Source organism: Muntiacus reevesi, chromosome 8 (assembly GCF_963930625.1).
Source record: "Muntiacus reevesi chromosome 8, mMunRee1.1, whole genome shotgun sequence".
NCBI classification, from domain to species: domain Eukaryota; kingdom Metazoa; phylum Chordata; class Mammalia; order Artiodactyla; family Cervidae; genus Muntiacus; species Muntiacus reevesi.
This window is the reverse complement of record NC_089256.1, coordinates 44,217,928-44,692,446: the sequence shown is the minus strand read 5'-3', so window position 1 is coordinate 44,692,446 and position 474,519 is coordinate 44,217,928. Positions and strand designations below refer to the sequence as shown.

The following is a 474,519-nucleotide window of genomic DNA, read 5'->3' as shown; positions in this document are numbered from 1 at the left end:
AAAACAAGCACTTCTTGCTTTGTGAGATTCAGTTATAGAAAAATTCCAGTTTCCCTGGCTTAGTTACATAACACTAGTGTCCCTGCAACACAATTCAGATATCAGTCGACATTGTATATTAACTACGCATAAAGTTCAAACTTTACTAATAGCTCTTCAGTCCACGAATCACTATGTTAATACTAAATGCCCTTTGTGGTAGGTAGAATAATTCTTGTTCCCTCCCCAAATGTTGACATCCAAATTCCCAAAACCTGTGAATATATATCACATGGCAAAAGGACCATCATTTATGTAATTAAGTTAGAGATCATGAGATGGGAAGATTATCTGGTTGATTTCAGTATGAACACAAAAGGCAGATGGTCAGAGTCAGAGGAGAAAATGGGACAGTGGAAACAGAGTGAGATTGAGCTTTGAAAATACTTCATTGCTGACTTTAAAGATGGAAGAAGGAGCTGTGAGCCAAGGAATGCAGACAGCCTCTTAAAACTGCAAAAGGCAATGGAATGTACAGCCTCCAGAAAGGACCAAGCCCTGCCAGCACATTGATTTTAGCACAGTAAGATCATACTGGATTTCTGACGCCCAGAACTGTAAGATGATAATTTGTGTGTTTGTTTTTTAGTTTTATTGAGATATAATTGACGTACAGCACTGTGTTTGTGTACAGTATAATGACTTGACTTATACATGTTGTGAATGATTTCTACAGTAAGTTTAGTTAACATTCATCATCTCATTTAGGTACAAAAAGCATTTTTTTCCTTGTGATGAGAACTTTTAGGCTTTACTTTCTTAGTTGCTTTCAAATATACAATCCAGTAGTGTCAGCTATAGTCATTATTACATCTCTACTTTCTGTATATAAAATGCTGTTTATTTCTTTTTCTTGCCTGATTTCTAGTCCTAGCACTTTAGGTACTATTTTAACAGGAGTGGTTGAGAGTGGACAACCTTGTCTTAGTCTAAATCTTGGAGGAAAAGCTTTTAAACTTTCACTATTGAGTAGATTTTAGCTTTGGGCTTGTTATATATGGCCTTTATTATGTTGAGGTACAATCCTTCCATACCTAAGTTATTAAGAATTCTTATTATGAACAGATGTTGAATATTGTCAATTTTTTTTCTGCATCTATTAAGATAATCATGATTTTTATCCTTATTCTGTTAAAATGGCATGTCATGTTTATTGATTTGCATGTATTGAAACATCTTTGCATTCCATGTATAAATCTCAGTTGATTATGGCCTATAATTCCTTTAATGTGCTATTGAATTTAGTCTGCTAGTATTTTGTTGAGGATTTTTGCATCTGTATAAATCAGTGATACTAGCTTGTAATTTTCTTCTCTTGTAGTGTCCTTTTCTGGTTTGGTTATCAGGGTAATGCTGACCTCATAAAATGAGTCTGGGAGTGTTCCCATCTCTTTGATTTTTTTTGAAGACTTTGAGAGGAATTAGCATTAATTTTTCCCTAAATGTTTGGTAAAATTCAGCAGCGAAGTCATCTGCTCCTAGGCTTTTATTTGTTGGAGGGTTTTTTAAATTACTGAATCAGTATTCTTACTAGCAATTACTTTGTCCAAATTTTCTAATTTTCATGGTTCAGTCTTGGTAGGTTGTTTGTTTCTCATAATTTTTTCATTTCTTCTAGATTGCCCAGTTTGTTGGAATACAGTTGTTCATAGCCTCTTATGATCCTTTGTATTTCTGTTACAAACATCATTTGTAATGTTTCCTCTTTCATTTATAATTTTTTTAATTTATTTTAATTGGAGACTAATTACTTTACTATTGTAGTGGTTTTTGCCATACATTGACATGAATCAGCCATGTGTCTTCATTGTTCCCCAACCTGAACCCCCCTCCCACCTCCCTCCCCATCCCATCCCTCAGGGTCATCCCAGTGCACCAGCCCCGAGCACTTGTCTCATGTATCGAACCTGGACTAGCGATCTGTTTCACATATGATAGTATACATGTTTCAATGCTATTCTCTCACATCATCCCACCCTCGCCTTCTCCCACAGAATCCGAAATGAGACTGTTCTATACATCTGTGTCTCTTTTGCTGTCTTGCATATAGGGTCATTGTTACCATCTTTCTAAATTCCATATGTATGCATTAGTATACTGTATTGGTGTTTTTCTTTCTGACTTACTTCACTCTGTCTAATAGGCTCCAGTTTCATCCACCTCATTAGAACTGATTCAAATGTATTGTTTTTAATGGCTGAGCAATATTCCATGGTGTATATGTACCACAGCTTTCTTATCCATTCGTCTGCCAATGGACATCTAGGTTGCTTCCATGTCCTGGCTATTATAAACAGTGTTGCAATGAACATTGGGGTACACGTGTCTCTTTCAATTCTGGTTTCCTTGGTGTATAATTTTGTTGATTTGGGTCCTCTCTCTTTTTCCCTTGGTTAGTGTAGGTAAAAATGGGTCAGTTTTATCTTTTTAAAGAAGCAGTTCTTAGTTTTTTTAACCTTTTCTGTTATATTCCTGTTTTCCATTTCATTTATTTCTGCTCTAATTTTTGTTATTTATATCCTTCTGCTAAATTTGAGCTTAGTTTGCTCTTCTTTTTCTAGTTTCTTGAGCTGTAGAGTTAGGTTGATTATTTGAGATCTTACTTTTTCTTAATTAAAAAAATATTTTATTGCTAAAAAATGCTGACCATCATCTGAGTCTTCAGCAAATTGTAATCTTTTTGCAAATAGTAATATCAAAGATCATTGATCACAGATTACCATAACAAATAATCATAATGAAAAAAAATTGGAAATATTGAGAGAATTATCAGAGACACAAAATGAGTAAATGTTGTTGGATAAATGTATCAATAGACTTGCTTGATGCAGGGTTGCCACAGACATTCGATTTGTGAAATATACAATATTTGCAAGTCTTTTTTGTTTCTTAATGTAGGTATTTATTGCTGTGAATTTTTCCTCTTAGAACTAGTTTTACAACATCCCATAAATTTTGTTTCCATTTTCATTTTTCTCAAGATTCTCTTTTATTTCCCCTTAATTTCTTCTTTGATCCATCAGTTGTTCAAGAGAGTAGTATTTAATTTCCTTGTAGTTGTGAGTTTTCCAGTTTTATTCCTGTTACTGATGTTTAGTTTCATACCATTGTGGTCATAGAAGATATTTAGTATAATTTCAGTCTTTCTTGCATTTGCTAAGACTTGTTTTGTGGAAAATGTACTACTTGTGCTTGAGAAGAATGTATATTTTGCTGTTGTTGGATAGAAAGTTCTGTATATGGCTGTTAGATCCATTTGTTCAAATTCATGGTTTCCTTAATGATTCTCTTTTTGGATGATATATCCATTGTTGAGAAGTGGGATATTAATGTCCCCAACTATATTTGTATTAGTATATATTTCTCTGTTCAGATCTGTTAGTTTCTGGTAACTGGATGCATAAATATTTACAATTATGATATAACTGACTTCTTTTTGTATCTTTTTGTAATGACCATTTTTTGTCTCTTTATCATATTTACATTAAAGTCTATTTTGCCTGCTAAGTATAGCTCCCCTGCTTTTGGGGGTCTAGTAGGGAAGGCATGTATCATTTGCTTGACATATCTTTTCCCATCTTTTTTACTTTTGATCTATGTGTGTCTTTCAGGCTTAAGTGAGGGTCATGTGGTGCTCTTGTTTTGTTTTGTTTTAATCCATTCATCTTTTGATTGGATAACGTAATTCATTTACATTAAAATGATTATTGTACCCCAAAGGCTTCTGGTTGGGCAGCACTGGGAGCTACACTGAGCAGTGAGTGGAGCTATGGTTCTGCTCCCCTGCCTGGATGGGGAGATGGAGGGTGAGGGGAGGAAGACCAAGCTCCAGGACTGGAAGGGATCTTTGAGGTCTCAAGTCAGGCACACCTGCACCTTACTGATTCCCTGGTCAGATTTCATCACTGTCTTGGCTCTCTAGACTAGCAAAGCCACTAGTTGGGACTACTACCTGAGCATTGTAGGTAGGACCTGGGTCTGTAAGATCTGAGTGCTCGTTGTTGCAAGTCCCTCCACTTCTTCATCACAATCTGATTCCCAGAGATCAAGCCCTTTAGATTCCCTTGTTATCCTCATGAAGCAAGACCTGAGTGGGACTCCCAAGAAGGGACCCAGAACACTAGAAAAGCTGGATGTCTACTGGGATCTCTTTTCTCACTGGGGAAACTGTAAGCTCAGGGGAGACCCATGCTGTACTGGTGTGGGGTAGAGGCCATGCGGTCAGCATGTAGCATCTCGTTTCATCCTTCTAATGTGGTCTATCTCAGTCTGTGTGGTGCAGCGGGTGCTTTAGTCTCACCCACCATGCTCTAGGATTTTCTCAGCAGTGTCTTATCCATGAGTAGTTGTTGTCCTCATGAGGAGGAGTGCAGTTGGGAATGACTTATGTCACTGTCTTGGTGACATCACCCCTAAATTTGTTTTGTTTCAAGCCAATAAGTTTGTAGTCACTTTTTCCATCAAGAATAGGAAACTTAATACACGCATCCTGGTGAGTTACCAGTTATATCACTTCTTTCAAAGTTTGTCCATGACCGGTCACTGCACATCTGTCATTTACTTTATATACAGACAGTAAGGGACTCCCTGTTGGCTCAGATGGTAAAGCATCTGTCCACAATGCAGGAGACCTGGGTTCAATCCCCCGGTCGGGAAGATCCCATGGAGAAGGAAATGGCAACCCACTCCAGTACTCTTGCCTAGAAAATTCCATGGATGGAGGAGCCTGGTGGGCTACAGTCCATGGGGTCACAAAGAGTCGGACACGACTGAGTGACTTCACTTCACTTCACAGAGAGTAAAGCATGTAACAATGTTGACTTGGGCTTCCTAGGTGGCTCAGATGGTAAAGAATCTGCCTGCAATGCAGAAGATCTGGGTTTGATCCCTGGGTCAGGAAGATCACTTGGAGGAGGAAATGGCTACCCACTCATGCCTGGAGAATTCCAGGCATGAAAAACCTAGTGAAGGCAAAATTATCAACATAATTGAGGGAAATGGTTGTCACTAAAAAGATGAAGATATCCTAGAGAAAGTGATTCTAGCAAAAAACTTTATCACTTATTAACCTACAAATTTACTGTAATTTCAATCAGTCTCAACAGGACTTTTTTTTTTTTTTTGAGATAGGTAATATCCTGAAATTCACCTACAGAAAAAAACTCAGTACCTATTAAACTAAACTAAAAAAAAATCATTAGGACATATTATAAAGATTGTAGTAATTTAAGAGTTTGATAAGGACATAGAAATAGACAAATAGATTATTTGGGAATACTGTTAATTTGCTATAAAAGGAGAGGACAATGTTATTAAATGCAAGTAAATCAATAAAATTGAAAATATTTTTATAAGTTTATTTTGAAATAACTTCAAACCTAAATAAAAATTTTAGCAATAGCACAGAGACACTCACTCAGGTGAGAAACAACACTTAAGTTTTGTAAATTGGGCCAATTATGTCTTACATAGCAAACAGGTCCAATTTCAGATCTTGTGTCATGCCTACTTGTCATGTCTCCTTAAATTCAGAACATCATCTTTCCTGTACTTTCATAACCTTGGAAGTTTGAATACAGGCTAGTCATTTTATAGAATGTCTCTCAATTGAGTTTTATCCAGTGTTTCCAGATGGTGCATTGGCAGCATTATCACAGAGGTGATGCTGTTTTTTTCATTACATGCTTATCAGGTGTACATGATATTCCCTTACCGGTTATGGTAACATTTATCACCTGATTAAAATAGTGTCTGCCAGGTTTCTGCAGTGTAAAATTATATATATGTGTGTGTGTATGTCAATGTATATATAATGATTAACAAGTACTTTTCATGAAGATATTTTGAGACTGTAAATATCCTATTCCTCCATGCCATTTTAACTATTTTTAGCATTCACTGGTATTTGTTGCCCATGTTATTACTCCAATGGTTGCCAAAGAGAAATTTTAAAATTCTATCCACATTTATTGGTTGACATTTTACAGTAAAGAAAAGCTCTCTCTTTTCCTAATTAATCACTTAACATCAGTGTGGACTCATGAGTTATTTTATTAAATTACTATAATTACTCTTGATACACAAATTATCCCTGATTTGGCTTATATATTCCCTTTCAAGCTGACTTATGTGTCCTTTTGACACATCCACATGGTTCATTGAGTATTTTTTGGCACAAAAACATGTTCCAACCTTGAAACCAGCTATTTCTTCAAGGAGCCCCAGTTCCTTTAGAAAAGTGTTCAGAAATTAAAATCTAGGTACTAGGTGTGCTCCTGGTTCCTTGGCTGATGCTCCCAGTCCCCCCAGTGTTTGGAATTAGGATATGCATGTGTACAACACACACACTTTTTAAATATCGTGTGTGTGTGTAAAAGTCACACAGGCGGTTCAAATTCTAATACTACGGGGATTATTTTCGCCTTACCTTTTATTTGTACTTCTCCCAACAGGAAGAAATTAGCTTCCTGCATCCTCAGTAATTTACTTAATTGCTTCATCTCTAATCTCCTGATCTGCTGGGCTGGCTTCTGCCCTGTTCAGTGCCTCTGTCACAAAGGTGCCGCTTAGCCTGACGGCTCACCCTGCTCCTCACTCCAGCTCTGTCCTTTTACTGTCCCTTTGATTCTGTTCAGTGCAGTCCCTTTATGGACTGCGATAAACAACCTGCTCAGGTTGGTTGACTTTTGGACTGAAAGAACAGAGAAAGAGAAGAGGAAGGAAGGGAAGAATGAGGGAGAAAAGGAAGGGGAAAAGTGAAATCAGTAATTTAGACATTGGATTACAAATCTATGAATCCTGAGTGATTGTAATTCAAAGAGGGTGAAGAAGTAAATGGATCCTTTTGAGAAGGTTCTGAAGGGGAGACTGCGTATTTGGATTTTTGAAGAGTTTATCTTCATAACTTTACTTTTAATCAAAAAATGTCCTTTAGGCTAGGATTGGTTTGTTTTTTCTGCCATCTTTGTACAGAACCAAAACTAGGAGGGGAATGGTGGTGGTGGGAAATATTTTCTGAGTAATTAGACAGCATTTGAAAAAATAAGATTAATTTGCTAAGGCCACAGTGGAGGTAAATACAAAGAAAATGTATGAAGAGGAATTAACCATGTGGATGAAAGCCAGAGGAGTAGGAGAATGCAGTTTCCTGGGGGACTTTTGGAGGTGCAGGTTAGTGTATGTTCATGATGTAGGTTGGAATATAAGCCTATAATAGATTATTTTTTTTCTTGCATGGGATTAAGGTTTGAACTTAAAAAAAAAAAGTGAGGAAGTGGCCATGAATGTTGAATTTGTAAATACATCTTATTTATTTCTCCCATTTTAGATTAATAAACTAGCAAAATCTTTCAGTTTGGGGAACTTTGCTGTAGTCATTCAGTTGCTGAGTTGTGTCTGACTCTTTGCAGCTCCATGGACTGCAGCATGCCAGGCTCCTCTGTCCTCCACTATCTCCCAGAGTTTGCTCAAATTCATATCCATTAAGTTGGTGATGTTTAGGTTTTATTTCCCCTTCTCTGTTTTACTTCAAATACATATACTATAAATAGCTCCCCCACCCACCTTCCCTTTTTTAAACAGTTATAGCTTGCAAAACCATGGTTCACAGTGTTGCAAATGAGGGTCTTACCTTTGTCCATACTTAATCTTTGCAACAATCATTAGTGGTATATGACATCATAACATAAGAGAGCATCTATGTACAAACATATACAATTTTATTGATATCTCTACAGACTACAAGAATTTTAAGTATAGTCACAATTGCTGAGTGCAACAGAAAAATAGTAATTTGTCGTTTTCTGAAAAGATGCAAAAATTCTGAAGATGAAAGAAAGATACATCAATGATGTCATCTGTTTCTTATTTCCTAGAATAAAACATCACATAATTAAGTACTAAAAATTATAGGTTATTAGAGATTTTGATCCTGTGTACACTTGTCAATAACCACCACCTAGTTCATTTTCTGGCTTTGTAGTTGAGAAGGGTGGGCCAATACCATAGGGGAGCAGTGTGAGATGAGAGAATGGAACTCCCATTTTTTTTCATTGACTAGTATTTCCTTGGATAGGTGGACTCTCCCATTTTGAAGGTGAAAGCACTTTTTCAGGGCACTGGAGGCCACATAGTGAGTTGCAGGCCTTCTTCCTTTAAACACATGTCCAGTAACTTAGAAAATAAATCCAAACTCCTTTGCCCTGGGAGCAAAGACAACAACCAAAAAGGGAGAGATGTTCTCTCTTCTTGCTAAGATCAAGTTCAATGAAATATCACTATGGCAGAACAGGTAGCTGGTACCCATGTCTCCTCCAAATGAAGAATGAATAATAAATTTGGACCTGATTTAGTATATGATTGTTTTGAGAATTTCTGCTATCCAACTAGTAAGAATTAGTTTTCCACTTAGTGTTAATGCTATTGAACTTTTATGATATCTCTGGTGTCTTTTGATGTCACATGTATAAGGCAATCAAAATCTAGATGTTTGAGCTGGAATAATTAGTGGCAAAGTCACTAGCAGACAATCACAAAGACAGAGTTAATAAGAGTTAATGGAGCACTGCCTGGTCAGAAGTTTGTACAGAAGATTTGTTTTGGGTTGCAACACAGATATCAATCTGGCCAACACTGTATCTCCAATATCTTACTTTCCTTGATGCCTCAGAAGTGGGGCTTGAACACTGGCCAGTATAGACAAATGTGTCTTCCGTAGTAGTGGTGATCGACCTTGGCTGGACATTGGAACTATCTTGGAGCCTTTCAAAAGTACTGATGTTTGGTTTCCACTCTGAAAAATTTTGGTGTAACTGGGAATTTTAGAAGCTCCTTAGGTGATTCTTATGCACAGCCGAAGTTGAGAATCACTTCCCTACGTAAAACGGACCAGCTGTGCTTCAGTTCTCCAGCAAAGCTTCTGCTTCACTCTGGCTTCCAAGTCCCTCTCTGCCTGAGCCTGCCTGTACCAAGTTGGCACTTCCTCTTCTTCCCTAAGTCAGACCCTTCCTGTTTTGCATTTTGTCCTTTCAGGACTGTGTTGTGTGCAAATATATACAATAAACTTCTACAACCATGCTCCCTACAATGGTGCAATCCAAATACGTGACCTACTGGCATGTATTTCTGACATCTGGAGCACTGTGTCTGTGGAACAGTAACTGCTCAGAAGTGGAGTTGGGGCTACAGAGGACAGAGGTGAAGAAGCTGCAAAGCTACCATGTTTCTCCTGATGCAAAGAGCAAGACCTGGCAAATATGTTGACTTGTTTTGGCATTGCCCTCTCTGAACAAAGGTGATCAAGTTACAATGTCTTCCCACAAGGACAGACTATAATCATACAGATAAACTCCTGGGTTGTCTCCATGATCGTAAACCAATGAGAGGATTTTTAGTTTACTCTTCTAAATCTGCTTCATTTTCCCCTTCTGCCAAACAATTTATAACCAGATTATAGCTGGTTAGCTCAAAGAGCTAATCTTAATCTTCTTCAGCCAATCTTGGACATAATCTTTATTTTCCTTTCCTTTCTCAAAGCCATGGTAACCCCTTAATGCAGATAACAGACATATGGTTCACATTTTTATAAAAGGACTCCAACAGTAAACTTTTTCCTTTATAATCCCTTAGTATCTTTGAGTAGTAGAGACACTGGATTCTGATTTATTAATTTGAGAATCATTTGAAAGCTGTATGAAAGGTTTGAAAAATTATCTTTATGACTAAATTATCAGAAAACATCTCACTCAGTTCTGTCACCATTCTTCCAAAGTTAGTCAGACAGTGGCCCTGATGATGACCAGGACACTAAGTCTGGGTCTCAGTGAAGTGTAGGAAGCAGAGGTGATAGTACTGCTTTTGCAGGGGATTAAAATAAATGATGAATCAGTTATCCATCCCTCCAAACTCCAGGGTTAATGGATAAATTTAATGGTAGAGATTATTGCTGGCATTATTTGAACCAGGAAAACATATACTTCCAACTTCTCATGATGAATTATAATGCTAAAGACCTATTCTCCTGGGACACTAAGAAAGGCTTCTCTCTTTAGGGAGTCATAAGGAGATAAGGTCAACTTGTAGAGACTGCAAGCCTTATCTTCTGGTGTCACCTTAAGCAGACAAAACGTAATTTAATGATAACTAAGGCTCAGAGTCATTTCTCTATCATCGTTCAAGTTACTAGGAGTAGTTTTCTTATGTTTCAAGGTAGAGGCAAGACATTTAAATAGTAGAGAAGAGAGATGTAAAGTATTCCATGCATACTAGTAGTTGTTTTCCAAAGATGATGATAATGATGATTAGGTGGTGGTAGTAGTATGTATGTGTGTGTCTGTGTGCGCATGTGCTAAGGTCAGTGCAACAGAACAGAAATGTTCAAAGAGAAAAATCACATCCATATCACATTCTTGTTATTGCTGTCTCTTTGAATTATAAAAATTATTTTGATACAGTAAAACCTCATTAATTTGTATTCCACTAATCACAAGTTTGTGGGATGAAGTTACCCTTACATTAAGAAAGGGTTTATAAAAGCTCTACTTAAAGACAAAAAGAACCTCTTTTCAAGCATTTCAGAAGCACCTTACTTCTAATTGATGTGCCAGTTATAAACTTTTGGTCTGTTCATTAAAGTCAGAATTTTAAGCACTTCTGTGAAATGCTGTTTTGTCCTTTCTGTTTTTTTTTTTTTTTTTTGTATGCTTTAAAATATTCTGTATTTGTTTTCTTTCACAAAATTAATTTGCTCTTGTCAGAATTCCTGAAAACACTAAAGAAAGTGCCACTTTAAACAAATTCACCAGAAGTTTAAAAACTAAAAAAAAAAAAAGCAGAAATACTGTTTTTGGCTACTAAAAGATCCTGGACTTAAGGAAAATGGTGAATTCTGAAGAAACACAATGTAAGTCTATTAAGAACTTGAGTAACCAAAATTCAATGAGCTGAACCCATTAATTTTCTTTAAAAAGGTTCTTTTTGAAAGAACAACATACATATTATTGGGTCCCAGAGTCTGCATATATTCATTTCCTATGACCTGACTTCCAGAATCATGTTAAATAATGGTAGCAGGTGTCTTGTCTTGTTGGCCTCTACTACTTCTGTATTCTGATAGATATCTTTTATCATATTAAGGATATTCTTTATTCCACTTTTAAAAGAGTTTTTAATAAGGAATAGGTGTTTGTTATCTATTGACATAATCCTGTAGCTTATGTTATTTAACCTATCAAGTGACAAAAGTGTTGATTTTGTATCATTACATTCTCTATGTATTTCTGTCATCCATAATGGTGACTAAACCCAAGCTAGCAAAAACATCACCACATTTTATAACCTGGTAATAAATATTGAACCAAAAAGCAATTTCTAATGAAAGCCCTTATTAATCAGAAATGTCAGAATCTCTTTCCTAAAACATTAACTGAGGTTTTACTGAATCAGACTAGAGAATGACCAGTTTGGTCTGTGAGTATCAGGCTGCAAGAGCACCTTTGAATTGAAGACCCCATGGAGATTGAACAGTAATATACTGTGTAATTGGCAGACAAGGATACAAATGGAGCATTAAAAATATATCACTTTAGAAACTGAAACCAGAGTGTGTGAAATCAGTTCTCAAAGCTAACAGCATTGTTCTTGTAAGTCTAGTTTCCCCAAACCTATTGTCAACTTCCCTGCAGAGTATAAGCCAAGCTGAAAATATGCTTCAAGGTGATCCCACCCTGCATCGGTTGTGACTGAAAATAGCAACTTGTTCTGAAGGTGATGGAAATAATTGTGTTAGGAATAATTTACTGTACTGGCTATATTTGATTATGACTGAGAACTGTGAATAATGTAAAATATTATGGAGAGAGAACAATGTTAATCAGACTCTTGACATAAGAATTCAATAATGTCCTAGTATATAATGAAAGTTATAGATGACAAGAAAACTCTGGTTTTGTTTGCTTTGTACGTTGGGTATTGCAAATGTACTGGAAATGCACTGATATCTTCTAACGCAGATTTTTTTTTTTTTAATTGTCAAGTGTGGCCCAATTTATAAAAATAGTTTACCATAAATCTTTTTTTTTCTTCTGTCACAACATGCTTTTTTCTTTTCCTCTTAAGATGTTAATTTATCATGCAATTTTTTTTCATTAAGTGCATTAATGCTTTTTGTTTGTACAGGATTTTTTCAAATCAGAAGGACTCCCAGTAGTTCCTAAATGTAAATCCTTAGCAAACAACATGCCAAGATGATAGCTCCATTCCATGTGGGAAAAGGCAAATTCAGCCATATCTTGGGATTTTGACCAGGATTCCAGCCTTGGGTTGCACAATGTCTCTGATAAGTCTCCCTTATGATAACTTCAGATGGACTATAATGGAACATTTTGTAGAAGAAACTGGCTTCTAGCAGTTGAATATTGATGCTGGGAATAAATTTGGTTTCCCTGAATAATGGTTTCTCAAAGCAGTCATAGCTTCTTTAGAAGTTTAGAATTGGTACCATTTCTTATCCTTATATTTCAGCATTAACTGCAAAGAAAAAATAGTCACATAAGATGTTAAAAAATATTTAAAAGTGCTAATCCAAGCTCATGTTGAGCACATCATACATAACAAAACCTCAAAACTTCTAAAATGACCTTTATATTGTGAAATAAACTATAGATATATTTCATATTTTTGAACTGCAGTCAAACTCTATAAAGATTTGCCTGAGAGGAAATGATTTTTAATGAATGAGACAAAAAGGAATGTGTGAATTCAGCCTCTGCTGCCCCTCACACCTTCTTGCCGGGGATCATATAATAAACCTAAGTACCTCTTTAGATTCTGATACACTGGGTGTATCAGAACCAATAGATAATTTTCTTTAAAGCCATCTTCTAAGGTAAAGAAGTATTAATATAATACTTAAAAAAAAAAAAACACTTTTTTTCTCCCCAATCCAAGGAGGATTATAATACATATAGCAAGGTCCCAGTTACCTTGGCTATCACACATGATTACTTAGAGTGGCATCTCTGTTTAGGCTCTCTTGTGCAGAACCTAAATGTTTATAAAGTTATTACTGGATGAAGATGCCTATATTTACATAGGCAGCTTACCTCGTGTGCATGTTTGGAAAATGCCTCTGCACTGGTCATCATGCCTGCAGTTTTCTCCTCCAGCTCTCCTAGCCTCTGTCCTCTCTCATCAAGGGCGATCCGTGCCCGAGTCAGCTCTCCCATCACTCCTCCGGCGGCGCCCTTCATCCCTTCTATGCCACCTGGACCAGGAATGTGCTGTGCGAGGCTGCGTGACGCTTTTCCTGCGGAAGCTTCCCCGACTGGGAGTTCAAGCAATAGCAATTTAAAACACTTTTTCAGTAATTCAAGTAAGTATAGTCAGGCTTATGACCAAACAAAGTACTTATATTGAATTTTATTGTCATAATTCTCACGGAGAGACATATTTGTTCCGATCATAGATATATATGTATTTGGAAATGTTAGCATTTACCCCAAAAAAATGCCTATGAGAGAGACTGAGATATTGTTACCATGTTTTATTGTGTATGTGGGGGAGGGGTCCATACAGTATGACATAATTGCATTTCTTGACATTACTGCATTGGTATACTCAATATTATTGTGATCTCATATTTAACCCATATTAGTTCCATATCTGTTCTAATTTCAGGCCTGATGATTTATTTAAATTTCTGCCCAGCTGGGCATTCCAAATCTTCCATGTTCATCTTCCTATCAGTCTTTGTAGCCCTCAGTTGTTGTTTTTTTTTTTAAATCTGAGTGTGTGTGTGTTTGTGTGTCTGTGTATATACTAGAAAATGGGGTATATATGCATTATGGGCATTAATACACATACGTTGAAACTTTGTTACTTTCTAAAAAATTAAAAATTTCCCCATCATTTGTAAGACTCAGTTTTACTTAATTTTAATGAAGTAACTTTGGAAAAGATATACCCATTTGAATGCAGAGTTCCAAAGAACTGCAAGGAGAGATAAGAAAGCCTTCCTCAGCGATCAATGCAAAGAAATACAGGAAAACAATAGAATGGGAAAGACTAGAGATCTCTTCAAGAAAATTAAAGGTACCAAGGGAATATTTTATGCAAAGATGGGCATAATAAAGGGCAGAAATGGTATGGACCTGACGAAGCAGAAGATATTAAGAAGAGGTGGCAAGAATACACAGAACTGTACAAAAAAGATTTTCACGACCCAGATAATCAGAATGATGTGATCACTCACCTAGAGCAGACATCCTGGAATGTGAAGTCAAGTGGGCCTTCGGAAGCATCACTACGAACAAAGCTAGTGGGGGTGATGGAATTCCAGTTGAGCTATTTCAAATCCTAAAAGATGATGCTATGAAAGTGCTGCACTCAATATGCCAGCAAATTTGGAAAACTCAGCAGTGGCCACAGGACTGGAAAAGGTCAGTTTTCATTCCAATCCCAAAGAAATGCAATGCCAAAGAATGCTCAAACTACTGCACAGTTGCACTCATCTCACATGCTAGTAAAGTAATGCTCAAAATTCTCAAAGCCAGGCTTCAGCAAGATGTGAACCATGAACTTTCAGATGTTCAAGCTGGATTTAGAAAAGGCAGAGGAACCAGAGGTCAAATTGCCAACATCTGTTGGATCATCGAAAAAGCAAGAGAGTTCCAGAAAAACATCTATTTGTGCTTTATTGACTATGCCAAAGTCTTTGACCGTGTGGATCACAACAAACTGGAAAATTCTGAAAGAGATGGGAATACCAGACCACCTGACTTGTCTCTCGAGAAACCTGTATGCAGGTAGAAAGCAACAGTTAGAACTGGACATGGACCAACAGACTGGTCCCAAATAGGAAAAGGAGTATGTCAAGGCTGTATATTGTCACCCTGTTTATTTAACTTATACACAGAGTACATCATGAGAAATGCTGGGTGAAGCACAATCTGGAATCAAGATTGCTGGGAGAAATATCAATAACCTCAGATATGCAGATGACACCACCCTTATGGCAGGAAGTGAAGAAGAACTAAAGAGCCTCTTGAAAGTGAAAGAGGAGAGTGAAAAAGTTGGTTTAAAGCTCAACATTCAGAAAGCTAAGATCATGGCATCTGGTCCTGTCACTTCATGGCAAATAGATGGGGAAACAGTGGCTGACTTTATTTTTGGGGGGGCTCCAAAATCACTGCAGATGGTGAATGCAGCCATGAAATTAAAAGATGCTTACTCCTTGGAAGGAAAGTTATGACCAGCCTAGGTAGCATATTAAAAAGCAGAGACATTACTTTGCCAACAAAGGTCTGTCCGGTCAAAGCTATGGTTTTTCCAGTAGTCATGTATGGATGTGAGAGTTGGACTATAAAAAAAGCTGAGTGCAGAAGAATTGATGCTTTTGAACTGTGGTGTTGGAGAAGACTTTTGAGAGTCCCTTGGACAGGAAGGAGATCCAACCAGTCCATCCTAAAGGAGATCAGTCCTGGGTGTTCATTGGGATGACTGATGTTGAAGCTGAAACTCCAATACTTTGGCCACCTGATGCGAAGAGCTGACTCAAGTTGAAAAGACCCTGATGCTGGGAAAGATTGAGGGCAGGAGAAGAAGGGGATGACAGAGGATGAGGTGGTTGGTGGCATCACTGACTCAATGAACATGAGTTTGGGTAGGCTCCAGGAGTTGGTGATGGACAGGGAGGCCTGGCATGCTGCAATTCATGGGGTCGCAAAGAGTCAGACAGGACTGAGCGAATGAACTGAACTGAACTTTTAAAAATTGAAAAATAGATCTTATAAAAAATTTAGTGAGCAGCCCCCAGGATGTAACATTAGGAGTGGAATCTAGATTAAGTTTTTTAAAAACAGCCTTATTGAGATATAATTCAAATATAAAGTTCATTGCCGCTACCACCCCCATCCCATCACCACAACCATTACCCCTTCCCCCCCCCCGCCCCCCCCTCGTCTTTTTAAAACAATTTTTTAGCTGTGGTGCATAGCTTGTGGGATATTAGGTCTGGACCAGGGATCAAACCCTGACAACATCAGTGAAAGCACCTAGTCCTAACCATTGTACCTCCAGGGAATTTATTAACTCACCCTTTGTAAGTGTACAGTTAAGTAATTTTAAACTGATTCTCAGACTTGTGCAACTATCACCACTATCTAATTTTAGAACATTTTTATCACGCCCCCAAAGAAATTCTGTACCCATTAGTCCCTCCTTGCCCTGTTCCCTGGCAACTACTGACTTCTTTCTCTATGGATTTGTCTATTCTGAACATTTTGTACAAAAGGAATAATACAATAAGTGGGCTTTTTTGTCTTCCTTCTTTAATTTAGCATGATGTTTTCAAGGTAAACCTGTTTCCATGTTTAGCAGGTATCAAATGTCATTACCTTTTATAGCTGAATAATAGTTCATTTTATGGAAGTTCATTTCATTTTATGGAAGCACCTAGATATTTTTCATAGTTAAAAGGAAGAAGTAGTTTTGATATGTAGAGACCACATAGTGGGTGAGAGAATCTGGAAAATCTTAATTTCTCTCTGAGAATGTTCCTTTTTACTGTGTTTTGATTATTGTTCATCAGAGTCTCTGGCAGATATTTTTTAAGTGATTTATTCTGTACCATTGGTAAACCTTGAATTCTGAATAAAGAATTTGTTACCTAGAAGTAGTTAGAGGCAGGCAGATTCAAAAACATTTTTTCAGATTTAAGTAACCAAGTGCCTTCACCTTGCCTTACAGGTTTTATCAACCTGCAAATGACACATTTATTAGCTTACTCATTATTTGTATGAATTACATGTAATATTTTTAGTTAAACTATTTCTAAAACAAAGTGACCAGTTCTATTCATGTTTGGTAAACAAATAATTTTCATGGTATAGAAGCAAAGTCCTCATCCAGAAAGAGGTCATTTGTTTTTTGATACAGTTTGTAATCAGGAGTTTACTCACAGAGCTCTTCTCTGTCAAATGTTTGTCCACTTCCACCAAACAGGCCCTTGAGAAAGCCTCTGTTTTGAGCTTCTGGTGTTTCTATAGGAGTAAACAAATCTCCCAGCATGTCCTATATCAAATTTAAAGAAAAGAGCATTAGACTAAGAATAAATTAATAGATCAAAAGATAACATGGTGGCAGGTTACAGCACATCATGAAAAGGCTAAAAAGTCTGTTCTCCTTATGTTTTCATGGTAATTTTTGCTTAGCTTCCAATTCCCTCTCTCTGGCACTTTTTCCTCCAGCTTCCTCCTTTCCTTTCCCTTTTCCAAGAACTGGCATCCTAAAATATTCACTTTTCTGACCTCTTGTCTTCTTCCTTCTACACTTAGAAAGCATAGGAAGCTAATATTCACCCTAGGATTAATTTACAGATTAATCCTGATTACAGAATTCACAGGCTTTATTCCAGATACTAATCAGAATTTACATAGATATGCTCCAGTTATCTTTATTTTTAACTTGTTCTAACTTTTTTCTAACTTTTAACTTGCTATAAAATGTTTTAACTTGCTTTGGTCTTTCTGTGTGTGTTAGTCATTCAGTTGTGTCCAACTCTTTGCAACCCCACTGACTGTGGCCTGCCAGGCTCCTCCATCCATGGGATTCTTCAGGCAAGAATACTGGAGTGGGCTGCCAGTTCCTTCTCCAGGGGATCTTCCCAACACAGGGATCGAACCCAGCCCTCCTGCACTGTGGGCAGACCACCACCATCTGAGCCACCAGGGAAGCCCTTGGTCTTTCTAAAGCAGACTAAAATTTGAGAACCATGGGTTTGGAGGAACTTCAATCCAAAGTCAGATCTGTGAGCTAGTATCAGTTTGTGTGTGAACTTGCAGGATGCCTGTCATCATCTCCCCCCCCCACCTCTACTCTTAGACCTGTGCTTTTCCTCCCAAATCCCTTCTCTTTGGAAATGGCTACACCATCTACTTAGGTCCCCAATCCAGAAATACAGGAATAATTATTAATTCCTTCCTTTTCTTCTCTACCTAATAACCCTCCAATCCAACTGATCACAGTTTATAGTCATTGAATATGCTAATTTTCTCTATCACTGTTGGCTGTCTTATTTCAAGCCACTATTATTTCTGGCCTTAATTATTTAAAAAATAATGCCTCCAAATTGTTCTCCCTATTTTTAGCCTTAACTCTTCAAAACAAATTGTCACACTGCAACCAGAATATTAGTCTTAATAAACAAATTAGCTAAACCTTTTCAATGACTTCCTATTGTCCTGGGGATAAATGCCAGATTTCTTAAGGAGTTTACAAGGTGTTCCAAGCTCTATTCTTGACTAAGTCTCCATCAGCACTCCTTCACTCTCTCCACTTCCCAACTCTACTTTGTTAGCAGTTTGCTGAAACTTGGGGCTTTCACATGTCTCTGCTCTGTCAAGAATATTATTACCTTTCCCACCTCCAGCCATCTATTCCCTATGGAAAGCTCCTATTCATCCTTCACAACCTTTTTTAATTACCCTGTTCCCTTTTAGTCCATTAACCAAGTCCGCTCTTAACATGTCTCTCCAGCCCTGGCACAGCCATTTACAGACAACCATTTCCCAGAATATTGTGGTTATCTATTTCTCTCTCCCTCCACACTAGCAGGTAGGGACTGGTATCTTGTTTGTGATGGTACTCCTACGGCCCAGCCAAGTACTAGGCATATAAAAAACTTAAGTATATGTTGAATAACATTTATTATTATTTATTTTAAAAACTTAGTACGTGCCAGGCGTTCTTCTCAGTGCTTGACATGAATTCTTTCTTAATTCTCACAGTAATGCTTCAAGGTAGAACATACAAGTAGATTAAGTAAAATAGCCAAAGTTGTACCAGTAGGCAAAATGCAACTTAAATAGTTCAGAGCTTATACTCTGAACCTCTATATTGTAATGAATTTTAGTCTTCTTTTCTCTAAATTAGGGAGAGAAACCAATTAAATCCCTAGGATGTCTTTTAAAATTTTGTGACATTTACTTATCCAAGATTTTATTTATTCTTTTATATTTATTTTGTTTCTAAGCTCTGCTTACTGCTATGATCAAAGACAAATGCCCATTTCTAACCCATAGGGTATATATTTATTTTGTATGACCCACAATTAAGGTTTCTTTTTTTTTTTTTAAGTCTATTAACTCTGAATTGTAGGCAAAATAATAAAAGAAACAGAACAACCATTGATATATATGATCTCCACGTTCTCCCACATCTCCTTTTTTCTTATTTTTTTTCCTGTGTATATCTGGAACCACACTAGAACTTGGTAGCATCACCAGGGTGAACATATATTCAAAACATGTCCTAGGGCAGGCATGTTTATTGTCTAGCCTAATAATATTTGAGCTTTTAGACATCGCTCTCATTCTCTTTTTACAACCACGTTCAGTATTTATTCATAAATGACCTACCTGTAGATTATCACACATCTCTTGGCTGTATGTTAACCGCTGAATTTCAGTAGGAGAGACGAGGTATAATGCCTGTCCTTCATTGGTAAAACAGAATGTCCGTGCTATCCGCATGTCTGTCAGTGGCAAATAATTCACATCTAACATTGGGCGAAGACTAGGTAGGCTGAATGGAAAGAACCAAATCCACATCTCAATATCAAGTTGTTAGAAGCTTTCAATTTCTGTAGATAAAATATAGTGAACTTTACATAAAACTAATTTTATACCACTATTTTATGGTGGTTTCTTTTTATGAAGTCTCAATGGTAGTAAACTAGAACTTCATGTAAAATCATTTTCACAAAAAATTATGGTACAGTTCTATTTTAATCCACACAGATTACTTAGCAGATGTCCTTGAAGGTTGGATTAAATGCACTGGCCAGCAATGTCAAAATGCTTTGTGCAGAATTTCACAGGTTCCTACTGTTGTAATCTTTTATTATGGCAGAAACACTGCAACTAGAAAGTGGCTGCCTGCATACTTGGTCCATTGTCTCTTTTTAAGGCAGAATTCCTGGGTCTGAGGTTTTACACTGATGTGCACCTAGTTCACTATGCCTGGGAATGGAGGGGCTTTCCTCCCCATTCTTTTACTTCCTCTATACACAGAAAATGAAAATCACCTCTGACTTATGGCACCTATACTGAAGGTGTGATTAATGACTGGGACTTACAGAATTAGTTATAAACAGTAGATCAGAATTTGCACATCCACATGAATGCTACATCTCAGGTGTCTTACTGATTGGCTGTTTTGTTGCTGTTCAGTCACTCAGTTGTTTCTGACTCTCTGCAACCCGCTGGACTGCAGCACGCCAGGCTCCCTGTCCTTTGCTATCTCCCGGAGTTTGCTCAGACTCATGTCTACTGAGCCAGTGATGCCATCCAACCATCTCATCCTGTCGCGCCTCCTTCTCCTCCTGCCCTCAGTCTTTCACAGCATCAGCATCTTTTTCAATGAGTCGGCTCTTCGCATTGGGTGGTCAAAATATGGGAGCTTGAGCTTCAGCTTCAGCATCAGTCCTTCCAATGAATATTCAGCATTGATTTTCTTTAGGACTGCCTTTGTTGATATCCCTGCTGTCCAAGGGACTCTCAAGAGTCCTCTCCAGCACCACAGTTCAAAAGCATCAATTCTAAGGCACTCAGACTTCTTTATGGTCCAACTTTCACATCCATACATGACTATTGGAAAAACCGTAGCTTTGACTATACAGACCTTTGTCAGCAAAGTGATGTCTCTGCTTTTTAATATACTGTCTAGATTTGTCATAGCTTTTCTTCCAACGAGCAAGCATCTTTTAATTTCATAGCTGCAGTCACTGTCCACAATGATTTTGGAGCCCAAGAAAATAAAATCTGCCACTGTTCCCATTTTTCCCCATCCATTTTCCATGAAGTGATGGCACTAGGTGCTATGATCTTAGTTTTTTGAATGTTGAGTTTTAAGCTAGTTTTTTTACTCTCCTCTTTTACCTTCATCAAGAGGCTCTTTAGTTCCTCTTCACTCTCTGTCATTATCATCTGCATATCTGAGATTGTTGATATTTCTCCTCGCAGTCTTGATTCCAGCTTGTGCTTCATTGACCGTGGCATTTCTCATGATGTACTCTGCATGTAAACAGGGTGACAATACACCGCCTTGACATACTTCTTTCACAATTTTGAACCAATCTGCTAGTCCATGTCTGGTTCTAACTGTTGCTTCTTGACCAGCATACAGGTTTCTCAGGAGGCAGGTAAGGTGGTCTGGTATTCCCATCTTTTGAAGAATTTTCCACAGTTTGTTGTGATCCACACAAAGACTTTAGCATGGCCAGTGAAGCAGAAGTAGATCTTTTTTGGGATTCTCACTATTACTATCAAGCTAAAATCACTATCAAGCTAAAATTTTAATTGTGCAACATTGTAATGTCTTTGAATTTAAAAGAAAAATTTTGAGTGACTAAATGTGAGCTTGGGGGAGTGTACACACATTTTTTTTTTTTTCGCTTCTAAGGTGTGTCTAGGAGTTAAGTCATTATTTTCAAACAAGACTGAAATGGCCCTCTTCAGAAATCTCTAAGAAGAATTTGAGAAAAGAAATCAGATAAAGAATAAGAAACATAGAATGAGCAGACTGTAAATGATTGTTTTTATTTTTATTTTTTCAAAACTGCCTCCTCCACTAACTACCTTTCTTTGGCTTATAAAGCTACTCATATCTCCCCTATTAAAGAAAATATAACAATAAAAACACTCTCAAAATCCCAGTTTCACTCCTGAACTACTTTACTATCTCTCATCTTTTTACCAAAATTTCCCAAAAGAATACTCTGTCTCAGGAGTTGGCAAACTTTTTTAGTCAGATAGTAAATATTTTAGGCTTTGTAGGCCATGTGGTCTTGGGTGCAACTACTCAACTCTTGCCTGTTGTGTGCACACTATAGGCAATATATAAGTAAGTGGTGTGGTTGTGTTCCCCAAACCTTTATGAACATTGAGATGTGAATTTCATATACTTTCCACATATCATGAAATATTCTTCTCTGCTTTTTTCAACAATTTGAAAATGTAAAAACCATTCTTAGCTTGCAGGCTATACAGTATCATATTGGGTGGAGGGTAGAGTGGATATTGCGTGGGGGTATAGTGTGTCAATCCCTGATCTATGCCAGTGCCTCTATTCTTGCCTCCCTTGAAATTTAGTCTTCTCTTCACTGCACTCCTAAGATTTGCTTTCTCAAATATCACTAATATCTACATCTAGTGTTTTTTCTTGTACCCAAATTCTTTGATCTTTCTGTTCTAACTTGATCATCGTTTTGGTAGACTTCTGTCCTTTTTTTTTTTTTTGGATACTCTTCTATCCTTTTCATGAAGTTATGTTACTGTGATCCTTTTTCTAGCTCTCTGATGACTGCTTCTCAGTCTCCTTTGCTGGATTTCCTTTCTTTCTGCCACTATATAGATGTAGACATATGCATCTCACTCCCTCAATTTTTGTCCCCAGATCAGTCTCTTTCTCCTCTTTTTTAATACAATCTTCAATGATTTCATTCACTGCCAAACTTTCACTAATGATTTACATAGATGATTTCCAGAGCTGAATCTCCCACCTCTGTTTTTTAAGAATCTAGACCGTAAATTGCTTGCTAAACTTCTTCAAGCTGGCATATAAGCACCTCATATTCCAAGTATTCATTCTCAGACTTATTTTCTCCAAATTCTCCTGACTTTCTTATCTATTAACAACATCACTATTATTGAAGTTCATGACAAAAAATTTTCACCTTTAAGTTCTCTTCTTACCCTGAGATTTAACGACCTCCATTATCTTTCACAACCAATCAGTTTTACATTCAGAAAATTTCCCTCACATCTGTTTCTACCTAGCCTTCAATATAGCTATAACTTCAGTTCAAAAGTCCACTCCAAACTCTTCCTCCATGTGTATTTCTTAATGTGTAGCCTACAGCAGGTTAAAATATAGGGATGATTTTTAGTATACTGTTCAGTGTTGATCTCACTTTTTCCTAGACTTGCAACCTCAGGCAAATTTATTAACATATGTAAAATAGAGGAAGCAGATAATACTTCATTTCCTACATCCTAGAGAAATTGTAAGGATAAACTTAAATTCTGTATAGAAAATTCTTGTGTGTGCTATGAAACATAGTAAAGGTAACAGTTCATTTCTTTTCCTTGTGGTTTATTTGTCTTCATATATCCTGTGCCTAACATAGCATCTGGGAGATAGGTGCTCAATAAATGTTTGTTGAATGAATGTGTGAATGACTGGAGAATCACTCTTTCCTTAGATTCCTTGATGGCAGTTAACATATATATTTCATTCACAATGCAAAGCATTTTTAGCACACAAACAAAACCTGAAATAAACTCAAACTCTCCTCAAATTGTTGAGCAATAAAACATTCACAAACATAATGAAACAACCATCTCAGATGGCTTCTTAATAATATCTTGCATGTAACGCATTTATTTTTTATAATTGTACCTTGTTTGCACTGTTATGATTATCAGATAATTTATAAAGAGAGCACATACCTCATTATCATGATATGCCCATTGGCACAAAAGCATGCCAAGCAGGCACTGTTACACATGACCACCACATCTGCTTGCAGTATAAAAGATGTTTCTGTGATGTTATGAACATAGAGGCAAGTCTGAGAAGGCAGTGAGAAGACTTTAGCTTGTTTCTCTGAGCAGATTATTGTGTATTGATGATCTCCTATTTCTTGGGATGGAGAGGGGCAGTTCATGACCAGTTTCCTTCTCCAAGATTTCTCATTTTCATCTATGTTGTTTGGATCCCTCCAAACTTCATATGGTGGTTGCATTAACCCACCAGTTCGGTCCATACAGGAGAATGTTAGGACAGCTCCTTTCAATGAGAGGAATGTACCTATAAAAACAATTCCATATCACTGGCACATGAAATTCTTTCTAAAACAGGTGCTATTCCTCTATGGGTGATAAATGTTTTTTTTATATTATGATAATTTATATTTATAATGTCATAATATTGCCGTATTACACATAAATCAGTAGATTTGTGAATTTATAAGCTGCAATAACTTGGAATCATAACGGGTAAATGCTAAAAGGAGTCTAAGACATCAACTCACCAAATCCTTTCATTATGTTAATAAGAAAACAGATCTAGAAAGATGATGAGTTTTGGGCCAAGACACATACCAAATTAGTGGCTGAGCCTGGACTGGAACTCAAGTTTCCTAATTCCTAATCCAGTATTCCTTCACTATACTATACAGTATTTGTTAAAATACTTTTTTTAAAAAAAAAAAAAATTAAATTTCAAAAAATTTACAATTTTAATTTACTGAATAACTTCAACTGAAAAGATAATCATGCGATCTGATTCCATTTCTTTATAGACTTATTCACTGGAAAATACTATTTTTCTTCTTCTGAAAATGAATACTCAGAATGCTTCATGAAATTTAAATATCCAGTTCATGCTAGCAATTTTGATTGTATTTTTAAAAAACAAACTGAATTTGGTGTTTACTCAGGCTTATGCATCTTTTATACAGAAAAATGGTTTACTCACCTGGATCCTCCAAGGTTGCTCATCCATGCCAGATTATTACCTAGGGGCGATTTTTTACCAGTCCCAGAGATTGGATACTGCAAAGGCTTAGGAGGTAACTTGGGATAGATTGACCTTTGGACACTTCCAGACTCTTCCCTAAGCAGTGCCTGAGCAGCCTTTTCTTTCCTTTGTTCTTTGACATCGTGTAGAGAGTAATGGAAGAGGGCATGGAAACTCACTCCAGTATCCTTGCCTGGAAAATTCCACAGATGAGCCTGGAGGGCTACAGTCCATGGGGTTGTGAAGAGCTGGACACAATCAAGTGACCAAGCACGCATGTAGAGAGTAAGGAAGCTATCCCAGGCTGACATACCTCAAGAGTACATGCACCAGAGACTTGGAAAGGGTATTATACAAGCACATTCCATTTAGAAAATATAAAGTATTAGAAATTTATTAAATTATAAAATTTATAAAATTCAAAATAACATGTTTAGATGCTTTAACATCTCAGTTGTGTTTTTAAACCCACTTTTAAAACCAAGAAGCCTGTAGATGTCTGACAGGGATAAGGGAGCAGGGGCTCAGGTGCTTTAATCTGAAGGTCAAGGTATGAAAGACCTACGAAGAAGAAAAATATCTGCCAAGGGCTATGACGAATGATTTAATTAATATTCATCTAGGAGTGATTCTTCTATTTACACCCCCCCCCCCAAAAAAGCTCCCATATTTCCATTGCTGCACACCATGGAGAACTTCTTGAAGTATATATTAACACCCTCAATTTAGAGATAGCCTAAAGTAGGTTAAAAAACAAGAAATCTACATTTTGGAAGCCATTTTACTTAACACCTGATGCTTACAAAGCTGTCAGTATCAAAATGACTGTTTCTTAATAAGTTGCCTTGCCCAAATATCTGCTTTGTTTCCTAATTTGTGATAATAAATGCCCTGATTATATTCTTTTTATTAGTTTTATACAAGGTTTAAGTTTTCCCTGTACATGTTTGCGTGTGTGCTTAGTCGTGTCTGACTCTTTGCAACCCCATGGACTATAGTCCGCGAGGCTATGTTCATGGAATTTCCCAGGCAAGAATATTAGAGAGGGTTGCCATTTCCTCTTCCAGAGGAACTTCCTGACCCAGGGATTGAACCCAAGTCTCCTGTGGCTCCGGCTCTGGTACCACTGAGCCACCTGAGAATCCCACCGCTGTATTATTAATCTTATGACTCTGTCTTTAGTCTTTTCTAACTTAAAAAAAAAAAAAGCTTAAGCAAGTCAGAATTACAACCTTACTATTACTATTTTAGAAATACACATTACAGGAAGCTTAAACTTAAGAACTTCTGTAACAAAATGTTAGCAGTTCAGTCTACAGTAAATAATTCACAGATAAGTAATGAGGATTTTCCTCTTAAAAGAGGTCTTACTGGCTAGAAGTGTGCCTTACTCTAGTTTTCCAAATTATTGGTCTTTCCCACTAAAATCTTAATCATTCAATCAACAAGTATTTATTTTGACTTGAGAAACTGGAAGGATGGAATTGTCATTAATAGATACAGAAAGACTATGGAAGAAAGGAATATTAGGAACTCAGTTTGGGACATAAGTTTGAGATACTTATTAGATCCAAAAGTGAAACGTGAAAGTGTAAGTTGCTCAGTCCTGTTCGACTCTGTGAGTCCATGGACTGTAGCCAGCCAGGCTTCTTTCTATGGGATTCTCTAGGCAAGAATACTGGAGTGGATTGCCATTCCCTTCTCCAGGGCATCTTCTTGACTCAGGAATCGATCGTGGGTCTCCTGCATTGCAGGCAGATTCTTTACTGTCTGAGCCACCAGGGAAGCCCTATTAGATCCAAGCGGCTGTCAAATAACTGGATACCTGTATCAGGAATTTGGGGACGGACCCAGACTATACATGTAAATATATGACCCACGAGATTACGAGTGGAATTTAAAGTAGTAAGGCTGGAAAAAAAAAAAAAGTAGTAAGGCCAACTGATTTCATATAGGGCTTGGATATAAATAGAAAACAGGAAAGATTCAAGGAGTCTGTCTTTGAGCATGCTGATTTTAAGTCCAGTGAAAGGTAGAGGAACTAGTGAAGGGGACTGAGAAGGAATAGCTATAGAGGTAGGGAGAAAATCGGGTAAATAACGTATCCTGGAATCTAAATGAAAAGTGAAATGTTGTAAGGTAGGGATAATGGTAAGCTGTGCAATATGTTGCTGATATTTCAGGTGAGATGTGACTTGAGAATTGAATTTAGCAATGAGATCAGTGATGACCTATGTAGAGGCTTTTGTTGATTGGTGTGAGAGAAAGTTTGATCAGAATGCACTCAAGAGAATGGGAAAATAAAACTGAAAATAGTGAATATAGCAATAATATTCCTTGAATATTTCAAGGAATCTTGCACTAAAGACAAAAAAAGTGAAATGGGGCATTGTTGGAGCATAGATTCAAGAAGTTTTTCTCTTTTAATAGGAATAATAACAGCATGTTTGTATGCTGATTTAGTAGATAAATATATAAAGGAAACAGGAAGAATTGCTGGATTGACTTTCTCATGTAGGTGAAAGGGAATAGAATCTAGTGTATAAGTGGAGATGTTCACCAAATCAGGAGTTTACACAGTTTAGTCACAATAACAGAAAAGAAGGTAGCAATCTTGGCGATGGTGGCAGCTGCTGATATTCTCATCTGATTGTTTTCTCAATGAAAGAAGATACGTTTATTACTGAGATTGAAAACAGTGGAGAAGGTGTTAGAGCTCTGAGGAGAGTGGAGAAAGTATGTAATTGTTAAGGGTGGAGAGAAGACTAAAGTATTATAATGTGACCCCCCAGCAACAGAGGAACCCACCAGAGGTTGTTGATGATTTATTTCAAAATGGGACTACTTAGTCTGATTATTTTTCTCCAGCCATATTCAGCTACACAGGTATAGAAATAAAGTGTATGTTTGTGTGTGTGCAGTCACTCAGACATGTCCTACTCTTTCATGAACTGTAGCCTGCCAGGCTCCTCTGTCCAAAGGATTTTCCAGGCAAGAATACTGAAGTGGGTTGCCATTTCCTTCTCCAGGGGATTGTCCCGACTGAGGGATCAAGCCTATGTCTCCTGTATCTCTTTCACTGGCAGGCTGATTCTTTACCATTGAGCCACCTGGGAAGTAGAATTAAACTTATGAACCAGGATTGTGATTAACCATATTATGTATGCATGATGTTATGATTTATGATACATATGTATTTGGTCTTTATCCCTGTTTCTGGTACAGTGCTCCTAAAATCCTTGGAATTGCCTGACAAGAACAATACAGGTGTCTTTCATTACGTTAATAAGGTGATTTTGGAGTCTCACCTAAGGTTGGGGGCTGGTTGCCAGGGGAGCCAACCAGGTGATTAGAAGGTTAACACTTTTAGCCTTACCCCCACCGCTGGGGCAGAGAGACAAGCTGGAGATTGAATTCCATCACCATTGGTTTAATTAATCACATCTGTGTAAGGAAACCATATAAAAACCCAAAAGTGGGGTGGTGGTGCTTTGAAGAGCTTCCGGGTTAAGGAACAGGTAGTGGTGTGGGGAGAATGACACTCCTGGAGAAGGCATGGAAGTGGTAGCTTCATGTACCTCCCTGCATTCCTTGCCCTATGCACCTCTTCCATCAGATGCTCAGCTATATCCTGTTATAAGAAATTGCTAGACAGTAAGTAAAAATTTTTCTGAGGTTCTGTGAGTGACTCTAGAAAACTGAACTAGAGGAGGGGGCTGTGGAAGCCTCAGGTCTTCTTGGTCAGAAGAATAGGTGACAACCTTGACTTGACTTGGTATTGGCATCTGAAGGGGGTTACAGAACCGTTACCCTGTGGGACCACCTCCATGTGAACAGTGTCCAAATTTAGTCAAACTCTGGAATACTCAGCTGGTATCTCAGAGACTTGTTTGTGGAGAAGGCCTCCACTTATCTGGTGTCAGAAGTGGTGTGAGTGTCGTAATTGTGTGAACATGGAGAAGGAGACACAAAGGAAAAACCCAGGAGGTTGTTTTTTCATCCCAGCACGAAAAACTGCATTTGTATTAGTATCACTTGTGGCTTGTTAAACAATTTCTCAGACTCCACCCCAGGCCAACTGAATTAGAAACTCTGGGAATGGAGCCAGAGTGCTACAATCTATGCTGTAACCCTTCAAGTGGTTCTGACACAGATTAAAGTGATGGCTTCTGGAATAAATCTCTAGGTGTTCTGTCACTCTAAAATGCAGTGATTTAGTGCTTTAGTTCACATTTCCATATTGTTGATGAGAATTTGTTGTCCAGACAACCAAGATAAGTTAATGTGAAAAAAGTCCTTTAAATAAGAGAAGTGGGTTTTTCTTTGTTTAGAGTTTTTATTATTATTACTGATCAAATATCCTTTTAGTTACAAGTCTATTCAGTTTCTATTTCCTCATGATTCAGTCTTGATATTTGTATGTCATTAGGAGTTTATCCATTTCTTCTAGGTTATCCTACTGTATTAAGAACTATATATCTAGATCATTCTGTTTTCACAAAGAGATATATTCTTTTAATCTCTCCATAAAAGAAGAAATTACGGCAAAAGTTTGAATTCATGACAGTAACATGTGACAAAATGGTATGTGAGATTTCATTTGTTTTTGGAGAGCATTTTATTTTGCTTTTTTAATATCTAAAAATCTTAATTGCTTCCATGTGTCTAGCTGTTAAAGACTCAGATTTCATACTTTATACTCAGCAGTTTCAAGTGACAGTATATTTACTTTGGGAAAAATAGAATTGCTATAAACACATTCAGTACAACTAGTAATAAGAATTGTAAACAACAAATAGAGCTGGTGCAAGTGGAGAGTATGTTTGTTTTTCTGTATTAGGCTGTGATTTTACTTGTTCAGTCAAATACAATCATTACATTTGAACTATATTTTTATATTGTATCTGTTTTTAATGAAGTTTGTAAGATATAATGTATGAATTTCACAAATATGTTTAAAATATATATGTCTTATATGGAAAGGCCCTAAATGAATATGATGAATAGAAATCAGGTGATGAAATTTCTCATCAAGGTGTAGACTTGAGATTAAAAACCATATCCTTCTTATTTTAACTGATTGATTTCCAGACAAAGCCTATTAACTGGCTTCATATTATATCTTGAGAGATAGCACATTTGCTCATTTGCACATTTGCATGAGTTAATTGTTCTTCATCAGATAATTGGATTTTAAAGGAATTAAATGCTGGCAAGTAAGTCTGACATAGGGAGTAAGCTAGGAAGTCTAGAGTAGAGGGTAAGTCTATGAGATATTCTGTCAGCAGGCAAAGGACAAAACAAGAATATGGTAAGAAAAATAAGTTAAAAAAGGTAAGAAGATAATCTCTGGTATACTTTTACGGTGTTGAGAATATACATATGAAAACATATCTAAGCTTATATAATACATAATCAAAAGCTGAATTAGTAAGTTAGAGTCATATTCTCAGTATACGAAAAGAGGAAAAAAGATGGAGATGCATTTAGTTTGAGTTTAGTAGGTTTATTTATTAACAGATGATTCACTGTCACTACCCTGTCTAGGTTACTGTTGTCCTAGGTATAGCGATGGCTCCCAGGAAAACTCCTACTACCGTGATACAACTCCTCATTAATCTGATATGAAAGTGCAGGGCTGAAGAGCATTACAAATTATATATTATGTCAACAATAGAAATAAATAATGTCAAACAAACAAGATTTGAAATTTTAAATGGATGGAGCTAAAAGCTAGTCTGTAGAAAATTTGAATTCTTTACAATCCTATAGCTCCCAAGAAACTTATATCAAGTTTTCCAAATTTTGACAACAAATATAAAGGCTCATATGACATCTAACAATGATAGATGATTGACAGGTGGCAAAGAGAAATGGGAAGAGAAGAAATAAGACTGGCTGGACCAGGGAACTGGTTATGGAAAGTAACAGGAAATCAGATTAAAGAGGTAGAACAAGGCTGAGCTTATAGAGATCATTGATTTCCAAGAAACTGCTTCTATGGGTAAGTGAAGGTATGAGAATATGGTGCATAAAAATCAGGAGATGAAGACAATATGGGAATTAAGACCAGTACAGGGGAAGTAAGTAAAAGGAATCATAAAAGAAATGGAAGTGATGGAAGTCATTTAGGTAGTATTGTGGAACTATTAACAGAAACAGGAAGACTAGAAAGAAGAAAAAGTTCAGGGGTAAAGAGAATGAATTTATTACGGAGAATAATACAGGTGCTCGGGCCTGGTGCACTGGGAGGACCCTGAGGAGTCGGGTGCGGAGGGAGGTGGGAGGGGGGATCGGGATGGGGAATACGTGTAACTATATGGCTGATTCATGTCAATGTATGACAAAACCCACTGAAATGTTGTAAAGTGATTGGCCTCCAACTAATAAAATAATATTAAAAAAAAAAAAAAGAATTTATTACGGATAATCTTGAGTTTAATCATGAGTTTGAGTTTGATATTGAAGCATGAAAATAATTTTTTTTACAAATCAGTGATAGGAACTTCATGTGGCAGAATTGATAATTACAGAATAATTTGTTAGCAGGTAGCACAAAGCATTACATAGAAATGAAATAAAATTTAAAATGAGTCCCAAAATTACAGGGGGAGGAAGCTGTTGGAAGTGATGAATATGTTTATGGCATAGGTTGTGGATAGTTTCATGGATGTTTACTTATCTCCAGACTCATCAAGTTGCATACAATAAATATGTATTTTTTTGTATGTCAATTATACTTCAATAAAGGAGCTTTAAAGTTAGAATCTCAGCAAATTTCTCACAGAATTACTGTTGGAGAGTAAAATTCCTAAGGGCAGAATTATGGTAGTGGAGATGGGACAGACAAGGGGGAGAGTTTGCTCGTGGCAGAATTTTCACTTACCTTCCTCTGTATTTGGAGTTTTTACAATTACAATTTTTTTTTTTTTACAATTGCAAAATTTAACCACCAGTGTTTTAGAGAAAAAAATCATATCATATCACAATCTTTGTACACAACAACAAAAAAACCCCCAGAGATCTAGGAAGTCTCTTCCAGCTCCTCATCGTGGTCTTAAGGTCCTCTATTCCTCTGCCTGTTTTTCCAGCTTCAGCACCATTATAGCTCTAAGTTTTAGCTATTTCATGCTCTTTTTTACCCCTTAGATTGTTGTTTTTCTTTTTTTGGTCTCCTTTTAAAAATCTGTTTATTTTTAATTAGAGGATCATTGCTTTACAATATTGTGTTGGTTTCTGCCATACATCAACATGAATCAGCCACAGGTATAAATATTTCGCCTCCCTGTAGAGCCTCCCTCCCATGTCCCACCCCATCCCACCTCTCTAGGTTGTCACAGAGCAATGGTTTGAGCTCCCTGAGTCATATGGCACATTCCCACTGGCTATCTACTTTATATACAGTACTGTATACGTTTCCATGCTACTCTTTCAATTTGTCCCATTCTCTCCTTCCCCACTGTGTCTACAAGTCTGTTCTGTGTCTCCATTGCTGCCCTGCAAATAGGTTCATCAGTATCATCTTTCTAGATTCCATACATATGCGTTAATATGATACTTGTTTTTCTCTTTCTGACTTACTTCACTCTGTATAATAGGCTCTAGTTCTTCCATCTCATTAGAACTGACTCAACTGTGCTACCTCTAGGTTTTTTATGCTTTCCTGAATTTCTCTTAAATATCAGTACTGTGCAGAGCTACCTTCTAAACCTGTTCCTACCTCAGACAGATGCTTTGTGAGAGAGGTCTTCCCCAAATCCCCCCTCTCATCCTGCCACAGTATTGTTTACTCCCCTTATTGTAATTTTTTGGTTACTTTTGTTCTTCCTTGCAAATAATCCGAGAATAAAAATCATTCTGTGTCCTGATCACCATTGTATGCCCAGTGCCTAATTAATTAGTATGAGCTTGGGAAACATATGTTGAAAAAATGGATGAATAAATTTCAAAATGGATTGTATTTTCAGGAAATTGCTAAACTCAGATAAATTTTTCTAGGCCATCTGATAAAAGGTAATTTAACAATGTTTTGACAGGAAAACGCATTCAGGGCCTGAAAGCACATCACCCACTTTAGCTCTGGTTATGAAAGAGGAAAATGCCTCTAATTCCACACCTTTTAAAATGGTTCCCATAATCTAGAGCACTACAATAGGACAGAGAGGAGTGGAACAGAGATACGATGTAGAGTAGATACTGGGAAGAAGGTGAACATGGAGTCAGGAAGTGGGATGTGAGGGAGGAGAGGATGAGTTTCCTACTTTAAATCTGAATTGGCTTTCTGTCTTCTCTGTGGAACTCCATCCTTTTTCTTTTTATTGTCATAATTATGCCTTCCAATTGGGCTTTTTCTCTTTCAGTAGTTAACTATAAAACAAATCTGAACCTGGACTCAGTTTTCTGCTTTTTTAAGTTCATAGACTTAATTTTTTTTAGAGCAGTCTTGGGTTTTATAGAAAATTGAGCATATGGTAGAGAGAATTCCCAAATGCCCTCTTTGTCCTTTCCTCTGTTATTAGCACCTTGTGTTTGTGTGGTACATTTGTTAAAATGATAAAATGATGCTGATATAATAACCAAAGTCTTGAAAGAAGGCTGACATAGAAACTTGGAGAACATAGCTTACTATTATCTCTCTTTAAGGAGGTTTGCAAATATTTATGAACCAGATGCCCAACTATTAAGTTAAATCTATACTCACTTTGTCTTTTGCCATCATTTCAAGTTTATTTGCTAAGAATGTTGAAGAACTTTCCTGTGGCTCTGATTCATTAAATTAGTTCCAGAGACTTGTTTATTTCTATGCTTGTGGCATAGAAAACCATATTTTTTAGATTATCTCTTACTAGAAAATTGTCTTTCACTCACAGTTGTACGCTTGTGTATACCAGGATTTGATTTTTACCTTTAAATATTTGAGGAATACGTGCCATGTATTAGATATCCAATCTGTATAAAAATTTATTGAGTTAAAAAATGGATTGAACTAAAACTTAAAAAATCATTATAACGTTACTGATCTGGCTCTCTCTCAACCATTATAAGAGAATTATTCATATTTCCTTAAAGTTAGGAATACACTAAAAGACATTTTCTTACTGTGAAATATGTTTACAATTAAAATATAGTGGTACTAATAAGTAACTTTTAAAATACAGTGCATTTTATGGGTGGGATCTTTTCCCCTCCTCCCCTTATCAAATTCATGCATTAAAGGCCTACACCCCAGTTCCTCAGAATGTGATCATATTTGAGACAAAGCCTTTAAAGAGGTGATTAAGCTAAAATGAGGCTGATAGGGTGACCCTCATCCAGATGTCTTCCTAATACATGAGGATACACGGGGACACACCAGAGGTACAAGCACACAGAGAGACAGGTGAGAATATGGTGAGAGCGTGGCCAACTGCAAGCCAAGGAGAGAGGCCGCAGGAGAAACCAGGCCTGCCAGTACTTTAATCTTGGTCCTCCAGCCTCCAGAAGTGTGAGAAGATAAACCCGTGTTGTTTAAGCCACACACACACAATATATTTATCTGAATTTGCCTCACTAGTAGAGAGCTGAATATTCTTCCCACAGTAACAATCCATCTGTATGAATTTAGCATACCAGTTAACAAAGAAAACACAAGTCTATCTAGCCTATCATACCATATGTGTTCTTTTAAAAAAATCCCTCATTGTATATATTAATAAAATTATTTTTATTTTAGAAATGTTTTTCAGATAGTTTTTTCATATATGGAAAAGAGTAAAAGTTATTGATAAGAATAAATTTTTAAATACTCAAAGGAATAACAGAAGGACTCACATCTCTTCAAGAGGGAAAAAGTAGGAAGAGAATACAACATATACTTTAGCAGCAGTACTCATAACTGGGGTCAAATTCTCTAGGTACTAGGCTAAAATGGAAGAAATTTTGAGGCATGGCTTCAAAACAAGATGAAGAGATTATCAAAGAATTTAGAAAGCCAGCTCAAGTCAGAATGCTTCTAGTTTAATCATCTGAGTTCTTCAGGGATAATGTAAAACACTCATTGGCTCTTATCTGGCATGGAACATTGGAGAAATGCTTCAATTCATTAAAAATTTTAAACTTTTGCCTTAAGACTTTCTTAAATGCTTTTCAGAAACTTATTTCCCAAGGCATCGTTTAGGTTGGGAATTGCACAGATTACTACCATAGAAATGGTTGATAATTTTTGCCTTGCAGGGAGGTAAACTGCAATAGTTGGGATAGTATATGATTTATAAAGTTCTCAATAGTTCCTAACATCCAGAATACTTAAATCTTTGCTCCAGATGAAAACAAGTTAAATGTTTTACATTTATATAAATTTGAAAAAGTAGCAGTGAAGGAATAAATAAAAACTCTTACCACTTGGCAATACCATGACTGGCTCTGTAAATCTTTGTTCATCTGCTGAAGGTAGGTTTAGGGAGATGATTAACACCATTCCCAGACTGGTTCCAACAAACAAACAAGGGGAGATAGTAGAGTCATTTTTCCGAGCAAAGGACTCCATGAAGTATAGTGCTGTAATCGCTTCTTTAGAATCTTTGTCAATGCTGGAGATGCTAGAGCTTCTAGAACGATTATAGGAATTTTCTCGACTTTCTATGGAAATTTAAAAACCAAAAATTAAGTTTTATTGTGTTTCCAGAACAAGTGAAGTCAGACTTAGTACACGAAAACCAAAATGATGAGGGAAAAGTAGAATTTGATTCTTTGTTAACTGATCTGGAAGGCAGCTTATCCAGTTCACTAGCTTATTTTGAAGATGAAGAGAAGTCCAGAAGTGTAAATCATAAACTTAGGCAGAGCTGGGACTAGTCTTGAATCTGCAGAACTGCAGTCCACTGTTTTGTTTTGCTTTTTTCCTCAACCTTACCTCACAAGGTAGTTGAAATTCTCTAATTTAGAAAAAATATGTTTAGTCTAAATAGTTAAGATTACAAGAATTTCTAGTACAGTTTTAATTATGCTTCTCTCCGTTCTCTCAATTACTGAAAGTATTCCTAATGACTTCTTGACAATTCCCATACACTGACAACATTGTGGCTACTTACCTGAAGGGTCAGGTATGTTCTGTGGTAAATACATTCCTTTAATTTTGCTATATTTGAAGTAATTTCAATTGTAACTTTTAAACTATTTATATAACATTGAACAAATATTATCTCCCTGAACTAGTTACAAGCTGCCTACCTTGAATCTAAATCCAGTTTTGGCTTTGCCAAGGACTTAAATACAGAGCTGTACACAATGCCACCCCACTGAGAGAGTGGTAATCTTTCTGAGAGGGCTTCAGTCAATGAAAAGGAAACAGGTGGCTTCAAGTTCCCCTGCTCATCAACTTTTACACATGGTGTACACTCCAACAAACAGAAACTCACCACCTCAGGTAAATGATATAGGAAAGTTGTATTGTTCTTATAATCACACCAGAGTACAAGTTCCTCATATTCTTTCTACTGCCTTCCCTCTCCTTTCCATTTTGATAGGAAATCATGACTCATTTTTATAAAAAGAATTATATACAATAAAGTTAAATATTAAAGTTCCTCAGACTATTCTTTTTTCTACAAACCAAAATATTTCTAATTTTCCCCCTTCTCTATCCTTCAGCAAGTTTATAAAATAATATTTTAATAGAATTTAGATCTGAGAGGGAGAACAGATATAAACTATATATTTTACAGATATGGAGATAGAGATGTAGAGTTAATTTTCCCTGAATCAACACATTAGAAATGTCTAAAACTTAAAATTCCCAGCTCAATCCAGTGACTGAAACTACTAATTCCTTTACAACCTTTACACTTTCCTTACATTGTTACATTCCTAGCTAATGTTTCAAAAATTTTCCATTCATGGTTCATCAACATTCAAGGCTGCTACTCATAGATACCTGTGAAAGAGAAGATCATATGCATGTCCATGGACCAGACTTAATATGGTAGAATGTTAAAAAGCTAAGAATTCCCTTTTTAAAAAAATTTTTTGACCACGCCACTTCTATATGTGGAATCTTAGTTCCCTGACCAGGAATCAGATTCCATGTCCCCTGCAGTGCAAATGCAGGGTCTCAACCATTCGACTGCCAGGGAAGTGCCTTAAAATTTTATTTTAAAAATTTGAATAATACAGATCATTACTATCAAATTTTTTGAGGAGTGGTAAATGGTGAATTGGGCTTCCCAGGTGACGCAGTGGCGAAGAATCCGCTTGCCAATGCAGGAGATGCAAGAGACAGGGTCAGGAAGATCCCCTGGAGGAGGAAATGGCAACCCACTCCAGTATTCTTATGTGGAAAATTCCATGGACAGAGGAGCCTGGAGGGCTACAATCCATGGGGTTGCAATGTCAGACATGACTCAGTGACTGAGCACACACACAAATGGTGAATTACTTTATAGCACAGAATTACCATAGCATATTCCTAAGATTACTTTTTTTTTTCTATTTCTAGTCCCAAAGCTTTTTATCAGCAAGGCAGCAGCAGAAGTTGTATGCGTGCTCAGTCTTGTCTGACTCTGTGTGACTGCATGGACTCTAGCCCACCAGGCTCCTCTGTCCATGGGATTTTCTGGCAAGAATACTGGAGTGGGTTGCCATATTCACCTCCAGGGGATCTTCCTGGTCCAGGAATTGAAACTATGTCTCCTGCCTTGGCAGGTGGATTCTTTACCACTGAGCCACCTGCAGCAGTTACAGGATTCCCTTTTTTTTTTTTTTTTAATCTTTCTTAATCTAGGCCTTTTGACTCATGTACTTTACTTCCTGCCCCCAATGCTAATTCCATAAATAAACAAACAATCCTCTTTTTAAAACATAAGAAGATTGCAAACTAGAATTTAACGTCTTGCCTTTTTCTTGGTCACATTCTCTTAATAGTTGAGGAAACAAAGGTTACAAGACAATAAATAACTGTCTACAGATAGAGATACCAAGAGGCTTACCGTTGAGATGGAAAGAAAGTAGGAGTATACAGAACAGATTAATACATAGTCTCACTTTGTATGGAGGAGATGGAAACCTACCCATAAACAGAAGCATTCTGGTTTTAGAGATGAAAGAGGTGTAGTGAGGAATGGATTTGGGATTCATGGCTCCAGTCCGACCAGGTTCTCAGTTGCTCGTTGTCTAGAGTTGACCAGCTCTTCATATCTTTTATATATGACCACAATCCCTTATCCCCCAGCTCCTAATTCCTGTGGTATGTCAAATTTCAATTGTATCCACAAAAATTTGTATGTCTAACCTACCTTCTGTTGTAACTGGCAAAGAAATCTCCATGCAAGCAGCTGACTGTGCTTTTCGAAATGGTGGTCTTCCAGGACCCCAGCGATTTATTTTTGAAACATCAGCACTGGAAAGTCGTTTTCCAGAACTGCAGCTCTGAGAAGTGGGACTTGTGCAGTGTCCATTTACATGATCTGTACCAAGAGGAAGAAGGCAACATAAATATCATAATTAAATCTTAACATAAAGGAATTTAAGTGTGTAGATTAATAAGTGAAGGGAGAATTCCTTGTTTTTAAACCATTTAAAGATGGCTAAGTCCTTGTTTTAGTATTTAGTCACAATTTCAATAGCTAGCCAAATTTTTCATAATTATTAAGTATATTTGTCTTTAAAATCTGACTAACATAGTTAAAATTTATTCTATATTTTCATTATGTATTCTGCCATTTAATGGCAGTACAAAATAGGTTATAGTACTAGAGTTTCTTTTGCATAATGTAAATATACACCTATTTATATAAGTTTTTGGAAGAACTTCAAGTGCTTAGGGTTTAAAATATAGAACAGAAGCATTTTACTGCAAAGTTGAGAATGGTACATAAGAATATTGACTCTACAAGCCAGACTGCCTGGGCTCAAATCCCAGTTCTACCACCTACTAGTTGTATACATTTTTGCAGACTTCATAGTTTAGTTTCCTCTTGATTGGGACTATTACTATCTAACTCATGGAAACATGTTATATGCCAGAAACTTCCTGGTATATGGTAAACTGAACAAAGATGAATTATTACTGTCATTTTTGTTTTGACATTATTACTGTCATTTTGAACTCCAAGTGTTCCACTAAAGTTGCTCAAGTCTAAGACCAAATAGTACTGTTTATTTTCGAGCCTGTGAATTTATCTCTGTTCTGATATAGTTTAAAAATTTGGAATAATTGCACTAAAATAGTATTAATGCTAACACATAGTATTTGAAAACATCATCTCATAGCTCAACAATATTCAGAATACATTTTGAAATGTGCTTCTTTGGTTATTCAAAGGACAGAGTTACCAGAAGAATAATGTTTAATGTTCATATTGGACATGGGAACTGGCACTCAGTATCCACTCCATTACAGCTTTTCTATATTGAGGAATTTGAAAACTCAAAATATACATTCTCTGGATCCCCTTGTAGTTAGCACAAAGATGAGAATTAGATTTCACCATTTAAATGCACTAGTGTGTTTTACTATTTTTTTTTAATGAGTTAACATTTATTGAATACTTCAGTGCCAGGCATTTTACACACATCACTGATTTAATCGTCACAACAACTATGCAAGGTAGGTGCTCTATTCTGATTTTGCAGATGAGGAAAATGAAGGTCAAAAAATATTCAGAAAATTGTCTAACGTTACATAAGCAGTACTCATGGAGTCAGGATTCTAATCCAGATTTTTCTCACTTAGTATCTGTATGCTTAAAAACTAGGCCACTGGGTCAGCTAATATATTTGGTAAGGATTTGCAATTTTGATGATGTATTTAGTAGGATATAGGAGTAGCTTATGTTATGTCCATTGAGCTCCTAGTCTCTTGGGGCCAGTTGTCTTCCATAATAACACAGATTTCTCAGACAGAACGACATAAATATCACATGACAAGCTAGCTATGGGGAAGCAGAAGTCAAGAGTTCTGCCTCTCCTTCACTATTGAATCTAGTCTTATAAATAGGAAAAACAATGAGGGCAACAGCCGGTACCAACAAAAACATAGAGTAAGTTAGAAAATGGCAATTACTTTAGGGATACAAACTGCAAATATAAGCCACGCTGCTCTGGGCATATCAGTTAGGATATACCCAGGTGTGAAGGCTTGTTTTAGGGCTTATTCAGAATAATGTGGGATGGATTACAGCCCTCTTCACATCCACTTATCTAGGTTCAAGAATACATGGCAGAGCTCTGAAAATAGTAAAATTTGCTTACCTAGCCAGGACTGGACTTGCTAAGTGAAAGTGCCTGCCTATCTATTACCATCTTTTAGTGGCAGTTTTTTGTGAACATTGTTTCATTTGAGCTTATAATAGGGTAGTATCAATAATTAGATTACTTAACATGCTGGTCTGTTCCCTACCCCCTGTATGGCCCAATTTTCTCCATCTTATGGTTGACTCATGAAGTCTGGCTGACATTACCATATCTGGGCAGCTCAAAGTCTTTGGCCATATTCGTCTGTCTTCAATAGGGCTGATTAACTTAAAGGATTTATTTTTGTTGCTTAAATTTTTTTTAATATATGAAAGTTAATTTGCTTAATATTTTTTCTTAGTACAGTAAATATTCAAGACAGATATGAATACTATAAAACACTTATGAAGAAATTTGGTTATAGCCCAGACATAGTCATTCTGAAAATTTATACTAAAGAAATGATACTAAATACAAAAACTTCTATTGATAAAATTATTCACTGTAGTTTTAGTAAGAGACAAAAATTGGAAGCCAGCTATCCTTTACAATTCACCATAAACTTTTAGGTACATTGTGCTATGTATCACAAAATAGAGTATTATAATCTTTAAAAATGTTTCTGAAATGCTTATTGAATCTTATTTCTATATCATGTGTTTCAGTTAGCTCTTTCTGCATACAGACCACTCCAAATGTTAATAAATTTAAACTGAAAATCATTTTGGGCTTCCCCAATGGCTCAGCAGTAAAAAATCCACCTGCAATGCAGGAGCTGCAGGTTCAATCCCTGGTTGGAGAAGATCCCCTGAGAAGGGCATGGCAAACCACTCCAACCCATCTGCCAATGTAGGAGACATAAGAGATGTGGGTTTCATCCCTGGGTCAGGAAGATCACCTGGAGGAGGGCATGGCAAACCACTCCAGTATTCTTGCCTGGAGAATCCCATGGAGAGAGGAGCCTGGGAGGCTACAGTCCAGATGGTTGCAAAGAGTCAGATATGACTGAAGAAGACTTAGCACGAACCACAATCATTTTATTATACTTACAGATGGTGAGAGCAAGGAGTTAAACCAAGGCAAGGTAGGGATATTATTTCCATGATGTCTGGGGCATTAGCTGGGAATACTCGAATGACTGAGGGCTTGGAATCTTTAGGAGGCTTCTTTACCCACATGCCTGGGTTAGAATGACTCAGAGGTTGAACTCAGTTGGGACTGTCAGTGGTGACTTTGTTAGGAGGCTTGGGCTTCCTCATGGCAGGGTGGCCTTTTTTACATAGTGCATTGGTGGGTTAGGGCCTCAAAAAGTTTGACAAGTGGTTTTGAAATGGAAGCAATCTTTCTGCTGTTTTGGTGTTACTGCATTGGAGATTTTGCTTTATTTTTGAAAGCAGCATCTAGCGTCCAGTCACAAGCTTTTTGTATGTCAAGAGGCAGTTGTAGTAGAATCCTGATCTTATAAAAGTGTGGTCTTTAGCCTCCAACTAATAAAAAAATAAATAAATAAATAAAAAGAAAAAAAAGTGTGGTCTTCAGTTCAACAATTGATTGGCAGTAGTCTTCTGATTCTAACAGTAGCAAAGTTGTCTGCTTCCTTGATGTATCTGTTGATGGCCTTATTCAGAAAGTCATACCTGTAGGCCAAGCTTAGGGTTGTCTCCAATCTTTCAGTGACTTGATAAGCATCTAGTTTCTTGTATTAAATCACTTTCTGCATAATATCACTAGAAGGGTTTTTGTTTCCCAGTTGCTTTCTGATTACACTGATGTTTTAGCTCAGCTATAGTGCTCTATGCCATTTAGAGAAAATTCAACATTCTAAAAAATTCAACCTTAGAACAGTAAGCAGATTAAAACAAATGGGAAACTTTACAAAAAGCTTCTCAAGTCTAAAAAAAAGAAATTACAAGTTTTCTTTTAAATTAGCTGATTCTCTTGTATCTCTAAATCAAGATTTGATTTAGTGTATATATTATAAAAATACAACAATGACTTACTGAAAAATGACTTACTGATTCCAGTTTAAATTATTTTTAACATAGTCCTTGCCAAAGCTTTATAGGAGTATATAAACGAAGATTTAATTTTATACTTGGTACACTACTCTAATTAAACTTTTTACTATACCGTACAATTCCTAGAAAATGAAAATCAGTATTATGCATATGCCACAGGGGTGATTCTATGGTGGAATAAATGTTGAACATAAGACTAAATCAAAATAAGCATTGGATTTTAAAACTCATGAAAATAAATGTAAAAAGTCTTTAGGTTGGAATCTTTAGGAGTCTTTTTAAATGTAAAAAGACTCTGGCTTTTTACATATATATTGGCTATATAAAATATAGCTAATATCAAACAGTTGGTTAAAATATTTGAAAACTCACCTAACTTTACCTTTGCTATTTTTATATTAATAGTTAAGAGGAAACTCTTCTTTCACTCTCTCCCTTCTTACTCATTAGGAAGTAATGAGTTGGTTGGAGGACAAGCTGGTTAATTGACTTAATGTTGTTTGCTTCATTAATTTTAAGTAGGAAAATAATTTATTACGGTATATTAGGCAGTTCACAATCTCAGAGAGAACCTGTGAGTTATACTCAGGTTTGCAGCCAAAAACAATACCCAGTCATACGGGAATTGAGTTCCTTTTGAGATGATGCTGATGAGCAGGGGCCTATATGCCACGAGCGGTGCCACTGCTGACCTGATAGCAGAGTAGGGCATCTCTGCTATTACACTCACTAGAACTGAGTATAGTTTTTATCTTTCAGTTTTTGACTATCAGATAAGGGAATATCATCTTTCTCTTTGTGCTGACACTTCTGAGATTTTTAAGCTCTTGAGGGCATTTTTCTGAAGAATTTTAAGCTGAAGACCCAAAGTGACTAAATCAGACTTCCTTTGAAGTTAGTTTGATTTCTATTCCCAGTTTTAATCTGGCTCTTCTATAGCAAAGTTTTCATGACTATGATTTTTTACATGTTTATGTACTCATTCATGTTTACTCTCTGCAATCCAAAGTTTCAAAAAGCTGCTTCTTTATTAATAATTTCCCTTTTTTCAAGTTTAGTTTCTATTGCATTCATTTAAGTGAATGTTTAAAAACTATTTGGGACCAAATTTCCAGTCTTTGAGAAAATTATCTCTTAAGGATAATACTGCCTTAGACTTTGTCACTTTTTAACCTGGAATAGCAATGTATTTTTAAAATTTTTAGTATAATTGCCATACAAAATTATAAGATATTTAAAGTGTACATTGTGTAGATCTGGTATACATATACATTAGGGAAAATTCTCATAATCTATTTAATTAACACACCCATCTCCTCACATATTTATTTTTGGTGAGAATACAAGCTCTATTAGAAGAGTTCTATTAGCAAATTTCAATTATACATTACAGTGTTATAAAAAATACTCATCCTGTTTACATTAGGTCCTCCAACCTTATCTTATAGCTGAGAGTCTGTACCCTTTTATATACCTCTCCTATTATTCCCATTCACCAATCCCTGGCAACCGCTTTTCAACTGTCTGTTCTGAAGTTGACTTTTCTTTTTTTGTAGAGTCAACATAAAAGTGATGCCATGCAGCATTGGCTTCTTCTCTCTAGCTTATTTCACATCATGTAATGTCTACCACACAGTCCACCATTTTTCTGGCAAATACCACACTTTCAGCCTGTCTCGTGGCTGAGTAACACTCCTCTGAGCGAGCGCATCACCTCTGCTTTTCCAGCTCATGTGCTGATGGACACTTCTGTTGTTTCCTTATCTTGGCTACTGTGAATATTGCTGAAATAAACATGGGGATGCAGGCATGCCTTAATAGACTGTTTTCATTTACACTGGATATATACCTAGAAGTGGAATTGCTGGATCATACGGTAGTTCTATTTTTAATTTTTTGAGGAACTGCCAAATTGTTTTCCATAGAGGCTGCACCAATTTGTGTACCAAGAGCGGACAAGGTTTTTTTTTTTTCTCTCTCTCCACATCTTCAGAAAAAAGATACTTAGCTCATATGCTTGAAAATCAGTTCAGTTCAGTCACTCAGTCATGTTCAACTCTTTGTGACCCCATGGAGTGCAGAATGCCAGGCATCCCTGTCCATCACCAACTCCCAGAGCTTGCTCAAACTCAGGTCCATCAAGTCGATGATGCCATCCAACCATCTCATCATCTGTTGTTCCCTTCTCCTCCTGCCTTCAGTCTTTCCCAGCATCAGGGTCTTTCCCACCGTGTCAGTTCTTTGCATCAGGTGGCCGAAGTATTGGAGCTTCAGCTTCAGTATCAGTCCTCCCAATGAATATTCACAACTGATTTCATTTGGGATTGACGGGTTTGATCTTACTGTGCAAGGGACTCTCAAGACTCTTCTCCAACACCACAGTTCAAAAGCATCAATTCTCCAGTGCTCAGCTTTCATTATGATCTAACTCTCTCATCCATACATGACTACTGGAAAAGTGATAGCTTTGAATAGATGAACCTTTGTCAGTAAAGTAGTATCTCTGCTTTTTAATACACTGTCCAGGTTGTCAAAGCTTTTCTTCCAAGGAGCAAGCAGCTTTTAATTTCATGGTTGCAGTCACCATCTGTGGTGGTTTTGGAGCCCAGAAACATAAAGTCTCTATTGTTTCCCTATCTATTTGCTATGAAGTGATGGGATGCCATGATCTTAGTTTTCTGAATATTGGGTTTTAAGCCAGTTCTTTTACTCTCCTCTTTTCACTTTCATCAAGAGACTCTTCATGTTCTTCTTCACTTTCTGCCATAAGGGTGGTGTCATCTGCATATGTGAGGTTATTGACATTTCCCCCAGCAATCTTGATTACAGCTTGTGCTTCATCCAGTCGGGCATTTCACATGATGTACTCTGTATATAGTTAAATAAGCAGGGTGATAATATACAGCCTTGACGTACTCCTTTCCCAATTTGGAGCCAGTGTTGTTCCATGTCCAGTTCTAACTGCTTCTTCTTGACCTGCATACGGTTTTCTAGATTTCTCAGGAGGCAGGTCAGGTGGTGTGGTATTCCCATCTCTTTAAGAATTTCCCACAGTTTGTGATCCACACAGTCAAAGGCTTTAGTGTAGTCAATGAAGCAGAAGTAGGTGTTTTTCTGAAATTCTCTTATTTTTTATATGATCCAATGGATGTTGGCAATTTGATCTTCAGTTCCTCTGCCTTTTCTAAATCCAACTTGAACATCCAGAAGTTCTCAGTTCACATACTGTTGACACCTAGTTTGGAGAATTTTGAACATTACTTTGGTAGCATGTGAGATGAGTGCAATTGTGCAGTAGTTTGAACATTCTTTGGCATTGCCTTTCTTTGGGATTGGAATGAAAACTGACCTTTCCAGTTCTGTGGCCACTGCTGAGTTTTGCAAATTTGTTGGCATATTGAGTGCAGCACTTTCGCAGCATCATCTTTTAGGATTGGAAAGAGCTCAACTGGAATTCCATCACCTCCACTAGCTTTGTTTGTAGTGTTATTTCCTAAGGCCCACCCACTTGACTTCACACTCTAGGATGTCTGGCTCTAGGATAGTGATCACACTGTCGTGGTTATGTGGGTCATTAAGACCATTTTTGTATAGTTCTGTGTATTCTTGCCACTTCTTAATCTCTTATGCTTCTGTTAGGTGCATAATATTTCTGTCCTTTATTGTGCCAATCTTTGCATGAAATGTTCCTTGATTAAATTAATTTCACATTTTCTTGAAGAGATCTCTAGTTTTTCCCATGCTATTGTTTGCCTCTATTTCTTTTTTTTTTTTAATACCCATTTTATTATTTTTTTTATTATTTTTTTTTCAGTGGGATTTGTCATACATTGATATGAATCAGCCATAGAGTTACACGTATTCCCCATCCCGATCCCCCCTCCCACCTCCCTCTCCACCCGATTCCTCTGGGTCTTCCCAGTGCACCAGGCCCGAGCACTTGACTCATGCATCCCACCTGGGCTGGTGATCTGTTTCACTATAGATAATATACATGCTGTTCTTTCGAAACATCCCACCCTCACCTTCTCCCACAGAGTTCAAAAGTCTGTTCTGTACTTCTGTGTCTCTTTTTCTGTTTTGCATATAGGGTTATCATTACCATCTTTCTAAATTCCATATATATGTGTTAGTATACTGTAATGTTCTTTATCTTTCTGGCTTACTTCACTCTGTATAATGGGCTCCAGTTTCATCCATCTCATTAGAACTGATTCAAATGAATTTTTTAATGGCTGAGTAATATTCCATGGTGTATATGTACCACAGCTTCCTTATACATTCGTCTGCTGATGGGCATCTAGCTTGCTTCCATGTCCTGGCTATTATAAACAGTGCTGCGATGAACATTGGGGTACATGTGTCTCTTTCAGATCTGGATTCCTCAGTGTGTATGCCCAGAAGTGGTATTGCTGGGTCGTATGGCAGTTCTATTTCCAGTTTTTAAAGAAATCTCCACACTGTGATGAACATTGGGGTACATGTGTCTCTTTCAGATCTGGATTCCTCAGTGTGTATGCCCAGAAGTGGTATTGCTGGGTCATATGGCAGTTCTATTTCCAGTTTTTTAAGAAATCTCCACACTGTTTTCCATAGTGGCTGTACTAGTTTGCATTCCCACCAATAGTGTAAGAGGGTTCCCTTTTCTCCACACCCTCTCCAGCATTTATTGCTTGTGGACTTTTGGATAGCAACCATCCTGACTGGCATGTAATGGTACCTTATTGTGGTTTTGATTTGCATTTCTCTGATAATGAGTGATGTTGAGCATCTTTTCATGTGTTTGTTAGCCATCTGTATGTCTTCTTTGGAGAAATGTCTGTTTAGTTCTTTGGCCCATTTTTTGATTGGGTCATTTATTTTTCTGGAATTGAGCTTCAGGAGTTGCTTGTATATTTTTGAGATTAACCCTTTGTCTGTTTCTTCATTTGCTATTATTTTCTCCCAATCTGAGGACTGTCTTTTCACCTTACTTATAGTTTCCTTTGTTGTGCAAAAGCTTTTAATTTTCATTAGGTCCCATTTGTTTACTTTTGCTTTTATTTCCAATATTCTGGGAGGTGGGTCATAGAAGACCTTGCTGTGATTTATGTCATTAAGTGTTCTGCCTATGTTCTCCTCTAGGAGTTTTATAGTTTCTGGTCTTACATTTAGATCTTTAATCCATTTTGAGTTTATTTTTGTGTATGGTGTTAGAAAGTGTTCTAGTTTCATTCTTTTACAAGTGGTTGACCAGTTTTCCCAGCACCACTTGTTAAAGAGGTTGTCTTTTTTCCATTGTATATCCTTGCCTCCTTTGTCAAAGATGAGGTGTCCATAGGTTCGTGGATTTATCTCTGGGCTTTCTATTCTGTTCCATTGATCTATATTTCTGTCTTTGTGCCAGTACCATACTGCCTTGATGACTGTGGCTTTGTAGTAGAGTCTGAAGTCAGGCAGGTTGATTCCTCCAGTTCTGTTCTTCTTTCTCAAGATTACTTTGGCTATTCGAGGTTTTTTGTATTTCCATACGAATTGTGAAATTATTTGTTCTAGTTCTGTGAAAAATACCGTTGGTAGCTTGATAGGGATTGCATTGAATCTATAGATTGCTTTGGGTAGAATAGCCATTTTGACAATATTGATTCTTCCAATCCATGAACACGGTATATTTCTCCATCTGTTTGTGTCCTCTTTGATTTCTTTCATCAGTGTTTTATAGTTTTCTATGTATAGGTCTTTCGTTTCTTTAGGTAGATATACTCCTAAGTATTTTATTCTTTTTGTTGCAATGGTGAAAGGTGTTGTTTCCTTAATTTCTCTTTCTGTTTTTTCATTGTTAGTGTATAGGAATGCAAGGGATTTCTGTGTGTTAATTTTATATCGTGCAACTTTCCTATATTCATTGATGAGCTCTAGTAATTTTCTGGAAGAGTCTTTAGGGTTTTCTATGTAGAGGATCATGTCATCTGCAAACAGTGAGAGTTTCACTTCTTCTTTTCCTATCTGGATTCCTTTTACGTCTTTTTCTGCTCTGATTGCAGTGGCCAAAACTTCCAACACTATGTTGAATAGTAGTGGTGAGAGTGGGCATCCTTGTCTTGTTCCTGATTTCAGAGGAAATGCTTTCAATTTTTCACCATTGAGGGTGATGCTTGCTGGGGTTTGTCATCTATAGCTTTTATTATGTTGAGGTATGTTCCTTCTATTCCTGCTTTCTGGAGAGTTTTAATCATAAATGAGTGTTGAATTTTGTCAAAGGCTTTCTCTGCATCTATTGAGATAATCATATTGTTTTTATCTTCCAATTTGTTAATGTGGTGTATTACGTTGATTGATTTGCGGATATTAAAGAATCCTTGCATTCCTGGGATAAAGCCCACTTGGTCATGGTGTATGATCTTTTTAATATGTTGTTGGATTCTGTTTGCTAGAATTTTGTTAAGGATTTTTCCATCTATGTTCATCAGTGATATTGGCCTGTAGTTTTCTTTTTTTGTGGCATCTTTGTCTGATTTTGGAATTAGGGTGATGGTGGCCTCATAGAATGAGTTTGGAAGTTTACCTTCATCTGCAATTTTCTGGAAGAGTTTGAGTAAGATAGGTGTTAGCTCTTCTCTAAATTTTTGGTAGAATTCAGCTGTGAAGCCATCTGGTCCTGGGCTTTTGTTTGCTGGAAGATTTTTGATTACAGTTTCTATTTCCTTGCTTGTGATGGTTCTGTTAAGATCTTGTATTTCTTCCTGGTTCAGTTTTGGAAAGTTATACTTTTCTAAGAATTTGTCCATTTCATCCAAGTTGTCCATTTTATTGGCATAGAGCTGCTGGTAGTAGTCTCTTATGATCCTTTGGATTTCAGTGTTGTCTGTTGTGATCTCTCCATTTTCATTTCTAATTTTGTTAATTTGGTTCCTCTCTTTTTGTTTCTTAATGAGTCTTGCTAATGGTTTGTCAATTTTGTTTATTTTTTCAAAAAACCAGCTTTTATCTTTGTTTATTTTTGCTATGATCTCTTTAGTTTCTTTTGCATTTATTTCTGCCCTAATTTTTAAGATTTCTTTCCTTCTGCTAACCCTGGGGTTCTTCATTTCTTCCTTCTCTAATCGCTTTAGGTGTAGAGTTAGGTTATTTATTTGGCTTTTTTCTTGTTTCTTGAGGTAAGCCTGTAATGCTATGAACCTTCCCCTTAGCACTGCTTTTACAGTGTCCCATAGGTTTTGGGTTGTTGTGTTTTCATTTTCATTCGTTTCTATACATATTTTGATTTCTTTTTTGATTTCTTCTATGATTTGTTGGTTATTCAGAAGCGTGTTATTTAACCTCCATATGTTTTAATTTTTAACAATTTTTTTCCTGTAATTGAGATCTAATCTTACTGCACTGTGGTCAGAAAAAATGACTGGAATGATTTCAATTTTTTTGAATTTTCCAAGACCAGATTTATGGCCCAGGATGTGATCTATTCTGGAGAAGGTTCCGTGTGCACTTGAGAAAAAGGTGAATTTGATTGTTTTGGGGTGAAATGTCCTATAGATATCAATTAGGTCTAGCTGGTCCATTGTGTCATTTAAGGTTTGTGTTTCCTTGTTAATTTTCTGTTTAGTTGATCTATCCATAGTTGTGAGTGGGGTATTAAAGTCTCCCACTATTATTGTGTTACTATTAATTTCCTCTTTCATACTCGTTAGCGTTTGCCGTACATATTGCAGTGCTCCTATGTTGGGTGCATATATATTTATAATTGTTATATCTTCTTCTTGGATTGATCCTTTGATCATTATGTAGTGTCCTTCTTTGTCTCTTTTCACATCCTTTATTTGAAAGTTATCTGATATGAGTATTGCGACTCCTGCTTTCTTTTGGTCTCCGTTTGTGTGAAATATTTTTTTCCAGCCCTTCACTTTTAGTCTGTATGTGTCTCTAGTTTTGAGGTGGGTCTCTTGTAGACAGCATATCTAGGGGTCTTGTTTTTGTATCCATTCAGCCAATCTTTGTCTTTTGGTGGGGCATTCAACCCATTTACATTTAAGGTAATTATTGATAGGTGTGGTCCCGTTGCCATTTACTTTGTTGTCTTGGGTTCACGTTTATACAACCTTTCTGCATTTCCTGTCTAGAGAAGATCCTTTAGCATTTGTTGAAGAGCTGGTTTGGTGGTGCTGAATTCTCTCAGCTTTTGCTTGTCTGTAAAGCTTTTGAATTCTCCTTCGTATCTGAATGAGATCCTTGCTGGGTACAGTAATCTAGGTTGTAGGTTATTCTCTTTCATTACTTTCAGTATGTCCTGCCATTCAGTATGTCCTCCCTTCTGGCCTGGAGGGTTTCTATTGATAGATCAGCTGTTATCCTTATAGGTATCCCTTTGTGTGTTATTTGTTGTTTCTCCCTTGCTGCTTTTAGTATTTGTTCTTTGTGTTTGATCTTTGTTAATTTGATTAATATGTGTCTTGGGGTGTTTCGCCTTGGGTTTATCCTGTTTGGGACTCTCTGGGTTTCTTGGACTTGGGTGGCTATTTCCTTCCCCATTTTAGGGAAGTTTTCAGCTATTATACTATTTCAAAGCAAACTTTAATGACCACAGTAATTCTTCTTTGTATGTGTGTGATTATATCTGTGGAATGAATTCTCAGAATTGAAATTGCTTGGCAAAAGAATAAACATTTTAGATTTTGATTGCAAAAGGTTTCCAAAAATAATTAACCAATTTACATCCCTAACAACAGTATATAAGAACTTCAGTTTCCAAACATCTTCACTAATTTTTGCTTCATATAATTCTTTGGTATTTATTGCTGTAATAGGAAAAATACTGTTTTAATATTCACTTCTTTAATGATGAGTTTTGGTACCTTTTTATTTATATTCAGTTCTGTTCAGTCTGTTCAGTTACTCAATCGTGTCTGACTCTTTGCAACCCTATGGACTGCAGCACTCCAGGCCTTCCTGGCCATCACCAACTCCCGGAGTTTACTCAGACTCATGTCCATTGAGTTGGTGATGCCATCCAACCATCTCATCCTCTGTTGGATGGCATTATTTAAAGACACTTATTTCTTCCTCTGTGAGCTACCAGTACTTAACCTTTATAAATTTGTCTAGTGTTTTCTTCCTTTTCTTATTTTCATGTATGAGAACTTTCCACATTATAGAAATTAGTCTTATTTGTCAAATTATTACAGACTGTCATTTGTCTTTTTTTCTCTATATAATCAAATTTATCAACTTGTTTTGTTTTTACATGGGTATTGACTTTTATGCCATCTGTAGCAAAGCCTTTAAAAATTAACTTTTATTGGAATAGTTGCTTTGCAGTGTTGATGTTTCTGCTGTACAGCAAAGTAAATGGTTACATATAACACATATTCCCTCTCATTTTAGATTGTTTTTTTTCCCATTTAGGTCACAACAGAGAATTGAGTAGTCCCGGTATCATACTGTAGGTTCTCATTAAACATATCTCTATTTTACAAACAGTAGTGTATATATGTCAATCCCAGTCTCCCAATTCATCCAGTTACCATCCCTAACTCAGCTGGTAAAGAATCCGCCTACAGTGCAGGAGACCCCAGTTCGATTCCTGGGTTGGGAAGATCCCCTGGGGAGGGAACAGCTACCCACTCCAGTATTCTTGTCTGGAGAATCCCATGGACAAAGGAGCCTGGTCCACAGGGTGGCAAAAAGTCAGACTGGACTGAGCAACTTTCACCTTCACCATCTCTTACCCTCTTGATATCCACAAATTTGTTCTTTACATCTGTGTTTCTATTTCTGAGCAAAGCCTTATTCCGAGAATTTTTTTTTAATGTTTATTTCTCATGTTTTCTTCTAGCATTTTTATGGTTTATTTATCTATATTTTTATCATCTAGAATTAATTTTGGCTTATGGAGATTATTTTTCAGATGTCTCATCACTCATTCCAACATTTATTGAATGACCTACCCTTATTTACTTTTTGAATGGCCTACCTTATTTTCAAGGCTACTTTTTTTTTCTGCATCTGGTTCAGAAATAATTTACTCAAACTCAAATGAAGGAAATAAAACAATGTGAAAGTTTTGGATGTATCTAGATCTGTTTCAGCACTTGACTCTAAGACTACTTATTTACAATGACAAAATTTATATATGAGTTTGGGTCTTCTGGATTTTCTGTTCTACTGATTGAATTTTTTACATATCAGTACCAAAAATGGTATGATTATTAGTAGATATATGTTTTAAACTAATTTTATATTGTATTTAACTCTTTGGTAAGGCTAGACCTCATTTATGACTCTTGTTTTTCAGAATTGTCCTTGCTCTCTTATATGTATACCTTTTCAGGTGAATTTTAAAATTATAAGTTTTACTCCTTTGAAAAATCACTGTTATTTTCAGTGGAATTATTTATCTCTAAAGTATAAAATGTACATCAGTTTCAAATCTTCTTGTCCAAAAGGAAGAAAGCAGTGTATGTTTTATAATTAATACAAGTCCTTTAAATGTTCTTTAATGGAGGTTAAAATCATTTTCACATAAATCCTATGTATTCAAGTTCATTACTCCATATTTTATCTTTTTGATAGCATTATAAATAAATTTTTCCCCATTTTAAAGTTGACTTTTGTTTATTTAGTTTTGGAGTATGAATTTGTAACCAGCCACATCACTGCATACTCACTCTCTATTTTTATTAGTTTCCCATTGATTCTCTTAAGACTTCAGGTATAAAAATTTATTCCCTGTAAGTATACTTTGTATTGCATTTTTTGAACACATATATGTAACATATCTTCCCCCTATTTAACTGCATTGGCTAGAACTTTAAATGTAAGCTAAGAATCTACAGATTGTAAACTGTTAGTTTTTGGATGTCTGAAAAAGACATTGTTCCCCCTCATTCTTGGATCCTTATTTGACAATTACATTCCTTAGCACAGGTTGTGATATAACTGACATATTACACATATTTAACATTGGCAACCACTAATCTGTTCTTAGTCTCACAATAAAAATAATAAATATATCCATCACTTCTGCTTAGTGTCCTTGTTTCTATCTCTAATCCCTCTGTGCTGCCTCTCTCTGTTGGCCCTCTACCCTTAACAACAACTAATGTACTTTGTGTTACTATACATTAATTTACATTTCACAGAATTTTATATTAGAGCAGTCATACAAGTACACTTGATTTTATCTGGCTTCTTTCATTATGATTAGTTTGAGATTCCACCATGTTGTCTTGTTTCCACAGACCTAGTTTCTTTTTATTGTTGAGGAGTATTCCACTATATGAGTATGCCACAATTTGCTTAACTGTTTACCCACTGATGAATATTTGGGGTGTTTCCAGTCATCCATTATCTTTTAAAGATACTTATAAACTAAGTCAGTAATTGTTTTTACTTACCCATACATTTACAACTTCCAGTGCTTTTAATTTCTGTGTAGCTCTAGATTTCCTTCTGGTATTGTTTTCCTTTTTCCAGAAAGACTACCTATAAAATCTCTTGTAGTTTCGGATTCTTTTAGCTTTTGTGTCTGTAAATTTTTTTTTTTTTTTGCTTTCACTTTTCAATGATATTTTGTCAAGTACAGAATTGTAGATTGACAATTTCTTTCAGTCCTTTAAAGATGTTCTTCCACTATCTTCTTGCTTGTATAATTTGAGAAGCTTGCTGTTATTTGTTCCCCTATATGTTAATATTTCTATTTTTGCTGGCTGTTTTTAATGACTTGATTATGACAAACTTTGGTGTAATTTTCTTCATTTTATGCTTGAAGTTTGTTGAGCTTCTCTCATCTGTGGATTTACATGTTCATCAAATTAGAAAGACTTCTGGCATTACTTTTTCAAACCTTCTTTTCTGTCTCATCATTTCTTTCCTCTCCTCGGAATATTAGATAACTTGAAGTTGGACAATAGAGCACTCATTCTCTACTCACTGAGTTTGGTCTTTTTCTTACTTTGCTTAATTTTGGATGGTTAATTGAATTCAGCACTGTCTTCTTTTTCACTGTCAATTCTGACGTTAGTCTCATCTACTGTATATTTCATTTTGTATATTGTTCACTTCTAGATGTTTGTTAGGTCTTTTTAAATATTTCCCATGTCTCTTCTTAAGATGCTGGTGCTTTCCTCCATCTCCTTGAATATAGGAGGTACAGATCTTCCTCGAATTGTGACGGGATTATGTTCCAATAAAGCCATCATATATTGAAAATATCTGAAGTCAAAAATATATTTAATACACCTGACCTACCAAAAACCATAGCATAGCTTATCCTACCTTAAACATGCTCAGAACACTTACAGTAGCCTATAATTGGGCAAAATCACTTAACACAAAGCCTATTAAATAATAAAGTGTTGAATATCTCATGTAATTTATTGAATACTATACTGACAGTGAAAAGCAGAATGTTTATACTGGCGCAGAATGATTGGAAGTGTATCATATTGGAAGCGCTGCATATTACTAGCCTGGAAAAGATCAAAATTCAAATTCTGATGTATTGTTTCTACTGAATGTGCATTGCTTTTGTTGTTGTTGCTTAGCGTTGCTTTTGCATCATCATAAAGTTGAAACATTGTACGTTGAACCACTGTAAGTTGAAGATAATCTGCATATTTACAATAGCTGATTTAATGTCCTTGTCCACTTATTTTGTCCTATGTGTCATTTCTGGGTCAGTTTCTATTGATGGATATTTTTTCTTTATCATAGATTGTATTTTCCTGTTGACACAGTATCATTGCCTGGATGCCAGATATTGTAAATTTTATGCTATTAAGTGCTGTTTGTTTTCCATTCTCTCTACATTAATTTTTGTTCCAGGGCACAAAAATGTTTAGAAATAGTACAGTGTTGATTTTTACTTTGAAATAAATATCTAACCACACCAAATTGCCAGAAATTATATAGGATAGCAGCATAGGTTGTGGGTCAGTGAAATGAATGGCAGTAGTAATACAAGGAAGAGGAGGGAGAAATTAGAAATATTTTGTTATTATAAAGTACTTTCACTATCCATGAAGCAGTACAGTGTTATTTAAAATGGACTTGTATCCATTGTAAATATATATTGCAAACTTTAGGGCAACTGCTAAAATAAAAAGTAAAGTATAATTGATAAGCTAAGAAAAGAAAGTAAAAGAAATCATATAAAATGCCCAATTCAAAACACAAAAATCAGTGGAAGAAGAAAATAGGAACAAAAAGGAGGGAAATGAATAGAAAATAGTATCATTTATGATAGACATTAGTCAATATAATCACTTTAAATGTCACTTGTCTAAATACATCAATTAAAAGACTCTCAGTGATTCAAAAAAAAGACCCAACTACATTCTCTATGAGAAATTTAAGGATATGTATATAGGTTAAAGTAAAGGAATAGTGAAAGATGTAACAGCTAGCATTAATCAAAAGATTAACAGACTTATATACATGTATATATATAGGCTTCACAGGTGGCACTCGTGGTAAAGAACCTGTCTGCTAATGCAGGAGACATAAGAGACATGAGTCCAACCCCTGGGTCAGGAAGATCCCCTGGAGGAGGACATAGCAACCCACTCCAATATTTTTGCCTGGAGAATCCCATGGACAGAGGAGAATCCCATGAATTGGTGGGCTACAGTCCAAAGAGTCAAACACAACGGAAGCAACTTGACATGGCACAGAACATGAATATACATGGGCTTCCCTGGTGGCTCAGACAGAGAATCTGCCTGCAATGCAGGAGACCTGGGTTTGATCCCTGGGTCAGAAATATCCCTTGGAGAAGGGAATGACTACCCACTCCAGTATTCTTGCCTTGAGAATTCCATGGACAGAGGAGCTGAGTGACTAAAGTTTTCATAGCTCACCAGGGGTGGGCTTTCACTTTCACAGCCCACCAGGTTCCTCTGTCCTTGGGGTTTTTCAGGCAAGAATAATAAGTGGGTTGCCATTTTCTTCTCCAGTGGATCTTCCCTACCCAGGGGTCGAACTCATGTCTCCAGCAGGTCCAGCATTTCAGGCAGATTCTTTACCCGCTGAACCATCAGGGAACACCGCGCCCCCATATACACTTACATACATATTTATAGACAGTTGCTTAATATGGTGAAGAACATTGTTAGACCAGTGAACCCCAGAAGCATTGGCTCATTGCCACACTTCATTTGTTGTGAAATGAGTTCCTTGATGAAAAGCAAGGCTGTGTGAAATATCATAATGATAGATAAGGCATAGTTCAGTGATGAAGAATCCACCTGCCAATACAGGAGATGTGGGTTAAAAATCCCTGAGTTGGGAAGATCCCCTGGAGAGGACATGGAAATCCACTCTAGTATCCTTGCCTGGGAAATCCCACGGACAGAGAAGCCTGGTGTGCTACAGTTCACAGGGTCGTGAAAGAGTTGGACACAACTTAGTGACTAAAAAACAACAAGCCCATGGATAGTAGTTTTGGCAGAAGCATTCCATTCAGGAAAAGCAGATCCATAATCCAGAGTAAGTGTATATTCTAGCAAGAACATAACATTTCTTCCATGCTGAAAGTGGTTCAGTGTAATCAGCCTGCCACCAGGTGACTGATGACCTGAGAATGGTAACATTGCAGACAGTGTTGATTATTTCAGTTGTCATACTGAGCATTCAACAGTCATAGCCAAGTTGACCTTGGTGAGTGGAAGTCCATGTTGCTGAGTGCATGCATAACTTGTGTCCCTGCCACCATAGCTACTCTGTCCATTAGCTCATTTGGCAATGACAGGGTATCTACAGAATGGGTCATTCTATCAACTTGAGTATTAAGATTCTCCTCAGCTGAGGTCACCTTTTGGTGACATGGGACAAAAATTTTCCTGTACACTAGCAACAGAATTTGAAATTAAAAGGAATTAACATTTACATTATTACCCTCAAAATTTATGTATAAATCTAACAAAGCATGCATATAAATTTAACAAAACATGTGCCAGATCTATATGAGAAAAACTACAAAACTATTAAAGTTCCTTACTGGTGAAAGAAACTGAAGACAAATAAATGGAGACAGATTCCATGTTCATGGATAGGAGGGCTCAATATTGTTGAGACAAGTTCTCCCCAACTTGATTTGTAGCTTCAACACAATCCTAATCAAAATTCCAGCAAGTTATTTTATGGATGTTGACAAACTGATTCTAAAGTTTATTTGGAGAGGAATAAGACCCAGAATACTAAAGGAAAGGAATAAAGTTATGGAATGACACTACTTTACTTCAAGACTTGCTATAAAACTAAACTACTGAAGATAGATGATACTGGTGAAAAAATAAACAGATATATCATTGCAAAAGAATAGAAAGCCTAGAAATAGATCCAACAAATATAGTCAACTGATCCTTGACAAAGGAGCAAAAGCAATGTGATGGAGAAAAGACAGTCTTCTCAACAAATAGTAGTGAAACAACTGGATATATACATACACAAAAAAATGTAAACAGATTTTACAACCTTCAAAAAAAACTCAAAATTGATCATAGTCCTAAATGTTAAACACAAAATTGTAAAACTACTAGAAGAAAACAGAAAATCTCGATGACTTTGGGTTTGATGACTTTTTAGATATAATACCAAAGGCACAATCCATGAAGGAAAATTGGTAAGTTTGACTTCATTAAAATTAAAAACTTTGTAAAAGACACTATCAAGAGGATGAGAAGACAAGCTTCAGGCTGGAAGAAAATAGGTATAAACTATATACCTGAAAAACATTAACTAAAATACACAAAGAACTCCTAAAACTCAACAAAAAGAAAACAAACCACCTGACTTAAACAATGGGCAAAAGATCTGAACAGATGCCACACCAAAGGAGACAGATGGAAAAATGAGCACATAAAAATATTTAAAATTTCAAATTAAAACAAGGATGAGAAACCACTACACACCTACTAGAATGGCAAAAATGTAAAACACTGTCAACACCAAATGCTAGAAAAGATTTGGAATAACGGTATATAACTGATAGTGGGGATGCAAAATTGACTGTGAAAAGACTTCTTAAAAAGCTAAACATACTTTTACCATATGACCCAGCAATCATGCTCCTTAGTATTTACCCAAAGAGGCTGAAAACTTATGTACACATAAAAACCTGAATGGATAAACTGTGGTACATTGGAGACAATGGAATATTCAGTGATAAAAAGAAATGAACTACAAAACCATGAAAAAAACAGAGGAACGGTAAATACATATTACTAAATGAAGGAAGTTCATCTATACTGTGTGATTCCAACTTTGTAACATTCTTGACATTCTCTGTAGGCAATAGAAAGATGTGTGGTTGCTAGGAGTTGAGGTGAAGGAAGTGATGACTAGGCTGACAGATTTTCAGAGCAGTAAAACTATTCTGTATTACACTGTAATGTATTGTATAGTGATGGATACCTGTCATTATGCATATGTTAAAACATCAAATATGAGCCCTAATGCATACTATGGATTTGGGGTGATGATGATGTATATATATTTGTTCATGAGTTATAAAATGGACCATTCTGGTGGAGGATGTTAATAGTAGGGGAGGTTCTCTGGGGAGAGAGAGAATATGCAATATGTAAAACTGCTTTAAAACCTTACTTACATTAAAATTTTAAAAAGGGAATCCTCGTACATTGTTATGCTAAGTCACTTTAGTCATGTCCAACTCTTTGCAACCCTATGGACTGTAGCCTGCCAGGCTCCTCTGTCTGCAAGAACACTGGACTGGGTTGCCATACCCTCCTCCAGGGGATCTTCCTAACCCAGGGATTGAACCCATGCCTCTTGTGTCACTTTACCACTAGTGCCACGTAGCATAGCACCACGTCTTTACCAGTAGCACTACCTGGGAAGCCATAGCTATACACTGTTAGTGGGACTGAAAACTGGTACAGCCACTGTGGAAAACAATATGCAAGTTCTCAGAAAACTAAAAATTTTTATTTTGGAATAATTTTATATTTAGAAGAAAGCAGCCAATACCTAAATTTCTTATTCTCCTTTCCCAATGTCACCTTGGCGCATTACTATTAACTGAACTCTATATTTCATATTTCACCAATTTTAAAAAATATTTTCCCTACAGTTTTTGAGGTGAGATTCATCTGAAGCAATTTTAAAATGTACAATTCAGTGGTAGTTAGTACACTCACAATGTTGTGCAACAACCACAACTGTATAGCTCCAGAACATTTTCATCACCACTAAAAACAGCACTACCACATTAAGCAGTCACTGCCCATTCTACTCTTCCCTAGCCACTGGTGACCATCAGTCTACTTTCTGTTTCTAGGGATTTAGTTATTCTGGATATTTCATATAAATGAAATCATGCAGTATGTGGCTTTATGTCTGGCTTCTTTCAGTTCATGTAGTGTTTTTGAGGTTCATCCATGTTGTAGCATGTATCAGAACTCCCTTTTTAAAAAGAAAATATTTAACAATTGTAAAATTTATCTAAACCAATTTCAAGTGTACAGTTCAGTGGTATTAAACACATTTGTACTGTGTAGCAGTCATCTCCAGAATTCTTTTCACCTGGTAAAAATGAAACACATTACTCATTAAACAGTAACCCCATTTCCTCCTCCCTTAGCTCCTGGCATCCACCATTCTACTTTCTTTCCCTATATATGTGACCATTCTGGGTACCTCATATAATTGTAATCATACAATTTTTGTCTTCTTGTGGCTGGCTTATTTTACTTAGCATGATATTCTTGAAGTTCACTCATGTTGTAGCATGCATGTGTGCTCAGTTGTGTCTGATTCTTTGTGAACCCATGGACTGTAGCCCACCAGGCTCCTCTGTCCATGAAATTCTCCAGGGGATCCTCCCAGCTGAGGAATTGAACCCGAGTCTCTTGCACTGGCAGGCAGATTCTTTACCAGTGAGCCACCTGGGAAGCCCCATGTTGTAGCATATGTTAAAATTTCCTTCCTTCTAAGGCTGAGCAAATTCCACTGTTCTGTACACACGTTTTGTTTATCCAACCATCCACTGATGGACTGTGGATTGTGTCGCTTCCACATTTTAGCTATTGTCACTGTCAGTTAAGTCATTAATCCTTTTTTTTTTTTTTTTTTTTGTATGTAGGATGAGGTAGCGGTCCATCTCCATTATCATGCATGTGGACTTCCAGTTGTCTCAGTACCATTTATTGAAGAGACTTTTCCCTGCCCCTCCTGCCCACCCCACTGAATTGTCCTGGTAACTTGTTGAAAATCAATTGGTCATAGATGTATAGTTTTATTTCTAGACTCAATTCTATCATTGACCTGTGTATATCTTCAGCCAATACCCGTGGTAGCTCAGCTGGTAAAAGAATGCACCTCCAACACAGGAGACCCTGGTTTGATTCCTGGGTCGGGAAGATCTGCTGGAGAAGGGACAGGCTACCCACTCCAGTATTCGTGGGCTTTCCTGGTGGCTCAGCTGGTAAAGAATCTGCCTGCAACGTGGGAGACCTGGGTTCGATCTCTTGGTTGGGAAGACCCTTGGAGAAGGGATGGCTACCCACTTCAGTATTCTGGCCTGGAGAATTTAATGGACTGTATAGTCTATGGGGTTGCAAAGAACTGGACATGACCAAGTGACTTTCACTTTGATATGTGTAGCCAGGGAGGAAGTTTTGAAACTGGGAGGTGTGAGTATTTCAACTTTCAACCATGTGTATTGTTTTGTCTATTTTTGCTTTGGCACTTCCATATGAATTTTAGGAAAAGCTTTTCCATTATTTAAAATGGCTATTGGCATTTGAGCTGTGACTGCGTTAAATCTGTTAGACTGTTTTGGGTATTACTTAAATAATATTAAACATTCCAATTCATGAACAAGGGATGTATTTTCACTTTTATAGGTCTTTTAAAGTTTCTTTTAGCAATGTTATGTAGTTATCAGTGTAAAGTTTTACATCTCCTTGGTTAAGTTAATCTTTAGATATTTTACTCTTAGGAGACTTACAAATGGGATTCTTTTTTAAAATTTCTTTTTCAAAATTCTCATTACTGGTATATAGAAATACAGCTGATTTCTTTGTGCTCACCTTATACCTTGCAACTCTACTAAATTCATTTATTCTCATTATTCTTTTGTGGATTTTGGAGGATTTTCTGTATACAGGATCATGCCACCTGCCAACAGGGCTAGTTTTACTTCTCTATCAATTTGTATGTGCTTTCCCTGCCAACCCCGCCCCCCCCAGCCCTGCACCCACCCTTAAATCACTGGCTAGAACTTCCAATACAAAATAGAAGTAGCACACAAAGGCCCCTTTGTCTTGTTCTGGATCTTTTCTTTTTGACTGCACTGGGGATTTGTTGGTGCACAGGCTTTCTGCAGTTGTGAGGATACTCTTTGTTGTGATGTCGAAGCTTCTCATTGTGGTAGCTTCTCTTGCTGTGAAGCGCAGGCTCTAGGGTGTGATCTCAGTAGTTATAGCATGCAGGATTCACAAGCTGTGGTGCACATGGGGCCTCCCCAGACCAGGGATTGAGCCTGTATCCCCTATGTTGGCAGGTGGATTCTTAACCACTGGACCACCAGGGAAGTCCCTAGTCTAGATTTTAAGGAAGAAAGTTTTCAGTCTTTCATCCTTGAGTAGGATGAATGTGGGCTTCTCATGAATGCCTTTTATCAGTTTCAAAAAGGTCCCTCTATTTATAGTTTCCTGAGGGTTTTTTTTTTTTTTTTTTTAAATCATGAAAGGGTATTCAATTTTGTCAAGTCTTTTTTCTGCACCAAGTGAGATGATCATGTGTGGGATTTTTCCTTCATTCTGTTAGTGTGATTTTTACATTTTTAATTTTCTTCTGTTGAACCACTCATGTATTATTTCTGAGATAAATTCCACTTGATTATGGTATATAAACCTTTTAATATGCTGCTGGATTTTATTTGCCAATATCTTGAGAATCTTTGCATGTATATTCATATGGGGTGTTGGTCTCTAATTTGATTGTCTTGCAGTATTCTTTGTCTAGCTTTGAAATAAGGGTAATGCTGTGTCATAGAATGTGTTAGGAAATGTTCCTTGTGTTTTTTGGAAGAGTTTGATAAAGACTGGTGTTAATTCCTCTTTAAATATTTGGTAGAATTCACCAGGGAAGCTGTCTCATCCTGGACTTCTCTTGAAATTTTTGAGCACTGATTCAGTATCTTTACTCAGATTTTCTCCTCCTTCTTGAGTTAGTTTTGGTAATTCCTGTATTTGTAGGAATTTGTCTATTTTATCTAGATTAGTTAATGCTGGCATAAAATTGTTCACAGTATTCCCTTATAATCCTCTTCTGTAAGGCTGATTGTAGTCTACCCACTTTTATTCCTGATTTTAATTGCTTGTATATGTTTTCTTCTTTAGTCTAGGTAAGGGTTTGTCAATTTGTTGATCTTTCCAAAGAATCAACTTACAGGTTAATTATTATTTTTCATTATCTATTTTCTCTTTAATCTTTGTTTTCCTTACTTTGCTACTTTTCATTTGACATTTCTTACAATATATGCTACACAAAATAATAGGCTTTTCAATGATACATACTTGATTTAAGTTCAGTTTTGCTATTAGTTTTATGACCTTAGACAAATTTTAATTTTTCATATCCTTAATTTATTTGTAAAGTGGGTAGAACATTTCTGATCCATGTATTATCTATCATATGCCAAATAATAAGTACAAATTATATAGCATACTGTCTAACATGTAGTAGGAGGTCAATACATGGAACTAGAATGTTGAATCTTCCTTTGATATCAGTTACACTGGCAAAATACTAATTAACTTCATAACAATTTTGTTAGTATTGAACTAATAATACTGAATAATGTTGCATCTGCGTTTAAAATGTGCTTTGCATTTAATATCACTGACATAATTATCAAATTCATCTAAGATGGTATGTACTTAGATTTTTTTAATGTAACAAATTATTTATTGCTGAAAGTTATTTAATTTAGTTAAAATAGGATGAGGTATGTGAATATGCTCAATAAACTTTGAGTATTATGTTCTGTGATCTAGGTTCAAATCTTAATTCTACAATTTATTAACAATATAACCTCAGTTTCTACTCTAGAAAAAAAGGAATACTGATAACTACCTTAAAGAGTTGCTGAAAAAGTGAAAAGTGAAACTGTTAGTCCTTCATGTTCAACTCTGCAACCCCATGGACTATAGCCCACTAGGCTCCTCTGTCTGTGGAACTGTCCAGGCAAGAATACTGGAGTGGGTAGCCATTCCCTTCTCCAGGGGATCTTCCCAACCCAGGGATTGAACCCAGGTCTCCAGCAATGAAGGCATATTCTATATTGTCTGAGCCACCAGAGGACTTTTTAAAGAGCTGCTAAGAAAGTTAAATAAAATCATGTATGTGAAACAGCTTTGAACACTCTAAAAAACAAAGACTAATTACTGAATTTTTGTTATTTTAGACATGACACTGACATTCGTAGGTTTTATGCTATGACTTTAAGTCAAAAGAAAGGAGATGAAAATAAAGGTGATTCAATTAAATTTCACAACAGAAACTATCCTGGAACAAGTAAATTAAAAGTTCTGAGGGAAAAGTTGACGAAAACCTATTAAGACCTTATTTATTTCAGAACTAGAATTATGAATAAGCTTGGGAGCACCACAAAAAATAAAGTGAATAACATCTTCTGTAACTTTCCTTAAGGGCAAGAACTCCATTCTTCTATGTATCAGACTTTGCAGTTGTTGTTGTTAAATAGCATTAGTTGTAAATGATATTAATATCCAAAATAGGAAAATAGTTCCAGAGAAAATGATGCTCATTTACATGATTACTGTCACAAAGGGTCCATATGCATGACTCTAGTTAATGTTTAAAAACATTTTCATGATTAAAAAACCCCAAACATTATATAGTTGGTGTGTAATGATTTATGAAACATAGTTTTGTAAAATGATTGTTAACAAAATGTTGAATGCTGCCAACAGAACTGTATGGTGATTTTTAAGGAAGCCTTTTTGAAAAGCCATTAAACACTGCCATCTAGGAAACTTGTTATTCATGGACCGGTTGGTTAAAATGTTCAGCCAAATGAATGTAAGAAAACTTAAAATTGTTGGCTTTTGCCTACCGTACCAAGATCAGCCTTAAGATCTGTTGGCAGACTTAACTTTCTTGATCCTTTAACTGAAACAACAGAAAAAGGAAAAAGGCAGTTAATTATATAAAACTGAAGAGGAGTGTGAGGGAACAGTATGTTTTACAGTATAATTATTGAAATTCTGATGAACATTAATATTTAGTGAGCATGTATGGAAGCGGAAATATTGTTCAATGTTAGTTTGTTGTCATTCAGGATTAAATATTTACTATGCAAACAGAAACATGAGAAAAGCAATTGTTATTACAGTAAATAATCAAATGTATCTTTGCGTAGTTTTTTCACACATAGCATGAGAGGTGATTTCTTATTTTGGAAAGTACCAAAAGTCAATTTCAGATAAATCTAACAGATAAGTACTGCAACAAATGTATAAATTCATAGCATACGTAACAATGGTAAGGGTAAAAACTGATTAACTCTATAAACATTTTTTGAAATAGAAAATTCTATTAGAGATGTATATGATGTAGTCAAGGAAACTTTACCATACCATGAAATGACTTCAACATTGAATACTACAATGTTAAACTCAGTAGTTCAAAAAACTCAAATAAAAAATATTTTTAAATGTTTAATTATATTATTATAAATCAAGCTGTCATAAAATGTTTGAATAAATCAAGAAAACTACAATTTATTAAAAATTTGCCTCATCTGTTAATAAATATTTTACATAGGGCATCTCATAAAATATTAAACTGGAATGAATTATAATAGAACTGCATTAGGGGAAATCAAGTTAGAAACCTTTTCTGTCAATTAATACTTTAAGACCCAAATTGATACTATCAATTAATGTATACCTTCTAATGAGTGATTTTCTTTACAACTAGGAAAATTATTTTAAAATAAAGATGCAGTATGGTATAGAAGAAAGAATACTCAATTTAAAATCAGAAAACATGAGTCACAAATTTCTGAATTGTTACCACCTAGTTATAAAACTTAAAGTTTAATAAAATTCCCTTCATCAATTTGCAGCTTAATCTTCTTAGTATCAAAAACATTATTTGATGGATACTTCTAATATTTCAGCAGGAATGGAATATATTTTATAAAAACCTAAATGTAAAAGAAACCTAAATATACTTTTTGTGTGTCATGAAATATTATCTTTTGATTTTTTTCCAACCATTTAAAATTTAAAAACCCATTCTTAATTCTCAAGTCATATCAAAATAGGTGGCAAGCTGGCTTTGGCCAGTGGGCTGTAGCTTGCTGACTACAATATACCATGCTAAACTGCTTACTAAAGGAAATCTAAGTATTATCTTTCTAATAAAATAATAACAGGCAGTTGTCTCTAAAAAATTAAAAATAATTCTCCTAAAGAGAAATCAAATTTTAAATCAAATTTGAGCAATTTGGGTTTAGATCAGCAGCACAACAAAAAGATTGTTATTTATATAAAAATATGGCAAACTAAATAAATAAATGTAATAATTATACCAGAAGAGGTTGCAAATAAAGTACATTTTGTAAACTGATTCACAATTCAGATACACTGAGGGAGTAGGAATTTTTTACTTGAAATCTTTCACTTAATTTTTAAAATAGAAACTAATTCTTTGTAAGGATTTGTTTCAGAATTTATATTTTTAATTGCCTCTATTTTGTTTTTAAATAGGGTATTTCAACATATCTATATAGTCTGAATTACTTCAGAAATGGATTTACAAAGATGCTTTCAGAAAGAGGTCAAACTTTTGACCTCTTTCTGTTAGTTCCTTTCTATTAGTCTAACATGTAATTGACTTTGGCTCTTAGATCCGCTCCACTTTTTCGGATACCCTCTCCACTTTACCACATAGCTTCTTGGTTTCCTGTAGACTGATTCCTACCTAAAAGTTGGGGGCCCTCTCACAAACCCCATCCTCAGCTGTATAACTAGGGGAGGAAAAGGGAGCAATTAGATGGTGAGATTAGTTGCTGAACTTCTTTAATAAAAATGTTAATTACAGGTGCCAGATACTGATTCACAGAAAACCTTCTCTTTGTTTGATCTAGCTGCAAGTAGACTCCTACTCACCCTTTACGATGGCTGAACACTTCACTCGGTGAAGGCAGCCTGGCCTGAGACTTCACTGGTGCTGTTATCTTAACCTTCACAGCACCTTGTGCACATCTCTTTATAACACTTGCATTTTATTATACCGGATATTTTTTTATTCTCTTACTATCAATTAACATCCTATAAATTTTGAGTTTTCTAAACATGGGGATTATATTCCCAATATTTAATTAATTGGCATAAAATAGGTGTACAATACATGTGTGCTGAATGAATGTCTTTAAAAAACAGTGAAGTCAGAAGGTAGGATGATGGGTTATTCTGAAGAGGTCTAAAACAGAAAGCAAGCATGTTTCAAGTGTTAGAAGAATATATTACACATTAACAGTTGAGGAATTTGAGATGGAAGATGAGTAAGGCAAGAGGGAATAAGAGGTAAGTGGTTCTAGAAATATACTGAGTGAAAATACATATCAGTCTTTGCAATGTGCCCTTGGGAATGCAGATCTATGAATTTCATTTTTATTTTCTAGCAAAAGTGTGGAGAAGGCAATGGGAACCCACTTCAGTACTCTTGCCTGGAGAATCCCAGGGATGGCGGAGCCTGGTGGGCTGCCATCTATGGGGTCGCACAGAGTCGGACACAACTGAAGTGACTTAGCAGCAGCAGCAAAAGTGTACATACCACTATCATTTCATATTGTTAGCCAAAGGGGTGAAAAACAGGAAACAAAAACTTCACCTTACTCATTGGTTAAGCACACTGCACTAAGAGAGATCTTCCCGACCCAGGGACTGAACCTGGTTCGCCCACATTGCAGGCAGATTCTTTACTGGCTGAGCCACCAGGGAAGCCCTGGAAAGAGGTAGAGTAAGGTCAGATTTCTCTGACTCCAAATCTATGCCCTTTGCACTAAGCAACACAAATGTTCCTGACATAAGAAGATACCACCTGTGTAGTCTACACATCTATAAAATCTGTATCTATAAAATAAATAAAACACGAAATTAAATGTTATTTAGATTAACATGTTAGGAAAGTTCACCTATCAATTAACTGGCTCGTTGGAATACAGTAATGAATTTCATTTGTCTCTATCTTCCCTATGCTATAAATGAAGATAGGACAAAAATACCTGGTGTATGTGCATGTACATACACACACACACATATATATATATACATATACACAGGTGTAGTTAACAAAAACGCAAATATTTTGGAGTTACAGTGCCATGATGGAGTCCTGAAAAGCCTACACACCTCTAATTTTGACCCCAAATTTAATTTTGTTGGATCATATGTAGTTCTAATTTTAGTTTGTTAAGGAACCTCCATATACTTTCCTCCATAGTGGCTGTACCAATTTACATTTCCACCAACAGTGTAGGAGGGTCCCCTTCGCTGCATACCCTTTCCAGCTGATGATGGTCATTCTGATTGGGAGGAAGGCAACTTCCCTGGTGGCTCAGATGGTGAAGAATCTGCCTGCAATGTGGGCGACTCAGGTTCTATCCCTGGTCAGAAAGATCCCCTGGAGTAGGAAATGGCAACCCACTCCAGTATTCTTGCCTGGAGAATTCCATGGACAGAGGAGCCTGGTGGGTTACAGTTATGGTGGGGTCACAAAGAGTTGGACAGGACTGAGTGACTAACACTACTAAGACTCTAATTGGGGTGAGGTGATATCTCATTGTAGTTTTGATTTGCATTTCTCTAATAATTAGCAATGTAGAGCATCTTTTCATGTGCCTCTTGACCATCTCAATGTCTTCTCTAGAGAAATGTGTATTTAGATCTTATGCCCAGTTTTTGATTGGGCTGTGTGTGTGTGAGTGTGTGTGTATTTTATATTGAGTTGCAAGAACTGTTTGTAGATTTTGGAGATTAACCCCTTGTCAGTGGCTTCATTTGCAAATATTTTCTCCAATCTGTGGGTTGTCTTTTAGTTTTGTGTATAGTTTCCTCTGCTGTGCCAAAGCTTTTGAGATTAATTAGGTTCCATTTGTTTATTTTTGTTTTTATTTCCATTACTTCAGTAGATGGATCAAAAGATATTGCTGTGATTGATTTATGTTGAAGAGTGTTCTTCCTATGTTTTCCTCTAAGAGTTTTTTATAGTATCAGGTCTTACATTTAGATCTTTAATCTATTTTGAATTTATTTTTGTGTATGGTGATAAAAAGGTTCTAATTCCATGCTTTTACATGTAGTTGTCCAGTTTTCCCAGTCATTTATTGAAGACACTGTCTGTTGTCCATTGTATAGTCTTGTCTATTTCATCATAGATTAATTGACCATAGGTGCATGGGTTTATTTCTGGAACTTCTATTTTGTTTCAGTGATCTATATTTCTATTTTTGTGACACTACCATACTGTTTTGGTGACTGTAGTCTTGTAGCATAGTCTGAAGTCAGGAAGCCTCCAGCTCTGTTTCTCTTTCTCAAGATTGCTTTAGCTATTCAAGTTCTATTATGTCTCCATACAAACTTAACATTTTTGTTCTAATTCTGTGAAAATGTCATTGGTGATTTGATAGAGATTGCACTGAACTGTAGATTGCTTTGGGGAGCACAGTCATCTTGACAGTATTTATTCTTCCAATCCAAGAACATGTAGTATCTTTCTATCTTTGTCATTTTCAATTCCATTCATTGGCCTTACATATCAGAATACAGGTCTTTTGCCTCCATATGTAGGTTTATTCCTAGATATTTTATTCTTTTTGATGAGATGGTAAATGGGATTTGTTCCTTAATTTCTCTTTCTCATTTTTCCTTGTTAGTGTATTAAAATGCTACATATTTCTATGCATTAATTTTGTATCCTGCAACTTCACTGAATTCATTGAGATCTAGCAATTTTTCTGGCAGCATCTTTAGGATTTTCTATGCATAAGATCCTGTCATCTGCAAACAGTGACAGTTTTATTTCTATTTTGGTTTGGATTTTTCTTTTTCTTCTCTGACTGTCATGGCTAGAATTTTCAAAACGATGGTGAATAATAGTGGCAAGAGTGAGCACCCTTGTCTTGTTCCTGATCTTAGAGGGAATGCTTTCAGTTGTTTTTCACCATTGAGAATGATGTCTGCTGTGCGTTTGTAGTATATGGCCTTTATTATGTTGGCACAGGCTCCCTCTATGCCCACTTTCTGAATTTCTTTAAAATCATAAATGGGTGCTGAATTTTGTCAAAGGCTTTTTCTGTGTCTATTTAGATGGTCATATGTTTTTGTTAATGTGGTGTATCACACTGATTGATTTGCAGATATTGAAAAATCCTTGTGTCCCTGGGATAAATCCCACTTGATCATGGTATATGATCCTTTTAATGGGTTGTTGGATTTGGTTTGTTAGTATTTGGTGGAGGATTTCTGGACTTTGGTTGGGAGTTTTTAATCATAGCTTCAAGATCAGTGCTTGTGATAGTCTATTCATATTTTCAGTTTCTTCCAGGTTCAGCCTTGGAAGTTTGCATCTAACAATTTGTCCATTTCTTCTAGATTGCCCATTGTATTGGCATATAATTGTTTGTAGTAGTCTCTTATGATCCTTTGTATTTCTGTGGTGTCTGCTGTAACTTCTCCCTTTTCATTCTTAATTTTGTTGATTTGAGATTTCTCCCTTTTTTTTTCGTGATGAGTCTGGCTAAAGGTTTATCAATTTAAAAAAAAATCTTTTTAAAGAACCAGCTTTTAGTGGTATAGATCTTTTCTATCATTTTCTTCAACTCTTATTTCATTGATTCCTGCTCTGATCTTTATGATTTCTTTCCTTCTACTCACTTTGGGTTTTGTTTGTTCTTTTTTTTCTCTAGCTGCTTTAGGTGTAAGTTTAAGTTGTTTATTTGAGATTTTTTGAATCTCCTGAGGTAAGATCATATTGCTATAAACTTTCCTCTTAAAACTGCTTTCTTGCATCCCATAAGTTTCAGATCATCATGCTTTCATTTTATTTGTTTCTAAGTATGTGTGATTTCCTGTTTGGTATCTTCAGTGATCCATTGGTGTTAAGTAGCATATTGTTTGGCCTCCACATGTTTGTGTTTTTTTTTACTTTTTTCTTCATTGTAGTTGATTTACCATCTCATAGTGTTATGGTCAGAAAATATGCTTGATATAATTTCCATTTTCCTAAATGTACTGAGGCCACTTTGTGGCAAGCATGTGATCCATCCTGCAAAATGTTCCATGTGCAGTTAGGAAGAATGTCTATTCTGCTCCTTTTGGATTTATATTTATAGACTTTTAAATAGTCTATAAATATCGATTAAGTTAATTTGATCTAATGTGCCATTTAAGGCCTGTGTTTCCTTATTTGAGTTTCTTGTGAATGATCAGTTCATTGACAGAGGTGTGTTAATGTCTCCCAATATTATTGTGTTACTGTTGATTTCTCCTTTTAAGGCTGTTAGTATATTTGCCTTATATATTGAGATGCTGCTATGTTAGGTGCATATATATTTAAAATTGTATCTTTTGCTTGGATTGATTCCTTATCTTTAGGTAATATTCTTCTTTGTCTCTTGTAACAGTCTTTAAAGTTTGTCTGATATGAGTATTACTACTCCAGCTTTCTTTTAATTTCCATTTGCATGAAATTCCTTTTTCTATCACCTCACTTTCAGTCTGTGTCTCTAGATCTGAAGTTGGTCTCTTGTGTATATATGCATATATATGGGTCTTATTTTTGATACATTCAGCTACTCAGTCTTTTGGTTGGGGCATTTAATACATTTATGGTTAAGGTAATTATCAATATGCACATTCTTATTGCCATTTTGTTCATTGTTTTGGATATGGTTTTGAAGGTCTTTTTTCTTACCTTCCTATTCTGCTCTCTTCTGTGATTTGATGACTAACTTTACTGTTGTGTTTGGATTACTTTTTCTTTTTTGTGTGTGTATCTTTGTTGATCTTCAGTGTGCAGCTACCATGAGGTTTTGATATAACAGTCTATGTATAAACAAGATTGTTCTAAGTCATTGATCTTTTAATTTCAAGTGTATTTCCAATATCCTGCATTTGTACTCTCCTCTTATCACATTTGCTGGTTTTGAGATTGTATTTGTGTGTGGAATACTTCCCACCTTACCATGTGTTGACCTCTTCCAAAGAGCTTTTCCATTCATAATTTTCTTGTTTCTAGTTGTGACATTTTCTTTTCGCCTAGATAAGTTCCTTTGGCATTTGTTGCAAAGCCAGTCTGACAGTACTGAATTCTTAGTTTTTGCTTCTCTGTAAGGCTATTGATTCCTCCATCAAATCTGAATGAGATCCTTGCTGGGTAGAGTATTCTTGGTTGTAGGTTCTTCCCTTTCATCACTTTAAAAATATTATGCCACTCCCTTCTGGCCTGCAGATAACCTTATGGGAGTTCCTGGTACATTATTTGTTGATCTTCTCTTGTTACTTTTAGTATTTTTTTTTTGTCTTTAATTTCTGTCAGCTTGATTACTATATGTCTTGGTGTGTTTCTTCTTGGGTTTATTCTGCCTGGACTCCATGAATCCAGGGCTTTGGTGAATGTTTCCTTTCCTATGTTAGGGAGGTTTTCAGCTATTATCTTCTCAAATATTTTCTCAGATATTTTTTTCTCTCTTCTCCTTCTGGGATCCCTATAATGTGAATGTTGGTGCATTTCATGTTGTCCCAGAGGTCTCTTATACTGTTCTTTCATTCTTTTTTCTTTATTCTGTTCCACAGCCATGATTTCCACCATTCTGTCTTCCAGTTCACTTATCTGTTCTTCTGCCTTACATAAGTTTTGATTGCTACTGATTCCCTTCAATGTATTTTGTATTTCAGTTATTGTATTATTCATCTGTTTGTTTGCTCTTGAGGTCTTCTAGGTTTTTGTTAAACATTTCCTGTCTCTTCTTGATCTATGTCTCCGTTCTTCTGAGATCTTGAGTCTTTACTATCATTACTCTGAATTCTTCAGATAGATTGCTTGTCTTCACTTCACTTAGCTGTTCATCTGGGATTTAATCTTAATCCTGCATCTGGCACATAGGCCTCTGTCTCACACTGTCTAACTTTCTGTGATTGTGGTTTTCCATTCCTCAGGTTGCATGGTTATAGTTCTCATTTCTACTGTCCGCCCCCTGGTGAATGAGGCTGTTTAAGAGGCTTATGCTGGTAGGAGGAACTGGTTCCCAGCTACTGGTGGGTGGAGCTGGGTCTTGTCCGTCTGGTGGACAGGGCTGTGTTTTATGGGCAGCTATTCTCATCAGAAAATGGAATGCCACAGTGGTGTTGTATTATTACATAGGAAAAAGGAAACTACTGTATGGAAAATTCTGGGTTATAATCATTTTTAGGTTTCTTGGCCACTGATTTTATTTGGGGTCTAGAACATTGGTAATTCATGCTGGTTAATGATGTAAATCTCAGTTCAGTTAAGTTGCTTAGTCTTGTCCAACTGTTTGTGACCCCATGGACAGCAGCATGCCAGGCTTCCCTGTCCATCACCAACTCCTAGAGCTTGCTCAAACTCATGTCCATTGAGTCAGTGATGCCATCCAACTATTTCATCCTCTGTCGTTCCCTTCTCCTCCTGCCCTCAATCTTTCCCAGCATCAGGGTCTTTACCAGTGAGTCAGTATTTCACATCAGGTGGCCAAAGTACTGGAGTTTCACCTTTAGCATCAGTCCTTCCAATGAATATTCAGGATTGATTTCCTTTACGATTGACTGGTTGGATTTCCTTGCGGTGCAAAGGACTCTCAAGAGTCTTCTCCAGCACCATGGTTCAAAAGCATCAATTCTTCAGTGTTCAATTTCTTTATAGTCCAACTCTCACATCCAACTTTATATATAGTCCAACTCTCACATCCATACATGACTTCTGGAAAAACCATAGCTTTGACTAGACAGACATTTTTTGGCAAAGTAGCTGTCTAGGTTGATCATAGCTTTTCCTTTAAGGAGCAAACATCTTTTAATTTCATGTTGCAGTCACCATCTGCAGTGATTTTGAAGCACCGCCATCCCCCCCTCCAAAGTCTCTCACTGTTTCCCCATCTATTTGCAGTGAAGTGATGGACCAGATGCCATGATTGTAGTTTTTTGAATGCTGAGTTTTAAGCCAAATTTTTCACTGTCCTTTTTCACTTTCATCAAGAGGCTCTTTAGTTCTTCTTCACTTTCTCTATAAGGGTGGTGTCATCTGTGTATCTAAGATTATTGATATTTCTCCCGGCAATCTTGATTCCAGCTCATGCTTCATCCAGTTTGGCATTTTGCATGAATGTACTCTGCATATAAGTTAAATAAACAGGGTGACAATATACATCCTTGATGTACTCCTTTCCCTATATGGAACCAGTCTGTTGTTCCACATCCAGTTTGCTTTCTTCTTGACCTACATACAGATTTCTCAGAAGGCAGGTAAGGTAGTCTGGTATTCCCATCTCTTGAAGAGTTTTCCAGTTTGTTGTGATCTACACAGTCAAGGGCTTTGGCGTAGTCAAGAAAGCAGAACTGAAACTGTTTTTTCTGTTTCAGAATAAAAAGAAAGAGGGAGGGGACAGATGTACATCTATGGCTGATTCTTTCTTTTTCGATGATCCAATGGATGTTGGCAATGTGATCTCTGGTTCCTCTGTCTTTTCTAAATCCAGCTTCAATATCTGGAAGTTCACAGTTCATGTACTGCTGAAGCCTGGCTTGGAAAATTTTGAGCATTACTTTGCCAGCATGTGAGATGACTGCAGTTGTGCAGCAGTTTGAACATTCTTTGGCATTGCCTTTCTTTGAGATTAGAATGAAAACTGACCTTTTTGAGTCCTGTGGCCATAGCGATGTTTCCTAAGGCCCACTTGACTTCGCATTCTAGGATGTCTGGCTCTAGGTGAGTGATCACACCATTGTGTTATCTGGGTCATGAAGATCTTTTCTATATAGTTCTTCTGTGTATTCTTGCCACCTCTTCTTAATATCTTCTGCTTTTGTTAGGTCCAAACCATTTCTATCCTTTATTGTGCCGATGTTTGCATGAAATGTTCCCTTGGTATCTCTAATTTTCTTGAAGAGATCTCTAGTCTTTCCCATTCTATTGTTTTCCTGTATTTCTTTGCATTGATCACTGAGGAAGGCTTTCTTCTCTCTCCTTACTATTCTTTGGAACTCTGCATTTGAATGGGTATATCTTTCCTTTTCTCCTTTGCCTTTCACTTCTCTTCTTTTCACAGCTATGTGTAGGGTCTCCTCAGACAATAATTTTGTCTTTCTGCATTTTTCTTGGGGGTGGTCTTGATCACTGCCTCCTGTACAATGTCACAAACTTCCATCCATATTTCTTCAGGCACTCTATGAGATCTAATCCCTTGAATCTATTTGTCACTTCCACTGTATAATTGTTAAGGGATTTGATTTAGGTCATACCTGAGTGACCTAAATGGTCTAGTGGTTTCCCCTACTTTCTTCAATTTAAGTCTGAATTTTGCAATAAGGAATTCATGATCTGAGCACAGTCAGCTCTTGGTCTTGTTTTTGCTGACTGTATAGAGCTTCTCCATCTTTGGCTGCAAAGAATATACTCAATCTGATTTCGGTATTGATCATCTGGTGATGTCCATATGTAGAGTCTTCTCTTGTGTTGTTGGAAGAAGGTGTTTGCTATGACCAGTGCATTCTCTTGGGAAAACTCTGTTAGCCTTTCCTCTGCTTCATTTTGTACTCCAAGGCCAAATTTGCCTGTAAATCTAGTCATAAGTCATTTTGTAATGAGTGCCTATTTTAAGAAAGCTATGTATTGTTTAATAAATTATTTTCTAATTGAAGGATAATTGCTTTAGAGAATTTTGTTGTTTTCTGTCAAACATCAAAATGAATCAGCTATAGGTGTACATCTGTCCCCTCCCTCTTCTGATTTGCTTCCTATGAATAGCACCAAATATGCAATGAGCCTGCATAAAATATATAGGACTTTTCTTTTTGCTCACTTTTCCCGGGAGAGCATTGCCCCTGTGAGGCAATTCTTTGGAGTTTCCATGAGCATCACAGTTGTTTCATAATTGTATCATGAAGAATATAGGAGAATTTTTATAAAACTACTCTAGCTTTTGGCTCTTACGTTTTCCCTGAATTCTCTGTTGGCCACTTCATATTTTCTTATAGGCCTGATGAAATTATCCAGGTTTAAAGTAGAAAACCCCATTATCAAAATTCTGTGGAACATTTCAAAAGCCTTAGGAATTCCTGCTGTATATCTAATGAAGTTCATTTTATAATTTTAACCAGTGTTTTAGGGAAATTGGTCTTTATTCACCATGAGGGAGATGTATTTTTAGCACAACAAATAAGAAAGATTTTAGACCAAATTGTAGAGATAATAGCTTCTTTGTTCATAAAATAAATTTTCACTTTCACCTGGCAAATGATGTACTTGATTCCTCTGTCTCATAGCTGGTATTTCATTCCTATAAAAGCCTGGTGCTGCCTCAGGAGTTCTGGTAGCAAGTCCTAAAGGAAGGGAATAAAAAACTATTGGCATGTAATTTTTTAGCCCAAATGAACCAAGAGTTTTTACCGTAGAGGTGACTTTCATAATAACTATTTGGAAGGCACAAAATAACTGTTTTGTGCCTTTACCTGAGTATTTTGGTATTGCTCCAACAGAGGACACTTTGAAAGGAAGACGCTTTCTTTCTTGAAGGATGGATGTAATGGGGTTCCAGACATGTAGAATTACACAGAAATGGCATTAAAACTAAGCTCTAAGACCTAGTTTTAACCCAGGTTTGAGAACAGAATTTAATTTTTTTTTTCTTTTTAGCATTTCGTGGCATTAGTTTCCATGCTAATTTTTAATAAAGATATCTTTAGGGATAAATATTATGCTATTATATATTGTAGACAGTGAGAATCTTGAGGATGGATGGCTGCATAGGTAGCAGCAGTTTTATGACCTAATGCTAACACTCCCAAAAAAATATTAAACTGAGAAAATGATTTTTAAAGGCAAATCTTCAAGGAGAACAAATTAGAAAAATGCACACTTTGTGGGCAGACATAACCCTACAGTTGAGAGCTTGATTAATTTTCAACTCTTGGCCCAAAGAAAAACAGACTGTTTTCTTAGGGGATTATAGTCCTGTTCCAGATTTGGTGGCGCTAGTGCTGATGTTAGCTTCTGCTCAGCTCTTTGGGAAGTATGTTTCTGCAGTACCCAAACTGCACAATCTTACCTGGTGAGTGAAAAATGGTTACACAGCTTTAAGGAAAGGTAATAATCTGTATAACTATTGCTTTAATGTTTATTTCTGCAGATGGACTGTCAGGTCCATTTGGCATGGGATATTTTTATTTTGTTCATTAGTTTATTCTCAGTGGATATCATCACTTCTAACTATAGACACTTTGACTTACTTTTTGAATGTAACAGTTGGGTGAATGAATAATATGAAATGATTGTTATCTTGAAAGCTGAGAATATCAGTGTTCTGACTGGTTCATTGGGATCCTTTCAGCTCCCAATCCCTATTCTCTTCTCTCACATTATCCTAAAGGAAATATTTAATAGTCTGAAACTTCACCCTGTATTACTTGCAGTTTATTGGCATAAAAGGGAGTTTAAGATCCATGTAAGAAAGCAGAGTTATAACATGATTACTGGTCTCTGGCTTTCTTTATTTCTGATCTCTCTTACTCAGTGATATTTGTGTCAATGTTTTAATATGCTTTTTAGCGGACTTAAATAGGTGAGGGTTTGGGATCCCAAAACTGGAACCGAGAGGGGAAGCAACTACTGAACAAATAATGTAAAAAAAAAAAAGTTTCATAGAGTCATGGCTCTCCAGTGGTCCAGAGACCAGAAGCGTTAGTACCACCCGGGAACTTGCTAGAAATGCAAACTACCAGACCCCACTCTAGATTTATTATTTCGAATCTCTTATACTCAGCAATCTATGTTTTAATAAAAATTCTTCTAGGATTCTGATACAGGTTTTAAGCTTAAAAGCCACTGCATTATGCAGAAAAAAGAATACTGGCTCTTAAATGCCATATATACATTAAAACGAAAGATATACTGAGATATAATCATAATAATTATCATTACTAATCAGATCTATGAAATTTCTCTGTATAGTGTATAAATCAAGTGTATAATCAAGGAGACTTGCTAGGAGGCATGACTGTTTTTATTAGTTTTTCAAAAGTTAGAATGTATTACAAATATTCCTAATCATGTATATCGATTCTATCACTGGTAAGTTATCTAAACATTTTAACTGTTTATATTTTCATTCTTTTCTACCTCTAAAGATAATATACATCATGAATTTTATAAAGTTAAATTTTTAAATGATTTTTTTCATTGGTTACATTTTAAGATTTGATTGGGCTAAGACTCTTCATTTACCATAACTATACCTTTCCTGATAATCTAGATTGAATGCAGCAATTTTTACAACAGCAAGAGATTGCATAATGTTGTTTTAATGTACATTTGTTGGCATAGTATGCTGGAAATAGTGTTGAACACATTCTCCTTTGAGGGCTTAAAAAGATTCATTAATATAACACAATTATTTTTCCTTTTTCATGACGAATGGAATAAGCAAATATTCATTATTTCCAGCAATTTTAACTAAGGTAAAAAAAATCTGTTAGTATTTTCCCCAGAAAGATAAACTTCACATATTTTAAGAAATATATATATAGTGATTAGAAAGCTAATGTAACAAAAAAATATCATTCCTCAGTCATAATTATTTATAGTTTAAAATGGCTACTAAAGAAGAATGGGACCTGCCAGTAAACCATTCTCCAATAAGGCACTATAGTGATAATGAATCTTAGTCAAGCATTTCTGTTCCAAATAACATAATACAAAAGTAGTCAAAATCTTCCTGTTTTGAAGCAATCTATTTGATTGCATGCAAAATCCTTTGAGTGCTTTGCCAAAAAAAAAAAAAAAAAGTGATGGTGTTTACAGATCTGCTTTAACATTAATAAAAGAAAAAACATCCAAGGCAGAGTACTAAAAGCAGAATGTCTATTAAAAACCTGTAGCAATCCTCATAATTAACTATGAAATCTTGAAAGACATATACCTGAGATGAAAATAAAGAAAATATATCTGCTAACATCACATCTATTCAACATTGTTTCGGAGGCTCTAGCTGATTTTTTCCTTTAGAAAGAAGAAATAAAATTGTCCTTTTAACAGAATCAGTTCCGTTCAGTTCAGTCGCTCAGTCGTGTCTGACTCTTTGCGACCCCATGGAGGATAATTAGATACATAGATAATCAAAAAGAACTGACAAATTACTGAAGTTAAATAAGTTTATCAAATGTTCTGGCTATAATATCAATATACAAAAATTAATTACTTTTATATTAAAGCCACAAAGCATAAAAAAAGATATCAAAATCTTTACAACACAGAACATCAAATACTGAGTAATAAAGGTAATGCAGATGTGTAGGTCTCTACAAAGAAAAATAAAATTATTACTGAAAGAAGAAATAAATGAAGAGATACCAAATGGAAAATTCATTGCTGAATATCAGTTCTGACGAACTGATCTACAGATGCAGTGAAACTGTAGTCACTATCCAAACATATCGATTTGTGTGCAAACTGACAATTTTTTTCTAAAAGTTATATGAAAACACAAAAGACCTAAAATAACTATATCATTCTTGAAAAAGAACCACAAAAACAACCTATACTGTCAGCAATACTGCAAAGCTACAGCAGTTAAAACAGTGAGGAATAGGATAAATGATAGATAAACATGCAAATGAAACAGAACATAAAGTCTAGGAACATAGATACATAGTAGAGTACACTAATTTGTGACAAAAGTAACATTTTAGTGCCTAGAAGAAATGATAGTTTTTTCATAAATGGGCCTTATCAACTGGATATCTAAATGAAAGTAATAAACCTTGAATCTTCCCTCACATTAGACACAGAAATATATTTTGAGTGGAACTTGAACTTAAAATTGAAGGTAAAACAATGAGGCTCCTAAAAAACAGGGAAATGATTTTATGACCTTAGGGTAGACAAAGATGTTTTTAAAAACAAAACACACAAAGCATTAACAATAAAAAAAATATATTGATACACTGAGCAACATTAGCATTAAAATCTTTTGTTCATCAAAAGACCACTTTAAGAGAGTAAAAGGTGAGGCACAGAATGGGGAAAGATAGTTTGCTCTATACCCAACAAAAGTACTTCTTTGTATGTATCTACCTATCTATACACATACACAGAATTTCTTATCACAAGAAAAAGTTGGCAACATAATAACAATAAGTAGATGATATTAAAAGTAGTCAATTAACATAAGAGAAGTTCATCAAAATCATTAGACAACAGGGACATGCACTGCAATTTGATTCCACAGTGAGATAGTCCTATATATACCTCAGAATGACAAAAGTTGGAAAAATTGGCAAGTATGTGGAACAAATAGAACTTTTATATGCTATAACAGAAGTAAAATTGGTGTAACCACTTCAAAACTCCACTCCCAGATACATGTAACACAGAGATAAGTTACATTTGTACTAAAAATTGTACAAGATAGGTCATAACAGCTTTATTTATAGTAGCTCCCAATGGAAAACCACCTAAATATTCAGCAATAATAAACTGCATAGAGATATATTTGTATAATGGAGTATTATACATCAACAAATATAATCAGCAACATAGATAAATATTATATATATTGAAAAAAATAAGCAAAAATTAAAATGCAAATATTGAATGATTTCATTCATCTGATAGTCCAAAACCCACAAAACTAATCTATGATGATAAAAGTCAGAATTGTAGGTACCTTTGTGGGTATTAGTGGGTGAGAGGGGCAAAAGAGTGGTATCCAGTAACATTCCATATCTTGATATGGGTACGTTTACATGGAGTATTCATTTGTAAAAACTAGTCTACCTGAACTCTTAAGAATTATTCACTTTGAAGTTTATGTATTATACCTCAGTTAAAAAAAAGTTTATCCTAAAAGAGGTAAGGCCAAGAAATACAAAAAGAAATTACAAATAAAAGCAAGAGTTGTGGTATCAATAGCAAAACGGTGATATCAGGTGGACACAATATAATATGAACAATGGTGATTAACATAAAGGATGCATATATCTTCTAATATTTATGCATGAATACAAAGAATAAAAAACAGATACAAGAACAAATAGGTATACATTATTAATACAATATTTTAATTTGCCTTTTTCCCATCTTTGACAAATCAAGTAATCAAAATGTAAGTAAGGACATGAACAACATTAATAAGGTAATACTTTCAGCTGCCTAATGCCACACACTTACATTAAACAACTCTTGGGTCAAAGAAATATACACAATTGTTTACTATACATAAAATAATGTTAATGCAATCATAATATATCAAAAGGTATTATATGTTTAGTGCAGAGTTCAAAGAGAAATTTAGCCCTGTTATATCAATATGTAAGAAATAATAAATATAAATGAATTAAGCATCTACCACAAAAAAGGTGACAGGGAAAAAATGAAGGAAAACAGAGGAGGGTACTAATAATGATAAAAGCAGAAATCAGTAAGGTAAAAAAACAAAAAGTAAAACCATTGTTTGGGTTTAAATAAACAGAAAATAGATCAACTACTTGGTAGCCTAATTAAATAAAGGCTCTCAATTTTGCATATGTTCATTGTACATTTCAGAGAAAGTACAAAGATGCAAATAAGTAACGATGGGTAAATGATTGACAGGGAAATTTGAGTAAAACATTTTAAAAAAGTAGATAATGTATAGTATTTAAATTGCTGGGCATAAAGAAAGAAGTCCTTAAAGGAAAAGATCAATGTCTGATTGTTAAAAAAAAAAAAAACAACTACAGTAAAACACACCATAAGCAAAGTTAAATATTAAATTGAAAAAAATATTTGGGTCTCATGTCACAGAGAAAATTCTAACTTATGAATAAGACTAATTATTATGAAAAGAATAAACAACCCTATAGCAAGTGAGCAAAGTATATGAATAGATAATTTACAAAATATTTAAAGAACTCTTAAATATATGAAAAGGTATTCATCACTTACAATATGTGAGAGGTAAATTGAAACTGCATTGGCATATCCCTTTTACTAAACAGACTTGCAAAAATTAAAAAATTTGATAAGTATTTTCATATTATTGCTGGAAGGAATGAAAAGTTACAAACTCCAAGGAGAGCAACTGAAGATTAAACAAATATATGCCCTTTGACCCAGCAGCTTCAATTTTAGGAATTCATCCAACTGGTATACCTGCACAACATTTAGTTACTGCAGCAGTTTGACACAGCAACAGACTGGTACTGAACTAAGTATACTTTAACTGGTGAAGTGATTAAGTAAATTATAGTATACACATGTAATTCAATATCATATAATGTAAATAAGAATAAGAAAATAATGAAATGGAAAGGAAGATGCACTGTAAAGTGAAACAATCAAAGTACAGTGAAATGCATACAATATACTGCTTTTGTATAAAACAGAAAGCAAAAGCCTACTTCTTTTTGTTTACAAACACAAACTGTCTAGAAGGATGAAGAAACTAACAATAATGTTTATTTTTTCAAGAGGATGGAAACAATGCATGGGGAAAGATGAAAGGGGAAATTTTTTATTCCATTTTTGATGTTAAAACCTAATACATGTATTACTTTCAAATTCAGATTATGGATGAGAATTTAAAGTTAGGTTAAATTATCTAAATTTGATACAGGATGTTGAATTATATTTTAATTGAAGATTTCTGATGCAGGAGTATATCAAAGTAATATTTTAAGAAGATTAATTTTGCACCATGGTATGCAAAATGAATTCTAAGAGGGAGACATGGAAAACAGAGACACCTGTTAGAATATCTTTGTGATATCATAGGTATAATAATACCTAGATTAGGATGGTGCCAATGGGAATACAAAAGAAAGGGTAAATGTATGAGGCTATGCCTAAAATGAAAGCAGTACAATAAGGATTAAATGGATATAATTAAAACAGAAATTTACACAGGACACAACTAGAGTCTACTCAATCTACATTCCTGAAGAATAAACAACTAGCAACTCTTAAGGGAGTAAATTGAAGAAATGTCACAATTCCAACTGAATTTCTAAAGGTCAAAATTCACTGCTTTATAAAGAGATTACTGTTTATAAATTTGCATGAAGTTTAAAATAATTTTTTAAATAAAAATTAATTATAATATTTGGGTACCCTATGAAAACAGACCTACAGTTCAATGTCAAAGATATACCTAACTTTTTGGTGCTTAAGAATTTATATAATATTATGTGTATACTATAGCAAAATCAGGTAAATACAAATTTTTTTAAAAAGCAAATCATTCATAATGATTACCACCACCAATTTCTACCTGTTAAAATTTTTTTCACATACTTTAAAAACTTACTCCTTAATTTTGCAAATGTTGCAAAATGTTGCAAAAACTTACTCCTAATAACCTTTATACTCATGTTTTTAATATAATGGGCTCACACTTTGTTTTACTCCCAACATATATTATAATTTTTCTTTGCCAACAAATATATATGTTTCAAAACTATGATCCAGAGGGCTGGTTTCTTATGCGCCTCCACCTATAGTGTGTATTTCCCACTAATTAAGCTCTAGCTGTAAGACAATTTCTACATAATATAACCAATTTTTCCTTAGCATTACTAATATATCTGTACAATAACCGTCCTTTAAAGTGTCTTTAAAAGTACTACACTCATACCTTTGATCTTAATTTTTTGGGAAGCCATAAATATTTTAAGACATTTATATTTTATTTTGGAATCAAATTTGCTTATGGTTGAATTTCAGAAATAAAATTATACCTAATTACCAAAATTATGAATTTCCCAAGAATTATGAAGATAAGGCAGTGGATTACAACAGTGAGTTACCAGAAGCCTGAAAATTACCACTCATGTTTACCTGAAGTAGGAGACTTGCAGCGCTCAAGTTCCTGGGGAACTGGACTGTCATTCAACTCAGTTAAGCCTGAAAATGAAATGAAAAAAAATGAGAGATTTTTTAATGTTTCATAGATAATTATTAATTCCTGTAAGTTTTAAAATAAGGCTTTGTTTTTCCCCTGTGAGAACTTTTCTATGCTCATGTTATGACAATTATTTTGAAAAATTTTAACGATACAGGAGAAACAATAACTGACGTATTTAGGGTAATTGAATATAATGGTGGAAAAATACAAAATCTCTTTTCTTATTTTTTATATAAAATAATATTTTAGTAAATGACCTAGTTTCTTCTGAAAATAGACCAAGAACAACATGAATTAGAACTTCTTTTTAAAAAAAGATCTAATCAAATCTCCCATTTCCAAGGGAAATGGTTACTGGCTTTTTAAAAGACCTTTAAGGAGATGTTACAAATTTTAAATATTATACTTATTTATAAGTTAAGTAAATACTAAATGATGTGTTCAATGGTATCAAATTCCTTCTTATAATAAGCACTCTATTTTCCTCATTTCTAATATTCCTTTATTTAATTGTCACTTTCCTGAAAAACACAAGGACAGGCACAATGGATTAACAAACATTTTGTAATTCCCACTATCAGCCAGTCTACATTCCTATGGCATTTATCAAATATCCTTATCATTTTCCTATCCTAGTCAGAGAGCTTCACATTTTTTTCTTTGTAAATAGTTTCTACTTTAATGTAAATCCCCATACTCAGGGGTACTTACAAGCTATTGTTAATTACTGAAATGATCTTTATTCATATTCCTTTCCTACCATCCTCTTCTTTATGTAATTTCTACCAATAAACTTGCTGTAGATTAAAAAAAAATCATAGCACTTTAGAAATGTCCACTATGACACTTAAGCCCAGCCATTATGTTTATAAAAAAGAAATTGTAAGTTTGGAAAGTTTATTTACTTAAGGTTACAGAAATGAGTAATACCAAAGCTTCAACAGAATTCTTTATATATTTTGCTTAAGAGTCTTTCATCAGAAGTAATTGTATTTTCTTCCATTTGTGACTTATCGTTCCATTTTCTTTAAGACAATAAATGTCTTTTGATGAGCAAAAGATTAATTTACCTTAAGGACAATTTATTTTTTCTTTTATTTTGAATTTTTTTGATTCCCGTATAAGTAATCATTGCCAATTCCATGGTAATGAAGATATCATTCTTTGTTTTCTCAAGAAACTTTCATTTTCAGGACTATCGTTCATCTCATCTCAAGTTAATTCTGATTATGGTGTGAGATAGGGATTAAGGTCCACTTTCCCCACTATTTGCCCAGGTGTTCCATCATTATTTGTTAAAAAGATTTTCCTTTCCTAATTGATTTGTATTAGTGCCTGAGTCAAAAATAAATTGACCACATATGCGTGGGTCAGTTTCTTGATTTTCTCTTCTACAATCATTGGTCTATTCGTCTTTTTTTTTTTGACTACCAAAATAACTAACTAATGTAGGTTTACAGTATATCTTGTAATCAGGAAGTAAAATCTTCCAACTCTATTCTTTTCAAAATGTGTTTTAGTTATTCTAGATTCTTTGAATTTCCAACATACATTTTTAGAATTGGTTTGTCAATTTCTATAAAAAGATATGTGTCGTTGTTGTGCTTAGTCACTCAGTCAAGTCCAACTCTTGTGACCTCATAGACTGTAGCTTGCCAGGCTCCTCTGGGCATGGAATTCTCCAGGCAAGAATACTGGAGTGGGTTGCCATCTCCTTCTCCAGGGGATCTTCCCAACCCAGGAATAGAACCTGGGTCTCCTGCATTGCAGGCAGACTCTTTACCAACTGAGATATGCTAAATTATTAATGAATTCTGATAAATTTATAGATAAATTTGGCAGAATAAGCATCTTAAAAATATTGAGTTTTCCAGCCCATAAACATGGTACCTCTATTTAAATAATGTTTAAACATTTCCTTCTGTAGATTTGAGTACAGAGGTCTTACACATGGCATTTTTCAAGTCTTCTATTTAGTTTTTGACCTTCTGCCTAGTTCTTGTATTATATTTAAAAGTAGAGTATTAAAATATCCAGTAATTGTTGAATTGTCTGTTTCTCCCTTTGAGTCTGTCAGATATTGCTTCAAATACTTTGTAACTCTGTTGTTAGGTATGTAAAGTGAAGTGAAGTGAAAGTTGCTCAGTTGTGTCTGACTCTTTGTTGACCCCATGGACTGTATAGTCCATGGAATTCTCCAGGCCAGAATACTGGAGTGAGTAGCCTTTCACTTCTTCAGGGGATCTTCCCAACTCAGGGACTGAACCCAGGGACTGAATTTCCTGCATTGCAGGCAGATTCTTTAACAGCTGAGCCACAAGGGAAGCCCACAAATATTGGAGTGGGTAGCCTATCCCTTCTCCAGGGGATCTTCCCAACTCAGGAATAGAACTGGCGTCTCCTGCATTGCAGGCAGATTGTTTACCAACTGAGCTATCAGGGAAGCTAGTTGTTAGGTTTGTTACATCTTCTTGATATACTGCCCATTTTATCACTTTAAATGTCCCTCTTTAATAGAAATTTTTATTCAAAATCTTTTTGTCTGATATTAGTAGAGCTATTCCAGGTTTTCTTTTTTTCTCATGTTTGCTGTTTGTGTGATATTTTTCTATCCTTTTACTTTTCCCATTTGTATCTTTTGGTGTCACCTTCAGACAGCATGGCATTGGATCTTGATTTAAAAATTCAGCCATAAAGACTCTATCCAGAAAATTACTAGAGCTAACGAATATGTAAAGTTGCAGGATATAAAATTAACACACAGAAATCCCTTGCATTCCTATACACTAAAAATGAGAAAACAGAAAGAGAAATTAAGGAAACAATACCTTTCACCATTGCAACAAAAAGAATAAAATACTTAGGAGTATATCTACCTAAAGAAACGAAAGACCTATACATATAAAACTATAAAACACTGATGAAAGAAATCAAAGAGGACACAAACAGATGGAGAAACATACCGTGTTCATGGATTGGAAGAATCAATATTGTCAAAATGGCTATTCTACCCCAAAGCAATCTATAGATTCAATGCAATCCCTATCAAGCTACCAACAGTATTTTTCACAGAACTAGAACAAATAATTTCACAATTCGTATGGAAATACAAAAAACCTCGAATAGCCAGAGCAATCTTGAGAAAGAAGAATGGAACTGGAGGAATCAACCTGCCTGACTTCAGACTCTACTACAAAGCCACAGTCATCAAGACAGTATGGTACTGGCACAAAGACAGAAATATAGATCAATGGAACAGAATAGAAAGCCCAGAGATAAATCCACGTACCTATGGACACCTTGTCTTCAACAAAGAGGGCAAGGATATACAATGGAAAAAGACAACCTCTTTAACAAGTGGTGCTGGGAAAACTGGTCAACCACTTGTAAAAGAATGAAACTAGAACACTTTCTAACACCATACACAAAAATAAACTCAAAATGGATTAAAGGTCTAAATGTAAGACCAGAAACTATGAAACTCCTAGAGGAGAACATAGGCAAAACACTCTCCGACATAAATCACAGCAGGATCCTCTATGACCCACCTCTCAGAATACTGGAAATAAAAGCAAAAATACACAAATGGGACCTAATGAAATGTAAAAGCTTTTGCACAACAAAGGAAACTATAAGTAAGGTGAAAAGACAGCCTTCAGATTGGGAGAAAATAATAGCAAATGAGGAAACAGACAAAGGATTAATCTCAAAAATACACAAGCAACTCCTGCAACCCAATTCCAGAAAAATAAATGACCCAAGCAAAAAATGGGCCAAAGATCTAAACAGACATTTCTCCAAAGAAGACATACAGATGGGCTAACAAACACATGAAAAGATGCTCAACATCACTCATTATCAGAGAAATGCAAATCAAAACCATTACACGCCATTAAACTGCCATTACACGCCAGTCAGGATGGCTGCTATCCAAAAGTCTACAAGCAATAAATGCTGGAGAGGGTGTGGAGAAAAGGGAACCCTCTTACACTGTTGGTGGGAATGCAAACTAGTACAGTCACTATGGAGAACAGTGTGTAGATTCCTTAAAAAACTGGACATAGAACTGCCATATGACCTAGCAATCCCACTCCTGGGCATACACACTGAGGAAACAAGATCTGAAAGAGACACGTGCACCCCAATGTTCATTGCAGCACTGTTTATAATAGCCAGGACATGGAAGCAACCTAGATGCCCATCAGCATATGAATGGATAAGGAAACTGTGTTACATATACACCATGGAATATTACTCAGCCGTTAAAAAGAATTCATTTGAATCAGTTCTAATGAGATGGATGAAACTGGAGCCCATTATACAGAGTGAAGTAAGCCATAAAGATAAAGATGAATACAGTATACTAACACATATGTATGGAATTTAGAGAGATGGTAATGATAACCCTATATGCAAAACAGAAAAAGAGACACAGATGTACAGACAGACTTTTGGACTCTGTGGGAGAAGGCGAGGGTGGGATGTTTCTATAGAACAGTATGGAAACATGTATATTATCTAGGGTGAAACAGATTACCAGCCCAGGTTGGATTCATGAGACAAGTGCTCAGGCCTGGTGCACTGGGAAGACCCAGAGGGATTGGGTAGAGAGGGAGGTGGGAGAGGTATCGGGATGGGGAATACATGTAAATCCATGGCTGATTCATGTCAATGTATGACAAAAACCACTACAATATTGTAAAGTAATTAGCCTCCAACTAATAAAAATAAATGAAAAAAAAATTCAGCCCAACAATTTGTCTTTTGATTGTTGTTTTTTTTTTAATTACCTATCCACATTAAATGTTATTAGTGATACAGGGTTACATGTGTCATTTTAGGTTTCCTGCGTAACTCATGTATTTCTATTCTTCTAATTCTTCCTTATTGCTTTGCTTGTACTTAAGTAAATATTTAAATATTTAAGTGATATTTAAATAGTAAAATGATAAATTTTACCCTATATTTTTGGAGCTCTTAGTGGTTATTCTGAGCTTTAACATATACATCTTATAAGAATCTACTTCTGATGTATAATAAATTCCAGTAGATATAGAAACATTATTCTTGTAGCACCATTTCTCCTTTCTCTTTTATATGCTATTTCTGGTATACATATTATATCCATATGTATTGCAAACCCCAACAACATATTGCTATAATTATTGCTTTATATAATTTTATTTTTTACAAAAGTCAAGAAAGAGAACAAACATATATTTATAAGTTTATATATTAACCTTCTGATTTACCATTCTGGCTTTCTTCATTTGTTCTGGTCGAGCCGTCATCTACTTACTCAGATGTCAATACAGTTTTGCTTCCACCACGTTCTTTGTGTTATTGGGAAACATATTACATTTCTATATATTATTGGCCTACCAATACAATTTTATGCATATTGTTTCAGAAATTGCTTTTTAAATCAATTCAGAGAAGAAATACACATTTAAAACAGTGTTGTTTCTTTGTCTAGATTCAAATTACCATTTGGGTCACTTTCTTTCAACCTGAAGATCTCCCTCAGTAATTCTTTAAGGATGACTTTGCTAGAAGAAAATTCTGTTTTTGTTTATCTGGGAATACCTGTTTTTTTGGTATAATAAAATAAGCAATAATCTTGTAAAGCAGGCAAAATACAAATAATATAACTAATAGCATTAGTGGAATTATAAGTAAATATTTCAGCCATAAGCCTTTCTGGGAATATCTTTATTTAACCTACATTTTTGAGTGTGGTTTTTGCTGGTGATAAGAATCTTTTTTGATTTTTTTTCCTTTTAGCACTTTGAAAATGTCACCCTAAAGTCTTCTGGCTTCCCCTGTGTCTGTCCTATTTTTTGAGTCATATGTGGTAAGTCATTTTTCTGTTATTTTTAACATTTTCTAGTTTTCCAGCATTTTTACTATGATGTGTATCAGTGTGGTATCTTTGCTTTTATCCTACCTGGACTTCTTCAAATTCTGGAAGTTTTCAGGTTATTTTTCTCTCTTCCCTTATTCTACTACTTTATTATGGACATATTGGTGCATTTAAGTGTCCCATACTTCTCTAAAGTTTGTTAACTTTCTGCATTTTTCTCTGTTAAGAATGCATAATTTCTATCAACCTACCTTGCAATTTGCTGATCCTTATTTCTGCTAGTTCAATCTACTATTGAGTTCCTCTACTGAATTATTCTCTTCATTTATCACACTTTGCAACACTAGAATTTCCATTTGGTTCTTTCTCCAGAACCCTACACCTATTTCACCTCCTCTTGCTCGCTCCTCTGATATGTCTCTGTATATATGAGCTTTTTTTTTTTTTTTTTTTTTGCAGTTTTTGTTTGTTTTTAGATTCCACATATATGTAATATACAGTATTTGTCTTTCTCTGTTTGACATAATTCACTTAGCATATTGGCCTCAAGAGCCACTCATGTTTTCACAAAGGCAAGATTTCCCTTTTTATGGCTGAATTAATATTCCATTGCATATTTCTTTATCCATTTATCATTGATGATCACTTGTTTCTGTATCTTAGCTATTGTAAATAATGCTACAGTAAACATGAGGGTGCATGTATCTTTTTCAGTGTTTTCATTTTCTTCGGATACATACTCAGAAATGGAATTGCTAGATCATATAGTAGTTCCATTTCTAATTTTTTGATAAACTTCCATACTATTTATCACAGTGCTCGAACCAATTTCTTTCCCACCAACAGTGCAAAATTTCCCTTTTATCCATGTCCTTGTCAACATTTGTTATTTCCTGTATTTTTTATAATAGCCACTCTAAGAGGTCCGAGGTAATTTCTCATTGTAGTTTTAATTTACATTTCCCTAATGATGCACCTTTTGTTTTTTAAAATTTATTTAAGTATAGTTGATTTTAAATTTTGTGTTAGTTTCACAGCAAAGTGATTAGTTACATAGCAAAATGATTTGTTTGTACATCCACATATTAATTCTTTTTTCAGATTCTTTTCTCATACAGGTTATCACAGAATATTTAATAGAGTTGCTTGTGCTATACAGTAAATCCTTCTAGGTTATCTATTTTGTATATTGTGGTATGTGTATGCTAATTTCAAGGTCCTGACTTATCTCACCCTCTCCCATGTACACTCATTTCCCCTTTGGTAACCATAAATTTGTTTTTAATATCTATAAGTCTGTTTCTGCTTTGTAAATAAGTTCATTTATATAACATTTATTATTGATTCCACATATGAGTAATATGTTATTTATCTTTTTCTGACTTACTTCACTTAGTATGATGATCTCTAGGTCCATCCATGTTGCTGCAATGGCATTATTTTGTTCTTCTTTATGGTTGAGTTAAGGGCTTCCCTTATGGCTCAGCTGGTAAAGAATCCACCTGCAATGTGGGAGACCTGAGTTTGATCCCTGGGTTGGGAAGATCTCCTGGAGAAGGGAAAGGCTACCCACTCCAGTATTCTGGCCTGGAGAATTCCATGTATAGTCCATGGGGTTGCAAACAGTCAGACACGATTGAGCAACTTTCACTTCACTTTATGACTGAGTAACATTCCACTGTATATATGTACCACATCTTCTTAACTATTTATCTGTCGATGGACATTTACATTGCACATTGCTTTCATGTCTTGGCTATTGTAAACAGTCCTGCTGTGAACACTGGGGTGCATGTATCTTTATCTTTTCTAATAATGGTTTTCCAGGATATATGCCCAGAAGTGTGATTGCTAGATCATATAATAATTCTATTTTTAGTTTTTGAAGGAACTTTCATACTGTTCTCTGTAGTAGCTGTATCAGTATGCATTCCCATCAACAGTGTAGGATGATTCTTTTTCTCCACACCCTCTTCAGCATTTGTTGTTTGTAGATATTTGATGATGGCCATTCTGACTAACGTTAAGGTAATACCTCATTGCAGTTTTGATTTACATTTCTCTGATAATTAGTGATGCTGAGCATCGTTTCATGTGCTTTTTAGTCATCTGTGTGTCTTCTCTGGAGAAACGTCTATTTAGATCTTGTGCCAATTTTTATATTTTTTAAAAAAATTATTTATTTACTTGCTTTTTGCTTGTACTCGGTCTTCGTTGCTGCATGAGGGCCTTCTCTAATTGTGGTGAGTGGGGTCTACTCATCATTACAGTATGCAGGCTTCTGATCATGGTGGCTTCTCTTGCTAAAGAGCATGGTCTCTCGGGCACATAGCCTTCAGTAGTTGTGGCATGTGGGCTCAGAAGTTGTGGCCCATAGACTTAGTTGCCTCATGGCATGTGGGACATTCCCTGACCAGGGACTGAACCCATGTCTGCTGCATTGGCAGGTGGATTCTTAACCACTGGACCACCAGGGAAGCCCCCTGCCCATTTTTTGATTGTTTTGGTTTTAATATTGAGATTTACGGGCTGTTTGTATACTTTGAAGATAAATCCTTGTTGGTTGCTTTGTTTGCAGATATATTCTTCCATTCTGAGGGTTGTCTTTTTGTTTCATTTATAGTTTCCTGTGCAAAAGCTTTTAAGATTAATTAGGTCCCATTTGTTTATTTTTGTTTTTATTTTCAGTATTCTAAGAGGTGAACTGAAAAAGATCTTGCTGTGATTTATGTCAAGGAGTGTTGGTCCTATGTTTTCCTGAAAGAGTTTTATAGTATCGGCCTTACATTTAGGTCTTTAATCCATTTTGAGTTTTTGTGTATGGTATTGTTGTTTAGTCACTAAATCATGTCCCAACTCTTTTGCAACCCCGTGGATTGTAGCCTGCCAGGCTCCTCCATCCATGGGATTTGCCAGGCAAGAATACTGAAGTGGGTTGCCATTTCCTCCTTCAGGGGATCTTCCTGACCCATGTCTCCTTCATTGGCAGGTGAATTCTTTATCACTGAACCCACCAGGAAAGCCCATATGGTGTTAGGGAGTGTTCTAATTTTATTCATTTACAAGTAGCTCTCCAGTTTTCCCAGCAGCACTTACTGAAGAAACGACCTTTTCTCCATTGTATATTCTTGCTTCCTTTGTCATAGATTAGTGACCAGGGGTATATGGTTTATCTCTTGTCTTTCTGTTCTGTTTCATTAATCTATATTTCTGGTTTTGTGCCTGTACCATACTGCTTTGATTACCGAAGATTTTAGTATGGTCTGAAGTTAGGAAGCCTGATTCTTCCAACTCCATTTGTCTTACCTAAAATTCCTTTGGTTATCCATGGTCTTTTGTGTTTCCACACAAACTGTAAACTTTTTTTGTTCTAATTCTTCAAAAAAATTCATTAGTAATTTGACAGGGATTGCATTGAATCTGTAGTATAATCATTTTTATAGTATTTATTCTTCCAATCAAAGAACATTTGTGTTGTCTTTACTTTCATTAGCATCTTACAGTTTTCAGAGTACAAGTCTTTTGCTTCCTTAGGTAAATTTATTCCTAATTATTTGATTCTTTTTTGACGTGATGATAAATGGGATTGTTTCCTTAATTACTCTTTCTGATGTCTCATTGTAACTATATGCAAGTGATTTCTGTGTATTAATTTTGTATCTTGCAATCAAATTTATTTACCACATTCATTTATGAGATCTAGTAGTTTTCTGGTAGCATCTTTATGATTTTTATATGTATAGTATCAAGTCATCTGCAAACAGTGACAGTTTTACTTCTTTTTTCCAATTTGGATTCCTTTTATTTTTTTCTCTGATTGCTGTTGCTAGGACTTCTAAAACTATGCTGAATAAAAATGACAGTGGACATTCTTGCCTGATTCCTGATCTTAGAGGGAATGCTTTCAGCTTTTCACCACTGAGTATGATGTTATCTGCAGGTCAGTGATGGCCTTTATTGTGTTGAGGTATGTTCCCTCTATCCCCATTTTCTGGAGAGTTTTTATCTTAAACAGGTATTGAATTTTTTCAAAAGCTTTTTCTGCATCTATTGAGATGATCATATGGTTTTTATTCTTCAATTTGTTAATATGGTATATCACACTGATTTATTTTTGGATACTGAAACAGCCTTGCATCCCTGTGATAAACCCCACTGGATTATGGTGTATGATTCTTTTAACATAATGTTGGATTCAGTTTGCTAGTATTTTGTGGAGGATTTTCACACCTGTGTTCATCAGTGTTATTGGCATCTAAAATTCTTTTTTGGTGGTATCTTAGTTTGGTTTTGGTACCAGGGTGATAGTGGCCTCATTAAAAGAGGTTGGGAATGTTCCTTCCTCTGTAATTTTTTGAGAAGAATTTCAAAAGAATAGGCATTTCCTCTTTTTGATGTAATCCTACTTGTTTATTTTTTATTACATTTTCTTTGGTTTTGGGGTCAAATAAAAAAAAATCACTGCCAATACCCATGCCACAGTTTACCACTTATGTTTTCTTGTAGGAGTTTTATGGTTTCAGATCTTACATTTAAGTCTTTTATCCATTTTGAGTTAATTATTATGTATGGTCTAAGATCCATTTGCTATGTTATGTAACTTCCATGTCCTGTTGGTATTATCTATTTGATGGGGCATTAATTATCATCATAGTTTCCCTTACTTCTTTAGTTCTTTAAACATATTTTTAAAAGTTGCTGTGAGGTTTTTGTTAACTTCAACTCTGGGCCCTCTCTGAGGCAATGTCTGTTGCCTTGCTTTTTCCTGTGAATAGGTAATACTTTCCTATTTCTTTGCAAGTCTCATAATATTTTGTTAGCTGTACATTTTAGGCAATATAGCAATTCTAGATGCTGATTACTGATTTCACTCCCCCATTTCTGGTTTTTATTGTTATTTGCTTATTTGTTTAGTAATATGGCTAGACTATTTTAGTGAAATTTACTTTCCTTACCTTGTGAAGGCTTTGATGTTGTCCTCAGAAGGTGCAGCCTTCAATGTACATAGTCACTCTGAGACAGCAGGGTTTTTTTTTAGCAGGGCTCTCTTTGATGCTTTCCCTGGTCTCTCTGGAAGACTGTCTGCCTTTGTTGATATGACTTCTAGCTATTAGGTATCACAATTAGAGCCAAGTGATTACTCTGCTATTTTAGAGAACACCCTGGCCCATATATTATTCCAACATTAAATTTGGACAGGGGTCATATTTGAAACCATTCTTTGAGGTTTATTCAAACCTCAGGAGAAGTTGTCTTAGCTATCTCTTTTTTAGGTTCTCTCCAGTGAACCAGCTGACTATGTTCTAGCTGGTTACTCTTACGTAAGAGGAACTGCCTACCTCTTATTTTATTTCTATCAAATACTTCATCAGTTTTGAGGGCATTTTTTATGCTTGAATTTCTCAAATTGTTTTAAATTAACCTAGTTCGTTTGGAGAGAGCATCAGAATTCACAGTTCTTACAGACTATCTCATCCCCTGAGCAAAACCTCTAAGTCATTAGGCTGGGGTAGAGGTGGTAACCTCTGATTTTCTGTTTGACTCCTTTTTTGGCATGAAACTTCTGCCTTATGAGCCTACTGGTGTGAGGACAGTCAGAACCTCAGGATTTTTGACTTGCCATACCTGGACTGGAACTTCTGTCCTATTAGTTTGGGACTGGCAGGGGAAGGGAGCCTCTGACCTCTTGACCACACTCAGCAGGTATCTGGACTTTACAACTTGGAGTTAGAGCAGGAAATGCTGGCAACTTGAAGGCAGGAGAGGAAGAGTGCAAGTTGTGCCTCAGGTCTACAAACTCTCACTTTTTAAACCAAGTTTCAATATAGTTTCTTGAATCAATGCTTTTTCATTTTCTGCATCCTCTTAGGACAATTACCAGAGACTAAGTGATTGGTTTTTTAAAAACAGGTTTTACCAGTTATGCTTTCTCTCTGTAGAATTCATCCCTGGTGCTTCTCAGGTTGGTATCTGAAAAATCTATCCTATATAGGGTAGTTTTAAGAATATTTCTCAAAGAAAAATTGTATTTCTCAATTGTTTATTACTATTATACTGGGATATAGTTGATTTTTCTATACTGACTTGTATTCTTTGATGTTGCAAAATTCATAATTGTTTTTCGTAGCTTTTTTGTTTATTCTTTTGGGTTTCCTACATATATACATACTGCTGGCAAATAAAGAGTTTTAGTGTTTTCCTTCTGATCTTTATACAAATTACTTTTTAGCTTGCTTTTTGCCCCTATTTAAATCAAGCACAATGTTGAACAAAAATAATGAGAGTGGACATCACTCCCTTGAGGGAACAGCACAAGCACATCTCTTTCGAGATGTTTTGTTAGAAGGGGTGCCAAAAACAGGTTAGTACTTGCATAGGAAGAAAGTGTTAAGAGGAGGATATTTTTCATTTTAGATAAAGAGCATATTTTTAAGTTGACGTGACTATTGAATGATCCACAGAGAAAGAAAAATTGATGATAAGGGACAGAGGGAAGAAGAAGAAGCAAAATCCCTTAGAAAAGTGAGAGGGGAGGATATCAGAGCATATGTACAAAAATTAGTATCCAAGAGGAAGCTTTCTCTATTGTAATAGAGAGGTACATAAAAGGAAAAAGCTACAGAATCAGAGGGACAAATTACAAAATGCACGATTTGGTTGAGAAATTAAACAAGTGATTTTTGCATCTCTGTTTTTCAGTTCTGTATTTTAATAGGTTTCCTTTCTTTTTGAAATCAGTTTTACAGAGTGTTTTCTTACTCCAAAGTTTGTATTGAAAAGCACACTGATCTGTAATTAGTAGGTAAAATATAAGGTTCCATCTTTGAATTCTAAAAAATAAACAAAGAATAAAAAAAGAGATATTACTTAGTAATAGATGTGAGTTTTCTAGAGTTTAACAGTCATCTTGTGTAAGTCAAACAAATAAAACAGCTAATATAATTTAGAGTAGTGGTTCTCAATTCAGTATGATTTTGTCCCCCAGGGGACATCTGGCAATGTCTGGAAACATTTTTGGTTGTTACAACTTGGGGAAGGAGTGCTCTACTGGCATCTACTGGGTAAAAGTAGAAAATTCATGCAGTCTCAAAGTTCTTGCATTCAGGGGTTATTAAAGAATCTGACCCAAGCTGAATTAAACTATCTGAAACTGCATCTCAACCCTCTTTCTACACAAAAACTGAGAACATTAGAAATCAGCTCGTTAAAAAAGTGAATAGGGAAGTTTGAGGGTTGGATTGAGGAGCAAAGATTTTGAAGGGACGGAATCTAATCAAAGCTGCAGGGCAGCCACAGCTCAGCTCAATACTTTCTAGAATCTGAATGATTAGCACTTCACTTGAGCAGTCTGACAAAGGGTAAAAATTTATAAGCCTGTAAAAAACTTAAGCAACTCTCTTAACCAAATTGACCTGACATAAACACCTGCATCGTATTAATGAAAATACACCTCTTTTTTGCAACATGGAACATTCACAAATATGGACTGTCATGAAACAATAACGAATTAACATCAAGTATAGTGTGTTCTCTAATCATAAAAGAAATTTAATTAGAAATCAATAGCAGAAATATGTCTTAAAATCTCCAAATATTTGAAAATTAGAATACCTCGTGTCTTGAAGAAATCATAAGGGAATTTTTAAAATTATTTTTTAACTTAGTGAAAGTATAAACACAAAATACCAAAATTTGTGTTACTGAGATATTACTAAAGTAGTACCTAATGGAAAGTTTAGAACACTAGAAGCTTAAATTAGAAAAAAGAATGATCTCTAATCAATAATCTAAAAAAATCTTCTTAGTTAAAATACTGAAAAAGAATAGTGTAACCCAAAGTAAATAAAGGAAAGAAATTAAATCAGTGAAAAAGAGGGCAAAAGATAGAGTAGATCAACAATCCCACAAGATAATTCTTCAAAAAAAAAAACTACTAAGATCTATAAAACCCTAGTGAGACTGATCAAGAAAGAAGAAAATACATAAATAACCAAATGTAGATGAAATTAAGAGATTTCTTGAAAGGAAAAAATTATAAAAAGTGACAAAAAAGCGACAAACACATTGGAAAATATAAATAGACTCATGTTTTTTTACATTTTTTCCTATTCAAACTTAAATATTCACAGCAAAGAAAACTGCAGGCCTCACTGACTAATTAATCAAACATTTAAGAAATAAATAACCCATACTTTATGCAAACAATTTGAGGGCTAGAAAAAAAGAGAATTCTTCCCAATAGGTTATGAAGCCAGCACAATGTTGAAAATTTGACAAAAATAGTAACTTAAGGGAAAGTACAGACCAGTCTCACTTATGAACACAGATGCAAAAGTGATAAATATATTAGCAAATGGAAGACAGATATCTGACAAAGATGAAATTTAACTGAGGTGCATTTATACCAAGAATATGTTTAATATTTGAAAATCAATGCAAAACATCAAATTAACATAACAGAGGAGAAAATATGTAATTACCTCAATACATGCAAAAAACTCATAATTTAGTACTTATTTATGATAAAATTCCTCAGAAAATGAGTAATAGAAAAATATATCCTAAATTGAATAAAACCCATCTCTGAAAAACTTACTAACATAATAATTATGAAATAATATTAAAATATTGAATGCTTTTCTACTAGAACTTAGTCCAAAATAATTAGTCTTTAGTCTAAAATAATTGTGGTTTCTATCCCAATACTTATCCAAAACTACTTTGTAAAGGATCACTACTAAACTTCACAGCACAACACCCACTAATCACTTTTCTGAACTTAACCCTACTATAGCATTTGATGTGGCTGACCACTTCTTAAAAACATCCCCCTTTATTATGGCTTCTTCAATAGTCTCATTTCTTCTCTTCTCTCTGGCAAGTCTTCTCTGCCAACTACTCTTCTTCCTTTGGAAATTCAATGTAATTCCTGTTGTCTGTTCACAAACCCTCACTTCCCTTCTTCTACTCCCTCCATAACTACCATTACATACTAAATTTGTATATGTATGTAAATTTGATTTGTTTACCTGTCCACTTGTCATCTTCACTTCATAACAGATATATCAAAGTTTACCAAGTCTAAAACTGAACTCTTTAGTCCCTACCACCATGCCATGCACTAACCCTAGCCTCTTTATCTTTGTAAATAATATCATGATACAGTCATTGGCTCAAGCCCAGATTTGGGAGATAATCTTTTTTTGTACTTTCTGATACCCCAAATTAAATGACAATTAGTAGCTCTGTAAGTGTTAATGATTCTTGCACCTGTCTGTTTTCCTCCAACACTGCTATCACCCTTTGCCTTCATTTCTTGTCTGGAGTATAATATTGGCCCTCCAACCAATATTTGCTTTCATTCTTTTTTCCCCTCACAGGTTCTTTTTTTTTTCATTCAGCAGTGTGCATAATATTTTTAAGATATAAATCAAAGCCTATCATTTCCTTGCTCAGAATAAAACTGAATTTCTTATAACTGCTTCAGAAATTTGTATGATCTTGTCCTTGTTCATCTAGACATCAAAATCTTAACCCACTTTTCCTGTCAATCACTACATCTCCAGACTCCTTGACCTTCTTTCTATTTCTAGAAGATAAAGTCCTTAACCACTTTAGAACCTTCTTACAAGCTCTCCACTCTGCCTGGAATATACTGCTCTTGCCTTTCATGTGACCAGCTCATTTTTTGAAAAAAATAACTCTTTGAGGTTTAATTGGCCTATTTACAAAGTATTTAATTTGATAAATCTTGACAATCAAGATAATAAATGTATCCATCATGTCCAAGAATTTCTTTGTGTCCTTTTATAACCCTCCCTCCAGCTCCTTCTCTACCCCCAGGCAACTGTGGATCTGCTTTCTGTCATTCTGCATTAGTTTTCATTTCCTAGGATTTTTTATATAAATGGAATCATACCATATGTGCCCTTTTTTTATCTGTTTTCTCTTACTCAATGTAATTATTTTGAGGTTCATCCATCGTATAGCACATATCAATAAAGGCATGACTTTTTACTGCTGCATAGTAAACTATTGAACATATATATGAGGTTTGCTTATTCACTGAACTTTTGATGGAGAGTTTAGATATTTCAGTTTTTGACTACTAAAGATGTTTGAATCTTCTGGTTGCTGTGAATATCTTTGTATGGATACATGATTTCATTTATCGAGGGTAAATATGATAACTACATGTATATAAACTGGCTAGGTCATATTAAGCATATGTTTAAATCTTTAAGAACCTGCCAAATGGTTTTATATCATTGTACATTCACACCAGTAGTTTTCTATTTCCTGTGCATTCTTGCCAGTTCTTGGTATGATCATTCTTTTTAATTTTAGCCACTACAATGTATTATTATCTTATTGTAGTTTTGATTTTCTTAACAATGAATGTTCAGAATCCTTTATATGCTTATTTTTTAATCACTATTTTAATTTGTGAATTATTTATTCAAATCTTTGACTCACATTTTTATTGGGTTGCTTGCTTGCTTATTATTGAGTTTTGAGAAAGTAAAAAATAAATTCTAGATACAAGTCCATAATCAGATAGTGAAAGTGAAGTCGCTCAGTCGTGTCCGACTCTTTGCGACCCCATGGACTGTAGCCTTCCAGGCTCCTCCGTCCATGGGATTTTCCAGGCAAGAGTACTGGAGTGGGTTGCCATTTCCTTCTCCAGAGTATCTTCCCGACCCAGGGATCGAACCCAGGTCTCCTGCGTCATAAGCAAGATGCTTCACTGTCTGAGACACCATCAGATATACACTTTGCAAATATTTTCTCCTAGTATATGATTTAACTTTTCATTCTCAAAAGTGTCTTTTAAAGGGCAAAAATTTTTACTTTTGAAGAAATCTGACTTATCTGTGTGTTTGTTCCTTTATGGAGCATGTCATTGGTATATTCTCTAAAACATTTTGGCCTAAGGTCACAAAATTTTCTCCTTTTTCCCTAGATTTATGGTTTTAGGTTTTATATCAAAGCTTATTAACCACTGGAAATTAATCATTAAAATTCAGTACAAAGTATGAATCAAAATAATTTTTTTAATGAAAGGATATTCAGTTGTTTAAATACAATTAATAGAAAAGATTATTCTTTCTCTATGTAACTGCCTGTCTACGGCCATACCACCCTGAACGCGCCTGATCTCGTCTATGTAACTGCCTTTGCACCTTTGTAAAAAGATCAGCTTTCTGTATATGTCTAGGTGTATTTGTGAGGTCTCTGTTGAGTTCCACTGACATATTTGTCTTTGGATCAATACCAACCTGACTCAATGACACTAATTTTATTTATTTTTAAATTTATTTTTTATTGGAGGATAATTGCCTTACACTGTTGTATTGGTTTCTGCCATACAACAACATGAATCAGCCATATGTATACCTATATCCTCTCTCTCTTGAACCTCCCTCCCACCCCACACCCCGTCCCACCTCTCTAGGTCATCAGAAGCATCGGGCTGAGCTCCCTGTGTTATATAGCAACTTCCCACAAGCTATTTATTTCACACATGGTAGTGTATACATATATATCATGCCACATATATCAATGCTACTCTTGCAATCCGTCCCACTCTCTCCTTCCCCTGCTGTAACACTAATTTTTAAAAAAGTCTTGATTAGGTGGTGTTGGTTCTCCAAGATTATTCTTTTTAAAGAATAATATTCTTTGGCTACTCTAAATCCTTTGCATTTCTATATGGGCTTTAGAATCAGTTTGTCAATTTCTATTAAAAAGTCTGCAGGATATTTATGGGGACTATACTGAACTATAGATGAATTGGGAGAGAACCGCTATCTTAATAATATTGATACATGTAATTCTTCATTTTTTTTTAGGTCTTTAACTTCTTTCAGAAATGTTTTCTGGTTTTCAATGCATGAATCCTTCACATCCGTTGTTTATGACTAAGTGTTACAGGTTGACAAAAATAAAATTGATTTTTTTGTATATCGACCTTACATCCTGTACTTTGTTAAATTCACTTATTAGTTCTAGTAGCTTTTTTGTAGACTTTATTAGATTTTCTTCATAGATGATCATGTTGTCTATGAAAAAAGATGGTTTAACTTCTTTTCCATTCTGGATAACCTTTATTTTTCTTGCCTGACTATACTGGCTAGAATTCCCAGTATAATGTTAATTAGAAGTGGATATGAATTACATTGATATTTTTCTAGTCTGCCTGGTGGTAAAAAATAGATACTATTTCCACTGTTTGAGTGTTGGGTACTATTTCCTTTAATCTTTTCAGATGGTTCTTTACGTGTCCTTGGATAGCTACAGCATATGTATGTATTGACTGGTACTTTGTTCAAGGAGGGTACTGTAGATCTCTGGGATCCTCTCTTTATGCGCTGAAGCCGCTTTGGTTTCCTTGGTTTCTCATCCCCATCTTCTCAACATAGGGAGCTGGTTTCCTCTTGGGTTTCCTCCTCCTCCCTTTGCTGCAATCTAGAAACTCTCTCGGGGCAGTAAACAGGTACAGTTATAGAGTTCACTTCTTTTGTTTCTCATCTGCCAGAAATTACTGGCTTTCATTGCCTGATGTTCCATGTCTTGAAAACCACAGTTTCATTCATTACAGCTATTTGTTTGTGTGTTTGAAGAAGGATGTTAAACCTTGTCCCTGTTATTCTATCTTGTTCAGAACTGCAAGTTCAAAGCTTTGTCTTATTCCTTCTTGTAAGGATTCACTTAAATGTTTCCTCCTCAGATAGGCCTTCACTGACAACATATTCAAAAATCAGTCCAACTTTTCCATGTCTCATTTTATTTCTTTTATATCACTGTTATCTTTTTTCAACTATAATTTATAGCTAGAAATTTCTTTGTAGTTTTCTCTTATAAATTGAGGGAAGAGACCATAATTATTTCATTCATTAAATATCTAGTACCAAAAAAATATTTGACACAGATGATGCTTAATAAATATTCTTTAAATGAATGGACTTTTCCCATTTATTTGTTCCTTGAGACATTCCTCTTATTCTTTATTTTACTCTTCCTCCTTTCTTGACTTTCTCCAATCATTTTTTAAAAAATATTTGACTCTCTTTTCTAATTCTCTTCTATTATCTTCCCCCCTTTTCTCCAATTTTTCTTTATGCTCTGATTTGTGTATCCAGGATCTGTTATGACTCCCCATACTCTGAAAAAACTATGCAATGAAAGAAAGAAAATATCTATACATAGAATTGAAACTTTCCAATGGATTCCTTTATTGCATAACTAGAAATTGATGCCTAAGCACATTTTCTGACAATGTTCTACCCTAAGCATACTTTTTAAACCTCCTTTGGTTCAAATGGTATATTAGCAATTTTCAACCAGCAAAATTTGTCATTATCACAAGTAAAAAGAGCACTAGGTGATGAGGCAGCTGACTGGATGTTAGCCCTAAATCTTCCATAAATTGGTTGTATTCTGCAAAAGTCATGTAATCTGTGGTGTGGGTTTCATCTTCAACAATGATAATTTTTTTAAAAATGTCTAATATTTATAGAAGTGCTATTATAAACACTAATCTTAAAAAGTTCCAAAAGTCTCTAAAGGGTAAGTAGGGATTATAATTTTACTTTATGAGAAAAAAGAAACTCAGAGTAGTTAAATGATTTGCTTAAGATATAAATGTAATGTCTAGTCAATAAGAAGAAAGGAAGAACTTGATACAAACCTTCTGACCCTATGTCTCCTCCTTTTTCCAAAACATTTCATTTCATTCGCAAATCATAGTTTCATGGAAGACATGCAGCATCTCTTTATGGCCTTCTAAGGATTTTATTTTTCTTATGTCTTGACACTTTAATTCTTTGTTTAGCAGAAACTATGATTTCTTTTATAAGTTCCAGTGAATCCAGTAACTACAGAAGCCATGTCTACTCTCATTTATCAAATTTGAAAAGTCTCCCGTTGTTCATGTGAGTGAAAAGCATCACCTGTCAGGCTCTATCCCACTACCATCATCATTGACTTACTGAGCTCATAGTTGTGCTAAGAGTAAGAGGATAATGAGAAATTTACATATGGTCTTCAGGTTCTCTTTGTGCTCTACTTAAAAAGGTAGAGCGTGTGCATAAAAATACAAACAAATCTAAGTACCAATTAAGTGGTTCAGACTCTATTGTGTCCAAATCTGTACACTATGGACACTGTAGACATTTTAAATTAAGGAATTGGTGCAAAGCACTCTGATGGTAGCAGGAAAGGTTTACTATAGGGAGTGAAATCTTCCCGAGAGTTTCACTTATAAGTGTAGTAAAAGCCACACACTGACTTAAAAGGAGTGTTTTTATAGGTAGTAGAAAATTCATTTGAAGATGTAGATAGGAATTATATTTTAGAGTATCCTGAAGGAATGTTTAAAATCTTTTTTTTTTAATTCTGAAGGCAACATCAGATTATTGAAATAATTATAAGGTAAATGACATTTAAGCTTTATATCATGGTTGATATTGTAGACTTCATATAGTTTAACTAACTGCCTGTTTCTTATCCTCAGTATCCTATTTCTTTTACTATAAAAGCTGTTTATTATTGTTTATTATATAAATACCATATTGTTTATTATATAAATACCATAAAATACATTAAAAGAAATTGATAAAATTTACAATCTCATGTTCCAGAAACTTCTTCCCTCTGTATAGATGGATACATTCACATATACACACACACTGTGGGGAATTCCACCATGGGAAGGCTAGATTAGGATTCTGAAGTTTGAGTATGTATGTTAAACCACTTAGAGACTATTTTCAGGAAAAGTTTTGGCTGGACCCTTTTAGGTGGCAGGGGATGGGTAATGAATAGTATAGCGGAGAGGTCAGCAAATTTTTCATGTGAAGAGCAAGACAGTAAATATTTAGGTCTCATGGGCCATATGGTTTTTGTTACAACTACTCAACTCTGCCATTGTAACTTGGAAGCAGCCATAGACAATATGTAAATGAATGAGTTTGTCTGTGTTGCAGTAAAATCTAGGGAATAGTTATGAGCAGAAATAAGTCACCTCTGGGCCCCAGAAATGTTTAAGGATTTCATGGTACTGACACCCTTTAGTTAATGGAACACAAAGTTTTAGATTTTTATAAGTGATGTAATTTTATTAAATATCTACAAGCTGGTGAGGTGAGGTCTGAAGAAATGCAGAATAAGAGCAACAAACGTGTGTGTATCCATATGTGTATACAAACATATTATCTTATATATATTGTTAAGCAAACTTTCTCAAACATAGCATAGATTAACATACACATCTTCTCATACCAATAAATATTCACCCATAACATCACTAATATTATCTGCATCTTTAATCATACTCTCACTCTTCATTCTTTCTGCACCATTTTTAAAAATATCTGACTCCACCATTTTCAGATTTGCATTTTCTACCACAGTAAAAGTTACTATTACTGACTTTTATTTACAATCTTAATTTCCTAATTTCAGTGTTTGGCTCCTAAAATAAATACAGAAGTGTTTATCTGCATATTCTATTTGAGTGAAAACCATCAGAAATTGGAAATATTTGGCTACCTCTAAGAAATCTAATTACGTTGGAAAAAGCAAATATCGTGGCCCTGGTTACAATAATTTTATAAAATGGCCAAAGGTACAAAGTTTCCAAAATAACCATTCAATTATTATTGATACTAGGTTATCAGGTTTATTATTTACAAAGACACCACGGCTCTTCCTCCTCAAAACAAAAGACAATGGCTCTTGGACTAACAATACATGGTATGCATGATTTGAAAGAAACACTGAAACAATGAATATGGGTAACTAGGTATTTGGCGATAACTATTTGAAGTGTTTACATAATTTTTATTAAAATTATCAGGTTGCATTTCCATAACAAAACAAAAATTTGCATGCATGCTGAATGTGTTTTAACAAACACATTACTGAGCACAAGTGTATGGATTTAACTCAAGCATTATGACTTAAGAAAGCTATTAGCCTAACCTTTATAGAACTTACTCTGATAGGAAGTACGGATCCGTTTCGTTAAATCAGGATAAAAGTTAGACAGGCCACGCATGCAAAAGTTGTCTTTGGAACATGCCAGAACACCAGCATCAGCAGCAGGCAGAAGGAAGAGAGAAAAATAGTCTAAAGTGAAAGGAAGTGATATCATACCAGAATCTAGAACAGCCAAGATGAAGAAATTGCAGCAAATTTAGGTAATCAAATTAGAAAGGAGATATTAAAAAAATAAATTAATTAGAAAGTAAGAGGTGATAGATGAATGATGAGTATGCTGTAGTAATTTTATTCAATCAAGTCTCTTATAAAAATAAATGGCACTTCTCTTACATGCATTTTACATAGTAAACTTATTTAGCTTATAAATAATTTGTATGTTATGTCATAAATACAAAAATGGTTGTCTTAATATTCAGTATTAACAAGAAAGCCTAGGGATTTTAGGGGATTTTTTAAATAACAAAGTGAGTACTCATTATATAACTAAATACAAGCATCGTTCACTTCATCCCAGTTTTTCCTAATTTTCAAATCATTAAAATTCTGAGTTCTAATCATAATTTTTGAGGCTCAATAAATTTAAATTAAATAATTGAATTATCTCGTCAAAATACACACTTTATCATTCCACAGTGTATTTCCAGCAAGTAACTTAGAAACTGTCTTAAGATCCAGTTTTTCTGATTGAATTAGTGTTTCAGCAGACAAACAGTGCTTACTTTTCCCCTAATATCTGTCGAGAGTACACGAACTTTCAAAAATCAACTTTCTCTTTCTCAATCATGAGGGAATCTCATGGTACATGCATGCACAATTTCTCTATTCTGCCTTTCTTTGAAAAGCCAGTATTGGTAGAAGCAGAACCTGTCTAGTTTTACATTTATAGCACTCCAAAATATTGCTAAAAGATGAGATCCCTAACAACAAAACCCAGATTCTGAAGGAGAGCTTTTGTGCTCCTGAAAAGAGTCTAGACTATAAATTTGGAAAGGGTTGAGGCTTACAAATGAAAGATTAACAAAGAGAGAATTTCAGTATATCAAGTAATTTTTTATTAGTCCCAAAGGAAACTTCACTTATTATCACTTTCATATGTTAAATTTGGCACACTTACAACTTAAAAAATGAAACCTACAATCATGTACTTTGTTTTTTTTTTTTTTTTACTTTATAACATTCTTCACTTGGTATAGTTAGTAAGTGTCAATATTCAACTGATTATTTTAAAAATACAGAAAATGTTAGAAACTGTATAATGTAATATGTAATATTGTAGATGCATGTCTATCTGCAAACCATTTAGTTCAACCAGTTTTTTGTTTTTTTTTTTTACCAACTAAACTATGTCAGTGGACAGAAAATATACAATATATTGGCAGTGTTTACAAAGCCAACTATTTGGATATTTACTGAAATTTCAGTAAAACTTTGCATAACTTGGCATATCAAAGTTTGGTATTACATATAGAAAGTATTTTGGCTTGTATTTTAATAACTTTATATATTTTCCTTTATAACTGTCCTTCAAGAAAAATATCATCTTTCATAGCACTGTAAAATCTTAATAAACATTTACTGCATTTGTGAAAATACCTCCAAGAAAGTCACCATCCAACAAGAAAAAATGACAGCTAAAAAATGGAGCTAATTTAAAAAATTAGAATGGGTGAATAACATTGTTACATTTTTAAAGCTATAGTTTATTAGAAGAAAATAATCCATTTGACACAACCATTGTAAGTAGTTTTTTTCAACAGAAGAGACTAATTTTCTTAGCATTTTTATATTCAATAGCATCTTATTTTGTTATTTCTTGGGAATTCAACTTAAGAACATTGAGATGCTTCCTAACATTAATAACACCTTCTTTACCCTTTCAGAGTCTCGCTATGTTTCTGCCCAATTTTACTTACATGGCATTATAAATTATGCTGATTTATACTGCTATGTATTTGAATAGCATCACAGAAGACACAAACTCTAAAGGAAAGAAAACAGGTGAACTAAATAAGTTCATAATCATCTTGTTTTATCTCCTACCTGCAATGAACTGCTTGTTTTTTCGAGGAGACCGTGGTTGTCGTTGGTATATGTCACTTGATCTATACAGGTCAATAGTCCCCATGCTTAACAGTACAGTCTTCTGTATAAAATCCACCACAGCCAACCCATTGCAGTTCCCAAATGCAACTCTGAGAGAAAAAAAAAATACAACTAGAATGTATTACACCAACCATTATTATTTTGTCTCTGAATTAAAAAAATAAATATGATTATTGGAAAGTAATGCTTTAGGATTGGGTAAGTCAGGCAGTGACTGGTAGTCATAAAGGGAATGGTGCCTTTTACATACGATAGGTTAACCTTATATAAAAGCCAGGACCACTGCAAAAAAACAGGAATGACCTGCAGTAGAGTTTTCTCAGATATTTTCTCATGTAAGTAGTGATTACTCAGCCTGTTCTTTAATAACTTGATTTTATGTGAGTCTTCTGTAAAAACAAAATCTTTTTGCTATGAAGGGGAAACTAGGTCAAGAAATGTCACACTTTAATAGCTACAGATACTTAAGTACGCAATTAGATGCCTTTTTCAAATAAAATCATAATTTTGGGGTTCCAAATTAGTTCTTTTCTTAGAGTATATATTTAACATAAGATTTTACATAAAGATTAACTTCATATATCAAAGGTTTTGATATTACGGTAGATATGAAGAGAGAATTTTCATTCACAAAAATTTAAAAATATCCTCAATCTTCTGTTCTTTATCGTGTCCCATTCATTAAACTACAGAGACTACTTGGATTAATTTCTTAACTAAATCTTTAAAATTAAAACAGATCTCCTAAGCAGATATTTTGATCACCTTAGCTACTGTGCAATGCTGTGCGCTACCGAGTCGTGTCTGACTCTTTGCCACCCCATGGACTGTAGCCTGCCAGGCTCCTCTATTGGCATGTACTAAACTCTTTTTTTTCTCCATTCACAACACGACTTCCAGCTGAAAAATTGTAAATCTGTGCTTTTTGCTTCCTAAATTAAATATAAAATAGTTGTATGAACATTGTTTCCTCATTTTAAATAATTCCATGTTATTTTCTTAGATTGAATCTTGTGGATGAGTCACCAGCTACTGTAAATCTAGTTATTTCTATTGCACCACACTGCCTTCCTCACAATAAGTGAAAAGAAAAATTCTATCGTACTAGATGTTTTGCTATTTTATATAAAATTCTACATCTTCCAAGAAGACTAACTCTGGAAACTGGAAAAAACATTGTAAAGGTCAGAAGATCCCCATCATTTATAGATTATGTGAATGAGAAAAACTAATAAATATTGCCAGGCCTTAGTTTCTTTACTTTGTGATGAGAATTACAATGTTAGATTTATCTAGTTCAGAGCTTATGAGCATCAAATTTGAGACGTTATTAAAGTAGTTTGAAAAGCTTCCACACAAAGTAGAATTGATCTTAATATTTCTTTATGTACAATATTACATATTGTAGTGAAATAATATCTCTAAATTTTTAATGTTAAAATGTAGTTCCTCTGCCTACAGGTATAAAGGAGTTCCCAAATGCAATTTTGAGAAAAAAGGCAACTAGAATGTATGACACCAACAAAAATAATTATTTTTATTTTGAGTTAAAAATAAGAATACTACCTCCAATTAAAATAAATAAGTTAATTAAAAAATAACAATACTAGAAAGTTATACCTTAGGTTTGGGGAGGTTAGGCAATGGTTGTTTGAAAGGATATTGCATTTAATCTTATACCTTAACTAGAAAACAACAACAAAATATATTGAACAACAGTTTTCACATACTGGTCAACAGGAAACCTAGAGTAAGATGAAAGAAGGATAACAAAATAAACTTTAGGCATTCTAGTTTAAGTGTTCTAGCTTAGCAAATGGAGAAATTTCCCAGGCTAGAGCACAGGAGGGGAAGGCAAAGGCAACCCACTCCAGTACTCTTGCACTTTTCACTTTCATGCATTGGAGAAGGAGATGGCAACCCACTCCAGTGTTCTTGCCTGGAGAATCCCAGGGATGGCTGAGCCTGGTGGGCTGCCAGCTATGGGGCCGCACAGAGTAGGACACGACTGAAGCGACTTAGCAGCAGCAGCAGCAGCAGAGCACAGGAAACCAAAGCTCAAGGACAGATCAGAAGTCTTGCTGAACTGAGGCGACAGAAATCAGAGTCTGATGCAGCAAAAGCAGTAAAAATGTAAGGCAAAATACCAGAGAGAAGAGAGCAGCACAGAGAATACACCAGAGATGTATAGACTGGCCTTCTTGAGATTTTGTCTGGGTACTGATCTGTGCACCCATGTAAATAAAACTACTCCCAGGCTTGGGAAAAAACTACCAAAAAAGGTAAAACAGAGTAATTTGCAAAACTCATCCAAGGCTGAGATTGTTTCATGTCACTACCAGCCAAACTGCTGAGATGTCCAAATACAAGGGAAAACAGATACAGGGGTGTCACTTCAGTAGTGGGAACAAATTAGCCATAAACTAAAGGCTTTTCTGGATCCATCCTAAACAAGCTCAAAAACAATTATTCTAAGTAATATAACTTTCTTCCAGAAAACTACTGAAAAGAATCGAATAAAATATCACCATAAAAATAAAATTCACAGGGTTAACTACATGAAAAGTATTAATAGTAGGCATATAAAGAATTAAGAAAAAGATTGATAACCGGGGGGGAAAATAAATCAACAGAAACATACCTAGAAGTAAAATACATGGTAAAATTGGCAGAAAAAGATGTTAAAAATGCTTTGCAAAATATATTCCAGATATTCAAGAAGGTTGAGGAAAATTTGAATGCAGAAAATACATTTCTTATTCAGAATATTCACAGAACTCCCAGTAATAATAAGATAATTTGATTTAAAAAGTAGGCAAAAGATATAAACAGATGTTTCATCAGACAACATACACAAATGTGAAAATAGCACTTGAAAGATGCTGAACATAATTAGTTATCAGGAATACATAAATTAAAACCACAATTAGATACCACTGAACCCATCAGAGTAGATAAAACTGAAAAGATCAACACTGTGCACTGTTGACAGGTAGGTGGTAAAACCAAAACCCTCACACATTCTCATAGAAATGCAAAATGATATAACCTCTTTATAAACCAATTTATTCTGTCTCATAAATATATACTTACCACATGACTGAGAAATTCTGCTCTTATTTACCCATGAAAATACAAATAAATGTTACATAAGGACTTTTACTTCAATGCTAATAGTAGATTTATTCATAATAGTCCCAAACTGGAAAAAAACCACATTTCCATCAATGGTTAATAGATACAACACATTTTTGTATATACACATAATGGAATAGTATGCAGCAATGAAAAAGAACAAGTCACAAATATATATAATAACACAGATGAATCACAAACGCATTATGCTAAGTGGAAGAAAACAAAATAATTTATGCTCCTATTTATATAAAATTATAATATATGTAAAAATATGGAGAGAGAAAGCAAATGAGTGGTTTTACAGGGCCAAGTACTAACAAGTAATAAAAGGGCACAAGGGAACTTTTGAGGTGGTGAATAGTGTTAATAAAATTAGTCTGTTGGTGGAGGCCAATATCACTGATGAACATAGATGCAAAAATCCTTAACAAAATTCTAGCAAACAGAATCCAACAACATATTAAAAAAATCATACACCATGACCAAGTGGGCTTTATCCCAGGAATGCAAGGATTCTTTAATATCCGCAAATCAATCAACGTAATACACCACATTAACAAATTGAAAGATAAAAACCATATGATTATCTCAATAGATGCAGAGAAAGCCTTTGACAAAATTCAACACTCATTTATGATTAAAACTCTCCAGAAAGCAGGAATAGAAGGAACATACCTCAACATAATAAAAGCTATATATGACAAACCCACAGCAAGCATCACCCTCAATGGTGAAAAATTGAAAGCATTTCCTCTGAAATCAGGAACAAGACAAGGATGCCCACTCTCACCACTACTATTCAACATAGTGTTGGAAGTTTTGGCCACAGCAATCAGAGCAGAAAAAGATATAAAAGGAATCCAGATAGGAAAAGAAGAAGTGAAACTCTCGCTGTTTGCAGATGACATGATCCTCTACATAGAAAACCCTAAAGACTCTTCCAGAAAATTACTAGAGCTAATTAATGAATATAGTAAAGTTGCAGGATATAAAATTAACACACAGAAATCCCTTGCATTCCTATACACTAACAATGAAAAAACAGAAAGAGAAATTAAGGAAACAATACCATTCACCATTGCAACAAAAAGAATAAAATACTTAGGAGTATATCTACCTAAAGAAACAAAAGACCTATACATAGAAAACTATAAAACACTGATGAAAGAAATCAAAGAGGACACAAACAGATGGAGAAACATACCGTGTTCATGGATTGGAAGAATCAATATTGTCAAAATGGCTATTCTACCCAAAGCAATCTATAGATTCAATGCAATCCCTATCAAGCTACCAACGGTATTTTTCACAGAACTAGAACAAATAATTTCACAATTTGTATGGAAATACAAAAAACCTCGAATAGCCAAAGTAATCTTGAGAAAGAAGAACGGAACTGGAGGAATCAACCTGCCTGACTTCAGACTCTACTACAAAGCCACAGTCATCAAGACAGTATGGTACTGGCACAAAGACAGAAATATAGATCAATGGAACAGAATAGAAAGCCCAGAGATAAATCCACGAACCTATGGACACCTCATCTTTGACAAAGGAGGCAAGGATATACAATGGAAAAAAGAAAATCTCTTTAACAAGTGGTGCTGGGAAAACTGGTCAACCACTTGTAAAAGAATGAAACTAGAACACTTCCTAACACCATACACAAAAATAAACTCAAAATGGATTAAAGATCTAAATGTAAGACCAGAAACTATAAAACTCCTAGAGGAGAACATAGGCAAAACACTCTCCGACATAAATCACAGCAAGATCTTCTATGACCCACCTCCCAGAATATTGGAAATAAAAGCAAAAATAAACAAATGGGACCTAATGAAAATTAAAAGCTTTTGCACAACAAAGGAAACTATAAGCAAGGTGAAAAGACAGCCCTCAGATTGGGAGAAAATAATAACAAATGAGGAAACAGACAAAGGATTAATCTCAAAAATATACAAGCAACTCCTGAAGCTCAATTCCAGAAAAATAAACGACCCAATCAAAAAATGGGCCAAAGAACTAAACAGACATTTCTCCAAAGAAGACATACAGATGGCTAACAAACACATGAAAAGATGCTCAACATCACTCATTATCAGAGAAATGCAAATCAAAACCACAATGAGGTACCATTACACGCCAGTCAGGATGGCTGCTATCCAAAAGTCTACAAGCAATAAATGCTGGAGAGGGTGTGGAGAAAAGGGAACCCTCTTACACTGTTGGTGGGAATGCAAACTAGTACAGCCACTATGGAGAACAGTGTGGAGATTTCTTAAAAAACTGGAAATAGAACTGCCATATGACCCAGCAATACCACTTCTGGGCATACACACTGAGGAATCCAGATCTGAAAGAGACACGTGCACCCCAATGTTCATCGCAGCACTGTTTATAATAGCCAGGACATGGAAGCAACCCAGATGCCCATCAGCAGATGAATGGATAAGGAAGCTGTGGTACATATACACCATGGAATATTACTCAGCCGTTAAAAAGAATTCATTTGAATCAGTTCTAATGAGATGGATGAAACTGGAGCCCATTATACAGAGTGAAGTAAGCCAGAAAGATAAAGAACATTACAGTATACTAACACATATATACGGAATTTAGATAGATGGTAGCGATAACCCTATATGCAAAACAGAAAAAGAGACACAGAAGTACAGAACAGACTTTTGAACTCTGGGGGAGAAAATGAGGGTGGCCTGTTTTGAAAGAACAGCATGTATATTATCTATGGTGAAACAGATCACCAGCCCAGGTGGGATGCATGAGTCGAGTGCTCGGGCCTGGTGCACTGGGAGGACCCTGAGGAGTCGGGTGGAGAGGGAGGTGGGAGGGGGGATCGGGATGGGGAATACGTGTAACTATATGGCTGATTCATGTCAATGTATGACAAAACCCACTGAAATGTTGTGAAGTGATTGGCCTCCAACTAATAAAATAATATTAAAAAAAAATAAAATAAAATTAGTCTGTTGGTGGTTACATAACTTACACTGTCATTTATATTTGTCAAAACTCATACTGCATACTTATAATTTGTAAAATTTTTTTTTCATATATGTTAATACCTCCATACAGTTTTTAATATTAATAAATATTTAATTAAATTACTACCAAAATAGACCTGTGTGCCTCCTGACCCAGTGGCCAGTATCAGCCCACATTTCAAGGGCACCATCTCCAACCTAGTGTCACAGTCCTATTCCTGAATTGGTGAGGCCAGAAAATGTAGCCAAACCAGAGTGAGGACTCCAACTCACCAGCTTGAACTTGAGGAAGCCATAAGCCATTGCTATTAACAATGCAACAATGAATATCATTTATGATTTAGTTTCACTAAAATAGAGTATATTTAGGGGATAAATTTCTAGAAATAAAATTATTCACTTATGTGAAAAACACTGTATATTTTACTCTTTAATTCAAGCATAACACACATAAATGAAATTGAACACTTAGTTATCACAAAGTGAACGACCTCATAATTATCACTACATGAAGAAATAGACTATTACGAGCAATTGTCTTGTGCTTCGCCTGTTTATTACTCCTGTCTCCCCAAATCTGACTACTTTTTTTTTTTTAGCTGGAGGCTAGTTACTTTACAATAGTTTTTGCCATACATTGAAATGAATCAGCCATGGATTTACATGTGTTCCCCATCCAGATCCCCCCTCCCGCCTTCCTCCCCATCCCATCCTCTGGGTCTGCCCAGTGCACCAGCCCTGAGCACTTGTCTCATGCATCCAACCTGGGCTGGTGATCTGTTTCACCCTTGATAGTATACTGTTTCAATGCTGTTCTCTCATAAATCCCACCCTCACCTTCTCCCACAGAGTCCAAAAGTCTGTTCTGTCCATCTGTGTCTCTTTTTCTGTTTTGCATATAGGGTTATCATTACCATCTTTGAAAATTCCATATATATGCGTTTGTATACTGTATTGGTCTTTATCTTTCTGGCTTACTTCACTCTGTATAATGGGCTCTAGTTTCATCCATCTCATTAGAACTGATTCAAATGAATTCTTTTTAACAGCTGAGTAATATTCCATGGTGTATATGTAACATAGCTTTCTTATCCATTCGTCTGCTGATGGGATCTAGGTTGCTTCCATGTCCTGGCTATTATAAAGAGTGCTGCGATGAACACTGGGGTACATGTGTCTCTTTCAGATCTGGTTTCCTCAGTGTGTATGCCCAGGAGTGGGATTGCTAGGTCATAAGGCAGTTCTATTTCCAGTTTTTTAAGGTGTTCTCCATAGTGGCTGTACTAGTTTGCATTCCCAAAAACAGTGAAAGAGGGTTCCCTTTTCTCCACACCCTCTCCAGCATTTATTGCTTGTAGACTTTTGGATAGCAGCCATCCTGACTGGCGTGTAATGGTACCTCATTGTGGTTTTGATTTGTATTTCTCTGATAATGAGTGATGTTGAGCATCTTTTCATGTGTTTGTTAGCCATCTGTATGTCTTCTTTGGAGAAATGTCTGTTTAGATCTTTGGCCCATTTTTTGATTGGGTCATTTATTCTTCTGGAATTGAGCTTCAGGAGTTGCTTGTGTATTTTTGAGATTAATCCTTTGTCTGTTTCTTCATTTGCTATTATTTTCTCCCATTCTGAAGGCTGTCTTTTCACCTTGCTTATAGTTTCCTTTTGTTGTGCAAAAGCTTTTACATTTCATTAGGTCCCATTTGTGTATTTTTGCTTTTATTTCCAGTATTCTGAGAGGTGGGTCATAGAGGATCCTGCTGTGATTTATGTCGGAGAGTGTTTTGCCTATTTTCTCCTCTAGGAGTTTTATAGTTTCTGGTCTTACATTTAGACCTTTAATCCATTTTGAGTTTATTTTTGTGTATGGTGTTAGAAAGTGTTCTAGTTTCATTCTTTTACAAGTGGTTGACCAGTTTTCCCAGCACCACTTGTTAAAGAGGTTGTCTTTTTTCCAGTGTATATTCTTGCCTCCTTTGTCGAAAGATAAGGTGTCCATAGGTACGTGGATTTATCTCTGGGCTTTCTATTTTGTTCCATTGATCTATATTTCTGTCTTTGTGCCAGTACCATACTGTCTTGATGACTGTGGCTTTGTAGTAGAGCCTGAAGTCAGGCAGGGTGATTCCTCCAGTTCCATTCTTCTTTCTTAAGATTACTTTGGCTATTCGAGGTTTTTTGTATTTCCATACAAATTGTGAAATTATTTGTTCTAGTTCTGTGAAGAATACCATTGGTAGCTTGATAGGGATTGCATTGAATCTATAGATTGTTTGGTAGTATACTCATTTTGACAATATTGATTCTTCCAATCCATGAACACAGTATATTTCTCCATCTATTTGTGTCCTCTTTGATTTCTTTCATCAGTGTTTTATAGTTTTCTATGTATAGGTCTTTTGTTTCTTTCTTTCTTTCTTTTTTTTTTTTTAATTAATTGGAGGCTAATTACTTCACAACATTTCAGTGGGTTTTGTCATACATTGATATGAATCAGCCATAGAGTTACACGTATTCCCCATCCCGATCCCCCCTCCCACCTCCCTCTCCACCCGATTCCTCTGGGTCTTCCTAGTGCACCAGGCCCGAGCATTTGTCTCATGCATCCCACCTGGGCTGGTGATCTGTTTCACCATAGATAATATACATGGTATTCTTTCAAACATCCCACCCTCACCTTCTCCCACAGAGTTCAAAAGTCTGTTCTGTACTTCTGTGTCTCTTTTTCTGTTTTGCATATAGGGTTATCGTTACCATCTTTCTAAATTCCATATATATGTGTTAGTATGCTGTAATGTTCTTTATCTTTCTGGCTTACTTCACTCTGTATAATGGGCTCCAGTTTCATCCATCTCATTAGAACTGATTCAAATGAATTCTTTTTAACGGCTGAGTAATATTCCAGGTCTTTTGTTTCTTTAGGTAGATATGCTCCTAAGTATTTTATTCATTTTGTTGCAATGGTGAATGGTATTGTTTCCTTAATTTCTCTTTCTGTTTTCTCATTGTTAGTGTATAGGAATGCAAGGGATTTCTGTGTGTTAATTTTATATCCTGCAACTTTACTATATTCATTGATTAGCTGTAGTAATTTTCTGGTAGAGTCTTTAGGGTTTTCTATGTAGAGGATCATGTCATCTGCAAACAGTGAGAGTTTTACTTCTTCTTTTCCTATCTGGATTCCTTTTACTTCCTTTTCTGCTCTGCTTGCTGTGGCCAAAACTATGTTGAATAGTAGTGTTGAGAGTGGACACCCCTGTCTTGTTCCTGACTTTAGGAGAAATGCTTTCAATTTTTCACCATTGGGGATAATGTTTGCTGTGGGTTTGTCACATATAGCTTTTATTATGTTGAGGTATGTTCCTTCTATTACTGCTTTCTGGAGAGTTTTTTATCATAAATGGATGTTGAATTTTGTCAAAGACTTTTTCTGCATCTATTGAGATAATCATATGTTTTTTATCTTTCAATTTGTTAATGTGGTGTATTACATTGATTGATTTGCGGATATTAAAGAATCCTTGCATTCCTGGGATAAAGCCCACTTGGTCATGATGTATGATCTTTTTAATATGTTGTTGGATTCTGTTTGCTAGAACTTTGTTAGGGATTTTTGCGTTTATGTCCATCAGTGATATTGGCCTGTAGTTTTCTTTCTTTTTTGTGTGTGGCATCTTTGTCTAGTTTTGGTATTAGGGAGATGGTGGCCTCATAAAATGAGTTTGGAAGTTTACCTTCTTCTGCAATTTTCTGGAAGAGTTTGTGTAGGATAGGTGTTAGATCTTCTCTAAATTTTTGGTAGAATTCAGTTGTGAAGCCATCTGGTACTGGGCTTTTGTTTGCTGGAAGATTTCTGATTACAGTTTCGATTTCCGTGCTTGTGATGGGTCTGTTAAGATCTTCTATTTCTTCCTGGTTTAGTTTTGGAAAGTTATACTTTTCTAAGAATTGGTGTATTTCTTCCAAGTTGTCCATTTTATTGGCATAGAGCTGCTGGTAGTAGTGTCTTATGATCCTTTGTATTTCAATGTTGTCTGTTGTGATCTCTCCATTTTTATTTCTAATTTTGTTGATTTGGTTCTTCTCCCTTTGTTTCTTGATGAGTCTGGCTAATGGTTTGTCAATTTTGTTTATCTTTTCAGAAAACCAGCTTTTAGCTTTGTTGATTTTTGCTATGGTCTCTTGTTTCTTTTGCATATATTTCTGCCCTAATTTTTAAGATTTCTTTCCTTCTGCTAACCCTGGGGTTCTTCATTTCTTCCTTCTCTAGTTGCTTTATATGTAGAGTTAGGTTATTTATTTGATTTTTTTTCTTGTTTCTTGAGGTAAGCCTGTAATGCTATGAACCTTCCCCTTAGCATTGCTTTTACAGCATCCCATAGGTTTTGGGTTGTTGTGTTTTCATTTTCATTCATTTCTATGCGTATTTTGATTTCTTTTTTGATTTCTTCTATGATTTGTTGGTTATTCAAAAGCGTGTTATTTAGCCTCCATATGTTTGAATTTTTATTAGTTTATTTCCTGTAATTGAGATCTAATCTTACTGCATGTGGTCAGAAAAGATAACTGGAATGATTTCAATTTTTTTCAATTTACTAAGGCTAGATTTATGGCCCAGGATGTGATCTATTCTGGAGAAGGTTCCATGTGCACTTGAGAACAAGGTGAAATTGATTGTTTTGGGGTAAAATGTCCTATAGATATCAATTAGGTCTAGCTGGTTCATTGTGTCATTTAAAGGTTCAATCCAAGAAGGTTCAATCCAAGGTTTAATCCAAGAAGAAGATATAACAGTTATCAATATATATGCACCCAGCATAGAAGCACTGCAATATGTAAGGCAATTGCTAACAAATATGAAAGGGAAAATTAACAATAACTCAATAATAGTGGATGACTTTAATACCCCACTCACACCCATGGATAGATCAGCTAAACAGAAAATTAACAAGGAAACACAAATCTGACTTCTTATACGAAAAGTCAGTTTTACTTATTGAGAAATGTTTCACTTTTTTCTAATATTATAGTTATATGTAAATGAAGTTCATTTTAATTGATAGAGAAATTAATATCATATAATTTATTCAATCTACTCCAGTCATTTGTTTGTAGTTTGGGGATATTATAATACTGCCATCACAAATAATGCTACTGTCTTGATTTATTTATTTTTAATTGAAAGATAATTGCTTTACAGTACTGCATTTGTTTCTACCAAAAGTCAACATGAATCAGCCATAGGTTTTACCTGTGTCCCCTCCCACTTGAACATCTCTCCCACCTCACTCCTCATCTCACCCCTCTAGAATGTTATCAAGCCCCAGTTTGAGTTCCCTGAGTCATACAGCAAAATTTCCACTGGTTATCTATTTTACTTATGGTAATGTATGTTTTCATGTTACGCTATACCTGTCCTTCCCACCACCAGCTGTGACCATAAGTCTGTTCTCAATGTCTGTGTCTCCATTGCTGCTCTACAAATAGGTTCATCAGTACCATCTTTCTAGATTCCATATATATGTTAGTATACGATTGTCTTTCTCTTTCTGACTTACTTCACTCTGTATAATAGATTCCAGGTTCATCCACCTCAATAGGACTGAATCAAATGTGTTCCTTTTCATGGCTGAATAACATTCCATTGCCTTGGAACTGAACAGAGATCATCCTGTCATTTTTGAGACTGAACCCAAGAACGGAATTTTGGACACTTTTGTTGACTATGAGGCCTACTCCATTTCTTCTAAGGGATTATTGCCCACAGTAGTAGGTATAATGGTCATCTGAGTTAAATTTGCCCATTCCAGTCCATTTAAAATCACTGATTCCTAAAATGTTGATGTTCACTCTTGCATCTCTGGTTTGACCACTTCCAATTTACTTTGATTTGTGGACCTAACATTCCAGATTCCTATGCAATATTATTCTTTACAGCATCGGACTTTATTTCCATAACCAGTCACATCAACAACTGGGCACTTTTTTTCCTTTGGCTCTATCTTTTCATTCTTTCTGGGGTATATTTCTCCACTCTTATCCAGCAGCATATGGGACACCTACCAACCTGGGGAGTTCATCTTTCAGTGTCCAATTTTTTTGACTTTTTCACACTGTTCATGGGGTTCTCAAGACAACAATACTGAAGTGGTTCGCCATTCCCTTCTCTAGTGGACCACATTTTGTCAGAACTCTCCACCAGAATGATCTCTGTTCCTTTTCAAGGCAAATCATTCAATATCACAGTAATCAAAGTCTATGCTCCAACCAGTAATGCTGAAGAAGCTGAAGATGAACAGTTCTATGAAGACCTACAAGACCTTCTAGAACTAACACCCAAAAAAGATGTCCTTTTCATTATAGGGGACTGGAATGCAAAAGTAGGATGTCAAGAAATACCTGAGGTAACAGACAAGTTTGGCCCTAGAGTACAAAATGAAATAGGGCAAAGGCTAACAGTTTTACCAAGAGAATGTACTGGTCATAGCAAACACCCTCTTCCAACAACACAAGAGAAGACTCTACACATGGACATCACCAGATGGTCAACACCGAAATCAGATGGATTATATTCTTTGCAGCCAAAGATGGAGAAGCTCTATACAGTCAGCAAAAACAAGACTGGGATCAACAAGCTTACATCATGACTCCTTATTGCAAAATTCAGACTTAAATTGAAGAAAATAGGGAAAATCACTAGATCATTCAGGTATGTCCTAAATCAAATCCCTTACAATTATACAGTGGAAGTGACCAATAGATTTAAGGGATCAGATGTGATAGAGTCCCTGAACTGTGGATGGAGGTTCATGATATTGTAGAGGAGGCAGTGATCAAGACCATTCCCAAGAAAAAGAAATGCAAAAAGGCAAAATGGTTGCCTGAGGAGGCCTTAGAAATAGCTGAGAAAAGAAGAGAAGATAAAGGAAAACGAGAAAAGGAAAGATTTACCCATTTGAATGCAGAGTTCCAAAGAATTGCAAGGAGAGATAAGAAAGCCCTCCTCTGTGATCAATGCAAAGAAATAGAGGAAAGCAGTAGAATGGGAAAGACTACAGATCTCTTGATGGGCACAATATAGGACAGAAATGGTATGGACCTAACACAGGCAGAAGATATTAAGAAGAGGTGGAAACAATAACCAGAAGAACTATATAAAAAAGATCTTCATGACCCAGATAACCACAATGGTGTGATCATTCACCTAGAGCCAGACATCCTGGAATGCAAAGTCAAGTGGGCCTTAGGAAGCATTACTATGAACAAAGCTAGTGGAGGTTATGGAATTCCAGTTGAGCTAATTCAAATCCTAAAATAAGCTGTGAAAGTGCTGCACTGAATATGCCAGCAAATTTGGAAAACTCAGCAGTGGGCACAGGACTTGAAAAGGTCAGTTTTCATTCTAATTCCAAAGAAAGGCATTGCCAAAGAATGTTCAAACTGTAGTACAATTGCACTCATCTCATAGGCTAGCAAAGTAATGCTCAAAATTCTCCAAGCCAGGCTTCAACAGTACATGAACCGAGAACTTCCAGATGTTTAAGCTAGATTTAGAAAAGGCACAATGTATGACAAAACCCACTGAAAAATAAAAAAAATAATAATAAATTTTAAAAAATAAATAAAATAAATTAAAAAAAAAAAAGAAAAGGCAGAGGAATCAGAGATCAAATTGCCAACCTCTGTTGGATCATAGAAAAAGCAAGAGAGTTCCAGAAAAACACCTACTTCTTCTTTATTGATTACACCAAAGCCTTTGACTGTGTGAATCACAACAAACTGTGGAAAATTCTTCAAGAGATGGGAATACCAGACCACCTTACCTGCCTCCTGAGAAACCTCTATCCTCGTCAAGAAGCAACAGTTAGAATTGGACATGGAACAACAGCCTGCTTCCAAATTGGGAAAGGAATACATCAAGGCTGTATATTGTCATTGTGCTTATTTAACTTAAATGCAAAGAACATCATGCAAAATTCCGGACTGAATGAAGCACAAGCTGGCATCAAGATTGCCAGGAGAAATATCCATAACCTCAGATAAGCAGATGACCACCCTTATGGCAGAAAGCGAAGGAGAACTAAAGAGCCTCTTGATGAAAGTGAAAAAGGAGAGTGAAAAAGTTGGCTTAAAACTCAACATTCAAAAAACTAAGATCAAGGCATCTTGGTTCCATCACTTCATGGCAAATAGATGGGGAAACAATGGAAACAGTGACAGCCTTTATCTTTTGGGGCTCCAAAATCACTGCAGCCACAAAATTAAAAGACACTTGCTCCTTGGAAGAAAAGCTATGACCGACCTAGACAGCATACTATAAAGCAAAGACATTACTTTGCCACTAGTCAAAGCTATGGTTTTTCCAGTAGTCATGTATGGATGTCAGAGTTGGACTATAAAGAAAACTGAGTGCCAAAGAATTGATACTTTTGAAGTATGGTGTTGAAGAAGACTCTTGAGAGTCCCTTGGACTGTAAGAGAGATTTAATCAGTCAATCCTAAAGGAAATCAGTCCTGAATATTCATTGGAAGGACTGATGCTGAAGTTGAAACCCTAATACTTTGGCCACCTGATGGGAAGACCTGACTCACTGGAAAAGACCCTGATGCTGGGGAATATTGATGGCAGGAGGAGAAAGGAACAACAGATGATGAGTTGGTTGGATGTCATCACCGACTCGATGGGCATGAGTTTAAGAAAGCTCCTGGAGTTGGCGAAGGACAGCAAAGCCTGGTGTGCTGCAGTCCATGGGGTCACAAAGAGTCAGACACCACTGAGTGACTGAACTGAACTGAATATTCCATTGTATATATGTACCACAGCTTCTTTATCCATTCATCTGTCAATGGACATCTAGGTTACTTCCATGTTCTAGCTATTGTAAACACAGCTGCAGTGAATATTGGGTTACCTGTGTCTTTTTCAATTTTGGTTTTCTCAGGGTATGTGCAATGTAGTGGGATTGGTGAGTCATATGGTGGTTTTATTTCTAGTTTTTTTTTTTTTTTTTAAATGGAATCTCCATATTGTTCTCCATAGTGGTTATATCAGTTTGCATTCCCACCAACAGTGCAAGAGGGTTCCCTTTTCTCCACATCCTCTCCAGCATTCATTGTTTGTAGATTTTTGCCATTCTGACCGGTGTGAGGTGATACCTCATTGTATTTTTGACTTGCATTTCTCTAATAATGAGCGATGTTGAGCATCTTTTCATGTGTTTGTTAGCCATCTGTATGTCTTCTTTGGAGAAACGTCTGTTTAGGTCTTCTTCCCATTTTTTGATTGGTTGGTTGTTTTTCTGGTATTGACTTGTATGAGCTGCTTGCATATTTTTAAAATTAATCCTTTGTCAGTTGTTTCATTTGTGATTATTTTTCCCAATTTGAGGGTTATCTTTTCACCTTGTCTATAGTTTCCTTTGCTGTGCAAAAGCTTTTAAGTTTAATACATCCCACTTGTTTATTTTTGTTTTTATTTCCATTTTTCTAGGAGGTGGATCATAGAGGATCTTGCTGTGATTTATGTCATAGAGTGTTCTGCCTATGTTCTGTCAAAGAGTTTTATAGTTTCTGGTCTTAGGTTTAGGTTTTTAATCCATTTTGAGTTTATCTTTGTGTATGGTGTTAGGAAGTGTTCTAATTTCATTCTTTACATGTAGCTGTCCAGTTTGCCCAGCACCACTTATTGAAGAGACTATCTTTGCCCCATTGTATATTCTTGCCTCCATTGTAAAAATAAGGTCCATAGGTGTGTGGGTTTATCTCTGGACTTTCTATCTTGTTTCATTGGTCTATATTTCTGTTTTTGTGCCAGTATCATACTGTCTTGATCACTATAGCTCTGTAGTATAGTCTGAAGTCAGGAAGGTTGATTCCTCCAGCTCCATTCTTAAGACTGCTTTGGCTATTTGAGATCTTTTGTGTTTCTATATAAATTGTGAGATATTTTTTGTTCTAGTTCTGTGAAAAATACCATTGGTAATTTGATAGGGATTGCACTGAATTTGTAGATTACATTTGGTAGTATAGTCATTTTCACAATATTGATTCTTCCAACCCAAAAACATGGAATATCTCTCCATTTGTTTATGCTATCTTTGATTTCTTTCATCAGTGTCTTATGGTTTTCTGTATACAGTTCTTTTGTCTCCTTAGGTAGGTTTATTTTTAGATATTTTATTCTTTTTGCTGCAATGGTAAATGGAATTGATTCCTTAATTTCTCATTCTGATATTTCATTGTTAGTGGATAGCAATGCAAGTGATTTCTGTGTATTGATGTTGTATCCTGCCACTTGGCTAAATTTACTGATTAGCCCAAGTAATTTTCTGATGGTATCTTTAGGGTGTTCTATGTATAGTATCATGTCATCTGCAAACAGTGAGAGTTTTACTTCTTTTCCAATCTGGATTCCTTTTATTTCTTTTTCTTCTGATTGCCATAGCTACCACTTCCAAAACTATGTTGAATAATGGTGGTGACAGTGGGTTTTGTTCCTGATCTTGTCTTTGTTCCTTAGAGGGAATGCTTTCAGTTTTTTCACTATTGAGAATAATGTTTGCTGTGGGTTTATCATATATGGCCTTTATTATATTGAGGTAGGTTCCTTCTATGCCCATTTTTGGAAGAGTTTCTATCATAAGTGGGTATTGAATTTTGTCAAAAGTTTTTTCTCCATCTACTGAGACTATCATATGGTTTTTATCTTTCAATTTGTTAATATGGTATATCATATTGTGTGTACTGAAGAATGCTACTGTCTTTTGATGCATCTGTGCTTGCACTTCATTAGGAATATATCTAGAAATGAAACTTTTCGGTTGTAGGGAATGCATACATAGGTATACTAAAATAAGGTAAGTAATGCTAGCAATTTTATAAAGTAGATTCACCAATCTACCCTCTTAGCCACAATGTTTGACAGTTCTTGATATCTGATATCTTTGCAAACACTACCAACATTACTAATGGTAATGGTGGACCTTTCCATAGAACTATGAATGTATTTTTTGTTATTTAGATACCCTCTTTTATGACATGTTTGTTCAAATTTCTTCATTTTTTTTTTTTCTATTGAGCTATCTTTTTCTATTTGATGACTCTTTTAACACTGTGGATAGGAGTCCACTGTCAGATAAAATTAATTCAAAAATCTTTTTACTGCTCTGCCATTTCACTTTCTTAATTGTGCCAATTTTTTCCAGTAAATTCTTAATGTTTTCCTTATGGTCAATACCTTTATGAGTACTACTGAAGAAATATTTCCTTGAGTATTATGAAGATAGACTCCTATTACACTTTCCAGAATCTTTGTGTATAGTGTAAGAGAAGAGTCAAGTTTCATTTTTCTATATAATTATTCAATTGACTTTGTGCTCCTTATTGGGAGGGGTAACCTCTCATTTCCTCCATTGCTCTGCTGACCCAATTTGGCTACATGCTTGGATCTATTTCTGAACTCTTATTCCGTTCATTGGTCTATTTGTCTATCCTGTACCAATAAAAACACTGTCATGACTAATACAGTTTTATTTAATAAGTCTTGTTTTCAAGTACAGCAGTCTTCTAATTCTGTTTTTCTTTAATGCTGTCTTAACTAGTTGTGCCCCATTGCATTTCTCTATACATTTTAGAAGTGAAAACAATCAGCTGAAATTTATATTGCTATACTGGTAAATCCATGAATCAATAGATAAAAGCCTGTCATCTTTACACCATTACTGAATTTTTCATTTCATGATTTAGGTTCTTTATTTATCTTGTTTTATAGTTTTCTGTGTAAAAGTCTTAAACAGCTTTTATTAGATTTACTCTTAGATATTTTATTATTTTTATTTTATTGTAGATGAAATCTTTATATAATTTGTTTCTATTTTATATAAAAAATATTGACATATAATTTACTTTTACTTGGACTTTATATTCAGTAATCTTGTTAAACTCAACTACTAATTCTAACAATTTATCTGCTAAATGATTTTTTCTATTTCCTTTGTTTCTAATTCATATGACTGATTTATTTTCCTTTCTCAGTACAATGAAAATAGAAATGGTCATAGCAGTCATCTTTGTATTGTTTTTACTCCAGAGGTAAAGCTTTTAATATTTATGATTAATATTTATTGCCATATATCACATTAAAGAAATTTCCTTCTTGTTTTAGTTAGCTGTTTCTTTTTAAATCATAAATAGATGTTGAGTTTTAGAAAATGTTTTTGTTTTTCCATATTATGGCTTCATTATAGTTTTCTATATTATCTAATTAATGTGATGATTTACACTGATTCATTTCAAATGTTGGACAAACCTTACAATCCTGGTATAAACCAAACTTGATTACAACATGTTATTTTTATTGCTATTTTTATTTATAGTTTGAATGGGATTTTTGTATCTATGTTCACACACAATAACGTTATTCATTTGCTAAGTCTACCCTGACTCTTTGTGACCCCATGACCCCATGGACTGCAGCATGTCAGGCTTCCCTGTCCTTCACTGTCTCTTGGAGTTTTTGCAAACTCATGTCCATTGAGTCCATGACACTATCTAACCATACCACCCTCTGCTGCCCTCTTTTCCTTTTGCCCTCAATCTTTTCCAGCATCAGGGTCTTTTCCAATGAGTCAGCTCTTTGCATCAGGTGGCCAAAGTACTGGGGCTTCACCATCAGTCATTCCAATGAGTATTCAGACTTGATTTCCTTTAGGGTTGGACTGGTTTGATCTCCTTGCTGTCCAAGGGACTCTCAAGAGTCTTCTCCAACACCACAATTCAAAAGCATCAATTCTTCCATGCTCAGCCTTCTTTATGGTCCAACTCTTGCATTCATATGTGACTACTAGAAAAACCACAGCTTTGACTATACAGATCTTTGTAGGCAAAGGAATCTCTCTGCTTTTAATATACTGTCTAGATCTGTCATAGCTTTCCTTTCATGGAGCAAGCATCTTTTAATTTCATGGCTGCAGTCACCATCCACAGTGATTTGGGAGCCCATGAAAATAAAATCTGTCACCACTCCCACTTTTTCCTCATCTATTTGCCATGAAGTGATGAGACTGGACGCCATGCCATATCACGCATGATATGGACTTATAATTTTCACTTAATGCCCTTTTTAAGTTTTTATTTTGTAAGTTTTAACACTTTTAGGTTCAAGAATAGTCACTTTTCAATATTGTATTAGTTTCAGCATGGTGATTTGGGTTTTTGTAGATTATATTCCATTATAGATTATTCTAAGATACTGTATATAATTCCAAGTGGTATACAGCAAGAACCTTGATGCTTATCTATTTTATGTATAGTAGTTGGGTTTGTTAATCTCATTCTCCTAATTTGATCCTCCCTCTTCCCGCTACCCTTTGGCGACCATATATTTGCTTTCTATGTATGTGAGTCTTTTTTGTATATAGATTCATTTGTATTTGTTTTTTTAGATTCCAGAACATTAGGGGTATCATATAATACTTGTCTTTCTCTGACTTATTTCACTAAGCATAATATTCTCTAGGCCCATCCATATAGCTACAAATGGCAATAATTCATTCTTTTTTATGGCTGAGTAATATCCCATGGTATATATGTATCACATCTTCTCAAGTCAATCATCTACTGACAGGCATTTGAGTTACTTCCATGTCTTGGCTATTGTAAACAGTGCTGCTATCAATACTGGTGTGCAAGTATGTTTACAAAGTAGAGTTTTCACTGTTTCTGCATACATTCCCAGAAGTGGAGTTGCTGGATCATATGGTAGTTCTACTTTTAGTTTTCTAAGAAACCTCCATACAACTCTCAATAGCAACTGCACCAATTTACATTTTCACCAATAGTGTAAAAGAATTCTCTTTTCTCCATATCCCCTCCAACATCAGTTTGTGGATTTTTTGATGAAAGGCATTCTGACTAGAATGAGGTGCTACCTCATTGTGGTTTTGATTTGCATTTCTCTAATGATCAACAGTGTTGAGCATTTTTTCATATGCCTGTTAGCTATCTGTATGTCGTCTTTGGAAAAATGTCTTTTTAGATTTTCTTCCCATTTTTATAAATTGGATTCTTTTTTTTTTTTTTTTTTGAGTTTATGAGCTGTTTGCATATTTTGGATATTAACCCTCTGTCAGAGGCATAGTATGCAAATATTTTCTCCCATTCCATAGGCTGTCTTTCATTGGTTCTCTTTGCTATGCAAAAGCTTTTACATTTGCTTTTATAGCTTTTGCCTTGAGAAACTAAACAAAGAAAACATTGCTACAATTTATGTCAAAGAAAGTTTTGCCTATGTTCACTTCTAGGAATTTAATGGTGTCATAAACTAACATTTAGGTATTTTAAACTTGTTAAGTTTATTTTTGTATGTGGTGTGAAGGAATGTTCTATTTCATTGTTTTACATGCAGCTGTTCAGCTTTCCCAACACTACTTGTTGAAGAAACTTTTCCTCTTGTATATTCTTGCCTCCTTTGTCACAGATAAACCCACAAGTGCATGGGTTTATTTCTGGGCTCTCTATTGTGTTCCATTGTTCTATATGTCTGTTTTTGAGTTAATACCACACTGTGTTGATCAGTGGCTTTGTAGTATAGTATAGAAACCAGAAGCATTATGCTTTGCTTTTTTCCTCCCCTCAGAATTGCTTTGGCAATTATGGGTCTCTTCTGGTTCCATATAAATCTTAGGATTATTTATCTTAGTTCTTTGAAGAATATCATAGATATTTTGATAGGGATTGCATTAAATCTGTAGACTGTTCTGGGCAGTATGGTCATTTAAAAAATATTTATTCTTCCAATCCAAGAGCATAGAATATCTTTCTGTTTCTCTGAATCATCTTCAATTTTCTTTCTCAAAGTTTTATACTTTCAGCATCTAGGTATTTTACCTCTTTGGTTATGTTTAGTCCTTAGGTATTTTATTTTTTGATGCAATTTTAAAAGAGATTTTTTTTTAACTTTCTCTGATATTTCATTATTAGTGTATACAAATGCAACCAATTTCTGTATATTAATCTTGTATCCTATGACCCAGCTGAATACATTTGTTCTAATAGTTTTGGGGTGTATACTTTATATAGAGTATCATATCAGGTGTAAATAGTGACAGTTTTAACTCTCCCCTTTCAATCTGGATACCTTTTATTTCTCATCTGATTGCCGTGGCTAGGACTTCCAATACTATGTTGAACAGAAGTGATGAGAGTGGGTAACCTTGTCTTCTTCCTGAATTTAACGGGAAGGCTTTTAGCTTTTCACCATTAAGTATTATGCTGGCTATGGGTTTGTCATAAATGGGCTTTATGTCATTGACATATATTCCCTCTATACCCACTTTGAGAGTTTTTATCATAGATGAATATTGAATTTTGTCAAATGCTTTTTCTGTATAGAGATGATCATGTGGGTTTTGTCTTTCCTTTCGTGAATGTGGTGTATTGTACAGACTGAGTTGTATATATTGAACCATCCTATGACTCTGGAATGAATTCAACTTGATCATGGTGCTTGATCCTTTTTATGTATTGTTAGGTTAGGTATGCTAACAGTTTGTTGATGATTTTTGCACCTATATTCATCACAGAGATTGGCCTATGATTTTCTAGTTTCATAGTGTTTTTGGCTGATTTTGGTATTGGGGTGATGGTGGCTTCATAGAATGAGTTTGGGAGCATCCCCTCCTCTTCAATTTTTTAGAACAGTTTGAGAAGGACAGGAACAAGTTCTTCTTTGTAATTTTGCTAGAATTCCCTATTAAAGCCATCCAGTCCTGGACTTCTTCTGCAGGGAGTGTTTTATTATTATTACTACAGATTCTACTTCACTTCTGATGATCAATCTGTTCAAATTATGTATCTTCTTGATTTAGTTTTGGCAGCCAGTCTCCTTGCAGCCAAGAGGGCTTGTTTCCTTTATGTAGGGCTCCAAGACTGGGATTTCCAATCTGTGACTTGACCTGCTTACTCCCCAAGGGATGTGTCTATTCATGCAGATCTTTTCATCATTTCAGATCCCAAGGTGGAAGTCCCAACCCTTTGACTTTTTTCCATCCTACCTAGTTACATGGAAATCTTTCTCGCACCTTGGTTGTATAGGACTACTTTGGTCAGTTTCCAGTTCCATGAGACTTGTTCCACATGTAGGTAAATTTTTGAGTTGTTGCAGGGGAGAGGTGAGCTCTAACCCTTCTACTCTGCCATCTTGATCCAATCCCTTTTCAAGTTTTGACATCATTATGTTGGCCGCATAAGATGAGATGTATGTCACTTTTTCTTTCACAAGTTCTCAGAAAGAAAATAAATACTGTTGTTACTTATATCTTAAAACTTTGGTAGAATACATGGACGTCTGAAGTTTTTTGGCAGTTGAGAGTGTTTATGAGGTAGGTGTCCAAGCTTTCTGATACAAGTATAGGCTCTTTAGACGCTTTGTAGTGACTGTCACCCCCACCCCCAGTTACTAAACAAGGGAAACATGCTCTCTGACTTATTTATTCTAACAGCTTTCAGCAATTTGCCTGAACTAGCAATATACCTTCATAGCTCTTAATTTTGGCATCCCCTTGCTTTTGCAGGTCAATCTCTCAAATAGGGAACCCTGAAAATGGTTTGAGCTCAGCCATCTTCCATAGTAATCATGTGGGTTAGAGAATAAGCATATATTCTGGCCATATCAAACAAATAGCATTATAGCTGTCCCACACTACCTTCCTTTCACCCCTCATCCCTGAGCTGTTCCTACCAGATTTCCTATCAAAGGATTTTTCAGTCAAGAGCAAACTTCCAGTATCTATATTCACATACATCTTTTACACATACCCCGAAACCTCTAAGAACACAAGATTGTTTTCAGGTCATTACCCCTTCATCTGGCTTCAAGTTCTCTTGGAGTTCATGAGACTTAGCTTAGGGGCAGACTGGATATATAGAAACAGAGCTATATATATGCATGTGTACTAAGTTGTTTCAATTGTGTCTGACTCTTTGCAACCCTTTGGACTGTAACCTGTCAGGCTCCTCTGTCCATGGGATTCTTCAGGCAAGAATACTGGAGTGGGTTGCCATGCCCTTCTCCAGGGGATCTTCCCAACCCAGAGTTTGAACCTGTGTCTTTGTCTTCTGCATTGTCAAGAGGGTTCTTTACCAGTAGCACCACTTGGGAAGCCCAATGCATGTGTGTATATATGTATATAAATGTATTAATTTGATAAAAGATGATTCCAAATTTAGAAGGGAAGGATGAAATATTCAGCAAGTGGTATTGGCATAACTCTTAGTCATCAGGTAAGAAATAAAATAATTCCTATTTCATGTCTCACACCAAAATAAACTCTGGATAAAGGCCTAAATATATTAAAGGAATAAATATATAAGACAGTATTCTTCATGATCTTGAGGTGAGAAAGGCTTTCTAAGAATGACACAAAACCCAGAGCCAGAAAAGAAAGAAACAGAATTATTTAAATATTTTTAAAATTTTTGCTTGAAATAAAAATCCTAATCAAAGTCATAAACAAAACCAAGAAAAATATCTGTAGGTTTCATCACAGAGAAAGCTAACTTCCTTACTACATAAACATTTTTCACAAATCTACAAAAAAAATGATAACTCTGCAAAAAAAAAAAAAAAAAAAACAGACAAAGAATATACACAGAAATGTCACTAGAGAAAAATAGATGTTCAGTTTCATTTAAGATACAAGCAAAGTGCTAATATTATAATAATAAACTTCCTTTTACTTAACAAAATGATGTTGGTTATACACTGCTGTTAGAAAGGTTGTAAGGAATCAGGTATCCTCAAACACTGCTGACGGGAGCAGAATTTGATACAATGTCTATGCAGGGTACAAACTAGGAATAAGAATTAATTAGAACTAAATTAGTGCTTAAAGGAAATACAATCCAACTTTCAAAGATAGGATGTCTGATTGAATTATCCTGTCTGAGCTTTCTATACTGCCTATTAGCTTAGTCAGTCAGACTAAGCTTCATACTTTCTGGAGGATGAAAACATCATTTAGAACCTCAAGTTATCTCTATAATAGAGATACACACACACACACACATATATAGTAGTATATAATGTTCAAATAAAACAAAACCAAAAGGCAAACCTAAGATATGATGACAATATGTGACCCAAACCCAAGACAAATAATAAGCTAGTTATCAAACACATTTTTTAAAAATTGGAGGATAATTGCTTCACAATGTAGTGTTGGTTTCTGCCATACAACAACCTGAATCAGCCATAAGTATACATATGTCTCTAACCCCATCCTGCCCCTCTACATTATTACAGAGCACCGGGTTGAGCTCCCTGTCAAACACATATTTAAAGTAACTATATTCAACATGTTCAAGGAAATAGAAGAGTGATAATTTAGGAAGATAACAGAAAACTTTAAAAAGAACCAAGTGGAAGGTCTAGAGCTAAGAGAGAACTGAAATTTAACTCCATGGGTGAATCTACCATTAGATTAGATACCACTGAAGAACTGGTGAACTTTTAAAGATAAGTCAGAAGAAAGTATCCAAAATGAAACACAAAGAGTGAAAGGATAGAAAACACAAAACAAATAAAAATGTATGAGTGTGATGATATCTTAATAGCCTCCTAACACTAAAAGTGCAGAGAGATATTATTACAAGTTTGACATCAAGAAAGAACATTTAACCACAATTTATGTTTAAATTACTATTTTCTTATACAATTTCCAACCTAATAAAAATCCAGGCAAGGGTTTCTTTCCACTTTTAGGACTTAAGTATTTTAAAAGAAACATTCAATGTATCAAACATATTAGATAAATTATACAAATTAGAAAGAATGTTTAACTACTTACATTCCATACGCTGAGCTCACAGCAAGGCTAGTAATCTGTTGTGGAGGTTCACCATCCACCCACACCAACTGAATAACAAGTTCTGCTTGATATCCTGGAGGCATCCGCACTGGTCGTGTCTTAACACTAGAAAAACAGAAAAGATAATTGCATCATATACAGTTCAAATACATATGCTCATGCTGATTTTCAGAACTCATAACAATAATCTTCCTACAGAAATATACAATACCAGGCACTGAGGACATTATGCAAGTAAACAGTATCTTCTAGCTTTCTCAAAATACACCAAGCCACTTGTCATGTCTTAACCTTTCCTTGAAGTAGCTTTTCAGTCAGTCAAGATATAGAACTTCACTGGACTTCATGAGTTCTTTTTTCTCTTTTGATAGTAGTATTTTAAATTATTTTTATTATTTAATTATTTTTCTTACACAATATTTGTTACATATGGGTAAGTTACAATACATGACAGTAAGAACTATGACCATTAATCTACAACCCAACTTGTGTTCAACATACTCAAAACCTGAATTCCTGTTCTTGCTCTCTAAATTTGCTCCACCTCACCTGCAGCCTTCTCTATCAAAGCTATGTTTTCTTTAGGGTTCTTCAGGGAAGAAAATGTATTAATTAGTAATGAAGAATAAAAATACTGGGCTCTTTTCATAGATAGTCCCCCAAATGACCAAGGTACCTCTTGGTGGAATGTAGACCACTTAACAACAGCTTAATAAAAGAGGATAATTTCATTTGGCAAGTTTCAAAGAATCACACAATTAACATGTAAAGTTGTTTTAAAACTTGGCAGCAACTCTTACTTGAGGCATGGGATACTGTCCTTTGTTACTCCTTCACTAGCCACAGTGTTGGTGCTTCCAGAAAGACTCCTTGAAGGAAGCTGGGATGAAAGATCTGGAAATGGAGGACTTGTTTCTGGTTCTGGGGTAATAATATCTTCAATATCATACTGCAGTCGTACCTCTAATGACTTAAAAAAAGAAAAATCAAGTTTTTGATTTAGTCTAGGTTGTCATGATAATAATAATGATAATATTAAAATATCTGGCATTTTTTGGTAATTATTATTTGTTCAGATTAACTAGTTCAATTTCAATTCATACTAAAGATACCCTAAACTGAATTAAATAGTAAATTACATAAAATATTCAGTGGCATTCACAAAAAATGTAAAATGTTTTTAATTCTTTAGAATTATAAGAAAAATACCTACCAGTGGAGATAAATTTTCTATATAATAAATATTTCTTAAGATAAAGTATAAATTACAATTCCACATATGATAAAATAAAAGGAGAAATTGGTCTGGTTAGTCCAGTGAAATAAACTAAATTGGATGTGTATGTGTATTTACATACACACAACACACAAATTGTTATTTGTACAAAACTTTTTAGCTTTAAAAAAATTAATTCAATCTTGACTTTGAATTAATTCAGTATAATTTTCCAAAATAAATTCCATATTTTGTTTATTAGTTTAGCTCTTATATAATTTCATTAGCTTGGTCAGAATTGCTTAATGAAAAAAATATGATAATTTAAATTGGAAAAAAAGGTGATCCAAAACCTTTTCTTTTAAGCTAAGAATGTTTAAAAATTACCTTATGACTACAGTCAATGCTTCAAAAACATCAATTTTATAACACAAACATTGTCTTTCATTATAAAAATAAGCATTTTTGACATTGAAAACAATTGCTTACAAAAAATGAAATTATGGAGTAGTGAATACAGCAATATTATCCAAATTATTTTCATAATTATCTTAACACTTAAATCCTCTGGTGGCATTAACAATTATCAAGTGCTTACTACACTTAGATACTCTGACTTTACATAATATCACAAAACCCTATGAAAATGGCATTACAATTTATAGTTTATCACTACTCTCTATTTTTCTATTTTATTTACACAGGAAATTATATGAGTGATGAAGCTGGACTATACTACTGACTAATGGGGTCTTGTGACTTGTTTAGTCACACAGGTATTCACTGGTGAAGCCAGAATTAAAAGCTAGGGTTATCTGACTCAAATGCCTGGAATTTAACTACTACTATACGCCAAGAGCAATGTGTAATTTTATTCACTAAGGTAAAAGCAGTTATATTTAGGCCTTTAATAGAAAATCTTTATTTTCTTATAAAATGGAGTGGGTAGAGAAGACCCATTATACACAGGTGCCTTTATTTAGACTTAACTTATCCCTTAAGAGCATCATTATTTTGAACAATTAAACTATTTCATTATGATTAAAACTTAATATTAGGTAAGGCAGCCCCATAATTATTTCCACCCTATAAAAAATGTTGCTATTAAAAGATCATTCAAAGTAATCTTACTGCAGTTGATAGTCATTTATGGCAGTTAATTGACAAAAGGGACAACCTAAAAAATTTAATAAAGATATAGAACAAAGCTTGCATTAATTTGACATTTATACATAAAATAAATCAATGACTGTGTATATAAAACCTATAGGCATAGTCTATCCTATTTAATAATACTAAATTTTGATAGCTGATTTTGTCATTTTAAACCAAATTATTTTTTAACATAGTAACAAAAACAGTTAAAAATCCTATGAATTGGATAACTGACTATGTACTGTACTCTTGATGGCTTAAAACCATACCAAGCACTAGTCAAAATCTATGATAATTGATTCCTTTTAATAACTTGAAGTGTAAAAGTTAATTTTTAAATGACTTACCACTATTTCTGTTGTAATTTCATGTCTGCTGAATTTATAAATTATGACATATGCAGAGACTCCTGATACACAGAATATTCTGCTCTCTGGACACCAGTAGATCATCTGAATGGCATATGGGTCTTCCTCTACAATCTCACATGTTTGTTTTCCTTCTCCTACCTTCTGTTTTTCAAATACTTTTGAAGTTTTTAGCTTGTATAGCATCTGCAAAGTTACTATAAGATATTGAATCATAGTTATCTTCTAATTTGCATTTAATTCTTTCATTTGTTGAAGTTTTTTCAATATATCTGTTACATCACAAAAATTAAAATCAAAGTAAGCAAAATTAACTATATTTTAACAAGGAATTATTCAGTCATGCTCTCATATCTGTACCGTTTAGCTGGAGGAAGACTATAGGGAAAAAATAAACATGTATTGAACATATACTGTATACCAAGGAATGTGCAGGACTTAGTGTGCACTGTCTCATGTGTTCCTCAGAAGAGTCCCGTGAAGTATTTATATCCTTGTTTATTGATAAAACACTTGAGTTCAGAAAGTTTATAATGAAATTACTGAATCTACTTCTTTCCCAAGATTGAGAAGTCCTTTTTTTTTAAAAAAAAAAATTTAATTGAAGTATAATTGCTTTACAGAATTTTGTTGTTTTCTATCAAACCTCAACATGAATCAGCCATAGGTATACATATATCCCCTCCCTTTTGAATTTCCCTCCCATCTCCCTCCCCATCCCACCCCTCTAGGTTGATGCAGAGCTCCTGGCTGAGTTTCCTGGGCATACAGCAAATTCCCCTTGGCTGTCTATTTTACAGATGGTGATGTAAGTTTCCAGTTACTCTTTCCATACATCTTTTTTCATTGTTTTCCCTTTTCATTGTTGGATGAAAGGTTGATGCTATTCAAGAGTTTATTCCTCTCAACAAATTTTTAGACATTCCTTCAGATGAGAAATACTTGTAATTTACCAGTTAGAAATATTGGGAATGATCTACATTATTTTAGAAGGGCCATTTCTGAGTGGCTCTGTGTTAGGAAACATTCAGTTATAATTTCTAAAAAGTCTGGTCTGTGAATTGTTTTCAGGAATATTTATTTGGAGGAATATTATTTCCATTTTAGAACTGGATGATAGTTCCACAATGTTAAGATCTCTGATCCTGCAAAGAATTCTTGAGAAAATTTCTAAAAATCTGGGAGTTCCTGCCAAATGTGCACAATCTGAAACAATCATGAGAAACATTAGTCAGACTCAAAATGAAAGAGATTCTACAAAAGAACTGGCCTGAACTAAAAATGCCAATGATGAAATACTTAGCCATTCCAGACTAAAGAAAAGTCAAAAGATAGACTACTACAATCCAACAAATAATCTGAGCTTTTATTTTACTAAATGAGAATATTATTGGAACAATTGGCTAAAGTGAGTAAGATCTGGAAGTTAGATAGTAGTATTATATTAATATTAAACTCCTGATTTTGATAACTATGATTTCATAACATAAAAGAGTGCCCTTGTTTATAAGAAATACACACTGAAGTATTTAGGGGGGCATGTACTGTTAAGAACATCATATTTGTAGCTTACTCTCAAATGGTTACAAAAAGCTATGTACATGTATATGTTCATGTGTGTATGTGTGTAAGAAAATGGAGGCAAAAGAGAAAGGGTGCAAGCAAGCAAGTGCTAGAGTGACAGCATGCTTATGGTAGAAGAGTGGGTGAAGGGAACACATGTATACACTGAAATTTGGGTAATCTTGCTGAAGGCTATACACACTTCATAGTACATTTTTGTGATTTTTCTGTAAGCTTGATATGACATGGAAATAATAAAAGAATACTACAGACATAATGATTTGACTTTGAGTTAACCAATAGAGATTATCCTTAGTAGGCCCAACAGAATCTGGTGAGCCCTTTAAAAGAGGGACTGAGGCCCTCCCTGAAGTTAGAGACATACTCCTTTGAAGAAACAAATCATATGAGTTTTATTTATTTATTTATTTTTCCCAATTATTTTTATTAGTTGGAGGCTAATTACTTTACACTATTGTAGTGGTTTTTGCCATACATTGACATGAATCAGCCATGGATTTACATGTGTTCCCCATCCTGAACCCCCCTTCCACCTCCCTTCCCATCCCATCCCTGGGGGTCATCCCAGTGCTCCAGGCCCGAGCACTTGTCTCATGCATCCAACCTGGACTGGCGATCTGTTTCACACTTGATAATATACATGTCTCGATGCTGTCCTCTCGAAACATCCCACCCTCACCTTCTCCCATAGAGTCCAAAAGTCTGTTCTATACATCTGTGTCTCTTTTTCTGTCTTGCATATAGGGTTATCGTTACCATCTTTCTAAATTCCACATATATGTGTTAGTATACTGTATTGGTGTTTTTCTTTCTGGCTTACTTCATTGTGTATAATGGGCTCCAGTTTCATCCATCTCATTAGAACTGACTCAAATAATTCTTTTTAATGGTTGAGTAATATTCCATTGTGTATATGTAACATAGCTTTCTTATTCATTCGTCTGCTGATGGGCATCTAGGTTGCTTCCATGTCCTGGCTATTATAAACAGTGCTGTGATGAACATTGGGGTACACGTGTCTCTTTCAGATCTGGTTTCCTCAGTGTGTATGCCCAGGAGTGGGATTGCTAGGTCATATGGCAGTTCTATTTCCAGTTTTTTAAGGAATCTCCACACTGTTCTCCATAGTGGCTGTACTAGTTTGCATTCCCACCAACAGTGAAAGAGGGTTCCCTTTTCTCCACACCCTCTCCAGCATTTATTGCTTGTAGACTTTTGGATAGCAGCCATCCTGACTGGCGTGTAATGGTACCTCATTGTGGTTTTGATTTGCATTTCTCTGATAATGAGTGATGTTGAGCATCTTTTCATGTGTTTGTTAGCCATCTGTATGTCTTCTTTGGAGAAATGTCTGTTTAGTTCTTTGGGCCATTTTTTGATTGGGTCATTTATTTTTCTGGAATTGAGCTTCAGGAGTTGCTTGTATATTTTTGAGATTAATCCTTTGTCTGTTTCTTCATTTGCTATTATTTTCTCCCAATCTGAAGGTTGTCTTTTCACCTTGCTTATAGTTTCCTTTGTCATGCAAAAGCTTTTAAGTTTCATTAGGTCCCACTTGTTTATTTTTGCTTTATTTCCAATATTCTGGGAGGTGGGTCATAGAGGATCCTGCTGTGATTTATATAGGAGAGTGTTTTGCCTATGTTCTCCTCTAGGAGTTTTATAGTTTCTGGTCTTACATTTAGACCTTTAATCCATTTTGAGTTTATTTTTGTGTATGGTGTTAGAAAGTGTTCTAGTTTCATTCTTTTACAAGTGGTTGACCAGTTTTCCCAGCACCACTTGTTAAAGAGGTTGTCTTTTTTCCATTGTATATTCTTGCCCCCTTTGTCGAAGATAAGGTGTCCATAGGTACGTGGATTTATCTCTGGGCTTTCTATTTTGTTCCATTGATCTATATTTCTGTCTTTGTGCCAGTACCATACTGTCTTGATGACTGCGGCTTTGTAGTAGAGCCTGAAGTCAGGCAGGGTGATTCCTCCAGTTCCATTCTTCTTTCTTAAGATTACTTTGGCTATTCAAGGTTTTTTGTATTTCCATACAAATTGTGAAATTATTTGTTCTAGTTCTGTGAAGAATACCATTGGTAGCTTGATAGGGATTGCACTGAATCTATAGATTGCTTTGGGTAATATACTCATTTTCACAATATTAATTTTTCCAATCCATGAACACGGTATGTTTCTCCATCTACTTGTGTCCTCTTTGATTTCCTTCATCAGTGTTTTATAGTTTTCTGTGTATAGGTCTTTTGTTTCTTTAGGTAGATATACTCTTAAGTATTTTATTCATTTTGTTGCAATGGTGAATGGTATTTTTCCTTAATTTCTCTTTCTGTTTTCTCATTGTTAGTGTATAGGAATGCAAGGGATTTCTGTGTGTTAATTTTATATCCTACAACTTTACATATTCATTGATTAGCTGTAGTAATTTTCTGGTAGAGTCTTTAGGGTTTTCTATGTAGAGGATCATGTCATCTGCAAACAGCGAGAGTTTCACTTCTTCTTTTCCTATCTGGAATCCTTTGACTTCTCTTTCTGCTCTGATTGCTGTGGCCCAAACTTCCAAAACTATGTTGAATAGTAGTGGTGAGAGTGGGCAACCCTTGTCTTGTTCCTGATTTTAGGGGAAATGCTTTTAATTTTTCACCATTGAGGATAATGTTTGCTGTGGGTTTGTCACATATAGCTTTTATTATGTTGAGGTATGTTCTTCTATTACTGCTTTCAGGAGAGTTTTAATCATAAATGGATGTTGAATTTTGTCAAAGGCTTTTTCTGCATCTATTGAGATAATCATATGGTTTTTATCTTTCAATTTGTTAATGTGGTGTATTACATTGATTGATTTGTGGATATTAAAGAATCCTTGCATTCCTGGGATAAAGCCCACTTGGTCATGATGTATGATCTTTTTAATGTGTTGTTGGATTCTGTTTGCTAGAATTTTGTTAAGGATTTCTGCATCTATGTTAATTAGTGATATTGGCCTGTAGTTTTCTTTTTTTTGTGGCATCTTTGTCTGGTTTTGGAATTAGGGTTATGGTGGCCTCATAGAATGAGTTTGGAAGTTTACCTTCATCTGCAATTTTCTGGAAGAGTTTGAGTAAGAGAGTTGTTAGCTCTTCTCTAAATTTTTGGTAGCATTCAGCTGTGAAGCCATCTGGTCCTGGGCTTTTGTTTGCTGAAAGATTTCTGATTACAGTTTTGATTTCCTTGCTTGTGATGGATCTGTTAAGATCTTCTATTTCTTTCTGCTTCAGTTTTGGAAAGTTATACTTTTCTAAGATGTCCATTTCTTCCAAGTTGTCCATTTTATTGGCATAGAGCTTCTGGTAGTAGTCTCTTATGATCCTTTGTATTTCAGTGTTGTTTGTTGTGATCTCTCCATTTTCACTTCTAATTTTGTTGCTTTGGTTCTTCCCCCTTTGTTTCTTGATGAGTCTTGCTAACAGTTTGTCAATTTTGTTTATCTTTTCAGAAAACCAGCTTTTTGCTTTGTTGATTTTTGCTATGATCTCTTTTGTTTCTTTTGCATTTATTTCTGCCCTAATTTTTAAGATTTCTTTCCTTCTACTAACCCTGGGGTTCTTCATTTCTTCCTTCTCTAGTTGTTTTAGGTGTAGAGTTAGGTTATTTATTTGACTTTTTTTCTTGTTTCTTGAGGTAAGCCTGTAATGCTATGGACCTTCCCCTTAGCACTGCTTTTACAGTGTCCCATAGGTTTTGGGTTGTTGTGTTTTCATTTTCATTCATTTCTATGCATATTTAATTTCTTTTTTGATTTCTTCTCTGATTTGTTGGATATTCAGAAGCATGTTGTTTAGCCTCCATATGTTTGAATTTTTAATAGTTTTTTTTTTTTTTTTCCTGTAATTGAGACCTAATCTTACTGCATTGTGGTCAGAAAAGATGACTGGAATGATTTCATTTTTTTTAAATTTACCAAGGCTAGATTAATGGCCCAGGATGTGATCTTTTCTGGAGAATATTGTGTGTGCACATGAGAAAAAGGTGAAATTGATTGTTTTGGACATGAGTTTTAAAATTGCAAGAAAATGAATTCCGCCAACAATTACATGAGCTTGGAAGAGAACTCTGAGCTGCAGATTAGCCAACACCTCAATTTCAGTCTCTTAGACCCAAGCAACAGAGAAGGCAATGGCACCCCACTCCAGTACCCTTGCCTGGAAAATCCCATGGACAGAGGAGCCTGGTAGGCTGTGGTCCATGGGGTCGCTAAGAGTCAGACACGACTGAGGAACTTCACTTTCACTTTTCACTTTCATGCATTGGAGAAGGACATGGCAACCCCACTCCAGATTCTTGCCTGTAGAATCTTAGGGACAGGGGAGCCTGGTGGGCTGTCGTCTATGGGGTCGCAGAGTTCAACACGACTGAAGTGACTTAGCAGCAGCAGCAGACCTGAGCAAAGAACCCAAAAAATCTGACCCAGAGTCATGACACAGAAACTGTGAAGCAATATATGGGTATTGTTTTAAACTGCTAACTTGTGGTAATTTGCTGTGTTCAGTCAGTCAGTCATGTTCAACTCTTTGCAACCCCATGGACTACAGCACAGCATGCCTCCCTGTCCATTACCATCTCCTGGAGCTGGCTCAAATTCATGTCCATTGAGTTGGTATGCCATCCAACCATCTCATCCCTCTGTCATCCCCTTCTCCTCCTGCCTTCAATCTTTCCCAACAACAGGGTCTTTTTTAGTGAGTCAGCTCTTAGGATCAGGTGGCCAAAGTATTTGAGCTTCAGTATGTCCTTCCAGTGAATATTAAGGATTGATTTCCTTTAGGATTGACTGATCTCCTTGCTGTCCAATGGACTCTCAAGAGTCTTCTCCAACACCACAGTTCAAAAGCATCAATTCTTTGGTGCTCATACTTCTTATAGTCCCACTCTCACATCCACACATAACTACTGGAAAAACCATAGCTTTGACTAGATGGACCTTTGTCAGAAATGTCTCTGCTGTTTAATATGCTATCTTGTTTTGTCATAGCTTTTCTTCCAAGGAGCAAGTATCTTTTAATTTCATGGCTGTAGTCACCATCTGCAGTGATTTGGGGCCCAAGAAAATAAAGTCTGTCACTGTTTCCATTGTTTTCCCATCCGTTTGCCATGAAGTAATGGGACCGGATGCCATGGTCTTGGTTTTTTGAATGTTGAGTTTTAAGTGAGCTTTTTCAATTTTCTCTTTCACCTTCATCAAGATGCTTTTTAGTTTCTCTTCATTTTCTCTCATAAGGGTGGTATCATCTGTATATCTGAGGTTATTGATATTTCAATCACAATCTTTATTCCAGCTTGTGCTTCATACAGTCTGGCACTTTGCGCGATGTACTCTGCATATAAGTTAAATAAGCACAGTGACAATATACAGCCTTTAACGTACTCCTTTCCCAATTTGGAACCAGTCGGTTGTTGCATGTCCGATTCTAACTGATGCTTCTTGACCTGTATACAGATTTTTCAGGAGGCAGGTAAGGTGGTCTGGTATTCCCATCTCTTGAAGAATTTTCCACAGTTTGTTGTGATCCACACAGTCAAAGGCTTCAGAGTAGTCAATGACACAGAAGTACATGTTTTTCTACAATTTCACGCTTTTTCTATGCTCCAACAGATGTTGGCAATTTGATCTCTGGTTCCTCTGCCTTTTCTAAATCCAGCTTAAACATCTGGAAGTTCATGGTTCACTTAGTGTTGAAGCCTGACTCTGAGAATTTTGAGTATTACTTTGCTAGTGTGTAAAATGAGTGCAATTGTATCATAGTTTGAACATTCTTTCGCATTGCCTTTCTTTGGGATTGGAATGAAAACTGACCTTTTCCAGTCCTGGGGCCACTGCTTAGTTTTCCAAATTTGTTGGCATATTGAGTGCAGCATTTTCATAGCATTATCTTTAGAATTTTAAATAGCTCAGTTGGAATTCCATTATCTCCATCTACTTTGTTTGTAGTGATGCTTCATAAAGCCTACTTGACTTCTCACTCCAGGATGTCTGGTTCTAGGTGAGTGATCACATCATCATGGTTATCTGGGTCATAAAGATCTTTTTTGTACAGTTCTTCTGTGTATTGTTGCCACCTCTTCTTAATAGCTTCTGCTTCTGTTAGGTCCATGCCATTTTTGTCATTTATTATGCCCATCTTTGCATGAAATATTCCCTTGGTATCTCTAAGTTTCTTGAGGAGATCTCTAGTCTTTCCCATTCTATTGTTTTCCTCTCTTTGCATTGATCACTGAGGAAGGCTTTCTTATCTCTCCTTTCCATCTCAGCAGCTGAAGATGAATACAGCTGATCCTTGAATAATTCAGGTTTGAAATGCATGGCTCCACTTATTCTCAGATTATTTTCAGTAGTAAATACTATAGTACTATACAATCCGAGGATGACTGAATCCTCAGATGCTGAATCGTAGATACAGAGGAACAATGTAAGTGAGGGCCAACTATAAATTATGCCCCAATGTAAGTTATGGGTAGAGAGTTGACTATGTAGAGGGTTGGTACAGCCAATCTGACTGACCCCCATGTTATTCAAGGGTCAACAGTACACATATCTATTCAAATTAAATATAACTTCATTTCCTGTACTGGACCCTATCCCACAAAACTGGCACGCTGATATTTCTCCAATAACATACACTGATTTGAAGATATGCTGTCATAATGGATTACAGTAAAAATATTAAACATGCTGCAAACTTTTACAATATATGTTCTGAGTATAATAAAATACTTTATTTAGAAGTTAACTTTCTAAAATATTATCATGTATGCTTTCAGGGTGGCATGCATTTAAGTCATTAGGTTTACATTTACTTCTCATATTTTAAAAGATAAGGAGTAACTTTGAGGTGGTATGAAATGAGCAAAGATATCACTGTGCAATTAATTGTGTTCATGGAACAAATTCAGATTTACATGAAAAGGTTCATCAAAATAAAAAACCGTCATCCTTTGGAATTTCTACTTGATCAACAGATCAGAAAGGGGCCTCAGAATTCATGGTTTTAAATCTTTTAATAATTTTCCTTTGTTGATGTTTTGTTCCACTGCTAAAGGACTCGAGCTTGCAGACTAAGACTGTCATTAATATTCATCTTTCTTCCCCTGCTTTTCTGTTTATCACAGTCTTTCTCAGTTTACTTCTATACCTTCAGGTATCACTTTAGTGCTGCTTCTTCATTATATACCATTCTTGACTGTTCTTCCTAACTGATGGACATTTTTACTTGAATTTCCTGGTGTTCCAACAAAACCCAAACCTCCAGAACTCTCCTGTATTCTTATTTCCGAAGAGTTATCTCCATCTTGATGATTACTCATCCTCACAAAGTTAAGAGACCTTACTCACTTATTCTCTCCTCCTAGTCCTATCAAAATCTTATCTTCCAAAATTCACACTAAATGTTACCCCATCAAAATACATTTCTGAATCTAACTGGTTCAAATAAATCTCCCATTTCCAACATCAAATAGAACTTGGGTTGTACTACATTTAGAGTTCTTATCATATTGTTTGCCCTATAAATTTTCTGAAGGGTATGTATGGGTATAATCAAGTCTTAAATATTGAGCAGATTACTTTTTGTCCTTAAATTATGTAATTCTCAAGATTTCAAAAGAAAATTTACATTTATCAAATTATTTCTTTTGATTCTCAGGCACTTGGTAGACAAGCAGCAAAGGAAAATAAAGACTAGTAGGACAAAAGCACTTTTCCAAGACCACAGAGTGAAGAAGTGAAGGAAATTCCTTGAGCAGAGTTACTTTGACATATGAATAATTTGGTACATTTTTTCAGCATACCTTACCTCTTATAATAGGTTGCTAATAAAGAGTGATTTCAGTTCTGCCTACATCATAGAAAAAAAGTACAGTAGAAATAATACTTTAAACTGATTTAGTATTACAGGAAATACATTTTGGTAACACAACGATACGTGTATGCTAAATATGTATCTAAAATGTTAACTGTCCAAACTAAAAAGTGGTAAATGGCTATGAGTAAATACTAACCAAGTTTTTTTTTCTATAATAGAAGGAAAAATGTAAAACTTACTTGCAGATGCATCCCAAAACTTGATTGATCCATCTGCATGCCTAGATAAGAAATAAATTAGCATTAAGTATGGTCAATTAAAAAATCATAATTGTTCGAACTGTATAAAAACTTGAATTACTATTAGTGACCCCCATAGACTGTAGCCCAACAGGCTCCTCTGTCCATGGGATTCTCCAGGCAAGAATACTGGAGTGGGTAGCCTATCCTTTCTCCAGGGAATCTTCTCCACCCAGGGATCACATTCAGGTCTCCTGCACTGCATGCAGACTCTACCACTGAGCCACAGAGTACAGAATACTTCCCAACACATTTCATGAGGTCAGGTTTATACTGACACCAAAGCCAGGAAAAAACATGGCAAGAAAAGAAAATGACAGACTAATATCCCTTGAGCATAGATGTAAGGAAAAAAACTGTCAACAAAATATTAGCAAATCTAATTTAAAAAGCATAAGCATAATATAGCATAAAACTAAGTGTGGTTTATCCCAGAAATGCGATGCCAGTTAAACATTCTTAAAAATCAATCACAAAAAAAAAAAAAAATCAATCACCATATATATTTCATTATACTGTCAGATTGAAAAAGAAAAACCATTATCATCTCAATAAACAAAGAAAAAGCACCTGAATTTACAGTGATTCACCACCACTACAGTGTTACAGGATTCTGTTTTTGTCTATGTATTTACTTTTACCAGAGAGCTTTATATTTTCATATGCTTTCATTTTGTTGTCTAGTGTTCATTCATTTCAACTCAAAGGACTCCCTTTAGCAATCCTTGTAAGGAAAATATATTGCTAATAAATGTTTTTGTTTATCTTAGTGAAAGTGAAAGTCTCTCAGTTGTGTCAGACTCTTCATGACCCCATAGACTATACAGTCCATGGAATTCTCCAGGCCAGAATACTGGAGTGGGTAGCCTTTCCCTTCTCCAGGGTAGCTTCCTGACCCAGGAATCGAACTAGGATCTCCTGCATTGCAGGTAGATTCTTTACCAACTGAGCTATCAGGGAAGCCCTTTGTTTATCTTGGAAGGTCTTTATTTCTCCTTCATTTTTGAAGTACAATTTCCCAGATACAGTGTTCATAACTGGTTTTTCTTTTATTCTTAATGCACTTTAAATATATCATCCTACTCCCCTCTAGCCTATAACATTTCCACTGAGAAATCCAACGATAATCTCATGTAAGTTTTCATACACATAATGAGTAGCTTTTCTGTTGCTGCTTTTAAGACTGTTTCTTTGTCTTTGACAGTTTGTTCATAATGTGTCTCAGTGTTGTCCTCTTTGGGTTATCCTCACTGGAGTATTCTGATCATATTCAATGAATATGGAAGTCCATTTACTTCCTCAGATTTGAGAAGTTTTTAGCCAACATTTCTTCAAATAATTCCTCTGTCCCATTCTTTTAACTTTTATCCCTCTCACTCAGTATTTCTTATATCTTCAAATTTGCTGGTTCTTTCTTCTGATTAAATCTGCTGTTGATCCCCTCCAGTAAAATCTTCAATTCAGTCATTGTATCGTTTCACTTAAAAATTTATTTCTGGTTCTTTTTAATAGTTTCTATCTCTCTGTTAATATTTTATTTTCACTCATGCATCACTTTCCTTATTTTGTTTAGTTGTCTGCCTGTGTTCTCTGGTCATGCACTGAGTTTCTTTAAGACAATTATTTTGAATTGTCATGTAATCACAGATATAAAATTCTTTAGGGTCAGTTTCTAGACATGTATCTCGTTCCTTTGATTAGGCTGTGTTTGCTTATTTTTTTTTTTTATGTGCCTTGTTATTTTATGTTGTGAATTTAGCATTTGAAAATACAGCCATGACTGGTTTTATACAGGGAAAGACCTTCATCAAGCTCTTTGGGGTCTCTCAAACCTTCAGTGGGGATGCATCTTCTCTGGGATTGTGTGTATAATTTCCCAACTATAGAGGTTTGCTGGTTTTTTTTTTAGGAGCTTGCACACTCTTGCTCCATCCATTATGTCTGTAGTACTGCAAGTATCTTGGCATTTCAACAAGCCACTGAGCTCTCTGTCATTTTCTGTGGATACCCGGACATCCAGATTCCATCAGTATTCTGACTGAGGGGAAATAAAAACTAGTCTCTTTGGAAGTCCCTTGAAAAGCAGAACATTGGATGCACAGTCTAGTCCATAACTTCCTTCTTATTCAATTCTTCCTTGAACATGAGCTGTGCCAGTTTGTGGGGGGAGCTGACACAGCTGAAATAAAATGATTGTTTTCACCCATTTCAGAGTGGTTATTCCTGGCTTTGAGCTCCCCTGGGATACTATGATTTTCTAACTGGTTTCTAGAGTTTTCGTAAAGGGTTTTAGACCATATATTGTTTTAGACCATATATTGTTGTTAAATCTGTGTATCTGTGGGAGAACAAGGTCTGGGGTTACTTATTTTGACATCTTGCTGATGTCACTCTCCACTGACTCTTTTATGAAGTATTTTTCTGTCCTTTTTCTCTTAACCTGGTGATACTATTATATTTGAAGTGAGTGTATTGTTAATGGCATGCAGTTTGGTTATATTTTTTAATCCACTCTGCCAATCAGTGCATTTGAACTAATGTATTTAGACCATTTACATTTAAGCCTTAAAATTTCAATAATAACACTCTTTTTTTTTTCTTTTGTTTTTTCCTCTTCTATTGTCACTGTTTTTTTCACCTTCTTTCCTATGGGCTATTTGAATTATTTAGTACATCCATTTTTATGAGTCAATAATGTTTTGAGTATATCTCTTAGCCCAGTTTTTTTTTTTTTTTTAAACAGGGTTGCATTAGGCACTGCATTGTACATTAATTTAACTTATCATAGTCTACTGATGTTATCATACTACCATTTTAAGGTAAGTAGGGATGCTAGTGGTAAAGAACCTGCCTGTAAAGGCAGGAGATGTAAGAGATGCAGGTTTGATACCTGGTTTGGGAAGATCTCCTGTAGGAAGGCATGACAACCTACTCCAGTATTCATGCCTGGAGAACCCAAAGACAGAGGAGCCTAGTAGAGGAGCCTAACAGTTCATAGGTGTCACACACAGTTGGACATGACTGAAGCAACTTAGCACATAAAAACTTTATCTTTCTTTATATCAGTTTACCCTTGCCCATTTATAATTGCCTTAAGTATTTCCTCTATACATATGTAGAACCACATCAAACAATATAATCAAACCATAGTATTAACAATATTATCAAACCATAATTTCTTCAATCATCAAATATAATTTTAAAAACTCAAAAGCAAGAAGAAAGCCTATTGTATTTGCCCAGATTTTTACTTACCATGGGCTTCCTTCCTTCCTCATAATCCAAGGTTCCTTCTTTTATCATTTGCTTTCTGTTTAGAGAGCTTCCTTTTGGGATTCTTTTTGATAGGTCTGATATAGACAAATTCTTAGTTTCCTTCATCTTAGAATGTATTAATTTCTAATTTCTAGAAGATATTTTTGCTGGGTATAGGATTCTAAGTTGCCAGTTCTTTTCTTTCTGCACTTGAAAGATTCAGGTTTCCTCTAGCCTCCATGTTTTCTAGTGGGAAATCTGCCTTCATTCAAATTAGTTTTGCCTTGTTGGTAAAAGTGTCATTTCTCTTTTGCTGGTTTCAAGATTTTTTCCCCTTGGAATTTAGTTTTCAGTATTTTGACTATCGTGTATCTTGCGGACTTCTTGTGACTCACCCACCTTCTGCAATCTCTCAGTTCATGTCTTTTGCCAAATTTAGGACGTTTTCATCATTATTTCCTTATGAACTTTTTCAGTCCTGTTCTTTTCTCCTTCCCCAGTGGACTTCTACTGACACAAAAAGGGGAGGGTATATGGCTCCTCATTACTGCTGGGCAGTGCTGGGGATTCTGTCTCCCCATATGATCTCTGTCACCACAGGTGATGAGTTTCATTACCACTCAGCAGAGTTAAAAGTCCCGGCTCACTACTCAGACCTATGCTCAGTCTCAGAGACTGAGCTGGGGTAAGCTGAGGGAAACTGTTGTGGCCTGATGAGGGTAGAAGTCCAGCCTCCCCACTCAATCTTAGATGAAATGGGCTGGGGTGGGGGCCACAGTTTTTTCCTGTGGTGGTTAGCTGCAGTAGAAAGATTATTTTCTAAAACTTTTTTTCTTGATAGGCTGCCCCTTTCCTCATCTTGTTGGCTAGAGAGAGCTAGCTTTTGTTGGGCCTTTCAGGTTTGTGCCCACTGGAAGTTCCAGGTTGCCAGCTTTTAGTTCCAATTCTTGGATATATGAGACAAAAACAAAAGACAGGAAACTCACCTCCATGTCATTCCTTGGGTTTTTGGGGCCCTAGACAGTGTGACGTCTCTTCATCTTTTTCAATCATATTGTATTTTTAAATACATAATATCCAGGGGGTTTAGTTGTACTTAGTGGGAAGAATAGGGAAAATTAAATCTATTCTATATCCCCAAACAGAGTCCCTTATTATCTTTTAAATCTTATCTTGTGTGTTGCTATGTTTCTATTTTTATTCCTAATATTAGAGCATGAAGTGGACTGCTATAGGAAGTAATAACATTTCTGGTGCTGTAAGTTTTGAAGTATACTTTAAATAACCACCTAATGGGGATACAGAGCAGTGATTCCCATACCTTTCCAAGGCTAATAGTCTATGAATTCTACAAAAACTCTTCATTGACTAATTTTTCATGATTTTTCTATCTTTGACCTTCATCTGGTCTTATAGTCTATACTTATTTATTGCTATATATCTATGTTTTTCAATGGTTTGACTCTTCTATAAAGGTTACAATCTTTGGACAGAAGCTGTGTCTTATATTTTTATTTAAACTGTCAGCATTACTAGAGCAGAATTATGGAAAAGTGTGAATATTCAATGAAATATTTTTGATGATAAGTTGACAAACTTATAAATCACAACCACTTACCCAGTAATAATGATTTCTGGATATGTTTGTGTACCAAGATTCCAAGCTCCTCCACTGATTGGCCACTCCTAAATAGATTACACAGGAAGAAATTATAAGCTTTTATTTTTTTAATTTAAAGGACTTAGAAATTTAAAATAAAAATATTAAAATAAAAGTTTCACTTAAAATAGCTGTTAAGTTATGAAGAATGAAATTTGTAGCTATTTTTTAATTCTTTCATTGAACAATTCCAAGTGCATAACTTAATATCCTTTAAGAACATAGATTTCAATAAATATTACCATTCATCCAAAAATGCAAATAAGCATTTTTAACCATACAAATACAGTGTTGCTATATTTTCCACATAGGCTATGTACTCCCAAACTGCTGTGGTGCCATTTAATAATACAAAGCACTATGTAAACTGTGCCCCCTGGAGTTGTCCATCTGAACAGTCCTGTACAAATAACAGAAATTATAATGGGGGGTCTCTTAAAATTGTAGGCATTTCAATCCTGTAGTTAAATAACTTCCTGGAATTCCATTTTGTTATATTTAACAATTAACTTGATAATTATGTCTTATTAACCACTGATTGATAAGAAACAACTAGAGAGATTTGACTTGAATTTCTTAAAACCATAGTCTTTCACCTAAAATAATCTAAAGTAACATCCTATTACTCAACCATATGTTAGTTTAAACATATTCTTAGTATAGACTTCCCTGGTAGCTCAGTGGTAAAGAATTCGCCTGCAAGGCAGAAGCCGCATGAGACATGGGTTCGATCCCTGGGTCAGGAGGACCCTCTGGAGAAGGGAATGGCAACCCACTCCAGTATTCTAGCCTGGAGAGTCCCCCAAAACAGAGGAGCTTGGCAGGCCACAGTCCATAGGGTTACAAAGAGTTAGACAAGACTGAAGTGACTCAGCACACACATACTTAGTATATAAATATACATACGTGATAGGTAAGTATATCTTAGTATATAATTGTATACTTAATATATAAGAAATTTATATTATCGTAGACTTAAAGCTATGTAGCATTTAGATAATCTGGCTTTCAGAAATTGTCTTATTTAGTGTGCAAGCTTATGACTTGAAAATAATTTAGTTCAAGTCATTTTCTGACTTCCCATAGGAAAAAAAATAAAAAGTATGATCATATGATGTGGATATGAATACAGGAAAATATTTTTCTAATTGTTGCTTTTACCTTATTACTGTATCCTTGTTTTTTATGCTTGACTCCTATAGAGTAGAGCACTAGAATCAAATCTGGTGGGCAATCAGCAAAATATGCTGTGCACGTAACTGGTGATTCATGAATGTCCATGGGATATGGATTTTCAAAGATTGGAAAGCTAATAGATAAAGACAATATATTAGTATCATTTTGTAATATAAAACTTAATATAAAAATGAAATAACTAATATAAAACAAATCTTAAAACCTTCTAAATATTGATGATACATTTCACATAATTGTTTTTTAAGCATCATAAACAATTATCACCTGAACAAGAAATCTCTTTAAAAAAATATATCTATAAAATGTACTATGAATACTGATAGAATTTTACTTGAATAAACTCATTTTCTTTCTTGTAATTCCAAAATTCTACAGCAATATTACTTTCTAATATACACAGACTATATTAAATTGAAAAGATGCAGAAAGTTGACAGCTTATTAAAATGTATCAACTAGGTACTTTATGTATAGTTTTACCTATATGTTTATAAAAGTATTAAAATATCAGTAAATTTTACATGCTTTCCAAGGCACATAATACATAGGTAAGTATTTTCATTTTGTACTTTTATAGGGAGTAACTGAAAGATATGTGTACTATGTAGGTACAAGTGTGATTATACATGTTTAAGATCATTTCCTATGTAAATCAGAAAGTAAAGTGGGCATGCAGACATATCGGTGTAGTAAATTTTATATCCTTAAGCCAATTATCATTTTTAAGAAGGGTATCTATATGGAACCAAATTAAGAACTCCTAGAGTGCACAATACACTGTGCACTTCTTTTGTACTGAGTATACCAGGCACTGTGGCAGACGGAGCGAGTATTATACATGCTGCATCTGTTCTCAGACTGTGTGACTGTTACTTCTGATACAATGTGCTCTGGGATGGGGGGAGGACCATTAAAAATAATTTCCCCTATTTTTCCCATATTTAAGATTAAGAAACTTAATCAGAAACTTAGTTCAAACTTCAGAAGAGCATGGTGTGTGTGTCTGTGTGTGTTGACAGGAGTTCTCTCTTCCCTTCAATTTAATGGTTTCCCAGTTAAGAATAGTAGTATATGGAAAATCATGTACAAAAGATAACATTGTTTAATAAATGGCAAGTAGGTTAAACTGAATGGATCTGAGATTCCCTGTTTCAGAGTAGAAATCATCAATATTTTTTATGTCAAAGAATTAGAAGTAAAATAAGTAGATCACCTTAAAAGTTCAGATCTACAACCTAGGATCTGGTAATAGCAAGAGGTTACAATGATAGACTCCTGAGAAAGTGGACAATATACGGAAAATGCTTGAGGAAAATAACTTTATCATATGGGCATAGCTTTCTTTAGCTATTTAAGAAAGAATAGCTGAAATATATGATAAATTTTACATGTGAAGTGTAAATTGTTGTAGAAGTGTAAATCCAAGAAACCAAGAAGAGGAAAAAAAAATGTAAGTTCTAATGCTTGCTTTCATGTAGAGGATTAAATGGAAAAGAAGGAAGGAATAAATTTATTTAGAAAGGAGGACAAAGCTACAACTTAACATTAAATATGGCTAAAGGGTAACTATTTGCAGGGAAAGAGAACATGTTCAGTTTTTGACACATTAAACTTCTTGTATTAGACAACAAAATGGGAAAGTCGCATAGATTTTAAAACAAAACCGAGTGCTGAAGAAGGCAAAATATTAGATAAAAACATGCAAACAAAATGTCAGTTCACATACTTACATAAGGTAAGTATGCTGAAAGCATAATTAATGTATAAAAGTGGTAATTTTATGTTATTATTTTACCACAATAAAATTTTTTTAAAAGAGTAAATACATACTAAAGAATGTGAGTATTAAAAGGAAAGTATAGTGGACCTTGGAGGATGTTAGACAATTAGACAAGGTATGAAGAACCAATAAATATGGCATAGAAGGAAGAGTTGACTACAAGTGAGATTAGAAAAGTGTATTTTAATAAAACCTATATTAGGACTTAAGAGAAAGAGGCATAAATCCACACTTGAACACAAAATTTACTCAGTTTTATGTTGACAAATAAAGTAGCTAGGCAGAATTCAATTATGGTGATATTATGGACCAATTCTATTCCCTTTCAAAATATTGAAATATTATATGATGCAAATGATCACAAAGAACAACTCTGGCTCTTATACTTACAAACTACATTGAAAGTAAAACTCAGATTGTACTTCATTCAACAACAATTTATTAAGAACCTACTTCATATGGAGACAAAGCTTGTTCTTCATGAGGCCTATAGTCTAGTAGGGAGACAATCTTTAAAATAATAACAAGTGAAAAATTTCATTTTGTCAAAGCTATGAAGGACAGGAACATGGATCTAAGACAGCCCTTAATAGGATATTTGATCAAATTATATAGATAATGAAAGATTTTCTTTAAATGAGGAAATGATATCTGAGTTGAGATTCTTACAGATGTTAATAAGGAGAAAAAGGAATAGAAAATTTTCCATGCAGAGGAGAGAGGATGTATAAAAGCTCTGCAAATATAAGGAATTTAAAAATGATCAGAGTATCTAGAACATAGTTTGAGAGAAAATAAGCTTCATACCTATCATTACTGACAATGAAAATATGTAGCAGGAAGACAGGGTTTATGAAAGTCAAGTCTACTTTTACTGTCCATGTAAAGTAGTGGGGAGTACCACTCTAATAGCGAATTTTATATTTGTTTCCACTGCTCACAACATAATGAAAAAAAAAAAAAAGTATAAGAAGGTATCTATCTTCTCTTCCAGATCCTGATCATCTATATTGTCTGCCACAGTAGTCCGATAATACTTTTATCACATGAATTTTTCTTTTAAAGGGTCAGCAGATAGCCAGACTGATTTTATAACAATTGTTTTTGCTTAGGGAAATGGCAGAAATGAGATCCATTTTATGTGTCCTGAGTCTCCAAATGCCTCTTTCTAAACATTAGGGGCTGCCTTGAAAATATCTTGTAAAATTTTCAGTGTCCCCTAAACTCTCCTGGTTTAGTTTTCATTATTGAACCAAATTATATTTATGTGATTCTAAGAAAACAATATGCCACATAAAGAATATTTACCACCTAAAGAATTCTAATGCCAAATTACCTATAACGTCCTCCTATATTTTGATTGCAATAAATAGAGTTTAAAAATAGTTAGTGTTAATCTGTACATGGACAACTTACTTGCTTTGTGTCAGATCAACTACAATGAGATCTTTCTCCAGGAGTACTGCAACAGCATAAGGTTCTTGAAATTCTACAAGTAGGAAAAAATGGAAAAGTTTTCATGTTTAACATTTTATAAAATGTTTATAAAATCACCAAACTTGTATTCCTTTATTTCCTGTACAAATGTTATTTAAATGATTTGAGAAGACCAAAATATAAGCCAAAATAAGAAGTAATAAAGAGCATATTTTAAAAATATATGTTGTGTTTCTCAAACAATGTTTAAGACCATTACAGAGAGCAAGGAAAAAATGAGAAGCCACAGAGCATAAAGTTAAATGTATCTCAATAATCATGAATGTAGTAGATTATCTGAAGAGAGTGAGTCTGTCACCTCCATTTCACATTTATCTTAGTCTTCCACAACCTTCCATTCTAGATCTGATTTCATACCTACAGAGAGATATGCTAAAGAAATAGTTCTGCTTCTTTAACATATGATACATATTCACCTCCCTATGAGAGCAACACTCCTTATATTAAAAAGATTACTTTCAATTCAATGTGATTTAACAGGTGCTTAAAGACCACATACTATGTGCCCAAGTATATTTCAAAAAAACAGAATCTGAGGATAGCCTAGGAGCTTCAAGTTCTTAAAATTCAACCCTCCCTTTCTCTCTTTGGCTAATTTAAAAGTTATTCCTAAACTCAACAAGCACTTGGCAGGAATTCTGGATTCAAGAGTATTTAAGTCTTGACTAGTAAAGTAAAACATATGATCTTCATAGTCCTTCCAGTCCTGAGAAGCTATAGAACCTGTTTGTATTTATTTTTTAAGCCATAGGCTATGAGAGAAAAACTAGAAAAAAAAAATCACAAAAAAATAAAAACTGAGAAGTCTGCCTTTGTTTGGGTGAAAATTTATAGAACAGTATACAGTTCTTATATTATTTACTACTCAAACTTTTTTCAAACTGAGGCATTTCCCCCTTCACCTTTAGAGTTTTTTTTTAAGTTTTCAACATTATTTCAATACTTTTGGGGCCTGGGGTTTTGTTTATCAGCTTAAAGACTACTACTAGTTTCCTCTTTGTCTTCTCAGTCCTCTCTAGGAAACTCACTGGTTGGGAAGCAATGGCTACAAAATAAAATAGTATGGAAAATTATTATTTATATAGTAGTACTTCTGTTGTAGATTATGGTTTCTTTTCAAATAATTAAAATTGGTAGCAAAAATTTCACCTCTGTAGAAGTACTTGGAGTACTATGTGTGGTAACCACTGAATAAAAAGATTTCCTTTGAGTCAGTATAAGCTTCAATTTGTGTCTATTTATTAACAATTTGACCATAGACAAATTAGTTAACTTTTTTGATTTTCAATTTCTTTATACATTGAAATGGCAAGATAATAACTATCTTAGACTGTTATGAAGATTAGATGTATATAAAGATATTTAATATACATCTTTAATGAGCTTCTGTGGTGGCTCGGATGGTAAAGAATCTGCCTGCAGTGCGGGAGACCCAGGTTCGGTCCCTGGGTCAGGAAGATCCCCTGGAGAAGGAAATGGCAACCCACTCTAGTATTCTTGCCTGGAGAATTCCACGGACAGAGGAGCATAGTGGCTACAGCCATGGGGTTGCAAAGAGTCAGACACCACTGAGAGACTAACACTTTCACTTTCAAAGATGTTTAATGCAAAGCCTAGCTTATAGGAGGTACTCACTAGATGCCAACTGTACTACTTTCTTCATTAGATTGGTTGCTTTTGAATAGGCTCAGCCTTTTAACCCTAGCCCCCAACAAGAAAGTTGAAAAGTTTTATCATAATTACTACTTCTCTGAAGAGAAATGTATTATTTATGACACTTGCAGAAGACCAGATACAATTAAATATAGATGTAAAAACTGACAAATTCTGAGTATTATTGGTTAATAACTCTGGGCAAAGCCCTATGAGGTAAGAGGGTTAGGCATTTCTCTATTTTGAGAAATAGGTTGAACTGTCAGATGTCACAAATGATTCAGCAATATTAAAAACTGTTAATAAATGTATTTTGTTTAATATATGCATAACATTTATCACTATGTGGCTATACAGAAGATTAAAGTTCTATATTTGCTAATATAGAATCATAATTAAAATACTGTATACTGTTAAGTGAAAAGAGTGTGAGAACAGAGTATGCTGTCATCTTACAAAAGAGAGATATACATAAATAAGCATACATATGCATACTTTATTTGTTGGAGAATACATAAGAAACAGTAATAGTGGTTGCCTCTGAAAGGGCAATGAGAAAGTTTTAATTATATACTGTGGCATACTGTAGAGTTCTTTTCTGGCATTTTCATGTACTATTGCTTTAATCAGAAATAGTTAATAAAATACACTTATATTTTACTGAGTCAAGTGAAATTTCTCCTAGCTCCTAATAAATAAAAAGTTCCATCCTCATTACCGTTTCTCTGAAAAGCAAAGTAATATACATGGTTTGGCAGTAATTAGACTTGGTTACAGTACTTTTATAATTTGTTTAACATTACTAGAAATTGTCCTAACATCTCTACTGATATGCAGAAATGTATATATACATATAGTGTTTGATCTTTGAAACCACACATTTTCAGTTTCTATTGCTGGCATGCATACCTTCTTTCTTGAAGAAGGCATTTTCCTAACCTAAGTTTTTGGTCCTCTGTTCTTTCTTTCTTTGTTCATTAATCATTCATTATCATAACGCCAAACAACATATATATTATGATGATTCAAAAATAAATAGTAAAGACCTCCTCCCTCTCTCTTTTATGCTCTAAACAACTGTACTGACTTAAATTTATCTTCTCTACTCCCAAGAACTGTTGTTACTGCTTATAAAACCACTATTCCTAAAACGTTATCTTTGACTCATATTACTCCCTAATATAACTGTTGACCAAATTCAATGGGTTTTCATTTTCTACTCCTATAAGCAGCAGATCAAGATGTCATAGCTTCCCAGTGCACCAGGCCCGAGCACTTGACTCATGCATCCCACCAGGACTGGTGATCTGTTTCACCATAGATAATATACATGCTGTTTTTTCAAAACATCCCACCCTCACCTTCTCCCACAGAGTTCAAAAGTCTGTTCTGTACTTCTGTGTCTCTTTTTCTGTTTTGCATATCGGGCCTGGTGCACTGGGAAGACCCAGAGGAATCGGGTGGAGAGGGAGGTGGGAGGGGGGATCAGGATGGGGAACACGTGTAACTCTATGGCTGATTCATATCAATGTATGACAAAACCCACTGGAGGAAAAAAAAAACTCAACATTCAAAAAAAAAAAAAAAGATGTCATAGCTTGATCTTTTTTTTTTAATTTTATTTTATTAATTGGAGGCTAATTACTTCACAACATTTCAGTGGGTTTTGTCATACATTGACATGAATCAGCCATAGAGTTACACGTAGCTTGATCATTTTAATGTATACTATCACAAAGCCTCCCCAGTTGGAATCCAAAGTTTTAGATTTGTCTCTCTCTTCAAACCCACACACTAAAACATTGCTTTCTTTCATTTAATATTTCCTCCAAATTCCTCTGTAGTTCCAAATACCTACAAAAGGCTTTCAATCTTTTCTCTGAATTGATCCCATGCTAGCAAATTCACAATTTCTAAAACTTTACTCAATATTATTTTCAAGGCCCAAGTCATTCTTCAAGTCCTACTTAGATCCTATATTTTCTATAAGCTTTGTATGAATATTTCATGCAATATTTCAGTCATCAACTACCTGACTAAACTATAAATTAGCACATTATTTAAACTCTGACTCATAACTCTGCACTTAATTAAGGCGTAATATGTTTTAAGTCATAATTATCTTCCTTTTGTGGCCAGATTTTCTGCAATTTGACATCAGAGGTCGGTTTCATCCTTTATCCATTTCTCATCACGTTCTTGTTATACTGAGGCCATAGAAACATCCAATAAATATTTGTGGTTAATTAACAGCACAGGTAATTTGTCTGCCACTGGAAACTCAGAATAAAGTGCCACATTGGTTTTTATTTCATATCACTTTATTCTAGGTCTTAAACATGAAACTCAGTAATTTAAAACAAATTAATACATTTATAATAAAAGTATTTATAGATTACAAGATGAGTTCCTCTGGCCTTCTAATAATCATGTGGGGTCAATATTATATTTTTTCTACAAATGATAAATATGAAGTGATTTGTCCAAGGTCACATGGCTAGTAAGTGACAGAGCTAACACATAAACTCAAATATTCTGTCTCCAAGTACAATGTTGTTCTCTCTACACCTATATTTTCCCTCCTGAAAAATAGTAATATATATGTGTATGAATATACATATACATATTATGGTTTTTTCATTTAATTTTATTAGTTGGAGGCTAATTTTTAATCATAAACTCATATTTCCCCTTCTGCATTTCATCCATCTCAATTTTTAGATTTCATTAAGATATATTTCATCATTAGATTCCATTATATAGTTTGCATGTAAGTTTAGACTAGATTTTATGTTTATAAAAAGTCTTTATATTTGGGATGATAAAAATACCTAAGCTCCTCTCCTCTCAAAGACTCTTCTAATTTTTCTCAAAATTTGAATAAATCACTAACCACACATCAGCAATCCCAGAGTAATCACAGGTGCTGCAGTTGCATCTGAAGCAAAGTCAGATGTGAAACAGATGCAGCACCGCCAGAGTTACAGATCACTGATATCAGGTAAGTGCTTTAACTTTGATTGGCACAGGAATGGGATGGGTGGAGCTGGTCTAGGAGAGGCTATTAGGAGACCTCAGTTTCTCCAAGTGATTTCACCCAGGACCCCGATCGGACCCTCCCAGCTCAGCTTCCACCATCCTTATCAAAGTTTAAAGCACTTACCTGATATTAGAACCTGAAACTCCAGCACTGTTGCACTACATTTGTCTTACTTCCAGTCTGTCAAGTAGGTACAGTTGCAGAGCCTGCTCCAGCACCTGTAGCTCACAGTGTTGTATCACAGTAGATGTCAGCTGCCAAAACTAAAAATATTTAAGCTTAATTTTGTTAGGAACTTATCATTTCAAAAATTGTTTTTCAACATCGCTTCATTTTAGTTACTTACCATTTGGATAGGGTGTTTCACATAAAGTTAGAAATTCAACAATAGGATGATCCATTTCAAGCACTGTAATTGCTTTTCCATGCATGATAGTTAAACTTGGTCTTCTGCAAGCTTTGTCATAGGACAGTCCACCAGAAAATATTATGAATGGTTCACTACAAAGGAAAAAAAAAATGAGAGTTCCTTAGGATGACACAACATCACAAGATTGAGGCAAAAAAGAATGGACTTGGTAGGGATTATGTACAATAATTGTCAGAGCAAAAACTTTTTCTGCTCCCAAATATCTCACCCGACAAATTTACTATTCTATTTCCCTTTTACTTGATGTATATTCTCACTGTTAAAATTACTAATGAATCAGCCTGAAGATGTTGAGGTGAGATGGGGAAAAGGCAGTGAGGTTGGCCAGGGGAAAGATGCTCACTGACTCAAAAGAACATCACATATGGTTGGTTCCCAAACTCTAAATTACTACTATTAGAATGTTAGACAATATTAGTTTATCATATTAACCAGTAGGCATGTGAGGTCCCAAATCACTAAGAAATAGAAGCAAATTTCAATATAAAATGAAATGTGACAATGGCAAGCCCAGAATAGTAGAAGGTAGCATGAAAAGTCTACATAATGGTGTTTCTATGTAAAAGGGTTATGACAAAAAGATGGAGAAAACTACATGTAAGGGGAAAAAAATTCACCAAAAATAAATGTGATCTTCTCAACTTTACCTAGGGTAAGCCAATTTTATTTAGCTTGTAAAACTAACTTGGAACACACTTTCATTTCTGTTAACTGCAAGTTACAGTTAGATAATACAGGGGGGCTAAGATGATCATAAAATATTACAGCTGTCAGAAAGTTATTAAATATTTTCATAACTTTTCATTTTTCTTTTCTCAAATATCTGTATCTCTAGCATATGTATATAAAAGAAAATGTGTGTTGCTATGAAGCATTTTTCAATAAGTAAACACCAGACTGAAAATATTCTCCAAAAATTTTTTAAAAGAACTAGACACTTTTATTGTACCAAATTCCTTGAGAATATATGCTTCACTAAATAATTCACTTCTATCCATCTGCTAAACTGAAGAATCTACTTGTTTCTAGAATTTACTCTATAAGAACCCCTGTTCTTTTCCATATTGTATTGTATGTAGTACCAAACATTATCAAAGGGACATTTGCTAATCTTATGTGGGCTATATAATAGCAAAAAAGTTTTTTTTAAAGTTTTCATCAAAACTTACATATAAAATGCCTTCGCTAATTATTATTTAAAGTTTTGTCAGTATTTTCACACAAATAATTCAGTTGTAAACTAAATATGGGAAAATGCTCTAATTTACTTTCCTTGAGTTTTTGTATCATTATATTGAGGAAAAGAAGCTAAGATCAAAAGTTACATAATACGTAACTACACTTACATGACAGCTCAAAAAATCAAAACTATAGTGACAAAGTACAGATCACTGGATTCCAGAGGTTAGGAGTGGGGAAAGATGTAATTGTTAAGGAACTGCAAAATAATTTGGTGCATATGGAAATTTTCTGTATTCTTATTGTGGTTGCAATTTCAAGAATCTATACATTTGCTTTAAAAAAAATCTATAGAACTGTATACCAAGAGAAAAAAAGGTTATTGTATAATTTATAAAATAGATAATACAATAAAAAAAGCATTGAGATTTTGTCTCAATGAAGGCAAAAGGATTAAATGATAAATTGTGTAATATAACAAACGTGTAACATCTGTTGAGTATTTATGATGTTCCAGGTATTTTGTGAAGAACGTCACATGCATTATTGTATTTAATCCTTAAGATTTACCAGTCAGAGAACTACTAGTATAATCCCCATTTAATAGATGGGTATACTAAAGCTTGGAGAATTTAACCACACATGAAGTCTATCTGTAGGCAGCTAAATAGGAAAGGATTAAAAAACTAGCAGAGAGTAATTTTTATTAACGACAGAGAACCTGATAATGCTAGTGATAGCAGGTAAAGAGATCATTATTTGCTTTTTTTAAAAGGATAAAATTATTAAGCCTGAGACCATTGTGACTGGAGCTGCAGCAAGCAAATTGGTGATGAGGGACCAGTGATTCCAGAGCAGGTTTGGGAATGGCTGGGCTGAGATAACATTAAACAGAAAACATACGCTTTACACCTGTTACCTGTGCAGACCTTTAAGGGGCCCAGCTGCTGCAACATACATGGTAAAGGAATGTGAAGTTGCTCAGTCGTGTCTGACTCTTTGAGACCCCATGGAGCCTACTGGGCACCTCCACCCATGGGATTTTCCAGGCAAAAGAGTACTGGAGTGGGTTGCCATTTCCTTCTCCAGGGGATCTTCTGACCCAGGGATCGAACCCCAGGTCTCCCACATTGCAGGCAGACGCTTCACTGTCTGAGCCACCAGGGAAGCCCTGCACACTAAGGTAAGGTTCTTCTTATAAAGTTCCTGCTCCTGCTAAAGCTGTCCCACTTTCTTTACTTCACAAAGTATCTGCCATGTACGAGAAGGAGCAGAAACAAATTTATTTCCACTTCCAGACTAGAGTCCACTTTGCTGTGGGCTCAACTTCAGTGCTCCTCTGTTTTTGTAGTCTCTTTGTGTTCTGAGCTGTGGATCCACTGCTTCTAATATAGTTGTAAATCACAACAAATTGACACAGTGTTCTACAGTGCACAGTAAGTGGCTTGATAGTGATTATATATTACTAATCATAATTATTTCATGTTAGAAATCTGAATTATTTCTACACAAACTTCAACTCCCAATAGCTAGAACAAATCAATTTAGAATCATAGAAAAATATTAACAGTGTGAAATAACATGGCTTTATGATGGTAACAACTGCTTTTTAAGAAAAACACTGTGGGCCTCTCATGAAATTTATGATGTTACAAACATAATTAAATAGGTACTGTTGATGAGAAAATTAAATTTTTAAAAAGTTAATTTTCAAGGTCACATGGTTGTTTCACTCTGATGATCTTAATCATTAAACAGTCTTTCCTTGTATTCCTGATTTCTGAATTACCTTTTCTTTATGTTTACCTTTTCTCCATTCATCTGGAACTATCCTATCCTCCATCCCTTAAAATCCCATCGCAAGCATCTCCTTTCCTAAGAAGAATTTCAGTGATTTCTTCCTTCACTGTACTCCTCCATACTCCCTTTAGGCAAGGTTAGGTACCCTTGAGTGCAACACTGTATAACAACGGATGTAAATAATATTGAGCCTGAAGACTCAAGCAAAGTTAAGGTTATAAACGCTGTTTTAAGAAGGAAAGAATATATGTAAAATATTTTCATCCATAATGATTAAATTTTAAATGTTTTAATACTTTAGTTACAATAGTAATAAAACTGGTTATTTTTACTAGTTATGCATAGTAACATTCAGTCCAGTTCAGTCGCTCAGTCATGTCTGACTCTTTGCGACCCCATGAATCGCAGCACACCAGGCCTCCCTGTCCATCACCAACTCCCAGAGTTTACTCAAACTCATGCCCATTGAGTCGGTGATGCCATCCAGCCATCTCATCCTCTGTCGTCCCCTTCTCCTCCTGCCCCCAATTCCTCGCAGCATCAGGGTCTTTTCCAATGAGTCAACTCTTCGCATGAGGTGGCCAAAGTATTGAAGTTTCAGCTTCAGCATTAGTCCTTCCAATGAACAACCAGGACTGATCTCCTTTAGGATGGACTGGTTGGATCTCCTTGTCGTCCAAGGGACTCGCAAGAGCCTTCTCCAACACCACAGTTCAAAAGCATCAATTTTTCGGCGCTCAGCTTTCTTCACAGTTCAACTCTCACATCCATACATGACCACTGGAAAAACCATAGCCTTGACAAGATGGACTTTGTTGGCAAAGTAATGTCTCTGCTTTTTAATATGCTATCTAGGTTGATCATAACTTGCCTTCCAAGGAGCAAGTGTCTTTTAATTTCATGGCTGCAATCACCATCTGCAGTGATTTTGGAGCCCAAAAAAATAAAGTCTGACACTGTTTCCACTGTCTCTTCATCTATTTTCCATGAAGTGATTAGACCAGATGCCAAGATCTTAGTTTTCTGAATTTTGAGCTTTAAGTCAACTTTTTCACTCTCCTTTTTCACTTTCATCAAGAGACTCTTTAGTTCTTCTTCACTTTCTGCCATAAGGGTGGTGTTATCTGCATATCTGAGGTTATTGATATTTCTCCCAGTAATCTTGATTCTGGCTTGTGCTTCTTCCAGCCCAGCATTTCTCATGATGTACTCTGCATATAAGTTAAATAAGCAGGGTGACAATATACACCCTTGATGTACTCCTTTTCCTATTTGGAACCAGCCTGTTGTTCCATGTCCAGTTCTAACTGTTGCTTCCTGACCTGCATATAGATTTCTCAAGAGGCAGGTCAGGTGGTCTGGTATTCCCATCTCCTTCAGAATTTTCCACAGTTTATTGTGATCCACACAGTTGAAAGCTTTGGTGTAGTCAATAAAGCAGATATAGATGTTTTGCTGGAACTCTCTTGCTTTTTTGATGATCCAGCAGATATTGGCAATTTGATCTCTGGTTCCTCTGCCTTTTCTAAAACCAGCTTGAACATCTGGAAGTTTACGGTTCATGCATTGCTGAAGCCTGGCCTGGAGAATTTTGAGCATTACTTTACTAACGTGTGAGATGAGTGCAATTGTGTGCTAGTTTGAGCTTTCTTTGGGATTGCCTTTCTTAGGGATTGGAATGAAAACTGACCTTTTCCAGTCCTGTGGCCACTGCTGAGTTTTCCAAATTTGCTGGCATATTGAGTGCAGCACTTTCACAGCATCATCTTTTAGGATGTGAAATAGCTCAACTGGAATTCCATCACATCCACTAGCTTTGTTCATAGTGATGGTTTCTAAGGCCCACCTACTTCACATTCCAGGATGTCTGGCTCTAGGTGGGTGATCACACCATTGTGATTATCTGGGTCATGAAGATCTTAGGCTAGGCTAAAGAGGTTTTGATCCATCTATCTATCATACTTTGAGAAGAGCAGCTATAAGCAAATATTATATGTACCTGTGATGACAGGAAAATATTGTAGTGTGGGCATTTAAGTAAAATTATCCAATTTAGACTTAAAACTAAGGTCTACACGAGATTTGTAATTATGGTTATTCTGGATGGGAATATTGCCACTAATAATTACTTTGGGTATGAAGAACATTGCTGATGTATACGATATGGCTGCAATACATACAAGATAAATTTTATTAAATATTTTTAATTTTCTATATCTTAAAATTTAGTACTATTGTATTACACCAATATACATAAATGTTTATATTCCCAACTAACTTTAATCATTTCAAATTCAAAAAGTAAGATCTTAAAGTACAGAGACTTAGTTATATATTTAATTCATATGTAATACTAATAAGTAAATAGCTTTTGCTGTTTAATAATGCTAAATAATTGCTACTTGCAATTGCATGGCCAAAAAGCCCTTCATTGTTAAAATTAATGTATATAATACTCATCTGAATATTAATAAAAATTTTTAAATAATTAAGTTACTATTTATAATAATATTGACATCATATACATACCCATTGAATAATAAATCTGTTATCAAGAAACATTGTTGTTAATGTTAGTTAATATAATTATGTAAAACTTAACAATATACAAACATTAAAGGATATCTGTATTTCTTGTCGCTCTTTCTTACATTTTTTTTCCATAACCCCCCAAGTAAAAATGCATACCTGTTTCTACAAGTCTTGTATTCTACTTTAAGAATTGGTTTGCAAGATTCAGGTTTTCTTCCTTCTCTTTGACTTTTTCCTAAAGAAAGAAAAGGATTTTATTAAATATGAATTAAATCCTACTTATCCATAAGAATTTTTAAAGGAATATTTTTTTTAAATAATTGTGTATTTTTCATAATCAGATAGACACGTTTCTATGCATTCTAACATTCTTGTTAAATTTATAAATGGTTTACTGAGCCCTAACAATTGACTGTTATATAATCAATAAAGTTATTTGTAAACATATTTTTATTGCTTCACATTCTCCATGTATAAGTCTAGCATCATATAAAGTTATTTTAATTACATAAGTTTCGTGATAAACAACTGCAGGATTGAAGACACACACATATATACTTATCTGCATAATGAAATGTATTATGAAAATCCATACTAGGCTTTAAAAATTTCACCTATGAAACAAGAAAACCCTTACATATGCAGAAAGACTTGTCACTTAAAAACTTATGATACACTATGAAAATCATTGCATTTTCATCAAATTCATTTAAAGGAAAGTCCATTAACAATCAACACAGGTGATATATTTCAAGATTTTTTAAAATTTTAATGATGAGCTCTATTTACATAAAACAAAAATAATAGTTTCTTATAAGGGAAAGATTAAGTTCAGATTCCAAAAGAGTTTGAATAAAACATCAAGAAGAGTTGAAAATGGAAATAAGTATGTCATAGGCAGAAGTAAGCTTTATCTTTATAGTTATAATTTTATTAATCTGTTTTTTAAGATGATACCTTTTAATAAATATTCTTACATTGCCAGAGCTATTTGTAGACAAAGAAAACTATCATGTAGAGAGATGTTTACATGCATATAAGTTAAAATTTCATCACAGTTTCATAATGGCAGACAAATCCAACTCAGAAGTCAAGACAGTTTTATCCAATTTGTTTAATGGCTATCAGCATACAGTATACCTTATCTGCTTCATGGCATGCTTTTTTGAAATTTCCTTCTTTTTCTTTTACCCTATGTCAACTGAAGAAGCAACCCAATAATAAATATTGACCACTATCATGTATATTGTAAAACAGGATTAAAAGTATCTATATTATATATGAAAAAGAATTGTTAACACTAAATATAGATCATTACAAAGGGATGATGGCTCAGGGACTTTGGCTCAGGGACTCATTCTGTACAGTGGTCGTAGAGCTAGTCAGGGATTACTAAGTTTTGATAATAAGAGGAATTAGAGAATTAAGGGAAGTAACAGCCTTAGCAAAGAAGCCCATTCTTCTCAGTTGATATTTTTTCTACCCAATGCTTCTCTAGTAATTGCCAAACTGTTAGTTGACCAAACAGCGTATTTGCAGTTGTGTGTATGTATATATATGGAACCAATTACTATTTTTCAATCAGTAAACATCAGTACCATGCACTGATTTTAGTAGAAAAGAATCATTGTTTAATTAATGTTTTACTTCAGTTTCCAACTCTGATTTATTAGAAGGTGAAAGCTTTCTGCTTTGATTATATTTATTGCCTGTTAGTAATTGAAATATGCTTAAGTGTCATATTGTATAAAACAACATTGTCAATGACTATATTTATTGTTATTCCTTATTTTCACAGTATTGTAGTAAGTGGGAGGGTACAAAGAAATAACTACTAAGAAGCTTAAAATTTACTAAACAAAAAAATCTTGAAAATAATGATATGAAGTACCATAAATGATTGATAGACATGAAGTACTTTAGGAGTGGAGAATAAAACTGTGGTTTCCTTTTATAACAGAAGATTTTGTAGAATTTTACAGAAGACTTCCTAGCTATTAGACTAAGAACTTAGCTATTAGACAGAAGTTGGCTAGGAGAGCATAAGAAATGACATGAAGGCAGAATGTTAATAGAATATGATGATGTATGATGAGAGAGTATGATTAGAGAATAATGCATAAGCCAAACTGGGTAGATTAAAAGATTAATGTAGAAGAAAAGAGGAAAGAATACTAATGAGGTACAAAAGAGCCATATAATGGCAATCTACGAGACTGACTTGCTGTGTAGACAAGGGAAAGCCACTGGAAGCTTCCAAGTTGAGAAATAATATGTGTAAAGCAAGGTCTCTGAAATATTAATATGGGTTTATTTAATAAAGAAATTTTGAGGATGTAAGATACTGATAATGGAAAATAAGAAGATAATTATGAATGTTTAGGAAAAACAGGGAGAAAAAAACTGAAGAAAAGTAAAAAAATCTCAAAAAAAGGTAGGATACTATTAATCACACCAACATAGGCATTATGGGACTATTAGAAGGAGCGGAGATAAAGGAGAAAACATTCACAGAAATATTGGCTGAAATTTTTTCTAAATTATTTGAAAGACATTATACATCTAAGAACCTCAAAAACTCCATGTAGGACTAAAAAAATCAATCTACTCCCAGACACATCAAGGTAAAAATGCTAAAAGAAAAAAAAAATCTTGAAAGGAGCAAGAGAAAAATGATTCCTTGTATATAAGGGACCCCCAATAAGGTTAATAGCTGAGACTCTCTTCAGAAACAATAAGTCAAAAGGCAAAGGAATGACATACTTAGTTTACTGGGAAAAGAAACCCTGTTAACCAAGACTCTTATGTTCATCAAAATTATCTTTCAAAAATGAAGGTGAAATAAAGATGTTTCCAGATAACAAAAACTGAGAGAATGTGTTGCAAGCAGAGCTCCCTTACAAAAAATATACAGAAGTTCTTTAGGCTGAAAGAGTAATATGTACCTATATACAAAGATTATAAGCAAAAGTAATTAATGTAGGTAATTATAAAAGACAGTATAATTGCACTATTCCTCTCCAACCTTAACTGATTTAAGAAGCAATGTAAAAATTAATATGTATATAATTGTAATATGGGATGCTTATTTGAAAATAATAACACAGAGAAGGTTGATGGGAGCAAGGCTACAATGGAGGGAGAAAAGGACATCAAATGGTAATGTGAATCCACAAGAACAAAGGAAGAGAACCATAAATAAGCAGCAAAAAGGCTAATGTAACAAGTTCTATACATACACGTGTGTGTGTGTGTGTGTGTGTATGGTAGTCACTCAGTCAATCATGTCCGACTCTGTGACCCCATGGACTGTAGCTTGCCAGGCTCCCCTGTTCATGGAATTCTCCAGGCAAGAATAGTAGAGTGGGTTGCCATTCCTTTCTCCAGGGGATCTTCCCAACCCAGGAATTGAACCTGGGTCTCCCACCTTGCAGGCAGATTCTTCACCATCTGAGCCACTAGGGAAGCCCCTATACATACATACCCTTGACTAAATAAATGGTTCAAAGAAAAAAATATTTTTAGAATAATATATGCTACAACACACTAAAACTTCTCAGATGAAACCTAAGCAGTATGGAGAGGGAAATTTATACCTATGAGCAGCTATATTAAAACAGAATATATGAAATCACTAACCTAACCATTCACCTAAGTCGCAGAATAAAAGAACAACATAAACCTGAAGCAAACAGAAAGAAGGAAATAATAAAGATTTGAGCAGAAATTAATGAAGTATTGGGCTTCCATTGTGGCTCAGCTGGTAAAGAATCCGTCTGCAATGTGGGAGACCTGGGTTCGATCGATCCCCTAGAGAAGGGAAAGACTAACCAGTATTCTGGTCTGGAGAATTTCTTGGACTGTATAGTCCATGGGGTCACAAAGAGTCAGACATGACTGAGTGACTTTCACTTCACTTTAATGAAATATTAATAGAATAGGAAAAAATATATCAATAGAAAATCAGTACACTGAAATCTGGTTCTCTGAAAAGATCAATAAAATAGCTGAACTGTCCAGAAAAGACAGAGACAGAGATAAATGATTTAAATTCTTCCACCAATTCTTCAAACATTCTCCTAAAAACAAAAGAGGAAATATCTGCCAACTAATTCTAAAAAACTATTAGTACCATCCATTGTATGAGATCAAACATCCTAATATGAGGCTAAGACAAAGATAGAACAATGAAGAAGTGAGGTTTTTCTAAATAATGGGAATATGGTTACCATGAGAAAAACCAGTTACTGTAATATACCATATCAATAGAATAAAGAACAAAAATTACACAATTATCTCAACAGACTAAAAAGGCATCTGATGAAGTCCAACACTCTTTTGATTAAACAAAAGCTTCAACAGAGGGGAAAAAAAAAGATTTCCTCAGTCTGATAAAGACTATGAATAGAAACCCAGAGCTTACCATCATATCTACTGGTGAAAGAAGAAAAACTATCCCTCTTTGATCAAAAACAACTGAAGAGAGATCAAGATGGTGGAATAGAATCATGTGGAGCTCATATTCTCCCACAGATACATTAAAAATACATCTACATGTGGAACAATTCTCATAGATTCCTACTGAATACTGGTGGAAGATCTCATGTGATCAAAACTGCAGGAAAGATCATCATGTAAGCAGGTAGGACAAAAGGGGGGGGGGGAAGCAATCAGGACAGAATTTGCACCCCTGGGAGGGATCTGTAAAAGAAGAAAGGTTCCTTCACCCTGGGAACCCCCTTCAACGGCTAGGAGATCAGCAGTGAAAAACAGGGAGCTTCAGAGGCTCAGAGGAGACTGCAGTAGCTGGCCGCGGTAGGCAGAACAAACAGAGATCAGCACAGATGGTCCTGGCTACCTCACTTGCAGTCTCCAGACCGAGATGCATGTCTGTGGTGCTCACCGGGGGCTGGGTGCTAAAACTTGGGCATCAGTGCATAGACCCAGGGAGAGACCTGAGGTTAGCTGTGCAGAGGCAGCTTGAAGGGGCTAGAGTGTGCCCTAGACTGTAACTGGGGGTACATAGGATGGAGACTGATTTTGCCACTGAAGCCCTGTTGTTAATGTGCAAGAATGGAGGGGCAGGGCCCCACCAACACATGCTCACAGTGGGCACGACTCTGCCTCTGTGAGCTCTGGGAGTGCACAAGCACCATGGGCCATCCAACACAGAGGCAAGGCTGAAGTCTGTGTTGATCCCCAGGAGCTGGAGCTGCATGACTTTAGAAGCGGGGCTGAAATTTGAGCAGTGTCCTGTTTGTTTCAGAGGATTTATGCCATAGGCTCCTTTGTAAGCTCAGAGCCTGTGAGACATTCAAGCAGACTACTGGTACTCCCAGGGTTGGGTGGGTCTGGCATTAGTAGCTGCCAGGACAAACAAAGGCCGGGCCAAGGTCTGGATTGACCCTTCAGGCCTCACAAGGAGTCCTGGTGCCTGACTAGTGGATCTGGGCCAGCACATCTATGCTGGTGGACTGGTGAGCACAGTGCCTGAGGAACTTCTGGGCTGATTGCTTGCATTCTTATCCTGAGGAAGGGCCGAGGGCAGTGCCAACAAGAGCATACTTCATGAGCTTGCACAACAGATGTGGATGAGACCACAGAGCACACTTCCCAGGAGACAGTTCCTGGGAGGAACACTTAGTAGCTCTTCCCCCAGTGCAATATCTCACTCTCACCTACAGCTCAGAAATGGATCTAGGAGCTACTACTGCCAACAACGAGGAGCAGACCCTACCCCCCACAGGGCTGTGACAACCACAGAGCAACACGGAGGCCCCATTCAACATCCAAGGCAGACTCTGATCACCACAATACCAGTCACACCCATTATCAAGAGGATAACGGGCAGCACCCAATGAGGAAATCTGGGGCAGGCATCCATACTAAAAACAGCCCTCTCACCAAAAATATTACACAGACACAGGCTACACAGGGATACCCACATAAAATCAGCCCTTTAAGACCACAGTGGACAACTGTTTCTTCTAAATTCATAGAGTCGAAGAAATCTAAGTAAAATCAAGAAGCAGAAGTATCACTTCCACTTAAAAGAACAAGAGAAATACCCTGAAGGAACAAACAAATCTCTCCAGTCTTGGAGTTAAAAAAAAGAAGACTAATAAAAATACTAACAGAATTAAGAAAGGCTATCAATAGGAATTAAGAAAGGCAGATCACTGAACAAGGAACTAGAAACTATAAATAGGAGCCAATTAAAATTAGAAAACTAATTTTCTGAGACAAAAGCTGAGCTGAAAGCAATAAATACCGAACTTAACAATTCAGAAGAACAAATAAGTGATCTGGAAGAAAAGAATGGAAATCACGCATCAGCAAAGCAGACAGACAGATGAAAAAAAAAATGAAAGCAATATAAAAGACCTATGGAATAATATAAAGCAAGCCAATTTACACATAGTAGGAATCCCAAAGAAGAAGAAACAGAAAAGAGGATTGAAAATATATGAAGAAATTATGGAAATTTTTTCCCAAACCTAAGGAAACAAACTATCTAGGCACAAGAAGCACAGTGGGTCCAAAGCAGGAAGAACCCAGACGGACTTTCACCAAGATATATCATAATTAAACAGAGGATTCTAAAGGCAGCAAGAGAAAAAAAAAGTAGGTTACAGGGAACAGCCATAAGGCTATCATCTGGTTTCTCTACAGAAATGTTGCAGACCAGAGGGGAGTGTCACGTTATATACAAAGCTCTGAAAGGGAAAATCCTGCAACCTAAGATACTCTATCCAGCAAGATTATCATTTAGATATTCCGCAGATAAGCAAAAGCTAAAGGAATACAGCAATAGAACTATCGAAAGGACTACTGAAAGGACTTATCTAAATAGAAAAGAAGCAAGAATCTATAGGAAAGAGAAAATCACAATTGGAAAGCAAATCACTTAAATAGGTCAGTACATGAATTAAAACATTTGTTTTGAAAGTGATGATAATTACAATGAATAGCAAAAGGATAAACATGACAATGTAAAACAGTACATCAAAATCATAAAATGTTGGGGAGGGGTGTAAGAAAATGTAGATTTTTTTTTTAAATGTCTTTGAGCCTATATGACTACCAGCCTAAGCAAGTAGATACGGTATTGGGTTAACACACTTGAAAAATTATAACCACAAATAAAAAACAAAATAAGTAGATGCACAAAAAGCAAACAAACAAAAAAGGAATTAGTTTCTGGTATACAACAAAGTGAATCAGCTAGATGTATACATATAGCCGCTCGCTCTTAAGCCTCCCTTCCGGGTACCCCTCAGCCCACCCCTCTATGTCATCACAGAGCACTGAGCTGAGCGCCCTGTGCGCTACAGCAGCCTCTGACTAGCTATCCCTTTTACACATGGTAGTGAATACATACATTAGTGCCACTCTTCCACTTTGCCCCACCCACCCCTCCCCGTCTGTATCCACATGTCCAATTATGCTCCAACAAAAATAAATTATTTTTAAAAGTTTTCAGTAAATAAGGTGCCAAGTACATGAAAAAAACAAAAGAACACACAAGCATAATACAAAAGAAAATTATCAAACCATAAAAGGACAAAAAGAAGGGAACAAAGAAGAAATACAAAATCAACTAGAAAATAAGATTTTAAATGGCAATAAGTTTATATCTATCAATAATTACCTTAAATGTCAATGCACTAAATGCTCCAATCAAAAGGCACAGAGTGGCAGACTGTATAATAAGACAAGAGACTACAATATGTTGCCTATGAGAGGTTAATTTCACATGTAAAGACACATACTGAAAGTGAGGCAATGGGAAAAGATATTCCATGCAAACAGAAGCAGAAGAAAGAGATGGTGGTAAAAAGAATGCTATACCATGACTTATCCCAGATGTGTAAGGCTGGTTCAACATTCAAAAACTAATGAATGTAGTCCATCACATCAATAAGCCAAAAAAGAAAAACCACATCACCATATACAGATGCATAAGAAGCATGTGACAAAATCCAACACCCATTCATGATAAAAACTCCCAGGAAACTAGAAATGAAACTGTGCAGGAACTTAAAGGGCCTTCTCAGGAATGGACACTCCAATGTGTCCCCAACCTCTTGCTTTTTCTAAAAGCAAGCTTCTTCTAGAAGCTTTAGCCTCCCAGGCCTTTGCCTAGTTCCAAAGAGCAAATTTAATCAAAGAAAGGAGAAAACATAGAAACAAAGGAAAATAGTCAAGCACTCAAAATAATATTGAAAGTGAATGTGTTAGTCACTTAGTCGTGTCCGGCTCTTTATGACTCCATGGACTGTAGCCCACTAAGCTTCTCTGTCCGTGGGATTCTACAGGCAAGCATACTAGTCTGGACTGGGTTGCCATTCCCTTATCCAGGGGATCTTCCCAACCCAGGGATTAAACCCTGGTCTCCCGCATTGCAGGCAGATTTTTTCACTATCTGAGCCACCAGGGAAGCCATAAAAATTAATATTAGTTAGCAATAACACAAAATTGAGGACACTTAATTCCTCCTCAAGAGTTATAAATAATATTCTTAGTCATATCCTTGAGGTGTTTTTCAGATACTAAGAGGCAGAAGTTAACTACATGCTGACCACCAGCACATAAACCCTAGACTAGTTGGAACCACAAAGTTGATCAAGATTCTAGAAATATCACCCTGTTATCACCATCAACCAGTCAGAGAATTAAGCACAAACTGATCACATATTCTGCAATTCTCTTCCTCAGACAGTCTTTAAAAGCCCTAAAAGCCATTGGGGGAGTTTGGGTCTTTTGAGTATGAGCTACCCTTTCCTTTTGCTTGGCCCCGCATTGTATGCTTTGCAATAAATGATGTACTTCACAAAAATACAGTATCAGCAGACTGACTTACTGCACACAGTCAAGTAGACCCAAGTTTGGTTCACTGACAGAAATAGATGGAAATGTTGATAATATGATAATAAATACCTACCAAAAATCCTATAGAAAATATGGTAGGATACTTAATGGTAAGAAATCAAGTCTTTCCCAGTAAGATTATGAACAAGACAAGGCCATCCCTTCTCACTGTTGTTTTTCAATATTGTACTCAAGAGTTCCAAAGAATAGCAAGGAGAGATAAGAAAGCCTTCCTCAGTGATCAATGCAAAGAAATAGAGAAAAACAATAGAATGGGAAAGACTAGAGATCTCATCAGGAAAATTAGAGATACCAAGGGAATGTTTCATGCAAAGATGGGCTCAATAAAGGACAGAAATGGTATGGACCTAACAAAGGCAGAAGATATCAAGAAGAGGTGGCAAGAATACACAGAAGAACTGCACAAAAAAGATCTTCTAAAGTAAAGTAATTAGCCTCCAACTAATAAACATAAATGAAAAAAAAAAAAAAGATCTTCATGACGCAGATAATCACGATGGTGTGATCAATCACCTAGAGCCAGACATCCTGGAATGTGAAGTCAAGTGGGTCTCAGGAAGCATCACTACAAACAAAGCTAGTGGAGTGATGGAATTCCAGTTGAGCTATTTCACATCCTAAAAGATGATGCTGTGAAAGTGCTGCACTCAATATGCCAGAAATTTGGAAAACTCAGCAGTGGCCACAGGACTGGAAAAGGTCAGTTTTCATTCCAATCCCTAAGAAAGGCAATCCCAAAGAAAGCTCAAACTAGTGCACAATTGCACTCATCTCACATGCTAGTAAAGTAATGCTCAATATTCTCCAAGCCAGGCTTCAGCAATGCATGAACCGTAACTTCCAGATGTTCAAGCTGGACTTAGAAAAGGCAGAAGAACCAGAGATCACATTGCCAACATCCAACATCATTAGGTCATTGAAAAATCAAGAGAGTTCCAGCAAAACATCTATATCTGCTTTATTGACTACGCCAAAGCTTTTGACTGTGTGGATCACAATAAACTGTGGAAAATTCTGAAAGAGATGGGAATACCAGACCACCTGACCTGCATCTTGAGAAATCTGTATGTAGGTCAGGAAGTAACAGTTAGAACTGGATATGTAACAACAGACTGGCTCCAAATAGGGAAAGGAGTACGTCAAGACTGTATATTGTCACCCTGCATTTTAACTTACATGCAGAGTACATCATGAGAAACGCTGGGCTGGGTGAAGTACACGCTGGAATCAAGATTGCCAGGAGAAATATCAATAACCTCAGATATGCAGATGACACCACTCTTATGGCAGAAAGTGAGGAAGAACTAAAGAGCCTCTTGATGAAAGTGAAAGAGGAGAGTGAAAAAGTTGGCTTAAAGCTCAACATTTGGAAAACTAAGATCATGGCATCCGGTCCCATCACTTCATGGCAAATAGATGGGGAAACGGTGGAAACAGTGGCTAACTTTATTTTTTGGGGGGCTCCAAAATCACTGAAGATGGTGACTGCAGCCATGAAATTAAAAGATGCTTACTCCTTGGAAGGAAAGTTATGACCAGCCTAGACAGTATATTAAAAAGGAGAGACATTACTTTGTCAACAAAGGTCTGTCTAGTCCAGGCTACGGTTTTTCCAGTAGTCAAGTATGGATGTGAGAGTCGGACTGTAAAGAAAGCCAAGCACCAAAGAATTGATGCTTTTGAACTGTGGTGTTGGAGAAGACTCTTGAGAGTCCATTGGACAGCAAGGAGATCCAACCAGTCCATCCTAAAGGAGATCGGTACTGGGTGTTCTTTGAAAGGACTGATGTTAAAGCTAAAACTCCAATACTTTGGCTGCCTGATGCAAAGAGCTGATTCATTTGAAAAGACCCTGATGCTTGGAAAGATTGGGGGCATGAGGAGAAGGGGATGACAGAGGATGAGACGGTTGGATGGCATCACCGACTCAATGGACATGAGTTTGAGTAAACTCCGGGAGTTGGTGATGGACAGGGAGGCCTGGCATGTTGCAGTCCATGGGTCACAAGGAGTCAGACACGACTGAGCTACTGAACTGAACTGGACTGAAGTCCTAGGTAATGAAATAAGACAAAATATGGAACAAAAGAGATACAGATTGAGAAAGAATAAGTAAAAATACCTGTCCATAGATAACACAGTCATCTATATGCATGCATGCTAAGCCGCTTCAGTCATGTCCAACTCTTTGTGACCCTATGGACCATAGTCCACCAGGCTCCTCTGTCTATGGGATTCTCCAGGCAAGAATACTGGAGTGCATTGCCATGCCCTCCTCCAGGAGATTTTCCCAACCTAGGGATCAAGTCCACATCTTTCATGTCTCTTGCATTGGCAGGCGGTTTCTTTACCACTAGCACCACATGGGAACTCCAATCACCTATGTCATAATCCAAAAAGCATTGACAAAAGATCTGGAACTAAGAAGTGATCATAACAAGGTTGCAGGATACATTGTTCACATACAAAAGTCAATTTATTTCCTTTATATCAGCAAAAAAATAGAATTTGAAACTAAAACACAATACCATTTACACTATCATCCCAAAAAATGAAATACCAAATATGTATGTAATCACTAGGAGTAAAACTAAAAACTCTGATGAATGAAACCAAATAGCTAAATAAATGGAGAGATATTTTGTATTCATGCATATTCAGACTCAATATTGTCAAAATGTCAGTTTTCCCAATTTAGTCTATAAATTCAGTGCAATCCCAATCAAATTCTTAGCATGCTATTTTGTGAATACCAACAAACTGATTTTTAATGTTTATATGGAAAGACAAAATATCTAGTATTGTCAACAACAAAGTGGGAGGGCTGCAAGTAGTGGGACTTCAAGATGTACTAAGATCTACTAAAATGTACTAAAATGATCAAAATAGAGAAAGATAGACAAATAAATCAAGGCAACAGAATAGGAATCCCAGAAATAGACCTCCATAAATACAGCGAACTGGTCCTTGACAAAAGAACAAAAGCAATGCAATGGGGAAAAGACAGTCTTTTTAACAAATGATTCTAGAACAGCTAGACACCTACATGCCAAAAAAAAAAAAAAAAAAGAATTAGACACAGATGTTACACTTATCACAAAAATTAACTAAAAATGGATCACAGATCAATTTGTGTAAACATAAAACTATATAACTCAAGGAGATAACAAAGCAAAAAACCCAGTTGATCTTTAGGATGGCTGTGACTTTTTCAATACAATATCAAAGACATAATCTATAAAGAAATAATGGGTAAGTTGGACTTCATTAAAACTAAAAGCTTCTGCTCTGTGGAAGAGAAAAATTAAAGACAAGTCTCAGACCAGGTAAAAAGTATCTGCTAAAGACACAGTTGATAAAGTATTATTATCCAAAACTTACAAAGAACTCTTAAAGGACTTGCCTGATAGCTCAGTTGGTAAAGAATCCACATGCAATGCAGGAGACCCCATTTCGATTCCTGCGTTTGGAAGATCTGCTGGAGAAGGGATGGGTTACCCACTCCAGTATTCTTGGGCTTCCCCTGTGGCTCAGCTGGTAAAGAATCTGCCAATAATGCAGGAGACCTGGGTTTGATCCCTGGGTTGGGAAGATCCCCTGGAGAAGGGAAAGGTTACCCTCTCCAGGATTCGGGCCTGGAGAATTCCATGGATAGTACAGTCCATCAGGTCACAAAGAGTCGGACATGACTGAGTGACTTTCACTTTCAATTAAAGGTCAACAGTAAGAAAAGCAAACAACCCAATAAAAATATGGGCCAAAGATCTTAACAGACACTTCATCAAAGAAAATATACAGATGGTAAACAATCATATGAACAATGTTCCACATCAAATCTTAAAGAGAAATGCAAATTAAAGCTATATGAGATACTAAGACACACTTACTAGTATGGCCAAAATCTGAAATACAGACAACATCAAATGCTGGAGAGGATGTGAAGCAACAGTAACTCTCTTTCATCGCGGGTGGGAATGCAAAATGGTACACCACTTTGGAAAACTGGACAATTTGCCAATTTCTTACAAAACTAAACATACTGTTACCACAGGATGACACAACTGCATTCCTTGGTATTCTACCTGTCAGTATTCCAGCACCAATTTCAGTAACAGTTCATCTACCAGTTGGTGGTCAACAGTCCTGGAGCCTCTGGGACCCTGTGATTGAGCCAGCACTAGCCCTGAGGCCCACTAGGATTCTACAAGCAGCCACCTCATGGCCAGGAACCACTAAACACCAGCCGGCAGCATCCACACAAGGCAGGACTTGGCAACCATCTGGCCCAACTGGCAACCAAACCTACCAGAGTGCCCATACAGTCAATCTGCCACAATAGAAGAACCCATGTAGCCCTCTTAGGGGGAAGCCCTAGAGCACATACCTTGCTGATGAGAGGGGAGTGCATTGCTGTGATACATAAGATGTCTTCTACAGAAAGTCACTTCTCCAAGGTTGAGAAATGTAACTAACCTACCACATCAGTTCAGTTCAGTTGCTCAGTCATGTCCGACTCTTTGCAACCACATGGACTGCAGCACACCGGGTTTCCTTGTCCATCACCAACTCCCAGAGCTTACTCAAACTCGTCCATCGAGTCGGTGATGCCATCCAACCAGCTCATCCTCTGTCATCCCCTTCTCCTCCTGCCTTCAGTCTTCCCCAGCATCAGGGTCTTTTCCAATGAGTCAGTTCTTCGCATCAGTTGGCCAAAGTTTTGGAGTTTCAGCTTCAGCATCAGTCTTTCCAATGAGTATTCAGGACTGATTATCTTTAGAATTGACTGGCTGGATCTCCTTGTAGTCCAAGTGACTCTTAAGAGTCTTCTCTAATACCACAGTTCAAAAGCATCAATTCTTTGGTGCTTAGCTTTCTTTATAGTCCAACTCTTACATCCATACATGACTATTGGAAAAACCATAACTTTGACTAGATGGACCTTTGTCAGCAAAATAATGTCTCTGCTTTTTAATATGCTGTCTAGGTTGGTCACAGCTACCACATATATAAACCTACCACATACATAAAATAAAATAGCAACTTAGACAAAATTGAGATGGCAACAAAAAATGTTCCAGATAAAGGAATAATATAAAATACCAGAATATCTAGGTGAAGTGGAGATAAGCAATCTATCCAAGGAGTCCAGATGAATGGTCATGAAGATGATCAAAGACCTTGAGAGCAGAATGAATACACAGAGCAAGAAGTTATTAACAAAGAGTTAGAAAATATAAGGAACACTCAAACAGAGATGAATAATACAAAAACTAAAATGAAAAATACACTAAAAGGAATCAATAATAGACTAAAAGATATAGAGGAATGAATCAGTGAGTTAGAAGACAGAGTAGTGGACATCATTGCTGCTGAACAGGAAAAAGAAAAAATAATGAAAAGAAATGAGCACAGTTCCAGAGACCTCTGGGGCAATAGCAAGCACATCAATATTTACATCATATGGGTCTCAGAAGGAAAAAAATAGATATAAAGGGGCTGAGAACATATTTGAAGATATCATAGCTGAAAACTTCTCTAACCTGAAAGAAAACAGCTACCCAAGTTCAGCAAATGCAGACAGTCCCATACAGGGTGAATCCAAAGAGGAACATATTAAGATACTGTAACTCAGTTCAGTTCAGTTCAGTTGCTAGTCATGTCCAACTCTTCGTGACCCCCATGGACTGCAGCACCCCAGGCTTCCCTGTCCATCACCAACTCCCAGAGCTTTCTCAAACTCATGTCCATTGAGTTGGTGATGCCATCCAACCATCTCATCCTCTGTCATCCCCTTCTCCTCCTGCCTTCAATCTTCCCCAGCATCAGGGTCTTTTCCAATGAGTCAGTTCTTCGCATCAGTTGGCCAAACTATTGGAGTTTCAGCTTCAGCATCAGTCCTTCCAAAGAATATTCAGGACTTATTTCCTTTAGGATGGACTGGTTGAATCTCCTTGCAGTCCAAGGGGCTCCCAAGAGTCTTCTCCAACACCACAGTTCAAAGTATCAATTCTTTGGTGCTCAGTTTTCTTTATAGTCCAACTCTCACATCCATACATGACTACTGCAAAAAACCATAGCTTTGACTAGACAGATCTTTGTTGGCAAAATAATGTCTCTGCTCTAATGTGTTACTTATGTTCTTCTTGTATGAATGTATTACTTATGTTATTTACTTTGCTGACAAAGTAATACAGTAATTAATATGCCAAAAATTAAAGATAAAGAGGGAATATTAAAAGAACAAGAGAAAAGCAACAAATAACACACAAGGGAACTCCCAGTAGGATATCCATTGTCTTTTCATGAGAAAATCTGCAGGCCAGAAAGGAGTGGCATGATACATTTAAAGTGATGAAAAAGTGAAAAAAATACAACCAAAAATACTCTATCCAGGAGGGATTTCACTTAGATTTGATGGAGAAATCAAATGATATACAGACAAGCAAAAGCTATAGGATTTCAGCACCACCAAACCAGCTTTACAACAAATATTAAAGGAACTTCTCTAGATAAAAAAGAAAAGACCACAATCAGACACAAGAAAATTATAAAATGAAAAAGCTTACCAGTAAAGCAAAGATACAGTAAAGGTTCAAAACCATCCACACACAAAACCAGTAGGGAGGCTAAAAGATGAGTCATTAAATCATCTACAACCACAATAAACAGTTAAGGGAACAAACAATTAGATGCAAAATATGATATCAAAAACAGTAATTGTGAGGTGGAGGAGAGTACACATGCAAGGTTTTTGAAATGCATTTGAAAGTAAGAGATAAGCAACTGAAAACAATCATGTATATATAGGTTGCTATACAAAAACCTCTTGATAATGACAAATCCAAAAGCAATAACAGATACCCAGATACACAGAAAAGGAAAAAAAAATCCAAGCATAACATTAAAGATAGTCATCAAATCATAAGAAAATAGAACAAGAGAAGAAGAAAGCGGGGGCAGGAGGAAGCTACAAATCCAAATCCAAAACAATTTACAGAATAATGGTAATAAAAACATAAAAATTGATAACTGCCTTAAATATAACTGGACTGAAAGTTTCCACCAAAAGATATAGGATGGCTGAATGGTACATAAACAAGACCCACAATTATGCTGTTTATAAGAGACCCATTTCAGATATAGAGACACATAGACTGAAAGTGAGGGGGTGGAAAAAAAGTATTCCATGCAAACGGAAATCAAAAGAAAGCTGAGGTAGCAATACTTACACACAACAAAGTGACTTTAAAATAAAGATTGTTATAAGAGAGAAAGAAGGACACTACATAAGGATCAAGGAATCAATCCAAGAAGAAGATACAACAATTATAAATATACATGCACCCAGCACAGGAGCACCTCAATATATAAGGCAAATGCTAATAGCCATAAAAGGAGAAATTGACAGTAACACAATAACAGTGGGAAACTTTAACGCCTCACTTTCATCAATGGACAGAACATCCAGAGAATAAATCAGCAATAAAACACGGGCCATAAATAACACATTAGAGCAAATGAACTTAACTGATATTTATAGAGCATTCCATCAAAAAGCAGAACACACATTCTTTTCAAGTGCACATGGAACATTCTTCAGAATAAATAATGCTAGGCCACACAAAAAAGAAAAAAGCCCTCAATAAATGTAAGAAAACTGAAATCCTATCAAGTACCTTTTCCAAGCAAAACACTATGAGGACTAGAAATCAATCAACTATGAGAAAAAAATGTAAAAAATGCAAACACAAGAAGGCTAAACAATACGCTACTTAACAATCAGTGGATCACTGAAAATATCAAATAGGAAATAAAAAAATACCTAGACATAAATGAAAATGAAAAATGATCCAAAACATATGAGATACGGCAGAAGCAGTTTAAGAGAAAAATCTATAGTATATACAGGTTTACCTCAGGAAACAAGAAAAATCTCAAATAAGCAACACCTAACTCTTGAGAGTCCCTTGGACTGCAAGGAGATCCAACCAGTCCATCCTAAAGGAGATCAGTCCTCGGTGTTCACTGGAAGGACTGATGCTGAAGCTGAAACTCCAGTACTTTGGCCACCTCATGCGAAGAGTTGACTCACTGGAAAAGACCTTGATGCTGGGAGGGATTGGGGGCAGGAGGAGAAGGGGACGACAGAGGATGAAATGGCTGGATGTCATCACCGACTCGATGGACATGAGTTTGAGTAAACTCCGGGAGTTGGTGATGGACAGGGAGGCCTGGCGTGCTGCGATTCATGGGGTCGCAGAGTTAGACACAACTGAGTGACTGAACTGAACTGAACCTTAGGCCTGTAGCAACTGGAAAAAGAACAAACAAAACCAAAAGTTAGTAGAACAAAAGAAATCATAAAGATGACAGAAACAAAATTGAGTCTAAGGAAAAACAAAAATGATCAGTGAAAGTAAAAGCTGGTTCTTTAAAATATAAACAAAATTGATAAATCCTTTGCCAACTCATCAAGAAAAAAAAGGAAAGGGCTCACTCAAATCAATAAAACAAGAAAAGAAAAAGAAATTATAACCAACATCACAGACATACAAAGGATCATAAGAGACTACTGTGAACAACTACATGGCAATAAAATGGGCAACCTAAGAGTAACGGACAAATTCTCGGAAAGGCACACCTTCCCAAGACTAAACCAGGAAGAAATAGAAAATATGAGCAGACCAGTAATGAAACTGAATGATCAATTAAAAACTCTCAACAAGCAAAAGTCCAGAACAAATTGACTTTGCAGGTGAATCCTAGCAAACATTTATAGAAGAGTTAGAACCTATCCTTATCAAACTATTTCAAAAACTATATTCAGAAATATAGATCAATGGTACATGATAGAAAGCCCATAGATAAACCCATGCATTCATGGTCACCTTATATATGACAGAGGAGGCAAAAATATACAATGGAGAAAAGAAAGCCTCTTCAATAAGTGGTGCTGGGAAAACGGGACAGCTACATGTAAAAGAACAAAATTAGAACAGTACCTAACAACCATACACAAAAATAACCTCAAAATGGATCAAAGATCTAAATGTAAGACTGGATACAATTAAACTCTTAGAGGAAAACATAGGCAGAACACTGACATAACTGCATCAAGATCTTTTTTGACCCATCTCCTAGAGTAAAGAAAATAAAAACAATAATAAGCAAATGGGACCCAATTAAACTTAAAAACTTTTGCACAACAAAGAAAACCATAAACAAGACAAAAAGACAACCCTCAGAATAGGATAAAATATTTAAATTATGCCACTGTCAAGGGTTTAATACCTAATATATACAAATAGCTCATACAACTCAATATTAAAAAAAAAAAACCCAACAACCCAATCAAAACGTGAGCAGAAGACCTAAACAGACATTCTTCTAAAGAAGACATAGATGACTGACACATGAAAAGATTGCTAATTATTAGAGAAATGCTAGTCAGATGCAAGTCAAAAACAGAATAAGTTAAGTCTCGCAGTGGTCAAAATGGTTATCGAAATGTCTACAAATAAAAAGCTAGAGAAGATGTGGAGAAAAGAGAACTCTGCAGGAAGGAACATAAACTAGTATAGCCATTATGGATAGTAGTATGGCGGTTCCTTTAAAAACTAAAAATGGAGCTACCTATGTGATCCAGCAATCCCACTACTGGGTATTTATCCAAAAAGAAAGAAAAAAGAAAATTCTAACTCGAAAAGATATATGCACACCAATGTTGACAGCAGCACTACTTACAACAGCCAAGACATGAAACAACTCGAGTGTCCATCAACGCATGACTTAGGATGTGGTGTGTTACACATGTATAACAGTGGGATATTACTCAGCAATAAAAAGAATGAAATATTGTCACTTGCAGCAACATGGTTGGACCTAGAGAATATTATACTTGGTGAAGTAAGTCAGAGAAAGACAAACACTATATGATATCACTTATATGTGGAATCTAAAAAATAATACAAGTGAAACTATATACAAAATAGAAACAGACTCATAGATATTGAAAACAAATGTAAAAGGGGAGGGAGGAGAGGAAAATTACAAGTACTGGATTAACAGATATAAACTACTATACATAAAATAGATAAGCAACAAGGATTCACTGTATAGAACAGGGAATTATATTCAGTAATAACTTATATTGGAATATAATCTGAAAAAACAACTGAATCACTAAGTTGTATACCTGAAATTCACAAAACATTGTAAGTTAACTATACAACAAGAAAAAATACTTGTGTATTCAAAATAAAAATTACAGCATTGTATTTAGATAAATATGATAACTATTGCATAAAGGACAATGGGTGAAGGTAAACAGATATATGTGGTTGTGAAATTTCTACATTTTATGTAAAGTGTTATAATTAACTCTAATATGGAAAGTTAAGGAAGTATACTGTAATCCCTTGAGCAACTGATTAAAAAGAATATGTGAAGATGAAGATAAATTGCCTATATGTAAATTCAAATGAATTATAGTAAAAACTTTTAAATAATCCAAAAGAAGGCAAAGGGGGAAGATAAAAGGAACAAAAAATGCAATATCATAAGTAATTATATTTAATATTAGTGAACTAAACACTCCAACTAAATGATGTAAGAGTGAATAAAAATGCAAGACCCAACTATATGTTCTCTATAGGAGACACGATGGATGCCCAATAATAAAATCTTAAAATACATGAAACAAAGAAAGGACGGAATTAAAGAGAGCAGATAATTCTATAACCATTAAATTTTAATACCAGTTTCTCAGAAATTGGTTACTAGGCAAATATCAGTTTAATCATAGAAGATCTGATAAACATTATCAGCCACATTTAGCTATTTGATTTTTAAAGTATAGACACAAGATGAATAGAATTACAAGGAAAAACTCACAATAATAGAGGTTTTAATAATAGATACGTCTCTAAGAATTGAAAACTCAATAATAAAGACAGTGAAGATTTAAATAGTACAAAGTAAAAATAAGAATTTCAAATTTGATCTTTGTGTAAAAGGAAATTACATTCTTCCCAAGTATACTTGGAACTTCATGGTAATTAATTGTGTATGTCTAATTATAAAGCAAATGAAAGGCAGAACAGAAGAGTACTATGCTAAGTTAAGTAATTCAAAGAAAGACAAATACTCTATGTTGCCACTTATATGTGGAACCAAAAACAAAATAAAACAAAACAGAAATAGACTCACAGATATAGAAAACAAACTAGTGGTAATCAGAGTAGAGAAGGAAGGGGGAGAGGCAAATTAGAGTATGAGATGAAATGATATAAACTACTATGTATAGAACAAATAAGCAATAAGGAATATTGCACACTGCAGGGAATTACAGCCATTATTTTGTATAAACTTTAAATGGAGTACAATTTATAAAAATATTTAATCACTATATTGTATACCTGAAACTAATATAAATAATATATCAACTGTACTTCTATATAAATAAATAAAGCATCTCTAAGTAAGTGCCCAAATGTAAGGTAATCTCTTAAGTAAACTGCTAAGATAAATGTTGCAATAATTTAGTCTTTTTTTTTTTTTTTTTTTATTAGTTGGAGGCCAATTACTTCACAACATTTCAGTGGGTTTTGTCATAAATTGACACGAATCAGCCATAGAGTTACACGTATTCCCCATCCCTAGTCTTTTGCAGATAGAACATGATGGTACAAAAAGATGGCAGACCAACCCAAGTTGGAATAATTCCATCTTTTGATTTATGGGTCACCCACTGTACAAACATACCACTATTTTCTAAATGTAAAACTGTAATAAATACCCAGAAACTGTAACACAATGTATCTGATTAACCTCTAGGTTTTGACTTTTTTATTCTTACAACCAAGAGTATGAGGTAAACACGAAAACTGAGATCATCACCTATATTATGGAAAATAATACGGCCTCTGAATAAAAGCTATTCATACATTTGACATCTTTATTCTGTCCACTTAGGTAGAGCCAACATAAATCCTAAATATCTCCTTTCAATGAGGAATATACTAAGAAATACAACCTACAATAAAAACCACAGTACTCAAATGGCATAAGTGAAAATAAATGGGAGAATTTAGAAGACAAAAGACTCTAAAGCAGTATAGAAATTAGGTCTAAGAGTTAGATCCATAAAGCACCATTCTCTCACTAGCTTCCTTACCCCTTAAAATTGGTCAAATTCCTGCATAATTTCCTCTGCTTCAGACACATCAATCATCAATTATTCAATTTTTGCCTGGGAGGTCTCTATATACGTTCAGTTACAATGTAGGAAAGTTGATAGACAGGCAGAAGGGAAAGTTAGAAACTTTGGGTGGGAATCTGAAGGAGGTATAAACAGGTATTTAGAATCAGAAGCTATGTTCTATTACCTCTTTTTAGTGATAATGATACCAAGTTTCCCAGTTCAAGTAGTGGCACTGCATCTCCAGAGTTACTTTCTTTTGAAAGCATATATCTTACCATGTGGAACTGTGGTCTGGAAAGGACGAGTGGGGCTTTTCAGGTTCCATAAAGTCAAGCTACCATCTGAATGGCTGCACATGAACTGTTTGCCCTCATGATGCCAATCAATTGAATGAATAGCCTAATGAAATAACAATTAAAAACAAGTAGAGGAGGAAGAAAGTTGATATATCATTCTATATTCCAAAGGAAAAATATTTTAACACAGAATTATTATAGCAATAACACTTAATGTTTCTGATCTAGATCATACTACCTTTGGCTCCAACTCTCTACAGGCATATAAAAGGCTATAAAATCTTACCTCCTTAGATAAAGAAAAATTAAGTAAATTTCATATTGTTAGATCCCAGAACTTTTTGTTGTAAATCCTATGTCTTCCCCATATCATTTAATACTTCTTTGAAAATTATTACACGGAAGTAAAAGCAAGGTTAACAGAAGATAATCTCGGGTGAGGCAGAATTTACTTTAATTTCACTTAAAGTAACCAATTTAAAAAGTAATTTATGTTAGAGTTGCAATTTGAGGGTTAACTATGTGCCAGACCCCAAGGTAAGCAGTTTACGTACATTATCTCATTTAATCCTACCTAACAGATATTATGTTTTTCCAAATTACATATGGTAAAATAGGCTAGAAAGACTGAGACATACCTGATCAGGTTACACCACTCAAATCTAACATCTAACTACAAAACCCATATTTGGAATCAATGAACTATGTTAACTCTAACATATGCTACTTAAATTGACTTAAAGCAGGAAGAATTTAGAATTGTTTGTATTTACAGATTCATTCTGTAGTTATAAATTAAATGAAAAAGCAATCATTACACTTTCCTGAATTGTTTTATTCCCCGTGATTACACAATGTCTTACATAAAGTAGGTACCCAAATATCTGTTAAATGAATAAGTATTTATGTTATCAAATGTTGCCACACCCTTGGTATTCTTTCAAAATTAGTAAAGTATATAGGGAACTTGGGTAATGTGCTATTTATTGCACAATGAAAGAAACTCTAATAGACATAAAAGTTGAACACATGTATACAGCATGATCTTTCCTTAAAGGAACTTAAACAACTGCAAGAAAGGAAACTGTAACAATACTTATTGTTTGGAACTTTTAATACTTACTTTTTAAATTTATATTTATAAAATTAAGTTATGGATATATTTATTTATATCAAACTTATACATATATTTACACACATATATTTCCAAACAATAAGTATTATTAGAGTTATAGACAAATGATGCCTAGAGCAATCATTAGACATATTACAAATGAAACAGTATATCAGTGGACCTCAAGATAAGATTTGATTAATCAGAAATGATACCATGACACAACAGACTTATTTTTTCTCTCACCCTGGTCTCCATTACTGGGCAGAGAAGATTTCTTTACTACCAGGGTTCAGTAGAGGCAGTGAGAGTGGAAAAAACACTTCTTTGTCTCCCTGCTTATTTCTTCTCATTTTTGTATGTGTCTAAAGGGAAAGGCCACTTCTTGCCTCCTCTACATGCTAACCTGGATGAACCTCAGTCAATTTAATAAAGTTCTCTCAGACTGCTTTGATAAAAATGGTAGGTGCAGAGAAAGCATCCCCAGTCTTAATCTTTATATCCCACTGAATTTGTCTACTGGAGAAGACAGATATAAAAATAATAGATATAACACAAAATCAAAATAAGTTGTATAAAAGAAGTACACTTATTGTACAGAAGAGTAGGCATGTAAAATCAACCTGTTATTAAAGAATAGGAAGTCAAATAATCAATTATTGAAGAGGTTGAAGAGCTGGCATTTGAACTTGACTTAATGGGTAAATATTTAATTTCTATTTATTTGATTATACCCTACTCCATTCTTTAAGAAGGACTTTATGGGTTTTCTGAAAAAACAAATATAATACAACTAATTAAAGAAGAAATTTTAAATGGAAAACAATATGGAAAATAAAACACTAGTAACTTTGGTTAATTCAGTGGCTGTGACTGAATTTCTTGTAAACAAAAAAGACAAAGGAAACCCAAAAAGCTAAGTAATAATCTGAAAAAAGGAAAAATAGAAGTTACTAAAGGAATTAAAAGATTATCCTCATGTCAAACTCTGAGAGATTTCTCTGTGAGGGATTATTTTTAAAATATAGATGAAACAAAAACTTTACAGCTAATGTGAAAATAAAATTTACATACTTATTTCTGAAAATGATCTTGGATTTACAAAACTCTGAATTCATCAGTAGTTATTTATCAAGTGGCTAGACTATACAAATAGCTTTACAATTGCTAATGAATTAATAGAACTTTGATATGCATAAGAGGAAAGAAGGGAGTTCAAGATAAGGTATAAGCAGAAGCAAAGGCTTTCAAGTCAGGAGGAAATGGTATGTTTAGGAGACAGCAACATGTCTGAAGTATGAGGAGTGTATAGAAAGAATGCCATAAATTAAATTCAAAGGAAAGATAGCACCAAGGCCTTAAACCTCCTGTCAAGGAATAAGACTTTGTATTGTTGACAACTGGGACCCATTTAAAAGTTCTGAGGTAGGAAATTATGATCAGCTATGTCTTAAAATGATAATCTTGTTAGTGAAAGATATATTGCAAAGCTAAGATATCCGAGGAAACATGATTAGTTAAAAGTCTACTATAGTCTTCAAGGCAAAAGATAACATCCTCAACTAGGACACTTAAATGAGAAAAGAGATAAATGAGAGATAATATAAAAATGGGATCAAGAAGACTACAAGAGTGACTGCTTATACCACATGAAGAAGAAAAAAGGGTCAACTATGACTCTGTGGGTTCTAAATTGAAATAACTAAATCAAAATTGAAAAACAAATAAAAACACAGAGAGAGAAGTAGGTCTTTAAATACTAATTCAGTGCCAATGGAATATTCATCTGAAGTTACCTAATATATTATTATATATTTGCATATATATTATATATGAATTTTAATTTATCAGCATAATATAGGTAATATTTGAAATGATGGGAGGCTGAATATGAACATAAATGCAAACTGAAGGAGAAATGAAAAGAGGGTGAAGACATAGAATCCTGAAGAGTGTAATTTAAAGGAGAGTTAGGGAGAAAAACCAATGATGGAGAAAGGAGGGGTGAAAAAATGAGGTGGAACAACAGGAAAAAATGAAGAAACCATTTAAGAACGAAGGACTGATGTAAAGTCACAGGCTTAGTGAGGAACTTAAAAGACTAAGAAGGGATCCTTGGTGACTTATTAGATACTATTTCAGGTAAGTATTACAGATGATTTCAAACTATGAGAGGAAAAGTGCTGAGAAAATTTTGAAAAGTTTAGTAATAACATGAAGTCTATAACTATCTTTATTAAAATGATAGGACAAAATTATGCATTATACAGATTTTATATAATTTCTATAATTCTATAATTCTAGATATAAAATAGGTAAAGTATATTATTCTACTGATTAACATTGTTAATATTTATATAGACATTTCATTGCAAAATTGCTTTCATTTACTTTTTAAGGTTAGAAACTTTCCTTCCACACTTTTTAAAGCTACAAGAAAGCTAGTTAATTGAGCATTCTCATCTGGATTTCCATTTCAGCTGCTCTACTCTACTTCCAAGTGGCTAAACACACAAATGTGTTGTCTTATCTAAAGGCTAGTTTTGCAGAATAAATGATCTCCATCCTCATCTTTATTTTTATGTATTTAACAAAAGGAAAACCCTAGCTTAGCTCTCCAGGACCTTCTTATGATTAAAGGTGCCCTGTAAGTTGCTCATAAGACACATAATTGTATGACATTGCTTGCCAGAATACTGCTCACCAATCATGATCAAATTACCCAGCTGTTATATCATTTACTTCTGAATTCTTTGTTACCATGATAATAATCTTGTATATAACATAAAATTGTATTTTACCAGAACCACTAAGAAATGAATTGGGGTAGCAGTTATGGAATAACTAAAGTCTTGTATCTTTAAGCATCAAAATTTAAATTTTACTGTTTTAAGGGGATGGAAGGGAGCACAAAAAGGAACTGTTATTTTAAAAATGTGTTTTCTTGTCAAAATTCTTTTTCTATTTATCTTAGTGTTGTCTTGAATTCTCTGACACTGTTGCTATTTAAGCCTGGGTAATGCTAGACAATGATTTATGACCTGTATTTTCTTCCTATCTCTCACCACTGTACCAGTTTTTAAAATTTAATAGAGAGCCTAGATAATCACCTTTATTTCCACAGCTACAAGACATAAATCCCCTTTCTCACCTTTTGCCTTTAGCCTCACTCTTTTCTCATTAGCCTCTTATGAAGAAAATACTTAATGGCCTAGAATCAATCTGAGAACCCCTGAAGATCAATTAAGAGACTATTCCTCAATATGAGTTCACTGATTTCTCTACATGAAAATCTAAAATCTCAATTCTGTATGATAAAACATACTTTAAGTTAGTAACAATAAGTATTACTGTTTTAAAAATCTCTCCCTATTTTAAGAAGGCAAGTATTAGAAGATAAAGCCTTTCAAACAGACTATGTAAACTTTCTGCCACAGAAAAGCAATTTTCTAAAGATATGAACAGTATCTTTAGAGACCTTAAGGACAAAGAGGTAAGAAATAATCATGAAGCCTAAAGAAAAGAAAAAGATAAGTAACAGAAATCAGTAAATGTAAGATGTCCAAAAAAGCTTAAAAATAGTCCATCAAGGCAAAATTGCCAGTCAGGAGAACAACTCTGAGGTGAAACTCGTGCAAAAACCAATAGGCAGTGTGAAGAACTGAATCAGAATGAGGCAGTTTTCCAAAAATAAAAATATTTGTAATATGCAAGGAGTAAAAGTAGACAATAGGCATAAAATCACAATAGGCTTTTCAGATATTTCAGTATAAATCACTTACCTCATCATAGTAAACTCTCAGCTCTGCTCTTTTAGATTTCAAGTCCCAGAAAACTACAGTACCATTTTCATAACCTATTAGCAACTGGAAAACATAAGAACAATCATTTTTGTAATCCTAACGTTAATTTTAGCTTGTTCCAAGTAAAGATAAATGTTAATACTACATTACAGAACTTTATTTAAAATACCAATCTTCCCAAACCTGAATATTTTCAACATTGAAAAATATTGGCAAAATAACTCTATTCAATATAAATATATACCAATGAAATGAGAAAACTTGTAAGTATGTATGTGCTGTGCTTAGCCACTCAGTCGTGTCCGACTCTGCGACCCCATGGACTGTAGCCTGCCAGGCTCCTCTGTCTATGGCGATTCTTCAGGCAAGAATACTGGAGTGGGTTGCCATACACTCCTCCAGGGAATCTTCCCAACCCAGGGATCGAACTCATGTTTCCTGCACTGCAGGCAGATTCTTTACAATCTGAGCCACCAGGGAAGCATAAGTATGTATGCCACAACATAAAAATAAATGGGAAAACCGGAACAAAACAAAAATGGAAGAGAAAATGAACATGAAATTAAGATGATAACCTGAATAAACACTGTGTATGCCATTCAGGCCTATGCACTTGAAAAATGTGGTCACAAATTTGGCTTCAAATTATTTTCTATCGAATCCAATTTTATCTCTGATTTAAGTCAGTGTTTCAAATTAGTGATTGATGAACTCTCAGTAGTTCACAAAGATATTTTAGAGATTCATGTCATTAAACATAATTGATATTGACTTGTAAATCAAGAAATAAGACAATTAACAAAATATACATACTTCATTTCAAAAGAAAAGCATTTGAGAACAGAAAATGATTAGATGATCATACTCAAGATTCAGTCACTCAGCTAAATAGTACTTGCTGTGCTGATGATTTTTGCTATAATATGACACTGAATGCTCAAACAACCTCACAACTGCACTCATTTCAAATTCTAGCAAAGTAATGCTCAAAATTCTTAAAGCTAGACTTCAACAATACATGAACTGAGAACTTCAGAAAAGGCAGAGGAAACAGAGATGAAATTGCCAACATTCACTGGATCATAGAAAAAGCAACAGAATTCCAGAAAGATATCTACTTCTGCTTCATTAACTACGCTAAAGCCTTTGACTGTGTGGATCACAACAAACTGTGGAAGATTATTCAAGAGATGGGAATACCAGACCACCTTACCTGCCTCCTGAGAAACCTGTATGCAGGCCAGGAAGTAACAGTCAAAACCGGAAATGGAACAAAAAACTGGTTCAAAATTAGGAAAGGAGTATGTCAAGGCTGTATATTGTCACTCTGCTTATTTAAATTATATGCACAGCACATCATGCAAAATGCTGGCCTGAATGAAACATAAGCTAGAATCAAGGTAGCCAGGAGAAATATCACCAACCTCAGATATTCAGGTGATACCACTCTAATGACAGAAAATAAAAAGAAACTAAGGCACCTCTTGATGAGGGTAAAAGAGGAAAGTGAAAAAGCTGGCTTAAAATTCAACATTCAAAAAACTAAGATCATGGCATATGCTCCCACCACTTCACAGCAAGCAGAAGGGGAAAAGGCAACAGATTTTATTTTCTGGGGCTCCAAAATCACTGTGAATGGCAACTGCAGCCATGAAATTAAAAGATATCTGCTCCTTGGAAGGAAAGTGATGACAAGCCTAGACAGCATATTAAAAAAGCAGAGACATTACTTTGCTGACAAAGGTCTGCATAGCCAAAGCTATGGTTTTTCCAGTAGTCATGTATGGATGCGAGAGTTGCACCATAAATAAGACTGAGCACTGTTGAGGCCTGTGAAATGTGGTGCTGGAGAAAACTCTTCGGTGTCCCTTGGACTGTAAGGAGATCAAACCAGTCAATCCTAAAGAACTCAACCCTGAACATTCATTGGAAAGACTGAGGCTGAAGCTGAAGCTCCAACATTGTGGCCACCTGATGCAAAGAGCCAACTCAATGGAAAAGACCCTGATGCTGGGAAAGATGGAAAGCAAAAGGAGAAGGGAACAACAGAGGATGAGATGGTTAGATAGCATCACCAACTCAACGGACATGAATCTGAGCAAACTCTTGGAGACAGTGAAGGACAGGGGAGCCTGGCATGCTGCAATTCATGGGGTCACAAAGAGTTGGACATGACTTATGGACTGAACAACAACAAAAACAACCAGAAAACATATAACAAAATGGTAAAAAGCACATGCCTATCAACAATCACTTTAAGTGGAAATAAACTCAATGCCCCAACAAAAAGACACAGGGTAGCTAAACAGATAAAAAAAAATAATAATCATCATCTATATGCTGTCTACAAGAGACTCAATTCAGAGCTAAAGACACACACAGACTGGAAGTGAAAGGATGGAAAAGGATGTTCCATTCAAACAGAATGAAAAGAAACTAGGGGTAATACAATTTTTATCAGCAAAATAGACTTTAAAACAAAGACTGTAACAAAAGGAAAAGAAGGGCATCACATTATGTTAAAAGGCTTAACCCAAAAAAGGGAAATAATATTAATAAATATATACATGTACCTAACATAGGAACAACTAAACATATCAGCCAAATAATAACAGACATAATAAAAGCAGAAATTGCCATAACAAGTATTAGTAGGGGATTTTAATACCCAACTTACAACAATGAATAAATCATCCAGACAGAAAATCAATAAGAAAACACTGGCCTTCAAAGATACGTTGACAGTTGAACTCAATAGATATTTACTAAGCATTCCATCCAGAAGCTACAGAATATGCATTCTTTTCAAGAGCACATAGAATATTCACCAGGACATATCACACGGTAGGCCACAAAACTAATCTCAATAAATTTAAGAAGAGTAAAATCACATCAAGTATCTTTTCTGACCATAAGGGTATGAAACTAGATATCAATTATAGGATTAAAGCTGGAAAAGACACAAACACATGAAGACCAAACAACAGGTTGCTAGAAAATCAATGGGTCAATGAACAAGTCAAAGAGGAAATTTAAAGATGAGATGAATGAAAATAGAAACACAACTTCTCAAAATCTATGGGATGCAACAAATACAGGTGAGGAGTTTATAGCATTGCAAGCCTACCTCAAGAAACAAACAAAAGTATCAAAACAAACCTAACTAGAAATCTGAAAGAATTACAAAAATAAAACAAAGCCCAACATTTAGAAGGAAGGAAATAAGTAAGAAAAGGGGAGAGCCCAAGGAGAGAAATATATGAAACAGAGACACAAAAATGGGGGGGGGGGGGTGGAATCAATAAAACTAAGAGGTTAACTTTTTAAATATAAAGAAAATTGATGAACTTTTAGCCAGATTTATCAAGGAAAAAAGAGAGCCCAAATAAATACAATTAAAAAAATGAACAAGAAGTTTTGAAGATATCACAGAAAGGCAATAACTGAAGAATACTACAAGCATTTATATGACAACCTGGACAATCTAGAAGAAATGCACAAACTGCAAGAAATGTAAAATATCCCAGGAAAATGTAGAAAATATGAAAAGACCAATTACCAGTAATGAAACTGAATCTGCAATTAAATTTAAAAAAAAAAAGAAAAACTCCCAACAAACTCCAGGATCACATAGCTTCACACTCGAATTCTACCAAACATTTAAGGATGAATTGGCACCTATCCCTCTCAAACTCTTCCAAAAAATTAAAAAGAAAGGAACACTTCCAAACTCATTCTTTGAATCCAGTATTACACTGATATCAAACCCAAAGACATTACAGAAAGGAAATTACAGGCCAATAAATCTGAAAAATACAGATGCAAAGATCCTCGACAAAATATTAGCAAACAAAATTCAACAGCATATAAAAAGAATCTTACGCCATGATCAAATGGGATTTCTCCCAAGAGTGCAAATTTGGTTCAGTATCTGAAAATCAATCACTGTGATATATTACATTAACTAAGGGAAGGATAAAATCACATGATCATTACAAAAGGTGCAGAGAAGGCATTTGACAAAATTCAACAATCACTCATGGTAAATATTGTCATCAAAGTGGGTATAGAGGAAATATATCTCAACATAATAAAGGCCATATGTGACAAAACCACAGGTAAACATTATAGTAAATGGTGAAAAGTAAATGGTAAATACTTTTTCTCTAAGATTAAGAACAGAAAAAGAATGTTCATTCTTATTTAATGTACTGTTGGAAGTCCTAACCACAGGAATCAGACAATAAAAATAAATAAAAGGCATCCAAATTAGAAGGGAAGAAGTAAAACTGTCACTATTTGTAGATGACATGATGCTTCATATAAAAAACTCTAACGACTCCACCCAAAACCATTAGAGCTAAAAAGAATTCAGTAAGGATGCAGAAAAATTAATATACATAAATCTGCATTCCTATACATTAAAAATGACTATCAGAAAGAGAAAGCAAGAACATGATCCCATTTAAAGCTGCATCAAAAAATATAAAATACTTAGGAATAACTTAACCAAGGAGGTGAAAGATCTACACTCTGAAAACTACATGACACTGATGAAATAAATTGAAGACAACATAAATAAGCATAAAAATATTCTATGCTCATGGACTGGAAGAATTTATAGTGTTAAAAAGTCTATACTACCCAAAGCAATCTACAGATTCAATGAAGTTTCTATCAAAATACCCACAGCATTTTTCACAGAACTAGAACAAATAACCCTAAAATTTGAAGGGAACCACAAAAGACCCTGAATAATCAAAGCCATCTTGAGAAAGAACAAATCTGGAGGTATTACATGCCCTGATTTTAAAAAAATACTATAAAGTAATCAAAACAGTATGATGCTACACAGAAAGAGACAAGTAGATCTATGAAACAGAACGGAAAGCCTAGATATAAACCCATGCACATATGGTCAATTAATCAACGACAAAGGAGGCACGAATATAAAATGGGAAAAAGACAGTTTCTTTACACAAGTTATGTAGAATAATGAAACTAGACCATTTTCTCATAACTTATTAAAAAAATAAACTCTGTATGGACAAAACACTTAAACCTGAAATAGAAAACCTCATAGAAGAAAACACAGGCAATATGCTCTTTGAAATCAGTCTCAGTAATACTTTTTGGATCTGTCTCCTCAGACAAGGACAAAAAAGCAAAAATAAGCAAACGGCACTACATCAAACTAAAAATTCTTTTGCTCAGAGAAGAAAAGCATCAATAAAATGAAAAAAAAAAAAAACTGTGAAATGTGAGAAAATATTTGCAAATGATGAGACAAACATCCAAAATATACAAGAACTCATACAATTCCGTATCAAAAAACAAACTATCTGATTTTAAAAATGGTGTTTTTCCAAAGAAGACATACAGACATCCAACAGGCACATGAAAAGAAGCTCAACATTACTAATTACCAACCACAATGATATCACCCCACACCTGTCAGAATGGCTGTGATCAAAAAGACCACAAATAATTAACAAGCATTTGCAAGGATATGGAGAAAAGGGAACTCTTGTGCACTGTCGGGAGAACATATATTGATGCAGCCACTATGGAAAGCAGTATGAAGGTTCCTCAAAAAATTAAAAATTGAATTACTGTATGATCCAGCAACTCCAATCTTGGATATTTACCTAAAGTAAATTAAAACACTAATTTAAAAAGATATACACACCCCTAATGTTCACTGTGGCATCATTTACAATAGTTAAGGTATGAAGCAACCTAAGTGTCTATCAGCAGATGAATGAATAAAGATGTGGTACACATACACACATAGAGCAATATTTCTCAACCACAAAAAAGAATGAAATCATGGCAATTGTGATAGCATGAACAGACTGGAGAGCAGTATGCTAAGTGAAGTAAGTCAGATTAAGAAAGATAAATAGTATGTTTTCTTATATATGTGGAATCTAAAAAAAAAGTAAAACAAATACATAACAAAACAGAAACAGACTCACAATACAGAACAACCTAGTGGTTGCCAGTGGGGAAGGCACTGGGGGAAGGTAGCAAAATAGGTGAAGAGTATTAAGAGGTATAGCACAAGCAATGTAAACAATAATATCATAATAACTTTATATGGTACATACCCTATAAAAGTATCAAATCATTATGTTGTACAGCTGAAACTAACTATTATGGTAATTCAACTATACTTCAATTATACTTCTTATATACTTCAACTATACTTCTTATATATTTTGAACACTATGAAAAGGCAATAAGATAGGACACTGAAAGATGAACTCCCCAGGTTGGTAGGTGCCTCATATGCTACTAGAGATCAGTGGAGAAATAACTCCAGAAAGAAAGAAGAGATGGAGCTGAAGCAAAAACAACACCAAGTTGTGGATGTGACTAGTGATGAAAGTAAAGTCTGATGCTGTAAAGAGCAATATTGCATAGGAACCTGGAATGTTAGGTCCATAAATCAAGGTAAATTGAAGGTGGTCAAACAGGAGATGGTAAGAGTGAATGTCAATATTTTAGGAATCAGCAAACTAAAATGGATCAGAATGGGTGAATTTAACTCAGATGATCATTACATCTTCTACTCGGCAAGAATCCCTTAGAAGAAATGGAGTAGCCATCATACTAACAAGAGTCCGAAATTCAGTTCTTCAGTGCAATCTCAAAACCGACAGAATGATGTCTGTTCATTTCTAAGGCAAACCTTTCAATATCACAATCCAAGTCTATGCTCCGACCACTAATGCTGAAGAAGCTGAATGATTCTATGAAGACCTACAACACCTTCTAGAACTAACACCCCCAAAAATGTCCTTTTCATTATAGGGGACTGGAATGCAAAAGTAGGAAGACAAGAAATACCTGTAGTAACAGTCAAATTTGGCCATGGAGTACAGAATGAAGCAGGGCAAAGGCTAATAGAGTTTTGCCAAGAGAATGCACTGGTCATAGCAAACATCCTCTTCCAAAAACACAAGAGAAGACTCTACACATGGACATCACCAGATGGCCAATACCAAAATCAGATTGACTATAATCTTTGCAGCCAAACATGCAGAAGCTCCATACAGTTAGCAAAAACAAGACCGGGAGCTGACTGTGGCTCAGGTCATCAACTCCTTCTTGCAAAATCCAGACTTAAATTGAAGAAAGGAGGGAAAACCACTATACCATTCAGGTATGACCCAAATCAAACCCCTTACAATTATACAGTGGAAGTAATAAATAGATTGAAGGGATTAGATCTGATAGACAGAGTGCCTGAAGAAATATGGACGGAGGTTTAGGACATTGTAAAGGAGGCAGGGATCAAGACCATCCCCAAGAAAAAGAAATGCAAAAAAGCAAAATGGTTGTCTGAGGAGCTCTTATAAATATCTGTGAAAAGAAGAGAAGCTAAAGGCAAAGGAGAAAAGGAAAGATATACCTATTTGAATGCAAAGTTCCAAAGAACAGCAAGGAGAGATAAGAAAGCCTTCCTCAGTAATCAGTGCAAAGAAATTGAGGAAAATAATAGAATGGGAAAGACTAGAAATCTCTTCAAGAAAATTAGAGATACCAAGGGAACATTTCATGCAAAAATGGGCTCAATAAAGGATAGAAATGGTATGGACCTAACAGAAGCAGAAGATATTAAGAAAAGGTGGCAAGAATACACAGAACTATACAAAAAAGATCTTCATGACCAAGATAACCACAATGGTGTGATTACACACCTAGAGCCAGACATCCTGGAATGCAAAGTCAAGAATGCCTTAAGAAGTATAACTAAGAACAAAGCTAGTGGAGATGATGGAATTCTAGTTGAGCTCTTTCAAATCCTCAAATATGATGCTGTGAAACTGCTGCACTCAATATGCCAGCAAATTTGGAAAACTCAGCAGTGGCCACAGGGCTGGAAAGGTCAGTTTTCATTTCAATCCCAAAGAAAGGCAATGCCAAAGAATACTCAAACTACCACACAATTGCACTCGTAAACTCACACGCTAGAAAAGTAATGCTCCAAATTCTCCAAGCCAGGTTTCAACAGTATGTGAACTGTGAACTTCCAGATGTTCAAGCTGGATTTAGAAAAGGCAGAGGAACCAGAGATCAAACTGCCACCACCTGTTGGATCATCAAAAAAGCAAGAGAGTTCCAGAAAAACATCTGCTTTATTGACTATGCCAAAGCTTAGACTGTGTGGAATGCAACAAACTGTGGCAAATTCTTGAAGAGATGGGAATACCAGACAACCTGACCTGCCTCTTGAGAAACCTGTATGCAGGTCAGGAAGCAACAGTTAGAACTGGACATGGAACAACAGACTGGTTCCAAATAGGAAAAGGAGTATGTCAAGGCTGTATATTGTCACCCTGCTTATTTAACTTATATGCAGAGTACATCCATGGCTGATTCATGTCAATGTATGGCAAAAACCACTACAATATTGTAAAGTAATTAGCCTCCAACTATTAAAAACAAATGGAAAAAAAAAATTGCTGGGCTGGATGAATCACAAGCTGGAATAAAAATTGCCAGGAGAAATATCAATAACCTCAGATATGCAGATGACACCACCCTCATGGCAGAAAGCGAAGAAAAATAAAGAGCCTCTTGAGGAAAGTGAAAGAGGAAAGTAAGAAAGTTGGCTTAAAACTCAACATTCAGAAAACTAAGATCATGGCATTTGGTCCCATCACTTCATGGCAACTAGATCAGGACAGAGCAGAAAGAGTGACAGACTTTAGCTTAGGCAGATCTAAAATCACTGCAGAGGGTGACCGCAGCATGAAATTGGAAGACAAGCTATGACCAACCTAGACAGCATATTAAAAAGCAGAGACATTACTTTGTCAACAAAGGTCCGCCTAGTCAAAGCTATGTTTTTTCCAGTAGTCATGTATGGATGTGAGAGGTGGACTATAAAGAAAGCTGAGTGCCCAAGAGTTGATGGTTTTGAACTCTGGTGTTAGAGAAGACTCTTGAGAGTCCCTTGGACTGCAAGGAGATCCAACCAGTCCATCCTAAAGGAAATCAGTCCTGAATATTCTTTGGAAGACTGTTGTTTAAGCTGAAACTCCAATACTTTGGCCACCTGACGTGAAGAGCTGACTCATTTGAAAAGACCCTGATGCTGGGAAAGATTAAGGGCAGGAGGAGAAGGGGACGACAGAGGATGAGGTGGTTGGATGGCATCACCGACTCAATGGACATGAGTTTGAGTAAACTCCGGGAGTTGGTGATGGACAGGGAGGCCTGGCATGCTGCTGTCCATGGGGTAGCAAAGAGTCAGACACGACTGAGCCACTGAAGTGAACTGATAACTTCAATTAAAAATAATCACTGATGACAGACCCCATTAAGAGATATAATAATGAAGAAGTTTGAAATGCTGTGAGAATTATCAAAATGTGACACAGAGACATAAAGTGAGCAAATGTTAGAAAAAATGGTACCAATAGACATTTAGGAGGCATGGTTGCCACAAATTTCAATTTGAGCATAATGCAGTATCTGTGAAGTCCAATTAGGTAAAGGACAATATATTGAGGTGTTCCTAGACATATTTAAAGGAGAAAAATATAAATTTTTTAATAAATATGAGCATTTGACTTCAGAATGTCAAGAAGAAAATAAAGGTGAAAAAATTGAAGAAATAAATGAGTCATCTTATCCAACAGCAAAGGATACCTTTCACTTATTCAAGTATATTTTTACATCTTTCAGGAGTTTTGAGTTTTCCAAATACAGACTTTCTTGTTAATTTTATAGCACATTATCGAAAATTTTTTGTTGCTATTTTATCCAGGATATTCTCTTCACTATCTTTTGAGTATTGTTTCTATAGTTGGATATTAGTATGCTATATTTTATTCATTGTATTAAATTTAATGTTGATTTTCTTAGGCATACCAGGTATATTATCATATAATCTAAAAGAGACTATTTTACTTCTTCTTTTCCAATTTTTATACCTAAATTGTTTGTACTTATCTAACTTCATTATTGAAACATCCTATAGTGTTAAAAATAGTGAAGGGGATAAACATCCTTGTTTTCTTCCTAACTTTAGTAGCAATGCCCCTGGTGTTTCCCTATAAATAAAATCTATATACATATATATATGATTTTTATTTAATATATTTAAATTAAATTTTATTTAATATTTTATTTAATATATTTAATATTTGAATATTTTAATTTACATAATATATAAATGTATTGTATTTAATATATTTAATGATTTTAATAGGGAAATATACACATGAGCTTCTCTGGTGGCTCAAATTGTAAAGAATTTGCCTGCAGCAGACCTGGGTTCAATCCCTGGGCCAGGGAAGATTCCCAGGAGAAGGAAATGGCTACCCACTCCAGTATTCTTGCCTGGAGAATTCCACTGACAGAGTAGCCAGTGGACTACAGTCCATGGGATTGCAAAGAGTTAGACATGACTAAGTGACTAACACTTTCACTTCAACATATATACATGTATCTCACATATATATTAAAGAAGTAAGAAGTTATTCAATATTTATAAATTCGTTTTCTCAGGAATAAGTGTTTAGTTTTTTTAATAAATATTTTCATTGAAATACACATAGAGAAAAGTACAAAAATTATAGACATCTTTCAGTAATGACATTTAATTTTTTTTTCCCAATTTTATTGAGATATAACTGACATACAGCACTGTATAAGTTTATGATATATAGCATAAAGACTTGACTTAGATACAACATGTAATGTTCATCAAATAGGTTTAGTGAAAAGTGTATGCTCAATCATGTCCAGCTCTTTGTGACCCAATGGACTCCTCTGACCATGGAATTTTCTATGCAAGAATACTGGAGTGAGTTGTCATTTCCTTCTCCAGGGTATCTTCCCGATCCAGGGATCAAACTTGCATCTCTTGTGTCTCCTGCACTGACAGGCAGGTTTTTACCACTGTGTCACCTGAGAGCCCCCCACTTCATCTCATATAGATACAAAATAGAAAAAAAAGTTTTCTTGTGAGACCTCTCAGGTTTTGCTCTCTTAACAACTTTCACATATAACATACAACATTATCCATCATGTTGTACCTTTCATTCCTAGTACTTATTTATCTTATAACTGGATGGTTGTACCTTTTGACTGCCTTCATCCAATTCCCTCTCCTTCCACTCCCTGTCTCAGGTAACCAATAATTTGATCATTTTTTCTATGAGCTTTTGTTCATTTTTAAAGTAAATATATATATGTAACTATTACTTTATAGATATAAAGTAAATATGTATATATTTTACTTAGATATATATAATTTACCTATATATATTTACCTAATTTCTGTTATATTACACAACATAGTGAGTTGGTGTTTCTATACATTTCAAAATGATCATCACAATGAGTCATAGTGATTGACTATTTTCCTGACATGACTCATTCATTTTGTAGCTGGAGGTTTGTATATCTTAATCTACCCCACCTAATTCTTTCCTCATTCCAACCTCTCCCCTCTTGCAAGCATTAGTTTATTCTCTGTATCTATAACTGTTTTTATTATTTTGTTCATTTGTTTAATACTTTAGATTCCACATATAAGTGATTCATACAGTATTTTTCTTTCTTTGTCTGACTTATTTCACTTAGCATGATACACTCTAGGTCTATCCATGTTGTTGCAAATGACAAGATTTCCTCCTTTTTATGACTAAGAAATATTCCACTGTGTATATATGTGTGTGTGCATGCGCACGCTCAGTCACACAGTTGGGTCCAACTCTATCTTAATCCTTTCATCTATTGAGGGGCACTTGGGTTGCTTCCATACCTTGCCTATTGTAAGTAATGCTGCAATAAACAAGAAGGTGCACATATCCTTTCTAATTAGTGTTTATGTTTTCTTTGGATAAATACCAAGAGTGGAATAGAAAAATCAATTTATTTTTAACCTTTTGAAGAGCCTTCAGAGTGGAAAACCACTGTGCTTTCCATAGTGACTGCAAAAATGTAGAGTTCCACCAAATGGAAAGAAAATTTTGTCTCTGGACTTTTTAAATTATTGTGTTTCATTCTCAATAAGAAATGCACAATCAAGTATTCTGCATGGGGATCTAACCACTGTAAGACTTTTTCTTCATCAGGTCACTATGTGTCACCTGCTAAGTGGAGATGTAACTGAGTAGTACTCCTTGCCCAGATAGTACAAATAATCTGACCCTGTCTATTAACCAGACCTGAATTCTGTCCTTTTCTGTTAATTGATTTTAAGTATTACCTTCATATGCCATAAGACAATAGTGAGGATTGAGAGAAAGGCATTGTTGCAACATAGGAATTCTTGGTACTCCATTTATCCAATTCACTTACAGCCTGTGGACAGTTCAAGGCTTACTTCTTGAATATACCTCTTCAATTGTAAAATGGATTGTCACATCCCTCACCCAATCCTGGGAATCAATGCATATGATAACAGAGAACTCATGCTGGACAGGTAAAGTCACAAAGTCATTTGATGTCCCATGGTTAGGTGTTCAGTCTCTACAAGGACCCATTAGCACGCAAAGAGTTACTTGGAAAATGGAGAGCAGCTATTGTTCCTCTCTTATTGGGCTTTCCAATAGTGTTCTTATCTACCAAATATACATTAGCCCTACTATTGATGCTAAGTCGCTTCAGTCGTGTCCGACTCTGTGCGACCCCATAGATGGCAGCCCAGCAGGCTCCCCCGTCCCTGGGATTCTCCAGGCAAGAACACTGGAGTGGGTTGCCATTTCCTTCTCCAATGCATGAAAATGAAAAGTGAAAGTGAAGTTGCACAATGTGTCTGACTCTTAGTGACCCCAAGGACTGCAACCTACCAGGATCCTCCATCCATGGGCTTTTCCAGGCAAGATTACTGGAGTGGGATGCCATTGCCTTCTCCATACATTAGCTCTAGTAGATCTTAAATACCAATTGGTAGATTAGCCTGCACTTAGGATTTAGGGAAAAGCTCTTTTTTCCTCTAGGGACGACTCAAAGGTGGCAGACATGGACAACCTAAAAAGATGATTTTTAGTGCCTTATATTCTACTATCCAAATCCAAAAAAGCCCACCAAGTGACATGACACTTCTTAATAAGGAGAAGTACAAAATCTTATGCTTTACCTTAGAGTAAATGCCCTTCCCACTTTTGCAAAAGAAGGAAGTCAAGAGACACCTGGAGTAACAGGCAAATTTGGTCTTGGAGTACAAAATGAAGCAGGGCAAAGGCTAACGAGTTTCCCCAACAGAACACACTGGTCATAGCAAACACCCTCTTCCAAAAACACAAGAGAAGACTCTACACATGGACATCACCAGATGGTCAATACCAAAATCAGATTGACTATATTTTTTGCAGCCAAAGAGGAGAAACTCTATACAGTCAGCAAAAACAAGACTAGGAGTTGACTGTGGCTCAGATCATAAAGTCCTTACTGCCAAATTCAGAATTATTTTAAGAAAGGAGAGAAGACCTCTACACCATTCAGGTATACCTAAATAAAAATCCCTTATGATTATACAGTGGAAGTGACAAATAGATTCAAGGGATTAGATCTGATAGACAGAGTGCCTGAAGAACTATGGACGGAGGTTCAGGACATTGTACAGGAGGAAGTGATCAAAACCATCCCCAAGAAAAAGAAATGCAAAAAAGCAAAATGGTTGTCTGAGGAGCTCTTACAAATATCTGTGAAAAGAAGAGAAGTGGCAAAAGAGAAAAGGAAAGATATACCCATTTGAATGCAGAGTTACAAAGAATAATAGCAAAGGAGAGATAAGAAAGTCTTCCTCAGTGATCAGTGCAAAAAAAATAGAGGAAAACAATAGAATGGAAAAGACTAGAGATCTCTTCAAGAAAATTAGAGATACCAAGGGAACATTTCATGCAAAGCTGGGTGCAATAAAGGACAGAAATGGTATCAACCTAACTGAAGCAGAAGATATTAAGGAAAGGTGGCAAGAATACACAGAAGAACTATACAAAAAAGATAGTCATGACCAAGATAACCATGATAGTGTGATCACTCAGTTAGAACCAGACATGCTGCAATGAAAACTCAGGAGTGCTTTAGGGAGCATCACTACGAACAAAGCCAGTGGAGGTAATGGAATTCCAGTTAACTATTTCAAATCTTCAAATATGATGCTGTGAAAGTACTGCACTCAATATGCCAGCAAATTTGGAAAACTCAGCAGTGGCCACAGGACTGGAAAAGGTCAGTTTTCATTCCAATCCCAAAGAAGGGCAATGCCAAAGCATGTTCAAACTATAGCACGATTGCACTCATCTCACATGCTAGCAAAGTAATGCTCAAAATTCTCCAAGCCAGACTTCAACAGTATGAGAACTGTAAACTTTCCGATATTCAAGTTGGATTTAGAAAAGGCAGAGGAACCAGAGCTCAAACTGCCAACATCTGTTGGATCATTGAAAAAGCAAGAGAGTTCCAGAAAAACATCTACTTCTGCTTTATTGACTACGCCAAAGCCTTAGACTGTGTGGGTCGCAACAAACTGTGGCAAATTCTTGAAGGGATGGGAATACCAGGCCACCTTACCTGCCTCCTTAGAAATCTGTATGCAGGTCAAGAAGTAACAGTTAAAACCGGACATGGAATAACAGACTGGTTCCAAATTGGGAAAGGAGTATGTCAAGGCTGTATATCGTCACCCTGTTTATTTAACTGATATGCAGAGTACATCATGCGAAATGCCATACTGGATGAAGCACAAGCTGGAATCAAGATTGCTGGGAGAAATGTCAATAATCTCAGATATGCAGATGATATAACACTTATGGTAGAAAGTGAAGAAGAACTAAAGAGCCTCTTGATGAAAGTAAAAGAGGAGAGTTTAAAAGCTGGCTTAAAATTCAACATTCAAAAAACTAAGATCATGGCATCTGGTCCCATCACTCTATGGCAAACAGATGGAGAAACAATGGAAACAGTGACAGATTTTACTTTTGGGGGCTCCAAAATCACTGCAGATGGTGAGAGCAGCCATGAAATTAGAAGACACGTGCTCCTTGGAAGAAAAGCTATGACCAACCTGAAATGAAGTGAAGTGAAGTCGCTCAGTCATGTCCGACTCTTTGTGGCCCCATGGACTGTAGCCTACCTGGCTCCTCCGTCCATGGGGTTTCTCAGGCAAGAGTACTGGAGTGGGTTGCCATTTCCTTCTCCAGCCTAGACAGCATATTAAAAAGCAGAGACATTACTTTGTCAACAAAGGTCCATCTAGTCAAAACTATGGTTTTTCCAGTAGTCAAGTATGGCTGTGAGAGTTGGACTATAAAGAAAGCTGAGCACTGAAGAATTGATGCTTTTGAACTGTGGTGTTGGAAAAGACTCTTGAGAGTCTGCTGGACAGCAAAGAGATTCAACCAGTCCATCCTAAAGGAGATCAGTCCTGAATGTTCACTGGAAGGACTGATGTTGAACCTGAAACTCCAATACTTTGGCCACTTGATGCAAAGAGCTGACTCATTTGAAAAGACCCTGACACTGGGAAAGATTGAAGATGGGAGGAGAAGGGGACAACAGAAGATGAAATGGTTGGATGGCATCACTGACTCGATGGACATAAGTTTGAGCAAGCTCTGGGAGTTGGTGATGGACAGGGAAGGCTTGCGTGCTGCAGTCTATGGGGTCACACAGAGTTGGACACAACTGAGCAACTGAACTGAACTGAAATGCCCCTCCATCTCCCAGACTATTAGAGTCTCAAAATCATCACATACATGGCAAGGTCCTAGATATGTATGGGACAAAGTCTTATGACACATGAGCCTCTGACATATGAGTGTTATAAGTTATGTAGTTACTAGCCAGTTCTACTCACCAGATCCAATGAAAGTTGGAAGGACCTCAGAAACTGTCCTTACTTGGAAATAGGGTCTTTGCAGATGTAATAAGTTAAGAATTTTGAGATGAAATCATTCTTGATTTAGGGTGGGCCCTAAAATCAAATGACTCGTATCCTTATAAAAGGAGAGGGCACAGAGACACAAAGAAAAAAGCCATGTAAAGACAGATAAAGAGACTAGAGTTATCCTGCCACAAATCAAGAAACATTAGGAACCACCAAAAACTGGAAAAGGCAAGGAAGGATTCTCTCCCAGAGCCTTCAAAGAGAGCATGGCCAAACCAAGACCTCAATTTCAGACTTATGGTTTCACTAACTGTGAAATAGTAAATTTCTATTGTTTTAAGTTACCCAGTTTACAATTTTATTATGGCAGCTCTAGAAAGCTAGGTCAGATGTCAGGATCACACTCCTTCCTTATTAGGACTTTGACTTTAATAAATAAGACCTTTAGAACTATGTTTGGTTTCCTTATAAACAGATCCTCAGCCTATTTTTAGTACAGTTTGCCTGAGAGCTGCAGAAGAGTTCCTTTGCAGCTGCCTTAGAGGGCCTCTGGAATGCCTTATATCGGTAATGAAGTGTTCTGAGTTGATCATTTTATTTTCACACAGTCTCCAGTGTTTTAACAGGCAAAACAGTGCTCTCTCCAAAGTTACCTATGTCCTAATTCTCAGAACATGTAAATATTAATATATTACCTTCAGTTCAGTTCATCGCTCAGTTGTGTTCAACTATTTGCAACCCCATGAACAGCAGGATACCAGGCCTCCCTGTCTATCACCAACACCCAGAGTTTACCCAAACTCGTGTCCATTGAGTCGGTGACGCCATCCAAACATCTCATCCTCTGTCATCCCCTTCTCCTCCTGCCCTCAATCTTTCCCAGCATCAGGGTCTTTTCTAATGGGTCAGTTGGCTAAAGTTTAGCCAATGAGTCAGTTTAGGTGGCTAAAGTTTCAGCTTCAATATCAGTCCTTCCAATGAACATTCAGGACTGATCTCCTTTAGGATGGACTGGTTGGATCTCCTTGCAGTCCAAGAGTCTCTCAAGAGTCTTCTCCACCACCACAGTTCAAAAGCATCAATTCTTCGGCACTCAGCTTTCTTCACAGTCGAACTCTCACATCCATACATGACCACTGGAAAAATCATAGTCTTGACCAGACAGACCTTTGTTGGCAAAGAAATGTCTCTGCTTTTTAATATGCTGTCTAGGTTGGTCATAACTTTTCCTCCAAAGAATAAGCATCTTTTAATTTCATGACTGCAATCACCATCTATAGTGATTTTGGAGCCCAAAAAAATAAAGTCAGCCACAGTATCCACTGTTTCCCCAACTATTTGCCATGAAGTGACAGGACCGGATGTCATGATCTTAGTTTTCTGAATGCTGAGCCAACTTTTTCACTCAGCTCTTTCAGTTTCATCAAGAGGCTCTTTAGTTCTTCTTTGCTTTCTGCCATAAGGGTGGAAAGCAGATATGTCATCTGCATATCTGAGGTTATTGATATTTCTCCCAGCAATCTTGATTCTGGCTTGTGTTTCATCCAGCCCAGCATTTCTCATGATATACTCTGCATATAAATTAAATAAGCAGGGTGACAGTATACAGCCTTGATGTACTCCTTTCCCTATTCAGAACCAGTCTGTTGTTCCATGTCCAGTTCTGTTACTTCCTGACCTGCATACAGATTTCTCAAGAGGCAGGTCATGTGGTCTGGTATTCCCATCTCCTTCAGAATTTTCCACAGTTTATTGTGATCCACATAGTCAAAGGCTTTGGCATAGTCAATAAAGCAGAACTAGATGTTTTTCTGGAACTCTCTTACTTTTTCAGTGACCCAGCGGATGTTGGCAATTTGATCTCTGGTTCCTCTGCCTTTTCTAAAACCAGCTTGACCATCTGGAAGTTCATGGTTCACGTATTGCTGAAGCCTGGCTTGGAGAATTTTAAGCATCACTTTACTAACATGTGACATGATTGCAATTGTGTGGTAGTCTGAGCATTCTTTGGCATCGCCTTTCTTTGGGATTGGAATGAAACTGACCTTTTCCAGTCCTGTGGCCACTGCTGAGTTTTCCAAATCTGCTGGCATATTCAGTGCAGCACTTTCACAGCATCATCTTTCAGGATCTGAAATAGCTCAACTGGAATTCCATCGCCTCCACTAGCTTTGTTCGTAGTACTTCCTAAGGCCCACTTACATAACAAAAAAGAATTTTTACACGTAATTAACATCTGTTGAGATGGAGAGAATATCCTGGCCTATCCAAGTGGCCCCAAACCAATCACACAAGTCCTTAAGAGTTATGCACCTTTCCCAGCTGTCACTGGAAAGATCTGATGACAGAAAAAAGTCAAAGACATGCTAAGTTTTTGTCTTTGAAGATGGAGGATAGTGGTTTCATGCTTAGAAATGTGTAAAGCCTAATGAAAACTGAAAAATGAAAGAAAAGATTCTCCAATTGAACTACCAGAAAGGAATGTTACCCTGCAGTATTTTGATTTTAGCCCAGTAAGACATGTGTTGGACTTCTGGCCTACAATATTTTAATACAGACCATACATTTGTGTTATTTCACACTACTAAATTTATCAAAATTTAAATTTGTCAGATTTAAACTGGAATTGAAAATAATGCAAGTGGCATAAAAGGAAGCTATTTTATTTCATCACCATTATAATTATCATTGTCCTTTATAAACTGACCACCATAAATACTTTGATCTCCTACTATCTTACCTTTCCATCTTTCCCTCATCCTAATTAACTGAAGGAGAATGTTCAAGTAATTTTTATGTCACCACATTACAGGGTTTAATACCATTTCACCTGACACCTTGACTGGGTCCTGTGATTTTAGACAGGAGATAACCCAATTCCAAAATCCTATCCTGAGGGTTTACAATGGACAGAGGTCAATGCACTTTTTATAAAGTGATAGACAGCAAATGTGTTAGGCTTTGCAGACATATAGTTCTATCACAACCATTGAGCTTTGTTCCTGTAGTAAGAAAACAACCACAGGTATATTCTTAGGGCTGCAATAATCAAGGAAAACTGAAGTAAAGCAGAGAAGTAAAAGATGATCCATTATCATACTAACCCCTCTTTCTTGGGGAGAAGCAGAAGAGACAGCCAGGAACTGAGCAAGTGTATCTATTCAGTTTTGTAGGATGTCTCTAACAGTTTACAGGGGGAACCGATGAATCAGAATAGCCCAACCATAGGAAGGAGGGAGGGAGAATTTATTTCTTATGTCTTGTCTAATAACATTGGTCAAGATTTTCTCCACGGAAACTTAACACTCCAACTCCAGGGTTGTGTCATCTGACCCTTTTAGCAATTGTTAGGGAAGCCAGATTTTATGCATTACAGTATGGCACGTTATCTAAATCCAGAATTAAAGGGAGAAACCAGACTCTGGGTGTACTTCAAAAAGTAGTATATACAAAGTTGATTAACTCTGCCAAAACTGAGATGAAGCAGGCAGCCAAGGGTTTCACGTTCTGTGCTGTCACTACAGTCGTGTCCAACCCTTTGAGACCCTATGGACTATAGCCCACCAGGCTCCTCTTCTATGGGATTTTCCAGGCAAGAATACTGGAGTAGGTTGCTATGTTCTCCTCTAGGGGACCTTCCTGAAGCAGGGATCAAACCTGTGTCTCTTATGTCTCCTGCCAATCTCCATTGACAGGCAGGTTCTTTACCACTAGCACCACCTGGGAAGCCCAAAAGCAAAGCTGAGAGAGAATCCAAGGAGATGTATACAATACCATGCCCAACACAAGCACCTGTCCGTCCAAGGGAACCCTCTTATATTTTAAAGGCTAATGTGCAATTTCTTTAGTAAATGGTGTTTCAGGCAGAAGGGGTTCTATTTTACGCTTTTATGATACTATTTTGTTTCAGTAGGAACCATAATAGCAGTAATTTGTTCCTTCTTTCACTTCACCAACAAGCCTCCATGAAAGTTTTCCCCTTCCAGGTTGAATTTATCCAAGAAACACAAAAATATTTACATTAGAAAATCTACTTACATATTTCAACAAATTATTAAGGAATAGTCATTGTGTAGTATAAAGCACCTGAAAGTCATCTTCTTAAATTACACTGTAAGTGACACTAAGCTTTTCATTGCTGAGGCATCCACTGCAAAGACCTCCATCTGGAATAAACCCATTGCCAGTGTACAACTAGATAAAAAGCCAGGATGCCGTTCCCGCGGAGTTTCCTTTTTTTTTTTATAAGAAAGTTCTGGTTGACATAGATAAACTGATCATTGACTGACTACTTGCATTTCCCTTTATGCACTTTAATTCCTTCTCGTGTTTTAAATTCACCTATAAAGTAAACCTGTTGAAACCCTACGCATCCCATTCCGATCTCAATAAAAGTAGAACTTCAGGCCCATGTTCTCTCTCTCTCCCTCCCTCCCTCCCTCTCCCTGTCTCTCTCTCTCGCTCTGATCATAATATCCTTGTGTTACCGCAGGTGTGCCATGTACTCTATAGGACCTATAAGTATTAAATCTTGATTTTCAAACAAGGATGGTTGGTTGGATAGTTGTTGTTAAGGTGCATCTCACAATCATACTAAGAATCAGAAGGGCCATTCTAGCACCAACATTGGCTTCAAAAGCATAAACACCTGTGAGGAATCACCCAGTAGAGTATTCCCAGGAATTTCTAGCATCATTATCAATAGCATCTTCATCAACAGTCTGAGACTGGCACAAAACACATCTTGATACATAAGAAAAGCATTCAATAAAACTCCACACCGTTCATAATATAAACCCCTTGGAATATTGGAAAGAGGTGGAAATTTCCTAACTTCGTCAAACAAAGATCTGCATCAAACATCTTACTTTCAACTTAGAGTTGAAATCCTGGAGACACTTGCTTTTTCAGTTTGAAACAAAAGAAAGTTCCCATTAAAACCATTTATTTTTAATACTACACTGGGTTCCTACCCAACTATATATATAGAACTTCATATTCTAAGTTTCTGTCCCTGATACATAGCTCAGTTGGTAAAGAATCTGCCTGCAATGCAGGAGACCTGGGTTCGATTCCTGCGTCAGGAAGATCCACTGGAGAGGGATAGGCTCCACACTCCGGTATTGGGCTTCCCTTGTGGTTCAGCTGGTAAAGAATCCACCCACAATGTGGGAGACCTGGGTTTCATCCCTGGGTTGGGAAAATCCCTGGAGAAGGGAAAGGCTACCCACTCCAGTATTCTGGCCTGGAGAATTGCATGGACTGTGTAACACAAGGGGTCCCAAAGATTCAGATGAGACTTTCATTTTCATATTCTAAGACATTTATGCAAGGAAAATTTAAACACGAAATTTTTTCCTGTCTTTGGCCTCCTCTCTCCCTTCTACCGAGCATTGTGTATCTGCAGTAAACACTGACAAAACCTATCAGCAGAAACATCTGCTCAAATATAAAGAGCAACATTCTCCTAGCACCAACTAGTGTGCATGTGTGCTAAGTCACTTCCATTGTGTCTGACTATGTGCAACCCTATGGACTGTAGCCTGCCAGACTCCTCTGTCCATAGGATTCTCCAGGCAAGAATACTGAAGTACACTGCATGCCCTTCTCCAAGGGATCTTCCCGACTCAGAGATCAAACTCTCCTCTCACTTCTACCTGCACTGGCAGGTGGGTTCTTTACCACTAGCACCACCTGGGACAACTCCTTAAAAGGTTCAGTTCAGTCACTCAGTCATATCCTACCCTTTGTGACCCCATGAACTGCAGCACACCAGGCCTCCCTGTCCATCACCAACTCCCGGAGTTTACTCAAACTCATGTCTATTGAGTCGGTGATGCCATCCAACCATCTCATCCTCTATTGTCCCCTTCTCCTCCCACCTTCAATCTTTCCCAGCATCAGGGTCTTTTCCAATGAGTCAGTTCTTCGCATCAGGTGGCCAAAGTATTGGGGTTTCAGCTTCAACAACAGTCTTTCCAATGAATATTTAGGACTGATTTCCTTTAGGATGGACTGGTTGGACCTCCCAGGGACTATCATGAGTCTTCTCCAACATCACAGTTCAAAAGCATCAATTCTTCGGTGCTCAGCTTTCTTTATAGTCCAACTCTCACAGCCATACATGACTACTAGAAAAACCATAGTTTTGATGAGATGGACCTTTGTTGGCAAAGCAATGTCTCTGCTTTTTAATATGCTGTCCAGGTTGGTCATAGCTTGTCTTCCAAGGAGTAAGCATCTTTTAATTTCATGGCTGCAGTTACCATCTGCAGTGATTTTAGAGCCCAAAAAAATAAAGTCTGTCACTGTTTCCACTGTTTCTTCATCCATTTGCCATGAAGTGATGGAACTGGATGCCATGATCTTAGTTTTCTGAAATGTTGAGTTTTAAGCCAAATTTTTCTTTCTTTTTTTTTTTTTTTTTTAAGCCAAATTTTTCACTCTCCTCTTTCACTTTCATCAGGAGGTTCTTTAGTTCTTCGCTTTCTGATGAAAGTGAAAGAGGAGAGAGAAAAATAAAATCTGTCACTGTTTCCACTGTTTCTTCATCTATTTGCCACGAAGTGATAGGACCAGATGCCATGATCTTGACTATTGATTAATCTTTCACAAAAATACATATGAAAGAAATAAAATTTGTCTATAATTGCTATGCTTTTATGTACAGAATATTTCAAATAATTTAAAGACAGTTACTGAAAGCAAACATTCAGTGATGTAGTCGGATACAAAATAACAAAAATGAATAATATTTTTATGGGCTTCCCTGGTGGCCAAGAGAGTAAAGAATCTGCCTGCAATGCAGGAGACCTAGGTTTGATCCCTGGGCTGGGAAGATCCCCTGGAGAAGGGAATGGCTACCTACTCCAATATTCTTGCCTGGAGAATTCCATGGATAAAGGAGCTTGGTGGGCTACAGTCCACAGGGTTGCAAAGAGTTGGATACAACTGAGTGATTAACACTTATACACTACCAATTAATTATGAAACAGATTTTAAGAAATTTAATTCATAGGAGCAATAAAGTCTGTAAGGGACTTAAAATTAAGCTAACAAAAGATATGTGTGACTTTTTGTGAAAAAGTTGTAAAGCTATACAGAGAAACATAAAAGAAAGCCAAAGTAAATATATCATGTTTATAAGATGGAAAGATAAAACACTCATGTCTTAATGTGTCTTAATGATGTACATTTTCTCTAAATTCATCAATATGTCCAAGTTTCAGAGTCCCAACAAGGATTTACATAGAGTTTGATAAGCGAATCTTAAAACTCAGATAGTAGAATAAATGGTCATAAAAGAAAACAAGATGAGAAAGTGAGAATGGAGAGGGACCATCAAATATCAAGATATTTAGTAAAGATATTATAACTAATAAAGTGTGCTATTCTACTGAATAATAGACAAATATATCAATGCAACAGAGAAAAAAGCCCAAAGACCCACTCAAAAATAAGAACTTGATATATAAGTGAGATGTCCTTATAAATCAGTGTAAACTGAAATGACTATTCAATAAATAAATTATTCATAAATAAAAATGAAAGCATATCCTTATGTCAAACCAACATAAAATAAATTACACATAGATTAAAATCAAGTTGTGAAACAGAAAGCCTTAAAACTTATAGAAAAAATAAAACTGCATTTTCCTTAGGAAGGGAAAGATCTAGTAGGTAATTAACAAAATGCAGGAGTCAAATGAAAAGACTGATAAGACTGAATACATTCAAATCAGGAATTTGTATGTGACCAAGGCTATTGATGGAAAAACTAAAGTACAGGAAGTCATGATTTTTTCAAGGTTATATGCTAACAAGCAGTGGATCACAATACAAACACAGTCTTCTGCCTCCAGTACTAAATTATTTTGCATTCCTTTTAATTTCTAATTACCCAACTAACACACATTATAGTTTTTCATAAAAATTTGAACAACACAAGTAAAATATGAGAATCTTTGACCATTTTCCTCAATACCAATCACTAGTATCCTTCCCAGATTTGTACATCTTCTTTTGGGCTTTTTCCCTTGAATATTTAAATATTTAAGTAAAAACATAAACTCATTATTCAAGTGATTTTATACTAACCTTACTGTTCTGCATCTTTTCTTTAAAAAATATGGCTTGAAGAATCTTCCTCATCAGAATAGCATTCCACAGTATGTATACAGTATCATTCATTTATTCAATTTTATATTAATAGACCTTCAGGCTATTTTCAGTATTTTACCCTTTGGTCCTATAAATAGGATAAATATCTGCAATGGATTTTCTATCTATCAACATATTTTAAATGCTGATAACAAATTGCCCATACTGGTATGTATAATCATGACGGCTATGTCTAGATGCCCATTTTTCAATGCCTGTTCCATTACTTGATATTATTAATATTTTTAATTTTTAATATTTTGCCAGCCTAATGGGGAAAAGGGAGTATATTGCACTTCCATAGTGATTACTAATGAAGCTTCCTCCTCACTGCCAAACCCTGATCCTTATTAGAGTAAGAGGCAACCACAGCTTTAACTCTTAAAATCATCTTTTCTAGCAGACTTAGTTTCATATTTATATTTATATTGTGATTTCTTGATTCATTACTTAGACATTGTCTATTGACTTCCTATTATGAAAGATGAGGGTTTAGCAAAAGATTGTTAAATATTTTGCATATTCATTAATTTCCTGCTATACACCTAACAATCATTGTCTCCCACTTTGCTGCCTGTCTCTTATCATGATTGTCTTGTTATAGCATATTCCTTAAAGCTTGCCTAAAGATGTCCCTACTCCACAGTAATAACTTGTTATTGTTTCTGCTAAAATTCTCTGAGTTGCCATTTGAACACTAAGTGTTTTCTCTATCTGGAATTTATTTCTGTGAATCGTAAAGGGTAGAGGTCTTAAATTTTTTTCAAACTGGACACCAACTAAACAAAGTCACTTATTTAATAGTTTATCATACCCTGAAATATCTTCTCTAAAATACACAAAATTCTCCCAAATACCTTAACTGTTTCTGGAATATCTCTTTAGACCCATTGGTTTTCTTGTATTGCCCTGTACCAATATCACAATGTTATTCATTTAAAAAAGAAAAAAATTGGCTATTCTTAAACATTTCATTTTTCTCATGAATTTTAAAATAAGCTTGTAATTTTTTTTTAAATAAGTAAATTCTCCATACCTACTTTACTAAGGGCTTGTATCATCAAAGGATGTTGAATTTTGTCAAATGCTTTTTCTGTGTCTATTGAATTGAGTGTGATTTTTTATTCTTCCTTTCGTTACTGTTGTGCATCACACTGATTGATTTGCAATGTTGAACCATCCTTATATTCCTGGAAAAAATGTTACTTGACCATAATGTATGGTCTTTTTAACATATTTTTGGATTCTGTTTCCTAAAGCTTTGCTGAGAATTTTTACATCTATATTCATCAAAGATACTGACCTGTAATTTTCTTTTTTTGTAATGTATTTGTCTGGTTTTGGTATCAGGGTAGCACCAGACTAGTAGGATGATATTTGGAGTGTATTGTCATCTTCAAATTATTTTTTTTTGGAATAGTTTGGGAATGGTAAGTATAAGTTCTTCTTTATATGTCTGACAGAATTCTCCTGTGAAACTGTCCAATCCTAGACGCTCTTGTGCTGGGAGGTTTTTTTGTTTAGTTACAAATTCAACTCCACTCCCAGTGATTGGTCTATTCAAATTATGTTTTCTCTTGATTCAGTCTGGTAGGTTGTATGTTTTTAGAAATATGTCCACTTTATCTAGGGTGTCCAATTTGTTGGCATATAACTATTGTATTATTATCTAATTATTTTGTATGTAGTATTCTCTTACGATATATATTTTTTTGTATCTCTGTGGTATCAGCTGTTATTTCTCCTCTCTAACTTTTAATTTTGTTTATTTGAGTTGTCTCTCTTCTTCTTGGTGAGTTTGGCTAAAGGATTATTAATTTTGTTTATCTTTACAAAAAACCAGCTCTTGGTTTTGCTGATATTTTCTATTGGTTTTTTTAATCTCTATTTTATGTATTTCCTCTCTTACCTTTATTATTTCCCTCCTTCTACTAACTTTGGGCTTTGTTTCCTTTCCTAATTTCTTTAGGTGGTAGGTTAGATGGTTTGAGGGTTTTTCTCTGTTTAGCCTACATCACTATAAACTTTCCTCTAAGAACTCTTTGCTGGATTCCATCGATTCGAGAGTGTTGTTTTTCCATTTTCAAGGCATTTTTGGATTTTCTCACTGATTCATTGGTTTTTTGGTAGCATGTTGTTAAGTCTCTGCATGTGTGATCTTTTTGCATTTTTCTCTCTGTAACTGATTTCTAGTTTTATACTGTTTTGGGTGGGAAAAAATGTTTGGTATAATTTCCATTCTCTTAAATTTGTTGAGACATGTTTTGTGACCTAGCTTTTGATCTATCCTCAACATAATAAAGGCTCTTTATGACAAACTCACAAGTAATATCATACTCAACAGTGAAAAGTTGAAAGACTTTCATATAAACTCAGAAATAAGACAAGGATACCGACTCTTGCCACTTCTATTTAACATAATATTAGAAGTCCTAGTCACAGAAATCAGGCAAGAAAAATAATTAAAAGGAATTCAAATTGAAAGCAAGGAAGTAGCTCTATTGGCAGATGACATGATACTTTATATAGAAAATCCTAGAGTCTCCACCCCAAAACTATTAAAACTAATAAATGAATTTAGAAAAGTTGTAGGTTACAAGATTAATATATAGAAATCTGTTGCTTTTCTGTACAATAACAATGAACTATCAGAGAGTAAAAGACAATGCCATTTATAATCCCACCAAAAAGAATAAAATACCTGGAAATAAACAACCAAGGAGATAAAATATCTACACATTAAAAACTATAAAACACTGAAGAAAGAAACAGAAAATGATACAAAGAAATGAAAAGACATCCTGAGCTCTTGAACTGGAAAAAATAATTTTGTTAAAATGTCTATACACTCAAAACAATCTACAGATTTAATTCAATTTCTATCAAAATACCCATGAGATTTTTTTTTACAGAACTAGAATAAATATCCTAAAATTCATATGGAATCACAAAAGATGCTAAATTGCCAAAACAATCTTGAAAGGAAAGAACAAAGCTGGAGGTAACATGCTCCCAGACTTCAGACTATACTACAATGCTACAATAATGAAATAAATCATGGTACAGGCACAAAACAAGACATATACAACAATAAAACAGAATAGAGATTCCATAAATAAACCCTTGTACCTATAGTCAATTGATATACAGCAAAGGAGGCAAAAATATAAAATGGAGAAAAGATAGTCTTTTCAATAAATGGTTCTGGGAAAATTGGAGAGCTACATGTAAAACAGTGAGAATAGAAGATTTCCTCATACCATATACAAACATAAACTCAAAATGGATTAAAGATATAATATTAAGCCCTGAAACTATAAAACTCCTAGAAAAAAAATAGGAAGAACACTTGACATAAATTGTAGCAATATTTATTTTTCTTAAAGACTATCCTAAGGCAAAAGAAACAAAGCAAAAATAAACAAATGGGGCCAAATTAAACTTTAAAAGTTTTGCACAGCAAAGGAAACCATTGACAAAATAAACAGACAGAAAAGAAAAGGGAAGAAAATAGTTGCAAATGATATGACTGAGAATAAATTGATACTCAAAATACATAAACAGCTCATACAACTCAATATTTGAAAAAAACAAACAACCCAAGTAAGAAATGGGTAAAAGACCTAAATAGACCTTTTTCCAAAGGAGACATACAGACAGCAAACAGGGACATGAAAAGATGCTTAACATTGCTAATTACTAGAGAAATGAAAATCAAAACCACAATGAGATATCACCTCATACCTGTCAGAATGACTGTCATGAAAAAGTCCATAAATAACAAATATTGGAGGGGATGTGGAGAAAAGGGAATCCTTGCACATGTAGGTCAGAATGTATATTGGTCCTGCCACTATGGAAAGAAGCATGAAAGTTTCTCAAGAAACTAAAAATAGAACGACCATATGATCCAGCAATTCCACTCCTGGGTATATATATATTAACACAATGAACACATTAATTCAAAAAACACATGCATCCCAATCTTTAGATTGCTATTTATGATAGCCAAGATATGGAAGCAACCCAAGCAGTACAGGAGACCTGGGTTCAATTCCTGGGTCAGGAGGATCCCTTGGAGAAGGATATGGCAACCCACTCCAGCATTCTTGCCTGGAGAGTCTCAATGGACAGAAGAGCCTGGCAGACTACACTCCATGGGGTCGAAAAGAGTCGGACACAACTTAGTGACTAAACCGCCACCATTATGATACCCAAGATATGGAAGCAACCCAAATGTCCACGAATAGATGAACACATAAAAAGAATTTGGCAGTTATATATATACTTACATATATGTATATATATATATATACACACAATGAAATATTATTCAGCATAGAAAGAAACAAAACTCTACCAAATTCAGCAACACGGATAGACTTAGAGAACATTATGCTTAGTAAAATTATTCAAACACAAATACATATGTCACTTACATTTGCAATCTAAAAATAATACAAATAAGTATATACAGCAAAACAGAAATAGATTCACAGAAACAAAAAATAAACTAGTGATTACCAAAATGGAGATGGAAGGGGGAGGGGTAAATTAGGGGTACAGGATTAAGAGATAAAAACTATTATCTATAAAATAGATAAGCAACAAGGGATATTGTATAGCATAGGGAATTAGAGTCATTATCTTTTAATAACTTTTAGTGGAATATAATCTATAAACATATTTAATCATTATATTTTATACACAAAACTAATATAATAATGTAAATCAACTGAATTTCAATTTAAAAAGTAAATCTGAATGACACTTGATTGGAATTACACTATTTATAAATCAATTTGAAGAAATTCAGTGTATTTTCTCTTACTATCAGGGGACTTGTCTTTCAGGCTCAGTATTTACTAGGCTAATCCAGTTTCTATTATTTAAAAATAAAGAACCAAATCTATATAATTTATTTGTGTGTTTTATATAGTACTTAGCAAAAATATATACACTTGAAGAGACAATATTGATAATGAAAGTGACACTTTAGAGCTTTTATCAACTTTGTTTCTCATCATTAAAGTGTGCACGCTCAGTTGCTCAGTCGTCTCTACGACCCTATGGACTGTATCCTGCCAGGCTTCTCTGTCCATGGGATTCTCCAGGCAAGAATACTGTTGTGTTGCCATGTTTTCCCTCCAGGGGATCTTCCTGACCCAAGGATCAAATCATTAAAGGAAAATTATGAATAATGGAAATTATTAAAATTATTTCTGCAATCTGAGAACATTTTCTATATTATCTATTTATAAAATTAAGATTGGCTAATTTATGATTATTTAACATTGCTGTTTATCATTACCATTACGGAATGTCATGGGCCAATGATTAATGATATTGATAATATTTTTAACTTTAAGCATAGAATACTTAAGAACTAAAATTGTTCAACATGTTATATGCCTTCCTCAAAATTCTGCCACTAATAGTAAAGAACGCGCCTGCCAGTACAGGAGACATAAGAGACCCGGTTTCGATCCTGAGGCAGGAAGAACTTCTGGGGGAGGAATGGCAACCCACTCCAGTATCCTGCCTGGAGAATCCCAGAGACAGAGAAGCCTGGTGGGCTCTGGTCCACGGGGTCACAGAGTCGGACACAACCGAAGTGACTTAGCACAACACAACACATGTGCTATATGCCTTTCTCAAAATTCTATAATTAAATATCAACTTAACTCTAGGTGAAGCTAATATTTCAATTTGGAACCATTATTAGTATAAATAATACATTCATTCATTTGCTCATTCATTCATTCAACATGTTTTTAGATTACACTTAATGCACTGCACTAGATGTTATGTATAAAATAACAGTAAGAAACACCTTTATTCAAGAATAAGAAAAATAAATTCAAGAATAATGGTATTGTAATACTCACTTTCCCTTCATCTCTTGGACTATCACTTAAATGCACAACTGGACCTGGATGAGTCTTTGTGGATCTGTTAAATCAATTCAAGAGAGTCACTTTAAAAAAACATTAAAACACTTTACCATTAGAGACTGAAACAAAGGAATTAAGATTACAGTGAAATACACTCCCAATATTCTGGAGCTTAGCATAAACTAATTTGAGCTCTTGGTTGTTTTTCTTTAAGACTATTTTTCTTTTCCCTACTAACTCTATTAAAGTAGGACTATTTTTAAAAAATCTGGTTTAAGAACATTGATCCACATAACAATGGCATTCTTCATTATCTTATACGCTTATCTATGTGTTGCTAGATCTGCTTCTCTGAAAATTTAAGAATGAAGTTTTCCTTATACAGAAAAAAGGACTTATATGACCACAAGGGTGATGCTGTAAACTTGTTTCAACTAAACTGCAAAGTACATATAAAATTGAAAATTTCCTTTGACAAGAAATTTCTGATTTTGCTTCTAAAGGATAGTACAGGGGCTCCTTTGATCTACAAATAGACTCTTGCCAGTGATAGTTACCTTAAAAAATCTGAGAAATTGGGGAAACCTACTTCACTGGTTATGTCTCATTTATCTGGTTAATGAGGGTAATCAATAGCAGCCTAAGAGCATATTGTTGGAAGGATCTTTGCTCTGCTAATCTGACTTTAAATTTATCCTTTTCCAATATATGGCATGTTTTTCATGTTTCCTATCTTAACTGATACCACCGTTGAGTATGATTATATCACAAGTAAATATGACATGAACTGATATGACATAGATTATTGCTCATTTTTCCACATCCTGTCTTCAATGACCTAATTGTGCCAGATTAACCCTATTTTAAGTATACTTGACATAGTTATAATTTATGTCTTAGGCACACATGAAAACCATCAAATATTCTGCACAAAACAAAAAAATTTAAATATTAGAAATTCTTTGGAGTCAGACAAAAGTGACAAATTATGTAACTCCAGGTTCCCCAGATACAACTCCCTAGAGTAACTCAAAGAATTATTAATAAATACATATTTATTACATATCTTATCAGTGGTTTTGTCCTAAATTTTTTCACTTAAAAATGGAGATGATAGAGTGAACCTACTGAACAATAATGAGGATTAGAATATACATACAACACTTAACGTAATACTAAAACATAGTACTCAATAAATAGTATGCATTAAGTTTGTTGTAAATCATTGGAATAATTAGATACTAGAGTTACTATTTGCATTCTAGGATATGTTCAGGAAGAAAAGGCTTCATAAAAAGTTTATATAGTTTTTTGCAGTTCTCCTATATTTACAAGTAATATATCATTCACATATAAATGCACTGTTTTATTATAGTATAAAGGCCTCTGATAAAAGACAATGTCCTTCAATTATCTTGTAGTAACTAATAATATCCAATAAACCAAAATTCCTATGTCTCTTGGGTTTGATTGGAACAACAAATACCAAAGTGTACTCCATGATAAACTAGTGAATATATACGGTGTTTCACATAAAGAGTGCTCTATATCAAAAAAAGTTTGGGAAAGTCTGAATTAGCATCAAATATTTTGTTTTTCTTTTCTAGAACTTCTAGAGTCATGATATGCAAATCAACATTGCAAATTTTCTGACCATACGCAAGTTAGACCATATGCAAGACTAACTTATCAGACTCTGCAAAACACTTAAGTTTAGGAAAAAATCTAGAGTTAAAGTTATTTGTAATAACTTTTTTTTTTATTATTAGTTGGAGGCTAATTACTTCACAACATTTCAGTGGGTTTTGTCATACATTGATATGAATCAGCCATAGAGTTACACGTATTTGTAATAACTTTTTAAGGCTATAGAAGAGATTTTTTTTTTTGAGATTTTTTTTAATTGTAAAAAATAAAAGAACCCTGAAAGTTAGAAGATAACGGAAGTTAAAAGGAAAACTCTCATTTCTATACATGACTATTAACATTTTGACATATTTTTTTCTGACTTTTTCCACCAACATTGAATTTTCAAAAACTACCAAGCATTCTTTGCAAAAATTATGGCCATTAGAAACTACTTTAAAAAGCAGTTGTGTACTATGGATTCTGTAAATCTCATAGAAATTGCTTTAGATAGAATTATCCATGAACTTAAATTCATGGGACAGTCATCTAAACAATACCCAGTAATTCTAAAATCCCTATTTATTTCTCTTCCTCCCATTCATCACAATGGCTTCTTGATAGTTTCCTCTGTGGACTTTCTCTTCCCATATCTTAAATACTGGTATTCCTTTGTATTCTGTTCTAGGCTGCAATGTATTCCCATATTATATATGATCATGAATTGAAGAGACCACAGGAGCCAGGTAGGTATTGCAAATGAATTCAATAGGCTGAATAAGAACTGTGCCAAACTGAATAGCACATTGAATGTAAATGTGTTAGTCATTCAGTCGTGTCCAACTCTTTGAGATCCCACAGACTAGCCCACCAGGATCCTCTGTCCATGGGATTCTCCATGCAAGAATACTGGAATGGGTTGCCATGCCCTTCTCCAGGGGATCTTCCCGACCCAGGGATCGAACCTGAGCCTCCTGCATTGCAGGCAGATTCTTAACCTCATGAGCCACCAGGAAGCCCATATGTGAATGATAACACATTACCCACCTACAAAAGGAAAGTTGTTAGTTTCAGTTGATTACTGACTGCCATGCAAAGAATACTGGACTGGGATTGTTTCATTAGGAATTTTTTTCATGAAAAGCTGGAAATTCAATTTTTCATCTCTATTCTACCAGTTCTTAAATACTGGAAACTAATAATTCAGAATATACTTAAATACTTTGATGGGCAAACAAAACATACCCGTGAGTCAAAATTGGTTCATTGTCTACAAGTTTGCTACCTCATTTATATACATTCTCCATGTACAATCTCATTTATTTTCATAGTTTCAATGTCTATGTAAATTCTGATGTCATTAGGTTCAGAACATACATATAGAATATTCTGATATATTCCATATATCCCACATCCTTCCATTCTCCCATACCAATTCCATTTGAATAACTTAAAAATACACACAACTCAACCTACCTAAAATTGAGCTCATTATTTTACTCCCAACCTACTTAATCTCCTGCTTTCTTTCACTAAATGACACCCTTGTCCACACAGTTACTCAAGCCAAAGACTCACTCAATTCTCTATTATTCTTACATCTTCCCACAAGACCCAAGTATTGCCTCTTCTGGCTTCTAACTATTTCTTTAATGTGTCAGCTTATCTTCACTCCTAAATCCTCCGTAATTTTTGCCAAGAATGCAGTCTTTTATCTTTTCAATGATTTCTCCATACCTGCATTCAGAGTAGACTTTTTACGTGCAAGTTTGGTCAAGTGAATTTTTCACTTAAAACCCTTTAAAACCTAGCTCCTGACCTTAGATAAAGTCTAAATGCTCAAATTGGCTTATAAGACTTTCATACTATGTATCTTTATTATCTTCTCAGCTTTATCTCTTGCCATCCTTTCTCCTAGCCATTCCCAACTAACTAAAATCCTTAAAATTTCTGTGCAAGGAACAAAATCTCTCTCACACTCTATCCTTTAACATTTCTGTTTCCTCTTCTCGGAGATCCTCTCCCCCAATTCATTCTCCATTCATCTGAGACTCATCCTTCAGATCTCATGAATGTACGTCCTTCACAGATACTTCTCTGAGACCTCACATCTATATTAGGCATCCTTCTTACAAAATTTGCAACATTATATTTCCAATATAGTGTAACTGCCTTTTTACTTAATCTCACCTTTATTACACTGGAATCTCCAAGAACAGAGAAATTATGTCTTGCTAGTTTATACTGGTTTCCAGGAGCTAGAATATCATAGTGCTCAGAAAATATACTTGAAGACTGTAAGTCTTATATTTATTATTTAGTTCTAAAGTTCAGGCTCAAATTTTTAATCACATGTAGAAAAAACAGCCCCCCCCCCAACCATTTTTTTCGTTAAAGCTGGGACTGCTCTGCAGAAACACCTATCTCTGTGCTATAATCTGGAATATATTTTCCAATTAAATTTTTTTAATGTCATTTTGTTATACTACTATTTTATAAAGACATTATTATAAAGACTATTTTCTATAGACATGATTGTTTCTACAGACATCACAAAAATGTTAATTTCCAAATAACTAACATATACACTATGGGAACACGAACAATTTATAATTATGAGAACTGCCTACAATTAAAATTGGGAGACTTCACTGAAAACACAAACAAGCTAAAAAGACAAACATTGAATGAAAAGTATTTCAAGAACTTAAAATAGAAATAATCTCACACCTTAATTCTGCATTTCTCATGCTTAAAATGTCCTGTTAAAATTTGTGTAAAGTTCTAATTACAAAATGACTCTTCTTAATTAAATGAATATTTTATTACTGTCCCAAACTCTTAACAGATATTACTAAGTGGTTTGCATTTCCTAATGTGTCTCAAGAGGTAGAGAGCTAAAAGACTGACTGTTCTAGGAAGTTGGAAGTTGGGATTTAAAATTAAATCTATCTCAGTGGGTGGGACTATATTACCATGGAACACATTTTTGGAAATCTGGTCTAAATAAAGCAATAAACAGTCAGGAGATAAGGTGGCTACTAATACCTGAGGCTATTTCAAGGTTATTTTCAGAGGTACATACAACCCCATAAAACACTATATTTATATAATTGGGAGATTCTATTCAGAATCACATGTGTAAGATATTATGAAAAATAAAAATGCCTTATTTTATTTCTTTAATTTCTCCTAGTTTTATCTTCCTTTATAATATACATTTTAAAATCTTCATTAGTTCAGAAAATATAAAGTATATAGACTATGTAAATACATATAGGGTATAAGTCATAGTTCAGGTAGTATTAATCTGAATGATGAAAAGGATTTGTTAAGTAAATGAATATAGAAATAACACTGCAAGAGTGCTGAAATATTTGATCTGTTTACAAAAAAAAACTTCTTAATTACTCTAGCAACATTGAACTGACACAAATCTATTACTATTTGTAACTAATAGCAAATTTGTATAAAATCTCTACCTCCCAGGTGTACTTATGTCTATTAGTATCCCAAAACATTAAGAAAACAAATATTAAGCTCAGTGTTACATAGTGCTTTTATAGATTTAAGATTATAGGGGCAAAAGCCTTTCCCAAATAGCTGAAAAAATAAATACTTTTTAAGAGACACATAACTATCTATAGGACAAATGTTTTTAAAAATATACACATAGAATATTAAAATGTATATGAACAAAAAAGCTTGTATAACCTTAAGTCAACGGCACTGTGTATCTATTTATCATACTAATTTTCACTAATGTCATTAGTTATTTAGTAGCTGCTCTGTGGAAAGCACCAAAATAAGACAAACATGAAAAAAAAAATGAGCAACAAACAAAGAATTCTGCCCTGAAGCTATTCTTATTCTAATGAGGAAGAATTACCATTAATTAAAAAAAAAAAAACTCATTAGGACACAATACAAATGGATAATTGTAATTAGAACATAACTATTAATATCCCCTCCCTATCAAGCAATATACATGTACACTGAAATACTGGGGATAGGGAATAATAGATTTATTATGAAAACCAAAGTCAAATTTCATGAAAATAGGCTCTTTTAATCAGAGTTTTAGAGAAAAACAATTATATAACTTAGAATATGTATATGTAAGAGAGAGAATGAGTCAATCTCAAGTCAAATGTACCCTATTAAGGACTTGGTATGTACAGAACATAAACATCTATTAAAGAAAAATAGTTTTCCCAATTAACACACTGACAAGGACAATTGTTTGTATATATACTATAAAAGGTGGCTTGAAATGCCATAAAGTTTCACATTTGAGGGATTTCACATTTTACATGTGCAGAAACATAAATATCAGTGCCAAAGTGAAAATGGTAATTGCCATCAGCCACATATCCAAAGAGCTGTATACATCACAATGTGAAAGATATTGATGAAGTGATTCTTTTTAGAACCCAGAAAAATATGTTACTGGGGCAAGTAAAGAATAAGCTATCAGTATTTAAAAACATGTGAACTAACCATGATTATTTTTAAATTAAACTATATGTGGTAATAATCCTCTTGCCATTCCCACTGGAAGTGGCTATACTGACTATAAAGAAATGAGATGATTTTCATGTGTACCTTTTAGAATAAGCCTTACTATTTTACCACAGAGCTTGGATACATAGTAGCCCTTAATTATTTATAATATTTGTAAAGGCTAAAATTAGCATCTGTCAATACTACAATATCTATTTTTAAAAGACTTTATAGTTTTCAATTATTTTAGATGAACTTTTCAATCAAATTCATCATAAATTAGCTACTGATGCTTCAAATAACTCTAGAATTTTATATATATATATATATATATATTTATATATATATAACTCTTAAAAATATTTAATCCAACTATAGTGGTATTCAAGTTCAAACTTACAGTTCAATTGCCTTGTTCCACATGATAACATATCCAGAAAGAATGAAAGATTCAATATTTACAATATGTGTATTTCCTCTTTCTGTTCCAACATAGAGCCATTTACTCTGGAAAGGTAGATGACAGTAAGTAATTCTGAAAGAAAGAAAATTATAATTAAAATATCTAAATTTTATATCTGGTCAGAATTAAATTTTCTTTACACTTTTTACAGTGATAGTTATATAAAAATAAAAGCTACTATATACTCAGTAGAACTTAATTATTAGCAGCATTTATAGGGTAAATGACAAGACTGTGTCATTAAAAATAATAATGATAAAGCAATCACTATTAAGTAAGTGTCTGATATGGACACTGATATATATTATTTCTAATCCTGAAAATAGCATGTCAAGACATACAACTTTTCTTTAGAAAGAGGAAACTGAGGTCAGGAATTTGTACTTCTACTTGCCTAGGACTGACAGTTAATAAGTGGCAAAAGTGGGATTCAAATCCATTACTGTCTGGTTGAAAAATTACTGCATTTCTACAAAGCTATGTTTGGATTTTTATAATAATGTCACTTGACATAAAAATTAGGTATATATGAAACATAATTTTCAGAGTTCTCAGAGAGACTGTAGCTTTGTCTACATGAAGCAATAAATTATTTACTTTTTTCCTGATGCTTGGCATTTAAATAGTATAAAGAAAACTTGTAAGGTTAAAGATCCATTGTACTATTTCTTTATTTTTTTGTTCTGCCTTTATCTTCACAATAGGCTTTCTGAACAATTCTGGGAACTTATTCCATAGCCAGAGCAACCATGTCTCCTACATATGAAATCTGGGAATTTATTAATCTTCTATCCACAGTATCATCACTTTTTCTAGTTTGGCCTACTTATGCCCCTTAACCACTTTTAAAAAGACATGGGGGATGAGTTCACAGTTATCTTCTTGCCAGAACTTGTTATTAAACCATAGTATTTCCTAGAATTTATTTAGAAACGGAGCTGGCAAACTGTTAGAAGAGAAAAACAGAATTCTGATGTTAAGCAGATAGACCACTATGGGAAAAAAAAGGAAAGTGAATGATAAATTCTAAGAAGGATTTCATCTTGTACCTCTTTATATAACAGTGAACATGCAGCATGCCAAAGTTATATTTTCAATCTGGCTCACTGACTTTCTCTACACCCTTGTGTGTGTACATGCTCAGTCATGTCTGACACTTTGCAAGCCCATGGGCCTAAATACAGCCTGCCAGGCTCCTCTGTCCATGGGATTTTCCAGGCAAGAATACTGGAGTGGGTCACCATTTCCTATTCTAGGGGATCTTCCTGACCCAGGGATCAAACCCATGTGTCGTGCATCTCCCTGCACTGGCCAGGCAAGTTCTTTACAACTGCATCACCTGGGAAGCCCAAACTTTACTCAAAAGTATTCTGCTGAAGGCACCTACCACACTAAATTCAAAAACTAGAAGTCTTGTTATTACATAAACATTTACAGAGTTAATTGATAATTTAATTAAAATATAACATATATGATATTAGATAATTTTGATTAAACCTAAAGTCCAGAAGTGCTGTTGCCAAATAAAGTTCTAAAGGAAATAACTTAATAGTCATGTTTCTAGTCAATGGACAATCAATTTCCAATTCAATCTATGTAGAAAAAGGAAGCTCATTTTAAAAAGGATTTATGATCACCCTTTCTGAATAATCAATAATCAAATCCTTTACAATTATACAGTGGAAATGACAGATTCATTAGATCTGATTAGACAGAGTGCCTGAAGAACTATGTTCAGGACACTGGCTCAGGACACTGTACAGGAGGTTCGGGACACTGTACAACAGGCAGTGATCAACACCATCCCCAAGAAAAATAAATGCAAAAAGGCAAAATGGTTGTCTGAGGAGGCCTTACAAATAGCTGAGAAAAGAAGAGAAGCTAAAGGCAAAGGAGAAAAGGAAAGATGTACCCATTTGATACAGAGTTCCAAAGAATAGCAAGGAGAGATAAGAAAGCCTTCCTCAGTGATCAATGCAAAGAAAGAGAAGAAAACAATAGAATGGGAAAGACTAGAGATGTCTTCAAGAAAATTAGAGATAGTAAGGGAACATTTCATGCAAAGATGGGTTCGATAAAGGACAGAAATGGTATGGACCTACAGAAGCAGAAGATATTAAGAAGGGGTAGCAAGAATACACAGAACTGTACAAAAAGATCTTCATGACCCAGATAATGACAATGATGTGATTACTCACCTAGAGCCAACATCCTGGAATGTGAAGTCAAGAGGGCCTTAGAAAGCATCACTACAAACAAAGATAGAGGAGGTGATGGAATTCCAATTGAGCTATTTCAAATCCTCAAAGATGATGTGAAAGTGCTGCAACTCAATATGCCAGCAAAGTTGGAAAACTCAGCAGTGGACACAGGACTGGAAAAGGTCAGTTTTCATTCCAATCCCCAAAAAAGGAAATCCCAAATAATGCTCAAACTACCACACAATTGCAATCATCTCACACGCTAGTAAAGTAATGCTCAAAATTCTCCAAGCCAGGCTTCAGCAATACGTGAACCGTGAACTTCCAGATGTTCAAGCTGGTTTTAGAAAAGGCAGAGGAACCAGAGATCAAATTGCCAACATCCACGGGATCACTGAAAAAGCAAGAGAGTTCCAGAAAAACATCTATTTCTGCTTTATTGACTATGCCAAAGCCTTTGACTGTGTGGATCACAATAAACTGTGGAAAATTCTGAAAGAGATGGGAATACCAGACCACATGACCTGCCTCTTGAGAAACCTGTATGCAGGTCAGGAAGCAACAGTTAGAACTGGACATGGAACAACAGACTGGTTCCAAATAGGAAAAGGAGTATGTCAAGGCTGTATATTGTCACCCTGCTTATTTAACTTATATGTAGAGTATATCATGAGAAACACTGGCCTGGAAGAAACACAAGCTGGCATCAAGATTGTTGAGAGAAATATCAATAACCTCAGATATGCAGATGACACCACCCTTATGTCAAAGAGTGAAGAGGAACTGAAAAGCCTCTTGATGAAAGTGAAAGAGGAGAGTGAAAAAGTTGGCTTAAAGCTCAACATTCAGAAAACTAAGATCATGGCATCTGGTCCCATCACTTCATGGGAAATAGATGGGGAGACAGTGGGAACAGTGGTTGACTTTATTTGGGGGGCTTCAAAATCACTGCAGATGGTGACTGCAGACATGCAATTAAAAGACGCTTATTCCTTGGAAGAAAAGTTATGACCAACCTAGATAGCATATTAAAAGGCAGAGACATTACTTTATCAACAAAGGTCTGTCTAGTCAAGGCTATGGTTTTTCCAGTGGTCATATATGGATGTGAGAGTTGGACTGTGAAGAAAGTTGAGTGCTGAAAAATTGATGCTTTTGAACTGTGGTGTTGGAGAAGACCCTTGAGAGTCCCTTGGACTGCAAGGAGATCCAACCAGTCCATCCTAAAGGAGATCAGTCCTGAGTGTTCACTGGAAGGACTGCCGCTGAAGCTGAAACTCCAATACTTTGGCCACCTCATGCAAAGAGTTGACTCACTGGAAAAGACCCTGATGTTGGGAGGGATTGGGGGCAGGAGGAGAAGGGGACGACAGAGGATGAGATGGCTGGATGGCATCACCAACTCAATGGACATGAGTTTGGGTAAACTCTGGGAGTTGGTGATGGACAGGGAGGCCTGGCGTGCTACGATTCTTGAGGTCACAAAGAGCTGGACACAGCTGAGCGACTGAACTGAATTGAACAGCAGAATGGAGGAAACAGAGAAAGACTCAGTGAACTCAAATATAAAACATTTATCCAGTCTGTAAAACAGAAAATCGATGTTAAAAAAGAAAAAATCAGAGACTCATAGAACTGTGGGACAAAAACAAAAGTTCTAAAAATCATGTTATCAGTTTCCCAGAAGGAAAAGGATAAAAGTAGTCCAAAAATATTTAGAACCTTTCCAAACTTGAGAAAATTCAAAACAAAGGGTTCATAAAACTGAAAAAAAAAAAAAAAAAAAAAAACCAAAACAAAACACCCAAACCCAGAAGGATAAACCCAAAGAAATAAAACCAAAATCAGAAAACTAAAAAGAAAAGAAAAAAATCTTGAAGGTGGCAAGAGACAAACAACACTTTAACTACAGGGGGAATGTTCCAATGATAGTAGATTTCTCATCAGAAAACAGGGAGCCAAGAGGAAGTAGAGCATTACTCAAGGGTATAAAGAAAAGAACTGTCAACCCAGAATTCTATCCACACCAAATATATTTCTACTTTTATTAAAATTGAAGGAAAACCAAGAAATTGTCACTAAAAGATCAATTCAAACAGAATGGTTAAAGGGAATTTACTTAAAAAAAAAACGAATGATAAAAAAGGAATATCTGAATATCAAGTGTGAATAAAAATAACAAAAAGTAAAAATATGAATAAGTATAATGTATTTTCATTCTCTTGAATTCCCTAAATTATGTTTGACAGTTGAAAAAAATTATAACAGTCCGATTTGGTTCTAAATATAGAGGAGGAAAATTTATTATAAATGAGGGAAATACAGGGAAATAAAAAAAATTGGTCTTTATATTTCATTAAAACTGTGAAAATGCAATAGCAAAAGACTGTGATAATTTGTTTACATATAATGAAGCACCAACAGCAACCTCTAAATAAGTGAAGTGATACAAAGAGACACTAAAATATAAAGGTAAACAAAATAAAATTCTGGAAAAAAATTAAAAACAGAACAGCAACAAAAAAAAAATATCAGGTGAAAAATAGAGAGATTTTCTCTAATAGGAAGACTACAAAAAATAAAATGAGATCTTAAATCCTGAGGTATCAATTACAGAAAACATAAACACAAACCAAAAAACACAGATAGACAGATTGAGTTTAAAAAAAAAAAACCCAACTATACACTGTCTACAAGAAACTTTACTTATACTGAGCTAACAAGAAGGACAAGGTATACCACACGAACATTAATTTAAAAAAAGCAGAATAAGTTATATAATATCAAATAAAAAAAGAGTTCTGAGGCAAGAAAATAACCAGAGAGATGTTGTGTAAAGATAAAATATCAGTCCATTAAGAAGAAATAGTAATCCCAAATGTGTATGCATACACCAAACAACAGGTTGCAAAATACATGAAGCAAAAACTCATAAAACTGAAAGGGAAAAAAGAATTTTTGATTCTAGTAGGAGACTCCAACACCTGTCTCTAGAAAATCAGTAAGGATATAAAATAACTCAATACAGCCATGAGTCAACAAGAAGTAATCAACATTCATAGATTAATCTGCCAAACAGCAGCAAAATAGACATTCAATCCTAGAAGTCACACACACAAAAAACATATATTAAGACATGATATCCTGAGTTAAAAAACAAACCTCAATAAATTTAACATAATCCAGGTCATATAGAATGTGTTATCTAAACACAATGGAATCAAACAAGAAATCAATAGAAGAACAATAATAGGAAAAATCTCTGAATATTTAGAACTAAGCAACATACTTGTAATCCATGGGCCTAAGAAGTCATCACAAGTGAATTCAAAAAATACACTGAACTGAATGACACTGGAAATGCAATATATCAAAACAGGTGGGAGCTTAGCTATTGATTTGAAACTTTTTCTAAAGCAACACCAAAAGGGAATTTATAGCACTGAATATTTATGTTACAAAAAGGAAAAAGTTTCAAATCAGCATCTAATCTCCCACTCTAAAGAACCTAGAAAAATAAGAGCAAAAGAAATCCAAACCAAGTAGAAAAATAATAATAATAATAAAAGAGCAGAAATTATGAAACTGAAAACAGTAAAACAATGGAGATATAAAGCTAAGGTATGAATTTAAAAACAATTATAGAACTTGAGTGCTCAAATCTACAAAACACAGATGAAAGAAAAGATATAAGTAAACAAAGTGTGTTCATGAATTTTAATACTCAATATTGTAAAAATGTCAATTTACATTTTTATAAAACTGACATCGTATTTTTATATATTTTGCTGACATGCTTATTTAAAATTTATATGAAAGGCAAAGGAACAAGAATAACTAAAGCAACTGTGTAATTCATAATCAATGAAACAAAAAGCAATTCCTTGAAAAGTTCAATAAAACAGAAAAATCTCTGGCAAAACTGACAAGAAAAAAAGATAAGAAAGACAATTTACCAATATTAGGAATTATAAAGGAGGATTACTATAAATTATATAAAGTTAAATATGATAGTAACAATTTTACAAAGTCTATCTGACAACTTATTAATTCCTCAAAAAAGCCAAAATCAGAGCAATTCCCCAAATCTGAAGTAGACAGATTAGTCCCTATAGCTACTAACAAATTTTAATTTATAATTTTTAAACTTCCAGAAATCTTCAGCCCCATGTGGTTTCACAAGAGAATTTTATCGAATATTTAAAGAAAAATTATCACCAATTGTAACAATCTTTTCCAGAAAATACAAAAGGTAAAACTTCCCAAGTCATTCTATAAAGACAGGATTACCTGAGAGTGAAATCAAATGAGGACAATATAATAAAGAAAACCAGAAGTAACTTTTACTTGTCATTTTAATTTAGTAAAGCTGGGAAGAGGGAGAAAACTATGCACCAATAATCCTCATGGATACTGGTGTAAAAGTCCTTAATAAAAGATTATCCAATAGAATACAGCAATATATAAAAAGACCAACAGAGGCTTATCTCAGGAATGCAAGGCTAACTCAATATTTGGAAATCAGTCAATGTAATTCATCATATAACAGTTTAAAAGAGATAGATAACATGATCATATCAATTGACGCAGAAATAGCAATTGACAAAATTCAACACTCATTCACAGTAACAGCAAAAACAGTATTAGGGAGTACTCTCTCAACTTCATAAAAATCAGCTTCCCAAAGTCTATAATATACTTAGTAGTGAAAGAATGAATGCTTTCCTCCCTAAAGATCAAGAACAAGGCAGCATGGCTTTTCTCATCCTTCTCATCCTTCTTCTTAACCATAGTTTGAGGAAATTCCAAGAAAAAGAAATAAAGGCATGTAATGCATAAAACTTCCCTGTTTGCAGATAATATGACGGTCAACATAGAAAATCCTAAGAAATCTGCAAAGAAACTCATAGAGTTAATAAGTTCAGTAATGAAGCAGCATATAAGATAAACATACAAGATTCAGTTGTATTTCTATCTACAAGCAATGAACATGTAAAAGCTGAAAACTGAAATGCAACACCACTTAAAATCACTCAAAATATGATATACTGAGATATAAATCTAGAAACAATTATAGAACTCAAGTGCTAAAATCTACAAAACCCAGATGAAAGAAAATATATAAGTAAACAAATTGTGTTCATGAATTTTAATACTCAACATTGTAAAAAACATCAGTTGACATTTTTATAAAACTCTGGCAAAGTATATTTGTACATTTTGTTGATTTGCTTATTTTAAAACTTATACCAAAAGGCAAAGGAACAAGAATAACTAAAGCAATTGTGCAAAAGAAGAATGAAGTGGGAGGAAACAGCCTACCCAATTTTAAGACCATATTTATCTACAGTAAATAAGACTGCGTTGTATTTGCAGAGGGATAGAAAGACAGACTGATGCAACAGAATAAAAAACACAGAAAAATAAACCCATATAATAGGTCCAAATAACGTTTAACAAATTTGGAAGGCAATTCAATGAAACAATGTCAACAAATAGTACTAAATACTGGATATCTTCTGAGACATAATTGAATCTCTACCTAAACTTCAAACATTATACAAAAACTAACTTAAAGAAGACCATACATTTATATTTACATGTAAAATATAAAACTCTACCAAAACAGGAGAAAATCCTTGGGATCTTGGATGAAGTAGTAAGTTCACAGATTTGATCTCAAAGTGAGTGATCCATAATGACAGAACTAATAAATTGTGCTTCATCAAAATATAAAACATCTTCTATACAAAAGAATCTCTTATGAGCATGAAAACAGAAACCACAGATGAGAAAATATTTACAAATCACATATCCAACAAAAGACTAGTATTTAGAATGAATTTTTAAATGCTCAGAACTTAATGGTTAAAAGTAAAAATACACGAGAAAGTGCTGGCAAATGGAAAGTCAATTTTATTGGACCCAGGAGAGAACTGAAATCTTGGAACAAACTACAACTTCAAAATTTCTATATAAGAAGGAGTTCTTAGGGAAACCATAAAACAAGGGAGACAAAATCAAAACACTAGAAAAATCTGAAGCTTCTGGTACCCATAGCCACCGCAAACATCGATACAGCCTAACTCTTTATTGTGTCAACATAAAACTTGACATTAAAGACCTATCTAGGGAATTCCTTGGTGGTCCAGTGGCTAAGACTCTGCACTCCCAAAACAGGGGGCCTGGTTTGATCCCTGGTCAGGGAACTAGATCCCACATGCCACAACTAAGACCCTTTGCAGCCAAATAAATGAAAATAATTTTTTTTTTAAAGACCTATATATCTCAAGTACTGAAACTCCAATACTTTGGCCACCTGATGCGAAAGGCTGACTCCTTTCAAAAGACCCTGATGCTGGGAAAGATTGAGGGCAGGAGGAGAAGGGGACGACAGAGGATGAGATGGTTGGATGGCATCACTGACTCAATGGACATGAATTTGGGTAAACTCCGGGAGTTGGTGATGGACAGGGAGGACTGGCGTGCTGCGGTTCATGGGGTCGCAAAGAGTTGGACGCAACTCAGTGACTGAACTGAACTGAACCTCTAGTACTATTACCCAATATACACATTAAACTTTCAACAAAAAATTACAAGGCATGCTAAAAAGCAAGAGAAAACATATGAAGAGACAAACGAACATCAGAACCAGACTCAGATGTGACAAAAAAATATACTTATATATAGGTAAGAAATTTTAAATAACTATGATTAATATCTTAAGTGCTCTAGAAGAGATAGTAAAAGATATGAAAGATGGGTAGTGTAAGAAGAGAGATAAAAACAACAGCATTTCAAATGGAAATGTTAGATATGAAAACCATTGTAAAGAAAATAAAGAATGAATTTTGATGACTTCGTCAACATGGCCAAGTTAACAATCAATGAACTTGAACACAGGTTATTAGAAATTTTCAAAACTTGCATACAACAAGAAAAAAAAAAAAAGAGGCAAGAGAAGAAAGCTCAAGAACTGCGGGATACTTTCAGAAGGTGCAATATACATATAAATGGAAGACCAGAAGAGAGAATTGAATAGTAGTATTTGAAGCAAAAATGGTTAAGAACGTTCCAAAATTAAAGACAAACATCAAATCACAGATCCAGGGAGCTTAGAGACACCTGGGAGGCAAAAATATACAAAATCTACACTTAAGTATACCATACCCAAACTGCAAAAAACCAACAACAAAGAGAAAATCTTGAATAAATCCAGGGATGGAGGGAAAGCCCCTAACCTACAATACTTACAGAGAAAAAAGGATAAGAATTACAGTAGACGTCTCATCAAAACCATGCAAGAAAGAACTAAAGTGGAGTGAAACAATTGAAGTGCTGATAGAAAAAAAAGAAAAGGAAAAAAAAAAAAAAACAACCCTCATCAACCTAGATTTGTATGTCTGAAGAAAAGATGCTCCAAGTGTGAAGAAACAAAGACACTCTCAGAGTGCAGCCACTACAGAAAATGTTAGGGGAAGCACACTGATTGAAACCGCCCACCCTGGCCAGGCACCATAGTAACAATTTGCATGAGTTGTTTTATGACAGGAGATCCTGATAAGGAATACGGAACTAATAAGCCACCACCAACCGGAAGAGTTCGGGAAAGGTCAAAAGGAAACACCTCGTGTCTATCCACTTCCCAGAATCCCTCTTGCTAGCATCCATCTTGGTTGAGTGAGGCGTGCGCCACCAGGAAAGACTCTGAATTAGATTGATTGGCCAAAGACTACCCGGAAACGAATCCCATCACCATAAAACCCAAGACTGCGAGTCACGTGGCAGAGCAGTTCTCCTGGGTTCCCTTACCTACTGCTCTCCACCCGGGTGCCCTTTCCCAATAAAATCTCTTGCTTTGTCAGCATGTGTCTCCTCGGACAATTCATTTCCGAGTGTTAGACAAGAGCCCAGTTTCGGGCCCTGGAAGGGGTCCCCCTTCTTGCAACAAAAAGAGTACGGAAATTTCTCAAAAAATTAAGAATACAATTACCATATGATCCAGAAATTCCACTCCTGGGTATATATATTTTTAAAAAAATGCAAACCACTAATTTGAAAAGATATACACACCTCAACCTTCACAATAGTACTATTTACAATAGCCAAGAAATGAAAGCAACCCATGTATCCATTAACTGATGAACTGATAAAGAAGATGTGATACATACACACAGACGCAATGGAATATTACTGAGATGTAAATAGAATGAAATTTTGCCATTTGTAGTAATGGGGCTGGACCTAGAGAATATTATGCTTAGTGAAATAGACAAAGACAAATATTGTATGTTATCACTTTTATGTGGAATCTAAAAAAAAAATACAAACAAATGTATACAGCAAAATAGAAGCAGACTCAGATATAGAAAACAAACTAGTGATTACAATAGGCGGATAGGGGAGATAGGAGGGTCAAATTAGAGACATGGGATTAAGAGATACAAATTGCTATGTATAAAATAGATAAGCAGCATCATAGATAAAACACAACCAACAATAAGAATCAATCTCTTGAGGAGGGAACTAAGATGGTGGAGGAATAGGATGGGGAGACCACTTTCTCCCCTACAAATTCATTGAAAGAACATTTGAACACTGAGCAAACTCCACAAAACAACTTCTGATCGCTAGCAGAGGACATCAGACACCCAGAAGAGCAGCCCATCATCTTTGAAAGGAGGTAGGACAAAATATAAAAGATAAAAAGAGAGACAATAGAGTTAAGGACGGAGATCCGTCCCGGGAAGCGAGTTTTAATAAGAGGAAGGTTCCAAACACCAGGAAACCCTCTCACTGGCAGGTCTGGGGGAAGTTTTCAAATCTCGGAGGGCAACCTAACTGGGAGGAAAAATAAATAAAACCCACGTATTACATGCCTAAAAGCAACTCCCAGCAGAAAAGTACCCCAGACGCTCGCATCCGCCACCAGCAAGTGGGGGAGGAACGGAGAGGAGCCTGCGGCATTGCTTAGGGTAAGGACCGGGCCTGAATGCCCTGAGGGCAATCGGAGGGAGCTAAGGTGAGATAGCAACTTAAACTGTGGGATAGCAAGAGAGAGAGAGAAGGTGGGAAAAGTCCTAAATTTAGGCACTACCCGCAGGTTCCCAGAACAAAGGACTGAGCAAATACCAGAGAAGAGCTAGCCTGCGGCAAACTGGCCCATCCCCCACCGGAGGCAGGAGGCAGTGGGGAGGGAAAAGGGGCAAACTCGGCCCCAGAGACGGCACCCCCTACCAAACTGCAACAGGCTTCCAGCTTCTAACCAAAGACTTCCTTGAGATTCTGGATAGTCGACATCCGCCAGGAGGGTCACAGCTAGAGTCCAGCTCACCAGAACTGACAAAAGGCGCACCCGACCAGAGCACAGGGAAACTGAGGCTGGGCCCAAGGAGGGGTTAAGGCACCCTGCACCCAGGGAGAGTGCGCTAGTCAAACTCCTGGCTGCCTGAGCTGCTCAGACCTGGGAAGGCACAAAACGCAGGCCCAACTGAGTCTGTGCTTTTGTGGAATACCTGAAAACCTGAATCTGAGCGGCTTAGGCCTGGGAAGTCCACGCAAAGCAGGGCGCGCTCCCTGGAGAGCAGCCTGGAGCCTGAGCAGTGTAGATGGGAAAGCACACATACCCGCCCTGAGCGGGGGCAAACCCGGTGTGGCCAGAACACAGCGAGTGGCTCCCCACACAGGCCAGTGAAACTTGTCTGCAGCACCCCTCCCTCCCCACAGCATGACTGAACAAGCGAACCTAAACAAGAGACCACCTCCGCCCACGTGTGTCAGGGCAGAAATTAGACACTGAAGAGACCTGCAAACAGAAGCCAAAGAAACAAAGGGAACCGCTTCAGAAGTGACCGGTGCAACAGATTAAAATCCCTGTAGTTAACACTGACTACACTGGAAGGGGCCTATAGATAGTGAGAAGTGTAAACTCGAACAAGGAGCTATCTGAAACTGAACCGAACACACACTGCCCACAACAGCTCCAGAGAAATTCCTAGATATATTTTTACTACTATTTTTTTTATTTTTAATTAAAAAAATTTTTTTTCTCTTTCTTTTTTTACTTTCTCTTTTTCTTTCTTTCTTTTTTTAAAAGTCCTCTGTTACTCCTTAATTTTCATTTTTATAACCCACTATAAGCTGGCAAAAAAAAAAAAAAGACCCTATTTTTAAAGCGAACTCCATATATATTTCTTAAATTTTTTTTTTGTTTTTGTGGTGTTTTACTATTTTTTTTTAAGAGTCTAACCTCTAGATTTTTAATCTTTGTTTTTCAGTATTTGATATCAATTTTGGACATTTAAGAATCCAACCTTCAGTACCCATTTTTACTCAGGAGTGTGATTACTGGTTTGATCACTCTCTCCCCCTTTTGATTCTCCTTTTTCTCCCCCAGATCACCTCTATTTCCTCCCTCCCCCTTCTCTTCTCAATCCAATTCTGTGAATCTCTGTGGGTATTCTGGGCTGCGGAGGACACTTAGGGAACAGAGTACAACCTAGATCTGTCTCTCCTCTCTTGAATCCCCTTTTTCTCCTCCTGCTCACCTCTATCTCCTTCCTCCCTCTCCTCTTCTTCATGTAACTCTGTGAACCTCTCTGGATGTCCCTCACTGTGGAGAATCCTTTCACCATTAACCTAGAAGTTTTATTATCAGTGCTGTATGGAGGGAGAAGTCTTGAGGCTACTGAAAGAACAAGACTGAAACCCAGAAGCAAGAGGCTTAAGCCCAAAACCTGAGAACACCAGAGAACTCCTGACTACACGGAACATTAAGTAATAAGAGATCATCCAAAAGCCTCCATACCTACACTGAAACCAACCACCACCCAAGAGCCAATAAGTTCCAGAGCAAGACGTACCACGTAAATTCTCCAGCACTGCAGGAATATAGCCCTGAGCGTCAATATACAGGCTGCCCAAAGTCACACCAAACCCATAGACCCATCTCAAAACTCACTACTGGACACTCCACTGCACTCCAGAGAGAAGAAATCCAGCTCCACCTACCAGAACACCGACACAAGCTTCTCTAACCAGCAAACCTCAACAAGCCAAACACCCAGCCCCACCCACTGAGAGAAACCTCCAAAATAAAAAAGAACCACAGACTACCAGAATACAAGAAGGCCACCCCAAACCCAGCAACTAAATAAGATGAAAAGACAGAGAAATACCCAGCAAGTAAAGGAACATGAAAAATGGCAACCAAGCCAAACAAAAGAGAAGGAGATAGGGAATCTACCTGAAAAAGAATTTAGAATAATGATAATAAAAATGATCCAAAATCTTGAAAACAAAATGGAGTTACAGATAAATAACCTGGAGACAAGGATTGAGAAGATGCAAGAAATGTTTAACAAGGACCTAGAAGAAATAAAAAAGAGTCAATTAAAAATGAATAATGCAATAATGAGATAAAAAACACTCTGAAGGGAACCAACAGTAGAATAATGGAGGCAGAAGATAGGATAAGTGAGGTAGAAGATAAAATGGTGGAAATAAATGAAGCAGAGAGGAAAAAAGAAAAAAGAATTAAAAGAAATGAGGACAACCTCAGGGACCTCCGGGACAATGTGAAACACCCCAACATTCGAATCATAGGAGTCCCAGAAGAAGACAAAAAGAAAGATGATGAGAAGATACTCAAGGAGATAATAGCTGAAAACTTCCCCAAAATGGGGAAGGAAAGAGCCACCCAAGTCCAAGAAACCCAGAGAGTCCCAAACAGGATAAACCCAAGGCGAAACACCCCAAAGCATATATTAGTCAAATTAACAAAGATCGAACACAAAGAACAAATATTAAAAGCAGCAAGGGAGAAACAACAAATAACACACAAGGGGATTCCCATAAGGAAAACAGCTGATCTTTCAATAGAAACTCTTCAGGCCAGAAGGGAATGGCAGGACATACTTAAAGTTATGAAAGAGAATAACCTACAACCCAGATTACTGTACCCAGCAAGGATTTCATTCAGATATGAAGGAGAATTTAAAAGCTTTACAGACAAGCAAAAGCTGAGAGGATTCAGCACCACCAAACCAGCTCTTCAACAAATGCTAAAGGATCTTCTCTAGACAGGAAACACAGAAAGTTTGTATGAACGTGAACCCAAAACAACAAAGCAAATGGCAACGGGACCACTCTTATCAATAATTACCTTAAATGTAAATGGGTTGAATGCCCCAATCAAAAGACAAAGACTGGCTGAATGAGTACAAAAGCAAGACCCCTATATATGCTGTCTATAAGAGACCCACCTCAAAGCAAGGGACACATACAGACTGAAAGTGAAGGGCTGGAAAAAAATATTCCACGCAAACAGAGACCAAAAGAAAGCAGGAGTCGCAAAACTTATATCAGATAAAATAGACTTCAAAATAAAGGCTGTGAAAAGACACAAAGAAGGACACTACATAATGATCAAAGGTTCAATCCAAGAAGAAGAAATAACAATTATAAATATATATGTACCCAACATAGGAGCACCACAACGTGTAAGGCAAATGCTAACAAGAATGAAGGGGAGATTAACAATAACACAATAATAGTGGGAGACTTTTAATACTCCACTCACACCTATGGACAGATCATAAACAGAAAATTAACAAGGAAACACAAACTTTAAATGACACAATGGTTCAGCTAGACCTAATTGATATCTATAGGACATTTCACCACAAAACAATCAATTTCACCTTTTTCTCAAGTGCACATGGAAACTTCTCCAGAATAGATCACATCCTGGGTCATAAATCTAGCCTTGGTAAATTCAAAAAAAACTGAAATCATTCCAGTCATCTTTTCTGACCACAATGCAGTAAGATTAGATCTCAATTACAGGGGGAAAAAAACCATTAAAAATTCCAACATATGGAGGCTAAATAACACGCTTCTGAAAAATGAAGAAATCAAAAAGAAATCAAAATATGCATAGAAACAAATGAAAATGAAAACACAACAACCCAAAACCTATGTGATGCTGTAAATGCAGTGCTAAAGGGGAAGGTTCATAGCATTACAGGCTTACCTCAAGAAACAAGAAAAAGTCAAATAAATAGCTTAACTCTGCACCTAAAGCAACTAGAGAAGGAAGAAATGAAGAACCCCAGGGTTAGTAGAAGGAAAGAAATCTTAAAAATTAGGGCAGAAATAAATACAAAAGAAACAAAAGAGACCATAGCAAAAATCAACAAAGCTAAAAGCTGGTTTTTTGAAAGGGTAAACAAAATTGACAAACCGTTAGCCAGACTCATCAAGAAACAAAGGGAGAAGAACCAAAACAACAAAATTAGAAATGAAAATGGAGAGATCACAACAGACAACTCTAAAATACAAAGGATCATAAGAGACTACTACCAGCAGCTCTATGCCAATAAAATCGACAATTTGGAAGAAATGCACAAATGCTTAGAAAAGCATAACTTTCCAAAACTGAACCAGAAAGAAAGAGAAGATCTTAACAGACCCATCACAAGCACGGAAATCGAAACTGTAATCAGAAATCTTCCAGCAAACAAAAGCCCAGGACCAGATGGCTTCACAGCTGAATTCTACCAAAAACTTAGAGAAGAGCTAACACCTATCTTACTCAAACTTTTCCAGAAAATTGCAGAAGAAGGCAAACTTCCAAACTCATTCTATGAGGCCACCATCACCCTAATACCAAAACCAGACAAGGATGCCACAAAAAAAGAAAACTACAGGCCAATATCACTGATGAACATAGATGCAAAAATCCTTAACAAAATTCTAGCAAACAGAATCCAACAACATATTAAAAAGATCATACATCATGACCAAGTGGGCTTTATCCCAGGAATGCAAGGATTCTTTAATATCTGCAAATCAATCAATGTAATACACCACATTAACAAATATGATTATCTCAATAGATGCAGAAAAAGTCTTTGACAAAATTCAATATCCATTTATGACAAAAACTCTCCAGAAAGCAGGCATAGAAGGAACATACCTCAATACAATAAAAGCTATATTTGACAAACCCACAGCAAACATCCTCAATGGTGAAAAATTGAAAGCATTTCCCTTAAAGTCAGAAACGAGACAAGGGTGTCCACTCTCACTACTACTATTCAACATAGTTTTGGAAGTGTTGGCCACAGCAATCAGAGCAGAAAAAGAAATCAAAGGCATCCAGATAGGAAAAGTAAAACTCTCACTGTTTGCAGACAACAAGATCCTCTACATAGAAAACCCTAAAGACTCTACCAGAAAATTACTACAGCTAATCAATGAATACAGTCATGTTGCAGGATATAAAATTAACACACAGAAATCCCTTGCATTCCTATATGCTAACAATGAGAAAATAGAAAGAGAAATTAAGGAAACAATACCATTCACCATTGCAACAAAAAGAATAAAATACTTAGGAGTATATCTACCTAAAGAAATGAAAGACCTATATATAGAAAATTATAAAACACTGATGAAAGAAATCAAAGAGGACACAAATAGATGGAGAAATATACCGTGTTCATGGATTGGAAGAATCAATACTGTGAGAATAAGTATACTACCCAAAGCAATCTATAGATTCAATGCAATCCCTATTAAGCTACCAACAGTATTTTTCACAGAACTAGAACAAATAATTTCACAATTTGTATGGAAATACAAAAATCCTCAAATAGCCAAAGCAGTCTTGAGAAAAAAGAATGGAACTGGAGGAATCAACCTGCCTGACTTCAGGCTCTACTACAAAGCCACAGTCATCAAGACAGTATGGTACAGGCACAAAGACAGAAATATAGATCAACGGAACAGAATTGAAAGCCCAGAGATAAATCCACGTACCTATGGACACCTTATCTTCAACAAAGGAGGCAAGGATATACAGTGGAAAAAAGACAACCTCTTTAACAAGTGGTGCTGGGAAAACTGGTCAACCACTTGTAAAAGAATGAAACTAGAACACTTTCTAACACCATACACAAAAATAAACTCAAAATGGATTAAAGGTCTAAATGTAAGACCAGAAACTATAAAACTCCTAGAGGAGAACATAGGCAAAACACTCTCTGACATAAATCACAGTAGGATCCTCTATGACCCACCTCCCAGAATATTGGAAAAAGAAGCTAAAATACACAAATGGGACCTAATGAAATGTAAAAGCTTTTGCACAACAAAGGAAACTATAAGCAAGGTGAAAAGACAGCCCTCAGAATGGGAGAAAATTATAGCAAACGAAGAAACAGACAAAGGATTAATCTCAAAAATATACAAGCAGCTCCTGCAGCTCATTTTCAGAAAAATAAATGTCCCAATCAAACAATGGGCCAAAGAACTAAACAGACATTTCTCCAAAGAAACAAACACATGAAAAGATGCTCAACATCACTCATCATCAGAGAAATGCAAATCAAAACCACAATGAGGTACCATTACACACCAGTCAGGATGGCTGCTATCCAAAAGTCTACAAGCAATAAATGCTGGAGAGGGTGTGGAGAAAAGGGAACCCTCTTACACTGTTGGTGGGAATGCAAACTAGTACAGCCACTATGAAGAACAGTGTGGAGATTCCTTAAAAAACTGGAAATAGAACTGCCATATGACTTAGCAATCCACTCCTGGGCATACACACTGAGGAAACTAGAACTGAAAGAAACACATGCACTCCAATGTTCATTGCAGCACTGTTTATAATACCCAGGACACAGAAGCAACCTAGATGCCCATCAGCAGATGAATGGATAAGAAAGCTATGGTACATATACACAATGTAATATCACTCAGCCATTAAAAAGAATTCATTTGAATCAGTTCTAATGAGATGGATGAAACTGGAGCCCATTATACAGATTGAAGTAAGCCAGAAAGATAAAGACCAATACAGTATACTAACGCATATATATGGAATTTAAAAAGATGGTAACGAAACCCAAAATGCAAAACAGAAAAAGAGACTCTGTGGGAGAAGGCGAGGGTGGGATGTTCTGAGAGAATAGCATTGAAACAAGTATACTATCAAGGGTGAAACAGATCACCAGCCCAGGTTGGATGCATGAGACAAGTGCTCAGGGCTGGTGCACTGGGAAGACCCAGAGGGATGGGATGGGGAGGGAGGCGGGAGTGGGGATCGGGATGGGGAACACATGTAAATCCATGGCTGATTCATGTCAATGTATGGCAAAGACCACTACAATAGTGTAAAGTAATTAGCCTCCAACTAATAAAAATAAATGAAAAAAATAAAAAATAAATACCCATTACATTCTAAAAAAATAATAAAATTAAATAAAATAGATAAGCAATAAGGATATATTATATAGAAGAGGGAATTAGTGTTATTACCTTGCAATAATTTTTAATGGAGCATCATCTATAAAAATACTGAGTCGGGTGGAGAGGGAGGTGGGAGGGGGGATCGGGATGGGGAATATGTGTAACTCTATGGCTGATTCATGTCAATGTATGACAAAACCCACTGAAATGTGTGAAGTAATTAGCCTCCAACTAATAATAAATAAATAAAACAAAAACAAAACAACAACAAAAAAGAAATATAGTTCATAGAGGAAAATAAAAAAAATACTGAATCACTATACTGTAGACTTGAAATTAATATAATACTGTAAATCAACTATAATTTTAAAGTCTCCAAAATTTTTTTTAAATTAAAAATTCTGTGAGATGGAAGATGGTGGAGGAGTAAGATGCGGAGATTGCCAGCATCCCCCAAATACATCAAAAATTCACAGGATATGGAACAACTCCTACAAAGCAATCTCTAGGCAACAGCAGAAGATCCAAGCCTCCAGGGGGGCAGGTTAAGCTCCCTAAAATGAGGTAAGAGAGAGTAGGGAGACATAACAATGGCAAAGAGAGCTTCTGGACATCTTGTGCCCCAAGGGAGGGAGGGAGTCCTGAAATAGGAGTTCCCATGTGCAGGGAAACTCCTTCACAGGTGGGCCTAAAGGGGAGCTGCAAAGTCTTGGAAAACCAGGCAAACTAGGGACTTGGAGGGCAATAAACAGAATTCAGAATAATGATAGTAAAGATGCTCCAAAGACTTGAAAATAGAAAGGAGAAAATGCAAGAAGCATTTAACACAGTTAATACAATCACCAAGGACACAGAAGAAATAAAGAATAAACAAACAGGGATGAATAACACAAGTACTGAAATTAAAAATACTCTAGAAGGAACCAATAGCAGAATAACTGAGGTAGAGGAATGGGTAAGTGAGCTGGAGGATAGAATATTGGAAATAACTGTTGAATAGCTGAATAAAGGGAAAGGAATGAAAAGAATTGAGGAAAGCCTCAGACAATATTTGGGACAATATTCAATGCACGAACATTCAAGTTATAGGGGTCCCAGTGGAAGAAAAAAAAAAGAAAGACACTGAGAAAATTTTTGAAGAAACTATAGTTGAAAATTTCCCCCAAATGGAAAAGGGAATAGTCAATCAAGTCCAAAAAGTGCAGAGAATCCCCTACAAGTTAAACCCAAAGAGAAACACATTGAGACACATATTAATCAAGTTAACAAAGATTAAGCACAAAGGAAGAATATTAAAAGCAGTGAGAGAAAAGAAACAAGTAACATACAAGGGGAAAACCATATGATTAACAGCAGATCTTTCTGCAGAAACTCTACAGGCCAGAAGGAAATGGCAGGATATATTTAAAGTACTGAAAGAGAAAAACCCACAAATACAATGACTATACCCCACAAAGATCTCATTCAAAATTAATGCAGAAATCAAAAGCTTTACAGAGAAGCAGAAGTTAAGAGAATTCAGCACCACCAAACCAGTCTGCAACAATACTAAAGGGACGTATATAGCCAGTAAACACAAAATAAAGCAAAGACCTAAAAAAAAAACCCCAAAACAATCAAGAAAATGCCAATGGGAATATATGTATCAACAATTACCTAAAATGTTAATGGAATAAATGCATCAAACAAAAGATACAGCCTGAGTGAATGGATAAAAAAATAAGACTCATATACATGCTGCCTACAGGAGACCCACTTTAGACCTAGAGACACAGACAGACTGAAAGTAAAAGGATGGAAAAAGATATTCCATGGAAATGGAAACCAAAAGAAAGCTGGAGTGTCAATCCTTATTTCAGACAAAATAGACTTTAAAATAAAGAATATCATAAGAAACAAAGAAGGATGCTACATAATGACCAAGGAATCAATCCAAGAAGAAGACATAACAATTGTAAATGTCTATGCACCCAACATAGAAGCACCTCAATACATAAGGCAAACACTAACAGGCATAAGAGGAGAAACTGACAGCAACACAATAATAGTAGGGGACTTTAACACCCCACTTTCACCAATGGACAGATCATCAAAACAGAGAATCAATAAGGAAACACAAACCTTAAATGAAACAATAGACCAAATGGACCTAACTGATATCTTCAGGACTTTCTGTGGAAGAATACACTTTCCTCCAAGTGCACATGGAACATTCTCCAGGATAGACCACATCTTGGGCCACAAATCAAGCCTCAGTAAATTTAGGAAAATTGAAATTGTACCAAGTATCTTCTCTGACCACAACGCTATGAGACTAGATATCAATTACAGGAAAAAAACAGCAAAAAACACAAATTCATGGAGTTTAAACTATACATTACTAAATAACAAATACGTTACTGAAGAAATAAGAAAAGAAATCAAAAGATTCCTAGAAACAAATGACAATGAAAACACAATAACCCAAAACCTATGGGACTCAGCAAAAGCAATTCTAAGAGGGAGGTTTATGGTGACACAATCATACCTCAAGAAACAAGAAAAGCATTGACTAGACAGCCTAACTCTACACCTAAAGCAGCTGGAAAAAGAAAAACAAAAACCAAAGTCAGTAGGAGGGAGGAGAGATCATAAAAATCAGAGCAGAAATAAGTGAAAAAGAAATAAAGAAAATAGTAGCAAAGATTAATAAAACTAAAAGCTGGTTCTTTGAGAAGATAAACAAGACTGATGAACCACTAGCCAGATGCATCAAGAAAAAAAGGGAGAAAAATCAAATCAATAAAATTAGAAATGAAAAAGGAGAGGTTACAACAGACAACACAGAAATACAAAGGATCATAAGATAATATTATGAGCAATATATGCTAGTAAAGTGGACAACCTAGAGGAAATAAACAGATACTTGGAAAAGATCATCCTCCCAAGACTAAACCAGGAAGAAGTAGAAATTATGAACAACCCAATTACAAACACTGAAATTGAAACAGTGATTCAAAATCTCCCCAAAAGCAAAAGCTGAGGGCCAGATGGCTTCACAGGGGAATTCTATCAAACATTTAGAGAAGAGCTAATGCCTGTTTTTCTGAAACTCCTCCAAAAATACTGCAGAGGAAGGAACACTTCCAAACTCATTCCACAAGGCCACAGTCACCCAGACACCAAAACCAGGAAATACAACACGAAAAAAGAAAATTACAGGCCAATATCACTGAGGAACACAGATGCAAAAATCCTCAACAAAATTCTAGCAAACAGAATCCAGCACATTAAAAAGCTCATTATACCATGATCAAGTTGGGTTTATTCCAGGGATGCATGGATTCTTCAATATATGCAAATCAGTCAATGTGATACACCATATCAACAAACTGAAAGATAAAAATGATATGATCATCTCAATAGATGCAGAAAAAGCCTTCAACAAAACCCAGCATCCAATTATGATAAAAACGCTTCAAAAAATGGGCACAGAAAGGAACCTACCTCAACATAGTAAAGGTCATATGTGAAAAGTCTACAGCAAACATTATTCTCAACGGTGAAAAACTAAACCTTTCCCTCTAAGATCAGAAACAAGACAAGGGTGTCCACTCTCACCACTATTATTCAACATAGTTTTGGAAGTCCTAGATATGGCAATTAGAGAAGAAAAACAAATAAAAGCAATCCAGATTGGAAAAGAAGAAGTAAAACTCTCACTGTTTGCAGATGACATGGTACATATATAGAAAACCCAAAAGAAACTATCAGAAAACTACTAGAGCTAATCAGCAAATTCAGAAAGTTGTGGGATACAAGGTCAATACACAGAAATCACTTCCACTCTTAGATACTAACAATGAAAAATCAGAAAGAGAATTAAGGAATTAATACAATTCACCATTGCAACAAAAAGAATTAAATACCTAGGAATAAACCTACCTAAAGAAACAAAAGACCTGTATATGGAAAGCTATAAGACACTGATGAAAGAAATCAAAGATGACATAAACAGATGGAGAGATATTCCATTTTCCTGGGTAGGAAGATTCAATATTGTGAAAATGACTATACTACCAAATGCAATCTACAGATTCAATGTGATCCCTATCAAATTACCAGTGACTTTTTTCACAGAACTAGAACAAAAAGTTTCACAATTCATACGGAAACACAAAAGAGCCTGAATAGCCAAAGCAGTCTTGAGAAAGAAGAATGGAGCTGGAGGAATCAACCATCCTGACTTCAGACTATACTACAAAGCTACAGTCATCAAGACAGTATGGTACTGGCACAAAAACAAAAATATAGACCAATGGAACAAGATAGAGAACCCACAGATAAACCCATACACCTATTTTTGACAAAGGAGGCAAGAACATACCATGAGGCAAAGACAGCCTCTTCAATAAATGGTGCTGGGAAAACTGGACAGCTACATGTGAAAGAATGAAATTAGAACACTTCCTAACACCATACATAAAGATAAACTCAAAATGGGTTAAGGACCTAAATATAAGACCAGAAACTATTAAACTCTTATAGGAGAACACAGGCAGAACACTTGATGAGATAAATCAAAGCAAGATCTTCTATGATCCACCTCCTAGAGTAATGGGGAAAAAAAAAGAACAAGTGGGACCTAATTAAACTTAAAAGCTTTTGCACAGCAAAGGAAACTACAAACAAGGTGAAAAGACAACCCTCAGAATGGGAGAAAATAATAGCAAGGGAAACAACTGATGAAGAATTAATTTTCAAAATATACAAGCAGCTTATACAACTCAACACCAGAAAAGCAAACAACCCAACTAAAAAGTGGGACAGGGACCTGAAGAGACATTCCTCCAAAGAAGATATACAGATGGCAAACGAGCACATGAAAAGATAGTCAACATCACTCTTTATCAGAGAAATGCAAATCAAAACTACAGTGAGATATCACCTCACACCAGTCAGAATGGCCATCATCAAAAAGTCTACAACCAATAAATGTTGGAGAGGGTGTGGGGAAAGGGGAATACTCTTGCACTGCTGGTAGGAATGCAAACTGATACAGCCACTATGGAAGACGGTATGGAGATTCCTTAAAAAGCTAGGATTAAAACTATAATATGACTCAGCAATCCCACTCCTAGGCATATACCCTGAGGAAATCAAAACTGAAAAAGACATATGTACCCCAGTGTTCACTGAAGCACTATTTACAATAGCTAAAACATGGAAGCAACCTAGATGTCCATCGACAGATGAATGGATAAAGAAGATGTGTGAAATAAGTCAGAAAGAGAAACATAAATATGGTATACTGACACATATATATGGAATCTGAAGAGATGGTACTGATGAATTTATTTCCTGGGCAGCAATGGAGAAACCAACATAGACAAGAGACCTATGGACAAGGTGGGGGGAGAGGAGGGAGGAGGGGAGATGTATGGAGAGAGTAACGCAGAATTTACAATACTATGTGTAAAGCAGAGAGCCAGTGGAATCTGCTGTACGACTTAGGGAACTCAAACAGGTGCTCTGCGACAGGCTGAAGGGGTGGGGTGGGGAGGGAGATGGGAGGAGGTCTGGGAGGGATGGGACATGGGTGTGCCTGTGGCTGATTACTGTTGATGTATGACAGAAAATCACTGCAGATGGTGCCTGCAGACATGAAATTAAAAGACGCTTACTCCTTGGAAGGAAAGTTATGACCAACCTAGATAGCATATTTAAAAGCAGAGACATTACTTTGCCAACAAAGGTCCGTCTGGTCAAGGCTACGGTTTTTCCAGTGGTCATGTATGGATGTGAGAGTTGGACTGGGAGGAAATCTGAGTGTCAAAAAATTGGTGCTTTTGAACTGTGGTGTTGGAGAAGACCCTTGAGAGTCCCTTGGACTGCAAGGAGATCCAACCAGTCCATCCTAAAGGAGATCAGTCCTCGGTGTTCACGGGAAGGACTGACTGAAGCTGAAACTCCAATACTTTGGCCACCTCATGCGAAGAGTTGACTCACTGGAAAAGACCTTGATGCTGGGAGGGATTGGGGGCAGGAGGAGAAGGGGACGACAGAGGATGAAATGGCTGGATGGCATCACTGACTCGATGGACATGAGTTTGAGTAAACTCCGGGAGTTGGTGATGGACAGGGAGGCCTGGTGTGCTGCGATTCATGGGGTCGCAGAGTCGGACATGACTGAGTGACTGAACTGAACTGAACTGATGACACAAAACCATAAAATTCTGTAAAAAAGTTATCATTCAAAATAAATAAGATACAAGGATGCAATGTAAAGAACAAGGAATGTAACCAATATTTTATAATAACTTTAAATGGAGTATAATCCATGAAGATATCTAATCATTATGTGGTATACCTAAAACTAATACAACATTATAAATCAACTTTACTTCAATTTAAAAACAAAAATTTTAAATACTAAAAAAAAAAAAAAAAATTCTTTGCTAGTAATGCTGTATGGTGGCAAGAACACATAGAAGAACTGTACAAAAAATATCTTAATGGCCCAGATAACCACACATGGTGTGATCACTCACCTAGAGTCGGACAGCCTAGAGTGCGAAGTCAAGTGGGCCTTAGGAAGCATTACTACAAACAAAGCTGGCGGAGGTGATGGAATTCCAGTTGAGCTATTTCAAATCCTAAAGGATGAGGCCGTGAAAGTGTTGCACTCAATATGCCAGAAATTTTGGAAAACTCAGCAGTGGCCACAGGATTAGAAAAGGTCAGTTTTCATTCCAATCCCAAAGAAGGGCAATGCCAAAGAATGCTCAAACTACCGCACAGTTGCACTCATCTCACAAACTAGTAAAGTAATGCTCAAAATTCTCCAAGCCAGGCTTCAACAGTACATGAACCATGAACTTCCAGATGTTCAAGCTGGATTTAGAAAAGAAAGAGGAACCAGAGATCAAATTGCCAACATCCACTGGATCATCAAAAAAGCAAGAGAGATCCAGAAAAACATCTACCTCTGCTTTATTGACTACACCAAAGCCTTTGACTGCACAATTGCACTCATTTCACATGCTAGTAAGGTTATGTTCAAAATCCTTCAAGTTAGGCTTCAGCAGTATGTGGATTGAGAACTTCCAGATGTACAAGCTGGGTTTACAAAATGCAGAGGAACCAGAGATCAAATAGCCAACATCCACTGGATCACAGAGAAAGCAACAGGGTATAAATGTTCCCTTTTCTCCACACCCCAAAGGTTTGTCATATCTTGTGCTTAGTCACTCAGTCATGTCCAACTCTGCAACGTCATAGACTATAGACTGCCAGGCTCCTCTGTTCGTGGGATTCTCTAGGCAAGAATACTGTAGTGTGTTGCCATTAATTTCTCCTGAGCATCTTCCCAACTCAGGTACTGAATGTAGGTCTCCTGCATTGGAGGCAGATTCTTTACCGGGTGGACCACCAGGATTGAACCCACACCCCCTGCACTGGAAGGTGAAGTCCGAACCACTGGACCACCAGGGAAGCCCCTGTTATCTCTTACTACTTTTTATAAAAACAGGTATAATGTAATATCTCAGGGTTTCCCTGGTGGTTCAGCAATAAAGAATCTGCTTGCAATGCAGGAGGCCCAGGTTCAATCCCTGGATTGGGAAAATCCCATGCAGATGGGGATGGCAACCCATTCCAGTACTTTTGCCCGGAGTTCCATGGACAGAGGATTCCATGGACAGAGGAGCCTGGCAGGCTACAGTCCATGGGGTCACAGAGCCGAACATGACTGAGCGACCAACACACATACAAGGTAATAAAGGTAATATCTCATTGTGATTTTGGTTTGCATTTCTCTGATACTAGTAACGATGAACATCTTTTCACGTAACTGTTTGCCATTTGCATCTCTTCTTTGGAAAAACAAGTATTTCAGGTTCTTTCCCCATTTTTAATTGGATTGTCTTGCTATTGAGTTGTACACATTCCTCATACATTTTTAATACTAGTCCCTTTTCAGGTATATGGTTTGTGGATATTTTCTCCCATTCCCTATGTTGTCTTTTCCATTTATTGTTTCATTTGCTATGCAGAAGCTCTTTAATAAAGCCCAATTGCTTATTCTACATTGTCAAGAATATTTTTCCCTATGTTTTATACTAGTAGTTATACAGGTTTTGGTCTTGCATTTAAATATTTGATCCATTTCAAGTTAATTTTTGTGAATGGTGTAAGACAGGGGTTCAATTTCATTCTCTTGCATGTTGACATTAGTCTTTCCCACACCATGTATTGTATCCTTTCCCCACTGAGTATTCTTGGAGACACTGTTAAAAATTACTTGACCAAAAATGTTGGGGTTTATGTCTGAGCTCTCTATTCTGTTACACTTATTTATATGCTTGTTTTTAGGCCAGTGCCACATTGTTTTGATTACTACAGCTCTGAAATAATACTTGAAATCAGGTATGGTGATCCCTTCTGCTTTGTTCTTCTTTCTCAGTATCATGTTGGCCATTCAGGGCCTCTAATGGTCCAAACAAATTTGATATTTTTAAAATATTTTGGTAGAAAAAAGTCACTGTAATTTTGACTGAAATTATACTGACTCTGTAGACTGCTTTGGGTAGTAAGGTCACTTAAATAATACTAATTCTTCCAAACCAAGAACACAGGATATCTTTCCATTTATCTGTGCCTTCTTCACCATCAATCAATGTTTTGTAGTTTTTGGTGTATAGGTTTTTCACCACCTTGGTTAAATTTATTTCTAAGTGTTATATTGTTTTTCATGTTATTATAAATGGGATTACTTTCTTAATTTCTTTTTCAGGTCACTGTTAATATACAGAAAAATACAAAAGATTTCTGTATGCTGATTTTGTATTCTGCAACTTCATTGAAATCACTCATGAGTTCTAACAAATTTTAGTGGATCCTAAGATTTTCCATGCATAAGATCATGTCATCTGCTAATATAGATAATTCTACTTCTTCCTTTCCAATGTGTATGTCTTTTATTTCTTTTTCTTAATTGCTCTAGCTAGGACTTTCAGAATTATGTTGAATAGAAATGTCAAGAGTGAGTATCCTTGTCTTGCTACCAATCTTATAGGAAGGGATTTTAACTTTCATGATTGAATTTGGCAATACCTATTGGCTTATCATATATGACCCTTTTTATGCTGAAGAACATTCCTTATACACCCAATTTCTCATGGAAGAATGTTTTATTTTCTTGAATGCATTTTTTGTAGCTACTGAGATGATTCTATAATTTTTATCTTCCATTCTATTAATATTGTATATTACAGAATTGATTGTGTATGTCAAACCATTCTTGAATTTCAAACATAATTTCCCAGTTGATCATGGTGAGTGATCCTTTTAATGTGTTGCTGCATTTAGTTTACTAGTATTACATTGTGAACTTCTGTATCTATATTCAACAAGGATATTGGTCTGTAATCTTTTCTTGTAGTGTCTTTACTAGGTTTTTGTATCAGAGTAATGTCGGCCTCACAAAATGAGTTTAGGAGTATTCCCTCTCTTTAATTATTTTTTGGAAGGGTTTGAGTAGGATTTGTGTTAATTAAAATGTTTGGTAGAAATCACTAGTTAAATCATCTGGTCCCAGTCTTTTCTGTGTTGGGAGGTTTTTTGATTACTGATTCACTATCCTTACTCATTATTATTCTGTTTAGATTTTCTACTTCATTATTCAGTCTTGGTAGGTCATATGTTTAAAGGAATATAACCATTTCTTCTAGACCATCCATTTTGTTGGCACATACTTGTTGACAGCAGTCTCATTATCATTTGCATTTCTGTGGTATCAGTTATAAGGTTTTCTCTTTCAATACTGGTTTTAGAAATGTCTTCTCTCTTATTGTACTCTAGCTAAATATTTGTCTATTTTGTTTAATTTATTAAAAGAACCAGTTCTTAGTTTCACTGATCTTTTCTATTGTTTTCCTGGCCTCTACTTCATTTCTTTCTTCTCTTATCTTTGTTATTTCCTTCTTTCTGCTAACTTTCGGCTTAGTTTGTTCTTCTATTTCCAGTTCCTTAAAGTGTAAAGGGAAGTTTTTAAGATTGGCCTCATTTTGTAATGTAGGCATTATCACTACAAACTTCCCTCTTACAACTGCTTTTGAAAACTTCCTTAGGTTTTGATAAATTGTGTTTCCAATTTCATTTGTTTCAAAATATTGCTTGATTTCTCTATCAACTTCTTTGACCCACTGGCTGTTCAAGATCATGTTGTTTAATCTCCACATATCTGAATTTTCTGGTTTTCCTTCTGTTATTGATTTTTAGTTTCATGCTGTTATGGTCAGAAGAGATACTTGGTATGATTTCCAACTTCTTCTTACATTTGCTAAGATGTATTTTGTGATCTATCGTGTGACTTACCCTAACGTATGTATGTTCCACGTGCACTAAAGAAGATTGTGTATTCTGTTCCTATTGGATGGAATAATATGTCTGTTAGACATATACAGTCTAAAGTGTCTTTCAGGTTCATTATTTGTGCACTGATCTTCTGTCTGGATGATTTATTCCTTGCTAAAAGTTAAGTCCCCTACTACAATTGCATTGCCGTCTATTTCTCCACATGTATTAACAGCTGCTTAATATACTTATCTGCTCCAATCAGTATATGTATGTCTATAAATATTATATCCTCCTAATGAATCCCTTTATCATTATATAATGAATTATTTATCTTTTGTTACAGTGTTTGACTTAAAGTATATTTTCCAATACAAGTATAGCTACCCTTGTTCTTTTCTGGTTTCCATTTTCTTGAAATATCTTTTTCCATCCCTTCACTTACAACCTGTTAGTGCCTTTAGTGCATGTTATTTAAAAGTAGATTTACATTAATTGTAAATGTATATTAAAAACCACTAAAAAGTTTTCTGAAGAAGTATAACTGATATGCTAGGAGAAGAGAAAAACTGAAATATAAAAAGTCCAATTAAAACCACATAAGGTACAAAAGGGGGAGAAAAGAAAAGAAAGAATAAGTGCAATGTATAGAAAACAGTTACAAATATGAGAGCTATTAATTGAACTATTTGATAATTACATGTAAATGTCTGTTGACAAATTAAAAGATAGAGATTTTTTTAAATAGATAAGAAAAAAAAATCAACAATATGTTAGTGAAACAAAAACTCTAAAAGTTCTGATACAGTGATCCACTTCTGGGTGTTTATCCAAAGAAAATGAAAACACTAATTCAAAAAGATATACATACCTCAAGGCTCATAGCTATATTACATACAATAGCCAAGATATGGAAGTAACCTAAGTGTCCAACAACAGATGAGTGAATAAAGTTGTGGGAGATATGCAAAATGGAGTATTAGCCAGTCATATAAAGAATAAAATGTTGTCTTTTATAATAACATGGATGTACCTGGAGAGTATCATACATAGTGAAATAAGTCAGACAGAGAAAGACAAATACTGTATGTTTTCACTTAAATGTGAAAAGAGAAAAATATAACATGCTACCACTAGTCAAAAGAAAGTTAAAGAGCTAAATGGCTATATTAACTTTAGACAAAGCAGACATCAAAATAATAAATGTTATCAGGGATAAAGTTGGGCATAAAATAATGATAAAAGGGTCAATTCTCCAAGAAGATGTAACAAATCTTAGTGTATATACACCTAACAATATACATTAAAATACATGAGAAAAAAACTGATAGAAATGCAGAAACAAAGAGAAGAATTTATTAATATAGTTGGAGACTCCAACATCAGGCAGAAAGTCAGTTAGAAAATTAGTTGAAGGCTCCAACACCCAGGCAAAAAGTCAGAATACAGGTGACCAGAACAACAGTAGCAACCAACTTGATCTAATTGACATTTATATATTACTCCAACTAAAAATAACAAAATATATTGTTTAGGCTCACATGAAATATTTACTCAGGCAAACACATTCTGAAATAAAACACACACTAGCAAATTATTAACATAGGAATTACATTAAGTGAATTTTCAAAACATGATGGAACTAAACTAGAAATCAAATACAGAAAGATACCTGGGAAATTCCTACCCACTTAGAGATAAATATCTAAATAAAGCATGATTCATAGAAGTCTCAAGAAAATATCTATATATTTTAACTAAGTTGAAAGCAAAACTAATCAAAATTTATAGGATACAGTAAAAGCAGTGCTAACAGGAAAATTTATAGCACTAAGTGAATGTTTTAGAAAATAAAACAAGCATATAGTTACCAAAGGGGAAAGGTGGAAGGGAGGAATAAATTATAAGTTCAGGATTAACATATATACACTATTATATATGAAACAGATAATCAACAAGAATCTATTGTATTTCACAAGGAACTATATTTAATACTGTGTAATAACCTATATGCAAAAAGGATGTAAAAAATGGATATATGTATGTATATATATAATTGAACCACTTTACTGTACACCTAAAACAAATTGTAAGTCAACTATAAAATAAAAACTATAAAATGAAATAAATATATAATAATTTAAAATGTAAGTTAAATTTAAAGAAAGAGTTCTAAAACCAATAATCTAACATGATACCTTAGGAAATAAGAGAAAGGAGAACAATTTAAAACTAAAACAAGACTAATAAAATAAATAGTAAAAATCAGAGCAAAAGTAAAAAAAGAAGAGAGAGAGAGAAAATTAACAAAACCAAAAGCATGCTCTTTGAAAAGATTAATAAAATTGACAAGCCTCTAGCCAGCCTAACCAAGAGCAAAAGAGAGAAAACACAATTGCCAATGTTAGAAAAGAGAGGATCATCATGTTAATTCCATGGATATTATAAGGATCATTACAGAATACTATGAAAAGTGTTCTGTCTACAAGTTTGATAACCTATATGAAATGGTCTAACTACTTTAAAGAACACAAATTACTAAAACTCACACACAAAAAAGTAGATAATCTGAATAAGTTTTGGGAGGTTGAGATACTGAATAATATCCTCAAACTGAGAAGGAACTTTAAGACTGAAAAATGAAGGAGGCATCTCTATAAAGTGCAATCACGAAGTTTATAGGGGGTGCCTTACACAAAGGCAGGATTGGGAAGACAATTGCAGCTGCACTACAACGAGGTGAAAGGGGTACAGAGAGATGTAAAAGGGCCAAAGATAAACACAGAATCTGATTACTAAGTGAGACTCATGTCCACACAAATAGGAATCAGGGTTTCTTCCCAACCTAGCAGGGTCTCATGACCATTAAGCATCTTTATCAGCAAAAGGCATTCTTTCAGCTTTTGTAACAGATGAAGGTAAGGTAAAAGTTGATATCTGGTTTGGGCATATTTCTTGGGAGTAAGCTAAAGCTCAGTCCCACAGAAAGAGGTGGGATTAGTACCTGAGGCCTAAGAGGGAGCTGACAAAATGGAATCAGTGTTGTCCAGTCACACAGTAGGGTTACACCTATTAAAGAAACTGAATAAATTAATAATCTTTCAAAAAGAAAAAAAAGGAAGAACGCACAAGGCCCAGGTGGGTTCATTAGTGAATTCCACTAAACACTTACTAGTGAATTCCACTAAACACTTAAGGAAAAAAAAAAACAAAAAACAAAAAACAAACCAGTTATCTGTAGTCTCTTCCAGAAAATAGAAGCATAGGCAACACTTTCAAACTGTCTGAGGCTAAGATTAGCTAATACAAAAACCAAAGACATCACAAGAAAGGAAAACTACAGACCAATGACTCTCACGAACATACATGGAAAAATCTTCAACAAGATATTAACCAATCAAAATTTTCAAATGTATAAAAATAATTCTACACTATAACTCCATGTTGGTTTAAAACTCAACATTCAGAAAACAAAGATCACGGCATCTGGTCCCATCATTTCATGGCAAATTGATGGGGAAACAGTGATAGACTTTATTTTGGGGGGCTTCAAAATCACTGCAGATGGTAACTGCAGCCATGAAATTAAAAGACGCTTACTCCTTGGAAGAAAAGTTATAACCAACCTAGATAGCATATTAAAAAGCAGAGACATTACTTTGCCAACAAAGGTCCATCTAGTCAAGGCTATGGTTTTTCCAGTGGTCATGTGTGGATGTGAGAGTTGAACTATAAAGAAAGCTGAGCACTGAAAAATTGATGCTTTTGAACTGTAGTGTTGGACTCTTGAGAGTAGGTTGGACTGCAAGAAGATCCAACCAGTCCGTCCTAAAGGAAATCAGTCCTGATTATTCATTGGAAGGACTGATGCTGAAGCTGAAACTCCAATACTTTGACCACCTCATGAGAAGAACTGACTCATTGGAAAAGACCCTGATGCTGAGAAACATTGAAGGTGGGAGGAGAAGGGGACAACAGAGGATGAGATGATTGGATGGCATCACTGACTCAATGGTCATGAGTTTGAGTAAACTCCAGGAATTGGTGATGGACAGGGAGGCCTGACGTGCTGCAGTCCATGGCATCACAAGGAGCGGGACACAAGTGAGAGCGACTGAACTGACTGACTGACTGATAACTCCATGTGTTTTATTTTAGGTATGTAAGACTGTTTCAATATTTGAAAATCAATTAACATAATTAATTATATCACCCATCTAAAGAAGAAAAATCATTATCAATCGATGTAGCAAAACACTTGAAAAACTGCAGCCCTCATTCATAACAAAATGAAACCAAAACTTTATTCCCTTTCTTGTCCTCTCTGACTTCAATTCTGTGCTAACTGAATACTAGTCAACCAGAGTCAAATGACTAAAATTTCTATTGTCGATAACATCATTAATGAACTAAAACAGCTACCACAGATATCATCATCAATGTACAAATTCATTTTGTTTCTCCAGGGCAAGATGAACTAACAGAACCCTGAGCCATAGACTACCTGCCTGAGAATCATAAACCAGAGACATCCTGACTCCTGAAACTATAGGAAAATATAGGAAGAACATTTTTTTACATAAATCACAGCAATAATTTTTTCAATCCATCTCCTAGAGTAATGGAAATAAAGACAAAAATAAACATATGGGACCTAATTAAATTCAAAAGGTTTTGCACAGCAAAGGAAACCATAAACAAAAAGAGGAGTCACAGGATGAGAGAAAATATTTGCAAATTAAATGACTGACAAGGAGTTAATCTCCAAAATCTACAAACAGCTCCAGCAAACAACCCAATCAAAAAATAGGCAGACGACCTAAACAGATATTTCTCCGAAGAAGACATACAGATGGCCAAGAAGCACATGAGAAGATGATCAACACTACTAATTATCAGAGAAATACAAATCAAAACCATAATGAGATATCACAACACACTAGTCAGAATGGCCATCATCAAAAAGTCTACAAACAATTTTTCATAGAACTAGAACAAATAATTTCACAATTTGTATGGAAATACAAAAAGCCTCAAATAGCCAAAGCAATCATGAGAAAGAAGGATGGAACTGGAAGAATCAACCTGCCTGACTTCAGGCTATACTACAAAACTACAGTCATCAAGACAGTATGGTACTGACACAAAGACAGAAATATAGATCAATGGAACAGAATAGAAAGCTGAGAGATAAATCCATGCACCTATGGACACCTTATCTTTGACAAAGGAGGCAAGAGCATACAATGGCGAAAAGACACTCTCTTTAACAAGTGGTGCTGGGAAAACTGGTCAACCACTTGTAAAAGAATGAAACTAGAACACTTTCTAACACCATACACAAAAATAAACTCAAAATGGATAGAAAAATCTAAACATAAGACCAGAAACTATAAAACTACTAGAGGAAAACATAGGGAAAACACTCCGACATAAATCACAGCAGGATCCTCTATGACCCACCTCCCAGAATATTGGAAATAAAAGCAAAAATAAACAAAAGGGACCTAATGAAACTTAAAAGCTTTTGCACAGCAAAGGAAACTATAAGCAAAGTGAAAAGACAGCCTTCAGAATGGGAGAAATAATAGCAAATGAAGCAACTGACAAAGGACTAATCTCAAAAATATACAAGCAACTCCTGCAGCTCAATTCCAGAAAAATAAATGACCCAATTAAAAAATGGGCCAAAGAACTAAACAGACATTTCTCCAAAGAAGACATACAGATGGCTAACAAACACATGAAAAGATGCTCAACATCACTCATTATCAGAGAAATGCAAACCAAAACCATATTGAGGTACCATTACATGCCAGTCAGAATGGCTGCTATCCAAAAGTCTACAAGCAATAAATGCTGGAGAGGGTGTGGAGAAAAGGGAACCCTCTTACACTGTTGGTGGGGATGCAAACTAGTACAGCCACTATGGAGAACAGTGTGGAGATTCTTTAAAAAACTGGAAATAGAACTGCCATATGACCCAGCAATCCCACTCCTGGGCATACACACCAAGGAAACCAGATCTGAAAGAGACACATGTACCTCAATGTTCATTGCAACACTGTTTATAATAGCCAGGACATGGAAGCAACCTAGACGTCCATCAGCAGATGAATGGATAAGAAAGCTGTGGTACATATACACAATGGAATATTACTCAGCTATTAAAAGAATACATTTGAATCAGTTCTAATGAGGTGGATGAAACTGGAGCCTATTATACAGAGTGAAGTAACCCAGAAAAAAAAAAAATCAATACAGTATACTGATGGATATATATGGAATTTAGAAAGATGGTAACAGTAACCCTATATGCGAGACAGCAAAAGAGACACAGATATATAGAACAGGCTTTTGGACTCTGTGGGAGAAGGCGAGGGTGGAATGATTTCAGACAATAGCATTGAAACATGTATACTACCATATGTGAAACAGATTGCCACTCCAGGTTTGTTGCATGAGACAGGGTGCTCAGGGCTGGTGCACTGGGATGACCCTGAGGGATGGGATGGGGAGGGAAGGGGGAGAGGGGTTCAGGATGGGGGACACATGTACACCCATGGCTGATTCACGTCAATGTATGGCAAAACCACTACGATATTGTAAAGTAAGTAGCCTCCTGTTAAATAAATTTTTTTAATAAATAAATAAATAAGTTACAAACAATAACTAAATGCTGGAGAGGGTGTGGAAAAAAGTGAAAGCCATGGTTTGAAAGGATAGATGAACCCCCAATGTTCACTGCAGCACTGTTTACAATATCCAAGACATGGAAGCAACCTAAATGTCTATCTATAGAGGAATGGAAAAAGAAATGTGTTGTGGTACATAAATACAATGGAATTAAAATGATCGAAATAATGTAATTTTTGCAGCAACATGGATGGACCTGGAGAGTATAATAATACGTGAAGTAAGTCAGAGAAAGATAAATATCATATGATATCACTTATATATGGAGTCTAAAAAAATGATATAAACAAACTTATTTACACAAAAGAAACAGACTCACAGACTTAGAAAACAAACTTATGACTACAAAGGGGATAGGTGGTGGGGGAGGGACAAATTGGAAGTCTTTGACTGATATACACACTCTATTTTGTTTAAAATAGATAACCAACAAGGATCTATTGTATAGTACAGGGAACTCTTCTCAGTAATTTTTAACAGCCTAAATGGGAAGAGAGTATGAAAAAGAATACACACACACACATATGTATAACTGAATCACTTTGCTGTACACCTGAAAATAACACATTAATCAACTATACCCTAATATAAAATAAAAATTTTAAACAAGAACATGTAGATATACACACACGCACACACACAGTGGAATATTACTCAGTCACAAAAGAATGAAATATTGTCATTTACAGCAACATGGAAGGCCCTAGAGAATATCATACTAAATGAAGTCAAACAAAGAAAAATACTATATACTACTTATATGTGAAATATAAAAAAATAATCCAAATGAATCTATTTACAAAGCAGAAACAGAATCACAGACATAGAAAACCAACTATGGTTACCAAAGGGGACGTGGAGGGATAGGCTAGGAGCATGGGGTTAATGAATACACACTACTACATACAAAACAGATTAGTAACAAGGATCTATTGTATAACTCAGGAAACAATATTCAATAGCTTATCTCATTCCCCTATAATGAAAAATGATCTGACAAAAAAAAATATATGTATATAACTGAATCACTTTTCTGTACACCTGAAGAAAACACAATATTGTAAATTAGCTTTACCTTGATTTAAAAGGAAGAAAAAAAGAATGAAAGACAGGAAATCACTACAGATACTACTGTTAAGGCAAATAAATTAAAAAATTTTGATGAACAGGACAAATTTCTTCAAAAAGGTAAAAAAGAATATCTGAATATTCCTAAACCTACTAAAGAAATGAACATGCCATTTTAAATCTTACCTCAGAGAAAACCCAGGTTCAGATGCTTTATTGGTGAATTTCTTTTCTCAAATCTTAAAGAAGAAATAACACCAAGCTTTCACAAGTATTGATAGAATATAGAAAAGAGGAAACATTTCCCCATTCATTCTATAAGATGAAAATAACTATGATATGAGAACCTAGCAGAGAACTCAAAGAAAGAAAATTTCTATGCTAAGCTCTTGTTAACATAGTATTAAACTCTTAAACAACTTATTAACAAAACATTAGCAAATGGAGCACATATAATAATGCTAATATATCACAAAAGTTATATTTATTCTGGGAATACAAGAGTCATTTAATATGCAAAAAATCAAGTGATGTCATTTACCACATTAACAGATTTTTAAAAAGAAAAAATAACATGATCACAATAGATGCATAAGAACATGATAAAATTCAGCATTCACTCATAATTTTAAAAAATATATCCTTATAAAAATTAGGAGCAAAAGAAACTTCTTGATAACAAAGAGTATCTATTTAAAAACCTACAGCAAATATATACTAAATAATGAAATAATAAACATTGTCCTTGAATTTCTTATTCAATATTGTACTGGAAGCCGATGATGAACAGATTCCAATGCTGTCCCCATGATCACCACTTCCTGATATCCTTGCCTTTGCATAAATCCACTTCCCCTTCAGTGTGTACAGGACCTGTGATTTGCTTTTAATCAGTTGAATATGGCAAGAGTCATGAGATATCACTTTCATGACTAAATTACATGTGACTGTAACATTTATCTTATCAGAAGACTCTCTTTGTTACTGGCTCTGAAGAAGGAAGCTGCTAGGTTGTCAGCTGGCTTATGGAGAAAGACATATGGCAAGCAACTGACAGTGGTTTCTGGTCAACAGCCAGCAAAAGCTAAGGCCTTCAATCTACCAACTTCCTAGGGAACAGAATGCTGCCAATAACCAAATAAGTTTGGTTTAGATCACTTCCCAATCAAACCTCAGATGAGGCCACAGCCCTGAAAGTCATGTTAACTGTAGTTTTGTGTCCTGATACAGAAACTCATCTAGGCCACTCCTAGTTTCCAGACACAAAAACTCTGAGATAAGAAAGGCATGCTGTTTTAAGCCACTGAGTTTGTGATAATATTGTCACATAACAGTAAATAACTAATACAAGGTCTTAACCCCAGTACAATAATAAAAATAAATATAAGTACATATAAAACTATAAAGAAGAAAATAAAACTGTTATTATTTGAAGATGACTGTGTACCTAGGAAAGTCTACAGGAAGCTATTAGAATTATTAATTTAATTTAAGCAAAGGCACTAGATACAAGGTCAAACATATAAAATGAATTATATTTCCAGGGACTTCCAGTTCAAGATGGCAGAGTAGAAGGACATGTGCTCATATCCTCCTGCAAGAACACCAAAATCACAACCAGCTCTTGAACAACCATTGACAGGAGAATGTTGGAACCCACCAAAAAAGATATCCCATGTCCAAAAACAAAGAAGCCACAGAAAGACGGTAGGAGGTGCACAATCAGGATAAAATAAAATCTCATACCTGCCAGGTGGGTAACCCACAAATTGGAGAACAGTAATACCAAAGAATCTCTCCCACTGTTGTGAAGGTTCTGAACCCCACATCAGGCTTCCCAGCCTGGGCCTCCAACAAAGGGACTGTGAATCCCCAGGGAATCCGACCTTGAAGGCCAGCAGTATTTGCTTATAGGACTTCCGAAGGACTGAGGGAAACAGAGACTCCAATCTTAGAAGGCACAAACACAATCTTGCATGCACCAAGACCCAGAGGAAAGCAGCAGTGACCCCACAGAAGACTGAACCAAAACTATCTGCTAATGTTGGATGGTCTCCTGTGGAGGTGTGGGTCAGCAGGGGCTTACCACAGGGACAGGGGCAGCAGTCTGGGAAGGTCCCCCTTAGAGTAAACCCTCTTGGAGGTCGCCATTAACCTGACCATAGACAGAGGGCTGTGTTGCCTCAGGCCAAACAACTAACAGGCAGGGATCACAACAATTATCAGCAGATAATTGGATAAAGCTTTACTGAGCAAGGCCCTGCCCACCAGAGCAAAGAAGTGAAGTGAAATAACTCAGTCGTGTCCGACTCTTTGCGACCCCATGAACTGTTGCCTAGGAGGATCCTCAGTTCATGGGATTTTCCAGGCAAGAATACTGGAGTGGGTTGCCATTAGCAAGACCCAGTTTTTCCCACCACCAGTCCCTCCCGTGAGGAAGCTTACAAAAGCCTCTTAGCCTCCTCCATCAGAGGGCAGACAGAAGAAGCAAGAAATACCACAGTCCCACAGTGGCTAGAACAAAAAGCACATTACAAAAAGTAAATCAGGATGAAAAAGCAGAAAGTTATGTCCCAGATGAAGGAACAAGATAAAACCCCAGAAAAACAACTAAATGAAGTGGAGATAGGCAACCTTCCAGGAAAAGAATTCAGAATAACGATAGTGAAGATGATCCAAGATCTAGGAAAAATAATGGAGATCCAATAAATGTTTACCAAAGACAGGAAAGAACTAAAGAACAAACAGAGATGAGTAATACACTAGAAGGAATCAATAGCAGAATAATTGCAGCAGAAGATCGGATAAATGACCTTGAGGACAGAATGGTGGAAATCACTGCCACAGAACAGAATATAGAAAAAAGAATAAATTATATTTCTATATTCTAACAAAAATAATACAGAAAATGACATATATAATTTAATCATCATGTACAACTTACATTAGATATACTATCATTTTATCATTATGTACAATTTTCAATAGTATTTAAAATTATCAAATACTTATAACTAAACACAACAAAAATGTAGAAGATCTCTAAAGAGAAGACTATAAATGTTATTTAGAGAAATCAAAGAATACCTAAGTAAGTGGTGGGATATAATAAATACCATGTTCAATTCCCTGTCTGTGATTCTTCCAAAGAATCAATGTCATCATTGTCAACAACAATCAAACAATACTGCCATTCTACATCATCAAGGCAATGTCAATTCTCCCCAAACTGACCTACAGCTTCAAGATGTTTCTAATAAAAATCTCAGGAAATGTGTTTGTGGAATATGACAAGCAATTTCTAAAAGTTAAATGGAAATACAAAAATATAACCAGGATATATTAAAGTATTATGGTTAACCAAATCAAAGAATACCCATTAAATTGAATACTACATAACAATGAAAATAATAAACTACAGCTACATGCAATGTGAGTGAAACTTCCAAATATAATGTTGAGCAAAAGATGCCAAATACAAACAATTGTATATGTATAATTTCATTTCTATAAATGTCAAAAACAACAGTTTTTGAAATCAAAATAGTGTTTGTTACATTTGAGGGTTAGGTAATAATTATTTAACACAGAGGGATTTCTGTGGTTTTAGTAATTTTCTCTTTCTTGAACTGTGTGTTACTTTTGAGGCATACAATTAATATTTACACAGTCTTGACGGTTTGGTAATATTTGCATACATACACAAGAAAAGAATAAGGAAACATTTTATGTGTTGATAAGGAATGGTCTTGAGAATATATAGAGAGAAAACAAGGTACAAAACTGTTTGCATGTTACAACCTGTATAACAGAAATGTGTGATACTTTCATATTTGTCTATAAATACAAAAAATAGAAAATTATGTTACATATACATTTGCTTATAAGTAAGAAGAAAGATCCTTCACTGTACATGTGTTTTTTATCTTTGAATGTCTAACCAGGCAAATATGTTAATAACTTAAGAAAAATTTTAAAGAGAAATAGTCCATATTATCTCTATAAAGCAATATAGTTTTTAAAATTTGGGTTATAAATAGTTCCTAAAGCCAACACTGATGGGTCAAGTTTGCTAGAGATTTCATAAATAAGGTTCTTAACAAAATACTTCTTCCTGGAAATTTAACTAATATTACTTAGAAATGTTTTGATGATATTAATTATCAGAATACCACAGATAGAAAAAGAATAAATTGGTATAATAAGTACAAATACTTTATGATCTGCATATCATAGTCTCCCTGTTGAAGTTTACTTGAAAACCATATAAAATAATTCTAGGCTTTACCCAATGTTACACAATTTCATGATCAGTGATAGTAATGACTGCTAATATGCCTTAAAAGGTGAATGCTTGATTTTATTCATTTTTCAGATCATACATCACAGAAATAAAAAGTTATTCTTCCATATTTAGGTGTATAAAGTCAGATATGAGAGGACCCAAGGATCACCAACAATTTAAGCCTGGTTGCCACCTTCAAAAATTATAAAACCAAAGATTGAAGGTGCTCTATTTAAAAAAAAAAAAAACACTAAAATTTACAAACTATGTAAACTAAATATGTATATATGTATATTACATAAGCATAAGGATATGAAAGAATGTTGCCCAACATTCCAGTCATACAAGGATTAAGGTGCAACAACTCACTGCAAGTACACCCAGAGGGTAATTCAGGGGAGAGAAAAACAGGATGGAGCATTCTGTTTTGGATATATGGCCCAAAGACAGTTAAGATTCATATCTAAGAAAGAATTTCAATGGTTCCAGATTCTTACATCTTCCCATACATAGAGAAGCACTTACATCATTAACTTAAGATGTCTTCTCTTTTTGATTAGCAATAATCTTTTATGCCTGACTCTATGTTTCTTCCAGTGAAAAAAATTAATATAAATACTGGTTCCTCAGTACCTTTTTTGCAACAGTTCCTCAAAGCTATCTGAGAGGCTATCTTCCAGGCCATATAGTTCCCAATAAGACCCTCAATAAAACTTCACTCACAACTCTCACACTGTATATCTGTCTTTCAGCTGACAGGTATATAGAAATTTATATAGTTAAATGGCCTATTTAGGAGGGCTTAGTGTTCCCAAAAATGCTTGTTTAAATTCTCCTTTGTTGACTTAAGCCTTGCCTTCACCATACATTTAAGGATTTTTATTCTCTCCACAATAAATAGTGATATTAATGATTATTCTCAATGTTAACATAATTTATCTCTCAAAATGATAAATATCATGTTTTTGTAAGCATTAAAATAGGCAACCCCAGATAGTTACATGTAAAAGAATGAAATTACACTTCTTATCACTATACACAAAGACAAACTCAAAATGGATTAAACATCTAAATTCAAGGTCAGACACTATAAAGGTCTTAGAGGAAAACACAGGCAGAACACCTTCAACATAAATTGCAGCAAGACCTTTTTTGAACCACTGTCTAGAGTAATGAAAATAAAAACAAAGAAATGGGACCTAATTAAACTTAAAAGCTTTTGCATGGCAAAAGAAGCCATAAACAAAACAAAAAGACAGCCCTCAAAATGGGAGAAAATATTTGCCAATGAAGCAACCAACAAGGGATTAATCTCCAAAATATATAAACAGCTCATGTAGCTCAATATAAAAAAAATAATAACCGAATGAAAAATTGCACAGATCTAAATAGACATTTCTCCAAAGAAGACATAGAGATGGCCGACAAATACATAAAAAGATGCTCAACATTACTAATTATTAAGATTAGAGAAAAGCAAATCAAAACTACAATGAGCTATCATCTCACAGTGATCAAAATGGCCATCACCAAAAAGTCACAAATAATAAATGCTGAGAGAATGTGGAGAAAAGGGAACTGTTGGTGGGAATGTAAATCAGTACAGCCACTACAGAGAACAGTATGGATGGTCCTCAAAAATCTACAAACAAAACTGCCATATGACCCAGCTATCCCACTTCTGAGCATACAACCCAGAGAAAACCATAATTCAAAAAGATAAATCATGCACTTTTCTTTGTGCTGGTATCACTCTCACGAACATGGTGAACGTTCCAAAAACCCGCCGGACTTTCTGTAAGAAGTGTGGGAAGCACCAGCCCCACAAAGTGACACAGTACACGAAGGGCAGGGATTCTTTATATACCCAGGGAAAGCGGCGTTATGACAGGAAGCAGAGTGGCTATGGTGGGCAGACTAAGCCGATTTTCCGGAAAAAGGCTAAAACTACAAAGAAGATTGTACTGAGGCTTGAATGCGCTGAGCCCAACTGTAGATCGAAGAGAATGCTGGCTATTAAGAGATGCAAGCATTTTGAGTTGGGAGGCGATAAGAAGAGAAAGAGCCAAGTGATCCAATTTTGAGCTTCATATTTTGTTTTATTATGAAGACAATAAAAGTTTGAGATCGTTTACTTCCTTTAGTTTCAGTTGGTTCTTTTGGAAGGGAAATAAAAATGCCATCAATAAAATCCTCTTTGTGAAAAAAAAAAAAAAAGATACATGCACCCCAATGTTCATTGCAGCACTATTTACAATAGCCAGGAAACAGAAGCAACCTAAAAGTTCATCAATAGAAGACTGGATAAAGAAAATGTGGTACACATAGACACTGGACTGTTACTTAGCCATGAAATGGAACTAAATAGTGCCATTTGCAGAGACGTGGATAGATCTGGAGATTGTCATACAGAGTGAAGTAAATCAGAAGAAAAACAAATATCACATAAAATCACTTACATGTGGAATCTAGAAAATAGTATAGATAAACTCATTTGCAAAGCAGAAATAGAGAGACATACGTAGAGAACCAACTTAGGGATACCAAGGTGAAGGGGTGTTGCGATGAATTGGGCGTTTGGGACTGACATATACACACTACTATGTATAAAATAGATAACTAATGAGAACCTACTGTTTAGCAAAGGGAACTCTACTCAATGCTTTGTGGTGACCTAAATGGGAAGGAAATCTAAAAAAGGAGGGATATATGTATACATATAACAGATTCACTTCGATTTACAGCAGAAACTAACACAACATTGGTAAAGCAACTATATTCCAACAAAAGTTAATTAAAAATATAGGTAATCCCTACAAAGTTCCCAGTGTTTAAATTTGTCCAAAATCTGTCAGCTTGCTTTTATATTGCTACCAGTTAAATACACCTCAGTTGAGTTAATAAAATTATAATCGGAAAACATCATTAATCATTTCTTCTCCCCAAAATGGCTTTAAAAGGAACCAGAACATTTCCTTCAACAATCCAGTTGTAAGGGGAAAAAAACTTATTCTGCTTATCTACACAAAACTGTAGGGCCAGATTTACTCAAAATATTGACAAACAAAAAATGCTACAAGCAGAGAAAGAGATAAAATCAATATGGCAATACCTGAGTAGGTACTATTTTTAGTAGTAAAGATACAAGGAAACATATAACAACTCTTGACTGATCTTTCAGTTTTTCATATCATGAAATTTCTGCTACATTACTTATTTTAAAATTTAAGATAAAATAAACCAATATTAGATCGAATATGAAGGAAGAAGTTCTACCTAGTTTTAGCAAATAGCTAAAACACAAATTTTCTCCACTCAAAAAAATAGTGGATATAATAAAAACTTTCATTGATGCTGAATTCCAAAATACTGTGGATATAATACTTATGAATATTACTCAGAACATTGAAGGTTAAGTAATATGCAAATGAGAAGAAAAAGTTCCAAGTAGAAAAATGAGTGTCTATATAGATGCCATTCTTTCTTTTCATCAAACCTATAAAAACACATTTACTTCATTAAGCTCTGCCTACATGGTGATGACTCCATATGAACTATAACCATTCAACAAAATAAAATAAGTACTTTCTTGAGCTCTCAGCAGTGACTGTCTCTATTATCTACCTACCTCAGTTGTGACTAGTACTTGCTAATTTGTGTAAATTTACCTCTCAGAGATTTCTTTCTCTTTCATTAATATCAAATTTTCCTGTGCTAGCCCTTCATAATCACTGCAAAAAGCCTGACAGCTTCCCAAATAATAAAAAAAAAATCAAGTCATTTGATAGTTAAATAACAGAGATGGTTAATAAAATACAAATTTTACTTCATCTTGAGATGGATTATCAGCTAAGTAGATGTCTGTGATATTCTAGTTCTGGTTGAAACAAACACTAGAAACATTAAAATTTTGTACAGTTACAAATAAAAATCTAATAATTCTTCCATATCCATTCTAATAATTGTTCCATATCTGTTAATTTTTTTCCAATTATTATTTCACTCTAAAGTGGAAGAATTTGAATTCTGATCAATTAATCATCTCTGAAAATGTTAATCTTGAATGTATAATGTTGCTCAACAGTTAGTACCAACAATTTTGGATGTCTAAAATCTCTGCTCATATTTTTTAAGGTTAAAAAAAAAAAAATTTAAGCAAAAAAGTGAAAGTGTAGAAGGTAACTTCCAAGATCAAAAAGTGTAGAAAAACATTCAGTATTTACTTGCTTTTAAATTTTAGGACTGAGTTTTCAGCACCCTGGCCCAAGAAAGAGAATGTATCAATTGTCGAAGTTCTGGTTTACAGAGAAGAGAAGAATGCTAGGAGTTCTCCACTAGAAGATGATTGAATCTTTATCAGTGAATTTTCTATGTAAATAAACTATTATAAAAGCAAGCATAAATATTATTTAGAGCTATTAAAATTATTTTAAAACTTTTTTCAAAAATTAACCTGAATCCTGTTCAGCAAATCATTTTCTTATACATTAAGAAATTGTGTAACTCTTACATTCTTACCGTTCTCTGTTAAATTTGAGAGAATGAAGAATAGCTGGCTTTTTTTGTCTAAGGTTCCACAAATGAAGTGTATCATCTGAACTTGCACTGACCAAAGCACCCTGGAACAAAATGAAGACAAAATGAGTGATTTACTTATGTTTTTTGTGAAGCAAAACCTAAACTAATGTACTGAATTTTTCAGTGCTCTTTAAGTTATTTGTATTTATATAATGTAGAAATACAAGAAAGTACAATGAACATACTTCAGTCAGGAAGCCTAAGAATGCTAAAAGTAGAAGGAGGTAAACTACCATATATGGATTGGTGAGAATGATTAGCTCAAGGAATATGCACTTATCAATAGAGGGATTATTATTATTATTATAAGCATCATTGTAACTATTAAAGATTTCTTATATTTTCTTTGTGAAAAACTATTCTTTTTTATTTCTACTATTTATATATATATCATGTAGCTCTACAGAGAAGTAAATATCCAATTCAGTTTTAAAACTGCAATCTAATCACATAAAAATTCACCATTTCTAAAAATTTTCTATACAGTTGAGATGTACATATTCTTCCTAAAAAGTTTATACTTGATATAATTTAATTTGTCTTCACAGTTCAAGAAGATTCATCTGTGACAAAAGAAAACATCTGTAGTAAAGGTAAACATTTTTCCAACAAGAATTCAGTATAACTACAAAAATAATAAGAGCCTTTTTATACAAAGCCTCCAAATACAAATGAATCCTACTTCAAATATTAAAAATAGGATGGGTCTACCTATTAGTATGGCAGACACAACATGGGCAGAAAACTAGCTGCCATGTGCGACTTCTTACACATATATTTAAACTACTTACTTCAGAGTTAACTAAGATCATCTTAAAACTATGTCAGAACTTTTCCCATTATGAATTTCCCAGCAAAAAATGTCAATGCTTGCCCTATGTCAGAGCCTGAAGCTACACTAGAGTACTGAGTGTGTTCTGTAAAACTGATCTTGCACAATCATGGCAGTCCTGAGATATCTAAAATTCTTCTTATATTTTTCAAAGTACTCTTACAAGTAAGCTTTCATAGTTTATTAACTCAACCACAGATATCAAAATGATTAGCCCATGTAAATGCTAGAAAGAGCTATACTGAAATTCCTAGAATTTATTTCTTCTTTAGGAATTAATGAATATAGGAATCTAAATGACACTTCCATAACAATTCCTAAGACAAACAGATGCTCATGTATCATGATGGTTCTCTTGACACTATTCAATATGTAACTATGATTTTAGTCTCAGAGAAAAATAGCTTTTAAAACAACAATCATAACAGAGTATAACCATTAAAATGTTTTAAAATGTAATTTGCATATTTGTACATAAATATGTAAATTACACATATTCAAAAAGGTATACATTGATACATACATTTTTAACATGATCTCACAGGTAATTACACTCCATGCAATAAAATGAATCCTACACACACCTTGAGGATTTTTGTATTTGTATGCTTGCTTTATTTGTAAGCTGTTCTCAAATACTTTACATATTCAAACTAGAAAATTATTAGGATTTCTTAGAAGTACTTGATGAGCTACAATTTTTCTGAATTATAGAGCAGTGACTTCATTTCTCCAGAAGGCAGAAACTCATTTGGGACAAGGTGACGATAGACCATGATATACAAAATGAATAAAACATAATATCATTTCATGATACATAAAATTAATAAAATGTAGCTCATGCTATACAAAACATATATACTATGCCAAAGGCAATGAAAGTAAAATAAACCAGCAGATGTTTAATAATATCTTAGTGTAATAGATGAATATATAATATAGGAAGGAAGTCAGTATTAATAATGTTATGATAAAACTAGGAGATAACAGCATTTAAGGGAAGTAAACAGAACATTTGAATGTAATAGTGCCAGCAGAGACATAACACCCATCAGCAGGGTGTCTAGGACTCATTTACAAAAACAAATCTATAAGAAGCACTGCTAATGAAGACCTGTGAAGATTAAAAATTGAATAAAAACACATGTCATGAGGTCAGAGGCTGGGAAGTTTGGGAAAAGGTACAGAAATTGAATTTAAAGGCAGATCAAGGTGAGTAGTTGAGGATAGACAACATAAACACTGGCAGGCTTGTCAGTTTTGAAGGCATGTCTTTATTTATTCTTAGTTATGTAACAGCACAGAGGCAAATTTAAGGCCTTGAAGACAATTCTCAGAGGACAGGACACAGAGAAAATCACCTGGAAACAATTTACGATTACCAGTAAACATCTATACAGAAGCCCTGAAAGACTGAGATCTTTCAACTAGGAGCTGCAAAGTTGTTGCTGTTCAGTCACTCAGTCGTGTCTGACTCTTTGCGACCCCGTGGGCTGCTGCGCACCAGGCTTCCCTGTCCTTCACCATCTCCTAGAGTTTGCTCTGGGAGCTACAGTGTATCACTGAGATTTCAAAAAGGCTGTCACTCTAGATACTAATGACTAGCTATTACAATAAAATATTTTAAAAAATCTTTTCCCTGCTCTTCTTTATTTCCCTCTCTCATTTTGGTACCCCATAGCAAATATGCCTACCACATGAAATATGCTGGGTCTGTCAATAAGAAGAATCTCAGAGCCTTTTGAAAAAGATTTTTGAGTCAAGAAAAGTAAAATGTGGACATGTCTCAGTATCATAAATTTTTCATATTTCAGGTATCACTGATACAAAGTTATATGAAATATTTTACCCATGCTTATGAGTAAAAATTCTTAGAAATTTATATGTATATAATTTATATATATATAAATATATATGCAAATACATAGAGCTGTCAAATAAAAGATCATCATTCATGCCATAAGAAAATGACCAATGATACCTCATGTTTTTCTCTCAACATACTGACCAATTTGCTAAGTGCTCAAATTTGGTATGGCATAAACTCTTAAAACATTTTTGTATTTACTGACTCACGTAACATAAAAGAGTTCTAGAATACTAAAGGATCCATTGTAAAAATATGAGTCAAGAAGGCCTTAAGCAACCTTCAACTACACTTTCTGAGCTTTACAAACTTCGTCTTTAGGGAGTTCCTCATCACCATAGGTCTATAAAAATAGGAATAGGGTAGGCAGCCAATTGTCAAAATAGCTATGCACTCATATACCAACAAATGATTATAAAGATACAAACAAAGACATTCAAATTATAAAACTGAAAAGATTATTTAATGGAAGATAAAGACAAAACATGAAAAGTAACACTAGATGATTAAACAAATTGGTGAAAGGAGAGTGTAGAGTGAAAGTTTAATGGTCAGTATAGCAATCAAAGGATTTTAGTAATTTTTTAAAAACCACTTAAACAATTAATCTATAAATTATGCTACATAATCACAATAACAGGATCTTTTGGTAATACAAATTTTTTCCTTTAAAATTTAATAAATTAACAAATACAGGAGTGCAGTTTTTAATGAACAATGTCACTATGAATAATATTTCATATGTATATATCTTTAAGCATGTAGAAAAATATTAAAACAATTACACAATGTGTGTGTGAGATATAAATATTCAAGAAGATCCTTACCTCATTGATCAAGAATTGGAGTTGCAGGACAGCCGCACCACTTTCATGTTGACAATAACAATCAACACCAGGTCTTCCAAGTCTAAAATAATAAAAGTCAAGGATTCTAACATTTTAATTAGCATCAATATTAATGTGCAAAGAAAAAAAACTAACCTACTTAGCAACCAACATTTGGCTTATTATTTACCTTTATTTTTGTAAATAAAGGGTTGAAAAATCATGGCCTTAGTTAATGAAAATTACATTATACAGCATTGTTTGCCAGGAAAATGGCTGAATAAGATGTCCCTCACACATCAACCCCCCTCAACAACAATAATTTTGCATCTGCATGTACAGACCAAAGTGCATTCTCAGGAACTTCAGGATCCAGGTTGGAGGTTATGAAGGTGCAGTCCATTTTCTCCACTGAGGAGATAGAACTGCCTCTAGGCAGCTGACTCACTGACTGTGGTCTCAGCTATAGAAACAGAAATAGCTCTGTTCCTCTGAGAATTCAGCTACAATCCCATTTGGCTCTGGGTCTGTCACCAGCAAATCCCGTATGTCAAGAGATCCAGAGGAGTCACATTCATCCATGTATCAGGTTAACAGGCATAATAAAGAACTTGTTCCTGGCTGTAGACCAGGAAGTGGGCTTTGAACCAGCTCCAGCTCACTCCACCTTTGGAGGAGAGCCCCTGGAAATAAGGTATAGTTCATTAGACTATTGATTCTGAAACGGCCCCCTAACAGAACTCCAGCAGGTCTCAGCCACAGTTTAGGAACAATCTTGCTGGCATAGGAACCCCTTAGGAAACATGCTTGTCTGGGCCCTCTAAGATCCTAAAAAGGATTTATACTCAGCTCAAGACCCCTCACTGCCACAGTATGCTAGAATTTCTGCTGGCACAAAGATTAGACAGAAGATACTCCTGTCTCTGCCCCTTGGAGTTTCTGAAAAAGCCCTATATATGACTCTAGCTTCCTCATATCCATAGTCTGCCAGTCTACAACAATCCTGAATGACCAGTGTCCCAGTGGGAAACACTGCTACTTGGAGATCTGAAAGGACCCTACACTGAATTCCAGTCCCTCCCAACAGCAGTCTGTGAACAGTCCTCCTACCAAATATACTCAACAGTTGGACAGACTCCTGTCTATACTCTCAGAAATTCTGAGAGGGCCCAATACACCATAAATTCTCCTAGCACAAGGACCTGTTGGCTGAGAACCCATGTATGGACCCTAAAGCGGACTCTTGTCCCAGTTCTACCCTACTGAACAAGGTATTACAGGCAGTCACATCCACCCAGGGACCAGAAGGGATCTATCCATACCAGCCCAAGACCCAGTAACATGCCCACAAGTCATAGATGCCAATGTAGACCCAGCAAAAACTGCCTCCCATGCATGCTTCACAACAGCAATTACGGATGCAATCCTATCAGCTCAGGAAACAGACAGGAGGTTCTTATCTCAAGAAACCAGTTTGTAAAGATTGGAAAGGTGTTTGCTTCCACAAATGCACAGACACCAATATAAGGCTACACAGACAACAGAGAATTATGCAAATGTGACACCATCAAAGGAAAGTAATAGAGGTCTAATAACTGGTTCCAAAGAAATGGAGATTTATGATCTGCCTGACAAAGAATGTAAAATAATCATCTTAAACTGTATGCAATGCAAGAAAACACAGAGAGACAATTGAACAAAATCAGGAAAACAAAATGCATTTAAAAAAAGAAATGGAGAGAGATCAAAATGGTGGAGTAGAAGACACTGAGCTCACCTCCTCCTATTGAATACATCAAAAATAGATCTACATGTGAGGCTTGCTAAAAATAAACTAGAGACTGGCAGAAAGGCTCTTTTACAACCAAGGGTGTAAAGAAAGATCCACATAGAGTCAGGTAGTGAGGAAGGCAAAGTGATCAGGACCAGTGCCTAGCAGGAAGCACAGAAAAAGAAGGGGATATCACAGGTTGGGAGGTTCTCCCTGAGGAGTGAGGGGTTTGGGCACCCCAGCCATTGTGTTGGAATCAGGAAGATGAGTCTCCTAAATGGCTTTAAAAACCTGCAGAATTTAGGAAGATGGTAACGATAACCCTATATGCAAAACAGAAAAAGAGACACAGAAGTACAGAACAGACTTTTGAACTCTGTGGGAGAAGGTGAGGGTGAGATGTTTCGAAAGAACAGCATGTATATTATCTATGGTGAAACAGATCACCAGCCCAGGTGGGATGCATGAGACAAGTGCTCGGGCCTGGTGCACTAGGAAGACCCAGAGGAATCGGGTGGAGAGGGAGGTGGGAGGGGGGATCGGGATGGGGAATATGTGTAACTCTATGGCTGATTCATATCAATGTATGACAAAACCCACTGAAAAATAAAAAAAAATTAAAAATAAAAAAAACCTGCAGAGTTCCAAACAATAACAAGGAGAGAGAAGAAAGTCGTCCTAAGTGATCAATGCAAGGAAACAGAGGAAAACAGTAGAATGGGAAAGACTAAAGAATTTCCAGACGTTCCAGTTGGAATTAGAAAAGGAAGAGGAACCAGAGATTAAATTGCCAACATCTGTTGGATCATAGAAAAAACAAGAGAATTCCAGAAAAACATTTTCTTTATTGACTACGCCAAAGCCTTTGACTGTGTCGATCACTACAAACTGTGGAAAATTTTTCAAGATATGGGAATACCAGACCACCTTACCTGCCTCCTGAGAAATCTATGCAAGAAACAACAGTTAGAACCGGACATGGAACAACAGACTGGTTCCAAATTGGGAAAGGAGTACTTCAAGACTATCACCCTGCTTATTTAAACAATATGCAGACTACATCATGCAAAATGCTGGGCTGGATGAAGCACAGGGTGGGATTAAGATTGCTGGGAGAAATATCAATAACCTCAGATATGCATGCAGATGACACCACCCTTATGGCAGAAAGCAAAGAGGAACTAAACAGCGTCTTGATGAAAGTAAAAGAGCAGAGTAAAAAAGCTGGCTTAAAACTCAACATTCAAAAAACTAAGATCATGGCATCTGGTCCCACCACTTCATGGCAAATAGATGGGGAAACAATGGGAACAGTGAGAGACTTATACTTTCTTGGGCTCCAAAATCACTGCAGATGGAGAGTGCAGCTGTGAAATTAAAAGACACTTGCTCCTTGGAAGAAAAGCTATGACCACCATAGATAGCATATTAAAAAGCAGAGACATTACTTTGCCAACAAAGGTCCATCTAGTCAAGCTATGGTTTTCCCAGTAGTCATATATGGACATGAGAGTTGGACTATAAAGAAAGCTGAGTGCCAAAGAATTGATACTTTTGAACTGTGGTGTTGGAGAAGATTCTTGAGAGTCCCTTGGACTGTAAGGAGATCAAACCAGTCAATGCTAAAGGAAATCAGTCCTAGGTGTTCATTGGAAGGACTGATGCTGAAGCTGAAGCTCCAATAATTTGGCTACCTGATGTGAAGAACTGACTCATTGGAAAAGACCGTGATGCTGGGAAAGATTGAAGACAGGAGGACAAAGCGACGGCAGAGCACGAGATGGTTGGATGGCATCACTGACTCGATGGATATGAGTTTGGGCAAGCTCTGGGAGATGGCGGTGGACAGGGAAGCCTGGCGTGTGGCAGTCCACGGGGTCACAAGAGTCGGATACAACTGAGTAGCTGAACTGAACTGACCTGAACTTGAGAAAAGAATAGATGAACACAGTGAGAATTTAAACAAGGAACTAGAAAATATAAAAAAGAACCAGTCAGAGAAAAAGAAACCAATACAATATTATAAAGTAATTAGCCTCCAATTAAAATAAATAAATTTATATTTTTAAAAAAGAGTATAACAACTGGAATGAAAAACATACTAGAGGGAATTAACAGACTAGGTGACAAAGAAAAATGTACATGCAATCTGTGAGACAGAATAAATGAAAACCACCCAATCATAATAGGAAAAAGAAAAGTTTTTAAAGGTAAGGATAGTTCAAGGGATCACTGAGCCAACATCAAGCATTCATATTAACATTCACATTATAGGGGTCCAAGAAGTAAAAATAGAGAAAGGAGTTTAAAATGTGTTAGACAAAATTGTGGCTAAAAATTTCTACAGCCTGAAGAAGAAAATATCCAGATATAGGAGGCACAGAGGACCCCAAACAAAATGAACCAAAGAGACCTGCACCAAGAGATATTATAACTAAAATGGGAAAACTTACAGATAAAGAGATAATTGCAAAGGTGGCAAAGGAAAAACAAAAAGTCACACACAAGGGAACACCATAAGGCTATCAGCTGATTTTTCTACAGATTTAGCAGACCAGATGGGAGTGGCATGATATATTTAAAGAGTTGAAAGGGGAAAGCCTACAACCTGGGATACTCTATTCCACAAGATTATCATTTAGAAATGAAAGAGAGATAAAAACACTTTCTCTGACAAGCAAAGACTAAAAGAGTTCAATACTAAATTGAGCCTAAAAGAAATGCTAAAGAGTCTTCCCTATGTGGAAAAGAAATGGCTACGGTAAGAAGTAAGAATCAATGTCAGTCAGTCAGTTCAGTTGCTCAGTCGAGTCTGACTCTTTGCGACCCCATGAATCGCAGTACGCCAGGCCTCCCTGTACATGACAAACTCCCAGAGTTTACTCAAACTCATGCCCATCGAGTTGGTGATGCCATCCAGACATCTCATCCTCTGTCGTCCCCTTCTCCTCCTGCCGCCAATCCCTCCCAGCATCAGCGTCTTTTCCAATGAGTCAACTCTTCACATGAGGTGGCCAAAGTATTGGAGTTCCAGCTTCAGCATCAGTCCTTCCAAAGAACACCCAGGACTGACCTCCTTCAGGATAGACTGGTTGGATCTCCTTGCAGTCCAAGGGACTCTCAAGAATCTTCTCCAACACCATAGTTCAAAGGCATCAATTTTTTGGCGCTCAGCTTTCTTTACAGTCCAACTCTCACATCCATACATGACCACTGGAAAAACCATAACCTTGACTAGACGGACCTTTGTTGGCAAAGTAATGTCTCTGCTTTTAAATATGCTATCTAGGTTGGTCATAACTTTCCTTCCATGGAGTAAGCGTCTTTTAATTTCATGGCTACAATCGCCATCTTTGGAGCCCAAAAAAATAAAGTCTGACACTGTTTCCACTGTCTCCTCATCTATTTCCCATGAAGTGATGGGGCCAGATGCCATGATCTTAGTTTTCTGAATGTTGAGCTTTAAGCCAACTTTTTCACTCTCCTCTTTCATTTTCATCAAGAGGCTTTTTAGCTCATCTTCACTTTCTGCCATAAGGGTGGTGTCATCTGCATACCTGAGGTTATTGATATTTCTCCCGGCAATCTTGATTCCAGCTTGTGCTTCTTCCAGCCCAGCGTTTCTCATGATGTACTCTGCATATAAGTTAAATAAGCAGGGTGACAATATACAGCCTTGACGTACTCCTTTTCCTATTTGGAACCAGTCTGTTGTTCCATGTCCAGTTCTAACTGTTGCTTCCTGACCTGCATACAGGTTTCTCAAGAGGCAGGTCAAGGTGGTCTGGTATTGCCATCTCTTTCAGAATTTTCCACAGTTTATTGTGATCCACACAGTCGAAGGCTTTGGCATAGTCAATAAAGCAGAAATGGATGTTTTTCTGGAACTCTCTTGCTTTTTTGATGATCCAGCAGATATTGGCAATTTGATCTCTTGTTCCTGTGCCTTTTCTAAAACCAGCTTGAACATCTGGAAGTTCTCAGTTCACGTATTGCTGAAGCCTGACTTGGAGAATTTTGAGCATTACTTTACTAGATTCATAGGCAAGGAAAAATCTTACTAATAAAGGCAAATATATAGTGAAGACTATGGATCAACCACTTAAAAAAGATAATGTGAACATTAAAAGACAAAAATTGTAAAATCAACTACAAGAAACAATTAAGGGATAAATATGAAGGTGTAAAATATGTCATCAAAAACAAAAACATGGGGGAAGGGAGTAAAATATGTAGATCATTTAGAATGTGTTTAAGCTTAAATGACTACCACTTTGTAACAAGTTGACATATAGATCAACATATATAAATCCCATGTTAAATACAGATCAAAAACATACAATAGATTCACAAAAACAAGAGAGAAAGGAACACAAGCATGGCACTAAGAAAAAAAATCATTGAACCACAAGAAAAGAACTGAGCAGACCCATAAAACAAAAAACAAGAAACAAAATGTCAATAAATACGTACCAATCAATAATCAGTTTATACGTCAATGGATTAAATGCTCAAGTCAAAAGGTACCAGATGGCTGACTGTATTTAAAAGAAAAAAAAAAGGACACATCTATATCCTGCCTATAAGAGACTCATTTCAGAGCTAAATGCACACACAGACTGAAAGTAAGGGAATAGGTAAAAAACATTTCATGCAAATGAAAACAACAAGAAAGCTGGGTTAGCAATACACGTATCAGACAAGATCTACCACAGAGGAAAAATAAAGGCATTATATAATTCTAAGAAAATTAAGTAGCTTGCAGCAGGGTTCCTACTTGTTGTCTCATGCAGCAGAAGATTCTTCTCTTGATCTACGAAACCTCTGATGGAAAAGTTACTAGGACAGCATACAATTTACATAAAACACACTGCAGACTTCCTGGTGTGCCTTCCAGCCTCTCAGTTCCCTGGATCCTGTTAGATCCCAGTTTCTTATTACCATATCATATCCATCATGGAAGAAAACCTTGTACTGTTCCACCTAAGTCACTGGGTCCAACGGCACAACAAAAGATTGGTGGAATAAGAACGCCTACCTGCAGCCGTAGGAATTCTTTTCCATGGAAACGAAAAGCCTGCCTGTTCAGCAACTTGAAAATGAAGGAGTGGCTCAAAGTAAAAGAAAAATAACTTAAAGACTGTACCATGGAAAACAAAGAAAAACCGGTTATCACAACATTTAATTTAGAAAAATTTGAGGGGAAAAATAACTGAAAGATCTGTAGGCAATAGTAATGTTTTTCTTTTTCTGTCCTTGAGAGTTCTTGGAGTGCCTTAAAAAAACATGTTGACTATGTGAAGCAGTGTTCCAACCCAAACAGAATAATATGCTCTTAACACCTGAGGTTTGAGGAGACTATAGATATGTTTTAGCATTACTGTAGCAGGAAAATATAGAGAGAATAAATTATTTTTATAGCAGATCTTTAGCAAAAAATTGTAAGTAGGAAAATAATTTGCTCTTTCAAGAGCAATATTTATCATGATGTATTAGGTTAATCCTGGAGGAGGAAACGGCAACCCACTCCAGTATTCTTGCCTGGAGAATCCCATGGACAGGGGAGCCTGGCAGGCTATAGTTCATGGGGTTGCAAAGTGTTGAACATGACTCAGCAACTATACAATGATAGAAGGATCAATACAAGAGGATATAACATTCATTAACACACATACAGCTAATATAATGGTACATAAGCATATGAAGCAAATATGGACAGATGTAAAGGAAGAAACTGACAGTAATACAATAATAGTAGAGGATTTGAATAGTGCCTTATATCAATAGAGTATCCAGAAAAAAAATACTAAGAAACAGTAGTCTTAAATGACACACTAGACCAACTGAACTTAATAGCATTCAGAGGACTTACATCCCCTAATAGCAGACTATACATCCTTCAAGTGCATATAAAACATTCTCCAGGACATAGTGCATGCTATGTCACAAAACATGTCTAAACAAATTCAAAAGGATAAAAATACACCAAGCATTTTTTCTAAAAAAGAAAAAGAAAGAAATCTAGAAATTAAATACAGAAAGAAAAACAGATAGAAAACATATACATATGACACTAAACAAGAGAGAGGAGACATATGTATACAAGGAGCTGATTCACTTTGCTGCACAGCAGAAACTAACACAACATTGTAACACACCTGTATTTCAATATTTTTTTTTAAATTAAAACACAACATAATAAACCTTAGGGGATACAGATAAAGCAGTTCTCAGACACAAGTTAAGAGCTATAAGCATCTATACACACAAAAAAAATCTCAATTCAGTAATCTAAAATTGCACATGGGAAACAATAAAAGCAGAGAAAACTAAACCCAAGCAATCAGAAGAAAGGAAATAAAAAAGATGAGCTGATATAAATAAAATGGAAAATAAAACAATAAACAAAATCAATGAAAGCAAAAGTTGGTTCTTTAAAAAAAATCAGCAAAATTTATTTAGCTACATCAACCTTAAATAAAGAAAATACACAAGTAATTAGTCAGAAACTTAAAATGTGACTACAAATCTTATAAAAATAATGATTATAAGGGGATATTATAAACAATTTATATGCCAACAAATTAGATAATTCCTCAGTCTGTGGAATTTTCCAGGCAAGAGTACTGGAATGGGTTGCCATTTCCTTCTCCAGAGGATCTTCCCCACCCAGGGATCAAACCCAGATCTCCTGCAGTGTAGGCAGATGCTTTACCATCTGAGTCACCAGGGAAGTCATAAATAAAGAGAATACACAAGTAATTAGTCAGTAACTAAAAATGTGACTACAAATCTTATAAAAATAAAGACTATAAGGGGATATGATAAACAATCTATATGCCAACAAATTAGATAATATAGAAGAAATTAACAAACTCCTAGAAATACATAAATTACCAAAACTGATTAGAAAAGAAATTTTAAAATCTGAATAGTCCTTTAAAGCAACTGATTTAGTAATTAACTATCCAGGATGAAAAGCCCAGATGGCATCATCGGTGAAATATACTAAGAAGTTAAGATTACTACCTATTCTTCATTAACTCTCTTAAAAATCAAAAGAGAAAACACTTCCCATAAGACACTATTAGGCCAGTAGTGCCTGCAATGTGGGAGACCCAGGTTCAATCCCTGGGTTGGAAAGATCCCCTGGAGAAGGAAATGGCAACCCACTCCAGTACTCTTGCCTGGAAAATCCCATAGATGGAGGAGCCTGGTAGGCTACAGTCCATGTGGTCACAAAGAGTCAGACACGCCTGAGGACTTCACTTTCACCCTGATACCAGATTCAAAGATATTACAAAGAAAGAAAACTAAAGACTAATAATTAACTAATACAGACATAAAAATATTTAGCAAAAAATAATCAAAATGAATCCAGCAACATCTAAAAAGGGTCATTTCTTATGATCTGTTAAGATTTACTCCAGGAATGCAACACTGGTTTAACAACAAAAAAATCAATTAATGTAATACATATATTATCAACAGACTAAAAGACAAAAATTACTTGGTCATCTCAAGAGGTGGAGAAAAGGTATTTGAAAAAAGTTTGTACACCTTCATGGTAAAAACTCTCAATAAATTAACAATAGAAAGAAATTTCTTCAATCTGATAAAGAACATGTACAAAAAACCTACTGCTAATGCCATACTACTGAAACAATGAATAATTTCCTTCTAAGACAAGGAATGAGACAAATATGTACCAGAGGTTTTATCCAAGGCAACTGAACAAGAGAAATAAAGGATACCCAGATTAGAAATGAAGAACTATAACTATTTGTAGATAACATGATCTTGTACATACAGGTACACTTTATTTTACTGTGCTTTACTTTTTTAGCACTTCTCAGACACTGAGCTTTTTTACAAATGTAAGGTTTATGGCAACCCTGCATTGTGAGATGATGATTAGCATTTTAAGCAATAAAGTATTTTTCAATTAAGGCACATACATTATTTTTTCAGACATAATACTATCACATGCTTAATAGGCAATGGCAGAGTGTAAACATAACTTTATATCCACTGGGAAACCAAAAAATTCATGTGACATTTTATTGTGGTATTAGCTTTATTGCAATGGTCTGGAACCACAATATCTCCAAGGTATGTCTGCACACAATCCTAAGAAATACACTGAAAAATCATTACAACTAATAAAAGAGGTAATATTAAGGCTGCAGGTAACAAAATCAATGTACAAAAATCAACTTTCTCTATATACTAACAAAGCACTATCCAAAAATTAAGAAAATAATTATATTTACAGTAGTAAAGTAATAAAAGAATCTGTAATAAATTGAACAAAAGAAGTACAAAACATGTATTCTAAAAACTATAACCATTAATGAAAAAAATTAAAGGCCTAACAAGTGGAAAGACATCTAATGCCCATAGATCAAAAGACTTAATATTGGTAAGGTGGTAATACTCTCCAAATACAGAATCAAAGAAATCAAAGAAATTTGGATAGGTCCAAATCCCAGCTGGATTTTTTTTTTGCAGAAATAGATAAGACAATGATTTTTGCAGAAGTAGACAATAGACAAAAATTCATATGGATATTTAAGAGACCCAGGATATATATATATATATAAAAAACACCTTAAAAAATAAGAATAATGTTGGAAGACTCAAACTTCAAAATGTATAGAAAGCTATAGAAATCAAAACCAATGATGTGCTGAAATAGAGTAGACATATAGCTAACTGGAACAGAATTGAGATTCTAGAAGTAAATCCTCACATATTTAGTCAACTGATTTTCATCAAGGATATCAAGACAATTTAATGGAGATAGACTTCTTTTTAGGAAATATTACTACAACAACTGAATATCCACATATAAAGTGATATAGATCCCATCTTTATAGCATATATAAAACTTAACTCAAAATGAATCACAGTTTAAATTAAAAAGCTAGAACTATAAAACTAATAGAGGAAAATAGTCACAGTAAAACAAGTCACACAAATTTTCTGATTTGCCATTGCATATAAAAATTATGTTTATACTATACTGTAGTCTATTAAGTGTGTAACAGCATTATGTCTTAAAAAATCCAATGTACATATCTTAATTAAAAATACTCAATTGCTGCAAAGAGCTAAACATCATCTGAGCCTGCAGTAAGTCACACTTTTTTTGCTGGTGGATGACTTGAACCATTGCAAGAATTAACAAAAAGTGACACAGAGACTCTAAGTGAGCAAATGCTATTAGAAAAATGGTGCTGATAGACTTGAAGACACAAGTTACCACAAACCTTCCATTTATAAAAATGAATAACCCAAAGCAAAATAAAATGAGGTATACTTGTATTTAATTCATAGAACTGTATATTAAAAGAAAAAAGTCAAATTTACTATATGAAAATACTGAAAGGTGAAATTTAAACTGATAAATGTATTCTCTAAAAAGAAAAGTAACATCTCTTAAAAACATATATTATGTTAAAACATAAACCTATTTTTAATATAAAAGTAAATAAAAAATTATAAAGCATGGAGATGGTCAACTTAGGGAAACAAGCAATATCCAACTAGATGCTGCCTCTAAGAATACACTAAATGTGAAGACACAAATAGGTTAAAATAAAAGAGATGGAAAAATATGCACCATGCTAATACTAATCAAAATAAAGCTTTAGCAGCTATATTCATATCAGAAAAAGTAAAGTTCAGATCAAAGAATATTACCAGAGACAAAGAAGGTCATTTCATAATGTTAAAAGAGTCAACTCATCAAAAGGACCTAACACTCCTAACTGTTCATACAACTAAAAACAGAGCTTCAAAATACATGAAATAAGACAAACTGATAGAACTGCAAGGATAAACAGATCTATCTAAAATGTTAGTGGGGGATTTCTATACCACTCTCTCAGTTATTAGAAGTAGATTTTAAAAAGTCAGCAAAAATATAAATTTGAACAACACTCTCAATTTTACCTAATTAATATTTACAGATAAATCCAACCAACAACAGCAAAATATTCATTCATTTCAAAATTCTCACTCATTTAGCATTTATTATGATAGACCACAGACAGGGCCACAAAACAAGCTTCAGTTAATTTAAAAGGATTCAATTCATATACTGTCTGACCACAAAGGAATTAAATTAGAAATCAATAATGAAAGAATTCTAGAAAAATCTCTATTATTCAGAAACTAAATAAAACATTTATAAATAACCCATAGTTAAAGAAAACAAGTAGAAATTAGAAAAGAATTCAAGCTGAATGGAAGAAAAACACATGTTAAAATTTGGAGATGGGGAATTACAATTCTGCCAAGAGGGAACAGCCCTATTACTCCCAGTTTCTGTCTTTCATAACTGAAAACAAGAGCAAAAACCCTGGAGATAACATTATAAACAAGCAAAAGTAAACTCTGAGGTAGAAAGAAAGAAAGAAATGTCTAGGCATCTCAGGACTTATGGAATGACACAGTAGTGAGTTCCTTGAGTTTCCTTTGTGTCCCATATATGCTAGACAGGGCACTGCAGAAGTTTTCAACCCAGTACCACCAACTAGCACAGGTGAAATATAAAGACAAAAACAAAAAATCCAAGAAAAGCTACTCTCCAAAAGGACTGAGAAGAGGGTGGGCTAAAAGCAAACTGTGGCATTCTCCATCCTATTCTATCCAAACAACAGTGAAAAAACCATACTTTCCTCCTTCCCACTCCATGGAGTTCAAGAGGACTGACTAGGGAGCTGATCATCTACCTCATCTCACTCCCACCATGCAGAGAGTACGCTTTAAATCCTATAGCAACTGGTATTTAAGGACACAAGCAGGTTGTTAATCACCCATCCCCTGCCTGGAAGAAGCAGGGAGCACTTTGTTCCACTGCCAGGTTATATCAGTGCACTAAGCAGGATGCTGAATCCCCATCTCCACAGCAGTGAGGCGGGGGCAGCGATACAACCCTGATGGGGTAGTACTATTGAGCCTAAATCAGCAGTTGATCTTCTATCCTCTTACCAGTATAAGGAAGTTATTTTAATTTCTCCAACAAGATATGGCAGCACTGGAGTACAGTGGCAACAAGTTTGAATGAGGTAGTATAAGGTGGGGCTCACTCACACCCTCCTAGCACCCCAAGTCAGCAAGGTGATAATTTGGAAGCAGAATTCTAACTTCTACTTCACAGCAACAAGACTGAACAAGGTGGGTGAAGCAGAGCTAGTCAGCAACCACATCATATCAGAGAATCCTAATAGTAGCTGAACCACTATTCACATCAATGAGGCAAAACAAGGTGGTGCAGGGAGAAGTGATTGATACTATGATTCCTTTATCTACTGATGTCACTGGAGTACAGTGGCAAGGTGAACTTCCACTCCACCCACTTGAAATGAAGCAGTATCGATCACTACCCTCTCTTTTCAGGGATGAGTATATTGACAGGGCTCACCAAGAAACTGTACATACCCATCTGGGACTCAAACTGCAAGGGAAGAAGTAAAATGGTCACTCATTGCAGATGACAATATACTGTACATAGAAAATTCTACAGTCTCCACCAGAAAACTACTATAATATATAAATTCAGTAATGTTATAGGATACAAAATTAATACACAGAAATCTGTTACATTTCTATACACTACCAGAAAGAGAAATTAAGAATACAATACCATTTGCAATTGTATCACACAAAACTAACCAAACTGATCACATGGATCACAACCTTGTCTAACTCAATGAAACTATGAGCTATGCTGTGTAGAGCCACCCAAGACATATGGATCATGGTGGAGAGTTTTGACAAAATGTGGTCCTCTAGAGAAGGGAATAGAAAAACACTTCAGTATTCTTGCCTTGAGAACCCCATGAACACTATAGTAAGAAAAGGCAAAAAGATCTGACACTGAAAGATGAACTCCCAAGGTCAGTAGGTACCAAATATGCTACTGCAGAAGAGCAGAGAAAAAATTTCATAAGGAACAAACAAGCTGAGCCAAAACAAAAACACCATCCAGCTGTGGATGTGTCTGGTGGTGGAAGTCAAGTCCGATGCTGTAAAAAAAACAATACCGCATAGGAACCTGGAATGGTAGGTCCATGAATCAAGGCAAATTGGAAGTGATCAAACAGATGACAAGAGTGAACATCGACATTTAAGGAATCAGTGAACTAAAATGGACTGGAATGGATGAATTTAATTCAGATAACAATTATACCTACTACTGTGCGCAAGAATCACTTAGAAGAACTGGAGTAGCCCTCATAGTCTACAAGAGTCCAAAATGCAGTACTTGGGTGCAATCTCAAATACAACAGAATCATCTCTGTTTGGTTCCAAGGCAAACTATTTAATATCACAGAAATCTAAGTATATGCCCCAACCACTAATGCCAAAGAAGCTGGAACAGTTCTCTAAAGACCTACAAGATCTTTAGAACTAACACCAAAATACATGTCCTTTTCATCACAGGGGTCTGGAATACAAATGTCAAAAGATACCTGGAGTAATAGGCAAGTTTGGCCTTGGAGTACAAACTTAAGCAGGGCAGAGGCTAAAAGAATTTTGTGAAGAGAACACACTGGTCATAGCAAACACCCTCTTCCAACAACACAAGACAACTCTACACAAGGACATCACCATATGGTCAATACCAAAGTCAGATTGACTATATTCTTTGCAGCTGAAGATGAAGAAGCTCTATAGAGTCAGCAAAAACAAGACCAGAAGCTGACTGTGGCTCAGATCCTGAACTCCTTATTGCAAAATTCAGATTTAAATTGAAGAAAGTAAGGAAAACCACTAGGCCATTCAGGTATGACTTAAATAAAATTCCCATGATGATACAGAGAAAGTGACAAACAGATTCAAGGGATCAGATCTGATAGAGTACCTGAAGAACTATGGACGAAGGTTTGGAACATTGTACAGGAGGAGATGAACAAAACCATCCTGAAGAAAAGAAATGCAAAATGACAAAATGGTTGCCTGAGGAGGCCTTATAAACAGCTGAGAAAAGAAGAAAAGCTAAAGACAAAGGAGAAAAAAAAGATATACCCATTTGAATGCAGAGTTCCAAAGAAGAGCAAGGAGAGATAAGAAAGCCTTCGTAAGTGGACAATGCAAAGTAGTAGAGGAAAATAATAGAATGGGAAAGATTAGAGCTCTTTTAAAGAAAATTATAGATACCAAGGAACATTTCATGCAAAGATGGGCACAATAAAGGACAGAAATGATATGGACCTAACAGAAACAGAAGATATCAAGAAGAGGTGGCAAGAATACACAGAAAAACTGTACAAGAAAGATCTTAATAACCCAGATGACCACAATGGTGCAATCACTCACTTAGAGCCAGACTCCCGGAGTACGAAGTTGAGTGGACCTTAGCAAGCATCGCTATGATCAAAGCAAGTGGAGGTGATGGAATTCCAGCTGAGCTACTTAAAATCCTAAAAGATACTGCTGTGAAAGTGCTGCACTCAATATGTCAGCATATTTGGAAAACTCAGCATTGCCACAGGATTGAAAAAGGTCAGTTTTCATTCCAATCCCAAAGAAAGACAGTTGCAAAGAATTTTCAAACTACCAAACAACTGCACTCATTTCACATGCTAGCAAAGTAATGCTCAAAATTCTCCAACTGAGGTCTCAATAGTACATGAACCGAGAAGCTACAGATGTTCAAGGTGGATTTAGAAAAGGCAGAGGAACCAGAGATCAAATTGCCAACATCCATCGGATCACAGAAATGGCAAGAGAGTTGCAGAAAAACATCTACTTCTGCTTCACTGACTACGCAAAAGCATTTGACTGTGTGGATCACAACAAACTGTGGAAAATTCTTAAAGAGATAGGAATACCAGACCACCTGATCAGACTCCTGAGAAACCTGTATGCAGGTCAAGAGGCAACAATTAGAACCGGACATGGAACAATGGACTGGTTCTGAATTAGGAAAGGAGTACATCAAGGCTGTATACTGTCACCCTGCTTATTTAACTTATATGCATAGTACATCATGCAAAATGCCCCACTAGATGATGCACAAACTGGAATCAAGATTGCCGGGAAAAAATATCAATAACCTCAGATATGCAGATAGCACCACCCTTACGGCAGAACGCAAAGAGGAACTAAAGTATGTCTTGATGAAAGTAAAAGAGCAGAGTAAAAAAGCTGGCTTAAAACTCAACATTCAAAAAACCAAGATCATGGCATCTGGTCCCACTGCCTCATGGCAAATAGATGGGGAAACAATAGAAATAGTGAGAGACTATTTTCTTGGGCTCCAAAATCACTGCAGATGGTGACTACAGCCATGAAATTAAAAGATGCTTGCTCTTTGGAGTAAATGCTATGACCAACCTGGAGAGCATATTAAAAAGCAGAGACATTACTTTGCCAACAAAGGTCCATCTAGTCAAAGCTATGGTTTTTCCAGTAGTCATGTATAGATGTGAGAGTTGGAGCATAATGAAGGCTGAGCACCAAAGAATTGATGCTTTTGAACGGTGGTGTTGGAGAAGACTCTTGAGAGTCCCTTGGACTGCAAGAAGATTAACCAGTCAATCCTACAGGAAATCAATTCTGACTATTCATTGGAAGGACTGATGCTGAAGCTCCAATACTTTGGAAGCTGATGCAAAGAGCTGACTCATTAGAAAAGACCCTGATGCTGGGAAAGATTGAAGGCAGGAGAAGGGGATGACAGACTACAACCGACAGACTACAGTCGGTTGGATGGCATCACCGACTCAATGGATATGAGTTTGAGCAAGCTCTGGGAGATGGTGAAGACAGGGAAGCCTGGCGAGCTGCAGTCCTTGTGGTTGCAGAGTTGGATACAACTGTTGAGTGACAGAACAACAACAACAACAAAAAGAATAAAAGACCTAGGAATAAATTTACCTAAGGAAGTGAAAGACATGTATACTGGAAACTATAACACACTGATGAAAGCAACTGAAAACATAAATAATAGGGTAGATATACTATGCTCTTGCATGGAAGGATTAACGCTGTTAAAAATGTCCAAGCCATCCAAAGCAATCTAAAGATTCAGTGGAATTCCTAGAAAAACACGCATGCACTTTTCACAGAACTAGAACAAATAATCCTAAAATTTGTACACAGCTACAAAAGACCTCAAATAGCAAAAACAATCTTGAGAAAGAAGAACAAAGCTAAACTTATCATGCTCCTTCATTTTAAACTATATTACAAAGTTATAAGTAGTCAAAACAATATGATACTGGCATAAACCAATGTAATAGAATCAAGACCCCCAAAATAAACTAGTGCATATTTGATCAACAAGTATTTTACAAGAAAGACAATAATATTCAACAGAGGAAGGACGTCTCTTCAATAAATGATGCAGGAAAAACTGCATCACTGAAGCTTTCTGGACAACCATATGTAAAAGAATTAAGTTGTACCACTATCTTACACTATATACAAAAATTAACTCAAAATAGATTAAGAACTTGGACAAAAGACATGAAACCATAAAACTCCTAGAAGAAAATATAAGCAATATACTCCTGGAAACCATTCTTGGCAATGAGTCTTCAGACTTGACACAAAAAGAAAAACATAACAACAAAATATAAAACAAAGTGTGGCTACATCAAACTGAAAAGCTCCTGTACAGCAAAGGAAACTGTTAACACAATAAAAAAGCAACCTATCCTATGGAAGAAAATATCTGCAAACCACGTCTGGTAAGGGATTAATATTCACAATATGTAAATAACTCATATGACCCAACAGCAAAACAAACAGTTCAATTAAAAACTGGCAAAGGATCTGAATGGATACTTTTGCAAAAAAGACAGACATAAAGATAGCTAAGAGGTATTGAAAAGGCATTCAACATCACTAATTATCAGGGAAATGCAAATGAAAACAGCAATGGGATATTATCTCTTTGTTAAAATGGCTATTATCTGAAAGACAAGGAATAACAGCTGTTGGCAAGGATAAAGAGAAAAGGGAACCCTTGTGCACTGTTAGTGAGACTGTAAATTGTGCAAGCACTATGAAAAACATAATGAGGTTTGGGACTAGCATGTACATACTAGTATATTTAAAACAGCTAACTAACAAGGACCTACTGTATAGCACAGAGAATTCGGCTCAGTATGCTTCAATAACCTAAATAGGAAAAGAATTTGAAAAAGAACAGATATGTATATGTGTATAACTGAATCACTCTGCTGCACACTTGAGAGTAACACATCATTGTTGATCAACTATACTGCAATACAAAATTTTAAATATTTTTAAAAGATAATAAAATAAAATAGAACTACCACCAAATCCAACAATTCTACTTCTGGGTATTTATCAGAAGGAAATGAAAATCTAACTCAAAAAGGTATCTGTACCTTCATATTTATTCCAGAATTATTTACAATAGCCTAGACATGGAAATGACCTAACTCTCCACCATGAATGATAAGGAAAGCATGACATACACACACAAAGAGCAGAATGTTACTCAGCCATTTGTGACAACACAGATGGACATTGAAGGCACTATGCTGACCGAAACAAGTCAGAGAAAGACAAATACTATACACTCACACTAAAAAACAGAAATCCAAACAGCAAACAAACAAAATACTGAACACACAGAACAGGGCACAGATTGGTGGCTGCCAAAGGTAGGAGGTGTGGGGTGGACAGAATCGATGAAAGTGCTCAGAAGGTCAAACATTCATTGTAAAATAAGATCTGAGGATGTAATGCACAGCATGGTGATTATAGTTAGTATTACTCTACTCTATATTTGAAAGCTGCTAAAATTCTCATCAGAAGGAAAAAAGTTTTTGTAACTATATGTGGTGACACAATAACTAGACTTATTGTGGTGATCATTTCACAATATATAGAGATACTGAATAATTATGTTGTACATATGAACCTAAGATAACATTTTATGTCCATTATATCTCAATAAAAAAGAAAATAATCCAACAACATTCTATATACAATAAACTCATTTCAAATACAATGACATATGTTTACAGTAAAAGTCTAGAAATAGCTATAACATGTAAACACTAATTTGTTTTTAAAAAGTATGAGTAGCTGTGCTAAAATCACACAGAGTCAATTTCAGAGCAAAGAAAATTACTGGAGATAAGTGAAAACATTACATAATGATAAAGGGGCCAATCCGTGGAAAGTATAACAATTCTAAATGTGTGCATACCAAACCACAGACCCTAAAAATACAGAAAGCCAAAACTAATGAAGCTAGAAAGAGAAAAATATATCCATAATTAGCGTTGGAGTTCCTAATTCACTCTATTTCAGGGACTTGACAAGAATTATCAGACAAAAATTAGCAAGAATATAGAACTCAACAACACAATCAACCAATATCTAGTTGATAAATATAAAACATTCCAATCAGAAAGAAAAGAATGCATATGTTCTTCTATAGTCTATAGAGTATCTACCAAGACAGATCATATCCTAGGCCACAGAACAAATCTCAACAAATTTAAAAGAATTAAATCATAAAGTGTGTGTTTTCTGACCATAATGGAGTCAAAACTGGAAATTTTCTTGTTTTTGATTTCTAAACACTTGCCTTTTAATTAAAATACTTCTGAGTAATTGATGATTCAAAGAAGTCTCAAAGACAATTTTTAAAACTACATATGACTGAATGAAAATTCAAACACATGTATCAAAACTTGTAGAATCAGTTAAGGCTGTGCTAAGAGGAGAATTAATAACACTAAATGTATATCTTAGAAAAGAGAATGAAAATTCTCAGATCAATAACACGTTCCCACTTCAAAAAATTAGAAAAAAAAGAGCAAAATAAGCTCAAAGAAATAATAAAGATAATTCAGGATAAAATGGAAAGAATAAAACAAAGTCAGTTAAACGAAAGCAAGTTCCTCAAAAAAAAAAAAAATCAATAAAAATTTACAAACCACTAGTAAGACAGACTACCAACTATCCAAATAAAATAGAAAGCTAAAGTAGTCCTATAACTAATTTTAAAAAGTGAATCTGTAATATAAAATCTCATAGTCTCCAGGTTCAGGTACTCTCATTAGAAAATACTTACAAACATTTACAGAATTAACACCAATTTTATACAAAATATTCCAGAAAACAGATGCAGAGAGAACATTTCTCAGTTCATTTTATGAATTCAGTATTACCCTACTATGAAAAGCAAACAAGACAATACAAAGAGAAAGTTCACTCAAAAAGGAACCTGTATTTAAATATAAAATGTATAAACTATAATTTAGAAAAAAAGAGAATAAGATACAAAGTGAGACAAAGAGTTCTAAAAGGTGATATCGAAGAAGCACAATCTATAAAGGAAAAACTGATAGGCTGGACTCTAAGAGTCCGATTAACTGGGTGAAAAAATAAGCTAAAGACTGGAAGAAGAATACCATTTATATGTGGAATCTAACGTATGATACAAATGAACTTACTTACAAAACCAAAACAGGCTGACAGTCATAGAAATGAAACATGGTTACTAAAGGGGATAGAAGGGGGAACAATAAATTAGAAGTTTATGATCAGCAGATACAAACTAGTATATATAAAACAGATAAACAACAGGGTCCTACTATACAAAATAAGAAACTATATGCAATATCTTGTAATAAACTATAATGGATAAGAATAGAAAAGATATATATATGAATCATTTAACTGTACATCAGAAACTAATACATTACAAATTAACTACTTAAATTTTTAAAAATAAAACACAAACAAAAGAAAAAGACTGAAGAAAATAATTGCAAACCATATATCTGACAAAAGATTAGTATCTAAAATATACACTACCATAATGAGACATCACCAGAAAATGATCGGAATGGCTACAGTAACACTAAATGCTGGTAATGATATAGAGATACAGAATCATTCGTACACTACTGGTGGGAATGAAAATGTTATGACCACTCTGGAAAACAGTTTGGGATTTTCTCATAAAACTAAACATGCAACTATTGCACAACTCCTGCAGCTGCTCTCCTGGACATTTATACAAGAGAAATTAAAATTTATGTCCACACAAAAATATGTACACAAATGTTCATAACTGTTTTAATCATAACCAGAAACTGAAAATCCAGATATCCTTCAGCAGGCGAAAGGTTAAACAAGCGGTACATCTCTACCATGGAACATTACTCAACAATAAAAATATTCAACTATTAATACATACAACAACTTCAATGAGCCTTCAGAGAATTATGCTGAGTGAAAAAAGCAAACCTCAAAAGGTTACATACGGTATGATTCCATTTATATAACATTTTTAAAGTGACAAAATTATTGAAACAAAGAAAAACAAGTGATTGTCAGGAGTCAAGGATGAGGCTGAGGAAACTGGAGGGTAAGGATGCGGCTCTAAAAGGGCAACATGAGAAATCTCTGCACTGATAGAAATGATCTTTACCTTGAGTATATCAATTTCCTGGTGGTAGTAGTATACTAATAGTTAAAGATATTTCTATTGGGGGAAATTGGAGAAAAGGTACATGGGATTTTTCTATATTACTTCTTAAAAACTACACGTCTATAATTATCTTAAAGTTTATTTATAAAACTGGGATGACACTAAAAATCTGGGAGGATATTTACAACTCTACAGGCATATATTAGAAAAGAAGAAATTTCTCAAATCCATGACCTCGGTTTTCACCTTAGAACACCAGAAAAAGAAGATAAAATGAAACCCAAGATTAATCAATAGAAAGGAAATAAAAAAGACCAAATCAGGAATCAATAAAATAAAATATAGGAAAACAATACAGAAAAACAATGAAACCAAAAATTACTTCTTATGAAAATCAGTACAGTTAATAAACTTCTAGATAGACTAACCAGGAAAAAAACTGAAAACACAAAACAACCAATATCAAGGATTTTAAAAGGGACATCAATACTTATCTCACAAACATTAAAAATATACCAATTAATTTGATGACGTGGGTTACTCATGTCTAAATAAACAATAAAATTTATTTGGTCATAAATATTTCACTTACCTGAATATTTAAGGAAATGTAATTGGTATTAATATAGTAAATAATGAACCAAAAATTAAGGATACATTCGTATAGCACCACTTCTCGTCCCAATAGCCAAGATTTTCTGAACTGGATCAAAGGCTAATGTGGTGGGCTGATAAGGAAAACCATGCCGAACTGTCTGAAAGAGAAAATACTGAAAATAGTCATCAGGGAAATAAAAACTGAAGTCACAAGATACCACTATCCAACCAGCAGAATTACTAAAATAATTATTTAATTTTATAAAAAAGACAACCAAGTGTTGTTGGCAGGAGTGTTAAATCACAAACACTTTGGAAAAACATGTTGCAGTTCTTTAAAAACTAAACATATACCTGTCCTATGACCTAGAAAATTCACTCCTATGTATGTAACCAAGAAAATGACGAGCCTATGTCCACATATTAATTTGTATAAGTACACCCCTAACAGCTTTAACAACCTAGAAAAAACTACGTGTATGTGTATGTGTATACATACAAAAGAGTATGTGTAGTATGATTACAAATATCATATAAACAAGCAAAACTAACCTATGGTGAAAAAAATCAGAACTGGTTTTGACTTTGACCACTTGGTTTGACAAGTGGTTGACTTGAGGAGAACTGACTAGAAAGGGCATAAAAAGAACTTCACTAAGTGAAGGTAATATTCTATATCCTGATAAGGTTTGAATTACACATGTGTATACTTTATAGTCAAAACTCATAAAATGGCATAATAATATTTGTGCTTTAGCATATAAATAAGAGTGTTCCAGTATAATTCTTTCAACTCCACTGTATGTTTGAAAGGTTTCATAATATCACAATAGGAAAGAAAGAAAAGAAAAATATAAAGAGCTCACAATATCACAAAAGAGATAAGACTAACATGTAAAAAAGGAATATGCAATATTAGATGAATTAATTTCAAAATGAAATATGCTAGAACCTTTAAAAAAATAGAGGACCCACATAGCTCAGGAAAAAAGATTCTATATCTTGTTCAGTCAAATATTTAGTGCTCCAAAAACTACTTTTAATGGAAATATTTTTATAATATATTGCTTTTGTAAATATTCAAAGATGAAAAGATTAAACATAGCATGTAGTTTATCTAAAATTCATTTCCCAGATAAAACAAGTAGTTTATTGCATAAATTCCTCATTTTCCTTTAAAGCATAAGAACATATATACAAAAGCATATTAACTAATCTATAACCAAATCTGCATTTTTCTTACTTAATAGCACGTTATGGAAATATTTCCACAAAAAAACATGTTTAGATGTACTTCAACCTATTTAAAGATTGTAGAGCTCATTATAGTATGAATATACCACAGTGTCTTTAACCAACAAACTATTGTTCTATAATCTCCAAAGAATTCTCAACTAAATTGGCAAAAATATACTTAGCAACAAAATCCACTTTCTATTCATGATCCTTAACTGAGGTGTTTCTCTCTTCATTCTCAATTTTCCTTGTTTTGACTTATAAACAAAATTGTCAAGAGGGAGAGACTCATAAATCTCATGCAGATCAATGTGGATAACAATAATCAGAATATAGTTTCTCTCTCTCAAAAAAAAAAAAAAAAAGAAGAAGAGGTGGGAACACTTCCCAACTCATTTTATGGCCAATATTACCCTGATTCTGGAAACTAAGTCATCACAAGAAAAGAAAACTAAAGACCACTAATTATTAATTAATATGGGTATAAAAATCCCCCCCGCAAATATTAGCAAGCCACTCATCAGCAGAAAAGTGGAACATTTACTGAGCATGGCCCTGCCCACTAGAGCAAGACCCACTTTTCCTGATAGCCAGTCTCTCCCATCAGAAAGCTTACACAAGCTTCTTATCCTCATCCATCAGAGGGCAGACAGAATGAAAACCACAATCACAAAAAACTAAGAACAATGATGACAAGGATCAGTCTTGCATAACTTAATGAAGCTATGAGCCATGCCATGTAGGGTTATCCAAGATAGATGGGTCATGGTGGAGAGTTCTGACAAAACGTGGTCCACTAGAGAAGGAAATGGAAAAAAACGTCAGCATTCTTGCCATGAGAACCCTATGAACAGTATGAAAAGGCAAAAAGATCTGACACTGAAAGATGAAGCCCGCAGGTCAGTAGGTGTCCAATATGTTACTGGAAATCAGCAGAGAAATAGTTCCAGAAGGAATGAAGAGGCTGAGCCAAAACAAAAACACCATCCAGTTGTGGATGTGTCTGGTGGTGAAAGTAAACTCCAATGCTGTTGAAAAACAATACGGTATAGGAATCTGGAATGTTAGATCCATGAATCAAGGCAAATTGCAAGTGGTTAAACAGGAGGTCCCAAGAGTGAATATCAACATTTTAGGAATTACTGAACTAAAATGGATGGGTATGGGTGAATTCAATTCAGATGACCATTATATCTACTACTGTGAGCAAGGATCCCTTAGAAGAAATGGAGTAGCCCCCACAGTCAACAAGAGTCCAAAATTCAGTACTTGAGTGCAATCTCAAAAATGACAAAATGACCTGGGTTCATTTTCAAAGCAAACCATTCATCATCACAGTAATCCAAGTCTATGCCCCCAAACACTAGTGCCTGAAAACAAGAAGTAGAATGGTTCTATGAAGACCTACAAGACCTTCGAGAACAACCCCCCACAAAAGATGTCCTTTTCATTATAGGGGACTGGATGCAAAAGTAGAAGTCAAGAGATACCTGGAGTAACGGGCAAGTTTGGCCTTGGAGTACAAAATGAAGCAGGGCAAAGCCTAACAGAATTTTGCCAAGAGAACACACTGGTCAAAGCAAACACCTTTCAACAGCACAAGAGACGACACTACATATGGATTTCACCAGACAGTCAACACCAAAATCAGACTAATTATATTTTTGCAGGCAAAGATGGAGAAGCTCTATACAGTCAGCAAAAACATGACCAAGAGCTGACTGTGGCTCAGATTATGAGCTCCTTATTGCCAAATTCATACTTAAATTGAAGAAAATAGGGAAAACCACTAGATCATCCAGGTATGACTTAAATCAAATCCCTTATGATTATACATTGAAAGTAACAAATAGATTCAAGAGATTAGATCTAATAGACTGAGTGCCTTAAAAACTACGGACAGAGGTTCATAACATTGTACAGGACACGGAAAATCAAACTCAAGAAAAAGAAATGCAACAAGGCAAAATGGCTGTCTGAGGAAGCCCTACAAATAGCTGAGAAAACAAGAGAAATGAAAGGCAAAGGAGAAAAGGATATATATACACATCTGAATACAGAGTTCCAAAGAATAGCAAGAGATCAGAAAGCCTTCTTAAGTGAATAATGGAAAGAGATAGAAGAAAACATTAGCATGGGAAAGACTAGAGATCTCTTCAATAAAATGAGAGATACCAAGTGAACATTCCATGGGAAGATGGACAAATAAAGGACAGAAATGATATGAACCTAACAGAAGCAGAAGATATTGAAAAGAGGTGGCAAGAAAACACAGAACTGTACAAAAAAAGGTCTTAATGACCCAGATAACAACAATGGTGTGATCACTCGCCTAGACCCAGACATCCTGGAGTGTGAAGTCAAGTGAACCTTATGAAGCATTACTAAAAACAAAGCTAGTAAAAGTGATGGAATTCCAGCTGAGCTCTTTCAAATCCCAAAAAGGATGCTGCTAAAGTGCTGCACTCAGTAAGCCAGCAAATTTGGAAAACTCATCAGTGGCCACAAGACTGGAACAAGTCAGGTTCATTCCAATCCCAAAGAAGGGCAATGCCAAAGAATGTTCAAACTACCACACAGTTGCGCTCATTTTACATGCTATCAAGGTAATGCTCAAAATCCTTCAAGCTAGGCTTCAAAAGTAAGTGAACTGAGAACTTCCAGATGTACAAGGTGGATTTAAAAACAGCCAAGGAATCAGAGATCAAATTGCCAACATCTGTTGGATCACTGAAAAAGCAAGGAAATTACAGAAAATCATCTACTTCTGCTTCATTGACTACACTAAAGCATTTGACTGTGTGAATCACAACAAACTGTGGAAAATTCTTCAAGAGATGGGAACACTTGACCACCTTATCCTGCCTCCTGAGAAACCTGTATGCAGGTAAAGAAGCAACAGTTAGAACTGGACATGGAACAACAGACTGGTTCCAAATTGGGAAAGGAGTATGTCAAGGCTGTATACTGTCACCCTGCTTATTTAATTTATATCAGAGTACATCATGTGAAACGCCCAGCTAGATGCCACACATCAATTAGATTGATGGGAGAAATAGCAATAACTTCAGACATGCAGATGACACCACCTTAATGGCAGAAAGGGAAGAGGAATTAAAGAGCCTCTTGATAAAGCTGAAAGAGCAGAATGAAAAAGCTAGCTTAAAACTCAACATTCAGAAAATGAAGATCGTTTTCTATTTCACAGCAGATAGATGGGGAAAAGGTGGAAACAGTGACAGACTTTATTTTCTTGGGGTCCAAAATCACTGTGGACAGTGAATGCAGTCAAAAAATTAAAAGACACTTGCTCCTTGGGAAAAAGCCATGACAAACCTAGAAAGCATATTGAAAAAACAGAAACATCACTTTGCTAACAAAGGTCCATATATTCAAAACTATGGTTTTTTCAGTAGTTGTGTATGGATGTGAGAGTTGGACCATAAAGAAGGCTGAATGCCAAAGAATTGATGCGTTCAAACTGTGGTGCTGGAGAAGACTCTTGAGAGTCCCTTGGACTGCAAGGAGACCAAACCAGTCAATCCTAAAGGAAATCAACCCTGAATATTCATTGGAAGCACTGATGCTGAAGCTCCAATATTTTGGCTACCTAATGTGAAGAGCCAACTAATTGGAAAAGACCTGAATGCTGGGAAAGATTGAAGGCAGGAAGAGAAGAGGCTGACAGAGATTGAGATGGTTGGATGGTATCATCAACTCAATGAACACGAGTTTGAGCAGACTCTAGGAGTTGGTGAAGAACAGGGAAGCCTGGCATGCTGCAGTCCACAGGGTTGCAACTAATTGGACACAACTTAGCAACTGAACAACAACAACAAAACCAATTCCAGCAACATATGAAAAGGAATACAATATGACTTCGTAGATTTTATCCCAGGAATGTACAACTGGTTTAACATCAAAAAAATATTTAATGTAACATACTATCTTAATATACTATCTCAACAGATGTGAGAGCTGGACAATAAAAAAGGCTGAAAACCAAAAAATTGATGCTTTTGAACAGTGATATTGGAGAAGACTCTTGAGAGTCCCTTGGACTGCAAGGAGATCAAACCAGTCCATCCTAAATGAAATTAACCCTGAATATTCACTGGAAGGATTGAAGCTGAAGCTCCCCTACTTTGGCCACCTGTTGCGAAGAGCTGACTCATTGGAAAAGACCCTGAAGCTGGGAAAGTTTGAAGGCAGGAGGAGAAGGGATCAGCAGAGCATGAGATGGTTGGATGGCATCACTGGACATGAGTTTGAAAAAACTCTGGAAGGTGGTGAAGGACAGGGATGCTGCAGTCCATGAGGTCGCAAAGAGTCAGACACAACTGCATGACGGAACTATCTCAATAGAACATAGTACAAAAATCACATGGTCACCTCAATAGATGGAGAAAAATTATTTCAAAAAATCCAATACCCACTCATATTAAAAAACATTCAACAAAAGAACTGTAGAGAACTTTTTCAATCTGATAAATGGTACGTACAATAAACCCTCACCTAACATCGTACTAATCAGTGAAAGAATGAATGATTTCCCTCTAAGGTCAGGAATAGAATAAGTGTGTACGCTCTTGCCACTTCTACATCCTTTCCAGAACAATTAGGTGGGGGTGGGGGGAAGACATCCAGACTTTTTGAAAAATAACTAAAACTATGTGCTAATGACATGATCTTATGCATATAAACCTAAGAAATAACTGAAAAAATTATTAGAACTAAAAAGAAATTAGGCAAGATTGCAAAATTAATGTACAAATTATATTTCTATATATACTAGTGATACCCTATCCAAAAACAAACTTAAGAGAACAATTTCATCTACAATAGCAACTAAAAGAATAAAATACTCAGTAATGAAATGAACAAAAGAAGGATAAAGCTTACATGCTAAAAACTATAAAATATTGCTGAAAAAAATTAAAGAAGACCTAAATAAAGAAAACAGAGAAGGCAATGGCACCCCACTCCGTACTCTTGCCTGGAGAATCCCATGAACGGAAGAGCCTGGTAGGCTGCAGACCATGCGGTCCTGAAGAGTCGGACACGGCTGAGTGACTTCCCTTTCACTTTTCACTTTCATGCATTGGAGAAGGAAATGGCAACCCACTCCAGTGTTCTTGCCTGGAGAATCCCAGGGACGGAGGAGCCTGGTGGGCTGCTGTATCGGGGGTTGCACAGAGTCGGACACGACTGAAGCGATTTAGCAGCAGCAACAAATAAAGGAAAAGCTTCTCATATACATGTATTAAAACACTTAAGATTGTTCAGGTGATAATACTCCCCAGACTGATCTTCAAATTCAATGCAACCCCTAAAAAATCTGTTGTTTTTTTTTTCAAAAATTTGACAAGTTGACCCTAAGGTTCATATGAGTACTCAAGAGACCCAGAATCAAAATGATCTTGAAAAAGATGAACAAAGCTGGTACACTCATATTTTCCATTTTTAAAACTTATGTTAATCTACAATAATCAAGACAATGAGTTACTGGCATAAGGATAAACACTTAGATAAGTGGAACAGCATTTAGATCCCAGAAATAAATGTTCACATTTTCAGTTAATTGATTACTGACAAGGGTGCTAAGACAATTCAATGAGAAATGAAGGGTCTTTCAACAAATGTCACTGCAACAACTGGATATCTACATGCGAAATAATTAAGTTGGACTCAAATACAAATAACTCAAAATGGATCATAGACCTAAATGTAAGAGGCAAAACTATACAAATTTTAGAAGAAAGCACATGCTTTTAAATCGTGGTGATTTAGGATTAGGCAATGGTTTCTTAGATATGACACCAAAAGCAATAAAATTAAAAACATAAATTGACCCCTGTGAGAATTAAAAATTTTGTGCTATAAAGGAAACTATCAAAAAAGTAAAAAAATAAAAAACCCACATAAAGGGAGAAAGTATTTGTAAATCATGTCTAATAAGGAATTTATATCCAGAAAAAAATAAAGAACTCTTACAACTCAGTAATAAAAGACAACTCATTTTTCCCCAAAATGTGAAGCAGAGTTACCCTATAACCCAGGGATTTCCCTCCTGGGTATATAACCAAGAAGAATAAAGATAAATCCCAAATATACTCCCATTTTATAAGATATTTGGAAGTGTATGGAATAGAAATGTGATTTTTAACATTAAAATCTTAAATCTGTATATTCTTTCTTCTTTTTTCATTTTAACTTTATTTTTATCACATTCAATCATGCAAATAATTTTAAAATGTCAGATAATTCTATAGGACAGACCATAAAAATTAGAAATAATCTATCCCTTTCCTTTGCCCATCTCCTGCTTTCTAGAGGCAACCATTTTTTAATCTTTTTGCTATTTATTTGGGCATTTACCTAATGTATCTGAAAATGACATTTTTATATAGCTATTAACTGACTTCTCAAAAAAATTCTTTCTTCTCTCCCACCTCTTCATTACACATACAAGCACCCTTGCCACATCTCCATCTTCTCAACAAATCATAGCCGTCAGTGTTAACACTCTATTAATACTGCTCTCTTATTTTACCTCACAAATGCTTTATCCCCTGATGTTACATTTTTTAATTTGCATTTTCTAAGTTTTTATGTGCTTGTCATTAATTCAATCCTAAACTTTGCCCCAGCTGCTCAAATTATCTTTCAACGTGTTAAACACATTGGGTTTATGGATTCAGAGAGAAAAAGAAGAGAGAGACAGACAGCCAAAGAAAGAAAGGGAGGAATTATTTATATAATGTTCAAACAATCCCTAATGACTTAAAAGCAAATCAGTTGCTGCCTATCTCTAGGAATAGAAAGAGAGATAGACTACTACACAAAGGTCACAAGTGATGAAAAAAATCTGTCATAGTGATTCCACAGGAAACACATCACATACTACGGTATACATGATTTTAGATTGTTTTAAGCATTATAAAGTAAGTACTTAATACAGGAACAAATACCAATAAGATACTAGTAAATCCAATCCAGGAATGTTTACTAAATGATGATAAACCATAACTAAATAACGTGTATTCCAGAAATTTAAGTACCTCATATTTCATTTGTTACTAACATATTTCACTCTTCTCTTTCCCTGAACTTTAAGTTTTCCAGGCCCCAACCCTGACACTGAGGGCACTTCTGCTTACAAAATAAGACTTGACAAGATATACAGAAAAGCAAATAATATTCTTCATGATATAAATGTATTTGCAACTACCATTTCTAAAAAGAAGTCTGTACCTTACAGATTGATGCTACTTTCTGTGAATGCAATGTATAGTTTCTAAACGTCTATAATTCTTATTGGTTGTTTCATTTAATAATGTGTTCCCATGATAGTAATATTCAAATTGAAATAGCATTTTCAGAAAAATATAAATACTTATGAGTTTTCTTTATAAACCCAGAGGAGATCATTAGTATTTTTTCTTTCATAAGCATGGAAGAGAAAAAAAAATTAAGTATATCTTTGTTGAATTTAGATGGAGTTTGGCTGCCTAAACTCACTTAAATTGACAAAGCTCAGTATCAGGATATGTATTGATGTTCATTAAAACAAGTTTTATCAAAAGATAAAACTTCACTGTTATATCAACAGGTTCTGGAAAGACATTTGATAAAATTCATCAGTCAATCCAAGTAAACATCTTATGTAAAATGGGATTAGAGGAAAACAATAACAAAAATCACAACAAATATAACACTGAACAGTAGAAAGGTATAGCCATTCCCATTAAAGTCAGGAAGAAGAAACACATGTTCATTTTTATTATTCTGATTTGTTTTATAGATTCAAGCTAATTTAATAAAACAAGAAATGAAATAATAAACATATAAATATAGAAAAGTAAAAAAACAAACTACTAAAACTGTCTTAGAAGAAAAAGAATCTGGTAAGTTGTTTAGATGCAGACGAAAATCATCAACTTCTCCCTCCACTAAAAAATAACCAATTACCAAAAAGTAGCACTGAATATTTTCTAATACATAAATTGGTTAGGAAGACAAAAGATTTTTCACTAGACTGGAAATTAGTGACTAATAATAGAATTATATTCATATCTACCAATATTTATTTAATACTATAGAGGTTACAACACAACTGTTAGAACACTATGAGAAATGCAGAACTGATACAATTAGTTTCTTCTGTAGCTACGACAACAAAATCCCACCAGGATTTAGTATTCAAGAAGAAATTATTTGTTTATACTCTTCAAAAACTTCTTCATTATTGCTCTGTGATTTAAGGTGCTAAAAGTATCTCTTTTCAAAGTATCTACAAAAAAAACATTTTTTGTAGGAAAACATACTTGTACATAGGAAAAGCTAGAAAATTTATTTATATATCGTAATAAATGTGGTCTTAATAATTAGTATTTTTCAGAAATAAAACATTTACCTACTTATCTCTCAAATTCCAAGCCAAGGTCTCACTTCTACAAAAAAATATTTGCTAAAATTCTAAGCCAACACCACAGTTTAGCACTTATTCAAAATTTCTGAAGACCAATTATTGCCCTTCGGTCTTCCCAAGTAAGTTCTAGGCTCCTTTGTGAGCAGGACATGCCTTTAATGTCTCCCCTTCATGAAGCTTGGTGGTTTAATCTCTAAGTCGTGTCTGACTCTTTGTGACCCCATGAACTGTAGCCTGCCATGCTCCTCTGTCCATGGGATTTTCCAGGCAAGCATACTGAAGTGGGTTGCCATTTCCTTCTCCAGGGGATCTTTCCCACCCAGTGATCGAACCTGGGTCTCCTGCACTGCAGACAGATTCTTTACCAATTGAGAATCTTTACCAGGGAAGCCCTTCATGAAGATTAGTGCTATGATTAAATAGTTAGGCTTTTGGAAGTTAATCAGTATGATTTGTACATATAAGCAATATGATTTATCCAATAAGCAGTAGTTCCTTCAAAAACTATTCTCTTACAGTTTTAAGATGAATAATTGAAACCAAATATTTTATAAGTATTGAAATAAAATCTTTATTTAAAATAATTTTATATCAATATATAATCATCTCTGTATCTGGAGTTGTTGTCATAACTTTCCACAGCAATGAAAGCACATTTGAGATGTTACTTTAAAAGTTCAATAGTTGTCACTCTCACCGTTTGCCCTCTGGGCACTTTTGTGAATATTTGTAACCATATGCAATTACATCATGTTGAAGTGTTCAAAGAACACAAGCACTAACACTTGGATAATGTATTTAACATATACAGTTGTTTAATTATGAATATGTTACAAATACTAATGTACCATTAAATCTAAAGTAAAAGTAGGTTATTTTTTACTACCCAATTGTGTTTCTTCCTACCATATTACAAACCACTTGAGGTTAGAGATTCTGTTGTTTCAACCCTGAGAGCTTTATAAGCATTCAAAACTACTAATTTTTACTACAATAGTTTAACACATACTGAGTAACTTTGACTCTGTATTTTATACTGTTAATTTTACCAAAAATCTAAGACTCATAATTGAGACAATGCATGTAAATGTGATTTATAAATTGAGCGTACTATCTAAATATATGTTTCTAGTATTTAAACTTAATAGAAAGATATTCTTTCAAAACATGAGTGAGTCAAGATCAAAATTAAATGAATTTACCTTCTCTGATATCTCATCTCTCATGTTATCATGTTCTCTCGTAATTTCATTAAGGTATGCTAAAACAGACTTTAAAAAACATATCAAATAATATATGAACAGGACTAATTCTCACTACAGGGAAGTATATAACACATACAAATATGTACTGACATAAGCAAGATGAATACAAACATACTGATGGCATTAAGTAACCATGTGTAAATCCAAAGGTATCAAATTCTATCATCCTTACTATTCAATGCAGAACACAACTGACAGAAGAGTCTTTAATATAGTCAGATTGTTCCCTCCAAAGTACTTCCACTGTTTGTGGTTTTTTCCTTCTATTCATAGCACCTCTTAGGTAATTTTACCATCTGGCTTATATATATTTTCTCTCTACCCTGAGACCTATTAACACCCTTACGTCTTTAACATCATTGCTTCAATATACCTTGACTACAGCATTCTTTCCTCCCTTTCAATTCAATTTAGCATCACAATTAGTATCATCAGCCTCAAACGAACACAGTTCCATCAACATACACTTCCAGAACTCTTTCAAGAACCCAAATTTGGCATTCTCTATATTTACTCAATATAGAATCTATATTCATTCAGTATCTTTCCTGTTATCACCTCCATTCCATCTTTCTTACTAACTGAGTATTTCCACTTTAATTCTCCTATTTATTTGAAACCTTTATCTTTCTGACTACACTAGTCTCTGTCCTCATATTATTTAACATTTCAACTTAATTCTGAATCATGCTTAAAAGAAATATAAACATCTTTTATTGAATCTATTTTTTATGTCTATATAACTATCAAATAAACTTCTCTGAACTTAAAGATCTAGTCTCACTGATAAATAACAAAAATGGAAATCAGCAGTCATAGAAAATAATTTGGCCTAGGAGTAAAATAAAAACCACTTTTAAAAGAAAATAACAATCTTGTGAGCCAAAATCACAGATAGGATGAAGTGTAAGGATACTACATTAGGAGTTAGGAGGTCCAAGCCCTGTCACTGATTATCTAACCTAGACACATTACTTAAGCTCTCAGTTTCTTTATATATAAAACATAGAGAATAAACTATTTCGACTTGCTTTCCAATTCCACATTATATTCATAATACGGACACTTGCACTAGAAACATGGCAGACTCAGAGACACAGGATAGGCCAACAGATAACTCTAAGAATATATTCTTTAAAAGAAGAAATGAACAATGGACTTAAATTTAGTGGTATATTCTCTGATTCAAAAGGACTAATTATCTACTTAGTTACTGTGTTAGACTATTAAAAATTATTTTCTGTTTATTTAGCTAGATTCCCTTGTGAGCTATGCACTTGGATTTCAAACAGTCCACTGAGACAGCTGGTACTATGGTTATTTCTATTAATATAACTAGTCTTTAAGTATTTGAGGGCTAACTCTCTTCCTCCAATGCTACCTTCTTAAATTTCCAGTAATAGGAAGGGTAGACATTTTGAGCCTCCATTACAAATAAAAAAGACCTAAGAAAAAAAAAAAAACAACCTAAGTTTACAATCTACTTGCAAAAACAGCATTTTACTCCCTACCAAAGAAGTAATGCAGAGCTGATGTCTTTCTCTCTTCAACCTATTTAATGTCAGTTGCAAAGAATTTGAAAGTGACAGTTTTCCTCTTGCTAAACTAGAAACTGACAATGAAGACTATATGCATATAGTCATTGCCCCCAAGGTCGCTGTCACCACGATTTGTTTACTATGGACTGGGTACAGCAAAAAAACACTTTACATGGACTAAATTTGCTATTTATTTCTGTAGCCCCATAAGGTATGTGGTGTCATTACAGAGGAAGAAATTGAGGATTAGTAAGGTTAACCAACTTATCGAAGGTCACCAAGCAAATGGATACAGTTCCACTGATAGCTTTGGAAATGAGAGCCATGTAGCTTTTAAATACTCCAATCTTGTCTTGGGATGAAGGAATGTAACCTTTTGATTTGCATGAAAAGAATTTAAAGTCAGAACAAGAAATGGATTTCAAAAGGATCATCAGAAATATCAGAGCTTCAACTTGGAATAGAATCAATATCAGGCATTGAGTTAAAGAAACCACAAAGACAAAAACCAAACACTTCTGCTCCTAACTTCACTAAAGTGTGTAAATAAGATCAACTGAAGGATGCTTCACATTTTAATCAAGAAACTAGTAAGGGAGTAGGAGGGAGGCTCAAGAGTGAGAGTATATATATATATTCATATATGTATATGTATATGACTGATTTGCAGTGTTACACAACAGAAACCAAAACAATATTGTAAAGCAATTATCCTTCAATTAAAAATTAATTAATTAAAAAAAAGAAAATAGTAAGACTGTATCAAAAAAGGAGGAGCTGTGGTCTACCCGATCTCTGAGTCATGGGGTATGGAAAAAAGGGCATTACAAACCAGCAAAATGCTTTTTTCTTTACCTCCCACTTCTCAGGGCCATTCTGGAATAAGCTCTTTCACACTGGGTTTAGAAGAAACTGATCCATGCCAACTTTTACAGTTCTTACAGTGTTACACCTCAAGGTACTTGTAAAAACTAAACTGTTAGCTTATTAATTTTCCTAGAATGCATAAAAACAGTTCACTTTGGAAAAAAAGGGGGGGGCAGAAAAAAACAAGAGCATGAGTGACAGCAAAATATGGTGGTTCAGGGTACAGAAAAATGAATATATGAACTCAGAAATTTATGATTAATAATGGGAGAACAAAAAGGGATAGTAGGGACAGAAGGAGAGAGAAAAATTAGGAGTTTGGGATTAATAATATGCACAATATATGAAATAGATAAACAACAAGGACCTACTACAGAGCACAGAGAGCTATATTCAATATCTTACAATAAACTACAATGGAAAAGGATGTGAAAAAAGATAAATATATATAATTGAATCACTTAGCTGTACACCTGACATTAACAAGACATTGTAAATTAAACATCATTTTTTAAGGCAAAAAAACAAGAAAAGGAGAACAAGGGGAAAGAAAAAGGCTGGCTGAGATTACCAAAGGAAAAAACATATAGGCTAGCGATCTTGCACTTTGTCAGGCCTCCACCTCAAGTTGCTGCTAGTAGTAGGCCTCAACTGTAGCCGGCAGAGTTAGTCCATTAGGTAAACACTGAGAAACAGGTGGATGCTTGAGGGGGCAAAATGCGAGCTATTTATTCTGACCCTAAGAGTTCTACCCACCAAAGCAGAATTTCAGAAGCTGTGTAAATATTTTTTGGCTCCATATACCCCAATAATTTCCACTGATTTAGTCTTTTGCCCAAAATACAACTCTCAGAAGGTGAACACATTTTTTAATACCACAGCAACAAAAACTCAGAAAACAAATACATAGGAAAGACGACACCTGGGAGGCGCATTTTTATAAAGCAAGGCATTGACTAAATACCTTTTCACAATGAAACTATCATAATGATGGCAGTGCTTTTTACTCATAAAGTAGGGAGGAGTTAAGAAAGAGAAGACTGGAAGCTGAAGACCAACCTCACCTACTGAAACAGAAGCTATGAATAAAGGTATTTTTCATGTGAAAAACACTAATCCCAAAGGCAATACTTAGAGGTTTATAATCCCTGATCCCTTGGGTAGCAGCAGCAAAAAACCGAAGAAAAGGAAACCTCAGAATACCTCTGGTGTACAGATCTTTCACTTCCTTGGTCAAATTCATTCCTAAGTATTTTATTCTTTTTCTTCTTATTGTAAACAGGACTGTTTTCTTAATGTCTTTTGCTGGGAAAACTGGTCAACCACTTGTAAAAGAATGAAATTAGAACACATTCTAACACCATACACAAAAATAAACTCAAAATGGATTAAAGATCTAAATGTAAGACCAGAAACTATAAAACTCCTAGAGGAGAATATAGGCAAAACACTCTCTGACATAAATCACAGCAGGATCCTCCATGACCCACCTCCCAGAATATTGGAAATAAAAGCAAAAATAAACAAGTGGGACCTAATCAAACTTAAAAGCTTTTGCACAACAAAGGAAACTATAAGCAAGGTGAAAAGACAGCCTTCAGAATGGGAGAAAATAATAGCAAACGAAGAAACAGACAAAGGATTAATCTCAAAAATATACAAGCAATTCCTGAAGCTCAATTCCAGAAAAATAAATGACCCAATCAAAAAATGGGCCAAAGAACTAAACAGACATTTCTCCAAAGAAGACATACAGATGGCTAACAAACACATGAAAAGATGCTCAACATCACTCATTATCAGAGAAATGCAAATCAAAACCACAATGAGGTACCATTACACACCAGTCAGGATGGCTGCTATCCAAAAGTCTACAAGCAATAAATGCTGGAGAGGGTGTGGAGAAAAGGGAACCCTCTTACACTGTTGGTGGGAATGCAAACTAGTACAGTCACTATGGAGAACAGTGTGGAGATTTCTTTAAAAACTGGAAATAGAACTGCCATATGACCCGGCAATCCCACTCCTGGGCATACACACCGAGGAAAACAGATCTGAAAGAGACACGTGCACCCCAATGTTCATCACAGCACTGTTTATAATTGCCAGGACATGGAAGCAACCTAGATGCCCATCAGCAGATGAATGGATAAGGAAGCTGTGGTACATATATACTATGGAATATTACTCAGCCATTAAAAAGAATTCATTTGAATCAGTTCTAATGAGATGGATGAAACTGGAGCCCATTATACAGGGTGAAGTAAGCCAGAAAGATAAAGACCAATACAGTATACTAACGCATATATATGGAATTTAGAAAGATGGTAAGATAACCCTATGTGCAAAACAGAAAAAGAGACACAGATGTACAGAACAGACTTTTGGACTCTGTGGGAGAAGGCGAGAGTGGGATGTTTAGAGAGAACAGCATCGAAACATGTATATTATCAAGGGTGAAACAGATCACCAGCCCAGGTTGGATGCATGAGACAGGTGCTCAGGGCTGGTGCACTGGGAAGATTCAGAGGGAGCGGGTAGATAGGGAGGTGGGAGGGGGGATCGGGATGGGGAATACATGTAAATCCATGGCTGATTCATGTCAATGTATGGCAAAACCACTACAATATTGTAAAGTAATTAGCTTCCAACTAATAAAAATAAATGTAAATAAATTAAATAAAAAGAAAAAAAAAGATAGTTCATTGTTAGTATATAGAAATGAAACTGATTTTTACACTTTTTTATGCTGCAACTTCTCTGAATTTTTAGTTTTAACACAATTTTTAGTACAGTCTTCAGGGTTTTATATATATAAGGTCATGTTATCTGCAAATGACAGAGGGGCCTGGTATGCTACAGTCCTTGGGATCACAAAGAGTGAGACATGACTTAGCAACTAAACAGCAACATCAGCAAACAGAGATCATTTTACCTCCTCTTTTCCAACTTGAATGCTTTTTTTCTTTCCTAAGTATTCTGGCTAAGACTTCCAGTTTTATGTTGAATAGAAGTAGAGAAGGTGGGTACTTTTGTCTTGTTCTTAGAGGAAAAGCTTTCAGCTTTTCACTGTTGAGTACAATGTTAGCTATGGGCTTGTCATATGTGGTTTTATTACACTGTGGGCTTGTCACATATGGCTTTTATTATACAGAGGCAAATTCCTTCTATATCTTATTTGTTGAGAGTGTTTATCATGAGGGTATATTGAATGTTATCAAATGCTTTTTCTGCATCTATTACAATGATTATATGATTTATATTCTTCATTTTGTTAATGTGGTGTATCATATTTTTTGCTTTGATGTTGAGCATCCTAGGGATAACTCTGACTTGACCATGCTATATAATCCTTTTAATGTATTGCTGAATTCAGTTTGCTTCTATCTTGTTGAGAATTTTTGCAACTATGTTTATCAAAGATCAGTTCAGTTCAGTTGCTCAGTTATGTCTGACTCTTTGTGATCCCATGGACTGCAGCACGCCAGGCTTCCCTGTCCATCACCAACTACCAGAGCTTACTCGAACTCATGTCCATTGAATCGGTGATGCCATCCAACCATCTCATCCTCTGCCATCCCCTTCTCCTCATGCCTTCAATCTTTCCCAGCATCAGGATCTTTTCAAACAAGTCAGTTCTTGGCATCAGGTGGCCAAAGTACTGGACTTTCAGCTTCAGCATCAGTCCTTCCAATGAATATTGAGAACTGATTTCCTTTAGGATGGACTGGTTTGATCACCTTGCTATCCAAAGGACTCTCAAGAGTCTTCTCCAACACCACAGTTCAAAAGCATCAATTTTTTGGTGCTCAGCTTTCTTTATAGTCCAATTCTCTCATCCATATATGACTACTGGAAAAACCATAGCTTTAACCAGACAGACCTTTGTTGGCAAAGTAGTATCTCTGCTTTTAATATGCTGCCTAGGTTGGTCATAACTTTTCTTCCAAGGTATCAAAGATATTGGCTTATAATTCTTTTAAAACACGGGTGAAAGAAATCAAAGAAGACACAAATGGAAAGATATCCTGTGTTTGTGGACTGGAGTAATTAATGTTGTTAAAATGTCCATTCTTCACAAAATGATCTACAAATTCAGGTCAATTCCCCATCAAAAATCCAATTGCATTTTCCACAGAGAAGAAAAAAATTCTAACATTTACATGAAATTACAGAAGACTCCAAATAGCCAAAGCAATTGAGAAAGAAGAACAAAGTGAGAGGTATTACAGTGCCTAGTTTCAAGCTATATTACAAAGCTGTAGTAATCAAAAGAGCATGTGCAGGCAACACACAAGCTAATGGCTCAGAAGAGAGAGTCCAAAAATAAACCCATGCATATACAATCAATTTTCAACACAAGTGCCAAGAATATTCAATAAGGAAAGAAAAGTCTTTTTAAAAAATGATATTGGAAAAACTAGTCACATGCAAAAGAATGAAATTAGACCTTTATCTCATACTACATTAAAAAAAATCAACTCAAAAAGATTAAAGACTTACTCATGAGACCTGCAACCGTAAAATGCCTAAAAGAAAAGATATGAGGAAAGCTCCTTGACAGTCTTGGAGCAACTGTTTGGAACAGACACCAAAACACAGACAAAAAAAGCAAAAATAAAAAATAAACAAGTAGGCCAACATCAGCTATTGATAAAAATTCTCTGAACTGTAAAGAAAACCATCAACAGGCAACTTATGAAATGGGAGAAGATATCTGCAAACTATCTATCTGATAGGAGGTTAACAACCAAAATATATAAGGAATTCATATAACTGAATAGCAAAAAAACATAACAAAACAAATAACCCAGCTAAAAATCGGGGACCTGAAGAGACATTTTTTCCCAAAGAATACCTACAAATGGTGGAATTTTAAAATTGGTACACCCGCTATGGGAAAACAGTATGGAACTTTCTCAAGAAATTAAAAACAAAACCACACTATGATTCATCAATCCTACTCCTGGGTATATATCCAAAGAAAATAAAAACATTATCTCAAAGAATTATATGCACTCCCATACTCACTGCAGCATTATTTATGAGATATGGAAACAATCTAAGTGTCCACTGATGGATGAATGAATAAAGAAGACACTGTGTATACACATAAACATGTGCACACACACAAAGGAATGTTATTTAGCTTTCAAGAAGAAGGAAATTCTGTTATATGCAACAATAAGGGTGAACCTGGAGGACACTATGCTAAGTGAAATATTACATGACAAAGACAAATATTACAAATATTACAAAGACAAATATTGCATGATCTTACTTATAATGTGGAATCTAAACAATGTCAAACTCACAGAAACAGAGCAGTGGTTGACAAGAGGTTGGTGGGGTGGGGAAAAAGGGGAGCTATTGATTAAAGAGTATAAATTTTCAATTATAAGATGAGTAAGGTCTGGAGACCTAATGTACAGCAAACCAACTATAACTAATGATAATATATGTATCTTTGAAATTTGTAAAGGGAGTAAATATCAAGGGTTTTCACCACATGCACACACAAAATGATAACTATGGGATGTGATGAATTAATTTGATTTTAGTAATCATTTCATAATATACTCTTCAATCCCATTAAAGGATCAAAATTAAGGATAAATATGCTTATTCACAGTAGCAAAAACTAACAATGAAAACCGTGATATGGGAATCAGGATTCATCATAGCAAGAAACACATAGGATAAAAAGATGAATATAAAAGATTTGAACAAATGGAGAAAGAGATCACATATCTGCATGGATAGGAAAAATATTAAGGTACTTGTTTCTCAAGTTAACTTACAGGTTTAATATATTTTGAAACTCAAAATCTAAATGTATTTTATGTATACTGGAGGAGGCAAATCAAGATTCCTAAGTTTAACAAAAATATATACGCTTTTAAAAAGTGCAGTAAGAAAAAATGAAGTCTACCATTTAATAAGACATGTTCTAAATGTGTAATGATTAAATCAGTATGTTTCCTGGGTAGGACCAGATACCAATAAGTGAAATAGAACAGATATCTCAAAAGCAGATCATGACTTTGGTTGCATCTAATATATGATAAAGATAACATCAAGGGCTTCCCTGGTGGCTCAGTGGTAAAGAATCTACATGCCCATGCAGGAGACACAGGTTCAATCCCTGATCTGGGAAGACCCCAAATGCCAAGGTGCCAAGCCCCTGCACCACAGCTATTGAGCCTGTGCTCCAGAGTCAGAGAGCTGCAACTACTGAAGCCTGCGTGCCCTAGAGCCAGTGCTCTGCAACAAGAGAGGCCACCACAATGAGAAACCAGCACAGTGCAACTAGAGAGGAGCCCTCACTCACCAAAACTAGAGAAAACCTTGCATAGCAACAAAGACCCAGCACACCCAAAACTAAAATAAATTTTAAAAATGTTTTTAAAAGATAACATCAAGAATTACTAGGAAAGGAATTAAAATACTCAATAATTGAAATTTAGGAAATTAAACAACTATTCAGAAAAATAATTTTAGGTTCTCCATTATATCACACCAAGTCTTGACATTTGATTGAACTCTTAAGTCTTAGCTAAAATGTCTCAAAAGTCTCACTGTTAATTCCCACCCTGAAGTTCTTTGACAGAGGGAAAAATGACCAAAAATTCTTTTCCACCAATCAACAAGGAGCCTATATCCTCCCTTCCTCTCTATCTCAGTCATGTGATTTGCTTTGACCAATTAGACAACAGTACACCTGACCCAACAGAGACTTAAAAAGTGTTGTGTACAGGGGATTGGTGTCTTGCTGCTCTTAGAATATCAAGACCATCATGTGATCCAGCCCAAGCTAGCCTAATGGAGCATGAAGCAAACCACAGGAAGGAAAACCAATCACAGCTGACAGCCAGCACAAATCCCGAGACATGTGAGTGAGACCATGCTAGATCATTAAGCCACCAACCCAACAACTAATCCCAAACATGAGAGAGAGCTGAGCCTGTGTCTCTGGTCAGCTGGTGGGTCCAGAGCAGAAAACCTGCCCAACTAACTCATAGAATTATGAGCAAAATAAAAGATTATCTGTAAAGCCAGAAAACGAAAAAAAAAAAAAAAAAAAGGAAACAAAGCCTTTAATTTGGCAGTAACAAGATTTTGTATAACAGACCTGCATATTTTACAGGCAAGCATGCCTTTGCTACTAGGCAGGTCTGTCTGAAAAGACTCAGGATAGTTTAAAAGATTCAAGTATGTAAGTGGTTGGAGATTATTTTCAGATAAGTGAGCAGAAATTAGGAGTCAGAACTACTAGTAATAAATGATTTGGGAATAGTGAAATAAGTCATAAAAACTGACAAATTTGACCTAGTTTAGAGTTTAAATCTAAACTCTATCATCACAGCCCTATACTGATGAGTCATGTGACTTTAGACAATTTATATAACCTTTCAAAGCTTCAATTTTCTTCTGTGATTCATGAGAATAAGAACAGTTCTTACTTCATAGAATTGTTATGATGACAATCAAAAAAGGTAATTCCTCCAAAGTGCTTCACATTTCTTGCACACTTCGTATATTTCTGGTGCATGACCAGAAGTAGGCACTCAATAAATTTTAACTATTACCATTGCCTTCTCCTATAATTTGAATTTAATGTATAAAATGATACCAAATACTCATTTTGACTATCCTTGGAATCATCTGGTCCTTAAAACCCACTTACTCTACGTTTAGTATCTCTCAATTTACCATTACCTTCTCCTCCTGACAGGCTGATGATTTAGTCTAATTAGTGGGAAATGTGGGTATGTCTATGTATGTGTGTGTGATGACATGTGAAAAAAAAAAGATGAAAAAATATTGAAATGCCAAGTTACCTAAATTCTATAGAATGGCAGAAAGGCATTAGCTTGAACTGGTCAGTACAGCTAAAAATAGCTTCTGTTCTACTTTATTCAATGGTCTTTCCTTAGGCAAGATAAAGATGAGTCGATAATAATTAGGCTACTGCTTCTAAATAAATTAGTCTCAGAAGTAGAACAAGCTAATGAAAAACAAGCTTTCACTTTTATTGTAACAACTGTAGGACTAGGGGAAAAGCAAGTCATATTAATATTAGGTGGAGTGGGACAGAATTATGAGACAAAATAAGCCCTGATCATATACTAAAATTGTTACTGTGACCATCATGCTAGTTCAGTTGATACTTTTAGATTGGACTTGTTCCCTATGCCTAACTCTAAAATGAGCACTTTGGACATACACTAACGAGCCAAGCCAAATCATGATTCAAGAGTCATCACCAACCTACAATCACTGTAAAGAATGCCTCCATGATAAAAACAACATGCTCTGGAACCAAGAGAGCAGACCAAGGGGAAGTGGTTTGCACCAATATTTTCTTCTTAAGCCACTGCTTTCCCGCTTTTAAAAAGCCTGAGGTTAAGACTATTCAGTTGAGCAATCAGCCAAATACAGAACTTGGGAAATTCTGTAAGACAAACGAGCTAGTTTCTTCAACTATCAAGAGCATGGAAGAAAATGAAGAGGAACTATTATAAATTAAAATAATCTTAACAGACATATGCAAAGAAACAGAATGCATGACCTTTGTATCATTATACTAACAAATCTATCATAAAAAGATATTTTTGAGACAATCAGGGAAAACTGAACAAGTCTTAGATATTAAACAATTTTAAGGAATTGTAATGAATTTTGCTAAGATAGTATCATTATGGTTGTTTCTCTTAAAGTCTTACATTTTAGCAATATTAAGTATTATTAGTATTATATTAGGGCTTCCCTGGTGGTTCAAGCAGTATAGAACCTGCCTGCAATACAGGAGCTGAAGGAGACACAGGTTCAATCCCTAGGTTGAGAAGATCCCCTGGAGGAGGAAATAGCAACCCACTCCAGTATTCTTGCCTGGAGAATCCCATGGACAGAGAAGCCTGTCGGACTACAGTCCATGGGGTTGCAAAGAATAGGACATGACTAAAGAGACTTAGCCCATTATTAGGTGAAATAATAAATATCTAGGACCTGCTTTAAAACTTTTTTTAATAAGGAAATACATTATTTACTTAAAATTGTTTCCCTTTATCCACAGTTTCCCATACAAGCATAAAAACTAAAAAATAAAATCACTACTTGGGAATACAAGGGGTTTTTTTTCAGTCCAGTCGAGGGACAGTCACAGCCCTTTCACTCTGTGAAGGAGAAATTGAGGCACACTGAAGGGGGCATAAGGCTAGGAAGAATGCCTGAGAAACAGCTTCCAATGAGAAATGTAACATGCCAGAATGCTGGGCTTCTCTGGTAGACTTGCAGTGTTATCCATAGAGGACACTGCCTGGCTTCCCAAGAGGGTACTGGCTGCCTGCCACCATCTCTGACCTCTTCACTACCAAACAGTGCACATCCAACACAGGTCACACATCTCATGAGCTGTGTGGGGTATGATGGTGATGGGGAGGGGGGTGTCACTGAACACCTCTCTCTGGAAAGAGCCCCAAATCCCGGGGACACACAAGAAACCCTTTCCTTGGCCCTGACGGTTAATCACAGCTTCTGTCTTGGATACAATGCTGACTTAAAGTCAAAATAGAAGCACTCCCCAGATTCCAGGGGAAAGGCAGGGGCCAAAAATAAGCAGAAGGGCTCCTGCCTCTGTAGTCCTCTCTGGGAGGCAAAACTCTGGGGAGTTCTAAATGCTGAAGACGGGTAAGGAGCAGGGAAGATGCTCCACAGTCTCTAAGACTTGTTTTAAATTACTCTACAAAATGACTGACCTGAACTCTTCAAAAATATCAGGATGACAGAAGTCAAAGAAAGACTAATTGCCACTCAGTCTTTAGTCTCATTGTGAAGGAGACTAAAAACACATAACAGGACTTCCCTGGTGGTACAGTGGTTAAGAATCCACCTGCCAGTGCAGGAGATGTGGGCTCAATCCCTGGTTTGGGAAGATTCCATATGCCACGGAGCATGTAAGCCCAGGGGCTATGATTACTGAGCCCACACACCACAGCTAGTGAAGCCCTCACACCTAGAACCCAGCTCCAGAACAAGGAAACCACCACAATGAGAAGCCCATACACACAATAAAGAGTAGTCCCCACTCACCAAGGCTGAGAGCAGCAACGAAGACTCAACACAGCCAAATAAATAAATAATGCTATAAAGTCATGACAGCTAAATATAACATATGACCTTGGATTAGATCCTGGCTCAGAAGTAATTTTTATCTTGCCAATAAAAGACATTAGTGTGACAAATGGCAAAATTTAAACAAAGTCTATAGATTAGGTAGCAATATTTTCATACCAATGTATTAATATATGTCCTAATTTTAATTATTATACTGTTTTTCAAGCTGTTTATTTCAAGAAATAAAAACTTATATACTTAGGGACAAAGTGACATCATGTATATAACATACTTTCACACCATTCAGAAAATGAAAAAGAATAGTAACTCAAATGTGATAAAATAACATTTATAGGATCTGGGTGAAAATATGTGGAATTCTCAACAAAAAAACTTGCTACTTTTACAATCTTTCTGTAAATCTGAAATTATAATTACTTTTAATAAAATAAAATATTCCAATAAAAAAGTTTATGTTTGAGGAAAGCAAAATGTGATAATTATTGAAACTAAGTGATGGGTGATATGGTGTGTGCATATTCAGCAGTGTCTAACTCTTTGCAACCCCATGGACTATAGCCCACCAGGATCCTCTGTCCTTTTTAACACTTTTCTATTTTTGTATACATTAAAATTCTTCCCTATTTTTGTTAAAGAATGCTCAGTTGGCCAAATAGGTAGATTAGAGGGAAACATGCTTTCCTTTTCTTTCAAGTTCTCTATCCATGTCAAGGCTCTTCTGTAATACACACTATTCTGCCAGTCAAATTAGTACTGTCCTTTAGAGAAATCTGAAAAAAATTGAAATACCTTTTAAGAGTCCAAAGAAATTTCAAAAATCTCACTAAAAGTAGTAGTCCAATGCTATACTATGTAGAAGAGATTCACATGCTTCTTATTAGTATTAGTTTTCATAAGAAAAATATCAAATAAACCTCATATCCTCAAACAACTAGGTAAGAAGATTATTGTATTAACAGGTATTCCTCTAGCAGGGGTTTATTTCCCCTTAAAGTGAAGTCTCTCAGTGGTGTCCGACTCTTTGCGATGGCATGGATTTTACAGTCCATGGAATTCTCTAGGCCAGAATACTGGAGTGGGTTGCCATTTCCTCCTCCAGGGGGTCTCCCCGACCCAGGGATCGTCTCCCACACTGCAGGCAGACTCTTTACCATCTAAGTCACCAGGGAAGCCCTATTTCCCCCTTACCGTGTACTTTTCACAACACTACTTAATCAATATTTGGTTTTAACATAGGGTATTTTGCTTTTAGAAACTGTTTTAACTCAATGTCTACAAAAGCTAAAACTGAAGGTGGCATTGGTCAACTTTAGGGTTGAAACTGTGGGTTTAGAAAAATTAAAAAAAAACTAATACCCAAGTACTTGGCAAATTACCATATTACGTATTCATGTGTGTGTGTGTTCAGTCGCTCAGACATATCCGATATATATGGACTGTAGCCCACTGGGTTCTTCTGTTCATGGAATTTTTCAGGCAATCTTTCATGCCATCTCCTACTCCAGGGGACCTTCCTGCCCAGGGATCAAACCCACATCTCTTGCATCTCCTGCATTGGCAGGTAGGTTCTTTACCACTGTGTCACCTGGGAAGTACTCATACTGTTTCCTGTTAGCAAACAGTTTTATAGTAATCAAGGTCACCTTCATCTAAAACAGAGACATTCTCTAACGATAACCCTATATGCAAAACAGAAAAAGAGACACAGAAGTACAGAACAGACTTTTGAACTCTGTGGGAGAAGGTGAGGGTGGGATGTTTCGAAAGAACAGCATGTATATTATCTATGGTGAAACAGATCACCAGCCCAGGTGGGATGCATGAGGCAAGTGCTCGGGTCTGGTGCACTGGGAAGACCCAGAGGAATCGGGTGGAGAGGGAGGTGGGAGGGGGGATCGGGATGGGAAATACGTGTAACTCTATGGCTGATTCATGTCAATGTATGACAAAACCCACTGAAATGTTGTGAAGTAATTAGCCTCCAACTAATAAAAAAAAAAAAAAAAAAATTAAATCTAGAATCCCCAAAGGGTGCTAAGATCTATGTCTCTGTTATAATTAAAAACATTTTCTAAAAATAAATAAATAAATAAAACAGAGACCTTCTCATATTCTTGAGCACCTTCTTTTATCACAGAGACAATAAGGAACCATTTCAATAAAACAAAAATCAAATTTACATCGAGTTAAAAAATATCCATTTTTCTCCAAAATACAATTTTAGGTTTCCCAATTTCTCATCTATAGTCGTTGCAGGTTGACTGAGTTGCCTATAAAGTCCTCTCACTACTTTCAGCGAATAAAAAATCCGTGGAGTTCGTTCACCAAATATTCACAGAATCTTAATTTCTAAGCCTTAAATTCTTTTTATTTCTTTTGTTAAGGAGACTAAGAGAAGATTGCTATCTAGTTTTCCTTTCAGAACCAATTTCAAATATAAAAATGAAGCAATCATTGAGTTGTTTACAAAGTAATTATCCATTGCTAATTTACTATGAAAATTAAAGACAGGACAGCAGAGAAAGGAAAACAGAACTGATTTACCTTTTCAAAGTAAATCAGTAACTTTAAACTTATTTTTCCTCTTCTCACTTAACTTCTAACATCTCAAAATGCATTTAAGTGCCACTTATTTGAACCATCTATCAAAAGCAAACAGTGTATATGATACAAACTGTCAAAAACTGTCTAGTTAACTTTCCAAATAAAAAATCTTCTGTGAAATCTGCTTTTTTTCTGCCCTAAATAATGACCTTTATGTTTAGAGCAGACATTTTATCAAAGTGATGAGATGGTAAGTACCGCTTCACACCATCGTATAATTTTAAATGAAAAAATTATTTATACTCTCAACAGAATTTTGAAAAACATGTCACAATTTTTTTATTCTAAAAGGTAAATAAAAACTAAAATAAAATGTTATTCCAAGATAAAGTTGCTGAGTACAAAAATGGCATAATAAAAGTACAATGTTATTGAATGACTTGTTAAACACAAAGAAACACATGAAAGCATTATTTGAATAAGAACTGGCAGTCAAGATATTAACATTAATAAGAAGGTCATTAATAGGATATGGAAATATATTTGTTATATTGAATAAAATATAGGAGGTGTTTATTAAAATAGAGTTCAAGCTACATCTCTAGCTCAATAACATAGAATGGGTTATTTTCCTTCGCAAAAACCTGGCAAAAATATAACAAAAGTCAACAATGTGTAACCTTAACGTTATTTTAATATAATCTTACTGTCTTTGAATTTTATTTCTGCACTTGTAAAAGGCATACATTTGATTTGATTATCTCTAAATTCTCTTCCATGTCTAAAATCTTGTGATGATTTTAAATTATTTCCAAGGGATTCCATGGTTTCCCTAAGATTTGGAAGTCTTCAATCTGTATCCCAAGGCTTCTCAGGTGGCTCAGTGGTAAAGAGTCACCTGCCAATGCAGCAGATGCTGGTTTAATCTCTTGGTCAGGCAGATCCCTTGGAGAAGAAAATAGCAACCCACTTCAGTATTCTTGACTGGAAAACCCTATGGACAGAGGAGCCTGGCAGACTACAATCTACAGAGTCGCAAAAGAGTCGGACACAATTTAGCAACGAACAAAATAACAATCTGTATGGCAGCTGCATAAACGAAATAAAATAGTCCTGAATTTCATTTGTGTATTCATATTCCATAATGTGCTGTATAAAGAGGTTACCTAATCATAGGAAAAATAAACTGTATATCATTTCTGGCCCTTAACAAAACATGGTAACACATTATTGAGAGGCCAAAAGAAAAAAACCACAGTTTGAAAAGACAAGCATTGGAACTAGCTTCAGATATGACAGAAATTTTGGAACTATCAGCCCAGGAATCTAATACAACTATGATAAAATGCTATAGGCTCTAAAGGAAGAAGTAGATGATACACAAGAATAGGTGAGAAATGTAAGCATAATGACAGAAATGCTAAGAATAAAAAATATGCTAGGAATAAAACATTATAAAATGAAGAATGCTTTTGGTGGGTTCACCAATAAGCTGGACATAGCTGAGAAATGAGTAAGTGAGTTGAGAAATGAGTAAGTGAGCTTGAAGAAATGTCAATATAAACTTCCAAAGCTAAAATGCAAATACAAATAAATCAGAAGAGAATATCCAAGAACTAAGAAACAATTACAGAAGGTGTAGCACGTGTAATGGGTATATGAGAAAGAGAAGAAAGAAATATGTGAAACAATAATGTCTGAGAATTTCCAAAAATTAATGAAAAACATCAAATCACAGTTCCAGGAAACTCAAGAGAATTCCAACCAGGATAAATACCAAAAAATCTGTATCTAGGCATTTCATATTAAAACTATAGAAACTCAAAGATAAGGAGAAAACTCTCGAAAGAAGCCAGAGAAACAAAACTTTACCCATAGAGAATCAAAGATAAGAACTGCATTGGTGGGGGGGGAATAAGAACTACATCAAACTTCTCTGAAGAGACTTTTCTGAAATCACATAAGCAATAAGACAGTTCAGCTCAGTTCAGTTGCTCAGTCGTGTCTGACTCTTTGCAACCCCATGGACTGCAGCATGCCAGGCCTCCCTGTCCATCACCAACTCCTGGAGTTCACTCAAACTCATGCCCATTGAGTCCATGATGCCATCCAGCCATCTCATCCTCTATCGTCCCCTTCTCCTCCTGCCTTCAATCTTTCCCAGAATCAGGGTCTTTTCAAATGAGTCAGTTCTTCACATCAGGTGACCAAAGTACTGGAGTTTCAGCTTCAGCATCAGTCCTTCAAATGAATATTCAGGACTGATTTCCTTTAGGATGGACTGGTTGGATCTCCTTGCAGTCCAATGAACTCTCAAGAGTCTTCTCCAAAACCACAGTTCAAAAGCATCAATTCTTCGGTGCTCAGCTTTCTTTATAGTCCAACTCTCACATCCATACATGACTACTGGAAAAACCATAACTTTGACTAGATGGACCTTTGTTGGCAAAGTAATGTCTCTGCTTTTTAATATGATGTCTAGATTGGTCATAGCTTTTCTTCCAAGGAGCAAGCGTCTTATAATTTCATGGCTGCAATCGCCATCTGCAGTGATTTTGGAGCCCAAAAATAAGACAGTGGAGTAAAATATTTAATGTGTTTACAGAAAAAAAAAAAACCCACCAACCTGGATTTCTGTGTGCTGTGAAATTATTCCTCAAAAGTGAAGGAGAAATAAAAATCTTCTCAGACAAAAAATAATTGAATGAATCTGTCACCAGTAGATCTACCTTGCAAGAAACGTTAAAAGAAATTCTTCAGATAGAAGTAAAATGATAAAGGTCAGAAACTTAAACTACATAAAGAAAAGTAGTGTGTAAGAGAAGGAATAAACAGAGGTTAAAAGCAGTTTTACATTTCTTATTCTTAATTGATCTAATAGATGATATTCTGTGCCAAACAATAATACCAACAATGCATTTATCTAATGCAATAATAGCAACAATGCATTTGGTGATTATAATAAATGACAGTAATGTTAAAAGGGACAGGTGGGAGAAACTTGGAATACACTAATGAGGACTTGGATTAATTGTAAATATACATTGCAAACTCAAGGACAATCACTAAAAAGCATAAAAAAGAAGTGTAATTGATAAGTTAAGAGAGAAATCTGAATCATATAAAATGTTCGGCTAAAACCAGAAGATAGAAAAAGAGTCTAAGAGAAGGAAACAAAACAAAGAACAAAAGCAACAAACAGAAAATGGTAGTAAGTATAATATATGTTAATCCAACTACATTAATAATAATTTTAAACATCAAGATTAGATACACCAATTAAAAGACAGAAATTGTCAAAGTGAGTAAAAAAAAAAAAACCTCAACTATATTTTATTCCACAAGATACCTACTTTATTTGTAAAAACACAGCTCAATTTAAAGTAAATGAATGAAGAAAGATACCAACTGGTATCACAGTTCTACATCACTCTTTCCTTCCAAGCTTTCATCATCATGAATCTTAACCTCTACCTAATATATGATCACACTAAAGCAAGTGAATACAATCTTTAGACAAATGAACGGCCTTCTGTGACTATGCCCTATGAACTCCCTTGCCCAAATCTCCGAAACACTCAGTTAAGTTTTTGAATACGTTTCATTCAACAGCTTGGCCATCCTGTTCCCAATACAACTCTATCCCCCAAATACATATGCTAAGGATATTATTTTACCTCACATAATTTCCTTTTATCAAATAATCTATGTCTGCCAGTACATGACTAAAAATAAAGGGCTTAAGAAACAGAAGTGAGACTATTTCAGCATTGTAAAATGTTTGCAGTGATGTGGGCCAGATGATAATTTCTCTCTGGAACTTAGTTAAAATTAACTGGCTTACCTGATATCATAGAGTTCAGAAGAAAAATCAAGAGTATTAGAGAGAGCTTACTTCACTCATATACAACAGAGCTTACCACAGGGGTTTCAAAAATTAGTTTTACTTCTATAAATAGTTTTTTAATGAGTTTTATTTTCATAGTGAGTGGAATTTTGTATAATTATAGCTATACAAAAATACTAAATTAATTTGCTGGTTGAACTCTCAGAAAAGGTAGAGTTACTTCAAATCTTCATTTATGTGCTTCAATTTTAAAATAGCTACATCTCAAAAGATGCAGAAAAAGATTTCTGTAAAATTCAACATCCATTTATGATATTAAAAAACTTTTCAGAAATTGGGCATAGAGGGAACATACCTCAACATAACAAAAGTACATATGACAAATCCACAGCTAACATCATACTCAATGGTGAAAGCTGAAAGCATTTCCTCTAAGATCAGAAAAAAGACAAGGACATCCACTCTTACCACTTTTATTCAACATAGTTTTGGAAGTGCCCGCCACAGTAATATTAGAAGAAAAAGAAATAAAAGGAATCCAAGTTGGAAGAGAAGAAGTCAAACTGTCACTGTTCCAGATTACATGATAATACACATAGAAAATCCTAAAGATGTTACCAGAAGATTACGAGAGCTCATCAATGAATTGGGTAAAGTTGCAGGATACAAAATTAATGCACAGAAATGTGTTGCATTAACTAGTACAGCCGCTATGGAGAACAGTGTGGAGATTCCTTAAAAAACTGGAAATAGAACTACCATATGACCCAGCAATACCACTTCTGGGCATACACACCGAGGAAACCACATCTGAAAGAGATACGTGAACCCCAATGTTCATCACAGCACTGTTTATAATAGCCAAGACATGGAAGCAACCTAGATGCCCATCAGCAGACGAATGGATAAGGAAGCTGTGGTACATATACACCACGGAATCTTACTCAGTCGTTAAAAAGAATTCATTTGAATCAGTTCTAATGAAATGGATGAAACTGGAGCCCATTATACAGAGTGAAGTATGCCAGAAAGATAAAGACCAGTACAGTATACTAACACATATATACAGAATTCAGAAAGATGGTAATGATAACCCTATATGCAAAACAGAAAAAGACACACAGATGTACAGAACAGACTTTTGGACTCTGTGGGAGAAGGTGAGGGTGGGATGTTTCAAGAGAACAGCATCAAAACATGTATATTATCAAGGGTGAAACAAATCACCAGCCCAGATTGGATGCATGAGACAAGTGCTTGGGGCTGGTGCACTGGGAAGACCGAGGGATGGGGTGGGGAGGGAGATGGGAGAGGGGATCAGGATGGGGAATATATGTAAATCCATGGCTGATTCATGTCAATGAATGGCGAAAACCCTACAATATTGTAAAGTAATTAGCTTCCAACTAATTAAAAAAAATGGAAAAAAAAGAAATGTGTTGCATTTATATACAAATAACAATGAAAGATCAGAAAGAGAAATTAAGAAAACAATTTAATTAACCATCACATCAAAAAGAATAAAATGCCTAGTAATAAACCTACCTAAGGAGGCAAAAGACTTATACTCTGCAAACTATAAGGCACTGATGAACAAAACTGAAGATGACACAAAGAGATGGAAAGGAATACTGGTATTTTTGGATTAGAAGAATCAATACTATTAAAGTAAATATACTACCCAAGGCAATCTACAGACTCAATGCAATCCCTACCAAATTACCAATGACATTTTTCACAGAACTAGAGCAAACTTTAAATTTGTATGGAAATACAAAAGATCTTAAATAGGAAAAACAATCTTGAGAATGAAAAATGGAGCTGGAGGAATTAGCTCCCTGCCTTCAGACTACACTACAAAGCTACAGGAATCAAAACAGTACGGTACTGGCACAAAACCAGAAATATAGATCAATGGAACAATATGCAAAGCCCAAAACTAAACCTATGTACCTATGGCAAATTCATCTACTACAAAGGAGGAAAGAATATACAATGGAGAAAAGAAAGTCTTCAATAACTGGTATTGGGAAAACTGAACAACAACATGTAGAGGAGTGAAATTAGGAAATTCTCTAACACCATACACAAAAATAAGCTCAAAATGGATTAAAGACTTAAATGTAAGACAAAACACTATAAAAATAGAAGAAAACAAAGGCAGACCACTTCGACATAAATCACAGCAATATCTTTTTCAATCCATCTCCAAAAGTAATAAAAATAAAAACAAAAATAAACAATTGAACCTAATTAAACTCAAAAGTGTTTACACAGCAAAGGAAATCATAAATAAAATGAAAAGACAACCCACAGAATGGGAGAAAATATTTGCAAATGAGGTGACAGACAAGGGATTAACCTCCAAAATATACAAACAGCCCATACAACTCAATAACAAAAAAAAAAAAATCAAACAATCAAATCAAACAACGGGGAGAAGATCTAAACAGACATTTCTCCAAAGAAGACATACGGATGGCCAAAAGACACTTGAAAAAATGTTCAACATTGCTAATTACTAGAGAAATGCAAATCATAACTACAATGCAATACTATCTCATTTCAGTCAGAATGGTCATCACCAAAAAGTCTACAAATAATAAATGCTGGAAATGGTGTAGCAAAAAAGGAGGCCTCTTACACTGTTGGTGGGAATGTAAATTGGTACAGGCACTATGGAGAAGTGTATGGAAGTTCCTTAAAAACTAAAAAGAGAGTTACCTGGCTGCCTGTCAGGAAGTATTTTATGGAGAAAATAGAAAATGAATCATTTTATCAAAATGGAGAGGAAAAGAAAATGTGAATAAATGGAGAAATAGTGCAAATGAAAACAAGAAATTATTATACTTATTCAGAATAATTGTGCTAAACAATAGTTGTTGTCCAAAAATCATATAACAAACTCAAATCAATCAATATGGATTATTGACTTTTAATAAGAAAAGTTTCTCTTGTCTAAGTATTGAACCAGGCCTGCTTACCAAAAGCTACTTTAAAAGTAATAAATTGCTGAAAGATAAAAAAAAGCAGCCTCTAACAGCTGTCTGCTGGAGCTTGCCCGGTACTAACAGTTAGGCAGGCCATGGTGTTCTCCTGCTGAACAATTTCACAGAAAAACAACATCAAACAAGGCTACTCTATGAAGCAAGATAAAAACAAAACCACTGCATAACCATGTCTGGGGATCAAATAAATATAAGAACATTGCACAAACCACACCAATGATTAAACGCTCCCCTCATCTAGTTGGCATAAGCAACAGCTGCTTCTTTAGCAATTATAGCTTTATACCATTCCTCCTGCTTCCTGGATAAAATTTCTTAGGATACCAAATGACAGAAATGTCTCCAACTTTCTAACAACACTCAATTCATGCTTCTTTGAACTTTGCTAAAATCATCTAACACAAACCCAAATTCTACAAAAAGGCCTTCCTAACATCCTGTTACTGGAATATCTCATGTTTCCCTATAGTATGTAATCTCTTTGTTGTAATAAACTCAGATTTGTTTGACTATATGTATACAGTCTTTCATTGATGGGCATTTTCTTTTAAATATTCTAAAACCCAGCCTACACATTATTTTGAGCAGTCTTTAGCCTGAAAATTGTCAGTATGGTATGGATATTATTGCTTAGTCACTAAGTTGTGTCCAACTCTTTTGTAATCCCATGGACTGTAGCCTGCCAGCTTCCTCTGTCATGGGATTTCCCAGGCAAGAATACTGGAGTGGACTGCCATCTACACGGGATCTTCCCGACTCAGGGATCATTCGAACCCGCATCTCCTACATTGGCAGATGGATTCTTTAATACCAGTGAGTCACCAGGGAAGCCATGGTGTTGGTTTAAGAAAAGGCAGAAAGATGTAAAACACTGTAATCCCAGATGCAAATCCTAGTACATATCAAAAGTTAGTATATGACAAAGGCGTATCACAAACAGTAGAAAAAGGAAGAATCAGTTAATAAATAGTATGCTAAAACTGTCTATTTGGAGGGGAAAAAAAAAATCACACTATACCCCTGGGAAATTCTATGAACAGAGGAGCCTGGCAGGCTACTGTTCATGGGTCGCAAATAGTTGGACATGACTTAGCAACTAAACACCAACATATGACTAAATTCTGTTTGGATTAAAAAGTTAAAATATAGAAGTTCAAAGCACCAGAAAAAAAATAGAAATAAATATTTAACCACAACTCTGAATTTTAGAGGCACTTCCTTCCTTAGGAGATAAAAGGGTTCAATAGATTTAACCATACAAAAAAGTGACAATAAATATGTATACACACACACATACACATATGTATATATGAAAATCATGAACTAGGGGATATTTTCACAAAACTTTAACAGACAAGGGACAATATGTTTAACATACAAATACGTTATGCAAACTAATAGAAAATTACTAAGAAAAAATATATGAGGGTAAAGGACAGGGCCAGAGAAGGAAATGGCAACCCACTCCAGTATTCTTGCCTGGAGAATCCCAGGGACAGGGAGCCTGGTGGGCTGCTGTCTGTGGGGTCGCACAGAGTTGGACACGACTGAAGCGACTTAGCAGCAACAGCAGCAAAGGATAGGGCTTCCTGGTGGCTCAGACAGTAAAGTATCTGCCTGCAATGTGGGAGACCTGGGTTCAATCCCTGAGTCAAGAAGATCCTCTGGAGAAGGGAACGGCAAGCTACTCCAGTATTCTTGCCTGGAGAATCTCATGGACAGAGGAGCCTGGCAGGCTATGGTCCACAGGATAGCAAAGAGTCAGACACAACTAAGTGACTAACACTTTCACTTTCAAAGGACAGAAAAAAATAATTTATGAAAGAAGAAACTCAGCTGGTTAATAAACATATGGAAAAATAATCAAGGTCACTACTAATCAAAAAATACAAATTAAAATAATTACAAATTCTATTTTTCATCTACTGAATTGGAAAAATATTTTTAAATATCTAAAGCTGGTGACAATATTATTTAAGTGGCAGTTATATGTTACTAAAGTGGGTTTAAATTGTCAAGTCCTTTTGGAAACTAATCTAGCAAGAAATATAACCTATATATATAACATAATTTACATATAAGTCTATATAACTCAACTATTTTACCTCTAGGAATCTAGTCTAAGGAAATAATATTAAATATGTTGAAAGTTTAATGCTCACAGACATTCGCAACAGCATTATTAAGAGAATGGAAAAACTGAAACAAGAATTTCCAATAAAAGGAAAAGTGCATCCACTAGATGGAGTTTTATAAAGCCATTAAACTTATGTTAAGAAAAATTTCATAACAACATGAAGAAAATATTTATGCTTAATACTAAGCAAAAAAAAAAATCCTAGTAAGGAGAATTCTACATAAAATCTGTAACACAAACCAAAATACTACTGAGAGACTGAACATACAATATGTGATGCTGGACCAAGTATGACATCAGAACTCTGGCCCATACACTCTGCCACAATAAGCTCAGGAAACCTAACCACAGTCCCTGCAGCACCATTCCAGGAAACCAAACTACCACCTCTGCAACTATCAGCCCGGAACACTAAGATATGGTGAATGACTGGTGGGCTCCCTAATTCTTGCAGACCTCTCCTCCTAAGACCTCAAATTCAGTACTAGTATGTCAAAAATGATTCCTAAACCAATCACACAGGACGCCCTGCTTACAGCTTGCCTGCCTCCATCTTCCCATGTCAACAGCCTCCAATAAGAGCATACCTTATTGAGCCATAAAAGAAAGATTGAAATAATGCCATTTGCAGCAACCTGGATGGACCCAGAGATTACCATATTAAGTGATGCAAGTCACACAGAGAAAGATGAGCATCATATAGTATCACTTACATGTGATATATTAAAAAAAAATGATACAAATGAACGTATTTACAAATCAGAAATAGACTCACCGACATAGCAAACTTATACTTACCAAAGGGAAGAGTGGAGGAGGGATAAATTAGGAGCTTGGGATTGACAGATACATACTACTATGTATAAAATAAACAACAAAGATCTATATACCTAAAACTACATGGTAAATCAACTGTACTTCAATTTTTAAAAAAGCATACCTGAACCCTACTCCTTTTTTCACTATAAAGCTTTCCCCACTTTCTTGCTGGCCTTTGAGTCTTTCCAAAAGCAAGTAATGGTCACTGCTGCTGCTGCTAAGTCGCTTCAGTCGTGTCCGACTCTGTGCAACCCCACAGACGGCAGCCCACCAGGCTCCGCCGTCCCTGGGATTCTCCAGGCAAGAATACTGGAGTGGGTTGCCATTTCCTTCTCAATGCATGAAAGTGAAAAGTGAAAGTGAAGTCGCTCAGTCGTGTCCAACTCTTTGCGACCCCATGGACTGCAGCCTACCAGGCTCCTCTGTCCATGGGATTTTCCAGGCAAGAGTACTTGAGTGGGTTGCCATTGCCTTCACCAATGGTTGCTGACTCCTTTGCTATACAAGCTTCGAAAAAGCAGCCTCTCTTCTCATTTGGGTGATAATTTAAATCCACATAACAAAAGACTAAGCAAAAAATACTGATATAAAATGAACCTCAAAAAGTCACTATTCATCTGCATCTGAGTATTCAAAGTACAAATCTGAATGATTTAGAATTGTCTCTCTATCTTGTTGTATTTTCTCTTATGAGCATGTTTATATTTATAATGGAAACATAATTTTTCAATAAAAATATCTGATGGACTATTGCAAGCGTACATGCTAAGTTACTTCAGTTGTGTCTGACCCTTTGCAATCCTTAGACTGTAGTCCTCCAGGCTCCTCTGTCCATGGGATTCTACAGGCAAAAATACTGGAGTGGGTTGCTGTGCCCTCCTCCAGGGGATCTTCCCAACCCAGGGATCAAACCCGTGGTTCTTATGTCTCCTGCATTGGCAGGCAGGTTTTTTACCACTAGTGCCACCTGGGAAGCTGATGGACTGTTACTCAGCAATAAAAAAGAGGCAAATTCTGGAAGATTCAGCAGACATATAATAAAAACATTATGCTGCATGAAAGAAGATATACACACACAATATATGCTGCATGATTCTAATTATATGAAAGTCCAAAAACAGGCACAACTAAGCTACGGTGACAAAAGTTCAGAATTTGTTGCTTCTGGAAAGAAGTAGGAGTGGGAAAGTGACTGGACAGGGGCAAGAAGAAATTTTAAGAAAATTTAATAAGATATCCAATACATATTTTGACCGATGGTTACACAAGTAGATATATCTGAAAACTCACTGAAGTGAGCACTTAAAATCTGTGAATTTTACGATGTGTAAATTATACGCCAAATTATTCTTTCCCTGCTCTTTCCTATGTTGCTTTCAACTTTCAAGTGTTCTGCCCATAGCACCCTATCCTCTCTATATTTACCTTTTTTAAAGCTTCTTAAACCTACAATACATGGACATATGAAAAAAATGTTTAAATAAAAAAAATTATGATAAATGTATAAACCTGCTTTGTTATGAAGACAGAAATTAGGTTAGTTATCAAATAGCATGAATTGAAGATAATTCTTTGAGGATTACACTAAGCATACAAGTTTAAATACTTTTTCAAGAGAATATTGATAAATAAAAGAGACTCTGTGACTTTTAGTATATTAATACTGGCAGTAAAACTATTAGACTTGTTAGGAGAATGAAAATTGTGGCCAAAAAATATGCTTTAAACATTTTCCAAGTCCTTTCATTTTAGAATAAGAGAACTTTTAGCCAAGATAATAGAAACAGAGAGTAAAGACATTAAAAATGACACAAAAATACAAATAAAGAGGAAGAAACAATAAAGAGGGAAGAAACAAAGAATTTCAGCCATTTTTTAAAATTTTCATTAGAAAAGAATGAAAGAGTAAGTTTCATAAGTTACAGAAAATGAAATACACATGATGCAAATCCTGAATCACATAAAAATTATAAATAGTTCATATAGTGTGTAGTAGTCTTGTAAACTCATTCCAAAAAGATGATGGCCCAGTTTAAAAGTGCCTAATATAGTTATACCTAATACAGGCTTTCATAAGTAAGTATATAATAAGTAAATGAATTCACCTGCTGCCTAACCTAATACCTAATACTTGTGTCAAAACAAAAGAGAACTAAATATTGATCAGTTTGAAATGTAGAGACATACTGAATCACTGTGTTGCATAACAGGAACTAATGTAGTATTATAGGTCAATTACACTTCAAAAACAAATGAACAAAAAACTCACAGAAAAAGAGATCAGATTTGTGGTTACTAGAGGTAGCTGGGGGTAAGGGGTTAGGTGTTGGATAAAATCAAAAGGTACAAACTTCTGGTTACAAAATAAACAAGTACCAGGGATGTAATGTACAACATGATAAATATAATTAACACTGCTGACTACACGTGAAAGTTATTAAGAGTAAATACTACAAGTTGTTATCACAAGAAAAAAATTTTTCTTTAATTCTGACCCTATATGAGATGATAGATGTTCATAAACTTGTGATAATCACTTAATGATGAATACGTATCAAATCACTGTTGCACACCTTAAACTTTACACTGCTGTATGTCATTATATCTCAATAAAATCAGAATTTAAAAAAGAGTACTGAATGTTACCTCAAGTAGCAAAGGAACTTTGGTTAAGATAAAACTGAAAAAAAGCAAAAAAAAGATCCCATAATAAACTACTAAGAGACTTTCTGACTATATAAGTAACCAATAATAGTGTACAAATTATTTATAAATGGATTTCTCAATATCAAAGTATGTTCCTCATCAGTATTGTGATTCTCTTCTTACTGCCCTCTGATATCCTATAATGTAGTAGAAATCTACGCTGATACACCTGACCAATCTACTTTCAGCTTCCTGCTATAATATTCTAAGTATACAGAGTGAGTCCTTGCAAATGCTTCCTTTTTTTCACCTTTTAAATATTCACTTAAACAGATACATGTAACTGGATCCCATTCCTTCAGTAACTAATTTCATAGATAAAAATTAAAACCATTGAGTGCAACCTAAAGAATCTACTCCACTCTTATTACTTTGATATATCCTATGTCTTTTATATTTTCCTCTTTTCTAATACTCTCAAGGAAATACATCCAACAGTAGCAACACAAAGTATGAATAGTTAAGGCTAATTTAAAATACCGGGCTTCCCTGGTGGCTCAGCTGGTAAAGAATCCGCCTGCAATGTGTGAGACCTGGGTTCAATTCCTGGGTTAGGAAGATCTGGAGAAGGGAATGGTTACCAACTCCAGCGTTCTGGCCTGGAGAATTCCATGGACTGTATAGTCCATGGGATCACAAAGAGTTGGACACAACTGATTTAAAATATTATTTTTCCAACTCCTTAAAAGATGTGACCATCTCTAGAAAATAACTTTTAAAGTCTACTTTCATCTTGTGGTACACTGCACAGCCCACTCACTTCCTCACATACAGTCATCCAGTTCAGAAATGAATCAAAGAGCCTATATTCAACCACACACATGAAAGCATGGGATAGCAGATCTCAAAACAAACTGTAACATGACACAAACTGAACTAAAGATGAGTTCAGGTCAGATGAAAATGAAATGTGGATCTTGTTTGGATCCCAAGACATGTACATATTGCTGTATGTACAATGGATGACCAACAGGGACCACTGTTTAGCACAGGGACCTCTGCTTAGTGTTAGCTGGCAGCCTGGATATGAGGGGAGCTCGGGAGAGAATGGATACATGTGTGTGTATAACTGAGTCACTGTGCTGTCCACCTGCAACTATCATAACACTGTTAATCAGCTATACTCCAAAGCAAAGTAAAAATTTAAAAAATAAAATGATACTATAGGACAATTAGGGCTTCCCTGATAGCTGACAGCTCAGTTGGTACAGAATCTGCCTGCAATGCAGGAGATCCCGGTTCGATTCCTGGGTCAGGAAGATCCCCTGGAGAAGGGAACAGCTACCCACTCTGGCCTGGAGAATTCCATGGATTGTAAAGTCCATGGGGTAGCAATGAGTCAGACACGATTGGTACTATGATACTATGGGACAATCTAGGAAATTTAAACATTAACTGCATACTAGATCATAAAAAGAAATTTTGTTCATGTTTTTAGATGTGACAATGGTTGGGGTTTATATTTTTTAAAAGGAGGGAGTCTCTATCTGATCTCTGAAGTTTTTTAGATATTCAATAAAAAGGTGTGGGGTTTGCATTAAAATAATGAAATGGTAAGTGAAGATTTACAAAAATTGTTGAAGCTGAAAGTTTATTATAATACTGTCTGTTCTTGTTATTTTGTTTTCCATAAAATAACAAAAACAAAAGATAGGTGAAAGTAAAGAGCATCTTTGTGATAGGCAGAATAATGGTTCCCAAAAGAACCTGTGAATATGTTAGGATATATGGCAAAGAGCAGTAAAGGGTTGCAGATGATATGAAGGCTGCTAATCAGTGAACCTCAAGATTGGGAAAATAACCTGGATTACCCTGTGGGACCAACGTAATCACAAGTGTCTTAAAACATAGAAGAGGAAAGCAGAAAAGTTAAGAATCACAGGATGCAATGTGAGAAAGACTCAACTGGCTTCTGCTGGCTTTGAAGATAGAAGGCGTCCATCAGTCAAGGAATTGTAAATAGCCTATAAAAGCTGGAAAAGAAAACACTCTCTCCTAGACCCTCCAGAAAGAAATGCAGTCTTACCAATGACTGGATGTTAGCCCAGTGACACCCACTTATAACTTCTAACCTCCTGAATTATAAGATAATAAATTTGTGCTGTTCTAAGTCATTAGTTTTTGGTAATTTGTTGAAGCCAAAATAAGAAACTAACACAATCTTCTAGTAGACCCTCAGATTTTTATATTGAGATAAAGCATAAAGTTTACTGAGAATTCAAATGAAATATGTATTTTCCTCAAGTAAAAAATTTAGAACTCAGATACCTTTACTATTTTTTTCTGGCTTAAATAATTTTTTATTGCTCAGTATATTTCTTTCTCTTTTGTCTTATTTTGCTTTTATTTTTTAGAAACTATAAATTCAAGCTTAGGGAAGCTTGCCTGTGTCTTGAAAAACAAAACAACAAAGTCTTTATATCATTTGCTAACCTGGTTTTTAAGAGCGAGATAGGAATCATCTTGCAAGAGTAATATCTATGCCATGAATGATGGAGGTCTAAGTCTGGTGCTAAAAAGAGACAACAGCATTGTTGACAAAATTATAATTTGCTGGTGACATTTGTGGAAAAGAAGCCCTTGTAAATTTCTAAACAGTAAACTCTGTTAGAAAGATGCCCTTATTATCTTAAAGGGCAGGTACTTTAAGGCAGGTACTATTCCCTACGCTACTCTCCCCTTTCTGGTAGCCTCAATTTCTTCCGTGGGTCGACTGCATTACCCGTCCTCCACAATATACCAAAATGTTACCAGAGTCGATCATCTCTACTACTTTCCCACCACTTTTCTCTTATTGAAAACCAATTTACACACTTAATCTTAAAATTACTGATTCTATCAATTCTATTTTCTATTATAGTGTGATCTTAATTCTATCCATCATCTTACTGTAAATATCTTTACCCTAATCAACTTTCTCTTGGTCCAATTCAGTTGTCTCTTGGTACTTCTGACATTTTTGCTTGGTTTTCATTTCTTCTGTTTCCACCATCCTTGATCTCTCTGCATTGCTAAGATACCCTTGAAGTTCTCTTTCTTAATATTCTTTATAAGAAAGTTTTCAGATTATCTGTCTCTACTTTTGAGTTTTCCTCGTATCATTGTGCTAAGTTCTCTTACCTCTCCTTTGCTAGCCTTACATTTCCACCTACTTAAATGATTACAAACAGTAAATATTTCCCCCAGACTCAATCTAACTTCTCAATTTACTGTACTACTTATTTTCAACCTTTTTTAGTTTGAAGACTTAAAGACAGGTCTTTAGTCAACTTACAATGAACAAATCAGATTGAACATTAAGCCATCCAATCAATTTTCTTGATGGTCTAATTTATTGTCTTCATTTAAGTAAAGTACTAGATTTCTAATGTGACTGAAATGTACAGGGGATTAACAGAACAGAAAAACTGAAAAAACATAACAATTTTCTCTGGATACTCTTTAAATCTACATTTAAACCCCCCATTATTTGTTGCTGTTATGCTATTTCCATTCAAGAGATATACTTACTATACATATATAATCCAGTTATAAGATGCTACTAAAATTAATACATTAAATACTATATACTTTAATTAAAATTCATCATATTGATTATGCATCATCATTACATAATATATTCAAAGTCATTCTCTATACCATTAATAACAATTGGTATATTTGGGCCTTCAATAGAACTAAAATCATACTCTTCTTCCTAATATTTTACGTAAATCCATAAAGTATCATGAGTGATTTCTCTGATACATCAACCAAAATACATAATTTCACTCATTATAGTCAGTTGGTTGAGAATGATTTATGTCCTAACCATTTATTTAACTCTGTATAATAAATATCTTTGGAATAAATAAACTTGTCAAAATACCTTCTTATTGTATGCCTTCAGTGACTAAGAATGCTCCATTTAATCAAGCCTCTGTATAGCAAGGCTTATTAAGCACTTTTTAGAGGTTTTATATTCTGTTCTTTACAACTACCTTCTATAAATCCTTTAAATACAATTTTCTTTGTTTCTAAAACTTAACTTTTATTTTAAAATATGCTTAATACATATTTTTAAATAAAAACACTCATGTTTAACACACATTATAAGATTAGCCCTTCAAATATTAAAAATAATCAATAAAAGTTACCTTTTTAAAATTAAAGAAGGACCCTAGCTATAAATAAGATCTTTTCTAAAAGATTCTTATTTTGACAATTAAGTAGGAAAAACCTCAATTTAAAAAGTGTTTAAAATAGGGCTTCTACTACAACTAAAAGATGTAGTCAAAGTTATTGCTATTAAACTACTATGTATATGGTTCATAGAACTATATTGTAGGAAACCAATATAATCATTCCATCATTACAAGTAAACTATGAAACTATGATTTTTCACAGGCACATCTTCAAGTGAAGGCAGAAGGAGTCTACAGAAATGTACTAACCTTCAAGAAATAGGAATCTGGTTTAATCACTACTGATAATCCTAAATCAGAAACTATATAAGATTTTAAATTAGTTCTATATTGAGATATACACAAACCATCACACCACTGTTTTTAAGCACATAAGAACTGCCATACTAAATGAGACCAACAGTCCAATTTGCTGACAATACACTAGCACCAAAGGACCTTTTGTGAGAAAACATAACTGTTCTCTATGGTAACCTAAAAAATCTGTAATCATATTTCCTACAAATCTATAATCCCTTACTGAGCTTGCCCCTGCACCCTTATGCTCTCAGGATAGGCAAAGTAGAGAGTTTAGACCACTGAAATAGGTTGGCTTTGGTTTTCTAGTTCTTAAAAATTAATTTACTTTAATTATATTTGGCTCTTAAATTTGTTAACATCTCAATCCCAACAAGAGTGCTTAATTCATCTGGTTTGCTTCCATTACTGTTCTTAAAGATGCCTATTTGCTACTGTCCATTCTGGTGATAGGAGCATGAAGTCTTTGTCAGATGCTTTATCCATAATAAGTGATCCTGCAGTGTCAAATGTACTATCTGTTCTTCTACCAATTTATAAGTGTAGAATGAGACAAGTCCACACATCTCAGAGAATCTTGAGTTTAGTTCCTTGAATGAATGAAAACTGCAGAAATATGGAACTATAATTATGGACTGGGCCAACTTCAGTTACAGACCCTCCCAAGTAAAATGATATGAAATTAGAGGAATATGGAGACAACGAAAAACCTGGGGAAAAGATATCTAAGCAATTAATCTCCTTTCAGCTTTTCAAGGTCCTGGAAACCCCAACTCTCCAGAGTCCATGACTATGTTTCTGAACTTACACTTGTTTCTCTGGGAAGGTCTGGTATTATGTCTGGTATGAAGATCATGATTATAATCCATTCCCATGTAAGAAGTTATACTAATTATCTGTATGTTGGCTCTGACACCATGACCATTTGTAAAATCAACTTATAAATGTTGATGAAGAGTGAGTTGGCTAATTTAAGAGTTTTTTCAAACTTTAGGGATTATGCCATCTGGTTCTAGTGATATATTTATTTTTGTCTATTTTGTTAATTAGGTCTAGAACACCCCATGTGTTTGTCACTGTCAATCTAATACTTTTAAATTGTTCCCCTAAAAAGATCATTTGGAAGCAAAAATAAAAACTGAAATAAAATTTAACTGAATCTTTCTACAAACTTCTTTTCCATATCTTTCTAAAAAATGTGTACCATGTTCCTAAAGTGGTGTCACTCTTTTGCTTAATTGTTTCCTTGTGTTTATGTAATATAAGATATATTTAATAAAAGTCTTTTCCAAAAAATTTTTTCAAAATATCTAGTTTTCTCTTAATACATCACTCTATGAGAGTCCTAGCTTTCATTCATTCATTCAACAAATATTTGACTGCCCTCTATGTGGCAGGCTCTGTTCTATGAATTAGAGAAACAGTTGTGAACAAAATAAAGCCCTGTCCTCATGGAGTTATAACAGGCGAAGCAAAAAACAATCAAGTAAACATAATTTAATAGCAGGTAGTTGTAAGTGTTATCAAGAAAACATAATCAGAATAAGGGTAGAGAGCAAAGGTAGTGAGCAGTGGTCAATGAAGATCTCTCTGAGAATTTAACAACTGAACCAAGAACTGAATGATATAAAGACAACAAGTAATGTAATTATTTGGGGTGAGGCAGGGGGGAAGTGTTCATGTAAAGGAAACAGCAAATGCAAAAAGTCCTGAGACAGGAACATTTTCGAGAAACAGTAAGAAAGCAAGTGTAGCTGGTGTAGAGTAAGTAACAGAAAACAGTTGAAAATGATGTCTATCTGGGGTCAGATCACTTAGAGCTTTATTAGACATAATAGGACTTCTGATTTTATTTTTTAGAGAAATGAAAAACCATTGAAAAATTCTGAGCAGGAATGACATGATATGATTTAAATTTTTAAAGGATTCGTCTACCTATTATGAGATGAGACTGTGGTGAAGCCCCAGTGAAAGCAGGGGAAACTCTTTTAAGAAACTCTTAAAAGAAACTCTTTTAAGGCCATAAAATAGTAGTTCAAGCAAGAGAAGAGACATGGTCAGATTTGTGTTGTACTTTTAAGGGAGAGGCAACAGAATAATCTCTACCTCCTCAAAGTTTCTGTTTCCTGAGGAATTAATTATGTTGCCTATTCTAATAAGTGAGAAAAATGAAGCAGAAAAAGTACTGGATTTGAGGATGAAAAATCAGAACATTAAACTTAGCTATATCTCAACTTTGGAGAGTTAAATTCTCTGGTCTCAGATAGCTTCTCAGTAAAAGAAAAATATAATACTACCCTCGACGTCTTTACAGGACTGCTATGAAGGTCAAATGGGATATCTTACAGATGAAGCTTTCTAATTTTAATTTAACCAACTTGCTAGATTAACAAAAACTCTCCATTCTCTTTGTAAAACACAGGTTGATACTAATGGTTCATTAAATGTTCAAAACTACTAAACTGTAGCTAGAATACTCACACTCTCCTGCTCCCAGACTAACTAGGTATGGGCCATGTAACTGTAGGGATGAACATAAAATGAATCTAGAAAAAATACATACACACACATATGTTTGTTCATCTATACTTTGTATATACTTTCACATATATATATATGTGTGTGTGTATATATTCATCTAGATTATACACACGTGTATAAACTGCTTATTGAAATACATATATGTCTGTGTATGTGTGCATGTATATATATATATCATCTGACATGTTTCCTCTGAAAGCATAAATATCCTTATTCTATTTTAAACAAACAAAAACTGAAAATTGCACATAATGAATTTGGAATGGTTTATGGATAAGAAGCCCACACAGAACTTCAGTCAGAGAATCAATATGCAACAGAAAAATCTTGATTGGTTATCAGGTGCTTTGTAAATTGATGCATATTTAAATGTTTCCAGTTAAACTGTTTAAGACCTATATCATTATCAATGATATTTATGCTTTAATCTCTTTTCAATTAATCAATGAACCATGTACATGCTACTTCATTCATAAAGTACATCAAGTGCCTATTATACTGATTCTCAATATTGACTGTGCATCAGAATCTCCTGTGAGTACTTTTTAAAAGATATAAGTGCCAAGGCTCCATCCCTAGAAACTGTGATTTTCTAGGACTAGGGTAGAGCTAGAAATCTTTTAAGGCAGAGTTGAGAACCACTGGCCTAAAAGGTAGTGAGCACCCTAACAATGAGAAGAAAATAAAATATAATTGTTTCCCAAAGAGTTCATAGTATAATAGTGTCAAAAGTCTTTTTAAAACACAACAACTTGCCAAATTCACACCATGAAAGATGCTACAGGAAAAGAGAGACATGAGGAGAAACCCTAACTCTGTCTGGGGTAGGTAGATGAGAAAGGCAGTGGTCAGAGTTGGTTTCATATAGATAGTGTTTGAACTATGAAGTAATGAAAGGTAACTGGAATTCTCCAATTATATTAAAGCTGGAAGAGATGTTCTAGTCAGAAGCAGTAAGCTAAGAAAAAGCATTGAGATATGAGAAAATAATGGTGCTTTCTGAGAATGTAGTATATCTAGGGCATCAAGGAAACAAGGATGGAAAGGTAAACACAAGCCCCTTCCAAAAGGAACTATATAAAAATCGAGTTAAATAGTCTGAAGTTTAGTGTACTATTTCAAACTGTTTCAAACTGTTTTCATGGAATTCAAGTTCAGAAAAGGCAGTTCAACATTTCAAAAAGGCCATATAAACATCTGAACAATATCGGGTATTCAAATGCATACACACTGAACTTAAAACAGATTGCAGCAAACCGATGCATTAACCTGTTTTTTGCTGACCTTGAACCAAAATTTCTTCTGCCATTTGTTTCTGAACTTCTTAGACATGTGTCACTGATTATAAAGCCTGTATTTTTATAAGACTAACAAATGTCCTACTACCTGCCTATGCATAATATCATATAACAAAACCAAATATAAAAAACAAAAACTTCTGTTTGTAGATCACCACTGCTCTAGGGAAACCAACATAGAATTTTTAGCAGGAAAATGACATAAATAACATTATAATTCAGAAATAACCATTATAACAAAATGAATTTGAATAGGGTAAAACATGAGGTGAGAAGATCAGTTAGGAAGTGACTTCAAGAGATCAAACAAGAAAATATGATAGAATAAACAAGTAATAAAGATGATGAAAATGGAATAAATTATGGAAATACTAAGAAAATAGAATATGATTTGAAAACCAATCAAATAATGGAAAAAAATATGATTTTCAAAAGAGCAGATTCTAGATTTATACTTTAATTTTAGCCATACTGAAAAGACAGAAGTACTTAGAAGGTACTAACTGTTTAGTACTCAGAAATGAATATCCTTTGCACATTTAATCAGTGAGTTCAAATTAATTCCCCATTTTAGCAACTGTCAATTTTTGGATATCCTTAACCCATCTTTACATATTTTGTTATAGTCCAGAAAAACTAAAATCATTCAACCACTTTTTTAAATTAACTATATTCCTATCTAAGGATGTCACAGTACTTTCTCCACTTTGTGAAATTTCAATGCTATTAGTGTTCAGCACACAAAGTTATCTTTCCTTATAATTTCTCTGAATATTATTACTTAATATTTTATAACCCACTGGTTATATTCATTCTATCAAGAACAAGGTAATTTTAAAACTTTAACAATCATATAAATATGTGTTTCATTGCCTCTTCCAACTTATACATTGCCTTCACCTAACCATCTTGTTTGATCTTCTCAACAATCCTCTCAGGTAAGAAGAGCAGAAATACTTACAGAAGCTCTATTACCATACTACAAATGAGAAATTCAAGTCACAAGGAGATAAATGTCTTACCAAAGATTATATGACTGAGAAGTGACAGAGCTTTAAATAAAATACAAATGTTCTGATTCCTAGGTCGGTGTTCTTCCTACCATGCCATATGTTTTTTTAAATAATACACATTTAGCTTTTGTCACTTTGCATGACTATCTCTTGCCTACATAAATAAGTAGGTGATTATCTATCCTATTTTCCTCTCTTGCTTTTCCCTAAAACCTTATCTATATAACCTCAAGAGTCCAATGCCATTCTGTTTCAGAAGTTTATCTTTTCTATATCAATTTTAACTCTACTAAAACTCTCCTGCATTACTATCACATTCATGAACTGAGACACTTAGGGAATTGTTTTCAGAATCTTGGAATGGTAATAGTAATACATCAAAGATTACAGAATCTGGGCATAATTCCCCTGCCTAGCAGTTTAAATCTGGCCTTCAGGACCTTTCACATATTTGTCTCGTTAAGCTCCTCCCTTATTTGACAAAATATCTATTATCTCAAAGTAAGGATAAAATTGTACACAATTTTGTATACAAAACTGTACTGTCTACAAATTTCAAAGAGAAGGTTAGGACTAAATCTGTTTAACCTAATTCTAAATAAATTCACTTTTATGTAAACTAGTTTATAATATTTTAATAATTATAGACTTGTTTTTATAATGACCCTACTAGGAACACAGACTAAGACAATAATTGAAACTTACCCCATTACACATGATTTGTTTACTACACATAATTTGTTTACTACAGAAATGATGTTAATAATTTCAAAAAAATTTGTGTTGAATTACTCAAAAGTGCAATGCTTAGTTTCTATGATTTCAAAAATATACTATTTCTTCTCATGCATACAAATGACTCGGTAACTTTTTTATTGAACATGAAAAGTCAAAAGCACATTTCTAAGCTACCTCCTAAAGAAACAATGAAAATTATAAATCCCTTTATGTCAGAAAATAAAACAATACTTCTATATATGAACACAACGCTTGTTTTGTAAATTCTCCACTCTCCCCATCAGAAACTCTTTTGCTTATTAGCTCAATATTAAAGTATAATTACTTAAAACGTTTCCTCACTAAACAATAACACAGTCTATTTTTGAGTTCCTATAAGTATTAAGCTCATAGTATTTGTTTATTAAGAATTTAAGAATCTAGGTATGTTTTTATTCAGAATTTTAAACACTGCCTTTAGATCTTTTAATGGATGTATTCATCTAGTTTTTATCTTTTCAATTCTAGCGATATCTTAATAGCTTTAATCTTTTTATACTGAACAGTAAATTTAGTTTCTCTGAGTGACAACATGGAGTTAACTATTTATACATAAATATTGAATTAAAAAGTAGTCCGACTGCATCTTAATATTATCTTGCATATTCTACTTGTTATTAATTACTTGCATATTCTACTTTGCATATTAATTACTATATTAATTACTTGCATATTCTACTTTGCTTATTAATACTTCCCTTAAACTATAACTGCTTTTTAAGTTGATACCTGGAATATCTTAATACAATCTGACTTACCCACAAAATTCTCTGCATCCTCTGCAGACTCTCTGATACCAGCATCTGAACAATTTCCAGCCCTTAGAGGGTGTGTTTTAATTCTTTCCTCACAGCAGCAAAATAAAGAAAGAATAAGCTTTCAGCCAATTCAAAACTTACCTTACAAATCTGGAAATAGTCTGAAGTCAAGGTTTCCTGAATCTCCTCTCTGAGAATCCCTGCAGTCCCTGCTGGATGTGTGGATCCACTTCCAGCCCCACCACCACTGTTACTGCTACTGCCGCTGCCAGGGGATGAGGCCGTCAAGCCATCCAAAACTTTTCGGAAATTAAACTTCTTCATTTTAAAAACTGTGGAGAAATTCAAAGGAAAGGGGGACTTAATACATGGATTTATACGTGGGGAAAAGTGTTTAGCTTTTCCTCAGTCATGGCACTAGCCAGTCCCCATTTTTACATGAGTTTTTTAAAAAGGAGGAGGAGGGAAATCAATCTTCTATCGAATTTTAATTATAAAAAACATATCCTTCAAAAATATAAAACACAAACTCCAAGAGCAACAGTATTTCCTCCTCACACATCAAATTTTCAAGGGCTTTATCCCCAGCTGTAGCTACTACGCTTTATCAGCACCGAGGTAAAAATAAAAGGCAGTGTCATCATCGTCATTAGCATTATATCATCATTATTATACAATCAAACCAGAGTCCCACAAACCAAGACTCTCTTAAAGGCGGGCTTTCCTCCTGAAAGTTGAGCTCAGAGTATTTTTATTTCAAAAAAAAAATGGTGGTGGAAGGGAGCTAGTATTTATTCTGCCACCACCTTCGGGGGTCTCCCCCAACATCTTCAACGCTCCCTTTTTCTCAACAGGAAAAGAGGCGTGGGGGTGCTTTTTCTATTTTCCACTCAGAACAGCCGTACCCTCAAACACCTGCAGGTGATCCTCAGCAACAGCCGACGGGAGGAGAGAGCTGCTGCGCCGACTACCTCCGCTTCTCCCTCCGCCTCCCCCCTCCCCTCTTCCCCCTCCACCCCTCCTCGCCCCGCTCTGCCTGCAGCGGGAGCCGCGCCAACCCGCGCGTCGCTCTCCAGCAGCAGGGCAGCGGCTCTTGGGGGTCGTAAGGCAGAGGCGACGACGGTTGCGCCCGAGTCCTGCCTTAGTCGACGGGCCGAGAAAAGCCGCCGCTCCCGCTGTCCCTCCCCAGGCCGAGCGCCTAGGCGCGGGGCTCTAGCCCGCGGGCGCGCGAACACACAAACACCCTCACGCAGACCTACGCGCCCGGGCGCTCACGCGCGCGCACACACACACACACACACACACACAAGGTGCGAGGGAGCTGCGGCTGGACGGCGGCGGCGGCGTCCCAAGGGGATCACTCTCTGACTCCCGACTTAGGCACCTTCCTCAGTCGCCGCTAGCCGACTGACAGCCCGGAAAGCTGAGGATGCGGAGGGACGCGAGCTCGCAGGCGTCCGTCCAGACAGGCTCCGGCCGCTTCTCCGGTCCCTCTGGTAGCGGCTCCTGGCGCTCTCCGAGGTCCTAACGGGGCAGGCAGGCAGGCAGGCTCCACCGCAAGCTCCGCCCCCCCGCCGTGGGAGGCAAGCCCCGCCCCCGAGCCACCCGCCTTCTCTAGCCCGGCTCCTCCTTCCCGGCCGCCAGGGGCCCGAGAAAAGGGCGGAGAGCTCCGCTACGTCAATGGGCGGAAGCAGCCTCGGCTCCAATCCTGGGCTCCAAAGGGCCAAGTTCCGCGGTCGAGAGGCGCGGAAGAAATTTGTGGATAGGTCGAAGGAAGAGCCAATGAAAGGGGGAGGGGAAATTTTAGAAAGGCAGGTGAGGTATTTGATTGACAGCGGTACTGGCCAGTATGCAAGGGGGCCGTGCTTGGGGGGCTGTAATTGGCGCTACCTGTTGAAGGACGCAAGTATGAATCAATAGAATGCCAGGAAGCGTGCGAACTTGGGCGCCTTCAGGACTGCAGGAGGGCTTCTCTTTCGTCTGACTCTGGACAATACTGCGAACTGGGCAACTATTTTGCAGTTTATCACTTCTGGGCCTCTTCCTGCTCTCCGGGTGCATCTGCTTGTCTCCCCTCACTGCTATGCTACTTGTATAGTTGCTTAACAGGTCACATCTGCCAAATGGAATTTCATTGCTATAGTTACAGAATTTATATTAATAGCATACCAGATCGTAAGGAAAGAATCGTTCACGTTGTTCCAATATATACACTTGCTTTTCCCCCCATTTTCATATATACGAAAAAAAATTTAAGAAACATTTTTCTCAGTAAACCATGTCAAGAATACATTTTAAGCTTTTTCTATGAGTCACAGTAATCATTTTGAAAGATGCACTATTCGGTTCAGGGTTTTGTTTTTGTTTTTTGTTTTTTTTAAACCAGCATCAGGAAGGGAAGATGTTGTTCTGAGCCCTAACCTGTTACTGAATGGGGGAATTTGGGACCTCGATTTATTCATCTCTGAAAATGAAGGGCAGCGCAGGGTACCGTAGCCAGCTGTAGTCTACCATCTGGGCAATGCAACAGAAAGTGAAAGTTTCTACAGTCCATGGAATTCTCCAGGTCAGAATACTAGAGTGGGTAGCCTTTCCCTTCTCCAGGGGATCTTAAAGAACCCACGTATCAAATCCAGGTCTCCCACATTGCAGGCAGATTCTTTACCAACTGAGTCACAAGGGAAGCCCAATGCAACAGAGTTCATTAGTAATCATCTCATATATTCTTACATTTTAGAGATCTTCTAGGATAACCTCTTCTTTTCTTTTCCTTTTTATTATTTTCTTTTCTTTTCCCCTTTAGAGGAAGGGGATGGAAGGGGTGAGGGATGAAAAGGTACACCTGAAAGAGAAATGAGTTGTCTGATGTCACATAGCAAGGAAATGGCAGAGATGGAATAGAGCCCAGTTTTTGGAATCCTCAGGTCAATGCTCATGTTCTTTTTATTTTCTTCAGTACTATTTTACTCCTTTGGAGACCTCCCAAAGAACCCCCAATACTGCCTGGCAGTCTGTTATTGCCACAGCTAGAAAGTAACACTATTGTAGTCAAACATGGTACTGTATATTTCTATCTTATTCAGCACTGACATAATGTTTTACATATAAAAGGTGCTTAAAGGACTTTGAACAATAGGGTTATTAATAGTTACTAGTAAAAGATCTGTGAGATGGTACCCAAGTGTATCCAGTACCATTTGGAGGGGTAAAAACAAGGCTAGAAAAAATGCCATGTCTAATGTAAGCTAGTTTTTAGTAGGGTTCCAAATATTATAGTGCTTCCTAACAATATATATCAGTCCTTGCCTTTTTTTCTTCTTTTTTCTTTTTTTCAGTCTTTTCTTTCTTCTCTTCTTCTTGGCCCATTTCACTTCTAAGTATGGGTGCCTATTGAGACTAAAAAGTTTTCTTTCCTCTTTTTTATGTCTTGCTTTCTTTTAGAAAGGGGAGAAGGGAATTGCTTTAATTTTTTGAGTAGACACTATTGTCTAAAATAATAGATTTAGATGCACTTTACTCCTTCAGAAGTCTACTGGCAACTCCTTTAGTTTTTAAATAAAGGAACCAAACCTACAGAAGTGATCATTTGGTCTTTTGATGAGAATGAAGAAAGAAGATATTATCCTGAATCAGCAAAATGAGAGTTATTATTTGTAACCCCCTAAACACCCGCCCCCCCCACCCCCCGCCCGCAACCTGACCTGCCTCTTGAGGAGTTGGTGATGAACAGGGAGGCCTGGCATGCTGCGGCTCATGGAGTCGCAAAGAGTCGGACATGACTGAGCAACTGAACTGAACTGAAAACCCCTCAAACCCCCTAAAACCACTGATCACTGACACTATACTATCTTAGCAAACTAAGCAGTGGCTTTATTCTAAAACATATGGGAGAACTAAGAATGAAAAAACACATAAAACAGATTGACAAAGACTTTGCTTGAAGACCTAGAAGGAATTCATTGGCTTTCTTAAGTTAAAAAGAAGTGACAAAGTATATATCTCTTCAGATGGGACAAGAAATAGGAATGGGAAGTGGAAGAAAAATCATCAGAATATATAAATGTTTTCAAACAATTAGCAGCCTAAAAAGATATGATTAGAATGCTAACATTGTGGACTCTTTGAGGCTATTTTAATATTCTTCTTCCTCCATGGAAGATAGATAGCATAGTGTCATACATAGTAAGTGTCATGGTATGGGTGCAGGTTGGAAAAGAATTTTCAGATGTTAGACAGAATGAGAGGGAAATAAAAGTTTATTAGAGAGGGCCAGCTCAAGGGAGAACTGACTGCTTTGAACAGGTGTCCTTAGTCCACTTTTATAGCCAGGGTACAAGGAGTGGGATAGGGGTCTTGCGGGTCATTTGCTGGTTGGATGAAGCATGTATACTGGTTGGGGGAAAGAGTGAGGCAAATACCTTCTCCCTATGGAGAAGGAGGACCTGCAATTCATTAATAGTTACAACGTTGGGGATGGGAAGGATGATAAGGGTCTGGTTTTTCCATTCCTTCATTCTAAGACCCTCCTGGGTTTTATCTGCTCTTTCGCCCTTGGGTTACCACAGTAAGTTCCCAGTAAATATTACTTTGAATAAATGACAGCAAGTAAAATCTTCACATAATTGCAGTCTCAGAATGAGAGAGAGACTGGGGACAAAGGATATTATGCTGCCAGTTTACAAACTGTGAGCAAAGATAGAAATGAGCAAGAGATAGAGTGCATTATGTATATGAGGAAGGAGCATAAAGATTTATAGTCTATAACTCTTATTTGGAGAAAGAAATGGCAACCCACTCCAGTACTCTTGCCTGGAAAATCCCATGGATGGAAGAGCCTGGTAGGCTACAGTCCATGCGGTCGCAAAGAGTCGGACACGACTGAGCGACTTCACCTTCAAAACTCTTATTAGGTAAGAGAAACACAGTGAAATATCTACAGATGCAAATTCCATTCTTAATTAAAGAGATATAAGATGTTATTCTGTAAACCATCTGGTAAAAGAAATGAAACCAGACTATGAAATATACCTTATAAATAATATAGAGAACTTTAGAATTGAATCTGACACTAAAAATGTAGAACTTTGTTCTTCCTACTGCAAATTAGAATTCCTCATAGAGAGAAGTTTCTGATAAGCCATGATGTCTTCATAGAATGAAAAAGAAGAAGAAAGAAAAATAGCCTAAGCTTGGTCCTTGGAACAAAGTTATCAAATCATTTAAACAAATCTAATATATTAGAAGGATTTTTAGCATATATGTTTAAAATATACTACAACTCACTTTATCAGTTTGTGTTCTTAACTTCAAGCAAACAATAAAGGTAACAGATGCTACCCCCAAAACAATCAAATAACTGTATTAATAGAAAGTATGTATGTGTGTGGTACTTCACACACAGAAGATTTACCAAAGTGACTAGACTTGGAGAAAACTAAGCCAAATTGACAGAGCACATGTAAATAGCCCATCATACATAAAGATTATAAATTCTACCACTTACTTAGTGCCTGTATGCCAGATAATATACTATGAAAATTTTAAACATCTCTTTACACTTCATCCTTAATTTAACTCTATGAGATAGGTATTATCCCCATTTTACAGGTGAAGAAATTTTGAGACTTAAAATAATTTGAGAAAAATTCAGGGCTAACTTCTTAGATTATATTCTTAGTCATCATCCTATTACTAATCAGAGGATTAAATAGGAACAGGTGGGGATCAATTCTCTAAATAGTGAATATATTTATGTTAGTTTAATAGGGCTGCCACAACAAAACAACAGACTGGGCAGCTTAAAAAACAGAAACTAAGTATCAGAAGTCCAAGATCAAAGTATCAGCAGAGTTGCTTTCTTCTGGTTGGTTTCTCCAAGGTCTCTGTCCTTGGCTTGTGTATTACTTACTTCTTACTGTATCCTCACATTGCCTTTCCTCTGTGATGTGCACCCCTAGTGTCTGTGTGTCTAAATTGTCTTCTATAAGGACACCAGTCAGACTGGATTAAGGACCACCCTAATGACCTCATGCTAACTTAACCTCCTAAAGGTCCTATCTCCAAATATAGTCACATTCTGAGATATAAGGTGTTAGGCTTCAACATAAGACTTTGCAGGTAGGAAGGTCACAGTTCAGCCCATAATAATATGACAGTCAAATTCAGGGTTCTTTGAAGAAAGCATCTGCTACAACCTGGGACTGTGTAAACAATTTTACCTTTAGTTTTTTATTTAATTCTCACAACAGTCATGTATGGTAGCTGTTGATAACTTTGTTTTATAAAAGAAAATGGAAGCAAAGAAGGGTTAAGTAGTATGTCCAATATCCATATATTTAGTAAGTTGTGAAACAGAACTTTGGACTCCTATAAATCATATCTCAAAGCTCTTTCCTCATACTATTAGCTTTCTTTAGAAAAAGAAATCCCATAATATAGATATTTGATATCAGAAAATTATTATAGAATATAAATACTAGGATAAAACAGAGTAGAAGGAAGGAAGAACATATGCTAAGGGGTTTGAATACTAGACCTAAAAAGACATTGGAGAGTTGAGGGGAGTGAAAACTAATAGCAAAGAATATTTGGGATGGCAAGCTAATAGGAGATCTTATCACAAGAAATCTCAGTATAATTTGAAATGTATTGAGTCCCAGGGGAGTATTTCCACCAAAAGAAATAGAAGTATTTCCACTAATAGAAGAAAATCAGCTATTGGCTAACTAATCAGACATTGTTCAGAGAGGCTGAAGTCTCAGAAATATCATAACAGCTGGAAGAGGAATCTGGATAGAGGGAGACTGTTGCCAGGTGGCAATTATTTACATTAGCAAGTGCAACCAATCTGCTTACTTTAGATACTGGCTTTTGAACTGAGCAAACTAACTTATCACTCTTTTGTGACTCCTCCATCAAATTATAGCACCATCCTTTAGTGTTTGCCAGTCTAGGAGTTTGAATTTCATTAAGAGAACACAGTTGAAAAACAGGTTCCACCTATAGCCTTTCTGGCAGGACTTTCAAAAGGATTAGGAATTATCTTTCCTTCCTAAATCTTTGTCTGACTTTTTTTCTGACATTATTATACATCCTTCAGGAGGGGTACTGATTGATAATTGTCAGTTTTCTGTCATATGGCAGGAAACAGCTGTAAGTATTAAAATCCCTTATTTGGCCTACTGCAAGCCCACAAAGGGAGAAACCACAGGGTTAATTAAATAATGTCATAGCTCTTGTGGGTTTTAGATAAACAGACAGGGGTCATTAGGATAGACCCAAAACAAAGTATGGCTCAGCACACAATCAATGACAGAATTACAAACAGAACTTGTGCCTTCTATGATAAAATGCAAATATTTGCCATTAAACGTAATTAAAATCAACTCTCTGCGCATCTTTAAAAATAGATTTTCACATATCCATCCATCGCTTTGGGATGTGGTAAGAGAAAGGGATTTGGTCTTCAGACAGGACTAAGTTTTCTTTTTTTTTGTCTTCCCTTTTCTCTTTTCTTTTCTTTGCTGCATGATGTGGCTTGTGAAATATTTGAACCCCTGCCCCTTGAAATGGAAGAGGAGTCCTAACCACTGGGTCACCAGGGAATTCCCAGACAGGATAAAGTTCTCTAACCAAGGCACTAACAAATCCTTTCAGCCTCCAACCTGCAGTTTTTCCTTTATTCATATATAGGTTACTATAAGGAACAAATGGGATTATGTATGTAAAAGTGATTGTAGAATGCAAACCACTATACAAATATATTGTTACTTTCCTTATTCTTTTGCTTTAGTGAAATAGTTTATAGAAACTTACTTTAAAGTTGAATTTATTTTCCCATTATTATTAATATAAAAGTCACCTGCATCTGTGGATTTACTGTTGCTAAAATTGAAGGAGAGGAAGAGGATTTGGACTAGATGATCTTTAAGGTTCTTTCCAATCCAGAATTCTGTCTTTATATGATTTATTTAGTCAAGGTTCATTGCATTCTCTTCCTAAATACTAAAAAGCCCCATTGAAAAGGTGATTAAAAGGATATCCATGTAGGTACTGGCCAACAGAGTTGAGCTGCAACCTGCAGATGCAACACAGGAATCCTAAAAAGTATCTACACGTTAAAGTCCCTGGAGAGCACATTTTTTATTACTATTTATATTTATATACATGTGCATGTATATCTGATTATAAAAGTAAGGTGTGCTTATTATAGAAACTTTAGAAAATACAGACAGTTATTTCTAGTCCTTTTCAGGACATTTTTAAACAAATTGGAAATGTCCAGTATGTACCATTTTGACTTTTGGTTTTTTTAAATTAAACGTCTTGTTGTGAAACAGACATTTTGCATTCTGCATTTCATTAAATAACTATTTTGAATAGCAATATGTATTTAGTCATATGAAAACACTGTAATTAATCATTTCTACATTCTTATGTATTTTATTTCTAAATTTATACTACTATAAATAATAATGGCAAAGTTCGAGATTTTTTTTCATAAGTATGCTTTGTATATTAAAATTTTGCTTGATATTAATTCTTCCGACAGGAATGTCAAAATAATATACTAAGTTCTACATTTCATTTTTATAAGGTTGCACCAATTTATTCCCTCATTACAAGCTTAGGTCCCTGTGGAGAACCTGTATTACAATATGCCTTTTTGTAAAGTGATATTGCATACTGACTACATTAACTTTTTTCTGTTTAGATGTTAAAAAAATTCAGAGAATTTTAAAATGATAAGAATTGGTAAGCACAATCAACTAAACAGAGCAGAAAAAACCTGACAAGGTGAAACATATAATTTCAGTTTGGAGAAAGAAAATATAAAAGTTTTCATAGAACTGTAAGATTGGAAGAGACAGTAATTCACATGTTTGATTTTGAAATTTAAGAAATAGTAACACAAACCTCCATTCAATTATATCATCAAATTAAAATTATAACTTTGTACTATGCTATTTTTATTTGAGGGGGGAAATGAGAAAATAAGCACAGGTAAGCTTAAAGGAAAAAAAATACAGACGGACCTACAGAATTATAATTTAATAGGAAACTACCAAATTTTTAAAGAATATTTAAGACTCAAAAATAGGTTGGATTTTTACCCCTGTAGATTGAATAGAGATGTGTACCCTTGGAATTTGTTATACAAATTGAACAGGAGAAAAAGATTCAGACCACAGACCATAGATGCTCTGACCCTAATGTAGATGATAAAAATTATAATTTGTTGAGTCTTTCCTGAGTTTGGACTATGGAGAAAAGTGAAACAGTTCTTTTATAACTGGCCTCTCTTGCTCTCTTGTCCCCAAAGCTTTTTTTTCCTTAAACTTTTTATTTTGAATTGGGGTATGTCCAATTAACAATGTTGTGATAGTTTCAGGTGACAGCAAAGGGACTTAGTTATACATATATGTGTATCCATTCTCCCCCAAACTCCCCTCCCATCCAGGCGGCCACATTGAGCAGAGCTCCTTGTGCTATACAGGTCTTTGTGGTTCACTTTGACTTATGATACTTGGACTGATTTAAGTAGGACTATGCATTTATTTTTGTGAAGGTAATCACAAAATTTAATAATGCCAATACTTAATTTTTTGTAAAGGCTAACAAAGGTTAAGATTTTGTTAATATCCATATTAGTTCTTAGCCAAAAATTGGCACACTAGAATTTTAGAGAATAAGCCAGGATGCCAGCATGACTTAGCTTTACCCTAAACAAAGGTTCCCAAAGGGAGTTATAAGAGCAGGAGACGGATGAGAGACTTCTTGTCTGCCCAACTGCAGGCTCTAAGACCAGAGTTAAGTGGGTCCTCTCTGGCCCTGCAGGATAAGCTCTCCCTTTCAATCAGTTCCTTGGCTAGCTTGGGCTGACAAAACATTTCTGTTCTCTTAACCTTTGCCAAGCAGAGGAACTTTACAAGTGTTTTTTGAGTAACATCCAAAGTGATTTATGGCTCCTTCTAGCTCCACTCAGTTAGAAAAACAAATTTTATTTCCTTCCTTCCCATTATTCCTACTCTCTATTGTCTTCAGCCATAATCCTTCATTTAATGCAAATATTACTTTGTTTTGCATAGTTTTTCAAGTGTGTCTATGTTGGTCTAATGCGTTTTAATTAAAGAGACCAAATTTCTTGGATTTTCTGGCAGTTTCTATTTAAAATATTTTATGCTTTACTTTTCACAAACCATTAAAACCACTTCAAAAACCTTCCAGTTACTCAACAAATACCACTGTTTTTCATGATGCCATTTTTTAATTTGAATGGCAAAACCTGGGGAGGAGAAAGATACACAATAGTATATTTTTAAGAGCAAGAACTCTGATTGCAGACAGAACTGAGTCTGCTACTTATTCAGCAGATGACTTGGGACAAGTTATTTAACTATGTTTCAATTTTCTTACCTAGAAAAGGAAGATAAAAGTACCAACCTCACAGGATGGTTGTAAAGACTGAGTGAGAGAATACAAGTTGGTATTCAGCACACTGCCTGGTACAATAGGAAACATTCGATACAGGTTAGTTTTTTCTCAGCACCAGAAGTTTCATGTGAATATTGACAATCATAAAAGAATTGTAAGAAAAAATTTAATTTTACTGCAAAATGAAAAGATCTTAACATGAAAACTACTAAAATGCTGTTCGTTGTGATTTGGACCTTGGGAAGCAGGCAGATGGGTATCTATAGGTTAATAATTAACTAATCCTTTAGAAAGGAAATCTTTGTAGAAACTATAAGCTTGACTGAGTTTGGCTGGGGGTGGGGGCAGAATGGTAAATATTGAAAACAGACATTTAACTTAGTCATTTTATCTTGTTAATGAACACTGTGTCCTACAGTCACACCTCATTGAGAACTTGCTAGTGAAATACAGCAAAGGAAAATGGATCTATAGATCAAAGATGGCTGAATACCTTTAAAGATTTTCAACAAGGAAACATTCCTCCAAACAGAAAAAAAAAAGAATGTATAAACTCATTCTCTCTTTGTCCAAACTCTGGATGGAGAAAAGTTGTTGCTGTTATTGTTAACTTGCTTACTCTTTGCTATTGTTTAGTGTTTTTTTATTAACAGCTTTTGGAAATTGGAATAACCATTGGCAGTCACTGGCTATTATAAAATCCTTCCCCATAATCCACATGAAGTACTCAGAGACTTGCCAAGAAATGCTGGAAAAAAAAAACTGGGAAGAATAAGCAATTATTAAGCAAACCAAATTCTTTAAACAAGAATGTGGGGAATAATGTGTCATCATTTCAACAGCAGATGATGAAAATGACAATGCAAATATTGAATTAACTAATATACGTCTTGGCTGAATTTTTAAATTTCTCTTCATGTAATTATATACTTTTTAAATGAAAGTTATACATTATATGTATAATCAAGTGTGATTTAAAGTTTAACTCCACTGTAACACTTTTGATATAAAGTTGTTTACCAATAAGAAAAAATAGACCTTTTCTAAGAATATGTGCCCTGATTTATAAATCTTAAAATGTGGTTATCATATTTATAATTCATCAACTATTACAGAGATTTGCACAGTCCAAGAAAGGAAGGAGGCTAAAGGAATCAAGGATAGTAGCTACAAAAGCATATGTTCTGAAGGATGTGAGAAGCAAAGCAGAGAATGAAAAAGGAGTCTAAATTCCTTTATGTATAGCAGGCCTACTGAAGCCCTTGGCCTTTGATAGTATAGGATGAGAAAAGAGGAAAAATACCAAGAATAGATATCAGTCAGCTTTATAATCTGTAAAATGGCTTACAAACATCAATTGCCTATTTCGTTCAAGGTTATATCCTTAGCATTATAGTGATGTCTGGTACATGGGAGGTGTTCAGATATGCTGAAAACATGAATACTAGTATAAGATATTCATGCTCCATGCTGGTATTTCAGGCCTGAATTTTTTGAAAATATAATTAAGCCACAAACTAGATTAAAGGTTTCACTTATTTAACAAGTATGTATTACATGCCTATTATACACATATGTATAATGCTAGATATTATGGAGGACAAAAGATGATAAAGAGAGAGTAATACTGCCTTAAAATGACTTAAAATAATTGAGTATGGAAGGTGACAGACATGCAAACAATTATTTATAAAAAAATTTTGAGAATAATGTGAATGGTAAAAGCAAAGCCCTGTTCAGTTCAGTTCAGTCGCTCATGTCCTTGTTTGACTCACTCGTGTCCGACTCCTTGTGACCCCATGGACAGCAGCCCACCAGGCTTCCCTGTTCATCACCAACTCCCGGAGCTTACTCAAACTCATGTCCATCGAGTCGGTGATGACATCCAACCATCTCATCCTCTGTTGTCCCCTTCTCCTCCTGCCTTCAATCTTTCCCAGCATCAGGATCTTCTCAAACAAGTCAGTTCTTTGCAACAAATGGCCAAAATATTGAAGTTTCGGCTTCAGCATCACTCCTTCCAATGAATATTCAGGACTGATTTTCTTTAGGTTGACTGGCTGGATCTCCCTGCAGTCCAAGGGACTCTCAAGTGTCTTCTCCAACACCACAGTTCAGAAGCATCAATTCTTTGGCACTCAGCTTTCTTTATGGTCGAACTCTCACATCCATACATGACTACTGGAAAAACCATACCTTTAACTAGATAGACCTTTTTTGGCAAAGTAATGTCTCTGCTTTTCAATATGCTGTCTAGGTTGGTCATAGCTTTTCTTGCAAGGATCAAGCATCTTTTAATTTCATGACTGCAGTCACCATCTGCAGTGATTATGGAGCCCCCAAAAATAGAGTCTCTCACTCTTTCCATTATTTCCCCATCTATTTGCCATGAAGTGATGGGACTAGATGCCATGATCTTAATTTTCTGAATGTTGAGTTTTAAGCTTATTAAGTTTTAATGAGAGTTTATCACTCTCCTCTTTCACCTTCATCAAGAGGCTCTTTAGTTCTTCTTCACTTTCTGCCATAAGGGTGGTGTCATCTGCATATCTGAGATTATTGATATTTCTCCCACAATCTTGATTCCAGCTTGTGCTTCATCCAACCTGGCACTGCACATGATGTACTCTGCATATAAGTTAAATAAGCGGGGTGACAATATACAGACTTGACATGCTCCTTTCCTGATTTGGAACCAGTCTGTTATTATGTGTACAGTTCTAACTTCTGCTTCCTGAACTGCATATAGATTTCTCAGGAGGCAGGTCAGGTGGTCTGGTATTCCCATCTCTTGAAGAATTTTCCACAGTTTGCTGTGATCCACATAGTCAAAAGGTTTGGCATAGTCAATAAAACAGATGTCTTTCTGGAACTTTCGTGCTTTTTTGATGATCCAATGGATGCTGGCAATTTGATCTCTGGTTTCTCTGCCTTTTCTAAATCCAACTTGAACATCTGAAAGTTCATGGTTCACATACTGTTGAAGCCTGGCTTGGAGAATTTGGGGCATTACTTTGCTAGCGTGTGAGTTTACCAGTGCAATTGTGCAGGGTTTGAACATTTTGGGCATGCTTTTCTTTGGGATTGGAATGAAAACTGACCTTTCCAGTTCCGTGGCCACTGCTGAGTTTTCCAAATTTGCTGACATATTGAGTGTACCACTTTCACAGCATCATCTTTAGGATTTGATAGAGCTCAACTGGAATTCCATCACTTCCACTAGCTTTGTACTTAGTGATGCTTCCTAAGGCCCACTTGACTTCACATTCCAGCATGTCTGGCTCTAGGTGAGTGATCACACCATCATGATTATCTGGGTCATGAAGATCTTTTTTGTATAGTTCTTCTTGCCACCTCTTCTTAATATCTTCTGCTTCTGTTAGGTCCATACCATTTCCGTCCTTTACTGTGCCCATCTTTGCATGAAATGTTCCCTTGGCATCTCTAATTTTCTTGAAGAGCTCTCTAGTCTTCCCTTTCTATTGTTTTCCTCTATTTCTTTGCATTGATCAATGAGGAAGGCTTTCTTATCTCTCCTTGCTATTCTTTGGAACTCTGCATTCAAATGGGTATATCTTTCCTTTTCTCCTTTGCCTTTAGCTTCTCTACTTTTCTCAGCTATTTGTAAGGCCTCCTCAGACAACCATTTTGCCTTGTTGCATTTCTTTTTCTTGGGGATGGTCTTGATCACTGCCTCTTATACAATGTCACGAACCTCTGTCCATAGTTCTTCAGGCTCTCTATCAGATCTAATCCCTTGAATCTATTTGTCACTTCCACTGTATAATCATAAGGGATTTGATTTAGGCCATAGCTGAATGGTCTAGTGACTTTCCCTACTTTCTTCAATTTTAGTCTGAATTTGGCAATAAGGAGTCCATGATCTGAGCCACAGTGAGCTCCAGGTCTCGTTTTTGCTGAGCAGAGCCTTGTGATTACACTGAAAGACTAGGCCATTATTTCTTTCTATTGCCACAGTGAAGAGGGGTGAATAGAGAGGGTTGCTTTTCGCTCTCCCACAATCTTTTCCTGTGCTCAGCTTTGTCAACGCAGGTCGATGTTGACTTTCCTTCTACTTTGTTGAGGTCTCTTTCATCTCCTTCAGTGGGTCATCTTTTTCCAACTCCTAAGGATTTAAGGAGCTAATGGAATAAGAGCAAGAATTGGTACTTAATCATAAATTAGTATTTTAAGAAGTTTCGTAGTAAAGGAAAAGAAGGAACTAGAGGGGGAAAAGTGAAAATGGAGGGGCTATATCAACTATTTCATAACCTTTGTACTTTCCCCAACAGTCCAATTTTTCCCTTCTCTGAGGAAATGGAAACCATTAAATAAGAACATCCTTGTCCTCCTCCTATCATGTTCAAAGCATTAGTCAGCATTAGTCACTCAGTTGTGTCCGACTCTGTGACCCCATGGACTGTAACCCACCAGGCTCCTCAGTTCATGGAATTCTCCAGACAAGAATACTGGATTGGGTTGCATTCCCTTCTCCACGGGATTATCTTCAAGATAATAATAGATAACAACATCAGGACCCTCTATGACTTCTCAGTCTCACCCCACTCCTTTGGTAATTGAAGAGAGAATTCTCCTTCTAATAGTTCCCATCTCCCACCTTCACATTCCCTGCTTCTACCAAGCTTCACATATGTCCTTCTCTTTGTTTATGAGTATGACAATTAAGAATCACTGGGAACTTCTTACCGTCTCTACTTGCAAAATTAAGAACATTTATCCTGATTCTTTGGGCTAAGGTTGATTTTTTAGGACAAAAATATTAATAAGGAAAAGTCCTACACAGTTATAAGTGAACGTAACATATTCATTATTCCACAACAGAAACACGGTGAAGGTATGGTGAAGGAAAGATTTTCTTTTGCCACGCCAGGGAGCACACTTTATCAGGTGGGAAGGAAGATTTAGAAGATTCCTACCTAGCAGGGTTATAATAGGCTTTATTCAGATTCTCAGTAAGAATAACAATTTTCTCAGCATATTATTTTTTAAATCATTTAAACTTCTTTTAGAATCCTGGATTAATACTGAATTAATTGCTTTAGAGTTTGCATGGTATTTTGATGTTCAGATAAAAATAAACAGAAGCCTGGTATTCTTTTTGCTTTGGCATTTAGATTTTTTAATGCAATAAAAAAACAGGCTTGCCTCCTGGGCATAAGGAGATCTTCTAGCTGTAAGAGTTAATCAATTGAGAAGGGCATTTGTGGGTAGAAGTTGTGAAAAATTGCCAGCTTGACCTTGAAAATAATGAAAAATAATTGAGACTAGTGGCAATGAGCATTTATTTCCCATGTGCTGCAGTCTCTCACATTTTAATTCGGTTTAAATTTCTGTCCCCTACCTCCTACTCACATATATTCATATGCACTATTAACATTATAATGTATATTCACGAGCCCTCACAGCTGGTTAAGAAGCTTCTTCTAGCAGGCTAATAACATCTCTTTCACTCAGTGATGCTGTGCATAATGTAATCTAATAAAACTGTGTCATGAACACTGAAAAGCAGTCAGAATAAAAGAATAGCTCACCCACCCATAGAGGCAGCAACACAGCTATACCAGAAAAATCATCCTCATTTATGTATCTCCGTGGAATTTGTGTCCTTGTATGTATTTCTGAGTCCTGGCATGCTGCAGTTATGGAGGTTGCAAAGAGCTGGACACTACTGAGTGACTGAACAAAAACAACAAATATGTTTCTTTGATTCCATATATGTGCATTGTAGTGTGGTGATATAAAATAATAGAATCTTAAGGTTGGGAAAGATATAAAAGGTCATCTTCTGCAATAAACTCTTTATTATTTAAATTATATCAGCAATATTTGTTCCAAGTGAACTTCCAGTATATATCTGAAATGCTACCCTCCCCTTCCCAATATCCTACACTTAGCTAACCCCTGTGATGATAAGGGGTAAAATGCCTCTGGAGAAGAGGTTTTCAACCTTGGCTGCACAATGGAACATCCACTGGAGTTTTTAAAAATCTCCATGCTGAAACTATAGAACAGTTCAACTAAACAGAATCTCTGGGTATGGGACCTAGAAATCAGAATTTATTAATATTTCCCAAGTGATTTCAAAAGTAGCCAACGTTGAGAATCAGCTCTTTAGAAGCAACACATCATGGAAATAGTAAGATTGCTTTTACTGGAAGCCAAAATCAGTCATGCTGCAACTTTCACCTATTGGTCCTAAAAGTTTTCTTAGGAATTCTCAGCTGAAGTGCAGGGAAAGACTTTAATCTTCTTGTCAGGTCAAAAATTAAAATAATAGGTTATGTTTATAAGAATAAGTAGAAGTTTCAAAACTATAAATGAAGACATCACGTTGACACCCATTTGTTTTTAACCCTTGAAGGAAATACCTCTTTCCTTAAACTTTTGCACATTTGAGAGGAAGAGAAGCCCCTGTTTAAAGAGGATTAGACAGAAAAGTTTCATGTCGAGTCTAGGTCCGTGGTCATGATCCTGTCACTGCTTCTCTATCCATAAGGTGCCTGCTCATCTCTTTCTCATGTGAAATGTGATGCAAGTGAAAGTGTTAGTCATGCAGCTAGGTCTGTGACCCCATGAACTGTGGCCTGCCAGGCTCCTCAGTCCATGGAATTCCCTAGGCAAGAATACTGGAGTTGGTTGCCACTCCCTTCACCTGGGGATCTTCTCAGCCCAGGGATAGAACCCAGGTCTCCCGCATTGCAGACAGATTCTTTACCAACTGAGCCACCAGGGAAGCTGTGATAACATCCAAGTAAACATTTTCTTTTAGGACAGTGAATGATGAGCTTCCTCTATACCTAGTAGAGTTACTGCCAGTAACAGTCATATAAAAATCCTCAGGACATAAAGCAAGATACTAAAACTGTAAAACATCTTAAGATATTGTTCCCTTCCTTTTTTGTTATTAAATACATAAATGATACCTTGGGAAGATAAACGGCCTAAGTGTTGTAGTAACATGTTCTCCTGATGATCCATTCTCAGAAGAAAGCATTGCTTCATCTTTAACAGTTCAAGTATGGTAATCACCCTTTCACACAAAGGACTCTAGAAATATTTAATAACAGATATCACTTCATATTCAATCTCTTTTCTAAGTTAAATATGTCCTCAAATTCTCCAACCATTCCTCATAAAACAAGGCTTTGCTTTCCTTCAATATCTTGGTCACTTTACTTCTGTTATTTTCCAAATACCTGTAGCCCTCTTAAAGAACAGTTTCCAGAAATACCGAGATTATCTTCTTGATCCTAGATATCATAAACTAAAGCTGTCTTACTTAAAATATTGAGATAAGTAGTTGATCAATAATTTTTTTAAATGTAGTAATAGGAAGAACCACTAAGTAAGTGATAGTCTGCTAGCATATAAAGGCACAGTATAATGAAAGGTTATAGTCTCAGGCCTGAACAATTAAAAGAATGTAGTTGACATTAAGTGCTCAAAAAGGAAAAAGTTTTGAAGGAAGGGCAGATTAGGACTTAATTTTGGACCTGTTAATATTTTGGTCCCTGCTAGTTGGTAGCTGTATATTTAAGTCAGGTATTCAGGAATAAGGTCTAAGCTATGGATATGAGAAGTCTGTGAGTCACAAGTGTTTAAATGGTATTATAAAGCATGATTTTTGGAGGAAACCATTAAGTAAAATGAGTATAGATAGACAAGGAAGAGGTGCAAAGACTGAGCCCTAGGGCATTCTGACATAAAGAAGAAGGTAATAATCAGGAAACAAGAATGAAAAACAACAATGAGATGGTTGAAAAACGGATAGATTGTATTCTGAATGCCAAAGTACTCAGCTGTGTCAAATGCTGCTGAGTCCATAACATGAAGACTTGTGGTCATGGGTGATGTTGACAGGTGTGGTTGTGATGGAGTGGCAAGACTAAAAGCTTATTTAGAGCAAATTCAGCAAAGAGTGGGACTAGAGGCATTGGAGATCAAGTGTATAAACACTTTTTTCCTGGGGTTTTCTGCAAAGAAAAGAAGTAGCATGGAGCTTAAAGAGAGTGAGATCAAGAGAAGGTGATTTTTTTGAGATAGAATGAAAACAGTATGTTTGTTTACCATTAGGAAAAATTCATTTGGGAGGAAGAAATACATGGTGTGTGAAAAGTAGGGAGAATAGTTGGGGAATATCCTTGAGTGGAAGAGAATGGAAAAGACTGAGAAAACAAGTTGAGGACCTGAACTTATCTAGAAGTACACAGAATTTATTCATTAATAACAGAGGAGAAAGCAAAGTATATAGTTACTGACGCATTAAGGCAGATAGTGGTGTTGCTTTTAGAAGCTCTTTAATTGCTGCTTCGTTTTCTTAGGAAAAGAGGAAAGCTTATAAACTAAAAGTGAGGATGAAAGGAGAAGTGTTGGAAGTTTAAAGAGAAAGAAGGAATGAAATAATTATCACAGAGTGAGAGTATAATTGTTAGGGAGCATTAAGGGCCTGCTTAAGATTAATGAAAACGAACATAAATGGAGAACAGTCAGCTTGGTTGTGTGTTTTTCCTTAATCATATCAACTAAACAAGTACGGGCATGCAAGAAGCATAAAATTGGTTTTAACTAGGACTGAAGACAAGTGAGAACAATTTAGTGAGAAAGTAGAGGCTACAGGTATAGGAAAGGAGTTAATGACTGATTATAAAATTCAAGCTGACTAACTAAGGAAGTGAAGACAAAAATGATAAGATAGGGAACAGGAAACAGGATAGACACTTTATTGGTCTTGGTGAGTTCAAGGGACTGTTGAAATTGGGGTACTAAAAGAAATAACCTAGAAAGTTTAGAGGAAGAGGTAGTTAGTATGTAAAGTTTGACATTGATATCATAAGGGATTTCAGTTATTGACAAGCACAAGGTTTAAGTTACAACCTATAGGGTGGCTGAGGGAAGGTGCAAGACAAGGTCATTGGAAGAGAGGAAGTGGAGAAACTGAAAAATCAGGCAACTGGAAGGATTATCTATGTATATAAAGAAATCATCAAGAATAAAGACAGCAGTACTACTTAACAGTGACAAAAATGAGGAGGAGTGATCTAGAGGGGGTCAGGACATGATTGCAAACAGGTGGGGTGGTAGGTGGAACAGACATCTGATGACATAAAAATCAAATCTTTAGAGGGAGACAGTTTCGAGGTTGTTCGGGATATTTCTTTATGTAACATACTTGCTTTCATCTCCAGCTTATCATTGATATTTGTGTAAAATATTCTACATTTTTAATTGTTACTTAGATGATTGTTTAATTGTTACTTAGATGAAATGATAGAACAAAACAAATCTCAGGATAGAACTCCAAAGCATGCCACTAGAAGCCTCCTTCCAGGGTGAGGTACCAGTGAGCCATCAATAAGAAACCAACTAATTTTTGCTATGGTTTAATAAGCTAATTATTGTGTCCATTTGTAAGGATATCCAATATTGTAAGACATGTCATGCCTTGTTGAAATTTTTATATTTTATATCAAGTTCACTGTTTTTCAAACTAGTATATACTGCCCCTGGTAGTCCACAGATACATCCTCTGAGGTCCTCAAGTTCCATATGAATATTCTAATGTTCTTTTATTTTGAAAAATATTTAATTAGTACAGACATATTCAATATAATTTGAATGAACTCTTTATAATTTAAGACCACACTGCCACACTCCTGTTTCTGGGTCCGCATCTATCCTCACATTGGTATCAAGAAGTATTACTTTAACTGTTAGTTTAAAAAAAAAAAGAGGATGCCTTAATACTGAAATGATGCATGCACACAAAAAGCAGGCCAAATGACATCATTGTGTCCTCTATAAGTGATGATTTTGCAGTGTTTCAAATAAAGAAAAGACGTGGGTGACCTGAATCATCGCATGGCATGTGGTAGGATTGGAAGATCAAATCCATGGAAGTTAGTCCCACATTCACATTGCTAAACAGTGATTTTAGCTCTTTGAAACAATATCAACTGTCACATGAAATTAAAGGAATGAACTTAAATAATACTGGTTGTGTAGCTTTATTGGATTCATATTGTATGATCTTGATATATAGCCTTACTTATATTTAAATATCATTAAAACAAAAATAATTTAGAGTCTATCCTCTTTCCTCTTGAGCTTCACTGGTGGCTCAGATGGCAATGTAGGAAACCTGCGTTTGATCCCTGTGTTGGGAATATCCCTTGGAGAATGGAATAGCAACCCACTCCAGTACTCTTGCCTGGGGAATTCCAAGGACAAAGGAAGTGGGCTACAGTCCATGGGGTCACAAAGAGTTGGACATGACTGAGAGACTAATACTTATCTCTTGCTGCTTAGTAAGATTTAATTATCACTCAAGTTAGAGAAATAGTAGTCTTTTCCAGTTTCCTTGTATTTCTAGTCTAATGACTCTGATTTTAAAAAGCGAGAGAGTAAAATATCCAACATGTAATGTCCTTTATGACTCCATGATGGCAATCAGAAAACTACCCACTTTTCTACATCCTCTAAAGTCATTCTTGTAGTACTGTCAGTAACACTTTCCACCCCTCAATCTCAATAGCTTAACATAACAAAAGTTTCTATATACCTCATACTGCAAGTCTCAAGTAGATCAACAGAGAACCTCTCACCACAGTCACTCAGATCCCTATGCTAACAGACTTCATCTGAACAGGAGCTTCCCTGATCACCAGAACTATGGCAAATTGCACACAGCCTCTTAAAAGTTTCCACCTAAAATGCTTCATCTTGTTTCCAATCACATTTTATTGACCAAAAAGAAAAAAATCACATGAGACCATTCCTTCTAAAGAGACTAGTAAGGCCAATCCTATCACATAAGTAGCAGTGGAATTGGAAAGATAATACTAATGATTGCCCATATCCCTAGAGTCTTACAGGATCAATACCATATTCACCAGTTTAGAATTGATGTGTGTCATTCAGAGTTCTTTAGCTGCAAGCAATAGGAATTGACTCCACCTATCTTACGCAACTAAAATAAATTCACTGACAGGACTGAAAAGAGAAGATGAAATATCCAGGTTCAGTTCAGATCAGTCGTTCAGTTGTGTCCAACTCTTTGCAACCCATGGACTGCAGCATGCCAGGTTTCCCTGTCCATCACCAAATCCTGGAGCTTGCTCAAATTCATGTCCATTGAGTCAGTGATGCCATCCAACCATCTCATCTTCTGCCATCTCCTTCTCCTCCTGCCTTCAATCTTTCCCAGAATCAGGGTCTTTTCCAAGGAGTCAGTTCTTGGCATTAGGTAGCCAAAGTGTTGGAGCTTCAGCATCAGCCCTTCCAATAAACATTCAGGACTGATTTCCTTTAGGATGGACTGGTTGGATCTCCCTGCAGTCCAAGGGACTCTCAAGAGTCTTCTCCAACACCACAGTTCAAAAACATCAATTCTTTGGCACTCAGCTTTCTTTATGGTCTAACTCTCACATCCATACATGACTACTGGAAAACATAGCTTTGACTAGATGCATCTTTGTTGGCAAAGTAACGTCTCTGTTTTTTAATATGCAGTCTGGGTTGGTCATAGCTTTTCTTCCAAGGAGTAAGCGTCTTTTAATTTCATGGCTGCCGTCACCATCTGCAGTGATTTTGGAGCCCAAGAAAATAAAGTCTCTAACTGTTTCTATTGTTTCCCCATCTATTTGCCATGAGGCTATGGGACTGGATGTCATGATCTTGATTTTCTGAATGTTGAGTTTTAAGCCAGTTTTTTTCACTCTCCTCTTTCACTTTCATCAAGAGGCTCTTTAGTTCCTCTTTGCTTTCTGCCATAAGGATGTATATATGAAGTTACTGATATTTCAAAAGATTGGGGAAAAAAAAACCCAGAATCATTCTCAGTGTCTCAGTAGTATTAATAAGTGAATGGCCTCTTCAAGATGCCCCTATTAGGGTGAATGAAGTCCACACAGATTCAGTGTTTCTGATGCTCATCCAGGGGTTGGGAACTGCTTGATTATAATGAGTCACATGCCCACCCCATGGCCAGGGAACATCAAGTACCTCTAGTATCCCACAAGGAAGAGGTAATTTCTCAAAAGAAATATTAGTGTTGTTATGAAAAGAAGAATAGAGGGACACTAGAAAGCCAAAATGTAATCTTTTTTTCCTATTGAAAATTTGAACATCATTAAGTTGTCTCCTGGCATCTCTTCAATTCTAAATCCCTCAGAAGTTTATTATTATTCTCAAGATCATAGATTGGGAGACTAAGAAAAAGATTCTGGATGCTCACAATTATCTTTCTTACTGACATGCCACAAAGCTGAAATCTTTCACCATTATAGACATTGTTTTGTGCAGTCATCACCTCTAGGAGAGATTTAACATCAATCATCACTAAAATAATTTATGCATAAATTTTTGAGATTAGAAGGTCATAATTCATCAGAGCAAGACCATGTAGGGAGAAAATAAAGGACCATGAGGAGATTTTTAAAAGTCTCCATTCCAGGAACTTCTTGCAAATGATGATCTGGGGTGGGGGAACAGTTCTAGAGAGAGGTCCTGGGCAGTCTTAAGTACTAGTACAGTCCAGTAAAGGAACCACAGGGAAACACGTTTACAGGAAGAGAATGAACACAAAATGCTTTCTATCATTCCACACTTGCAGGATCTGACCTTTGAAATTTGGCTACTATTGAGTTCTCCATGAGTACCACCTGTTTTCCCTACTCTGGAGACTCCATTATAAATAAAGTGAATTATTAACATTTGGCAATGCAGCTTCAAACACTGAATAGAAAGTTTTACTGACTACTCTGCCGAGTCCTTGAAGACAGATGGACCAAGCATGTGTGCATCATTTGAAAAGGCAGCATTTTGCAATGGAGGGCCAAAATTTCATTCTGTCCACCCCGCCCCCACACACACTGCTTCTGCAGGCTGAGCTCTCTGGATAATCAGAGATAGTTCTACACATGTGAAACAAAGATAACAGCACAATTCTGGGGTGGGGTTGTATTATATATAGTTGCTTTTATTTCATTCTTTAAGGGAACATGCCAAAGAATGTCTAGATATGCTCATAATATAAAATATTTTATAATGAACCAAATTCTCCCAGTAGACTATCTCACTGGTCATAAATTAAACAATCTGGTGGCTGTATTTACTCTCTCAGACCTTAAGTAACTGTCACTTTGCAGAATGACCCATATGAAGAAACAAATACAAAGTAGAGGAATGGTCTTCCATGCCAGTTTGCTAATAAAGTGCCACTTCAGTTCCCTAAATGAATTTTTAGTGACCAAAAAGAGTTGACATTGATTCTAAACCCTGTCAAACTTCAAGGAAGGAATTTAGAGGCTAGTAGGGAAAAGTTATAAATTATCAGATTTTAAAAGATTAAAGATGAAATAAAGAAAACACTAGCACTGTATTCATGCCTTAAGCCAAGAAGTGAAAGCCAATCTTTCTAGGAGGCAAGGTGGGGCACAGTGATCTTAAATTTTAAGAACTTACTCCAAGAATAGACTAAGAAATGCACTATATACAATGCTATTGGTTATAGTATAGAAATGCATTGTACAGAATGCTGCTGCTTGCAGTATTATGGATTAAGGTGGCTACTTGCTACAGGCTAATTGAGGGGGGCAGCTAAACCTTTGTGGGATCACTATAGAGCTGAGACTGGATCTAAACCGAAATTTAATTGTGTCATCATGCCATTCTCCTGATTAACATACTCCAGTGGTTTCCCATGGATCTAGACTGAAGTCTATAAAATCTGTGACATGGCCTGCAAAATCCTGCCTGATCCAGCCCTTGCCTACCATCCAGCCTTAGCGCATGAAATATGCTTTAGTCACACTGGCCTCCTTTCAGGTCTTCTAATAACCCAAGCTCCTCCTCACCTCGGGTTCTCTGCACATACTCACTCCTTTAATGGGGATACTTGTTTTCCACTTTGTTAAATGGCTAACTCCTCATTTTAGGCCCCCAATTAGCCTTCCTTGTGAAAGTGAGAGTGAAGTTGTTCCCTAAATCTCATGTGTACATAGCTCTTTTTTTAATTTTTTCCATTTATTTTTATTAGTTGGAGGCTAATTACTTTACAATATTGTAGTGGTTTTTGCCATACATTGACATGAATCAGCAATGGATTTACATGTGTTCCCCATCCCGATCCCCCCTCCCACCTCCCTCTCCATCCCATCCCTCTGGGTCTTCCCAGTGCACCAGCCCCAAGCACTTGTTTCATGCATCCAACCTGGGCTGGTGATCTGTTTCACCCTTGATAGTATACTTGTTTCAATGGTGTTCTCTCTGAACATCCCACCCTCGCCTTCTCCTACAGAGTCCAAAAGTCTGTTCTGTACATCTGTGTCTCTTTCTCTGTTTCGCATATAGGGTTATCATCACCATCTTTTAAAATTCCATATATATGCGTTAGTATACTGTATTGGTCTTTATCTTTCTGGCTTACTTCACTCTGTATAATGGGCTCCAGTTTCATCCATCTCATTAGAACTGATTCAAATGAATTCTTTTTAATGGCTGAGTAATCTTCCATGGTGTATATGTACCACAGCTTCCTTATCCATTCGTCTGCTGATGGGCATCTAGGTTGCTTCCATGTCCTGGCTATTATAAACAGTGCTGCGATGAACATTGTGGTGCACATGTCTCTTTCAGATCTGGTTTCCTCGGTGTGTATGCCCAGGGCCTAATGAAACTTAAAAGCTTTTGCACAACAAAGGAAACTATAAGCAAGGTGAAAAGACAACACTCAGACTGGGAGAAAATAATAGCAAACAAAGCAACAGACAAAGGATTAATCTAAAAAATATACAAGCGACTCCTGCAGCTCAATTCCAGAAAAATAAATGACCCAATCAAAAAATGGGCCAAAGAGCTAAACAGACATTTCTCCAAAGAAGACATACAGATGGCTAACAAACACATGAAAAGATGCTCAACATCACTCATTATCAGAGAAATGCAAATCAAAACCACAATGAGGTACCATTACACGCCAGTCAGGATGGCTGCTAACCAAAAGTCTACAAGCAATAAATGCTAGAGAGGGTGTGGAGAAAAGGGAACCCTCTTACACTGTTGGTGGGAATGCAAACTAGTACAGCCACTATGGAGAACAGTGTGGAGATTCCTTAAAAACCTGGAAATAGAACTGCCATAGCTCTTTTTTTGAAAGTGTAGAATATGGTTTCAATCATACTTGAAGTCCCAAGCTAATTCAAAAAGACTGACCTGTCCCAAAACACTCTTGAGTACAGTGCTTTCAAAATTATTTCAACTACATTGAGCCACAGTTCATAATATTATTTATAGATGAAAAGACATTCTGAATTCTACATAAAGACACCTAGAATCCATTTATCCTGTGGCAGCAGCTTTCCCTCAATACTCCTCCTCCCATGACAGAGATGGTACAGGGACCTAGAGAAGAAGAGGTGGAAAGAGGAGAACTGAAATAGTCACCCAAAGCTAGGCTGACACATCTAGACATCCTTAACATTTAATTTCCCACTTCTACACCTCACCTCTCATGTACTCTCAACAGAAGAACAAATAGCAGGTATATCACAGATGGGAAAGTGGTGTATGAGAAAGGATTGTGAGTAATATTGAGAAAATATTCCAAAGGTTCCAGTTGTGTGTAAATCAGATGTTCTCAGATCAGGGAGTGCTTGTCCTCATGTCTATTAACTAAGACACTCTTCCCAAAATAATAATTAAGATTTTTCTTAAACATGAAGCCAGAGAGTAGGTATTTGAATAAGTTATGCAAAAGCTAAAAGATTTATACCTGCTTTGTCCAGAGAACACATTGCTAAGGACTGGCTTTCTTTTGACTCCCTGCTGGACAGACAGTGCCTTTTTTTCTTTGGATACAGCTAGCTAAATACACATTATTTGTTTCACTTTCCTTCTCTTCCTTTTTAACATTCTCTATTAATCCACAAAGTGCTTCAGTCATTACAGCCTTACCTCTCAATATAATTTCCAAGGTTAGAGCTTATCCTTCATCATCACATTTTAGATTGGCTTCCTGATGAGATGTTAGAAGAGCAGACACCTTAATCTCACCAGTAACACTTTATAAATCATATTTAAAGTGGGTCTCCCCTGTGAAATTGTTTTGCAAAGAGTGCAACCTATGATGTGTGGATTCCTGTGTCTCACTCCTATATTTAAAGCTCTAGCTTACACTGGGAGTGTTTTGACATTTATCTTCTTCTTATATTTCTCTTGTCTTATGTTCCACACCCATTGCCTCCAGTCTATGTGAAAACTACATATGAATTGAGACAAGGGAAGAGGCTAGTGGTTGTGCATGTGGGGGGCCAGGGGAGGGAAGGGAATGACCAGAGGACATTTTTATAGAAGAGGACTTTAAAGGCATCAATCTAATTGACAAAGGAACTTCTCTTTGTTGTGATTATGATGTGAGTACACTGTTTCTTCTAGGCACCTGTGTCTACCTGAGAGCAGCGGGAGAGCAGAGGTGGCCCTTTTGATCGATTTTTTGTGTCACCACTTTGCATAGAACTGACATGGGAAAAGAAAAAAAAAATTTTTTTTTTCTCTATCATTGTGGGTTATCAGCAATCCAAGGACAATAAATGGCTGATGATGTTGGTCTGGATCCTGGGGAGAAAAAAAGAACAGGAATATGGCAAAATGGAGAGGGTCCCATGGAAAAGAGGCAGCTGCTATTTGGTTCAAGTGGATTATTGCCATTTAGGAACTGGATACTATGTTATCAGTCTTTTCAGTTTTTCAAAAGAAGCCAGAAATTCAGACTTTTATGTGAGCTCTCCCAAGTTTTTTCAGTGTTGGCTCAAACTGATGCTTTCTTGTGACTTTACAAGACAGTATGGCATATTTTTTTTCAGGAGACATTGACATCCGTTCTATCTTGACTGACTCATTTGGTGGGAACAAGAAGTCCACATGCCAGTGCAAATACTGAAGGGGGAAGAGGTTGAGGGAGAGGGTGAGCAGGGGAGACATTCTGCAAAGTGCAAAGATAATAAATATTGGTGTTTTATTTTTTACCAAAATATATATATCCCACCAAACTGAGTTCTTAAGATGTCAAAAAACATGTATGATAGCAAGAAATTTACAGTTTTAAAAAGAAGTACTATAACCTTTAAAACAGGAGCTGAAGGAAGAGTACTGACTGAGATATAGAACTGTGATAAATGTAGTAAGAGCTGTTCTTATAAAGAATTGGGCAAAAATACAGAGAAATGACACATACAGCAAAATTGAAGATACTGGTTACCTGAGATGCAAACTGAGAGAGTTACCAAAGGGTTTTTACTGTACTGCCATTGTTTTATTTCCTAAGATGGGTGGTGGGTATGTGAATGTCCGCTATAAACTGTTATAAATTTTCATATGTCTGAACTACTTCATAATAAGTACATTTTGAAACAATAAATATTAGGCCTTTGTCAGATCTGTGAATGGTTTTTATACCAAACAATTATATTTTCTTTTCAAGGGCAAGGAGGCAAACAGCTCTCAGACTCTTCTTCCCTCACTAAAAATCTCTCAGCCTCTGACAGATGACAGGAGTCTGTGAGCTGAAAAGCACACCTCAGGTTGGCAGTAACATTGAAAGGTTACCAGAAATATGCTGGTTGATAGCACAGCCATGACTCCAGCAATTAGATCCTAGATATCTGTTTGTTCTTTGAATCCGATGGAGATGTTTATGAAAGACAGTGCTCAAGAGCCCGTCGTGATTTTTTTATAAGGAAGTAATTAAGAGAGATTAGTAATTCCTGAGTAATAAGCAGGCACCACAGTAGGCATATGAATTGCCACCATCATCACCATCATCATGACAAGTAACATTCATGTAGCATTTAGCAGTAATCAGAAAGATCTTATATATATTACCTTACCTGAGCCTGGCAAAAACCATGGAAGGAATTAAGGATAAGGAGTATTATATTCATGGAGAACACTGAGTTAACAGAGTAACTTTCTCAATGTCAGTGAGCTATTTCTGTCACAATGCTATGACACCAGAAATCAATTATAGGATAAAGGGATGGGGAATATGTGTAACTCTGGCTGATTCATATCAATGTATGACAAAACCCACTGGAAAAAAAAATGGAGAAAACACAAACACATGGAGACTACACAACATGCTACTAAAATCTCAATGGGACAATGAAGAAATCAAAGAGGACATTAAAAAAAAACAAATTTGATACTATGAAAATGAAAACACAACACTCTAAAATGTATGAGATACAGGAAAAGCAGTTCTATGTGTAGACCTACCTCAGGAAACAAGAAAAACTTCAGATAAATAAGTTACCCTATCATCTAAAGGAATTATAAAAAGAAGAATAAACAAAGCCTAAAGTTAGCATAAGGAAGTAATGAAGATCAGAGAGGAAATAAAACAGAGATTTAAAAATAGAAAAAAATCAATGAAACCAAGAGCTGTTTTTTTGAGATAAAGTTGATAAGACTTTAACCAAGCTTATCAAGAAAATTACAGGATTCAAATAAACAAAATGAGAAGTTATAGCCAATGTCACAGAAATACAAAAAAAATCATAAGAAAATACTATGAACAGGTTTATGCTAACAAATTGGACATAAGAAATGGATAAATTCTTAGAAACCTACAATTTTCTAAGATTTAATCAGGAAGAATTAGATAGTCTAAACAGGCTGATCACTAGTAGTGAAATTGAACTTCCAATAAACAAAAGTCCAAGACCAAATAGCTTCACAGGTGAATTCTACCAAATATATAAAGAAAAGTTAACATTTATTTTCTTAAACTATTTTGAAAAATTGCAGAGCAAGGAATGCTTCCAAGCTCATTCTATGAGACCACCGTTACCCTGATACCAAAACCAGACAAAGATAATACAAAAAAAAAAAAAAACAAACTTGCAAGCCAGTATCTCTGATGAAGATAGATGTACAAATCCTTAACAAAATATTAGGAAACCAAGTTCAACAAAAGGAATCATACACCATGATCAAGTGGGATTTACTCTAGGAATGAAAGGTTTGTTCAATACCCACAAATCAATAATGAGATACACCACATTAACAAAAGGAAGGATAAAAGTCAATGATTATCTCAATATACACAGAAAAAGCATTTGACAAAATTCAATGTATATTCATGGTAAAAATTCTCATCAAAGTTTGTATAGAGGGAATGTGTGTGTGTGTGTGTTAGTCACTCAGTCATGTCCGACTCTGTGTGACCCCATGGACTGTAGACCATCAAGCTTCTCTGTCCATGGAATTCTCCAGGCAAGAATACTGGAGTGGGTTGCCATTCCCTTCTCCAGGGGATCTTGCCAACCCAAGGATTGAACCCAGATATCCTGCATTGCAGGCAGACTCTTTACCATCTGAGCTACCAGGAAAACCCTAACATAATAAACCCATTTATGATCATACTCAATGATGAGAGGCTGAAAACTTTTCCTCTAATACTAGGAACAAGACAAGTTTCCCACTCTTATCACTTCTATATACCATAGTATTGGAAGTATTATCTATCAGATAAGAAAATGTAAGGAAAAGAATGTCAAATTGAAACAGAAGAAGTAAAACTCTCACTAACTGTAGACAACATGGTACTATATATAGAAAACCCAAAGTCTTCATCAAAATATTATTAGAATAAATGAATTCAGTAAACTTTCAGGATACAAGATTAACATCCAGAAATCTGTTGCTTTTCTATACACTAATCATAAACTATCAGAAAGAGAAAGCAAGAAAACAATCCCCTTTAAAATCACAACAAAAATAATAGGAATGAACCAAGATGTTGAAAGACCTATACTGTGAAAACTGTAAAACTAATGAAGGATATTGAATATGATACCAAGAAATGGAAAGATATCCTGTATTCATGGATTGGAAGAATTAATACTGATAAAATGTCCATACTACTCAATGCAATCTACAGATTAAATGCAATACCTATCAAATTACCCATAACATTTTTACAAAACTAAAATCATGCTAAAATTAATATTAAACCACAAACCATTCCAAGTAGTCAAACCAATCTTAAAACAAGAAACAAAGATGGAGGTATCACACTCCCTGACATCAGACTATACTATGAAGCTACATAAACAAAACAGGATGGTACTGGCACATAAACAGATACATAAATCAATGGAACGGAAAAGAGAGCCCAGAAATATTCATACACATTTGATCAATTGTGTGACAAAATAGGCAAAAAGCAAACAATGGAACAAAACCTCTTCAATAAGTGGTACTGGAAAAGTGAACAGCTACATAGAAAAGAATAAAGTTAGAATATTTTCTCACACCATATACAAAAATAAAGTCAAAATAGGTGAAAAACCTAAAAGTACCTCCTGAAACCAGAGAACTCCTAGAAGGGAATAAAGGCAGAATACTCTTTGACATAAATCATAGCAATATTTATTTGGATCTGTCTTTCAAGGCAAAGGAAAACAAGTAAAAACAAACAAATAGAACCTAATCAATCTTCAAAGCTTTTGCATCTCCAAGGAAACCATCAATAAAACAAAAGTAAAACCTGGTGAGTGGGATAAAACACTTGGAAATGTAACTGACAAGGGGTTAACATCCAAAATACACAAACAGCTCACACAACTCAATATCATTCAACATCACAGAAACAAACCAATTTAAAAAGAGCCAGAAAATCTGAATAGATATTTTTCCAAAGAAGACATATAGATGGCCAACAGGCACATTAAAAGTTGCTCAATATCACTAATCATCATGGAAATACAAGTCTAAGTAAAAATGTGATATCTCTTCACACTGGTCAGAATGGCTACTGTCAAAAAGACCACAAATAATAAATAAAAGATGTGTAGAAAAGGGAACCCTAATGCACTGCTGGTGGGAATGTAAACTAGTGCAGCCCTTATGGAAAACAGTATAGAGTTTCCTCAAAAAACTAAAAATAGAACTACCATATGATCCAGCAGTTCCATTTCTGGGTATAAATCCCAAGAAAATGAGAACACTGATTCATAAAGATATATGCACACCAATGTTCATAGCAGCACTATTTATAATAGCAAAGTTACAGAAGCAATCTTAGAGTCCATCCACAGATGGACAGTACAGAAGAAACAGTATATATACACAATGGAATATTAATCAAACATTAAAATGAACAAAATTTTGCCATCTGCAACATGATGGGCCTAGGGAGTATAATTAGTGAAACAGGTGAGAAGAGAAAGATAAATACTATATTGTGTCACTTATAAGTGAAATCTAAAAAAATTAAACAACTTAATATAACAAAACAAAAACAGACTCAAAGGTAAAGAAAGCAAACTGGTGATTACCAGCAAGAAGGGGAATGGAGGAGGGGCAGGATAGAGGTATGGGTTTAAGAGGTAAAAACTGTTATGTATAAAATAAGATAGAACGATATATTGTACAGCACAGAGAATATACCCAATATCTTATAACTTTAAGTGGAGTATAATCTATAAAAATATTGAATCACTATGTTGCATACATGAGACTAAAAAACATGGTAAATCATATTTTAATTAAAAATTAGTTAAGTATATAAATAAAGAAAAGTCATTTTTTTAAAATGGTGCTTGCAGTATCAGTGTCCTGGTTGAACAAGCTCCCCAGAATAGCTGCCACCACATTTACGTCCCCAGGTGGATCTCAGTTGCTCCTTGTCCCTCCAGAAGCTTTCTAATGTCAGCAAGTAGGTCTGACCCAGTCTCCTTTCAAATTACTATTTCTATGCTGATACTCAAAGCATGTTAGATATTGTGCAAACCCTTTAAGAGTGGGGTCTCTGTTTCTAACAGCCCCCTAGTCCACTCATAACACAAGTCCCATGGTCCTTCAAAGCCTGGTGGTCTGGGGTTTGTCTCTGCAATGCAAGGCCCCCAGGCTGGAGAACCCAATATGGAACTCATACCATTCACTCCTTGGGAAGAACCGCTTAATTGTGATTACCCTCCCTGTGCAGGTCATCTACTTAAGGGTGTGCTTTTTTCTATACTGCATCTCTACCCTCCTACCCATCTTGTGGTTCCTTCCTTAGATCTTTAATTGGTGGAAAAACTTTTCTGCTAGTTTTCAGGTCATTCTGAAAGATAGTTGCTCTGCAACTAGTTGTAATTTTGCTGTGCTGGTGGGAGGAAGTAAGTTCAGGGTCTTCTTACTCTGCCATCTTGGCTATATCTCCCTCTACTCTCAATTGTATAATTACGATTAGTTGAAGAAAATATATGAAATATGAAAACTTTAGGCTTTCTGTGTGCTCAGTTGCTCAGTCGTGTATGACTCTTTGTGGCCCCATGGACTGTAGTACCAGGCTGCTCTGCCCAAGGAATTTTCCAGCCAAGAACACTGGAGTGGGTTGTCGTTTCCTTCTCCAGGGGATCTTTCCAACCCAGGGACTGAACCACAGTCTCTCGCCTCTCCGGCATTAGCAGGCAGATTCTTCACCACTAGCACCACCTGGGAAACCCTAGGCTTTCTAGCCAAACAGAGAATATTCTAGTATAAGATCTCCAAGCCCCCTTTTCTCTCTCTCCATCTCTGAAGATTCACTCACACTGTCATTTCAGAATCTTTTCTATCTGCCCCTATTAAAGTGCTAGAAAATGAAAGTTACTCAGTCATGTCCAACTCTTTGCGGCCCCATGCACTATATAGTCCATGGAATTCTCCAGGCCAGAATACTGGAGTGGGTAGCCTTTCCCTTCTCCAGGGGATCTTCAAAACCCAGGGATCAAACCCAGGTCTCCCGCAATGCAGTCGGATTCTTTACAGTCTGAGCCACAAGGAAAACCCAAGAATACTGGAGTGGGTAGCCTATCCCTTCTCCAGGGAATCTTCCCAGCCCAGGAATTGAATCAGGTTTTCCTGCACTGCAGGCAGATTCTTTACCAACTGAGCTATCAGGGAAGCCCAGCACACTCTAATTAAGAGAGAGCCTAACAATCACTTGGACTTCCCTGGTGGCTTAGATGGTAAGGAATCCACCTGCAATGTGGGAGACCTGGGTTCAATCCCTGGGTTGGGAAGATCCCTGGGAGGAGGAAATGGCAACCCACTCCAGTATTCTTGCCAGGAAAATCTCCATAGACAGAGAAGCCTGGCAGGCTAAAGTCCATGGGGTCACAGAGAGTTAGACATGACTGAGCGACTAACCACAACAACAATCACTTAACACACACACAAAAATCTTGGCCCAAGTGAGAAATTTGGTTTGTCCAAGTACAAATTGCTTTATATTAATCCTACAGAGAAAACACATTTCTTTCTCTTGGCAACAATTTTCCTCATAAGTAGATGACTACTATTCAATACTTTGTGGTCTTGTAATAAAGTGCTCCAACCATTATTGGACATGTCAACTGCCACTTTGAACAGGTTTGAAATGCCTGGAGCTCTAAAAACTGATAAGAAAAATCAGAGCTTATTTCAGTTTTCAAAAGCTTCTTGATACTCCAAGCGACAGATATCCTTATCATGGTTTTTTCTTCTGAGCAATATAAAAAATCAGACCAGCTAGAATGGCAAAGGGAAGCATTTTATATTAAAATTCCTGTCCCCAACATGCCAATTTGGTCTTTTAAGTTATTTGTTTGCAAGTACATAAGAATTCTCCAGTTTCTTATGGTGTCCTCTTTCTTGTATAAAGGAATTAAATGTACTTTTCCAAATTTATTCCTACATGTTTAACCTCTGAAAACTCAAATTTGACTTTTTCTAACCTTATATAAAGCCAATTTGTTAAATATTCAACCAATATTTTGCTTGTTCAAGCATTGTAATAACATACTGTAATAAGAACTGAAACTATGAGAGTGAATAAAATAATGAATGGAATCTGCCCTTACTCTTAATGAGCTTAGGTAGAGTGCATAATACAAATATTGTCAGTCAAAGGAGGTTTCCTAATGCAATTTAAAAATAAAGCTAAGATCTTATATTGCTAAGAAAACTAATGCCAGCTGCTGAAACAAACCAACCCCAATTTGCAGCAGCTTAGTACACTAGTGACGTGCTGTTCAGTTGCTCAGTCATGTCCGACTCTTTGCAACCCTATGGACTGCAACATGCCAGGCTTCCCTGTCTTTCACCATCTCACAGAGTTTGCTCAAATTCATGTTTATTGAATCGGTGATGCCATCCAACAATCTTGTCATCTGTCATCCCCTTCTCCTCCTGCCTTCAGTCTTTCCCTGTCAGGGTCTTTTCCGAAGAGTTAGTTCTTCACATCAGGTGGCCAACATAGCGGAACTGCAGCTTCAGCATCGGTCTTTCCAATCAATATTCAGGACTGATTTCCTTTAGGATGGATTGGTTGAATCTCCCTGCAGTCCAAGGGACTCTCAAGAGTCTTCTCCAACACCACAGTTCAAAAGTATCAATTCTTCAGCACTCAGCTTTCTTTATGGTCCATCTCTCACCATCCATACATGACTACTGGAAAAATCATAGCTTTGACTACACAGAACTTTATTGGCTGAGTTATGTCTCTGCTTTTTAACATTCTGTCTAGGTTGGTCATCACTATGAACAAAGCTTGTGGAGGTGATGGAATTCCAGTTGAGCTATTTCAAATCCTCAAAGATGATGCTGTGAAAGTGCTGTACTCAATATGCCAGCAAATTTGGAAAACTCAGCAGTGGCCACAGGACTGGAAAAGGTCAATTTGCATTCCAATCACTAAAAAGGCAATCCCAAAGAATGCTCAAACTACCACACAATTGCAATCATCTCACACACTAGTAAAGTAATGCTCAAAATTCTCCAAGCCAGGCTTCAGCAATCTGTGAACCTTGAACTTCCAGATATTCAAGCTGGTTTTAGAAAAGGCAGAGGAACCAGAAATCAAATGCCAACATCTGCTGGATCATTGAAAAAGCAAGAGAGGTCCAGAAAAACATCTATTTCTGCTTTATTGACTATGCCAAAGCCTTTGACTGTGTGGATCACAATAAACTGTGGAAAATTCTGAAAGAGATGGCAATACCAGACCACCTGACTGCCTCTTGAGAAACCTGTATGCAGGTCAGGAAGCAACAATTAGAACTGGACATGAAACAATGGACTGGTTCCAAATTGGGGAAAGAGTATGTCAAGGCTGTATATTGTCACCCTGCTTATTTAACTTATATGCAGAGTACACCATGAGAAATGATGGGCTGGAAGAAGCACAAGCTGGCATCAAGATTGCTAGGAGAAATATCAATAACCTCAGATTTGCAGATGATACCACCTTTATGGTAGAAAGTGAAGAACTAAAGAGCCTCTTGATGAAAGTGAAAGAGGAGAGTGAAAAAGTTGACTTAAAGCTCAACATTCAGAAAACTTAGATCATGGCATCCGGTCCCTTCACTTCATGGCAAATAGATGGGGAAACAGTGGAAACAGTGACTGACTTTATTTTGGGGGGCTCCAAAATCACTGCAGATGGTGATTGTAGCCATGAAATTAAAAGACGCTTACTCCTTGGAAGGAAAGTTATGACCAACCTAGACAGCATATTAAAAAGAAGAGACATTACTTTGTCAACAAAGGTCTGTCTAGTCAAGGCTATGGTTTTTCCAATGGTTATATATGGATGTAAGAGTTGGGACTACAAAGAAAGCTGAGAGCCGAAGAACTGATGCTTTTGAATTGTGGTGTTAGAGAAGACTCTTGAGAGTCCCTTGGACTGCAAGGAGATCCAACCAGTCCATCCTAAAGGATATCAGTCCTGGTGTTCATTGGAAGGACTGATGATGAAGCTGAAACTCCTTTGGCCACCTGATGCAAAGAGCTGACTCAGTTGAAAAGACCCTGATGCTGGGAAAGATTGAGGGCAGGAGGAGAAGGGGACGACAGAGGATGAGATGGTTGGATGGCATCACCAACTCAATGGACATGAGTTTGGGTAAACTTCAGGAGTTGGTAATGGACAGGGAGGCCTGGCATGCTGTGGTTCATGGGGTCGCAAAGAGCTGGATATGACTGAGCAACTGAATTGAACTGAACTGAACTAGGTTGGTCATAGCTTTTCTTCCAAGGAGCAAGCATTTTTTAATTTCATGGCTGCAGTCACCATCTGCAGTGATTTTGGAGCCCAAGAAAGCAAAGTCTGTCACTGTTTCCCCATCTATTTGCCATGAAGTGATGGGACTGGATGTCATGGTCTTCGTTTTTTGAATGTTAAGTTTCAAGCCAGCTTTTTCACTCTCCTCTTTCACCTTCATCAGGAGGCTCTTTAGTTCTTCTTCACTTTCTGCCATAAGGGTGGTGTCATCTGCATATCTGAGGTTATTGATATTTCTCCTAGCAATCTTGATGCCAGCTTGTGCTTCATCCAGCCCGGCATTTCGCATGATGTACTCTGCATACAAGTTAAATAAGCAGGGTGACAATATACAGCCTTGACATACTCCTTTCCCAGTTTGGAACCAGTCCATTGTTCCAGGTCTGGTTCTAGCAGTTGCTTCTTGACCTGCAAACAGGTTTCTCAAGAGGCAGGTCAGGTGGTCTGGTATTCCCATCCCTTTAAGAATTTTCCATAGTTTGTTGTGATCCACACAGTCGAAGGCTTTAGCATAGTCAACAAAGCGAGGTAGATATATTTCTGGAAATCTCTTGCTTTTTTGATGATCCAACAGATTTGGCAATTTGTACTCTGGTTCCTCTGCCTTTTCTAAATCTAACTTGAACATATGGAAGCTCTCAATTCATATACTGTTGAAGACTTAGCTTGGAGAATTTTGAGCGTTACTTTGCTAGCGTGTGAGATGAGTGCTATTGTGTGGTAGTTTGAACATTCTTTGGCATTTCCTTTCTTTGAGATTGGATTGAAAACTGACTTTTTCCAGTCCTGTGGCTACTGCTGAGTTTTCCAAATTTGCTGGCATATTGAGTGCAGCACTTTTACAGCATCATCTTTTAGGATTTGAAATAGCTCAACTGGAATTCCGGCACCTCCACTAGCTTTGTTTATAGTGATGCTTCCTAGGGCCCACTTGACTTCCCACTCCAAGACGTCTGGCTCCAGGTGAGTGATTACACCATTGTGGATATCTGGGTCATTAAAATCTTTTTTGTATAGTTCTCCATATTCTTGCCACGTCTTCTTAACATCTGCTTCTGTTAGTCCATACCATTTCTGTCCTAGTGACTTACTCTTCCTCATATTATAGTCAAATGAAAGACCCAGGCTCCTTCATCTTTGGCCTCTGTCCTCTTCAAAGTTTTCTGAATTCTTTCCAGTTAGATGGTGGATGGTAAAATAGAATGACAAGTACTGACAGTGGCATATCACTTTCACCACATTTTATTGAGTTACATGTTCACACTTAACTGCAAGGGAGGCTAAGATTATAGTGCAGCCATGTGCCAAGGATGAAGAGGGAAAGGTGGATACTGGTGAATACAAGTCAGTGCCTACCACACCTGAAGGGAGAGTAGCATGAGTTGTGAAAGCTGAAGGGAAAGAGGAGTGGTAGAGAGGTAGAGAAGAATGTTACAGGATGAGAGAACATAAAATAGAAAACATGGAGATAAGAGAACACGGCATATGGGACTTCAAAGTTGTCCATTGGGGCTGGAATGTGGAATTCAAACTGGTGAAGTGAATGACGGGCAGGTCGTGTACATCTTTGCAGACCATTTTAAGAAATATGAGGGAAAAATATTTCTTTTATCCCAAGAAAAGAGCTTCATTAAATGTGTTACCCGAAGGAAGCGAAATGTCTACGTCAGATATTTAGAAAAATCATAACTCCTTTAGTATGAAAAAAACTGGAAGAAATGAAAGAGAACAAGGCTGGAGGCTAATTAAGAAGTTCTTTCAATAATCCAGGTGATGGGCTGTAAACTAGGATAATGTGACTAAAAAGCCTGGGGAAAAGTGTGGATTGATGTGGGAGCTATTTAGGAGGTAGAATTGAAATAATATAGTTTCTTATTAAATGTGGGTTTCATGTAGCATCAACTTGCAATATTTCAGATATTTTTCTATAGTTTATCTAGTTATACTTAATAATGTAGGTAAGATAGAGCAAAGATTCCTAGTTCATATCACAAACATTTATTAACCATGGGATGAAATTATGGTGTTCCCAACTCAAAGAGCAAAATATCACACCAATATCTTTCATTTAGAATTATAAATGCAATTGAAAACTTTACTTCCTGTACAAGTCCACTTGCCTGAAATCATTACATAAATCAATAACTGAGATGAATTAGGAAGTTTCCAATGACTCTGGGCATCTGATATCTCATTTTTCTCATTTTATAGACTTCTAAAAATTACAGGATTGCCCAAATTGAAACAATTTGCTGCTTCATAGTAAGTCAGGTTATAGCTTGGTTTAGAGTGAATGTTTAATTTTGTCACTGGCTAAAGAATTTTGGGACATCTTAGTCAGACAAGAAGCAGGAGATGCTAGTAGCCTTGCTGTGTAAAGGTCTTTCCAGTATACTTCAGAACACATTTGTTTAGCAGAATCCTAGCCTGTTTTCTGGGACCTACCACCTGAAGACATTCTGTCTTTGCAGTATCAAATCATAAGGATGCTACTTGCCAAGACTCACACTGTCATCCACCTGGCCACGCCTGACCACTTTAAGAACTGAGAATAAAGGGACAAAGGTCCTGGTTGACATTGTGGAAATCAGGCCATGCCTACAAGCTCTTTTTTAGAAATAACTGCCTGCTGGATGCTGAAGTCCCCTTGTGTGTCCTCTACTTTGTTCCTGATCAGTGATCCTGAGTGATGGCATGCTTTTCCTGGTTCTTTTCTGCACTCCTCTTCCCTTTAGACCCACCAGCACTGTCCTACTTCCTCACAAATATCACTTACTTCTTCATGCATCACATGTGTTCTGGTGTCATACCTTGACCTTCAACCTGTCTGAACTTGGCATCTGGCTCCTCCCCAGGAGGAAGGTTGTATTTCTTCCAGCTACTCCACTTCCATCCCGGAGCTTCCCCCAACCTTCTGAAAAGCCTCTTCCATACAACTGCCATTCTGGCTTCACTCCAGTTATCACGGTTGCTATTTGCAACTGGAATTACCCATTGGATCCCATCTGTTCCTCCAAGAGTGATACCAATTGCTATCCAGTACTGTAAAATATTATCAGAGAGCTGACTCCATATTTCTATTTTGAATTTGGAATTTAAAAACTTTGCAACAGCAGGAATTAACTAATGACAATTACTCTTATTAATAAAAGTCTACTATTGATGTCCTTCGGTTCTTTTTAGTTTTCACTTTAAAAAAATTAACTTATTTATTTTAATTGGAGGCTAATTGCTTTACAATATTGTAGTGGTTTTTGCCATACATTGACATGAATCAGCCATGGGTGTACATGTGTTACCTATCCTGAACCCTCCTCCCACCTCCCTCCACATCCTATCCCTCAGGGTCATCCCAAGCACCAGCCCTGAGCACCCCGTCTCAGGCATTGAACCTGGACTGGTGATTTATTTATGTCCTTTGGTTCTTAAATTAGGAACATTTTGAATCTCAAATATATTTTTAGTAGATTATATCCATAATTTAATTGACAAATACCTAACAAAATCACACTATTTTATTCAGAGACAATGGTTACTAAATACCATGGTTTAAAAATATTCTGAAGTTTGTAGCTCTGTAATTGAACCCAAAATACTGCCTTAGGTAATTTGGCCCTGTTTTCCTAAGTATGGCAAGATTATTAATGACGATTGCTATTTTTCAAAGTTTTTAAAAACTCTCAGGGGAAACTACCACTTTACCCTATTAAGTTTTACTACAAGATTTCAGCGTCATTTTAGCATTCTTTTCCATTTTTTGCCCTTGTTTACTTTTTCAAACAGAATTTTAAAAATAGTTTTAAAACAAACTACTTTTTATCATGAATAGTTTTAAGATGTTTTATAGCTCCCATATTTCTAAAGATCTTTTGGTGTGATGACATGATGAAGCAGATTTAGGTCATGAGATGTAGAATCCTGTCAAGGAGAAAGAATACATGCATATGATCTCCCAAACAGCTTCAAGTTACTTGCATTATTATTCAACAGAGAAAATTCCTTTCTATTCTCTATCTATGAAGGACAACACATATTTCACTATTAACTCAATGTACAGATGTCATCTTCAGTTTCATGGTGTGCCCCCCCTACAAAAAATGGACTTATTTTTACAGTTTTCTTATTCTTGAATATCTATCCATTCATCATTAAGTACTATAAGATACAATATCTCACTGATTCTTCCTTTTGATATCACATTACCTGTTTATATTTTGACTCTAAGATGAGCCTTGATTAAACATACCATGCAGTAGGAAGATGAAGGAGTGGTCTTAAGAACTTGAGAAGCCATAATGATAACAACCACATATTGAGTACCTAATATGTACAATGCATTGTGTTAGTTGCACACACTAACTAAATTAAAAGTCGCTCAGTCGTGTCCGACTCTTTGCAACCCCATGGACTAGAGAGTCCATGGAATTCTCCAGGCCAGAATACTGGAGTGGGTACACTTTATCTTCTCCAAGGGATCTCCCCAACCCAGGAATCGAACCCAGGTCTCCCACATTGCAGACAGATTTTTACTAACTGAGCTATGCTATTAGATAATAACTAGATTAGATATTATCTAATATTATAATTTAATTAGATATTATCACTAATCCTTATAGTAAGAGGTATGTCTTATTGCCTCCCTTATGTAGATAAGGGAAAGGTAATTGAAATCCAGAAAGATTAAGTGATTTGTGTCAAGTAATAAGCTAGAGAATGGCAAGACCAGAATCTGCAGTCAAATCGGGATCTAATGCCATGAAACTCTAATACATAACACCATGTTCATCTAAGACATTTTCATTCTAGCATTTTAAGTGATGGCAGAATCCATCGGCAATGCAGGAGACCTGGGTTCGATTCCTGGGTTGGGAAGATAACCTGGAGAAGGATGGCAACCCACTCCAGTATTCTTCCAGGAGAATTCTATGGACAGAGAAGCCTGGTGGGTTACATACAGTTCATTTGGTTGCAAAGAGTTGGACACTACTGAGCAATTAACACACAGAGAATGGATTAATTAGGGCAATCCTAGGACTAGGGGAATAGGAAAACTTTCATGGCCACCCAGTGACTGGTGTCTAAACATAAGGACACATTCAGGAGTTTCTGATTCTTGGTATATTTTTTATTTCTATTGCTGCCACAACAAATTAGCACAAACTGAGTGCTTTAAGAGTTCAAACTTTTTAACCTTATATCTCTGTGATTCAGAAGTCTGACTAAGGTCTTACTGGGTCAAATTAAGGTTTCGGTAAGGCTGTGTTCCTTTCTGGAGGCTCTAGGAGACAATCTGTTTCCTTGCCTTTTCCAACTTTAAAAGACACTCACATTCTTTGGCTTGCAGTCCCCTTCCTTTCTCTTCAAAGCAGCAACACAACATCTCTTTGTCTTTGCTTTCATAATCACATCTCTTTCTCTAAACATCTTCTTGGACATCCCTCTTCCATTTTCAGTGACCCTGTGATTACATAGGGCCTAATTTGATAGACAAGGCTGTGGTCCATGTGATCAGATCATGGTCCAAAGAATAGCAAGGAGAGATAAGAAAGCCTTCCTCAGTGGTCAGTGCAAAGAAAGAGAGGAAAACAATAGAATGGGAAAGACTTAAGATCTCTTCAAGAAAATTAGAGATACCAAGAGAACATTTCATGCAAAGATGGGCTCAAAAAAGGACAGAAATTGTATGGACCTAACAGATGCAGAAGATATTAAGAAGAGGTGGCAAGGATACACAGAACTGTACAAAAAAAATCTTCATGACCCAGATAATCACGATGGTGTGATCACTCACCTACAGCCAGACATCCTGGAATGTGAAGTCAAGTGGGCCTTAGGAAGCATCACTATGAACAAAGCTAGTGGAGGTGATGGAATTCCAGTTAAGCTATTCCAAATCCTCAAAGATGATGCTGTAAAAGTGCTGCAGTCAATATGTCAGCAAATTTGGAAAACTCAGCAGTGGCCACAGGACTGGAAAAGGTCAGTTTGCATTCCAATCCATAAGAAAGGCAATGCCAAAGAATGCTCAGACTACTGCACAATTGCACTCATGTCACACGCTAGTAAAGTAATGCTCAAAATTCTCCAAGCCAGGCTTCAGCAATCTGTGAACCTTGAACTTCCAGATGTTCAAGCTGGTTTTAGAAAAGGCAGAGGAACCAAAGGTCAAATGCCAACATCCGCTGGATCATCAAAAAAGCGAGAGTTCCAGAAAAACATCTATTAAATATCTGCTTTATTGACTATGCCAAAGCCTTTGACTGTGTGGATCACAATAAACTGTGGAAAATTCTGAAAGAGATGGCAATACCAGACCACCTGACTGCCTCTTGAGAAACCTGTTTGCAGGTCAGGAAGCAACAATTAGAACTGGACATGGAACAATGGACTGGTTCTAAATTGGGAAAGGAGTACGTCAAGGCTGTATATTGTCACCCTGCTTATTTAACTTATATGCAGAGTACACCATGAGGAATGATGGGCTGGAAGAAGCACAAGCTGGCATCAAGACTGCTGGGAGAAATATCAATAACCTCAGATTTGCAGATGACACCGCCTTTATGGCAGAAAGTGAAGAACTAAAGAGCCTCTTGATGAAAGTGAAACAGGAGAGTGAAAAAGTTGACTTAAAGCTCAACATTCAGAAAACTTAGATCATGGCATCCGGTCCCTTCACTTCATGGCAAATAGATGGGAAAACAGTGGAAACAGTGGCTGACTTTATTTTTGGGGGTTCCAAAATCACTGCAGATGGTGATTGCAGCCATGAAATTAAAAGACGCTTACTCCTTGGAAGGAAAGTTATGACCAACCTAGATAGCATATTAAAAAGAAGAGACATTACTTTGCCAACAAAGGTCTGTCTGGTCAAGGCTATGGTTTTTCCAATGGTCATATATGGATGTAAGAGTTGGGACTATAAAGAAAGCATGTCAGTGTATGGCAAAAACCACTATAATCTTGTAAAGTAATTAGCCTCCAATTAATAAAAATAAATGAAAAAAATAAAATAAAGTAAAGAAAGCTGAGAGCCGAAGAACAGATGCTTTTGAATTGTGGTGTTAGAGAAGACACTTGAGAGTCCCTTGGACTGCAAGGGATCCAACCAGCCCATCCTAAAGGAGATCAGTCCTGGGTGTTCACTGGAAGGACTGATGCTGAAGCTAAAACTCCAATACTTTGGCCACTTCATGTGAAGAGTTGACTCATTGGAAAAGACCCTGATGCTGGGAGGGATTGGGTGCAGGAGGAGAAGGGGATGACAGAGGATGAGATGGCTGGATGGCATCATCGACTCAATGGACATGAGTTTGAGTAAACTCGGAGTTGGTGATGGACAGGGAGGCCTGGCATGCTGCAATTCATGGGGTTACAAAGAGTTGGACACGACCGAGCGACTGAACTGACTGACTGAGTGGGAGAATTATTCTGCCTACTACAAAGCACTAGGCATAATGAGACGTGAATCTCAAAGTAGGTATAGACCTAGGACATTAATGTCCTAAGACGAGAGGAAGATCATGAGTATAGTCAGGTGAATTTCAAATCAAATCCAAAATACCTATCAAAGAATTGGTGGGATAAGCAATCAAAAATGAGCATGCCATTGGCAGAAATCAAGCAAGACAGCATTTAGAAATTAGGACAAGATTAGTATGCTGTTATGGGTTGAATTGTGTCCCTTGAAAATTCATATGTTGAAGTCCTCAATATGTGACCTTATTTGGAAATAGAGTCAGTGCAGATATAACTAGTTAAGATGAGGCCATATTAAAGTATGGTGGGCCTATAATCCAAGATGACTGATGTCCCCATAAAAAGAATGCCATGTGAAGAGATAGACATACACAAGAAGAACATCATGTGAACACACAGCAGAGATTGGGTGATGCCTCTACAAGCCAAGGAACACCAAAGATTCCTAACAACCCATGAGAAACTAGGAGGCATGGAAGAGGTTCTCTCAAGGCCCTCAGAAGGAACAAACCCAAACTCAAATGGGAAACACACGTCAATTACTTTTTCCATGCCTGAAGATAAAGCACATCTCTCAGATGAAAAATCCAGGTTGAATGCAAGAACTCAAATTTCTAGTCTCCAAAACTGTGAAAGAATAAATTTCTTTTGTTTAAGCAACCTAGTTGGAGGCACTTTGTTACAGTAGCCCTAGCAACTAAATATATAAGCATCAGAGAATAGAGAAACTTGAAAGATGGAGAAATTGACAAGAAGCTCAGTCATTTATATAATTAGGAAACAGGAAATTAACCCAATCAGGAACAATTAGAACAGACACTAGAGTTAGAGAGGATCATCAACAAACCTGACTTGATCTCAAATTAACAAACTGGGTCAGACTTATTCCAAGACTTGGGAAGAAGCAGAATCTCCAGGTGGATTTAGAAAGAAGTAGCCACCTGGGTTAGGGGACCCTGGGAACAGGAAGAAAGTCAGATGTATTGTAAGCAACACTGCCCTGTGACAAATGCATTCTTCTTACAGGTGCTTGGTTAATTTATTTGTTCTCTGCTTGCCTACAAATGAAGGTCGCTGAAAGGTTTTTGTGTATTCACTTTTAAATATTTGGTTAGATAAGTTAATTGGGTGCCTTTCCCGGCTCATTTTGCAAAAGTGGCAATAGAACAAGTGATGATAGACTAGTGGCAAAAGCAATTTGTCTCTCTTCTTTATGACTCTTTCTCTCCCATATCCATGAAGGAGTCCTTTTTTAAAAAAGCAAAAACTAAACTGCAGTACACTTTCTACATATAAAAATGTGCTTTGTCATCCTGGTAGCAATGGACTGTACATTTTATTGGACAGCATTTGTGAAATTTTCTTCATTACAGTTACATTTCTTAGAATTATACATGCAAGAAATTGTTTTTACCATTCTGCTAAGGGGGTAACAAAGAAAAATATAAATAATTGGCTAGGCTGTAGGTAAATGACAACCTATAGCAATGTGTCAATACAGGGATGAGTCCCCACAGAGTTCAGTGTAAACAAATTTCTAGTCCTACAGGCTTCATTTCATTGCCAAGTTCGAGCAAGTGATTATGCAGTAACACCAAATAAAGAGAACTTCAGTTACAATTTATATAGGCTAGGAAGATATACCAACGTTGTTCAAATATAGTCTAGTATTCTCATTCAAGTATATTTGAACTTTGCTTTGCCAATGGTGATCGTTCAACTCCTTGGGATAAGAAACAGCCATATTCCAATCACTCTATCTTTAGATTTATTTATTTTTCTCCCTTCCCCTTCTCTTTCTCTCTCTTTCCCATTCTCTCTTCCTCAATAGTGTTTGAAGAATTAGGGCAATATGCTTCTTGAATCCAGCCTTTAAGGGGGTAGGTGTTTGTCGTAACTTCTTCACTCTAGACTTCAAGGCCTAATAACAGAAAAGGAAAACTTCCTAACTTTTCAAATAGAAGTCCACAAGCAAAGAAACCCCTTAATTCTTTGTCCTCTTCAGCTTGGAAAAATGGAAAGATACCCTGAAATTTATTTTATTTTTGCATTTGAGAGCTATGCTGTGTTGTTCATCACCTGACACTATGCAGAGTCTTACATTAAAAAAATAATCCATCTGAATTTGGAACATGAAAAGACCAGACATCAATAGAGAAATGCCTTACTCTAAATAATATATTTTTTAAAGTTTCAGTCCACGGGGTCCTAAAGAATCAGACAAGACTGAGAGACTGAACTGAACTGAATCAACTTTTTTTAAAAGTCTGACTTTATGATACATTACTGATTTTTCCTTCCAACCACTCCTTTACACTCCCTTACACTGCCTCAATTCTCATCGAATCATGTGAAGTTTCTTTCTTTCTTAAGGGGGAAATAATAAATAAAAATTAAAAGACCACATTCCTCCAACATTTTATCCAAGGAAAGGGTAGCTCTCTGTAGGAAGAGCCAACTGACCACATCACCCCAACTCTAGATACTAGAAATTAATCTTTCCATTCACATCACCATTTTGAATTCCCAGAAATCTAAAGGTAAAACTCCAACCTGTAATACCAAGTCCTTTTTCTTAGTTCCCTTTAACTTGGCTTAGTCAGGATGGAACTTTTAACACAACCATATTAAATAGGAAGAGAAGAAGGAAAAGAAAGTAAGCAGAGAGCAAAAGCAAAAAAAAAATGCAGTTTACAAAGCACTGGTTTCTGACAGTCTTGTATAGCCAGCTTGTTTTCTATCCTATTCCATCTGTACTGTATCTCTGAAGGTATATACTGAGACTCAAAGTGCTCTCTTACCAACTCTCACCAAGAAGTCATTTTAATCTTCTGTAATTAGACTAAGCTAAACTGAGTGCTTTCTGCTTTCAAACTATCATTGCTCCAGTTCTAGTATGAAAAACTTTCCTTGCTTCCGTTACAAAAATCTGCAATAATCTCAACCTTTCAGATGAGATCCCAGTTACTTACCTACCACAGCATGACTAAAAGTATAACCATATTTTCTGACACACTGTGAAAATTAAAATTTAAAATAAATTACCTTTCCAAATAGCAGGTGTTTATTTATATTACTCTTTTGTTACCATCTGAGGTATTAATAGTAAACAAAGTGCCAAATATGGAGTTAGGAGACCCAAGTTTGAATCCCACATCCATGGAACAATGGATTGGTTTCAAATGGGGAAAGGAGTATGTCAAAGCTGTATATTGTCACCCTGCTTATTTAACTTATATGCCGAGTACATCATGAGAAACACTGGGCTAGATGAAGGACAGTCAGAATCAAGATTGTGGGAGAAATATCAATAACTTCAGATATGCAGATAACACCACCCTTATGGCAGAAAGTGAAGAAGAACTAAAGAGCCTCTTAATGAAGGTGAAAGAGTAGACTGAAAAAGTTGGCTTAAAACTCAACATTCAAAAAACAAAGCCCATGACATCCAGTCCCATCACTTCATGGCAAACAGATAGGGAGACAATGGAAACTGACAGACTTTACTTTCTAGGGCTCCAAAATCACTGCACATGGTGACTGCAGCCATGAAATTAAAAGACTCTTGCTCCTTGAAAGAAAAGCTATGACCAACCTAGACAGAATATTAAGAAGCAGAGACATTACTTTGCCAACGAAAGTCTGTCTAGTCAAAGTTGTTCCAGTAGTCATGTATGGATGTGAGAGTTGGACTATAAAGAAAGCTGAGCACTGAAGAATTGATGCTTTTGAACTGTGGTGTTGGAGAAGACTCTTGAGAGTTCCTTGGACTGCAAGGAGATCCAACCAGTAAATCCTAAAGGAAATCAATCCTGAATATTCATTGAAAGGACTGATGCCAAAGCTGAAGTTCCAATACTTTGGCCACCTGATGTGGAGAACTGACTGCTTGGAAAAGACCCTGATGCAGGGAAAGATTGAAGGCTGAGGGAGAAGGGGATGACAGAGGCTGAGGTGACTGGATGGCATCACCAACTCGACGGACATAAGTTTGAGTAAACTCTGGGAGTTGGTGATGAACAGGGAGGCCTGGCATGCTGCAGTCCATGGGGTCACAAAGAGTCAGGCATGACTGAGGGACTGAACTGAATGCATAGCAAAATTTCTTTTAAACTTCTCTCTCCATCTCTCTCTATAAATACCTTTTACCTCTCTCAATTCTATCTCCAAACTACTTTAAAATCTCAGAATAAATCTTTTCTCCAAACTAGCCAATTCTGGCTTTTATTCCTTTCTTTTGGGGGGCCTAGTATTTTATCCTTCCAATAACCATCTTCTCTTACTCCTATAGAGCAAGCCCCCTGATTGGGCCCCTTTCAGTCCTTTCCTTTAACTTTCAAACTGATTTTGTACATAAACTCAGATAGTGAACACGTAATTCTCATTTCAGATCAAGAGAGAAGTTCTGGATACTTGTGATTTAGTTTTTCCTGTCACAATAAATATTATGGTTATTTCCATTACATCTTTCCAAATTTAGAGTGAAACATATTTTCAAGAGTTCCCTCCAGAGCACTGTTTATGGTGACAAGTCATGTGGCTGTCCTTCAGTTCTCTGGCACCATTCCATGTGTATTTCTTAATTAATTTGACCAATTATCCTTTTAGTTTTTCAGAACTTTGGGCTAGCCAAAATTTGGTAGCTTGTTTAGATTACTTATTAGCATTATATCTATTAATTCTGTCTAGAAGTGAGACCACAAATTACACGGCCTACTCAGCCACCCCTCCCTCCCCTGCTCATGGTAACATCAACAGTTAATTACTGCAACTTTTTCTCCACTGAAAAATCTCAGATAACCCAACACACTACCCCAGATCAGCAGTTCTCAAACACTGATGTGGATCAGAGTCACCTGGAAGACTTATTAAAATAGAGATTACCTCTAAGTTTCTGATGCAGTAGGTCTGGGGTGAGGATCAAGAATTGGCATTTCTAACAAGGTGGTGCTAAACTAACATTGCTGGTTGGTGGACCACACTGTGAGAAGCACTACTTCAATTACTACCATAACTGAACACAGTTGGCTCCTAAGATGGACCCTGTTTGCTACTGTTTGTTAGGATACCTTATCTCCATGATTCTTCAGAAACTAGGCAATAGCTATCCAGAGCAGATGAGAACCTATAAAAGCTCTCCTCCCTTTGATTCACAAAATTTATGGTTTCTCCTTCCAGGATATACTTCTACCCAGTATCTACTACGTATTCTCCATCACAAGTCCTTTGTCTTGGACTGCGATTCAGCTTTTTGCACTATGCCTTTGGACTTAATGCTGTGAACTATCAAGTTAATTTCCAATCTCTCTTTTAATCAGAAGGAAGCAGTGAAGGGGTATCTGCTCCCTGTTAGAAGATAATTTGGACAGAAATCACAAGGTTATTTAACGAAGAGGGACAGTACAAACAGAACCCATATTGACTAAGAAAAGATTTGCTGGGCTTTGCTTGCTTCTATATCAAGCATTCAATGTGTAAAACAAACTAAATGTTAAAACTTAGAAAAGTAAATGTGTAACTCCAGGCAGGGAAGAAGGAAATGAGGGGGAACACTCAAAGTTAGAAGGAATACTAAACAAGCAACTAACGTCTTCACTCTGATAAGCTGCAAATAGTTGAGGGCTTTTAACACGGCTCTCAAGCACAGACGTACTTTGAGGTATATTCACCCACAAAGATACATGTACACAAAAGAGTGGTCTTTTAAAAAAAAAAAAAAAAACCTATATCCAACAAAAAGTTAAATAAAAACACAAGGGGACTAATACAGCTACTGAGTGTTCACTTTCTGCCAGGCAGCTAAACAGAAACAATTCAAGTACAGGCCAGACATAAATGATAAATGACAACTGACTTGCTAAACTGATGTAACCATCTATATACTGAATGCAATTAAATAATTACCCAGAGGTTAACATTTAGCATAACTAGGGAGCCAAATCTCACACATGGTGCAATCCAGAAATGACTCAACAACATCCAACAGATATTTATTGAGTATCAACCTGGCAAACATCAGTGTAAAAGACAAAAAAAAAAAAAAAAAGTCCTGCCTTTACAGATTTTATATTTCAACTGGAAGAGACAGACAATAAGCCAAAAATGTGATAAATAAACAGACTGAATGGTAGGTGAGAGGTGATGGGTGCAATGGAGTAAGAACATAATCAAACAGGACACAGGAAATCAAGAGATCTGGAGACTGAGGTACAGCTATGAATTTAAATAGGTCAGGTTGGTGGCCCTGGTGGCCCAGTGGCTAAGACACAGCTATCCCAATGCACTTCAGTTCAGTTGTTCAGTCATGTCAAACTCTTTGTGATCCCATGGACTGCAGCATGCCAGGCCTCCCTGTCCATCACCAACTCGCAGAACTTGCTCAAACTCATGTACATCGAGTCGGTGATGCCATCCAACCATTTCAATCTCTGTCATCCCCTTCTCCTCCAGCCTTCAGTCTTTCCCTGCATCAGGGTCTTTTCCAAGGAGTCAGTTCTCCATATCAGGTGGCCAAAGTATTGGAGTTTCAGCTTTGGCATCAGTCCTTCCAATGAATATTCAGTACTGATTTCCTTTAGGATGGACTGGTTGAATCTCCTTGCAGTCCAAGGGACTCTCAAAAGTCTTCTCCAACACCACAGTTCAAAAGCATCAATTCTTTGGTGCTCAGCCTTCTCCACAGTCCAGCTCTCACATCTATACATGACCACTGGAAAAACCATAGCCTTGACTAGACAGACCTTTGTTGGCAAAGTAATGTCTCTGCTTTTTAATATTCTGTCTAGGTTGGTCATAACTTTCCTTCCAAGGAGCAAGTGTCTTTTAATTTCATGGCTGCAATCAATATCTGCAGTGATTTTGGAGCCCCGAAAAATAAAGTCAGCCACTGTTTCCACTGTTTCCCCATCTATTTGCCATGAAGTGATGGGACTGGGTGCCAGGTTCTTAGTTTTCTGAATGTGGAGCTTTAAGCCAACTTTTTCATTCTCCTCTTTCCTAGGATAATGAGAGGCAGCAGACAGGTCCTTTAAGGCTCAGGGTCCCAGGCTCTGAAAAGAAGAATCTGACTGCACACATGATTATTTTCTGAGGGAGCCTTGAATCTGGGAACCTGGGGACTGAATGAACTGTCTATAGGTCCTCCTGCTGAGGACACTCATATACCCTGGACAGGCTTTGGTTTTGTAGGTTAATCCCTTTGAGTAGCCTCATCTATCTATGAGTAGAATCCCTGCAAGAGGGTTTCATTGTCCACCAGATTAGAGAGATGACTTTATATCCAAATATACTGAAATATGTAGTTAGTCACAAGGACAAATAGGAGATGAATGAGAGGGGAGACAGGAGTAAAGACACGGGGTCCTTGAGAAGAGGGTTAGGAAGACAAGAGAACTGATTAACTGTGACCACAGAGTGCCCATCACAAAACACAAAATCTAACGCTGTCACTAGCAGCTGAGAAGCAATACCCTCCAAATGTGCTCTGAATCACAGCCCGGCCTCCTCAGCGGGGGCTGCTGCAGGTCCGTCAGGCATTGGGCAGAGATGCTGAGCACACCCTCTGCTGCTATGCAGAGAAAGTCTGACTAGGAAAGCCAAAACTAGGATGGAGCTGGGTGGGGGTGGAGAGGCACCAGCACACAGGAGCCAGACAACCAGATATTCTGTCACTGGTGCTGCCACTTAAATCTCTTAGTTCACTGGAGACAGGCTTTTTAGTGGGGAAAGGGGTTGTTTTTTAATCTTAGTAGCTACAATGGCCTTCACGGGAACAAAAATAAGCTGAGTTGAGAAAAATCAGAGCTGTTCTTTCCTCTCTGAGGCATCTCCAGATCTTTTCCCTTATTCTGTGCTGGTGCAGCTGCACAGCCAAGAAGAGCACAGGTTGTGTCTATAACAGGTACAGGTAGAAAGCAAGGTGCTATGACATGCAGCCTACACCCGCCCTGTATCCCCTCCAGGCTACTGCTCCTGGCCTGTCCCCCTCACTGCATGTCTCTCCTCTAAGTGAGCAAGCTTTATATTACTAACATAAGACACTGGGCACACACGAGATAGACTCAACTCATTTTACATATATTATCACATTTAGTCCTCAAAGTAACATTATGAGGCAGGTACTATGATTACCATATGTCTATTCAGACAGGGACATTAGGACCTGGGGAGGTCAACAGACTCGGCAAATAAATGGCAGGCAGGAGTCTGAGCCTCAGGAGACTGACTTCATGTCTGTGCACTTAACCTCTAGACTCTGCTCTCTTGTCCTTATACGGACAGTGGCTTTGCTTCTTCTGTTCTCTGAGCCAGCCTGGTCTCCACGTTTCTTACCCTGGACTGATCACTTACTCTTTGATTTCTGATTATTTCCTCCGAGATGCTGAGAAGGGAAGGCCAGATCTACCTGGTCTGGTTTCTCTCTTCTCCCATTGAGAACCAGTTGGAGAACCATCCTGAGGGCAGCGGGTTCTGGGTCAGCGAGGGATGAAACAGCCAGACCACTTCATGAAGGGCCATACCTCATCAGCTTAGAATCCCATTTTCAGATCCTAATCTTCAAGGCAGAACCCTGTCAGAAATGTTCCACTAAGTCCAAAAAGCCTATCTGAACTACCTTAGGAGGAAAAGGAAGCTGGGCCATTAGCCTGAATCTATGGCAACACCCATACAGAGCAATGCTACTGTGGCGGAACTGAGTCAGAGAGAAGAGGAAAATGAATCACACCCCAAAATCATCCACCAAGTATTTTCAGAGAATTAAGAATGACTGAAACACTCACATACAGGAATTCAATTATAATTCAGAAGTCTACTAAAATTTTCTTCAAGGAAACTAAACATGGGTTTAGCTTAGATAAAACCTTTCAATTGGTTAGTCATAAATAACATTTAAAATTGCTGAAGAAAATGAAAATTCTGGTATATATTTAGACTTTCTTAAAAAAAACATTAGACTATGTTCATGTTTCATGTGTACATTTTGGTATTTATAGGAATAGATTTTAAATTGTTTGCTTTCTATGTATATCATGAAACTTAGTGCTTCAATTCTGTATCTTCTGCCTTTTTTCTTTTTTAAGTAACTCTATCCAGTATTCTGGTATATTTGGCGTATGCATATATGCATACATATGGACTGACTCCCATATAAATGAAAACATTATTTTTAAAAGATTCAAAAGAAAGTTTACATGAATCATGGAAACAGCTTAACCATCTGTTTTTTCTTTTCCTCTACTCTGCCTCCCCTACATAATATGAACTTTGTCCTCTGCTCTAAAGAATAGACGAATATGTGGAATTACACACATTTTGGCATTTTCAATGGTTATTCATGGTTTTAGTCTCTAAAGTTTAATCTCAGCCATGAAGTAATTTTATCCTCTATATTAGGGCACATTTGGTTGCAAGGAAGAAAGGTCTACTTAAAATAACTCATGTAAATTTCTGGGCCTATGTGGAAAAGATGAAAACTCTAACCTGAAAAGATACACACATATTAGCGTTCAGAGCAGCACTATTTGCAATCGCCAAGACATGGAAGCAACCAAACTGTCCACTGAGAGATGAATGGATAAAGAAGATACGGTGTGTGTGTGTGTAAATCACTGAATCACTTTTCTGTACACCTAAAACACTGTAAATCAAATAAATAAGTAAAGGGGAATGTGGAATTTATTATAATGATACAGATCTCCTACAAACCAAGAGGCCTCAGAATAGTCAAGAAACCTCAGTAGCAGCCATTCTGTTTTCAGTCTACAATTCCACCATAAATAGTATCTAGCTGCCAATACTCCCAACTTCTAGACTTCTTGGTTCTTTATTAGGGGTGGGGTTGGGGGGAGCAGGGCAGCAAGGGAGAGAGGGAAGTTGACCGGTCTGTCTGGCCTATACATTGGCTCTCTTTCAGTCAGATGACTACTTCTCCTGTATTCACTGTAGCCAAGGTGGGACAGGGTTACTTGCTTACCAACAGAACCACCAGTGCTATACTGCAGATTCTCTCAGTAGGTTATACATTTAAGCGGATGTGAGTGCATGTTTCAAGTTGAATGGGCAGGGAGAGAGAGAGAAAGTGAAAAATATCAATTTCCAATACAGTCATTGAGGAAAATCTAAAATGGATGAAAAAATATATTTATTCAAGATTTTTGAAAGGTTCATATAGCTCATTCAAACCCTAGGTTCCTATGGGACATTTCTAGGATGTTCTTTAAGTTTAGTCACATGTTGCGTATTAAAATACCTGTTCTCCAGCCCCTAAACTGCACCAAGCCCTAGGTCATCTGGCATGAAAAATAATACATAACAGCAGTATACAACTTACCTATCGGTCATATCCTAAGAGTTATTGGTATATTCATTTTCTAGAGCTGCCATAACATATAACATATAACATAAAACATAACATAGACTGGGTGGCTTAAACTACAGAAATTTATTTTCTCACAATTTTAAGAGGCTAGAAGTCTGAGATAAAAGTGTCATCAGAATTGGTTTCTTATGGACCTTTTCCTTGACTGGCAGATGGCTGTTTTCTCCCTGTATTTTCACATGTCTTCACATGTGTCGTGTCCTAATGTCCTTTTCTTATAAGGACACCAGTCACATTGTTTGGACCTAATAAACTCATTTTAATTTATTACCATTTTGAAGACCCTTCACATCAGTTCTTCACATCAGGTGCCTGACAATATTTTGGCCACCTGATGCAAAGAACTGACTCATTTGAAAAGACCCTGATGCTGGGAAAGATTGAAGGCAGGAGGAGAAGGGGACAACAGAGAATGAGACGGTTGGATGGCATCACCGACTCAATGGACATGAGTTTGAGTAAACTCCAGGAATTGGTGATGGACGGGGAGGCCTGGTGTGCTGCAGTCCATGGGGTCGCAAAGAGTTGGGACACAATTGAGCGACTGAACTGAAGACCCTATCTCCTAACATAGTCACATTCTGAAGTAGTGGAGGTGGGGTGGTGATTAGAACGCCAACATATGAATTTTGGGGCATGTGCAATTCAGCCCACAACAACTGGTACATGTATTATTTGGAACTAAGAACAGAAAGCACATTTTGCCATCTCTCACTTGGACAGTAGCCTCCTACCTGATACCATCATTTTGCTGCACTGTGATAAATCTGTCAGAAAACCACCAGACTGATCCTTTTCTAAATGAGTAATCTGATTTTGTCATTTCCTGCTTAGAGGACTTTTCTGGCTTCTCAACACTTTGCTATAACATCCAAAAGCCTCCTCTAGCACATGCAGCTTCTCACAATAAGCTGCAGCCAGGCTTCCCAGCCTCAACTCCAACCACTCCTCTATCTCATGCACATGATGCCCGGACCATGGACTGGTAGCATGTTGAGAAACTTCTGTGTCCTATATTTTATGTTCTTATTTATTCCATGTGTTTAAACAAATTTCTTAGTAATTTAAATATGGAGATTATTTCATCTTATTGCTTTCTACCATTCATTACCTGCATATCTATTTCCACTACATTTTAAGTTAAACAGAATTCTAAACGGGTCTAGGAACCTATTCTCCATGGGGTCGCAAAGAGTCAGACATAACTGAGCTACTTAACTGAACTGATGAACCTACTCTACTGTTTCTGATTAGTTTCATAAATATCTGTGAGGCACCTACCATGTGTCAGGCACTCTCAACATTTATTACATAAAGATACAAAGTGAAGTCACTGATTTTAGGAAGTTAACAGTCTAGCTGGGAAAGATGACAGGCAGGTAAACAAATAACTGTAATACAATGTGACAAGGACGTGAATAGAAATATGCATACAGTACTCTAGGAATGCAACACAGATTAATTTTACCTGAGGAGGTCAGGGGGAACTATGGGGAGGTAAGTTGATATTTGAGCTGAGAACTTGATAAGAGGGAGAAAGGAATTTCAGGCACAGAACAGCAAAAGCAAATCATATACAGATACCTGCCAGAACATCAGCAGACCCAGAACCACTATTCCTTTTCTCTGGGGATCTGAAACAAAGGATTGAGTAGAATCTTCTTTTGAACTTTCAAAACCTAAAGCATCTAATCATATCCCCTCTTCTCTAGACAGCAACTGTTGAGTTCACACTTCAGGGCTCCTATACACCTGCCATCTGAAAGAAACCACCCTCACATTCTAATGTAATATCTCTTCTAAAAGAAAGTCTTAAAGTGACTCCAAGAAGTTTCATGGTACCTCTCTTACTGGAGAAAAAGAATAGAAACTTAAGCTCTGGAAGTTTCCCTAGTATTTATGATCATTTCTTTTCAGAAAATTAGTCCTCATACCTGTCTGTCAAGCTGTATCACCTAGATAGATTTTAAAGATTCCAACACTCAGGCCCATCCCAGGCCAACTAAGTCAGAATTTCTGAGAATAGGAACCGGGCATTGGTATTTTTTAGTGCTCCCCAGATGATTCCAATGTGAAGCCAAGGTTGAAAATAACAGATTCAGAATATATGGAGATTTTCCCTCTTAGTATAGATGTATAGCTATTATAACTGACAAGATTAGGATTACTTATTGGTTCAGACTCAGAAGGAAATGGCAACCCACTCCAGTATTCTTGCCTGGAGAATCCCAGAGACAGAGGAGCCTTGTGGGCTGCTGTCTGTGGGGTCACACAGAGTCGGTCACGACTGAAGTGACTTAGCACGCATGCATGCATTGAAGAAGGAAATTGACAACCCACTCCACTATTCTTGCCTGGAGAATCCCAGGGACAGAGGAGCCTGGTGGGCTGCTGTCTACAGGGTCACACAGAGTTGGACATAACTGAAGCGATTTAGCAGCAGCAGCAGCACTGATTCAGAAATGAAATGGACAAACATTGTTTTTATTCATCCCTAAGGTAAAATCTGTCTCCCTGTTTTGGTTTATCTCAATGACATAGTCTCTCTGGTTTATCTTAACATTCCTCTCTCTGATGTGGGTGTATCTTTCTCTCAGGCTGATGGACCCAGAAGAGGAGACAAGTTTGGACCAAGTGGTTTTAAAAGAAATGTCTGTAGTATATCCCACCTCTAGTTCATTGATACTATAGCTGGAGGTCCCCTTAGCTTAAAGATGAAGACACCAGTATCTTGACCCAACTCAAAGGTCTTCTCTGGAGCTAAATCTCTGCATTTCCCCATTCATGTCTGGCCTGGTCTCAAGCCCCATCCCACAGGCTGAAATCAGGATCAATTCAGGCCTTCCCACCAATCCTGCCAGTGTGCTGGTGAGGGAGGGATGAGGGGATAGGAGAGATCCTGACCCCAGAAGAGAAGGGAGGAAGTTCAGGTTGAGAGAAGATGGTCAATCACCCCTCATCCTGAGACATGAGGCCTGATCTATGTTCCTCTATTTGCCTGATTTGAAAGAAGAGATTCAGAAGGCAGAGTGCACAGGTGGGCTGAGCAGAGGAGAAAAGAGTTAACTAGTTAGTTAGACCACCAAAAAGTCAGCAGGAGAGTGGGGAATGGAGATCAGAGTCCCAGCAATCACTGTGACAGTGACAGGAAAATGAAGCCCAGACCAGGCAAGAGTCTGATGCTGCAGTCCACTGAGTCAGAAAGAATGGATTTCTCATCAAATTAACCAGCTAACGCCTGTAGATGAAGCATCCCACACAAGTGTTGGCTCTAGCTGGGATGTTCATTTGTCAGCATTGAAGTGACATCATGTAAATTCACAGGCAGATGCCAAACTTGATGAAACTCATGATTCACTCTGTGTCTGTTGGGCACACACAGCTAACTGGATGACCTCTAAGACCCCTTCTGGCTTTTTAATTCTATAGGATTCTGTGATCCCAGGTGATTGTCATGAACCTGGCATATCCCAGAAAGTACACTTGGGAGAATTTCCAAGGAGCTGTGTGTCCCGGTGCCAGTGTATTTGATGCAAAAAACGAGCTCACCATGCCAAGAAGCAATTTCCAACAGAGGAATGGCTGCTTATGTGTGCCCATTCTTCCTAAGCAGTCCTCTCAACAGTGTATAAACAGAGGGCCAGTGCCTCTGATCAGTCCCTACCCAGGCAATGAGATTTTTTTCAAGCAGAGATCTGGCTTGTCTTCTTTCTGGTTGCCCATAGATAGTAGTCCCTTAGGACCATTGCATAGAAGGCATACCCACCTCCTGCTGCTATTAGCAATCTGCCCACCCTTCTGTGGCTTTCTAAGCTTACATATTCAAAGGCACCATGGGGATGTGGGTCTTTATTTCTGATCCCTCCAGGCAATAAACATTGTGCCAGTTCCTTCTGGACTGAGAACTAGAGTCAGCAGAGAACTCAGCGGAAACAGGAGCTCTGCGAGGATGGAAGCAGACCATGTGTTCTCCCCACGTGCATAACAGGTCCTGGTTCTCATGCTGGGGTAGCAGCTGCAGCACTGCACCCTTTCCCCACCAGACCCTTGCCTCATTCTCTTTTTAATAACTTATTCTGGCTGTTCTTCTTCCTGCCAACAATAATTCATAGTGATTTCACATAGAATGCTCCTCTCAACATGGTGCAGATAAACAGTGAAATCAAAATAAAAAGGATAAACAGAAAATATTGTTTACACAATTTTTGTCTGCATGTGAAAATCAGGGGAAAGACAAAATATTTCACTTCTAATCATAGGATGGGAGCATTGCTTGAGTTTAGTTTATAATCACTTGCTTTTTTTTTTTAAATCACATTTTCTACTTCATGAGTTTTATTACAGTAAAATTTTTGTTAATAGGAACCCAGCTACTGAGACTGGCTTCATCTGAGGATGTTTTCTGTAGCTTTATTTCTTAGAAGGAGACCAAGTACAAGAAAAAATTAGACATCATGTTTTAATTTTTTAAAAAGACTAAAGCATATTTGGAAGTCCATAATGAACTGGTACAATCTTATAAACGTCTGTTGGGTACATCATCTGCAGTAATAGGTAACAGACACTCAGGAAAATTCACTCATTCTACAAAATCCTCAAACTTTGAAAAAATGTTGCACTTTCTGGTAATTTCATGTCTTCAAATTACCCAGAGGTATGAGAATCAATAACCTGAGCTCAAAAGAGGAACACGTCAATTACTTTTTGCCATGCCTATAAATAAAGCACATATCTCAGATGAGAAATCCAGGTTAAATACAAGAACTCAAATAATTCTGGAACTTTTGAGCCAGAAGAAAACAAACTTGCTCTGAGAGGCATTGAGAAAGCCAGTTAGGCTAGCTCTGAGGAAAAAGAAATATGATCAGACTCCCAGAGTCCACCTAGCTAAAGCAAGGCTGGAATTTGAGAGAAACGGTACGAAAGACACTTATGAATTTGCACTATGTCTTCAGACAAAAGCATATTTATCTTAGGAAAAGGAGATTTGAGGCTTAGGTAAGATTTTGCTACCTTTACTAGGATTCTTAGCACCAAGAATATATGCTGTGCTTCAAAAATTAGATCAATGTTAATGTCTTTATACTCAATCTTATTTATTTTTCTATTCCATTAAATTATAGAGTCACCTTCATCCATTATTTTTTAAAATTGTTTTCCCTGCCTCATACAATGTAAATTCTTCTTCATTATATCCCTTGATATTGGACTATATCTCCCTGCCCTACTTGGTCCGCTATGAGGTGACTGCATTTACTAAGATGGAAAGACTCTTACGTAAATACTCTTACATAAAAAGTCATAAATAGGCTGAATTTTTTTTCTAACTAAAGTAGCAAGAAAAGTCAATTTACAGAACCATTACAGATTAATATTAATAATCATAGAAAATAGTAAAGATGCCTATAGATTAGAAATAGCTAACTTTTGCCTAATTAACAAAAGTGGCAATGTAAAAGAGTAACTTTTTCTATGACTTGGAACTATGAACAAGTAAAAACCTGCAAACAGATTTATTTATGTGAATAAGCACATATATATAGTAGTAGCATTCATCAGGAACCAGTATGGGATCTTAAAAAATTGTTTTCCTTCATTAAGATTAGAGGTTTGCTAAATAAAAGAAATTCGAAAGACAAATTACAATTTCAGTAAGTCTCTTAGACTGTCATGGACAAGATGATTTTGGTGTGAGATAGGATGATGGTTTAGAGTGGGTTGAAATTTCTTTAGAATGTGTCATTCTCTCCCACAATGATAGAATAGAGCATATTTCATATGTCTTTGCATCACTGGTACTTGATTCAATGCTTGACAAATACTAAGTAACCAATCCATTTTTCCTGAATTCAAAGGCACTGAAGTCTACTCAAAATGAACTTTCTAATGGATGCACATTGACTACAATAGAATTATCAAGTGTAATGTTTTAAATGCCTGATGCGTGGTCATTATTCTGGTCAACACTTTCATACTAGCAATTAACAAGGAAAAATTTACAGGCAAGTGGTCCAGTGCCTAAGAAACAGAAACTAATAACCAGAAAGAGGACATTGTTCCTTTATCTCATAATGTCTATTATAGTGCTGAATGCAGAAGAGGTGTTTAATAGCTATTTTAACTTCTTAAAAAATAAATCATGCCATTCTCAAGCTTTAATGTTTCCGGTGGCTGGGACAACTAGATATCCACATGAGACCCCCTATCTCATATAATAGCCATACAAATAATATATCCATGCAAATATCCATTTGATATTAATAATATTATTAATTCTCATTATCCATTTGATATTATTATATATAAATAATATCCATACAAAAATTAACTCAAAATCCATCAAAGGCTTGCATGTAAGAGCTAAAACTATAAAACCCATAGAAGAAAATGGGAAGGAAATCCAAAAAAGAAAAGATAAATGCATGTATAGCTGACTCACTTTGCTGTATAGTAGAAACTAACACAACACTGTAAAGCAAATATACTCCAATAAAAATTAATTTTAAAAAACTCATAGAAGAAAACATAGGTGTAAATCTCCATGACCTTAGATTATAGAATGGTATCTTATATACAACACCAAAAGCATGAACATCAAAAGAAAAAATACATTAAACTGGACATAATAAGAATTTTAAAACATCTGTGCTTCAGTGAACATTATAAAGGAAAAGACAACTACAGAATGAGAGAAGATACTTGCTAATCATATATTTAACAAAGGATCCTTTATCTGACAAAGGACCTGTTATCTATAGTCTAAAGAACCCTTACATCTAAAGAACTCTTACAACTCAATAATAGAAGGACAAATAACTCAACTTTAAACTGGGCAAAAGCTTTGAATAGGCATTTCTCCAAGGAGTTGTATAAATGGCCAATAAGCACATGAAAGGAAGCTCAACAATATTAGCCATCAATGAAATGCCAAACAAAACCACAAGGAAACACAACTTCACATCACTAGAATAAGTACAATTTTAAAAAGACAGACAATAACAAATGTTAGCAATGGTATGGAGAAAATAAAACCCTCATAAACTGATGGTGGGAATAAAAATAGTGCAGCCACTTGGAAAACAGTTTGGCATGTCCCCAAACAGTTAAGTATAGAGTCACCATATGACCCATCAATTTCACTCCTAGGTATATATGTAAAAGGAATAAAAACATATGTCCACACAAAAATTTGTACATGAATATTTATGGCAGCATTATTCACAATAGTGAAAATAACCCTTTCACAAAAATGAAAATAACTCAAATGTCCATCAACTGATAAATGGATAAATAATATCCATACATTGGAATATTTTTCAGCAATAAAAACTGAAGAACTGATGTATGCTACACATTTATGAACCTTGAAAACATTATTATATGTGAAATAAGCCAGTCACAAAGAACTACTTATTCTGTGATTCCATTTACATATAATATACAGTATAGGCAGATCTACAGAAATAGAATGAATTTAGATTAGTTGTTTCCTGGGGCTGGGGACGATGAGAGGATTGAAGGGTGACATATAAGAGGAGCAGTGTTTCTTTCAGAGGTAATGAAAATGGTCCAAAATTATGATAACAAATGCACAACTCTGTGAATATACTAAAGGCCATTGAACTGTACACATTAAGTAGATGAATCACTTGGTATGTAGATTATATTTCTATAAAGCTGTTTTAAAAGAAAACTTACGGTGGGACTTCCTTTTGTGGTAGACATAGAGGTACACTACCCAGATCCCCCTTCAAGGAAGGACTTGCTGCCCAGCTATGACGAGGAGTCAACAGATAGGCTACAGCTGTCAGCTCCTTCAGGGTCACCCTCAGATTCAGGGAGTTGCCTTGCCCAATACGAGACAACAGAAAGTATACATCCTGGCTCTCTGCCCCTGGTTCCTGGCACAAAGCTTACAAAACTCTTGTAATTTTTTAAGTGATGAGACTACTGGGAGCATCTCTTGTTCTCTGACCTCCATCCCTGACACAGGGCTCCTAAAACTCCTGTAAATTCCTAAGTGATGAGAGCACTAGAAGTATCTTTTGTTCTACGAAGAGGATTCTAAGTGACTCCTAGATGAGGGGTGGTCAACAGAAAGATCAAGCCATGATTAGAAACTTAGACTTTTCAGTCCGATCCCTTCTGCCTCCCTTTCCCAGAGAGCCGAGAAAGGCTAGAAATAGAGTTAATAATTGAATACGTCTATGAAAGATGATGCTATGAAAGTGCTGCACTCAATATGCCAGCAAATTTGGAAAACTCAGCAGTGGCCACAGGACTGGAAAAGGTCAGTTTTCACCCAATCCCAAAGAAAGGCAACGCCAAAGAATGCTCAGACTACCACAAAATTACACTCATCTCGCACACTAGCAAAGTAATGCTCAAAATTCTCCAAGCCAGGCTTTAGCAATACGTGAACCATGAACTTCCAGATGTTCAAGCTGGTTTTAGAAAAGGCACAGGAACCAGAGATCAAATTGCCAATATCCGCTGGATCATCAAAAAAGCAAGAGAGTTCCAGAAAAACATCTACTTCTGCTTTATTTACTATGCCAGAGCCTTTGACTGTGTGGATCACAACAAACTGTGGAAAATTCTGAAAGAGATGGCAATACCAGACCACCTGACTGCCTCTTGAGAAACCTATATGCAAGTCAGGAAGCAACAGTTAGAACTGGACATGGAACAACAGACTGGTTCCAAATTGGGAAAGGAGTACGTCAAGGCTGTATATTGTCACCCTGATTATTTAACTTATATGCAGAGTACATCATGGGAAACGCTGGACTGGAAGAACCACAAGCCAGAATCAAGATTGCCGGGAGAAATATCAATAACCTCAGATATGCAGATGACACCACCCTTATGGCAGAAAGTGAAGATGAACTAAAAAGCCTCTTGATGAAAGTGAAAGAGAGAGTGAAAAAGTTGGCTTAAAGCTCAACATTCAGAAAACTAAGATCATGGCATCTGGTCCCATCACCTCATGGGAAATAAATGGGGAGACAGTAGAAACAGTGTCAGACTTTATTTTGGGGGGCTCCAAAATCACTGCAGATGGTGATTGCAACCATGAAATTAAAAGACGCTTACCCCTTGGAAGGAAAGTTATGACCAACCTAGATAGCATATTTAAAAGCAGAGACATTACTTTGCCAACAAAGGTCCATCTAGTCAAGGCTATGGTTTTTCCAGTGGTCATGTATGGATGTAAGAGTTGGAATGTGAGGAAAGTGAGCACTGAAAAATTGGTGCTTTTGAACTGTGGTGTTGGATAAGACTTTTGAGAGTCCCTTGGACTGAAAGGAGATCCAACCAGTCCATCCTAAAGGAGATGAGTCCTGGGTGTTCATTGGAAGGACCGATGCTGAAGCTGAAACTCCAATACTTTGGCCACCACATGAGAAGAGTTGACTCATTGGAAAAGACCCTGATGCTGGGAGGGATTGGGGGTAGGAGGAGAAGGGGACGACAGAGGATGAGATGGCTGGATGGCATCACCAACTCGATGGGCATGAGTTTGAGTAAACTCCGGGAGTTGGTGATGGACAGGGAGGCCTGGTGTTCTGCAATTCATGAAGTTGCAAAGAGTCAGACACAACTGAGCAACTGAACTGAACTGAACACGAGGAAGCCTCCATAAAAATCCCAATAGCACTGGATTGGAGACCTTTCAGGTTGGTAGACACACCCACCTACTAAGAGGATGACACCCCTCACCTCCAAGGGGACTGAAGTTCCTGTGCTACAGATCTTCACAGACCTCACCCTATATATCTCTTCATCTGACTGTACATCTATGTCCTTTATCATATTTTTTAATAAACTGGTAAATGTGTTTCCCTGAGTTCTGAGAGCCACTCTAGCAAATTACTTGAAGCTGAGGAGGAGGTGATGGGAACCTCTGATTTGTAGCCAAATTGGACAGAAGTTGTGGGTAACCTGGGGGCCTACTACCTTTGACTGGTGCTTGAAGTAGGGTAGGAGTTTGTGGGTCTGAACCCTTATCCATGGTATCTGGCACTATCTTCAGTAGGTAATGTCAGAATTGAGTTAAATTATGGACACCCAGCTGGTGTTGCAGAGAATTGCTTTCTATGGGATTTACTTCCACATACACAGTGACTAGAAAAGTCACAAGTGAAGTGTTCTGTGTGAGCAGTAAAGGAGATTCACAGCAGAGAAGCACAGAGGGAAATGAGTTTTTCCTTTTCATCCAAGATCACACCTTTCCCAGGGCAGTCCACATTTCAGTGAGGCGGAGTATAAAGATCCAGCTCTTTCCGCTGGGTCAAGGACAGTTCTGACTAGCATCGTTCACTACAGAGCCCCTTGCTGGGTGGGCTGATGCTTTGTCAGACCCGCAAGAGGTCTGAGGAAATTCGACTTCTCCCTCCGCTCAATCATGCTTTCTTCTCTTTGCTTTCACAAGCATTGATCTCTAACCTTGATCCTCAAACTAACTCACCATCTGTTTCCAGGGAAACCAAACTGTGAGTATGATCAACACGGGAGATTAGGCAAACATATATATTTCATATCTCAGAAACTCCACTAAAATGAAGGCAAATTAATACTGGTTTTGCTTTTTAATTCAGGTGAAAGAGAAGGAAAAAACCTCTATGAAGGGATAATAGTTGTTTCAATGGAAGAATGGAAGCAATAAAAATGCTTATACAGTGGGGGAGCCAATGAGAAGTTGGGCAATTTTTTCCATAGTAAAGTGTTAGTCTCTCAGTCATGTCCAACTCTGTGATCCCATGAATTGTAGCCTGCCAGGCTCCTCTGTCCATGGAATTTTCCAGGCAAGAATACTGGAGTGGGTTACCATTCCCTTCTCCACGGGATCTTCCCAACCCAGGGATGGAACCCAGGTCCCCTGCACTGTTGGCAGATTCTTTACTGGCTGAGCCACTGAAAGTCTAAGGACTTGGAAGGAAAGGAGTCTCCAGACAGAGATACAAGAGCAAAGCTGGTAACAAGGGACTGATTTAAATCAATATGCCAATTGATTGCAGCTCCTAGGCCTCTTCCTTTATCCTTGTTTAAGACTAGAGATTTATTTCCTAGAAAAATGGACTAGGGAGACAGAATACGTGAATTCTAGGATCACTAGAGGAGCAGTGAAGTTTGGAGTCAAAAACAGTGGGAATAAATGAAAGTTCACATGTTGAATAGGAAGACAGTTCCCCTCCCCTCTGCTTTATTCTATTAGCTCTCTTCACAAAGCCTGGGGTATTGACTCTAAAAAACAGATTGGGGATTTTTCTCTGTAGAAGCTGAATGACTTCAGGAAAAACATAATTACTCAATACTGGCATTCGGGGGTCCTCAGTGGAAAAGTTATATGATTGCTCTATCATTCTACACTGCTCCCATACATGGAGCTTCCAGTTTTATAGTTCCTCATTCTCACATATGAATGGTCAGGCTATGGTGACCAGACATTTAAAGAAAGCCTTCATCAGGAAAGATAGACCAAAACAAACAGGGAGAAAAAAGAGCACAGAAAAAAATGCAGGGAAAGAAAAAATTTCCCAAGGACAAAAACCCATAATTTAATATCTGTAGAGAAAATGGAAATGTTGCTGCATCTATGAAACAAAAATGAGGAGGAAGAACAATTAGAGGCTAAGAACTTTTGATATACAAAAATATTAACATGATAAAAATACAAATGCAATAGAAGGCTTGGAAGACAAAGATGTGAAATGCTCTTACATAAAGAACAAATGACAAAGAGTTGAATAATAGAGACTTTTAAAAAAGACCCAAGAACCAAGGCTCATAGAAAATGATAGCGTAAGTGATAAAGAGAAAACTGTTAAAAAGAAAAAAAGGAAAGAAAGAGAGAAAAGAAAAGATAACAAATCACAAAGGGTTGGAAATCACCGGACTTTTCAACACCAAAAGCTGTAAGCTTATCTGATGAAACTGATCATAGGGAAACATTTAGTTGTGAGATGTTTTTTAAAATCTATGGTTCATTTAGAAAGAGTTAGCAGTAAACAGTCAGGAAACAAAGTCATTTAAAAACCAAGGAAATTTCTTACTTAAGAAAAAAAAAAAGCAAAGTATATAAGAAGTAAACATAGCCAGGGTACAATACCTAGTCACACAGTAAATACTATTTATATCATCATCATTATGTAAACATTGAGTATTAGTTTATCCCCCAAAATTGCAGAAGTAGAGGTGGAGGTATATAAATGATAAATCCTAATGCACAAAAATAAGATATCAATGAATGTTTTAAATTGATAATAAGCAGATGTATTTCATTCTGAAATATGAGAACTGGAATAGAATGAAAAAAAAGAAAACTAAAAGAAATGGACATGGTTGCCTCTAGGAGTAGTACTTAGTGAGGGGGAAGGAGAAAGGGACAGGGATTGGCACATTTTGTTATGTCATATTTGACTTTCAAAACTATTTGCACATTTTACTATGACAAAAATAAAATTGAAAAGAAAAATAAAACTTGTAAAGATTCCCAGCTTCCTGCATAGTCAATCTATACTTATCATTCAAATTATGAAAAGAGGAAAGAACATGAACTGCAGATTCAGACAGATATGCCACTTACTAGCTGTGTGGTTCTGGTCAACATTTTAACCCTTTATTGCATCCTCTAAAACAAGATTCATTATATTTCCTGGTAGGACTGTTGTGGAACTAAGGCAGTGTCCCATCATGTTGTGAGAGATAACACAGAGCCCAGAATATAACTGAGGCTTGAGAACTGTTCACCATGGTTGTCATTCATCTGACTTTCAGGAACCTCCATCAGTTTACCCTTCTTTTCCAATCTCCATTTTCTTTTATAACCTAACAGGGCTTCCTTCTGCTTTAGTCATATCTCTTTTCTCTGTAATTATCACTGGCTTTATACAATCCTCTAGCTCCAACTAGAAAAATTCTCTCAAACCTTTTTTCTAAAATTCTACATGTATCATTTCCTTTGAAACTCACTTCTCAGTGTACCTCCAGGGCTTCTAAATTTGAGGAAATTAGGTTATATGTCAACCTGATCTGAGGGGAATAGTGAGGAGTCTCATTTTAAAGCTGAAATTAAATAGGAAATTGTTTTTTCTTAGCTTGGATTATATGTTTATTTGCAATAGTTTGGAAATGAGTACTGCTGGAGATTGTTGGGTCTAAGCCCACTTAAATCAACACTTGACACTGTTTTCTCATCTTCCTAAAAGCTACCCCTGTATAACCCAGCTGATATCCTTGATTCCCATGTGCCATCACAGATAATTTGTTGTTGTTCAATCACTAAGTCTTATTCAACTCTTTGCAGTCCCATGAACTGCAGCACACCAGGCTCCTCTCTCTTCCACTATCTCCTGGAGTTTGCTCAAATTCATGTCAGTTGAGGTGGTGATGCTATTACTGAGCACCTATCTAAAGGTTGCTTTTCCTAGGTGATCTCATCCTTTACCTTACAAACCAATTGGGATGAGGGAAGCTTTCTAATTGTTTTGCATACTCCTGTGACACCTCATGTATATCATACTCAAGAAATTCTGATGATATGTTATTTGCTTCTAACTGATAACATGGAGTGAGGTGGGGGGAATGGGAATTTAGGCATCTCCTTGAGTGACTGAAAGTTGCTCAATCATGTCCAACTCTTTGTGACTCCATGGACTGTAGCCTGCCAGGCTCCTCTGTCCATGGAATTCTCTAGGCTAGAATACTGGAGTGGGTAGCTGTTCCCTTCTCCAGGGGATCTTCCCAACCCAGGGATCAAATCCAGGTCTCCCACATTGCAGGCAGAATTCTTTACTCTCTGAGCCACCAGGGAAGCCCAGGCATCTCCTTAGAACACAACTGTCAAGAACCTGTGAAAACACACAGTAGTGGGTCCTTCAAAAGAGAAACCAGCTGGAGGAGTAGGAAGGAGGGAACCAAGGAAGGTAGGGGAACAACAGGGATTGGTTGGAAACAGCATGAAAGGGAGCGAGAATGTGTAATCAGAAAAATGGCCACAGCTCTTCTTCAAGTGAAGCTCAGGTACTGCAACAGTACTGGGGCTGGCAGCATCACCATCACTATTATTATTTAGATCCTTGAAATGTGCCCATCACTGAGCCCTGAGGCACATGTACAGAAACAAACACATGTTTCAATATTTACTCTCTGGGGCCTGGATCCATGGTGGTACAGTTGTCGATCCTCCCACAGACATCAGGCACATGCTCGACTAAACAGATGGCCTTGCCAGAATTTTTTCACTTGGGTAGGAGGTTGGAGGCTTGTACAGCCAGAATTTGTAATTCAATATGTCTTCCTGAGTATATTCTCTGAACAGGCCACCTTAGAAGCATCGCATGGAACAGGAAGGGCAATTGACAAGATGGGGGAGCAGGGGGGTGGTGAAGGAGAAGAGGGGTAGCAGTCACTTATCACATTAAAAAAAAACACAGAACTTAGGGATCAAAAATATAGTTTCAAGTTGTTTCTTGCCATTAAATTGCTATTTGTGCAAAAATCTTAGTCACAGTTTCCTCATCTGTGAAATGGGAATAATAATGTTGCTCCTGCTTATTTCTCATACGTTTACAAGGATCAAACAAGTTGAATTTGTGTTAAAATACTTTGTAAACTGTAAAAGATTATATCCTCTTCTCAAGACATTAAGATATCTCATGTCATAATGTCTAAGACGATGCTTTTAAACTTTTGGGTTTTTTTTTTTTCCAAAGGAGGAAAATAAAAGCTTTCTTCTTCAAAGACTTTGCAAAAACTTTATTTACATAACAAAATATTTATTTACTATATTCTTTAAATTTCCACAATTATTTCAGATTAAGTTGAAGAAAATATTTTTAAAAATTTAGAATGATGATCTGCATCAAAATATTTTTCAAAATAAAGTAGAATTTGAGTAAGATTTTATGTAAAACAGATTTTCATTTCTATTTCAATATTCATAAAACTAGTCCCTTTAAACTAGTGAAAGTTCTATATGTGAACATTTTCATCCATGTATTTATTTTTAAATCATCTCCCAGTTGAACCCAGAAACGTGAAGAAGGAATAAATGGAAACAGATAATGCAAGACTGAGTGACATTGGAGAAGGGCAGGAAAATATTATGGAAGAAAAGATGAGGAACAGAAAATAGCCTTGAAGGAACACATTTTTTTAAAGAAGCTTCTGGGGGCCATTTATTCTATAACCTATACTCCTAGTTCTATGATTATTTTATCTAAATTTAAAAAATTGAAAGTAGTTTCTCTTCTGTGCCCTGAAACTGAATTGAAACTGGATTCTCAAAAGTTATATATGATAACATGCATCACATATTACCCAGGGATTGGTTGGGTTCCAGTTACCAACTCCATTTTAACCTTGAATGAGGTATGTCACCTCTACCTCATCTATAAAAATGAGGAATTGGCACCTGGTACTCATTGGAGTTTCTTGACCTTGGACTATAGGCCATGGGGCTTCTTTTGACTTCTGAGAGTTTGTTTTCCGGTCTATTGGAAAACAGTAACAATGTTTATGTTAATGTTTTATTTCTGGATAAAAAATAGATCATGCAGATGTTCCTGAGGTTTCCATATTGTGAAGACAAAAGAGCCAATTAGGCTTTTTCATTTAGAAGTTAATACGTTAAAAATGCAGGAACAGATAAGCACCATCACAAACCATCCCACATATCAGTAATCTCTGGGATCAAAGTGTTTGACTCTTGTGTTTTTACTCTGTGGCTTACCTCACTGGCCCCAGCCAGATCACGCTTCAATCACAAAGAGTCTTGTCAGAGAATAATTTTTAGTTTTATCTCCTGTAAGCCATGGAAATTTTTAAGAATGAAAGCAATTCACTTCCAGAAATACTGTTTGAAATAGATTTAAAAAAACAAACAAAATTTGATCATGGTATTGAAAGTTTATTGTTTTTGCTAATATTTAGGAATAAGTGGAGAATTTGTATCTAGTTTAAATGTGTTTGATTTGAAAAACAGCTTAATGTTTATTATTGAGTGTATTTTCCAAAGTGGCTATTAAATAATTAAATGCCAAGAAAATAAAGTTTTAAAAACATTGTATAAGTAGTGATTTATAGAGTCTCACTGAAGATGGTGACTTCCTTTCCTTCTTTCGATACTTTCCTCCTATTTTTCTCTTCTCCTTTTCCCATTCAGCCATGTCTTCCTGACAAAGCCCCCAAACTGTGTAAAACTTGGCTTCTCTGTGGTGGGCAGGCTACGGGAAGATGGTGGCTGTTTAAGGGAGAAGGTCTAGCAACTCAGTCATATACAGGGAGTGATAAGGGCTGACACCAGGTGATGCGATTGCTTTTCTTTATCTTTCTTGCTTTCTTTTCTTCTCTTTTTTTTTAAAAAAAAAAAAACTTTCTTTGATTATCACTCCTTTCACTTGGGCTTAATCACTGTTTCTTGTTCCTCTTTTAAATTTTCAAGACACCAGCCAAAAAAAGAATGAAAGCAAGGAAAGAAGAGTAATGGTTTGATAGTTGGGAAAAGAGAATCCTTAGTCCTGATGAACTATGTTTTAAAAAAATCAATATGTAACATACGCCTATAGAAAATGCATATATGATAAGCATGTAGCTGGATGAATTTTCATAGATTGAATATAGCTGTTTAACCAATACACAGATCTAGAAACAGAACATTAGCAGCATTCCAGAAACCCTAAGTCCCAAGGGCCTTTCTAGTCCTCACCTTCCTCTTCAAAGATAAGTGCTATCCCATTTTCTAAAAGTAGAGATTTGCCTGTTTTCATATCATATATAATCTTTGGGACTGTTTTTCTTTTGCTCAATATCGCATTTGTGAAGTTTTTTATATTGTTGTGTACAGGTTTAGCTCTCAAGTCTCCTGTGGCAGGATAGTATTCCATTGTGTGAATATACCACAATTTATTTTTCCTTTCTATTTTTGTTGGACATTTGAGTAGTTTCCAGTTTGAGGCTATTATAAATAGTGTTTCTATACACACACAAGTATATGGTTTTTTTTTGGTGACTATGTGTATGCCTTTCTATTGGGTATATCCTGGGAGTGGAATTGCTGAGTCATATGCACATTTTTGGCTTCAGTTCTACCAAGCACTTTGGAGCTATAATGGTTTCACACTTCGGGGAAAGAATCATGTTTTTTGCTGTGCACACAAAGAATGACTTTCCTCTTCCTTTCCTGTTATAGTTCAATCTACCTGTATTCATATATGTCTTATTCTTTTACATGAAGCTTATTTTATTTTCCTAGATTTAATAAAGTTGGATAGTCTAAGCTTCAGTTCAGTTCAGTCGCTCAGTCGTGTCTGACTCTTTGTGACCCCATGAATCGCAGCAAGCCAGGCCTCCCTGTCCATCACTAACTCCGAGTTTACTCAAACTCATGCCCATCGAGTCGGTGATGGCATCCAGCCATCGTGTCCTCTGTCATCCCCTTCTCCTCCTGCCCCCAATCCCTCCCAGAATCAGGGTCTTTTCCAATGAGTCAACTCTTCGCACGAGGTGGCCAAAGTATTGGAGTTTCAGCTTCAGCATCAGTCCTTCCAATGAACACCCAGGACTCATCTCCTTTAGGATTGACTGGTTGGATCTCCTTGCTGTCCAAGAGATTCTCAAGAGTCTTCTCCAACACCACAGTTCAAAAGCACTGATTTTTCAGTGCTCAGCTTTCCTCACAGTCCAACTCTCACATCCATACATGACCACTGGAAAAACCATAGCCTTGACCAGATGGACCTTTGTTGGCAAAGTAATGTCTCTGCTTTTTAATATGCTGTCTAGGTTGGTCATAACTTTCCTTCCAAGGAGTAAGCGTCTTTTAATTTCATGGTTGCAATCACCATCTGCAGTGACTTTGGAGTCCCCCAAAATAAAGTCTGACACTGTTTCCACTGTCTTCCCATCTATTTCCCATGAAGTGATGGGACCAGATGCCATGATCTTAGCTTTCTGAATGTTGAGCTTTAAGCCAACTTTTTCACTCTCCTCTTTCACTTTCATCAAGAGGCTTTTTAGCTCATCTTCACTTTCTGCCATAAGGGTGGTGTCATCTACATATCTGAGGTTATTGATATATCTCCCGGCAATCTTGATTCCACCTTGTCCTTCATCTAGCCCAGTGTTTCTCATGATGTACTCTGCATATAAGTTAAATAAGCAAGGTGACAATATACAGCCTTGACGTACTCCTTTTCCTATTTGGAACCAGTCTGTTGTTCCATGTCCAGTTCTAACTGTTGCTTCCTGACCTGCATATAGGTTTCTCAAGAGGCAGGTCAAGGTGGTCTGGTATCCCCATCTCTTTCAGAATTTTCCACAGTTTATTGTGATCCACACAGTCAAAAGCTTTGGCGTAGTCAATAAAGCAGAAGTAGATGTTTTTCTGGAACTCTCGCTTTTTTGATGATCCAGCAGATGTTGGCAATTTGATCTCTGGTTCCTCTGCCTTTTATAAAACCAGCTTGAATATCTGGAAGTTCACGGTTCACGCATTGCTGAAGCCTGGCTTGGAGAATTTTGAGCGTTACTTTACTAGCGTGTGACATGAGTGCAATTGTGCAGTAGTCTGAGCATTCTTTGGCATTGCCTTTCTTAGGGATTGGAATGAAAACTGACCTTTTCCAGTCCTGTGGCCACTGCTGAGTTTTCCAAATTTGCTGACATATTGAGTGCAGCACTTTCACAGCATCATCTTTCAGGCTTTGAAATAACTCAGCTGGAATTCCATCACATCCACTAGCTTTGTTCATAGTGATGCTTTCTAAGGCCCACCTGACTTCACATTCCAGAATGTCTGGCTCTAGGTGAGTGACCAGAGCCTTATTTTGAGAAGAGAGACTGAGAATGTTCTATAAAACTCTTCATTATACTACCAGGTCCCCTACTCACAATCATGACAGAAAATTATTTTAATTTTCTTCAGTGCTGTTTTTAGGGAGCTCTAACCATATTTTAACTTCTCTAAAATCATGCATAGTTCCATTCCCTAGTCATACCAAGGTTGTACTTCTTTCTACTTGCCTCTTGATTTACCTAGAGACCTCACATCTGTTTTTTTAACTAAACTGAAAGAAAAACAAAAATCAATAGGTGATAATCTTTCCAGTTATATACAGGAGCTACAGCAAATAATTTAAGGACAGAGAGAAAAAAGACAATCTTTCAAGGGACAGAATGAGAGACTAGGAATGCTTTACATTAGCTTTGCAAACCATTTGAATCAGGAGGCCCCATTAATCCTTTGTCTGTAAATCTAATAATTGATCATGTTTGATGGTCTCAGGAGGGATTCCAGCAAAAACAAGGTCAAGGGGCAAACTGTGCTAAATTGCTGATTAGCCTTGAAACCTATCTGGGGTTTCAGAACTCCCATGACTCTTCAGGCTTCCCATTCTGTCTATTTAAACTCAAAGTTTTAGACCTCCATCATCACTGAGAAGACTTCAAACACTTCTGGTAGAGTTAATGCTGGAATATTTGCCTCTTACCAAGGTTATATCCAATTCAAGTATCCGTTCTCTGAGTAGTCACTGAACATCTACAATATAGCATGCTGCTTTATTTATTTATTTAAATAAGCATGCTGCTTTATTTAATTAACAATATTAAATCTGTTGATTTAATATTGCACCAACCAGATACAGTTCCTATGTTCTTGTAGAATTTACAGCCTAGTGAATAGATAAAAATGTAGAGAAGAATAAATATATAAGCACAACTTATAATCAGGGTAGGAAGAAAACAAAAGGAATAAAGTATCCAAACATAATGAAACAAGAGTGACTTTAGGGTCTATGGAAGCTAATATTTAAACCAAGATATAAATGATGAGAAGAACTAGTCACTTGAAGAGCTATGGGGGCCAGTGTTAGAAGGCAATAGCATAGGCAAAGGGGCTAATGCAGTTGAAGAAGAACACCATGTCAACTTTTAAGAAACACATATTAACTCTGAATTTATTTTGAATTTATGACACAAAATTTGGATTTTCCACTCTTTTAAAAGGTAGCAAGGACATCAATTTGCTAAAGGTAAATCTTAAGTAAATGTGAGAGATAACCCTAATTGCTCTATGCTAAATACTTGTTGTTTGGCAGCAGGTGCATGGATTAGAACTGGAAAATGGAAACAGAAACAAGAAGTCCAAATTATAAGTGGCAGAAAATCATCAGTTCAGTGGTACACCCGGGCAATTAACAAAGGTATAGCACCAACACAGCTGAGATCCAAAGTGTCTGTCAGGAGCCAGAGGGCAGTCAAGAGGAACAAAGTCAAGTAATACTGGCAAGGTCACCATTCTAAAACATCTATAGGACCCCTGTCAAACCAATAGCATTTCCTGGTCTCTTCCCTCCTTGGAGGAAGCAAAATGGTAAGTTGGACTGGTTGGAGGAGGCAAGGGACCGGAAGTCAGAGTCTAAATATATAAGAAATGAGAGGTTCAAGAGAAGCAGGGTCAGATACTGGAGCAAGTAAGAAGGGAGGTCACATAACCAGAGAAACAGGGAGAAACCAAAAGATAACACATATGAAGCAATCGGAGGAAAGTAGGAGTTTGACAACAGAAGGAAAGGACTTTTAGGCATCCATTTTTACCAAGGCAGGGGAAGATAGTTGCAAAGCAGGGATCGGATTTTAACAGCTCTCATCTTGGTAATTTCCTTATGTTTATACGTTTTACTATAAATGTAGTTTTAAAAAAAATATGTTTTGCCCAAACAATTAGAAGGAACACCTTTGAAACCAACACAGCTTGTGAGCCTCAAGAGGCTGTGAGACTGGGGCGCTAAGGAGTCTGCATCCCTCTTGTAGACAAGTTAGCTGGGAACAGATCTCCAGCTATGGAAATAGCTACAGAAAGAAAAGTGGGAGACAACACAGAGTTGCTCTGAAAACCAGGGGACTGAGTGGTAGAAGGGCCTATATGAGATTCCCTGACATTTGATGATCAGACATGAGGTTGATTCCACCTGGACTCATGCTGAATCCCATGAAGCCCAGTTGGAAGTTTAGGGACCCAGGAAAGCAGGTTAAAGAAAGCATAAATGAGCCAGGCAGATGCAATGGTGGCTAACATTTCATCTTCAGATGAGGTGGCTTACTTAGACCAGAGCTAGGGTAGACTCCCAAGAAGAAAATCTTCAGAACCTTGTTACTTAAGATTATGGTGCATGGACTAGCAACATCAGTTTTACCTGGGATACTGTTGGAAATTCAAAATCTCAAGCTCCAGCCCAGACCTATTAAATTAGAGTCTACATTTGAAATCACATTAGACTACATAAAGAGAGGACAGGAGGAAGAAGCTCATCTGTGGGACTGGAGGCAGATGATAAATTTGGTTTGAACCAAAGCTGGACTGGGGAAAATTCAACGGTGAAGAGCCAGTCAGCTATACTGACAGGGGAATGGTGGCACCTCTTGGTGAGAAAACAGATTCCTTTCCTTTCCTTGGCCAGTTAAGCAGGTAAGAGTTTTTTTTTTTTTTAATCAGGCAGCTCTAAAGATCTTCTTAGGAGAAAGTCCCAAATGATTCAAAGATACCTAGTCATGAAGAGTCAGGGATTAAATTTGTGAGAGACTCTGTTATAAGACAAAAGAGAAAAACAGAGAGATGCAGCATCCTAAGGAGGCAAATGGCAGCATTCCATCAGAGGAAGCCAGCCCAACGCACATCAAAAGTATTCCAAAGATGCAGAACAAAGAGATCTGTCTGCTTTTCTTTGTTCCTCTGAACAAACAACAGTCCTGTGGAATATTCCTATGAAGATTAGGTACTATTTCATAGAAGCAAACTATGACAAAATCATACAGAAGTCAGAGGGCTCCAGTATGGATATCTGACTATCTCTGCTTGTCCAGCCTTATACCTTGCTATGCTTCACTTCATACTTTATATTCTTGCAATGCTGAGGTTTGATCCCTGGGTGGGGAAGATCTGGAGGAGGGCATGGCAACCCACTCCAGTATTCTTGCCTGGAGAATCCCATGGATAGAGGAGCATGGTGGGCTACAGTCCATAGGGCAACTGAAGTGACTGAGCACACAATGATGAGGTGGGTTTAGATCCAAAACTTTCCATGTCCCCTACTGTGTAAAAGAGATGCCACATGGTAGGTAAGGGCAAATGTGTGATACTTCTAAGGAATCCTAAACTATTTTAAAGACTTTTGAAAAGGCCAGATTTTCTGTTGAGCATAGGGATAAAGCTAAGGACATAGTTTTATGACAAATTTTGTATCCTCAATTTTACCCTCAAGCAAGGATGAGTTAAGTAACCTGGGATTCACTGGTGATTATTGCATTTTTATAATTATTTGTTTGGATGACTATGTCTAAGAGATCATCTTTACATCTTTGTGTCTACAGTTCTCAGCTTTGTTCCTAAGACAGAGAAGGTACTCAGCTCATATCACTTGTAAAAATGAATACATGAAAGAATCTCCTTGCCTCAGATGTTCATACAAACTTCCTGTAAAGGAAGACGTCAGTCTCCAATTTGGTCCAAAGCCAGCAAATAAAACATACAAAAACAAACAAATAGAACAGAGAAACAATCAGGCCAAGAGGAAGGAAGATGCAAACATTAGCCCTGTCTTCTTTTTAGTCCTAAATCATCAGTTACTTCCAGAGGTACCTATTTTATTGACGGTAAGACTTAACAGGTCAGAAATTATCACCTTCAAAACCTTGTATCTTCTTAAATTCTCATTGATGACACTTTATCTTCAGTTTTCCCTTACAATCTCAAATTTACTTTCTTTTCTTTGTTCCATGTCCATCCTGGTACAAAGTTCTGTGGTTTGTTTTACTGAATGTCTTTCAAATCTCTTCTTTCCTATCTTATCCCATAGTTGTCATTGTTGGACAAACACTAATCATTTCAGCTTCATATCATCATAATATCTTCCTGACAGGACTTTATTCCTCTGGTCTCTAGTTCTTCCTGGCACAGCTCTCAAAACAGCCTGTTTATCTTATTCTTTTGCTTAAGAACAACCAATTTCTTCTACTTGTCTGTGACTCAAATATAGATAGATAATGTGTATGTATTAATATTTCTTAGTATCTCTGCACGGTGTGAGTCAAATTGATATTCTTACCATTCCTCCCCCACCTACTGGTTCAACTCTTAATCATTCCCATTTTTGTTCATTTTTTAATGATTTTTCTCTTTGTCTGGGTGGCTCTCAACATCTCTCCATCAATTCATGACCAGCATTCAATTAAAATCAGATTTAAGATTAACTTGACATCTTCTGTGGCTAAGCCTAGGACTCACTGATAATCACCTTGAGTTTCATTTCCATGTACTTTCATTCATATATATATAATGTATATACAATTTTTATATATTAATATTGCTTATTTTATCATCCAAATTACTTTATATAAAATTAAAGGACTTTATTACTTTAATGTTTCATCAGCATAGAATTGAATTATACATAGATTATTACTAGTGATTTTGGAGGAAATAAATTAGTTTGAAATATTGATATTGGTATTTATTTTTCTTCATGAATAGGCAGATTACTTGATCCATACATCTATAGGTTCATTCATTCACTGATTAGCTACTTATTTATTGAACATCTTTTGTCCTGAACCTGAATGTGATGGGGCCATCTCAAGATGAATAAGACACTTTCACTACCCTCAATGAGCTTACAGACCAGTGAGGAGATGGAGAAGAAACTAGATAATTGCAATCATATTAGACACCTGGAATTGTCAGCTACTTTTCCAGAAATTCTCCATGGCCTATATAGACACAAAAGGCAGTATTGCCTACCTCTCTTATCCAAAATGACTGATCCATCAGTAAGCAATTGTCTCATGTACTTTACACTTTATTAAAGCAATGATTCTTTAGGACAGTGGTAAAAAGTTATATACCTTTCAGTCAGAATTTTATTTGGTGCCAGCAAGACAACACAGATTGAACAATTTACCCACGGTGATATTGGTATAAAAAGAAAGATCATCAGAACCTTTGGGATCTGAACAAGACTTACTTTCCATTGTTTTCAAGGAGAAGTGCTCTGAATAAAGCAGCCCAAACTGAATTGTTCTAAACTGGATGGGCAGAGAACTTCTAAATAGCTTATTTCTTGAATTATATAATTCTTCAGATTATATAATTTAACTTGAGATATCTAAGAATCATTTTCATCAAGTTCTGTCTTTTCCTCTTCTCTGGTATTCTGTGGTAATTGGCTCCTACCTGATTTTCAGCTGTTGATGTCCTCATAATCTCACATTCTTTCTTCTTTCTTTTCTATGATCTTCAGTGGAACCTGGTTTCTCTTGATTTCCTGTTGGAACATATATTTTAGGAATGTCACGGTTCATGGCATTCTGATACTACAGGTTCAGAAATACATCCATTTGGTAAGATGAAGCAAAAGGAAAAAAACGTTGATAGTGACCTTGATAAATAAGAAAATAGAACAATAAAATGAAATTCAATAAAGAAAAGTCAAGGTAGTTGATTTATAGACAGAGACACAAATATATAATAAAAACGAGTTAGAAAATAATACTGTGCAACTGTGTAGAGCTTTGCAGCTAACACAACAGTTTGCAAAGGGAAGAAGGGAGACATAAATTACATCCAGACTTCTTACATACTTGAAAAATTTTAAGAGACTAGTGCTCATCATTGGTTCACCAGGGATAGGGGAAAAAGGAAAAGAAAGAATTGGCTTAGAATAAAGAATATTATTTTTGGTTATATACAGCAAAGCTTTCTTTACTCTCAGATGGATGAAATATAGAAATAGGCTCCTAAAGCAGACTAAAGTAAAATTTTACCCCTAAAGTAAAATCTCTAATCATTCAATAAATATTTATTGGTATCCTTGGGAAATTATCATAAAGAAGACAGAAAACTCCCTAAGGTGGAAGCTTCAGTTCTTTGCCTGCTTAAAGAAAAGTAGCTGAACAATCTCTCAGATTCTCCCTGGCTTTAGAATACATCCAAAAACATGATTCAGGGGAACTCAGGATTCTACAGAGTGAATTGTTTAGAGTTGAATGCTGAATTGGTCCCAGGCCATACCTGACTTTTCAAACTAAACAAGCGAAGAGGTACCTGTATTTTACATAAGCCCTTCTCCTAATTTAAAATTTGACTTTCCAAAATTTTTGATCTCCATGACTAGTTGTGGTTTGAAGAAATACTATTTCATATCAGCATTACTCTCATTCATTCACTACCTGTGACCGCTAACATTTTCTGTCACCAAGTTCATAATGAATATTAAAGATAGAAATAAATTCAGCCTAATTAGCATAATAACTAAATAAAAGTAGTCTGTCTTATAGTTTCTAAAACATGCCCTTGTGAACTAATGTTCTATTCCTTTTCCTTCCCTGCCCCTAACATGTCTTAATTGCAGCTCTAAAGTATCCTGAATTTTAGAAATGCGAACCCTGTGGTTACATTCCTTGACGTAGAGGCCTTGGTGGTGGGGCGAGCTTACTTTTGAGAAATGCAAGAGGGAAGACATTCAACAAAATGAGACATGACTTAGCTGGTAAGGCAAGACTCACATTTACTCCGACATCCTCCCCCACCCCCATTTCAAGTTCTAGATATGAGCTACCCAAAGAAATATAATGTGAACTACATGGATAAATTTTAAATTTTCTAAAAACTAAAAAAAGTAAAATACGTTTTCATTTAACCCAGTATACACACAGCTGTATGGAAAGGAAAAAGCAAAGAAAAGGTAAGCCTCCTCTGTGGTATTTGCCCTAGCACTCTGCTAATTCTTTGCCCTCTTATCATACAGGAAAATAGAAAACTTTGAAAGGGCATTGAACAGGACATTGCCACATCTTTGCCTTTATGGTACTTTCCCATTCGCACCTGATCACTCTAAATAAAATTGCAATGTTTCACCATACCACACTCCATTTTCATTGTGCTCTTTTTTCCATTACACTACAGCCTAGAGAAGGAAATGACAACCCACTCTGATCTTCTTGCCTGGAAAATCCCATGGACAGAGGAACCTGGTGGGCTATAGTTCATGGGGTCACAAAAGAGTCAGACACAACTTAACAACTAAACAACAAATAACCTTCTAATATTCCATATTATATATTTATTGTCATGTTGTTCACTGTCTCTCTTCCTCTCCTATAGACTATAACAGAAGAGGAGAGCAGGATTATTTCTCTTTAGGTCACTAAGGTAACCCAAGTAACTGTACCAGTGTCTGGCATATAGTAAGTCCTCAGCATTGAACCTTCTTCTCAGCCCCATCACTGCAAAGAAAGTGTTATATATTGTAGGTACCAAATTAATAACAGAATTAGTGGCCAATGGTATCTGGTTTGTAATGTAATGTGTGGTTTTCTCTTATTGGGAAAGCAGTGGAGAAAAGTTGCTATGTTCACCACAGATGATTATTAGCATTTCATCATGGCTTGGAGAGCTCAGATGAGGTTGATATAGCTTCTGCTACTATCAGCAAATAGCCTGTGCAGCTGAACCATCAAAATCTAAGGGAAAAAAAAGAGGATGACTCCAGAGGCACATTTTGACAACTGTCTAGTTTCTAATTCTCCCTAAGGATCTGAGATTTACGTGTCGATAGTCTGAATCAAAATTGATGTTTATGCTCCTGAGATTCTGGCTTTTTTAGACTGATATCAATGTGGTAATGGCAAGTAATGAGTCTGAATAAATAAGCAAAGAAAACTGCCCTCTGTGTGTGCCTGTAATAAAACCTCATTTCAGGTCAATTCAGTCACTCAGTCATGTCCGACTCTTTGTAACCCCACGGACTGCAGTATGCCAGGTTTCCCTGTCCATCACCAACTCCCAGAGCTTACTCAAACTCATGTCTATTGAGTCATTGATGCCTTCCAACCATCTCATCCTCTGTTGTCCCCTTCTCCTCCCACCATCAATCATTCCCAGCATCAGGATCTTTACTGATGAGTCAGTTCTTCACAGCAGGTGGCCAAAGTACTGGAGTTTCAGCTTCAACATCAGTCCTTCAAATCAATATTCAGGACTGATTTCCTTTAGGATGGATTGGTTGGATTTCCTTGCAGTCCAAGGGACTCTCAAGAGTCTTCTTCAACACCACAGCACAAAAGCATCAATTCTTCGGCGCTCAGCTTTCTTTATAGTCCAGCTCCCACATCCATACATGACACTAGAAAAACCAAAGCTTTGACTAGATGGACCTTTGTTGGCAAAGTAATGTCTCTGCTCTTTAATATGCTGTCTAAGTTGGTCAAAATTTTTCTTCCAAGGAGCAAGTGTCATTTAATTTCATGGCTGCAGTCACCATCTGTAGTGATTTTGAAACCCAAGGGTAAAAAGTCCGTTACTGTTTCCATTGTTTCCCCAACTATTTGCCATGAAGGAATGGGAACAGATGCCATGATCTTAGTTTTCCGAATGTTTAGCTTTAAGTCAACTTTTTCACTCTCCTCTTTCACTTTCATCAAGAGGTTCTTTAGTTCTTCCTCACTTTCTGCCATAAGGGTGGTGTCATCTGCATACCTGAGGTTATTGATATTTCTCCTGGCAATCTTGATGTCAGCTTGTACTTCATCCAGCCCAGCATTTCTCATAATGTACTCTGCATATAAGTTAAATAAGCAGGGTGACAATATACAGCCTTGACGTACTCCTTTTCCTATTTGGAACCAGTCTGTTGTTCCATGTCCAATTCTAACTGCTGTTTCTTGACCTGCATACAGATTTATCAGGGGGCAGGTCACGTAGTCTGATATTCCCATCTCTTGAAGAATTTTCTACAGTTTATTGTGATCTACACAGTCAAAGCCTTTGGCACAATCAATAAAGCAGATGTTTTTCTGGAATTCTGTTGCTTTTTTGATGATCCAGTGGATGTTGGCAATTTGATCTCTGGTTCCTCTGCCTTTTATAAAACCAGCTTGAACATCTGGAAGTTCACAGTTCATGTACTATTGAAGTCTGACTTGGAGAATTTTGAGCATTACTTTACTAGCGTGTGAGATGAATGCAATTGTGTGGTAGCCTGAGCATTCTTTGGCATTGCCTTTCTTTGGGATTGGAATGAAAACTGACCTTTTCCAGTCCTGTGGCCACTGCTGAGTTTTCCAAATGTGCTGCCATATTCAGTGCAGCACTTTCACAGCATCATCTTTAGGATTTGAAATAGCTCAACTGGAATTGCATCACCTCCACTAGCTTTGTTCATAGTGATGCTTCCTAAGGCCCACTTGACCTCACATTCTAGGATTTCTGGCTCTATGTGAGTGATCACATCATCGTGGTTATCTGGGTCATGAAGATCTTTTTTGTATAGTTCTTCTGTGTATTCTTGCCATATCTTCTTAATTTCTTCTGCTTCTGTTAGGTCCATACCATTTCTGTCCTTTATTGAGCCCATCTTTTCATGAAATGTTCCCTTGGCATCTCTAATTTTCTTGAAGAGATCTCTAGTCTTTCTCATTCTATTGTTTTCCTCTCTTTCTTTGCACTGATCACTGAGGAAGGCTTTCTTATCTCTCCTTGCTATTCTTTGGAACTCTGCATTCAAATGGGTATATCTTTCCTTTTCTCCTTTGCCTTTTGCTTCTTCTCTTTACAGCTATTTGTAAGACCTCCTCAGACAACCATTTTGCCTTTTTGCATTTTTCTTGGGGATGGTCTTGATTCCTGCCTCCTGTACACTGTCATGAACTTCTGTCCACAGTTCTTCAGGCACTCTATCAGATCTAATCCCTTGAATGTATTTGCCACTTCCACTGTATAATCCTAAGGGATTTGATTTAGGTCATACCTGAATGGTCTAGTGGTTTTCCCTACTTTCTTCAATTTAAGTCTGAATTTGACAATAAGGAGTTCATGATCTGAGCCACAGTCAGCTCCCAGTCTTGTTTTTGCTGACTGTATAGAGCTTCTCCATCTTTGGCTGCAATGAATATAATCAATCTGATTTCAGTATTGACCATCTGGTGATGTCCATGTGTAGAGTCTTCTCTTGTGTTAAGTAATAAAACTTAACTATTATCAAAGATGATGATGCTATCTTTATGCAATAAAATATAACCTCTCTTTAAAGAATGTTCAGAACATCCTTAATCCTTGATACCCCTAGGAGAAGGTAAAAAGACAGTTGTTATCTTTCTTCACTAAAGAAGGAAACAGAGATGAAGAAAGATATCTTTTGGTTATTCAGTAAGTTAGCAGCCAGATGATAAATCCAAATCTCTGCTGGTCTAAGGACACCTAAGAAAGACTTTGACTAACAGTTTAGTAATCTTTGATATCTGTTTGAAATAAAGGTCATGTCCTCATTTAAAAGCAATACTAGCCAGGATCCTGAGAAGTCCTATTTGCATAGGAAATCCACAATTAAAAGTTAACAGAAACATACTATTGGCATCCTAGTAGCTTGCTCAGCTTGAACATATGCTATCTGATCCCTTTTTAGAATCCTAAAAAAACCAGTGCTGGAACTTTGGGTGCAACTTAAAGTACAAACCTAGGACAACTAGGAGCAATGCCCCTATAACTGAACTTGAATGAAGAATTTTTGTAACTTTGAAACAAATTGTGGGCATCCCACTCTCATTTTATTGAATTTTAAATTTCTTTAAGGATTACAGATTGAAAAGCCATAAAAATTACTCCATATTTTGCAGATTAATTTGGTCAGATGTGTTAAAATGTCTTCATTTGCTATGGCTCAGGGTCAATATAAGGGAGAGAGTCTTCGGAGACTAATGTTTTCCTGCATTTTATTGTCAGGCAGGTGCTACACAAATGCAATTTGAGTTTCCATTTATGGTTCCATCCTATATTAATCTGATTCTGAAACAAGCAGTGTGGCTGAAAGAAAGTACTGTCTTAAGAATCAGAAGAACAGATTTAAATCCGGCTCAATCACTTGCAGTACAACCTCAGGAAAATAATTCAACTTTTTTGAGCCATGGATTTTTTTATCCAAAAGGGGCAAGGGAGAAAATTCTAGAGGAAGGTAACCTTATACCCAGAGACCTGGAGGTGAAGGTTATTGAAGACCTTGGGCTTGACTAAGGCAGAAACTACATATTGGAAAAAGGAAGATGGCATAGACAGAATTAGATAAGTAGGGTCAAAATACAGATGTAAACATAACTCAGTGGGTCACTGGCAACCAGAGTAACATGAGAAAAGGGTGTGCAAATATTGGCCAAAGGAGTTAGTAATATGTGTCAAAGAGCAAAGTGCCTGGAATTGGAAAATTCCCCAAAAGTGAGTTGCAATAATTCCGATGTGAGGTGAGGAGATGTGAAGTAGCATCGTGGCAGAGGGACTAGAAGGATGAAAATCTGCATGTCTTGGTGAATCTTTCTTATAACATGTACACATTCACGTATATTAATATATACATGAAAGGAGGCGAAGGATGAGTCAAGGGTGACTGCAAGTTTTAAGTCTGGGTGATAGCAAAGATGATGATGTCATCCACAGAGAAAGATGATGGGAGAGAAAAAGAGAAAGGGTTTCCAAAATATTGAATTAGAGTGGTGATGGCTAGTCATCCACTGGGAAACATTGTTTGAGCTTTTGGTGTGTGGACCTGGTGATGTGGACATATCCAGATTAAGTATGACGATAACAGTTGAAGCCATTGGAACAGATGAACTCCCTTGGTGCATAGTGAAAAGAGAGCACAACTCAGGATTTAGGATAGAATGTTAAAAAATTAAATATGAGTCTGTACGTAAAGTGGTGGGCATATAGTAAGAAATCAAGAAATGGCAGCTTTTACTAAGAACATGCAGATTTAAAAGACAAGGTAGACAAGAAGCTTTCAAAGGAGAGGGACATGCATGGTGAACCACAGCAGCACTCCTATCTCATTAGAGAGTGCATTTCCACGGTGAGGTGGTCAGGCCTTGGTGTGAGGATGCCCCAGGGCTCCTGAGAATCATCTTCCCCAAAACTCCTTACCAACTACAAAAGAGGGTTGAATATTAACAGTTTTGTTGGTAGGCTGAATTCCTAAGAGATATGTTAATTGATCATTCAGCCACTAGCTGAAAGTGATATAAAATATGACCCACAGATATTTTTTTAAGCCAGAGTTTGTAGGAGCCTACCAGTATTCTTGCCTGGAGAATCGCATGGACAGAGGAGCCTGGCAAGCTACAGTCCATGGGACTGCAAGAGTCGGACACGACTTGGCCCCTAAACCACCAACCACCATCACCATTATTAGTATCCTAGCCAGTTAAGATCAACCTTGAGATCATGAAGTATTCTTACTTGAGTTCAAGGGCAGTTAGCATCACCTGGAACAGGGACTTCCACTTTGTAATATGCCTGCAACATCATGGCCACTTGGCTTCAGTGCTCTGTACCTGGACAGCTCTCTAATCAAGCAGCCCTAACATGAGGTCTCTTAAATCCCATAGTACCCATGGTATCCACATAGGGAGATAAAAAATCAGTTATCCATTTGTTAACATATATTGAGTACCAACTCTGATTCAAGCACAATGTCACCCACACTCAAAAAAAAAAAGTCCTAAAAAAAGGGTAAGCCCAATGATTAGATATGGGAGTGGAGAGAAAATAATTAGTAAGAGCTAAAGAGGTACAGGCTACTAATAAGATGCCACAAGGCATTTAACTCTTCATCTGTCTTCATAAGCTCCCTCCACTTTGTAGCAGAGAGGACAATTAGATGTGTAGGCTATTCAATCCTAATTTCTGAATTTAAGAAGAAATTAATGGTTCCAAAAAAAGAAGTTTTTCCTCTTTTCCTACATCAATCCAGCATGAGCACAAATGTATCTCTGTTAAGGCTAGCGGGAGAAAAGGGGGAGAGTACGATTACTGCCAGAACAAGCTCAACAGACAGGAACAGAAAAGAATTTTACTGGCAGAAATTAGAAATTGTTCTTTCTCACTCCACCAACACATAAGTAATAAACGCAGAACTACCTTCTGCTGCCTTTAAAGCTGTGTTACAAAAATGATGCCTCAAGGGATACAAGGAGAATCTGCCATGCAATAAAACTCTACCATCCCACCTAACACACCTGAAACTATTTTTAAAATATTTAATTTTTGCTCATGATTTTTTTTAATATTGGCTCAACAGTCTAAATTAGTTTCTAAATGAGGTAAAACTTTTTGGCCAGAGACCTTTGCAAATCCTCCAGAACAGATTGAAAAGCATATGGTGCAATCTTTAGAATTAATAAAACTATCACACACATACACACAAAATGATACACAGACAAAAAAGTTAAGTAAATGCTTCATGTATGAAACATGTAATTTTTCAGAAGGTACCAGATATGTGTAACGAGATAGTAAGACTCTGCTTTTGGCCAAAGCCCCTAGGATAATGAATGCCAATCACTCCCACATTCCAATGTGAGGTGCTAGATCACCTCACATTGCTGTTTTGTAACCATTAGTTGACTCAACCCTTCTCTGCCTAGGAAAATAAGGCTGGGGATGCTGAGAGAGTTTTTGGAAACTGAGAAAAAGATTTCTTCTAGAGTGAATTGTGGAAGTGTGGTAGCATTCTCCTTCCCCATCATGCCTACCTCGCAGCAACATGGAGCCCTACATCCCACCTCAAGCCCATTGACAGGAGAGTCAGGAGAACACCAAAGTTCAGAATGTATCTCCAGATCAACCTTGAGATATCTAAAGGGTCAGACACTGCCAGAAGCACCCTGAGGCAGTAGAATAGAGTACTGTAGCTGGCAGGTAGCTCCATCCCCACTGACAGCAGAGCCAAAGTGCTTGCTTACTATGAGTCAGTTGTGGACAACACAGGAAAGAGGCCACTGGCCTGGAACTCGTTAGAATAGAGCCCAGGAGGGTTTGCTGTGAGTGACAAGACAACCTTCAGCAGAAAGAGGTCACAAGTATCAATAGGTATAGAAGTTGCAGAGAGGTACCCAAAGAGGTTATCAGAAGCCAGGAGAAGGGGCTACAGTTGAGTATCTGCCAGGGGGATCACTGAGGAAGCCACAGAAGCACCACTGCAGTTTGCCTGGGCTTCCCAGGAGGCGCTAGGGGTAAAGAACCCACCTGCCAGTACAGGAGACTTAAGAGACGCAGGTTCGATCCCTGGGTTGGGAAGATCCCCTGTAGGAGGAAATGGCAACCCACTCCAGTATTCTTGCCTGGAAAATCCCATGGAGAGAGAAGTCTGGTGAGCTACAGTCCAAGGGGTCACAAAGAGTCAGACACGACTGAAGCAACATAGCATACACACACAGTTTGTTGGCATCTCTGCCCCAGCCAGAGGAAATTAAGATCACTACAGTGGTGCTGGTCAGACTTCTGCCATCCCACTGTCCTCCTGTCTCCCCACATTTCACTATTAAAGGAGCCAGAGCAAGCCTAGTGAGTGGAGCAGAATTAAAGGAAATAACTCACACCCACCTGAACAGCAAGCTTCCAACTGAAGCAGGTCCAAGTTAGGGGAAAAAAATATGATGTAACTTAAAATGAAGTTCAGAATTTTTACTATTACACTGGACTAGGCATATTAATTACTCAGCTAAGAATGTTTTAGGAAGTCAAATGACCAGAGGAGACAAGATGATGATTGTGGGCATGTAAGCTATTCAGTCTGCCCAAGATTTCATCTGGGAGTAAAGCAAATGTAACTGCACAAAACACAGGCAGTGAAGAAAAAGTACAAAGTTGTTTTCTGATGGCATCCTACTTTTCCCTCTGTGTCCACAGCTCCTGATGGAAGGACAAACCCTAGAGAACCAAGTTTTACCCCTTTTGTAACTCCACTGCACTCCTAGTTCCTGGCCAAAGTTGATTAGGGAAGAAAATCTGTCCTAAGTCAGCCAAACAACAGCTCAGCCAGAGACTATGAGATATGCTCTTGAGCAACAAGATAAGTAGGGCAATCAGTTTCTTGGCATGTGAATATAAGAAAAAGAAGGCAATGACTATCCTCAATCATGGCAGTTGAAGCTAAAATATTATTCATTCACCCAACAAATATTTTTTGAGGGTACTACCATGCTATAATAAGGAATAAGCAACATGAAGTCCCTATTCTTGAGGAGCTAATGTTCTAGTGGGGAAGCAGACAAAAAGCAGTTAAAATGAATAAATAAATTAGATAATGACAGTAGTATTATTGCCATGAAGGAAGTAAACAGAACATTTGGATAAGGAATAGAAGAAGAAGGGACCCTAATCTAGGGTATGGGAAGGGCTTGTTAAGGTGTGATTTTTTTTAAACTGAGATGTGAAAAATGATACAGATCCAGATTTGTGAAGATTCAGGGAAATAGAGAAAAGCAAATGCAAAGCCCCTGAGGAAGGAAATTGCTCGGCACACTCCCAGAACTGACAGACGGCCAGGGCAACTAGATGAGAGTGAGGAAGAGGGAAAGGTGAGCTCAGAGAGGGAGATAGGAGCCAGACCATGCTGAGATTGGGAGGCCATGGTGCGTACAATGTGACCTAGTGAAACACAGTTGAGACCTGTGTGGACTATGTGAAATAAACTTTTAAAAAAAGAACAAAGAAGTGACAATGAGCCATCTAGTAAAAAACTATAGCTAATAATTATTGAGTTCTTTTGTGTCTTTTAATGTACTATATTAGAATTCAGCAAACCTTTCCCCAAAAATAAGTATTTGAAACTCCGTAGGTCATACAGTCTTGGTCACAACTACTTAACTCTACTGTTTTAGTGCCAAAGCTGCCACAGACAATATGCAAACAAATTCGAATGGCTGTATATCAGTAAAACTTTATTTATGGACACTAAAATTTGAATTTCATATGTTCATGTGTCAAGAAATATTCTTTTGATTTTAAAACTATTTAAAAAATTTAAAAATTATTCTTAGTTTCAGTTCAGTTGCTCAGTCGTGTCCGACTCTTTGCAACCCCATGAACCGCAGCAAGCCAGGCCTCCCTGTCCGTCACCAACTCCCAGAGTCCACCCAAACCCAAGTCCATTGAGTCTTTAGTCAGTGATGCCATCCAACCATCTCATCCTCTGTTATCCCCTTCTCCTCCTGCCCTCACTCTTTGCCAGCATCAGGGTCTTTTCAAATGAGTCAGCTCTTCACATCAGGTGGCCAAAGTATTGGAGCTTCAGCTTCAACATCTGTCCTTCCAATGAACACCCAGGACTTATCTCCTTTAGGATGGACTAGTTGGATCTCCTTGCAGTCCAAGGGACTCTCAAGAGTCTTCTCTAACACCACAGCTCTAAAGCATCAATTCTTCGGTGCTCAGCTTTCTTTATAGTCCAACTAACATCCATACATGATGACTGGAAAAACAATAGCCTTGACCAGACGGACCTTTGTTGGCCAAGTAATATCTCTGCTTTTTAATATGCTATCTAGGTTGGTCATAACTTTCCTTCCAAGGAGTAAGCATCTTTTAATTTTATGGCTATAGTAACCATCTACAGTGATTTTGGAGCCCAGAAAAATAAAGTCAGCCACTGTTTCCCCATCTATTTCCCATGAAGTGATGGGACTGGATACCATGATCTTAGTTTTTGAAATGGTGAGTTTTAAGCCAACTTTTTCACTCTCCTCTTTCACTTTCATCAAGAGGCTTTTTAGTTCCTCTTCACTCTCTGCCATAAGGGTGGTGTCATCTGCATATCTGAGGTTATTGATATATCTCCCGGCAATCTTGATTCCGGCTTCTGTTTCCTCCAGCCTAGCATTTCTCATGATGTACTCTGCATATAAGTTAAATAAGCAGGGTGACAATATACAGCCTTGACGTACTCCTTTTCCTATTTGGAACCAGTCTGTTGTTCCATGTCCAGTTCTAACTGTTGCTTCCTGAACTGCATACAACTTTCTCAAGAGACAGGTCAGATGGTCTGGTATTCCCATCTCTTTCAGAATTTTCTACAGTTTATTGTGATCCACACAGTCAAAGGCTTTGGCATAGTCAATAAAGCAGAAATAGATGTTTTTCTGGAACTCTCTTGCTTTTTCAATGATCCAGCGGATGTTGGCAGTTTGATCTCTGGTTCCTCTGCCTTTTATAAAACCAGCTTGAACATCTGGAAGTTCATGGTCCATGTATTGCTGAAGCCTGGCTTGGAGAATTTTAGGCATCACTTTACTAGCATATGAGGTGAGTGCAATTGTGTGGTAGTCTGAGCATTCTTTGGCATTTCCTTTCTTAGGGATTGGAATGAAAATTGACATTTTCCAGTCCTGTGACCACTGCTGAGTTTTTCAAATTTGCTGCCATATTCAGTGCAGCATTTTCACAGCATCATCTTTTAGGATTTGAAATAGCTCAACTGGAATTCCATCACCTCCACTAGTTTTGTTCAGAGTGATGCTTCCTAAGGCCCACTTGACTTCACATTCCAGGATGTCTGGCCATAGGTGAGTGATCACATCATCATGATTATCTGGGTTGTGAAGATCTTTTTTGTACAGTTCTTCTGTGTATTCTTGCCACCTCTTCTTAATATCTTCTGCTTCTCTTAGGTCCCTACCATTTCCGTCCTTTATTGAGCCCATCTTTTCATGAAATGTTCCCTTGGTATCTCTAATTTTCTTGCAGAGATCTCTAGTCTTTCCCATTCTATTGTTTCCTCTATTTCTTTGCATTGATAGCTGAGGAAGCCTTTCTTATCTCTCCTTTTCTTTGGAACTCTGCATTCAAATGGGTATATCTTTCCTTTTCTCCTTTGCTTTTTGCTTCCCTTCTTTTCACAGCTATTTGTAAGACCTCCTCAGACAGCCATTTTGCTTTTTTGCATTTCTTTTTCTTGGGGATGGTCTTCATTCCTATCTCCTGTACAATGTCACAAACCTCTGTTCATAGTTCATTAGGCACTCTGTCTATCAGTTCTAGTTCTGTAAATCTATTTCTCACTTCCACTGTATAGTTGTAAGGGATTTGATTTAGTTCATACCTGAATGGGCTAGTGGTTTCCTCCACTTTCTTCAATTTCAGTCTGAGTTGACTGAAGGAGTTCAGCCAATAAGGAGTTCACGATCTGAGCCACAATCAGCTCCTGGTCTTGGTTTTGCTGACTGTATAGGGCGTATCCATCTTTTCGGCAAAGAATACAATCAATCTGATTTCGGTGTCGACCATCTGGTGATGTCCATGTGTAGAGTCTTCTCTAGTGTTGTTGGAAGAGGGTGTTTGCTATGACCAGTGTGTTCTCTTGGTGGAACTCTATTAGCCTTTGACCTGCTTCATTCTGTACTCCAAGGCCAAATTTGCCTGTTACTCCTGGTGTTTCTTGACTTCCTACTTTTGCATTCCTGTCCTCTATAATGAAAAGGACATCTTTTTTGGGTGTTAGTTCCAGAAGGTCTTGTAGGTCTTCATAGAGCTGTTCAACTTCAGCTTCTTCAGCATTACTGGTCAGGGCATAGACTTGGATTACCGTGATATTGAATGGTTTGCCTTGGAAATGAACATAGACCATTCTGTCATTTTTGAGATTGTATCCAAGTACTGCATTTTGGACTCTTTTGTTGACTACAATGGCTACTCCATTTCTTCTAAGGGATCCCTGCCCACAGTAGTAGATCAAATGGGGGCCTTGAAAAACAATATTGTATGCAAGATTGGTCTATAAGCCATAGTGTCAACCTCTATTCTACGTGCTTCACTTGCAATTAACTCTTGTAATACCTCAACAACTCTATAAGATAGTTACTAATAATATACTCCCTCCTGGGCTTTCCAGGCAGCACTAGTGGTAAGGAACCCGCCTGCCAATGCAGGGGACCTAAGAGACATGGGTTTGATCTCTGGGTTGGGAACATCCCCTGGAAGAGGGCATGGCAACCCACTACAGTATTCTTGCTTGGAGAATTCCATGGACAGAAGAAACTGGTAGGCTACAGTCCATAAAGTTGCACAGAGTTAGACACAACTGAGGAGACTTAGCACACACACACCTGCTCCCTTCATAGAAGAGGAAAGTGAGGCAAAAGTTATAGCTAGAAACTAGCAGAATCAAACAAATCTGATTCTAGATTACAAGCTGTTAGTTTTACAATCTTGTCTTGTGCTAATAAATAATTCAAATTTAACATATTCAAGAGAAGCATTTTTGGAATGGTGGAGTAAGAAATGATAAAGTAAAATTCTATTCCTCCATAAAAGCAAACAGAACACTAGCAAAGAGAATATTTGAAATCAAATTTTTCAGAACTCTGGAAATTAACCTTACCTACTATAATCTGAGAAGCATTTATTTAAGAAAAGTGGACAAATGTTGGTAAGAATGGTGAGTTTTAAGTTGCCCTATTCCCAACTCCCCCTTCCCAGTTCCTCAGTAGACTTGAACATTAACAGCCTTGTGAACACAATAGCTGTGAAAATCAGCCTAATGGCCAATGGTAAAAAATTAAAAATTGATTTGGAATACTCCTATATGAGAGAATTATCATTGTATTACTTGTCTGATATCTCCTTGGAACCCCCAACTCACAGGTGTTTATTTGATTTGGCCCAGAGCCCATTCAGTATATATACCCTTTCCCTGGGGCTTCTGTCAAAAATAATTCATGGAAATTGTTTAATGAAACAACTTTCTGGAGGGAAGATAATTATTGAGACAAATAAGAGGTTGTCAAAAAACCTAAGAAGAAAAGATGGGGAATAAGATATCCTTAGGGGACTTTGAAAAGCTGCAACATATTCTTAAAAATCTAGAAAGCTACACACATGTGCTACACACATGCTCAGCAAGGCTCTGTACATGCCCAGGAAAGGCCCGAGAAGGTTCTGGTATCTTGATTCTGGCTGACATTGAGGTTCTACATAAATAGGAAGTGAAGGATAAAACAGAGTTGTGAACTGCCAGGGAGTTTAAGGTATGCCCCAGTACACACACATAGCTCATTTTCAAAGGCTAGGAGATACATTAATTCAAAGCATTTATGAAAATCACTGTGCAATCATTAGCTAACCACTAAGATAACAAAGCAGAGACTTTAATGATGGAACATAGTAAGTAATGTAGAATTGACAGAATTAGTTTAGGAAAGTGTCAACTTAAAAAAAATGCACAACATGAGATTGTGAGTTACATTTTATTTGGGGCAATATGAGGACTGCAGCTCAGGAGACAGCACTTCAGATAGCTCTGAGAAACTGTTTCAAAGAGGTAATGGGAAAAGGCAGTATATATGTGATTCTGGCAAAGCAGGAATACATGCAACCAAGCACATGTTTTTTGTAGAATGCTTCTGCTGGTTTCATGAAGTTTCTGCTAGTCAAGAGAAACAATCATCACCCTGAAGAATTTTAGTACTTTTCTAAAAATGAGGAGATATAAGAATTGGCCTCATGAAATCAGTTCCTGAGAATATCTAACTATCTAAAGATTTTTCCTGCCAGTTTCCCAAAGCACAGAGTGCCTCATTTGTGTTCTCCACACTGAACTCCTTCAGGGGGTGTTGAGGATCAGCAACTACAGTGGCACATGATTTAATCCTTGTAGAGGTAGATGGCAAGCATCTATGTCAAGTGCCAGTTTGTGACTGCCAAAAAGTTACTAAACAAACAAGAAGCAATAACAATAATAAGGGGGAAAACAACAAACCCTGGGAAAGAGGGGCAATCAATGGTCAAAATTAACACATTATATTATTTTAAATTCCTAGTTATGAATAAAAAATTAAGATACATGCAAAGAAACAAGAAAAAGCAATCTATAGTAACTGTCCCAAACACTGGACTTTCTAAACAAAGACTTATATAAGCTATTATAAATATATTCAAAGAACTAAAGGAAAATAAGAATGTCTTACAAAATAGGAAATATCAACAGATAGAAATCATAATTTTTTTCAAAAGCAAATATAAATTCTAGAGTTGAAAAGCATAATACTGAAATTAAAAATTTAGTACTATGACTCAACAGCTAATTTGAGATGGCAGAAGAAAAAAACATCAAGATTATCCAGTTTGCAGAGAAAACAGAATGTATATATGCTTCTAGAAGTAGAAGTAAAGTGTCAGAAGGCTGTCAAAATATCAACATAGGAACATCAAAAATATCAACATAGGCATAACAGGAGTTCCAAGGAGGAGGGAGGGATATTGAGGGGGAGGGAGAAGAGGGAGAGAGAGAGAAAGAGAAGGTCAGAAACAATATTTGAAGAAATAATTGTCAGAAATTTCCCAAATTTGATGAAAAACATTAATCTGCACATCCATAATCAACACTCAAAAATTTCCAAAAAGGATAAACTTAAAGAGATCCACACTGAAATACATTGTAATAAAAATGTTGGAAGCCAAAGACAATGAATCTTAAAATCAGTAAGACAAGCAATTTATTATGTACAAGGGAGCTGTAATAAAATTAACAGCTAATTTCTTATCAGAAACCATGGAGGCCAGAAGACACTGAGCTGATACAATCAAAGTAGTAAAAGAAAGTCACAGTCAACCAAGAATTCTACACCTAGCAAAATCTTCTTTCAAAAACAGTGAAATTAAGACAGTCCCAGATAAACAAAAACAGAGAAAATGTATCATTAACAGATCTGCCTTAAAAGAAATACTAAAAGGAGAACTTCTGGCTAAAATCAAGGATATGAAACAATAATTCAAATCCACACTAAAAAAAAAAAAAAGAGAGAACCAGTAAAGTTAATTACCTAGGTAATTATAAAAGACATTATAAATGTAATTTAAAGTTACAACTCTTTTCTTCTTCTATCTGATTACCAGCTGCTACATGAGGGTCCAGCTTCTAATAAGCCTACACCTATGTATTCACAGTTCCTGCCGAGAGCCCAAAAGAGCCAGTGGACACTTCCCCACCTTCTCTCTCTGACTCACTCCAACTATAAAACCAAGTCACCAGGATCTTCCTGGAAGAAACTTGCCCAAAGTTTCTTCATCTTGCACCCCAACTTTTACAGTTGCCACCTAAGTGTGTCCTCTGTCACCAACTAGCAACTACTTTCAAAGTGCATGCTAAGTTGCCTCAGGTGTGTCTGACTCTTTGTGACTCCATAAACTGTAGCCTGCCAGGCTCCTCTGTCCATGGGATTTCTCAGGCAAGAATACCAGAGTGGGTTGCCATTTCCTCTTCCATGGGATCTTCCAGAACTAGGATCTAGGGCTCAAACCCTTGTCTCTTATGTCTCCTGTAACAGCAGGCAGATTCTAGCAGCACCTGGGGACAGATTCCCAAATTACCTAGCTCTAATAACCAATCTGGCTTGCATTCATCCATGAGTCCCATAGGACTTTAGCAAACAAAAAAGCTGGATTTTTGTTTTGTTTGGGGCTATGCCACATGGTTTGCAGGATTGCAATTCCCCCACCAGGGACTGAACTTGGATCCTTGGCAGTGAACCCACAGAGTCTCAACCACTGGACCACAAGGTCCAGTTTTTCATCAGGCACATGAGCTCTCCCTGCAGCTATATGTGCAGGCTCAGTACAGAAGGAGCAGGCAAAATTGCCCATCTCCCAACTTCCTCCCCAGAAGGGGTTTACTGTGAACCTTAGTAACTGGTGCCTGAGAGGCTAACTTTTAATCAGCACATGTCTAGGTGATGACTGGAATCCTCCCAGGCACCCAAAAGAACCGGTGGGCTAGTAAACACTTACCCACATTCTCCCTCTTGCATATTCCAACAATACAACCAAGTTTCCAGCTTCTACCTGGAAAAAGCATGTCCATATCTAGCACCTCAAATTTTGAGTGCCATCTGAGAAATGGGCCTTTAAGTCACCTAGCTCTGATTGCCAACAATGCTTGGTATTCACAAGTCCCACAGAGTTATATTAATTTTTTTAAAGGAGTTTTCAAATAGGCACACAACCAAAAATGCCTATCTCTCAATTTTTTCCTGGAAGGGGTCTGACTGCATATATCACCAGATGCTGCTTGAAGTCCTGGCTTCTAACCAGCCTGCCTGTGGAAGTTGACTAGAATCCTTCCAGGAGCCTGAATAGGAATGCTCCTGCTGTAACCCCCTGGCTCACTCCAGTAGTAAAACCAAACCTCCAGCTTCTCCCTGAGAGAATCTGGTCCACACATCTAGGACCTTAACTTTTACTGTGGCCACCCAAGGGAATGGTTCTCAAACCACTTAGCTTTGAGAGCTATCAGGGCTCAGCATTCACAAGTTCCCCAGAACCACACAAAACAAAGAGGTGATTCTATTTGGTTCATAAGCACTCCCAGAAACTATTCCCTCTGGTTCAGCAGAGTTAGTAGCAAAGAAAACAACGTTCCCAGTTTATCTGATACAGCCTAAAGTGCATGTCTAATGTCCTGACTTTCGGAGACATTGCCTGAAGGTCAGGCTTCTTGGACTCTAAAATTTATATGGAATCACAAAAAGCTCCAAATAGCCAATTCCTGATTTCAAACTACATTATAAAGCCATAGTCATCAAAAGAGTATGGCATTGGCATAGAAACAGACACATAGACTAACAGAGCAGAATGGGGAGCCCATAAATAAACCCTTGCACATATGGTATCGATTTTTAACAAAAATATCAAGAACATACAATGGTGAGAGAATAATCTCTTCAATACATGGTGTTAGAAAACCTGGAAATTCAGTATGGTGGTTCTTCACAAAATTAAAAATAGTACTTCCATATGATTCACCAAACCCACTTCTGGGTATATATTCAAAGGAAATGAAAATAGGATATAGAAGAAATATCTGCATTCTCTGTTCACTGCAGCATTATTCTCCAGAGTCAAGGTGTGGAAACAACCTAAGTGCCCATCAGTGGATGAATGGATTAAAACAAAATGTGGTGAATATATATACACACACACACACAATGGAATTTTATTCAGACCCAAAAAAGAAAATACTGCCATTTGCAATAACATGAATTAACCTGGAGGGCATTATAATAAATGAGTTCGACAGATAAAGACAAATACTGCATGGTATTATAATACACAGAGTCTTAAAAAAAAAAAAATGTTTAACTCATAGAAACAGACAGTAGAGTGAATGTTGCCAGGGGCTTGGGGTCAGAGAAATGGGGAAAGATGGTAAATGGGTACAAATTTTAATCTGTAAGATGAATAAATTCTGAGAATCTAATACATAACATAGTGATTACAATTAATATCGCATTATATAACTGAAATTTGCTAAGAGAATAGAACTCAAGTGTTCTCACCAAAAAATTAAGCACGTGAGGTGATGAATGTGTTAACCTTATAGGGTGAATTATTTGACATTGTATACACACTTGTATCAAATCATCACATTGTACACTTTAAGTATAATGCAATTATTTGTCAGTTATACCTTAATAAAGCAGGGGGGAAATGATAAAAGGTCACAAATCAATAACCTAAACTTCTTTCTTAAAAATCTAAAAAATTCAACCTAAAGCAAGTAGAAGGAAGAAATAATATCAAAGCAGAAATAAGTGAAATGTATAATAGGAAAACAATACATAAAATCAATAAAATCAAAAGTTGATTTTTTGAAAAATTCAACAAACTGACAAGTTTTTAGTAAAATTTATCAAGAAAAAAGAGAAAATGTCTACATTTCTAAAATCAGGAATAAAAGAGGGAGCATTCCTACTGACTTTACAGAAATAAAAAGGATTATAAGGAAACACTCTGAACAATTGTATGCCAGTAAAATACATATTATAGATGCAAATGGACAAATCCCTACAAAGACATGAGCTACCAAAATTGATTTAAGAAGTAGAAAATCTGAAAGAAAGAAAGACTGTCTGAGCCACCAGGGAAACCCCAAGAAAATCTGAACAGATCTTTAACAAGTAAAGAAACCAAATTAATAATCGACAAATTTTCCAAAAGAAAAGCTCAGCTTTCCAACACTTCATAAATTCTCCCAAATAATAGAACAGGGGGAAATTATCTCCTAACTGATTCTATGAGGCCAGTAATATCAAAAGAAGACCAAAAAAAAAAAAAAAAAAAGCCTCAAGAAAGAAAAATAGAGACTAATATCTGTTACAAATACAGAAGCAAAATTCTTCAACAAAATACCAGAAAGCAGAATCATACGTCACAACTAAATGGGATCTATCCCAGGAATGCATAGGTAGTGTGATGTATGAATATCAGTGTATGATGCACAATATCAATAGACTAAAGGACAAAACCACATGAGGTAGTAGAGCACAATGGCTAAGAGCACTGTCTCTGGAACCAGCTACATAGGTTTCTACACTAGCTCCACACCAGCTCTGTTGTGTGATCCAGGGAAAGTCAGAAATCTCTCTATGCCTATTTCCTCCTAGGTTATTTTGAGGATTGAGTTAGTAGACTATAAAGCACTTAGAATAGGGCCTGACACAAAGTGAGTGCTAGTCAAGTACTTTCCTGTGATATTATTCTTTTTTTAATTACCAAACTTGTTAAAGACCATAAAAAGCATAACTTATCTAACTCCAGATTATATTTGCTACTGTGCCCCAAGTATCTCAACTGACATACTCAAATTTACTATCTTTATATGCTGCAGAAATGATGTTGAAAATTGACAGATGCTTTCAGAGATTAAAATAAGCTCACCAGTATAAGAAAAGAAAGTTTACCATAAGCAAAACCCTGGTATTCCCTACTCAAATCTATTCTTCTTTCATTGTTTTCCTTCTCAGAAAATAACATCACCCAGTTTCTAAGGCCAAAAAAAATATTTAAGTCAACTTTGCTTTCATTTTTCCCCCTCATAGGCAATATCCAACGGACAAGAATATTCTTCAAATTATTCCAATTCATCCACTTCCTACCATCTCAGCAGCAGCATGTTTAAGCTGTCATCACCCCTCTGGATTACTGTATTCACCTCCTGACTGGCTTCTCTGCTTTCACTCCTGCTCCCTTACACTCTAGTCTCCACGTAACAACAAGAACACTTGTAAACTGCAAATCAGACCAAGACTGTTTATACCATGCCCTACAGGGCCCAACATAATCTGGCTCCAGGACACCTCTTTCCAGCCCTATTATCTGTGAATTTTTCCCCTGCTCTCAGTAACCTAGCCACAGCTAATATCCATGCTGATCCTTTCACTGGCCAAGCACATCTTCTTGCCTCAGGATCCTCATACCTGCCATTTCCTCTGCAGGAACACCCTACCCCCCCTTGGCTCCTTCTCTCAATTCATTTGGATCTGTCCTCAAATTTTACCTCTGAGAAAGGCTTTGTCTAACTATCCTATCTATTATAACATAGCACCCTGCTACTCTCTATCTTCTTCTCTGGATTTATTTTTCTTCGTAGTATGTATTGCTACTTGACATTACTCATTTATCTGTGTTTCGCCTGTCTTTTCCGATTCAAGTCTGAACTCCATGATTCTGTCTGTTTTGTTCCCTGCTCTATACTTGGTGCCTACAGCAGTACCCAGCATATGGTAAGTGATAAGTATTTGGTGAATGAATGAAGACAAAGCCAATCCAGAGAGCAAAAAGAAAATCACACAGGGAAACCAGATGTCTTTGAGAGAACTGGAGAAAATAGTCTGTCTCCAGATCTGCTTTGATTTCAACCAGATTTCTAGCCTCAGTGACAGCCCAAGTATATCCTTAGAATGGCCACTCCCCTCATTTATCTCTGGTTCCTCACAATTGAAAGAACTAAACCTGAAATTGTTACCAGCGTTGAGGTGTCAAATACTACTCCTGAGGAAAGTGTAGCACTGACTGTGACCTACAATCAGGGTGAGGAACGTAGCATCTCCCCATCTTTGTAATGAAAAGAAGGAAATATAGGATTTGAGGAGGAAAGGCTGGAATTATAAGCCACAGACTGGGATAACTTGAGCCCCTAATATATAAATCTTTCAGGAACCTAATGGTCCCTGCCTTAGAGCATTTATAAGAAATAAAAGTAAAGAAGTGGGGTTTATTACTTTTCATTTTCTCAAGTAAAGCACAGCAGCAAAGAGGCAATCTTTTTTTCCAGATTGCCCAGCTAGTGGCAGACAAAGAAAAACAGGGCCTGTGTATAACCTTGTAGAGCCGTCGTAACCTTCTTGCTTCTGTCCTGTGTCTTACAAATCAACATGTCAGGGAACGTCCACACCGAGTGCAAAGAAGGAAAAGACAAATTATACTCCCCAGCACTGAAGAATCAGGCGAAAGAGGACTGCTCTGCGGGGCTTCTGTGCATATCGAACTCCTACAGCAGAATCAAAACTCAGGCAGTCTGCTTGGTGGGCAAAAGATAAGCTTTTCTCCAAACAGTTGAGAGAATCAGCTTATAGCTATAGGGTTTCCTCATCCTATTTTATATCCTTCTATCCCACAAGAAGCTGTGTTGGTTCTCAAAGTGGCACCTGATCAGGAAGAGCAAAGAGAGACCAAAGAAACAGGTAGATCATTTTGTGAAATGAAGTATTTCCTGCCTTATCAGTAAACAAGGATGTCACAGCCATCAGGGATTTGGGGCCTCCAAATGTGAATTTCTGAGCCTGAAGGGCACCCAAAAGGGAGACAATACTTGTGATCCAACAGTTGTAGGCTGGACTGCTGCCAGTCCTGAGGAGGAACTAAGAATGTAAAAAAAAAAAAAAAAAATCAAGAAGCATGGTGCTGGCCCCCAGAGAGCTGAGATGCATATAAAAGAAATTATTTTTAGTGAGCCTAGAGGCTTGTATCTTCCCATACATAGAAGAGTGCTAAATTCCTTGAGATAGTTCATTTTCCTTAATTAACAATAATCTTTGATATTCTTGCTGCAAACTTCTATATAACCTGACTTCTCCCCATGTCCCATGGCCTCCTCTGAAAAGTTCTCTCAGGACCACTTGAGAAGCTGTCTCCTGGGCTTGAAGTCCTAAGAATTCCCACCAAATAAAACATAACTCTCAATTTCCAGGTTGTGACTATTGTTTTAGTTGACACACTCCAGATTGGTAAGTGGCAGTTTCAATAAGCAAGGGCACTTACTCATGAGACTTACCTTGAATGGCCACAAAACAAGTAGATTTTCATGCTCTCCTACCTCTCTGGCCAGGATCTGAAAGTTCATATAGAGGCTTTAACCTGGCTAGTCATGTAACCAGTCCAGATGGCTCAACAACACATTACTCATTTAAGGCTGTGTCATTGGAAAAGCTCCCACTGTGGGAATGGGGGGTAGAACCAACATTCCAAGGACAGGGGTGGGAGTGAGGAGCTTCTGATGCCCAGGTCCAGCTCTCAGGTGGGCACATTCTCTTGATTACCTCCTCCAACAAATTGGCCTTAGAGCAAGCTTAGAGTGGGAGGACAGACCTTGCTGCAGTTTGCAAGCCTGGAGTGCAAGTAGGAACAGGGAGCTGTAGAAGATGTACACCCTTAGCTCCTCTAAGAGGTACTGCTCTGTTCAGCACTCTGACGGTGTCCATTTAACCTGGTTATATATCAGTAGCATAACCTTTGCCCTGTTGCTTTAACAACGTCGTTGAGAGAACAAACAGGCTCCAGATTCCAGGATATTAGTAAATGTTTCTCCATTGCCTCTCTTTGTTATTTGAATCCATAAGAAGCACAACATTTACAAGCTATAAACTTTCAATAAATTCAAAGAGATACTTGTGCTCTCTTCTGCATTTGACAATCATAAATATTCAATGATTTAAGACTAAAAACTTTATTGTTTTTAAAAAAATAGTCATTTTAAGACCTACAGTGAAACTCATCTCAATCTTCATTTCAAAAAAAATTTTCCCTATTTAAAAATGTAAAGCAAGGTATTAAATACAGTTAGGTATGGCTGTAAGTAACAGTGACTTAAACAAGGCAAAAATTTACTTCTGGATCAGATCAAAGTAAGGTGGCCTGGGGCTGCTATGAGAATCCACTATCTTCAAGTATTAACACCTTTTCCAGATCACTGCTTTGACATTCTGTGACAAAGTCTCTGCCCTCATGGACAAAGAGAACAGCTAGAGTTTGGTCATCACATCAGTTTTCCAGGTGGAATAATAGAGAAAGGATGAAGAAGAAGGGCAGAAGACACCCATCAACTGCTTTTTAAAATGGTTTCCTGAAAGGTGCTGCACAATATTTCTTTTTACCTCACATTAGCAAGATCTAATCACCTTGTCATGGTCAGCTACAAGGAAACTGGAAAGTGTCTGCATTCTGGGTGGCTATATGCCTAAGTAATATTGAGGGTTATATTACTAGGGAAAGAAGAATAAACATTGAGGCTAACAACTGGCAATCTATGCCACAGTGCAGGATAGAGCTCTGGAAATTCTGTTTCCAGAGCAGCTTAGCCACAGCTGTTGCTAGGCATGAGACGATTAATCCATGTAGCTATTAAGACATACCTGGTTAGAGGTAGAAAAAATGGAGGTGGAAATTTCAGTTAGAAGGTAGAATAGAATGCTTTGATTTTAAAATACAAAAGGAAATTATTCTTCAGAAAGTACTGATGAGGGGCTTAAGGAGGGCTATGCTCTTAATTGATATCCGCTCTGCCCTTCATGCTATAGAAGTGGGAGAGTCTGAGGAGAGTCAATTAAACTGATGGTTAAAAGCAGAGGTCAATAAACTATGCCCTTAGGACTAAATCCAGCTCATTGTTTTTGTAAATAAAGTTTTATTAGAAAGCAGTCATGCTCATTCATTTATATAGCACCTATATAAATGATTGTTTATATAGGTTGTTTTCATGCTTGTAAAGGTAGAAACTGGTAGTTGCAACAGAGACCATGTGGCCTGCTAAGCTGAAAATATCTGCTATCTGGATCTTTAAAGAAAAAGCTTGCAGACCTCTGGTTAAAACACCTGAGTGAAGCAGTCCAATCTCTAATTTTAAATACTTGCTATGTTCTTAAAGCAATTTCACATGTAAAAATAATAGATTATAAATATGATGTGAGGTATAATTATAAGAATGCAATAGCTGCATATTATTGAGGGAGGGGCAAAATTGCTTTTCTCAAATAATGAGTTGCCCTTTACCCTGGAGAAGTTTCTATTCATTGTAGCTAGCTGGGTTCTCTGGACTCTGAATTCTCTTGTTTCCATAAGATCCTTTGCATGGCTATTGGAGCAAATGTGTCTGGACCTCACCTCTGATAGGTAATGAGAAATGGAATATTTCTTGCCATATCAGTAAACAAGGATGTCACAATCATCAACAATTGCAGCCACCATCGGAAGGTGAACTGGTGAGAACTGAGGGTGCTCAGGAAGGAATGAATACCTGCCATCTAGCAGCCATCAAACTGCAGCCACTCCCTATAATGAACCCTGAGGAAGCTCAGGATGTGAAAAACACAGGATACTGGCCCTATATAATTGAGGTGTATATCAAAGGAATGACTTATGTGGGAGGACACTTGCATCCTCCCATGCATAGAAAAGCTCTAAATTTCTTAACTTGGGATATCTGGTTTTCCTTAATTTACAAAAAAACAAAAAAACTTTTGACATTCAGCCTACCTGCTCTTTGTTGCAAAATTTGTATGAAACTGGCTCTCCCCACTGTCCCCCATCCTCAAAGAAGATCTCTCAGGGTTACCTGAGATGCTGCCTCTCATGCTTAAGTCCTAAAAATTTTCATGGAATAAAACATAACTCTCAACTTTTAGGTAGCATGTACTTTTTCAGTTAACAATAATATATCCAATGAGTCATCTCACATGCTGTCCCTGAAGTTACTATAATGCAAAGTGGAGAAATTTAATTTTCTTAAGCTAATAAATTTACCCTTTCATATAAGGAAAACATCAAAGCTCAAAGCACAAAGGGAAAAAAAAACACTCATCTTTCACATTCTAGATCAAATGTTACTTCCTCTGTGACAGCTTCTGTGCTCTGCTAGATGGAATTCATGTCAGACTCATCTGTCTTCTGTAGCATGTAGCTTGTACCTCTGTTGAATCTGTCACATCATGCCTTGTTTTGAGATTGTCTGTGAACAGATCTCTCTTCTCTTCCAGAATGTGAATTCCTTAGCAGTATAACTCTTATCATGGAGGCTTCTGAATACCCAGTATCCAGCATAATGCCTGGCACCTAATAGGTGCTCAGTAAATGTTGAATTGAAATGTGAAAATTCACTCCCAACACATCTTTTCTCTTTCTTGTCTATCACAGCAGCTAGCAGACCTGCCTCCAGCCCACCTTGTTCTGGCCATTGCATTGTTTTCCTCTTTCCCTTCTCAGTTTATTTGCTCATTTACAGATCTATGTAAATTGTATCTGTGTGAAAAATGTCTCTTCCATGCTAAAAATTTCAAACTATGGACTTTCTTTTCTTTAAAAATTCTCTTTCTGTGATACTTCTTCTTCCTCTGGACACTATTTTCCCTTGCCTCCTTATCAACTCTTAAACATTCACCTTTATGCACCCATCAAGCAGTGAAGCAGAAGAGAGAAAAGTAGCTTGATTTTTCTATACTCCCCCACCTCCTTCCTCTTGCTCCATCGATCCAAAACATTTGAACCTGTCTTGGCAAGAACTGATTCTGGTAAGAAGGGCAGCAGCTTTCCTGCCCTGAATTTTAAAACTCATGGTAGGAGAAGAGCCTCTTTCCACCCCCACTCTCATCAAAACATGGTCTTAGCTACAAGGACATATGATTCCTGTATTTTAAAAACAAACACATGGAAAACCAATTGTGATGAAAATGAGAGCCCACAAGAATAGATACTCCCACAATGCCCTTCATGGACCATGGAGTGGCTCTGCCTTTATTAGCAAGGGACCCATGACAAAAGTCAAAGAATGGTTCCTGTCTGGCCCCGGCCCTATATCTGTGGGCCCTTTCACCTTTTGCAAATGCAGATGCCAGGGCTGTCTCTTAGTGTTCCAGCTTCCTAGGCACCCACCAGATCCAGCTGCCAGGCTGAAAGGAAAGGAGAATTGATTTCAGTTTCCAACTTGAGAATGTTCTCACTGCTCTGACCTTGAACGGGGCTATTTCACTTTCTCGCCAATCCTTAGTCTATAGCCAGAGTTGTGTTCTCAGCATTGTTTTGATGCATTTCCCCAGGATTTTTTTCCTCATTTCTTCTCTGTGGCCTCTCATCTTCGCTGGCCCTGTGCCCTGACCCTCTCCAAACCCAGCAGGGCCTCCTTGCCAACCAGGATAATGATGGGCACTAAGAGAGTTGCGGCACTGGCTCTGGCAGGCTGACAGGCACCAGAGAGAACCAGCAGCTGGAAGAGAACCAGGGCTACCTGGTCCATCTCTCCTAGGCTGAGCATCCCTTTTTGTAAATGAAGAGACTGGTCCTAATACTGAGGTGGTGTGACCTTTGGCAGGATCTATTTTTGCCTCCTTTTTAATTTATAAGATGTAAACAACACCAGAAAGGCACAAATCTTCACACAGAGACACACAATGTCAGCACAGTGGCAAGAGCTCCTTGAAAGAAAGCAGTGATTGCTCTAGGCCAGAACAATTAAAGATGTGGGGAAGCAGTGCAGGAGAACTCAGATTCGCTCAGACTTTCCAATGATAAGATCCAAACTACATTAGGTAATCTATAGTCGAGCAATTACCCTTCTCTTGCCAGTGAGTATATCTTATTTTCACAAGTTGGGCTTGTCTAGGAAATACCGATTCTTGCACAGTATTGATATTCTAGAACCCCGTATTCATTCCATCCCTCTCTCCCTGGGCCACATCCCAGCAAAAGGGGCTTGCATGACTCTCTCTGAAGCAAAGTTTATCCTTCTTGCTAAGAAGCAAAATGAAGATCCATAGATTCTTCTGCAAGGTGGCAGTCAGGAATGGAGAAATATGTGATCCAGTTTCAGTTCTACCTCAGCTACTTGGGCAAGTTTCTTCACTTCTCTGGGTCTCGATTTCCTCCCCCTGTGAAATAAACTGGCTAATTTTTTCTCTAAGGTTCCTCCCAGGCTCTACTACAACCATTCATTCTTAGCTGCATTAAGTACATCACGAGTCTGAAGGCAAGAGAGAAGTGACTGGTTCTCAGGTACACTATTTTCTCTTTGCAGCTTTAATGGAAACTTTGCAGGGGACATTACCTGGGGGAACAAGAATGGTGGTCAAAGAAGATTGTGCTCCAGAGTATTGGACATTGATTCCTCTTGAGAATCCATAGAGTTGACACACTCCTCTACTGGTATCTACAGAGGTGGCAAGAATCATCTTTAAGCATCATCCCTGCCCTCCGCTGCCCATCCAGTTTGCTGCACATGGAGTGAGTACTTCTCAGTGTCAAGCACTATTAGAAATACAAAGATTAATTTGGCAAGATATCTTCCAAATCAAGCTTACAATATTTGATGGATCAAGGATCCAGCAAGGTAAAAACCCAAGGGCCCTAGTTGAAGAATCATTTTGATCCTCGTTTTCACCTGTGCAGAAAAGTAATTAAGCAGAAGTTCAGAAGATGTTTGACATCAGACACACCTGGATCCAAATTTGGGCTAATCTCTCATTTAGTTTCCTCATCTTCAAAATGTCACAAAAATAGAACCACTCTCAAAGGATTAGTGAGATAATAATGCACGTAAAAATGCTTTGCTTCCTTGTCATAAATAGCTTTTAAGTGACTTTTTGTACTCTGGAAGATAACTAAGCATATAATTTTGAGTGCAAAACTGGACCTTCCCCTCATGAATTTTTCAGTGTGGTGCAAACATTAGATATCATACAAATAAATATATCAGTTTAAAAAACTCTAAGTGTAATGTGTCATTTGGGTCCTCCAGGGAATAGTTGCAAAGACAGAATTATAAGCATAAGAGATTTGGTAGGGGGTGGGGGGTTAATGTTTGAGAAGCATTAAGGGCAGAGGAAGCAGAATTGGGCAGAAGAGTCTCAGACTGCAATGCAGATCTCTCAAAGGCTCGGCCACATCGAGAGGGACCTAGAAACAAAGTTTGCCCATTAGAGGAATCCCATGTTGGACAAGAACGACCAGGCACTAGGACTATGCACTATGTCTAGTCATTAGATTGGGGCTACCTGGAAGAATGTGGTTTGGCTAGAAAGCTGGGGCAGGTCCTGGATGCAATGAAAGAAGACAGTCAGTCAGCTATACTCCTTACAACTGCACAACAAATTCTCAATAGGAGATCCATTTGGTGTAACTCCATGGCTGTCCATGCTATGAAGGAAAATTCTAAGAGACTAATGCAGAACCTAGCTTAGACTTCCCTGACAATATGTCCTTTACATGGAGATAGAGAGGATAAAGCCTCATTAACCAGACCAAGAGGTACTGGCAAGAACTGTCTAGGATAAGCAAGAGCATCTGTAAAAGCACTCTGCCAGGAGAGAGCAGGACATGGATTATGGAATCAAAGGAGAATAAGATTTGAAGCTGAAAAGGCTGGAGCCAGACTGGGCAGGACCTAGTCATCCACGAAAAGGATTTTGGTCTTTTTCAGAAGAACGAAGAGAAACCAGTAAGAATTTTAAGAAGGATGAGGGAGAAGCCAACAATATGATCAGATCTGCAGTTTTTAAATATTACTATGGCTGCTCTGTTGAGGTAAGAATTAGCAGAACAAGAAGAAATTCAGGGAGACCATTTAGGAGGTTCTTGCACAATAATTCAGACATAGTAAGCCCTCCAAAAACAAGACCAATTGTCGTTATTAATAATTATAAGCCTAAATTACATACTCTTGCTCCGTGTACTAAATCTAGACAATTTTGCATTTGCCTTAAGCTCTTGACCAATTACCTCCAGGCTAGTCATCATTCATCACTGATTATACTATTCAATATCCTCCTATTTCATTGCTCTGTTTCATATATTTCGCTTCATTGTAACAACCTTACTGTTCCCTGAACACAGTTTATACATTTCTGCTCCAAACCACAGTCCATGTCCATATGCATGCCTTTCCCCACCTTCTGCCAAAATTTTCTTCCTCTCTTCTCAAACTCCACTTAAGCCCACTCCTCTGGCCTGACAGTACCAGAGGGTGATGGGAGGGAGGAACTAATACCTCTGTAAGGCAGGTACATGTATGACAAACACCTCTGTAAGGCAGATGCATGTATATAAGGCATGCGGCCTGGCTAGAAAGCTGGGGCAGATCCTGGATGCACTGAAAGAAGACGGTCAGCTATACTCTTTAAAACTGCACAGCAAACTCTTGACGGGAGATCTACTTGGTGTACATCCATGGCTGTCCATGCTATGAAGGAAAGTTCCTTTCATGGTATTTTTTCTCTTATGACCTTCTAGAAATCAAGGACTTGAGGAGTAATAGGCACTTTGAAAATGAAAATGGATAATTTATATTTCAAAAAAAATTATCATTTAAAAAAAGTCAGAAATGGTCAGTATAGATTGTTTAGGATGGAGAACAGGAGCAAATGGGAAATTGCTAGAAAAGGAAAAAAATAAACGTGATGTGCCAGGAAAATACAGCTAGTAATAACAAGAACTAAAATGTATTTAGCACTTACAACATAGTTAGTATTCTAAGAACTTAATGAGATATATTATCTCACTTAATTTTTGCAAGAACTGTATGAGGGTATAATTCTTATCTCTATTGTATAATGTTGAATGATGAGTATCACCTCTGAGCTCTAAAGAGAAAGAACATTTTCTTGGACAGCTAATTTTTGAGCCTTAGTTGTGCCATGTGATCAGGAGAGGAGAGGGAAAAGTTGACGGAAGCCAAATGACTCAGAAGATGAACCTGACTCCCAGAGGGAAAGACTGGGTAAGTAGACAGAGGAGAGGCAGGTAAAAAGGAAGTGGGATTTGGAAAGGTGAGAAGTTTACAAAATATTTTAGGGAAGATTTGCATATTCCTTCTCCACATCTTTAAGAATTTTTAACGAAGACCTACACTGCCCTTTAGGCTTTTCTTCCTCAGGCTTTTGTAGTCTTCAATAATGTGCCAAGTCTGAGAGCTGGATAGCCCAGCTCCTTCAAATTTACCCAAATGTATGGTCTCTGGGAACTCTGAAGGAATATACATTACAGCCATTAACTTTTTTTTTTGGACGTGGACCATTTTTAAAGTCCACTCAAATTTTTTGAATTTGTTACAATATTGTTCTGTTTTATGTTTTGGCTCCAAGGACTGTGGGATCTTAGTTCCCCCATGAGGGATTGAACCTGTACCCCCTGCATTGGAAGGCAAAGTCTTAACCACTGGACCACCAGGAAAGGCCCCAGACATTAAATGGAGAGGCACCTCTTTCTCTGGATCTGGAGGGTAGGATGAGGGAACACGGTTGAAAAGGGTTTTCTCTGTCACAGTGAAGGGCGATTTTGAAAGAGGAGTTTCACAGAATATCAGTGCCAAGGAAATGAAAGCAGGGACTTAGTGCAGAGGCTTTAGAATTCCCATGTTGATCCAAGTAACCATGAAGGCTCACGGGGACCAAGGAGTGGAGGCTACACTGAGGCCACAATGAAGGTGAAGAACCTTAATTTCCACCGAATTGTGGCTAAATCTGTAGTGTTCTGCTTTATCTCCCTTAACACTTGGCTCATTGACTTCCCCACCCACCCAAGGACCAGACTTTTATGTCCCGATTCCCAAGTTACTGGTGGAAAGAAGAAGGAGCAAAACTTTGCTCAAGGAAGAGCTGTGTTAACAAAATAAGTATAATTAGTGTGGTAGTGCAGGGAGAGAAGCTCCATTTCTTCTGCTGAATTCCGGGCCTCATTTGCATTAGAAAAACAATCTCATTAGAGCAGTATATTAGATTACAAGATATTTTCCAGGACAATCTTTCAGAAGAACCATAGCAATCCCTTGCATATATGCACACAAACAGACACAGATGCATACTCTAAATTTTCCAATTAAAAGTACATACTTTTTTTTTTTAATTAAAAATCATCCAGAAAGTAATATAAACTGACCACTGGATTCTTCTAAATTTAAGACAGGAAGACCTGTGGAGTTTTAAAGAGAAAAGGACTGGGAGTTTGAAGGAAGAGACATTAAGGAAAACTGTATGGCAAGGTTAAAAGAACTGTGGAATAAATGCTGTTTAAAAAAAATAATTGTGTTAAAATTTTTTCTCAGGTCCCCTTCCAACAGGCCTCTGGCTGTTGCCTGCTCTTTAGTAACCCTCCTGGGGCAGTTCTCTCATTTTCTAATATTCCTTCTTGGGGGCTTTTGCTAGCTCTTTATGGCATCTTTACAGATGACATAGAGTCAGTATAACATACACACAATATGTTTATGCAAGGGCAATCTCAAATGCCCTGGTCTGGTTTCTGAAACACATTTTTATGGCCTTTTGGCTTAGTTTGCACATTGGACATATGTTTCATTTTAAGCAGGCTGGTCCAAATGCCTTCCCTCTAAAAGAAGTATCAAAACAGTAAAAAAAAAAAAAAAAAAAAAAAAAACTCAACAGAAAATCCTCTATTTTTCTTTTTTAAAAAGTGGAAAATACAACAAATGTATAACAGAAAACTGGGAAAGTCATAATCCCATCACTTTAACCACCACTGTAATCACTGTGATGTTTTAATACTTCCTCCAGGCCGTTCTCACAGGCATCTCTTTTTAATATCATTGTTATCTGTCCTTAATCTGACTTAGCTCTGTCTTGTTTTTGGAAACAGCTGTCTGCAAACTATCTTGTTCTTCCTCACAATCAGTGAAAGGACATCTAGAGAACATCTCAGAGCTTCACTCAACACATAACTGGGAATTAGAAATAATTTTTGTCATATGGTTGGGGTTTGTGGTAGAGCCTACTAATTGTGTTTAATATCCATAATTTACTTTTATCTTACTAAGAAAACCCCAATTTTATTTAAAAACAACTCAATACCAAGCTTAAAAAACTCCTATTTCTACAGCCTCTGTTTTAGTTAGAACTGGTCAAGTAAAACAGACTGGGTTAAAAGATGTAAGTAGGGATCACAGTGGGGAATCTTACAGAGAATAGCCTTTAAAGTGGACTGACTGACTGTTGATAAGCCTTTGTTTGGTTCTTCCCCGCTTCCTCCCTCTTCCTACCTGTGCGGTAGATGTGAAGGCTGGAGTTGCAGGAACCCTGACGTGAGGCAGTTCTGAGAGGAAAACTGCAGGCCAAGGAATAAGCACCATCCTTGGCGTTGTGGTGCTGCAGACCGGCTCTGGACTACCAAGTTTCCAACTTAAGGTTGTTTGAGAGAAAACTACATATCTATCTTGTTTAATCCACACTTTCAGATTTTTTTAAACTTGAAGCCCAAAATTACTGACGCAGGAGCCAAACAACCCTGAAATGCATTCAGAGAGAGTTTCCCTTGAACACCTTGTCTGCATACCCTAATGGTTCCTCCAAGTCTGGATTCCTCGATTACTTGCGGTTCTTCAGTCCTCTCTTCGCACCTCCATCTCCCACACTGGTGCCCTGGCAAGGTCACAACCTCAATCTTTGGACGCTTTAAACCTGACTCCCTGGACACCCAAGGCTGTGTTCTTTTCCTCTTAACCTTTGCCTGAGTTCCCATTGCAACCGGGCTTAGACTGGGAAGCCACTGCTCCTTCTAAACCCCGTTCCTCCTCACTCCTACCTGCTTCTCAATTAGTGTCTGCACCTTCTGGGGGGCGTCCTGAACAACTTTCTACTAAATGCTTATAAAAGATTTATATGAGATATTTCTTTATAGAACATCACCTAAGCTGTGCTCAAATTTTATCTGCAATTTCCAGATTTATTTTTTTCCCTTTCCTAACAGTCTCTATCAAATTAAGGACTAGTTCCCATAGTGAGAGCAAGAGGTAATCATAGCTAATTAGAACCAGCTGAAAAATCTATGCATAGGTGGGTGGAAGAAGCAGCTTTCGGGAGAAATTTTCCCCCAAAGGTTAACCATAGAACTAGAGAGGCCCTTGATCTACTATATTATTTTTACCCCTTAATCTTTCTCATTGAGTTATGATTCTAGCAACACAAAAGATCTGAAATCTTTACGATATGAATTTACTTAATGGATAAGTAGTAACTTTTAAGCCAATCTAAAATATCCAACTTGTGGATAAAAATAAGCAAAAAAGTGAATTATTAAATAGTAACGTCAGTGTCTGGATTTTAGTGCTAAGTACAATTCTCCCCTAAACTATCCCTCAGCAACATTATCTGTGACTATAACTTAGTCTGGTCAGGTATTAATATTTTCTCCTTGGATTTTCATGGTTGTCCTTAACACAAACCCTCAGGGAAGCAATCTACCTGGTCCAGATTCGCTGCTAATAAAGCATTTACAGGACTATTGCCTAACGTAATTTAACTTGGTTTGTGTGTGCTCCCACTTGTCTAAGAGCCTGACTTGAGATAGAGAAAGACAGAAAGGGCCCCCCTGGCTGGCCCTGGGAGGAACTGTGCAGAGAAGAATGACTTGGAGAAGATGAAAGGTTAGATAAGTGTCTCTTGGCATGAGTATCTAAGGCTTGGCTTTTGGAGACTCATTATTACTTTCAACAAATTGAGAACTGCTATAAAAACATTTATATTCCAGGGTAGATATTTCAAATCCTAAAAAATGCTGCTGTGAAAGTGCTGCACTCAATATGTCAGTAAATTTGGAAAATTCAGCAGTGGTTACAGGACTGGAAAAGGTGTTTTCATTCCAATCCCAAAGAAAGGCAATGCCAAAGAATATTCAAATTACTGCACAATTGCACTCATCTCACACACTAGCAAAGTAATGCTCAAAATTCTCCAAGCTAGCCTTCAACAGGAGTATGTCAAGGCTGTATATTGTCACCCTGTTTAAACTTATATGCAGAGTACATCATGCGACCAGACTGAATGAAACACAAGCTGGAATCAAGATTGCCGGGAGAAATATCAATAACCTCAGATATGCAGATGACGCCACCCTTATGGCAGAAAGTGAAGAACTAAAGAGCCTCTTGATGAAAGTGAAAGAGGAGAGTGAAAAAGTTGGCTTACAACTTAGCATTCAGGAAACTGAGACCATGGCATCTGGTCCCATCACTTCATGGCAAATAGATGGGGAAACAATGGAAACAGTGAGAGACTTTATTTTCTAGGGCTCCAAAATCACTGCAGACAGTGACTGTAACCATGAAATTAAAAGACACTTCCTCCTTGGAAGAAAGTCTATGACCAACCCAGGCTGCATATTAAAAAGAAGAGACATTACTTGGCCAACAAAGGTCTGTCTAGTCAAAGCTATGGTTTTTCCAGTAGTCATATATGAATGTGAGAGTTGAACCATAAAGAAGGCTGAGTACCAAAGAGTTGATGCTTTTGAGCTGTGGTATTGGAGAAGACTCTTGAGAGTCCCGTGGACTGCAAGGAGATCAAACCAGTCAATCCTGAAGGAAATCAATCCTGAATATTCATTGGAAGGACTGATGTTGAAGCTGAAGCTCCAATACTTTGGCCACCTGATGTGAAGAGCTGACTCATTAGAAAGGACCCTGATGCTGGGAAAGATTGAAGGCTGGAGGAGAAGGGGACAGCAGAGGTTGACATGGTTGGATGGCATCATTGACTTGATGGACATGACATTGAGCAAGCTCCGGGAGTTGTTTAGGAGAGGGAAGCTTGGCATGCTGCACTCCATGGGGTTGCAAAGAGGAGGACACACAAAGAGCGACTGAACTGGACTAAACTGATAAACACATTACAAAGGTGGTCCATTCTGACAGGGGTAGTTCTAAATCTTGAGGCCCTCCATGGCTTCCTTCTCTGTATATATCAGGAACTGCTCAGAAGATCTAATACAGAGATAAAGTTATTTGTCCCCTAGGGAGTCTCATTTCGGAGAAGGCAATGGCACCCCACTCCAGTACTCTTGCCTGGACAATCCCATGGATGGAGGAGCCTGGTGGGCTGTAGTCCATGGGGTCGCTAAGAGTTGGATATGACTGAGCAACTTCACTTTCACTTTTCACTTTCATGCATTGGAGAAAGAAATGGCAACCCACTCCAGTGTTCTTGCCTGGAGAATCCCAGGGACAGGAGAGCCTGATGGGCTGCCATCAATGGGGTGGCACAGAGTCGGACAGGACTGAAGCAACATAGCAGCAGGGAGTCTCATTTACCTCCTGTGTTATGCAGAGTAATTCTGCATACATATACACCCTAACATCTACTTCCAAATTTCCTCTCCACCACCCATCGTGACTTGGCAAACAGCTACCAGGACCTCCACTCAGAAATATAAACAACAAAAAATTAATTTCTCTTACACACAGATAAAAGACAAAATGAAAATAGCTCAAGGGGTGGAATTCTGGGTGGTTTAATTTTTTTCTTCTTTCTACTTTCAGTCTTGCCATACTTTCTTTGATTATAATACATATTAATAAACACTAACATTTCTTGAGTACTGACTCTAGGCCAGATACTCTTCTAAGCACATTACATATTTTATCTCACTTAATCCTCTTTAAAAATCTGTGGATATACATATAAGGAAACTAAAGAAATTAAGTAACTTATCAGTGAGTAGCCTGCGTCTAAGTTCAGGTCTAGCTGGCATTAAAGTCAGGACTCTTAGCTACAACAATATTATTTTTATAACAGAGAAAGTACACATTAAGTAAAGATTATAAGATGTTGAAACTAGAAATTTAGTCATGACTTCATCTTAAGAAATTGTACTGTTCTAAAAATGAAAGGGTACATGGCATAATAGTATATATAGTATGGTGGTTAAGAGCCTGGAATTTGGAGCCAGAACTCATGAGCTCAACTTTCAGTTACATAGTCTTGCTATCTCCACGACCCTAGGCAAGTTACATAACTTCCCCATAACATATTTTCTCCATTGACAAAATGCAGATAATAGCACCTACCATGTGGTTATTGTGAAAACTATTGTATTACATAAAATGTGTAAATAGCACCTGGCACATAGTAAGTACTATGAAAGTATTATTGCTGTTGTCAGTATTGTTATTATTATTATTTTTATTCCAAGGTTTTTGAAGCCAAGCTATTATTCTCCTGAAAAGAAATCTGGGCTAAAATTCTCCTGAACTTCTGCACTGAGGATTTTAAGAATGATTGCCTTCCTGTCCTAGTGGAATAGCAGTGAAGATATTATGGTGGTCAGTCTCTTTGGGGGCTGAAAGGATGACTTTACAGTGAAAAGTATCCTGATGTCATCTTAACTACACAGTCAAGCCTCAGAGTAGAAACTTCCTGTTCATCTTTTTTTCCTCCATGTACCAAAATTAATCTATTATCAAAGGTCTGTTAATCATTTTTAAAAGCAGGGGAAAGTGTGTAAGAATTACCAAATGAAACTCAAAGAAATAAAAGTATAATATATGAAATAATAAAAATATTTCTCCGGGGGGGGAGGTGGGAGGGGGGATTGGGATGGGGAATACATGTAATTCCATGGCTGATTCATGTCAGTGTATGCCAAAACCCACTGCAATGTTGCGAAGTAATTAGCCTCCAACTAATAAAAATAATTGAAAAAATTTTAAAAAAAAATTTCTTCAGCAGAAACAATTATTGCCTAAAATATGTTCAAAAAGCAAAATGAGGATTTCTGTTATTAAGCTAATGGATGAGTACAAGAGCTTAAGTTTCACTGTGGGGAGAATTTCTAAGAGACTCAGGTTTCCCAAAGTGGTGGTCCCTCCTCAGAAAGTCACAGGACTTGAACCCTCAGGCCTGGATTCACAGAAAATGTCAGTGGCTCCCAAATTAAGGCTGAAGAAAAAAAAAAATATATGAAATATCAGGTGAAATCAGAGAAGTGAATCCAGTCGGGGGAAGACAGAGAAAATGGTGGTCCCTTTGGTGTCGGGAATATAAATCAAATAAATAATGCTTCCTCCCTTCTCACCTCCCACTGCCTAATGGAAAGCTCTCCTCAAAGGTAGTCTTAGCAACATGGTACTTCTAGAATCTGGGAGTCCCTCAACTCTAGGATAGTGGCTCAGCTATTAAATAGCTTTGAATTCTGACTCTCTTAGCTTCTATTCCTTAGCCTTGCTCTACATCTTGACAGGGAAGGACAAATTCATTCTGCTAGTCACCTAAGAGCCTTTGAAATACTTGCAATGATTGGGCTGTTCCTTTGGTTGACTTTTTTTTTTCTTCTCTAGGCTAAATATGACCATTTCTATCAACTCTCTGATTTTCTGACTCACACCACTCTATTTGACATTGCTCTAGTTGGTCAGTATCCCCCAAGAATTGTGGTACCTACCACAAGAACCCAGTACTTCAGTGCGGTCTGACCACAGCTCACTGCAGTAGGACCAGGGCTGCCTGTCATCTCCACCTCATTTCCCCTCTTGTAGTCAAAGGTTGGGTTGGTTTTCTTTAGCAAACACATCATAGTGGTGGCAAATATTCAACTTGTGGTTAATTTAAGTTCCCAGTTCTTTTATGTAATTGAACACCGTTCAGGTAATCTCCTTCATCCTGCAGAGCTGGTTTTCTTTTTTTAGCCTAAAGGTGGAATTCTGCAATTATTTCTGATACACTTTAACTTATTGAGTTAGACAAGACACTCTAGACTGTCTCGACAATTTTACATTCTGATTTGTTTCTGTGGTTCTACTTTTCAGCTTTGTGTCACTCTTATGTTTAGTAAAAAAAAAAAGAAATGCCATAACCTATTGATATAAAAGTAAAGCAAACTTTTCTGACATTATTGAACGTGTAGGCTTGAGTACATGTTGCAGAACGGCTTCTAAATTAGTTTGAGCAATTTATAGACAGCCTTTTTCAATTCTCACCACCCCACCTGCGTGACATCTAATTCAAGGCACACAAGAAAAAGAGGACCCTTTCCTGTGGGTAGTGAGCAAGACAATGGAAGGAAGTAGTAACACTACCTCCATCTTCCTCCCTATTCTCCTATCTCTGGTCCCAGGACTGGACACTCTTGTGGTTTCATTCAGGCATCATCCCTGATGAAGATGAGGCTGATAGGGTGGGTTAGGGTTAGGGGTAGACTGGTGTGTTTATGGCTCTTTCTAGACCATTGCTCAGACTAGCCACCTGACTTCCTGTCCAGGAAGAGCAGAGGCAACAGGTAGGTATCGAGGCATCATTTGAAGAAGATGGAAGTCAGATGCATCCACCTCAGTCTGTACAAGACCCAAACCTTTGATAGTTCTCTATTTTCCTGCCAGTAACCATCTCTTCCTCTCTTCTTTTCATCTCCACAGGATCAGTAACAGACAGAAATGGAGCTTTTCCTTCATTGATTTAATTCCTCCTATTTAGACCCAGTCAAAGGAACTGGGGCTAACTTTTATGAGCTTAATATTAGGAAAACAAAGGATACTAACTAAGCTAACAAATAGAACCAATTTTATAGCCAGGGTCTGCTGACCAGTATAATGTTTTCTCTCATACAGTTGAAATAAAAACATATTCTGAACCCACATTCAGTCTGACTTTTATAGCCCCCTTCCCAGGGAGAGATAATCGTACAATAACAAAAGTCTCCAGGAAATTCCATTACAATGGTGTGGGCTGCTTTTTCCTCATATTTCAAGGTCAGGTAGTGTCAAATGGAACTTTAAGAAATGTTCTATACAGTCATCATCCCATCTATGGGAGCCATAAAACAAGAGAATAGAGGGTAGGACCACATTTGAGAGATAGCTGTAGAATCAGTTCTAGATTTCAGTATTGGCTTCTCTACCCATTGGCCACGCTGTTCTGGGCAAAGTACTTCTCTCTCTGTTCCTCAGAGATGGATAAATAAAAATAGTTGGTGTGATAAGAATTAATCAAAAGTCTATAAATTAGTTATTATAGTCCCTGGCATCTATATAGGTCTTAATAAATGTGTTATTTTAAAATAGTTTTCTAATATATATGTTCCATTGGAAAAAACCTTGTTGCTGGGAAAGATTGAGAGCAGGAGGAGAAGGGGAATGGCAGAGGATGAGATGGTTGGATGGCATCACCGACTAATGGACATGAGTTCGAGCAAGCTCTGGGAGATAGTGAAGAACAGCCTGGCATGCTGGAGTCCATTCGGTCGCAAAGAGTCGGACACGACTGAGCAACTGAACAACAATAATATATACGTTCAACCTTTTTTCTAGAATTCAATTGCTATACTTTGATATAAAAATAATTAAGAAAGTTGTTACCAGATTCTTAGAATCCTAGCATGTTAGAGATCTAGTTTGACCTTAGATCTAGTCTCATCTTCATCTGACTAGATGAAAAAATTGAGGCCCAGCTAGGAAAAAGGAGCTTCTCAAGACACACAGTGAGTACATGACTGAGCCAGGACTATAATCAGGTATCCTGACTCCCAATCCTGTCCCCAGCTATATAGCAGAAAGGAATCAGACGTAGTGCATCACCAAATGCCAACTTAGATGTTACTATAAATATCGATATTTAAATTGGTATGGTGCTGTGTTGTTGTGCTCAGTCGTGTCCGGCTCTTTGTGACTCCACAAACCATAGCCCATCAGTCTCCTCTGTTCATGGGATTTCCCCAGCAAGAATACTGGAGTTACCATTTCTTCCTCCAGGGGATCTTCCTGACCCAGGGATCTAACCCACATCTCCTGTGTCTCCTGCATTGGCAGGTGGATTCTTTACCATTGAACCACCTGGGGATCTCATAAATAGTTATACATATATATATTATTATGTAGAGAGAAATTATAAGTATTAGCTATAGCACAATGAATCTTATGCTCAAAACTTCTTATAAAAACAAAAACAAAAAAACAACCATCTTTACTAAGCACCATGGAGCAATGGGGAAGGAGCATAGGACTTGGAAACTGAGTGGGCCTGGATTCTAATCCCAATTCTACCACTTACTGCTTGTATGAACTTTAGCAACTCATTTAACCTCTTTGACGTTAAATTTCTTCATCTGGAAAATGGGAATACTAACCCTTAACAGGGGCTTCCCTGGTGGCTCAGATAGTAAAGCATCTGCCTACAATGAGGGAGACCCGGGTTCAATCCCTGGGTCAGGAAGATCCTCTGGAGAAGGAAATGGCAACCCACTCCAGTACTCTTGCCTGGAAAATCCCATGGATAGAGGAGCATGGTAGGCTACAGTCCATGAGGTCACAGAGTTGGACACGACTGAACAACTTCACTTCACTTCACTTCAACCCTTAACAGTAGCTTTTGTGATGCATAAGGCTTATCAACTATGGAGACAAAATAGCTGTTATATTGAGATACCCATCACTTGTTGGCACCCCTCCTTAGATGATGCTCATTTGATTCCCCTGATGTTGGTACTCTTACAGAAGCTAGCCACTGCCAGGTGCTGGTAAGATGAGAACCATGTTTGAGAGAAAAGACAATGACGTGTTTTCTTGGCTATGAGTGGGATGGATACATGGTCCTCAGAGTTTCCATCAAGGCCACTTGTGGGCACAAGGTTGTTTCCTACAGGACATCAGCTCAGGAAGTATACCAAGACCCAGCATTGCTTACCACAGGGAAATTGTGTCTGGATTGTTTCATGTCAGGCCTTGATTTCATTGGCTGGCCTCACGGTGGTCTATGTACTGGGATTATATATCCTAATCCTCAAAGTCTATTATCACCTAAAAACAGCTTCTGCTTTTGGCGCTTGAAAGTGTTGATTGTCACAATCTTCTCTTGGTAAGCTTCCTTATGCATTGGGTATTTATAAATATTTATGGAAGAAAAGAAAGAAAGAATACAGGAAGGAAGGAAAGGAGGAAGGTTGGTTCAAGGATGCAACACTGATTGGCCCTTGAGACCTAGGAAATAACATTCTGTTCTCAGAGTTAACCTATACAATCAGTTCAGAACAGATCAGATCAGAATATGCAAAGTCATCTTAAAGGGATAGTATAGATTCTTAGCCAAATAAGTGGTTCCCCAACCTGGCTAATGATCAGAGTCACTTGGGATCCTGTAAACATTCAGATTCCTATGCCCTTCCAGATCCAATAAATTAGAATTTCTAGTTGAGAAAAAAAAAAATCTTTCCTTGTAAATTCTCTCGGTGCTGTTGTGGCAATAAACCCCAGCCTGGCGAGCAGACTGGCTCTGGGAACCATTGCAGGAGGTCTGAAAAGGATCAACATATATAAATAACAATGTGTAGGTCAGAAGAGGGCTGGTCGAGCAAAGGGAATGCTTGGCACATTCTGACTCATGTAAGCAAAATTCTAGAATTGGGTGCCTGCCAGGGTGTCAGAAACATCAGACTTTCTGGAAAGTGGATTCCTTTTAAGATAGCAAAGCCAAATGAGCAGAACCTGATGTTGCTCCCCTTATCAAAGTTCCTTGCTCACTGAGCAACCTTCTGATACTTCCTCTGCCCTTGCAACTGGTCTATAGGGAGCAAAGGTACAGAGCAGGCTAAATGTTCCTCAATGTAAATAAATAAATGGGCATTCTGGTTATGTATCAGTCTCCTGTGAGTGGGCATGAGTCAGCATCTCGAGGCTGATCAACTCAGAGGTTCTGCCAAAACTGAATTCTGATGCTGCAAAACTAAGGGCCTGACTCTAGGCCCCATTGAATTCATCATAGTAAACCATCTCATGTGGGCCCAGGAAGCCAGCCAGTTAGCCTCTCCTGAGGAGGAAAGTGAGAAGGGGCCCACTTCCCAGGGAGACACACTATAGAAAAAAAAAAAAATTTTTTTTTTTCCATATATCTGTTCCCCAACCAGGAATCAAACCTGGAACCCCTGAAGTGGAAGTGCAGAATCTCAACCACTGGGCCTCTCCTAGACGGTTTTGATACTGTATGTGTTTTATTGGGTACATGAACTCAGAAGGGGTTAGGTTTTTATAGTAAGAGTCTTTTAAAGTGCTTTGTCTCTTCTCAAAGGACTTCTATATATATTAGCTCATTTGACACTTGAACCAACCTGGGAGGTGAGTCAGTCATATATTATTATTATTACTATATCTGAGATGAGGAATCTGAGCACATACTCACTTACCTTAGATTCAAGGAAAATGGCCCAGTTAAGACCAGAATCCAGAACGTCTGACTTATACATTATTCTTCTCACTTCTCCTCTAATTAAAAAAAATACTCTAAACAAAAGCCTAAAGAAGCAATAGAATAGCCCGAATGGGATAGATAATAACCCCAAGTGGGACTGTGTTTCCATGTGTATATGTGCAGCTGGGTTAAGGACATGGGTATGGAGGGGCAAAGTTGACAATAGAGCAGAAGAGAAATCAGATCAGTGGTGATAATAAGAAAGCACATCACATTTTTTTCTTCTTAGCCCAGGAAACTGAGAATGATTCATGTCAATTGAACAAACTATTTATTGAGCATCTGTTGTGCACAAGGACTCATGTCCTAAGTGTTATCAAAGGACTAGAGCTTCAGAAAGAACATTTTTTAACATGTATTTTGGTGTGGTGAAGAGTGACCCCCCAAAATTTTTTTCTTTTTTTAATGCAGCACCAAAGAGTATGATCCACATCCAGGGTATATCAGGAGAGGTGGGAAAAGGGAGACAGTGTGGTTGAGAAGCTAACTGTAATTAGGACTCTGGCAGTCAAGACCATTTGGAAATGAGGGCTTGATGACACCTCATCAGGGATAGATGTCTGTGCAAAATCTTTCTTGGGGAATAAAAAGAAGGCAGCTTCCTCAACACTTTTCTATCATTGTATTTTATCTTAGGTCTTTAAATCCTTGCTGACTTCACCAGTGACAGTTCCCAAAATAAAGCTGTTTTTTAAAAATGCTTTTTACAATTGCATGAAAACAAAATCTAGATTCCAGAGGTGCAAGAATTATGGAAGGGGTAAGTCCCTGGACTCCTCCTTCTGCTCTGACACGCCCTTCAGCATGATCTGCAGCTGGGACAAGGGCTCCAGCCAGACCTCTGTTGATTAGCCCACAGACACTGCCCTGTGGCATGCTTTAGTCCTCATATTTTGCTAACTGGTTTCTGTTTATAAATCTGTACATTCTGGCATAAGCACTGTGGGGTGGCAAAGGGAGACAGAGCTGCCTGTTCCCCACCCGATTGGTTCATGTCTAGCTGGATCAGCCTCCCACCTCCCTGGCTGATTCATCAGGCTCAGTCTATTCAAACAGATGGGACTTCTATTTAAGTATTTTAATAGCATGCATTTAAGATACCCTATTGAGAATCTGATCTGACAGAGGTTTGATGAAGTGTTGATGTACTGAAAAGCCAGGCTCACTAGGTAAAGAACTTCTTCCCAAGCCAGATAATTTGAATCAATTCAATCAAGTACTTAACTAAGGTTCGACTGTGCAACAGTATGTGCCCAGCATTGAGTTAAGAGAGCCAGAAGACAGGTAGAATGCTTAGCAGACAAGCACTCAGAAACTTCTTTCTCTAGGGAGAAATAATGCATTAATGAATGTCTGTAATTTTACAAACATCTGTGACTGCTTACTATGTGCAAGGGGTTTGAGCAGGTAAGGAGATAAGTAGTCAGGGTAGTGGCTATAACATCTCTTTTATATCAAGCCTGCACCAAATATTTCAAGGGAAAAAGGATCTCTACTGTCTCATGATGAGAAAAAATATCTAACATTGAGCACCTAAATTGAATGTACTGAATGTTCTTCAGTACACCACATTCCTTGACACCATACTCTTGCTTCTTATTACCCTGACTTTAACATACACCCTCCCACTCTATGCTTATCCATATCTGCTTTTGTTTTTTTAAAGAACAAATCTGATTTTCTTCAAAAGCTTTTCACTCCCAACCTTCACCCAATAATGCTATCTTTTCTTCACAGCCTTTAACGTGCCTTTTGGAACTGCAGTTCAGTACCTAACAGCATTTATGATGTCTTGCGTTGGCCTCAGTCTTTTAGGTTTGTGAGACCCGGATAGTCAAAAATACTATAAGCTCTGTGAGACTAAAACAATTTATATTTGTTCAATTATTCAATATTTGGTTAGCATCTGTTTGTACCAAATCAGCACTGTGGGAAGAAATAGATATAAATAAGAAAAGAGTTCTCAAGGAGCTCACACATATATTCTCTACTCTGAAATGGAATCAGAATCTATCTAGAAAGCACTTAGAATAGTGCCAGACACATAATAAGTCTTCTATAAATGAACTATCATTAGTTATTATTTTTCTGATACTACATAAATGAGTGAGAAGTAAAGATAAGAACTAAGAAAAGAAGTTACAACTGTTAGGTTACTTTTGTGGAGATATATAAGAAACCCAACTCAAATAGCTTAAACAGTAAAAGGGACTTATTGGCTTATCTAACTGAAAAAATTCCAGACAAAGAGTAATGATTGGTTATGATTCCATCAGGGTTTTAGCACCATTTTTTGAGATTCTTTTGATACCACTCTCCCTTGTTTTGGCTTTATCCCTGTAGATAGATAATTATAGTAACTACAGGCTTCACATTTATACATAACATTAAGAGGAAGAGAGAATTCACCTCTTCTGCTAGCTCTCTTGTAAGTCAGGAAACTTCTTTGCTCAGTTCAGTTCAGTCGCTCAGTCGTATCCGACTCTGCGACCCCATGAATCGCAGCACGCCAGGCCTCCCTGTCCATCACCAACTCCCAGAGTTTACTCAAACTCATGCCCATCGAGTTGGTGATGCCATCCAGCCATCTCATCCTGTCGTCACCTTCTCCTCCTGCCCCCAATCCCTCCCAGCATCAGGGTCTTTTCCAATGAGTCAACTCTTCGCATGAGGTGGCCAAAGTATTGGAGTTTCAGCTTCAGCATCAGTCCTTCCAATGAACACCCAGGACTTATCTACTTCAGGATGAACTGGCTGAATCTCCTTGCAGTCCAAGGGGCTCTCAAGAGTCTTCTCCAACACCACAGTTCTTTGCTCAAGGCCCCAGCAAATTCCCCTTCTCATTTCAGTGTACCAAGTGAATCACAGCATTTTTTTCAACCAATTTCTTGACCAAGAAATGCCATGACTACTTGGCTTAGATTGGGCTTCCCTGGTGGCTCAGCTGGTAAGGAATCTGTCTGCAATGAGGGAGACCTGGGTGTTCAATCCCTGGGTTGGGAAGATCCCCTGGAGAAGGGAAAGGCTACCCACTCCAGTATTCTGGTCTCAAGAATTCCATGGACTGCAGTCCATGGGGTCACAAAGAGTTGGACACAACTGAGTAGCTTTCACTTCACTTGGCTTAGACCAGGTTTTTGACCCAGGCACTGTTATAAAGATGAGATTACTGTATCAGTTAGAATGTCCTGCTTATACTGCAAATCTCAGTGATGTAACAGCAAACATTTACTTCCTGTTCTCACTATATGCTGGTGTATGTCGGCAGGGGGAGCTCTACCATAATAGTCACCCTTGGACCCAGGCTGATGGAGGCTTCATCTCAACACGTGCTTTAGCAATCACTGTATCTGGGAGGGGCATCTGGTGAATCATACACTAGTCCTTAAAGGCTTCTGCCTGGAAATGACATATATCACTTCTATTCACATTTCATTGACCAAAGCAAGTCACATGGCCACACCCACCTTCAACAATCTAGGAAATGCAATTCTATTATGTATATAGGATAACTAGAATATTTGTTAAGAGCTACAATCACTACTGGGCTTCCCAGGTGGCTCAGTGGTAAAGAATCCGCCTGCCAGTGCAGGAGACACAGGAGATGCAGGTTCAATCCCTGCATCAGGAAGATCCCCTGGAGGAGGAAATGGCAATCCACTCTAGTATTCTTGCCTATAAAATCCCATGGGCAGAGGAGTCTGGTGGGCTAGAGTCCATGGGGTTGTAGAGTTGGACACGACTGAACATGCACGCATGCACAATCACTACTACTATTACTCTTGGCCCAAGTAGGACCTGTACAGGTGACTATACAGGAACTATATAGGAACTGTACAGATGACTATAGAATTAGCTTCTCCTGAAGCACATGTACTTCCTTGGGAAAGGGATCTCTTAGCAAAAATTAGGTACTATTAGGAAGCGAACAATGAATGCTAAGCATGCAACTGATAATGTTTACTATAAGAAGTTACATAAAGGCAAAATGATCTCAGACATCAAACAAGTAGAGAAAACAAGATCATGAACAGACCGGCAAAGGTTGAGGGAGAGAGAAACAACCACTATAGGTCTGTAGCCATCTAAAGATCCGCACAGCAGGAAGGGTCCAGATGGAAACAGGCAGCATGGCCAGGGCATGAATTAGTATCTTTGTGGCTATGCTCCCCAGCCCAGCCATGGGAGCATAAAATGCATTATCAGGAAGATATGTAGGGATGGTAGATGATTTGAGGGGCTTTGTGTGAAGTATTGGATTGTCAAAGAAGTTGAAGAGCTGAGGCAGTTAAGAAGTTCTCCAATGTGCATGGGGGGCCAAAGTCATAATAGAACCCAAAACCAGTCATATTCTTAGACTAGGTTAAGTCCTTGAGAAGTAACCTATAGCAAAGACTTGTGACAGCTGGTACAGACAGATGAAATGAATCCAAATGATGGCAAAGAGAGGACAGCCAGTACGAGATCTGATGCAAAGATGAGGCCTTCTGTCCCACTGGATCTACAAATGTTATAAGGAGGTCTCCATGCGAGAGGAGAGTGTGAACTTACATTAAAGCCATGTTTCTACCCAAAAGAGGCAACAGAATATAGAAGAAAGAACTCTTCTAAGTCAGCAGCCAGGGAACTAATGTTTGAGTCCTAGCAGTGACTGTAAATATGATACAGACGAATCATCATAAGCATCTTTCGACTTGTTTCCTTAGCTGAATAAGGGGATAATCATGCTTCTATCTTCCTCAGAGCTTTATGTGAATCAAATATGAAAGCCCCTTGGTAGACTACAAAGCCCTAGACAAATGTATGTATAGGACTGTAACAGAGAAGGGAAGAGTTGAGAGTGGTTAGAATACAGGTAAGACTATCTCCAACTGAATGACAGAGGGAATAACAAAGTGAAGATGAAGTAGAGATATCAGTGGGCTGATGGGCACTGTCTAATAAGTCAAGGCTTTTTCAATTACAAGAGATAGAAACCCAATCCCAATTGTGTGCTCAGTTGCTCAAGTTATGTCTGACTCTTTGCAACCCTATGGACTGCAGCCTGCCAGGCTCCTCTGTCCATGGAATTTTCCAGGCAAGAATACAGGAATTGGTTGCCATTTCCTCCTCCAGGGCATCTTTCTAACCCAGGGATCGAGCCTACATCTCCTGAGTCTCCTGCATTGGCAGGAGGATTCTTTACCACTGCATCACCTGGGAAACCCCAACCCAAACTGGCTAAAGAATAAAATTAAACACACTGACCCACATAATAGAAATAATTACAAACGTAAAAATGGATTCAAGTATGGTAGGATTAAAGTGCTCAAGCGCTATGACTGGAAATCACTCTTTCTCCATCTCTATAATGTCTGCATTCCTCTGTGTTGGTTTTATTTTCAGGCAGATTGTCCTCAAATGGTAACAAAGATTGTCGCCAGCTGCTACCAGCTATGCTCTACCAGTTTAGTAACCCTAGTAGAGAAGCGCAGTGCCTTTTTCCCATTTCAACCAAAGTCCTGAAGCAACTCTCATTACCTGGCCTGGATCATATGCTCCTCTCTGAATCAGTCACTATGACTGGCATCAATCCCAGCTGAATCACATGGAGGGAGAGGGAGGAGACATGCACACTGTGCGAGAACAAATGAAAACCTCCCACATCCACCATAGGAAGTAGGCTTAAGAAGCTTGTTCCTGAAGTGATGATTGTGGAGAAGAGGACACAGGACAGAGGAGGGAAGAACATCAAGGGAGGATTTGAGGCAGAGGGAGAGTACCATTTATTGCAGAAAAGCAAGTTTAAAAAAAGGGATTTACCAAGTGCACTTTGGGAGGTGGGGAAGTAGTGTAACAAGACAGATGGTAATCACAGATAT

The 474,519-nt window shown here is 36.3% G+C and overlaps 2 protein-coding genes across 3 annotated transcripts; one reads left to right on the top strand and one right to left on the bottom strand.

Moving 5' to 3' along the window:
• Positions 1–10,952: 10,952 nt before the first annotated feature.
• STXBP5L (syntaxin binding protein 5L) lies at positions 10,953–347,741 on the bottom strand. Of its 2 annotated transcripts, XM_065942856.1 has the most exons (27): positions 347,559–347,741; positions 298,075–298,172; positions 276,206–276,287; positions 272,620–272,720; positions 227,197–227,331; positions 220,662–220,725; positions 190,737–190,820; positions 185,820–185,943; positions 164,607–164,685; positions 158,856–159,010; positions 153,736–153,808; positions 150,505–150,652; positions 149,302–149,369; positions 144,369–144,409; positions 134,682–134,899; positions 132,764–132,933; positions 131,943–132,068; positions 106,895–107,046; positions 104,849–104,920; positions 82,920–82,985; positions 37,884–38,054; positions 34,993–35,232; positions 23,544–23,904; positions 19,452–19,617; positions 16,995–17,106; positions 13,140–13,360; positions 10,953–12,564 (listed from the first exon to the last, which is right to left on the bottom strand). In XM_065942856.1, the coding sequence occupies exons 1-27, from the start codon at positions 347,739–347,741 to the stop codon at positions 12,523–12,525; spliced, it is 3,552 nt and encodes a 1,183-aa protein (XP_065798928.1). In that variant the 3' UTR covers positions 10,953–12,522. The 2 variants fall into 2 exon arrangements, with proteins under 2 accessions (XP_065798928.1, XP_065798929.1); XM_065942857.1 differs by lacking the exon at positions 104,849–104,920.
• LOC136173496 (large ribosomal subunit protein eL42-like) lies at positions 269,853–270,271 on the top strand. Its single transcript, XM_065943171.1, has one exon. It carries the CDS (start codon positions 269,865–269,867, stop codon positions 270,183–270,185), a length of 321 nt encoding a protein of 106 aa, XP_065799243.1. The 5' UTR covers positions 269,853–269,864; the 3' UTR covers positions 270,186–270,271.
• Positions 347,742–474,519: the final 126,778 nt, after the last annotated feature.

What these genes read in the sequence shown, in the direction of transcription:
- LOC136173496 (XM_065943171.1), top strand. Translation starts at nt 269,865, where the DNA reads ATGGTGAACGTTCCAAAAACCCGCCGGACTTTCTGTAAGAAGTGTGGG.
- STXBP5L (XM_065942856.1), bottom strand. Translation starts at nt 347,741, where the DNA reads ATGAAGAAGTTTAATTTCCGAAAAGTTTTGGATGGCTTGACGGCCTCA. An exon ending in TGAAACACCCTATCCAAATG is followed by an intron (nt 153,809 to 158,855) that starts GTAAGTAACTAA and finishes TCCTACTTGTAG; the next exon opens with AATTTCAAGAACCTTATGCT. An exon ending in TTTCCAAACATGCACACGAG is followed by an intron (nt 12,565 to 13,139) that starts GTAAGCTGCCTA and finishes TTTTCTTTGCAG; the next exon opens with TTAATGCTGAAATATAAGGA.